The sequence below is a fragment of the Antedon mediterranea genome, chromosome 8 (assembly GCF_964355755.1).
Source record: "Antedon mediterranea chromosome 8, ecAntMedi1.1, whole genome shotgun sequence".
NCBI classification, from domain to species: Eukaryota; Metazoa; Echinodermata; class Crinoidea; order Comatulida; family Antedonidae; genus Antedon; species Antedon mediterranea.
In genome coordinates, this window is record NC_092677.1 from 23177987 (window position 1) to 23612967 (window position 434981).

At 32.3% G+C, this 434981-nt stretch overlaps 13 protein-coding genes, 1 long non-coding RNA gene and 9 other non-coding genes across 43 annotated transcripts; 15 read left to right on the forward strand and 8 right to left on the reverse strand.

Annotated features, from left to right (window-relative positions):
• Positions 1-266: 266 nt before the first annotated feature.
• On the forward strand, positions 267-66299 carry LOC140057722 (uncharacterized). Its single transcript, XM_072103443.1, has 59 exons — positions 267-389; positions 4245-4355; positions 4735-4893; positions 6797-7138; positions 7694-7789; positions 8172-8565; positions 8685-8941; positions 9375-9520; positions 9825-9878; positions 10320-10473; positions 10576-10689; positions 14649-14990; positions 16689-16787; positions 18882-18995; positions 19264-19444; positions 21560-21798; positions 22057-22196; positions 23311-23464; positions 23634-23735; positions 24009-24353; positions 24705-24800; positions 31884-31982; positions 32122-32264; positions 33058-33220; positions 34917-35270; positions 35950-36054; positions 36363-36440; positions 36881-36991; positions 37140-37277; positions 37665-38003; positions 38607-38702; positions 39241-39354; positions 39454-39634; positions 39934-40006; positions 41016-41169; positions 41283-41381; positions 41517-41858; positions 41996-42091; positions 43142-43252; positions 43930-44110; positions 44719-44978; positions 45183-45328; positions 47262-47424; positions 47760-48110; positions 52870-52974; positions 53886-53993; positions 54333-54665; positions 55200-55553; positions 55998-56105; positions 56417-56581; positions 56951-57134; positions 57466-57861; positions 58225-59615; positions 60977-61101; positions 61413-61623; positions 62212-62322; positions 63795-64048; positions 64224-64286; positions 65221-66299. Exons 1-59 carry the CDS (start codon positions 320-322, stop codon positions 65287-65289), a joined length of 11583 nt encoding a protein of 3860 aa, XP_071959544.1. The 5' UTR covers positions 267-319; the 3' UTR covers positions 65290-66299.
• On the reverse strand, positions 12057-12956 carry LOC140056134 (uncharacterized). Its single transcript, XR_011846723.1, has 2 exons — positions 12600-12956; positions 12057-12131 (listed from the first exon to the last, which is right to left on the reverse strand). It is a non-coding gene; the product is annotated as an uncharacterized lncRNA (long non-coding RNA).
• Positions 66300-68634: 2335 nt separating the features above from the next.
• On the reverse strand, positions 68635-135309 carry LOC140056895 (docking protein 5-like). 5 transcript variants are annotated; one of them, XM_072102417.1, is made up of 9 exons: positions 109067-109201; positions 103861-104071; positions 89922-90144; positions 79994-80110; positions 79225-79414; positions 78578-78704; positions 77280-77421; positions 70902-71138; positions 68635-70695 (listed from the first exon to the last, which is right to left on the reverse strand). In XM_072102417.1, exons 2-9 carry the CDS (start codon positions 103924-103926, stop codon positions 70562-70564), a joined length of 1236 nt encoding a protein of 411 aa, XP_071958518.1. In that variant the 5' UTR covers positions 103927-104071; positions 109067-109201; the 3' UTR covers positions 68635-70561. The 5 variants fall into 5 exon arrangements, with proteins under 5 accessions (XP_071958518.1, XP_071958516.1, XP_071958515.1 ...); XM_072102415.1 differs by lacking the exon at positions 109067-109201 and adding an exon at positions 135211-135309 and having other exon boundaries at positions 68638-70695; positions 70902-71348; XM_072102414.1 differs by lacking the exon at positions 109067-109201 and adding an exon at positions 114832-114963 and having other exon boundaries at positions 68638-70695; positions 70902-71348.
• Positions 135310-136323: 1014 nt separating this feature from the next.
• Positions 136324-140438, forward strand: LOC140056694 (epimerase family protein SDR39U1-like). Its single transcript, XM_072102153.1, has 6 exons — positions 136324-136517; positions 136841-136947; positions 137662-137744; positions 138304-138425; positions 139006-139149; positions 139421-140438. Exons 1-6 carry the CDS (start codon positions 136502-136504, stop codon positions 139828-139830), a joined length of 882 nt encoding a protein of 293 aa, XP_071958254.1. The 5' UTR covers positions 136324-136501; the 3' UTR covers positions 139831-140438.
• Positions 140439-144950: 4512 nt separating this feature from the next.
• LOC140056906 (epimerase family protein SDR39U1-like) lies at positions 144951-148974 on the forward strand. 2 transcript variants are annotated; one of them, XM_072102428.1, is made up of 6 exons: positions 144951-145089; positions 145476-145567; positions 146264-146346; positions 146945-147066; positions 147649-147792; positions 148053-148974. In XM_072102428.1, the coding sequence occupies exons 1-6, from the start codon at positions 145074-145076 to the stop codon at positions 148460-148462; spliced, it is 867 nt and encodes a 288-aa protein (XP_071958529.1). In that variant the 5' UTR covers positions 144951-145073; the 3' UTR covers positions 148463-148974. The 2 variants fall into 2 exon arrangements, with proteins under 2 accessions (XP_071958529.1, XP_071958530.1); XM_072102429.1 differs by lacking the exon at positions 146264-146346.
• Positions 148975-149863: 889 nt separating this feature from the next.
• LOC140056904 (epimerase family protein SDR39U1-like) lies at positions 149864-153984 on the forward strand. 3 transcript variants are annotated; one of them, XM_072102425.1, is made up of 6 exons: positions 149864-149949; positions 150225-150331; positions 150823-150905; positions 151724-151845; positions 152367-152510; positions 153018-153984. In XM_072102425.1, the coding sequence occupies exons 1-6, from the start codon at positions 149934-149936 to the stop codon at positions 153425-153427; spliced, it is 882 nt and encodes a 293-aa protein (XP_071958526.1). In that variant the 5' UTR covers positions 149864-149933; the 3' UTR covers positions 153428-153984. The 3 variants fall into 3 exon arrangements, with proteins under 3 accessions (XP_071958526.1, XP_071958528.1, XP_071958527.1); XM_072102427.1 differs by lacking the exon at positions 150225-150331 and having other exon boundaries at positions 149874-149949; XM_072102426.1 differs by lacking the exons at positions 149864-149949; positions 150225-150331 and adding an exon at positions 149988-150103.
• Positions 153985-155526: 1542 nt separating this feature from the next.
• Positions 155527-157952, forward strand: LOC140057723 (epimerase family protein SDR39U1-like). The gene is made up of 4 exons (XM_072103444.1): positions 155527-155600; positions 156183-156304; positions 156787-156930; positions 157561-157952. Exons 1-4 carry the CDS (start codon positions 155527-155529, stop codon positions 157950-157952), a joined length of 732 nt encoding a protein of 243 aa, XP_071959545.1.
• A 409-nt stretch (positions 157953-158361) lies between these two features.
• On the reverse strand, positions 158362-192211 carry LOC140057307 (AP-1 complex subunit gamma-1-like). 8 transcript variants are annotated; one of them, XM_072102908.1, is made up of 20 exons: positions 191981-192211; positions 191089-191161; positions 185745-185954; positions 185107-185231; positions 184541-184682; positions 183661-183757; positions 181443-181519; positions 180500-180511; positions 178508-178603; positions 177462-177697; positions 177087-177200; positions 176644-176784; positions 170307-170484; positions 169506-169679; positions 167957-168084; positions 167170-167274; positions 165028-165172; positions 164255-164534; positions 162170-162336; positions 158362-161640 (listed from the first exon to the last, which is right to left on the reverse strand). In XM_072102908.1, the coding sequence occupies exons 2-20, from the start codon at positions 191116-191118 to the stop codon at positions 161440-161442; spliced, it is 2658 nt and encodes an 885-aa protein (XP_071959009.1). In that variant the 5' UTR covers positions 191119-191161; positions 191981-192211; the 3' UTR covers positions 158362-161439. The 8 variants fall into 8 exon arrangements, with proteins under 8 accessions (XP_071959009.1, XP_071959015.1, XP_071959012.1 ...); XM_072102914.1 differs by having other exon boundaries at positions 169590-169679; positions 191981-192210; XM_072102911.1 differs by lacking the exon at positions 191981-192211 and adding an exon at positions 188837-188894 and having other exon boundaries at positions 191089-191126.
• Positions 192212-192268: 57 nt separating this feature from the next.
• On the reverse strand, positions 192269-206834 carry LOC140056629 (transcription factor E2F5-like). The gene is made up of 7 exons (XM_072102065.1): positions 206692-206834; positions 205046-205155; positions 201484-201647; positions 201202-201308; positions 199251-199521; positions 197446-197511; positions 192269-195456 (listed from the first exon to the last, which is right to left on the reverse strand). The coding sequence occupies exons 1-7, from the start codon at positions 206806-206808 to the stop codon at positions 195353-195355; spliced, it is 939 nt and encodes a 312-aa protein (XP_071958166.1). The 5' UTR covers positions 206809-206834; the 3' UTR covers positions 192269-195352.
• Positions 206835-207181: 347 nt separating this feature from the next.
• On the reverse strand, positions 207182-270924 carry LOC140057029 (kinesin-like protein KIF28). The gene is made up of 26 exons (XM_072102565.1): positions 270737-270924; positions 270487-270525; positions 269798-269874; positions 268829-268845; positions 268385-268407; positions 254889-255013; positions 253732-253810; positions 253170-253233; positions 249689-249875; positions 248849-249001; positions 248007-248104; positions 247304-247401; positions 246317-246540; positions 245842-245936; positions 225715-225920; positions 225039-225181; positions 224156-224299; positions 223306-223453; positions 222406-222493; positions 221500-221670; positions 220845-220967; positions 219912-220181; positions 219515-219688; positions 218598-218726; positions 216762-216815; positions 207182-210316 (listed from the first exon to the last, which is right to left on the reverse strand). Exons 1-26 carry the CDS (start codon positions 270754-270756, stop codon positions 210158-210160), a joined length of 3108 nt encoding a protein of 1035 aa, XP_071958666.1. The 5' UTR covers positions 270757-270924; the 3' UTR covers positions 207182-210157.
• On the forward strand, positions 228684-234263 carry LOC140057030 (uncharacterized). The gene is made up of 5 exons (XM_072102566.1): positions 228684-229649; positions 229988-230207; positions 230324-230436; positions 233323-233579; positions 233687-234263. The coding sequence occupies exons 1-5, from the start codon at positions 229214-229216 to the stop codon at positions 233951-233953; spliced, it is 1293 nt and encodes a 430-aa protein (XP_071958667.1). The 5' UTR covers positions 228684-229213; the 3' UTR covers positions 233954-234263.
• LOC140057031 (uncharacterized) lies at positions 236882-245606 on the reverse strand. Of its 4 annotated transcripts, XM_072102568.1 has the most exons (13): positions 243767-245606; positions 243340-243363; positions 242816-242860; positions 242651-242698; positions 241982-242092; positions 239794-239841; positions 239436-239468; positions 239264-239284; positions 238704-239164; positions 238457-238525; positions 238125-238308; positions 237792-237894; positions 236882-237585 (listed from the first exon to the last, which is right to left on the reverse strand). In XM_072102568.1, exons 7-13 carry the CDS (start codon positions 239437-239439, stop codon positions 237387-237389), a joined length of 1041 nt encoding a protein of 346 aa, XP_071958669.1. In that variant the 5' UTR covers positions 239440-239468; positions 239794-239841; positions 241982-242092; positions 242651-242698; positions 242816-242860; positions 243340-243363; positions 243767-245606; the 3' UTR covers positions 236882-237386. The 4 variants fall into 4 exon arrangements, with proteins under 4 accessions (XP_071958669.1, XP_071958671.1, XP_071958668.1 ...); XM_072102570.1 differs by lacking the exon at positions 241982-242092 and having other exon boundaries at positions 242816-242851; XM_072102567.1 differs by lacking the exon at positions 241982-242092.
• A 10945-nt stretch (positions 270925-281869) lies between the features above and the next one.
• LOC140057298 (serine/threonine-protein kinase H1-like) lies at positions 281870-316404 on the reverse strand. Its single transcript, XM_072102893.1, has 2 exons — positions 315311-316404; positions 281870-282272 (listed from the first exon to the last, which is right to left on the reverse strand). The coding sequence occupies exons 1-2, from the start codon at positions 316157-316159 to the stop codon at positions 281904-281906; spliced, it is 1218 nt and encodes a 405-aa protein (XP_071958994.1). The 5' UTR covers positions 316160-316404; the 3' UTR covers positions 281870-281903.
• Positions 316405-324062: 7658 nt separating this feature from the next.
• Positions 324063-396562, reverse strand: LOC140056924 (WD repeat-containing protein 89-like). Of its 4 annotated transcripts, none has more exons than XM_072102450.1 (16): positions 396498-396562; positions 380429-380533; positions 378973-379073; positions 367481-367565; positions 366836-366885; positions 352230-352332; positions 350658-350721; positions 350351-350395; positions 345999-346022; positions 343019-343150; positions 338557-338643; positions 336266-336313; positions 335273-335355; positions 331423-331528; positions 329044-329205; positions 324063-325547 (listed from the first exon to the last, which is right to left on the reverse strand). In XM_072102450.1, exons 2-16 carry the CDS (start codon positions 380524-380526, stop codon positions 325500-325502), a joined length of 1236 nt encoding a protein of 411 aa, XP_071958551.1. In that variant the 5' UTR covers positions 380527-380533; positions 396498-396562; the 3' UTR covers positions 324063-325499. The 4 variants fall into 4 exon arrangements, with proteins under 4 accessions (XP_071958551.1, XP_071958550.1, XP_071958552.1 ...); XM_072102449.1 differs by lacking the exon at positions 396498-396562 and adding an exon at positions 389483-389672; XM_072102451.1 differs by lacking the exons at positions 350351-350395; positions 396498-396562 and adding an exon at positions 389483-389672.
• Positions 396563-404241: 7679 nt separating this feature from the next.
• Trnak-uuu (transfer RNA lysine (anticodon UUU)) lies at positions 404242-404314 on the forward strand. Its single transcript has one exon. It is a non-coding gene; the product is annotated as a tRNA-Lys (tRNA).
• Positions 404315-407396: 3082 nt separating this feature from the next.
• Trnak-uuu (transfer RNA lysine (anticodon UUU)) lies at positions 407397-407469 on the forward strand. The gene has a single exon. It is a non-coding gene; the product is annotated as a tRNA-Lys (tRNA).
• A 3231-nt stretch (positions 407470-410700) lies between these two features.
• Positions 410701-410773, forward strand: Trnak-uuu (transfer RNA lysine (anticodon UUU)). The gene has a single exon. It is a non-coding gene; the product is annotated as a tRNA-Lys (tRNA).
• A 105-nt stretch (positions 410774-410878) lies between these two features.
• Trnak-uuu (transfer RNA lysine (anticodon UUU)) lies at positions 410879-410951 on the forward strand. Its single transcript has one exon. It is a non-coding gene; the product is annotated as a tRNA-Lys (tRNA).
• Positions 410952-414120: 3169 nt separating this feature from the next.
• On the forward strand, positions 414121-414193 carry Trnak-uuu (transfer RNA lysine (anticodon UUU)). The gene has a single exon. It is a non-coding gene; the product is annotated as a tRNA-Lys (tRNA).
• Positions 414194-417358: 3165 nt separating this feature from the next.
• Trnai-uau (transfer RNA isoleucine (anticodon UAU)) lies at positions 417359-417431 on the forward strand. Its single transcript has one exon. It is a non-coding gene; the product is annotated as a tRNA-Ile (tRNA).
• A 2693-nt stretch (positions 417432-420124) lies between these two features.
• Trnak-uuu (transfer RNA lysine (anticodon UUU)) lies at positions 420125-420197 on the forward strand. The gene has a single exon. It is a non-coding gene; the product is annotated as a tRNA-Lys (tRNA).
• Positions 420198-420299: 102 nt separating this feature from the next.
• Positions 420300-420372, forward strand: Trnak-uuu (transfer RNA lysine (anticodon UUU)). The gene has a single exon. It is a non-coding gene; the product is annotated as a tRNA-Lys (tRNA).
• Positions 420373-433333: 12961 nt separating this feature from the next.
• On the forward strand, positions 433334-433406 carry Trnak-uuu (transfer RNA lysine (anticodon UUU)). Its single transcript has one exon. It is a non-coding gene; the product is annotated as a tRNA-Lys (tRNA).
• The last annotated feature ends 1575 nt before the right edge of the window (positions 433407-434981 follow it).

Consider the following 434981-nt stretch of genomic DNA (forward strand, 5'->3'; position numbering starts at 1 on the left):
AAAAGTCATTATCAAGAAAGTGTGTTAACCACTTCGGCCTACGAATTGAACACAAATCAATCAATTGTATACGGCCTTGACAATAATATTGTAGAGAAGGTAAAAGTTAACGCGTCCTTTGAAAAGTTTAAACCTAGTGTAACGTTTCGTTTCGGTGAATAAGTATTCTAAGGCGTATTTAAAAACTATTGTATTAAAAGATTATATTATCATATAAAGCAATCGGTTATCTACTAATATTAATAGTCTTGAAAGAAACACCACCATAAACAGCATCTACCATATAGAGTGTTTTCATTACGGTATTGCTGATAACAACATGAATAACTATTTATTGTTGAGACTTATTGTTTTTTTTATATATGTGTCATTTGGCGAATCAAATCAAGGTAAGTTATTATTTTAATAATTATGTATGGTCATAATACCGTTTCTGTGACCGGTATACAATAATAGCAATAGAACATTTTACCAGTCGCCTTCATAAGTTTCGGTTATGTGTCAATATCTTTATTACTGCTGAAAAGCATTTCCAGTCACTCTGGGGATATGGCCATACTATTTCAATTTACTCGTTCACTCCAGCAATACAAATCCTCTCTTTATTCAACCCGAGCGTGACTTTAAAGGCTTCTTAGCGAAGCTCAATGTTGAAGCTACATAAATATCCAGTCATATATACTTGCTTCCAATATTTTTAAATGTACTTGATCTTTCCAACAAAGATATGTTGCCTCATAATGAGACTGTAAATATTCATGTTGATAATGAAATGACTATGTGTATTGGAATAACACTTCAGATAGCCCAATTGAGGACAGGGATATGTTATGCGAGTATTGTCGTATTGTCTGTTTAAATGTTTAAAACAAATTAAAATTATGGTTTTAAAAGTGATAGTGGTTGCCTTTAAAAGGTTGGACAATGGTTCTTTCATGGAACCAACATTTATGTTTAATCATGTAAATAAATTGGAAATATGTTTAGCTCGAATACAAAGCTCTCTTTGGTTAAAAAAATGGACGCTATATATTATTTTAGGATGGTGTCCGGCGGGGGATAGTATATTCCCTATAAGAATTACTACGATTTAAAATTCACTCTTTCAATCAGGAACCGTAGATATTGAATGTCATTAAAGAATAAATTAAATTGGATTTAATTTTATTTATTATGTTTGTAGCATACTAAACACGGTAAAACATTCCCGATTTAGATGGCAATCGAAAACGGTAGCTGTTATTCCGTTGAAAAAATAACTATAGATTATTAGGCTTATCTTGCTATGTTCCATTCATCGCCGTAAAGCAATACATTTGAATTAACGATTATAGTTATAAAAATAGTGTTTTTTGTACATTTTGTTTTTTGTTTAACCTATGGATTTCAGAAATTAAAAACTCAGATATTGTAGAATATAGATAAATGCAAAACATATTCGTATTGTTGTGTGATAGACAACCAATAAACACTGTGTACCACGTTCTATAAACACCTCTATTCGGGCAAGTCGTTTAACCTAAATTCGGTTTAATCGTCAATAACTAATTATCTAACTAAACATAGATTGTAAACATATTAGGTGGTTAAAATCAGTACTGAAGTATTACCAACTATCTATACAATCGAGTAAACATTCTAGAAGTCACACGTGATTTACCGATTTTTTTTTTTGTATAGGCCTAGATAATAAAAATAATGATGTATCCATGGGGAGTTCTTTTATATAACTTTTTTTACACAGTATCCTTAATCGATCAAAAATAAACACATTTTCAAACTAAATATAATATTCAATTTTAACAAAAGTTGCCACAAATATATTTACGAATAGCTTAAAGATTACAGTCAACAGTGTATTTCTAACAGTACCCACAAACACAGTAAGAAATTTACGGTTCAAAGAGCGACCAAAAATTACGTATTTTACAGTATTGTCAAAGTATTGCAATACAGTATCTAACGGTTTTTAGTTTATCCGCAAGGACCCATAAATTGACCTGCCTGTGTTAAACCAAATTCAAATTAAACCGAACTCAATTTAATTAGCAAACAGGGTTACATCAGGTGGTTAAAACCAGTACCGAAAGTACGAACCAACTTTATATACCATCGAGTAAACATAAAAGTAACGCACGATTTACCGAATTTTGCCCTTATGTAAATTTATAAGCGCTTGTCTGCATTATAATATCTACTTTGTCCAAGTATGCTCACTTGTATGGGTGGTCATTAGGGCAATTAGGTCATTAAACAATTAAAACAAAGAACTATGTAAAAAACAGCCAATACTTCACATCTTAATAAGCCAAAAACTGCAATCATACATTAGTCTTTAAATAGTAAATTATTTAATATCTTCCGGCTTCAAATTTTGGTTCTATCTGGTCCCTATCAGCTGTTTTCCCCGCAAAAAGATGTTATTCAACAGCGACCAGATGCATTTTCGAGATCGAGATGGGTCTTTTTTTGACACCATATTCTTACTCTACGTACCTTTCTCGCAAGTGCCAAACCTAGTTGGAAAAATCATAGAAATATGTAAAAACAAAAATATAAAGTTCTCTTTAATAATAAAATTATCAACGAATAAATTTAAAAATTATATTTATTCTTATGCTTAACTTCATCAATTAAATTACATGAAGAATATTATGAAGAATATTGGCAATTTGTTTTCTAGGCCCAGCCTTCACTGATTACTACATAATATTAGTTAACTTATCAAATAAAACATTCTTTCAGACTTAGTCTGTATTAAGCAGCAAAAAAATGCAGATTTGTCGCAATGTCAACAAAGCAAGTTATACACAATGGTTGCTCTGATTGGTCTATAAATCAGAATTTTATATTCTCTAGTACAATGATAAACCAATCAGGAAAAAGCTCTTGTATAACTTTAGATAGATATTTTCTCCTAAAAGATCTACATTTTGATACTAAATTTATTATTATACGCCTTGTTTAAGTCAAGTTATGGCCTTTTGAATATTTAATGAGGCATAATTTATTTCTTTGATAAAAATTTATAAAAATATATCCTCATTTATTTGCCATTTATGTTACTTTATAAAGAGTAAATGAAATAAAAGTATTGTCAGAGTGTAGTGTATATATTTATGTTGCCAAAAATGCTAAAAATAAAATAATTCAAATTTTGAGATTTTTGCTAAAAATGAAATGCTGAAAGTAGGAGCTCCCCTTAAAACCTGTGTGGAATCTGGTTGACATTTTACAGTAGACATTATTATTGTACAGTCGTGCCAATACAAACGAATTTAGTGTAACTGTGCTGTAGTTATGCTAGCAGAGAAACAATGAAATACATTGCACCGACCCGGCTGAATTGTGTCATTGTTTTGGGGGTCTGCGTGAGCGTTGTCTTGTTTAATCCACCATGACTAAGTATGTGCAATGACAGCGCGTGTGTTTGTCTGTTTACTTGTTTGTTAGCAGGATTACTCAAAAAGTTATTGAAAGATCTTTATTTAAATTGTGGAGGCAATCCGGACGAGGGTCTCAATTCTGGACTGCTTTTTACTCAGACCTGCTAGTGTTAAAAGATAGGAGACTATTTTCCAAAAGCCGGCGAGCAGTCTTAACGTAACAAGTAAACTGAAATTGCATTTTCTCGAGAACTACTTGTCAAAAAAACTTCATTTTTGTAGGCAAGAGTTATTATTTGCTTTTTGTAATTTTAAAACATAATTTGATTTAATGTACAGGTTTAGATACGAGTAGTTTTAAAAAACCTACGTCTTTTCAAATTCACCCGTTTGTTTTTGGCGTTGATTGTTAATCAACTGAAACTATTGTTTGTTAATACATAACCATTACACCAAATTTGCATACACATGGTTTAGTGAAATTAGCCTAATCACACACAGCATTAAGACACAATTGTGTGTCCGGTGAAATCATATGTAGGAGAATTTGACAGTAGGCGGAGGTATTCAATCTCGGAGTGCCGTTCTAGTATTGCATGTACCTCGACCACTTGTTAGTTGTGGCTCAGTTCATAACAAGTTTATTTACAAGCCTGTTAATGATTATAATAATTCAAAAAAACAATACGAAGAGGTGTACTTCCGTATTGTTGTTACGTATGCAGACGTTGCAGTTTCGTCTGTTAGCCTTCTAACTACCAGGCTATATGTATTTTGCTATACAAGCTACAATAGTAACAAATGCTCTTAAACAATTTCTATACATATCAAATTGAAACGTGTTATTATTCAAAGCAGATTGTAACTATTACGAGTTCAAATGTGGTGACGGTCGATGTATTCCATTCACATGGTACTGCGATGGATTTCAGGATTGTTTTGATTGTAGCGATGAAGTTTACTGTGACGGTAAGTCTAGATTTGACGTTATACAGTGCTTAGGTGCAATTGGTAGAATAAATTCGTGACTCTTGACATTAACACAATATTATTTTGACAAACGGACAATAAACACATCGTGTAAAAATGGAATTTTGTATAAAATATATATATGGCAATTGTTATTGTTGCTGTTTCTGTTGATGATGATGTGTGTCTCCTGTGCTCTTGTCGGACCATCCTGACATAAGGTATACTTGCGCACACCTTCTCGTCAGCGCTAAAATTTGACTTATAATGATCTGTGACAGTTCGCGGAAAGAGCGCGGCATAAAATATAACGTTACCATGAAAAAACAGCAACATCCAATAATGGTGTGATTTCACAGGTCTATTTTGTACATTGAAGGTGTTTGTGAATTCGAATGCTTGAACGGACTTTGCTTTAAAGAGAATAGTGTTTGTGATGGTGTAAACGACTGTTTTTATGGTGAAGATGAATCTAACTGTGGAACACTGCCTCCTTCAACAACAACAACAAGAACAACAACAACAGCATATCCAGAAGGTTTGAGTTCCTTTTTAAGTACCCCAACAGTAGACCTACTCAATTAATTATATACCATATAGGCCTATAGTATTGGTTGAAATTTCAAAACAAGAATAACATTTGTAAATCCTCTTTAAGATTAAAACCTTATTCATTTTATGATGAGTTTTGGAGGCCCTACCAAATACTATTATTACAATGCAAAATACATGGAATGTAAGATAATAGAGCAATGTGGTAATTTTGTTTTATCTAAAACGTTTGATCAAGATCAATAGTAGTGTTGAAAGCGTAGAGTCACACAATTCATATGACTGGGTTTACTGTACATAGTGTTTATTATACAGATATTGACTGCTTAGAGGTTAAATATAAGATTTGACATCCCCGAGGGAATGATATTAAGTTCGAGGGAATATATATTTCCCGAAGCGCCAGCTGAGGGAAATATATATTCCCCGAGAACTTAATATCATTCCCGAGGGGATGTCAATTCTTATATTTAACCGATATAAAAGGCAATATCTGTTATATTATATAGCCAAGAACAAGTCTGCTGGGTTGGGTGAAGCTAGCTAGGCTAGGCCTCCTATAGGCTAGTATTTGTATTGTATTTAAACAAGCCTGCCTAGACACCTTACCTTGCGAAGAATAATATACAGATAATTACTAATTAATGATTCCTTGGCAATAAAATATTCACTTAGGCCTAGGTCGTTTAAATTAACAGAAGAATTTCCATCAATAAGCCTATTAAAAATAATAATATTATAATCAGGTAGGCCGAATAAACAATTCGTCTTCTTCTCGATCTTCGAGGAGCCGAATCACCGGATGTTCAGCGCGTACTAGTTACTAGGTTACTACCGCGAGTATTGACCAATCACAAATGGTGTTTCATCTCATTTAGGGTGGACTTATAACAAATGAGGGCGCTATGTATGCATAGTTTAAATAGTTTAAATGATTAATTTCTTCAAGCAACTTCCGTGGCGCAGCGGTTGAAGCGTTGTCTTGCGATGGAGTGACAATTCCACCTGAGTTCAAGATCGAGTTGATGACTTTTGTTTATTTATCGGCAACGCGAGTGTTGGCACACGAAAATTACACAGTCAATATCATCGTACTCGAGAATCTAAATGTTTAATGACAGAGGACACGATAATTACGCGAAAATTACACAGTCAATATCATCGTTCTCGAGGATATATACGATTTACGATCCTCGCAGCGGTAGTCATGTGATGCAGTTTCAACCAATCACGTTAGCGTATTTACATAGGCTATGTAATATAGTATTATATTGTTTGCAGTATGTATTGTTTGCAATTTCAAATTTCTTCTAATATTACAAATTCATTGCGTTAAGCCTATTTTCCACTAGGCGAATTTGTTCGCGCGAATTCAACGTTTCGAAGAGAAAAAAAATCGCCTACTCTCTTTCCACTACATGAACGAATAGCTGCGACGTTCATGTTCCTCGCGTGGTTGCTGAGCATTTCGATTCGCATGAGTGCTCATGAAAGCGTCATAGCTCATTTCCTGAGCTCTGATTGGTTGCGCAATATTTCGCTTCGCAAAAAGTAGAAACAATTCGAACTAGTAAATTTCGCTAAAGCGAAAAATCAAAGGAAATAGAATTCGTCGTAGAAGGCAGTATGACAGACAGAAACACGAATACGCATGTGCATAGCATGACGCTTTCGATTCGCACGAACAAATTCGCCTAGTGGAAAATCGGCTTTACTCATCATTAGCTCTTCAACTATTAAAACTGATACAGGATGAATAATAGTATGACTTTCTTATAAAATTCTATCAATTCCTGTTTTTTTTTTCAAAATCTCCATTAATATAATTTCTTTATTACTGCCAGTTAATATCAATTATAATCAACGCTGTCTTTAATGCTATTTTACAGAATGTGACGTTGCAGAGATATCAATTGAGAATGCAAATGTTTCATTCTCACTTTCGTCTCCAAATTATCCAAATAATTACTACAACAGTTTAGATTGTCACTGGCTGATAACCACCTCTTCAGACTTGGTCATTCTTCTTGAGTTCAACGACTTTCAACTGGAGAATACATATGATTATTTGTATATTGGATTTGTAGAAAATAGTTATGAATATAGTTTTACAGGTTCAAACTTCCATTCTGTAATTTCTAACAGCAGTACATTGTGGATAAATTTAATTACAGACTCTAGTGTAAGCAACAGAGGATTTAATGCAACAGTAACTGCAGTTGCGCGAAATGGTAATTATGTGAATGTTGTTTGAACACTTACGATAGTAAAAGCTGTTGATAGAGGGCTCACTACTTCTTGTCCCACTTTCGCTGTTTTACGTAGATATGTGAATAGTTCCAGCCAAAAGTTACAACTTATGAATATCTAATTCTTAGAGCATACGTCGACTACTCCCTGGCAAAACATCACTCACCCAGACTAAAGTAATCGAGATGAAGTTTTGGATTCTGATAGTTACAAAACAACACTCATCATTTTTTTTATCATCAATTTAACATTACCAATGCTAAATACAAAAATATCAAGCACACCAATAGGTCTACATTTCCATCCGATTTTCGGAACTGTATCTAGATTTCTCTACTATTCATATGAGTATTTTGGTGATACAACATCTTATGTGTGTTTCAGGCATATCAAAATAAATGATACAGGCACCATACTTGATACAAATGAGATGCTGTATGACGATGATGATGAATACAACGGAGACGATGAATGATGATGAAGATTTTACGTTAAGTAGAATTTTCTAAACAATATGTTTTTACAATTTTTAACAGATTATTTTGTATGTGGCAGTCGTGATATAATATTGATACATAAATTGTGTAATGGATTTTTTGATTGCCAGGATAACTTTGATGAATGGTCATGTGGTAGGTTTTTAGTACTTCATTTATCTCTATCTATAGATCACAATTTCAGTCATCATGCTCAAACTAGTAAATAAAAATAGTCATGACCTCAAATTAAAAATGGGGATAGGCCTAAACATCTTTAGACAACTTAAAACACTGTTTAAAACACATTTCTAGTATCCAAAGAGAATTTTTATTAGGGGCTTGTCTTATTATGAAACGTTGTGTACAGTTCCGTCACGTTCATGCATATTCATAAGAAACATTTATTCAATTTGAGAAATATGCACACTTACAGTACTAGAGTAGTCTATGTATTTTATGTAATGCTTACATAGTGTAAATCCTTCGGTCAAGCTATACACCGGAAGAGTTGGTAATTGATATACATTTTGTGTAGATTGTTTCACTGAACCTTTTAGATGTCCTAATGGAATATGCATCTCTAACGGCAGCCGATGTGATAGACTTAACGATTGTTTAGATTGGTCAGATGAAGAGAATTGTTGGGACGGTAAGTTGGTGATGTTATTGTGGTTAATTAATAGTGCAACATTACCATTATGTATACTTGGTTTTAACTGTTTTATATTAAATTTATCATTTCAAAAAGAGACACCTGCGACGTGTGGATCACAACCACTTGTCAATGGAGAGAGTCGAATTGTTGGTGGTACAGATGCAGACCCAGGAAAGTGGCCATGGATAGTATCGTTACAGAGCTACTTTGGTTCTCATATTTGTGGAGGAACATTGATCAATCGAACATGGGTTTTGACCGCTGCCCATTGTCTGTGAGACTATTTTTATAGAATCAAATTAACATTTATTAAAATGTGTTTTAAACTATTACTATTAGTTAGTCAATATGATGTGCATATACGGTAGTTACGCTTAGTTTTTTTATTCATAGTGGTTCGGTACATTCTGTTCTCCTTGGTACCATTGACTTGGATGGGCAATCAGTGTTTCGTGAAGAGATTGAAGTAGTTGGGGAGTACTCACACCCGGAATATAATCCTACAACATTAAGTAATGACATCGCCCTACTAAGACTGGCAAAACCTGTGAATTATAGTGCATTTATACAGCCGGCGTGCTATGGTGAGGACTTTGAAGCTGGAACTAACTGTGTCATTGCTGGCTGGGGAAGTCTATATGATTTTCAGGGTAAATCATTACTTTGTTTACTTTTATTTTACATATTCATAACCTCTTGAAATAAAACTTGAATGAAAACAGAATAATATAGAGTGACAGAGACTGTGATGACGGACGGATCTCCTTCGGTGAAGTAAAACATTAATATACATATCTTTTACACTGAAATGTACTGAGCCTAGCCTAATCGAAAATATCGCGCAAACACTAGCCATAGACCGTCAACCGGTTTTCCGTTTCTTACTCATCTAAAACAAAATATAGACCTAAATGGATTACTTGAAAAAGCCTTTTGAACATTTCTTGGGTTTTATTGTGAGAATCTTGAGAATTTAAATACGTCAAGAAGTAATATTTTAAACATTGAAGACCGTAAACAATTCGCCTTCAATAGTTTATTGCTTATTATTATAATTATGTAATGTATTATACAATGTTTTAGGCTATTCACCAGACATATTGCAAGAAGCAACTGTGCCCATTATCAGCCAAGAGTTGTGTCTAGATATGTGGAACGCTATGAATTTTCCGATTCTAAACAGTACTATTTGTGTATATAACGACGAACAAATAATTGGTTCTTGTGACGTACGTATTTCATATTCACTTATAATTTTATTATATTATGTTATGCAGCGATTCGTTATTATTTGTAGGTAAGTTTTTACACACTGTTAAAGCAAATAATTGTATTACAATTCACCACTAGTACTGTCCTGTCGTACCACACCGGTGATGTAAAGATTTACCATCCAATCGAATTTGAAACAACCGGGGAAACACCATACTGCACATCAAGCAGAAGCTCTCGAGAAAGAGTCTTCCACACCAATGACAAATTTATCTAGAACCATATTTTGACAACTTATTAGGGATTTACATTTGATTTCAGAACAATTGCGAGATTTACGATACCTTCGCGCGATATCGCCGTACAGCCTTCGCCGTAAATTGCTGTGACGTTACGTGTGCTTAGCAAAATCTACATCATGAGTTTTCACTGTTATTAACATACAGGAGATAGACAAGACAAGTCTCTCTAGTAAAAAAACTTTTTAAATAAATCTTAAAAATATAAACTTTCACACTGTTTCCTAAATTCAAACTTGTATACACCGAAGAAATTAGCATAATGGTAGAATTCCGAACGATCGAATATTTAAGTTTTAGGTTTAATAATTCAAACGATTTTTCTTTTCGTAAAGATTTCCTAATCTTCATCAATGATTAATTATTTCAATCAACATATAAATGCGTTTGTTTCACAACAGTGTGTGTGCTTAAGGATTTCATTTATGAGATTAATTACATGAATATTGCTTATTGGACTAAATAACTGTTATTTTACTGAACCATATTCCTTTTATAAATATTTATTTGATTTCAGGGCGACAGTGGTGGACCATTAATTTGTCAGAAAGATAACGTCTGGTATGTCACTGGTGTTACAAGCTTTGGTTCAATTCCATGTGGTGAAGGAATTGTAGGATACGCACGAGTTTCCAGTTTTATTGAATTTATTGATCTATTTGTAAGTCGTGGTAAGTAATCATTGTAATAAATGTATGATGTTTAGTAAATTATCATGGTAAATTTTCGATTTTTCAAATAATGATGGTACCATTCTTTCTATTTTAATATAGATTGTCAATTTTTCTGCAAGGACGGTTCTTGTTTAAACGAATCACTCGTTTGTAATGGTCGCAGTGAGTGTTTATATGACACATCCACGTCAAACAGCGAAAATGGGACATTAAGTGTTCCGAGGGCCGTTTTCATTGTTTAAGTTAGCCGGAGCCTTTTTCGATTGGCTATAAATAGAAAGTTCCCGAGCATTTCGAGCGACGCGAGTTCTGACTTCCGTGTTTTATAGGCTGTCTAAATTTCCCTTTTAACGGATTTATATTAAATTATATTGTTGTTTGATTTATTTCTGTTTATTAAGAACATTTATATTAAACAAAAACCACAACAATAGCAATTTTAGTTGATTATGGATTAATTGATTCGAATTCCAAGATAAACGTCTAAGCCAAATGTAAACGTAAACAAAGCGAGTCATACGCCGAAAACAAAAAAGTGAAAACTAACTAATCTGTTAAAATAGCTAACATTAATTTGCAATTTTTAAATGAAATTCTGAAAACGCTATAATATAGTCTTATATGCATTTTCAAAGATTTCCAAATATAAGCTTGGGGTTATTTTTCAAACAAATTTTATAAGGAGTTGAAGATAGTGTATTTTGAGCGAAAGTGCGGTGCGCGTAGGCCTAGGAAGACGCGACAGGGCTGGAATACTCGTTTCCTTAGGCGACGAGAACGTCGGAAGATGCGCTCTATCACTGGGCTCTCGATTTTAGTTCTTGTTAAGTGGATGATGCAGAATCTTATAATATGGGCTTATAAATTTTGAAATAAAGTGCTGAACTTTCATTTTTCTTAAAATTATGAAGATTAGTGTAAAGTGAGGACTGTCTGCATGCCTGAACGGTTGACTTGGTAAAATACTGAAAAATTAGTTAGGCCTAGCTAGGCTAATTAATTAATGTACAGTATATAATGTCATTATTTTTATGAATAGAGCTAAACCTACTAGTAGGCTTACTAGTAATCTCATAATAAATCTGTTAATGTCACCTGTCACTAACATATGATTGATTTAAGTACAGTATATGCTGAAAATGTTTACTTTTTATCGGAGCTAAAATGAAATTTCATGGTTCCCTGCTTTTTATTATAATAATGGAGCAATAAATGAAATACAAATACACACCAATTAACATTTTAACTTTTAATATTATCACAAATTTTACCTTAAAAATCAGACAACAAGTTTTCTACATCAACTTAGCTAACATCTTTTGTACTAAGCCTAATCTTCGAAAAGATTTTCTTTACTGCAGTACTGTAGGCCTATTACCATTATTTATTTGCCGATTTGAAATGTACATTTAAACTTTATTAAACTACTGCACAACAACCAAGCGCCACTTGAACCTTTAAATAAGTAAATTAGGATAAGTTAAAGTTTTTAAAAAATAAAATGTCTTTTTGGCAGTACATCTATAGATATCCATTATTACAGTATTAATAGTGCTTTTTCACATTATATGCCAGAGCAATTAATATGACTCATAAGAAATTGTTGTTGATTTAATGCTATTTGTATTGAAGTATGTAGAACAATCCTCTGTGGTCTGTAAAAAAAAAAACAACATTCAATTAATAATAATCATTATTTAATTATATTTGTATATTTTACTTATTTTCTTAGGCCTATAAACAACGCGCGCCCGACAATGAACACGCGCCAATAATGCACGCACTACCCCACTATAGGCTAAAGCCTGGCTCTCCTACTGTACTACTAGGCCTAGACTATATTGATTTATAAATAAAAAAAAAGAGGCTTTGTAGAGTTTTATGATTAAAAACAGCTTTCCTATATATTATATGTTGCCCTTATTAATTTACAAAACCACATTTTTTATCTTATGGCGTAAAAAATGATTTTAGCTACAACCATGTGTTCCATTTTCAATAGTGAAATACCCAAGAAGGCACATGTTTAAGCAGCCATTAAAAAAAAATAAAAAATAACCCCAACGAGATTTTTTTATTAACTACTATTGAAAAATCAAATATTCAGAAACTATAAAACCCACCTTCTCAAAAAATTGCGTTGTTTTATTACAGCCTCAACAAATTAGACGAAATTTTAACATTCGAATAGCCTAAAATTGTTTAAAAAACATCGGTGTAATTCACCCTTGTTTCACACAAATATAATGGGTTCGTCGATTAAAAAACAATATCACGTGGTTCGTAGATGCCTTGTCAAAGGTTTTCATGAATTATTCATTAGTAAATAAAACCAAAAGTTCCAATTGGCCAGTTTGCAAAAACCTAAGATTTACTTTTCAAAACAAAGTTGCTTCCGGGTAATTGTCCACGCTGTCTCGTGTGCAAAAACGATTGGCTGCCGATAGAGGGCTCACTACTTTTTGTCCCTGGTGAATCGAGTGTGATGACGAAGACGAATTAAACTGCGGTAAGAAAAATTAATACAGTATAATACATAATGTTGCCATTTCCCGTAAAATAGAATTGGTAATGAAAATGAAAGAGTAGGTGAAAAGTCATCATTCCATAATGAAATATGTTGTTTTATAACGTATAAAGCGACTTATCCTCTGCAAAGGTCTGCCATTTCATACAGGTGCGTGAAGCTAGTTATTCACAGGACATATTATAGGCCATACATAAAAAAGGTTACATATTATCTTGGGTGGGAATTTATAGAGATGGTAAATGAACATCATTCAATACAAAACTATTTTAAGAATATTCAGTAGGTCAAGCGTTACGTTATATCGTATGTGAAGCAGTTACACATTTGCCGTAAGGGGTGTAAAGTAATGCAACTAGAACGGATGAGTTAGTTCAAAGTTAAATTGGATGAACTTAGATGAAAGGTTATATATAAATGAAGCTATTGTTATGTTTAAGATTATGAACAACCTTGCACCTCCATATTTATTAAATAAGTTCAATATCAAAAACAATTACTATAATATTAGAACTAAGCCAAATTTAATAGTACCAAAACCAAAAACAAACTACAAAAAACGTAGCTTATCATATAGAGGTGCCAAGGTTTGGAATGAGCTACATGAAGATATTAAAAATGTGAACTCATTTGAGCACGGTCTTACTGAAAAACAACTTTTAGTTGAGTTAAGTATCCGTGATTAAATAAAGCTTATTATTATTATTATTATTATTATTATTATTATTATTATTATTAGTATTGGTATTATTATTATTATTATTATTATTATTATTATAAAGTAGGTCAAGGTCCTTTACACAATTATGTCGTATATGTGTTATAACGTGTACAGAGCTGTTTTCTGACTTGAGTGAGAAGTATGTTTGCCATTTCCCTCTTTTGTAAATCCTTTACATTATTTTGTTTTGATGCTATTTTATAATTTTTCATGTAATGTATAATGCGACATTTATTTAGCGTTATTTTAGACGCTGTGACCTTGAAAAGGTTGAACAAAATTCTTCTCCTAAGGCCACAACGTGTCATCGGCAGCTAGTACACCGGGGTAACCCCTACTCGTCTCGAAAGATGTACTAGGTTCTTTAAAGTGCGCACGAGCAATTTATAGTCCTTATCCGAGAAGACTTGTTCTACCACCAGAACCATGGAGCGAGTGGGCCTCGAACCCTTGCCGATGTTATGGCTATGGATTACGATTCCACTGTCTTAACCGCTCGGCCACTCAATCACAACATGAAAAATGTTCCGTTTTTCTACCTATTCATAATAGTTTAAGTTCATTTCATATAGATAGCAAAGCGTCCAAATATGTCCATTCGTAAACATTACTGTTGAAACCTTAGGACCATCGATCATAATTCTTTAGTGAAATGTCCAAGTGCTCCGATATTAGGCCTATAAATTCTTTATATATTTTATACCATGGACATTTAAATTATGAACGTCCATACATGGATGTATATTTTATATGTCTACACAAAATATTAAAACATTTCCTATTGCCTTTACTCCTTTTCCAATCATCAGCTATCGATTATTAATTATCAAACATCTGTCTATAATATTTCAAAGTCATTAGCATAATATCTGTTTTCCAGTAATAGCAATTGTCATTAATACTGTATTTATTATTATTTTACAGAATGCGACCTTACAGAAATATCACTTGGGAATGCCAAACTTTATTTTCCATTTTCATCTCCAAATTATCCAAATGATTACTACAACAATTTAGATTGCCTATGGCTAATAACCACCTCATCAGACTTGGTTATTCTTATTGAGTTCAACGACTTTCAACTGGAGGATGGATATGATTATTTGCATATTGGATTTGTAGAAAACAGTTATGAATATAGATTTACAGGTTCAAAATTCCATTCTATAATTTCTAACAATGGGACAATGTGGATTAATTTAATCACAGACTCTGCTGTACGCGACAGAGGATTTAATGCAACAGTAACTGCAGTAAATCGTACTGGTATGTTTGTCAATTTATTATTCTTTAGCAGAGACACATTAGTGTTATATAAGCGGATAATAGTATAAACAAAATGAATGTTTATGAGTTGAATGATAACAATACTTCATGACTTAATGAATGACTGTTAATAAGTATATCTTTGTGATTTTCCGTTGCTGAATTTCTTTCAATCTTAAGCAGAATCTCTTTCAATCTTAAGCAGAATCGTGGATGGCCTGTTTTGAATATCACTGATTCCTCCGCGTCATACACTACAACCAGTTTCACGACCACGATCGACGCTGATCATCATCACAGAAGCAAAACGAAAAAATATCAATCCGCGTGCGATGCATGCCGGTATTTATAACGGACCTCAACTATTAGAATTGTTATTGAAAAAATATCAATGTTCACAATATTTTTGTCATAACAAAAACATAGCCACAATAAGCTTTTCAGCGTGATCACTCAACCATGACGTCATCGAAGCGTCATTTTGAGAATTCACATATTTTCATGTGCTTTCAAATATCAATTAAATTCACTACACATAATCTTCAGGTCAAGAGTCAACATATAAACACAAAAACAGACAGTACGAAAAAAATTAAAATGCTCAAAATCAATTTCTAATCAAATTACAGCATCGCAGAACATTTTGAGCGTTTCAAAATGTTGTCACGCGCACATTTCTATGCGCATAGCATCTAAGTAATTCAAAAAGTTTAATTTTACTACCTATATTTGTTCTTCATACCCTACGTGATAAATTGCTTTCATTTCCATGAACTAAATAATCGTGCGCTCTCCAATGGAAAATTTAATCCAAATTTGTGTAAAAAGAGACCTCTTTTGAATCTTTTGAATCTCTTATAGCTCCTCAGAATGCACGGTGACTCCCAAATTGTTTAACTTATTATGGAAGCCAATGAGTTCTAGATATGAATTCATGTATACATTTGACGTACAGAATGTTATAACGTCATCATTTGGCCACACGAATAGGCTTTTTTTCCTTTTGTCATAGACAATCACATTCAATAGAGCGCATCTCACTCATCTGTGCCCGATTTTCTCTAAAATTTTAATAGATGCTTGCTGAATCAATTATCTTTCTTATGAGTTGCCAGCATTTTCATTTTCATGACGTCATCAACTCTAACTATTTGAATAACATAGGTCATGACCTTGATATTTATAACTTATTATGAAAACTGCTGAAATGTAGATATGAATTCATATAAAAATTGTGCCTATCGGATGTTGTGACGTTATCATATGACCAGTTGAAGTTAAAAAATAGCTTTTACATCTCTTTCGTCACAAATTTAAAACAGAGCACATCACGCTTCTACGTGTTCAATTTTCTTCCAAATCCTACATCTTTTTGCTCAAATAATCTTCCGAAATTGTTATATTCTTGTTTCATTTTGATAACCAAAAATTAGAACATATTTGGATCCCGTATAGATCCCTGTGTATATACAGTATATACAGTATATACATTCTATATGCATTGTAGGCATAACTCCGCAGCACTATAAGCGTATTATGCATTGCGCTCATATTTCAATGTATTTTTAAAAATTAAATGTCAGTAAAATTATCTTTTATTACAATGATTCGTCAAAGTGACGAATAAATTCTAGTTTTATTTCACATTTTTAACCGGTTAAATCAGTTCACTAAAATATATTTTATAATTGTTTACAGATTATTTTGTATGTAGCAGCGGTGGTGTAATATTGATACATGAACTGTGTAATGGATATTTTGATTGCCAGGACAAATCGGATGAAACATGGCCATGCAGTATGTTTATTCGTTGTAATGTTATGCAACATATCAAATTATTTTATTATAATCATTGCAGTCGTCATCATTTATAATGTGATACGAAACGAAGAGTGAATAATGATGATAATAATAATTATTATGATTATAGATGACAGTAACGACAGTGAGATAACAATATATTAAATTAAAGAAAATCTTTGGAATTCATGAAAACTCCCTGTATCTCTTATCTGACACGTTTACAGAACTAAAAATTTACACCGAATTTGTATTTTTTATCGGTTTTTTTGGACCCCATTTAAAATTTAATTTTTCGAGTTTGGAAGTCAACATACAACAATAGCATCCAAATAAGGACAAGCTAAGAATTACGTCATTGTTTGTCGGATACTAATTAGTAAAATGGGGTATTTTAATTTGTAACTATTGGTGGCTGCATTGATCTCGGCAATTCTTATTCTCTCTTTCTTTCTTTCTTTCTTTCTTTCTTTTTATTGTAGGCCTATATCTTATATTTAAATGACTCAAAAATGATTTTAATTGTCTTTGACGGCGGAGAAAATGTATACATCAATTAAATTTTCGAAATAAATTAAATGAAATGAAAACAAAATTCAATAAATGAAATAAAATGAAAAAAAAAATTCAACAATCCCGTGCATTAGTCGCAGTTTTTTTTATTCAGTCATGGTGTAACCGCGATCACCAACCAACATGACACATTGGTTTAATAAACCGTGTCTACTACAGCCTATCTATATATAAATTATGGTTAATTCTGACATAGGCGAGCACAATGCAAAGACTTCGGTACAAATCTCCGCCTTGGATACCTACCTTATCTATCCGAGATGTACCGCGAAACGTAGATTTGATAACATTAGTGTTCACGCCGACGCTATTGTTCCATATTTTTATCTTAGGAAGATATTATAAAGAGTTTTTTTAACAACATTTATGATTTCAACATTAGATTTCCCTCTCAATTTCAATTCTTCCCGGTCAAAGTAATTTCCGGGTTTAAGATAAGTTCACCTTGCAACAACCTGGTTTCAAATATTTTCTCTCTTTTAAACACAAGGGAGCAGTTAAAATAATAGATTTGACCCTAAAGGTGACTGGAAACAGGCACTTTCCATCAATCAATACAGTGTCCCTTTGGAAGACGAAAAAAAAATCAGATAGTAGGAGTGCAGCTTAAGTTGGCCATTAGTCATAGCCATTTCAGTTTTTTGTTTATTTTAAAACATACCACGCGTGTGTGAAGGTACAGTAGTTAAATTATACTGCAAATTAATAAAGATCAAATTAAATATACGTCATAAAGAATCAGAATATATTGTGGGGAATAGTATTATAAAATTACATAGGGAGATTTGATGATAAGACATTTTTCGAGTGAAATCCCGATAGCTGAGTTTTATTGAAGAAGCTTGCAGGAATAACTGTAGGCTATCTTCCTGTGTCCCGTTAGGACCGAGATGTCTGCCCATGTTGCAAGCCGTAATGTCTTCTTTCTTGGGCCCACTCTGTTACGGCAGTTTCAAAAGATGATTAAATTAAATAATGTATTAATAATTATTAGGATGGTATTCATTTGAATAAACGCCTCTCCAACTTTGAATAATAACCTCCCCCCCCCCCCCCCACATTTGTTATTCTTTTTTACCACTTTTCTTATCTACTGAATGTTACCATATTATTAAAACTAACAAATTTAACATATATCCCTCGAATAAGCACCTCCCTCAAATGACCTCCGCCTCCCCAAAGGGCCCTACCAAACAATAAAAACTATACTTTAAAATGTTATTACTCATCTAAAACACTGTGAAACAAAGTAGTTTAGTTTTACGAATGTCACGCATTTTCAATAATGGTAACCGACAGAAAACGTATAAGGAGAACATTATCATTCCGAGAACCATCGTCTACACTTCCTAGAGGGGGAGCGAGCGAAGCGAAGCGGACTGTCGCATCCCACCCATCATCTAATTCCGTTTACACGCAATTGAGCAAAGGAGAGTATAAGGTATTTATGTTGACAAATTATACTTAAATAATACAAATTATACTATAATAATCCGCTTCTATTCGCACTATTGGTAGGTTGTTCCGCTGAATCTTTTAGATGTCCTAATGGATTATGCACGTTAAACAGCAGCCGATGTGATCGAGTCAACGATTGTTTTGATTGGTCAGACGAAGAGGGTTGTTGGAATGGTACGTTTTTGTTGTCATTTGGAATAAACTCGTTACATGGCTTTATTATTCTTTAACTGCGAAAACAGAAGTGTAAACTTCTCTATGCAGGATCCTTGCCATCATTGCTATGAAACTGTATTTATAAACGATGAGTAAATAAATGTGAATTGAACTCAATCCTGTTTTCCTTAATTGGGAATATGTTCCTTAATAAAGCTCCAAATATTTACCATAAAATTACTTTGTTGCATACTTTTCTACTTATTGTATTTTTTATTTCATAAAGAGACACTTGAGACGTGTGGATCACAACCACTTGTAAATGGAGAGAGTCGAATTGTTGGTGGTACAGATGCAGACCCAGGAAAGTGGCCATGGATAGTATCGTTACAGAGCTACTTTGGTTCTCATATTTGTGGAGGAACGTTACTCAATCGAACATGGGTTATGACAGCGGCCCATTGTCTGTAAGGATATTTAATTTATCTAATTCTATAAGTGATTAAGTAAATTTTGTATTCGTGCTGAACTGGAATAAGATTATATAGTATCACTATCACTGCAACACACGCTTTATCAAAAGAAGCATTATTTTGTAAATACAATCTAGATTTAAAGAACAATTAATTTCTTTCAAAATGCACTTACAAACTGTATAATAATATTATAAAGATGTGATTGTTTATATATTTCACCATAGAAGGCATGTATGTATTTTGAAACTAATATAGACGATTATGTCCAAGTATCCCAGTTGTACCACCGAACACAGTGTCTACTGTCAAATGCGCCGTAATGCATGTTACAAGATGTAAAGAGATAGTTAACTGGGATTATACCATAGAATCAGACAATATTCCTAAAGTTACAGAATTCAAATTTCTAGGTGTTTATGTAAATAGTTCGTTGTCTTGTCATACACAAGTTAATTATATATGTTGTAAAGCAAGCAGATTGCTTGGTTTCATTTCAAAATGTAGTAAAAATATGTCCTGGTTAGCTATGTTGAACTTATACAAAGCTCTATTACTTCCAGTGGTTACCTACTGTTGTTCAATGTGGGCACCATTTGAGAAATCAAATATTAATAGAATAGAAAGTATACAAAGGAAAGCAACAAGGATAATAATGTTTAGAAAGGAAGGTTCCTGGGACACATCTTATTTTCATAGGTTGAAAGTGTTTGAATTATTATCTATTGATGACTTGTTTAAATTACATAGACTTTCATTAGGATTTAAGGTGTTGAAAGGTTACTGTCCCCATTCTTTCAATGAGTATATTAAAACTAGTGAAAGATGGCCGGCGATTTTTTTTTTCGTACATAAGTTGGGGACCCCCTCATGAAACGTCACAAAATAAACATGAATAATTCATCAGTTAAATGTGTTGTTCCGTGTGCACCCAAGCGTATAGCAACAAGAAGCGATTACACAACTACGATACGATACTTTCTACAGTAGGCCTAGGATTCTAAGTCAATTCACGCGATTGCCTTCGCGCACTCTTCTTCACACAAAATGTGTCCAGTCGAGGCTAATCGACAGCTAGGCAAGACATTAAACTAAGTAGTAATTCAGACATTGGACATAGCCCAAAGAAAGCTTAGACCCACAAGAATAAAGAATGTGTATAATTTGTGTACTGTATTTTTTTTAATTCTGCTATTTTATTATCAAACAATGCATGTACTCAAAGGAACTTTAAAAATGCGCGTATATGAACACATGAGATGGGAAGATTAGACCCACGAGAATAAAAAATGTATTTTTGTGTAATGTTTATTGTTTAATTTTGCTGACTTATTACTCGGATTGTGTCATACCTATTACACACACACACACACACAGCTCTACTAGAATAGACATATGTTTAGAGACTAATAATTAGGCCTAGGTAGGCCTAATAGTATTAATAGAAACTATAATTTTAACACGTAATTCTTTAGTAATAAATTATATTAAAAACACTATCATAAACTAAAGGCTGATTATTTCGACAATCCACACAAAACACCGCTATTCTTCTATGAAATCGCACGCCGCAACAACAGCGCGGAGATAGGCCTAGAATCGTACCGCACTTGTGTAATCACTTCTTGTTGCTATACGCTTGGGTGCACACGGAACAAGAACATTTAACTGATGAATTATTCATGTTTATTTTGTGACGTTTCATGAGGGGGTCCCCAACTTATGTACGAAAAAAAAAATCGCGTCCGGGTAGGCTTTTAAGTTGGAATTCGAAAGGCAATACTTTTCATAATTCTGTATTTGTTTCCTTTCCTAGACTATGGGAGCAAATACCAAATGACATAAAAGATTCACAAACAATTTCAATATTTAAGGCTGCTCTAACAAAACACTATATTTCATGTTATGTATAATTTATTTGTATTTTTCTTGTATATGGTTTTATCTTTAACTGATTGTATTGTATGGAGTGAGTGCAGAATCTGTTTGGGCTTTAGCCTATTCTCATTCCTGGTTATTTTTACATTGATGACCGAATAAATATTATTATTATTATTATTATTATTATGATGTGAATTGTTGTATTATGCTTATTTTTTTTATTTGCAGTGGTTCAGTACATTCCGTTCTACTTGGTACAATTGACTTGTATGAACCATCAGTGTTTCGTGAAGAGATTGAAGTAGTTGGGGTGTACTCACACCCGGAATATAATCCTACAACATTAACTAATGACATCGCCCTACTAAGGCTGGCAAAACCTGTTGATTATAATTCATTTATACAGCCGGCATGCTATGGTGAAGACTTTGAGGCTGGAACTGAATGTGCCATTGCTGGCTGGGGAAGTCTGTATTACTAATATTTACCATGTTTAAAGCTCTATCGACACAAAACGTGTTCGATGATCATATTTGTGCACATCACACTTTTTTGTTAAACTAGTTTGTTATTTATCACAACGTCACATCACATTTTTTTGTCACATAAGGTTTGACAGTTTTAAACAGAAAAACTATTTTTAAATACAATAATGACAATACAACAAATATAATTATATGTGAACACAATTGCCATTTGGTCTGACAAAGTTTTATATTTTCCAGGCGATTCACCAGACATATTGCAAGAAGCAAATGTGACAATCATCAGTCAAGAGTTGTGTCTAGATTTGTGGAATAATTCAATTCCAATTTTAAACAGTACTATTTGTGCGTATGATGAACAAAGAATTGGCTCTTGTGACGTACGTAATTCAATATCTATTTATATGTGTCATTGATTATAATATGTTATCGACAGATAGGCAAATTTGAGAACGTCCCAAGGTTTCAAGTTTCTGGAGACGCAATTGTAGACAACCAAATTGATTACAGTTTTAAGTACTTCAACAACATGTTTATTCATATCAGAAATGAATATTTTTTGATGAAGTTTCTTTTTTCTAAGCTAAAAAAGTATTGTTACATACCACTACATTTTCAACCTTTATGTATACCTTTGTGGTATGTAACAATACCTTTTGGCTTAGAAAAAAAGAAACTTCATCAAAAAATAATCATACGAAGCCAAATGAAATTATTTGAACAGAAATGAATAGTTTTACAAAAAAATACGGTATAACTAGTTACCTACTACCTGCTATTTCTGAAATACAGTGGTTAACCTTTCTGCTGATCAATAATGAGTCGTCTTCTTTTTTTTTTATCTTATGTGGGTTCATCATACATATTTTCTCGTTACATATATTTTCATTTCAATACACTATACATATTATTATATTAACAATGTTTGTTTTCACCATCTGTTTACATACACTTTTTTTAAGAGTTTTGTTCATTTGTTTATATATTATCATTTTGTTTTTATCTTTTATCTTCATAGCTTCGTCTTTTTATACATATTATCTATAATAGATTTCCATTAACAAGCTTATTTTTTCTTACATAGCCATTTTTTTGTCATCTACATGCATATTTATTTCATACAATTTTAATATATTTTTATATTTAATAAATCCATCTAATTTAACATCTCCTATGGGTTTGTCCCATGTTATCTTTCTTTGGATTTATCTATGCAAACATATTTTCATTTAACAATGCATATTCTTTCTTATGCCTCACCAACTATTTACTGTAAACATAATATTGTTCTCATCCTTTACCATTGATTTTTTTTGTTTAATAATATTAACAAAATATATTTCCACAGATTATCCTTTATAACCCATCAAATTTTCATCCACCTTTTCTGTTTTTTTATGTGGGTTAATTCCACTTTTTTTTACTTGTTTATGTTTCCATATATTCTTTTGTTTATACATACATTATCATTTCTTCTTCTTCTTGTTGTTACAGGGGGACAGTGGTGGACCATTAATTTGTCAGAAAGATAACGTCTGGTATGTCACTGGTGTTACAAGCTTTGGTTCAATTCCATGTGGTGAAGGAATTGTAGCATACGCACAAGTTTCTAGTTTTATTGAATTCATTAATTCGCTTGTGAGTGTTGGTAAGTACTATTTGAATCCATTTAAAATGTTAAAGGATATTTACTTATGTCAGTGACATACATCAGAGCGAAAACTAGATGACTTGAACTGTAAATGTTCATGCTACGGTGTCCATTTTTAACAATTATTTTCTAAAAAAATGAAATTATTTTCTTATATTTTATATAGATTGTTACTTTTACTGCAATGATGGTCCATGTTTAGACGAGTCACTGGTTTGTAATGGTCGTAGTGAGTGTTTAAATGAAGAAGATGAATCAGACTGCGGTGGTAAGAGGAACAGTTTATGATTTATCGCGTGAAGGGATGAATTAAAATTCGTAAACCTTCACCCCATACGCGCAATTCCAATTGTAAGAATGAATGAACCAACACGTTTATAATATAGTTGAAAAAAACAATGAAAACCACATCATTTTTATAATCATTATTAACATTTACATTGTTAAACTTGAATATCAATTTACAATATTTATATATGTATACTACCAGCCCTGGTCGAAACATATAAATGGTTTTTTTTATAAATATTATTTCTTTCAGAATGTGGCCTTACTGAAATATCACTTGAGGGTGAAAACATTACACTTTTTTTTTGGTCTCCAAATTATCCGAATGCTTACTACAACTCTTTAGATTGCCAATGGATTATTACAGCTCCACCTGATTTGGTCATTCTTCTTATGTTCAACGACTTTTATCTGGAGAAGTATTACTATGATTATTTGAATATTGGATTTGTAGAAAATAGTTATGAATATAGCTTTACAGGTTTAGACTTTCATTCTGTAATTTCCGACAGCGAGACAATGTGGATACAGTTAATCACAGACTATGGTGTACGACACAGAGGATTTAATGCAACAGTAACTGCAGTAAATCGTATTGGTATGTATGTTACTTTTATTATTTTGTCATTAATGTTTCAATCGGTAATACACAGCATGCATGAAACACCTGAACAAATCCAGTGCGTTCAATACCACAATGGGACTCACTGATAATAGTATAATCAGTTTTACTATCCAAAATAATAAAAACGATAATATCGTTTTTATTATACTATCGTTTTTATTATACTTAGGCCTATTAAATCTTACTGAAATAAATTGGAACACATAATAATGATAATGATAATTCTATTCAAACATAGTAATAATAAACTAAATGTTGGAACTCTATTTTTACAATGCGACCACGCATAGCACTACTTTATTACAATCAAACCTTTACTATCAGATTATTTTGTATGTGGAAATGGTGATGTGATTTCAGCAGAATATGTATGTAATTACCAGGTGGATTGTCAAGATTTATCTGATGAACTGCCATGCGGTAAGTATTTTGTTTTACTGATACTATTTGAGATGACATTTATTTGTTATCGATCCAATATTAAACAAAAATATTGTTCATCATTGGGATTTTAGTTCATTACAAAATAAAACATATTTGAACTCATCTAGGGTGGCGATCAACGCAACACAACGCATAAACACGCGACAACAAAACAAAACAAAGGTTGGAAACATGATATGCCACAAATTTTTAATTTGTTATCATTATAGAGTGGTATGGCACGCTAAAAATAACTTCTCAGTCAATTCTCCAAATGAAATTTCGCCTATTCATTTTTTCGGGGTTTTTTTTGTAATACGAAAAAAGAAAACAAATAAATGTTAATTATAATACTGCCAAGTAAAAAATGTTCAGTTATTCGTTGTGTGGTTGTGAGTATTATTATCAATTATTTTGTCAACGTTGTGTGTACCGACCGGTACATGAATAACATAGCATCAGTTATCTAATCTCAATCTGTAAAATGTAAGTCAAACTCCACTGTTATTATAATCTTCAAACAGTTCTTTATAAAGTGTGTTTGATTAAACAAAATACAAACAATCTTCGCCTAAATGTTAAGGAAATGATTTGAGCTTCCAAATATTTAATTGATTATACTAAAAAAATAATTATAGATAAAATTTAAAAAGGAGTAAAATCTATGTTAATGATTTACTGCTATTTAGTTACAGCTATATGCTATTGAGCCAGAACAACAATACGATTAATAAACAGCGTAAAATCAAGGGGCAATTTAATGGAAAATACTCAAATAAAGAAATATTACACAACACAAAAAAAATGTTAGGTCATGAATCTGCTTCACCATGTTCGCAACATACACCTGAAAGACGAACTCATCGTATTCAACTTGTCTCTCAGGAAATTACTCATTCTGGCTGACGTAACGGCGTGGAATAGTAACGTTTTACTTTGCTGACGTTACTCTAGCCTTGCCTATAATGAAAGAACAAGCACTTTAGTTTGTCTACGGCAAATACACTGATCATAACCTGATTTCTTCAATACCCCGAATAAGTGCACAGTCATTCGGATCAGAATCTCGCCACCAAAGAAAACACAGCAAATCATCTTGCTAACGAATATTGAATTGGTTAAACATGCCTTTTATATTTGCCATAAAAATTGCTATAGATTCTTTTCTGCAACGACAAAGTGTGTTCAACAAGTCTGAGTCCTGTAATAGTTAATAAGGAAAACCTCTTCACATTTAGCAGAGCAATCGAACACTACTCTAATATGAAATAGTATCGTGGAGTGATAAACACAAGTTTTTTGTTTTATTTTTATTTATTCAACTTCTTTCTAAGATGTACATCCAGAGAAAAAGGCATACACACAAGTTTTGGGGGTGTCACGAAACGTTGGGAGTTAAAATACAAGGCAGGTGCAAAAGATAAATATTTGTAATCTTAGGTCTTGGGTCTTAGCTTTCGTGATCTTAGGTCTTAGGGGGTCTTAGCTTTCGTGGTCTTAGGTTTCGTGACACCCCAAGTTTGGGAAACACCTCGGTCCAGTCGCAATTGCACAATGAGCCCAGTTATGATAAGTGGGTGTGTGTGACAGTGGCTGTGTGTGTACTAGGTTCTTTAAAGTGCACATGGGCTAGATGTGTACACTTCACCTACGATGTATAGGCCTTATCCGAGAAGACTCGTTCTACCAACAGAACCATGGAGCAAGTGAGCCTCGAACCTTTGTCGGTGTTATGGCTACGTAATTGCGGTTCCACTTTCTTAACCGCATAATTATATAAACCACTATTCAAAGACAATTTATCTGCTGGTACCTTCGCGGCACAGTTTACCAGCATGTGTCCTTAAAAAACACACACTCATGTCGTCGGCATTGTATTTTGAATATCTGGAAAACCGGGTTTTTCGCTTAAATAACGTGTTTAGAGCAACATACATTTTTTTTAAGTCAACGCGCCGGAAGTGGCATCTCGTAGCGTCCATCATCTCGATGCATGATGTTCTCCAAAATCTTGAAAGACCTTCTATCATTCATTGAAAATTATTCGCATTTCGAAATGTGGTCTACAAATCAATTAAAATGTCATTTTGTTTTCTAGATTGTAGCTCCAACAGAAGATGTTATAACGGTTTGTGTATACCTAATTCCTCGGTATGTGATGGGATGAACTATTGTGGTAACTGGTTGGATGAGATGGGATGTTATGAATGTAGGTTATTATAATATGGAAAAGCAGCGAATAATTTGTTTGTATTAAATAATCAGAATTAATGAAAGTTTGTGAGTTGAATATTTAAAACAAATTGATGAAAATGGAATAGTACCTTCAATCAACAGCAAAATTAACCAGTCAAATGTCATTCAAACGATGTTAGCGTCATCATGTTCTCATACAGCATTTGCAACAGTAGACAGGTGTTATAAAATGCAATAATATTGTTTTGTACTTGCATGTTAGCATCAAATCTTGAATGTGGACGACAACAACACCAAGAAAGCTTCTTTCGAATTATTGGTGGACAAGATGCACTCCCACGAGAATGGCCATGGATAAGTTCATTACGGAATAATGATGGAGACCATCAATGTGGTGCATCAATAATCAACGACCAATGGGCCGTAACTGCTGCCCACTGCATGTAAGTGTTGATTTCAAAAACCACTGCTGATATTTAATTTTTTTTAAATATGAATGTTTATGCATGTTTTAGATAGTTTGGTCGGTGAGAAAATCAGATGCTCTGAAGCATGTTTGTTACAATCATCCTCAGAAGTGTGAATGTTTTATTTATTTTGTTTTTGTATTCAATTTTCTGGCATATATAATACGAAGAAGAAAACAACAATTATAAAAGGGGACAAGGAAAGACCAAACAAGTGCTTGTTGGTCAACCCAGAACAGAGCACAGAAATAAATACTTTCTACAGTTAAAGCATCTACAAGAAAGGCACCAACAATACACATTTTTAATATTAAAATTATTTTAAAAATTAATATTGAGATAATTTAATAATTTGGTTTTGAAAGAACTAACAGAACTAACAACTACAACTACAACCATCCTCCGAAGCATGGTTGTTATACTACAACCATCCTTTAGAGTAGTTTATTGTAATTATAAATATCATCCGAGGTATGCCTATTGTAACCATACTCCGGAGTACGTGTGCTGTATGTTTCTTGTACTGCAACCATCCTCTGGAATACGATTGTTGTACTACAACCATCTTCTGAGATACACTACGGCTGTTGTTCTACAGCCATCCCCAGAAGTACGGTTGCTGTACTACAACTATCTGCTACAGTATGCTTGTTTTACTACCATTCTCCTGTATCTATATATAAATTTACGTAAGGGCAAAATTCGGTAAATCGCGCCTTACTTCTAGAATTTTCACTCGATGGTATGTAAAGTTGGTTCGTACTTTCGGTACTGATTTTAACCGCCTGATGTAACCCTGTTTACTAATTAAATTGAGTTAGATAATTAGTTATTGACGATTAAAACGAATTTAGGTTCAAAGATTTGCCCCAAATAGGGGTGTTTTCCGATCGTGGTATACACTGTCTAATGGATGTCCATCTTGAAAAATACCCGCCAAAAAAATGCGAGGAGGCTTCGCATTTTTCTATCTCCTCCTACAATAATTGTTTTTAATAGCTGAAAACCGGTTGAACAGCTAGAGTACACCATCATAATGTTGAAGACAGGCCGATTTTCTTTAAAAAATACTATTTTGATAGATTTAATATACGATTATACAAATGTATTGATTTGCGATGAATGGAACATCCCAATCTCTCAGTCTGCCAGAGTTCGGTTTAACACAAGTACTGCAGGTAAATTTATGAGCCCTTGGTTTAACACATACGGTAGGTAAATATATGGGCCCTTTGAGAATAAACTTGCAATAGGTTCGGAAAATGTTAAAAACCAATTTATATTATTTGAATCGGTAAACAGTTTCCATTTATTATACATTGATAATGAAACATGAAATATTCCTATTTATGTCCCTCGAGGTTCATTACAATTTATATTTAGTAGTCCCACGGACTTCATCTTAGCCACTCCCCCGAGTGCTAAGGCCAAATTTATGATACCCTACTTTCTATGTAAGTTTAGTTACAGTTAATTCTTGACGATAATACAACGAATTTAGGTTACACCCTTCGGCCGCGAAAACGTTTCTGTACAAATATGATACCGATTGGCTTTATTTCATTCAACAGCGACCATAATCTCGCCAATTACAGGATAGATAAACTATTTGATTATTGATGTGCTTATAAATTAAGACTCATGTAAACAGCTTGATTACATCATTTTACAGACAAACGAAACTTTTTTAAACCTACTGTTTCAATAACTGAGTATAATACTGTATACGTTTTCATAAGTAAGTGCATATACATTTTCGTGTTTTCATTGACGAGATTGTAATAGTAACTTCAGTAACTATTACAGTACTTATTTATTATACGACACAAGACAATTGTATCTGACAGGTACGTACATTATTCTAAAAAATAAAAATAAGTCTAGATAGATCCCTTAGGCGTCATAAATCACAGGCCAACAAATCAGTACTCATGACAGAAATTCGACCCAGTTTGGTTCACACAAATGTTTACAGGAATTTCAACCACCACAACCGATGATTTGCCCTAAATATTTAGGTAGACTACAGTTTAATTTTTCACTGAATAGGAGCTTGAATTTCCGATTTCCATTTCGCAGAATGTCTAGGTCTATTATTAGGTTATATGCATGATATGCATATAACCTCTTGATTCTGTCAAAATCTTTATTTATTTATTTATTTATTTATTTATTCTTTCCTTAGCACTATTTTGTCCGTGAATTATCTTGATATCAGTTTCATCTATCTAAGTCAATTTTTCAGAGTATATTCCTTATGGCCAGGAATCGATGTGGTTATATTTTCACGATGCGTAATCAAAAATTACGCGGTCTACGCGCGATTTTACGAAATCACGTTTGTAATCATATCTTCACAAGCATGAATCACAATTAAACAAAATTTGGTACTCATAAATTTCAGGTCATATTTCATCATATGGCAATACAATTACGTGCGTAGCGCATATAACGCTTGCGTACGCGCGCTTAAAATGTTCAAAATTGTCAAAATTTATTTTCGATGAAATTAGAGTACGTTTCAGGCAATTTTAAGCGTTTAAAAAATTGCCATGAGTGCGCAGATTTTTGCACGCGCACTGCGCGTTATACGTTAATGCGCACTCTTTTTGTCCGATTTCGGTTGTACAACCTTTCTTTAATAATATCATCATATTTTATTCACTTTTCAACGCGTAATTGCCTTATACGAGCACGTCAAAAGTGACAGGCTACGCACGTGTAAGTTAACAAAATGGTGAAAATATGCTAAATTTTAAAATTAATATAGATCGTCAAAATGCTCGGGAACACATATTTTTTATTTCATTTTCTTGAAGTGTATGTATCTTATGTATGATTTATTATTAAACTAAGGGAACAAAAGTTGATTAAGCCATAATTGATTGCATATTAAATTAAAAAAAATTCATTTCGACAATCAAACAAATTATGACATTTTCTTAGGCCAAAATAACAAACTTAACATTAACTTTCTTCCTCCAAAAGTTCATATATTAAAGTTAAAAGTATATAGTTTGACAGTGCATCATTTTTGTACATTTTTAGAGATGTCATCATAGTAAAAAATTATAATTCATTGCGGTATTTAATAATCTATCTGCACCAAAGTGGTTACTGCATAGTAAATACACGGAGGAATTTTTCTACAATTTTTAGACAGTTGTGTATGGCTCGGTGGTGTGTGCTCGTGTCTATGGCACTCAAGGTACCGAGATCGAGTCTCACCTTGGGAAACGAAATAAGATTTTTTTTTTTATTATCCGTATTGTTTGTTCAAATTTATTTCTTAGTGTATATATTATACACATGATTTATAATGAAATCTAGATAAAAAATAACTTATGTCTTTATTATTATGTAACAGCAAATGTGGTTTATGACATTATACGCAGAGGGATCTTTGATCGGATTGTGATACCGGCTATTGTATTCGCGTTAGCAAGGTCCTATCATATATTATAAATAATTATAGAATCTGAGAAAATCAATGAATCAAAATATCTTTTAAAAATCAATTATCTTTATTAAAATCAATGCATATAACCTATAATTCGTCATAGTGACGAATTAAATCTAGTTTAGTTTGGTTCTTATAATATATAAATACAATCAACTTTATTACTGCGGTTCCATCACCACCACCACGTGCCGCCCAATTCCCCGGTACATACATTTCCATTTCTCCCTAATTTCTTTAGTCCACATAAATTAATTGTCCTTTATGGAATCCAGTATTGGTTTTGTTGTCTCTATTCTATTCTACTGTATTCGAGAACCATCTGTGAGCACCCCTAGATGGTACGCGAGCGAAGCGAGCGTGCCATCTAGTGTGGTTAATTTACTCTATGTAGCCTACACCCGAAAAGTCGAAATTGTTCTTTTATAGCAGCGCAGGTAATAGCAAAACATGTTTACTTCTCCATAAACCACATAACACTAACACTTAAATTAGAAATTTAAATGTGTTGCTTTAGTTCCAATCCTTGCTTAGGAATATTAACAATATTGAAGATATTTACTTAATCCACTAAAGCAGGGCATTTTATCATTATGTGACTACCTTATGTTTTTGGCTTCTGTATGTCATCCTGGTTTTAATTTCTCCTTAAACTTGACTAGAATAAAAACTAATTTTGAAAACGCAGACCACACTTATTATCCGAATCTCGCCAAAATTAACCACAATCAATTGTGAAGGTAGTACTAAGAGACTATAAAAAGAAAACAAATCTAGTAATGTTGTGTTATAATTTCAGTGGTTTCATTTATTACATGGTGACTGGTACAACATTATTGGACGACACTTCATCAGTGTTTAGAATTAGTGGCGAATTTTCTAGTATTGCCCATCCAGAGTATGTTGCTTCAACGTATGATAATGACATCGCGTTACTTAAGCTGGATTCTCCGATAGAATTCAACCAATTCATTCAACCAATTTGCTTTGGTGACAAAGAGTATCCACCAGGAACATCTTGCACAATAGCAGGATGGGGTTATTTGTCGGAATATGGTAAGTTTCACTAACGTTTATGATGAGGTATCTTCTACCCTATTATCCTAATAGTACTTCTGAACAGTAAATAAATTAAGCCATGAAAGCATATGTGTAATATCGCATATAATTATTAAAAGATATTATTACATTATAGGATATGTGTCAAATGAACTGCAACAGGCGGCTGTTTCACTGTTGAGCAATGATGATTGTGGTGAACTCTTAGACAGTTTCTCTGAAGTCACAGAAAATATGATTTGTGCAGGAGATTTAGCAGGCGGCGTTGATTCATGCAATGTAAGTTACTGGTCTCTCTGAATATTTTGCTTAATCTTTACTAAGAATACCCCAGTGGTTGTTTTAACTAATTTAATAAAAAGTTACCATTACTTACTTTTACTTATGAAATGTTGATAAATACCACAACAAGTGAATGTCCATGGATCTCACCATCGATGTTTCTTCTGCACTGGCAAAATGTTTTATAAATGTCCTGTGTTCTCATGTGTTATTTGACATAGACCGACTGTAGTAAGAATATTTGCGTATATTTGCAGTCATATCAATAATGATTATGATGATATTATTATTGTTTATGTTTTTTAACTAAGCAGCGGGACATTTATACTATGTTATCATGGTATATTGCTTATTTACTCTTTATGTTAAGATGCGCCAAATTCATCATGTTCTATTATGTTGTCCAATATCCGTAACTCATAGCAAAACGGTATAATTTTAGTATTCCAGGTTAATGTAGGATGGTAGTCGAATGAATAGTAGCAACAAGATAGATATTTTAGCACTTATGGCGTTTTATACGTATAGGCATATTATTTGAGCTCGCAATCGATTTTGCCCTCCCGTCGCTCCTGCGTTTGTGTTTTCCAAGATTAATAAATTAAATAGTTAAAACAAAATAAGTGAAATGTAAAAACTGTAATAATTTTTTTCATGGAAACGTATTACTAAAGTCAATATGCGTTATTTATAGATTCCAAAAAGTTTGTATGATTATAATAATAATAATAATATAATTATGTTTATGAATGCAAGGACGTAATGATATACTATTTTATATTTATTTCAGGGTGATAGTGGTGGTCCTTTAATGTGTCGGTCGCAAGAAGGTACATGGGATCTTATCGGTATCGTAAGTTGGGGAATAGGTTGTGCTCAACCAAACAGACCTGGTGTATACACTAGAATTTCGAGATTTACAGAATTCATCAAGGACACAATTGAGTATCATAGTAAGTATTTCCAACTATTTAGTATTTACATCATATAAAGTATTTACATCATACTTTATAAATGTGTTTAATTATTTTGTTATTTATATATAACTCGTGACCAGGATTGCAAAAAGCAAATGCAACTTAAAACTGTATCAAATGTTCTTTCCATTATTTGTGAAAATTTGTTTATTTAGAAAACTTTATGATATATCTATTATTCGCATTATGATAATTGTTTTAGAATTACTTACGTATGCCGGAGTTACAGTTAGCACTGCCAAGGTCAAGGTCAACTACAGCCGATTCCCTCCAACTCTGTCAAATTCTCCCTTCTATGTGTTTCTTGTGCGTCATATATTTCTTTTTTTTTATTATAGATTCTGTATTAGGGCGTGTGTTGTGTTATTGTTTTCTTGATGTTTGACCAATCCATTTCCATTTTGTTCTACAAATCTCTTTTTCCACTGGCTCCTGCCCAGTCCCTTAACATTGTTCATCATTTCTTATTCCTTCAAGCCACCATATTATTCTGAGAATCATTTAATTCGTATTCTATTAAAAAACAGCTTTCGTACAACAACGTTGATTTCTCCATTTTTAGTCGCGTGCAAACGCGACTCTACAACTCACTATGTCAGTCGGTTGGTCGGTAAACACTTACTCAAATCTAAGCACGCGACTGCAGCCATCCATGTATATGGCCTTGTTGTTGTTATCCATATGAGAATACGGAATTAATGTTAGAGTTAAATATTTTGATTTTCGTTGCTGTGGTATCTTGTTTTCCATACTTTTGCTACCATATTAAAAGCTTCTTGTGCCTTTATCAATCCTTCATTAAACATCTTCTTCTGTTCCTTCTTCAATACTGTTTTTTTTTCTTTATGTTAATTGTTTAACTTTATAATTTTGATGTTCCTTCCATAAGTCTGGTTTTTGTTTGCATTTGCCGATATGGTTGTGATAACAGGATAATTTCCTCTGTATATTACAATCATTCTAATTTCCCCCACAACGTAAAACATTAAACCTCATTTCCCCCACAACGTAAAACATTGAACCTCATTTCCCCCACAACGTAAAACATTGAACCTCATTTCCCCCACAACGTAAAACATTGAACCTCATTTCCCCCACAACGTAAAACATTGAACCTCATTTCCCCCACAACGTAAAACATTGAACCTCATTTCCCCCACAACGTAAAACATTGAACCTCATTTCCCCAACAACGTAAAACATTAAACCTCATTTCTATTTCCCTGTGTTTATACGATCAAACATGAACATAAAGTAGGAAAGAGCTTGGTTACTCCCACAATCATTCCCACAATAACACTTTGCCTTCCACTGTGAACATGGTTATTTTTCCATGGTTTTTTTAATTCGCTTAGATAACCTCTCTTTGTCAGTTTTAAAATGTATCCTTTTCTTTTCTTTTCTTTCTGATGTACAGGAAGGTCGTACCTAAATAAACTATTATAGTTATTAAACATATCATACATATTCCATGACGTGTAGTGCTCGTATATAGTATAACTATCTTTGCAATACAGTTTTATCATGATATGATAATCATTATATATAACACCACTTGTACTTATTGATTATAGTCTTGAAGAATAGTTTTAATTCAACGTTGGTTGACTTCTTACTCTATAATCCCAATAGAGATCAATTTAATTGTTTTTTTCAAAAATTAATATTTCAGCTTGTGGTCAAAATGAAAATTATTTGGAATATAACGGAGTACTGGAACTCCTTACTCCTAATTTTCCAAACCCATACCCGTATGACAGTAGACTGTGTTCTTGGGATATCATAGCACAAGATGGTCAAGTTGTGTTTGTCTATTTCACCAAGTTCTCATTAGAAGAGTGTTGTGCCTCAGTTACAATCGATTTGTCTCCGGATAACACCAGCAACTCTAATGTGTACACTTTTAGTAGCATGTATCCGCCGAGTTTATCATCTGCTAAGAATCGTTTACGTATCACATTTAGTACCAATATTTCAAGTGGATATGGTGATTTTGAAGCCCGTGTATTGGCTGCACACCCTGAAGGTATACTAATTGTTTGCCATAAGCTTCCTTTTGTACTTCCTTTTTCTTTTTTTCATTCCTTAGAAGATCCAAGAAACATTTATTATAGGCCTATATGACCTTTGGTCCAAATAATATGCAATATAACATTTAAATAAATAACATTAGAGTGCGTTTAAAAATTCGCTTGAATAAAGAAAAAAAAATATTTTCCAAGCTTAGTAATTAGATCAGTATTTGTAGTAGACATAAGATAGGCCCTAAGTAATTTTAATTTAGATAGGTTATTTGTATAAAAGCAAAACGTATATGTAGTTCGGAAAAAATTTGAAAAACGAAAGTTAAGTTATATTCATCTTCAATAGATTTTAGAGAACATAATTTTTTTATATTCGCCAATTCCAAAATCATATTTAATGCGTGTGTAATATTGGAACTTAGAGTGCCTAGACGGATAGTTTATCAGTTCAATTATACAATCTACTAATTACGTAATTTTGTGGTATATTATTCAAAACCCGGGTGTTGTCGGTAGTACAACTCAAGTTCGATTGCTCTAGATATACAATTAATACAGTCTTATCTTATGATACATTCTTATCTTATCATACATTCTTATTCACATTCACAATAAATGGTGTTTTACATTTTAATTGAGCCTCTTATAGTAGCTTTATTGATTGTTATATTTTGTAATCAGAATTATTCAGCTGTTTAGATGAAAGCCAGCAAATTGTTCCACTATGTTGGGTGTGTGATGGGAAGTACGATTGTGAAAATGAACGAGATGAGGAAGAATGCGACGGTAAGTCTAATTGTTTATTACGTTGTAGGCGCTAATTCTATCATTACTATTATTTCTACCAGAATGATATTCTAATGAGTATAACTGATTCCATTTTAGGATCGATGTCATGCATGGTGTTTAAAAATGACATTAATGAAATCAATTAATAAAATAATAATTTATAAATATTATCTTCTCTTTGTTAATCACTGGATTATTTATTAGTTTTTCTTTACGCATTGTGTCTGTAACATTGATGGAAAATGATTAGTTAACAAGGCTAACTCCATATAATTGAAAATTTGATATTTCATTTATTTCTGTAGAACCAACTACAATAGGAACAACTGACCAAACTATTATTGTAGAACCAATCACGATTGAAACAACTCCGCCTACTAATGGTATGATCACTTTTTAGCCTACACTTGTATATAATTTAATTTATACTCATCAATGATTTAAATGTGAAATTAACACACAATGTAAACATATCAGGTGTTTATTAATGTATGAAATCTTGTTTCACAAAATAAATAATATACGTGATAAAATAGAGCACATGAAGATTCTGATTACACTTTCTGTATCGCTACAATTGAGAGAAAAATGAAAGGAACACAAACCTTGATAGAAATTACATTTTATTAACATTTGCTTTGATAAATGTAATACCAAGGCATTGTTTAATGTATTCAACATGTCAACGTTATTTTTAAAATCTTATTACTAATTTCAATTGGGAACAAGATCAAACGAGCTCCCTAACTTACTTTTATTAATATTTATCAATTCAACTCAAAAACATGCTCTTTATATTTGCTATTTTTATTTTTCTATGCAGATTGTAACTATTACCAATTCAAATGTGATGATGGTCGATGTATTCCATTCACGTGGTATTGTGATGGAGTTCATGATTGTTGTGATGGTAGTGATGAATTTAACTGTGATGGTAAGTCTAGTATTGCTTTTATTTTTATTTGTGTTTCTAGACATGATAAATAATGTGTAATAATAAATAATGTTAAAATGTGTATCAAAGTGTATCAACAAACATAACCTTAAATGATTTTAACATGCTTTTTTTTTGTACATTGAAGGTGTTTGTGAGTTTGAATGCTCTAACGGATTATGTTTAGAAGAGACTCGTGTTTGTGATGGTGTGTACGATTGTTTTTATGGTGAAGATGAAAGTAACTGTGGAACACAACCTCCTCCAACAACAGTCTATCAACATGGTTTGATTTTTTTTTAGAATATGTCTACTAGCTATAATAATACTTGAAATTTCGAAACTTTGTTATGAGTTTGTACTAAATATCAAAAAGATAAAGCATTGTTAATCTAGTTTGCTATTTGGTGCAGGTAAACAATTTTTAGCTCCCCAACTATATAGAATATAATATGCCTTATTAATTTTTAGGTTATGCAAAAATAATTTGTAGTACACAATTCGCCACAGAACTACCTGAAATTTGTTATTATAAAACACTAAGGTAATACAGTGTGAAGTACCGCCAATGAATTTTGCTGACTACTTGACTTCCAGTGTAATCAATCTACATATTTACAGTAATACACAGTAATAGCAAATACCATAACTCTTTAAAAAAATTAATTTACAGATTGCGACTTTACAGAATCAATTGACACTGTGAACGTTTCCTTTTCATTTTGGTCTCCAAATTATCCAAATGATTACTACAGCAATTTAGATTGTCACTGGCTGATATCCACCTCTAAAGACTTGGTCATTCTTCTTGAGTTCAACGACTTTCAACTGGAGTATGGATATGATTATTTGTATATTGGATTTACAGAAAATAGTTATGAATATAGTTTTACAGGTTCAAACTTTTATTCTATAATTTCCGACAACAGCACATTATGGATACGTTTGTCCACGGACTATATTGTTCAATATACAGGATTTAATGCAACAGCAACGGCAGTAATACGAAATGGTAATTTTATTGATATTAGTAAAGTCTTAATTAAGATGAGTTTGCGATTTTATCTCATTCTCATCGATATAAAACGTATTTTATAATTTCTTTCTCGTAAAATGAACTCAGTCTAAATGTTTTGAAAATTACAATCATTCTGAATAAATTGAAATAAATAATATTTGAGTGTAAAAATAACGAGCAATAATTCATGCTAAAATCTGGGATATAATGTGAAAATGGTTGTGATAGCCATCTTGGTTACTCATCCTGGTGTCTCTATTCCGCGATTAGTAGATTTGATGATAATTATTTGATTTGATGCGACTTGTTTTAGTTTGTCCCGCTAATTTTAACACCATGGAATATCTACAGTATATGTGTACTATTTATGATTACAATTGGTGCATTATTTTGTACCAAATATCAATATGGAAAAATACAATTTGTGATTTTTGAAATGAATGAGATTTTTTTAATTTAGCAGAGAGAGACCTTAAACTTGAAACTTACTCAAACACTCAACCCAAGTTGAAATACTTGTTGAATATTTACATTCATTAAAAACTGAACTTTGATTTTCTATGCTTTCGATAATATCATTGTATCGATTTTTAACAGATTATTTTGAATGTGGCAGTCGTGAAATAATACTGACACCTAAACTATGTAATGGATATTTGGATTGCCAGGATAGCTCAGATGAATGGCCATGCGGTATGTTTTATTCTATTTATTGTATGTAAAATATCAAATTCACATTGCAATCATGTTTCTGATCACTATTTCACAATTAAAGTCGTCATGGAACCAAGGGTAAATATATTTATTTTATTATTATTTATTATTATGATTTACCAATGGATATATTGTTTAACACATTATCAAAAGATATATTAAATCCAAATGCAAATTACTCAAAACATTACAATGCTGTGGGTATCAGTGGCTGGATCTCAATGGAGATACCAAAAAAAGCGAAAAGCTAAATCTAAACAATAAAGTAAAACAGTCAGAAAAGCAGAGCTTTAGAGCAACACTAGCCCTTCATCATTCGTTCATTCATTTATTCATTCATTCATTCGGTCAAAATCAACATACAATACATGATTACATAACAATGTTACAATACAAAAAGTATTGCAATGCAAGTGATATATATAATATTTGTGAAAGGATTTTTAATTTAAAATTATTGAATAATTGACATTATTTTTGATAAATATTGTGAGTAAATTAAGTTTCTAATTGATAGATTGCTCCAATGTATCTTTCAAATGCCCTAATGGATTATGCATGTTAAACAGCAGCCGATGTGATAGAATCAACGATTGTGGTGATTGGTCAGACGAAGAGGGTTGTTGGGACGGTAAGTCTGTCGTTTCTTTGCTGTTAATTACTAATTAAAGCTATTTTCCATACCTTATTCAGAATTTATTTCACTAACTAGTTTTTCCTTTTTTTAAAGAAGCATTTGAGAATTGTGGATCACAACCATTTGTAAATGCAGAGGCTCGAATTGTTGGTGGTACAGATGCAGACCCAGGAAAGTGGCCATGGATAGTGTCAATACAAAAGAGCGATGGTTCTCATATTTGTGGAGGAACGTTACTGAACCATACATGGGTTATGACAGCGGCCCATTGTCTGTAAGGATATTAAATTAATATTTAGTTTTAGTAGTATTACCTGGACCACCGGTACAATGACTTCATTCAACAAAACTGATCATGATCAATTGTCCTTCAGAAAACAATTAGAAAAAGCGTTTAAATAAAATCATAAAATACGATTGATTATTTTCCTCTGTCGAATCAAAATCACTCTTTTCTAGTAACACATAGCACAACCTTGATTCCATTAACGTCATTTTGGTTAATGTTTGTCTGTATTATCTGTATGTAATGTGATGTGCATTTTTGGTTTTTTTTTTAATTTTTATTCGCAGTGGTTCGGTACATTCTGTTCTCCTTGGTACCATTGACTTGTATGAACCATCAGTGTTTCGTGAAGAGATTGAAGTAGTTGGGCAGTATTCACACCCGGAATATAATTCTACAACACCAACTAATGACATCGCCCTACTAAGGCTGGCAAAAGCCGTGAATTATAGTGCATTTATTCAGCCGGCATGCTATGGTGAGGACTTTGAAGCCGGAACTGAATGCGTCATTGCTGGCTGGGGAAGTCTCTATAATTACAGTGGTATGTCATTTTGTTACTTTACCCCATTTAGTGATCATAAGCCAATTAAACAAAACATAAATATTGATTAAATTTACGAAATACGTCACGATAAGATGTGGCTTTACAAAGCTATATAATTCTTTCAGGCTATTCACCAAACATAATGCAAGAAGCAACTGTACCGATCATCAGCCAGGATATGTGTCTAGAAATGGGGAATTATTCATCAGTGTTTTCAATATTAAATAGTACTATTTGTGTATATGACGAAAAAACAATTGGCGCTTGTGACGTACGTAACTCATATCCATTTATAATTTGTAGATTTTGCAGATATTGATCTGTCTATGGGCCTTAGAATAAACAAATTACACATCTTGTAGCTTTTCTCTAAATGAAGATTGGTTACAGTTCTCTTTTTTATTCCTGTTGTGTTTCATTCAAATGTTTTTTCATATAAATTTCGTTTTAACAAAATATTCAATAAAACACAGAACATTCACATAGTTATATTATTTCTTATGTGATTGTAAGAAAATGACGGAAGAGGTATTATTTCTCAGTACATCAGATCCTAATGTTCATGATTATTCATTTCAGCATTTATAACAAATTAGATAATAATGTAACTATATGTGCACATTGTGGGGTTTTTTTATATAAAATATTTATTATTAGATCATTTATTTAAATACTTGCAAAGAACATTATCAATTGATATGCCCTATTTAATGAATTAGTTATTAAACATAATATACAAAATATTAAAAAGGTATCCAAAACAATTAATAGTTAGTACGCACTAAACCATTAATATAAACATTTTTTACTCAACTTTTACAGGGCGACAGTGGTGGACCATTAATTTGTCAGAAAGATAACGTCTGGTATGTCACTGGTGTTACAAGCTTTGTTTATATTCCATGCGGTGAAGGAATTTCCGCTTACACACGAGTTTCTAGTTTTATTGAATTCATTGATTCATTTGTAACTGGTGGTACGTACTACTTTGGAAACATTCATAATCAATCAATAAATCATCTATTTACTATGCTAAATTGTTGATTAAATTATACAACATATGATATTTATTGTATGTTAATATTATAGATTGTTATTTTTACTGCAATGACGGTTCTTGTTTGGATGAGTCACTCATTTGTAACGGTAACAGCGAATGTTTAAATGACGAAGACGAATCAGACTGTGGTAAGATGAATGTCAATTAATAAATTCAAGTTTAGTTTAATGATTTATATTAAGCGCCTTTTATGACAATTCGATTTAACATAGTAATATTGAATGAGTTTATACAACGAAATTAACTGTTTTTTGTTTTTTCAGAATGCGATCTTACTGAGATATCACTTGATGATGGAAACACTAAATATTCGTTTTGGTCTTTAAATTATCCAAATAATTACTACAACAATTTAAATTGTCACTGGCTGATAACCACCTCTTCAGACTTGGTCATTCTTCTGGACTTTAACGACTTTCAACTGGAGAATGGATTTGATTATTTGTATATTGGATTTGTAGAAAATAATAATGACTATAGTTTTACAGGTTCAAACTTTTATTCTGTAATTTCTAACACGAACACAATGTGGATTAATTTAATCACCGACTATAGTATACGATACAGAGGATTTAATGCAACGGTTACTGCAGTAAACCGTACTGGTATGAACTTTATTTTGTTTGTGTTCTTTGTAAGTGTTTCTGTCCGTCACAAAACATTGTGATTTGTACACCACTCAATAGTGAAACATTGATGTATTAAACGAAAAATAATTACATTTTGTTTCTTTACTCTTCAGATTATTTTGCATGTAGCAATGATGTAATCTTAGTTGAACACGTATGTAATAAACGCATAGATTGTCAAGATTTATCTGATGAACTGCAGTCTTGTGGTAAGTAATTCAGTTATGGCGTTTTTATAGTCATATACCATAAAGTCTTGTGAGGAGACACATTTTTAGCAGTTATAAATAATTATCTTGTTATTATTGATAAATTAAATGTATGTTTACAACAAGAAATAACATCACAACAGGTGGATTTAATACAAAGCGGAAAATCAGAATTCCTCCAACAATAATAAATGCTGCATCGCGTAAAATAATATACAAATAATGAATGTTTATGCAAGCGTACATGTACACGTACACATAATGGCATGAGGTGAATGATGAAAGGTTATATTTCAATGAGGCAAGCCGAGTTTAAATACAGTTTAACCTTTCATCATTCACTAAATGCATTATTTGTATCATTACACGATTATAAAATGTTCATTATTTGTTTTATATAACATCTAAATAGATTCCTGTAATTTGAATCAGATTGAATAAAAGGTAGGCCTAGCTAGCCTAGGCCTACATGGATTCACATTGTTTAAACAGTAAAATTTGGTTTTTAATAATAGGCCTACTGTATATTAAATATTATATATATATTTGGAGTTTATAAACACACCTACTGTACTGTTAATTATGTAAAAAACGACCAAACAATCCTAGGCCCAGTTTCCACGTCTTGTAGAGATGTTCCCATTAATTAATCAAAATCATACAAACAATCTAAAGCTAATTTAAATGGCTTTTTTGGTCTAAATTAGTACATATATCTCTCCCAAAATGTACTCGTATCGCGAAATCAGTCATAATATTCAATCTTCGCAGCGGAAGTAAAAATTAGGTGGCGCTGTTGTTTTTCGAAAGCAATAGCATGAACAAATATTTCCAAATGCGACAAAAAAAATTTTTGTACAAAAAATTACTATTGTACGACCGTTCAACAGTGTGTACTATTGCATACCATGTGACCCACAATCGTCCAATCAAATGACAGGAATTTATTTAGGCGTTATATAACATAAACTATAGTGTATGTATATGCGTAGTATAGCTTAATAATAACATATTTGGTTATTTAAACAATATCTTTTTTCTTTTTGTCAGATTGCAACATGACCAAAAATTGTTATAGTGGTGTGTGTTTATACAATGCTTCCTTTTGTGACAGAAAGAACGACTGTGGTGACTGGTCGGATGAGATTGGCTGTTATGAATGTACGTTATATTTTAATAATTATTTAAAAAATATTTTTGTGCAGATAAATAATTGTGATTGTGAGTATTGTTTGAAAAGAAATAAATTTATTTATTTATTTATTTAACAACATATTTATACAGGATAAAACACAATCAAGTAGAAATAAACTTGTTTTACATTGTGGTCCTGTCGAACAAAAACGGATATAAATTAAATAAGTAAAATTATTAGTATTCATCATTATCATATAGCAGAAATTAAGTTAAACAATAGAGAAATGATGATCTTCGATTGTAAACAAACACATGTCCATGCCGTAGATATAACAAAGTATGTTAGAAACGTTTAAAAAGGCAACATATCATCTTACATAGCTGTAAGAAAAATGTTTACAACGCTTCTAACTTAATCCTAATTTAGTATACTGTAGGTTCTAGACCTATATCTGAAGGACTTTTGTTTACCTAAAATAGCCGCCTAACCCAGTTAGTACAAGTAACGGTGGACGCAAGAAGATCAAAATGTATTATCTCGCACAACACCGATTTGATTTAAATTAGATTTGTCTTAGGTATTTTTACATACTATATATGGACTGTCCAAAAAGCTGTTTATAATTATTCAGAAGTCTGATAACATTAATTTTTCTAAGATATTTTACAATCAATATTTGTAAAAATATATATATTTATAGCATCCGATCTTGAATGTGGACGTCAGCAACACCAAGACAGCTTCTTTCGAATTGTTGGTGGTCAAGATTCACTTCCAGGAGAATGGCCATGGATAAGTTCATTATTATATAGTGGTGGTAACCATGAATGTGCTGCATCAATAATCAACGACCAATGGGCCATAACTGCTGCCCATTGCATGTAAGTACATTAATATGTTGTTGTTGTTGACCATGATACAGTAAACACGACGGTCTATTGTGAATGTACGAAACCATTCTTTTCTACGTGATTGTTCTTTACGGCATGGGCGATGTCTTCACATTTTTAATTAATGATCACTCCCGAACTCCCAAGTGTTGTTCATATTCCTAAAAGCCACAGACCATGTAAGGCATGAGTTATTGAATTCTTAAAAGAAAAGAATATATTGAAAAATTACCCAATGTAAGGGTAAAATGAGCGTAAATGAAAACAATTCTCAAAACAGCTGAACGTACGTAATGCTGTAAAGATAAAACCAATGATACTAGGCTCATGGTAAGATTATATTCGAGTAATATTATACTGTAACCAGTCACTCTTAGGTATGTTCGTACTGCAAATGAAATGTTGAAACCTTCTAAATTTTATTTCTCCTTTTCAAGAATCAGTGTATTGCAAAACTTCCACATGTTACAGTTAGCAATTTTTTATTTTAATGAATGTTTAAAATATTATTAATTAGCATTTTAAACAATATCAAGCTTTTGTAAGAAAGCCAGTGTACAGAAGATAGATGTTTTATTATTTATATTTTGTTATTTCAGTGATTTTATTTATACTTTTGTGACTGGGATAACATTATTGGACGACACGTCATCAGTGTTTAGAATTAGTGGTGAATTTTCCACTATTGTCGTCCATCCAAATTATGATGAATCGGTTTATGATAATGATATTGCATTACTTAAGCTGGATTCTTCGATAGAATTCAACCAATTCATTCAACCAATTTGCTTTGGTGACAAAGAGTACCCACCGGGTACATCTTGTACAGTAGCAGGATGGGGTTATTTGTCCGAAAATGGTAAGTTTATAGTGGAAAGAGAGAAAACTCTTCTTTTTAGGTGTGATACTTAACCAAAATCAAATTAATCTGCAGAACACCATTTTAAAAGAAAGAAAATCGTGATTTATGAACTTTCACTGATGGCCTATTTAAGAAGTATTCCAATTTAAAAATATAATAAAATAATTTAAACAATTTAAAAAACATGAATTTACATTATAGATTATACATTGTCAAATGAACTACAAGATGTAGATGTTTCATTATTAACCAATGATGATTGTGGTGAACTGTTAAACAGTTACAACATCATCACAGAAAATATGATTTGTGCAGGAGATTTGGCAGGCGGCGTTGATTCATGCAATGTGAGTAATAGTTTCTTTTGAATACAAAATACCCCAGTTGTTTTTATTCTTTGTTTCTTTCATTCTTTTTATCCTTTTATTTTTTCCCCTTATTTTTTTTTTTTTTATTGTTTTCATATCTTTTTTTGGTATTATTATTATTATTTATTTAGGTTTTATACCCAATATAATCCCCATTACGAAGAACAGATTAATAGGATTGTATGTATTATTTACCATCTAAAATTAACAATTAGAACACAAGAAATATATCAGTACAGTATACAAATATGCCTAATACTGCCCAATCCTGACATTTATTCTGTTTTGTTTTATCCCAGACCTCGACTATTTTTTATAATAGATAATTCCATATTGTCAAAAAAGTGCCTTTGTGTGCAAATCATGGTAAAGTGTAAACAATGTAAACATTTATAATACATCTCATTATATGTAATAATGTATATCAAGAATATATGTACCTTTTTTTGTTATTTTTCGACCACAAAATACGTAGTATGAGTTATTAGAAAACTGTAATAAATAGTTATACTTCCATTTTACTCATTTATTTATATTTGTTTCATTTTGGACTTTATTTTTTTACAATTTGTTTTCATTTTCTTCTCGTCTTTTAAAATTTATTTTGTTTCTTTCTTTGTTAATATTTTTTGTTTTCCGTTTATTTCTTGTTTCTTTTCTCTCCTTTTGTCTTTTTCATTTTTTTTTGTTTTTCTTTTATATTTCCTTCTATTTATCATTTTCTCTTTTTCTCCATTTTTTCATTTTGTTCTTCCTTCTTTAACTCTTTATTTTTTTAGGTTTTAAAACTTTTTTTCTTTCTTGTCTTTTCAACTTGTTTTCTTTTTTTTTCTCTTTCGTGGGTTTAGCCCACTTTTATTCATTTTTCATTCATGACAAAGATACAAAGATTATATATTTAAAAAATGTGTTTATAACATATATGTACAATTATACGGTTAAAAGAGATATCTTTTTTAAAACATAATTTATGTTTCTGTTTTATATAGTAAAATTCAATACGTGTATTAAAAAAAAGTTACTTCTGTATTCTTTTTATTTTTTCTCAATATAGAAGAAAGAACAAGAAAGACAGAGAAATGAAAAAAAAACAAGTTTTCATTTCGATTTTATGAAATGTGATTCATTTATTTTTCTTTTACTTTAGCCCATTTAATGTGAGCTTTATTTACATTACAAGCATATTGGTTAGCTAATAAATTTCTGAGTTCTATTCGGAACAAGCACCAAATCATTGTTGATCTTTTTGTATATTTTTCTGAAGATTTGTTATATTTAGATTTATAAAGGTTAATAATGAGATTAATTCATTTACATTTTTACTTTTTGTTCCAGGAACTATATCTATCCAGTTATTAACTGTTTCTTTAAGTGTATAGCAGTCTTGAATCATGGAATTATTATTATTTTTTTTTTATTTTATAAATTTTTTCTCTTATTTTTCTTTTTTTTTTCTAGTTTTTCTTGTTTCTCTTAACTCCTCCTCACATGCAAATTTAAATTTAAGTTAACCCAAAAATAGAGTAATTTTACATTACATTAGTGGTTTGTGTAAAGTGACGTTAGTGGTTGATATTTCTTATGTTTGTTAAGTGGATAAAGCTACATCATCATAAAGGCATGTATTTATGTTGAAAATAACCATTATTGTAACTTGTAAATTATATTGAGATTGGGTAATAATTATAGTACCTTAGAGAAATATGGAAAATTAAGTTGCTTTAAATAATAATATAATAATAATTTGTATAGCTGAGCTTGAACATAATACGGGTTTTTGTACTTTTTTTACAATTTTTATATTTCTATTTTGTAATGAATTGAAGGTCATGCATGACGTGTTTAAATACTCCATTGACGTGAAAGAAAACGTAACCGTAATTATATACACATGCTATAAATTATACTTCAGGGTGATAGTGGTGGTCCTTTAATGTGTCGATCGCAGGAAGGTACATGGGATCTCATAGGTATCGTAAGTTGGGGAGTAGGTTGTGCTCAACCAAACAGACCTGGTGTATACACTAGAGTTTCGAGATTTACAGAATTCATCAAGGACACAATTGAGTATCATAGTAAGTATTTCCAACTAACTACCTATTATTTTTATGTTGCCAAATTGGTACAACTAATGTGTCCAGTATATGATTGCTATTATAATTATTTGTATTATATTCTAATACATTATTTTCTTCGGTTAGTTTTAATGAACATTCATTTTGTTTACATTATCTCTTAAATATGTTCTATGTAAAATCAGGGAGTTGTAAAAACAACTCCCTGGTAAAATATACTGACTGAATGAATAACATTCTGTACCAATAAACACCATTTCCATCTTAGTTTTAAGTTTATTTAAACGAATGGTAATCATTCAAGCTTTATGTTAACTTTTTCATTATTATTTCAGCATGTGGTGAAAACGAACACTTCATGGAATATAACGGAGCACTAGAACTCGTTACTCCTAAATTTCCAAAACCATACCCCTATAATCAACAGTGTTCTTGGGATATCATAGCACAAGATGGTCAAGTTGTGTTTGTCTATTTCACCAAGTTCTCATTAGAAGAGTGTTGTGCCTCAGTTACAATCGATTTGTCTCCGGATAACAGCAGCAACTCCAATGTGTACACTTTTAGTAGCATGTATCCGCCGAGTTTATCATCTGCTAAGAATCGTTTACGTATTACATTTAGTACCAATATTTCAAGTGGATATGGTGATTTTGAAGCCCGTGTATTGGCTGCAAACCCTGAAGGTATACTAATAATTGTCTGCCATAAGCTTCCTGTTTGTACTTCCTTTTTTTTTCTTTCTTTCATTCTTTGGAAGATCCAAGAAACATGTATTATATTATATATGACCTTTGACCCAAATAATATTAAATATAACAATTAAACAAATAACATTAGATTGCGTTGAAAAAGAAAAAATATATTAAATTAAGGTTTAGGCCTAATACTGTTCTACGACACTCACACTAAAATCATATATATATATTTTCAAGTTTAGTAATGAGATCCGTATTTGTAGTAGACAAGATAATTTTAATTTAGATGGGTTATTTGTATAAAAGGAAAACCTATATTTAGCTCTAATATCTGAATAAAAGGGACAAATTATAGTGAAATAATTCATCTTCAATTGATTGTAGAGAACATAATTTGAATAATATTTCTATTGATACGATTCTTGAAGGATATCTTCATATGTCCCTAATCTTAGTTTATTCATAATTTTTCTATATTTGTAATTTTCTTTTATTTATGTATTCTTAAATTCCAAAAATTATATTTAATGCGTGTGTACTATTGGAGCTTAGACTGAGTGTAACCTAGACGGATCATATATCTTATATGATACATCCTTATCTGATATGATACATCCTTATCTGATATGATACATTCTTATCTGATATGATACATTCTTATCTTATATGATACATTCTTATCTTATATGATACATCCTTATCTGATATGATATATCCTTATCTGATATGATATATCCTTATCTTATATGATACATCCTTATCTTATATGATACATTCTTATCTTATATGATACATCCTTATCGTATATGATACATCCTTATCTGATATGATACATCCTTATCTGATATGATACATTCTTATCTTATATGATACATCCTTATCTTATATGATACATCCTTATCTTATATGATACATCCTTATCTGATATGATACATTCTTATCTGATATGATACATTCTTATCTTATATGATACATTCTTATCTTATATGATACATTCTTATCTTATATGATACATCCTTATCTGATATGATACATCCTTATCGTATATGATACATCCTTATCTTATATGATACATTCTTATCTGATATGATACATCCTTATCTGATATGATACATTCTTATCTTATATGATACATTCTTATCTTATATGATACATTCTTATCTTATATGATACATTCTTATCTGATATGATACATTCTTATCTTATATGATACATTCTTATCTTATATGATACATCCTTATCTGATATGATATATCCTTATCTTATATGATACATCCTTATCTTATATGATACATCCTTATCTGATATGATACATCCTTATCTTATATTTTACATCCTTATCTTATATGATACATTCTTATCTGATATGATACATTCTTATCTTATATGATACATTCTTATCTGATATGATACATTCTTATCTTATATGATACATTCTTATCTTATATGATACATTCTTATCTTATATGATACATCCTTATCTGATATGATATATCCTTATATTACATAGCCTATGTAAATACGCTAACGTGATTGGTTGAAACTGCATCACATGACTACCGCTGCGAGGATCGTAAACCGTATATATCCTCGAGAACGATGATATTGACTGTGTAATTTTCGCGTAATTATCGTGTCCCCTGTCATTAAACATATAGATTCTCGAGTACGATGATATTGACTGTGTAATTTTCGTGTGACAACACTCGCGTTGCCAATAAATAAACAAAAGTCATCAACTCGATCTTGAACTCGGGTGGAATTGTCACTCTATCGCAAGACAACGCTTCAACCGCTGCGCCACCGAAGTTGCTTGAAGAAATAAATCATCTAAACTATTTAAACTATGCATACATAGCGCCCTCATTTGTTATAAGTCCACCCTAAATGTGATGAAACACCGTTTGTGATTGGTCAATACTCACGGTAGTAACCTAGTAACTAGTACGCGCTGAACATCCGGTGATTCGGCTCCTCGAAGATCGAGAAGAAGACGAATTGTTTATTCGGCCTACATGATTATAATATTATTATTTTTAATAGGCTTATTGATGGAAATTCTTCTGTTAATTTAAAACGACCTAGGCCTAAGTGAATATTTTATTGCCAAGGAATCATTAATTAGTAATTATCTGTATATTATTCTTCGCAAGGTAGGTGTCTAGGCAGGCTTGTTTAAATACAATACAAATACTATAGGAGGCCTAGCCTAGCTTCACCCAACCCAGCAGACTTGTTCTTGGCTATATAATATAACAGATATTGCCTTTTATATCGGTTAAATATAAGATTTGACATCCCCTCGGGAATGATATTAAGTTCTCGGGGAATATATATTTCCCTCAGCTGGCGCTTCGGGAAATATATATTCCCTCGAACTTAATATCATTCCCTCGGGGATGTCAAATCTTATATTTAACCTCTAAGCAGTCAATATCTGTATAATCTTATATGATACATCGTTATCTTATATGATACATTATTATCTTATATGATACATCCTTATCTGATATGATACATCCTTATCTGATATGATATATCCTTATCTTATATGATACATCCTTATCTGATATGATACATCCTTATCTGATATGATATATCCTTATCTTATATGATACATCCTTATCTTATATGATACATCCTTATCTGATATGATACATCCTTATCTTATATGATACATTCTTATCTTATGTGATACATTCTTATCTTATATGATACATCCTTATCTGATATGATACATTCTTATCTTATATGATACATTCTTATCTTATATGATACATTCTTATCTTATATGATACATTCTTATCTTATATGATACATTCTTATCTTATATGATACATCCTTATCTTATATGATACATCCTTATCTTATATGATACATCCTTATCTTATATGATACATTCTTATCTTATATGATACATCCTTATCTTATATGATACATCCTTATCTGATATGATACATCCTTATCTGATATGATACATCCTTATCTTTGATACATTCTTATCTGATATGATACATTCTTATCTTATATGATACATTCTTATCTTATATGATACATTCTTATCTTATATGATACATTCTTATCTTATATGATACATCCTTATCTTATATGATATATCCTTATCTTATATGATACATCGTTATCTTATATGATACATTCTTATCTTATATGATACATCGTTATCTTATATGATACATCTTTATCTGATATGATACATCCTTATCTTATATGATACATTCTTATCTTATATGATACATTCTTATCTTATATGATACATCCTTATCTGATATGATACATCCTTATCTGATATGATATATCCTTATCTTATATGATACATCCTTATCTGATATGATACATCCTTATCTGATATGATATATCCTTATCTTATATGATACATCCTTATCTTATATGATACATCCTTATCTGATATGATACATTCTTATCTTATATGATACATCCTTATCTTATATGATACATTCTTATCTGATATGATACATCCTTATCTTATATGATACATTCTTATCTTATATGATACATTCTTATCTTATATGATACATCCTTATCTGATATGATACATCCTTATCTGATATGATATATCCTTATCTTATATGATACATCCTTATCTGATATGATACATCCTTATCTGATATGATATATCCTTATCTTATATGATACATCCTTATCTTATATGATACATCCTTATCTGATATGATACATTCTTATCTTATATGATACATCCTTATCTGATATGATACATTCTTATCTGATATGATACATCCTTATCTGATATGATACATTCTTATCTGATATGATACATTCTTATCTTATATGATACATTCTTATCTTATATGATACATCCTTATCTTATATGATACATCCTTATCTTATATGATACATTCTTATCTTATATGATACATTCTTATCTTATATGATACATTCTTATCTTATATGATACATTCTTATCTTATATGATACATTCTTATCTTATATGATACATCCTTATCTGATATGATACATCCTTATCTGATATGATACATCCTTATCTTATATGATACATTCTTATCTTATATGATACATCCTTATCTGATATGATACATCCTTATCTTATATGATACATCCTTATCTGATATGATACATCCTTATCTGATATGATACATTCTTATCTTATATGATACATTCTTATCTGATATGATACATTCTTATCTTATATGATACATTCTTATCTTATATGATACATTCTTATCTTATATGATACATTCTTATCTTATATGATACATCCTTATCTTATATGATACATCCTTATCTTATATGATACATCCTTATCTTATATGATACATCGTTATCTTATATGATACATCCTTATCTTATATGATACATCCTTATCTGATATGATACATCCTTATCTGATATGATACATTCTTATCTTATATGATACATTCTTATCTGATATGATACATTCTTATCTTATATGATACATTCTTATCTTATATGATACATTCTTATCTTATATGATACATTCTTATCTTATATGATACATCCTTATCTTATATGATACATCCTTATCTTATATGATACATCCTTATCTTATATGATACATCGTTATCTTATATGATACATTTTTATCTTATGATACATTCTTATCTTATGATACATTCTTATTCACATTCACAATAATGGTGTTTTACATTTTATTTGAGCCTCTACAATGCGTATAGTAGCTTTATTGATTGTTATATTTTGTAATCAGAATTATTCAGCTGTTTAGATGAAAGCCAACAAATTGTTCCACTATGTTGGGTGTGTGATGGGAAGTACGATTGTGAAAATGGACAAGATGAGGAAGGATGCGACGGTAAGTCTAATAAATATTTATTAGTCATACTTAAAAAGACATTTAAAAACCTTTAAAATACGATAAAACATTTGGATTTGGAACAAACGATAATATTATAATACAAGAATGTGTTTTAATCTTGCCAAGATCGGTCTACGTCTACAAACTATTTTACGTTCATTTGTGTGTGGTATAAAAATATACAACTTAATGTATTCAGTAAAGTTCGGGACACTCAAATGAACAAGTATGATATATAATGATAATTGATATAATAATTATAAAAGGTCAGTTTTAAAATAAGTGCATGATTACTTCTAAAATGTTTAGCCATCATGGCGCGTCAACTATGATTATTTAAAACTTGTTCGAATTATGGCCAATTTTGCGCCCAAAAATGGTTCTAATGCATGCCTAGACCAATTTTAACCAGTGTTGGCGACACAAATGTGTCAAATTGCCATTGGACCGATTTTGTCCCGCACTGGTTTTGCGTGACAGGTCTAATATTATATTAAATTATGTTTAAACATTGGTATGTCAGAAAAGCGAAATCTGAGACACTTTACAAGTATCACTCATTTAGGCCTATAGCATCATTTCATAACAAGCTCGTTCATAATACAATTTTGAATAATAGGTTATCAAACCCTGTTTACATTAGGCTTACCACCTATACTATAATTTTACATAACTAAAGATTACTATCGTACCTCCAGCCACCGTCTAGGTCCGTTATCATTCGGTATTCAATATTCAAAGAGAGTGTGTGATTAAATAAAATCAGTGATTTTGCCAAAGCCCAGAGATTGGTTTTTTTTTATGTCACCGCCGATGCAAATCAGTATCTGTTATTACATGTAGGCCTATGAGCTTTGTATAAAAGTAACAATATATTTACTTTGTTAACAATGCTATTTTTCTGTTAGTGTGTGATTCTAATGAATACAATTGTACCAGCGGTGAATGCATTCCATTTTGGGAACGATGTAACGGTGTTTCTAATTGCAACGATAGCAGTGACGAAATAAATTGTGGTAAAATAATTACATAATCATTATTTGAACATTTTGGAAAATACTAGTAACATAGTCATGGAATAAAGCAATAACTTAACCATTTTACATTAAAAAGAAAATTATTTTTAATCACAAGGTTTTTAAAAATAGTTATATTCTTCATTGAAATATGGAAATATTCTAGTGATATCCTTTATTACGTACCCATTCTAACTCATACACTATTTGCTTTATGTTGACAGACATTTATCGATAACATGGATGTATTGAATTTATTCATGATTATGATCAATCGATACGTCATGGCTTGCCTTTCGTTATTTGGTCTTATTTTATACTGTGTTATTAATGTTATAGAGTGCAATGGAGATGAATTCCCTTGCTCAGATGGATGTACATCAGCATCAAATGTTTGCGATGAAATTGTTCATTGTTATGGAGAAGAAGACGAAAAGTACTGTGTTGATAATGCATACATTTCATATTGCCCTGAAACAGTTGTTGTACCATGTGACAACTTAAAAAACTATGAACGTCCGGTAGCCTATGGACAAGATGGTCAATCTGCAAGTGTGTATTGCTGGAATGACCAAGTGTCTGTAAATGGTTCAGAAGTACAATTAGTCACATGTCGAACTATATCTGCAAATCCAGATTCTTGTTCATTCAAATTAGAAATAGAACATCCAGGTAAAACTATACACATTTTATTAAGAGTGGAGTTGGTGGTTATGATGCTTAGCTGCCACTCCAAGGATACTGGGTTCAAGCCCCGTCACATGTCAGGACAAAATTACAACTCCACTTCCAAAGACTTGTAATAAGACTTTGTAGAGCATCTTGTGTATATGTTTGTCTTGCGAACCCCTGAGGGTCCCTAATGATCAGAAATTGCTGGAGGGATTCACCCTCATTAAATATTAATTCATTAATTGCTACATTTAATAAAACTTTCTTAAAGATATTTTAAAATTCAAAATACTCTAATTTACCCGTTAGTTACTAAGATATTTACACAATTAATCCTATTATTAAGTACATTTTTGTTTATTCCAAGTTATTACTGTAAGTAAGTTATATTGAGTTTTCTATTTTATTTGTTGTCATTTAAAGTTTTATGTTGCAACTATGAATGTTGAAGACATGGCTAACCAGACAGCCAATCCGCAGTGTATTACTTAGCTTTTTTCACAATAAATATATTTCTTTTACTGTTTTATTTAGAATCTGTTGCAACTATTAACGTTGTTGGAGTATCATGGAAAGAGATAACTAACTCAAACGTCATTGTAACCGAACATAAAGATGGAGACGCTTTTATTGTTTACGAAGGCTCAAATAATTCTTTTGTTGTTCCTGGAAATTCAAATGGTGTAATATCTTTAGAAGTACATGGGTACCAAGAGACAAGTAAAACGTGGACAACACTTGATTGTGTAGGTTCTATTCTTTCTACAATTGAGTTTAAACTTTTACCGTTAGAAATCATTGACACAATCACAATTGACCAGGTAGTCGACCAAGTAATAGAATTTAATATTACTTCTACTTCATCTGTAATCATTCAATTACCTGCGGGTGAGTACATTCTTCATCTTTTTAATTAATTTTGGTCTTTAGTTGGATAATGTTCAATAATCTGTAGTCTAACACAATGCACGTTTAAGCCGAAGCTTCATTACAGTATTCGGAACCAGGTGTGAATACTCACTAGTTTAATAGTAGTATCCATTTGCATTCGGTTGTATGAAACCATTATATACGAATTCATTACAATAATTTGTTCATAATGTTACTATATAATATACTATAGCTTTTTGGATAGTGTTGCCCGAAAGCTCTGCTACTTTTTCTCAGTGTTTTTATTAAGATTTTTGCTTATTTTATTTTGTATCTCCATTGAGATCCAGCATTGCCATTATTTTTAGTAATTTGCTTTTGGATTTATATAATATATATAATATAAACTATAATATACTATAAAATGTATTTAAACTAAATAATTTCATTGTAACATGTTAGGAAGTGTGAGCAGTCTTAGTGGTCCAAACGTCACTATTTCAATGAATGTACTAGATGTGTCGGACTCATCTCAATTGGAAGATATCCCAGTTTTGATTAATATAAAAGGTAATGCAATTTCAAAGTCAGATACAGTACATTTTAAGGTTATATTGTTTGTTGAAAACATCAGAATATAAAAGAGTGACTTTTTTTTCAATTTGGTGGGGGTGTCCCACATTTTTTTTCATATGCATAAATATACAGACTAAATAAAATAGGATTAGTACACTATCAGTGTCTTGTTATCTTCTATTAATTTTCTCTTATAATTTTTAATTCATTCCTAAAAGATATGTTTATTTCTTCTTCTTCTTCTTCTTCTTCTTCTTCTTCTTCTAAAGAGTAACTTTACGAACATATGCTTTCTTACTTTTTAGGAATTTATATTTCTTCTGTTGTTGTCATTGAGCTAACTTTATTAGATGGTGAAAATGGTAATGAAATTGGTATTAGTAAACCAATAAGAGTACAAGTACCAGTTACATCTGATAATGTGAAAGCAGGCGATAGGATCCCTTCTCTGTATTATGAGAAAAGAAAGGGTAAATTATGTTATGACTCTTTCACTTCCATTAAACTATTTACGGTATTATCATTTTGTTTTTTTGTCGAAGCTGCCCACCTTTATTCATAACACTTAAAAGTTGATCAGTAGATTTTATTAAATATGTTAATGTTTCTGGCTGTGTCTTAATTGGTCTGTCTTTATGTACTTTGAATGTAAAATTGTAGAATGTTATGCGGAAACTTGTGATGATATAGATCGTAAAAAGATTGGTAATGCTATATTCAGTAATGGAGAACCTATATTTTCTGTAGAAAATTTAAAACGTTTTTTTAAAGCGATTAATGTGTGTTGTATGTTTAGCAATTAGTTATTTTAAGTTTTTAGTATTGTTTAACTTCTGTAGGAGCATGGCTGATGTATGAATATGGAGACGTGGTTACAATTGATGGATATCTGTACTGGGTTGCTGAATTACCTCATTTGTCATTTTGGCAGGGAGGTTTACTAATTGAAAATTCAACATGTGTGACAGTTAGAGTATGCGCAGATGACAGCTGTGTACAACCGATATCTTTACAAACAGTAGAGTAATTATACCGTTTAATATTTATAAAATTCTTTTTAATTGAAAAAAAATAATAATACTTTAAACACGATGAAATAATTTATATTATAAGATGGAGAAATCCCCATGTCTAGCATGTGTGTTATTATTGTTTTTGTATTGTAAAATCCAGAATGAATTGAATGGATGACTGTACGAGATAATGACTTTTATATGACTAATAATACAATGTTAAATTTCCCTGGCAACCTTATTGAGATACATCTTTTTAGTGTTAAGTAATGCCTTTTTAAAATAAATGATTAAGTTGATTGTTGTAATAATTCGTTTGGTCAAATTATTTTATATTGCAGGGTATCCGGTATAGATCATGCCTTCTACACACAAGAAATGACAGATTCGTCAGGTTATGTTTGTATAAAGGTTAACATAGGATCAACAGTACATATTTCAACAGAATGCTCATCCTCCAATTCCAATGCCTCTTATGTTCTACAAACATCAAATGATACTGCAGAATGCTCATCTGGAAACTGTTCAGAGGTCATGTTTGTTGTAGGATGTCAGACTTGCGATGGTTTCTTATGTGGAAGCGGTGAATGCATCAATGCGAGTGTGCAATGTGATGGTAACTCTGATTGTAACGATGGTAGCGATGAATTGGATTGTCAGTTAGACAGAGGTTGTTTAATTATTGAGGCCTGCATTGACAAAGACTGTCTTACACCGTTGCCGGACTACCAACTAACGTGAGAACTTGTTTTCAGTGATAAAATCCGGCTCAAATATTTTTTTTTAAGATAGTCGTAACTATTTTAAATTAAAGATCAAAGTTATTGATATCATTTTATTCTGTTTTTTAAGCCTAAAATAAATGTTACCTTTTCTAAATATAGGCCTACGTATTGCTTTACGTTTCTTATACCTTTTTGTTGTTCAATAACTTAACAACAAAGTATCATTACATTAACTTATTAAACCATGTAGATAATAATGATAACTGCGTTCATATGCATCATAATTTAAATACAATACGTATTAGATTATTTATTATCTAATTCTATATTTCTATAAGTTTTTTAGTTATAACTGTATTGGATTTATATCAACAGAATCTACGATTATTCAGGATTATCAACAGTATTAACAAACATCAATGGAAGTGTATGTGTACCCATTTATATCAACGAAACAACTGTGGTTTCATCAAATTGTTCAGAAAACATTATTTTTTCAACCAACGTCACAACATTCACATATGGTATGTGCATGGGAAATGATTGTGTTGAAATGCGTATTGTGGTTAATTGTACAATGGAATCTACTAACCCAACGACTCCAGCAGAAGCAACTGAAGCCACTACTGCTGAAGTACCAACTACCATGGAAACAACTTACCAAACTACTGCTGCAGAATTAACCACCATGAAAACAACTGACCAAACTACTGCTGCAGAACCAACCACTATCAAAACAACTGACCAAACTACTACTGCTGAACCAACTAACATGGAAACAACCGACCAAACTACTGCTGCAGAACCAACTACCATGGAAACAACCGACAAAACTACTGCTGCTGAACCAACTACCATGAAAACAACCGACCGAACTACTGCTGCTGAACCAACCACTATCAAAACAACTTACCAAACTTCTGCTGCTGAACCAACTAACATGGAAACAACCGACCAAACTACTGCTGCAGAACCAACTACCATGGAAACAACCGACCAAACTACCTCAGTAGAACCAACTACCACGGAAACAACCGACCAAACTACTGCTGCAGAACCAACTACCATGAAAACAACTGACCAAACTACTGCTGCAGAACCAACTACCATGGAAACAACCGACCAAACTACTGCTGCAGAACCAACTACCATGAAAACAACTGACCAAACTACTGCTGCAGAACCAACTACCATAGAAACAACTGACCAAACTACTGCTGCAGAACCAACTACAATGGAAACGACTGACCAAACTACCTCAGCAGAATCAACTACCATGAAAACAACTGACCAAACTACTGCTGCAGAACCAACTACCATGAAAACAACTGACCAAACTACTGCTGCAGAACCAACTACCATAGAAACAACTGACCAAACTACTGCTGCAGAACCAACTACAATGGAAACGACTGACCAAACTACCTCAGCAGAATCAACTACCATGAAAACAACTGACCAAACTACTGCTGCAGAACCAACTACCATGGAAACAACCGACCAAACTACTGCTGCTGCAGAACCAACTACCATGGAAACAACTGACCAAACTACCTCAGCAGAATCAACTACCATGAAAACAACCGACCAAACTACCTCAGCAGAACCAACTACCATGGAAACAACCGAACAAACTACCTTATCAGAACCAACTACCATGGAAACAACCGACCAAACTACTGCTGCAGAACCAACTACCATGAAAACAACTGACCAAACTACTGTTGCGGAACAAACCACCATTGAAACAACTCAATCAACTACAGGTACGATTACATTTGACTTTGTTTTATACATTTGTTATACTCATACATGTATTTTACAACTGGATCCATAATTACAATAAATTAAAGGTTAATCATGTTAAGTATAGTACAGTATGCTATTAAAGTTTCTCTACCAAAGCGAAATTCCTAATAGTATTCGATATCCATATAATAGGCATTTAATAACTAAGTGGTCGTTTTTAAAGAAATTAAGCATTCCTTGTTTAAATCCCTTTGAGCTGGACTTGAAACATACATTTAACCTTGGTAACTTAACAAAAGTCATAGGTACTTTATATATTTATATTCTATTTGAACCATATTTAATGAGGATGATACATCCAGCAATTGCTTATCATTTGGGACCCTCAGAACAAATACAATACACAAAATACAACAAAAACAGAAAAGAAAAACAAAAGCCTATAAATAAAATAATTTAAATGAGAATTAAATCTGAAAAGAAAATTCGGAATATAGTAAAAAACTGATATGTTAAATTAAGCAAAAATAATAAATATATATACTTAGATCTAATATTTTACAATTTAAAGTCTGGAAAAGGATTACATAGAAAAGTCATAAGTCTAGTTTTGAATGAGGAAAGGGATAATAAATTGCGGATAGTTAGAGGAAGATCATTGTAGAAATTAGGGGCCTTGTAGCTGAAAGAGAGTTTGACATTTTCAATGTGAAGATTTCTTTTGGAAATTTGACGAGTAGTCATCCTCCCATTGGCAATAATTTTAGTTATTGAGGAGCAAGAAGATTTAGGTTTTTGAAAGGAAGAAAACCTAGTTGGTAGTGGAGTCATTTCTGAAGAGGAATGTATGGGCTTGTCAAGTGATCATCAGAGAGGTGTGACATAGGATGAAGTTTGAGAATAATGCGTAAAGCATTTGACCATGGTACGCAATTGGATTATGCACACGGATAGTTCTACCATGTTTCCACTGCTGAATATGGCATATCATCAACGTCTACTTCCTTAAAACTAGTTCTATTAAAGATCAATGATATTCAACAACAACGTTGTGCAAGTATTGTTCCTTAACGATCTTATATTGAGGTAGCATTGCCCAAATTGTTTATACTTTAAAAGGCTTCTGTCAAACTATAAAAAAAAGAAAGAGAACGCATGCGATGGGAACGATGAATGACCCGACTCCAAGTTTATTCAATTTGTTTATAATAATTGTACAATATGATTAACTCTGTTTAAAACCTTAGTACAATCGACCGTACCAAGTTTTAACTTATCAAGACTTTGGCTTATCAAAAATAATAAAAAATAATGGTATTTGTTTGTATTAAACATTATGGAATATAGGTTTAAGCGATAATCTGATTTTTTCTTTTAGTTAATACATACAGTATTACTTTAATTATACTATTTATTGGTCGGGAAGAGGCAACATTCTCAGATGACCTTGAAAATCCTGAATCAGCACTGTACATGCAATATGAGAACAGCATATGTGGTTCGGTATGTAATTGTCTAAATGTTATAATGATGATAATAATTTATAGGCCTAATGTAAATTAAAATATTTATAATGATAACGATGATGACGACGGCGATGATAATAATGATAAATGTATAATAAGTGATAAAAATGACAGTATAATAATGATAAAATACTATAGATAATATGTATACTAAAATTCCGTCTTGTATACGTACCCTACATTTAAATCTGCCACAAGCAAGTAACCCTATTAATTAATGAAACTGTAATTATTTTAAAATGTAATCAAAGTAAGATATACCACCTATTTTTGTTTATTCCATAACAGCTTACCAATGTATATGATAGTATTGGCATCATACTGTGCAAAATCATTAGATTCAGTGAAGGGAGTATAATTACTAACATTGAACTTACATTTCCTGGTAACGCAGTAACTGCTAATGATTTAGAGACAGTACTTGCTGATTCCATTGAAGATAACATGCTTCCTGGTACTGAATTAGTTGTGGATACTGATGCTATTGAAGTAATCGAATGTAAGGAAGTGTGTGTTAATAATACTAATAAATGTTATCTATTTTTATGCCATATTTATATTGCAAGCTAGTATTGTAATTCAATAACGTATTTAATTTATTTCCAATAATTTTGCCCTATAATCCTACAAACGATCTAAAGCTAATTTAAATACCTTTTTGATATAAATTAGTACATATATCTTTCCAAAAATGTACTTATATCGCGAAACCAGTCATAACATTCAATATTCGCGGCGAAAGTACAACATAGGTGGCGCTGTTGTATTTCAAAAGCAATAGTATAAAACAAAATTTCCAAACTATTTTTTTTTTCGTACATGAAAAAAGTACTATTAAACGATAGTTTAATAGTGCGTACTATTGCACGCCATGTGACCCACAATCGTCCAATAAAATGACAGGAATTTATTTCAGGTGTTTTATAATATAGGGTAATTATCAATGACAAACAATAGTAGTCAAAAATATTGACAAACAAATATTTATATTAATAAATATAATTTATAATAATGCTAATGTTTCTTCTACAAACAAGTTTATTCTTTCCTATAAAAAGCACATACTGTATTTTCTGCATTTTTTCAGATTCATGTCCTGGCTATTGTTACAATAGAGGAACATGCGATGATAGTGAACTGCCACCTGTGTGTACCTGTGATTCAGGCTACGAAGGTGACAGGTGTGAGGATGAATCAGGTATTTTTTAAATGCAACTCATTATTTCATTTGACCAACCATATTCTAATTGAAATTCCAGGCTTCTTAAAGGGGTAAAATCATATTAAATCAAATCAAATCTTTATTTGTTCTTCCATACATAAAATGTGTACACGGAAAATTGTTTTCCTCGGCAAATGGTAAAACAAACAAAACATTCACAATTACATCATACATAGAAAAAATTACAAATAAAAATATTCATTAAAACATACATCAATCCCACATAAAAATACTATGTTATATTTAGGTTAAAAGTTATATTCCAATTAAAAAACTGTAAAACTTTTAAAAATATATATATTTACAAATAGACCATGCGAAAGTTGCTAAAAAGGTGAATTTTAGACCTCAATCGTTACTAAAATAAAAATCAGTTCTTCCACAAAACCATGAAAATCCTCACAACCATGAACCTATAAATTAATGTATAGGTTCATGCCATAACTACAATTATATTTATCATCATTTCCTTATATGAGTAATACTTCTGATAAGACAACAACAAAATTTCTCCAAACATAACGTCATCAGGATTATTCACGTACCCATTTATTCACAATTACATTTACAATATTTAATAGTACTGTATACTAGAAGAAGCGAGTGCTTGTCAGTTTGATAACAATTTAATGCATGTAAGTGTACGGTACATACATGCCAGACAACATTCAACAAAAAAAGTGTAAACAAAAATATTCCTATATTAATTATACATTTGAGAGTATTTTTTAAACTTGATTGACCCATTATACATTATTACTGAATACAACCATGTAAAAATAATAGGGAGGCTTCGCAACCTTACGAATACGATAACGAAAACGGATACGTCATACTTTTGTGAACCTTTTGAGCTGATCCCCATTTCATATTCGTAAAGCGTATTCGTGTTGACGAATATCACCAGTCATATTCGTAACTACAAAACGAGTATAGTTTTTGATCAATTTTGCACATTTTGCATTTGAATCAGGAATGATTCATGATTATAATATAATTATAGATTTATTGAAAGTAATTTACTAAAGTAATTTACTAAAAGGCCAAGTCAATTTTGATAAATAGCAGTTTTTAAAGTCCTCACTCGCTTTGATGTTACGCTGGGCCTAAGCAGCCAAGCACCAAGCAACACGTCGTACGTCATATTTTGGACGCACCTCAATATTTCGTTGCCATGCGAAACAGATTTTGTTATGGCTTACGAAAACGAATACGTGTGCGTGACGTATCTTTTTTCGTTATCGTATTCGTAAGATTGCGAAACCTCTCTATTGTTGGTTAACACAAATCACTAATAATTGTGCTCATATATCCTACTGACAGTAATATATGATAATTATTAATGACAAAAAGGACAATTTAATTTTTTCACATCTAATAATAATAATAATATAAGAAAATTACTGAAAACTTTTCGTTTAAAAATTAAAAATTTGTTTACCTTCCAGATACACAAGCGTACATTGTAGTGATATTGATTATAGTTGGAGGGTTTTTGATCATGTTTTTACTTGTCATTATCGCTGTTTTGCTTATGATGGTTACTTGTCGACGAACAGTCAGTCGGCGCAATCACCTAATTAATCGAGATAATAAACACAAGCCACAATTTGAAAATCTTGAAAACAGTTTTTCCAGTTCTTCACATTCCGATATGTTAGCCAACTATCGAAGAAGTGTAATGCTTGGCACACCGACCAATGTAAGTATGCATATCATTGGAATTCGAAATAAAGCAACGCATGTAGGCCTCTTAATTTGTTTTTGTCACTGGACGTATGGCCACACAGAGAGGATATTTACAATATATGTATATGTTAAGAGGTGGTAGGGTCTACAATATTTAATTGGAATTTATGTAATTGTCTTTAATTTAGGTTGATGGGATCAAATCAACTGAATTTCGTCGGCCCTATGTTGTGTCTGGTAGCAAAAATATGGTAAGTTCTGCACTTTCATCGTTATGCTCATGAAATTAGGTATATTAGGCCTACTAGCAAATGATCTAGATTACGTAATACGTTGCCATAACATCGGCAAGGTTTCGAGACTCATCTATCATGGTTCTGGTGGTAGAACAAGTCTATAATAATATAAGGACTATAAACCGAAGGTCCAGTTTACACATCTGGCTCATGTGCACTTTAAAGAACATCTTCCCAGACGAGTAGGAGGTTACACCGGTGTACTAGTTCACACACAGCCACTTTTACAAACTACTCATATATATATATTCTCTGGTTTACATTTACGTAGCCTTTGCGTATGAACTAGACAGTGGCGTTGTTACCTCTACTTACTACGACACGTCCTTAGCGTTATCTACGACAGCAACATATCTAATCTTAACTAACGCCACAGAACTAACCCCAGCGACGCTTGAATAATTTATTTAAAGATATTTACCGTTTACTTCATAATTTTTACTGTATGTATTGTTAATTGCTGATATAAAAAACAAGGCCAACAGCCATAAGTCGCGTGCTAAAACGCATAGTGATACCGGACCGACCGACAGACCAACCGACCGACATAGTGAACTATAGAGTCGCGTCCATGCGACTAAAAACAAGCTTTTCAGCTGCTCTGTTCGATCTGAAAGCACAAGAATGCTTTAGGGTGAAAATAAGAAGTAAATGATAACTAAAGCAGTGAATTTAGGGAAAGAATTGAACTCAGAAATTGGAAATCAAGCATTGACAGTTAAGATGGCTGTGTTTCAACCAATGGTCACAAATGAGGCTATAACGACAGTATAAAATCTAAAATAGGGTTGCTGGGCTCCTTTTAAATATTATATAGTTTGTTTTTATTATTACTGATAGTATTTCATTTTTACTCTGACTGACATGATGTATTTTTGTTTTTTTGTAGCATGTTTACGATAATAGAAGTCGACAAAACACAAATGATGAAAATGGGTTGGTCCCATATCACTATTGATGAAATCTATTATTAGTTAGACAAGTAGATTAATTAGAGTGTATCGGTGACATATACATTGATATTCATCCATATAGGCCTATACTATTATATATTAGTTTATACAAATTAATAATAATATTACATTATATATCAGGTAACTCTCCTATAAAACGGAGGAACACTATCGTAACAAGAGGTTCGACCCATACAAAATGTTTACAAAATTAAATACTTAGTTACAATATAGATATGATTCACATTACAATACGTCAAGCAGTTCACATTTTAAGGAAAATAGGCTATATTAGAAAAATAGATTCTTATTAACAGGTGGAATTGTTTATATATAGCTTTAATTAAAAATGATTTACTACTACTTGTCAAAATAGAACAAATTGTTTTATCTTGGTAAAAATCATGTTATCTAGTAGCAAATTTTTTGCTTTTGTTTATCTTTCTTGCCTGTTGTTGTTTTCTGACTAGGCTAGGAGGCTTCGGATTCCTGAAAAGATCAAGACTTAGCTTGGTGTCTTTTTGTTCTCTTCCTTTTTGGTTTCAACTCTTCATCTTTATTGTCGTTGTCGAGCGCATAAAGAAATCGTATATAAATCTATCTATTATTATTTTAATATAATTAACCCAATATTTTTTAAACGTAAACCTGACATGACATTGTAGTGATGTAATTATTTACTTCAATAAATATAGTTGATTACGTATCAGCGTATCATAATAGGTACGGATGATTTCGTTTACCTCACCGCTTCAAATGGATAGACGGATACGCATTATTTTTAGATCAAAAGTTCCATGTTTTTTGCCGACAGAGCGCGGACCGCCCACAATTTTAGAAAATAAACAAAGGCTTCCTAGCGCATGCGCCGTTTACCTGTACGTTGACCGCATCATACACTAGACTCACAAATGTGACAGAAGAAAATGTTAGTAACTTTTCTTAAGACAAGACAAGACAAAAGAAACGGTTGAGACAAAAATCATTGTCTGACAGACAATTTAGGTATATTAAAATGGCATAATCAATAATAAATAAAAATGTAAGAAGGACAATATTAAAACCTTGTGAGTGTTATACATTTTTTAAGCAAATGACTCCATACACTACATAGGCATAGTTGGACACAAAGATGGCCAGTAATGTACCACGTGACTTTCCAAAATCTGTGAATGCGCCGAGAGGTTTGTTGATGTACTACGCATGCGCATGTACGTGTGAACAGATTGTATATTTAGGGCGTTATAACACCGTATTTAGGGCGTTAAAACGCACTAAATTAGGTCGTTATAATGCCCTAATACGGCGTTACAACGCCATAAATAGGGCGTTATAACGCCGTATTATTATAAAATAATGTTTTTCTTTGGCGGAAATCAGCCACCGTACAATATATCCATGCATCAATCTGTGGTTGCACTCAGGGAAGTGTAGACGATGGTTCTCGAAATGATAATTACTCGGGTAAAAAAGGTCGGTCGTTTACCATTATATGCTTGGTATTGGTAAAACTAAACCTACTCTGTTTCACAGTGTCTTAGATGATTAATAACATTTTAAAGTATAGTGTTTATTGTTAGGTAGGGTGGAGGTGGAGAGGCGGAGTTCATTTGAGTTTATTCGAAGGGTATAGTTAGTTATTATATATATATTAGTTTTAATAATATGGCAACATTTATAATCAAATAAAATCCTCTAATAGATATGAAAAGTGGTAAAAAAGAATAACAAATGCTTGGTAAATTGTAAATAACAGTCCGGTGAATTCTACTGCAAATAGTATATTGGTTTTATAATTATAATACAATATTGTGTGTCTAAAATCATGTGGGCGTTTATTTGATGACGACTATTTAATTCTAAGTGGGTCTAATTGTGTTGCCCATATGGGATTACACTATTTTTGTACCCAAGAACCATATGTGTCCCACACGGGAAGGCCTACATGGACCACATATAACCCACATGGGGCCCATATTTCAAAGCATTGGACATCGTATTGTGTTGCCCATATGGGATTTCACTATTTTTGCACCCAGGAACCATATGGGTCCCAAATGGAACGGCCTACATAGACCATATATAACCCACATGCGGTCCCTATTTCAAAGCATTTGACATCGTGTTGGCGCCCATATGGGATTTCACTATTTTTGCACCCAGGAACCATATGGCCCATATTTCAAAGCATTGGACATCGTATTGTGTTGCCCATATGGGATTCCACGATTTTTGTATCCAAGAACCATATGTGTCCCACATAAGAAGGCCCACATAGCCCATATATAACCCACATGCGGTCCTTATCTCAAAGCATTTGACATCGTGTTGCCCATATGGGATTTCACTATTTTTGCACCCAGGAACCATAGGGGTCCCACATGGGAAGGCCTACATAGACCATATATAACCCACATGGGGCCCATATTTCAAAGCATTGGACATCGTATTGTGTTGCCCATATGGGATTCTACTATTTTTGTACCCAAGAACCATATGTGTCCCACACGGGAAGGCCTACATGGACCACATATAACCCACATGGGGGCCATATTTCAAAGCATTGGACATCGTATTGTGTTGCCCATATGGGATTCCACTATTTTTGTACCAAAGAATCATATGTTTCCCACATAAGAAGGCCCACATAGCCCATATATAACCCACATGCGGTCCCTATCTCAAAGCATTTGACATCGTGTTGCCCATATGGGATTTCACTATTTTTGCACCCAGGAACCATATGGGTCCCACATGGGAAGGCCTACATAGACCATATATAACCCACATGGGGCCCATATTTCAAAGCATTGGACATCGTATTGTGTTGACCATATGGAATTCCACTATTTTTGTACCCAAGAACCATATGTGTCCCACACGGGAAGGCCTACATAGCCCATATATAACCCACATGGGGCCCATATTTCAAAGCATTGGACATCGTATTGTGTTGCCCATATGGGATTCCACTATTTTTGTACCCAAGAACCATATGTTTCCCACATGGGAAGACCCACATAGCCCATATATAACCCACATGGGGCCCATATTTCAAAGCATATAGGCATCATATTGTGTTGCCCATATGGGATTCTTCTTGTTTTGACAGGTAGCTTGCAGCAGATTCTAAAAGGCGGCATGGGGAAATTTCGAAAAATGGACAAATATCGACCTGCTTATTTTTGACATGCCCAAAATAATTTTATGTTTTTTGTGCATGTTATTTACATTATTTTAAACAGTCGATATTGGGGTATTTTTCGGAAAAAACATCTTTTCCCATTGTCAAATAATACCCAAATATCGCTGTTTAAAATATGTATTGAGGTCATTATGTAAATAAAGGGGTATCGCAGAATCATATAATGCTATTTCAAAAAACTACACAAACTATACAAATCATTTTTTTAATTATTTAATGCAATTTGACAGACGACATTGGATTTGAAATTCCGTTGAACATAAATGTTACCTGGTAGCATCATTATTATTTGACTTTTAACACTTAATCTTATTGTTGTATTCATGTCAAATTTGTGCACAATAATAGGCTCTATTACCAAGTCAGAAGCAAGTTTAATATTATAAGAAAAGCGTAAGAATTCACTTTCCAGTTTTAGTTCAATTATTAATAAAATGCTTTAAAAATGTTGTAACTGTAAAATTAACAAAACAATTGCACTTTATAATTCTAGAAAATGAATATCATATCATAACGTATTAGTTACATCAATTTCAAGTACAACAATCATAATATTTTTTAACTGATCATTTTGAGGATCTGATAGTAGGGTGGGGTATCTTTTACTAGAAGCCTTATTTCTTTAATTTATTATTTCAAGGGAAGAGAATGAACAATATTGGGGTTTTTAAAATTTAATTAGCCACATGAACATGTGGAATAATGTGTCACTTTTACAGTGACCATTCATACATTTACAATACAATAATAATTTATATATACATAAATTAAGCACATATTCTGAATGACTGAACTGTACATATTTACATAATTAATCTAATTCATTTAATACATAATCCATAATTAAAATAAGTTATACCCAATTGACACATAAAAAAAATCATTTCTTAATAAAATTGTAAACATGAAAAAAAAAAGAATTGATCAAACTTTGAATAGGCCATTTTGCAGTTTTAATAAAATGATATACTTTGAAACAAAATAATGATTTTACTTATAGAAAACAACATAAACAAACAAAAAATATTAATTTAATTATGGTGTTCTGCTTTTTTATCCAATTTTGGTCAAAGTGAATATTTTTATGTGACATGAAAATGGCTTTTTCAACAACAAAATTGTTTACAAATTCTTTTTTCAAAAGGGCAATGCATCTTAAAGAGATCTTTTCTGCATATCTTTACATACAAGGTACATGTCAAGTAATTTTGTTTTAATTTCAATACAATATTTACAATTATACAATTTCATAAATCAATCAATAATTATTCATACTTTTTTTAAAAGCTATTAATAAATATTGCTATTAATTTGTAAAGGTTTTTGGTCCAATAAAAAATAAAACGAGTTTGATTATATTTAGTGTATTAAAGTTTATTAACATTCTACTGCCCTCAATTTATGAACAGATCCCAATGCAAACTAAATCTGTAACAAAAATATATAATAGAAATAATGAATGTAATACATTACTGGAGAGACACTGGTCTGATTACCAAATGAAGTTTTCTCCTTATATTGACTAAGACATCTCAAGTTCAATGTATATTCAAGGTACTGTATAATACATTTCATGAAAGATGACCAATAAACGTATTATTCATTATTTGTTTTATAACACACCTACTATTAACACGAAGCTATGCCAAGATCTAAACCATTTGAAAAGGCAGAGCTCCATTTTTGGACGCAGCGTAAACAATTATAGATGGCGCACATTTGGCAGGTTTATCCAACAACAGCCTTGTGCCACTGTGTAACAAAAATTACCATGCAAAACGAAATTGCACTCTCGAATGACCTAATTAATTAATTAATAGAATTGTTTTACCTCCAATCAAATGACAAGAATCTACTTAGGTGTGTTATAATTTGAATTATATAATGATGACCTGTTGTTATAAAATATGGTTTACCCTTGAAGGTACATTGAATGAATATATTGAATTAATTTTAATTTTCCTGTCTTAGACATATTACACTTATTTAGATATGTTGTAAATGCTTGGTAAATATATATATAATATCTATATATCCCTAATATTGTTTCACAACATATTATTAATTATATATCATAATGCTGATTGTGTCCGTGATGCCGTTGCTAGGCTTTGTGACTCCACATTGTTACACAATTTCCGTGGAATCCAGACGTCTTGTGATAATGAAGGGTTGGTTACCAAGGTATCCAACCATAATATGGAATCTGAAAAATATTAAAATTGAATAGTCTTTGAGTCTTTCAAATGACATTATTAATTTAATTTCATTCAACTAATAAACTTGTATTATTTGTATAATAATGTATAACAGGATACAGTATCTCATTAAATTTAGCCTCTGCTTGATGACAATAATAAATACATTTACTAAAATAGGATAGCTTTTATAATGTGCAGAAAATGTGTATACCTGAAATGTTGATTTCTGTATTTTCGTACATAGTTTCTGCATTTGATATGTTACTGCTAGATTTCTGTGCCTGTTCAAATACTATCACCTGTTCTGTAGCCTGTTCTGTAGCCTGTTCTGTAGACTGCTTGGCAGCCTGTTCTGTAGACTGCTTGGCAGCCTGTCCCGTAGACTGCTCTGCAGCCTGTTCTGTAGAATCCTTTGCGATCTGTTTTGAAAACAGCTCTGTAGAATGTGCTGTAGAAAAATGTGTTATCCGTGATTCAAACATTTGAGCAGTCTGGTCTTTAGATACTGCACCAAAACAGTTATTAGGGACAAGTTTTGCTTGTTCATTAAACAAAAACATAGCCTGGTCCTTATACATTAGCGTTTTCTCATCTAGTTTTATTTGATCCTTAGCAACAAGTGTTCTTAATGTGACACATGGTTTGCGTCTTGGAGAATCTGCAAAACAAAATAAAGATATTTATTAGCGAGATATATTACAAAGAGAATAAATTTTAGGTGATATATCATCTAAAATAAATGTTGATTCGGTATATTTTGCTAATGATGGTCAGTATTTTGACTGCATACAGTGGCGTAACACCTATGAGCGCTCACTGGCTAAACCCAGGGGCCTTGGAGCTTATGGGAGCCCATGAGCAGAGGAAAAAACAGGCATTAAAATACTGTATGGCAAAAAGGCTAAAAATGCCTGAGGCCTTCAGCGTTGGAACTTGGAGGGCCACTTGGGTTTCCTAAACCAGGGGTCAGGCCTCTGTGTTACGCCACTGACATATTTTGAATATGTGAAGAAATCAGTCATTATGTCGATGAACTGCTGTGATGAGGAAGACAGAATAATAACAATACATAAATTATTATTATTATAGAAAAAAACTTGCTGAGCATATTATTGAAAGCCGGTTTATACTAAATTTATTTTGGTCATATATTTGAAAGAACTGACAATATAATGGGTTGTGCACAATCATAAGTAGAAGGCACCATATATTTATTGGTCAACCATCGCTCAAGTTTAGGGCTCTTCTCAATGACTTAAAACTGGAGGTTTAGTGTACACACCTAGCCCTTTTAAAAACATAGTGCATCTGTTGGAGAGGGTTACCTCAATTGACTGTGGACAGACAAATAAGCACCTTTTAATGGAAGCTGTACAATGCAAAGTATGGTCCAAGACACAGGCTATTCCAATCCTATAGTCACCCTGTGGTAAAGTAGGCATAACTAGACAAAATAACCTCCCTGGCTACAGGATGTATACTCACAAATCTATATTACTGTATTTAAAAGTTAACATTGTATGAACCAGAATCACTATATGCCTTCAACTTTTAAACATATTTCCCAAGTAACGACCATGGTAACAATAAATCATTGAACTACTAAATTGAATAATTCATGAAGATTTTATCATTTCCGATATGAGAATGAATACAGGTTGAGTAATAAAGAAATGAGGACAGGTACTTACAATTATTTCAAACCTGTGATATATGACAAGGCTTTAATGGTACTTTAACTTGAGCTGGCAATGCAATTTTACCACTCAATTTCCTACACATTTGAATGTCATGGTGGATCACAGTATAGAAAATTCAATCACCAATAAACTAGGGTGCTGAGTAACCTTAGTTTCTGAAACATTTCACTGGGCAATAATTTAAAACCAGACAGGTAAATTTACGATTAAATTGTCAATAATGGTGTAACTTATCAAATGTGGCAAATCACGCTACCTACATTGGCTCAGTCTGCTTCTATCTACATAGTCTGGATTCATTATTACGTTCCTTAAAATCATATAGATCTTTTTAATGTGCATTAACTCACTCTTAAATATTTCCATACGGGAAAGGTATATTTTTTGTTGGCTTGGTAGCACAAGTGTTGGAAAATATGTGGAGGTGTAGCATTTATTGGGTATATTTCAAAGGATTTGTTAGCACAAGCGTGGGAAATGAAGGGGTGAAATTATTAGTTTAAGTCAGTCCCTGGCCTGCCAAGTTTCAAAATTTCATGATTTATCGCAAAATTTCAGCAGGGATTTTAGCTATACTGGATGCTAAGCCCCCAGGTGTATATCTTTAAATTAAATGTACTGCTGCATTAGTTTTCTATGCAATGAATGAATGTGTACATTTCTGTGAGCTAATTTATTTAAATAAGTGTAAATACAGTAAAGTTTGTATCTATCTGGATATTAGTATGCAAGTCAAGTACAGTGGAGTAAAAGCATTCTCATAAAAAAGTAGATACGAATATTCAGATCTGTCTCAAAGTGAACTTATTCTGAAACTTAAGACATGGAGAATACACCAAACTAATAAGGCCTTATTACAATTCGATTAAGCATCACGTCCTGATCGGTTCAGAATCGATCTTTCTTCTCAAATGTAGCGCAGCTTGCAATACAATGCAGCACACGTGACTGCTTCAAGACTCCTCTAGTTACATTTGACATTTGCAAGATAATGATTGATAGTGAGTTTAGTGTAACACATATTCTGAAAGCTAAATCAACTGTCAGATAAAATGACGCAGTCAACATTTACTCTCTCCAATGTATCATTAAGGAGGACACTACCTCTTCTACAACATACACCTGTCTAATGTTGGATTACTACAGACCTGACTATGTATGCATATAAGGAAACTAATTAATTGAAACACAATTTATTTACAAAATATAATTCTACTAATAATTAATACACTACGGTAATGATGATGTTGTTGAGAAGAAATGAAGGAACATGTTTGGCAATTTGAATGTTGTTGTAATCTTTATACAATGTATTCTCATCTCAGAAGTTTTGTAGCCCTGACTGGTATTATTATTTTGCAACTTACGTAATAAATTGTAAAGTCTTTGATGGCAATACCAAAATGTATGTACTGTAGATTCTCTGTAAAAATGTTTAGATAAATTTCTGCTAATTGAGATAACAAATATTGTTAAAAAAACACTTGTTTATGAATTTACCTGTTTTAGTTTTGGTTTGTAGTTTATTTTTAAAATGTAGCGTTTGTGTTGTTGAATCAATGAATATGAAATAAGAAAACAACGAAATGGAATTTAGGTTTTAGGTAAATTTGTAAAGAAAAATTGATGACAAAAAAAACAATGACGTTCAGACAATGTAAGTTAATTTGACCAATCGCAATATTTGGTGGATAATTCTGTCTCTAGGAAGCCTTTCTCAAGTATAGATTTTGCTACAAAACTTGTTTTTTTCTTTTTTTTTCTATTTTTGAGATGAAAGAAATAAACATTAATTTGAACACATTTGAACAGCAAATACAATTTGTGCTACTGTACTGAAAATGAAATACTTGTCAAATATGCAAAGTAAATAATATACAGAGTTGAATAGCATGGTCAACTTACTTTAACTTAATTAAGATAAAGCACTTTCTATCACATTAGTAATAACATCCAATATCAGGTATAGTTCACTGTGTAATAGTTCAAAATTATCTATAATGGTGTTTTTTAATTTATAATAATCATCAGTGATACCCTAAAGCAAACTTATATTCTTACAATCTCCATTAAGAAATTCTTAATAGTAATGTGAGGTTTGTTGGTCATGTGATCCATTTGTTAGTTATCTTAAAGAAGTATTGTCCCTTTGACTAATTCCAAAAATATATTTAAAAAAAAGATTTTCGAAAAAAGTGGGTCATTTTGAAGTATCAGAATAGTTATTAACTTTCACCAAAAATTAGTTGAAAAACAAATTTTTTAACTGAAATACAGACGTTTTTTTGTTCAAAAAATAACTTTGACTTCCAGTCAAAGTTTTCGATCAAAACATATCTCATAATGCAACGCGCTTGTTTGGCTACTCTGTATGCATAATCATAAACTTCCTCGCGATCTGTGTGAAAACACCTTCTCAACCGTGATCTATCTTTAATAGAAATTTAATTAAAAAGCTTGGATAATCTTTGAGTTGTAAACAATACTATTTAGCATCATGCATAATGTATACTCGTCTGAAATCTTGGTTTACTTTCGCTCGCGACGATTTTTCAGACAAAATGTAATCAAATTAATTTACCTTTAAATTAATAAATAAATTAAATAACCTTTTATATGGGAGCTTGAAAATCACAATTTAACCGGTTATCACTGTGAAAGTTTTAGCTGTGACGTAACATAATGTCATCAATGACCATCTATTGATTTAAATGGTTATTTGGGAGAAAAAATTTAGCTAATATACAGTTGAAAAATTATATATTAAAGTAAAAAACTGGTAAAAATGGTTAATTCGGCGCTTGCAGCAGAAAAGGCCCTCGCATCATCAATAAATTAGAAAACATTCAGCATGGATGTTTTGTACTATTAGATTGATTGCATGATATATTGTTTATCAGCATGTGCCAAGACTGATTTACAAGTTTAACTGTTGTGGATTTAAAAATTTAAGTTACTGACAATTTACAGGTAAAACTCCTGAACGAGAAGGAATGTTACTACTATTGTTAATCTGCGAATTCCTTAAGAATTGAATGAGTCATAAGAATTTGTGTCGTAAAACTTTATGTATGATGGTTACTGTCCAACATCCAAAATGAAATATGCAATCATATTGAAACATTGACGTAAAATGAATCCACAAGAGTAGGTAGTCAATAGGCTCAAGAAATACAGAGTATCTCATCATTTTAATCTAGGCCAAAATGTTTGAATGTATGATGACTCACTGTAAAAATAATAAGTTTACATACTTTCATGACATATTTATAGATAGGGTCGTTGAATAATTACCTTTCAAATTAACAATTGTTATCTAAGTCAATTAGTCTAAATTGCTTAGTGATTCATAGCAAGATATTTTTTGTATTGCCCAGTTTAATGGTCAGTTTTAATAATGAAGGTTCGAGTTGTGGCGAGGTTATAAATCGAGTTTAACTTAATTCTCTGTCGAATTACAGACCTACCCAGTACATATTTTTTGTATCTATTATAATTTATGATATCAACATTTTGCACACATATGCTCTAGCCACTTCTTCATTATTACCCAAATGCCTCAGCTAAAGGTATGATTTTAATGAATTTTTAAAAGAATTGACTCTATGAAATTCTATATAAAAAATATGATGTCCAAATGAGTGATTAGTTGAAAAACTACACACACATTTACAGAAAGTAAAATAATGATAAGTCACTTAAAGCAGAAATGGTTCCGGAAGACTGCTATTTAAAAATGTTAGGTTCGATCATTTTATGTTTTTCATTATTACCCAAATGCCTCAACTAAAGGTATGATTTTAATGAATTTTTAAAAGAATTGACTGTTTGAAATTCTATATAAAAAATCTGAAAAGGATATGAAAAAGATAACATGCATAGCATAGTTATTTTATAATCATTTTATTTGTTTATGCTTGATATAATTATTAAAGATATAAACAGATTCTTGTTTAAAACTACACATAAACACATTTTGAAAATGCTACTTTTTCTATCTAGTCCACAATATTTCTAATCTACACTTATTGAGATGCTTTTAGAGTATCTTATATCAAATAGTCCTAGTAAGTATAGTTTAAAAACCATGAATAAAATGGTAATATAAACTATAATTTGACAATTGCATAACATGTGTATTTATTAATGTTAAATTTGATACGTACATTTATTGTATGAATGACGAGTAAAGTGATGATTAACGTTCAAGAGTCTCATGAAATAAAAGAGGCATAAAAACTGTTATAATCAGGCTCTAGGGACAACTTTTTTTTGGGTGAATAATATTACGATAGTGAAAAGTGTTTGAGGAAAAGAACTGTCATAATAACATAATACCATTTAGTTAAACTAAATTTTGTTATCTATTTTACCTTTATTTCAAATATTCAAATTTTTTTGGTAATTGATTTGATAATCATTAGTTGGTTGTGTAATGATATCAATATTATTCTGATAGAGTAGCAAATGCTTACGCTATTCCGAGCCATTCTGAGGTGAAGTTAAATTGTGACCAGGCAGCTAAAAATTGCTCAATGGAAAATGGACGAAAAATGGTTCATGGTTATCAAGACCAGAATCAATTGGGATATTTGAAATCGTTTTTAAGATCATTTGTTTGTTTTTTCTGTTTTTTTATTGCAGAGCCATTTCTAAGGCAACAATTCTAAATGCATTTTCCTGCTCAATAGAAATTGTTCCAATTTTGAAGGAAAGCTATGGACTAAGAAATGGTAAAAATAATACTATTATAATAAGATTTTTATTTTAATCGGAAATGATTTGGGTATAAATGTATCAGTTTTTAGGTTTTTTCAATAAGCTTGAGCTTTAATAAAATTAATCTTTGAGAGCCTGACGTTTTTATGGTAAATGAGAGAAGTTCTTACTTAATGGAATATGAAAGCTGGATGAATGTCGTCTGGAACTTTGCGTCATGTCCATTGTCTGTTCCACTGCTTCCGCCTGCCGTACATTCTCGTCAAGAAAATCAGGCATCACAGATTTTTCAGATGAAACATTTGAATGAATCTGTAACAAACAACATTTAATATTTTAGTGCATATCAACTCTTGGCAGACAAGTATGGTTTCCAAAGGAGAATGAAATAAAGAGGTTGGAATCCTGTTGGCAAGTCAAAGCCATTACACAATCGAAAAAAAGAATCTTAACAAACACCTTAGTAGGCCATTTATTGCTGAATAGGTTTTCAACTCCAGCTCTATGATGTAGTAGAGGAGGATCCCATGTATGCATGTATATATATATTTATTTTTTATATCTTTGGTAATTTTGTATTTTTATAGTTTATTTTGTATTTTCTCTTGTATTGTTTGAGGGTCGCTAATGATCAGCTGATGCTGGATGGACCACCCTCATTAAATATTGTTCAAATGAAAATAAAATAAAAATAAAATGAATATGCAAATACAATAGAATAAAGGGTTAGTGGCAGGTAAAAAAATACACTGTCCCTGTTAGTTTCACACATCACAGGAAAGTGTTCTCTTAATAGAGCTGTCTTCTGAATTGTGGTACCTCAAAGGAGGGGATCTAACGTATTTAAGTATGTACTTTAAGATAACACTACAATTAAACTAAATTGACAATAATTATTCATAAAAGCAAACCAGGCAAAATATTCATAAAGTTTATCTGAAGACGTTGGATAGATAGATAATCCAATTTAATGTATTTAATTAATTTATTTTATATAGAAATCTATTATGTACAACATGAGACATAAAGGTATGTTTAATCATTATAATAAATGAACAGTATCAACATAAATAATTATATTTTTAGTCAAAGAAAGTGAATGTGTGTCAACAGCGAAGGTTATATGATTACATGGTTGAGTAAATTGGGAAAAACTTGTGTTTTAGTATAAGTGGCAATAGTAACAGTCTTAATAGCTAAAGTAGTTCTACGAAAGTCAGTAGGCATTAAACTAAGTAGAGCAGCCATGTGGCTCAGGTGATTCAAATAATCATTATCCAATCAAAGGTCAAGAAATGGCAGCCATGACGCTATCTTTAAAAGAAAATAGCCATTGCTAATAGTACTGTAGGCCTAGAACAGAAATTGACAAACGCTGTTTATCAAACAAACAAGCAAAACAGATTTAGCAATATCTTTCTATACTTTAAAATAGTAAAAAACCAAAGTTTGTAATTGTTTTTCTTACATCTTTTAGGCTACCATTCTTTTGGTGTGATATAGCCAATGCCATTGATAATCTGTGCACCCTCTGGTATATCTCGTGACCATGCGTCGTAACAAATGTGAATAAACCTTCTCCTGTGTGACAGTTTCTAAAAATAGATAAATACTGAATATATAAGTATATAACATGGTGGTTAAACATGGGAAAGTGCGAAAGTAATAAAACAATATGTATAGTTTAGTCTAGTTTCCCCATTACCTAGGGGATTGTAGGGGTGTAGCAGATGTAGCTTGTGTTTTTCAAATTTTGAAGATCCAATATCATTAAAAAAAATAAAATAAACATAAATTAGTGGATAAAATATAATTGTTTATATGAATAAAATGGGTGATTTGATCTCTGTTGAGTGCGAATTCATTTTAGAACTAGTTGAGGGTGTCAAATAGTCCAATTTGATTCCATACAAGCATGTATGGTGTAATGGTCAAGCAGAAGATTCCAGGTTCAAATCTTGGATGGGGTGGCTTTTTCTCATTACAATTTCCTCACTTTCATACAGTAGTTGAAAATTAGCTGGCGAGTTTGGAATTTCTTTTATATCTGTCATAATTCATATGATAACAATATTATAATAAGACATTTATTATGTCAACAGTATATATTCATACCTGCTGGATTCAAGTAGGAACCTTTGGTTATCTTTGCCATATCTTCGTAATGAGTACAGTGGCCATGTGACTAGCTTTAATTTAGGATTAATGACATCCCACAAGTTGACGCTATCCTCCGTTACCTGCAAAGTGCATTCTCCTGAAACCGACAGGTGAGATGACGGTTGCAAAAACACATGAAAGCGCTCTGTAATAAAAATAGAAAATATAAATTGTCATTATAAGATATTGAACCCATTAACTACGACATAAAATAATGTAATAAACAGCTAAATGGGTTTTAGATACATTAATACGGAGGTACTTTTGAAAGCATTACTAAGATAGTTTTTAACAGTTAATGTGCGCCGAAGGATACGTAGACAGTTGACATTTGCAAAAACAGAAAGAAAAAAAACATGATCATTTTGAAATGTAACGTTATCTCAGTGATAGACAAGCACATTTTGTGCAAATACTTAAAAAATTAAGATGACATGACTTTTTAAATTTATCATCTGTGACAGCAGAGATTGAAAAGGGAGAACTACGCGCCACTTAGACTACTACGCAATTTGAATTGTAAACTATAAAAAAATATATGACAGAGAACATGTAACTTAAGATAAAAATCTAAATAAACGAGAGAAAAAATCATGATAAAACGTTTCAAGCTTTATTTCAACATCATCACGAATGATAACAATCTTTAGTTACTTACTATAATGAATGCATCAATTGCTTACTTTTTTTGGAGAGAACTTGTTGAGGAGTAAGATAAACTTACCATTTTTTTCACGTTGTAATCCTGATAAGAGAATGTCTGGTTCTCCTGCCAGTATTCCACAGTTCTCTGGACAAACCTCCATTGCGAAAGTCTTACACCAACTATCAGCTTCTACATCTGTACAAAATAACAAAATCACCCATAAACATTATGCTAATTAAAGTAACAGAGACAGCGTCGTTCAAAGACCAAATAATGATAATGATTATGAACAGGCTTGAATCACGTAATTCCTATAATGAAAACACAACAAAATGCCTAATTTGTAAATGCCAGCAGCGGTGCATTAAAGGTGCTGTTAATCTTATAAAACCATGCTTCAGGAAAATTTATTTGAATAAAAAAACATTTTTTAAAGAAATTTAAATGGATATAAATCATCTTTTATTAAACTATTTTTACAAAAGTCACTGTCAGAAACCAACAACATGGTCTGTCAGGGAGATTGTTTTAGCTGATTTTGATAAAAATTATAAAGAGTTTAAATTTGTTTACAGTATTTTTTTCCAACTTCAATCTAATGTCGCTAAAGGCTTTTTAGAAGAAGCATATTTGATTTTTTTTAAAGTAAATTCAAGGCAGACGATGATAAAACACTTGGAGGTATTTTGGTTTAATACATCTTTATAGAACATTCGTACAAACTAATGTTTTTCCTACTTTCACACTAAATAATGTTTTTGCTTCATCAGAAAAACTGCCACAAGAAATCAAAATGATTAGAAACAAATGTATACAAATGTTATAATTAACAATGTGTAGAGGCAAACTGAAGAAAATTGACAAAGTCTATCAAAGAATAATGAAAAAAAAAAGTGTACATTACTCAAAACTCTTCTTTTCTTGAAATATTTGGCATTACTGTATATTGCAAATTTATAGGTAAAAACCTTGATCAAATAAAATCAGACTTTAAATATGCTATTTTGTAGTTTTAATAAAGTTAATCACTTTCGTAGAAAAAAAAAATGAAAAAAAAATTATGTTTTCATTTATAAAATGCCAACATAAATGGTTAAATTCAACCAAAAACCCATTGGCTGGTAGCCAATTTGACCATTTTTTTGCTTTAAATTACAGTTTTTCAGTTTCTTTCCATCCAATTTTTGGTCAAAGTGGATAACTATTATGTTACATTAAAATGGCATATTCAACAAAAAATGTGTTAAAATTATTTTTTCAGGGGGACAATACATCTTTAAACAAGTCTTTGGGAGTTGTGTCTTGAGAAAAACATCTTGACATCTGACAGGATTTTAATCCAGGATCGCCGGCATCAAAACCACTATAAGCTACAACCCAAATCAATTTAATTGTCTAATCATATCTATTTATTACTTAATATATAAATGAGACTTGTATAATGATTGAAAATAAACTGGAAAAATAAACTATCGCGGATAAAGAATTTAGCACAGTATTTTCTATTAAGATTACTACACAAAATGATATAGTATAAAATGTATTAAAGTTTGATTAATGTGGTTTTTATTGCTGGACAATGTAACTAGTTTTCTTTCTCTTTGCATAGTTGGATTAAATCTCAGCATTCCAAATGATACTAAAACAAGAGTACTTCATAACTATTGAAAATACAGTATTACAATTCAAAGGAAAAAAATGTAAGATTTTATAGGACGGTGGACGGTGACATCATTAGCCATGCGGCAGATAACAGTGCTATCAAGTATCATTGCTCATACGTCTCCAATCACAATTTGCCATTCCACGACTGGCCAATTCATTACTTAATGCATTCATTCATTATAGGCCTAGTTTTTCTCTGTATTTTTAAGACGCATTTTAAAAGTCAGCGTATGACCCTGAAATCTGACTACTGAATGTTGTGAATTATCGTAGTAATGAATAGTGATAGGGATTCTGGTCATATTTGCGATCCACATGTAAACAATACGATAAAGATAACAGACTTCAAGCTTGATAATAATTTTAAATATGACAGGCGTATAAAATAACACGATTGCTATTATCTAGCCAATTAGTCAGCCAATCAATCAAATAAAACAGTGGTTTATCTAGGAGGAAAGTGGGGGATTGAGAGTGGGGGATGAAGAGTGGGGGATGAAGAGTGGGGGATGAAGAGTGGGGGATGAAGAGTGGGGGGATGAAGAGTGGGGGGATGGAGAGTGGGGGGATGAAGAGTGGGGGGATGAAGAGTGGGGGATGAAGAGTTACTGTATATTTAATGTTAAGATGCAGTCTGCACCACCTGACTTTACAAAATCATTTGCATAGAAGAAATTGTTTTCCTTTTATATTTATCATCGAAAGAAAGTTACAGGACATTGAATTTCATATAAAACATTTTAGTTTCCTCGCTTGTTTTATGTTATATATTAACAGTGCCATATACTACAGTAATGGATTGTTAATATTATCAAATTAATACTTTGTGAATTGTTTTTTTATACATACTATTGATAGTTGGTACAGTTTATAATTAAAGTTAAACGTCAAAAACTGTAAGAAAATATCACCAACTTGTTTGATATAAAGATGCAAAATCAATTCTTGGTGAAAGGTTTGATTTTGTTGGGGTTTTTTGGGGATATGTGGGGAAGAGGGTTTGAAGTTTAAATTGAATATGATTTTATCAACATACAATGTGATTGCCCATGTGACATTGTTAATATAGGCTACAAAAAATGCCACAGTGATCAAGGAAATAAACATCAAAGAAAATGTCAAAAGTAATGAGTTACCTATACTTTAATGGCAAATCAAACATGCAGTATACATATACTATTCGCCTACATGTTTGCTACCTACTTCAATACACAGAACATGTGACATATGATTTAAACAGCATAATTTACCATTTCCTGAAGTAGAAGGTATATTAGAGTAGCTGAATAGAGTACTGTAATAAAAATGTCATTAAATGTAATTAAGACACTAATAGCTAAAATGATAATGGATATGCTGTATAAAAACATGAAATGCACCTAATTTTTATTAGGTATTTTGTGTTTAATGTAATAATCAATATCGTGAGTAGAAGCTTAAATAATAATGAAAGCTCTCACGCACTACAGTATGTGGAAATATTAAATATGAAAACAATATGAACCTGTGGAAATTAATTGCCTTTGAATAGAGTACCGTAAACAAATAAGGTAATAATCAAAATCGTGAAGACAAGATTAAATTATACAGGACACGAAAACTCCCACACAATGTGAAAACAGTTTCAATGCAAAAAAATCTGAGCCGATATAAATTGCATTTGAATATTGAACAAATAACTAAGATAAAATTGAGAGAAGAATATTACAATGAATATCAATGTGGATAATAAGAACATTTTTTGAAGTGGTACACAACTTTACATATGAAGCAAAAACCAGTGTCAGATCCAGGATTTTGAAATAAGGGGGAATGTGGGGCGGGGACATGTGGGGCGGGGACAGGGCCTAAATATGATAAAATGAAGTGCTGAACAGAATTAAATCCTATGTTTCGCATTATCATTTCCAAAATTTAGGAGTGCAAACAATGCCATAAAAACAAAAAGAAAATGAATGGATATAGAATGACTGTTAACATTTATATTAAACTCAATAATTTATCAATCATTGTTACTAATGGGATTATGATCTAGCATCATAATTTCTACACATCATAAATTCTCTTGACTGTTTTGGATAATTATTATGGTGTGTCTTTGTCTATAGACTGAGCATGAATCCAAACCTAATCATTTATATAGCCATCAATCCATCATCCTAATCTCTTCAGTGAACAACCAATGAGAATAAGCCTCATTAAACACGGCCATGGTCAAGGCCTACGAATTCTTGCAGAAACTGGCTAATGACGTTTGCTCATAATGTTTGATTTGTACACTGTCAAACCATATGCTGTATGATGAATGTGTACAGATGAACTGCCCTCAATGTTGGAAAGTATTTCTGTCCGAATTGTTCATTTTTACTGGATATAATGCCCTCAGGTAATTATTTTAACTCTCAGTATAATAGTACTAATAATTGACTTCTTTTATTGTGATAACAAAATATCATATTAAACATTTATTTAACATTATTTTGAAAGCAATTTATTAAACTATTATTCTTAATGTTTGAAATAGTAGGTACAGCTTACAGAAAACAATTTTACTAACAAATCAATCATCGTTATTAATGTTTTCAGGTGAATATTGTCGATTAGTTCATAAAAAGAGACAAGGAACATCTGTCAGGGGTAACAAAGACCCCAAGATGTTTACAAACAACGAGACATTTGATTAAAGAGTTTATGGGCAGGTGACATTTTTTCTAAAACTAGAATGTTCACAACATTGTCCAGGTTTACCTAAAAGCAGGTATCAATGTTTGATCGTGGTTTGATAATTTCTCGAAAATTTTTTTTCAAAGTAAATAAAATAAATAAAAATGAACACTTTTCTTATTTTAATTGTGGATCACCAATTCATAGTTGTATTAGAATTAAAGTTGTTCAAGGGAAGTAAGCGACTGCTGGACTGGGAGGGAAATGTCAAGAGGCAGAGTCAGTTGTGTTTCAAAGAAATAGGTTATTAGTATTAGCATACTTCATATGTATTTTAATGATATTCTTGTAATGCAAATAATTAATTTACAATAGGTCTAGTAACTAATCAAAGTGTGTTGACTGTTTAAAGAGTGGTCAGATTGATGTCTGACAGACTGACCAACCGTCTGACAGCCTTGCAATTCCTGAATGATTTAGCTTGATCATATCAATAGTTTACATGATAATTTTAATATTTTGGACCTGTTGTATAACAAACCCATCTAGTATAGTATAAATTAAAGTTGTGAAAAGGGGTTATTTGAATCAAGAAAAAGAGTTAGGTCCTGTTTTTGCAATTTAAAAAAATGATTAATAACTGCATGAATAAATTACCCCCAATTTCTTGGCAGAGAAACAGCAAAATTGCATTGCGAAAATAATGGTTAAAAACATCAAAACGATCCCTCTGCAACTTTTAGCTTCAACCACAAATAATGTTGATTTTGTGACATAAGCAATTAGTTGTACAGTATATAATATTTTTTTACATAATGTGAACAATCTGTTAAACTTTCTAGAACATTTTAAAAACATGATTATAGAGTTCACTCATTGACACTATGCAATACTGATTAATAGAAGATATTAGCTTTCTTTCTGCCTTAGGAAGCGGTCTAACATTACTACCATAGCTATTAGCAATGGTAAATAATAGCTTTCATAAAGCAAGTCCAAGAGCCAATTGCTCTACATTTTGTGTTTAATAGAAAAATTTTCCTGCGGCATATTGATTTGTGTAATTGAGTGCATTTATATCTATCAACATGTTATATGTCTTGCTTTCATAAAAAATTCAAAATATTGATGTTTAGTCTAGAATTGTATGCTTGTTTTACACAATCTTTGTAAGTGGATCAGGTAATTGACAATTTATATACAGTGATTTGAAAATGGATTTGAGAAACATATTCATTCATAAGCGAATAGAAAACGAGAAAGAATGTATTAAACAAAACTAGAGTTATTTGCATTTATTCCATCTAAAGTCTATCACACATAAATGAATATAATAAATTGGGTTTAATGTACTTATTCCGATGGAATGTAATTAGATTTAAGGGCTCCAGAGTATTATTATTATATAGGTTGAAAATGATGAAATCAGAATTAATTCTGAAGGAGAATAGTTAAATATAATGAATGTTTATGGGTTGAATGGAGAGTTGAAAGTTGATTTTTTCAGAACCAAGTTAAATAAGGCATTTAGGTTTTCAGATGTAAAAGTTTAACCATTAAATAATAATTTTGTTTTCCTTCTGTAAATATAACTTGTTTACTATATAGTTTTTTTAATGTATTGTATTGATATTTTTAATGTTTTATATATTGTATGTGTTTTTAAGCACCAAGGAAAACAAATTTCATGTTCGCCTGGTTGTGTTCATGACAATAAAGATTTATCTTATCTTATTGATCTTAGTTTAAACAATTCCTTAGCCTATATATGATTTTGACATGGTTGTTACCAGGGTTACTGTAAGTATAAGTAATGTATAAATAATAAGCACCGATCTTTTGAAGACAAAACATTATCTAAGATCAAAAGTTATTTCATTCATTTCATAATTTGACAACAAATCTGAATAGTTTTTTTCTATTGATCAAAAATACAAACAATTAATTGTCTACTGGTATATTAAAATGAAACCAAAGTATTGGTACCTGATAAGTACTAACAGGCTGTAACACAAAGTTTTTGCCAACAATAACCTATTTTTTAAACTTAATAGTTTATATGATTTAAGATAACAAATATCTTTATTGAGTTATTTAAAACCGTACCCATCAACCCCCATGTGCACTCCATCACAATTCTTATTTACTATTTATCACTAATAAGTTCCCAAAAACACAAGCTTCGTGGTCATATAAATTATGATAATTGTAATTAATAAATTATAATTGCCAGGTTTTAGTACTCATTTTGATTGCTGTCAAGATAAGATAAGATAAGATAACTTTTATTGATCCTCAAAAAGGAAATTCATTGCTCGTCATAATAACAAAGAAAACACTATAAAAACAAATATAGCATAAAACCATTCATATAAAAACATCTAAAAAATTACAATATAAAATTATCTTCTTGACTTCCTGTTGTACTGGATGATACCGGAGGGAATAAAGGATTTAGCAAATCGATTTGTTTTCACACTGAGGAGCCTCAATCTACCACTTGGATTAAGTTGGTCTATGATCACTTTGTGGAGAGGATGAGAGGCATCCGACTCAATGCGTTCGAAATCTTTCTGGAGGTGTTCTAGGTGCACATCGGTAAAGGAAGGCAGTTCCAGACCAATCATTTTACCAGCCCGACGGATGAAAGTTTCAAGGCGTCCTTTATTCCCTCCGGTAACATTACCAGCCCAACAGGAGAGGCAATACGTCCAAACACTACATATAACGGATCTATAGAACGAAAGTAACATCAAATCACAGGAGTTAAATTTATATAAAGTTCTCATACAATACATTCTGGGACTTAATTTTTTGCTGATGAAGTCTATATGGTCTCCCCAGTAACTCTGCAGATAAGAGCTAAGTACTAGATCAAGAAATATCATCATTAATTTTAGTTTGAAGTCACATAACAAGTTGGTTTGAAATTGTTTGAAAAATGAAATTACACAGACCAACAGTGGTATTGGTAGTCTATGAATGCCGCTTACCTGTAGAAACTGACAATAGCCAATTCTCCTTGAAGAGTAAAGATATAACTCGAAAAGTAGACACCCCTCTCCACAAATGGTATTAGTCAATGAACTATGCCTCAAGTGGTAGCCTCCCCACAAACCACCATCATCATTTCTTTTGGGCTATCTATTGTTAGTTTATCCAGGAAAGCTAGGCACAAAATAGACCAATACCTTTTCCAGAGTTATAATACATTGTGTAAAAACTACAAATTGAGGCTCGCTAAACAGACAGTACAGATCTAAACACTGATGATAACAAAAATAATAATTGTTTTTTAAATGTAATAAAGACTTTTTTCCAATATTTGGACATTGCAAAACAGCACTAATTTACTATTTCAAGTAAATAATTGAAGGCCTACATTACATATATTTTTAGTTTAGATTTTTATGATGTAAAAATATATTTTCATGATAAATCAAATAATTCCTATATAATAATTTGATTTATTGTCATAACCTACATTATTTTAAACTACAATAAAAAATGACTTTAATTTGTTTTAATTGTCAAGATTCAGACAGTCAACTACAATATTAAGGAGTGTATGTAAGGCTTGCTATATGATTGCTTAAACTTGTTTAGCCCACTGTAGTTACTGCAGTAGTAGAACAGAATTAGAAGAAGTTAATAGATTACAGTATTGACAAATGGTAAACTGGTATTTGGTAGGGTATTTTGAAACTGTAAATCTTGCTCTTTGTATTTGCATTGCTGTTCTGATATTGTAATGGGTGCACCGCCCTCGTGGCTGATAGCCACTGATTTAATAGTGTAATTTTCCAAATAAATTATTATCAGTATTAAACACAGTGTACAATTTTCAAAGTTTCTATTTATAGAAATCAGCATTTCTGTTTATTTTAAATGAAAGCATCATTATTGATAATGAGATATAATCTAATGTTGTTTTTTGTTTAGAGAATAGAATTACAGGTAGTAAATAAAATATGTAAAATTTGTCTAAACATTGTATCCTATCACAAGGTGTATATTCATTATTTTATAATTTAGTGTATGTGTTTATTAACTTTAGCTTTATATAATTTAATTATATATTATGAAATATGCATTATTACGGGATGTGTTGCATTCCAGGACCTTCCTGCGGTTTTTTTTATTGAAAGTTATTGTAATATTCTAGAATAAGCCCATTCCTATAATAAAAAATTCAAATATGATTAATTCATTTAATTAAGTAATTTTAATAATGAATTAACATATTTGTATAATGAAACGATGACTAAGAGGTGAATGGATTAGTGAGTCACATGTCATTAACCCTATGCTAATCCTAATCAATCAACAGTAATCTGTATGGCTTTTTATGTTCCTCAACCTTAATCCTCAAGAGTATGGCTTACAAATCCCTCAACCTACTACAACCATCTATCATCAGCGATGCTACTTAGTTGAAATAAATGCGTATGTACGTGCAACCCTATTACGTTATACGCTTCTCTAGGCTGGATTAAGTACCGCTTTAATCTTCTCCCAAATGACAACCAAAAACCACTTTTACCATGACGATAAAGTGATTTTATTTTTAAAATATTACTTTCTATATCATATTTATATAGATTTTAAAACATCCTGTTCATATTCCATAAATTTTGAGTGAAAATTAACTCATAAATTCCAGAAAGATCGTAACATCGAAAACGTACATACATTCCTGCTCTCACCTAGGCATCCATTCCTAGATGCATCAAAAAAGAAAGTCTAACTGATGGCACACCAAACTATAGAATGGTTCCAAGACACGACTATCTTTCAACTTTAGTTGACAGTAGATTGAATTTTTGTTGTTACGAATCGAGTATTGTAATAATATGTTGATGAATTTTATGATGACGAGTTGACGATATATTTATATAGACATATTACACAAACATATTAAAAATAAACTGTATAGATATTATAAGGAAGAAAAGCAAAGGCATTATAGAGCAGCTTTTTCGGAATATATATACTGTAATAGCAAGTATATTAATGTTTAATTATTTTTGTACATTTTAGGAGATCTTGTCAGAGGTATCCAACTACATAATTAAATTGGTAAAATAGTATTGGGAATAAAAATGAGGCAAATAATTTTATTTCTAAGCTAGCGTACAACGGTACAACATATATTATATTGAATTCCTTGAGTCGAATATTTATATTGGTTATGCTTATATAACTCATAAATATTATACTGGCAACAGTCATACATATTACACGAGCCGTAACTTGCATAAACACTATAATTTATTTATTACAGATCACGTCTACAAATATCTATTAAAACGGTCTTAATATCTCAAACTGTATACATGATCAGATCCTAGTTTCTTTAGCTGTAATTTAATCCTGTTTTTACATAAACATTCTGTTTACAACACTATCAGTAAATTTAAATTGTAGCAAGAAGAGGAAAGACATTTCTGATAGTGTTTTGTTAAGAGCCTCGAGGAGACAAACATGTTTTTTAATTAAATGTAGAAAATCTATGTTGTAGAGGACGAGTGCATCGTATCAAACACACAAGTAAAGCATTTCATGATTACATATACCTGTGCACAATAAAACATACAGCAAGTCATCTGTAAAATATAATAAATGAATAATAGCTAGAGATAACAATTAATGCAAAGTAATCAATTCTAATTTATACCTGAATCGCATACGAACTGTCTGCAGGAATTATCGCTGAATGTGATTATAACGCCATGTTTCTTCACGTTTGATGGAAGCCGAGCGACCCTGATCACATGATCCAAGATGATGATCTTGTGGTAACCACGGTGATTTGCACACCGCTCATCCATGAACTTTTCTAGTCTCTTTGGTCCAGCACTTGAGGCCTTTTTGAAAACTATCCATCTTTTTTGCCACACCTAAAATGATAATATTTTATTTATGAATTAGGTTTGATGAATTAATTATCCTCTTGGAATAATATTTATAAAAAATAAAGAAATATTTTAATATTCTACACAACAGATTTTTAATAATTAAAAGATTCTATATTGATTAACAATTGAAGTACATATATTTTGAAAATAGATGAAATTTAAATGAATAAGAACACAAACACATACAGAGAGCAATAATCAACACAAGTTGTAAAATGAATTTAACGTGTTATGATTAGAACGATAATAATTATCAAGGACATGACACAAATTTGATTTGTTACAAAAATCAGTCACAAATGCTTATCAAGTAATAAAAGGCAGAGGTAAACTAACACCGGAAACAAACCAACACAAGCATAACACAACAATCCAACTTGTGTATCCTATAACTATTGTACCATATAAACAATACAACTCAAATAATTATCCGAATTATTTGTCCTAATCTGTCAAAATGAACGTGATGCCCTAAAGGCAAGTTTCCTTCCCATTTGTTCTGCTTTGGAATGTTCATTCATGCCGCATGCTGAAAAGGGAACGGGAGAAAATTATAAGGGCTTAATATTATGGATAAATGAAGGCTAATTTGAGTTGGTTGATCAAAACTTGCGCAAATTGCTTGATTGAACCCATTCAATGCAAAATCTTGCTTGGTAGTTAATAAGCTATTAGGGGAAAATTACCTGGGAAGAATAAGCTAAGTCTTGGTTTGGGTAATTACTAGTCTCTTGATATTTTTCATTCATACAGAGTGTAATTAAGTACTCCTTTAAAGTATCTCTTTTAGGATTAATGAAGGTTGTATTATGAGAAAATGTGAGTGTATACAAAAAGCTTATATTTACTAGAATTCACAATTACCATTTACCAAAAAAACATAGCAGGGGGAAGGAGGTATGATGAAAAATCTAATGGGATTGGAAGATTAAAAACACAAATTTATATTTATGAATATTGGACAATAAAATTCAAAAAAATTCAATTTATGTTTATATTCACAAAAATTATAAATAAAAACGTAAAATGCAAAATTATGGAGAGCAATGGTAGAAGGATAATATAATTATTATAGTCCAAGGAAAATCAAACTGAAATTGTTACACCTCATGTGTACTTTAAACAGCCGGTAGTACATTTTTCGAGACATGTAGGGGTTACCCTGGTGTACTTCTAATAGTACACCATCACTGCAGTCACTGATCATACTAGGTCCTCTGGGAGACCGTCTTCGACTGAAGAGGTCATTGCTGCATTTTTATGCTCAAAATTAAATTTTAAAAAATCACAATTAAAAGCATTTAATTAAAATTCATTTAATAGCATCTTCCTGCTTGGCACAACTTATTAGATATTTTGCTCTTATTTTCTTTTTTCTACAACAGCAACCTCTCCGCTAGGCCTATGGATTTCATTACTTTAAAATAGAACATTTTAATGTTCTATTTTAAAGTAATGAAAAATGAAAATGAAAATGAAAATTTTCAATCAATTTTTGTGTACTAATTAACAATTAAACAACTAAATATGTAGTAACCTATAGTAGTACTATTAATTTTGAACAACTCCAGTTGGTTCAAATTTAATTATTCCAAGAAGGTAATTTGTTTTTCATTTGATACAGCCATGAAAATAGAGCTAAATTGGGTGTATAAATGCGGTATAAAGCAAGGACAAACACAGGATGCTATTCATAAACTTCAAATTTAAAAACTAAATCTTTCAAATACTAAAATATGTAATCTTTTTATGATAGTTAAATTACCAAATTAAAAACATGCTAAAATAATTGGTAAATAATTTTTTGCATGCACTATTTTATAATGTAATTATATTAAACAATTCATATAATAATCATTAAGAGCCAATAGGCACCCCCTCTTATTCATGCGATTATATTTACAATTATATTGTCTGCCGCCGTCTTTGCAATAAAGATTAACAGCGAAAAAGGCTTGTTTTTCTTACCGCTAGAGTAAGCAATAAAACCAATGAGGTGAAAAGATTAGCCCAGGTTAGTAATAAGCTAGCGTTTTAGGAACCATTGGCTCTCAGACGCATAACAATTAGAGAATTATAGGTATAATATTCATAACATAACACCTCGTACCCGCAAGTACATTCAAAAGTTGTCAATGCGGTGATATTAATGGGGAATTTGATCACAAATAGTCATAAACATTGATGATAAGGAGCATCCAATGGGCAAAATATAATCACTCTATATAAAGTCATAAAATGGATTGCTAGACGATTAACAGTTATAATATGGATAATAAGTAATGTAATGATCATGAAGGAATATGTAAAAATTCATGACATCTCTATTTACACATTATGTACATTATATTGTAGTTGGAGACAAGATAGATGATTGTAAATTCATGAATAAATTAATAATTTACATGTTTCTGGATTTATGCCTTTATATAGATATAGAGGATATACAATCAAGAATATACTTTTTGTTTCTACTTTTAAACAAACTGATTTCTTTTTAACTTTGTTGTTTTTTATTTGAGTGGAACAGATTTATTATTCAGATGGTTAGGAAGGAGTTTGTTGATTATTAGGGATTATGTTTATATATTGGTTTTTAAAATAATCAATTCAATTCATCTTTATTGGTCTAATTCAAATAAATCAGAAACAGACATAATTGCTGCAGATATAAAATTGGTTCAAACATCAGAACGTAATGGTTAAAACAGTTACGATATTTATAACATAAGACTCTTGTAATCCTTTTATATAATAGGAATACTAAAACATGAATGTTAGATATTTTCGCCTATAGTTTGTTCTCACCATGATGGTAATTCATGTTGTAACCATCATGCAGAGCACGCAGCCTTACGCCTTATTAACACCAGCTTCGTTTCGTATCCTCTTGACCTTATCAAAACATCGTTAAATTGGGTGATAACAGAGCTAAGCCTCTCAGCATCAAACCAGTGCACTACCACTGATAAATAGATTGAGCTAGTAGTATGATAGTAAAGATGTGAAATTAGAATAAGGATTAAAGATGATTTTATCAGACACACACGCATAGTTCCCACGAAACAGGTGTGAAGTCAAATATGGTTAATAATAATTTCTCTTTTGCTGCAAGGTAAAAATAATTTGTAAACCAACTGTTATCTATCGCACTCTACAGTAGGTATGAAATTTGTTCTTCTCAACATCTGCAATCCAAACGCAATGTATGAAATAATCAGTTTTTAAAAGATATTTTATTGAATTGAAAAATGTTATTCATACTGGGAAACCTCTTCAGTCAAAGACTGGTCTCCCAGAGGGCCCAGTTATGATCAGTGGCTGTGATGTACTAGTACATCGGTGTAACCCCCTACTCACCGAGAAAGATGTACTAGGTTCTTTAAAGTGCACATGAGCTAGATGTGTACACCGGACCTATGGTTTATAGTCCTTATCCGAGAAGACTCGTTCTACCACCAGAACTACAGAACGAGTGAGCGAAACTTTGCCGATGTTATGTCTTCGTAATTACCGCTCGGCCACTCAATATTTTTTTTTAAATCTATTATTATCTATTATCTTAAAAATAGTAATAAAAGCACTGTTCTTCATGGAATCTCTACTTCACATATTTGTGTATTGCCTTCTTTAGTCAGTCAAATAAGATAAGGGGTTGGGGGGGGGGAGGTCCTTTGAGTGATATAAGATAAAAATGAATGTTGGCATCACTAAAGACATATTAATGTGTATTTACATTACATTTCTAAATTGTTTTCTGATTACTTTCATTATATAGAACTCACTAATAATTATCAAGTAATTAAAAATAAAGCTTTTCATTTGCATATCTTTCAAATTAAACATAAACATCATCAAATACACATTTTATGTCTATTTCCATATCCCCATGAATCAGACATTGATTTCAAACCGAACCCCTGTAGATCATTTGAGTATGCATTAAAAAAGTCTCATTCTAACAAGACAAACAATTACGACAATATGATGTGCTGGCACTCCACTACTTCCAAATATCAAACATACGCATCCTGAAGGCTACAGCCGAGGGCTCCCACATCGCACCCATCAAACAACAATCTCTTTCAATTGTTATTTTACAATTTACTGTCGAATCCACTACCATAGTTGATTACATACCACCATTTTTTAAACAACCCCACGCTGGCGTCTCAATCCCCTAAGAATTCTAATTAACAAATTAGACAGACAATATACCAATGCAACCTGTTAATTGCATGCTTGCATAATAGCATCTTACAGATTTATCTCGGCCATTGTCAATTGTTAATGCATTACAGTCACAGCTAAAGTACTTTAATACAAAGTGCATCTTCAATGAAATGATGAAAAGGTATAAATGTTCTCATTATTCAAGTACTCCTATATTATTGGTTAAAATAGCTGATACAATATAACACAATACGAACGCTTTTTTATTCTAGCTTTTTGCTATTATAGAATCTGAACTATATAATTATAATACAGTACTATAGTAGAAGACTGTAAAGTCTATACTTTCATATATACATTATACTAGTGTAGTCATAGAAAACGATTCTCTTGACATTTCAGTACCACATAAAATATGTAATGAATACAATGTTGATTTTCTTGAATTTACTCTGAGGTGTAATAAACTATAGTAGTAACGAAGGGGTGCACTGAACCGTAACATTTATTTTGTTGCAGTGTATTGGTATGGTTCAAATCCTATCTTTCTATGGAAAGCAGTATGGCAGTGTATTGGTTCAAATCCCATCTTTCTATGGAAAGCAGTATGACAGTGAATTGGTTCCAATCCCATCTTTCTATGGAAAGCAGTATGATTAGAAACTATTTTCCAATGTCTTTTGAGGTGTGTTTACAAAATCATATTCAGAAGTGTGAAAATTAGCATTTTATACAATATTTATACGGATTATGTTCTGCTATTTCATAATGATAATACAATAACATATCACTACATCTCCATAGCACTATGTTGACACTTTATCCAAAACCTGAGGGTTTCTACTTATCAACTTTATGTCTATAATTCTTAAGAAAAAAAATTGTTATTTTCCGGTGGCGTCCACGATGGCAATTTCTTTAATAAATTGAAGTACTCATACAGTATCTCATACTGAATTCAGGTCTAAAGTATATTGACGTCAGTATATCTAAGGAAAGTTCACATTGGAAACTCATAAAACACATACCTCAAAGCCTATGAAATAAACAAGATTTTGTAGTTGTTTTTTGATTAATAACTGACCATAAATATCTTATTCAATTACTGAAAAGACCGCTTTGGGAAACAATCAACAATAAAAAATAGAATTTCCTTAATTTATTTCACTATTAAATGTAATTTAATTTATCAAGTATATTTGATCTGGGCTACAATAGCATAGTTAGTCTACCGTACTTGTCACGAATAGTATTAAACCATGCTTTATTTTGTTACAACCAACTAAGTCATTTAATTTTGTTGTACAATTTAACTTAATTTTTAGGTCTAACATTAATGTCATAAATGACCAATATATTGGCCGTTTACGAAACTTAAAGTTCTTGGGATGTCGTCAAATATCTGTCATTAATCATTCCTTAACAGATTTTTTAATGGCTGTCCATCAGAATTTATCAGAGCCGGAGTTTGGAAACGTGCCGTGTCCTTTCAGATAACCCCAGGATTTTTTATATTTTATGTCAATCATATTACGTTTGCAAACAAATTATATATGTGATCCAGTTTGTTCCTTTGTTTATTGCTGATCAGATTAGAAATTCATATTCGCAGACGTCAGTGCCAGAAGATTGTCCAGATTCTTAAAAATGTTTTAACCATAGCCTTAGATGAGCTAATGCATACGTAAAAGGTTTGATATTTAGTATATCTTGGGTCCTGTTTCTGCTGAAAATAATTATTAAGTGTGCGAATAAATTAACACCAATTTAATGGCAGCAGAAAAAGGACAAATTTTCAGTAACTGGACATTAAATAACAGTTGAAAACACCCAATCGATTTGGTGTTAGAACGCCATTTAATTGGTTATTACTGTGCAACTCTTATCTGCAAAATGCAGTCGATATAAAAATTATATTTTAATTCTATTTTTAAATAAACAGCTTACTCGGTGCTATGCTGAAGAAACACCTTGGATGAAGTGGAGGGGATGGGGGTTGGGGAACAGTCATTTGGTCAATGTTTGTACCTTCCTTGATAATCTAGAAAAAGGATCCTACATGTAGCTTAGTACATATTATTGATATTATTTATTTCGTAGGCTTTCATTTCATGCTTGTGTAATCATAGTAAAGAGGTCACACATAGTACAACTTTAAGTTAACTCAAGATTTTATCAACTCTATTCCTCTATTAAAGCAATTGTTCCTAATTTCTATAAGGTTTTTCTGATTTTGCCACAGGACTAAAAAACAATGGATGGTGCTTGAATTCATGGTGAAGAAAGTACACAACAACTTTCAATGGGTCAATACCAAAGGAGTTATTATATCTGATACACTAGACAACAAAAATATAAAAATGCTTGAAGACATACATACTGTAAAGTCATCAACTTTAAATTGTAAAAATATTTAAGTATTCATGCAAAATTTAAGATTTTTAATTTGATAAAGTTGAAATTACTTTGGTTGTTTTGTTTACCACCTATGATTACAAATAGAAGCTAGTTTGTCACCTTCTGATACATTAAAACTTGTTGATTTGTAAGAAAGATAAAGAAGTTTTAAAAAGTTTGGAATTGTATCCAGATTTAAGTTGATAAGGTATCTGTTTATTTAGGTTTTAAAAAAATAATAAAAATAAGTTTATTTGATTTATCAATATCGTCAACCAAAATCAATATTATAAGTGTTATAAGTTTGTCTTCAAATGAAAATTTGCCATGATGAAATCACTTTTGAATCTGTGCCTTCCATTACTAACGCACCTGAAGACAATCTCCGTAATGTACTTTTTATTGTATCATTAACGGCTTAACAACATCCCATCTAAAGGATGAGGCAATGAGAATAAGCATCTTGCCTAAGAATTGATCAATAATTATTATGCAGGGACTTCAATATACAATGTATAGTATATAGTTTACACAATCTAGTACAGTACTTTGAAATTAATATATTGCACTACAGGCCTATACATACTAATGATAATATATTACTTATAACTGAATAGTATAACATAGATTGTTAAAATATTTATTATTAAAATATTATTATTTAAATAAGTTTATTAATGTATTTATGATATGTATAGTGACATAAACCAGATATTATGATGCAAATGTTTAATCTCATAGATTGATCCTACAAGATTGAATAAAAGATTTACTAAATAAATATTTAAGTTGATGAATAATGTATATTAAATATGGTTTATTCGGTCAAATTATTATTGAATCAAAATGCATAATGAGTCTTTCAGATATGCGATCATCATAACCCAATAAAACCAGAGTAATCTTTTATTTTAGTATGAATTATCAAAGTAGGTCAGTATTGGAAACGTGTTAATAGCAGTTAGATTTATTGAAAACAATGAGATGGCTAATCAGAATATGATGACAATGTTGCACCATCATCTATAGTGTTATAGAAATAGAAAATATTTTGCACAGTTTTTAGATTAAAGTCTGTGTAAAGTTTATGTTTGTCTCTGTTGGGACTTGCATCACATGACCCCATCACATGACCACAGAACATGGAGAGTGGAAGCAAAATTTTACAAGTGACCATCATCATATTAGTTGTTTGTAAAAAATATTCAACTATTTAATAAACTGGCTAAAATCGTTATTTTGCCGAAATACTCCACTTGTCATTCATTCGGTATTTCACAAGAGTTTCAATTCAATTCAATTCAACGTAAACATTTATTTTCTTTGTTTCAATCAATAATAAAACAAATGAATAAGGTATTAAAAAAAGTAAGTACGGGTTTCAAATAATACATTTCATGAATATAATATATAAACACGACAGGAAAAGAACATTAGTTCTAAACCACCCGGTGATATACTGAAATTTTAATTAATTAATTTGAAACGATAAAGATGAGGAAATATAATATAAATATATAGCCTATATAGACTATTTTTAGTTACATATATACAGTATATATAAATATACATATTTATATATATAAACAAATCAGGCAAAGAACATATAAATATATACATACACACACACACATACATATATACAATCAATTGTGTTGCATAGCACTGTGTAAATTATATATAAATAAATAAATAATTTTTATTTTTTTTTATATATTGATAACATCAAATAATACCTTATATAAAAAAAACAGCAACATGTGGAAAAAAAGATGGCAATCCACGAAAGGCAAGCCTGTGATGTGGAAGCCCACACAATGAAGTAATAAATAAGTTAGACAGACACACAGGTACAGAACAAAATTACAAGACACGAATCACAACACAAACAGACATCAACAAACAGAACATGCACAGACACACACGAACACAAATCACCAGGGGAAAACATTAATATTTAGAAATGAGGAAAGATTTGAATGTTTTATTAAATAAAAATTTAGTAGCCGAATGTTTAATTTGAAAAGGAATTTTATTCCAATTCATGGGACCAGTATATCTGATTGAATGTTTAAAGGCAGTGAATCTTGGTTTTGGCAAATGTAGGTCTTGTGCAATACGAGTATTATAATTATGAACTTCGTGATTAAATTTGAAAAGATGAGATGAAGGAGAATCAGCTGTCAAAGAGTCATAAATAAATGAAATTTGTTGAAAAAGATTGATATCAGCTAATTTAAGAAAATTATGTACGGAAAAAATAGGGGAAGTTTAATAGTAAAAGCTAACTTTGAAAAAAAATTGAAGTACAATATTAGCCATGAAGAAATAGCCTTTAGGTAAAACTACCTACTGATAAACAACTGTCTGTTAGTTTGATATCCAGTGTACTACTAGTATAAAATTCTATAATATATTAGACTTGGCCTTCAATTACTCTAGAGAGGAAAAGTACTTGGTGAAAAATATTGATTTTCATTATCGTAGATTTAATGGCTAGGTTATAATGATTATTTATTGTAAAATATACAATTTAAAAAACCTTGATTGTATAATCACAAATGTTTTGTGCTAAAGTATTTTTATTTTTTTTTCAATTTAAATTTTAATAGATATATTTAAATGAATTTAGGGAAATTTATAAATGTATTTTGTTCTAGAGATAATGTTCTTCTTTGGGGATTTTGGACGGTTTTCAATATGTTTTTTTTATTGCTAATCACAGCTCATTTGATTGGCCCGCCAATAGTTAACTATAGAATTTATATCACGTCAACCGTGCCATTTAGCAAGATAAATAATTTATAGTTACATACATTTTTTCTAGTCTGTATGAAATTACTTTATATCAACATATTGCCATTAATTTTAATTCTCTAATACTATTTTGACATTTCTACATTCACAAGTAACATTAAATTATGGAAACGAAAGCAAGAATTACAATTAGCTTGCTAAGACAGGAAGCTATTTCCAATTATAAAATAACTTGTTGAGTAAATTAAAAAAAGTTTAAATATTATAATGGTTTCCAGAGTCTGGCTATTATATAACTGAAATATATTTACATGATTTTGTGATTGTGTATTTTACATTAAATGATGCATAAATTATTAGTTTTTTACATAGATTTTTTAATAATTTATAAATCTTCAATTGTAGGAATGTGGGCAAACTGATGATTCTGGGTTCAAATCTATGTTAATGCATTCTCAGATTTATCCTATTTTCACCATTAATTTCCAGTATATCACTTTGGTGTTTTAGAAATTCTCTGTTTTCTGTCATTATTACATAATTATATACTGTAGTTGGATAGCCGAGTGGTTAGGACACTTGACTGTCATACAGATAGACACGGGTTCAATTCCTGACAACCCCCAGTCCACTCAGCTGTATATGAGTACCTAGTTGAAAATACTAAGGAGAAATAAGGCAGCGTGGAAAGGAACTGGCCACCCTACCACATAATGCCGAGGCTTAGTACAATGAGCTCCTAACAGCTCATTCCCCGATGTTCAGAATGAACACAGGACTCACCTATTACATAATTATATACAATAAACACATTTTCTGAAAGCATACAGAAAATAAAACATAAATAATTATAATTATATTTTTTGGAGGTTTATTTAATAAAAAGAAGCTTCCCATTGTTATGTTAAGACCAGACCAAAACCATCGGTTTATTTTAAAAGTACTTCTATGGAATATTAATGAACCAATTGTGACATTTGCTTACATAAAAATGGACTATGAAACATAGAGTACATGTACAATATTTGCAATTGTCTTATATTGTATAGTCGCCCATGGGCAAATATAGATTTGTGTGCGTTAAACTTCACTTTTAACAAACGTAACCTTTGGTGTGTTTTACGAATACATAATTTATTTTTCATATTAGAACTTTTATTTCACAATCATCCATATTTTAATAATTTTGTTTTAAGTGTTTTGATTTATATGTACAATGCGTGAAAATCAATACGCATTACAAGTGTACTACACAGCTGTCCTACTTTTTGCTACAATTCATCAGCATACACTTTTTACTTTTATGAAGTTAGTTTACCTCAGAGAACTATATGCATGCATTACATTATACAGTTGTTGTTTTCAGCAATAAACATAAAATATATTGTAGAACACAAATATTTATGGGACATACTTTAAACATTACCAACAGGGTTTTGAAACAGCATTAGGCAATGCGTCCTTGGAACGATTTTATTACAAAGACATATGAATGTAATGCAGTGTATGTAATCATATCACCATCTTTCCACTCAATTTCATAATATCTTCCATGTTCTGTGGTTGATTTATGCACTTTGAAACAAGTTCTGACCAATCACAAATTAGATTCTTCATTGACAATATAAATCAACAGGAGGAAATGAATTGAAACATGGGTCAGATGACTTGGTTGGTTGTAACCCCTGGTAACCCCAGGCATTCTTACCAGACAGGTTACCTCAAAGGTGAAAATTTACTTTCTTTTTAATCAAATGCAACTCCCCAAGTTTAGTGTTTACAGAATTTTGGCACCAGCCAGAGCACACGACTATTAGTTTTTCTCGTAAATCTTGACAACACTGAATACTGCCAAGCAAACAGCATTAACTATTCTATCTATACTAGAAAAGTTTGGTAAGAAATGTTTAAAGTGCTGTTTGCAATGATATAATTATAACCACAAAACAACCTATTAATGTCAATTCAAATTATTTAAAATGGTCTATCATTTTAACTAAATACAACTGCACATGTCCTGAACTTGTTTCTGCAAGTTGAAAAAGCCACAATAACGTAGTTTTTATCAGAAAAGTGTTCCATGTAATTCTGTAATTAGGCTACGAAATTAATTATTTGATTATCATATGAATCAAAGATCAGAAAATAAATTAAAATGCCATTTGTTGATGCATGATATAAATACCAGATTTGATTACATTTGTAACATTGACAATTACCTTTAATTAATTTGTAATTTAACATTGTTGTCCAGTTTTTTTCTTAACATGTCATCATTTTTTATGCTATTGTTTTTTAAATGAAATATATTTATTTGTATAAATTAATAAAGAGGATTTCTGCAGTACACTGTAGTTTTTGTGCAATGATTATTTTCATTATTTCATTCAGTTTCAGTGCTGATATTTTTGTTTCAGTCTGAATAAATGGACCAAGAGTCTCACAGAATGGCAATCAAGAAATGTTAAATAAAGTAGAGAAAGACAAAGGAGGAGAGGAAGACAAAAGAGAAGAGGTGAAATAAGCAAATCAAGAATAGCATATGACAGAAGAAAATGGAGAAGAGGGTTTCACCTAACAATGGATGAACAGCCTGATGAGGATGATGAAATAAATTAGAGAAAATCAATTTTTGGAATGTTTTTTTTTATCAAAAGAAAGAATAATAAGACATTTTGGGATTTCTGGTTCAGTTTAAGACTTTGTTTTCTGGGCACTCCTTTTTCGGAGATTTCACTGGATGCTTTTGTTGATGGCTAATAATGAACACAGGATATAAAACACATATTTGATATGCTTAAATGTAACAATACTAAAAATCACTTTATCTCAGTCTGACATTGTAATTTCCGATACTTGATATATTAGAAATTTGGATAACCTCATATGGATATAATTACACTGTACTTCAGTATCTTTCACATTTAACTTTCTAGTAATGAATACCATCGATAGCTATAAGGAATTAACCTCCTGCTTGAATAATCCATCAGTATCTACCAGTAATAAATGATCACATAAAGAAAAGTGGAACAGATGATAAGAAATATATGCAGATTACAACAAGTCAAATCTTCTTTTTTAAATTACAACAAATAAGTATTTCTCTTCAGGCCTGGCTGGCAAAGTAATTAAACTGAGTATTTTCCCAAAGCACAATAACCATTTATATCTGTCTTTCCTTCATTTACATAACAGTTTTCTTTTCTCCTGGGGGAATTCTTTATATTTTTTGCTTTTTGCTAGACAGACCTATTTTATTCATTACAATACCAGTGCAATATGTTGATACAAGCTGGTACTTATTGTTACTTTATATATTAAAAGTATTTGTGAATTAGTGTGAAAAGTATTGCCTACAAACTTAAATCTTTGGCTTTTGCACCTTGATATGAAATAAATCAGAAAGCTGACCAACAAACAACTTGTATTAATCAATGTACACACACAGTAAAGTGTTATATTGCCCAAAGCAATTGGTTTGGTTATGAGAGTTTTATCTGGATAATAATCTTCTGACAATAGCTTGTTGATAATCCTAACATAACATGTTGTTCAGACTCTAAAGAATTTACCAATAATTTAGTCAATTTGTTTTATATAAAATTCACCGTTTTCCATCAGTGTTTAGTGTATACATTTTAATATAAATCCAAAGGCAAATTACTGAAAAAAATGACAATGCTGTGGGTATCAGTGGCTGGATCTCAATGGAGATACAAAAATAAAAAGCGAAAAGCTAAATCAAAACGATAAAGTAAACAGCCAGAAAAGTTAGCAGAGCTTTCGGGCAACACTAGCCCTTCATCAGTGCAAGTGAAGGAATTTGGATAACGTCATAGTATAAAGCTGGCAAGTGCTGCCTGGGTTGACAGGAATATTTTAATATATATATATATATATTTATATGAACTTACACCTTTAAATCGGTGGCACTCAATCAATAACAATTGGTGCGTTCTTAAGTAAAAGTTAAAAATTCACAAACTAACAAATATGTAAAAAAAAAAACCATAACAATAAACATTACCTCCAACAAAATAACATTTTAAAACTTAAATTAACTGATGTTCAGTAATACAGATCTTAATCTAATATAAAGATTGAACATGTTCAGTAATACAGATCTTAATCTAATATAAAGATTGAACATGTTTAATTTCTGATCTTTTTTTCCAAGCTCTCTTGGCATAAAGTTTACCAAATCTATCAAAAATCTGCTCTACTTCATAATAAATCGTATCACTTTATTACAATTATTACAGTATTTTCTATATAATATATGCAAAAGAAATATTTTACTGTTTAATAAACACCAATATTTCTAAATATAAAATTATCTTAAATTAAAATAAAAGAAGTGAAACTTACCCCTAATTTTCGGCTTTTTAACCTGACATAGCCCTCCTTGACAGTATCTACGAATTCAGTTGTCATTTTGTGCGATTGTAGCAATGAAATAAATAAATATGCATCCCAAATCAAAAAATCTTCTGCCACTTGTAATCTTCAATTACATTGGTAAATGTAACACTAATGAATATAGACGCAAAATGTGACCTTGTTTTATAAACAAAAACCCCTGCAAGAAACAGAAAGAGTCAAGTTTAAGTCATACGGTTACTTAAACCTCCAGGCTCAAGAAACAGATCTGTATGACTGCTAGCAACGCTCTCAATTAGAGAAATGGCTGAGAATGTAGTACTGTATGCTATATGAGAATGACATCCACGATAGTATTATGTAACAAGCTATATTTGCTATCAACCAACCAATTCAAAAAACACTTATTTCTTCTCTTCTTCTTTTTATTTTCCTTTCATAAAACTGACAATGTTCAAATAGACTATTTATTTGCAAAACTGGGTTGATTATTACAAACATCCTGTCTTGGAAAAAAAAACTGGCAGAGCGGAAAATAATTATATAACACATAAATTATGTGACACGTTATCTTAGGAAATAATAAATGGAAAACAAGTTACATATATATAATAATGTGCTAGGCTAGCATTTGTAAAGAAATAAACATTTAATTTCAACAATTTAAATGCATAAAAACAACAGAATATTTAATAATTATGTATACAGTGCTTGAATGAATTCTTAAAAAATAACTAAAAATAAATAAAAATAGTACAGTCATTGTACAATATCATATTAATAATGCAAGGATTAGCCATAATACTGTAAATGGCAAAAAGAGTAATGTTAACAAATTTTAAAACCACTATTTCTATTTCCATAATGAATACCATGTTTCTTTCAAATAAGATAAAAACTTACTACTACAGTATACTGTTGCATATACAGTATTAAATAATTGAACATATAGTAAATCAGTAGTAGCTCTATTTAATAACAGAATACAGTATGGCATGTAATTACAAGTTGATTCATTCAAAGGATGAATGATGCGCTAATTAGCTTAACAAGACCCACATAAACAAAGTACAAACAGTAAACTATTACCTTAAAAAAAATAATCACAGGTCTACGCAACTGCTTAGTACAAACTGTATGGAGGAATGCAAGTCCACTGTGTTCACTGGGTAATTCCTCATTAAACAATGAACCAATAGAATGCATCTACAGTACAAGCAATCAGTGATCACTGGCTCACTGGCTAAGTTTATGTTGTTTGCTTTTTGTTGGAATTCCACTGCTTGCTCCAATGATTTCCAGCGTGTACGATAAATGGAATCTCCCAACAGACAGCCTGTCTACACTCAAGCAGACCAACTTGCTTAGGCCACTTGCACGTTCCCTAGTGATTTTCCCTGTTGGCAATACTAAAGCAAGAGCTTGGGTCCCAATTCTCTTCTGTTCATGTAGATCATGAAACAATTTATTACCAGCTTAAATTTAATATATTCTTGGAATGCCCGTAACCAGATGATAACTCAAAAAATGCTGGTTTTAATTGGTCAATTATATAACATCAATCACCAGGATTTTTTCCCTTTTATCTATCTTGTTTTACCACAATATTTTGACAGCTTGTTTAAAAATACAATTAGCAGTGTTTTGTGGTCATTATCAGTAATTCCACATTTCCTTTCCTAAAAACACAATTAATACTGATAGAGGAGAAGGTGACACTGTCACTAGTAGGATGTCAATTTATTTACAGACAATTGTATCCATAGTGTACATGTCTGTGCCATATTGGCATCATGTAAACAAAACTATGCCTTTTTTCAATTTTACATGCCTTTTTTCTCTATCGTATAGTTAAGTGCAGTTTGTTGAATTTGTTGTTTTGCGTTCAAACACAAAAAATACACCAGATATTAACACTTTATACAGTATATTGGAAGCAATTGTCTAATTTTGAATACATAAACATACTGTACATTGGATTTATCTCTGACACCTATCAGAGTTAGTGGTATATTAGATTTATATTGATGTTAACAACACACAGAACAGAAAAAAACACACATACATAAAAATTCAGTTATCTTTAAAGTCCGCAGAAAAATTTGAGAAACCGAGCATGATGTTGTGCCGGTAGATGAATCTAAAATACAGGAGTTTCCCGGACAAACATGACTGTTGGCTTGTATGCAGTTAAGTGTGCATAAAAGAGAGTTTACTCCGTGCCTGTAGCTAGTAGAATACTGTACTTTTAAAAGAATACATGGAATGTACTAGACAGACATCAAGCAGGCATTTTCAGATGATGGGTAAACTTGTAGCAGAAACAAATAACACATGTCATGTTTGGTTGCTGTATATCTGACATTCAATTTTAAAAGAATAGGAAGGGATTAATGAGACAATATAAAATATACCATTAATATTGTATCATAATCATAACAGATGAGTCATAAATATCATAAAATTGTCCTCCAGTGCAACATAAATATCTGAATATGAAATACTCCAACCATAAAATGAAAAATCAAGTAACAATTTCCACCATTAATCAATGTCTCGAAATACAATTTGTTATAAAAATGTAAATTATTTCAAATAAAGAAATTCATGGAAAGGTTCCTGATGGTGAAATTTCTTTCAATGTCATAGCGATGTGTCTTGGAAATCAGTGAAGCGTGAAACTGCTTCCAAAGTTTCTGATTGGCGAGACATGGTGTCTAAATAAATAAGCTTGCATCAACAATGGTCCTGTAGAATAGCCCACAATCTTATTAGCTCAGTTTACTATAATAACATTGCACAAAGAATTTAATTATAGATATGAATTAAATTTAACAGCTGCAGGCTACTACACCAATCTTTAGAAATTACATTAATATTAATATAAGAAATCTAGTCTTAGAGAAAAATGTTTTAGTTTATAAAATCTGCTTAATGGTTGGTAAAACATTTCCAATAATTTACAGGTTAAATATTTTCAAATGCCAAATATGTTCATAGCTATGTTTATAAATGTGGTGACACAAGCTTTTCCGTGTAAAATGAAGTATTTATTATTATTATTAAACAAATAATGGTCCATTTATACACAGACCTCAGATAAGGCAGTTTTCCAATATTTGAGTACATTTCTGTCTCCCTCTAATAATCTAATTTATCACCAATTGTTTCTGATATACTAAACAAACATTTTGATATTTAGTGTGACTATAAATTTACCAATTAGCTCTACTTGGCCTAACATCATTCTACAGTAAACAATGCACACTGGCAAAATAAAAATAGCTGACCCTAGATTTGTTTAAATGTTTGGGTCAGTACTTGGGCATCATAACCATTTGTTTTACAATGCACTATTCTGGAATTCAGTTGTTTGTCACAGGGACACATCATCGGCATGCAAACAGAAGGATTGAATTTAAAATAAGTCCTAGAGGAACAATTGCATTACACCTAGAGGGTTGAGATCTTCAGCACAGGTCAATTGGTGTAAGGATCCTGTCTACATCTCAACACATGTAAATCAAAATCCTAGTTACTCATATGTGATTGGATCATCAAAATGTGTTGACAAGCTTGTCCTAATAGATAAATCAATGTGACAGGGGAATACAAAAATGGTATCTTATATTTTAATGCTATTTATTTTACTTCAAATATGAGAAGTGATTTGCTTTTATCATAATTAATCCGTTAGTGTTTTATTAAAAATTAGGAACTTGTTTTATCCTTTATTAAAGGTCAGTTCACACAGGATTCGTTCCATTGTAAAACAGCAATTGAAAACTTATAAAAATGATAAAAATTAATATGAATGATTGCAAAGAATAATTATGTATTCAGCATGCTTTTAAAATACTGTCTGTACATTTTCTGACAGTAGGTTAACAGGTAATTGGAAGCAGATGTGCCACTCTAAGCCTGGTTAACTTGTCAAGTTATTTGTCAAAATTCATTTCAAATAATAATTAATATTATCAGGTCAGTCTGTAGTGGCCTAAAGTAGTACTAGATCCTGTTTCTGCTGCGAAAAATTACCAATTAAATAATTCCAACTTGGCAGCAAAAACGGAACAAATTTTCAATGAACTGGTTATTAAATGGCAGCATGAAAATGGTAAAACATCCGAACAATTGGGGGTTAGAAAACTAACGGTTATTTAGATTGTTATCCACAAAATTTAATTATTTGGGAGCACAAATTCAGCAGAAATGCAGACACTCTAAAAATGTTATTTTTAAAAAATTCTATATAAAAGTTCATAAAATGTTATCATCCGTACAATTCCCCAAAGGGCTCTAGAGTGAATTCGAAATAGAACATAAAAAAATCGGTATAACTATAACAAATACAGAAGTACAAATTACTGAAAAAATGAAATTTTGTGGGTATCAATGGAGATGCAAAACAGAATCAGCAAAAATCTAAATCAAAACAATAAATCTAGAAATATGTGCAGAGATATTGTTCATTCAATGCAGCTTGTTTTTAATTGGTGTATCTCATTATAACTTTGTTTTGTTTTGTTTTTTACTTAATTTGTGCTACTTAGTTTAGTTTTGTTATTTTTGTATTTTATAAGTAATGATGGAGTAAGCGCAGTTTTCTGTTTGGGCTCATGCCTATTACTTGCTCCTGGCAAGATGAATTGTGAAATGTACTTTAATGAACTTTTGCCGAATAAATATTATTATTAGAGCTTTCAATTCAAGTTTCAGGCAACACTAGCCCTTCATCTGTGTATACAGTATATACCGGTATATATTCACATACTTCATTGTCATTAGACATGCGCGCTCTAATATTTTGTGCCATTTTCAAACAGAGACCATCAGCGAAAGTGCTATAGTAATTAGGCATAAATCATGGCCATTTTTTCCAATCCTTTACCTATAGCCAGCAGACAACATAGGCCTAAATTTATTTTTTGTTCAGTTGCTTACTCTTGCCCATTATTAAGGAAAGGAGAACTCCCTGTAAAAACACTGGCTACTACAGGCTTTTATTCCTGTCATGGGCTAGTTGTGTCCTTATAGTAAGGGTAAAAACCGGAATTTACCATTAAGGCCTATTAATGGGTTTAAATAGTAGTTAAATTATACACTAGATAGAATAAATAATTGTTAACATTTGCATTATTTCTTAATTATTTTGTAATTCTTTAATTAATAAACAATTGTGATTAAAACTAACCTTAATTCCAAGTTTAACAAAACAAAAGCATTCTAAATCGTGAGAAAGCCTAGGTCTACATTAAATCCATCAGGTGCAGATATCCCTCACAGAAGGCTTACATTCCCAGCTGAGGAACAGGAGTCTAATGTTGAAATGAGCCCTGCAACTCCTATACACTGAATACCTTAACTCAAATTACCTCGTACAAAGGACATTGAACTATAAAAGTCACCGCACCAGTGACATTTCAATTTAAAAGCAATAAGACGTCAGGACAAGTTTACAGCCAATTGGCTTCCTTCAGTTTTCTTTATATTTTTTATTAATATAAACAAGAACTATTCAAACAAGAAATACTTCTTTAAAAAAAATTGGATTGGAATTATATTTCAAGCAGTTAATTAAGACAGGTGTTAAAATAAATATTTAATCATCACAGACATTCTGTAGAGTGTAAATTAATAATGAGATAATGAGTTAGGTGTCTATATGTAAATCCCAACAGGTTTCTTAAATCTTAATTTACAGATTGCAGTTGAAGTTGATATGTATTATGACCTTACATCATTTTCCTTCTAAGGTTGTGTTTACAAAATTTCAAAGCCTTCGGAACATGTTGAAAACCAGTGTACATATCCTGCAACTTTTCTTGGGCCCCGTTTCTGCTGCCCAAAATATACCGTATATATACGGTATATTTTATATACGGTATATTTTTTGGCAGCAGAAATGGGTCTCATAAAAAATATACCGTATATATATGCGGTATATATACCGCATAAATATCCCCATCGTTTGTGGATATTATACGGTATATTCCAAAATATACCGTATATTTCGTACCCCGTTTCTGCTGCACTCAAAATATACCGTATATGTGACCCGGCCCATGACACGAGGTCAAAAACTAACAGAGCGTGATGCGTTTGTTTGGTTTTTCTGCTGCATTGACACACACGTGTATAATAAGCAAGCAACAAATCAAAATATCACTGTGGACTGAAGAAATAACTATTTTTGCAATTCAATTGTGGGGAGAAGCGAAGGTTGGGGTGGGGGGGGGGGGAGACTGCATGGCAACAGAAGAGATACCGAGATTTACAAAAGTATCTCAAACAAAATAAAAGCAGAATTTGTGGTAGACTTAATAACGCCAAAGTTATCGGCAAACGCCGTCGTCTTCTTTGCATAAATCTAGTCAATGCCCATTCTACATTTCTAGATTGTTTGTGTGATGTAAATTCGTTGCCACTTCTGATCATTAGATTTAAAATAGAAAACAATGCTAAGACGTTTTGAGAAACCATCATTGTTTTGTTTTTGTCATGTAACCTCACTACACTAGACTCTAGGTCAATCCATACTTCCGTCTCACAAAATGCATTTTGGGTAATGAAAGCCAACTTTTTTACAGCCCACCCACGAAGTATGTGCAGCGGAAACGGTGCACGAATTTCATATACGGTATATATACGGTATATTTATACGGTATATTTATACGGTATATTTGGGATTGGCAGCAGAAACAGGGCCTTAGTCAACTCCGGCCTCCAAAGCCCAAACAAACGTTTTGATTGATTAATTAATTACCGAGTTATCTCTCAGGACATCTATGGAACTTTCCCTTTCGCAAACGTAGCCTATGAAAGACATGTTCAAAAAAACAGTCTATGAGCCTGTTTCTGCTGTGAACAAATAACCGATAAATAATCGTGTGAATAATTGAAATAACCAATAAATGGCTTTTCACTACTTGTCTTTACATACAGTGGAAAAAATAATATTCTATGCTACTGACAAATTCCCAAAGATAATGTATCAACATTTCAGTTCAGTTTCGGTACTATAATATTGAAAGAAATTATATGTACCATTCCACTGATAATCATTCATTATTTGTATACTATTTGCCAAAAGATAATATCACAACTTGACAACTATTAGTTTGCCACCTATCTCTTGTAGGCCTACACAAACCAAAACTTGAGCACTGCCATATCTAGCCTCCTTCAACATTGGACAATGGAATGTCCACCTTGGTTAGAAAACTACTCACAGTTATAAAAGTTGTATTAATAATAAATAATACAAACAGTATTAATATAGTTATTGATGAACAATAATACAAAAGATGATGTCAGTGGTACAATCTTTAACAATTTATTTTTTTGATATATTTGTCATTCTTCTGAGTCTGAAGACGCTCTCTGATCAGGACAGCAAAATTCTCAAGGTATAATTTTTATTAATTTGGAGGGTTTTGAAAGGAATTGTCAATCTAATGAAAAACGGAACAGAAATGGTTGAAAATGCTCATTTTACATCAAACTTATTATTTAATTTACCTTATTAGTGACTTATGCTACCATTGATTGCACACAAAAATTCATCAATAATACAGGTACTGTAGCTAAACTGTTTACTCTGTAACTGCTTAAATAAGATTGTCCAGTACAGTATTATATTTACAGTATTTATAACTTTTTAAAGTGGTAGGGGGTCAAGCACCTCATTACAGGATACCTATTATCTGGTAACATACCAGCAGTAGGCCTTACCTACCTGATCACAGAGGGATAGTGATTATTGAAATCCTCAACATGATTGTTAAAACATAATTAAAGCTGTTTCCATCCTTGTTAAATTAGGTGTCATGTAGGGTGTTAATCTGGCCTTGTAATTAGGAATTAAGGTATCATTGTACAAGTGTTAATGGTTTTAATTATGGTGGCTATTATTGCTAGAAGTAAACCTATTCAAATAAACATCACTTTTTTCTATTTCAATATTTAAAATGGTAGTTTCATAAGCTTCTTTTTTTATGCAATTTGACTTTGCACTATTTGAAAATAAATACTCATTGTAACAACATACATTTCAAGCTCAGAAAGTGGGTGAGTACTCACTCAGCCCAGCTCGGAGGCTTTAGTCATAAATTTCAGGAGGAAAAAAAATATAACATTCTCATTTTGACTTTTTGCTTCTTGTAAAAAGTATTAAACCTTTCTGGAGTGTTACAGTTTTGGGGAGGGTGAAAATGTAAAGCAAATTCAGCTCTGTTTCCCCTTTATAACGCACACGATATCAAGTCACTGAGTTCTGTCAGTCTACCATAGGATTTTACATAAATACAGTATCGTAATTGCGATTAATAATTCTACAATTATAATTTAGGATGTTTCTTTTCTGTCATATAAAAATTGTTTTTTTAAACATTTCTTATTTAGCCCCTTTCAAGTTTCATGTTTCCATGTTGGAAAACATGTTAGATGTAGTAAAATATTGAAATGGTAAACGTTCCAGCCTATACTCATTAGTATGTACTTTTGGATTGATTCATATCATGTGTACTTTTAACATAAAATTAGAGATTATCCATCACTAGTAAAATTGTTTCTTTAAGTGAAGGATTACCGGCTATTTGAGTTGCTTCTAGAAACAAGGCAAGTGTTAAGAACTTAATCCTTCTCACTTGAACAGTTTCAACAAACACTTGAAACAATACAAGTAGGAATTCTAGGTCATATATGTACCAGTTAAACTATAGAATTAGTAATATGAGTTTACGTACAACTCCAAAAGCTGAAAGCGCAGGACTATCAGATATCCAGTCAGCACATTCTAAGCATACAACACAATCCGCAATGCATTGTACGATACTTGATCTATTTACCAGTGACAAATAGTATATACAGTAGTAAAAAACACTAGATCTACAGGCAGTACAGTACAACAATAATGAAAAGCGAAAACAGAATGTTAATTTGTATATATAAATATTTGTTGATGGATTCAAACATGTACTACAAATGGAGAGAGGCATTATATACCAATAGATAAAAGTTTTGGTCCTCTCTCCTTCATCTTTTTTTTGTGTGTGTAATGTATTATACTACTGTATATGGACAATTGTCTGAAATAAAAGTTGAATTGAATTGAATTGAATTGAATATCTAAATTCAATGTTGAATGATCAAACTGTTTTTTCATACTACTACTGTACATGTTGTTATTTTGAAAAACAACAAACCTAGGATGTGATTATTAACCATGTTTTGGTCATCATGTTAGGTACTCAATATAATCTATTCTTAGCAATTGTGTATACTATTATTATCACAAGACGTTTTTCCTTTTTTTATGAATATATTTTTTTTATCCGAGAGAAGATTGCTTATTTCTGGATGTCGGGAGTAAAAATCAATGAATAATTATCTTCTATAAAAGAATTAACAGAAGGCCAAGCTATTTGCTATAAAAAACTAAACCAAACCTCTAATAATCTTTCTCAAGGAAAGAGGATCGAGGATGACTTTTAGATCCACAACCTGGAGTCTATACCATTGAACCACACAGTGGTTTCATAAGACAGTGGAACCAACATATATTTTGAATGTTTATATTATCAACTAGACTATAGAATAGTGGAAGTGGAATCATCAGATCAAAATTGTCTACATAGAACTTTCTTTCTCCAAGCTATCTTGCTCCAAATAGATAAAAAGATTGATGGCACATAAGTTATTAATATGACTTTGATGACTATTAAAAGCATAAGGAATGTAACACATTAGTATGGTTTTATTAAATAGTATTTTGGGAGTACTTTGATTGGCGTTTTCAACCCCCAACCCCCCATAAATTATCAGTATGTGACTATTGGTAGAATAATAACATAAATGCAATATGAGTGACAACTGTTCAAGGCCAAGTCTAACAGTTATGATGGATTTTGTAGCTGAAGGCGTTGTTGTCATATCACAGAAGTATGAAAACCCTATGGATTTAACACTAATTGCTGGAAATTTACAATTGCATGCCAATGGCTATTTTATACTTAACTACTATTGCCTGAACAAAAGAATGAGGACAATAAAATGACACCATTAACTTTGAACATGCAGGTATTTTAAACTACATGATAAACGGCAAACTTTAAAATCATTTATCAACATGATTATGATGATGAGGTTAATGACAACACAGGTGTTAATGCTAATTACAATGAAAATTCTGGAATCAGTGTGGGGGATGGACGGAAGCATGTAAATAAGAAGTTGGAGAAGATTCAGTAGGATTTCCAAAACTACTTCTACTACTACTACTAATTGTCCCATTGTGGTCTAAAAAAAATGGTCTGAAAAATTGTCACACTAGAACAAATGTTTATATATTAATTATTATATATAAATCCAAGGGCATTACTGAAAAAATGACAATGCTGTGGGTATCAGTGGCTGGATCTCAATGGATACAAAAAAAAAGCGAAAACCTAAATTAAAACGATAAAGTAAAACAGCCAGAAAAGTTAGCAGAGCTTTCGGGCAACACTAGCCCTTCATCAGTACAATTATTATATATATATATACATTATTATTAAACCGGGCAATTAATGTTCTTTGCCTGTTGTGTTTATATACATTATTATATATTAATTACTATATTATATGACTTTTATTGTATTTATGCAAGTGTATCTATTAACAAACTAGTTTATCATTATGCTATTGTATATTATAAGTTGTTATAAAATGAGGAAATAATTGAGATAGAAATTGAATAATCAATCAATCATAAGCTGCTAATCATAGTTTTAATATCACCTACATATTATTATTATATTTTCTTCCATAACACAATTTCATTATATTATTTAAAAATCAACCAATAGTTTTAAATTGTAATATGCAACATATAATGAATGATTAATTAAATAGAAAATACATATAAAATTAAAGTGATTTAAATCAATATGTTATACTAAATTAATATTGTATACATACCAGCAATTGAATATTATCCAATTTTCTAACATTAACAATATGCTTTGTTGATGGGCAACTCACATTTCATGTCTGTACACAGAGAGTGCCGAAATAATAATAAGAACGTGCACTGCTAATCTGAAAATATTATCTGCTTCTTGTTGCGGAATCTACCCTTTATCAAAGAAAATAACACCTTTCCGCATTCAAATTAGAAGTGGGCTGGACAAGGCCACACTCTCCGACTGCCTTTTGGCACATTCAAAACAACTCATATGATCAAATGCAAGTACGTAAACAAGCGTAGTGCTAGTTAAGTTATATGCATAGTAGAACATACTGAATATCCACATTTAAAGACTGGAAACTCATTTAATGGATCAATAAATCCCTTGCCTTAGAGCTTGCCGCAGATTTGGAACCAGCTTAGAAAGAAATCTTTGCTTGAGGTTACTCATGGATTTAATGCACACACACAACGACAACAATTTTCACAAATGCAACAATAACAGCAGCGGGCTTCAAAGACGCCGACTGCTAAAGCCAGTTTAGCGCAACCTTAAACTGGCGACTTGACGTCAATACGAGCGAGTGCACAATTTTAACCCAAGGCAGATATTAGGCTGGTTTCACATTTCTTAAAAAATAATATTATAATCAAATGAATAGCCTTTACTTAGATACAAGTATACAAGGCCAAAGCTCCAGAAGAAACAACTTGAAAAATGATACTATTTTTATGATATGAAAACAGGTCGGCATATGTATGATTAGGACCTCGACCTTCACACTGAGGTATAACATAATTGTTCTGTTTGTAAGACAAGCAAATCAAGTAGACTTACAGTCGGGACTTCAAACGGCAATCTTAACGCCCAAATCAACACAGATGTTACAGTCTCAGATAAGCTCTAGTGTTTGATGTAAATTATGCGTGATGCATTTTATTGAAGAAAATCTTATAATAAAATGTATAGCTTCTGAAAAAACATTGATCATCATCAAGGGAGATTTTTAATCATTGAATTTATAAAGACTTTATGTTTACATCAAAGGATATAAGATTGATTACATGCAACTTTAAATTACTGTTACAAATTGATCATTATTTTGTACATAATATTAAGCAGGTGCTACATGTTTCTTGACTCTAGACAATAACAATTTATTCTACAGTGATGTCTTGATACCAAACAGTTTCCAAACAGTTTTCAACTCTACCCTCTAAGTGGACAAAGCTCATAGTAACCTCATAATTATGTATTACCATGGAGTAATTACATGTACCATGCTTAATTAAGTTTTGATTTTTTTTATATAATGGTGAAATGTTTCTTGTGAACTTTATTCAATCATATCGCGAATTCATAATCATAATAATAATAATAACGTGTAGTGCACTGATTTTTACAAAAAATATTAATTATAAAATATATAAATAAATTAAAAAATATTGACTATTAATTGAATTATACTGACAATTATTGAAATACAGAAGTTGAATAAAAAAATACTGAATAAATACACAGTTTCATTAGAGGTCTACAATCAATGGAAAAGATCAATACATTTACTATTTTAAGTATTAAAAATAGCAGATAGTGTTTAAAAAAATTATATTGGCGCCTACAAATGAAGTAAAAGTTATATATTGATTGATTGAATCACTAAAAGCAAGGCTTTAAAATGTGATGTCCTATGTGACAATTAAAATCTATTCTTCTATTCTACTATCTATATAAATTATGCTTACATTTTAATATAACAGGCTTATAGAAATGCATGGCACGAGGGGCGGGGGGGGGGGGGGGGGTTGGAAAGAGTGGGGCTGGAATGAAATGTACTTTTATCTTGCTCAATTCAAGCTTACGTGCCGCAGCCTGCACATATAAATACTGATCCATTTTATTTGATTCCAATAAGCCTACTGTTACTACTTTACTTTTTTAAATTAACTTATAAATATACTTTTCTATAAAAATTTATAATAAAGAAATGACAAAAGATAGTTTCGAACAACCTATTGGTTTCTGTCACTTATTAGACATCAATAAAACTAGAGGGCTCTTCTCAAATGTTTATTCTGTGTGTTTATATCCTGCTAGAGTAAATGTTCGGTCGGTTCCTTTTTTAACAAGAGTTTGAAGTGTTTTAATTGTAAATCTTTAGAATTTATTGGTACAAATAATTTCATGAGGTGAAATAGTAAACTCTTATGTTGGTTTATCCAGGTAAGCTAGGCACGATATAGACTAGTAAACTCTATTTGTACCTGAAGCGTTTGCAGGCATTTAGGTCTAGCCTACATTAAACGTATATTTCCTTGTGTAATATCTTTTTTCAGTCTGTAAAAGTCAAAACTTCCATAGAAGATGCTAAAAAACACTGAATCAAGTTCAGTATTTTAAGCTTTCTACGTCCGCAAAAGTTGTACCTAAAGCTTTTTCTAGCATATGGACCACATATCTGATTTAAATGTTTACAATATTCCTTTAGTTACAATTTACAGTAATTATGAATTTTCATTTTAAATTGTGATAAATAATTGTCCTCATATCTCAAATTGTCCTTGTATTGGATAATTTGTAAGTTTTGTATGTTTTAAGAGAGTTATTGAATAACATTTAAAAATATGCGTTAATTCATTACATGATTTGAAAAAGGAATTAAACAATAATAATCGTTATCTTGCCATGTGTTCATGAATAAACTAAGCTATTCAAATGGACAAATAAATCATAATCAATTGATGGATTGATGAAATAAGTTTGTACGTTTGTAGGGACATGATAAACAATGATAAAACAATACAGTAAGTACTGATTACTGATTCTTTTGATAGTATCAGACATATTGCCTTAGAACATATTCATATCGAGATAGAAACCAATCAATATAGATAGATTCTAAATGTTTTTTTGTTTTCTTTCTTTTTTTCACACTTCTATTTTGCTTTAATTTCTAGATTCATCTAATTAATATCAAAATATTACAGTATCATTCATGAATAAACAAATAAACGTTTTGGAGCATATTAATTTCTCCAAAAATATGATGATAATGGTTAGCGGGGATTGTTACATACAAGGCACAAACAGAAGATAGGCAATACAACGGATAAGTTATATAATCTATGTTTATTCTTCAAACAGATAAGCCAAAGATAATAAAATCAATTAAAATGATTATAAGATAGAGGTTCTTATTAATAATATGAAATAATTATAAGACACACAATCGAAATACAAATAAATAAAACTAACAAATATAGCTGAGCCCAAGGCTAATATATGAAGCTTTATAATCCAGTTGTTCAAAACAGACAAACAGACTTGTAGATACTTCAATAGACTTTTTTAACAAGTTTAGTTTAGCTATCTCAGTATTCATAGTAGGACTGATTCATTTATTAATGTACCTGTATTTATATTCTTATACAGGATATATGGGGTGATCATTATGATCACATAAATAACTTTAAGATGATAAAATTGGTTTTAAGATGAAATCCAAATGACATCATCTTCTTCAGGATAAAGTTCAAATAAATGTATAGTGTATAAAGAAATATGTTATTTGTTTTATAAATTTATAATTTATGTTTTTGAAATTCAATTGTTTTTCGCAACTTTTAAACAAAGCCGGCAACAAAGAAAATCCAAAGTTAACCTTAAGTGCAAAAATGTAGGATTAAAAATTAATTTGCATAAATATTTAATGGTTTGGTTGATTTTTTTTTATGTTTAAAAATACATGAGTTGCATTGGCTGTGTAAAACCAGTCCAATTACTGATAATGAGGCTGGTTGTTTAGTAGCATTTTAAAACAATAAAAGGTACTTTTATCGGAAATTAGCTTCGTGTGTTAAACCGTCAAGTTTACAAGCTTTATTCCCATGAGCCTCGGAATGTGTACAACATATAAATTGTAAGATTTCAAAGATTAATTGATTAATGAGATTATACTTGACGAATTTTAAAGTGTTGCTAACACACTTTGTATGGACAAAGATCGATTATATATTGCTTAAATGCATGTTAAATAAAACCATTACAGGCTAGTGCATTAAAGCCCTAAAGATTCTGCATTTTACTCTTCTCTGGCTAGTGAAAACCATTGCAAAATAAAACATCATTTCTGGTTTGAGAATCACTGGTAGTATTCACCAATCACACGTAGGCTTAAGCTTTGTCTACACTATCAAACCATGGAGGTCAAACATAAATAAATAATTTTTTACCTCCATGATCAAACTTTATGTGACGAAAAAAATATGATGTGCCCATATATGGACATGATGACATCATATCACTACCATATTTGGGCATGTCGCACTTATTTTATCAAACTAGTTTGATATTGTAGACAGAGCTAAAAGGATCTCTCCTATCCTTAATGAATACTACTAAGTCAAAAAACTGTTTGTAAATTAATTATAAGGTTTAGAATGCTTTTACATAACATTCGGAATAATCTTTACACCAAAAATATAGTTCCGTCCAGTCAGTAGTGCTCAAATCTAATGCACTGCCTTATTTCATGTCATGCTTTCACCAAAAGAGTCCCTTATTAAAATAGTTTTAAAAGAATCCACAGGTTTAAATTAACTAAAAACCTAATAAGATATTGCTTTGCACAGTTTTATTTTACCAGATTTTTGGGAAAGTGATGATAGGTCAACTTCTCTAAATGCTAAGCCTTGGAGTTAGTTTTAATTAAATTATGTCATTAATTATTCATTATAAAATGATAAATCATTCACTAAAGGTTATCTTTAATCAGATTCAAGTTCATTATAAGGTAGTTAGTGTTCAGAATGCTTTATTATCTACTGAATAATTATTTAATTTAAGCACAAGGGATGTGTTGATTGTAGCACAATTGAATTGTATGATACTTTGGCATACCTAAAGTAGTGAAATGAGTACTGTATACAAAACAACTTTTCCAGAATCAGAAAAGGGTCGCTGCACATTTTACTTTTTTACAATTGACCAGTGAAGTGCTATTTCCAAGCTATATTATTCTCAAAAGTCAATATTTTCAATTTCAAGTCTCTCCACCAAATTGTAAATCCCCACAGTTATCCATTTCCAGTTTTACTCATTGATATATTATACTAGATCGTCAACTGTAGAGACAGGAAGTGATTCCAACAGGAGAGGGGGAATCTGAAGATGGCTGCCATAGTTCAAATATTATTTTTAGCATAGAAAAATAAAAATAGAACAACATATTTTTGTTAAAGCACAGTCAAAATAAGTAGGCTATATTGTTAATCACAGTGAATGCTTATTATAGCTAGTTTATTATGGAAAAGATATTGTAAACATTTAAAAACATTCAATGTTATCAGATAATTGGGCCACTAAATCTATATAGAAATAAATATATAAGAAAGAAATAATAAGAAAATAAAGATTTTTTACAAAAGCAATAGGTGATCTTTTTAGATCACCAAAATATGCTGTGGTTAATGGCCACTTTGAATGTCCATATATTATACGATTGTAGTAAAGTAGAAAGATTTACCTATTCAGGCTGTTTACAAGCACTTTGATCAATGACTTGCAGTATAATAAGCTAGACAAATTACCCTATAAATTGCCTACATCTTAACAAACGTGATCTGAGGCCCTGTTTCTGCTGCCAACTAAATACCGTATATTATACGGTATTTTTTTAATACCGTATATATACGGTATATTTTTGGCAGCAGAAACTGCGCTCATAAAAAATATACCGTATTTTGTATACCGTATTTTCCCCACAAAATTTGTGGATAAAATACGGTATTTACAAATTTATACCGTATTTTTTGTACCCGTTTCTGCTGCCAATAAAAAATACCGTATTTTTTTTTACATGACAAAAGGTCACCATTCGTGTTTTTATTTTCTGTCGCTGTTAGCTGCTTTACACACATGTATAGATATATTCGGCGAAAATGTGGAGCGAATACGTCACAGTTTTACTAAATAAATGTGTGTGGGGAAGCTAAAATGTCTGACCAACTAAAAGGTAATAAAAGGGACAACCACATTTATAAAGACATTTCTAACAAAATAAAGCAGGAGTATGGAATAAACTTGTCTCCAAAGCAAGTAAACTCAAAGCTGAAGAGCCTGCGAAAGCAGTACAACATTGCAAAATACAATAACTCGGGGAGGGAACGAATTAATTGTCCCCATTACGATGTTTTCTGTGCTCTCACAACATCTCTATCACTAGGGCTAGGCTGTTGAAAGTGAGACGTAAAACTTCCTTTATTGCGACTTTTAATTATCGATCAAATAAATGAATGGCAATTTGGGTAAAAAAGATGAAATTTAACACGACCACCCAAGAAGTATTGTTAGCAGAAACGGGGTACTAAAAAATACGGTATAAAAAATACCGTATTTTATACCGTATTTTTATACCGTATTTTGAGCAGTTGCAGCAGAAACAGGCCCTAAGAGTTAAACAAAAAAGAACAAATGAGTACATCTGAAGGTAAGTAATTAAACAAGCATTTGGATAAAGAAATTCCTTCACAATAATCAATAGAAAATGATAAACCTTATATAAAGGTAAATCTACTATTCTAAATGTTTTCTTGTCCTTTTTATCTTCTTTTAATTGCACGATTGTGTTGTATAAACAAGTCTGAGTCCAGTGTTATTGAAATTCAGAAATTTGATTTAGTCTATAAACAAGTTACTACTGTATATATAGTCTATGATAGGTAATTTTTCAGCATAATAACTGCAAAGCATCTTTTGTGTTAAGAATTGTACTGCTAAGCACGATTTTATAGGCAGGCATTGAAGACAAAATAAAAAACAGCCACTCTGTGTGAAGAACAACCAAATAGTGGACAATTAACCCAGACAGAATAAATATCTAACATATACAAGAAATATTATGTTACTGTTGTGGAAACTGTATGAGAGTGTCATTCCTATTTTAAAATCCTGCGTAAGATTAAAGACCATGCCTGCTATTCTTTTGCCTCTTTAAACAATTGCAATTTCAACCAGGGCTCTTGTGATGACTTGACTTATAATTAAATGTTTTTCTAATTTTGTGTATTTATTTTTTTTTTTCAAATTTAACACCTCTAAATATGCTACAAAAATGTGTTTTTTCTAAGTTTCAATGAATATTAATATGAATAAAGGAATTTGGTTGATTGATAATGTAATCATGTGTAAATGTTTTTTTTAGAGGCCTTAATAATTATACTATACTTGTTTGTTGTATGGGTTTAGTTGTGGAAACTCACATACCGTAAAACCTTGAAAAGAAGCCCATGGGCTTCTTCTTTTTTTAGTGCTCTTTGGTGGGCTTCTTTTCGAGATGGGCTTCCTTTCGAGAGTACTTGTTCAAACTGTAGAGGGGGCTTCTTTTCGAAATGAATGCTGTAAATTTTGTGAATTTCTACTACAATAATATGACTTTTGAGACATATTATGTTTAATATCCTAATTAAAAAACAATATAAAAAGCAAAAAACAGTCCTATGATTCACCGTTAAATACAATCATTTCGTTATCATCGTCGTCATCATCCATAATGGAATATTCAAGAGTGTCGTCTGTCGATGATGGCATCTCATATCCAACCAACCCTTCGACGTTTACTTCTTTGTTTTCAATGAACCATCAAGGGCTACATTTATCCCACACTTTCTGAACAACCCAATTTGCAGCAATGGATTTGTGTTCATCATGGACCAGGCATTGCCAAACCACTTTGTTATAAGAATTCGCCTATCCCTTGCGCAATCTTACCCATCACATAATCATCGAGGTTATCATTGATATGTTTTTCAAACTCTTTTTTTTATCGCATTCTTAAATGGCTTGTTGAATACAACATCGAGGGGCTGTACTCTGCTGGTACAACCAGGGGGTACATTGACCAACACATTGTGTTTGGAAGCCAAAAGCTCCTTAACTGTGTCTCTTTGCTGTGCTTTATATACATCTGTTAATCTATCTCGAAAAGAAGCCCATACTATCTTGAAAAGAAGCCCAGGGGGGCTTCATTTCGAGATGGGCTTTTTTCGAGAGTACTTTTGCCAACTGTAGAGGGGGGCTTCTTTTCGAGATGGGCTTCCTTTCGACTCAATTTTTGCATTACAATACAAAATTAGGGTCAGCTCCCCCTACCTCCTTCCACCCGTCAATAAAACCCCTGATCGTCCTATTTTTAAACTTACAACATCGATTATATTTCAAAAATATAAAATCTACATGAATCACATGCATTAGTACACCATGATATGTTTGATATTGACAGATCCAAATTACAAAAATCATCATTATTCAAATTTAACCTGGAAAATTGTTGGCCCAGTGGTGATATGTTATCTGTGCACTACTACACTTCTGTAGCAGAACCAATTCAAAAATTGTCATTAATGAATATATTAGTACAGGTAAAATCTTCAATCATTTCAATAAGCATGGCAAACATTCATAGAATTAGGTCAGTTAATAAAGCCGCAAGGTCAAATTAACCAACTTTACCATGAAATGTATTGCAGCAACACATAAAAGAAAAGTGTAACAATTACTGGCTAATAAATATCTCTCTTGATGAATATTCATATCGTCCAGTTTCATCTCCAAATCATGTTGCTAATATAAAATGGCAAAATGAATTCATCATTTATTCTAATACTAATTCTCTTTTTGAGTATGAATTGAAAATTTGGTAGCAAATTTGTATTAAGAACATATTTTATTAAATATATCATTTATTTTAATACAGTAGATTAAAAGTGCAGGAAATTAAATGTATATGGCTGCAATATATAAATAAAACAACAGGCCGCCATTGAGCTTGTTACAGTTTCTTAAACTGTTAGGCATTAATGACCATATTTTATCATCAACAATTGATTTAAATGAGTGTATACATTTAATGTTATGATCTATTTTCAAAGAAAGAGTTCATATTTGGCTTTATTTAGCAGAGACAGATCCATATGGTGTAAAAATATGTGATATACAGTATTACAATTAATTTGCACAAAGCATTTAGTCAACCACTTTTTCAATGCAAAAGATTCTCCTATTTGATTTGTATTACATCAGGATGTTACTAACAATAGGAAACAACTACACTGCATTTATTAAAACTTTTTATATTTACATTTTCTTTTTGCTTTAATAGAAATGCCAGTGTCTCTCTTTTGAAAAAGAACCTGACCCAAAATATGGCTCTGATGATTAACACTTTTCAGAGAAATACATAAAAAAAGCAATTTTATCTGTATGCTAATGACTTTTCCTCCCAACCAACTAAAATCTAATCCGAATCTAATAATTTATTTATGATAGTAACAATGATTGCCAATTTCAAAGTTTAATTGTAAATGATCTTTTAACTGCCTTAGGGTATATTGTCTAGATTATATATTATTCTGTCTAGAATTTTACAAATTTATCTACCCTGTGCAAAAAAGTCATTTCCTACATATCACACATTATTTATACAGCTTTAAATATTTCAGCAAAGCATGCACATATTCTCTTCTCATTAATAAAAATAGTCCAATGTAAAATATAAGTGATGATGCAGACATGATACCATTGTTTTTGTTATTTGCCTTCATAAGTGAGTGTGGCCTAGCTGTTAAGACAGTGGAACCGTAGTCCATAGCCATAACATCGGCAAGGGTTCAATCGCTCACTCGCTCCATGGTTCTGGTGGTAGAACAAGTCTTCATGGATAAGGACTATAAAAACCGTAGGTCCAGTGTACATCTGGCTCATGTGCACTTTAAAGAACCTAGTACATCTTTCGAGACGAGTAGGAGGTTACCCCGGTATACTAGTTCATACATACACACTGTCGTGGACAGACGTAATGACGGCGTAGTTGGCTGCCGATGACACAATGTGACCCTTAGGGGAGAAGAATGTTGTTGAAAAGATATAACATCTAAGTCCACAGCGCCTTTCATCACTAATTGTTGCTGGAATTGGCGCTTTACAAAATTCGTATATATACTGTATATAAACAACTCCCACCCTCTTGTTATGATATCTTTAACATAAAAGATTAATTTTACCAGTATGGTTGGTAAGGAACAGACAACCCTGTGGCCCGCACAGAGATTGTTCTCTTTCCTTGCAATCACCGCACTACTTTATTTCTCATGGCTATGGCACTGTCTTTAATAGCACCATTATGTTGATTCTTCCACATTTTCTAAAGTAACCCTAACCCCTAACCCATAAATGTTTTAACTTATTTGTACATACCAGGCAAAACTGATTTATGTGCTTGTATAAAGTTTGTGTCAACTTTAATTTCTGCATCTTTTACTATCAGAGCTAGAATAAAATCCTATCTCTCTTTCAAATGAAAGACAATGGCATTCAATCCTATTGCAATATGGCTTTTCATATTCTGAAGCCTCAATACATAACTAGGTCTTGTGATTTTAAACATGAAACAGATTCATCATAATTGCCTCCTGTTTTCTTATGAAAAAAATTAATTATGATTTTTACGATACTGATAATATAATAGATTTTCGCATTAAAAAACAATTACAGTTTCGCAAGCACGACTGGTTTTTAAGACTGTCGAAATTCACAATAAACTATAGACTAATTTAACTTTTTTTATTCCAAACCAACGGCTATCTCATTGTACAAAAATGACTTGAAAATAGTTCCGCATGATATAACTGTAAATTATTACTTATCTCCCCAGTGATTTAAGTCCAAAAATCATCAGGATCTAAATACAATTTAATAGCCTTTGTCACCAACAAAAGTATTCTATTATTTATTATGTGACAAACATAAGATCCATCGACTGTCATAAAAAAAAATCTTAATAATTTTTTCATGATTGGCATAGAGTTTCAATAAAGTTTAAAGTGTAACAAATGCCTTTATTTTACACAATGAGCACTTGATTTAATATCTTTCATTTTTTAATGTAATAACTGTATATCAATCAAATTAGTTTATCATATTCTATTGAATTCTACAATTCTACAGATAGAAATGCAGTATAGATGGCTTTCAAAAAACGATCTTTATTTCCACTTTTAGACATTCAGATATGTTAGAAAAGTTGTTTTTTTTTAGCCGAAAAAAAGGGTTTTTACACCAATTTGCAACAGCCCCAAATTCTCTATATGTCATGTCACAGAGAGGTCATCATAATCAAAGAGAGTAACTAAGTCTATAATATAGGTTCTACCACCACACCACCAGTGGTATGTGCAATTGGAAAAGTTTAGGGACCCTCCAACACTGGATAGTTGCATTAAGCTGCTCATACTCTGGGGCTCCTTAAGCTCTGGGGCACCTGGGTTCACCCAGTAAGCACCACTGTGTACCACCATGTTTGGTTGATACCACAAATTCACTACTACCGAGATGGTGCACATACATTGAACAGGTAGTCAACATATTTGTATACCATATTTTCTTTAGTAAATTTTTTAAATAGTTGAATGAAAGTTGCTTTCCAATCTGATTTAAAAATACCAATAGTATGTCAACTGGCAAATCTGACAATCCACAGCATCATCATCCTAGAAGTTTGTTTTGTTCATCGCACATTATTGTACAGAGCTCTCATTCAAAAGCAAAAAGAACCAAATTAAAACGTGTTGACACCAAGAGACCTTAAACAGTGCTGATGTTATGTTTTTAATGGTCTTAATAAAAGAAAATTAATTATGAACATTTGTAAGGATAGATACCCTTAATGTATTAACGACTCGTAGATCTCTAGTACATAGAGTATAACAATACCAAACAAAGTGTTAATGATGGTCCTTGTAAAGAGCACTTAAAAAAGATTGAACAACCTTGTATAATCTTACTTTAATCTAAGGGCCTGTTCAGACATACGGAGTTATGCTTTCGTACTGTACGCGGCGTACAAGTCCATAGGTCTGAACCAGGAAAAGATTAGTGGAAGCCACCTCGTACGACACTGATATTTCGTACGCTACGAAAGCTCAAGGTATGAGTTTAGTGGACGTCGCTTACAATACGAAAGTCACGCATCGATGAATATGACCTAGGTTAGATATCTAGCCAATCAAATTACAATATTCGCCACATCACATCGTGACATGTGCTCCTCATCGTATAGCCAAGCTGATCCATTTGTTGTGATCGGTGAACGTGCGAAAAAATCATACCTTTTGTTGTTACACTATACAGTATTATTATTAATATTATTATATTAATTAATTTAAAATGTCATCGAAGCGTGCGCATTGGCGAGAAACCGAAGTAAAATACCTTATTTCATTGTGGGGAAGCCCTGAGTTCAGAGATCGGTTGTTGGAAGTGAAAAACTGGCGTAAAAGCACCGACAACAAGATGTCTGTGTTCAACGAGATGGTGGACACGTTAGCAGATGGGCCATCCTCATAAAGAAGGATTTAATATCCAAACGAAATTGAAGGGGTCGTCATATAAAGCGGCGAAAGACCGAGTAAATAAATCTGGAGCCGGTGCAAGTACGGGATCTGAACATTTTTCTGCCATAAATGATATTTTAGGTCATAGACCAAATATAAACCCAAACCCCAAAACGATCGGCTGGTTGGTATGCCTGACAACCAATCGATAATGCCGAGCCCAAGTGTTCGGTCTAGGCCTGTAACTCCTACCCCAACCACTACTACTTTTAATAACAACGAAGGTAGGTCAAAACGTGCGTTAGAGTTTGGTTAATCGCCAGCGAGTGACATCATATCCGTTTATAACGCAACTTCGTTGCAATGAATCTGAACACTTTGCTCTTACGACGCTCATTAAAATATGACCTTGGCTGTGATACGAAAGCATAACTCCGTAGGTCTGAACATACCCATAGTAGAAAGGATGTTATGGTTTGAATATTGGGTAATTAAAAAAATTCCATAAATGACCAATTAAAAAGCATGGATTGAAAACATATGAATACTTTTTTAATGAAATATAGACCAGTTGCCTTCTCAAGGAAAAAAGGTGACTAGGAAATAATTTCTTTAATACTGACTAATTTTAATTAGCCTGTATTAGAGAAATTATTAAAGATTTTAATTAGCCTGGATATTATTAGAGAAATAATTATTAAAGAATCTATGTTTATTATACAAAATGCGGATCGCACAGGCGGTTGAGTGGAAACCTGTTCAGGAGATACAGATTCAATATGGGGCAATCTACGAGCTTTTCTGCTTACCATAAATTGACCTTAAACTCAAAGTGTTTGGAATTCAGGTTTTGGTTTTAAGGTGAGAAAGATGTTGGGCTAGGGGAAGGGGCAGGGATTGAAGGTCTTAGGAAAACTGCTGAGCAGGAATAATCGGTTATTAACCGATTATTCTTTTAATTGATTATTTTTTTAATCGATTATTTTTGGGCAGCAGAAACAGCGCAAATGAAAAAACCGATTAAAAAATAACCAATTAAAAACACTCAATCCATTGCATGTTTTAACCGATTATTTCTTGTTTTAACCAATTATTGCGTAGTAGTTTTTAGCTGCAACACAAATAACTTGAACTGCGTTGTGCGTATGGATGACGTAATTTTTTTTTTTTTAAGCGATTACCACATAACCGATTAACGTCGAAGAAAATTTTCAGTTGCAACGCGGTCAATTCTGTGGCTTGTGGTACTTTGGAAAAATCAATTATTTTTATTTCTTCAGCAGAAACAGACCCTAAGGGAGGAGGTGGCATAAATAAATGCTAAACAATATTGCAGGGGATGACAGCAGTTTGACATTATTTATCTCCAGGGTCATGCAAAAAATTGTTAAACAGCAAAGAGAACATTAAACAAAATCCTTATTCCATAAAGTAGCAAACAATAATCTATGGTATGTCTCACTATCAAACTTTATGTGACAAAAAATGTGAAGTGCCCATATATGGACATGATGATGTCATATCACTATCATATTTGAGCATATCACTACCATATTTGAGCATATCACCCCCCATATTTGGGCACATCACACTTTTTGTCAAGCTAGTTTGATATTATCATAATGCAACAATAAATTGTATCCACAGTTAATTTTCCATTTAATCATCCAAATAAAATACAATGGTTTTTTAAAAATTAAGAAATCAAATGAACAGCAACACTTGGGTGAGCAAAGAAGACAGAAATAAACACAATATGCTGTAATAGCACACAACAAAATCTTTGAAAGCAAAATCAGAGAGTTAATCAAAGTTTAGAATTATGTGTCTTATCCGCTATCTAGCTGAAAGATCTTCCTTTCTCCCAGTTCTTATTAATATTGAATAATGATTGAATTTTTGGTCACCAGGGAAAGAGAGTAGATTTATAGTGGAATGTTGATCATATCATACTACAGTACAGCTCAACATGTTTTTCATATTGGCTCTACTGTATACAACCAACATGTTTACAATTCAGATTTCTTCCATTTAGTTCCTCATTTTAACACATGAAAACAATGTTAAGATTGTATGTTGAAAAATAAGCTTATGATACAATTTACTACAAAAAAAACCAAAAACTATAAATATATGGATAAAATTCCTCGACAAAGTTTTTATACACTAGATGGTACGCTCGCTTCGCTCGTGTACCATCTAGGTCGTGCCCACAGATGGTTCTCGAATATATAATAATTTCAGCGTTAAAAAACTGGCGATTTCAAATGTACGTACAATAATACATGTCGTTTACACTCAGGAACGAAAATAGACACTGATTTATGTACTCAACTAAAATTAGCACCCTGAGAATTACTTCCGAAAGAGAAACTTGTCACAAAATGAGACCAATTGTTTAAGTCAAATTTAAACAAACTTAATTTGTGTTTTGTATGTAACATTAGGGGTGAGGGGTGGGGAAGAGGATGGGTGCAAAGAGGAACAATTTTTAAATATATTAAATATATTCTTTATCCATTTAGTAACGAAATATTAATTGTTTTCATGTTTTACAAATAATATATCACTAAACACAGTAAAACATTGCTATGTAATACTTTGTTGAAACTATCACCGTCTTAGTCGATTGAAATAGTACAGTACATGTAACGATACATCACTACGACGTGTATGTTTATATAATGTAAAACAATTTGTGAAAACCACCTCTATTCGGGGAAAATCATAAAATCGATTTAATCGTCAATAAAAATTAAATTATCTAACTCAACTTTATTAGTAGGCCTAATGGTTTTCAATTGTTTCTTAAAGCCAATTCATACTTAAGTTGGTTCCTACCCTACCCACCAAAGTTGTTCTGCGTTTAGGGGATTTGATGCACCGTAGGCCTATCCTCTACTGGCTTTACAACGCTACTCATGCCAGTGAGGGAAGGGTGATGATGTGGGTGGTTTAAATGCAATAATAAAGATTTGTACATAATATACGGCGACTGAAAACGCTAGCTCATTATCCGTTAAAAAAAAATATATCCAACCTCTGCAGCACAGATTGAAAAAAAAAATGGATCGAATTTCTGTTATGAGTATACAGTACTTGCCTTTACGACGCCTGAGGGAATAGACACTTGTGGAACAGAGATTGGAATGTTCCATTCATCGCAAATCAATACATTTGTATAAACGTATATTAAATCTATCAAAATAGTATTTTTTAAAGAAAAGCGGCCTGTCTTCAACATTATGATGCTGTACTCGAGCTGTTCAACCGGTTTTCAGCCATTAAAAACAATTATCGTAGGAGGAGATAGGAAAATGCGAAGCATCCTCGTATTATTGTCTGTGGGTATTTTTCAAGACGGACATCCATTAGACAGTGTATACCACGATCGAAAAACACCCCTATTTGGGGCAAATCATTGAACCTAAATTCGTTTTAATTGTCAATAACTAATTATCTAACTCAATTTAATTAGTAAACAGGGTTACATCAGGTGGTTAAAATCAATACCGAGATTCTAACCAACTTTATATACCATCGAGTAAACATTCTAGAAAAAACGCGCGATTTACCGAATTTTGCCCTTACGTAAATTTATATATAGAAGCCAAAAAAAGTTGTTAACTTCACATTTCTTCCTTCATCAAATGTTGGGGCTGCACGACTTTGTTACTATTTTAGCTATTATATAAATAAAAATTGAAATTGTTAGAAACAAATTAGGCTTTTTACAGTTTAAAAACTTCAAGTTAGGAAAGCCAAGTATCCATAAAAAAAATTCTATAGGCAAATCAACTTTCTTCCTACACAACCAAATAAATAAAATTATACCATAAAACATACAACACAATGCTTTAAGAACTGAATAAAACTACAAATAACAAACACATTCAGAACATTGACGCAAAAAGAGTGGATAACAATTTACATGCTAGTAACTTAAGACATTACCAATGACAGCGAATGACATTCTTACTAGATGAACTACACGTATTCCCAATTTAAGATATCTCACACAAATCGATAATGTCTTATTTTTACTGAAAAATTGCCGATTTGGGACATTAAACAGTTTTCTGAGTTGAGAGTAAGACCTCAAAAGTTAAAGTCTTTTAGTGATAATCATAGTTTATGTGCTTTTTGATTCAATTATCTGTCATGTACAATTTCCTTTTAATAAAAGTTGACTAAAAGTCTCCATATTTAAAATCAAACCATTAATAAATAAATTGCGGAAGCATTGGAAAATTGTTGAAGTGAAGTAGGAATAACAGCGCATTGCAACAGAAACATTTATTTTAGATATTTCAATTTAATGCAATAAAGTATCTATGAGATGATATAAAATGTTGTTAATTTTAAAACTGCATTTATTTTTATGAATGCACAAGATGATACTTTACTTCAAAATAACAATTTCTGAAGCTCAGCCAATTTGATTTTTAATATATTATTAATATAAATTAAAACCAATAAATGTTGATGTTTTATGAATTGTTCTTTTATTTGTAGGCCTACAACTCGGTATTATGTGAATATGGAAAAAATGAAATAAACTTACTACATTGGACAAACGTCACATCACATACAAGGTTAATTGTTTTTGTTTCTTTTGTTTGTTGTAGTTTTATACATTTTTTTCTTTAAAAAAACTAAATTCTATAAAAAATCTTTCTTTGTTCTTAATCTTTTCCCTTATTTTTATAGCATTTAGTGATCATACAAAAAGTGTTTGATTATCTTTTCAAAGTTTAATTACTATAGCTTATGATATTAAAGGATTTGGAGATGTAGGTTGAATATATAGAAATACATACTGTATACATACGTTTGACTATGATACAACTGTTATTTAGTTAAGATTATAAATGAAAAATTATGTATACTTGTTAGTACTTATGCTTAAGATTAAATGGTTTTGATGACTTAGAAGGATACAGCTGATAAGCCCTTAGATAAGATAAATACAGATATTGATCCATGTCGGCAGCGTTGCCATGACTCAAATCTTCTTCATAATCAAACTACTTTTATATTCCAGATGGTCAATTTATTCAGAAAAAATGACCAGTATAAATATTTATACGTTGTTGAAAAACAAAATTGAGGGTAAATCATATAATGCTTTATCATATTGATGATACTGTAGTATTTGATAAGAAAGCTAAATTTTTCGATCTCATATTTTTATTTTTATTTATTTATTTGACCAATAAAAACAGATCAGGAATAAACAAAAGCGACCTAGGCCACTATGAATCAGTGAGTCTGTAATTATTTATATAATATAAAAATATACGAATTTGGTACAATTTCGAAAAGCACTATTTAAAATAAAATCCAATTACCGTATATTCTAAAGATTTTGACACCATACTTTCTGTGACTAGCGGTTTCCAATATGTAAATTATTAACAAAAGGCAGCCATTTTTAATTATGCAAATTAAGCAATATTTTCCAGTGTCCAAAGGAAGTTGTGTTCTAAAGTTTCAAAAGAAAAAAACCTTTTCTTTTATTTCCCGGACTATATAATTTCAGGTTAAAAAAAAATTTAAAATCTAATCACTCATAGATCCGGAATGGAAGAATACACAAGAATATATGGTATTCTGTTTGGCGCAGATTACATGAGAGAATTTTATTGTTAGGCTTTTACAGGGTAACTTATAGCATATATGCTTGAAGGAAAGCAAAAATACATAACATGTGCATATATTTGTTGTAATTTCTTTATTAATGTTTATTGTTATATAAATAAAAAATTAGGTATTTTTGCAGCTGTGACTTTTCTTATAAATCATTGTTTAATTAAATGCAAAACAAAGATATATTAATATATTCAATTATGAAGCATGAAAAGCTCTTCCATTAAACAGTTTGTATTAAATATCCTATAATACAGTTATGCTCTCATATTTACAAATAACAAGCTCTTCTACTAACTGTTCACCCTCCTTCTGTAAATAATTAAATTCTTGGATTGGATTTATTTAGTAATTTGTTTAAAATGGGTACTATGGGTGATTTTTAATTAGAGGCTTTAATAAAAATTAAATCATGGTGAAAAGAAAGGCAATTATTGATATTGTCACTTTAAGTAGGTATATACAAAATGTAATCAGAGTGGCGAGAACAATTTCACACCTTTGATGTGCATTATTATTGAATGTGAATTGATAGTAGTAATGTCTGAACGTGGTGGGAGTAAGGAAATGACAGGAATATGTGGAAAATGAGTACTAGAATTCTAATGAGATGATTCAAAGAGTAACAGATGAAACAACTCGGTCAAATCAATACAATTGACAAAATGAAGTCCATACATCAAAAGCTGGCAACAAAAATGTACAAGAAGTTGTGGGAAAGATTCATCAGATTTCAATTTATTGTAAATCTTCTAATAGTAGACCTAACCCCTCTTCTAATAGTAACCCCTCTTCTAATAGTAACCCCTCTTCTAATAGTAACCCCCCTTCTAATGGTAACCCACCTTATAGGTCAATTTATAATAATAACCCACTACTCTAATAGTAACCCATGGGGTTACTATTAGAGTCACAAAAACTTATGATGCAGCCATATTTTGAAAATAAGGAGATAATGCATGTTGATCTCGGGAGTGGGGGAGGATTGAGTGTTTTTGAGTTTGTAAAATAAAGTTAGAGTTTAACCAAATTTGTTTATTCGTACTGTTTTAATATTTTGCTATGAGTTGCTGACCGGAAAAGTTGGGGTGGGTTACTATTTTCAGGTGCCTAATTAGTAATAGTTATCCCCCTTCTAATAGTAACCCACCCTAAAAAACAATCAAACAATAATAACCAAGGGTTATATTAGAAGATTTACGGTAGATGATAATTAATGTTGAGATAAATCCTTACTTGTAATTTTATTCTTACTAAACCAGGAAAATATCTGTGGCTGTGTTCACCAAAAACAGGACGACAATTAGAACACAAATATCAGAACATAAAGAAAAATGGTAAACATGTTTGAGGTCTGATCTAAATCAAGTAAAGTTTAAATAAAAAAAGTAACGCTACTGTAATAGCTATTAAAAAAAGGCCTATCATGGACAGACAAAACAAACACATCTTTTAATTTTAATAAATAAAGGCCTCCGAGACCAGAGACCACTTTTCTGTAACACTAATCAAAACAAATACTGTAAAATCTCAAAAAGAAGCCCATTCTTTTAATAATGGGTTTCTTTTAAAGAAGGGTTTCATTTTTAGATGGGCTTCTTTGCGAGATTACTTTTGCAAACTAAAGAGGGGCTTCTTTTTTAAATGAATTCCAAAAATTTTGAGAAATTTGCTATAATAAATAGAATTTTTGAGAAATTGCCTCCAAATTGTACATATTTGTTATCAAAATACCATTTTAAACTGTAAAATAAATGTATGATATAAACATATATTATATCTGCATCATGATCCTATTAAAAAAGTCTATCATGAAAAGAGGCCAGTGGGCTTAATTTCGAGAGTGGGCTTAATTTCGAGAGTGGGCTTAATTTCGAGAGTGGGCTTAATTTCGAGAGTGGGCTTAATTTCGAGAGTGGGCTTAATTTCGAGATTGGGTTGTTTTCGAGATTGGGTTGTTTTTTAGATTACTTTTGAGAATAAAAAAGAGGTCTTTCTTTGAGATGTACTTCTATTTGAAAGGAAGCACCCTAGATTTACGTTACCTAAATAGCCATTAGTGATTACAACTATAAGAAATTTGAAAAAAAAAATACTAGGCCTAATAATAAAGTTAAAACACTACTAACACTTAGGCCATAAAATGGTCTGCCTCGGGGAGTTTCATAATGCCTTCCTGAACCCACCCTGATCATCCCATGGCATGGGCCCTGTTAAGAAAATGTCGCACACTCACAATCGATCACTGGATGGTGGTGTCATTCATCGGACCTGCACAAAGTCAAATTAAATTTAGCATTTTTTTCAAAAAAGCATACTCAAAAGTTCTATAAATAATAGTAAATAAAACTTACTTGATCAGATATTTGTCTTGATAATGATATGACTATGACACAGGTAGTATCAAAGAACGGGATTAGGCCTACAATCAGTACGTCACTAGCTAAGAATTGGTATGATAGTCTGCTGCACTGCACGCTTGCTGTACTACAAATTTATTATTGTGTACCTGGAAGATTATCCTCCATATATGGAAACTGCCAAACCATATATGGTTAAAGCTATAGGTGGCGCTGTATCATAACAAAAGCACGTGCGCATACAATGTTATTGTTGTATGTGTACTGTATGCAAAACAGCAAAACAATTGTAGTTCTAAGCCTATAGCTTAATTTTGCTTTGTGAAATTGTGTATTTATTATTTTTCTCCATGGTTGTAGTACAGTGTATAACAACCATGTAGCGATTTTGTAGATTAAGGCATCCGCTTCCGACATTCTTTGGCATTGTTGTCAAATCTTTGGCAAGGCCACATGGATTACACTGTACTGTAGTAGTCTATTTAGGCATACTTGCTTGGGAGTTTCATAATGCCTTCCTGAACCCACCCTGATCATCCCATGGCATGGGCCCTGTTAAGAAAATGTCGCACACTCACAATCACTGGATGGTGGTGTCATTCATCGGACCTGCACAAAGTCAAATTAAATTTAGCATTTTTTTTCAAAAAAGCATACTCAAAAGTTCTATAAATAATAGTAAATAAAACTTACTTGATCAGATATTTGTCTTGATAATGATATGACTATGACACAGGTAGTATCAAAGAACGGGATTAGGCCTACAATCAGTACGTCACTAGCTAAGAATTGGTATGATAGTCTGCTGCACTGCACGCTTGCTGTACTACAAATTTATTTAATTGTGTACCTGAAAGATTATCCTCCATATATGGAAACTGCCAAACCATATATGGTTAAAGCTATAGGTGGCGCTGTATCATAACAAAAGCACGTGCGCATACAATGTTATTGTTGTATGTGTACTGTATGCAAAACAGCAAAACAATTATAGTTCTAAGCCTACAGCTTAATTTTGCTTTGTGAAATTGTGTATTTATTATTTTTCTCCATGGTTGTAGTACAGTGTACAACAACCATGTAGCGATTTTGTAGATTAAGGCATCCGCTTCCGACATTCTTTGGCATTGTTGTCAAATCTTTGGCAAGGCCACATGGATTACACTGTACTGTAGTAGTAGCTGTTTAGGCATACTTGCCTGCCATTAAATAAAAACGACGCGATATTGCAGCAACACGTTAACGCCCATAGTCTTGAGTTGTACATCCAATTATCTGATACAAAATGCATGTTTTTGTTGGTAAGTTTCAGCATAAATAAGATAGACTCTATAACTAATGCCTTGTTAAGTCTGTCTACAAACATAGGGCCCCATAGTATTGCAGACACACACATTACTATTAAATGTCGATCAAAGTAGAAAGAAGACAAGTGCGTTGGAATTTCGTTTTTGCAGGAGTATTCATATAGGCAGCTAGAGTAAATTACGACCTAATTTTATTTGAAACAAATTAAGTATTTTAAATTCATACATTATTGAGTGTTAGGCTACACATTTTAAATACCAAAACCAGCAGACTTCACTAACATTATTTATGGTGATTTTTTTTTTTCTTCCTACAGCTGGTGGTAGTGGATTCGTTGGATCATCAGTTTGTAAACTTTTACAAGAAAAAGGTCACACTTGGACTATTATTTCTAGGTCCACTGGTCCAAACAAAGTCTCATGGGTAGTAGAACATTTTATCAATATTCGACTCAACAATTCATGTTAAGGAAAACAAGGGAAGGAACGTACAAATAGTGAATGAAGTATTGAAATATAACTTCTCTAAGTTAGACCAATGCCAAAAGGATCTTTCTTCTATAAACAGTGTTATATTGTTATTGTTGTTCAGTAGGGCTATTAGGCTACTATTGTTATTTTGTTATTTCTTATAATGGTTTACCATGTGTACAACTGGCTGTGGTAGGCAAAAGATATAATTTGGTTGAAGACTTTTGAATATAAAATGTGTGACTCGCATCCAGATTGTTTAAATAATATAGTCAAATATTGGCAGAAGATTATATAAGTATTCTTTTAAGTTAAATAAGTTAAATAAGGAAAATAAGGAGTGAATGAAGTGTTTCGATTTTTTATTTTTTTCTGAAATACATAATCATTGTCAGGTTGGCTGCCATAGGGAATAATTCTTCTACATTGTTGTTTTAACTATTATTATTTTGTTTATTTCGTATATAGTTTACTTGTGTAAAACAGACTGTGGAGTAGGTGCTAGATATACAATTTGGTCATGGAGTAAAGAATATTATTATTATATATATTATTCTTTTCTTTATGATTTGGTTGAAGACTTTTAAATATAACATTTCTGACCCACTACCAGATAGACAATCTGAAAGATTATTTCTACTAAATATGTATATTTTTTCTCTGACAGTCTGAGTTAATGGAGAATGGTTTACCAGAATGTGATGCAGTAATTAATCTAAGTGGAGGAAATCCCTTCGATCCAATGAAAAAGTAATTGAAACCACATGATGATTGACTTTTCAACCTTTTTATATATTTATCATATCATAGCAGAAGAATGATAACAATATAAACAGGGCCTATATGAGATAATTAACAAAGTATTAATTGCAGCCAGGCTATAAATATTATGTTTGTAAAAGCAATAATATTTCTCCCACAAGAAGGTATGGGTTGATAGAACATAATTGTGATCATTTAATACGGTGCATCTCATTGCAATAACATAAATATGATATCTGATCTACTTTCTCAGTTAATTTAAAAACCACACTAAATATATGTAGGGTGCTAGAGTCACAGGGTTCATTAAAAACAATGATGCAACTATGTAACATTAAACATGACATCATCACTGAACGAGTTTACAATTGTTGGCTGTTGCCAAATATGCATTAAATTGTTGGCTGCATAGAAATTGAAATTCGTTGGCAACTGAGGTAGAAAATGTAGATGTACAGTATCTTATGCAAGTAAAAGTGAGGATTTAATAACAACTTGTATCACTTTCCCAGTAAGTATTAATTCACTAAATTTGTTGTTATTACAGATGGAATGAAGAGTTTAAGGATGAGATTATCAAGAGTAAAGTAGAACCTAACTCTAATATTGCCAAGTTGATATCGGATATGAAGCAGCCACCAAAAGTATTTGTATCTGCTTCTGCAGTTGGTAATATACTATACTACTGTAACAAACTATTACTGGAATGCAAAAATGTTAATTTTGACTAATACACAATTCACACGTACACAAAATATAAACAAATGTAACACAAATTGTTACATAGATATCTTGCATGATAGCCTTTGGAGTTGCAATGCTTTCATGTTGTTTTGTCATGGTGTAGCAATGTGTTCCTTCGAAGTTACATCTTTACAGGAAAGATTACCAACTTTTCTAGATTTTACACCGATGTAACAAAAAAATCTTTCACACATTCGTATCAAGGTTACAATTCTTCATTTGTTTCCCTTTAAGAGACAAGGTACCCTTTGACCCTATGATAGGCCTACTGTGACAAGCAAATAATTTATCATCATTTCTACAATCTAATATTATTATTACAACTTTTGCTACAAATCCATGAAATACATAACTATTTGTTGTTGCAAGTGTACTGTATACAATTTCATACTTTACATTATGGTTGTAAGTGTACTCAGTATGGTGGACAAAAATACAATAAAACTGCACTAACAAATTAATTGATGTTATATTTTACTTTTTATACTTTTTAATTATTTATTAGGTTACTATCCACCTTCAAGATCTGCACAGTATACAGAAGATGACCCTGCAGGAACTGGTTACTTTTCGTGTCTGAATGCCGATAGCGAAAAAGCCGCAATGCAAGCAAAGTCTGATAAAACACGAGTTGCAGTTGTAAGAATAGGTATACTGTAGCTACATTTATTTTATAAATTTGATTTTTAGGTTGACAATATATAACACCTGAGTGTGTTCTTACCATTTTATGGCTTAATTGTGTATCATTCATGTTTTTTACTTGACAGAAAAGTGATATTGCTGGATGTACTAGTTACTACTACTACTAATGGAAATTCAGCTTCTTTTAAAACAATTTTAAATGTTCAGAATTTTCTGTCGCGGGAGGGTATAACCATTTTACTCCGCATACATAAGTCTACATATTTTTCCCACAGGTTCTGCACTTGGTAAAGATGGCGGTGTAATCAAAGAGATGAAATTAAAATTCCAACTCGGGTTTGGAGGTGTCATTGGCTCTGGTGAACAATTCTTCCCTTGGATCCATGTTGATGACATTGCTGGCATCTTTATTCATGTCATTGAAAATGATCACGTGGAAGGAGCGCTAAATGCCGCTGCACCGGGTGTTACAACTAATCGTGACTTCACAAAAGCATTTGCCGCCGCTCTTTGGAGACCGTCGTTCTTCCCCCTACCAGAGTTTATTGTAAAGGCAATGTTTGGCAGTGAGCGTGCAGTTGTATTTCTCGAAGGATATAATGCACAACCTAAACGAACATTAGAAAGTGGTTATACCTTCAAATACACAAGTCTCACAGATGCAATAAATGATATTGTTTTGTAGAAAGTATTTAAATCATAAGGGAAAGTGAAAATAGCAACAAAAATTAATTTCCGTAACTAACTTTTTATTATGCGCTATTGCATTGCTCAGTTTTAGAGGGCCAGTTGACAGAAAGCTGAGCCCACTCTTGGTGAATGAATGAATGGAGCCACAGTTTACATTTGCTTGATTTATTTTAAAAAATTCAGTTTAGTAGACAGCTTTACAAATTTGTATTGATATTTTTTTATTTTCACGCTTTAAGGTAGATAATTTAGCTGTAAACGGTGTAGTTCAATTGTAATTGTTCTTAATTTCTAATAATGAAGTAGTATCACAAAATGTGTAGCGACTTGAGTCACGTTAGTGTCGCTTCGTAGCAACTTGCATGCACGGTATCATATAGATATTTAATTAAAATTTGTGTTGTAGTATTAATCAAGCAGGACCTTTTTATCATCTTACAAAGTAATAATAATTGTGATTATATTGTATAAGGTGTATTTTATTGGGTGTCAATAAACATAATTGGCTTACTTAAAACTGTTTTGTGTCAATGATGTATGTATATTGTATATTGTTCCCAGTCCTTTCAAATGCATATGGCTAGCCTACCTATAAACCTTCTCTGGCATTTATGTATATACAATTGTAATGCAAGGTAACTATGGACTCATAAGTTTACTTATGTCTTTGTTTGTTTGTTTGTGTTCTGCAACTCGATTTTGAATAAACTGATCACCCGGTTTGAGTAAATGTTGGCCATTTATTTTTCCCTCAAATATATTCCCAATCATATTCAATGTATAATCATAACAATTCATTAGGAAAAAGTTACCATATGGTAGATAATTGTTTACTACGGCTAAAAAAATGGGTATTGGAAACTCGGACTGAGCATGCTCAACCCCAAAGTTGGAGAAAAGTAGGCACATTGGATATGTGCAATAGATAGACTTATAGCAAAGAACTAATAACACGAAGTTCTTTGCTTATAGACTTAATTAATCAACTTATTCCATTTTATATAATATATATATAAAAAAGAATATTTTATTTTTGTGCTTTTTTGTGTTTAGTAGTAAACTGAAGGTTTGAGTTATATTATTTGCAACATTGGTAAAATAAGTATTCAATTCCTCTGCAATTATAGCAGGTTCGTTAGTGGTAGCACCGTCAATGTCACATAATTATTTAAACAGGCCTCGAATTTGGGGATTTTATGGGCAAGGCCGTTGATTTGAGGGGCACCAAGGCCAAATGGTAGGGCACCAAGGCCAAAAAATATTTTAATAACTAGGCCAAAATAAAAAATAGCTTGTTTCTGGTTGAGCGCCCGGTTGGAATTAAAAAAAAAAATTCTACCCGCAAACTTTTTTGGGGGATTTCCCCTATTCATCCGATAGCGTACGTAGTAGTAGGAGAGAACTGTCTACATCTTACGATCCATATAATAATAATAATAAATAAGGTACGATGTTTAGCGTCTACCGTCCTGTGTTGAATGTTTCGAACAGCAAGCTACTTAGCCTAACTATTAGCTGCTAAGTAGCAGCGGACGGAGAAAACATGATACAAAAAAATGTGCTTGTAGGCCTTAACTACAACTATTCATACACAGAGTTTTAACCACGGTAAAAATTAAGCCAATTACATTATGTTGTAGAATATAAATTATAGTTACTTTCCGAGTTTCGATTTCTGAAGCTTTTATGTTAGTATAATCCACATTTCCTGGAGTTCGGTAAAACGCGTTCGTTAATTTAGTGTATCTGTCGGCTGGATTATTGAGGTGGGTGCGATAACATATAAATATAATATACTTCAAACGATCTTCGGTTGAGGTGCGTGCGGGGGTACGTACTTTGGTACTAAAATTTAGTACCAAAAAGTTGACACCCCTAATTGTACACGTATAATGGACTACACCATGCTGGAACGCACAAGGTATTTTCTTATCAGAGGATGCGTGTACGTCAAAAAGAATGTTTTTTCAACGATCCTTCGTCGTAAGTACGAGAGACGTCGTGTGAAATGTCTTATCAGAGGGTGCGTGTGCGTCAAATAGATCACACACAACGTTCGTTATTCAGCGACCGTTTATTAAGATAACTTAATAATAATTAAACTAGGCCCGGGCCTAAATGATAAACGATCCGACGTGTTGCAGACAAATAAAAATAGTCATTATTTTATTTTAAAAAGACAGGGCTGATAATTTTTTTGTTCTAAATCCGCGCCTGTATAAGCGCACAAAAAAAACAAAGCTGAACTAATGTTTTTTTTTTCAAATGTCATTAGGCCTACAGCAACTGTAAAAAAAGTTTACACTCTACCTTATAACAGCAAAATTAACATATTCATTAAAACTGTTACCGTTAATATTAAGAATTAAAAAGCGCACACTATTATTCATTGAGTGATAATAGTTACGATAGGTCAAGGGTGATCGATTCATACCAAAATATTTTTAAAAATTAAGTAGGTCAAGTGTTATAACGTTTGTAAAAGCCAGTTACTTATTCGCCCTAGAGGGTGTAGATGCAAAAAAGTTCGCGGAACTGGGGTGGCAAATGGTAGAGTAGGTCAAGGGTCATCGATCTATACCAAAATATTTTGAAAATATTAAGTAGGTCAAGTGTTATAACGTTCGTAAAAGCCAGTTACTTATTCGCCGTTGAAGGCGTAGACGCAAAAAAGTTCGCTGAACTGGGGTGGCAAATGGTAGAGTAGGTCAAGGGTCATCGATCTATACCAAAATATTTTGAAAATATTAAGTAGGTCAAGTGTTATAACGTTCGTAAAAACCAGTTACTTATTCGCCGTTGAGGGCGTAGACGCAAAAAAGTTCGCGGAACTGGGGTGGCAAATGGTAGAGTAGGTCAAGGGTGATCGATCCATACCAAAATATTTTGAAAAAATTAAGTAGGTCAAGTGTTATAACGTTCGTAAAGCCAGTTACTTATTTGCCGTAGAGGGCGTAGACGCAAAAAAAGTTCGCGGAACTGGGGTGGCAAATGGTAGAGTAGATCAAGGGTGATCGATTCATACCAAAATATTTTGCAAAAATTAAGTAGGTCAAGTGTTATAACGTTCGTAAAGCCAGGTTACTTATTTGCCGTAGAGGGCGTAAACGCAAAAAAAATTGCGGAACTGGGGTGGCAAACGGTAGAGTAGGTCAAGGGTGATCGATTCATACCAAAATATTTTGAAAAAATTAAGCAGGTCAAGTGTTATAACGTTTGTAAAGCCAGTTACTTATTCGCCGTAGAGGGCGTAGATGCAAAAAATTCGCGGAACTAGGGTGCAAAATGGTAGAGTAGGTCAAGGGTCATCGATCTATACCAAAATATTTTGAAAATATTAAGTAGGTCAAGTGTTATATCGTTCGTAAAAGCTAGTTACTTATTCGCCGTAGAGGGCGTAAATGCATAAAATGTTATTGAACTTTGACCGGAAGAAGTAGAGGAGGTCAAGGCTAACATGTTGATGCAATAACACCTCAATTAGACAGTTATTACGTATTAAAATCTGTTTTTAAAAATATATTTGTGACTGTCCCTTTAATTAAATTTGAATAAGGAACTTAGGAACTAGTAACCAACTTCACAGGCATTAATATGGGCAGCAGTGCTGCAGGTGGGCACCAGTCGTGCATTTTTATATCTATCTAATGTTAAAGAGTTAATATGGCCGCACCAGTGCTGCAGATGGGCACCAGCCGTGCATTTTTATATCTATCTAATGTTAAAGAGTTAATATGGCCGCACCAGTGCTGCAGATGGGCACCAGCCGTGCATTTTTATATCTATCTGATTCTGATGTTAAATTAATATTATACCTGTGCTGCAGATGGGCACCAGCCGTGCATTTTGATATCTATCTGATTCTGATGTTAAATTAATATTATACCTGTGCTGCAGATGGGCACCAGCCGTGCATTTTTATATCTATCTGATTCTGATGTTAAATTAATATTATACCTGTGTTGCAGATGGGCACCAGCCGTGCATTTAATAATGTGTACATATATCTCATAATATAGTTTATATGGGCACCATTCTTGTACGAAGTAACATATTTATGTGTCATATATCTGCAGTTCTGAATGTGAAAACAATTGGTGGGTCATTTATATTTGTTTTACATAAATACACGCCATCGTAAATTATAGATTCAATATTTCGTAATGTCATCAATAAAAATTACTAGTTAAAACCCTAAACCATCATTATGCTAATTATAGTTACATAATAGTTAACTATCCCATGGTCTAGAATTTATTTACCTCCGCCAAGGAGGTATATGTAATCGGTAGCGTGTGTTTGTTACTTGGCCAAATTGAAAATTGGCCAAGTATGTTGATCTGTTTGGTTTGTGTGTTTGTTTGTTTGTTTGTCATCACTCTAGCGCTCACAGTTTTGATTCGAATGACTCCAAATTACTACCAAACATGTCACCTGGTGCAAGGACGACACCGCCCAATTTTGGTTAAATTCCGGACCACGGTTTCAATTCTGGACCATTTAAAAAAATTATTTTCAGACCTGCTAGTGTTAAAAGATAGGACAGAATTTTTCAAAAGCCGGCGAGCAGTCTTAAAGTAACAAGTAAACTGAAATTGCATTTTCTCGAGAACTACTTGTCCAAAAAACTTCATTTTTGAACAAGAGGCAAGAGTTATAATTTGTGATTTGTAGATTTAATGTGCACGTTTTTTGATGCGAGTAGTTTAAATTCTTTTCAAATTCACTCGTTTGATTTTCGCGTTGCTGTTCTATTGTTAGTCAACTGAAGCTATTGTTAATTGAAAGGCTTATACATAACCATTACACCAAACTCCATACACATGCTTGTAATGAAATTAGCCTAAATCACAAACAGCATTAAGACACACACAAATATATATATATATTTTTTTTACCGGAGAAATCTGATGTAGGAGAATTTTACAGTAGGCGGAGGTATGCCCTCTCGGAGTGGCTTTCTAGTTAGTAACTGTAAGCCTACGGAATCGAGAAGCTGCAGGCTGAATCGTCTTGGTCTGCTGGGTTTTGACAAATGGATATTCAAATAGTACCTCCTCATTAATATTCATAACCTGCACGACTGGTGCCCATATAACGCTTACCCACATGGATTACACTGTACTGCAGTAGTCTGTTTAGGCATACTCACCTGTTATTAAATAAAAACGACGCGATATTGCAGCAACACGCTAACGCCCATAGTCTTGTGTTCTACATCCAATTATCTGATACAAAATGCATGTTTTTGTTGGTAAGTTTCAACATAAATAAGATAGACTCTATAACTAAATTGCCTTGTTAAGCCTGCCTACAAACATATATTGCAGACAAACACATTACTATTATATGTTGATCAAAGCAGAAAGAGGACAAGTGCGTTGGAATTTCGTTTTTGCAGGAGTATTAATATAGAGTACATTACGACCTAATTTCATTAGAAACAAATTAAAGTATTTTGAATTCATACATGGAAGATACTAAATAGAATAGTGTTTATGTTTTCATGGTGTTTAATTATTTATACATTTATTTTTATTGCACCATATTCAATTGAGTATTAGGCTACACATTCAAATACCAAACCAGAAGACGTCACTAACTATATTATGGTAATTAGTTTTTGCTTGCTTTCTACAGCTGGTGGTAGTGGATTCGTTGAATATGCAGTTTGTAAACTTTTACAAGAAAGAGGTCACACTTGGACTGCTGGTCCAAACAAAGTTTCATGGGTAGTAGAACAATTTATCAATATTCAACTCAACAATTCATGTTAAGGAAAATAAGGGAAGGAACGTAAAAATAGTGAATAAAGTATTGAAATATAAGTTCTCTAAAAGTTAGATCAATGCCAAAGGGATCTTTCTTCTATAAATAGTGTTACATCGTTATTGTTGTTCAGTAGGCCTAATACTATTGTTACTTTGTTTTTTCTTATGGTTTTACCAACTGGTTGTGGTAGGCACTAGATACAATTTGGTTGAAGACTTTTGAATATAAAATGTCTGACTCGCATCCAGATTGTTTAAATAATATAGTCAAATATTGGCAGTAGATTAAATAAGTATCCTTTTAAGTTAAATAAGGAAAATAAGGAGTGTATGAAGTGTTTCGATTTGTTATTTTTTTCTGAAATATATAATCATTGTCAGGTTGGCTGCCATAGGAAATCATTCTTCTACATTGTTGTTTTAACTATTGATATTTTGTTTATATTTCGTATATAGTTTTGCCTTGTATAAAACTGCCTGTGGAGTAGGCGCTAGATATACAATTTGGTCATGGAGTAAAGAATATTATTATTATATATAATATTCTTTTCTTTATGATTTGGTGGAAGACTTTTGAATATGAAATTTCTGACCCACAACCAGATAGACAATCTGAAAGATTATTTCTACTAAATAGGTATATTTTTTCTCTGACAGTCTGAGTTAATGGAGAATGGTTTACCAGAATGTGATGCAGTAATTAATCTATGTGGAGGAAATCCATTCGATCCAATGAAAAAGTAATTGAAACCACATAATGATTGACTTTTCAACCTTTGTATATATTTATCATATCATAGCAGAAGAATGATAACAATATAAACAGGGCCTATATGAGATAATTAACAAAGTATTAATTGCAGCCAGGCTATAAATATTATGTTTGTAAAAGCAATAATATTTCTCCCACAAGAAGGTATGGGTTGATAGAACATAATTGTGGTCATTAATACGGTGCATCTCATTGCAATAACATAAATATGATATCTGATCTACTTTCTCAGTTAATTTAAAAATCACACTAAATATAAGTAGGGTGCTAGAGTCACAGGGTTCATTAAAAACTATAATAATACAACCAATAAAGGTGGTGTTTGTTCACTATGGAATGACGCAACTATGCAACATTAAACATGACATCATCACTGAACGAGTTTACAATTGTTGGCTGTTGCCAAATATGCATTAAATTGTTGGCTGCATAGAAATTGAAATTCGTTGGTAACTGAGGTAGAAAATGTAGATGTACAGTATCTTTCAAGTAAAAGTCAGTATTTGATAACAACTTGCATCACTTTCCCAGTAAGTAATAATTCACTAAATTTGTTGTTTTTACAGATGGAATGAAGAGTTTAAGGATGAGATTATCAAGAGTATAGTAGAACCTAACTCTAATATTGCCAAGTTGATATCGGATATGAAGCAGCCACCAAAAGTATTTGTATCTGCTTCTGCAGTTGGTAATAATAATATACTATACTACTGTAACAAACTATTACTGGCATGTAAAAATGTTAAATTTGACTAATACACAATTCACACGTACACAAAATATAAACAAATGTAATTGTTACATACATATCTTGCATGAGAGCCTTTGGAGTTGTAATGCTTTCATGTTGTTTTGTCATGGTGTAGCAATGTGTTCCTTCGAAGTTACATCTTTACAGGAAAGATTACCAACTATTCTAGATTCTACACCGATGTAACAAAAAAAATCTTTCACACATTCGTATCAAGGTTACAATTCTTCATTTGTTTCCCTTTAAGAGACAAGGTACCCTTTGACCCTATGATAGGCCTACTGTGACAAGCAAATAATTTATCATCATTACTACAATCTAATATTATTATTACAACTTTTGCTACAAATCCATGAAATACATAACTATTTGTTGTTGCAAGTGTACTGTATACAAATTCATACTTTAAATTATGGTTGTAAGTGTACTCAGTATGGTGGACAAAAATACAATAAAACTGCACCAAAAAATTAATTGATGTTATATTTTACTTTTTATACTTTTTAAATTCTTTATTAGCTTACTATCCACCTTCAAGATCTGCACAGTATACAGAAGATGACCCTGCAGGAACTGGTTACTTTTCGTGTCTGAATGCCGATAGCGAAAAAGCTGCAATGCAAGCAAAGTCTGATAAAACCCGAGTTGCAGTTGTAAGAATAGGTATAGCTACATTTGTTTTATAAATTTGATTTTTAGGTTGACAATATATAACACCTGAGTGTGTTCTTACCATTTTATGGCTTAATTGTGTATCATTCAGGTTTTTTACTTGACAGAAAAGTGATATTGCTGGATGTACTACTACTACTAATGGAAATTCAGCTTCTTTCAAAACAATTTTAAATGTTCAGAATTTTCGGTCACGGGAGGGTATAACCATTTTACTCCGCATACATAAGTCTACATTTTTTTTCTCACAGGTTCTGCACTTGGTAAAGACGGCGGTGTAATGAAAGAGATGAAATTCAAATTCCAACTCGGGTTTGGAGGTGTCATTGGCTCTGGTGAACAATTCTTCCCTTGGATCCATGTTGATGACATTGCTGGCATCTTTATACATGCCATTGAAAATGATCAAGTGGAAGGAGCGCTAAATGCCACTGCACCGGGTGTTACAACTAATCATGACTTCACAAAAGCATTTGCCGCCGCTCTTTGGAGACCGTCGTTCTTCTCCCTACCAGAGTTTATTGTAAAGGCAATGTTTGGCAGTGAGCGTGCAGTTGTATTTCTCGAAGGATATAATGTACAACCTAAACGAACATTAGAAAGTGGTTATACCTTCAAATACACAAGTCTCACAGATGCAATAAATGATATTGTTTTGTAGAAAGTATTTAAATGATAAGGGAAAGTGAAAATAGCAACTAAAATTAATTTCCGTAACTACCTTTTTATTATGCGCTATTGCATTTCTCAGTTTTAGATGGGCAGTTGACAGAAAGCTGAGTCCACTCTTGGTGAATGAATGATCACAAATAGTGCTCTGTGTGGAGCCACAGTTTACATTTGATTGATTTATAAAAAATGCAGTTTAGTAGAGAGCTTTACAATTTGTATTGATATTTTTTTATTTTGACGCTTTAAGGTAGATAATTTAGCTGTAAACGGTGTAGTTCAATTGTAATCCATCATGTATAGCGACTGGAATCACGTTATAGTGTCTCTTCATGGCGGCACTGATAACTTGCATGCAAGGTATCATATAGATATTTAAAAATTGTGTTGTAGTGTTAATCAAGCAGGACCTTTTTGTCATCTTACAAAGTAATAATAATTGTGATTATATTGTATAAGGTGTACTTTATTGGGTTTCAATAAACATAATTGGCTTACTTAAAACTGTTTTGTGTCAATGATGTATGTATTGTATATTGTTCCCAGTCCTTTCAAATGCATATGGCTAGCCTACCTATAAACCTTCTGACATTTATGTATATACAATTGTAATGCAAGGTAACAATGGACTCAGAAGTTGTTGTTGTTGTTGTTTTTGTTGTTGTTGTTGTTGATTTGTTCTGCAACTCAATTTTGAATAAACTGATCACCCGGTTTGAGTGTATGTTGGCCATTTATTCAATGTATAATCATAACAATTCATTAGGAAAAAGTTACCATATGGTAGATAAATGTTTACTACGGCTAAAAAAATGGGTATTGGAAACTCGGACTTAGCATGCTCAACCCCAAAGTTGGAGAAAAGTAGGCACATTGGATATGTGCAATAGATAGACTTATAGCAAAGAACTAACACGAAGTTCTTTGCTTATAGACTTAATCAACTTATTCCATTTTATATAATATATATATAAAAAAAATTTAATTTGTTGTGATTTTTTGTGTTTAGTAGTATGTCAAACATTAAATTACATGCAATTTTTATTTTTTTTTAATGAATATTTGACAATAAAAGTGTTTGAATTTTAAATTCTTCTTCTATGATAAAAAATAGTTTTGGCGAATATATCCGGGATATTCTGTGTTTAGATAACTTTTGTTTGTTAGTGTACGACGAAGGTTCCGGGAAATTAAGCATTTTGTTTACAAGAATGTTGGGGTATGTAGGTCTCAATAGGACCTAAACATCGAATATGCTAAACGAGCGTCGTTTTTTGTAAGAAATATTTCTAGTTATTATCAAGACGTACCTGGGAGAATATCTTCCTATCCATATAAAGAAACTACCCAACCATAATAGATGAAGATATTGGTGGCGCTGTTATTCACAACAAAAAATTTCAACAATCTGTGTGCGATTTTCCAATCCCATACTAGGCTAGGCTATATGATCTGATAAAAATATGAATGTATTTGTTGGTAAGATTCAATTGATTATTGACATTACACATATAATGCTAAAAATACTCTTTTTGAGTCGACATTGCAGGCCACACCAGGCCTTTATATTATGGGTATTGGTTGTTTACCGGCCCACACTGCTGCTGCACCGTCCCAGCTAGGACTCTGTCTGGTAAGTGTAGCTAGGCCTAGCAGCACAAAACAGCCGACCTGGCTTATGAATATGAATTCATTTAATTTCAGATTTAATGCAATTTTTGTTTATAATAAAAGTTGATTTTGTTTTTCTACAGCTGGTGGTAGTGGCTTCATTGGGTCAACAGTATGTAGACATTTAAGACAACGAGGTCACAATTGGACTATTATTTCTAGGACCACTGGTCCAAACAAAATTTCATGGGTAGGGTAACAAGATTCTCATCAAACATATTTACATTGTGTTGGTGTCACTTTAATAACCAGAGTAGCCATGTCATATCATTTTTTTAAACTAAAAATTAGGGGGTGGGGCGGATTGAAAAGCAAGCCTAGCTTCTTAGCCTATATCATATATCCCCCTGTCTGCTGTGCATAATTAAGCAGATTAAAAATTCAATTACTAGAATTTAATTCACCACCATTCCGACAGAAAAATATACATTTACAAATAAATTTTTTCGGACATTATTTATTGGCCGGAGATGCCTTTACCTTCACTAAAAGTGAGTGTATATACTCATTACTGTTTATATTGCCTGCACTACTTTGCCAGTATGCCTGTGAGAGAAGCTGTAGGGTAGGCACTACAACATTTATAAAAATAAAATCCATGTTTTTAAAATAATAATTATACAGTATATAATCAAACTACAGGAAGATTTTTCTACTAAATAAGTAGTCTTTCTCTAACAGTCTGAGTTAATGGAAAATGGTTTACCAGAATGTGATGCAGTTATTAATCTATGTGGAGAGAATGCATTCAATCCAATGAAAAGGTAATTTAAACCACATATAATATACTACAACTGATTGTTAAAGAGATATTCAATTTTGTATATATTATCATATAGCAGAAGAATGATAAGATAATTAGGACATCTATGAGAGAATTAACAAAGTATTGCCGCCGGGCTATAAGTATGTTCTATATTAATTATTAATAAAAACAATATCTGCCACAAGAAAATATGGGTTTATACATAAATGTGATCATTATTATACAGTGATTGTATTGCAATAACATGAAATATGATTTCTGTTTTGTTCATTAAAATGAATTTAGTCTTGTTTATTCAACTGTCTAAAGGATGACGCAATTACATTGACTAAAACTAGATTGTTATGAAGCAATATATGGTCGATCTATTTCTCAGTTAATTTGAAAAACCAAATAATATATCTAGGCTACCATAGTCACAGGTTAAAAAAACTACTTTAAAAATCAATGAAGATGTTATTTGTTTAACTATGGAATATTGTTATGCAACATTAAACATGACATCATTTTCTGATCTTGCTACCTGCTTCATTTATTATCAATCAATGGTGAACAGACGATCGGGGCCAAGGACGATCAGGGCCACAGACGATCGAGGCCATTATAGAGACGATCGGGCCCATTTTTTTATGTGCCCGATCGTCTTATACGCTAGGCCTGATTGTCCATGGCCCCGAACGTCCACACAGTTGAGCCCGAACGTCCACAAAGTTTGGCCCGAACCTCTGCATGCGTTGGTACCCGATCATCTTTAAAAAGGCCAGATTTTCTGACCCCAATCGTCCATCAATCCAATCAATTTACATTTTTATGCAGGTGGAATGAAGCCTTTAAAAGAGAAGTTATCCGAAGTAGAGTACAAACCACCGCTAATATTACCAAATTGATATCGGATATGAACCGGCCACCCAAAGTATTTGTATCTGCTTCTGCAGTAGGTAATATATACAGAAATAATTATGAAAGAAATATGTGGATACCCAAAAATAAGTATTGACTCTTCACAATTTTACTCCATGCAGGGAGTTGAACTCCCTGCTCCATGCATTGGGGCTTCACTTTGTAGATTGTACCTGACGTTAGTTAAGGTACCCTGTTTAGTGGTGATAATATAATAACATACACAAGTGGAATGTATCTTTGCCAGTTAATTTGTTAAATTCATGTCACAGTGGCGTAACGGCTAAGAGCATTCACAAGCTAAACCCAAAGCTTAAGAGGCTCCAACATAAGCACCCCAATGCAACTACCCAACATTGGATGGTCTCTATTAAACCAGGGTCCTTTTCCCCTCTGCGTTACACCACTGGCTTTTCAGTAAAAGTTCTTTTAATAGTTTTATTATATGACTGTTGCAAAAAGCAACCTGTAGTGTGCATAACTGTTGTTTAAAATAACGAATTTGAACTAAAACATTATTATTATTATATTACATATCATTATTAAATTATGTTATTAGGTTTCTATCCGCCTTCAACATCAGCAGAGTACACAGAAGGCGGCCCTGCAGGAACTGATTTCTTTGCCCGTCTGAGTGTTGATTGGGAAAATATTGCAATGCAAGCAAGGTCTGATAAAACAAGGGTTTCACTTGTCCGAATAGGTATGTATTTATTAATAAAATGTTACTGTAATAGTTTTGTTATATAGAATCATAAGCAAAATGGTTACTGTACTGTTTTTATTTGCGTTCAATGCGTTGTCATTATTTAATTTAAAAAAAAAAAAAAAAAAAAGGACATGGCTGTTAAAATGTATATGGGGGAGGGGGTCAAAAGCCTGTCTATCGCCCACCTAAATCTGCACCTGCTCTTGGCCTATTTAAAGCAACATGGCCTATTTAAAGTCTGATTTTATTATTCTTCATTTTTTTTTTTTTGCCAAACAATACATCTTTAATATCTAAATTAGTGGGTGAGATTAAATTTGGATTGCATCATTAATGGAATTTTGTTGAATTTTTGTTCTGAATTAGGGGTATGATTATAGTTGAGCAAAATTTCCCTTTATTTTATTTCATTTATATAATTATTTCACTTCAATATCTCAACCGGTCATTTCAATCTGTTCAAAGTTCATGGAATTTAACTTTAAGTATATTTTCTCACAGGTGTTGCTCTTGGTAAAGATGGCGGCGTAATCAAGCAGATGAAGTTACCATTTTACCTTGGGCTTGGAGGTGTCATTGGCTCTGGTGAACAATTCTTCCCTTGGATCCATGTTGATGACATTGCTGGCATCTTTATTCATGCCATTGAAAATGATAATGTGGAAGGAGCACTAAATGCCACTGCACCGAGTGTTACAACTAATCATGACTTCACAAAAGCATTTGCCGCCGCTCTTTGGAGACCGTCGATCTTCCCCCTTCCAGAGTTTATTGTAAAGGCAATGCTTGGCAGTGAGCGTGCAGTTGTATTATTAGAAGGACAGAATGTGCAACCTAAACGAACATTAGAAAGTGGTTATACCTTCAAGTACACAAGTATCACAGATGCTTTAAAGGATATTGTTTCGTAAAATGTAGACTCACACTCATCACAGTGACATTTTTGAAGTGATACTAATGTAGGTGAAACAAATTGTACACTGATAAAAACCAAGATATGGCAGCAGTGTGGTTAGCACTGTGCACAAGCTTTATGATATTGGACAGACAGCCTGGCAGATCTTGATGCTAATTAGGAGGCAGACGATTACCATAGCAAACAATTAAATTACCACTTGATTCATTTATCTCTAAAGTTATAAGTGATAATGATCATTTACAGTCTCTTGAAAGATAGTGTGAGATTTAATGTCTACATCTGTCTGTACTTCTTCATCTTATACATATATACTTATTTATCTAAATATAGGCCATATGATCTGACTGGAGCCAATTTATTTTTTAGGGTCTCCCTGGACCCCCATCCCATATGCGTGTCCCTGTAATGATAAATATCACAGGCATAACTCCATCATAGATGTCATTAAATTTAGCATTTTATCAAAAAGATCTAGTCAGAAGTTATATAAAAAATATTAATAAAGTTACCGAATTTGCAGTTTTGATATTGTTGTATCAAAGAACATGATTACTCTCTCTATCTGTATGTTACTGTACTATATCTTGTTAACCTGTGAGATTATCTTCCATATAAGGAAACTATAACACCATAAATGGATAAAGCTAGATGTATCACAACAGAATATTATTTACAATGCACATATGCAAATCTGGAAAAATTCTTCCTAAATTATTATTATATTTTTAAACAATATATTCATTTTTGTTTGTTTATTTTAACAAGTACACCAACCTTGTGCTATTTGTATCCATTTCCAAGTGTCTTTGGCATTGTTGTCAAATCTTTTGCAAGGCCACATGGATTACTGGCCACAAAAAAAAACTGGTGTAATTTTGCTTTGCAACTTCTAAATGAAAGAAACTTTTCAATTGAGAACACATCAAACATATATGTTACTAACACTGGCCTTTTAAGGCATGTTATGTTCTGTTACATGCAATAAGCAGAAATATCATGTTTTGACATTTGGTACTTCAATAGCTGGGCTGGAGCTTTGGCAATGGCTTAGACTAGGTTCTAGTTCATAATTAGTAAAGCTAAATATTTGGCACATGACATTTCATACATATAATGTAATACAATTACAAAAATAAAAAATATAAACGAAACGTTGACTGGTGGACTAACATAAAGAAACAAAACTACACCCTTGGAGCAAGTCTAGCAATTATGGTCTAGTACAGTGCTATCTATTTAGTGTTTACAAAGTATCAATTAAGGCTATAAAAAAACTTTTAAAATTAGAGTTTGATTATTTAAAAAATTAAACCCTAATTTTAATTAGAACAAATGTGTATGAAATTGATACACGCAAGATACAAATAATTTTATGGGTGTTTTGTACTAAAAAAGGAATTGAAGACTATAAATATTTCTTTCTTTATAATTATGTAATACTAATAGTATATCCAATGTGAGGGCGTGTGGCGCAGGGTGTTGGACGTTGGACTACTGATCGTGAGACCGAGGTTCGAATCCAACTCTTGCCGCATTACTTGTATCCTTAGGCAAGATACTTTACTTACGTTTGCCTCTTTCCACCCAGGTGTATAAATGGGTACCCGGTTAGATCAAGACACAACTTTGCGCTGATTACTAGATGCATTATGGGAGTATTTCCATACGTGTTTGATCCAAAAAATGACTGGGGTAATAATGTTCAGCGCTTAGAGAAGCTTGCTTGTAGAGTGCTATAAAGAATGAACTATTATTATTATTATGGAATCCCATCATAATTCATGCTACCAGACCAATAGAGACATAATCCCACTTTCTCAACGTTTAAAGTAGGCCTAATGTTTGTCATATATTTTGGTGGTCAATCACTTATTCAAATCATGATGATACTGATAGTGATTTTGTTTTCTGTCTACAGCTGGTGGTTCATATATAGTTTTACCTTGTGTGAAACTGACTGTGGAGTAGGCGCTAGATATACAATTTGGTTGAAGACTTTTGAATATAATATTTCTGACCCACACCCAGATAGACAATCTGGAAGATATTGTCTACTAAATAGGTATATTTTTTCTCTGAAAGTCTGAGTTAATGGAGAATGGTTTACCAGAATGTGATGCAGTAATTAATCTATGTGGAGAGAATGCATTCAATCCAATGAAAAGGTAATTGAAACCACATATACTACTGATTGTTAGTAAATTTGTATATATTTATCATATCATAGCATAATAAATGATAACAAGATAATTAGGACATCATGAGATAATTAACAAAGTATTGCCGCTGGGGTATAAGTAGGCTATGTTCTATATTATAGAGTAAACACAATAATACACTGCCACAAGAAAATATGGGTTAGCATTACAACATAAATGTGATATTAATATACAGTGATTGTCATCTCATTGCAATAACATGAAATATGATTTGTTAGTTAATTTGAAAACCAAATAATACAACTAGGTTGGCATTAAGATATTTATTTGCTATAGAGTGTAATTGTGACATGACATCATTAACGAACGAGTTTACAATTTGTTTGCAGTTCCAAATTATGCTTTAATATAAGCATTTAAAAATGGGAGGCTGCATAAAAATTGAAATTCATTCGCTGATAACCAAGGACATGAAAAAAATGGCTTGGAATTTAAATCAACTTGCATCGCTTTCCCAGTAAATATTAACAATGATTGGTTAATATTTATTGGGAAAGCGATTTTTATTAATACAGATGGAACCTGGAGATGGAATGAAGAGTTTAAGAACGACGTTATCAAAAGTACAATAGGAACCAACGCTAATATTACCAAGTTGATATCGGATATGAACCAGCCACCCAAAGTATTTGTATCTGCTTCTGGAGCAGGTAATATTATACAGGCCTTGTCTTTTAAGGCGAGCGAGTGCGATCACCCACCTAACACACTCCTAAAATTCCAAATGACACGTGATGCCTAATTAACCAATCAAATTGCAAGAATAGTGTAGATTCCAAATGTGCATTTTTACAAATACATGTACAAAACCAATGTAAGAAAGTATTACATATGGATATTTTGTGTGATTTAATGCTTTAAATCAGTGAATATATCGAGTTCCATCCCTTTTAAATGCCATTTATTAATAGACTGAAAAGTCACAAAATACATAATTATTTTTAGTGTATACAATTGTCATACTTTATATCCTTTTATATCTTATTACTTACTCATAAATTTTGGTTGCAAGGATAACCCTTAAGTTGTATAAAAAAATAGGACTAAAAAATAAATTGTCTTATTTTACTTTTTATACTTTAAATTATTTCTTTATTTGACATGTGATATCATTATTAAATTATGTTATTAGCTTACTATCCGCCTTCAAGATCTGCAGAGTATACAGAAGATGACCCTGCAGGAACTGGTTTCTTTTCGTGTCTGAATGCCGATAGCGAAAAAGCTGCAATGCAAGCAAAGTCTGATAAAACACAAGTTGCAGTTCTCAGAATAGGTATAGCTACATTTATTTTGTCAATAGAATACATAATAATAATTTCCTGGATTTATATAGCCCCTCTAAGCGCTCAACATTATTACCCCAGTCATTTTGGATCAAACACGTATGGAAAAATACTCCCATACTGCAGCTAGTAATCAGCGCAAAGTTGTGTCTTGACCTAACCGGGTACCCATTTATACACCTGGGTGGAGAGAGGCAAATCTTGCCTAAGGATACAAGCGAGAGTTTGATTCGAACCTTGATCTCACCATCAGTAGTCGAACGCACTGCGTCACATGCCCTTTTAGGTTGGCACCTGAGTATATCCTTACCATTTGTTCACATCATCACCACAGTTATCCCAGTTGCATAAAGTCGTTCTTTACTCAAAATGGAAGGCATTGCAGCGGATTAACTGAACAAAATAATTATTCTTTTTTATTTGTTGAATGGTGAATTATTTTTTTCATTGAGAGATTGATTTAATTTGTTAATTAGAACTTTCAACTCATGAAATACTCTCATTATTTTTTTTTACAAAATGTTTGAGTGCAATAGTTCAATGATTAAGAATTATAATATGATAATATAAAATGATAACACTGTATTATAAACAAATAAAACGATAATTCTCACACACACACACCGGTACTGTTCTTGGCAAAGATGGCGGTGTTATCAAAATGATGAAGTTACCATTTTACGGGCTTGGAGGTGTCATTGGCTCTGGTGAACAATTCTTCCCTTGGATTCATGTTGATGACATTGCTGCCATCTTTATTCATGTGGAAGGAGCACTAAATGCCACTGCACCGAGTGTTACAACTAATCGTAACTTCACAAAAGCATTTGCCGCCGCTCTTTGGAGACCGTCGATCTTTCCCGTTCCTGAATTTATTGTAAAGGCAATGCTTGGCAGTGAGCGTGCAGTTGTATTATTAGGACAGAATGTGCAACCTAAACGAACATTAGATAGTGGTTATACCTTCAAGTACACAAGTATCACAGATGCAATCAAGGATATTGTTTTGTAAAATGTTCTTCATAATGGGGAAAGCAACCATGGCTAAACTACAAAAGAAATTAATGTGATAGTCTAGTTGTTTCTATAGCACCGTTCATTATTAACTACATTTCTTAGTTGTGTTGCAAAAATATTACTGGACCTGTATTATGTAGTGTATTGACATATAAAGGGGGAAGACTCCACATGAATAAATGAAGGAAAATAGTGTGAGCCACAGTTTCAGGCCTTGACTTTTGAGGTGTGTGGGTGGTATCACTGACTATACACACTCATAAAATGCCATTGAGGAGTGAAATTTACAGAACACACCTAAATGTGGAGCAAGTTGTAGCACATCTGCAAGTTGCAAATAACAATATTCTTAGTTTTTGTGAAAAATGATTGAAAAATAGTATGATTCTCAAGCAGGACTTTCTTTTTGGGTCAAAATTCTTATAAAAGTAATAATAACTGCGATATATTATATTATTTTATTGGGTGTCCATACACATATGATTGGCTTACATAAAACTCTGTGATTGATTGTTTTGCGTCATTAATGACGCATAGTTCCCAGTCCATTTAAATGCATTAACTGTACCTAAACCTTCTCTGGCATTTCACTATATACAACTCTGCAATGCATGGTAACTAATATGGACTTTGAAAACAACTATATAAAAACAAAATACAGAAATTAAAATATTTTCAATTAAATTTATAACCCACCCATTTCAGATTATTATTTGAATATACTTGATTCAAATTAAAAACTAAATAAAGTATCTTTAGCTTACAATTATTGGAGGGTAATTTGAAATCATTGTAGAGTAATTTTCATTTAATAAATTTTCCTTCATTGAACTACCATATTTTTTTCTAGTTGAACCGTATTCCACAGTAACTGCTAATGTATATAAAAAAATTAATAATATGGGTATAAATATTTTTTCTTTCACACAATAATAACGTCACTAAGAATAAACATAATTTATTTTAATATATATTTCTAATTGCATTTAATGATGTAACTCCATGCATAAGGAATAAATTAACTATGATTTTATATTTATTGACTGGGATTCTATATCCCATTAAATGGAATGTTTTACACATTGTCTTTAAGTTACAATATCACTTCTCATACAATTAGTTCTGTTATGTTTTTATCCTTTTCGGTCTATTTTCGTATACTTAATAATACTTCAGAAACTGTCATTTTCAATATAAAAGTCACTTTCAAGTGCTTATTAATTATAATAACTAAACTTAGTATTTTTAATGACTTCGTTTCCTAATTATTATTTTCTATCACATTGGTACAGTTTTACTGGCAAGTACAATGCCACAATTCAGACATTTATATTTGTAAACATGTCATCAAATTGACCCCAAAAATTAGAACAATTTATTCTTTTCAATTAAACTGTATAAGACAGACTATGCACAAAAAAAGTGAAAAAAAAAGCAATATTTTAATGAATACTATAAAAAATGGATTTTCAGTAAATTTTACATTATTTATCATAAATTTTTGTGCTTGGGAAAAATAACGCCAAATAAGAAATTACTATAAAACATATTACTTCCACTTCATTCACGGACATAACCCGTGGAATTATTACAGTACATTAAGACAAGGTGAAAGTTTCTCAACATCTACAAATTAAGCCTTTGTTAGCAGATATATAACTGCAATCAATTTTCTTCATTGCTCCCATTTTTATTTTATTTTTGGGGCATACTGATTTCAAATATGCATCATCACAAACAAGTGGTCAACTCTCCCAATACGGGAATCTCTGGAAACTCTCTCAAAACCAGACATTTGTTAAGGTCCAAACGGTTTCAATTTATCTATATTATTTACAACACATTCTGAATACAGACTTTGCAGAAAGCTGCACATATTAGGACAGCCCAATGGTGTCCAGGTATTGGGAAAGTTGACTCTAATAGTATACATTTTTATTGAATTACTGTAGGCATGAGTTTTTTTTTGGTAAGATCCGATTTTTTATGTGTATCAATTTTTTGTTAGATACAGTAATTCCACTCTGCAGTGGGTAAGTTTAAACAGTTTTCCACAACAATGAGTGTATTTATTGGGACATTTTTGAAGTGATACTAATGTAGGTGAAACAAATTGCATACTGATAAAAACCAAGATATGACAGCAGTGTGGTTAGCACTGTGCACAAGCTTTATGATATTGGACAGACAGCCTGGCAGATCTTGATGCTAATTAGGAGGCAGACGATTACCATAGCAAACAATTAAATTACCACTTGATTCATTTATCTCTAAAGTTATAAGTGATAATGATTATTTACAGTCTCTTGAAAGATAGTGTCAGATTTAATGTCTACATCTGTCTGTACTTCTTCATCTTATACAAAAATTAGTTGACTTAACATAATCTTTGTAAATCATTGACTAAACCAGTTTTTTCAGGTATTCTTAAATAGATAACAATTAACATGAGGCTACCGTACCATTGCAAAATGAGTTGCTTCTTAAGTCAAAAGGGAGGTGGTGGGCGGAATAGAGAATACAACCAATATATATTGAAAAAATATTTTGAGTAATGTTGAAAGGTATAGTAATATGTTATATATTTTTAATGTTTTGTTGAATAAACTGTTTACAATTTACTTGATTTTAGAATATGGCAATGCATATGTAATATTTTCTTTTTTTGAAAATACAATTAATTCAAAAATACAATTTGTTTCTAGTTAAACCTTCATATCTCTTGATATTCTTATAATATGAAGGTTATTTAAGATTATACATTATCATTTTGCATCCCTAATCCATGCGTCTTATTTTGAGGCGTTACATCGCATTATTATGACGATTGCAACCATTTATGCCTGCTGTATCAGTACCATCATTAAGAACTATATAACCAAATTAAATGCAATGTATATGCAGATTTTCGAGAATATATCATATAGTCAGTCCAACTAATTGGTCCTCTTCATCGCATCTGGATTAGCTGTCTAGTTGGAAAACCGCATTGGGATAGGCCATCTAGTTTAAAAACCGCGTCAGAATTAGCCATCTAGTTGGAGAACCGTGTCAGAATTAGCCATCTAGTTGGAGAACCGTGTCAGAATTAGCCATCTAGTTGGAGAACCGTGTCAGAATTAGCCATTTAGTTGGAAAATCGCATCTGAACCATGTCTGGATTGCCATCTAGTTAAAAAACCGGCGAGAAATTTAGGTTGCTTAGTAAATACTGCATGTAGCCTGCATTTAATCGGCTTTTGGCTTGGCTACTTTGTATGTGATACATCGATATAACACATATCAAGGTACAATATTTTCAACCAAATTACATACAGTTAGGAGCACATCGCAAACAAATTATAGGGCTATCAGCCAATGTTAACTATAATCACTTTGGAGATTTATGAATTGCTTGGCAGTAGAGTACAATAACACTGGTGGATGCAAGTTACCCTATCATCGTTCAGTTTGCAAAACCATGACTGGCGTCTGAATTGCTGTTAGGAGTAGATACTCTGGGGGAAATTGCTGACTTCACCTTGGTCATTGAAGGGCATTCCATTACTGCTGTACGAGAGTTTGTAACGCATACGTAATGGCTGTTTCTGTGGATTAGCTACTTTGATAAGCTGTGTTACTTCACCAGCATTCCCACCTGGGATTGTATCTCCAGACGGTGACATCAGTTGAAGTTGAAAAGTCTAAAATTAGAATTATTAAAGAAATTATTAGGAACTTTTTGATCATTCACAGAGAAAAAATATTTTTTTTACACACAAAAAAAATCAGGAAGGCACGCCACAAATCTAAAGTAAAATCTGCAAATGCAATATGGGTGCTTAATTCCTGTTTGTGTGTCTACTGTAGCTATGGACGGTAGCAATTTCATGGAAACCCAGATTTTCAAATACTTGGTACCCTGAGAATTTCCCTGGTAAACGGTTTGTTATTTTTTATTATTTATTTATACTGGTCGACCCCTTCAGTGAAAGACCGACTCCCAGAGGGCCCTGTTAAGATAAGTGGCTGTGATGTGACTAGTACACCGGGTAACCTCCACTCGTATCAAAAGATGTACTAGGGTCTTTAAGGTGCACAAGCTAGTAAGTCTCAAACCCTTGTTGATGGCTACATAAATACGGTTCCACTGTCGCAAAAGCTCGGCCAATCACTCAATGTATTGCAATTGTTTGCTAAACCATTTTGGAAAAAACAACAAATAAAACATACCTTTGGAACAGCTGCTTGGAATATAAAACTGGAAACTAAGTTAGATGTAGTGTTGGTAGCATGTAATGTTATATTCACTACTGATGGATTGCTATTGTCCTTTTCAAATTTAAATTCCACTTTGATGCCATTGCGTTCATAAGCTGTTATTGGGGGTATTGAGAGAGCTGAAAAGAAATTTAAATGAACAAATTTTTATTATTTAATTATTATTTTATTTATTTATTTTTATTTAATCAAGACCAACAGCGATAATTACCGCCACTAACAGGTTTGAAACATAACACAATACAACAGTAAACATAAAAAACGGTTAACAATAAAATACAGATATAAATATAAATATATATTCAGGTTGAAATTATCAGATCGTTAGGATTATTATTTTATTTATTTATTTTTATTTAATCAAGACCAACAGCGATAATTACCGCCACTAACAGGTTTGAAACATAACACAATACAACAGTAAACATAAAAAACGGTTAACAATAAAATACAGATATAAATATAAATATATATTCAGGTTGAAATTATCAGACCGTTAGGATAGAGTGCTCAATACCAAGGTAGAGCATAAATAAATAAATAAAATAACAGCAGAAAACTTGGTAACTTCATTGTTTTAATCACTACAAATTTGTTTCGTACGACCAGCATGTAGCTGGCCGCACTCTTCAGGTGAAATATAAAACATAAGTGACACAGTTGTCTCATAGTGCTTAATAGAAGTGAGTCATCAGGAAGTCGTATACAATAGCCTATTGTTTTAGATTTAGATAAACTATTTGGATCTGCAATTTAGTAAGAATTTTTTCCTATGTCTACAAGTAGAGACTAACTCGTTCTTACGGTTCAGTGAACATAGCTCTGGTTGACATATAATAATAATAAATATATATGTATAAACATAGATCAGCATGCCATAAACAATTTCAATTTAAAATGTAAATTAATCAAACAGGTCATGCAGGCTGTTCAAGAAGTGAACACATAATCTTCCTCTTAAAATAACCAAGCCTGTCAGTAAAAATGTTAATTTATATTATTAAATGTATATGGTAGTCTATGAAAAATTCCCCTCCTGACACTGGTCCTATCTTGTTTTCCAAGGAAATAGAGAGCATGTTATTCAATGGTAAACTTATGGTTTCTATTACTCATAAACACATTGCTATCAATATCGTGGTGCACAGTATTTTAATGGTGATTATGAACAATGGTACAAATAATTCCATAGGCGAAAATAAAACAAATTTTCATCTTTCATTGAATGACAAATATAAAACATTTAAAAATGTTTTATAACAAACCTACTTTTAACAAAGACCAATGTCTACACTCACGGTGTAACAAAAATGAACACACAAAACGTTTGCAGTACTCGCATATAGCATATTAAGAGTTTAAAAGAACATTTATTGAATATCATGTGATCCACAATCCTCCAATCAAATGACAAGAATCTACTTAAGTGGGTTATAAAATCAGATCATATTAGTTCCTGCTTGCGAGACAATATAAGGGAGGTTTCGCAACCTTACGAATACGATAACGAAAACGGATACGTCATACATTTGTGAAACTTTTGAGCTGATCCCCATTTCATATTCGTAAAGCGTATTCGTGTTGACGAATATCACCAGTCATATTCGTAACTACAAAACGAGTATAGTTTTTGATCTATTTAGGAACGATTCATGATTATAATATAATTATAGATTTATTGAAAGTAATTTACTAAAATGCCAAGTCAATTTTGATAAATAGCAGTTTTTAAAGTCCTCACTCGCTTTGATGTTACGCTAGGCCTAGGCAGCCAAGCACCAAGCAACACGTACCTGCGCTTCGCTCAAATTTACCGCAGTCATATTTTGGACGCGCCTCAATATTTCGTTGCCATGCGAAACAGATTTTTTTATGGCTTACGAAAACAAATACGTGTGTATCCGTTTTCGTTATCGTAAGATTGCGAAACCTCTCTAATATCGCAAATATACCTGTTCCTGGCAACTGTTAATTTTAAATATAAAAAAAAAACAAATAAATGCTGATTCACATTAAAAAAAATATATACATTCTTACCATTATCATTCATAGTGCCTCCAAGTAAATTGACAGAAGACTGGTTATTTGTTTGTACTGGTCCACCTAGTAAGCCATCCATAAGATTGATTTCTGGCATTGCAGGCTGTACGACGGGAGCACCTAAGGCAGGTTCTTGCATATCACCACTACCAATATCTAGGCCAAGAAGATCCATGATACCACCAGCTGATGAGCTGTCTTGTTTATTGTTGATTGGTGTAATGACTGGTGATGAACCACCAAGACCGCCACCTAATAAGTCTAAAATTCCATTGCTCTAAAAAAAAACCAATATAATATGTCTTATTATTTATCAAAAAGTAGTGACCAGTTCTAGAGCATAGGTATTTTACTCTATTTATATCAAAATAATATTTAGACTAAACTAGTTATTCAGTTATAAGGGCCATGAGGAGGCCTACTGGCAAATACTAACAAAAATGATAATAGCCTTAGGTTGGACAATTTTAGAGCTGTCAACCGCATAATTTTAGACTTAATAGACTATGTATTGTATTACAAAATAATGTATTACGGCACCTAAATCTTTGAATTAACGGGTGGGCTTATGCCCGAGTGTCTCATTTTCCATGAAAATTAGTCAAAAGTCAGGGGTGGGCTTATACCCGAGTGTCAGTACGGTAAATATCACAATAAAAGTAAATATTATGTTAGCATGTACTTCATAATATTATATATAATACACCGGGCGATATCCTGGCGGGAGAAGATCAGCATGACCTCTCCTTTGCATTGATGTATTTGTTTACCTCTGAAGTTGGTGCAATTGATGACTGATTGTCATTTAAAAGCTGCTCCCCATTTTCCGTTTCATCTAATACCTCTCCATTTGTGTTAATTTCCATATCTTTGTTCTTGTTCTCCATTGGTGGCATCCTTTCTAGTAAACCAGATCTGATAAAAATATAAGTAGTGACTAATACTTAACATACAATGAAAATATAAATCCTAAGGCAAAATAATGAAAAAATGACAATGTTGTGGGTATCAGTATCATCTCAATGGATACAAAAAAAAAAAGCGAAAAGCTAAATCAAAACGATAAAGTAAAACAGCCAGAAAAGTTAGCAGAGCTTTCGGGCAACAATAGCCCTTCATCAGCGCAAATGTAAATGAAAAAATATATATTAGTAGATCCCGATTAGTGAATAAAAGTACTGCTGAAAAGATGAGGGCGTATCATTTTGATCTATGTGAGTGTGCGTATAATTGAGGGACTAGTGCTGTTTCGCCGTATCATGCTCAGAGTGTTAAAAGGAGTCGCTATCCAATCGAGTATCTACAATACTATGAAAGCCCCAGTTGTCTTAAGGACATTTGCATATCAAGCAGAAGGTTCCAGGTTCGAATCTCGGGTGGGGTGACTTTTTCTCATCATTTCAAATAAATACATTTTCAGTACAGCGAGCGGTTCACAATTTGTTCTGTGCCTGTTGTGTTTATATATCATTTTTATACATTTCAATATAACCATGAAAATAGGAATAACCAATGATGCACTAGTATTTACTTAATTTTACCACGGTTGGGTTGGTGCCTTTAGAAATAACAACAAAAACTGCCTGTCATTCATTTATATCAGCCATGTGATGACAAATTTCACCACAATATGAGGCCTGGCATCACAAAAGCAGCGCAGAGTCGCAACCCGAACTTTTGAGATATTTGGTTTTGAAGTTCAGAATGTGAAAAACGACCTAACCTACCCATTTTAAAATTTCAATAAAAAACGATAGTATAAACACTTATCTTTAACATATCAAACTCTTGTTCATAAAAAAATATCACAAGTATGTGTATTTTGCAATTATTTAAGTCGTTTCCATTGAAAATCATTAGAAAATTGTATTTTTGTTCACTCAAAGATCAACTTTCTTTACGGCGCTTTTGTACACAAACAACTAACCCGAATCACGTCATGTTTGGTACCTATCTGTTCGAAAATATATCAGCTACCATAATTTTTAACAACCTAAGGGATTTTTTAAAATCTAGCCAATGAAAATTGGTTTTATTAAGGTGTTAGGTTGCTGAATTTTCTAAGAAGAATTTATGAATCATTGACTGTGATTGGCTATAGAGATAAATTACGCTCTCTGAGTGGCTGACGCTTTTGTTTACGATAAGCAGCATGGCTTCTATCGTGGTTTCTCGAATGAATGTTTCAACATTTTGTGAATATTTAAGAAGTTAATCGTTATTTTTATCCATATATTTTAAAAAAATATCAAAATATATAATATTATGTACCACACAGTGATATATTTTCGACTAGTTTGCCGTTATATTGAGAAGAAAATAGCAAGTTTTGACAGAGAGTCTTGTCGCATTGATCGGCGGGCTAGGCTAGGCCAAGCTAATCGGCGTCGCTACTTCATTGTTGATTTTCTCAAAATGAAGATTTCCTGAGCTAGAAAGTGACTCGTATGTTTTCATTAATAACTCTTCATATAATAAACCAATTTTAATAAACAACGGCTCATTTTAAAGCTTATTAAATATAGATTACGAATATATAAAAATCCAAAAAAATATCATTTCCGAAACAACACTACGCCGATTTTGTGATGCCATGCCTCATATATAGGTATGACGAGAACAACTTAAACTAAATTTTTAAGCAACAATGTATAATAAAGCACAATAATTGGTACAGGTGAGGACGTGCGTCGGCATGAACTTATTGGAGACTGGCTCAACAAAAGAGCCTGGCTTTTCAAAAAAGTGATTCCAATGCGGATAGTAAAGCCATGAATACATTTTAGCATACACACAAACATCCATCATCCATATATTATTATATTATTAAATTGATGGCTGTAACTAATTAACTTGCATCACACATAACAATGGCACTAGGAAAAAGCTTACCGATTTATCATATAACATACCTCATATGATCATAACTTCTTGATAATGCGAAGAATTCTACAGACCTCTGTTGTAGTTCCATGTCTAGACTCATTGAAAATGGTGTTAAAATTGTTTGAATTTGCCTGAAATTGGAAACAAAATATATATTTATTGTTCATCTTCGATAATAAAAAATTTGGAAGAGATCTAAAGTAGAATTGAATTGAAATATTTTATTTATACCGAGTTATGATCAGTGGCTGTGATGTACTAGTACACTGGAGTAACCCCCTGCTCGTCTCGAAAGATATACTAGGTTCTTAAAAGTGCACATGAGCTAGATGTGTACACTGGACCTATATAGTCCTTATCCTAGAAGACTACCAACAGAAACATGGAGCTAGTGAGCCTCGAACCCTTGCCAATGTTATGGCTACATAACTACGGTCCCACTATCTTCAGGTCTTGTTTTTTGACAAATTATAGGTGTGCTTTAAATTTCACTCCTCAATACATTCAGGGGTGCTGTTTGTATTTTGGAAGTTTACCAAATTTAAGAGTGTTGTAAATCGCACTCCTCAAGGGCGGTTTAGAAATGCGTTAGGTGAGTGATCGCACTCGCTCGCCTTAAAAGACAAGGCCTGTGTCTTAATCGGTAGGTAGGTGTCACAAAACAAATAATAAATGCTTTTTATTTGTTGAATGGAGAGAAAATGTTAATTCATTGAAAGATTCACCACTGTTCCATTCAACTCATGACCATGTTCTCCCATTCAACTCATAAATATACTATTAGACACATTTTATACGTTTGTAGTGACTTACTCTTGAGAGCTGGTAAATCGTGTACTTAGCTTCAGTATAGCCTGTAGTACATACTCTTTTGTCACTTGGTTTAATGACGTTGACTGAAGCATTTTCTCCAATAGATTACACACCTCTGCTTCAGTTACCTACAATAAAGCACACAAGATACTGGTTACCAAAGTCATTTAAAACCATGCAGGGAAAAATTTCATTTTAACATTTTCTTTAGCAATATTGCAAATCAAACTGATTTTTTAGTCAAGAAACATAGTTTTGTATTGTATTTTTTGCTACATAATATCAGAAATGTGTAGCAATAAGGATGTTTTGTATGCTATGCTACACTGGCGAAATTTTTCCTTGCCATGTATATGAAAATATATGGTGATTTTATTAAAAATTACACAATAAAGCACTATGCTCTAATTTTGTTATTACATAAAGGCACCTAAACCACTAAAGGACTTGCAATGAAACTTGTCATATGTGTCGGGTTTATTTTTTCACATTTTAAGGCTACGATACACTAGGACAATGACAATTGACTATAAATAGATAACATACATTTTTCTTATATAAAATAAAAGAAATCTAAACAGTTGTCACCATAGAGCTATCTAGGATAACCATTTATTATTATCCAATCAAATGACTTTATGATCAATAAGAACAATAAAATCGTAGTATCGCCACGATATCATTATTACTAATTATGACATCATTTGATTGGACGTGTGAACATTTAGTATTCATCAAAGACAGTATAGGTGGTTAAATTTTTTTATGTATGAAAAATGCATATTAATCGTCAATAGTTATTGTGAAAATGGGCCTTTAATGTAACCATGAGCCTGCAGAAATTTGATATATGCATAAAATTTAAGATGAAATTCTCTCAGTTCGAGTCATAATTGGATTCTAGCCCTGCAACATCACTGCAACAATAAGGTTTTACACATTATCACGCCACAAGGTGATTTATTTACACATATACAGTACTTCACATGTGTTCATCATAGACGATGGTTGTGGTGGTTAAATTTGCAAGGAAGATTGTCTATTCTACATGCACTCTGGACAAATAATAGGAAAGACACAGTACAATCATTTTGTAAAATAAAAGCTACACATCACTATATGTAACCCAATATTGACATGCATCACTAAAATATTCTTTTAAAATGAAAATTTGAACAGGTCCTTATTTGATTCAAATTAAAATGCTTTGTATTTAAATTAATGTATAGTGGAATATTATCTGGATGAATGGAAAAAAAAAACCCCTTTGTAGAGTTAAATAGGCATGTTAGTGTTTTACGTTGAAGATTACACAAATGGAAATGTTAGCCACTTAAGTCCTTTTCACACCTAAAAAACTTTCACCCTGTCCATAATCGTACTACAGTAGTGGCTCCGGTTGAAAGTTAGACTGGGTTTACCGCAAATGAAGGTGTGAAAAGGCCTTATAAATTTTAGTCAACCAGCCACAATCTAAATGTTAGCACATACATCTATGCAGTGAAATCTATGCAAACAGTGGAGGCTAGGTAGTTAATGGGGTATGGACCTGGAAGGATTGCCCTTGGCTTGGGTCGTAGCTTTTGGACTTGAGCTGGTCCAGATCTAGCTTGTTCATGTAGTATGTCCGTACCTGCACTGGTTCGTCCTCCTCGACATCACCAGATAAAAGAACATCACCATATTCTCCAATACACCATGCAGCCACTTGACAAAGGGGTTGCTGAAAGTGACAAGTATAAATAATATAGTATATAATAAGTATAAGAGTTTCTCGTAACCAAATTTGTTTCCAATTAAAATGATTTGGATTGAAACAGCAAAATTCTATATATCGATTATATAATTATTATGGTCATTATTATATCATCATAAATTATAATTGATAGGTAAGTTAGATTTAAGTAAATAAGCAGTAGAAACTGTATTGCACAATATCTAGCTTTGTCCACCAAGTAAAAGATTGCCGGAATAAAGGTATAATGCCAGTGGGTTTGATTTCCAACAAAATAAATCAAATATGAATAAAAGATTATTTGGTATAATGTATTAAAAATCATGAAATTCTTGTCTATGTATATTACATTAATTTTCATACAAAAGGTGAGAAACAAAGATGTTTGTGTTTATTTGTCTATAATGTTTTTTTTTTGTACAAATGTATTTTTTATGAATGTAAATATGATTAAATAAAAATCACCTAAAAAAATAATTAAATGCTTATAACTATGCTAATACTATTCATAACTTGTTGGTGTGTATTCACAACAATAATGGTCTCTAGTTTTATTTGAATGGTCTTTAATGAGAGTGAAACAACATCAATTTAATGATATTTTATAACACATACCTGCGTGTAATTTTTAGATATGGCTTGGAATAGCTTTTGCACAATGTAAGGATGAAGAGTGTTAGATACAGAGATCATCTGAATTAAACTAGATACTGAATCATCAGGCACATAGTTGCCTGCCGCTGTCAACACACGCATCATTGTGTCTATATGCCACCGTTTGTTGGGAGAATGTCTAAACAACAAATGAAAATTACACAAACAATGTAATGAAAGGACAGTTGGGAAATATTTGACGTTTAAAGATGTATTGTCCCCTGAAAAAATAATTCTTAACAACATTTTTGTTGAATATGCCATTTTAATGTAACATAATAGAAAAAAAAATTGGATCGAAAAAAAAATGTATTTACCTATTACAAAAACTGTAATTTAAAGCAAAAAAATTGCCAAATTGGCTGCCAGCTAGTGGGTTTTTGGTTGAATATGACCGTTTATTGGTGAAAAACATTTTTTTTTCTATGGAAGTGATTGAAATTTATTAAAACTAAAAAATAACATATTTAAAGTCTGATTAATTAATCTTCCTTTTTCATGTTTTTGGGGGACAATACATCTTTAAGTAATGTTACTATACAACATCTTCTAAGACAAAATTATGAGCTTTGCAGTATAAACTGACCATAAAATAAGCATTCACAACTCACTCACATAGCAAAAAATGAATGAACACCTAGAAATCCATTAAAATGTTGGATATTATGATTGGAAGTAATGCAATATTCATAAGCTACTTCACACTAATTAACTACTAATTAGAATATATGATGGTCGCGCAAAATGAAAATGATATTATGAGGAGAAGAATTGATTAATTCTTGAACGCAAATTTATTCCACACTGGTAGGTAGCATAGGTAATGTAAATTATTGTAATGCGCAGATATATTGTACTTTTTCCAAATTACATTGGATTATATTTCTTCAGTATATCTACTATACTCATTATTGAAGATAAATTTTACCTGGGAAAAATATTGATCAAACAAACTCTCTTGTTAGTAGGAAATTATACTAATTAAATCGGTTTTATTTGAATTATTATATGCATTTTGACATGAGTGAATGAACTGCTATATATTTTTTAGAATGTATATTCAACTGTGTTGAAATCACAAATTTTTTAAATTTTGTATTTTATATGCTTGTAACTGTTTGTGTTGACATGGGACACTTTCCCATGAAATGCATAAAGGGAAATATATGAGGCCAACACCACAAACATTTTGACTTAAGTGGATGAACTACTGTATGCTTTTTGGTTATCCGCAACTAGTAAGTTGCGGATAACCCTTGTTATTGTAAATATCTTTTTCTTCATCTTTATTAGTTATCCGCTTAGTAGCGGATAACTCCTTGTAATCGTCCTGTTTCATCAAATTTTTTTTTTTTTTGGTTATCCGCAACTAGTAAGTTGCGGATAACCCTTGTTATTGTAAATATCTTTTTTTTTTTTCATCTTTATTCTTCTTTCTTTCCCGGAATTTTGTTGCAGCTATATCTCAAATATTTGTAGACATAACTTTTTATAACTTCGTCATAAGATTAACCTGTAGCTGTAGATGTGCAGGAAACTTTGTTATATGACGTTAGAGTCGCGTAGCGTAAGTTACGCGCGATTTTATGAATTTCAATGATTGGTCATAGATTATAAACCAAAAGTCATTTTGTATTGACACTTGGTGAAAATTTAAGTCATATCAAGGGCAAACTTTCTATGGATTAAAAATGGCATGTTTCACAAGAAGTTACGCGCGCACGCGCATTTAAAGTTTCAAAATGCGCAAAATTAATTTCTAATCAACTTTCTACGCTGATCATGACATTTTGAGCATGTCAAAAATTCCCGCGCGCAAAAAAAAATTTACGCGTATGGTGCGCACGGAGCATGAAAATCATGTTTTTTTCTCTTGAATTATGATTTTCCAACCTTTCCTAGTCATTTAAAAAAAGATTGACATAATTTGAAATTAAAATGACGTCATACGAACACGTTGATTTATAACATTTGCGCGTGTTTTAATTGAAAAAGTTATAAATATTGTCAAAATAATGGCAATTTTGAATCTATTATAGCTCATCAGGACCATCCACGACCCCGAATTTTTTAAATTTTATATGTAAGTAGATATGTTGTAGATATGAATTCATGCAGAATCTTTACCCCTCGGATGTTATGACGTCATCGTATGGCCACACGAATGTAAAATATAGGGTTTTTTACTCTTTCGTTATTGCTCATCACATTAAATAGAGCGCATCTCACTTTTACGTGCCCAAAATTCTTCTAATTTGTTTTAATGTAATTATTTAGATAATTATCTTCTAAAAATGTTATCTTTTTATATGTCAATTTGATGACGTCATCGTATTAATAATTGGATTTAAAAGATGGGTCTCGTAATTTTGTCTATGCTACACTGTATATAACATATACAGTTTATTCTGTAAAATACTGTAATATGATATATGCTACATAATAGGTACAATTCAGCACTGTAAACATATTTATTTCATGTCATAGGATGGCATAATAATTGTCGAGGTTCATATGGTTAAGTATGTGCATGTGGGCATTTGCGCGGATAACCCGAACTCGTCAAAGTGACGAGTTCAAATCTAGTTCTGTATTATACTTCTTTCTTTCTGTCATTTTTGTGCGTCGCGTTTCTCTAAAACGTGTAAACAGAACATATCGTAACTTTGTCAACACATCGACATTTACGTGAACTTGTGCACCTCCTATTTTTGAATGACGTCTGAGTTGCGCAACGTGACGTACGCGCGATTTTATGAATTTCAATGATTGATCATAGACTAAAAACCAAACATAATTTTGTTTTGACACTTTGTGAAAATTTAAGTCATATCAAACGCAAACTTTCTATGGATTAAAAATAGCATGTTTCACAAAAAGTTACGCGCGTACGTGCGTTTAAAATTTTAGGATGCGAAAAATCAACTTCTAATCAACTTTCTATGCGTTTCATGTCATTTTGAGCATGTCAAAAATTCTCGCGCGCGAAAATTTTTACGCACGCGGTGCACACGTAGCGTTAAAAACATATTTTTTTCGCGTGATTTATGTTTTTTCAGCCTTTTCTAGTAATGTTACCAACTTTTAAACAATTTCGACTTAAAATTACGTCATACAAGCACGTCGAATTACATAATTTGCACGCGTTTTTGGTGAAAAAGTTCAAAAATTTGTCAAAATTATGCCTATTTTTAAACAGTCATAGATTCTAAACTACATGGAGAACTTTTTTTTAATTACATATTCTGGAAGTTGATGAGTTGTAGATATCGGATCATGCATTAATATGGGTAACCGGACATTGTGACGTCATTGTATGGCCACGCGAATATAAAATATAGGATTTTTGTCTCTTTCGTCATAGCTCATCACATTTAATAGAGCGCATCTCCACTTATTCGTTGTCTATTTTCACCCCGATTTTAATATATTCTAGGTCAATCAACTATCTTTTGCATGAATTAAAATTTTTTTAATTTTTTTAACGTCATCATGCCTAAAAATTTAAATTACGTTGGTCATTAATTTCATCTTTACAGTAAATTTTAATCTGTTATACCTCGTAAGAATAAAATGTGATAATCACGATTAAAACGTTTTCAGGAAGCTATTGTATTGTAGATACAAAATCATGTGTAAATTGTGCCAATTGAATGTCGTGACGTCATCATATGGCCAGTTAAATAAAAAAAGTCGTATTTTCATCTTTTGCATTATATTTCATTACATTTAAAAGAGCGCGCATCAATATTTCACGTATTCAAATTTCTTCTACACGTTAATATGTTGTTGCTGAGATAATTTCATTCTGAAATTTCTACTTTTGCATTTCATTTTGAAACCGTCAAGATGTTAAAAATTACAATAAAATACGGGTCCCGTAATTTCACCTATTTTACACTGTTTGTGATATGTATACAGATTGTACTGTGTATACTATATGACACAAAATAACAGAATTCAGAAATAACAACATATCATATTCTTCAGTTCAGGTCATAATGCCTTAATATTTTTCTGTGCGCAATATTGTAACGTATGACGTGCATGTGGCGTTTGTCGAGCGGATAACTAACTCGTCAAAGTGACGAGTTTCATGTCTAGTTCTTCTTTCTTTCCCGGATTTTTGTGCGTCGCATATCTCTCATCCTTGTCAACATAAGATTGTATAACTTTGTCATAAGATTGCCCTGTAGCTGTAGATGTGCAAGAAACTTTTATTTTCAAATTTCGAGTTGCGCAGCGTAAGTTACGCGCGATTTTATGAATTTCAATGATTGATCATAGAATAAAAACTAAAATTCATTTTGTATTGAAACTTTGTGAAAATTTAAGTGATATCATGCGCAAACTTTCTATGGATTAAAAATGGCATGTTTCACAAAAAGTTACGCGCGCATGCGCGTTTGAAATTTCAAAATGCGAAAAATCAATTTCTAATCAACTTTCTACGCGTTTCATGTCATTTTGAGCATTTCAAAATTTCCCACGCGTGCGCAATTTTTTTACGCGCACGTAGCGCAAAAACATCCTTTTTTTGCTTGATTTTTGTTTTTTCAGCCTTTTCTAGTAAATTTATCAATTTTAAATCAATTTCGACTTAAAATCACGTCATACGAGCACGTAGAATTAAACAATTTGCGCGCATTTTTGATGAAAAAGTTCAAAAATTTGTCAAAATTATGCCTTTTTTTAAACTGTCATAGATTCTAAACTCCGTGGTGAACATTTTTAAAATTTCAGATTCTGGAATTAGATGAGTTGTAGATATCAAATCATGCATGAATATGGCTAACCGGACATTGTGACGTCATCATATGGCCACTCGAATATAAAATATAGGATTTTTGTCTATTTCGTTATTGCTCATCACATTCAACAAAGCGCATCTCGCTCATACGAATTCCATTTCCCCCGAGATTTTATTATTGTCTACGTCAATCAATTATCTTTCGCATGAGATAAAAATATTTTAATTGTTATGACGTCATCATGTCTAAAAATGTAAATAACGTGGGTCACTTATTTTCATCTTTACAGTAAATTTTACTCTGTTATAGCTCGTCTTAATAAAAAGTGATAATCATGATTAAAACGTTTTCTGGAAGCTATTGGATTGTAGATACGAAATCATGTGAACATTTTGCCAATCAGATGTTGTGACGTCATCATATGGCCAATTGAATAAAAAAAGTCGTATTTTCACCTCTTGCGTAAAAGTTCATTGCGTTTAAACGAGAGCGAATCTCACTTTTACGTGCCCAAAATTCTTCAAATTTGTATTAATGTAATTAATTAGATAATTATCATCTAAAATTGTTATTTTTATATGTCAATTTGATGATGTCATCGTGTTAATAATTAGATTTAAAAGATGGGTCTCGTAATTCCGTCTATGCTTCACTGTATATAACATATACAGTGTATTCTGTAAATACTGTAATATGATGTATGCTACAAAATAGGTACAATTCAGCACTGTAAACATATTTAATTCATGTCATAGGATGGCATAATAATTTTCGGCGTTCATATATTTTAAACGTATGTGCATGTTGCGTTTGCGCGGATAACCCGAACTCGTCAAAGTGACGAGTTCAAATCTAGTTAGAATTTTGTATTTTATATGCTTGTAATTGTTTGTGTTGACATCCCTATTAAGGGACACTTTCTCGTAAAACAAATAAAGAGAAAGACATGTTTTAACACCGAAGCCAACACCTATTCAGAAGAAACTGTAGGGGGTTCTATTATAATTTATATATTTATCCTAAATTACTGATGCCTAAAGCCCTGTCCACACTATCAAATTTTATGTGACAAAAAATGTGAAGTGCCCATATATGGACATGATGATGTCATATTACTACCATATTTGAGCATATCACTACCATATTTGAGCATATCACTACCATATTTGAGCATATCACTACCATATTTGAGCATATCACCACTATATTTGGGCATATCACTACCATATTTGGGCACATCACACTTTTTTTCTTAAGCTAGTTTGTTTTGATAGTGTTGACAGAGCTTTAAAATTTGTAATTTATAAAAAAAACCCGTCATAGTTATATTGTTTCCCATTAACTTTACCTGGAGCAGTAGTATATACTCTCAGGTTGGTAAGACAGGGAATTTAATATACCTCCATTTAAATGCCACAAAAGAATGAATCAGTTCTTAAATGGGGTAAGATTAGAGGTGTATTTACATTTATTTGCAAATAAGGCCGGGAGAACTATGTAATGCAGTTTTTTGTCAAACTAGTTTGATGGTGTAGACAGAGCCCTACCTTTCACAAGCAATGAAGATATTGGAAGATGCGTAACCCTTGAATTCTGGATCCGATTTATCTAAAAAGAAGATTAGCTCTTTCACCATACTTCTGATATTTGTACTATTCACTAGTGCAAAACAAAGTTCTACCGCTCGTCTGAAAAAGTAAACAGTTACACATGAGTACGTAAAGATACTTTCTTATTTTAAGGTCACTACATTTTTTGTAAAAATAAATTACATACGGACTACAGTATTTAATATAATATTAAATTTAAAACAAGTTTTTTTTTTCTCTCAATTTCATGCTGTTCATTGTTTGTTTGTAGTGAGCGAATCCTGTAACTTCAACATAAAATATTTATTAGTCTGCCAAAAGTAGAGTAAAAAAAGTAGTTTCATTTCAGCTTGGGGCATGCACTCACTCCTGGATCCGTATCTGATTCTTACTCTACTTACTTTTTAATTGAAATATCTGGATCTCGTAAACAATCTACAATAGTGCTTCTGTGTCTTTGTACAGCATTCAAGTCAGCACTGACTGTTTTTAGCAAGGTGTTGAGAGCTACATATCTGTCAAATAAACACAAACTCTTATTTTGCATACATTTTGTTGTTTAATTCTACCCATTTTTATAGAGTGAGTGACCGAGCAGTACGACAGTGGAACCATAATCCATAGCCACAATATCTGAAACAGTTTGAGGCTTACTCGTGCTATGGTTCTCCCTGGTGGTACAACAAGTCTTCTTCTTGGATATATATATATATATATATTTGTGTGCACTAGTTCCTCTTTCAAGTATAATATTAAATGTATTGCTGTTAAATTACCTGATATTTTTGTCATTGTTGAGTAGAAATCGTCCTAAGATATTGACAGCCAACACTCTAAGACCACTTTCAGACTTGATGTCCATAATTGTTAGTACGGTTTCATAGAGAATTGCATTACCAACGTTTTTACTTGTTTCTGTATTAGTAGCGACCTGAGCTAATATATCATTCATAGCTTCACTAGAGTCAGGATCTCCTTTTCCAAGAATTCTTAGTAATCGTAGAATTTTAACCTAAAATTGAATAAAATTGCATCAATAATTTAGGGTGGGTGCAGATTCATGGAGTTATAATTAGTGTCGCAACAGCAAAGTGTTCAGATTTTCTTAACTAACGCTTTCGTTTGAAACAAAAGTGTCACCGATTTGGGAAAAACATCTGCAGGAGTAAATTTGATTGATTTGAGGTCAAAATCGTTGATGCATGACTTTTGTATCATAAGCGCCGTTCACTAATCTTGTACCTTGAGCTGTTGCAATGAAAGAAAGATTAGTGTCGTAAGAGGTAGCTTCTAGTAATATTTTCCTGATTCAGACCTAAGGAGTTGTACGCTGTGTACGATAAGAAAGCATAACTCTGTAGGTCTGACCAGGTCCTAACCTTTTTCCGATATGAAGGTGGTTTAGGTTTGAGTGTAAGTAATGTATTGACAGTGGTGCAATTATTGTGAGTGAGCTATGCATTTGCACAAGACTTCTTTTCTGATCAAACTACCAGAGCTGCATAATTGGTTTTACAAAGTGAATGGTGAAAAATTATCAAGTTGAATCAATTGGAATTGCGAAAAGCATTAGGTGAACTAAACTGGCAAACAGCAGTCTGTTTGAGACATTTGTGAATTATCTGTTCATTAATGGCTCAGTAAGCTTGCAGTAAAAGTGAAATCAGTTTCAAATTTTGCTAGTGGTTAATTCAGCTTTGCTTGAATGAACTAATGAGATACAGCTTTAGGTAATATTCAATAATGGTTGGAATGGAAAACGTCTATGTGATTGAAAGTATTTCATTTTTTTAAATTTCATCAATTAATGTAAGATACTCACTTGCAAGAAGGGATCACTAACACCTGAGACATCATGCTCTGGTGAGTAACCTGACATGATCAAATTCTTTAAAACTCTTACAAGCTGTGGTACCATCTGTAATAACATTTAAAAAAAGAAATTGTTTTTATCCATTAAAGTAACTGTTGGAAAACCGCAACAAACTTGCACCAAAGTAAAGGCTACCCACATCCTCCAAAAGTGCAATTTCTTTTTAGAATGAATCAAAAAGTTTAAATAAAGATGAAACAAAATTTGATATTAAAATTAATTATTAAAATTATCATGAAGAAAGGTTGAATTAAAAAACAATTTCTGATGAATACTTGCAATGTCTGATAAAAAACCCTTTATATATAATAATAATAAACAAACATTGAAACATGGAAGACTTTCACCAATAAACATACAGGTATATAATGAACAATGATAAACTACAGATTAAAGGAATCTTAAAATTCACAATCAATTGAAGATGCCACTAAATTTTTCAATACAGAAAAATAAATAACAGGCTTGCATGAATGAATTTCCAAAAACCATTGATATGGCAAAAAAAGAAGAAAAATGTTGCAAACTGAATTGAAAAAGTGGTCTTCAGTTGATTAGAATTGTCAAAAATAAAATCAAGCAATAAATATCCACACATTTCTAATAAAACCATGCTAAGAACAAAAGAAAGCGTGAATAAATGAAAAGTTAGTTTAGGCACATGGGATATAAACAAGATGAACCACAAAATGATAAAAAGGTGTTAGAATGAATGGTCAAGTGGTCACATACCTCACCATCATTGAACTGGTCAGATGGGTATTGTTAGTGGATAATCATGTAGTAATCAAGATAGTAGAAGAGGTGAAAAGAAATGGAAAGATAAACAAAAACAAAATAAATGAGTGGTTAGAACTTGGTAAGGTAATTAATTACTAAATGATAACAGAATCACTAATTAATATTGTTATGGCTTTAAATCATAATGGTTTTTGCACACGTTGATGGCACTTTGTGAGTATTTATTAAAGATGTATTGTCCCCCTGAAAAAATTATTAAAACATTTTTGTTGAATATTCCATTTTAATGTAACATAATGGTTATCTACTTTGACCAAAAATTGGATTGAGAAAAAAAATGTAATTACCTGAAAAAAAATGTAAATTAAGGCAAAATATGGTCAAATTGGCTGCCTACCAGCCAATAGATTTTTGGTTGAATTTACCCATTTATTTTGTCATTTTATAAGTGAAAACCTTATTTTTTTTGGAATTTTTAACTTTATTAAATTATTATGGAAATGATTAACTTTATTAAAACTACAAAATAACATATTCAAAGTCTGATTTAATTAATCTTCATTTTTCATGTTTTTAGGGGACAATACATATAACTTTTACTTTAATGCCTACATCAACTTTTGACAAAAACCATATGATTAACATTACAAGCATGCCATAGAATTAAATTCTGATTAATTTATGCCATCGTTATTAAATTAAAATATTGAAATATAAACTTGTCAAATAAATTTAAAATTAATTTCAAATGACGTTTCAAATATTCAAATTCAAAAGGTAGATAATTTGTTAAATATTCTACGAATTATTCTACGAATAGGTCTATAGTACACAAATAAACCTAAATACAGACAAAAACATTATTTAAATTTGGACATGATGTAAGTCTGATGGCTTGAAATCGAATCTAGCATGAGTTTAACAGAAAAATGAAGTAATTTACAACATAAATATCACTATCTACTCTATAGACTCTATCAAGACATACAAATAAACACATACTAGTTCGTACAGAGTTGTAGAATACCAGAATAAAAACACAAACAATAACAAGTGAAGATTTCAACATAATTCTAATTTTGAATGTATGTGAACAGGTTGATATTAATGCAAGATTTTAAGTAGTTACAACTCATTTATGATTTAGTATGTTAATTGTTATAATATTATTTCAAGATATCAAGGTACATTCAAACTTACACCACGTGTAAGCTATTTGTACAAAAAAACAAAAGAGAAGAGTAGCAGGTATTAACACAAAAAATCAAATGTTACGCCATTTATTGACACTTCAATATGGATTAGCTCATCCTAGTCTTATAACATTTAAAAGCCAACTCAGACAGCGTCTTAGGACGAGGCCCGACGAGTCATCTCGTCGAGAGAAAATGAAACATGTTTAAAGTTCTCCTATGTTCGACGCTATCTCAGGACGACTCGTCTCATCAGAAGTCAGACGGCATCGATGAGTCAAGACGTTTGTCGGGCCTTGTCGTACAATGCTGTCCGAGTTGTCCTTTAATAAACAATGTTGCAACAAACTTAATTGTTAATTTTATAATACCCCTTCAAGGCCGTAGCGAGAGGTTAAAAACAGACGAAGGCAAAGATGCTTTAAATATAATTATTATTATATAAAATGACAATCTCTTCTGGGGAATTGGGATGGGTAATGAAAATCTTGTCTGTCTCTACAGCCCTGTCCTTTCAAATTGCCTGGTAAAACCTTGGAGGTCACAAACACCAGAATATCAATTCAAGAGTTTTGAATGTTGAAAGCCCCAGTGTGTGTGTGTGTTTTGTTCAATGTGAAATGGCTATATAGTTCTTTACGAGTATAATATAAAAAACAGGTAATAATGTATAACAGTACTCCAATCTTGCATAGCAACTTTTTGTTTTCATGACACACCGCTCGAGACAACGTAGCTATCACACTCAGAAACATTTGAGCATGCGCAGAATAGTTGTTGACTGCGTAGTGTCATGGAAATAAAGATTGCTATATATATAGACTGTTATAAAGTCAGTGTTAATTGGTCAGTGTTTTTAATATGAATCAGAGGTTACAGTGTTATGATTCAGTTGAGCAATTGAAAACAAACAAATTGAAATGTAATGAAAGAGTGTCACGTACACATACCTTCCTGAAGTGATGTAGCGTATCTGGACTGAGTTCACACATCTCTGTTATTAACGCTACAGCTGTAAGTTGAACACCTGTAAAATAATTTGATCAACGCTTTAAATATAAGCAACAATTGGTAAATTGTATTAAGCACTGTCTACATTAGAGAGGTTTCGCAATCTTACGAATACGATAACAAAAACGGATACGTCACGCACACGTATTCGTTTTCGTAAGCCATAAAAAAATCTGTTTTACATGGCAACGAAATATTGAGGCGCGTCCAAAATATGACTGCGGTAAATTTGAGCGAAGGCAGGTACGTGTTGCTTGGTGCCTAGGCCTAGCGTAACATCAAAGCGAGTGAGGACTTTAAAAACTGCTATTTATCAAAATTGACTTGGCATTTTAGTAAATTACTTTAGTAAATTACTTTCAATAAATCTATAATTATATTATAATCATAAATCATTCCTGATTCAAATGCAAAATGTGCAAATAGATCAAAAACTATACTCGTTTTGTAGTTACGAATATGACTGGTGATATTCGTCAACACGAATACGCTTTACGAATATGAAATGGGGATCAGCTCAAAAGTTTCACAAATGTATGACGTATCCGTTTTCGAATTCGTAAGGTTGCGAAACCTCCCTATTATCAAACTAGTTTGACAAAAAAAAGTGTGATGTGCCCGAATATGGTAGTGATATGCCCAAATATGATAGTGATATGCCATCATGTCCATATATGGGCATTTTTTTGCCACAAATAGTTTGGTAGTGTAGACAGAGCTTTACCCAAACTGTTCTACTGAGTTATAATATAACTATTGTTTTCTTTACAAGGCATACTAAAGTAGTAATCAAATACTCAACTTTGGTTTGAAAATATAATTTCATAATGGGCATCATCTTACATTATTGTTAAGCAACCCGGAATGAATAAATTTATGATTAATTGGTTTGACAAATTAAGTTTTTAATTGCCCTCGTTGTAAGATTGTATGGATACACAGTGAGAATGAATGGTAATCATTACACTTTCATACAAATATTGACGGGTGCAATGTGGAAACAAAAGGTACCAGTGAGTAAACAAGTTACTTTATTACAAATATCAGGCAGGCTTAATTTAACTGATTTATAATGATGTATAGTAAAAACTGTACTAAGGCCCTGTTCAGACCGATGGCGTTAGACCGTTTTTTAGCGTACGACGCTACGATGCACCTTGTATGTAAACATAGGGACTACGATCCCATCCGCTTTTAGGCCTAGCTAGGCCTAGAGCCATTCACGCATTTCATTCAAGCTAAAAACTAGCGTGGGACATCAAGTCACTCATTCATACAAGGCAGACTAGACTGGACAAGTTTAATGCTGAAAACCCCCTAACTCCTAAAAAATTCAGTAAACAAACAAGGGGAGCTGTGTCCCTTTTATTAGCAAGTTAAGGGTTATTTTCAACCGACTGGACCAAAGAATATATATCTTTGACTGGACTGGATAGACTAATCACAATCAATTTTTTCTTCATCATTAGGAGGAAAATGTTTTTTACTACAAAATATAAACAATAGAAACAGAAATTTGGCTTTACTATATTTTTCTTAAATAAATGCCGAGGTATGTTTTATTTACGGCAAATTTTGTCATAATTGTAGGGCCGAGATCTAGGCCTATATACAGTGGAAATAATGATGAAAACATGTGGGTAAGAGTACATGAATATGCAACTAGAAACAACCTGAATGACGTACTTCCGTTGTAACGATAATCGTACGCTATGGGTCTGAACACCTCGGGTTTTTTTTCTGCGGTTTGTAACATGACCTTGCTAGTAACGTTGTACACTAAAACGGTCTAACGCCATGGGTCTGAACATAGCCTAAATCGTAACAAATCTGAGAAGGGTCAAACAAACAAGCCCACTACTATACTATACATAGGTAAGCTCAATTGATCAGATAAAGAAAGTTCAATAAGCCTCCCAAAACACTGAATGTCACCAAATATCACTTCATTATCTTTACAAAGATTTGTTAATAAAGATTTGGTTTTAACTAACAAATGAAATTAACTCAAGCAGGCATTATATTTTTTATAATATTTTTAAATATATTATTTAACAAGTAAAAATGACTGCAAAAAATGAGAAATTTACTAAATTAACCCATATCATATCAAGTTCAAATAGATATTTTATAACAGTTTAAATAAAATGTATTTACCATGACTCTTGTCATTCAGAAGAGGTCTTGCAGCTGGAATAAACATCTCCATAAGATCAGGAACCTTCCTTACCACCCGCAAAGCACATAAGGCAGCCTACAAGATTAAAACATATTTCATTTTCAGCTAGTAGAAGTTATTGCAATTTAGTTATTACTGAAAATGCATTTGCACCCTTCTATTGGCGTATTAAATGTAGTAAATATGCAGAAAGTAATGTTTGAACTCCTAAAACTTAGGCTTTATTGCATGATATTGCTTGATGACATAATATTGATATTACTATTGAGAAGAGGTAACAGAATGTTTTTCTGGTAGTGAAGTTGATTAGTTTGATGGTTTGCCCAACTCCAGCCTTTCATTACTTTACTTCAGGTACATGGGGCAAGGATTACCAATAGTAAATTAATTACTTGTCATATTAAGATATTTTGTGAACCAGTTTACTAGGTAACTCCCTACCCATCTCAAATGATGGGGTTTTTAAAATTCATACACTTTAAACTGTGTACACTGGGCCTACAGGATTGTCCTATCCGAGTTCCACAACCAGAATTAGGAGCTAGTCGGCCTTGGACCCATTATTGACTTTTTAGGTACGACAATTGACGCCCCTTGCTTTAACCGCTCGGTCATTTGACCCGCTACGCTTTAGAATACTCTGGTGGGACTCTAAACCACCAATCTCTGGATCACCAGCCTGGCATATACATATACAAAATTGGGATTGTGTTGAAGGCTAGGATTAAACTCAAGCCAAATGAAGCAGTAGTTACCGAACCAATGTGATAATGTGATGATATTGCTTGAACCACCACACACACACACACACACACACACACACACACTCTGCTATTTACAGCCAACTGTATTGCTTACCTTTTTTTTAATATAAGCATTTGATGTTTTAAGGAGTTTCTCTATTTCACCTGCTAAATCTCTACTCATCTCAGTGGAACATACTCCTCCTAAGCAGCACAACGCTTGGCCTACTATGTACTGATTTGTATGATTCATGTCACTGTAGGAGATAATTTAAGAGGTTAGGGTTAAGTTAAAGTTTAGGTGTTATGTTATTGTTGGGCCTGTCGTCATCTGCAGACACGATAATGTAGGCTGTATATTGCTGCTAGACATGATACTGTACTATAGAATATATACAGTTAGGAACAATAGTACAACTCTTTCTAAAAATGTTTTCTACAAAGGCATGTTTACAGTATGATTGGCCGACCTATTATATTAGATTAATGAAGACTGTTCTTACAACTGTCCAGTCAAAAAGTTACGCGGCGTTTTTTGTAAGAAATATTTCTTGTTTATTTAAAGTATTTTGAAATTTATTTATTTTACTTTATGGGTTTACAGTGTAGATATTAGAATTTCTGGGCTTCATTTGAGATTGGTATTAGGAGGGTTAAATGTACCGAGTACTTTCTACTTACTTTTTCATTGAATTTGTCATGAGAAGGTGAACATCGTGTCTTTCGTCTAATAAAAGTGTTATACCTAAGTAGCCTATCCTTTTATCTGTGTATTTTGGCATTGCTATCAGCTTTAAACATTCCAACTGAAAAATAAGACCAAAAGAGAAATGAAGGCCAATTAAAGTAGAGAGCACAGTATACAGTACAGAACTTAAGAAAATATGTATAGTAGGTAGAGTATGTTATTAGTTAGTGTAAAACATAGGCTACGTTATGGTAAATAAACAACTTTCAATGGGCTATATTCTGAAGTTCATGACCTACAAAAACAACTGTAATCCTGCAATGGATGAAATTGGTTGACATACTGATGCTCTTTAACAAATAGTACATTTTGTCTCACTTTAAATCCTTCTCTCGATATTCATCCAGATGTATTTTAATCAAAATGAGCATAAAAGGTTAGCTTTCTCACGTTAAGACTTATATCGCATAACCTGATAATAGAAGCCGGATCGTGGTCTCACAAGCCTCTCACAAGATGAACGTATTTGTAAATGCTGCGAAGTGGAGACCGAGCTTCATGCACTTGTTTGCCATGCTGGACACGGTTATCCCCAGTTGTCAATAAAGAATAATAATATAAATATGTTTACCTGTCCAAAATGTGCTGGAAAGCCCAGCATATGAATATACAACAATTTAGCAACATTACGACATCTGTACGTATTATCTTCTTCACGGAAATTGTTACGTATTAATGCACATTCTTTCTGTATTACCGCCCTCTCATCGGCCGCAGTACGTGCTGCCCGGATATTGCGTATTAGATCCTTGAGACGAATAGGCGCCGGCATTTTTGCCAACTAGAGAAAAGCAAAATATTATTGTGTAAATTACATACGAATTATCCAATTCTACATGATGTAAATTCATTGCTATGGAAACAGGATAGCATTATAATTAAGTAGCTTACAATGCTAATCTTAATGCCATCTCATGAAAATTACAAATTATTATTATGAATCTAATATAATAAATATTCTTGTTAATACTTACAGTTAATAATCTTAAAATTTATTGAAATCATTGTAAATTAGCATTGTAATTATAAATTCAACAGTAACAAATTTAATAATTTTAAAATGAAAATTAGTTTTACCAAAAAAAAATCTATTTCTCTATCATAATTCAATTCCCATTTTCAGTTTGTTATGGAATGATTAATTTGTTGCTAATTGTTAGTAATTATAGTAAATTATTATTGTAAATTAAATCAACAATCTATTTTTTAAATGCAGTATTTATCTTCTACAGTATAACTAGACCATCCAATTATAAATACATGCCAATGAATGTTGTACCATAAAATTGTACCATATCATATCATATTAATATTTATAATCAATAAATTTTTATAATTTGCTGTTTAAACTGTTTATCATCATACAACAACCTGGTTCACAATTATTTTAATATAATTATCTGCCAAGTTTTTCTAGCAAAGCTATCTATTCTAATAAGCATTTTATATTATAGGAAAACTATTTTAATTTTCTTATAACATTACAACACAGAGTGCATCATTCAACAAAATGCTCATCAGCCTGATGAGATAATTATTCGTAATTATAGGTACACTGAACAAACCAAATACAAAGAGGTAAAGGGTCACAACCAAAAGGTGAAAATAACAAGGTTTGTGAGAAAATAAGAATCATACAATAGAACACAAAATATCTATTTCTGTAAATCATACATAAGCAACCTACAGTATTACATTGTAGATTTATTATTATTTCCTGTTATATTTATTTTCACCTGTTGCTATATGAATTAATGTGTGTAGACATTTATCGTCACATATTCAATTATTAGTGATTAAGTTCTTGAATTTATGACAACAATATTACACTAAATATCAATCGGTTTTACCATTCGGTTGAATTTATAAATTATCATTATTAATATCATTATTAATATTACTATAGCATTTACAAGTACTTAATAGATTATCTTTTAGTAGTAACTGTACATTGTAGTCCATTTAAACTGTTTCTATAGTTTTCTTTACATAATCGATAAAAACTAAATTATTAAATTATTATTTTATACATTCTGTACACACTGAGATGTTAAAATGATAGATCAAACACATTACAATACGAGGCATAGAATCACAAAATCGGCAAAATATCACAATTGTTTTTTTTTTATTCATATCTATATTGATCACTATAAAATGATTAATTTATTAAAAATTTGTCTGTCAACAGTTACAGTGTTAATGAAATTGATAACATACATCACAAAGCAAATGATTGTGCTACCCTACTGTAGGCCTAGGGTAGTAGGGTAGTCTTGGAGACTCTCAATTTCTTTCTTAATAACAGCAAATTCTCACTGTGAACTTTAAGGGTAGGGGTTGTGACTGTGCTGTTGTGATTCCAGGCCTCAAATAAATAGTGTACAGTTACTGCATGGTAATGTACTGTAATGTCTACTTAGTCAGTCATGCTACCAAAACAATGATCAAAGCAATATGAATGAATTTCTTTCTATTGATGAAGTTTATTAACTGCCAAGTTTATAAAATGTTATCCTTATGAGTCATGCAATTGCCTCTAACCTACAGTAATCAAATAATTTATTAGGATTATTGACAAACACTGCTATTTTGATTTTACAACAAAAAACAAAACAACTGTGAGTGTGAGTGTAATCCAACAATCTTAGTTAACCGTGCTATTCCAAATTATATCATGCACACAGACAAAATAAAAATGATAATGAACAATGTAAATGATGGTGTTGATAATGGTAATGAATCTTGATAATGGTGGCGTTGGTAGTGATGATAATATTGATAATGGTAATGTTGGTAGTGATAATGATCTTAATAATGGTGGTGTGATGTGTTAATGATAACCATGATATTGAAAGACTGTGTCGGTAGTGATGATCTTGATAATGGTAATGTTGGTACTGATGATGATCTTGATAATGGTAATGTTGGTACTGATGATGATCGTGATAATGGTGACGGTAGTGATGATGATCTTGATAATGGTGGTGTCGGTAGTGATGATGATCTTGATAATTGTAATGTTGGTAGTGATGATGATCTTGATAATGGCAATGTTGGTAGTGAAGATGATCTTGATAATGGTAGTGTTGGTAATTATGATGATCTTGATAATAGTGGTGTCTGTAGTAATGATGATCTTGATAATGGTGGTGTCGGTAGTGATGATGATCTTGATAATGGTAATGTTGGTAGTGATGATGATCTTGATAATGGTGGTGTCGGTAGTGATGATGATGATCTTGATAATGGCAATGTTAGTATTGATGATGATCTTGATAATGGTGGCGTCGGTAGTGATGATGATCTTGATAATGGTAATGTCGGTAGTGATGACGATCTTGATAATGGTGTTGTTTTGTGTTAATGATAACCATGATAATGAAAGATTGTGTCGGTAGTGATGATCTTGATAATGGTAATGTTGGTACTGATGATGATCTTGATAATGGTGGTGTTGGTAGCGATGAGGATCTTGATAATGGTGGTGTCGGTAGTGATGATGATCTTGATAATGGTGATGTTGGTAGTGATGATCTTGATAATGGTATTATTTGTGATGTTGAAAATCTTGATCTTTATAATGGTGATGTTTGTAGTAACGCAATGTTATTTAATGAATGTACAGTAATGGTGATGTACTGATCAACTTGGAATTATTACCTTTCTATAAATTGGCACTTTAAAACCTGTTGAATATTTGTTAACACCTTGGACAGACCTTGCAGTTATAATAAGAAATTCAAATCAATTTTAATATTTTGCAAAAATGTATTAATGGTACATATTTGGATCTGCTTTATTTTTCTTTTTTACAGGATAGACAAAATGAGACATAAAATATACTTGAATGTACTTGGTTCCTCCGTAATGATGGACCAAACATTTTCTTTTAACATTAAAAACATTTGATTAATTTAGCCCTACTGATGACATTTACAATAGTGACTTCACTGAGCATTACAATCATGATTAGCATGCTAAACAGACTATTACACATGCCATAGACAACATGCAATAACTAGCTTTACCTTTGAAACCTGACAAAATTCAACAGAGTGTTTACAACCTAATTCCAATTGCAATCAGTTTCTCTGACACAGTGGGAAGAATTAGGAAGAAAGCAATTGGTAAGAAAGCAATGCATTATTTTAAGTATAAATAGATCATCGTGGGTGTCACATGAGTTTGATTAAAGTGATCACAAAAATATTGAGCTTTACATTATGAACTAAGGCCATGTTCAGACTCATGAAGTTAGATTTGCTTTCTAACATACTGTAAGGTGTTAGATAAGCAATCTAAAGTCTAACATTTAAAATGGAAGTTCCATTATCACTGGGTAAGTTGGGCAGTGTAAAAAATCACTGATGATGAATTACAAAAAATAGCATTTTTTAGTCAATATCAATGGAATTATAAATCTTGCTTAATAGCTTTTGAGCTATAGTTAAAGTGCTTTGAATGATGATATCAAATCATCGTAGCTATGTCTTAAAATGTAAGTCTTTTAGTGATGGCAGCGCTATAACTGTCATGTTAAACAATGTATTTTCCTCTAGTGCCTGAATGATGATGACTATTAGGTATTAGGCACAACAACTGTATTATAATTAGGACAATCTTCCTAGACTAGATACAAAATGTGTAGGCCGCATAGAACTAAATACATCTTAAAGGCCAATTTGCACTGACGAGCAGTAATGGTAGTGGAAAGCCACATGCAGTAACTTGTCCAAATAGAATTTGTATCTATCCTGATGTGGTTCCACTAAGAAATAACATATATTCTATATTTTCATTTTCCACTTCCTTTATCTGTTTAAATTGGCCTTTAAGCTGCAAGTCTGAACAGACCCTTAGGCAGGTGAATAAGCTGTGGCAAGTAATCTCAGATATGTGATTTCATAACAACATGTAACATTTGGGTTTGAGTGTAAAATACCAAGAAACTAGTGGTATTTCACATGCAGTTTTTGTTTGTGCTAAGCCTCATAATAAATATCTAAATGCATTCAATTTTAATGTGACATGCTGTTGATATCAAAATAAGTTTTTTTTTTTCCAAAATTAATCTCCTATCCTATAAAGTGATAACATTTATCATATTACCATGATGGTACTTGAAACTTGATATTTTAAAATATTATCAGGTTTAATTGCTCTTTAAAATGAAAAACAAAAATTCAATTTGTAATTCTGCAGGATATTATGATGAATGTTATTGCAACAGAATACTTATAGGTTAATCTCCTCCCAGATATCAATACAAATACTGGTGGTAGTGGTAATAGGGAGGTTTCGCAACGCTACGAATACAAAAACCGGATACGTCACGCACACGTATTTGTTTTCGTAAGTCAGTAAAAATCTGTTTTGCATGGCAACGAATATTGAGGGCGTCGTCCAAAATATGACTGCGGTAAAAATGAGCGAAGCGCAGGTACGTGTTGCTTGGCTGCCTAGGCCTAGCGTAATGTCGAAGTGAGGGAGGACTTTAACAACTGCTAATTATCAAAATTTACCTGGCATTTCAGTAAATTACTTTCAATAAATTTATGATTATATTATAACCATGAATAATTCCTGATTCAAATGCAAAATAGATCAAAAACTATACTCGTTTTGTAGTTACGAATATGACTGATGATATTTCGTAAACACGAAAACGCTTTACGAATATGAAATGGGGATCAGCTCAAAAGTTTCACAAATGTGTGACGTAACCGTTTTCGTTATCGTATTCGTAAGGTTGCGAAACCTCCCTATTAATCCATGGAATAGTTCAATTTATGCAGACATTAGCAGACCAATTTCATTGTTGAGATGTATTGTTGTTATTAAGGTTAACATGTGTGCTATGAGCAAATGTTTTCATACGATACAGTACTGCTTGCAAAGCGTGCCATACGTACCTTTTCTTCTATAGTCTGCAAAATGGACATGTTGATTGCCTCCGCTGATGTTAAAAATGGTTGTTACAAACACCTGTAAAATGTAAGAGTTATTCTAGAAATCATTTTTAGTGGTTTCAATAAAAAAAAAGTGGTTGCAGGGCCCGAGGTGCGTTATGGTATTTATAAAGTATGTCACATCAGACAATGACATAGTCAATTCAACAATGTTTACTTTGTTGCAATTAAATAATTTGAATAAGGCCTTTTTTGGCCTATATATTACAGTGGGTCATATAATTTACAATAAAAGTGCATACTGTAGGCCTAGCCTAACTATTTTTGCCTCTATCATTGGTTATCATAGTCATACACTGCAGTAGGCCTAGGCCTAGGCCTACCTAGCCTAGAAAAATGTAAATAAAACAGAAAGAATAACAATTCAATGATGGAAAACTTCTTTCACTTTATTAATATTATCCATTATTTGTTTTATAATTACAACAATATACAAAATATTAATAGGCCTAGGCTAGCTAGGCCTAATACACATGCCTGTAGCCTAGCCTATAAAAACAAATAAGTAAAACAATCTGACTCAGTCAAGCCCTACTGATAACTAGGTGTAGTCATATAGGAATTAATCAACCCTACTAGGCCTATGTTCTAGATATGTAGGCCTATGCCACAATGACCCGAGGAGCAGTTCTAGGTCCCCCGCCTCCAGCCAGGATGCACCAACCGGCAAAACAAAATCATTCTCCACTTCTTCACACTCTGCATATGAGAGACACAGACGCTCTGCACACTAGGACAGAGTGCATGTAAATCACTGCCGATATACAATATAATAGTAAAAATCATGTAGCCCGATAACTTAGTTTAAACTGTAATTACATTTTGTACACACTACCTTTCTATAAAAATCATAGAAAATCGCATTTGATGACAAAACAGAGTAAAATCATCAAAATAGTCTTCTCAATAAAAATGATCCACTCCTTCTTTCAAGATGGCCGACAGAAGACTGATTTCAATAAAAATATTCATCCGCAAATATGAAATACGTATTATCGATAAAGTAACTGTAAACAAAAAGCATATTCATTTGACCGGATGTCTCTTTAAAAAAAATGGTTTACTTCACAGGTACTTGATTTCTTATTATTTTTATTTTTTCAACAATTAGGTTTTAGCCCTATTAAATAGATCATTGCGCATACACTGTTTACTTATGAGTGATTTGTCGGAACTCGTGGCATCAATGACATCATTGAATAAGCGCCCTCAAGTTCCATTAGACTTTGATTTTTCCCTAGATATCTTTGTATATTTATGTATAATAATGGGTTAAATTATAATATATTCAATGAATTCTCAGATAAATAAACATTTACAAATAGACAATAATAGCTTACACTATATTTTCACATGTATTAAATCATTTTTCCTATTGATCCAATGTCAGTGCACTTAGGCAGCAACTGAGTCTAGGTTCTAGACCAAAAGTACAGTAAAAAGATAAATATTTTGGCACATATGGCGATACATATATACAATATAACAAAGACAATAACTACAGACTTGCAGCAAGTCTAGAAGCAACCAGTGTCGCAGCCACAAGCTGTTGCTTATGATTGGTCAACTTAATTGCATTGCACTTATGTTGTTGTTGCATTGAGAGGCCTTTATAACGTGAGATCCATGCAAAAGAATACAAAATCAAAACATGAATTCAAATATACAAAGATTTTATTGACTATGTTCAATTGTGAAATTCAACATGTTCTCATAACCAAAATAATAATCTTAAATTGACAAGTCAATTTTGTAAGAAGTATGTTAAATACTGTACAGTATATATTCATATAGCATGTTAACCAATGCCATATTAAAACAGAACGTCCAATGAGAATGAGTACTTGATATTACCAGTAGTCTATTTTCATTGGATCAGTAAGTTGTAAAAAATGGGAGGGGGGAATTAAAAATTGTAAAAAAAATTGCTGAAATTAATGTTATATTTTTGTTACAGTTTTCTTTTAAATTTAGGACAGGGAAGAGGGCAGGTAGGGATGGATCCACGAAGGTATCCAAAATAAAGCATAGATTTAATAATTATTATTTTAGGTGTAAATGAAAAATATGAAAACGATGTAAAATGGCCAATAGCAGCTGTACAATAGGGGGGGGGGGGGGAGGGTTTTGATACAGTATTAGCGCTCTTTCATTGACAACAATATGGATCTTCCCATTACAGCCCCCCCCCCCCTCCCCCACTTCATTGGTTGTGCTAATCATTTAATGCATCTGGAAACTTAAAAATAATTTAATCATCACTCTAGACGATATAAAACATTTGTTTTACGTTATTTAAATTTAAATCCTTTCTAATAAATACTCCAGAACAATATTTATGCAACAACATTAGTATTTGTTATTACCCTAAAAGTAAAAACAATTTGCCAAAATTGAATTTTAGAACTTAAAATAAAAATACTGTATAAACAAACTCAAGTAGTTTAAAATAAAACACAACACAACAACTTGATAGTAGCATGATGCCTTAAAATCAACACAAATTTACAAATGAGATGAAAATAAATTTACAGATTCTATTCCAATTAAAGCTTTGTGTAAAATAACGGTGTCTTACAGTTAATAACATAAATTCAGGCTGGCTTCGAGTTGACTTGTGTTCAACAGGCAAATGGTCTCTATTTAGAGGGAGTATACTTTGAAGATGCGAGGTTTCTACCCTAAATGACTGAGGCTAAATAAGGTATTTTTAATAGGTTTAGGAAAAATGCAAAATACAGTACATTTTTATGACTGTAACTTTCTGAAACTGTTGGTTTTATTGTTCTGGCCTTCCGAAAAATTGCATTTTTTGTTTGACCTAGGTCAAAGGCTCAAATAGTGCAATTCAGTGACCCCAAAAAGTCAACCTGCACATATACGGGCGTGGGATAGGTCTTCAAAGGGGTATTGCAATACTGCTTGGGTATACAAACAACAGGTACATAAACAGTATATTATGTTGATTAACATATTTTACAGTTTAAGATTAGTAATTTTTTTTCTGTAATTCCAACAATTTTCTTATGAATGAAAACTTTGCTTACATAACAATCAGTACATTGATTTGATTAGGCATTATTTGCACAATTAAAGATGTATTGTCTCCCGAAAAACATGAAAAATGACGATTAAATAAATCAGAACTTGAATATGTTATTTTGTAGTTTTAATAAAGTTAATCACTTCAGTAGAAAAAAAAACGAAAACAAAAAATGTTTTCATGTATAAATTGACAAAATAAATATTTAAATTCCACCAAAAACCATTTGCTGGCAGCCAATTTGACCATTTTTTGCTTTAAATTACAGTTTTTGAGGTAAATACATTTTTTTTTCCGATCCAATTTTTGGTTACATTAAAATGGCATATTTAAAATAATTTTTTCAGGGGGACAGTACATCTTTAATATATTATGAAAAACAAAGCATAAAAGGTATGGTAAAATATGAAAATAACTTAATATAATTATGAAATTTAACAAAAGTTTGACATAAAAAGTGTATTTTTAAATATGGTCTGATTTTCCTGCATAATTATATTACCAATACAAATTAATTTTTAAATTTCTAAATAGTTCTTTTAGTCAATTTTCCAGATTTAGTATTGTAATGTATTAACTATATTCATTTATATATTTAATAAAAAATGTTATTAACATAATTAATCAAACTATGGTTTTAATTCATAATAATAACAGTATAATTTAATTATGGTTTCATTGGCATTATCTCTAAACAATACTTAGTATACCAAATATACAAATATAAAATAAATTACAATTAGTAATAATTGTAATTGTTTTTCAATAAAAGTGAAATTACCTGCAAAAAATACCCTCAAAATGGTTGCATAAAAAATGTTATAAAATTAACAGAAATTTGTAAATACTTGATTAAATGACAAAATTGTGTAAACCAAAATCATGATTTCACAAAACTGAATATATGTACCAACTGAATTAAAATATTTCTATTTAAAAAACAGTAATGCTCATGAATGTACACATTTTAGGCACAACGTCAGCGGACATACTTCATGACATTTAATGTCAAAATATTATTAGATTTTGTGAAGATTAACATAGAATGAATAACATTAGGTAATGTTATTATTAATTAGGTAATGTTATTTACTAACTATACACAGGCATTTAAAATGGTATTATTTAAACGCATGTTGTTTGAATGTAAAAACTTGTTTGTTATTAGAAAACATCAAAAAGGTCGCATACACCCTCGCTGTCGTCCAGATTGAAGTAGTAGTCATTGTCTCCTGGTGGCGGCGATAATCGCAGTAATGGTGCAAACACTATCAATAAAAGAAAAAAATATTATTATCAATAAATCATGTTTTGATCATGAACCAGTTATAATTAAAGTGGCAAAAATGATAACACAATACTTTATGGTTCATTGGACATTTTAATTTATTTTTAGGCACATGTGGCCAAGGATTACCTATACCAATAGTAAATTAATCACTGTCCTATCAAATAGGTGGTAATTCCCCCGGATACAGGGGATAATTTATGAACCTGTCAGCCGGGGTAACTCATCTTGAATGATGAACTGGGCTCTTTAAAGTGCACACAGGTTATAACTGTGTACACTAGACCTATGGTTTATAGTCTTTATCCGAGAAAACTTGTTCCACCAGCAGAACTAGGAGTGACTTGGCCTCGACCCCATGCAGATATTGTAGCTCTTTAGTTCCTGGGAATAAAGCATTTTTCCCCCCAGGCAAAATTATTTGGGGCAATCCAATGTTTTCGCACAAAAAAATCTGCACTACAATGAGATTTTCATTTTCACCATAAGTGTCCGCCGAGTTGTGTTTTTAGTCGCGTGGAAGCGACTCTATAGTTCACTATGTCGGTCGGTCGGTCTGTCTGTCGGTCTGTCTGTCGGTCCGGTATCACTATGCGTTTTATCGCTTTCTGACCTTATCTTGATATCAGTTTAATCTAGCTAGGTCAATTTTTCACAGTATATTCCTTATGGCCAGGAATCAATGTGGTTATGTTTTCACGGTGCGCAATAAAAAATTACGCGGTCTACGCACGATTTAACGAAATCACGTTTGTAATCATATCTTCACAACCATGAATCACAATTAAATAAAATTTGGTACTCATAAATTTCAGGGCATAAATCATCATATGGCAATACAATTACGTGCGTAGCGCATGTAACGCATGCGTACGCGCGCTTAACATTTTCAAAATTTATTTTCGATGAAATAAGAGTACATTTCAGGCAATTTTAAGCGTTTACAAAATCGCCATGAGTGCGCATATTTTTGCGCGCGCACTACGCGTTAAATGTTGTTGCGCACTCTTTTTGCCCGATTTCTGTTTTCTTGACTTACTTTTCAACTCGAAATTACGTTATACGAGCACGTCGAAAGTGACAGGCTACGCACGTGTAAATAAAAAAAAAAAAATGTTTTTAAACATTTCAACATTTTTAAACATGTTCAGTAATTTCGGTCAGTATAGTTCACTGTGTCGGTCGGTCGGTCTCTCTGTCTGTCGGTCCGGTATCACTATGCATTGTAGCACGCGACTTAATGGCTGTTGGCCTTGTTAATTTACACAAGTGCTCATGAACTAATTTCCTGATCTCTTGGCTTATAAAAGTCACAGATGATGGGAGTATTGAAAGCAGAGAAAACTCATAATCAGTCATGATCAACATGGACCTTGTGAAGAGATTAATAGGGTATTGCTAAACACCGCAAACCCCCAAAAAAACATAGCAAACCCCACCGAACCAACATAAAGATGATTGAATCATGTAGTGTACAACCCACTGGGTATATCCATGTAAAAAAATATTACATTTTTACTGTTAACTACTTATTTTTGGGGTAAAACATCATTTTTTGGTCAAAAATGATTGCTGAACCCTGCAAACCTCCAAAAAAATATAGCAAACCCCACCGAACCAACATAAAAGTGAGCATGGACCCAGTGAGTCGTACACTACATGATTCAATCACTTATATGTTGGTTCGGTGGGGTTTGCTATGGTTTTTTGGAGGTTTAGCAATCATTTTTAACAAAAAAAATGATGTTTTACCCCAAAAATAAGTTGTTAACAGTAGAAATTTAATTTGTTGTTTACATTGATATACCGAGTGGGTTGTACACTACATGATTCAATCACTTTTATGTTGGTTCGGTGGGGTTTTCTATGTTTTTTTGGAGGTTTGCGGGGGTTTAGCAATACCCAAGATTAATACAGAGATAACTGAACTTTGAGAAAAAAGAATAAAATGTAGAGAGAGAACACTTACTTTCAGGATCTAGGTACAGGTCATCAAGAGAATCCAGAGTTGGATCAAGTAAATTGGTTACGTCATCTGAAAATAATTAATAAATGATTAAAGTGTATATTGTCACATAAATTAATTCAGAAAACACATTCTATATTTCAAGAATCTACTCATTTCATGCATAATGTATTTGAGGTCTATCATCTCTCGCACAAATATTTTTTATTTTATTTTTTTTTTATTTATTCGACTTCTCACTAACTCAGTTAGTGAAGGATCTGGACCAACAGGTGGTAAACACCTCTAAAAGGGTCCAGTCCCAATTTGCACAGTGGCTGTGTGTGACAGTGGCTGTGTTTATGTGGACTAGTACACCGGGGTAACCCCCTACTCGTCTCGAAAGATGTACTAGGTTCTTTAAAGTGCGCATGAGCTATGTGTACACTGGACCTACGGTTTATAGACCTTATCCGAGAAGACTCGTTCTACCACCAGAACCATGGAGCGAGTGAGCCTCGAACACTTGCCGATGTTATGGCTACGTAATTACGGTTCCACTGTCTTAACCGCTCGGCCACTCACTCACTCAAATAGGTTACATAACAACTTTTATATAATATATATTTAAAATACTAGTGAATCTAAGTAATGATACTTTGTACTGATAAAATGAATGAAGAAATGATCTATTTTTTTATGACATTGTATTTTTGCTCTATTGGATAAATTTTAATGATTAATGTCCAGTATATTTATTTTTTTATGCATATTGCAAATTGTTTTGTATTTTTTATCTGTAATAATGTAACTTTTTATTATATGTACTACAATAATTTCAGACTTGTTCTGCTTTTTGTAATGTTTTTATATACCGGAATAAATAAATAAATAACACCTAAATACATTCCTGTCATTTAATTGGACAATTGTGGGTCACATGGCATGCAATAGTAAGCACTATTAAACGTTCATTATTTGTATATTATCCTGCTGCTTGTTAGTATACCGTACGAGAGTAATGTGACATTTTATTTATCTGTTTTTGTATATCTCAGAGCAAACATAATTTCTATGTATATTTTGAATGCTGATTTCGAAGTGACCATACAACCAAACCCAGTCACATGACCTCAGTAACAATGCAACAACAATACAAATTAATTACATTGTCTACAGTAAAATCTATATAATGACTAGCATGTTCATTGTCTAGAATAATAGTTTTCTTTTTAAAATATGGTGGTCATTAGCATAGTAATCTGTTAATAACATAGTTTACAAAACTAATAATAATAATAATTTAGAAAAAACAAAACTTCATAGCTATTGTTTCTCATCAACTTTACCTGGAGCAGTGGTATATACTCTCAGGTTGGTAAGACAGGGAATTTAATATACCTCCATTTAAATGCCACAAAAGAATGAATCAGTTCTTAAATGGGGTAAGATTGGAGGTGTATTTACATTTATTTGCCGGGAGAACTATGTAATGCAGTTCTCGTCAGCATCTCTCAACAAGATTTTTGTCAGTTTCGTCGTAACATAATGTATATCTTATTTATGATAGGTACTGGTTGAAATTATTTTTTTATATTTCATATGCATCCAACAGCAAGTAACTCGCCAATTATTGGATGGAGAAACTATTTCATAAATTAGCATGCTTATAAACAATAGCACTCATTTCATTGAGGCTTAGGGAGTGAAGTTGGATTGAACCCTGGAGCTTGGGATTGAAAGGCTTGGATGTTAACCACCAAGCTACAGCTCCACTACGTTTATGCCTCCATTTAGTTTAAATATAGTTATTTAGTACCAGAACTTACCAAATGAGTCACGCTTTATAGACTTGAGTGGTTCAATAGCTGCTGGTGTTGTATCCATTGCTACCTCATCTGCTGGAATGAGTCTACCAGCTGGTGGTTGACTTGCGCCATTAGGTTGAGACATCCCTAACGTTGGGTTGGAGATATCATGTGGTGGTACGGGTACAACAACAGGGCTACTACTTGATGTGTCTTTGTTTACCAGCAGAACATATATTGGACCATTGAAACTTTTCAAATGAATTTGGTATTTTTTCTTATTATCAGAAACCTGAAAAACATATTTAAAAACATAATGATATTCATAATAATTACAGACAGCATTGTATACACTGCAGTAAAGCGAAACCAGAATGTCAACTGCAGTTGACTGCGTACAACAAAGTAATAACAACAACTGCTGGTAGTCTTATATATACAGTGGCACCTAATACTATGTTTCTAAGCGCTTTATACACAAAAATGATCATTAAAATATCCAAAGGTAACCAAAAAAAGAAGCATAGGAACCATTTACTTTACACCGTACAGTAGGTGCTGTAGTTCCAGCCTATAGCTCAACGTAAATTGTATGTGAAGCTTAATTTAGCTTTTAAGCAAAGCAACTATATTGCAAGGCACATCATTATTTACAGCCCACGAATTTCACGTCGGCAATCGGCAATTGCCGACCTTATTGCCGACCTTAAATTGTCAGAGGACGGCAAGAGATTGCCGACCTAGAAACTAGGCTAGATCCCTCCTTTCAAGCCTCCTAGCAACAACATGGTACTTTAAGGGATCGTATCATTGAAATTTTAACAGGCATATTCACCACCATGTTGTGTTTAGTTAACAAACCATGGAATTAAGATGATCCCTGAATTCACTCAACCATTACATCATTTTGTGTGTACTGTGAGCTGCATGCTTTCCTATCAACCAAGCTGGCTGGGCACAGCGCTGTGCGTGCGCGACAGACCTGTGTAGGGGAATACCCTGTTATGCCAAGCAAGCAACTATGCTCTGTGTACGGCTAGCTCCAGAACCATGATGTTCATCAATTAATTATCAAATAGAATTTATCTTGTAGATTTTAGTGTTAGGTTTTTATATTTTAGTTAATTTTGCTAGTTCTTTTTGCATACCATATAGCTAGGGAGGCTAGCCTAGGCCTAGCTAGGCCTTTAGGTTAGCAAGAGGTTTTGGCCTTGGGGTGAATTTTCTATTTTTAGAACTGCCGAGACTGCCGACCTTGGCGAATTTAAGGTCGGCAATTTTTTGCCGACATTTTTTCTGAATTTCGTGGGCTGTATTTACCTCCGCCAAAGAGGTATGTAGTCAATCACATGTGTTTGTTTGTTAGCAGGATTACTCAAAAAGGACTATTCCATTAAATTTTGATTATTTTTTTAATAATCTAGACCATATTTTAAATATTATTTTCAGACTTGCTAGTGTTAAAGACAATTTTCAAAATCTATTGATTAATTTGATTTAATGTACCGGTTTTTTGATACGAGTAGTTTCAAAAGCCGATTTCTTTTCAAATTCAGCCATTAGTTTTTGGCGTTGCCATTACATCAAGTTCGCATACACATGGTTGTATTGAGATTAGCCTAATCACACACAGCATTAAGACACAATAATTTAATATAATATATATAAAATATATTTTTTTTCTTCCAGTGAAATCTTATGTAGGAGAATTTTACAGTAGGCAGAGATATGCACTCTTGGAGGTCGTTCTAGTTTATACTTGCGAGACTTTTATTTATCCATTGTCAATTAACATCATGCTTCTCATTTGCCTACCCAGTGTACCGTAGTTTACCAACTTCACACAATTATCCCTATACAATTTTTCACAAATTATCCCGAAGAAAAACGTGTTGGGGAATCAGTCTTGGAGGTTAACTGTCCAAACTACATTTTTCATTTCAATTAAAAAAACTGTAATACTAATACATACCCTTTCAGGAACTGGCACTTCCAACTGTGTACCTGATGGAGCTTGTATTGCTAATAATGTGTCATTCTTAAAACATTTACAAAGATCTTCATGGTTTACATATGCCAATGTAAAAACACAAATTAAGAAAAAAAACTTTTGAAAATTTTGCTTTAAATAAAATACTGATAGATAGAGACCAATTTGCAATAAAGTTTATAATAGGCTCCATCTTGAAAACAATCTTGAAAGAAACAAAAACCAACGGCGACGACGACGATTGAAACTAATTTTTTAAAGGATATCTGCTATTTTCTTGGTCGTCTGTTACGTTTTTAATACTCTGTTGTACCCATTCCCTTTGTTCATCTAGTTCTCGTTCCCTTTCTTGTAACTCATTTAATTCCTCTTTCAACACCTCTAATCTATCAGCCAGTTCCACTGTGTTGCAGCCTGGACCAGCGCCTCTGTAAAATACAATAATGTTCAATATCAATAAATGATGTTTTAAGACTTTTATTTATTTATAATTTTAAATAATTGTTAGTAAATTAATCACTGTCCTATCAGATAAGTGGTAAGCCTTTTTGTGAACCAGTTCACAGGGGGTAACCCCATATAAATTTTTATATGTATTTTTGTATGTGTACGCCATTTGGAAAATAAATTTCTATCATTTTTTTATGATGGACCAATAGATATTATCTTATCTTATACTGGTCTCAAATGATGAACTAGGTCTTTTAAACTGCACATGGGGAAAACTGTGTACATTGTACCAACAGTTTATAGTTATGCGACTTGTTCCAGCCCCAGAACTAGGAACATGCTGGCCTTCAACTCATGTTGATATTGTTGCCTCTTTAGGTATGACAGTAAATGGCAGACCTGCCTTAACGGCTTGGCCATTTGACCTCTGATAAGCAATTTTACATTTCAAGTAATTTTGTTTATATTTTGCACTTTTAGAATAAAAATATTTATTAAATTAAATAACTGTTTGCACTACTGTAAGTGTAGCAAAACATCCAATTATTGATTATAAGTCTCTAGGATTACTAGTTTACCAAGGTACAGTATAAAATGATTAAAGGTCAAAGTTCAAGAAAAGTAAAACATCCAGGTTGACTTTAAATTGACCCCCAAATACGTAGATCGTAGCTAAAAAGGCTTTCGTATTACCTCCTTTACTCACTCACTAGCTTAGCCTAATCTTGGCCTGCTGTAGGGGGAATGCACATGTGTGGCTTGTCTCACAGCCTGGGTTTTGTGGTTTGTTGTCACAAAACACCAAACAAATATTGACTTAGAGAAGAAAGTCCTGGTGTATACTGTAATCTACAGTGCTTCAAAATGACCCTACTGTATATTAGTAATGCTCAAAGTCTTTAAGCCTTATCCCATAAAGGAACACAATAGGGCATTGTGTTATTTCCAGATGGCTAGCTAGCAGTGCTTACTACAAAGCAATTCACTTGCTGTACATAAATGTACTACAATACAACTCCCATGTGGTAGAAATTAAAAAAGATACCAGTGTAATTATTCCTTCTGTAGGCCTACAGAAAAAAAAACCGAAGGAGGCACTGTTTTCAAAAGGTTTGTTATTCAAATTGCCTATAGAAAATATAAAATTCAAAGAAAAACATTTCAGTACATAAACAATTAAACATATTAGCTCATTGTGTTGTTGTGTACAACAATATGTACTGTATCATGACAAATTTGTTTCTTTCCTAATATAATCAAGTAAATTAACACTTTCTCCCTAATATAACTTTTCCTTTTTTAGCTGGAACATCTGCTTGCTTCGCAAATAAAACACCTACTTAATAATAGGTCAATAATGTAAATTTACATATCTAGGGTAACTATATAATGATACTATAAACCATCTGCATATATAATCCTAAATATAATTTGATAACAAAGGTAATATAGCATTTTCTGTGCAAAGCATTACAATGAATGCCCTTGACTTTTCACTGATAAAATCATTAAAAAGAGAAAATATTGCCATGTATCAGGAAATCAAAATTTAATTTTTGACAAAAAAAAACCACATTTTTTATTAATTAACCCTACTGAAGCAAGAAACACTAAAAATGATTATTTTTCGCTCATGCTGGTTTTCAAACTGGCCCAGATCCTGTGAAAATATACACTCTGGGCTAGTCAGTCATCTGTCTTGTAATGTACAGTTAGTAAAATAATCACCTGAACAACACAATTTTGAAACCACACGTAAGATCATAAATGCTTTGAACATTAACAGTAAAATTCTCCTATTTATTATCGGGACACTTATCTTTAAAGTGAACAAGTGAAAATAATATGTATCACTACATGGCCAACCCCTATTCAGGGGACACTCTTATTACGTTTGTATGAAATTGGCAGGGAATTTACTGTATTGGAGCTGCCATGGCAAAAGCTCTCCAGTCATGTGCAGACACAGACATTCGTAAGTCTATTTTGAAACTGAATAATTTAATACCTTCATTCACCAAACAGTATCAGTATTTAAACAGTAAATAATGTAAAACACAGTAACAGATAATGAATTTTAAAAGGCTAAATTAGCTACAGTTATAATTAATCTTTATTCATCAGTACTATAGCTATTGTGTTAGGTAGCGTAAGGAAAGATTACCTTTTTATTAACCAAAGAAAAGGTAACATTTAAGTACACACTTTGAAAGCACACAATGTTAAGCTGTATAATAATGCTACCTACTACTGTACTGTATACCCCATGGTTTGTTTATTAATGTACATGTAATGATACAGGTAGGTAAACCTGTACAAATTATGGACCTACAGTATTTCTATTGAAAGAAAAGCTTGGAAATAGTTCATAGTTCATTTTATTTGTCCATACGGAAATTCATGTGACATACAATTGCTCAAAGTTAAAAGGTTCATACAATACAATTACATAGCAACAAAATCCAACGACTTAACAACGACTAAATTGGGTTTGGTATTTTGTATAAATTGTTTGTATTCAAGATCCTAAATGACAGTGCTCCTGCTTATTTATCTGACCTTGTGGATCGTTACGAATCATCCCGCAGAGGCCTACGATCATTGTCACAAAACCTTCTTCAAGAGCGTAGAGCAAAAAATCAGTGGGGTCAGAGATCTTTTTACGTTGCGGCCGCAAGTGTATGGAACAGCTTACCAGCAACAGTTAAATGCTCAACTAGTCTAAACAGTTTCAAGACCAACCTAAAGACGTCGCTATTCGCTGATGTTCTCGCACGTTGTTAATGCACAAAGCGCCATGAGCGCCACATGGGTGGAGGATACCGGCGCTATATAAGTTTTCATTTATTATTATTATTAAATATAAATAAAGATCTTATTGCAGGTTTAATTTTAATACTAAAATGCCAATAGCGGTAATGGTATACTTGCGGAATTATTTCACACATCATATAGTTGTTAGGTGGAAGTACAAAATGGTATTAATGTTTATTTCTGATAAGATTCAACAGCCTTTCAAATGTTCATGCTGTTGAGCTGAACTTAATCTACTGAAGTGAGGTCAAATTGAAACTTACACATTCAAAATTTATCAAGTAAAATGAGTTCAACAAACAGTATTGCTGCAAGACTGAATTCAATGTTGTTTAAAAATTATGGACAAGTTTTTGGGTCAATTTCTATCGGCAAGGAAAACCTGTTCTTGAAAAATGTGGTTTTGGCCATGATTTTCCTTGCCAATAGAAATAGACTTGTCATAAGGGGCCAATTTCATTCGGCAAGGAAAAATATGTTGTTTGTTCAAACATATTTTGCTTGTCAATAGAAATAGACTTGTCATGGCTTTATTAAAGAACAAAAACAAATTTATACTTACTTCCATTGTATGCTATTCTTTGATTTTTTTTCTATCAGACCTATTCCTTCTAAAACATTTGTTATATCATAAATTCTTCTTTTCTGTCGGACAGCTAATGTATCTGCAGCCTATATAAAATAGATAACATAGAAGCAACATAATAATTTATGCAAATTATTTGGGAAAACAATCTAGGCCCCTAGTTAATTAAAATTATTTTTTAAAAAGAACATTGTTTATTATTGGATTATTTTTCATTGAGGTTACGAAAGGTCACATAAAAAAATACTGGAGGAAGCTGTGAGGTTTAAAAAAAATCGAATTATTTCTTGTAATCACTGTATTATTTTAAAAAATGTGAAAAAATGTTTAGGCATTACTTTTTTAAATCTTCTGAAAATCGGTTGACGCAAGTCAACGGTTCCAGGACGACTCGGCCCGGGACTATTCGGCCCACTTTTGGTGGGACGATTCAGCCCACTTTTGGGCCGAAACATCCCACTTTGTGGGCCGAAACGTCTCATTTTAGACCAAATTCAATATTCATTTTTGTTGGTATTTATCAACTTTTTAAAGGTGTTTAACAATCCGTATTTTATTCATATTGACAATGTTGATATAATATATATAGTAAATTACTAAAAAAACGTCATTTTATATTCAATTTATTACTTCAGAAACCTTGTTTATTTCGTGCATTCGCCAAGCCACCAACAGAGGGCGTAACTTGTTTACATCGTTCGCGTGACTAAAAAATGATCATTTTCGACAATGTTTTCAAAATGTTTGCTTAATTGCATCTTTATTCCTAGTAGTACTACCCATAGTCTCTCTGAAAATAAAGTTTGGGCAAAAAAGCTTATTTTATGCATATCAAAACCGATGTGTGCCGAATCGTCCCAGGCCGATTCGTCTCAGGGCCGAATCGTCCCGGTACCGAGTCAACACGGAAGATTTTTCTTGCGTGTGCCATTAAGTCACGTCTTTCAGGGCAGTCCAATTAACACAGGAAAATGCATAGGGCCCTAGTAGCTAACTTTTCATACTAAAATTAACACTGCCCGTCATTTGTCATCAGTTTTATCACGTTGCTGCAGTATACTAAATGTTGCATTTCTTACAATGATTTTTTTAACCTAACTAATACTACACGTCTAGAATAATAAAATGTTACCTTTAGGCCAGCCAAGGCCTTCTCCTAGAGTGTGTATGCTGAGAGGTTATACCTCCCTGGTCTACAGGTGTATGCTAGCCTAGCTACTGTAGGCCTAACTAGCTAGGATATTCGTTTGATTTTGAAAAGTTTGTTTTGTGTGTGTGTGGTGGTTTTTAAATCATCATTCCTGATTAAATTATATACAACAATCACTCCTAGGCTACGTAAGGTTTTAATGGTGTATTACCAATAGTAACAACATAATATAGTACAATAACTGAGGATTTAGAAACTTATGAAAAACATAAATATTACAAAGAAGGTCGGTTTTGTTGGAGTCCGAGTTTTTTGCAACCACTACTGTACACAGAAGAGCTTCGCGTTGTTGAGCTTATCGATCCAGTACCACGGCTGCTAAGCCGGGACAGCGAGAATAAATAACAAGTTTTAAAATGCAATATACTAGGTTAAAAAATGACAATACAAGGTTAATTTTAAACTATCAAACCTTTTTAAGATCTAGCACCCCGTCTTTGGCATCCTGAAGAAGTGTAACAAACTTAGTTGTTAGTAAACCAAGGCTTTTCTCATGCCGACTTAAAGGTTGCGGCGTGGTGTCGGCCATGGTTTTGTGCTTGTGTTTTTTTCCGTTATTATTTGACGAATCCTGGGAAATTATATAGAGAGGGCGCCCTTCATACATGAAATAGGGGAAAAAGACGCAATGCGTCCGAAATTGCCGACAACTCACAACATTATAATACAAACTTTAACACCTAGTGAGTAACTCTGGTACTAAGTCAAGATTACATCTGTGACCTTGGGATTGGAAGGAAATCACCAAACCACTATTCTCCAAGTCTCCATGAGCACAAAAAGACAATTAAACAAAAAGAAAATACATTAAATAATTTAGAAGCCATATTTATTGAAATATTCATACATCCTTAAACTAATCATACATTTGATATAAAAAAAAACAATTAATCAACCTTTACCAATAATTCCATATTTACAATAAACATGACATTTTAAATAAATCATGGCATTATTACAGAATATTTTAATATATACATATAAATCTTAATTGAATTTAAAGTATTGCGCGTTAAATAATATTCTTTAATAGTTTATAATTGAAGATCCCAATGATAACAAATACCTCTTTTTCTCTATTTTAAAAATCTGTTATATGTTCTTGCATAATAATTTGTATATATTTTATATTTTTTGTCAAGAGAATATTGAGTAAACAGAAATCCATTTATTTAAAACATTGTTATTTAAAAATAATTTATATTTGTTATTGTGTTTATGTATCTGAAAATATATTTGAAAGACATTTCATGAATTTGAAATTACCAATCCATTAAAAAAATATACACATCTAATGGTATTAATGTCTAGGCAGATCAATGTTTGGTACCAATAAGAAAAGTGAAAGAATTAGAAGAATAATTAATGGACGGATAATTTGGAATATATATCTATATAAATGAAATGAAAGTGCTATGTAATTACAATCATTACTTGGAAATGTTGTGTGTTGGTATCAATGAGTAACTACCACACTCATACTACAACTACTCATTATCATATCACAGTCATACTACTAGGCCTACTAATACTCTAAAATGTCAATTATTCTCAACTATACCTCCAACTCATATTATTATTCAAACCTCACTCACTCTCGATCATACTTCTAATCATACCACTTATCCTCCCACTCATACATCCACTCATAGTCAGTCATATAACTACTAAAGCCTGGTTTCTATAAAATCGCTACACCGTTTCCATTGAAATCGTTACACCCGCAGATGTCGCCGACGCGCATCGGGAAGGTCTCCCCGATTCATCGCAGACAAATCGGGAATGTTGAACCAAGTTCAACCTTTATATTCCCACTCATATTAGGCCTACTACTTGTATCTCCACTTATACTCTTACTTGTACCCATATTAGTACTTATATTCCTACTCATACCTTTACTCATACTCTTATTACTACTTATAATCCCACTCATACCTTTACTCATACTCTTATTACTACTTATAATCCCACTCATACTCATGTTACTAATACTCTCTTGCCTCCAGTCACTCTTACCCATACTTTTACTTATACTCATACTACTACTTATATCTCCACTCAAACTCTTACTCATAATGCCATGACCAGGCAGCTTGTCAACAAGCAGTTAGTTGATAAAAACATTACACCGTTTTTACTCTTTCAACAAAAAATATATTTTATAAATTTAAACTGAAATGAAGATTCTATCCCACTGTCACTCATACTGTACTCCTACTCATATTACTATTAATACTCCCACTCATACTACTTGCTTTCACCTATACTCTTATTAATAATCCTACTCATATTACTAATTATACCACTTTCCTACTCATACTCTGATATAGTATATCACTACTTGTATTCCCTTTAAGAGAAAATTAGTTTACATAACTAACATTATTATAATAAAAATAATATTCACTGGAAATATTTAATATAATAAAAAATGATTTTAAAATATGTCATTATCATCATAATAAATAATGGGGATCTTGCAAAATCGCCAGGAGATATAACTCAGTCCCAAAATGTAAGGAATTCATAACTTTTAAAAATAATATCTGTTTATCAACTTCGTCAATATTATATATCTTAACAATAATATATCTTTCTTATACATATCACATATTATTTACATAAAAACCCATTAAACAGACATGAACAGATGGAAGATTGGTTTTCGAAAAATTAACAAGTTAAACTTGAAAAAAAATACATTCTACCTATCAAGAATTGAAAGCAATATTACTATATAGTAGGTTAATATGTACAAATGAAATATATTGTGTCTATTATATAAATAAGTTATTATAGTATATTTATATAATTAATTTAATTTTTTAGTGCCAAGATAAAAAATGAATGAATGTGGCTATACTAGTCCATTAGGTGTGAATGTGAGAACACTGGGCATGTGCTAGACTTGCCCCAAGTCTGTATTAATTTTTTTTATTTTTTTTTTTTATTTTGATTTTTGTCTGAAAATATCCAAGCTCAAGTAGTATACGTATGTAACGCCATATGTGCCAAAATATTTATCTTTTTACTAATATTAAAACAAAAGCAGACTAGGCATGTGCATGTCTCAAAAATGTTTAATGAACCTCTACTATTTTTTCCTATCTTAAATATATTTACAATTAATTTTAACCTGATCAAAATATTATTTGTAATTTACATTTAAATTAACTTTATGTTATCTCATCAATCAAAAGTTAAAATAATAGTACTTATTGCAAAATTTCAACAAAATAAAATTTTAAAAATAGTAACCTTGTTGATATCTATAATTTATGCTCAATTATTATTTGTTTATTATACAGTATCATTATTATGGTCATAACATATATAAATTATGGTTCAATCATTCAACGCTATCCATTTTAATGCTTTCATTATTGGGCCTTTATAAGTATTTTTCCGCTTTCAATTGCCTAAAGCTCTGTCTATACTATCAAACTAGTTTGAAAAAAAGTGTGATGTGCCCAAATATGGCAGTGATATGCTTAAATATGGTAGTGATATGACATCATCATGTCCATATATGAGCATATCACATTTTTTTGTCACATGAAGTTTGATAGTGTAGACAGAGCTTAACCTTGGTTCCCACTAGAAAAAAGATTTCTGCCGCAATGCAATGTAACCACCCAACATAAGAAATATTCTTCTATCAATTTCAAGTCCCCCTTTTTGAATGATCACCGTACAAAGCAGAAAATGGCATTGAATATACGTCTTGGCACCATGCTTACGATAGCTGGTTAGCACACGCAAGGTATGTTCTAACTTTGCGTCAATACGTTGCATCTACAACCTTGCATTACTTCCTAGTGGGAACTAGGCCACTAGGGTACTAAACCCTTAATACTGCATCAGTTACTAACAGTTGATTACATAACAAGACAAGCTTTGCTACCCTCTGCCTTTCCTTTTGGTGTATCTCCTCCCCCTGCTCCTGCTGCTGCATTACCATTGCCACTAGCTGCTGCTGCATTGCCATTGCCATTAGCCGCTGCTGCTGCACTGCTTTCTTGAGCCCCTTTTACGATCTGCAATTTTTCAAAAAATAACTTAGGTAATAATTACAATGCTTTAGTTTGTTATGGAGTAAAGTAATTTGTAATGTCAAAATAAAAATGGTAATAGTCAGTCAGTCAATGAACTGTGCTCGAGATTTAAAATGTTAAAATTAGATGCCCAACTTAACGGTAGGCCTGTTTATGATTAATGATACATGCTGGAAATGATGGAAATAAAATTGATGACGAAAGCGAAAGATAATGTCAGAAATGAATTAATTCAACATTGAAAAGGCAAATTATTATTAGAAAATTATAGGAAACAAGGGACAAGGATATAGTTTGTTTAATTTAAATAACATATTATTTCTCACCATTTTGAAGTACAAATAATTTGGAAAAAGGCATTATCTGCAATTTGGCCCCCCCCCCCACCCAAAATAAAAAAATAATAATTGAAAATTATGTCAGATATTGTTCAATAATGTACTTTTAAAATATGTTCATTTGAAAATAAAATACTACATGAACTTTTGTAATGAAAAACAAAAACATGTTTTGTTCAATTACTAAAAAGTAGCTTTTTGAAGATAAGCTCTTTTCTCAAAGTACGGCAATATAGTTAAACAAACCTGCTACATCCACTGGGGTGGCAACAGATTTTATTTTTCAAATGTCTTTGTTATTAACGGTACTATACAGTGAACAAGGAACTTAGTAAAAAAACCTGTTTTATTCAGGGATGTATTGTGGTTGTGACAATACTCTAATATTAAAGATGTATTGTCCCACTGAAAAAATAATTCTTAAACAAATTTTTGTTGAATATTCCAATATTCCACGTAATAGTTATCCACTTTGACCAAAAATTGGATCTAAAAAAAATGTATTTACCTGAAAAAAATGTAATTTAAAGCCAAAAAATGGTCAAATTGGCTGCCAGCCAATGGATTTTTGGTTGAATTTAACCATTTATTTTGTCATTTTACAAGTGAAAACATTATTTTTTTGGCGTTTTTTTTTTCTACGGAAGTGATTAACTTTATATTAGCTACAAAATGTGGTATTCAAAGTCTGATTTAATTAATCTTCATTTTCATGTTTTTGGGGACAATACATCTTTAATATTCTAATATTAATTGAGGTGGCATCAGATTGTTCAAATTTCTTTGTTAAATCCACCTGATTTAAGGTATGCTTATTTTGGTAAAACTAACTAAAATTTTGGATACTATTTGTTGAGTAAATTAATTATGCTTCAATTGAAGAAAAAATTACCAGCATAAAAGCGTATTTTACAAAAAGCCTATTAAAATTATTTGGACATGTAAACAAGAACAATAGACATGCTAATTAAGCTATTAAAATGGTATTCAGACATTTACTCCTTTATTCATTATAAAAGCCAAATTATTTACGCCTTTCCAAATTTTTTAAAAACTGAAGTAAATAATCTTTTAAAATAATACAGATTTGAATACCCACTGAATTTAACCTACTGGGTACACAATGTATTTACTGTAAGGCATTAGTGTTTAATGTATGTATATTTTGATTATTATAATGTGTGGAAAAGATGAATAAAGTATTATTTATTATATTGTTATTCAGTCTATTGGAAATATCAAATGTTATCATATTAATTTATTTCATGCATAGACAATTATTTTTATAAAATAAATATAATAATAATAATAAATGTATTAAAATATTTTTATTTATTATTAATGTAAATACTATAGTACCATATATTCCTGTTTTTGTAAACAAACTATAATATTTCTTTGTCATCTCCATTTGTAAATTAAAAAGTTGCGTTTTGTTCATTATGATGTATATTTATGTTTGTATTAATTAAATATTAGTACTGTCAGTCAGTCTGTCTGTCTGTCTGTCTATAAAAAAATTAATTCATGATTAAGTGAATGATTTTGTTAGTGTTGAAAACACATGTACACATAAAACAAAATGTGGAAGTACCTAGAAGACAAGAGTGAGGAGGCAAGTAGGAGGGTTGGGAGAGAATGGGGGCTGAGGAGGCAAGTAGGAGGGTTGGGAGAGGATGGGGGCTGAGGAGGCAAGTAGGAGGGTTGGGAGAGGATGGGGGCTGAGGAGGCAAGTAGGAGGGTTGGGAGAGGATGGGGGCTGAGGAGGCAAGTAGGAGGGTTGGGAGAGGATGGGGGCTGAGGAGGCAAGTAGGAGAGTTGGGAGAGGATGGGGGCTGAGGAGGCAAGTAGGAGAGTTGGGAGAGGATGGGGGCTGAGGAGGCAAGTAGGAGGGTTGGGAGAGGATGGGGGCTGAGGAGGCAAGTAGGAGGGTTGGGAGAGGATGGGGGCTGAGTTGTTTGTCTCTACGGTACCACAAATGCTCATTACTAAAAATTGACAAATTTGTCATAATAACCAATATTAAATATATCATTAATTTCTCATGCTTTCTTAAACATTAATGTAAAATATGCATAAAATAATTGTTGAACTAAAATACAACTAAACTTCACTATAATAAGCAAGCTTGATGTACATTCATCAACTTATGCATAATTCATGAAGGCCATCGCAAACTAAAATTATCATGGTTGTTAGAAAACATAAACATTCCAAAATAATAGCAATTAGCATTTTAATATTAAAGAAAGCAAGCTGTATTCTAATTACTCCCAACAATTGTTTACATGCGCTTAGCAACAGTAGTTATGGACACAATTTAACAGCAACTATAATAAGCATGTGATTGTTAGTTACGCTATGGAAGAATTATAAGTAATTCATCCATAGTTACACGGTGTAACCTCCTCTGTAATAAACCAATACATTGAAATGTAAACGACAATACCCACAAACCAACCAAACATGTACAATGCAATTGAAGTGAAAAATAAATAAAAATTAAGTTGATACAGTTAATAAAGCAAAGAAAGTTATTTAATTACAAGCAAGTAAGTTATTATTTGATTATAAAATTTGAAATAAAATACGATAAATAGAAACAACAATCTTTGCTTTACCTCAGTTTGATGATGATTAATTTTGTGAATATGATTTGTATATATCAAATAACAATCAAGTATTATATTGTTTATTTAAATATTATTGGTGCATTCAATAGTGAAACAATTTTTAAATGTACACATTTGCATATGCAAGTGCCAGCTAATGTAACGTGCATAATTTTTTTTCTCACAAAAAACAATACTGACACCAATTTAAAAATGGCAATACTGATTATACACAATGCAAGCAAGGGATTTGATTGGACAATATATGCGACAAATAAGGAATTTATATTAAAAATGACAACATTTAATAACCAAATAAATAAAAGGAGTTTTGAATATAAATATAATTAGATATGGAATATTTGTTCAAATAATGAAATATATCGATACAGAAATAAAAACATTATTCAAAAGAAGAGACGATAAAAAGGAAGACAGGAAGAAAAGAGGAAAATGTTCACGGTGACGGAAAATAATTATGGTAATGCACTTACACCACAAACTTTAACATTAAGAGGTGCCGGATGAAGGAGGAAGAGGGAGCTGGCTATTTTCATGCTATTTATTTTTTAATACCACATAGGTTGTGTATGCAAACAACAATCTGGTGATCTGGTATAATATAGGCCTACTGTTAGTTGATACGTCCTTATCTATTAGTATTAATTTAATGCATAGATCTCTTTGTTTTTTTTTATTTTAATTTTTGCACTATTAATTAAAGCTGACACTTACAAAATACAAATTCAGTTTAGAAAACTTCAAGAAGTGTAATAATCAAACAAACTATACATTTCAATAGAGTTAATATGTTAGACCAAAAGATTAATTATTTTGATTTCAATTTACATGGATGGTAATACACACTGACGATTATGTTTAAGACTTCAATTAGTATTTGAGGATATGTATATTAAGGGTGAAGAAAGGAAGAAACATAACACTTATTATTGGACGTACAGTTATATGATTGTACAGGTCGTTGACTTTTGACCTTTAATAGTTTTGTCAATTTCTTGCATCTGTAAAAAATGTAATTTCTTTCTTTTTATAATTGTTTGGGTTAAAATTATTATAGAAATATATAAATGAATATAGTAAAAAAGATAAGTCATTTAATCTACAGGCATTAGTGAAATACTAGATTATTTTTTCGTAAGCATAAGATGTGCAAAGTGAAAGTACTTTGAAAACACTTTTTCAAGTCTGTTGTTTTTTGTTTGAATTCTACTGGAATGAATTAAGGCTGGTTTCCTGTCGACGTAAGAATATCACTTTTGTTGCGACTACGTCGATATGTCGTAAGAAATGCGGATTTTACAGGAAACCGATTACGATCGAAAATTTATAAAATCGATCTTTATCTTACGCTTGAATGAACGCCCTTGCGTCACGTTTCTTACGTCTCATACGAAAGTTGACTTGAAGTCAACTTTCGCAAGAGACGTAAGCGCAATCGTAACAAGTAACCAATGAACGACAAGAGTTATGACGTAATGTGTATGTCCTTATAGTGAAATAAAGCCGGACAATAACATTTGTATGTATTTACTACTATAATTTTAGCCCACTTTACGATGTTGTACATACTTTACAAATGCACAGTAGTTTCAATATAGGCCTAATAATTTTCTAATCAGGGAGTTTACAACTCATATCAAAATATAATACTCTTATTTATGGACGTGCAATAAACAATCAGCATCGGTAGAAACGTCGCGAAAATGAACATTTTCAACAAGATAAGATATAGAAAGCCCCTTTGTAAGCAATATAATATTATTATGTAACTTTAAAAAAAAATTGTTTGCTTGATTTTGTATAATTTATATTGTTTTGTTAAATTTATTCTTATTATAGGCCTGTAAATAATGGGTATCTTACTGCGGTAGTACTATCTCATGCTCGATTAGATATGCTTATAGGCCCATAGGCCAATGCCTAGTCTAGGGCCTAGGTAGGTCTAATAATAATAATAGGAATCTCTAAATGATTTGCCTTTTTTTAATTTTGAAAATTATTTAAGGCTAGGCCTAGAGGGCCAGGATAATTAATTCATATTTAGATTCATACAAATAATACATAGGCCTACTAGCCTAGGCTAGGGGCCTAGGCTAGTTTGATTGTTTGGTCAAATCAATTCCTATTAGTACAGTATTAATTATTATTAGTATTTTACTAATACTAGGGCCTAGCCTATCTACTGAAAATAACATGTTGGTGTGCTGCACTGACACTGCTGCTGAGTAGCTACAGGTACAATAAGAACATTCAACATTTCGCGCGAAAAATGATAAAACCCGCTCTAAAAAGAAACACCAATCAGAAATGTTGTTTCAAATACGTCATAAATCCGACCGACGTAAGAAAAAAATTTCAACTTTCGTAACAACACTAAAATCGACGTAAGCATACGACGTGTGTTTCACAGCCAAAATTTCAACTTTCGGGAGCAGCATAACTACAGATGTTTCTCTGCGGCCTGACACGATCTTGACTAAGGTCAACGACGTCAAGTTTTTCTCAACTTTCGTAAGAGACGTAAGAAGCGTATGAAACGCAAGAATCGTTGCAAAATTCGACTTTTTACGTCGACAGGAAACCAGCCTTTATATACACATAATCAAGTGGTTTTTTTTTATGTGACTATGAGCAGTGCGTGATATTGTCATGTGCAACGTTCACCAACTGTAATTGTTTAATAATGCCCCACATGCGTGAATGAATTACCGTATCAGCTTCACATTGCTCTAAAGACTACATGCAAAAGGTGACAGAATAAAATAAAAGTATATTCAGTTTTGGCGGACAGACATTTGACAAGACAACAATATATAGCGGGGAGAAACATTTTTTTTTTCTTTCCTGTCTCAATGTAAATGTCTTACATTTGTCATGAGAACATTTTCATTAGTGTCAGCAATAGCAATTCCATTTGTTTTGGATTCTGTCCCCTTAGGAACCACAGTTTTTAAAGGTTCTTTTTCTAATTTCGGTACAGTTTCCTGGACGCCATTTTGTAATGTAGGTGTTTCTTGCTGATTTGCGGCAGGTTCCTCGTGGTCTATTTCAAAGCTGTACACACTGACAGTCTCTTCCTGGGAAATAGTTTGTAATAGAGATAATAGAGACATAAAGCATAGAGAAGTATACATAAACAGAAATAACAAGATAAATTGATAAACTGTAGAATAACTGTACACATTAGAAAATATGTACAGATGGAGAAAGATACAAACATTTATAGAAACAAATTCTGTATACAAAAAATAAGCAAATAAGTTCGTCATAATATAGACTTTGCAAATTTCAGCAAAAAAATGTGTTAACTCGCCTTCAGAAAAATTTGCATAGTGCATTTAAATTTTTTTAAACTGCAGCAATAATTTCAAATTTAAAAATCCATTTCTTGCATTGTGTGTAACCATGATAATGGCAATAATTGCTTGGAATACACATATGATTCAGTAATCTTACATTTTTACCACCGCCATTTTTCAAAGACTTTACTAGCCTTTGACCTTGGAGCACCTAGTTAGGAAAGAGTTCATTAGATATATAAATAAAACAGAACGAAAAAGACATGTAACTAATATACTTCAGATATGAAGGAAAATGCATTATAATAGTACTTAATTCTATTTCAGAAATAAAAATGCTAATATGGTAGAAAGAATCAAATGAAAAACAGTGGTGAATCAGGGGCTGCTTGGCTAACACCACCTAGAAGTAAAATAAAATAATTAAAACCAAGGGTTAATTGTTCAAGGGGTTGTTATTTGGATAATACAAATTTATTATACAGTATTAAATCCAATTGTTGTTTATATTTGTTTGTGTGTATGTATTTAATTGTTCTACCATTTGGCTTCTCTTGCTTAGGAGACAAAATGCTTAGATTTAAACAAAGGTGGCGTTTAACGGGACAATGCGTAACACAGTCACAATGGTTCTGCATAGCATAGCTAACAACAGATATAAGTCATAATTTGATTGTGCGATAAAATGCCTCTTTTTTCAACTGCCTGATAGCGAGTTGTTAATGATGACTTAGAATGAACTGTAACAGTGTAGATTTTAGGAAAGATGATGAAATGTACAGTAGCAATACGTGAAAGGAATGTAGAGATAATAATTATAACAAGGAAAAGTATCATATTATTATGTTTATAATTGTCAAATTAATGAAACCCAATTAAATTAAGTTTTATGGAAATTGTTCTTTTTCTTCTGCATCCGTTTCTCCTTGGAATGCGTTGCTTATTTGCATACGTCAGGCACCTTCCATCAGTGTCTTTAAATCTCTCCTCAAAACACACCTCAAATTTTTCTGTCTATGTAAAACGCATTGAGGCAGTCAGCATAATGCGCTATATCAAGTACCAGTTATTATTATTATTATTAAATCCTCAAAGGTTAAATACTGTAATGAGGATTTGGCATAAATAAATGGAAAATTTTTAATGTAAGGCTAAAGTGATATATACCAAAGATTACTGAGCTATTGAAAAATTTAAAAAAAAAAAAATTTTTCCAAAAAATAACATAAATCAAACTTAGTACTGTAATATTATTTTGATGAAAAATATATACTTATTTTATATGTAGCAGAATAGTTTTACCAAATGTAAATCACGTTTGCAACAGAAAAATATGTTTACTGCTTTCTCACAATCAGAGCAAACTTGTGTTATGGACTGCACATCAATCAGTACAACACATAATTGCATATAGATATTAGTAACAATTTGTTTAGTTGCATTAAAATATATTTTGTTCATTATAACTGTAATAATTGAAGAAAAAACAATCCTGTTTTTAGCTTTGAAAACCATTTCATTTCAAATAAAGTCTGTCAGCATTTTACAACAAATACACATATCTATTTTATCTGTTTAAAAGTTTTTGAAGAAAATGAATATTAAAAATGTTTTCTGAAAAATAATCAAAACCAAACAAACATTTCTTCTACTGTCTTATAATTTGTTTTTTGTTTCTATTAAGCTCTGTCTATCATCTAACTTTATGTTATGTTATGTTGGTGGTCTGCCAATATATGGACATGATGATTTCATATCACTCCCATATTTGGGCATATCAAACTAATTGATAGTGTAGACAGAGCTTAAAGTCTTATAATTGTTTTTGGCTCTGTTTACACAATCTAACTTTATGTGACAACAAAATGTCACACTTCTTTTATCAAACTAGTTTGATAGTGTAAACAGAGCTTTACAGATATATATGTCTTTGGATTAGAAATCAATGGTAAGTACACAAAATGAATATAACGACTTTGACTTTAATACGTACCTTATTCACGATTTGAATGCGTGACTTCAGCCTGGAACCAGAACTGAAAGCTACTGCATGTACTTTGCGATAAAATGGTAAGAATTGTTGATCTTCAACTGGTTTCTTCTCCCATTCTTCGCAAATATCCTACAAGAAAATGTAATAAAAGTTTCATAGAGAGCAGACATGAATCTAGTGGGCAAAGTATAGTTTATCCTCAAATCAGCCAATTTGATATGTGTGTTTAAAGCACAACTCTCTGCTCAGACATGCACAACTATGCATCTAGCAAATCTGATCATAATACTGCTTAATGTACACTTAAACAAAACTGATTAAAGTTCTGTCTAAACTTTATGTGACATAAAAATGTGATGTGCCCATATGTGGACATGATGTCATATCACTACCATATTTAAGCATATCACTACCATATTTAAGCATATCACTACCATATTTGGGCACGTCACATTTTTTGTGACATAATGTTTGATAGTGTAGACAGAGCTTAAAGAAAAAAGATATATTTCATGTTCTTAATAAAAACAGAAATGGCGGCTATATTTAGTTAGCTATTTTCTAATCTAATCCTAGTGAGCACTCTATGAATAAGATTTGACCTTCTTTATTCAGTATACAAGGTCGTAAAGTATAGTATCCAGTTTCCTGAATCCTAGCTTAAAGAAAACCCAGGCTGCCAAAGATCGCCAACCAATAATGAAAATGATCATGACCATGTCTTAGTCCCCAAGTATTAAGCTCAACATACAAAAACATGTACCCACTTCATATGATAAACGATATGTACATTATGGATGACACAACTAATAAAGTGCCCTAGCCAAGACATCTTGCACCTTGTAATGTTTTGCTCCCCCCACCCACACTTCAAATTCATGGGCCTAGCTATGCCATAGCCTGGATTCATAGCTTACCTGCATGCGCCGTTCTTTCTTACGCAGTCTATCGTACTGCTTCTGCAAAAGGACAAGCTCACTCTTTAAATGAGTTGTTTCATCCTCACCGTTCGGACCAAAGGAGACAGACATCTTTTTGTTGAGGATTGGTTTTGCTGACGCCTCTTGCATATTTTCCAATTGTCTAAGCTCCTAATTTCAAACAATACAATATTTCTATGAGTTTAATATCAATAATGTTATTATGTGCTTGTATGTGTAATATCCCTTAGCTAAATCTCCTCTACAATATAATACAGATTTCACTTTCTAACATACTGTGGCACGGTCTATTGGTTCTATTACATCCCACAATGCCTCATAAATTTTGGAATGAACAGAAGATTCCAACCCAATACCCGCCACTATGTCTTACCTTAGTTGTTAAATTTTTCCTTTTAGTATCAACTGCTGTATTTTCTTGATGACCATACAGTGAGTAGGTAATGCTGCCAGTTTCAAAGTAATCTAATACTTCTTGCGTTACTACAGGAATGGAGACAATACGGCTATGATTCCACTCGGGTGATAATGTGCCAGTTAGCATTGGCGTCTCTGTGTACTCAGTTTCCTCGTAAAACCTGTATTTAACCATCAAACCTTTAGAATAACGTGCTTTGTGTACATCACCATTTATAACCCCAATCTGAGCAAAAAAAGGAATGTTATTAGAGAGAAAATCAGTAGAAACTGTACTTTATATCTATCTCATGTCTATAAGATTTAGTAAAGAACACTGGTGAAATCATTGGGAGTTAAACCTGTATGATATATCCAATATGATTCTGTATCAGTGATGTTACAGACAAATAACATTATAAGATCCGTGATGAACCACTAGACATGGTAACACTAAAGATCAGTGATGCACACCTAGACATGGTAATACTAAAGGTCAGTGATGAACTGCTAGACATGGTAACACTAAAGGTCAGTGATGAACTGCTAGACATGGTAACACTAAACGTCAGTGATGAACCACTAGACATGGTAACACTAAAGGTCAGTGATGAACTACTAAACATTGTAACACTAAAGGTCAGTGATGAACTGCTAGACATGGTAACACTAAAGGTCAGTGATGAACTGCTAGACATGGTAACACTAAAGGTCAGTGATGAACTGCTAGACATGGTAACACTAAAGGTCAGTGATGAAGTGCTAGACATGGTAACACTAAAGGTCAGTGATGAACTGCTAGACATGGTAACACTAAAGGTCAGTAATGAACTGCTGGGTATGGTAACACTAAAGGTCAGTGATGAACTGCTAGACATGGTAACACTAAAGGTCAGCCATGCTAACGTACCTTGATGTGATATGGTTTTCCAAGTAGTTCACTTGGATCATCAACATATTCTTCATCTGTGTATGGTTTACCATCTTGTGTACAAGGTTTGATAGTGATGTACAGCTTGCCCTCATCTGTACCCTAGAAATTAATGGAGAAACAGGTTAAAGGTTACTGAAACTTACATTGATATAATATAATGGTTCTCAAAACTGTGTGACCATGTAAAAGTCAACAGAAACATATCAGCCAACTTCGGTCTTTTTTTGTACAATTTAGGAGGACGTATTTGAGAAGTTAATGAAAAGTAAATATAACAAAGTGTAATATGTCCTGAATGATGAAAGATAGTTGCTTTTGTTTTGTCTGCAAATATTTAACATAACTGTGACTGTATAAATAGTATCCACATCGCCTATTCAAGTTTGGATGTTTCAAGTAGTTTGCCATACATCATCAGCAATAATTCTTAAACAAAAAGTAAATCCTGAACCATTGGAATCTACATTATACTGCTAAACATTAACCTTATATGCCTACATTGAGCAGTTTTATATTCACAAATGCAAATATTTTAATATTTTTGTGTTGTATTTTTTATAAGAAATGTATCTTTTAAGATACAACACAAAAACAGACAGGATATGTAAGTAGTGACTACAACACAACTTACTTTGAAATCAGTAACAGTTATGTTATCATCAAAATCTAAGGAATAACCCAAGCTCTGAAGAAAAGCATGTGCTGTGCCAATAAGAACATCTTCAGGTGGCTCCCAAAATGGGTCATCATTGTCTTTCACATCGCTAACATCTTCACCATCAATAAACCTTTGGTATAACTCCTACAAATAAAAAAAACAAACAAAAAACAACTTAATTTTACAGCAAATATAAAAGTGACTTAAGGAAAGTTCTGCTTACTGCTTTCATAATAAATACCGGTAGTTAATCCCAATTTTCAACAAATTTATTTTAAATCTTCTGGTCATTCACTCTAGTATAGTTAGTTTAGCATAGCGACAGTAAAATGTTGTAAAAGTAACTTTGGAGAGCACTATGTGATGATCTTTACTTCATGACTTGATAAGTTTAACCAACCCATGTGAGTGGCCTAGTGGTTAAGATAGTGGAATCGTAATATGTAGCGACAATATCGCTCCATGGTTGTATAAAGGCAATTTTTTACATCAATAACACTTACTTGAATCAAGTAATGCCTGTTAATAAACTTGCCTCTACCCCACACCCAAGTATTTTAAAGCTTCAAATACATTCTTTACTTCCATAATACTTACTTGAATCAAGTAACGCCTGTTTATAAACTTGCCTCTACCCCACACCCAAGTATTTTAAAGCTTCAAATACATTCTTTACTTCCATAATACTTACTTGAATCAAGTAACGCCTGTTTATAAACTTGCCTCTACCCCACACCCAAGTATTTTAAAGCTTCAAATACATTCTTTACTTCCATAATACTTACTTGAATCAAGTAACGCCTGTTTATAAACTTGCCTCTACCCCACACCCAAGTATTTTAAAGCTTCAAATACATTCTTTACTTCCATAATACTTACTTGAATCAAGTAACGCCTGTTTATAAACTTGCCTCTACCCCACACCCAAGTATTTTCATTCAACAGATTTTTCATTTTTACCATAACCCTAAATAAATAAAATGATAAAAAAAAAAACAGATAAAAATAAAAATAGCAAAACTACTTTTATCATTTTTAGTTAATTAAGACAGTAACACTCACACTTTGACTAGGATGCAACGCAAGGAAGTACGCGGTGCAACGTAAGTGAGTTGACCAATCACAAGCGACCATTCGGACGATCTACAGTAACATGTCGTGATTGGTCAAATGACTTTTTTTGCTTATACACTTGGACACAAAAAACCAGGTGGTAGGATAGGACTTAAAGCTCACATTTTAAATTTTATATCTGGTTAATTCTATATAAATCAAATATTTGTAACAGAAATTAAGATGAAAAAACATGAATTTCCCTAAAAATGGTCAAATAGAAAATTTGGCAAAATTCTATAAAAACCAGCAAGACTTGTTTTCAGTAGTAGTAATAAAATGTCTGGTGACTCCCTAGAAGGTGAAAAAAGATAGTGGCTTTATGGTGGATAATTTTTGCTATAGCATAAAAATAAACCACTGAAGTTGAAAAAAAATACCAGAAACGTAAAAATCAAGTTATATTACCTATATTTAGTCATCTGATAACATATTTTACCACACCGTTTATTTTTCATAGTTTTTAAAAATGTATCTCTATTTACAATTGTAATTTGAAGTATCACTCCACTGATAAGAAAGTGCTTATTTTCAACAAGCTTGTGTATCATAAATAAAATCCCAAAAATTATGAAACATAGAGGACACTATAGATCGATAATTATTGGAATGTATGATCAATATGATCCTTAATGCTGCACCTGGTATTTAAGATTTGTCACTTACTCAGTCTCTTTGTCTTTGCCTTCTTGAGCAGCACCACTAATAAGCACAATCTCAAAGCTTCTATGTTTGTTCAATTCTTCACTAACCGCATTCACTTCATTTACCATTGGCAACAGCTCAAGGATCTGGTCTTGTACACGTTGTTGTTCTTTAAATTTATTCAATAAAATCAATTCATTATATTTATTCATTTATTTATTCAATTCATATACATTATTTAGGACCACAATGGAAATAAGTTTGCCGTCTCAGTACTTTTTTGTGTATTTATCCTATTGATTTTTATATCAGAATAAAGAAATAAAATATATATTACTGATATGAAAATTATAACCTTAATTTTTTCTAAAATGTTGATAAGAAACATCACTTTGTGCTACCCGGGACAATAATTACCTAGATAAAAATTACTGTTTGCGATCATGAACGCTAGTAAACCAAACCCAGTACCGCTTTGATTCGAGAAATTACTTCAAGACATGACAAAGCGTGGAGAACAATAAATGTGATTTTTTTCTACTGCTATGTAGGCACCTTAACTTTTAAACCATCATTCTCATATTGGTACATGACAATAACTAATATTAAAGTAAATGCAATGTTAATCTTGGTCATAAAACAATTTTTTGTAATAATTAATCAGACTTATATAGCGCCAGTATCCATAATGTTATGTTCAGAGGCGTTTGCAAAAGTTAAACAGGAAACGCTTCTGTGTACAAGTGAGTTTTAAAATTTGAAGATATTGACATTTTCTGATGTCTTTATGTCTATAGGTAATATCCATAAAATGGGTTCTTCACACGAAAATGCACGATGGCCATACGACTTATAATAATAAAATACATACCTTTGCTGAGGCCACTACCAGCAGTTTGGTAACCTTTAGCGTGGGCAATCTCTTTCTGTGCAAATTCCCAATCAATTGTTGCTGGTGTTCCCTCTGGAACATCAGCCTTTGCTGGGTTATGATAAACATACATATGATTTGAACCTAATGTCAACAAAAACAAATAAAAGAAAAAAAAAACAATTAAGATTTACATTAATTTCTTATTCTCAAACCTCACAATTTCAGATATAAGATTTGTTTGAATCTTAAATGTGTAAAAGAAATCACAATAAAATGAAGAATATTACAAAAATCTATTATAAATAGTCAGACCTGATGTTACAATATCTAGAGACTCCCCCAGAAAAATTGTTTTTAAAAAGTTAAATATTTTTTTCTCCTCTAAATTTGAATTAGATAAATGTATTATTTTGTTAGGAATGGAAGGACACTAAAGATCTGTCTGTGTAAGATCAACGATTATTTATCGCGTCGAAGAAGAAGAGAATTTTGAGAAAACAGGAAGGGCAATGATAAGAAAGAAAGAAAGAAAGAAGAGGAAAGAAAAGGAGGAACACAAAGGAGCTCTAGGTCTGAGTGAAAGAATCATGGAAGTCATTATGTGGAGTAGCTTGAGATGGATATGACATATTCTAAGAAAAGATGAAGATGAACCAGTAAAGAGAGCTTGCCATTTGGAAGTTAGAGGATGGCCAAAGGTGATGTGGAAAGATATGGTAAAGAAAGAATAAAGGAGAGTTGGTTTGAAGGAACATGATGCGCCAGACAGAAAAAAGTGGAGAGATGGTGTAGGAACTTGGTGACAGTGACAGCCAGTAACTTCTTGGAAGAGGGAGATGATGATGTTGCATAAGAAGAATGTAACAAATGTGTTATTTACCAAATAGAATTCTATCTAAATTTTCCAAAACCTTGCTGTTGACCAATGGTATACCATTCACTTTGATCTTAGCTCCTGGACTTCCAGGCTTGATTTCAACTTCACCATCACTGTTTGAAACTATTGCATGTTTCTTCTGGATGCTAAAACAAGGAAACAGACATATGCCATTTTTAAACTTAAAATGTATGAAAATGATTCCCTGAGGTTGAAAAAGCTCCCAAATTCTTAACCAGTAAAATCAATTCACATGCACTTTAACGAACCCAGTTCATCAATTAAGATGAGTATGAGTAGGTGGGGGGGGGGGGGGTGTCGTGTTTACCCCAGTCAGCTGGTTCACAAAATAGCCCCTGTGTCACGGATATCTGATAGGGCAGTGATTATTTTTACTATTGGTAAACCTTGGCCTAAAGACATAAAATAAAATGAAAATAAACACATTCGGTATACTAGACTTTTCAGAAAACCTGAAATCCCAGCCCAAGGGTGTTCGGTATTGGGAAAGTTGACTGGACTCCCAAATACCTTATTAAATCAACAAACAAGAGTCAAATACAGTATTTTGAATATATTTTTTATTTCTTGCTACCTAAATATACCACATTTGTTATAAACATTTTTTTTAAGATTAAAAAAGTTGTAGTTCCAAAAAAAAATATTTAAAATACATTACCTCAAACCATTAAGTGTAATAGTTGGTTGAGGGTCAGCATCTTTACGTCCGAACGTTGTTTCACTAGAGCCAAGGAAATGACAAACAACTCCTGACAATTGTGGATCTTCATTTAGGTTCAATAAATGTGGTTCTTTCTTCTTTCTACTTGCGGTCAAATCTCTTTCATTATTTTCACTTACATCCTCAGCCCTTTGTTGTTCAAGCTTTTACAAAATAAATAATATATCTTTCATGTTTATATAATAACAATCTCCGTTAACAGTAAGTCTGTTCAGGCTACAATCGACTTTCTTACTTCTTATTACAAACCTTACTCAATGATGTCATTGCTACATTTTTACATTTCTGTTTAAACTGAAGGTTTTGTGAATAGAAAACTTAGTAGCAAAGGTATTTTAAGTTAACAATTTATAATAGCACCCTTTGCAAAAAAACAACCTATGTTTCATATAAGTTTCGTATATCGCGTCGTTTCATATAAAAACGTATACGAAAGACAGGAAGTAAAACAGGAAGTTAATTGCAGTATACGGCCGTATACGATCAGTATACGCTCGTATATGACCCACATACGGCTCGTATATGACCCGTATACGGCCGTATATTACTCGTATACGGCTCCTATATGATCCGTATACGACTCGTGTACGAGACGTATACGACTACTTGACCACAAAACCTCCATTAACTGTCTAATCTAAACAAATTCCCGAATTAATTACAATTGTATGAAACGGAGTATTATCACTTGTTGCAATTAAGACCGAAACAACAACGACAATACGCCGATCGGCTGCTTACGCAAAGCAAGGATTTCCCTTTTTAAAGTTCTTTAGAAACACCACGAGTCGTCGCTCAAGCGGGAAGAGTAGGCCTAGTCTAGCCTACTACATGAACACTGTAGGCTTACTAATGCATTGACGTCAAACAAAAAATTACGTAAGGGCAAAATTCGCTAAATCGTTTTATAAACGTTTTACTCAAAAGGTACATAAAGCAGGGAGTTGTAAAATTATTTATTATTATTTTACAACTCCCTGCATAAAGTTACTTTCAGTAGTGATTTTAACCACCTAATTTATATATTAATTAAATTCATTTGTTATACAGAACCTGTATTAAGGGTACACATTCGGAATCCAAACAAATTGAGTAAATTTCCCTAGTAAATTAATATAATTAGGCCTATTTGGTATTTTTTGTTTGTATAGAGGTTTCCCAGAAGGAGGGGTTATACTGTAATTAGTTATTTAGGTTAAATAATTTGCTCCGAACATTTTAAAACATACACAGTACGGTACTGGATTCTGTTCTTAAGAACATTTACAAAGAACGATTGAGCGTCGAAACTATAAATAGACGATGGAGAATAATTATACGATACGATGAATCAATACATGAACCAACTGAACTTCTAAATATAGTGTTCGGTTAATCGTACAAAAGGATGCCGACCTCTAACCCGGCCCTCCGTGTTGTTATCTCGGCGCGTTTGAAGCTGATCGACTCGAATTTTTTTTAACCTAACAATAATTGTAACAAGTTTGTACAGTAATGGTTCATAAACACAACATCGATCAAAACAGTACTGGTTTATACTATGGTTTAAACATAATAATAACCGAATTTACACAATGTATTACATTTTGAATGTAGTCCTACAGTGTTAGGTTAAATTCTCTTTGTGGCTAATATAGGCCTACATTCAAACATTATTTGTTTGTTTCTTTAATTTAAATAACTGCATTTCCGCCTTGTATAGGCCCACACATTAAATAGGGTGGGTTTAGTATTTTTTTTATTAATTTGTTTGTTAATTAGCATAACATAATGTATCATAAATTATCGTATGACGAATGTTGTTTAGATTTTTTATTTTTTCCTGAAAATAAATATAAATACATAGAATTGACCAGGCTTTTAGGCTTTCTGGTAAGGTAGAATGCAGAACAATTTCAATAATTTCAGCAGAAAAGAGGAAACACCGTAAACTTTGTAATTCTGTGCCGCGCTTGCAGACAGCACGGCATTTTAACAAAAACCTATTTAATTGAAGCAAAACAAAACAATGTACAGTACGTTGTTATTGTATGTCTTGTATTGTATATTGTATTGATCTTTAACAGCTTGGACGTGTTTGTCCACAAAAAACGTTTTCACTTTGTGTATCCGGTGATGATTTGACCACCAGAGAAACGTTCAAAGGAAAACAACACCTCACGCGGAAAGCACATCGGGGTGATAGGATTTCCCCATTTAGGCCTACACCACTCGATCAAAACCGCAACACCGGCGTTCAACGCCCGTCTTTATTCAACAACTGTGCGTGGTTACACACCGTTGCGGTGATGTAAAAACTTCCAGGGTAGGCTTACTTCGGCCCTGTCCCCCAACCCTTCGGGGCGTTGAAGCAGCGCGAGTTAATCGAGTGACACAGTAGGCCTGTGATTTTTACCTAATAAAACCATATCAATTTTACTTTGAGTATGCCCTTCGTCTTAATATGGCCTTTTGCAATGCTATTCAAAAACCCTGAATACAGTTTAATGCAATCTCATCAATTACGTTAGTTAAAAGCAAGGAAAAGAGGCTACTAAAGTATCATCAGTACAACTTTTATAATAGGCCTATACATGATGTTATATTCTCCAAACATCATCACGCGATTTAATATAGCCTTCTAATAATATATAATACAAAATAATAATGTGTTTTACGGTAGGTATTGTTAGGGTTTATTTAATTGATTTATCCAAAGGAAATTTACTGACAAAAATGACAATACGAGTATCAGTGGATTAGTGATTGGTTTTGTAGATTAAGAGTAATCATGTATTTAAATTACATGTTGTACTTGTTATATTTGGAGAAGGAGAAGGAGGGGAATGAATGAGTTTTATTACATGTTACCGTATGTGTAGATTAAGTATGTTTTTGTCTATCTTGTGCTTTCATTTATTACCGTATATATTTTTGTTGGACGCACCTTCAAAATGTGAAGTGTGCCACTGTTACAAAAGTAAAGTTCCGAAATAAATTATTATTATTATTATTATTATTATTATTATTATTATTATTATTATTATTATTATTATTTAACCATCCCGCAACTGACTTTAGTTACTGGAGAGTAAAGAATGGTTATAATCCAACTAATTACCTATTTTCCCCAAAAATGTCAAAGATCATCATTGTAATCTAATTTCATCTAAAGTAGTGAATACTTTGGTATTCATAACATTTAGAACAAAGTATTCTTCTCGAAATCATTTCCGAAATTAATAGATTATTAGAGTTTATTTCGGAATACCTTTGAAGATCAACATTGGCGGTTAGAGTCTAAGAACGCGTTGAAGCAAATCTAACTGTCAGTTGTTTATATGCCCAAGCAAAATCAGAAAGGGCTTTTGATGTGCATTATATAAACACGGCATTGCTCTCATTCACTCATTGCATTATTTATTACAAATCACAAACAACCTTTGCCTGAACAAAAATGAGCACTCGTGAAAATAGTCAGGAGAATGGGCCGTGGATTGATGTTATGAAAGCGAAATATGGGAATCAACCCTTATACGCAGGGTCACAGATTTCCACGGTAGACAGCCTGAGTTTGCTGATGGCATATTGCCTTGAGCACAACGCAACAGAACGTAATATATCTAATATTTTAGATATAATACAACTTCATTTGCCAAAGGAATCAACAATTCCAAAACATCTAAGGTCGTACTACTACCTAAAACAAGATTACGACATAGGGAAAAAAGAAACAATTAACAAACATCCCATATGTAGTCATTGCGGCTATCTGTCGGAAGATGGGATGGATGCAACAAGTTGTTCTATGTGCAAGAGGTTGGGTACATTTACCAACGAATCTTATTTTATCACATTGGACATCAAAAGCCAACTAGAAGAATTATTTAAAGGTAAGTTTGAATTTCTTTCGTCTTGCCTTTATACTCGTTAATATTTACTACACGTGTATAATATACAGTATTAGGGCAATTTAAGGAGTATGAATTGTAAATAAAACTGAAATTGTAAACCGCAAATTCTTGATGAGCGAGGATGAACTAATAATATGTATTTTTGTACTATACTTAGGCCTACAAAACTCCGAACGTTCACTTTCTAAAAATTTATTTTGATCATGTCACTTATTGCCAATTGTTTGCACGCACCCTTTGTGAAATTGAATAGTTATATAGTAGGATTGCCATATAATGTGGGGCTTTTGGTTAATATTTGTCTTCTTTTTACCCAGATCCTGCCGTGGTAAAGGGATTGTCTGTCAATAAAACATCGGAAGATGGGGTAATTCGGGACATTTATGATGGAGAAATATATAAACGCCGAAATACTTCAACGGACACATTGTTGCTAACATTAACTTGGCATTTTGACGGTGTGAGTGTATCCAAAAGTTCGAAGCAGTCGATTTGGCCTCTTCATGCGGTCATAAATGAACTGCCACCAAAAAGAAGGTAGATTTTTGTGGGCTTTTTTATTCACTCACTCTCCCCTTTACCGCTGGACCACTGTTCCTCATGTAACCGCATTTTAAAACTTAGATTAACTATTTTGATGTTTAATGTTACAGGTTCAATAAGAATCGTATTCTTATGTTTGGCCTATGGTCTGGAGACAGTAAGCCTCAAATGCCATCGTTCATGATACCATTGACGCCCATTATTAACGATCTGTATAACAATGGTAAGAAATATAATTTGTTGTAATGTTTACGTTTCTTTCTCTTAATTTACGAGTTTGCGCCAGTGTTGGTCAAACATTGTATTTGTAACGTGTTGTTCCAATAATCAAAATATTAGAAAGCAGAAAAGGTGTTCGTTTACCACGGACTAACACTTTATAGGCCTACTGTATTAATTAGGTTAGTGGCCGGAACTAAACACCGTAGCGTAGGGATGATTTCCGGACACCATGTTATTTATTTAAGCCTATTAAATTCCTAGAAATGCATATCGGTCCGTGGAGATCGGTCCATGAACTATTTTCCACTATTATATGTTCGCGCAACTCAAAAGCGTCAGCTTATACGCATGCGTATTCATTTTCCAATTTCCAAATCCCACTCTTAGGAGGCATGCGTCGTGTAAGCTGAGCTGAGGTGGTGAGGTGATGATTCGCGCAGCGCAAACAAATTCGCCTTTCCGATTTTTCGGAACATGAATACGCAATACTGTAGTATAAAACCTTGCGCCTACATTGCTGGTTTGCTTATCGTTTCCAGCAAATTTTGTCAAATCGTATAACATATGACCGGAGTGGGGGTTTGGGGTGTAGACTTCCTCCAAGTGTTAGAACGAAGACGACTAACAGATAACATTAATAATAATAGTTAGGCTAGACTAGAGGCCCTCCATCGGCCCTACTTTGTCTCTACGTTCTGAACTAGGCCTACACTCTTTTTGGCCCTAGACTAGTCACTAGTGGTGGTGTATGTAAGCTAGTGTTTTAGTGCGACTAGGCCTATGTTAGACAAGTAACTAACTAAAGTAATAATTAATATAGTATAACCTAGCTAGGCCTAGGCCTAGATATAGAGACAGCATAAAACAAAGAAGGTGGTATAAAATTACAAATATCTATGATTATTTAGTATAGTAGCATGTATTTTGAAGTTGATTCTTTTTAGTGGTTTAACACAGTGTAAACTATAGGTAGGGATACCGAGAGCTGACTCCATTTTCATTACCACGATTAAACAGCGCGCACGTTACTATGCGCGCAATGTCATTGACGCGGTGTTTTTTTACTTTGGTAAACACTTTTTATTAGGTAATTGTTCTGAAAATAAATAAATTATAAATATATCCTTTTGAGTATATATTTATTTACCTATTATTCTATAAGATCAAGTATTTTTTATTTCCATTTCATTCAACCAAAAATGTGAATATAGTGGTTAAAAGATCGTTATCGCCTAGCGCGTATAGCTTTTGTTTACTACGAAACCCTCGGAAGGCTCAATGACCTACCATTTCAACCTTATTTTTGTAGTTGAGCCTCTTATGACCTCAAAATGTTTTTTATTCCTACACCAAGATAATATAGTTCCACATACCATGTGCTTGTTACTAAGAAAAATATTAATTTTAACTGCTAAAAAAACAATTTTATCCCGATATGAGGCCTTTATGATTCGAATATTTCATAGTAACAACCCATATACCATAAAAAATATCCGTTTAGTCCATTTTTTAAATAATTTTTGAAAAATTCCGAGGGGCTCAACTACAAAAACGCCATTTTATGGTATGATGTCATCGCAAGCCAATCAAACCTCCGCTCCGCAAGTCCCACGGTTGAACGATTTTGGATTCTCGCCCTTTGATTGGTTGACGCCATTCAACACACAGCGGAATAATTTTCTCGCGAGTGCCGTGAAGTCACATGGTGTCAGGCCTGTCCAATTACACAGGAAAATAATGCATTGAAATTCTTCGAACGAGGTTAAATAAACACTCTTTTTTATACAATAAATAAGTAATATCATATTTTATTGAATTTTACAATGTTGATATATAAAATATGTTACTTAAAATCGTGATTTTATATAATTATTTTTACGAAAAATGACTAGTTCATACAATTGTCGACTGAGGGCGCAATTTGTTTATATCGTTCGTGGCTAAAAACGATCATTTTCGGCGATGTTTTAAACCCTATATTTCGAAAAGTACAAGTCATATTTTCATAATTCTTTCTTTATTATAATATTGATACAAAATACTAACAGGCAATGTATAATTTGTTTGAAAAATATTAACTTTTAATTTTACATCGTTATCCCTACTATAGGCCTAGGTTATGTAAATTTATGACATTTTATGACATGACAACTTTTAAATTAACAATTTATTAAACAATTGTTAACATTTTAAACATTTTTTTCAAACTTCACAATTTGCTTGATGAGTTTGCCAGTTAAATTTAAAACATTATAATTTATCGTAACATTTAAAATACACTGTAATTGACCGCTTCATTGGTTCCTTTATTACTCAAAATAAACCATTGAATTGTGGTTTGAGAGTGATTACAACAGCTAAAATTGTTTATTTGCCTTTTTAATTATGTCTGCTGCCTTTGTCTTGATTTTCTTTGTAACACTTTGTATGGCTAATTGTTTATATCTCATTTATATACTGTACTTATGCATAGTACTGTAGTTATAATTGTTGTCTGCCTTTGGAATTATTGTTCATTCCTAATGATGCTCAAAAAATAAAGATCAAAATGTTGAATCATGGCTTCCCCGTATTATTTAATATTTTTATTAATCAGTTTTAGATATTAACATGATTTCCCACATGATCAATAATATAGCTTAATTATCTCAATAGTAATAGTTTATGATTAATTTTTGTATTATTCTCCTTTGTTTTAAAATATTTCAAATGAGTGACTGACACATACATGTACCTATAGACTCCCATTAGTCATAAGTTTAACCAAAATGATAAAAGTTTAGTAATGCTGCCATCAGATTCTTAAAAACGTCATCTTGAATCTACTGTTTTATTTTGTGTTTTATGTTATAGATATTTTATATTGTCAATTGTTTATTTTAAATAGGAATAAGCATCGGTGGACGTGAAGTTAAGGTTTTATTCCATGTAGGGACCATGGATTTGTTGGCCATGTGTTTGACCAAAAACATGCAACAGTTTAATGGCAAACATGGCTGTGGAATGTGTGAAGTGTCTTCTGTCCGCGTACCTAAAGGAAAGGGAAGCGTATCTGTATATCCATGGATTCCTGCCAAACCCAAACTGCGTACTGCCAATGACATGATGGAGCAGGCAAAAGAAGCCATGCAAACTAAAGACTGTGTAAGTAGACCAATAGTTTTTTTATAGAAAAGTAGTTTAGGTAGGGTTTGTTTTTTGGCAGTTATTTAAACAATTAAATTTACCTTTATTTTTATTTTATTTCCTAGGTCAAAGGAATAAAGGGATATACTATGCTATCCAAGATAACATATATCGACCCAGCTACAGACATTGTAGTCGATTACCTTCATGGTGTTTGTTCTGGCTTGATGAAGAGCATGCTAAAAGTGTTGTTATTTGATCGCAGCAAACCGTGCTACATTGGTGATCAGATGACCGAGCTGGATGCGCGTTTGTGTGCAATCAAACCTACTGACTGTATTACTAGAACACCAAGGTCGATTGGAGAAAATTTTGCAGATATCAAAGGTTAGGCCGAACTATTGACTTTATTTTATTATACATATTGCAGTTTTTAATCTTGTGTAAACTAAAAAAAAAAAAACTCTTCTATTTTTTCAAGGGATAAGCTAAAGCTGTTCCTGTGTTGGGTTTAAGGAACACGAAAATAAGAAAGTATATATTATGTGTACTGTATTGTTTTTTATTAATTTTGATGTATAACGATATTAATTGATTATATTTTCAGCGGCTGAATTTCGTGCCTTCCTCATATATTATGGATGTGCCGTTTTTAAGGGTATCTTGCCAGAAGAGTATTATGTCCATTTTTGTTTGCTTTCATCTTCAATTTATATTTTAATGCAAGAAGAAATTACCCAAAATGAATTGGCAGTGGCAGAGACCAACTTACAAAAGTTTTATTACTTGTTCACTGACCTGTACGGTAAGTATTTTTAAGAGAATTGAAGAAACTATCTAGTGTTATTAAAACAAACAAAAAACAGTCCTATTTAGTAATGTTTAACAACTTTTCACATCATTGTATGGTTTTAAATTTAATAAAAACAATATTTCTCACATCAATACTGATGTTAGAAACATGTAGTAATAGATCAATATGCCTCTTTTGTTTTTGCAGGTAAAGAAAATTGTACCATAAATTTGCACAACACCTGTATGCATCTTGTGGATTGCGTAAGAAATGCAGGCCCTTTGTGGGCATTTGGGTGTTTTGCATTTGAAAGCAATTGCGGACAGATGGCCAAATTTGTACGTGGCACTCGACATTGTGGGATGCAGGTAAAGCAATTGTTTCAGATTTATTTTTTTAAAATGTATATATAATATAACTTGCACTGATGAAGGGCTAGTGTTGGCCAAAAGCTTAGCTAATTTTAATGGATATTTATTTTTTATCTCCATTGAGATCCAGCCACAGCATTGAAATTTGTTCGATAATTTGCCTTTGAAATAACTAAGCTTTCACTTTTCAGAAATTGTGCCTCCTTCATAATATTTCATTCATTTTATTTATATATATATTTTTATTATTATTTGTTACTACCTCATTTTTCTTTAACTATGAACATTGTGCTGTATTTATATATTATGAAGGAAATAAATATTATGAAATGAAAATATAAAAATAAACAATTGTCTAATTTAAAAATCATTTTATCATATTTTTGTAGGTTGTAAACAATTACAAATATTTACAACGAGTTAAAACACTGGCAACTGAATCCAGAAGTCCTAGAGTTAAACAGCTCATTGGGAAAATGACTGGAGAAAAAACAATGTGAGTAACTTTTTTTTACATTATCACTTACAGTAATTCCTGTAATAACCATGTAATTCAGCAGTTATGCTGCTAATTGGTTTTTTTTGTGTTATCAATAAATAACAATTAAAACCATGAATGTGTAAACATTGTTTCTGTATTAAAAGCTATAGCTCTTTGTTTAGCACAGGGCCTATTGTTAATTCGAACTTTGACTCTTCATTTTGTCAATGTTATCTTGTTGAAGCATTAAATCACTTAATAGACTTAATTTCTATTTATCTTATCTGCCTTAGCTTTAAAACGCTGCATATTTAATATTTTTTTTAAATAGATTCTACACAGCAATTGTATACTTTCAGATTTATTTTTAAAAATGTATATATAATATAACTTGCACTGTAAGGGCTAGTGTTGCCCGATAGCTCTGCTAAATTTCTGCCTGTTTTAATTATCGTTTTGATTTAGCTTTTCGCTTTTTTTTGTATCTCCATTGAGATCCAGCCACTGATACCCACAGCATTGTCATTTTTTCAGTAATTTGCCTTTGGATTTATAATATAACTTGCACTGATGAAGGGCTAGTGTTTTCAGAAATTGTGCCTCCTTCATAATATTTCAAACATTTTATTTATATCCAAAGACAAATTACTGAAAAAATGACAATGCTCTGGGTATCAGGGGTTGGATCTCAATGGAGATACAAAAAAAAAGGGAAAAGCTAAATCAAAACGATAAAGTAAAACCGCAAGAAAAGTTAGCAGAGCTTTCGGGCAACACTAGCCCTTCATTTATATGTATATTTTTATTATTATTTGTTACTACCTTATTTTTCTTTAACTATGAACTTTGTACTGTATTATTTATATATTATATGTTATGAAAGAAATAAATAATATGAAATGAAAATATAAAAATAAACAATTATCTAATGCTGCTAATTGGTTTTTTGTTATCAATAAATAACAATTAAAACCATGAAATGCGTAAACATTGTTTCTGTATTAAAAGCTATAGCTCTTTGTTTAGCACAGGGCCTATTGTTAATTCGAACTTTGACCCTTCATTTTGTCAATGTTATCTTTTTAAAGCATTAAATCACTTAATTTCTATTTATCTTATTTGCCAATTTTTTGTTGTTGTACCATTTTTTTTGTCAAGGTTCTGTTACACTGTTTTTATTTATGTACCAAAAAATGATACCTGAAATTCATGCCTTCTGCTTTATATTAGCTTTAAAACGCTGCATGTTTAATTTTTTTTAATAGAGATTCTATACAGCATGTTGGTAGTAAACGACTGAATGAGGATTCTATGGACACAAAAATGGTCACTTCCTTCTTTAACTGCAAAGTTCAAAATGTTTCAAGATATTCAAAGTTGGAAAGAAAGTTTGACACAATTTACTCCGAAGATTGCAATAAGATAAAAAAAAGGATTGCCAATGTTGTCCAGTTCCGTGATGAAGAAGATGTAAAAATCGCAAGAATTAAATACTTTTTAGATGCCGATGGTAAAAATGTGGCTGTTGCGCGTGTGGCAACCATAACGTGTGAGAATGTTTATAAAGAAGGAAACAATGCGCTTTGGGTAAAAGCCAACATATGCGAAGACACTGGAAATTATGCAAAACGCATACAATTTGAAAGGTAAAATCAATTTTATCAAATCCATACAATAATGTGAACTCATTGAGCAAATTTAAACATAATATTACTAGTTAGATAAATAGCAATTCATTGTTCTTGCAGTAAATAAATTATTGTGTTTAAGTGAATGCATATGTACATTTAAGTACACCGAAAGCAAACATGAATTGTACAATTTTCATTCGATTTAATCTATAAACAGAAAGGAAAAAAATGTCAATATTTTCCATGTTTTTTTAGCACAATATAAAGATGTTTAAATATCCACATTCTTTACACTACTGTAATGTGCTTAAGCAAATTTAAACTTAATTACAAGTTAGATGAATAGAAATTCATTGTTTTTGCAGTAAATAAATTATTGTACAATTTCCATTTGGTTTGATCAATAAACAGTTGAATAACAAAAAAATTGTTAATATTTTAACACAAAATAACGATTTTTTTTTTTTTTTTTTTTCATTTTTTAGTATTGAACTTCACATTATAAGAGTTGAAAATATCCTGAAGAAGGTTGTGTATATGGAAACTGATTTAGATGGAGGCATAGCTATTCCTATTGCTTGTAGGTGGGAACACGACTGATCTCTGTGATGGTTGCTGTTGTTCAGTCAGCGGTGTCCTATAAAATGATTGCTGTGGTTGGTTCGCATTGTTAGACCTTTGATGGTTTTCGGCAGCATGATTGTTATATTGCCACGAAGGTTCTTCCCGAGGCTGCTGTTGTTCCAAACTAGTGAAATGAAGATGAAGAAGTCAAAATGTCATATCAAATCAAAAGGTTCTTTTCAGAACCACAAAATTACAGAAAGAGATTTGAATTTGCAATTTTTATCCACGTATGGCTTAAAATAAAACACAACCACATATTGTTCTTCCATTGAAAACCCTAGATTCACTATATTCCATCTACAGAACTAATTTAAAATATCGATATACCTTAGTGATTTTTGTCTAATCCTAACCATTTCTTGCCTTTTCTTGGAAATGACTTCACGGATGCTTGTCCTCGGTGTGTTTGGAAAAAGCTTTCTGGTAAAATCTATGCCAAATAAATCAAAATGTGTTAATTGCATTCAAAAACTGCACAATGTCATAACAAAACCCCATAGTAAGTGTGCGGAACAGTTTGCATTTCAAAGTGATTCTTAATAAAAAACACACATTTTTCACAAAAAAATATTAGAGATGGGAAATGCATTCAAATTAATTCTGATAACATTTTTAAACAGTGTAAAATTTGTCTCCCCTGTATAACACAGTTTAAATTACCTGTAATAGCACCCAGTCGGATTGGGTCTAAAACTTGGCGCTGGAGGCCATCTCGATTCTTGGTGGCAGAGAAAGAGCAACGATACATCTCATCTGAATCGAAAAAATGGTTCACTAAAATTCTTGTGCACTTCGAAAAAGTTGAGCTTGATCTGCATTCAGATTGAATGTGTTCCGGAATTTTCTGCAAAATTAAAATATGGTTGTCAGTTAATAAGTTATTCCACCTTCTTAAAACAAAATTACCACAATGACAGTAATTTTTAAATACTGAATAGAATTGTATGGCTTACAAATCAACACATACTGATAATAGTTAGTGCAAAACTTACTTTTAAGAAATCATCTATCTCTTTCTGCTGTCGAGATTTCTGAGGAGGGCCTGGGGTGCGATTTTCTATCTGTAAAATAATTTCATATACTGTGCTATCTCAAATATTTTGAAATCTTTTTATTAATCATACAATCGGAATATAATACAAATCGGAGATTTTTTTTGGTAACAAAATACTTGTTCTCATATAAAATAACAACTTTAAATTTTGGTGGCCAAAATGTCAATAGTTTGAATGAAATTACCTTGGCATGCAAACTACTTATTTGTTCCTTCATCACCTTGTTGTCCTCCACAAGAAAGTTGACCTGGGTGCAGAGTTCCTTTACGGTTCGTAAAAGTGTGCTGTGCTCATTTGTGGATACTGGTGTTGTAAATGGAGAATTTGTTGATTGCTGCAAAGGTTTGTATGGTGTTGGTCGTAATGGTGCATTTGATGATGAAGGTAAAGGTGGAGATGAAGGTAAAGGTGGAGATGGTGATCGTCCAGATGACATTGATGTTGAAGTTGATGGTGCTGGCGACAGTTCTTGTGGAGGCTCTTGTGAAGGCGAGGGTTCTTGTGAAGGTGATATTTCTCTAAAAGGTGATGGTTCTCGGGAAGGGGAAGATGCTTGTGCTTGTGGTGACTGTGATTTGGTGGCATTTGTTTGAAACAGCTTTCCACACATTGCAAAAGCAGTGCCTGCAACATCATCTCTTCTTTCTAAAATAAACATATAAAAATGCCTGAAGAGTTTTTTTTTAAATTAATTAAAATATATTTACTCATAAAATACAATAGAGTAATAAGATCAGAACATACCTTTTCTTTGTAATGCTACTGCTGCAAACAAATAAATAAAATATATATTCATTATAATAATATATTTGTGAATATTTTGGTGTAGAAAATACATACGACACATGACTGTAGAGGAATTGATATTGATTATATTGTTCCATAGTATATTATATACAATTTATATAAAACTTACTCATATTTTTTGTCTTCTTTTCTTTGTTTTTGTCTGAAATTTTAGATAAATTTTGAAGTACCTTGGTTATTTTTTATTTACAGTATTCTGTCCTACTTATTTACAAGCTTGTCTTTTTCAAGAATTCAAATATTTTAAAACATTCAAGAAAGGTTTATAAATTCATTTAGCTTGGCATAATTAAGACAATAAAATAACATAGAAAAATACATCAAATTGCAAGTTGACTGTTCCAACTTAAACAATCTATAATTTTACATTGCATATCTAACCTCATTTTGCGTTGCATTACTTAAAAGTTTGCCATAAGAATAAAAAAAGGATATTGTAAATTACTTAAAATTAATTGATATCTTACCTTCCTTTTTCTTCGCTTTTCTCTTCTTTGATTTTTCTTCTGTGGACTCTAAAGAGTAAATTAAGAAATTGTTATCAAATGGAGGAAAACAAAATATGATTCACTTTAGCTAACCTTTCAGGGTATTTTATTTACATGTATAATGTATGTTATTCAATAATCACCAACTATCGGTGTCAGTGATCTATTAAATCATCCAGCTAAGGTGTACTGTATGTTTTGTTGTATTGTATATTTACAGTAGGTTTTATCATATTGCTAAAAGATTAAGGCTACTAATTTAAATAATAGATTTTAAACCCATTTTTAATATTCTGAGAATGTTTTAACTTTTTTAAGATTTTATTTACTGTTTTTTGGCTGTTTCCCAATCATCAGCATTGCTAATTTAGGGCGCTTTCTCTATATAATCTATTATATAATCACTTTCCACTCGGGAAGTGAGCCTTTCACTTCCTTTGTTCTAGCATGCATCAATAGCCTTTTATATTTTTGCAACTGTGTTCTTAATTACTAATAACTTAATTACGTTTTAGTAAGTGGTTTTCGACTTAAAACGTAAATATTGAGTACTTTGCGTGCGGAGTGAGCAACAATGGGCTGGGGCATTTTAGCCATACAAAAATCTTGCTGTAAATATCCTAAAGTGGTCGCTAATGAATTGCCATGATCAGTGGCGTATCCAGTAGGGGGACGGGGGGGGGCGGCCTCCCCCCCCCCCCTGATTTCGTTTCCGTCGGCACATCATCGCGGCCGTCGGCAAACAAAGGTGCCGGGGAAAAAATTAAACTATTTATTCTGACAATAATTGAACTGTAAACATAATTCTTTTGAGTGTTTGTTTATTTACATATCATATCATCATTGATCCCTTCAGATCAACTATTTTTTAATTTCATTACATCTAACGAAACACGTAAAAAATGTGTAGCACGTACGTACGCGGTAGATTGTTTACTCAAAAGTCTTTGACCTTTACCCTAAAACCTTGTTTTTGCATGCAGTTGAGCCTCTCATGACCTGGGATTTGTATGTCTTCCTACGCTAAGAGATTATATAGTTCCACATGCCATGTGCTTTTTTGTCTATATTTATTATAAGTGCAAAAAACCCGGTTTTTTTTCTCGATATGAGGCCTTTATTATTCAAAATTTTTAAAGAAAAAGCACATATATCATAAAAAATATCCATGTATTTCATTTTTGGAACAGAATATTCCGTGAGGCTCAACTACAAAACCACCATTTTGTGATATGATGTCATCGTAAGCCAATCAAAGCTGAGCTTTTTCGCGATTGGCATTGCTCACGGTTGAATGATTTAAGATTCTAGCTGATTTGATTGGTGGATGCGAATCACCCGCAGCGGAATGTTTTCTCTCGCGCGTGTACCATGAATCTCTCTGATCGTTACTACACAAAGTTAGAGCAATGAATTTGTCCGAATTCCGTTAAGTAAACAACTTTATATATTTTATAAGCATTTAATAACATGTTTTATTGATATTTCCAATGGTGATATATAAAATAAATTACTAAAAAACGTAATTATATGTAATTATTTTAACCAAAAATGGCGTAGTTAATAGAATTGTCGACTGAGGCCGCAAATTGTTTTACTTCTTTCGTGGCTAAAAACGATCATTTTCGGCGATGTTTTAGACCCTATATTTCGAAAACTACAAATCAGATTTTCCTAATTCTTTCTTTATTGTAATATGAATACAACATACTAACAGATAATGTTGGTTTGGTTTTAATTTTGCATCGTTATCCCCGGATATAAGACAATATGACTATATGTAATCCTTGATCAGAGACGTCGTGTATGTACACCAATTTTGTCGGCAAATTGGCAATTCCCGCCCCGCCCCCCCCCCCCCCCCCCACTTCAAAATCCTGGATACGCCACCGGCCATGACTAAATATAACTTAAAAAATCCAAAGGATAAATTGAAAAATATACGCGACCGGCAAACGTAGTACCAAACGCACGGACAAACTGTATTCGTAAATAAAAATAAATTTGTTAAACCAATTTAAACGTCGAGCCTTTGTAACTTTTGTTCTATATTCGCGATACTATTCGCACGACAGGCTTTATACTGGGCATTAATTAGACTTGTAAACAACCCAACGAAAGTGACCGAAATTCGAACAAAGGGGCATCGCCAAACAAGAGTGCGTACCTAGTAAATACTGTACACGCTTTGGTGCCTGTAACTTGATACAGCCCAGATCGACGCTTGAACCGCAAGAAAATGAGTCCGTGAGTTAAAGACGTTCACCTCCCTGTTTTACTATTGGTTAAAAGAACCATGTAGGCTGGTAATATTTTTGGACAAAATTATAAAAATCGTTTTTTTTTTTTAAATAATGATTCTTCACGACTACATTTATAGTATAAATAATAATATATAACATAATAAAGTGTATGTGTGATCATTTTTATCACAATTTGAGAGGAAAATGCAATAAAATTAATTTATATATTTTAAAAGTATAGAACATTATGCGAGTATTTATATTATAATACAATATAATACATATATCAACAAAAATACGTAATTGCAATTAATTTTTCCGCGGTCGATAGCCGGCATGCATTAATCACAATCGCAATTACTACAAAATCCTACGTTGGATCATGGAGGTATTATACCTCCATGGTTGGATGGACACAACGCAATGACATGATAATATTTGCATCGCTTAGGCCTAACCTATCTGACGGTACATTATAATTAGGACATTCGCATTAAACGCAAAATACGATTGTTTTGCTGATTCCTATCGCGCTAAGGGAGTGTCATTTCCGGCCAATTATATGCGTGAAATATAAACAGCAATAAATTTACCTTCATTTTTCTTGTCTTTTCTCTTCTTTGATTTTCCTCCTACAGACCCTAAAGAGTAAATTGTAAAAAATGTTTCAAATGAAGAAAATTGTTTGTATAAGTATTAATTATGTACAGTTTAGTGTGTATGAAATAATACTAGAGCAATAATTAATTATGCCATACCTTTCGTTGTTGCAACTTCCGGGGCAACTTGTGTTTCTGTAGACCCTCAATTGTAAAAACAAGACATCGTTATTTATACTACAGTACAGACAAATATATTTTAATATATATTAAAGTTTGATCAACCAATATAGCCAACATTTTAATTCAGCTGGTCACTCGATTGCAAATGTCAGAGTTATTTGCAATAGACCACGATGTCAAATGGATCGATAAAACTCGCAAAGACACATAGTTTCATTTGTTATCTATGACGATCTATTGTATAAAAAATAACTCGTGTAAACTTAATAAATCAGATTTAAACACGGAAAAATACGATTTCAATAACGTAGACATTTTTTTTACACCCTCCCCTCTCTAAAAAATTCCAGCATGACGAGCAAACAAAAAAGACTTAATCACACATCATCAGCAATTGATATTAATAATCGTAATGCTGGTGGTAATTTATATTTATAATCACAAGTTTACCATCATTTCTGTTATGTATAAAAATGATTAATTTATTAAATATTACATACCACTGTCCAGATTCTTTTTAGTGTCTGAAAAAAACAACATAATTAAGAAAATTGAATAATAGATTTTATCATTAGTATAGATGTGATGGCCGTTAAAAAACGTGGCACACAATGCGCGAATAGCCCATTTTTAACCACTGGAGTTTTGTGATATGAAATAAAGTTGGCACCCTTTTTGTATTAGGAGTCATGGAATTAATTACTGCATGACGAAACATCCATCAGGGATGTGTTATTATTAAGTGATCCATGCACGTCACAAAAAGAGCATGTGTACAGTACATTAAAAAGTAAGATAGATAGTATGCATATCAATATGACTTAATACAATAATACAATTTTAGAGTTTCACAATAAGTGCTATAAGTACATGAACAAAAAAGAATACGGGATGGGATTGATGGACAAAACTACTACATCAACATACCTCCAACTCTAACAATTTCGCCTTCCCAACCTCGGCTTGGCAAGATTACTCGCGTCCCGACTGCAAATGCGGCAACATTTAGTTTTAATTTTTCCGCAATTTCTGGTTTTAAATCTGTGATGGTATTATCGTCCCACTCGACGCGACACCATTCTGTAAAAAAAGTTAATCTTTATTATCAATCATTTCTTTAGTATGCTAACAGTTAATATTAATAATTACTTGTAAGAAGTTATACAAATTCATTTCTGTACCAAACTTAAATACTAATATGATCATAGAACAGAGAATTGTGTAATAATACAATAATCTGCATTTACTAGTGACTATAAAATAGCCTAAATATGTGTCTATGTCGCATGACATAATAAATAATTAGAAAAAAAATGACTAATTAATTCACCATGCCTTAACTTGAACAACATAATTATATAAGCAACAATGCAAACTAAACCTACTTTAAGAAATTATGTGCAATATTTATCAAATTCTGCCTATTTATAAAATATAAGTTAATTGAAAATCCTGCCAAAAGTTTTACTTACTTTTTTCTCCAGGAAACGTCATTAGGCTAATTTCTATATCTCACCGTCAATGTGTTACATGTATTGCTTGAGCTGAACGAATGTATAAAAAATGTACACATTTGACATATAACCAATCGTATGCAGCCCCGGCCCCGTTATTGATCGTAATAACAAAAAAGGAATTAGATCAATTGTTTAATATAAGAGGCACGCCTAACCTTTTGTTTAGTGCAGGCGTGGTTGAAAGCGCTTAGAAAAAAAACACAAAGAATGTTGCAACGATTACTGTACGATACTCATGATTCATAGTCATATTCTTTTAAACGGTTCAACTTTATTTAGTAGCCATTTTTAATTACTTAAAATAAAAATGTGTTGTACAGTCAGTGAATCATATAACGCATAAAATCAGTTGATTGTGATCGTGAATTAAATGTTGGTATGTCCCTATCATTTATAATGTCTCTGAGCCTCCATACTAAATAATCGGGTTGTGGTTACTACCAGTGACGTTTATAGCTCCATGAAACCGAGAGTAGCTGTTTTCTGACTTGTACAAACTATAAACATTTTTTTTGGTATACTTTTTAACAATAATATTTTATAGCCTATGTATAAAATATACGAACATTATTAATAGTACTTCATTCATATTTAAAAAACAAAACCACAATAAATATCCGAATCGTCCGCAAGCCCTCCACTAAACAGAGCCTCGAGATTCAAACATTCTTGGCTTGGCATGGTATCAACGCTACAAAGAAAGAAGTCAAATACGCGACATTTACCGAAGGCCGCGCATACACACTATTTTATTGTTTTTTTATAGTATTATTATCCGACCTGTAACAGTAGGCCTAAAAATAGCCTGAGTAAACAGAAGCCATGGTCAAATTGGTAACTAGGCCTTACGCAATCAATAATTTTATTATGTCAATAAATATATCGCTACTTTTCATGTAGGAGGCCTAACTGTTGTGAAATCCATGGAAAATTCCCTTTATGGTTTGAGCCGATCGACGCGGTGATCGTTGTTGCTGCTACCCACGTTACAAAGACAGCTGCCTTATATAAGGCCGTATACGCTCAAATACGGCCGTATAACAGCCCGTATACGCTCATATACGGCCGTATACTAGACGATATACGGCCGTATACTAGACGATATACGGCCGTATACTAGACGGTATACGGCCGGATATGGGCCGTATATGAGCCCATATACGCTCGTATAAAACAATAACGTTTTGTATACAACGTATACGAACGGATGTAGTATACTAACATATATGAAACATAGGTTGTTTTTTTGCAAAGGGCAGTTATATATATTTTATTTATATTAGTATTGATGATATAAGTTTTTTTTCTTTTTTCTAATTTACAAACTTTCTCATTTACAAACTACTTTCAAACTTTACTCAATGATGTCATTACTACATTTTTTCCATTTCATTTTAAACTTATAGATTTGTGAAGAAAAAAACCTTAGTAGCAAAGGTATTTTAAGTTTAAAGTGAAGAGTATTAAACAAAACTAAATTGTTACTTTTTGATCCCAGTCCATATCTGAAATAGCTTTTTGATTTGCCAGTAACTGGGCTCTAATTTCCTCCTCCATTTCTTTCTTCATTTTGTCAATATCTTTTTAAATAAATGATTAAAAGAATATAAGAAAAGCAGTATGGTGTAATACTAAAGTTCTGTCTACACTATCAAACTAGTTTGACAAAAAAGGTGTGATGTGCCCAAATATGGTATACCCAAATATACAATGACATCATCAAGTTCATATATGGGCACATCACACTTATTTTGCCACACTAGTTTTATAGTGTAGATAGAGCTTAATGCGCATACTGTATAATCTTTGAAAATAGGGCATATAGTCTAGTGGTGATATGTCTGTCCACATACCAATAGAAAAAAGTCCATTTGGAATAATATTGATTTTGAATTAAATTTAAGGGGTAAATATTTTTATTCAACTCAAATATATGTATGTTAATAAACAACAAAAATACCTTCTTGACTCATTCCTACATTTTCTGGCATCATTCCTCCTGTTAGTGATTTCTTTAGTTTGTCATTTTCTTCACGTAATTCACGGATAAGTTTATCCATAGGATTCTCATTGACTACAGCCTTATTCTTAATCTTCTTTGCTCTGTCAGCGTATCGCAATGTACCAAGTGTCTCATCATAGTTGATATCAGCAGGTGACAAGGCTGCTATCATCACAGTTTTACTAAAGAAAATAGAATTTATTTAGTTTGTATATCAAAGCAAAACTTGTCAAACTCATCATTATTTTTCATAATAGTAAAAATAAAATATTTTAATTCAATTTCAATCAACTCATGCCTCTAATTGCAGGTCAATCAATCAATTAGACTTATATGGCACTGGTATTCATAAAAATAATGTTCAAAGGCGCTTGACAAAGTTAATCAGGAAATGCAAGTGGGTTTTCAGTCGTATTTTAAAGGTGTTGCCGTTTTCTGATGTCTTTATTGGTAGTGTATTCCACAAAATGGGTGGTGCACAGGAAAATACATGATGACCATACGACTGCAGATTCCATTTAGGAACACGAAGGAGAAGTTTATCAGATGAACGCAATGTACGAGACGTAGTGTAATGTACAAGAAGATCAGCCATATCCTAAGGTGCAAGTCCATTTAGAGTTTTGTATATTATGAGAAGCAGTTTGAATTTACTGCCAATGCAGAATGTTTGCTTGTATTGTAGATATAGAATTATGATTTTTTCAGTATATGACATTGATGAATGGATGTTCATTGAATTGTAAGCAAATTCATGGAAAAATTTCATTTGAAAATTTTGTTTAGCAAAATTGCTAATCAAACTGATTTTTTAGTCAAGAAACATAGTTTTGTATTGTATTTTTTGCTACACAATTGTAGAAATGTGTAGCAAAAAGGTTGTTTTGTATAGCTTTTTGCTATGCTACACTGGCGAAATTATTCCCTGAAATTAAAAGTATGTACCTGTTGCCACCAAGAGCATTCTGTAAAAGCTTAGTGAGCACTGAATCTCTGTATGGTACCATTATCTTCTTCTTACCCATTGACAAATCTGCTAAAGCCTGCAATGATAATAATAATAATATTGATACTATAGTAAAAGTACTATATGAAATACATGAACACTCCGGGGCGGATTCAGCATTATATATTAGGGGTGGGGGTGGCTAAATATTTCATAAATAATAAAAACGACCAGTAATGGAGCTGTAGCTTGGTGGTTAACTAGCTTGCCTTCCAATCCCTAGGTCCGGGTTCAATCCTGTTTAGCCTAAATATGCGCCTGACACTATCTTCTATCAACTATAACCGAATTACAGTCATGTCTTGGGACCATTCTACAGTTACTACTAGATAGGCCTTCTTCATCAGTGCTTCTATGAATGTTGTGTGTTGAGTGCAGAACACTAGTTGATCATACCCAATTTTGATTTTACAATCAATCGAGAATTTACCTTGTGGCAGCCACATAATCAGCACCAATTTTTGGCTAATTTAAACTTATCTAAAACCTTTTTGTTTACAAATTGCTTATTCACTGCACAGTTATCAATGTTTGAATTGACATGCTATAAGTTATTATTAAATGAAAGATATTATCAATTAGAAATGAATTAAGGTAGCATACACTTAAGAAAAATGTATTATTTTCATATTATCATCATACCGATATAACATTTCCAAGTGCAGATAAAGACTTGTTTATGTTGGCACCTTCTTTTAGCCTGTCACCAGTAGCTCCTGTACTATCAGCTCTTTCACTACCTGAAAATAATCAGTTAAAAACACATAGTATTAGAGAGGAATCTGGATAGTTGATAATTAATACAGTACATAAGATACTTGTTTGAAGGTTTGCATGGCAAAATGAATTAGTTGATATACATTTTGCGGTACACAACGTATATATAGTTCTAAAAATAACTGTTGAGTTTCTCTACGTTTCGGTCAATATACTTTGGTCGTCCTCAGAAGTGAGAAATGAGGAGGATCAAAGTATATTGATGGAAACATAGAGAAACTCAACAGTTATTTTCAGAAATATTTATATGTGGTGTACCGCATACTTTATAACAACTTAATATACTTGGTCTTTTTATGTTTTCTCTTTTCTTGTTAGACTGTCTTTTTAGTCATTTCTTGTATTTTTCCCATTGACTCTTCTTATTGTGATCCTCTGATCAATTTTGTTACTAGTTATCAATTTTGTTATTCTTAATAATTTTAGATTTTTTTTAACCTAAATAATTATTAATTTTTTATTATTTCATTATCAAAGTATTTATGTAAATATGGTCTAATCAATGTTATTTAAAATGGATCTAAGACGACCATTTAAGTTGCAGTCTTACGGCTCATCAAATCATCATATCATCATATCATACTCAATATTCTGAATTTTTAAAAGGTTTAACAATAGTGTTCAATTATTCTTATGATGAATATATTATTACATCTACGCTTTCTCTATATTTTAATGTATAAAATATCCATTGAAAAATACTGTACCCGCTAAATCAACTAAGTTGATAACGCTCGATTTCTTAGTTTCCTGTCCAGACTCATTCTTTGAAATTTGATCAAAGACAATCGTAACTACCGTATGAGCTCTACTACTGGTTGCATTCATGTTGGTAGAAGCTACCGTTCTGTTAGCAGTACCTGTAAAATAAACATTTATTTGTAAACGCATAATGGAAATAATTTCATCTGGTATGTATTGATGGTGAATTCAGAGTATACAATACAAACCAAAAGTAAAGCTGTGTTAAGAAAGTTTAATCCAGTTGTAACTTGAACAAAAGCCTAGTTTTTAAATTTTATTTTTAACTATCAGAATTACACATATACAAAAATACAATATCAGTTTAAAAAAAAATTATTTAAGTAGCACAATTAACAATTCTGATAGCAAGAATTAAGCCAAAACAGTTTTAAAGAAAATATTTCCTCATTCGTAACGCAGGGGGAAAGGGCCCCTGGTTTAGCACTCCTAAGGGCCAAGTTCTCCAATGCTGGGCAGTTGTATTGGACTGCTCATGCTCTGTTCTTGGGTTTAGCACTCCTTAGGGGCCCTTTAATGCTGGGTAGTTGCATTGGACTGCTCATGCTCTGGGAGCTCCTTAAGCCCAGGTTTTAGCACTCCTTAGGGGCCCTTTAACGCTGGGTAGGTGGCATTGGACTGCTTATTCTCTGTGGCCCCTCAGTTTAGCCAGTGAGCGCTCATACTGTAAAAGTAATTACGCCAGTGTAAACATGGCTAAATGAAAGTTATTTTCATTGGAAGGGGAAAGAATACGTCTGTCTTTCTGGTTTTACTCTATCTTTCAATCACAATACTATCCTTACCTTCTGCTATCCTCTTTTCAATTTCTGCATAACTGCCAACGGCTACACTTCTTAGGTTTACTACATAAAACAGACCCAGTTTGGGGTTCTGACGCACCGTTAGGCCTCCTTTTGGGTTAACCTTTTCCAGAAGATCACGCACTTGTTCATTATAGATCTCCAACATTGAGAAAGTAACTTGATATTTCTGATGAAAATAGTAATTCAGTAATTTTTATTTACTTAATAAACATTCTGGCATAAAATATACTTTAAGCTCAGATACTCTGCAAATGTATATTGCCTTAAAATATGCATTTATTCAAGTATACAAAACTATTAATTATTAATACCCATTTTATATTAATTTTTATTTCAATATTTAAATCTAGTATATGGATATTTTGTTACACTATGATATAATGTAATTAACTGTTGATACATTTTGTCACAACCTAATTTGTTTTTCTGAAACAGATTTGATAATAAATAACTTTATACTGTGTTAACAGAAGTACGAGTCTGATATCTTTTTTATAATAGGAAAAAATGGGAAATCACATGTCAGGTCTCAAATTATGTAAATCACCATTTGGTTTTGTCAACTCAAAAAATTTTTTTTTTTAAATCTGTTTTGTATTAAATTTATTACTTTAACTAATTAATTATTAATATCTTTTTTACATCTGCATAAATTGTTTTTTTGCAGATAGGAAAGGGTACTAACTATTGAAAGAGTTAATTTGTCAAATCATTCAGATGATACCAGAAAAAAATCATGCTTGCAGATTTAAGTGACGAGTACACATAATTTATTGTGTTACCAAGAAAAGCATAAGTGAACATTCCCAGACAGAGCTTTGCAATTAACAAAGAGAAACCAATCCATCAATAGATAATGACTTGATTTTTTATTTGATTTAGTCTATCACTAAAATGACACTAGGGCCATTAGGCGTTGTGATTCTGATGGCTTAAAACCTTCATTAAGAGGATCCTATTAAAAAGGTTCAATGTCTAGTCACTCTTCCTTATTACTGCTCAAGTGTTCATCGTTTGCCTTCTATTCTGGAATTTGTTAAATATTCTCTTACAGCATTATCGTTAATTAATATCTAATCCATAAATAAGAATAATAATATAAGAAATATTTATCTGATAATATATATTTATAGCATTTATGGTTAGCTTAAGATAATCACCAATTATTTACACACTGAAAGATGCAATAGTATATTTCAGACATACAGTATTAGAATGTTAAATAAGGTACAATTTTAACGTCATGCAAAGTTTTTTGAGCAAATAAAATATAAAAATTCATATTAATAATGCTTGTAAATATACATACAGGTATTCAACCATATTCTCCATCTACACCCACCACGCCCTATTCTTACACCCACCCACCCCCCTGCTACTACTGTAGTAAAATATCATTTTGTTGTTGTGTCTTTTTTTCATTTGTCTTTAGCCACTCAGAAAAATGAGAGAGAAATAAATGTATTAATTGAATAAAATAATAATTGTTAATCTGTGTTATTATTAAATTTGTCAAATAGATTCCTCTGGTTTCAAATAAATATTTTGAGAATTATTCTTTAGATTTAAAGCAAATAAAATTAGGTAAACTTACCGACGTTTCGTGAATTCTCAGTTAATATTCTTAAGTGCTGTTCCGTTTCTCAAGAAACAATCAAATTATTTACTGTAAACAGCAACGTTTCTTTAATGGAGTAGCACTTGAGAATGTGAACTGAGAGTTCACAAAATGGTGGTAAGTTTCAACTAATTTACATGGTTTTACTCCAAAGAATATCTGTCAGTGGCTAAACCCAGGGCTAAAAGGGCCTCCATATGAATTCCAAATAAATTAATATAACAGAGAATAATAGTAGTATTTATGGAACAGCCCACAATACTCTCCCCCAATTTGGCCCCTTAGGTTGCCAAAACCAAGGTCTCTGCGTTACGCCACTGATATCCGAGTTATTGTTTGGATCCATTCAAAACATTTCCTTTCACCATCTGCAGCAATCAAATGTATTACTTGCAATCATTAACAGGAAAGTAATGTCATTAAACTCAAAATTTCCACAACTTCAAATTCGAATTCAATATTTAAAACTCTTTTAAAAAAATGATCTTAAATTATTACACTTGTTTAAAAATATCTATGTAGATAATTATCTAATTTCTGAAATTGAAAGTTTACTTATAAATCTAATCTGGTCTGTGCTGCTATTGAAAAATAATAAACGTTTATTTTAATTTGTAGTTTTGCAATCAGCTGTAACTGCATTCTAGCAAAAATTGATGGTTAACAACCCCTTGCAAAATATTATGTTTATTATGTACAGTAGTAATATTTTCAGTATTTTAAAGATTGTTAATTGCTACATTTGAGTTGAGTACACTGGAGTTTCATACAGAGATTTGAAAGGGATATTAGAGAAGCATTTGTGTATGGTGATTGATGTATATGTACATCTATGGGGCCACCCAACTGGCATGGCTCAGTGTCTTAGAGGAGTGTTTTTTGTTGCTCGGAAGGGGGAAAGGCTAATGTTGGTTTATCCAGGTAAGTAGGCACAAAGTAGAAATTAAATATTATTAATAACCACCACAATGTTGATCACACCATGCATAATTCAAAAGAAATGCAAGAACAACATTTTGTTACCATGTCACATGATCTTGACTGTGAAAGAAGAATTTACCTATTCAAATTTTATTATAGATGTTTGCTATATAAACTGAAAAACAATATTTTTTCATTCATACTAGGTTTATGCTGGTTCAATCATGGTATGTCATTGCCATTTCATTGGTTAATTTCATATCACATGTCATGCATTTTTTCTTCCATTTGAACAATTGTACTATTTTGTACCATTTTGAGAATTTTGTGCGATATACTAAGCTAGAGAATGATGCATGAATTGCCTATAGTATGCGCCATCTACAATTGGTCTACTCTGCATTGAACGATGAAGGACAGAAGGAACGGAGTGATAATGACAACAAACATGACAATGACAACAAACATGACAATGACAACAAACATGACAATGACAATAACAATAGCATAACAATGATACGACAAACATACAAACAAATACTGCAAGTATTATTAATGATTATAATAAAAATAATATAAAAATTAATTTTTAATCATATTTTTTGTTTTAAAAAAAATATACTGTCAACATGGCATACATCCAAACTAAAATTGCTTGTATTTTCTGTAATGTTTAATTTAGAATAATATGCATACAGCTCAGTCTCTGGTATGGCTGCCTTTTCTCATTTTGTTTGTACATGCTTACAGGTTTCATGACATTACTGTGTAACTTAGGTTCCCTTTTAGATTTTTGTATAATCATCCTTTTTTGTTATATTTTTGAATATTAAATAAAAGTGTGTTTATTTGTTATTATTATATTATTAACATTTTATTTTATAGCTTACTATCCATGAAAATATCTAAAAGAATACTTACAACTTCTTGTTTTCCTGCCGCCATTGTTTTGAATAATTCATCACACGTAATTGGAACAATTCCTCTGAAAAATAATGTTAAAACATCAGCCAATTTATTTATTTATTCCTTTCAGGTGTATTTATTATTAACTGGAAACTGAGGAAATTAGGCTTTTTAAAGATGTATTGTCCGCCAAAAACATAAAAAATTAACATTAATTAAATTAGACTTTGAATAGGATATTTTGTAGTTTTAATAAACTTCTGAAAAAAATGTTTCACTTATAAAATGACAAAATAAATGGTTAAATTCAACCAATATGAATATTTTTTGCTTTAAATTACAGTTTTTTCAGGTAAATAATTTTTGTTCAATCCAATTTTTGGTCAAAGTGGATAACTATTACGTGATATTAAAATAGCATATTCACCAAAAATATTTTTAATAATTATTTTTTCAGGGGTACAATACATCTTTAAGGATCCATGACAGCAAGCAGTGTGGCGCCTACCAAGACCAGCACACCCTTTTATTAGAAAGTACAAAATCTAATCTATATAATGGAAAAGAAAGAACTTACTTATTTGGTCCATATCCCACCATTGAGTATGACTTGCCCGACCCAGTCTGACCATACGCAAACAAAGAACAATTAAAACCTACAAAAAACATATTTATTATTATTTAAATCTAAAAAGTAGTAGTAGTAAAAATACACGGTATCATTTATTGTAGTATATGTCAAAAATTGCTTAAGAAATTCAAAGCCTTTTTTGTAATTTAAATCTGAACCAATATTTTATCTTTTGAAAAATACTGGCGAACAGTTTAGGATGACTTGGTACTGCTTTAAATAAAAGTCTGCTTTAACATCCAATACAATTGTACTGTATGTATGCTGGTGCCATCTTCATTCAATTAATTTATTCACTGTAACTAATCCAATTTATTATTACTTTCAATAGCTTTTTCTTTTTAGCTTGAAAAGTGCACATCATGAAAAAGGGGGATCTTTCAAACTCTACGAACCCCACCTGGCTACAAGCTTGACTCTACAGATGTAAACAGCAGTGGCATAACGTAGAGACCTAAGGCCCCTGGTTTAGGAACCCTAAGTGGCCCTCCAAATAGAGGTCGTAAGTGTTTTTAGTCTTTTTGGACATATTTTAATGCCTTTTTCCTCTGCGCACTGCTTAGGGGCCCAATAAGCTCTGGGTTTAGCCATTGAGCACTCATAGGCCCCGTTTCTGCTGCCAAAAATATACCGTATATATACGGTATATTTTATATACGGTATATTTTTTGGCAGCAGAAACGGGTCTCATAAAAAATATACCGTATATAAATATCCCCATCGTTTGTGGATATTATATGGTATATCCAAAATATACCGTATATTTCGTACCCCGTTTCTGCTGCACTCAAAATATACCGTATATGTGACCCGGCCCACTACGCGAGACTCTAGAGGTCAATCCATACTTCCGTCTCACGAAATGCATTTTGGGTAATGAAAGCCAACTTTTTTACAGCCCACCCACGAAGTATGTGAAGCGGAAAACGGTGCACGAATTTCATATACGGTATATTTATACGGTATATTTATACGGTATATTTATACGGTATATTTATACGGTATATTTGGGCTTGGCAGCAGAAACGGGGCCACAGAGTTTACGCCACTATTAAACAGGTCTATCAAATTTAAACACTTATCTTCTTAATAGTTTTTCATACCTTTAAATGCATTATCCAATACTCCTCGACCAAGATCTTGAAAGACAATTCTCTGAGAGGCATAATTTGAACCAGGATCTGCCACCAAGTTACCTTCACTGTCTTCTGTAAAGTTGTCATGTGACCTAAAGTAATTCAAACATAAAGATGTTACTGTTGGTGACAAAAGAAAAATATATAGTCACTATTCTATCAGAATCTCTCCACAAAACATAATTTTACAGGAAATTTTGTTATTATTTATTCATCTTAGACCAAACTAAAAGTTTTTGCTTGTAAATGCATAATGAATTTTAAAAAATGCCACAGATTGCAGTAAAATATATTAAAATTATTAATAAAAATGAATATAATTCTGGATTTAAAGTATTAAAGTAAGTACATTAAATATTTTGAATTATTTCACATTTTTAAAAAGACAAAGAAAGTTTTAGTGCCATGGTCTTATAAGAAATTTCTAGGAAATTACTCTGAATTTGGTATCAAAACGATACCATTCAAAACCTCAAATAAGCCACTAAAACAAAATTTTCTGGTTTCTGATTGGCTGTTAAATAAATTAAATAAAAAAAAGTAAATAAAATTCGGGATTTAAATAAATATTTTGAATTATTTCTATTTTTTTTTTCAAAAACACAACATTTTCTGCTTTTCTGTTTGGCTGTTGCCATTATCTGTATGGTAACTCTGACAACATATTAGGTAAACAAAATATGTCAGAAAAAAAATGGAGATACAATTAGGTTTTGATAGAATAGCGATAATATAATAGTAATACTGTATAATATAATAATATATAATATAAAAACTCATTTTCAGAAAACAATATATATATATAGTCAACGAATAACTGATGTCTGGCTGACGTTGGAATGTTGTTTTATTTCAAATCAAAATAACCAAAATAAACATTTTACACTCCAATAATAACCCTTGTATCCCATAAAACTGTCACCAATTGATATTAGTGTCAATGTATGGTGATTTTTCATTCCAACAATGTTGATTATATTTTTATTACACTAAACGAGATAAAAAAAAACCCACTCAAATATATACATTAATATAAATTCATTTGAATTCATTTCTACATCTGTTACATAATCAAACTGTTTGATCACCATGGTGACAATAACCCTTGACCACCATATCTCATTTGCATCATTGTCACAATTGGCATATGTTTAGACTAAACTTATCAGATAATAGTATGGGGTAGGCCTAGTTTACTATACAGTGCCTTAGTTACGACATCAACAATGGTAAATCAATTTCCATTTTGTATTCTTACACATGATTGATTTATGCTAGAGAGCAGATCAATATATAAGGCAATAGCCCCAAGGGGTTATTAAACCCTTAATTAATTCCAATATAAAATCATAAAAACGACATAAAATATACGTTTATAGAAATGATTGCGTTGCAGTATATTGATATAATTTTGTTCTATATGGTATACAGGGTTCTATATAGATATATCGTAAGTCAGGTGGATTTCCCTATTTTGATATCAATTGTACTGAAATATATGGTATGTGAGATGCCTACAGATAGTTCTTGAAATGAATGCTGTATGAAGCTTCGGCGTAAATTATAACTGGAACTTGCCATCATTTACATACAGGAGATACAGATACAGTGCATAAAAGAGTAGATGATGATTATTGCTTTTTGTAGCCAACAGATACAGATTTCTATAGAACGTTTATCCCTAAGTGCTCAGTGCATGAAACTACTTTGTGAAAAATGTTTCTCTTGTATGAAACATTCTTAAAGCAATTCCTATAAGTTAATGACATTCTACTATAGGGTGCATTTACAGAGAGACCTCGTGAGTTGAGCTGGAGGAAGACTTGTGTTGTGGATAAATAAAGTTGTAATGTAGCTACTTTATGTAAAGTCTCACTCCAGGCTGCCACTATATGATCAACAGTTACATTAATACTTACTTCATAGATGATAACAATTCTAATTGATTTGAAATTCTTTTAACTGGGACAATATTAAACACCCTAAACCATATAAACTAGTTTAATTACAAAGCACAAGTTTTAACCGGGACACTAATAATAGACCCGTGATAAGTTCTTCCCTTGACCAATGGTGTTATATCATCTAATCATTTAAATAACTTTTGACAAGAAAATATTTTGCTTCCTCTCAGTTTTAATTAATTGAAAGATGTAATGTGATCTATTAAGAATCTTAATACTAAAAATAGCGAAACTTAATGCCAGATTGTGTATACAGTAAGTGCTAGTGAAGTTTATTAATGTTGCGAATCAGTTTTGTTAGGCTCACCAGGCCTTTGATATTGTATCCCAGGAGGTCTACCTTTGTATAGCATGTTTGTGAAACTTTAGTCTAGTTCATTGTGTTCATATAAAAAAATTCACAATAGCTTCAAAAGGATTAGTATACAAGCTGCCAAAAGTAGATCTTAAATATTTATCAAAAACTCATTTCAGCTACTAGCAAATATTTTTATCGCAGAATTTGTCTAAGTATTCTGATGTACTCAAAGTTATGTCAGACCATCAGATTGTCAACAGCTACACAATGGACAATAAATCAGGTAATGTTGATACTCTCCATGGTGACAAGAGATAGTCTGATAAGGGACTTTCCCTAATCAGTTCAAAGAGCAAAATTTGTCTTAGGGCCTTTGCTCCACATGCTAAATTTGTACTCCCAAATAATTGAATAATCTCAATTGCCATTATACAGCAGAAAGAGTCCCATTTTATTTTATTATTTTTTTTGCCTGTGCTAGTCTTAATAGACTGTGCATACAACGTCTGTCACAAACGACAGTGTCATTTTAGTCTTACATTCATCTGAATGATGACTAAGCCAGGACTGATTAAAGAACCTTGATTGGTCCTAACATTGTTCAAGGGCTTCTCTCGTATAGTGCCCGCCTTCAGCAGAGGAAAGGCAATGGCCAATACGTCTGAGGCAGATACTAGATGCAGGGGCTGCCATAAGAGTCAGCAGTGCTGATTTCAAATGCCTAATGGCACCCGAGCTCTGTATACAGCACCTGATATTCCCTGATGGTTTCCCATCCAAGCTCTAACCAGGCCCAACAGTGTTTAACTTCGGGTGATCTGACGAGAACCGGTGTTTCAACGTGGTAAACCCATAATCTGTCATAAGCGTCCTTTGTGCAACAAGAACCTGTTCAGTTGTCTTCGGTGTCAACCGAAGTGCACCTCAAAAACTGTCACAACTAATGTCTCCCAGCTATTAACAACCCTCACTGTACTTCAACAACATCAAAACCACTCATTTATGCCCGATTCATTAGACATGTAATAAAAATATTTTCTCACTTCTGAAAAGGTTTAGGATAAGAAACTAGACAGGTTAATTAGTTTGTTTTGTAGATAGGCCCACGCATATTCAGCCATTTATTATGTAACACACCAACAATCATCCAGTGGTGTATCGCAGAAGCATGAAGCCTTGGTTTATGAACCCTAAGTGGCCCTCCAACGCTGGAAGCCTCAGTTTTTTTAGCCTTTTTCGGCATATTTTAATGCCTGTTTTTTCTCTGGACACTGCTCAGGGCCCCTATAAGCTCCGGGGTCCCTGGGTTTAGCCAGTGAAAGCTTATAGATGGTAGACCACCGCAATACCCTATACTATACTTTTAACCGGCATCATATTCTCATTATTCATTGCTGCTCCTACCAAAACTAATGCAAGGGCCTGTTTCTGACTTCAAAGAGCCACTTATTTGAAGAAAAAAAAGAATAAAATCTCATTTCTGCTAAATATATACATTACCAGATATAAAACTGTTTTTGATAATTGTCTTCATTAATTTCTTTTCTTATAATTAAAATTTAGTTTGGGATATTGAATGTATTTTTGCTTATGTTTTTAATCGCATGTTTGAGAAATAGATATACAGTATACATATTGCCATATATAAAACTGTTTACACTCATGTCTGAAGAGGATACTTAAGTTAGTACTTTCAAGTTCATATTATAAATATGAGTATTGGCTTCTCCATGAGAAAAACACAAAGATTAAGATTTAACAGGATCTGCTTCTGCTGTCACATGTCCAAGGCTATTCTGATACCAAATATAGCACACCAATATAATGCCTACTGTAAGCCTCAAAAGCCTTAGTTTAAGGCCTGGCCAAAAAATAAATATGTAATAATATATATATTATATTATAATATATAATCAAATATATTATAATATATATATATGTATAAACACAGTAGGCAAAGAACATTAATTCTAATAATATATATATATACATAGGAAAAAGTTCTTATTAAATTGCAGATCCAAATAGTTTATCTAATTGAAAAAATAGGGTATTGTATACAACTTCCTGATGACTCACTTCAATTAAGCCCTGTGATATAACTGTGTCACTTATGTTTTATATTTCGCCTGATGAGTGTGGCCAGCTAGATGCTGGTCATACGAAACAGATTTGTAGCGATTAAAACAATGAATTAAGTAACCAAGTTTTCTGCTGTTATTTTATTTATTTATGCTCTACCTTGGTATCGAGCACTCTATCCTAACGGTCTGATACTTTCAACCTGAATATGAAGAAATTATTCCAATTTTATCCTAAAACTATAGAAAATAAAAATTTAACCAATCCACTCAAATGACTTCATGTTCAATAAAAACAATTAAATATATACGATACAACCATCTTATTTTTATACATTTAATTCAAAACTATTTAAAGTTTTTTTTTTGGAATTGAAAGCTAATTAAACTTTTGAAGCTTTTTCATCATTAATTAGTTTATCATTTTGCATGGAAATTTTCTACGGAAAATATAAAAGATGAAGAGTTGCTCTCTCTTAATCTAAAAGACTAAAGATTCAGGGCATCATCTTTTCACTTGCATATTTTGTTATCTTTCTTGCTTACACATAACTATCTACTTCAGCATACCAAACGCAGCAATTTACAGTCTCGATCCCATTAAAAATGTATATTAAATATATTGGCTGATTATTTGAGTCAAATGGAGATGACAACAATATTATTGTGTACATTGTCAATAGTGCTTGACGCATTAGACCACTTAAACAGGTTTAGTGAGCTCTCAAGTGGTCACATGACTAGCAACCAGACATCTACCATTGTCTGTTGATATCATCTTAGTTACCTTCAACCATGTCTATTAAAAGTATTAGAATCTTCTAAAGTATATAACAACTATTACAATTTTGACAGTATAACTAGAATAGAAACATTTTCAATTTCAAAAAAAAAGATTGGGGACACACCTTATCAGATTCTTTTCATCACATGGAATAAGTTCAGTAACGATGTGAAAACACTGGTAGGTCTGTCCATGGCAGTGATAAAATCACTGGAGTCGGGCAAAATATTGGCAAAGGGTAATGAGACTCAACCATAGTTCTGGATGTCCAGTGTACATATCTGGCTTGTGTGCACTTTAAAGAACCGGCCGATCAACATTCGGTTAGAAGTTAATAATACATTACAGATCCTCTTTTGTCATTCATTACATTATCTTCACTGAAAATTGCGATTCTTAAACCTTAAAACTAGCAATACACTTTTCAACACGTTTTAAAAGTAGATTTGCCTATATAATAAACTGAAAATATTTACTAACAAAAGGAAAAACTTTTCTTTTTACAACAATTGTTGTAGGAACAACCTAACTTTATATACAACCCGTTATACTCTACAATACTGACCATGCAACTCAAACAATAATTTACCCATTTAAAAATGGAACAATCCTATGATACCATAGACATATTGACAGCCATAATTATCTTGATTAATTTATGCATAAACCAATTGTAGCCTGTAAGGTAGCATCTATTACAATCACTTAATCACTATGGTAATAATTGATCAATTATCAATAATAAATATAGACAGTATGATTAACAAAAAAGGGTGTTCCTCACGAACTTCAACCAGTAGTTATCTGTTTATTTCAACAGAGCAAGATAAAGTAAATTGTAGGTTGGGGTTAGACCAACATTTTTGGTGTGCCCAAACCAATGACTGTTGAATACCCCAAAACTGATGGATATGAGGATATTTGGCAAATGCAAGCAGAGGAAATCTCTTTCCGCCAAAGAGAAAAATTATTATAACGCCATATTATTATAAAATAATAATTTTTTTCTTTGGCGGAAATCAGCCACCGTACTTTCTACTTACTGTAAAGTTTTACAGGCAGCAGCACTAATGCATTTTTCGAATAATATTCAGTGGTTGAAAATTAATTGTGGTAGTAGATACATCCAGGGCTGTAGTTACTAGTAAAGTTGGTAGGCCTGTTTCAACCCACTTCTTGACAGAAGTCTTTAACAACCCTGTGGCCCGGACAGGGTATTGTTCCCTCATTTTTGTGACCACTTTAATTCTCATGGCTATGGCACTGTTATCGCATACACACAGTATCACATTTTCATGTACTGCACATTTTTTTTTGCAACACAGTGCAATATCAACACAGCCATAGGCTGTTAAAAAAGGCGGAAAATCAAATTTACTAGTACACTGTAGTATAAAACAACAGTTACTACTACTGTTATATTCATACTCCTTCAGTTGAATTATTGATGGCAAATTAATGATTGCACTTCCCTTTGAAATACATCAATCCTTAATGAGCAAGTAATCAAGGCAACATAACACAGCATTGTATGGGTCATAAATTATTCATGTTCACATTGTATGTTAGACAATGTCGATATACAGTTCATCAAACAGATGTTTCGTTCGATGTGCGATGATCAAATTTACACTGTTTTAATTCTGAAAAACAGAGATCAGTAGCTATTCGATTAATGGAGATATCATTCAATTCAATTCAATTCAAAGTAACATTTATTTTTTTCAAATTAAAACAGTATACAAAATGTTTAGAAATTATACTAGACAGTAAGAAAAAGTTAGTTTGGGGCTTCAATATTGAATACTGTATCAAAACGTGGCAGGCTGAAGGCGCTTGACCTTTGACAAGATCGCCTAAATTTTTAATATATTAACTTTACAATACTTAGTGTTGTATATTCTGGTACAGCCGCTCCATAATCTCTTTGCTTTTCTTCCTTATATCTATATTTTTAATTTATACTAACAAATATCTTTTTATTAATATAATAATAATATATCAAAAATTTATTAAATAATATTTATGGCATAATATGCAATCTACGATAATTTAATTAATTGATATAACAAATTTATTAAATACATAACATCATTTGAATAAAAAGAACAAATCACATATCTACACATAATCATAACATCGTATACTCTATCTCTAACAATTTATTCAATCTTCTATCGACTAAAGCCGAAGTATAGTCGTTATCTCGGGACCGTTCTATGGCCACCACCAGGTAGGCTTACTTCATCAAAGCTTCTATGAATGGATTTACTGGTTGGGAGCAGAAAAACTAGTAGACCAGACCCAGTACCGTTTTGATTACGATCAATCGGGAAATTACCTCACGATGTATATGAATGCACTTCTTGGGAACTGGTGATAGGTATACAGATTTAATACTATAAATATTTCATCTGAAATGATTTATGACTGAATTTTAATTATGTATGTTTACAACAGTTTCCATAACAACATAGCATTTCTAATAAACCCATAGAACAAAACACCAATGCAATTCATCAATCAATCATTCTTTACCTATGGATTGTAAATTGCATTCCTTTGTTAACACTCAACAAGCAGATTTGAGATTTTCTAATAATAAAAGTGAATAAGAAGATAAGAAAATTGTGTTGCTACATGCTAATACTTTTATTTTACAGTTATTGAATATTATAACACCTAATCAAATTCATGTGGCATGGTGTGCAATAGTACGTACTATTTAACAATCATGTTATAGTAATTTTAAGGAAGCACAGCGTGATGGAATTTCTCCTTCACATCAACAAGATCAGAACAATGGCAATGGCAAGAGCATATTTAAATGTTATGAAACAACTAAATTAATGTTTTTATATTCATGCGATGGTACAAATAATTTCATGAAGTGAAATATAAATACATAAACATTCCTTATTTGTATGCTGATCATACCAACTTAAAACGACATTACATTTTTTAGATCAATAATTGATTTTGTACTATTCCTTCTTCACACTGAACTTCAAAATTCTAATTTCAACCAAGTAAATTTACCAACGAAAACCAGTAAATGTTACCATTGTTCGCATAATTATTGGTTAGTTTTATCATGGTCTGATCAAAATTTAACATTAAAAACAAAGAGCAAGAAGAAAGTTGCAACCTCTGCCAGGATTAAAAAGAGAAAAAGGATCAGGAATTGGGATAAAGATCCGTCTTGCAGAATTAGGATCCTGGTCTGGATTGGCCCCGAAATAGAGTCGTCCTTGATAATATATCTATTTGTGGTTTAAATTTGGTAAGGATCAGTCAGTCTTTGTAGTTTTGACATATGGCCTAAAATTAGTAAAAAATGGGATGGAAAAGATTCTCTCCATTTCAATGAATACAAAACATTTAATTTGTTTTATGTCAAAGATAAAAATGCAGCAACTTAAATACTTCTTTAGAAGATTAATTTATTATTATGAATTGTTGAAATACAAAAAGAAAGACGTGACTAATTATGATTCAAGTCATGCCAAAGGTTGTAAATTCTATTAATATGTTTGTATAAAGTGATTGGCTTCAATAACAAAAAGTCAAATATCCACCATTGTCATGTACTTGATGTTGATTGGTATTCAAAAGACTGAACAGCTAACAAATTACATTACAAAGATGTTGTACTGTAAGCATCCTCATGGTCAAACATGATAAAGAATAGCTATCATGACAATAAGAAATATTCTACTTCTGTGCTGTTAGCAATTTCTTTTCAATTATATGTGGCATGTTTACAAACCACAATTAATGGTTCATAATTTTAGTTTAACACATCACCAATACAGTGTATAACGTAATCAGATAGCGATAGGCCAATTTGAAGATCTATTGACTAATGTAAAAAAAACGGTATGGCCATATTTTCAAAGCCAACAACCATGGTACAACTTCAGGAGGCAGAAGAAAGGCAGACAAAGAATAAAATTGGATATAGACTGAGATGTTGGCACATAACTAAAACTTGTGGAGGGAACTTAAGTTCAATTGCAAAGCAACTCAGTCACAGGACCAGTAATAGTAACAGGTACAGACAGAATAGGCTAACCCATTCAGTGATGTAGTCACAAGAAGTAAAGTGGGGCATTTTTCACAAGAAAATGAGAGAACATTCTTTGATCAAGCCACTAAATTGTCAAAGGCCTCCATGAAAAAGTAGTCCGGTTGAAACCTTACTAACTATGACCAATGTCATTGCTGATTGATTTGACATTTTATTGCAATCACAATATTATATTTCATTACGCATGCAGCATCTAAGATCAATTTAAGATGATACAGAAATCGCGATCAATGTATACTTAACATGTTTTTCACTAGATGGTTTTCTTTCCAGGTACCTACAGTTAGTAATATAGCCAGTCAGTGGAATGACGACGGCCGATAGCTATTCTTATAAATCTAACTCTGCTACTAATGTTTGTTTTTAATCATTTTAATCAATAATTAATCAATATCATTTTTCCTATACTCGTTATTAATTTTTCCATCTTTTGTATGTTTGATATTGTATATTTCTGTGTTTTTTATGCCTATATTTATATTTCAATATTTTTTAGGTATCCTAAATGTTTTGCTGTTGGTTGTGGTTGAAATAAAGTAAACCTAAAACTGACTGCAGCCTTTATTAAATCTGATAGCTGACAGGCATGTTTTTGGACTACCTGCAATTACTGTAGCAACCAAAGATAACGAAAACGAGTACATTTTCATTTTTTTTAGAAATAAAAAACTTGTTTGGCATTTTGAACTGCATGTGATTTGACTGCTTAGGCCTAGCATAAATAAATTAATTGCTCCTGGTTATTTATGTACTTTTATTTAACTTGCCGAAAAATATAATTATTATTAAAGATATACAGTAGGCCTACTGTTACTGTAAAAAGAGGTAAATTATTTTATAAATGCTTTACTCTATAGAACTTATGCTTCAGAAATGAATGTTAAGTAAATCTGAAATTAAGCAATAATTAACCACAAGCATATAATGTTAATGCATTTAGTGTTTAAGATTTCTATTTACATTTGCATATATCTGCAACTTAGCAACTGGCACGAAGCATCCTGTGAAACACAATTGAGAAATAAGATCAATAAACAAGAATATTAATATAGACAATGAGAGCAAACACGACCTGTGAGGGCTCGGCAACGATATATCGTAGTTTGCTTAGTCCCACTGTCAATAATACTTGATGTCATTAAACAATGTTGATTAAATGTAACCAAATACCAAATCAACTGTAGAAAAAGCCCGGGTAAACTAATATGAATTCAAAATGTTAAATAAGACTGAAGGACAAGTACATTCACCTGACTACAATCAAATATTATATACTATAGAATTGATGTACAAAATATTGATTGAACATTGATCTTTATTGTTAAAAAAAAATTACTCTGTTCACACTCATGGAATTATGGTTTCTAATCCAGAGTTTTTCGGAACTAGAGATACTGTAGATGCAATGTGTTACGTCTGGCTGGATGAAAAGGGCTACCTGTACATTTATAGATGTTGTGCCGCACAATAATTAAAAAGATGAAGGTGTTAGCAAAATTACCAGGTACAATTACTTTGGCTACATTCAGTGTTTGTTGAAGGCATGGTGAAGAGAAAACAGGGTTACATCAGGTGATTAAAATCAGTACCGAAAGTACCAACCAACTATATATACCATCGAGTAAACATTCTAGAAGTAACACGTGATTCACCGAATTTTTCCCTTATGTAATATATATAAATTTATATATAGATAACAAAACTAAGTAAATACCTGTTATTTTACTTCATTGAATAATTGAAACTATTCATGTCAATATTTGCACCTGGCCAATTGATTCAGCGTTTACCACACTTTAACAATCTTTTTGACACATTTCTGTTAATTGATGTATGTGCAAATTTTAATGTTATTCATGGAATGCCAGACTAGCAACAGTTCAGGTGTTAATAAAAATGCTTAGATAGCTACCGTAAAACCTCGAAAAGAAGCCCATGGGCTTAAACCTAAAAAAGAAGTCCACCTCGAAAAGAAGCCCCCCTCTACCCTTTGCAAAAGCACTCTCGAAAAGAAGCCCATCTCGAAATGAGGCCCCCTGGGCTTCTTTTCAAGATAGTATGGGCTTCTTTTTGAGATAGACTATACTATATTAAGAATGTAGGTTTATTAACTGAATGTCAATGGAACAGAAACAAACAATACAAACAGAGTTACTGTAGTAGGATAATTCAATGCCAGATACTTGTGATGTGTGATAACCTCGATGATTATGTGATGGATGGGTAAGATGCGCAAGCGATAGGCGAATTCTTATAACAAAGTGGGTTGGCAATGCCTGGTCCATGATGAACACAAAACCATCGCTGCAAATTCGGTCGTTCAGAAAGTGTGGGATAAATTAGCCCTTGATGGTTCTCTGAAAACAAAGAAGTAAACGTCGAAGGGTTGGTTGGATATGAGATGCCATCATCGACAGACGACACTCTTGAATATTCCATTGTGATGACGACGATGATAACGCAATGATTGTATTTGACGGTGAATAGGACTGTTTTTTTTTGTTGCTTTTTATATTGTTTTTTAATTGGTATATTAAACATAATTTCATGGTTGAAAAAATGTCTCAAAAGAAATATTATTGTAGTAGAAATTCACAAAATTTATGAGCATTCATTTCAAAAAGAAGCCCCCCTCTACAGTTTGCAAAAGTACTCTCGAAAAGAAGCTCATCTCGAAAAGAAGCCCATCTCAAAAAGAAGCCCACCCAAGAGCACTAAAAAAAGAAGCCCACGGGCTTCTTTTCGAGGTTTTACGGTATTTTTTTAGCCAATCTTAATTAATTGTACTAGGCCTCCACAAAACAATGGGTACGAGGCGCTAGTCTCTCAGGCCATAGTGCTTAAACAGTACAGTGTGCTCACATTTTCCCCTTTTTTTTCAGGATAATCCTGTACAAGCCTAATATGTATTATGCATAAATCATATATAGTTCTCATAGTAATACTAATAGATTTCATAGCAACTGCAATAGATTTCATAGCAACTATATAATTATGTGTTACAAATATAGAAACATTTCCACTTTATAATGCACAGGTGTTGTGCTAACGAAGAATAGTAATTCACCACCTACTGTGACAGAATTATTGTTATGAAGACTTATCATAAAGGCATGAACATTGGTTACCATGGTGATATCTTTATGATTTTTGTGTTTATGCTTCATCATAAAGAAAGTAGCAATTCAAAACAAAGTAGAATAAATTACTGATAATGTACTGAGAATTAGCAACTCATGTCTGTTCAACGATCGTTTTCATAAGTTTATTAAATGACAATTTAAGGATGGCAATACCATGTTTTAAAGATGCATTGTCCCTCAAAATCATGAAAATAAAATTGATAAAATCAGACTTTTGAATAGGCCATTTTGCAGTTTTAATTTTCTATGGAAAAAAACCGAACAAATAAACAGTTAAATTTAACCAAAAACCATTGTCTGACAATTTAACTATTTTTGGCATTAAATTAAAGTTTTTTTCAGGTAAATAACTGTTTTAGTGATTAAATATTTGATGAAAATGAATAACTGTATGGTGAAATTAAAATGAAATATTTAACAAAATATAATAATTTAATTGAATTATAATTAATTAAATGAAATAAATAATAATAAAAAAATAAATTTTAACAAAATCCGCATTACCAATAATTTTGTTATACTGATATTCTGTGATAAAGTTTGGTTAATTTAAATTCATAAATAATGTATGCAGTAAATATATTTAAAAAAATCAATATAATTTGCATATTAATTAAAGGATTAAATATATTATATTGTTGCCATGGATATATTGTAGACAAATTGTAGGCAAATATTTGTTTTTTATCAGCTGCATGTTAAAACTATACCAACTTAACTTTACCATAGAAAGACTCCATTGAATTTTGGAAGTCACAATTAATACTTTAATATCTAAACACGATTTTATAAAATCATGCTTTTAATTAGTTATAAGAAAATTGCACATATAAAACGCATATGTTTAAATTAATATTTTACTGTAGACGTTTCAGACAATTTTATTTAGGCTTTCATAAATTCCCATGGACGTGCATTACACAAGGAACGTAAAAGTGTTTTGCCATGATCCGGATTCAGATTCCAAATCCTTTCTCACTTTTTGAGCCTTAAAAATTCATAAATGGGTAGGCTCAATCTGAAGTGCAAATGCTAGGTAATTTTGAACAGATTCCTGTTACTTGGATGTCATTCTAAAAATATAATGTATTTATATCACTTACCAATATGAATAATCAAATGTAAACTGTAAAGAAAAAAACATAAAAGTTAAAAACTTTTAAATTTATCATTCATTTACATAACTTTATTTTGAAACGGATACAAAACTTGATTCAGCATCAAATTGATGTTTTTGACAAGGTAGTTTGGTTTATCAGTTTTGAAAGAGAAGGCGGCTACATCGGTGTACTGGTCCATCTTAGCCCCTGTAGTGGACAGACGAAAGAGCACTGTCTGGTGAAAGCTATAGGTTGTCAGGGGAACCTTGGGGGAGAAGAAAGTTGTTGCATCCACAACTGTGCGCAGTTAATTCCAGTAGGTATAGGCGCAGGTTATTTCTCCACATTCACATTCACTTGTGTTATTAATGGGTGTGTTTTTTTAACTAAGCTAACTCCGTGATCAGATTTTGAACTTTGAAAGAGAAAATTAAATCATTTACTTACTGATTTCGGATCTTCCTCTGAAAAAAAAAATTAAATCAGGTTAATTTCTGTTTTGTGTTAGGAGAACATTTCACCGTCATTGACATTATGTTGACATAGCACAACAATGAGAGACATTAATTTTGATGAGAAGGTCATGGAACACTAATTAATTTTAAAACAACTAAAAACCTGAGACCTGTAACCCTTGGTAGGGACCCTGACGGGTACTCTCCCTCCGGGTGAAAGGGATTCCGAAACTCATCGGTGGGCAGGGGCGCTCATCTTCCTGTTCAGGACTATTCCTGATGATTACCCAACCTATTTATTTATTTGATGTAAATAGCAAATTAATATCTATTAAAAACTTGTGATCTCCTTGCACCCACACATTCAGGCATGTTTGTTTGTAAAATGTACTGCCATGTCATAGAACAAAACCACAAACAAATATGACATAGCAGATGATAACCCTTTAAGCTGCAATGCTTGTTTCAGAAGGGGTCCTCTACAAAACATCGGGATTTGTTTGGTACAAATTTACAGCTCCGGATCCAGTAAAACGTTTTTTAATCGTGATGTAGAGGTTGATATTTATTAAAATATTGCATCCTAAAATGATGCAAATATGTCATTGCTTGTAGTGTTTTTTTTATACCTTTGTTCTTAGTACAGTACAAAATACAGTTTTACACTGAATGTGTTATCCAATTAATTCTGTTTTATAAGTAACAATACCAATTATCACCCATTAGTAATTGACTAAGGCAGATTCAGAAGGAGTACGATTACCCTTCTCCATTTTTGTCTATCTAAAAACTAGTACATGCTTGCCATGACTAATTTAGTTATGTATTAAACTTTTCATACAATAGTCTGCAAGCCACTGACATATCCAGTGCATACAGCAGAATAGGCCACTCTTTTCCATGCGTGTTTAATCTGTATTAATTTAACGTTGAAGCAAACAAACTTAAACAAAATACATACTTGGAGTTTCTGGATTTTGAATTTTTGTCAAGGCGCCATCCATAGAAATGATCAATTTAGCTCCTCTTTCTTTTTCTCTGTAAATTATAAATGTTATTCTTAAAATATATATATCTATATAAATCATAAAAGGCTAGATATCAAATTAAAGTTATATATTAGTATCAGAGGCAGATCTTGGGTTTTTTTAAACAGGGGAGTGCTAATTATATGCTGCACATATATATTACTGTACAGTATATCAAAAAAAGTTATCAAATTGTTTGTAAATTTAATTTTCAGCTGTCAAACGGGGAAGCGCAATCCACTAGCGGTATAGTATCCCTGGATCTATCTCCGCTATTGACACTCCAGTAGGCCCAGGTGGTGGTACATACAATGTTAAATACTTTATGTTGATTTTCCAATTTAATTTCACAAACAATTATTAAGTAATTAAATATCACTCATTATTTATTTTAATAATAATAATCTTATTGGGCCTATTATATTAAATACACATTTTAATGGGTCTTATATGGGTCTGGGACATATATGATACTAAATTTTAGTGAGGCCAAATTGAAAAATCCTACTACAGTGTCTATATAGAATAGTATATAGAATGTTAGTATTGTTGTTTCAATTAAATAAAAAAATTCTAGACAGTTAGAACACACGATGGATTAAACCAAACTTTTTGCACTCACCTTGAGTTAAACGGCCTTACACGCACAGCCACCTTCACCCTGTCGAGAAAAAAAGAAATATAATTCACTGTTGAAACCTATAGACTATGGTAGCCAGGCTACACCGTAGGCCGCCACGTCGTCTTACTTACGGTGGCCTACCACGAAACAAACACCGTGTAATACAGGCTGCAGACTGCTCCAAGGCCGCCAATATGCCATGTGCCTGTAAGTAAGCATTCATACTTAAAATAATACGCAGTGTACTTACGATTCCCCGCCACCCGACATTTTCTCAGTTTGCTAACTTCTACTTCTGTTTTTAATTTTATACTTCAATAAATCCAACTTTAATCTATCCTATTAGATACTCGTCCCAACACAAAAGCCTCTGAGTATCGCAAAACTTCGTTTCTACCTTGGAAGTGGGTTATCTATTTGCTGTAATTTGTGTAACAATGCTAGGCAACCAAGTACGATGACGTCAGGTCTGGTAGAATCAACCATTTAAATTGTGGGGAACTTAAATGTTAAATTAAGTTAAAATTAAACCAGTTTTAGTATTTTCATTAATCATTATGAAAATATAGCAATTAGTTAATGAAAGAAAAGGACTACAATACTATATTTTATTATCGAATAAGGGCAAATTAACAACGTTGTATTTTTATCATTTTATCTTCCTATTATTTTACTTGAGGGCGTTCTACATTTTTTTCACAACAAAAAGTATACCCGAACTTACTGTCTTTCGTAATCAAATAATTATATACAACTTTTATCTAAACTTAACTAAGAAGCATTATTTATTGGTAATTTATCTAAACAAACCTACAGTATAGCTTACTTGCTTCATCTTCGTAATAGAGTAGGCCTACTGTGGTAACATAATAATATAATATCCCGTTTTAAGTAGGCTTAATCGGGCGGGAGTAGACCTACAAACAAGCTTATTAATATTAATTTGCCTATATTATTTTTTATTTCAGCAACAAACAATGTTCACATCTATCACACCTTATTTGAAATGTATATAAACTATAGTTGTTTTATTTAATTCATGTTTTCATCATGATTGTTTGATTAAGTTCAATGAAATTTACATAAACACGGATGTAAATTGTATTTAATGTACGATCGTAATCATCCTATCAACAAACAAATAACATCGTGTAAATTATTCACACCTTTTAATGCTCATGACATCAAGAAATACGATGGAAATACATGTAAAGACAACAAAAGTACAATTCTGAGATCATGAGAAAATTCCTCCGTGGTGTGATCTGAGCGTGAACAAAATGATCCTTGGTTATTTATTACACATTGTTTAATGACATTTAAAATGTCCTAAAATCATCAAATATGTTGTAATTTTAGGCCCTAAACTTTCTAAAACATATTTATTATTTGATATTTCACTATTATAGAAACATCTCCATTGGTTGGATGTATTGGAACATTGAATCAATTCAATTTAATCATTTCCAATGTTAGATGTTATTACTTATACATTCCGTTTTATATGTGAAATTTCTGGTTTCGCCACGAGCTGGATCACTGTAAACGTTGTTAAAATGTTTTAGGCTATCAATACTAATTTGTTCCAATACCATATTTTGTTTAAGATGTTAAGACGTTTAAAAATACGATAGGCCTACTCTGCAATCTAAGGCTTAAGAGCATCCATGGACACTGATATGATAATTATTAGCTAAGATAGACACATGTGAGTGTCATGGTCGTTTTCAGCGCGACTCACCCCAAACGATAGACCTAGGCTAACACATCTCAAGCGTATTTAAGAATACGCACATATGCTTCTTCAGCAGGACAATTCAGTTTTGCCAGGTTCTTTATTCCATGTACGAACTTATCGTTTAGGCCTAGATAAGAAACAGAATTGATGACAGTAAAGTTTTACTTTAGACCAAATGCTAGTGTACGTAGGTTGTTTGGGTCACATTCCACGAACTGAAAGCAGAAGAAAATAAATTACAACTAAATTGATGTTTAAAACTTACAATTATTTTCAAATATTCCGTAGTGAGTGTCTTCGATACGATCGGCGGTTGAGCACGGTAGTGATGATGATACATTGTTTCTGATTGGTCAGTAGTTTAGTCAGGACAAAAAAAAAATGAATACGATAAAGGCATGCGCATAATGTTACGATGACGTCATGCGCTAAAATTCACTACTTTTAAACTAAATAATTTGATTATTTATTGTTTCCTCTGGAAGTAAGGAATCAGAATTTTAACATGGACCTATAAATATAATTTTTAGATAGTTGATTTTATGGCATGCACGTCGCCCTCTTTTACGCCTAGCCTTTAAACTGGTTTGCAGAGGGATTTTTTATTCGAGTCTTTATTTAAAAAAAAAAATTAATAAATACACATTGATACGGAAAAAATACATAAATACACATTATTATGCTTTTGCCAATTAGTTTATGTAACTGTATTGTATAATCATTTAAAAGACCATGTTTTCTTAAAATATATGTTAAATCGGACTGTGAATTCCAAATTAGTATACTCGATAAAAATATTCGACACTCTCTTAAGCGTGGTTCCCACTAGCGACGCAACGCAAGGACGTAACGCAACGCAAGTGAATTGACCAATCACAAGCGATGGCTTATTCGCTTGTGATTGCTAACTGTCTATAACTTCGCTTGTTATTGGTTAAAACGCTTGCGTTGCGTTTACGTCCTTGCGTTACGTTCTAGTGGGAACCAAGCTTTAGACCGCGCCTGTATAGTTCGAAATTACAAAGTTATGAATTCGAAGGCATTTATAAATTGATATGTATTGATCATAGGATAAAAACAATAGCTGTAAAAAATATAAAACATGCGGCCATCTTCCTCTTTCGTGGGGGAAAACCCACAGCAGATGTTTGACGTATGATTTGGTTATTCAGCAGGCTATTATCTATCTAAAAGTTACTCCAACATTAATGTCATTTTTATTGTTCCGCGATGTCAGTCTCATTATTCTCAAAGTGGGTTTTTACAAAAAAATTGTAGGGCTACAGTATTCCAAATCTTCAAAAAGTAGTTCCGGCTAGGGACAATGACAGCATTAAAAACAACTGCAATTTAGTGACGGATGATAAATACTTAATACTTCATTGAAAGATTTCAATTCATTTTGAATAATAATATGTCAGTAACATTTATGTGTAAATCCGGAATAAGGCATTAGTTAGAAGCCACCTTATGTAACCATGAACGTATTTATTATACGTCCGTGATGTAAATGGTGACAGTGTGTGCCGACTTGGTAAAAAATCGCCGTCACCCCATCGACGCTTTGCATATTCATCAACTGGTGATTCCAGGAAGAGTTCAATGAGCCATCATAAAGTTTTAAAATCAACGTATGGGAAAAAAGGAATCTACAACCTTTCGTTTGTTTAATAAGAAACTTTATTTGAATAATGTTTGACCTTGGGTAAACTGCCAAAGACCTTTTTTTTTATAACTTTATGATCATTAGAAACAAATCAATTTAATGTTATCTTCTACTTTATACAATATTTAAACCTGCCTATATTAGTAGGTCTTATACCATTCGACTGCCGAATTGCACTATGGTACCTTTACTTATTTTACATACAGTTTACGGGTTGTAGTTTTTGAAAGGGACTACAGCATTGGAAAATACTTTCAACACGTTTCTTATGTAACAAAATAAATATAAAAACTACTATGTTTTGAAAGTTAAAAGTGCAGTCAAGCTGTACTATTATTGGTGGAATTTGTGAAATAACAATACTCGTTCTATTGCTGGTATGTTCTCACAAGTCGGTAATAATAAACTCTATTAATATGTGGGAACTTCAAGCGAGATTGGCTTTAGACAATACTTGGCCAAATTCATTGGATACTTAGACGGAATGAATCTGAACCTAACATGTTTACATAAATCACCATATAAAATGAACAATTAACAAAACTTAACCAAGCATAAGAAGTATTCATTAAACATCAAGATATCAACTTCTTAAATATTAAGTAACAAATACCTGTTTAAATACCTCATAATTGAGTATACAATATAATAAGTACACAGCTAAATTTGGGAACAATACGCAACCTTTTGATGAAACAAAAGATTGCAATGGCAAACCTTATGCCTGCGGAATTTCAAGACAAAAAGACAAAATACCCATACAACCAAGGGTTTAATACTAAATAAAAGGCTACAAAACAATAACTTATGTTAAATTAGGCTTAACAATAATTGTTGGCAAGTTATCTTTTGAAACAAAATAAAAAACAAGTTTTTATTTTAAATTTATTGTTTTTGGTATTAAGAGATAACTCTCTTGTACAGTAACATAGTATTTATAGTATTACAAGTATATATAGTTGTATATACAATTATGAAAATTTAAATCATATGTTTCAATTTTTAGGTAATCAAACCAATATCCAAGGTATTGAATCAAGGCATACTGTGGGCATTCATGTATTCAATAAGAATATTCATTATTATTAGAGTGTAAGCCTACAATATCAAGGTTTTATTGTACACTCATAATAATGGAATTGGTTGCATTATTTCATTGTTACCTGGTAACAAGTGAGTTTGATACAAAAATCAAATATTTCTAAATTTATTTACATGTAAATAATAGCTATATACAGTATAGAATAACCAACAATTTATGATTGAAAAGTTATATCATAGATATAAACCTTGTCTTAAAATATAAACAGAACTAACTTTTTAAGAGCAATACATTTAAAGAACAGTTTATTCAATCAAATTCACATAGTGAATGACTGATAAAACTATGTACATGTAGTGGCACTGTAGAATGGTGGTTGACCAAACACAATTGAGTTATATGTTCAAATCTTGGAACAGTCCGTAGACCTAGAAACATATTTTTCTTATGACCAATAATATAAATTTGCTCTTGATATAATGGTACAACCCACCATTAAAAAAAAAATCTTAGTTTTCTAGTCACCCATCATCGGATCTAGAAAACTAAGACCTGAGATATCTTGGTTTTCTAGATCTAGAAAGATATCTAATACCCCTTTCACACCAAAAGCAAAACTCCGGAGACACCCCGGAGTTGACGCCCCCCTGTTTGGTGTGAAAGGTAAAATCAAGCAACTCCGTTGTTTAAAACTGCGGGGTTGAACAGCTGAACATTCTCCGGAGAGCGAACTGCGGGGACACCCCGGTGTTTTGGTGTGAAAGGTACCTTAGGTCATAGTTAGACACCCCTTTATACTGTACAAAAGTTTCTACTTGTGACGTCACATTAAAAAAAAAATTTCCCCCATTTCTTAGGGCTGTTTTCTATGCCTTATCAACATCTCCGAAATTTACTATTACAGTCAGTGGTATGTAATAGTGTATACTACGTGTAGACATAACATGAAACTTTTTGGAACCCTTTCATATCATCTTTAAGGACGGTTCCAGCAGAGGATCTTGCCTACTTAGGTGGACTAATGCGCCGGGTTATCTCACACTCAGCTGTTGTTTCTACTACTAATAATGTCTCCCCTTGTGTGTTAAGTTCAGTACAACCATTTCTATAAATATATTGCTCTTTCCCCCTACAAATCATACTAAAATCATACTAAATCATATCAAATCATCATATCAAATCATACTAAAAAATATTCGTTGTTTTACCTATCAGCACAACAATCAGAAACAATACTACGGTATTATTGATTTGGCAAAATCATCGTTGATTTATGAAAATAAAATTACATTAAACATTGAAACTATATATAATTCGAAATAAACTATACAAAATAATGTAAACAAATAATGACATGCTTAGACAAGCACACTTGACAGATGGTGGAAGCATGAAAAACAATATAAATATTACAACTTATTTATCTAAAATAAAATATGTATTTCTTTTACAATACTATACATAGCATTTTTCATTCATTAAAAAGCACTATTTTTTTTTTAAAACTGTTACTAAATAATAGTAAATAGTGTCATAAGTAGGATGTCAATATAATATTACAGATATCTGTTGGTACAAACAAGTTTTGGTGTTTTGTAATGGGAATGGAATTGAAATTATCAAAAACACCTACATATCCAATTGTAAAATTTCTTTGATAAAAATAATATTTTTAAAAATCCACTCAAATGACATCATGAACAATAAAATCATCACAATATTATTGCTCTTACTAATCATGACATCATTCAATTGGACTTGTGAAAACATTATTTTTATCAAAGACAATGTAAAGGTTATCGGAAGTTCTATAGATGAAAACTTTTCTAATTTACTTTATGTAAGAAAATGCATAATTATTTATCTAGCTATTGTTATCATCTTAGTATAAATGGGCCTTAAAGTTTTTTGTTTAAACACTGATAAACATGAGATGATATAGAATTAAAGCTCTGTCTACACTATCACTAGTTTGACAAAAACAAGTGTGATGTGCCCAAATATGGTACAACATAATTGTGTCCATATATGGTTTGTCACAAGCCTGATAGCGTAAACAGAGCTTTAGATGTGTGTGATGATTAATATAGACAGTTTTGGTACCCCATGATGTATGGAGTTCGGACAAAAACTGTTGAACTTCTCTACAATATGCTTAGATCATGGAGGAAAAAATATTATTATTTTTTCCTCCATGCTTAGATCAAAGGAGTAAGCACTACATAATGTGTTGCACTGCAAATCTTATACTGTATATTCAATTCAATTCAGATAACAATTCAATTCAATTCAATTTCTCCATGATCATATGTTACAAGAAAACGATAATATTTTGATACATTACCAGCTACAAGTTGTTGATGTCAAGTTAAAATATCAACTCATAATATTTTGATACATATGTCCTTCTACTAAGGTATCCAGTTGGTAATCAATGGAGGTATAAATCTTAATAATACAGTATGTGATACATCATTATTGTAGGTGCTTTCCATTTTGATATCAAGTTAACCCAAAACTGACAATATTTCATTTTGATGAATGTGACATTTATGATTATTGTTGGCAAATAGTATTCAGGATATTCCACATGAATTTAGGCTAAACCTACATAATGTATTGGTACAACAGTAAATGAGATTGATAGTATTTTTGTTTATACAACTTGTTCTAGTTTTTACTTGCACATGTCTGTACAGTATTACAATGTAGGTCTCCTATTGATGATCATCAAGTGTTTACCACTGGACATTTCTTATTCCTATCATGACCAGTGGAAATCAAAGATATTCACTCTTAAAGTCTCAATCACACTGGAGGCGTTTTTTGAAAATTTATCCAACCCAATTAATTTGACCAACAAAGCCAATCCAAACACTGGCTACCAAAAGCATCCATCTTGAGTAAAGTTACAATGGTTAAATCATGGAGGTTATACTGTACCTCCATGGTTAAATTTACTATTTTCCAGTTCAGTGCGAACAAGGCTTAAACAAGGCTTTAGTTAAAGTTACCATGGTTAAATTTACTATTTTCAATACTAGTGCGAACAAGGCTTTAGGTACATAAATAAATACAGCAGCATGTTACAAACACTAACATCTGAATTGTACAGCATGTGTGCACATACCTACAGTGGTATAAATTTCATTCCATCATTAATTTTAGCGTGACCCTAAACTCACCTCTGATGAGGTCAATCATGTGACAATTTCACAAATCAAATCAATAGAACTATTTTATTTTTCCTGTAAAAAATTATTAAAAAATACAAATATGAATTTTATTTTAGATTAATAGTGTACATACACTTAAACATATATTTGTTACATATATTTTCCACAAAACAGATGTTATTCATTACAACTTGCATGAGATGGAAAGATTTGGATCACGACAGTGGGTTGTATGCAGGACAAACCACAGGTCGATGACTTTTTAAGTTTGAAAATAGATTATGAATCAAACAGTTGCATAGGGCTGGTATTTATTGTATGTTAAGAGGAACCTTTTTATGGACTAATGTATTTGGTAACGTTGCCAAAAGTTGCAATAATACATTCTTTCCTTTAGTGGTTAAAGCAAAAATGTGGTTCTTTAGAAATGTTGGTACTGGGATGAAATAGATAAAGAAGATGATTGAAAATGTTCATCTGGTTTGTAGTAATAAGTTACTAGAAATGTTCTAAATGTTCTAGGTGTCAATCTGTTTGATGATAGATCGTCATTAGTTCTGAAGAAGCTGTCCGATCAGGACAGCGAAACTGTCAAGGTTACTTTATATACTAATTGTTGGTTTGAAAAAAAGAACATTTCTACAAGAAAAAGAAGAGTCTTAAAGGTAGAGTGTTATCTACACGGTGCAACCGAACTAGGGCGTGGTTAACCGTTAGACAGCTATTACGCCTTGCATTTAGTTAATTGCGCAAGCAGAGGCTAAATTATCGATTAGATTACCGAACGGTACACCTTAATGCATCAGTGAATTTAATGCCGACCAATGAACACACAAACACGATCTATGATAACAAACGGTGCATCTTAAAGATGAGTAATTTTGACATTAAACAATGAATAGGTGACGGCGAAAAGTGTTGACGAAACAGTTTAAAAGTCACACATTACCGTACATTTGTTAGGTAAGCAAATCTAATGCCGGGAGTCTGACCGTGATGATCAAAATATAATTCTTTATGGATCTTCACAATGCTGATAAGTTAATGTAAAATGGCAACAGTTTAACTTACAATGTAACAATATGGTGTACGTACCAAAATATAATGTAAAAAGAATCATATTGCGTTTACAGGTCGAGTTTACTTTACAACTACCAATGAGAGGCAGTGTGAAGATACCTGATGCCAAGTGGCGTACATAGTCTTGGTATCTTAGACATAATACTGTAAAGCCTTTGTTCAACCATGGATTTAATACCTGGACTGGAACAGTGATCCTTTGCCTACAGGTAAGCTGGGGTATTATTCTTCACATAGTTGATGGCTATATACACCTTATCTTTATTAAAATAAATAAACAGTCTGTAAACTCTCATTTTATCAGTTTTAAATAGAATTAAATCAGATATTGTACAGCAGTTGAATACAGGTATGGTAAAAATCTAATGATTCACAGTTTGAATGGGTACTCAGGTACCCAGTCATTTTCTGTTTGTAAAAATAATTTTGTAGGCTTTTGGATGATTTAATTGTAATTCAACGGTAAAAAATAATAATTAATACTTGAAATATTTTTAAAAGTACCTTTAAATGTAATGGGGAAATAATAGGCTTAATTCATGTTATTCAGTTTCATCACGTTTAAAAAACATGTATATGACGCACATTGTTTCCAAAATCAATTATAAAACCACTATCTTTGATGTCATCCGTATTGTTATTTTAAGTTCTTGGTACTGTATCTATATTTTGTCAGTATCATAGGAATATTCAGGAATACAGCATCACATGTGTTGCCTAGTACCATAGACCATAACGTAACACTTAACCTAACCTTACACAATACAAGCAACACATGTGATACAAATGAGATTCTGTATTTACTAAATATTCCAATAGAGGGCAAATCTTAGCGTGTGGAGATACAGCACTGACAATTGTGTACATTAGTTTTGTTTTTACTGTAAACAATATTTATTTGTAGCAATATCAAAGTAAATTCTATTGGATGACATTTTGATTGCTTGCATATTTTGTATCATCCCTATGATAGTAATTGTAAAGCAATTACAGGTAGTAACACTCTCTCAAGGTGGAATGTTAATGGTCAGATTGAGAACAAGGTGTCAATTTTTGTCTCCTCTTCTTATTTTACATCTAAATAAGATCATACAGTAGAACTCTATTAAAAAGACACTATTGGGACCCAACAAAGTTTCCCTGTAATATGGGTGGCCCCATGAATGGGGGTTGTCTCCACCCGTTTCACATCACATAGCAGAATTTACAGACACCAAGGCATAGGGTTTCACCATGGCTAGTATGGTGCGCGCTTGGAGATCACCATAACGACCATGGTATACGCTCCGATCTGTAAACTCCAGAGATTTGCTAGCCGATGTGAAAGAGGTATTATATGTTTGTGTAAATATGTAAATTATTTAGTAGATTACAGTCAATAAAAACAATTTTAATGACAAAATATATGATGCCTTTAAAATTAATATACAATTCTAATTGAAATATGAGTTGTTTGAACTCCACTTAGATAAATTTAATAAGTGGAAAAATAATTCTTATTGCTACAATACTATACATCTTACTACATAAAAAGGAATGTTCAACTATCAGGAATTAACTAATGTACAGTAATAATAAGTTACCGTGGCACACATTTTTACAAATCTACCATAGTAAAAACTGTTGATTAATTATCAGAATATATATTTACTACTGTATTTGCTAGCTAAAGAAAACCTACTATACAAGAAATCATGAAAACATTGTTAAGAGATTTGTAACTTTTTGGTTGGCAGGTGTTTCATCTACTGTAACTCTCTCTCCATTTTTTCTGTTTTTAGCACAATCCAGAGCATAGTGGGTAACAAAAAGTTAGCTTTACAATTGTCCTTGCTCTAATTAACAAATAAAATAAACATCTAATAAATAATGCTGCCAAGAGTTGACAAGTTGCTTGTTGTTTTGATATTTGTTTTGGTGTCATGACAAAATGTACACAAATATATTCATATAATTGATCACTATAGTATTATTATCACAGTATTATAGAGTAAAGACAGTTCAGTACTAATAAAACAAACATTCTTTTGAAGAAAATTGCCTTCAAAGTAATATGCCAAACAGCACTTGAACATAGGGCCTGTTCACACCAAAGAAGTTTAATGCTTTCGTATCATACGTGATGTACAACTCCATAGGACTGAACCACCTCTTACGACACTGATCTTTGTTACGGTACAAAATTAGTGTATGACGTTTATGATCTGAATGTCGTGCATCAACGATTTTGACATCCAACATATCAATCAAAGCTATTCCTGCATACTATATGTTCGCCCCAATGTGTGGAACTTCAGAATGCGCTACTTGCTGTTACGACGCTATGACCGTGATACAAACACATTTCTCCATGGATTTGAACATATAGCCAGACATAAAACTTTTCATATACTGCAATTTATGTAAAAAGAATGACAATACAATAGTAAATGGAACTTATTTTATCAGAACAACAAGCATACATAAATAAAGTTTAGAAATAATACCATCTCTCTAAAAGTAACCTTATATCAATAATCTGAACTTATTTATGTGATTGGAGCACCATGCAATTCTTTTCTAAATGAATAAGTCACATGTTTAAATTCATTTCTGCGACAGATATTACATCAGGTTATAAATCAATTAATTTTCTATATCACATTCATCATTTTCACATTTTGTTTTTCCATGATCAGTATCAACGTCATACAAAATTTTGGGTTTTCCCCGATGCTATAACTTGTATTTATTCTCTTTACCAGACGCTATTTCTTGCGATTCGCGAACGCTTGTTTTACTCCCTAACCCGTCTAACTCCTGTTGCGGTATTCGCCGTTTGCCGGAACGGCCGGATATCCGTGAACGTGTGGATTTATTTGACTGAGTTGAGTGTGTAGATTTAGTGCTTCTGCTGCGTGTTGATGTGCGTTTTAGCCAGTTCTGACTGATTGATCGATGCAAGTTCTTCAGACTAGATTGTCCAGCATTTGTTACAATCCATGGATGTTTTAATGCTTGAGCGCATGTCAGTCGTTCAGCTGGATTTGTACGTAGTAATTTATCGATGAAATCCTTAGCGGCAGCAGACACATCTTTCCATGGCTGCAAGAAATCAATTGATATTATTTATTAATAATCTAGTATCGGATCAAGGACATACTGAGGCTCCATCACAGTAAACATTAGTTAACAATGTAACAACATTTGAAAACCTGCAAAAAACACATTAACACTTTGACTGCCAAACACGAAGATTTCCACGTTTGGAAACACAATTCTTGGCTGCCAAACACGAAGATCTCCACGTTTGCAAACACAATGCCTGACTACCAAACACAGAGATATTCTGGTATTTACGCTAATTGTATTACCAGTATTTTTAGTTGCGTACACACGTGACTTTATAGCTCACTAAGTCGGTCGGTCAGTAAACACTAACTCAAATTTGCGCACGCAACTGCAGCCGTGTATATGGCCTTGTTCACTAAGTGACCAGTATCAGGGGCGTGTGTAGGATTTATTTTTACACGCACCTGAGTATCACTCAATGAACCTGTTTGGCATTGATATATTATATTCATTTACCATTGGCCGAGTCCCGCAACGATTTCAACCAACATTAGGCCTGGTGTCTTATCATGTGGATTTTGGCGGAAACCATGACATGAAATTAATGATTTATAAAATGTAGTCAATGTTTAGATAATGATTTGTTTATTAATGTAATGTTTACTCTGTTTGATATTTTGATAATTATGATGTCCTACACAAATTTGTGAATATCTTGACTCTGTCGTGCAAATCTTTGAAGTAAAACTCAAAAAGTGAGTTCATTTTATTGTTATGATTCACATATATTGTGATTTTAATAAGTATCTTGGTAACACTGTTAAGCTGAAATGTTTATTGTTCTTTTAGTCTTTATTACATATCAATCTGATCCCATACATACTTTCAACCAGCTTGGTAAAAATATTGAAATTGGCTAAAAATGTCAGCAGTGACCGGTAGAAACCCATGGCAGTCAAAGTGTTAAACATATATCTGTCAACAATGACAAACAAACATAATATTATTACCACATATATATTTGAGTGTTTAAGCATGATTAGGCTGCTTATTGAAATATAAAAATTAATAAAATAATCAATTGTTTAACTTCAACAACAAGTTATTTAATATCAGAATTGATATAAACACAATACAGTATATCATTCAAAAAAGGGATATTAGCAATTTCTAAAACTTCTGAATATTGTTTTATTCATATTAAACAGTATTTAATTTGGTTATCAATTTTGAAGAAAATAAAAATACATAAAATGACTTTTTTTATCTATCGTGTATTAATTATTAACGTTTAAGTCAATAGTTATTTCACTAGACATAAGACATCAGAAAACGTCAATATCTTCAAAATACTTCTCAAAACAAATTGTACACAGAGGCATATTTACTGTTTAACTTTGACTAGCGCCTTTCAATATTACATATGGATACCAGTGCTATGCTGATTGATGAAAAAGCAAGCAACAGTGAAGAGAGTTGATGGACTACACTATAAGATTATCATTTCAGTTCTAATATTTAATATTATTAGATAAAAAAAAAATAATTACAATATATTGATTGATCCACATAAAGCGTAAAAAAAAATTTTTTTTTTTATTCAAGTATAGTTGCACATTTGCTGAGCAGGGACGACTTTAATTTTCAGTTTTAATAAGTCCTATTCCCTACGTTTTTTAGATCTAATTTAAGGTAACCAACTACATTAAATGTAAAAATAAATACTATAATATGGTCCTATTGCGATAAAAGTTTTCGTCTTTGAATGGTTAAAAATGTGAAAAATAAGTCGATTTTAATAATTTTAGCGCTATAAATACCAACATGCATTGAGCGCAAATTGATATTTTAGTTTTTCATCTGTGATTTACCTAATTTCGATCGATTGTGAAGGCCAACATAAATTGAAGAATCGTAATTTTTCAGCGAAAATACCAGGTTTCCCCCAATCTGTATTAAGGATTCTGGCAAAAACAGAAAGATAATTAATGCAGCAACTAGACGTCAAGCTAGGCCTATAGCTAGCGTACGATGTGCGTACGTTACTAGGTAGCTAAGCCTACAAAACTATAAGCCTTGCTAGGCTAGGCCTAAAGACCATACATGAGAGGACATTCACCGCGAGCTACTTAGGTAGTGCATTGTTTCTCTCTTTTTATAATAAATTACCATAAAACGTACATCTAAGACAAGGAATGACCTGGTTTAATGTTTTTAAAGTAATATATATGCATTATTTGTACAAAACATCAACAATTGTAGGGAATGGGTCTTCAAAAAATTTAATCAAATGACGTCATTCTCAATAAGCAACAATTCATACGATACTATTTATTGTCCTTATTGATTACAACATCATTAATCTATAATAGGTCTAGGTTGAAAACTTATCTAATTTTTTTTGGTTTTTTTAGGAGGAAAAATATATATTTATATAATATTTATCATCATTCACCGTCCAAGTATAAACAGATCTTAACCTTAATGTTGAAAGAAATTTCGTAGCCAGTGTGCAACCTGTTACCATCATACAGCTGTAGGCTCCAGCCACTCTAATGGCAAGATAGGTATATTACACCAAACAGGCTGTTACCAAACACTAACAATAGACTTCACAAACCACTCATTGCGTATGTTTCAGCCAATATACAACTTGAATCAAAATACATTTTACGCCTAAAATTAATGTCTCAAGTTGTAAATTATAAGATTTTTAATATAGATGCCAATATTGAAAAAAATAATTGTTGGCAAAAAATATACAGGTACATTCTTTGATATCAGAAATGGGATGCACAAACAATTTGTTATAGACGCATTTTTCTCAGCTAGATAAATTTGATAAAAAGTGATTTTCCTTCAGCAAGTAGAAAAAAAAATGTAATGCGTGCCATATAATTTTTATATGTGTTTTTTAAAAAGCAAAACGACATAATTATGAATTCTGAGCATACTCAAAAAAGGTATTTACTATAACCAATACTAATGGTTGACTATTAAACTGAGTGTATATATACTAGGACATGATGAAATAGATAGCTATTGACCTAAATATTTTGCCTTTAATGTTTTGATAGATGTTGGCTTTCTCACTATCTTTTAGTAAAGGTTCTCACCATTCAACAACTGTAATACCATGCTGAGGCTTAGGGTTAAATGTAACATCCCCAGCAATCTTATTAGAAAAATAACATCACAAAAATAATGCATTAGTTTGTCCGCAGGCTGAGGTGATTTCAGATTTCTGACTCAAAATGTTATTTTGTTTGTGGAATTTAATCATTGTACATGAAATGGGCCTACTGCAATTACTGTTACAGAAGCATGTTCCTTTTGTGAGGATAGAAAGTCAATCCAGCATCTATTCATCCATTAATAAGTGACCCCCAATTTAAAATTACAGGAACCTGAATACAATAGCGAATTCCCAATAAAAATGAATTAAGTCAAATTATGAATAAACAGGAGTTTGGCAGCCGAGTGGTTAGGATACTCGACTGTCATACAGAGAGACCCGGGTTCAATTCCCGACAACTCCCAGTTCACTCAGCTGTAAAATGAGTATCTGGTTGAAAATGCTAGGGAGAAAAAGGCGGCGTGGCACCCTACCACATAATGCCGAGGCTTAGTACAATGAGCTGTATGGAGCTCTGATAGATAAGAAAAAGCAATTATTCATAAAGAGAAAAGGTTGTAATGTAGGATTATGTACTGCAGGAAGCTGAATTATAGTAAGGTTATCTAAAGTAGCACAAATGCTCCAAATACTTGGTCAACACCAAAATTAAGTAGATGAACTGAAATAGCATGCGTACAAGACCCTGCACATGTTCCTAGTGCGCCACATAATATGAAAAAAAGGCATTTATTAGAGAACAAAGGCAAACACAGCGTGAAGCAAACCCACAGTATGAAGTTGAATTTGCCTGCTGATGCCTCGACAGACATTCTCCATCAATTCAATAAGAATTTATCTCCACTGGTGGGCATACCACGTCCAATTTTCTCGCAACTGATTACAAATGCGAGGCGGTGTAAAGGCACAGATGCCATAATCATGGTACAACAGCATTCTGGAAGAGATTACAGCCCAGTCTCTGTCCAAACAGCTCCTGCTAGGCCGGGCTGGGCACAGAAAGAGGTCAAGCTCTACTGACCTCTTTCTTGTCTGGATGGGAAATGTTTAAAAACAAAATGTACATTACACTCCCAGAAGCATGGTATTATCAGTGTGAAGAACAGCGGCACGAGCAAAATTAAATTATGCTAGCCACCTCATTAAAATTCTTACAAAATATTACTAAGGTTTAATTTAATAAAAGTTCTTTTGGAATGTTAGGCTTTTGTTTCAAATCTTTTGAGTAATTTACCTCCTGGTTCTTTACCTCATTTTCACATCTTGTTGCTTCACAATGAACATAATGGTGGAACTTATTGAGGTTATGAACTTTAGAACGTAGCACATCGAAAATTGTTTATTGAGGTTACAAACCCAACAATATAGCCTATGTTCTATCTATAAAGTTCTAGCTATGAAGTTGAAGTTTTCCTCGTACAGGAAAAGTTGCAGTATTTTATTATTGTAGTACATCGCAAAAGAGTTCCAATTCCAATATTCCTTTATTTATAGTCTTTTCGAACAATAAGAACATCAAACATAGCATAACTAAACATATTTACTTCATACCACAGTATTTACTTGACAAATTACAACTGAATTTAATTGCAAATATAATTTACCGAATCTATATATCTGTATTGAGTGAATATATCTAATATGAAGTCAAATTTGACAACATGACATGCTTGCATCTAAAAATGAAAATTAATATCAGTACCATGTACAGTACCACTGTATGACTTTATCATAAATTTCAATAAAATATGTATTACAGTAGGTAAATAGATGTCCTTAGTGACCTGAGGTGATATAAAATTGAGAATGCACACAAACTGCATTTTTGAATTTTTGCTTTTTGGTGAATAATTGGGATTCGACATGATTATTAGATCATGTTCCGAATATGAGTACTGTTTCAATAATATGACAGTATTATTTATATATACATGGAGCTACAGTAAATCGTTAACTTAACATCAGATTTGTATTCTTGGTGCAGTATATACATATGAATAAATAATTTTAATATTAACTAGACATGTAACTCGTCACTTTGACGAGTTTGGTTATCCGCCGCGCAAGTGGTGCAACATAAACATTAAGAGGATAGGTTGAGGACAAAAGGAAGTGTTCACGTTGGCATTATGACCTGAACTGAAGAATATGATATGTTGTTATTGCTGAATTTTATTATTTAAATTCATATATAGTATACACAGTATCTGTATCCATATCACATACAGTGTAGAATAGGTGAAATTACGGGACCCGCTATTTATTGCAATTTTTAACATGTTGACGGTTTTAAAATGAAACGCGAAGGTAGCAATTCCGAAAGGAAATTATCTCAGCAACAACGTATTAACGTGTAGAAGAAATTTGAATACGTGAAATATTGATGCGCGCTCTTTTAAATGTAATGAATTATGACGCAAAAGATGAAAATACGACCTTTTTTATTTAACTGGCCATATGATGACGTCACAACATCCGATTGGCAACATTTTTACATAATTTCGTATCTACAATCCAATAGCTTCCAGAAAAAGTTTTAATCGTGATTATCACATTTTATTCTTACGAGCTATAACAGATTAAAATTTACTGTAAAGATGAAATTGATGCCACACGTGATTTAAATTTTTAGGCATGACGACGTCAAAAAAATAAAAATATTTTTAACTCATGCGAAAGATAGTTGATTGACCTAGACAATATCAAAATCGGGGTGAAAATGGAAAACGGATAAGTGGAGATGCGCTCTATTCAATGTGATGAGCTATGACGAAAGATACAAAAATCCTAAATTTTATATTCGCGTGGCCATACGATGACGTCACAATGTCCGGTTAGCCATATTAATACCTGATCCGACATCTACAACTCATCTACTTCCAGAATATGTCATCCACAAAAAGTTGACCGTCTAGTTTAGAAATTACGACTGTTTAAAAAAAGGCATATTTTAAACGAATTGTTTAACCTTTTCATAAAAAACGCGCGCAAATTGTCCAATTCGACGTGCTCGTATGACGTATCTTTAAGTCGAAATTGTTTAAAATTTGGTAAAATTACTAGAAAAGGCTGGAAAAACATAAATTACGCGAAAAAAATACGTTTTCAATGCTACGTGCGCACCGCACACGTAAAAATGTGCGCACGCGTGGGAATTTTTGACATGCTTAAAACGACATGAAACGCGTAGAAAGTTGATTATAAATTAATTTTGCGCAATTTGAAATTTTAAATGCGCGTGCGCGCGTAACTTTGTGTAAAACACGCAATTTTTTTTCAACAGAAAGTTAGCGCATGATATAAATTAAACTTTTGCAAAGTTTCACTTTAAAATGTTATTTGGTTTTCGACATATGTTAAATACGAGAAAATCGTTAAATCGCGCGTACGTCACGTTGCGCAATTGTAAACGTCATGAAAAGCTTCGCATGACGACGTTACGTAAATGTCAAAATGTTAACATAGTTAACGAAATGTTATGTTTGCGAGTTTCAGAGAAAAGCGTTACACAAAAATCATACAGAAAGAAAGAAGAACTAGACATGAAACTCGTCACTTTGACGAGTTAGTTATCCGCACGACAAACGCCACGTGCACGTCATACGTTGGAATATTGCACACGGAAAAAGATTATGGCATTGTGACCTGAACTGAAGAATATGATATGTTTTTAGTGCTGAATTCTGTTATTTTGTGTCATATAGTATACACAGTATAATCTGTATACATATCACATACAGTGTAGAATAGGTGAAATTACGGGACCCGCTATTTATTCAAATTTTTAACATATTGACGGTTTCAAAATGAAACGCGAATGTAGCAATTTCGGAAGGAAATTATCTCAGCAACAACATATTAACGTGTGGAAGAAATTTGAACACGTGAAATATTGATGCACGTTCTTTTAAATGTAATGAACTATGACGCAAAAGATGAAAATACGACTTTTTTTATTTAACTGGCCATATGATGACGTCACAACATCCGATTGGCAAAATGTTTACATGATTTCGTATCTACAATCCAATAGCTTCCAGAAAACATTTTAATCGTGATTATCCCATTTTGTTCTTACGAGCGATAACAGATTAAAATTTACTGTAAAGATGAAATTAATGACCCAAGTAATTAACATTTTTAGGCATGATGACGTTACAAATATTAAAATATTTTTAGCTCATGCGAAAGGTAGTTGATTGACCTAGACAATATTAAAATCTCGGAGAAAATGGAATACGGATAAGCGTGATGCGCTCCATTGAATGTGATGAGCAATAACGAAAGAGACAAAAATCCTATATTTTATATTTGTGTGGCCATACGATGACGTCAAAATGTCCTGTTAGCCATATTAATGTATGATTTGATATCTACAACTCATCAACTTCCAGAATATGTAATAAAAATAACTTTCACCGTTTAGTTTAGAAACTACAACTGTTTAAAAAAAGGCATAATTTTGACGATTTTTTTAGCTTTTTGATCAAAAACGCGCGTAAATTTTCCAATTCGACGTGCTCGTATGACGTAATTTAAAGTCACAAATGGTTTTAAAATGGTAAAATTACTCTAGAAGGCTGGAAAAACATAATTCATGAGAAAAAAAGATGTTTTTCACGGTACGTGGCCACCGCGCGCGTAAAAAAATGCGTGCACGTGGGAATTTTTGACATGCGCGAAATGTCATGAGTCGTGTAAAAAGTTGATTAAAAATTAATTTTACGCATTTTGAAACTTTAAATGCGCGTGCGCGCGTAACTTCTTGTAAAACATGCCATTTTTAATCAATAAAAAGTTTGCACTTGATATGACTTAAATTTTCACAAAGTGTCAAAACTAAATTATGCTTGGTTTTTAGTCTATGAGCAATCATAAAAAATCATGAAATCGCGCGTAAGTCACGTTGCGCAACTCTGACGTCATTAAAAAATAGGAGGTGCACAACTTCACGTAAATGCCCATATGTTGACAAAGTTATGAAATGTTATGTTTACCCATTTTAGAGATACGCTCTGCACAAAAAGTGAGGGAGAAAGACAGAAGAATAATATAAAATTGAAACAGGACGATTACAAGGAGTTATCCGCTACTAAGCGGATAACTAACTAGACATGTAACTCGTCACTTTGACGAGTTTGGTTATCCGCCGCGCAAGTGGTGCAACATTAACATTAAGGGGATAGGTTGAGGACAAAAGGAAGTGTTCACGTTGGCATTATGACCTGAACTGAAGAATATGATATGTTGCTGAATTTTATTATTTAAATTCATATATAGTATACACAGTATAATCTGTATCCATATCACATACAGTGACATACATAGAATAGGTGAAATTACGGGACCCGCTATTTATTGCAATTTTTAACGTGTTGACGGTTTTAAAATGAAACGCGAAGTTAGCAATTCCGAAAGGAAATTATCTCAGCAACAACGTATTAGCATGTAGAAGAAATTTGAATACGTGAAATATTGATGCGCGCTCGTTTAAATGTAATGAATTATGACGCAAAAGATGAAAATACGACCTTTTTTATATAACTGGCCATATGATGACGTCACAACATCCGATTGGCAACATTTTTACATAATTTCGTATCTACAATCCAATAGCTTCCAGAAAAAGTTTTAATCGTGATTATCACATTTTATTCTTACGAGCTATAACAGATTAAAATTTACTGTAAAGATGAAATTGATGCCACACGTGATATAAATTTTTAGGCATGATGACGTCAAAAAAATTAAAATATTTTTAACTCATGCGAAAGATAGTTGATTGACCTAGACAATATCAAAATCGGGGTGAAAATGGAAAACGGATAAGTGGAGATGCGCTCTATTCAATGTGATGAGCTATGACGAAAGATACAAAAATCCTAAATTTTATATTCGCGTGGCCATACGATGACGTCACAATGTCCGGTTAGCCATATTAATACCTGATCCGACATCTACAACTCATCTACTTCCAGAATATGTCATCCACAAAAAGTTGACCGTCTAGTTTAGAAATTACCACTGTTTAAAAAAAGGCATATTTTAAACAAATTTTTTAACCTTTTCATAAAAAACGCGCGTAAATTTTCCAATTCGACGTGCTCGTATGACGTATCTTTAAGTCGAAATTGTTTAAAATTTGGTAAAATTACTAGAAAAGGCTGGAAAAACATAAATCACGCGAAAAAAATACGTTTTCAATGCTACGTGCGCACCGCACACGTAAAAATGTGCGCACGCGTGGGAATTTTTGACATGCTTAAAACGACATGAAACGCGTAGAAAGTTGATTATAAATTAATTTTGCGCATTTTGAAATTTTAAATGCGCGTGCGCGCGTAACTTTGTGTAAAACACGCAATTTTTTTTCAACAGAAAGTTAGCGCATGATATAAATTAAACTTTTGCAAAGTTTCACTTTAAAATGTTATTTGGTTTTCGACATATGTTAAATACGAGAAAATCGTTAAATCGCGCGTACGTCACGTTGCGCAATTGTAAACATCATGAAAAGCTTCGCTTGACGACGTTACATAAATGTCAAAATGTTAACATAGTTCACAAAATGTTATGTTTGCAAGTTTTAGAGAAAAGCGTGCCACAAAAATCATACAGAAAGAAAGAAGAGAAACTAGACATGTAACTCGTCACTTTGACGAGTTAGTTATCCGCACGACAAAGGCCACGTGCACGTCATACGTTAGAATATTGCACACAGAAAAAGATTATGGTAATATGACCTGAACTGAAGAATATGATATGTTGTTATTGCTGAATTCTGTTATTTTGTGTCATATAGTATATACATAATCTGTATACATATTACATACAGTGTAGAATAGGTGAAATTACGGGACCCCCCGTTTATTCCTATTTTTAACATGGCGACGGTATCAAAATGAAAAACTAAGACAGCAATTTGGGAAGGAAATTATCTCAGTAACAACATATTAACGTGCTGAAGAAATTTGAATACGTGAAATATTGATGCACGCTCTTTTAAATGTAATGAATTATGACGCAAAAGATGAAAATACGACTTTTTTTATTTAACTGGTCATATGATGACGTCACAACATCCGATTGGCAAAATGTTTACATAAATTCGTATCTACAATCCAATAGCTTCCAGAAAACGTTTTAATCATGATTATCACGTTTTATTCTGACGAGCTATAACAGATTGAAATTTACTGTAAAGACGAAAATAAGTGACCCACGTTATTTACATTTTTAGACATGATGACGTCATAAAAATTAAAATATTTTTAACTCATGCGAAAGATAGTTGATTGACCTAGATAATATAAAAATTGGGGTAAAAATGGAAAACAGATAATTGGAGATGCGCTCTATTAAATGTCATGCGCTATGATGAAAGATACAAAAATCCTATATTTTATATTCGCGTGGCCATACGATGACGTCACAATGTCCGGTTAGCCATATTATTACATGATCCGATATCTACACCTCATCAACTTCAAGAATATGTCATCCACAAAAAGTTGACCGTCCAGTTTAGAAATTACGACTGTTTAAAAAAAGGCATAATTTTGACAAATTTTAACGAATGTTTTACCTTTTTCATCAAAAACCCACGTAAATTATCCAATTCGACGTGCCCGTATGACGTAATTTTAAGTCTAAATCGTTTAAAAGTTGGTAAAATTACTACAAAAGGCTGGAAAAACATAAATCACGTGAAAAAAATTGTTTTCAACGCTACGTGCGCACGGCGCGCGTAAAAAAATGCGCACGCGTGGGAATTTTTTACCTGCTCAAAATGACATGAAACGCGTAGAAAGTGGATTAGAAATTGATTTTTCGCGTTTTGAAATTTTAAACGCGCGTGCGCGCGTAACTTCGTGTAAAACATGCCATTTTTTTTACAAAGTCAGTTAGCGCAAGATATAACTAAAACTTTTGTTAAGTTTCAATTTAAATTGTTATATGGTTTTCGATGTATGTTAAATACGCGAAATTCGTTAAAACGCGCGTAAGTCATGTTGTGCAATTCTGACGTCATTCAGAAATAGAAAAGCACAACTTCAGGTGAATACCCATATGTTGACAAAGTTATGAAATGTTAACTTTACACGTTTTTGAGATATGCTCTGCACAAAAATGACAGAAAGAAAGAATAATACAGACTAGACATGTAACTCGTCACTTTGACGAGTTTGGTTATCCGCCGCGCAAGTGGTGCAACATTAACATTAAGGGGATAGGTTGAGGACAAAAGGAAGTGTTCACGTTGGCATTATGACCTGAACTGAAGAATATGATATGTTTGTTATTGCTGAATTTTATTATTTAAATTCATATATAGTATACACAGTATAATCTGTATCCATATCACATACAGTGTAGAATAGGTGAAATTACGGGACCCGCTATTTATTGCAATTTTTAACATGTTGACGGTTTTAAAATGAAACGCGAAGGTAGCAATTTCGAAAGGAAATTATCTCAGCAACAACGTATTAGCGTGTAGAAGAAATTTGAATACGTGAAATATTGATGCGCGCTCTTTTAAATGTAATGAATTATGACGCAAAAGATGAAAATACGACCTTTTTTATTTAACTGGCCATATAATGACGTCACAACATCCGATTGGCAATATTTTTACATAATTTCGTATCTACAATCCAATAGCTTCCAGAAAAAGTTTTAATCGTGATTATCACATTTTATTCTTTCGAGCTATAACAGATTAAAATTTACTGTAAAGATGAAATTGATGCCACACGTGATTTAAATTTTTAGGCATGATGACGTCAAAAAAATTAAAATATTTTTAACTCATGCGAAAGATAGTTGATTGACCTAGACAATATCAAAATCGGGGTGAAAATGGAAATCGGATAAGTGGAGATGCGCTCTATTCAATGTGATGAGCTATGACGAATGATACAAAAATCCTAAATTGTATATTCGCGTGGCCATACGATGACGTCACTATGTCCGGTTAGCCATATTAATACCTGATCCGATATCTATAACTCATCTACTTCTAGAATATGTCATCCACAAAAATTTGACCGTTTAGGTTAGAAATTACGACTGTTTAAAAAAAGGCATATTTTAAACGAATTTTTTAACCTTTTCATAAAAAACGCGCGCAAATTGTCCAATTCGACGTGCTCGTATGACGTATCTTTAAGTCGAAATTGTTTAAAATTTGGTAAAATTACTAGAAAAGGCTGGAAAAACATAAAATACCCAAAAAAAATACGTTTTCGATGCTACGTGCGCACCGCACACGTAAAAATGTGCGCACGCGTGGGAATTATTGACATGCTTAAAACGACATGAAACGCGTAGAAAGTTGATTAAAAATTAATTTTGCGCATTTTGAAATTTTATATGCGCGTGCGCGCGTAACTTTGTGTAAAATACGCAATTTTTTTTCAACAGAAAGTTAGCGCATGATATAAATTAAACTTTTGCAAAGTTTCAAGTTGAAATGTTATTTGGTTGTCGAGCTATGTTAAATACGACAAAATCGTTAAATCGCGCGCAAGTCACGTTGCGCAATTGTAAACATCATGAAAAGCTTCGCTGCACATCTTCATGTGCACGAGGATATGTTGAGAAAGTTACAAAATGTTATGTTTGCAAGTTTTCGAGAAAAGCGTTCCACAAAAATCATACAGAAAGAAAGAAGAGAAATAAAAAGTTGATGTTGATGATGATTTCGTACAATCACAAGAGGTTATCCTGCAACTTCGTTGCGGATAACCAAAAAAAAAAAAAGATGATGAAACAGGACAGTTACAAGGAGTTATCCGCTGAGTGCGGATAACTAATAAAAAGTTGATGATGTTGATGATGATTTCGTACAATCACAAGAGGTTATCCTGCAACTTCGTTGCGGATAACCAAAAATAAAAAGTTGACTAGACATGTAACTCGTCACTTTGACGAGTTTGGTTATCCGCCGCGCAAGTGGTGCAACATTAACATTAAGGGGATAGGTTGAGGACAAAAGGAAGTGTTCACGTTGGCATTATGACCTGAACTGAAGAATATGATATGTTGTTATTGCTGAATTTTATTATTTAAATTCATATATAGTATACACAGTATAATCTGTATCCATATCACATACAGTGTAGAATAGGTGAAATTACGGGACCCGCTATTTATTGCAATTTTTAACATGTTGACGGTTTTAAAATGAAACGCGAAGGTAGCAATTCCGAAAGGAAATTATCTCAGCAACAACGTATTAGCGTGTAGAAGAAATTTGAATACGTGAAATATTGATGCGCGCTCTTTTAAATGTAATGAATTATGACGCAAAAGATGAAAATACGACCTTTTTTATATAACTGGCCATATGATGACGTCACAACATCCGATTGGCAACATTTTTACATAATTTCGTATCTACAATCCAATAGCTTCCAGAAAAAGTTTTAATCGTGATTATCACATTTTATTCTTATGAGCTATAACAGATTAAAATTTACTGTAAAGATGAAATTAATGCCACACGTGATTTAAATTTTTAGGCATGATGACGTCAAAAAAATTAAAATATTTTTAACTCCTGCGAAAGATACTTGATTGACCTAGACAATATCAAAATCTGGGTGAAAATGGAAAACGGATAAGTGGAGATGCGCTCTATTCAATGTGATGAGCTATGACGAAAGGTACAAAAATCCTAAATTTTATATTCGCGTGGCCATACGATGACGTCACAATGTCCGGTTAGCCATATTAATAACTGATCCGATATCTACAACTCATCTACTTCCAGAATATGCCATCCACAAAAAGTTGACCGTCTAGTTTAGAAATTACGACTGTTTAAAAAAAGGCATATTTTAAACAAATTTTTTAACCTTTTCTTAAAAAACGCGCGCAAATTGTCCAATTCGACGTGCTCGTATGACGTATCTTTAAGTCGAAATTGTTTAAACTTTGGTAAAATTACTAGAAAAGGCTGGAAAAATATAAATCACGCGAAAAAAATACGTTTTCAATGCTACGTGCGCACCGCACACGTAAAAATGTGCGCACGCGTGGGAATTTTTGACATGCTTAAAACGACATGAATCGCGTAGAAAGTTGATTATAAATTAATTTTGCGCATTTTGAAATTTTAAATGCGCGTGCGCGCGTAACTTTGTGTAAAACACGCAATTTTTTTTCAACAGAAAGTTAGCGCATAATATAAATTAAACTTTTGCAAAGTTTCAAGTTGAAATGTTATTTGGTTGTCGAACTATGTTAAATACGACAAAATCGTTAAATCGCGCGTAAGTCACGTTGCGCAATTGTAAACATCATGAAAAGCTTCGCTGCACATCTTCATGTGCATGACGATATGTTGAGAAAGTTACAAAATGTTATGTTTGCAAGTTTTAGAGAAAAGCGATCCACAAAAATCATACAGAAAGAAAGAAGACAAACTAGACATGTAACTCGTCACTTTGACGAGTTAGTTATCCGCACGACAAACGCCACGTCCACGTCATACGTTAGAATATTGCACACAGAAAAAATTATGGCATTATGACCTGATCTGAAGAATATGATATGTTGTTAGTGCTGAATTCTGTCAATTTTGTGTCATATAGTATATACATGCAAACAGTATAATCTGTATACATGTTACATACAGTGTAGAATAGGTGAAATTACGGGACCCGCCATTTATTCAAATTTGTAACATGGCGACGGTATCAAGATGAAACACTAAGATAGCAATTTCGGAAGCAAATTATCTCAGCAACAACATATTAACGTGTAGAAGAAATTTGAATACGTTTAATATTGATGCGCGCTCTTTTAAATATAATGAACTATGATGCAAAAGATGAAAATACGACTTTTTTTATTTAACTTGCAATATGATGACGTCACAGCATCTGATTGGCAAAATGTTCACATGATTTCATATCTACAATCTAAGAGCTTCCAGAAAATGTTTTAATCGTGATTATCACATTTTATTTTGACGGGCTATTACAGATTAAAATTTACTGTAAAGATGAAATTAATGACCCACGTAATTAAAATTTTTAGGCATGATGACGTCATAAAAATTAAAATATTTTTATCTCATGCGAAAGATAGTTGATTGACCTAGACAATATTAAAATCTCGGAGAAAAAGAAATACGTATAAGCGTGATGCGCTCCATTGAATGTGATGAGCAATAACGAAAGACAAAAAAATTCTATATTTTACATTCGTGTGGCCATATGATGACGTCACAACATCCGTGAGGTAAAAATTCTGCATGAATTCATATCTACAACATATCTGCTTACATATTAAGTTAAAAAAATTAGGGGTAATCGTTGATCCTGAGAAGCTATAAAACATTCAAAATAGGCATAATTTTGACAACATTTTGTAACTTTTTCAACTAAAACGCGCGCAAATGGGCTAAATCAACGTGTTCGTATGACGTAATTTTAATTTGAAATGATGTCAATCTTTTTGAAAATGACTAGGAAAGGCTGGAAAATCACAATTCAAGAGAAAAAAACATGATTTTCATGCTCTATGCGCACCGTGCGCGTAATATTTTTCGCGCGCGCGGTAATTTTGTACATGCTTAAAATGACATGAAACGCGTAGAAAGTTGATTAGAAATTATTTTTGCGCATTTTGAAATTTTAAATGCGCGTGCGCGCGTAACTTTGTGTAAAACACGCAATTTTTTTCAAACAGAAAGTTAGCGCATGATATAAATTAAACTTTCACAAAGTGTCAATTAAAAATCACTTTTTAGTTATCCGCACTTGGCGGATAACTCCTTGTTATTGTATGGGATCAATATTTTTTTCTGTATTATTCTTCTTTCTTTCTCGCTATTTTTGTGTAGAGCGTTTCTCTAAAATGTGTAAACATAACATTTTATAACTTTGACAACATGTGGGCATTTACGTGAAGTTGTGCACCTCCTATTTTTGAATTACGTCAGAGTTGCGCAACGTGACTTACGCGCGATTTTATGATTTTTTATGATTGATCATAGATTAAAAACTAAAAGTGATTTTTAATTGACACTTTGTGAAAGTTTAATTTATATCATGCGCTAACTTTCTGTTTGAAAAAAATTGCGTGTTTTACACAAAGTTACGCGCGCACGCGCATTTAAAATTTCAAAATGCGCAAAAATAATTTCTAATCAACTTTCTACGCGTTTCATGTCATTTTAAGCATGTACAAAATTACCGCGCGCGCGAAAAATATTACGCGCACGGTGCGCATAGAGCATGAAAATCATGTTTTTTTCTCTTGAATTGTGATTTTCCAGCCTTTCCTAGTCATTTTCAAAAAGATTGACATCATTTCAAATTAAAATTACGTCATACGAACACGTTGATTTAGCCCATTTGCGCGCGTTTTAGTTGAAAAAGTTACAAAATGTTGTCAAAATTATGCCTATTTTGAATGTTTTATAGCTTCTCAGGATCAACGATTACCCCTAATTTTTTTAACTTAATATGTAAGCAGATATGTTGTAGATATGAATTCATGCAGAATTTTTACCTCACGGATGTTGTGACGTCATCATATGGCCACACGAATGTAAAATATAGAATTTTTTTGTCTTTCGTTATTGCTCATCACATTCAATGGAGCGCATCACGCTTATACGTATTTCTTTTTCTCCGAGATTTTAATATTGTCTAGGTCAATCAACTATCTTTCGCATGAGATAAAAATATTTTAATTTTTATGACGTCATCATGCCTAAAAATTTTAATTACGTGGGTCATTAATTTCATCTTTACAGTAAATTTTAATCTGTAATAGCCCGTCAAAATAAAATGTGATAATCACGATTAAAACATTTTCTGGAAGCTCTTAGATTGTAGATATGAAATCATGTGAACATTTTGCCAATCAGATGCTGTGACGTCATCATATTGCAAGTTAAATAAAAAAAGTCGTATTTTCATCTTTTGCATCATAGTTCATTATATTTAAAAGAGCGCGCATCAATATTAAACGTATTCAAATTTCTTCTACACGTTAATATGTTGTTGCTGAGATAATTTGCTTCCGAAATTGCTATCTTAGTGTTTCATCTTGATACCGTCGCCATGTTACAAATTTGAATAAATGGCGGGTCCCGTAATTTCACCTATTCTACACTGTATGTAACATGTATACAGATTATACTGTTTGCATGTATATACTATATGACACAAAATTGACAGAATTCAGCACTAACAACATATCATATTCTTCAGATCAGGTCATAATGCCATAATTTTTTCTGTGTGCAATATTCTAACGTATGACGTGGACGTGGCGTTTGTCGTGCGGATAACTAACTCGTCAAAGTGACGAGTTACATGTCTAGTAGTTTTTAATCTATGATCAATCATAAAAAATCATAAAATCGCGCGTAAGTCACGTTGCGCAACTCTGACGTAATTCAAAAATAGGAGGTGCACAACTTCACGTAAATGCCCACATGTTGTCAAAGTTATAAAATGTTATGTTTACACATTTTAGAGAAACGCTCTACACAAAAATAGCGAGAAAGAAAGAAGAACTAGACATGAAACTCGTCACTTTGACGAGTTAGTTATCCGCACGACAAACGCCACGCGCACGTCATACGTTGGAATTTTGCACACGGAAAAAGATTATGACATTATGACCTGAACTGAAGAATATCATATGCTGTTAGTGCTGAATTCTGTCAATTTTGTGTCATATAGTATATACAGTGCAAACGGTATAATCTGTATACAGTACATGTTACATACAGTGTAGAATAGGTGAAATTACGGGTCTTCCTGTTTATACTTATTTTTAACACGGCTTCGGTATCAAAATGAAACACTAAGATAGCAATTTCGGAAGAAAATTATCTCAGCAACAACATATTAACGTGTGGAAGAAATTTGAATACGTAAAATATAGATGCGCGCCCTTTTAAATGTGATGAACTATTACGCAAAATATGAAAATACGACTTTTTTTATTCAACTGGCCATATGATGACGTTACAACATCCGATTGGCAAAATGTTTACATGAATTCGTATCTACAATCCAATAGCTTCCAGAAAACGTTTTAATCATGATTATCACGTTTTATTCTGACGAGCTATAACAGATTGAAATTTACTGTAAAGATGAAAATAAGTGACCCACGTTATTTTCATTTTTAGACATGATGACGTCATAATCATTAAAATATTTTTAACTCATACAAAAGATAGTTGATTGACCTAGACAATATCAAAATCGGGGTGAAAATGGAAAACAGATAATTGGAGATGCGCTCTATTAAATGTGATGAGCTATGATGAAAGATACAAAAATTCTATTTTTTATATTCGCATGGCCATACGATGACGTCACAATGTCCGGTAAGCCGTATTGATGGATGATACATGATCTACAACTCATCATCTTCCAAAATACGTAATAAAAATAACTTTTACCGTTTAGTTTAGAAACTACGACTGTTTAAAAAAAGGTATAATTTTGACAAATTTTGACAAATTTTTGAACTTTTTCATCCAAAACGCACATAAATTATCCAATTCGACGTGCCCGTATGACGTAATTTGAAGTCGAAATTGTTTAAAAGTTGGTAAAATTACTAGAAAAGGCTGAAAAAACATAAATCACGCAAAAAAATCTGTTTTTAACGGTACGTGTGCTCCGCGCGCGTAAAAATTTGCGCGCGCCTGGGAATTTTTGACATTCTCAAAATGACATGAAACGCGTAGAAAGTTGATTAGAAATTAATTTTGCGCATTTTGAAATTTTAAATGCGCGTACGCGCGTAACTTTTTGTAAAACACGCATTTTTTTTTCAAAAAAAAGTTAGCGCATGATATAAATTAAACTTTTGCAAAGTTTCAATTTAAAATGTTATTTGGTTTTTGACCTATGTTCAATATATGAAATTCATAAAATCGCGCGTAAGTCATGTTGCGCAACTCTGACATAATTCAAAAATAGGAGGTGCACAACTTCACGTGAATGCCCTCATGCTGACAAAGTTATAACATGTTATGTTTACAAGTTTTTGAGATACGTGAGACACAAAAATGGGGGAGAAGGAAAGAAAAAAAAAAAGTAACAGGACAGTTACAAGGAGTTATCCGCTCAATGCGGATAACTAATAATACAGAAAAAAATATTGATCCCATACAATAACAAGGAGTTATCCGCCAAGTGCGGATAACTAATAAAAAGTTGATGTTGATGATTTCGTACAATCACAAGAGGTTATCCTGCAACTTCGTTGCGGATAACCAATGATGATGATGATTTCGTACAATCACAAGAGGTTATCCTGCAACTTCGTTGCGGATAACCAAATAGTAACTACACTAGTTCAATAACTTATTAAAAGGTAGTTTTCCCTACAAAAACTATTTGAGGTTTTATGCGAGAGGTTACCCTAAAGGTAGCAAAACAAGACCTTATTGATGAATATTACTAAAGGGCTCAACTTTCATTTATAGTATACTTGTATTGTTATCAAGCATGAAAACATGAGCTGGTTGACTAAATCCATTCTTGTGGAAAATTGTTTGCAATCACGCACAGATTAGATGACAATGCTTTATTTCTTTAGAGTAAACTAAAGACTGAGTCAGTACTATTAAAATATTCACATACTTGTAAATATAAAGAACACTTTGGCTACCAAATCGGAAGTATAAATACCCTATACTACAGGTATTGTCTACATATCTGATCCTTTTTAAAAAACATCAACTACTTATTGATGTTGAAGATGAAAGTTTCCTTGTATATAGGCCTATTGTTAAATAATTTATTTTTATCTAACATTTATTTTACTTACAGTACTCTGGACGCACCTTCATTCAAGAAGTGTGTCACTGTTTTAAAAATGTAGCTTCCAAAAAAATTATTATTAAATTATTATATTTTTAATCACACCAGTTAATTGTTGTATTCGATTGAAAACTTTCGTAGTCAACATAAAGATTCGTCGAGTACTTTTTTGTATTTGAATGGCAAATTGCTCAACAGAAAATCATTCGAATAAAAACGTTAAACAAGGCAAGCTTTTTCATTGAGAACACTCTCAACACTATTGTGTCAAGTAAGTACTCAACGGAAAAACTATACTCAACGGTAAAATCCCAATTGAATACGACAATTAATAATTTTTTTTTTTAATGTAAATTGTAAATTGTAGCCATAGAGTAATTCATATCTGCCAATGTGCCATGTCCTTGTCCTTTTAAGGATGGACATTTAGGCTGTCTAATCAAAAATGTATCTGCAAAAGCTCCAGGTCTGTTAACAATGACAGACACTATCTGTGGATGGGCTAAAATAGTACATTTTAATGTATACTCAATATATACACAATACAATACAGTATACAGTACTGTATTGGAATTTCATAATTACAGTCGTGATTGCAATGTCAATAATCCTGTTAACAACATACAATATACAGTATATGTATCTTTTAGTTCAAAAGTGTCTTGTATTGTAAAAGTACATGGTGGTACATTTTAGCTATTCTACATAGAGATGTTTTTATTATTAAACGGTGCATTTTAATGGCAATATCACTTATCACATTCTCTCCCACTTTACTACACAAAGCTCTGTCTATACAAACAAGTTTGATTAAAAAAATGTGATGTGCCTAAATATGGTAGTGTCCATATATGAGCATGTCACATTTGATAATGTAGACATTTATAAATTTCACATTAGGTATACCAGATTCAATAATGTGTAAACTTGTGAAGGAAGTCAAGTGATGGTTTACAATGGTTCACTCACGGTCATATAATAATCGTTATTTTGTGTTGAAGCTTTTTGAATAAATTGGAGGCGAGTGAGAAGAGACCAACAGGTGAAAAAGTACCTGTACAGTAGAGTGGTCAGAACTCAACAAATTTATAACTTAATTTTTAATTAACTATTATTTAAAAAAATGAATTACTGTACAAAAGTTAACCAACAACAAAAATTGAACTTTGTATTAATTATTACGAAGTTCAATATACAGTAGAATGATTTAACTCCACTTTTAAAAATATAAACACTGGAGGCATTTCTTATGTTTTAAGGTAAAGCATTCCACATAGCATTCCACATAAGCACAATACGTACAAAAGCAATGTAGTTTACTATATCTTAATTAATGAACAGTACCCTATACATTACATGAAAGGAAAACCTGAAAATGACGAATGTAAAGAAATGTCTGCTAAAGTAATCTAAGGTACTGTACTACTGTATTAATACAAAATGTTTATGAACTAGAAGAGGAAATAAATAAAGAGCTGATGAATTGTTTCCAAATACCACTACAATGGTCGCAAACCCCTTGCGTGCAAGGCATACAATACACTTTTACAACAGCTTGCTTTGGATTCAATTTCAAGTGTACTATAGTACATATTGTATGAGTGTCAAAGAGCTCCTAGATTTTTAGTATGCACGTATTTCAAAGACTTGACATTGGAATCTAATCCTACCAATACAATTACCTATTATGCAGTGGACAAACTAATAAATTAATTACTTTAGATATACAATATATACCTATATCAACTTGTAATAATTAATCTGCAGGAAAAACTACAGTAAAAGTAGACCCATAATTTGTGAGGAAAGTGTAAGAATTTTAGTTGTATATTTATTATGTAATTAAAGGCTATAAAAGATGGTCAACCAGACCTTGATTTAAAAGGAGCGCCATGGCGCTGACGCTCCTTGGCGCTCCTGAAAACGATCAAAGGAGCGCCTAAAATAGCGCTCCCCAACCTGTTACAGTGCGTCATAAAAATAATAAGAATATTAACCCCGAATACAACACACAGTCTATATAGTCGCGCAAACGATCTTTGTTATGGCTACCCCCGATAGGCTAGGCGCGCCTACGATCTTTGATGTTGCGAGAAAAATATCGTAAACAATTCATTCTAAATATAGGAGTATCAGAACGTTCAATCGGTCGCTCAAAAAGACTGCCGACAGAAGACCGTAATTATACAGACCTAGTTTTTTTGGTCACATGGCATGAAACGCGATACTCTCTGCTTTACCGCAACATCTCACATGTTTTTTTGGAGGGTGGCTGCCGACGATAAACAGTAATTAAGATCGTGTACCTGGATTTTGTGTCACATGACATGAAACATAATACTCTCTGATCTTAACTGCTCACATGTTTTCCCCTCCAAATTCTGGTCGTAATCATTTTAAAAGGCTTAAGCCTTTATGTTAAATCTTATAGTAATTAATAATAATATGGAATATATATTTATTTTGCATATATTTTGTTGGTGTCCTAGCCTAGGCTAGGTGTCGTTGTTTTTATAATTCGCTAACCCAAGGTAGGATTAAATAATTTATAGTGTAGGCCGCCGAAACTAGACTAGATAGCCTCGACTCTCTCTGCGTGAGCTGAGGTCCACGGACCCGATGTCGTCTCGTCGGCGGATTTCCGTCCAAATTAGGATAACCGATGCGTAGGCCTAGCTAGGGTGGCTACAAAAATTGACGTCTACTATCTTTAGATATGATTTTAATTAGCAAACAATACATTGTTTGTTTGCATTGTCCATGCTTCTAAAGGCGATGACAATGGTGTTTACTAACCCTACGAACCACCCTACGATCGACGCGTAGCGGCGTAGATAATTATCATAACAATACATCGTAGACTACGTTCAGAGAACAATGACCTACGATGAATTTTACGTGCGAGAGTACCATTTCCGGCCATCTAGAGGTGTCATTTATCAAAATTCGGCTCGCCACAGGCCCAACCATGGTGGGCCTGTGCCTCGGTTACTTAATCAAAATAATGGCTCTCCTCAACATATTGAGGAGAGCCATTAGGAGCTCTCCTCTTATATTTATAAATCAAGGTCTGGTCAACTCTCAATATTACTCCAAAACAAGATTTGAAGTCTAAAATGTCCCAAATTCTTCTTTTTTATATTATAAACACATATTACAATACTATAATTTCTGGAAAACTAGACTTTAAGCATGCCTAATAGTATCCGGTTTTAGGTGAGGCCACTGTCCAGTAGGACTGCAGTAGTATGATAGAGTACAAATCCCCCTTCCCCTTTAGTTAATTCAAAAGAAAGGAAACACTGTACTTCTCATAAATCTAAAGGTAACAAAGGGTGTCAGACAGTGACAAAGAATATTGTTATATATGACAAATTTAACTTTAAATCAAAAATAGAGTATAGGGGATCTTGATTGTTAAAGTGAATGCCACGTTACAATAGTCTGTAGTCTCTGTTCTTAGTAACATTATGGACAATTTTGAATATTAATATACTTCATACAATATACTGTAAATATTCTATTTATATCTTGAAAGAATTTCATTTAGCTTCGATTTTGTATAGATGACAAATTTCGTTTTTGTAAAAGCACAAGTTAACGGAGTACTTACTCGAACGTTTCGATCTCTATCAGAGATCCTTCTCAACTGACTGCGGAGTGTTAATGCAGCTTGGTCATTCTTGACGTCATCTGTTGATGACGTTGTACGCCTCCGGTTGTAGGTTGGAGAGTGGGAACCATGGTGAGCGACACTAATGTTTACGAACTGCTAAAACGTAATCCAACACAAAACTATAAACGAAAAGTGGTCAACATCATAGGCAGGTTGTTCAAAGAAAAGAAAATCAACTACAGAGAGAAAGAATGGCTGTTTCCCACGGCTGAAATTGTACCTAGGTTGTATTGTCTTCCGAAGATACATAAACCAAATTGGCCATTAAGACTTATAGTAGATAACATCAACACCGTTTTTTACACCGTTGCACAATTCCTCACCAAAATCCTGGGTCCGCTTGTCGGAAACACAGAACATCATGTAACTTACTCAGGAGAGTTGGCGAGTGAACTAAAAGAAATAATAGTCAAACCAAGTGAAACATTTGTCTCGTTTGACGTAGTATCTCTGTTTACAAAAACACCAGTAGAAGAGGCCCTCAAAGTTGTCGAAAATCGCCTAACAACAGATCCGACACTTCTGGATAGAACTAAACTACATGTGACAGACATAATGGAGCTCCTCGGTTTAATTGTGAACAAAACCTATTTCTCGTTCAATGGTAACATTTATAGGCAAATACAAGGCATTGCTATGGGAAGCCCAATAAGTCCTATATTGGCGAACTTGTATCTAGAGTGGCTCGAACATCAAGCCATAAACACGGCACCCACTAACATCAAGCCTGTGTATTGGAAACGATACGTTGATGATGTATTAGCTATCATCCCCATAGGTACAGAACATACATTTAACACACATCTTAATAACATCGATATAACTGACAATATCAAGTTCACCACAGAATCGATGACAAACAACACAATACCTTTCCTGGACATGCTCATCACACTCAATGACAATGGAACAGTTACCACCTCAGTCTATCGGAAGCCCACTCACACAGACCAATATTTACATTTCAACTCACATCATCCACTCGAACACAAACTGGGGCTTATAAACACGCTTGTGGACAGAGCTGAGAAGGTAGTGGGAGATATGGATTTGAGGAAAGTTGAGATGGATAACATCAAGAAAGCGTTACACAACTGCCAGTATCCAGAGTGGTCCTTCCAGAGAGTTATGGAAAACCGAAAAAGAAAAAAGAACAAAGGACACGAACCACAGAAGGAAAAGATCAAGATGCGAGGTAGCATAGGAATCCCCTATGTAAAAGGAATGGCAGAAAGAATACGACGCACTCTCTCCTATCACAATGTCGGAACCTATTTCCTACCCCAAAATAAAATCAAGAATAGCCTCGTCCACCCAAAAGATAAAATCGAGAAGATGGATACATGTGGAGTAATCTACGAAGTCACCTGCCGCAACTGTCCACAAGTTTACATTGGGGAAACAGGGAGGGCATTACAAACACGAATTAATGATCACAAAAAAAGATGTTACAACAAACACGGGGGGAGTAATGACTAGGGCCTCCAGAACATCCACATCTTCGATCATACACAAATCTGCCATTACAGAACATGTCATAAAACACAATCATGTACCGAACTGGGAGGCTACCATCTTAACCAAAGAGCCTAAACGCAAAGACAGACAGATTAGAGAATCATTACATATAAGGAGAAATAAAGAGAAGACCATGAACCGGGACACTGGAGCCCACGAACTCTCGCATTTGTACAATGATTTGATAGACACACCACCTGGCCGAGCCCCGCACAACCTCCAACCTACAACCGGAGGCGTACAACGTCATCAACAGATGACGTCAAGAATGACCAAGCTGCATTAACACTCCGCAGTCAGTTGAGAAGGATCTCTGATAGAGATCGAAACGTTCGAGTAAGTACTCCGTTAACTTGTGCTTTTACAAAAACGAAATTTGTCATCTATTCTATTTATAGATGATTGTTTTAAAAGCAATGAATAGTAACAGATTTTCAGCGCCCTGAGCAAACATTTTGAAATGGCGCACTAGAAATGGAACGATTGATCGATTTCCAAAGTTGACATTACAGTCAGAAATATTATACTGTACCATTCCTCAGTGAAAATGTTATAATTTATGTTGCTCCAATAGTTGGATATGTTCCAGCATTTTACACATCATACCATAATAAAACTTCACCTCTATGATACACTTCTTTGTAGTGCTAAAATCAAAACACCTGCCTTATCACTAACACCTTGATAATTGTACATACTGTACACAAAGTAGTACATGGTGAATATCTACAGTACACAGTGTTCTCTGTTGTTCTATGAAATTTCACAAAGATGAACAGGAAAAGTAAAAAAAGCTAAAAAATGTATTGGCATAGAATTATAACATTTAGACTAACAAGGCCATATACTGTACATGGCTGGAATCGCGTGCTCAAATTTGAGTTAGTGTTTACCGACCAACATAGTGAGCTGTATGAGGCTAAAAATAGATTGCTGCTGAAATTAAAAACTACAGTTAGTTGATCCCAATTAAGGAGACATCTTCGGACCAATTCCCTTAATAGATATGCTCCGAAATTAGAGGTTGGCCAGTACAGTATAGTGTACAGTAAACATTTACTCCAGTTTCGTTTCATAGGGGTAAAAAAGGAGGGGGTGCAGTACTGCATCGCTTTGTGATGGTTTGACCCAACTTACAACTGCATTACATTATACAGTAGGAATTCGTTAGAGGTGCATAGGATTATATTTGGTCATATGGTAGTATAAACAAAAGTAATCTCAGAATCAGAAAAAGTTTTTCCAATTAAAAAGCAAATTTTAGATTTATTAGCCAACACCTCTCTGGGCAAATCAAAAGATCTTTCAACACAAGTTTCTCACTGCAAATTCAGAAAAAAAAAATCTATTAAACTTTTCAACTTTTGATATATCCTAGGGCCAAGTCAGGTCAGTTTATGTAGTTTAACCAAAGCCTATGGCTGTTACTGTTAATTTAATCAAAAATGCACACAAGACAGAGCTTTCATCATGAACACAAAGTTATTCTGTGTTGGAAGGTAATTGTTCTTACCAAAGATCTTTACTAGATTACTTTTTCTTGACAACAATAGTTAAACGAAACATACTTATTATACTTTTATATCATATTATTTTGTAAGTACAGAACACTGTCGTACAAAAGAGTTCAATTTATATAAAAGCCTTGCCTACTGTACAGTACTGATATTTTGAAGTTCAAATTTAACAAATAATGATAAAGGAATATGCCATATCTACAATAATATTTCTCAAAATTCATAAATAATATAAACTAGAAAGCCACTCCGAGAGGGCATATCTCCGCCTACTGTAAAATTCTCTTACATAAGATTTCTCCGGTAAAAAAAAAAATATATATATATTTCTGCGTGTCTTAATGCTGTTTGTGATTTAGGCTAATTTCATTACAAGCATGTGTATGCGAGTTTGGTGTAATGGTTATGTAACAAGCCTTTCAATTAACAATAGCTTCAGTCGACTAACAATAGAACAGCAACGCGAAAATCAAACGAGTGAATTTGAAAAGAAATAGGTTTTTTAAACTACTCGCATCAAAAAACGTGCACATTATATCAGATTATGTTTTAAAATTACAAATCACAAATTATAACTCTTGCCTCTTGTTAAAAAATGAAGTTTTTTGGACAAGTAGTTTGAGAAAATGCAATTTCAGTTTACTTGTTACTTTAAGACTGCTCGCCGGCTTTTGAAAAATTCTGTCCTATCTTTTAACACTAGCATGTCTAAAAAAGTATACTAAAAAGTGGTCCAGAATTGGGACTGTGTTCCCAAATGGTCCCAAAATCTAATGGAATGGTCCTTGACCACATATCTACAGTGTATATGTCTATTCATTTTGGTAAAGATCGTGTAATTACTTTTTGAGTAATCCTGCTAACAAACAAACAAACAAACAAACACACGCTACCGATTACATATACATATCTAGAGTTTATAAAATATGTGGTAGAAGAACCCAAACTGTTACCACAAACCAGCTTTGATTCTACTATTACTATACAATATGGCTTGGAGCGATGCAAAATCTGCTATTGCTAGTACATTACATTATGGAATATAAAAATAGTTTTATAAGCTCAGCAATTGTTGTACTCTATTAATATAAATGAATTGAATTTAATTCATAAAGAAATAAGATAGAATTTTTCAACAATTATGAAGGTCATTGCTATACTGTATAAATACTAATATAGTAATATCATTGTTCTAATATTGATTATCAGAATTAAAGATCCCACGTACAGTACACTATGTTGTAACTGTATCCATGGAAACCAACTATTTACTCAATGATTGAAAGCTTCAAAATAAATTATTTAAAATCAATTAATATTGATAAATAATAAATAGAAGAAAATAAATTTTGAGATTATGCATAAAAATAAGAAAAAAAACCTCACAAACTAAGCACAAAGACTATTGTAAAACAATCCCAATAAAATACGAGAATTTAAATACTGTACATACTGTACTACTGTACTGTAGATAGTAGTAGCGATTATTAAAATTGGTCAAGGGTTATTTAACAATTATTGTAAGGAACCTCTTATGATGATTACAAATCCTATCCAATTAATCACTCTTATGTAGTTATTCAACATTATAAAAACATATATATTAATAATTAATTTCTACCACTTAAATTTCCAATCTAGTTTTTAAATGTAGTACACATTCTATTCAAAAACTATCTCATAGTCTTATAAATTCATAAAATGATATTAAATTAAAAAAGATAAAAAAGTACTGTAGTCGTAAAGATTTATTCCAGTTACTGTTCACTAATAACATAACTATCAAAATACAGTATAAGTTTAAATTCACTGGGTACTGTACTATAGTATATTATGTTCTAATATGCAATATATTTCTTTACAAACCAAGATATAATGTAAGTGCTATAGACCTAAAGTCAGTACAAATTTAAATTCTGTATTCGCCATTAAAATACAAAAGTACATGGCAAGGAATGACCAAAGTTTAAAATAAAACTTTGACCCTCAGGCTGGTTACCGTACTCTGTCTCAGAACCCAGAAAAATCATAGACATCACTGGAATATTTAAATTTCTAGAAACTGGGTCATTCAAGTCCAGGTTCTGAGCAACATATGATAAATCATTTTGAAGTCCACAACTTCTCTGACAACCAAATACCTCACAACAACCACCCTAATTTAACAGCAATAAGTACAAAGAATGCTAAAAATTGAATTATGAACTATAATAAAGTTATATTGAAATTGAATACAGGTTGGTAGGTACAAGATTGTGTCAGTCTGCAGGTGTCCAGAATACCTGATCTCTCATGTGCCACCACAGACTGGTCTAAATTTCCCCCCAAGGAGTATAATTTCCTACTGTATGTCCAAGTTTCAATACAGCTGGTGAAATACTAGTCATAAACACTACAGACTTCATACTTTACACTATTCATGTACTTTAACCTCAATTTCAAACTATTATAATTTATAGCTGCTTGTGTGAAGTCACTGCCAAGTTTAGGAAAATAAAGTTGCAGATGTATTTTCAATGACGTAAATCCTACTTCCCCACAGAGATCATCAACCTATTTTGTACTAATCTTCTGGTTTGGTAATTGTAAAGTTGGCAAGCTCTGGTCAAGTACAGTAGGAATGCTAAATACACAGTAGAGCCTCTGTTTTACGTACCCCGATTTTACGTTCCCTTGATTTTACGTACGCTAAAAATGACCAATGATATCATCATTTTCTTACATTGAGGGCGCAATTTAACAACAAAATACAAGACCACTTTACTTAAACACCGCACAGCCTGTATACAGTCACGATATAGACACAGTACTTTTATAGTTAGGCTTCGCATCTTGCTAGGCCTGCTAGCCTAGTCTAGGAAAGGCCTAGCTAAGCTAGTGACCACCTGCATGCTGTACAGTAAAGCAGGTAAACACAGCAGCCTTTTATGTAACTACAATCTACGTATTTGGGAGTCAATTTAAGGTCAACCTGGATTTTACGAATCCCATGTTTTATGCATGCCTTTCGGTCCCGTACCGTTCGTAAAATGAAGGTCCTACTGTACCTAAACATTTCTTTCTTTCTACTGACCTCTAGGTCAAATACGTAGAAAACAACAATGCAATATTAAAATAGTTCAATTTATAATTGAACAATAACAGCTCAGGAAAAAATGCACAGAAATAGTAACCATTATAATTATTCAAAAATGTTAACTGTTTTCATTTTAAAACAGAATTCTCAAGTCTAAAATTAATGATCAATGGTTTCGATAACAAATGTCTGCAGTACAGTAAATAGAAAACTTCAGTTTTACGCATCATTTCCAGCAGTTATTTTACACATGCGGACGTGTTTTTGATGCGGAGAATGATTTGGGATTTGATGTGCATTGTAGTTACTTTGTATTTTTTTAATATAAAAGGCAACCACGCTATGTTTTAATGCTTGTACAGTACGATCAGGAAAGAAAATACTGGAAGCAGTACAGTAGTTTATATACAGTTATCCTTATTTTTGTACATCCATAATTGGGCCAAATTTCCGTATATTTATTGGAACTCTGTCATAATTCAAGATGGAAGTGTTGCGATTGATTATAATTAATCAATCTACAGTATTGTGCTTTTTTCATAAATTGTCTTTTATAGTTGTAGTTGTGATATAATTGATATTAAATGGTTTGAAAGAGGTTTGTGCAGTGTTTTTGGGGTTTGCACAGTTTAGCAATAACCCATGCACACTCCTTCCTTGCTGTCAAATTATTATATTGCACCATGGAGTAAAACTCAAGATTGTACTGTACAGTATATTGTATTCTATAGTAGGCACAGCAGCCTTGCCCATAGACACAGCCACAACCTACTGTCTATACAATATATTGTATTCTATAGTAGGCACAGCAGCCTTGCCCATAGACACAGCCACAACCTTTAAGCTGTTGCTCCATTCTGTAACACATGCTGTTTTAATCTCTGCATTTCTTATTGTTTTTAGGGTAATATATGCATGCATACACAATAGCAAAATTCACAACTGAACTGCTATGGGCAAAAAATTGGTATGGTTCATTCATTGAAGTTGTGGGTTAATTAAGCACTAAATATAAGGTACACTGTACATCAACATTGCTAAACAGTTGTTACAGTATATGAACATATAGTAGTTACAGTAACTGTTTAAAAAAACAGATGAATACACAAATATGTATTACCAATATATTACAAGTATTAATGTGTTAAGTATTTCTTTAGAGTACAATAATAAAGTAGTTCTGAATTACAGTAAAACAGATATTGTCTCATACTAAATACAGTTAAAAAACTGAAAGATAAAACTTGCTAAATGCAAACACGTCTCTATAGAATTTAAAAATGTATATGTTTGATTAAAAATCATAATTTTGTTGTTTTAAAACATTTTAAAGTTGTTTACATCCTTTTAAATTAATATTGAAAAATAATTACAATATTTGTGGTTATTACGGTATATTAAATAGTTCTTTCATACAGTTACCAAATTTACATTAACTGTAGTTTTGTTTAATTGGAGCATTCTTTCAAATTTGAGAAGACCCACACTAAGCTGGGAATCAATTCATTCTTTGCAGGGTATAACATGCAGTTAATTTGAAAATTTAAATTTGCTGGCTTGAATTGAGCTCATGTACTACTTATAGTAGGAAGGTAAAGAGGAAGATGGAACTAATCTCTCAAATTTAACAGAAACTGCATTCAAGAGCAGCAAATGCGGTATACTCTCTCAAAAATAATATAACTGCAGGTACAGTACAGTATCAAAAAGTAATTCATAATTTCATTTACAGGTAGCTGTTAAAAGAGGATAGTGCCACCCTCCCTCTCTGGTAGTGTCCCATCTTAGGCAAGTTTTTAAGCCCGTTTGATGTGATGTTGTACAGTACTGTTAAGTGTACAATTGCTTTTGTGTTTCTTTATTTTTTAAACTGTCCAGACACCAGCAAAAGTGTGTTTCCATAGATCAAGATTGAGCCCCAATGAAACCAAACCATTTTTACCTGCACTATACCACCATATTGAAAAAAAAGAAGTTCCTGCCAAATATTGCAATTCCTCAATTAACCTTTTCAAGTAGCCTTTCCAGATGGTTTTGTTCAGTACAAAACACATAATCCTTCTACTACTACACAGTATATATGTGAATTTAAGCGTAGAAATGTTCTGCAATTTTCTTTTTATTCTCCATACCTTTAGTACAGTACTATGTACAGTATTATAAATATTTTAAAAAGAAAATATACTTTATAGTGAGGTACTGTGGTGCAGTATTTAGAGTATTGGGCATACAGTTGGCAAGTTCCGCCTTGTTCTTCTCCACCCCAGGTATAGGTACGGGTACTGGTATGTACCGAGAAGGTAACTGTAAGGTGAAACTTGTTAGAAAAGAGTGGCGTACAATATGTACCAGGTACCAGTCAGTGTACTGTAAACATGCACAATACTGTAAATTAAGTCTGGCCCAAACGCTAAAGAAAATGGAGATGGGCAGTACACAGATTTTCCAACCATCATATCCAAGGGTGTGTATATTGGCAGACATACAGCAGACTTTCACCATGTTAAACATTTATGAGAAAATTGTCTTCCTTATCCTCCAAGATAAGAAGATGTTAAAAATACATTTAAAATTGGGGTAAACAAGCGTACAGTACACATGCATGTCATTTCTAAATTTAAAATGTAAGATAAACAAACCTATCAAACATTCGGGTTAGGGTTAGGTTAAATATAACCGAGGGATACAAAAAGTGTTTACTGGTTGTAACCTGAAAAAAAGTTGAGGCTTGATCTGGCAATTCAACTTGTAGAATTTTGAATTAATATTTTCGATTTGTTCATTTACTATTTATTTGCTACTGTTGTCGGTTTAAAGTTCATTTTGCTAATGTGATTTTTACTTGCTTGCTAGTGAAAAAAGGAAGTGAATTTCGATGACAGGTACAATACGAGCTACTGTATTATTATTGTGATTTAGTAATATTCGATAAGGTTTCATCTTTGTAACACACACACGACACATGTCACTGTAGTATCGCATCACAGTTAACACATGATTCTACAGTACATTACAGTACATCGCGATCACTATCGCATTACTACCAATGGTTTGTTTTTTTAATTTCGCCAACCATGCAATTCGACCAATCAAAAGTTCACCATTCATCGTATCGTCGCACTCATCATCTCGGCCGTTAAAAAAATGTTTTGATACTGTATCAGTCCTACTGTATACTAGCCTACTGTATTAATTATTTTAAAATATTGTCTTAAGTGCAAATTCAAATTTGAATGTTTTTTTTTCTGCGAAAAATGTTTACATATGATATTATATCAATTTTTTTTAATTTAAAGTATTAAATTTACAAGAAAAATTTGAAGAAAAAACCTACCTCTCCAGTATATGAATATTTTGCCCGTAATATTTTTCTATATAATCTAGTTCTATTGTCATCATCAAATGGCATTCTACCACTTAAGAGGATATAGGTAACTACACCTAGTGCCCAAAGGTCTACTGCGTTTGTATACGACTTCCGACATAAAATCTCCGGTGCAATATATTCAGGAGTTCCACACGTTGTATTCATCATTACATCATCACCACCTTTACGACAACTTGCTAATCCAAAGTCTGTTATCATTATTTTGGAATTTTTTCCTGGATGATAATATAGTAAATTTTCCGGTTTAATGTCTCGGTGTGTAATTCCTAAATTGTGCAAGTACTTGACAGCATCCAACACCATTCTCAGTACCTGAGTTGCATCCCTTTCATTAAAATTTCCCTTAGCAACAACACGGTCAAATAGTTCTCCACCAGTTGCGAGTTCCATTACCATATATATTCTGTCTTTACTATCAAAAACTTCTATTAATTGGATAATGTGTGAATGCCTTACTCTTCTAAGAATTGATAGTTCTGTTTCACAAACCTCTTTGCCCTCCTTTCTTTTTTCTACCATTTTAATTGCATAAGGTTGCTTAGTCGTTCGATGTTCAACACGAACCACCCGGCTAAAACTTCCAGTTCCAATTAATGCTTTAATTACATATTTAGCCGTCACTCTCGGATCAACCTTTACTTTGTATTTATGTACTTTTGGTCTGCTGGTATTGTCTGGTTTAGAGTAAGGAGTTACAACTCCACTTCCAAAACCCGTAGTTTCCACATGTTTTACGAAGTCCTTCTTACCAATAATCGGGGAATCAGGGGCTAGCTTTCCACTACCGCAGCCCATCTTGGAAGCGATTGCCCGTGTTGGATCGACTGCCAGAACTAAGTACGGTAGGCTCAGGCATAACTCGATATAAGCAAGCACAAACAACGAATTTTCATTGCAACTAGATGCTTAAAATATCTATCAACCATCCAAGATCCATATCAGTTTAAAAGTTAAGGTTACTTCTTATTACTAGAATCACAATTCTGTGTTTTAACACTTAAAGTTCACTACCCAACGCCTGTCATATTCACCATGCTAACCACTATGTTTTTCTTATGTTTTGGTAGGTTCTTTGGTAGTTGCTTACGATCGGAGAAGACGATATTCATCCGCGGTGGTACCAAATGTAATGCGGTTTCTATATTCTCTTTTGACCTTCAAGAACACAAGATTACTACAGTATTTGAAGTGTATGTTTTAAATTACAAACAGCCAAAAACAACAGATTTATTTCTTTATTTTAACTTTATCTATTGTTTGAATCGATGACTCATAATTTAAACAGTTGTAAATGATCATAGTTAAAATGAGTAATACACTCATCTCTGTGTTTACAAAATTATAATTTGTATTTTGTGGTTGGTAAAACTTAGAAGAGACAGGACATTTTATGTACAGTAACAGTAATGTATATATATTTTTCTAAATAAGCAAAAAAAAAGTATCATTCCAATTTACAGTTTTGTTAAATGTTTCAGTTGAAAGAAAGAGGTTGGAGAGGGCGACAAAAGGTTGCAAACTTTGTATATATTTTTATTTTTATGAAAACTTCAATCATCATCATTAATTTAATTGTGTACTGTAGGCCTACTATAAAACATAGTTTGAATTTATTTGTCAGTTACAATTATTAATAATTTTCCATATAGTTCAGTCGTGGGAATATAATCGCAATAATGCGAAGAGTGGTTAAAACGTCACAAATGTGTCAAAGTACGGTATGCACTATCGCACCGCTTATCTTATGTTGATTAATTGAAACAGACACTGATTATTTTTTTCTAATAGAAAAAAAATGTAAAACATGTCACCATGATTGTAGATTTTCAGTTGGTAAAAAAAGAGAGATTATTTATAGACTCTAATGAATTCAAATACAGTGGAAGCAATTTGCCAAAAGGAAATTTCAGATCTAAATTTGGTAATGAAGTTAGCTAAGCTTTTTTTAGTTTACTTGTTATAACATAATAAGGCAATTACATGCCGAACGAGAGATTTAATTTACTCTGGAACACAAGGGAACTAAAGTGCAGCATTATAGTATTTGAAAATTATATATCTAGGGCAGTACATGACCTGTTGATGTATTAATACATATGGACATACTAATAAATATATTAACTCTGATAACAAAAAGTGTTTATTAGAAGTGTAAACACATATGGTTCTTGGAAACTTACAATGCCTCACATAGTGGCCAAATCTGGCATAATTATGCCGTCTGGCATAATTTTGACCATCTGGCATCTGGCATTTATGCTAGGCATAATTTTATGAAATCTGGCACAATCTGGCATAATTTGAAAAACGCAAACATACAACATATTCACCACGATTTAGCATATTATCTGGCATAATTTGTACACAATCTAGCATAATTTGGCTGAAAACCCGAAGAGCTTTTTTTTTTTTTTTTTTTTTTTTGGCTTCCCACCTTTGTGGTACATAAAACATACACATAAACCGCCCTCTTATTCACTGTTTTGGTGCACTTTTAGCCTTAATTGTGTCTGGCATAATCTGGCATAATTTTGTGCTGCCACCTAGCATAATTTCATTTCGCTCGCTGGCCACACTGATGCCTCAGGAAATTTACTTAAGTGGGAAGTATGAAGGAATGAGCACCTATCATCTCTTGATAATTTGAAAACAATCATAACGGTACCATTACGTCAGAGTATGGCAAAACGTCTGACCAATTAACATAGCTCCTTGACACAAACTACATATTTCTCAGTAGTTAACATTTACTGTATCAACAATCAAATTACGTTAAATGCCAGCCACCTGTACCAACTATACAATAACATTTATATTGCCACCATTACTATCAAATAGATTTAACCAAACATTCATTTTTTGATTATTATTATTATTAATTAGAGGAATAATGAACAAATTGTGGTGTTGAGAATTTAAATTTATTTATTTATTTATTCAGCATCCATTCAACAATACATTAAAAATACAAACAAAGAAAAAAAACAAACATTTGGAATTTTAAAATTGAATAAAACCAAAGTGAATGGATGCAAGGACGACCCATAAAATTGACATGTCAATTTATTTCCAATTCATTGTAACAAGTCTGCAATTTTGTAGAGGGCGTGATTTAGGAAATAATTGTGAATCTGGATGTTTCCAGAGAGTGTGTCGAACCAATCTATCTTTGGCGAAATATCTGAGACCATTAGGATAAGTAACTGAGAGGATTAATTCCACAAAAATTTAGCATTGTGTCTGTCTAGATTCCATGCTCATCTCAACTCCCAACATCATAACAAGTGGTTTGTTATAATGGCCGTCATCAAGGCACAACCATTGATAAAACAAATGTTGGTAGTGTTTGCACACCTTTTGCTTTATTATATCATGTGAAAGACTGGATGGAGACATGGATAAAATAAGCTATTCTCCAGGTATGTAGCAGGCACATTTTTTCCATTTCAAAATCACAGGCTTAAAATTCAAATATGCTTGGAAGTTGCTATTTAAAAAAATTTAAATAAATAAAGAAAATAATGTAACAATTTAAAAATGGTAGAAGTGAGCTAAATCTAAATATTAAACTTGTAAATGATGCGTATGAGAAAAGGCTTTACCTAATTTGTGATCCCGTCACAAGATTCACATATTTCTGGGATCTGCCTTCGTCCATTTTCTTTATTATTTCTTGCCATTGTTGTTTTTTGTTACTTTTAACTCTAGGCCTAATAGTAAAATAATAGGAAGTAATGTCAATGTTATTGACGCGGTTTACAGGCGCGATGTTATTAGCCAAAGTTAAGAAAATAATGGAGGATAACTCACACCTGTTGAATGATAAATATGTTGTTAATAAATCAGGTAAAATTCTATTCCACTTGATGTAGAAAATCATTTGTCCACAACTCTATACCCTAACCCTCAACATATCAAAGATAGTTTGTTTTTTGTTTTCCTTCTGTAAACATAACTTTTTTACTAATATAGTTTTAATGTATTGTATTGATATTTTTAATGTTTTATATGTTGTATGTGTTTTTAAGCATCAAGGAAAACAAATTTCATGTTCGCCTTGTTGTGTTCATGACAATAAAGATTTATCTTATCTTATCTTACTTTTTGTCTTTTGGATGTTAATAAATGTTCTTTGAATTGAATTCTGCAAAATCTCCACTTTATTCTTGTTGAACTTATGTATGTTACCACCTACATGTTGAACTGTTGTTTAAATAAAGATATAGGATAGAAAAACAGAAAGTATATTTACAAAACAATTTATATTTAGTATTTTACAACACATTAATATAAAGAATCAGGCATGAAAAAAAAGTATCAAATTTGTGAAAGTTTTTAAAAAGAAGAGTGTTTCAAGTCAATTTAATAAAGAAAGAGTAAAATGACTCTTTCCCAATTTAATTGTTTGAATTGCTGTAAGGAAGTGATGGAAGTAATCAATCCATCTGCCACAAATGTTCTATGTGCTATCAGGGAAGAGTTAAATTATTATTATTAATTTAACTCTTCCCTGGTGCTACCTCTAAACAAAAACCCCCTCCCCACCCACCAAACTTCCTCTATATATATGATTTCTACTCTTCTACTCTATTTGATAACATTCTCTATTTCATTTTAATTTTTGAAAAAAATCAGAAACAAAGAGCCTTTTCTTAAGTAAAGTTTTTATTTAACGATACATTGAATAGACCGATAAAAGATTTCATATTATAATCAAAGGTATGAGTTGACATTATTCAACAAACAAGTATTTAAAGTCTGGCTGAATAAAATTGTCACATCTATTGCTGATATGGGGTTTTTTCTATCTAAATACAGCATATCATTGTTGCAGTATAACAAAGTTAAGGCGTGGTTCCCACTAGCGACGCAACACAAGGACGTAACGCAAGTGAATTGACCAATCACAAGCGATGGCTTATTCGCTTGTGATTGCTAACTGTCTATAACTTCGCTTGTCATTGGTTAAAACGCTTGCGTTGCGTTTACGTCCTTGCGTTACGTTCTAGTGGGAACCAAGCTTAAAGCTTCAAAAATAATATCTATCAACCTTCAAATACTGACAGTTAATACTTTGCATTCATAAATATTGATTAACACAGTATTATATATGTTCTTATCAAATATTAGACCAAATAAACTTTGCCTTTATTAGAATTTGCATTTAAGAGTAAGAAAAGCAAAACCTTTTTTTACTTTTTTAAACAGTTTATATTAATAAATTTAAATTTAAATATTATCAAATCTGAAGATGTAAACTTTATCAAAATTGGTTATATTGATAGAGTACAACAAATAATTGATAGAAGTGTTACAACATACATGTTTGTTTTTAAGACAGAAAAGGTAATTGTAAATGAATTAAACACTATTTGTATGATGCGAAAAATAATAATTTAAATATACAAATTCAAATCACATACAAATACTCTTTTTATTTATATTACATTATTATGTTGTTAATATTTATTATAATTTAGTATGTGAATATCATATTGCTTCTTGCAAATTGCTAAATATCTAAGTACATAGTTAATTAAAGGTAATTAAACAGTAAGTAGTAGTTATAAACTAATTTATGCAAATGTATTCATGATTATTCATAAGGTGCCCATTATAAGTATGCTGGTTAAACTAGGCTGCCATTTAGAATGTCATAAAGACAGAAGATGTCCATTATAATAAGGACAAATAAAATTAATTTACAAAGTGAATTAGTTTATAGTTCAATCGTATATACATTCTTTATCATATTCTTTTAATCCTATTCTTTGTTATCAATACAATCTTAATCAGTTGAACGCTACTACATCTATTTTTCTGTCATTAAGCTTTAAGAAACCCCTCAGGTGGTCTATTATTTGTTTGCAACCTTTTGGTTGAGGGGATAGCTCATCTTTGGGAGTATGTTGTGTACTATTTACCCCATTTGGAACACCTGTCAACTCCACCCACTCACCCAATTTCGTCCTGAAAATAGTACTTTCACAATGACTTTATCTTATCAAATACATTAAAAAAAGTGTTATTAGTTGCGTTATATAAATGCTCATATTTTAAGGCTACATCCGACTCAATGTTAGATAAGTTCTGTTCATACTTCAGGGTATGTTCAGACTCATAGTGTTAGATAAGTTCTGTTCATACTTCAGGGTATGTTCAGACCGACAGTGTTAGATAAGTTCTGTTCATACTTCAGGGTATGTTCAGACCGACAGTGTTAGATAAGTTCTGTTCATACTTCAGGGTATGTTCAGACCGACAGTGTTAGATAAGTTCTGTTCATACTTCAGGGTATGTTCAGACTCATAGTGTTAGATAAGTTCTGTTCATACTTCAGGGTATGTTCAGACTCATAGTGTTAGATAAGTTCTGTTCATACTTCAGGGTATGTTCAGACCGACAGTGTTAGATAAGTTCTGTTCATACTTCAGGGTATGTTCAGACCGACAGTGTTAGATAAGTTCTGTTCATACTTCAGGGTATGTTCAGACCGACAGTGTTAGATAAGTTCTGTTCATACTTCAGGGTATGTTCAGACCGACAGTGTTAGATAAGTTCTGTTCATACTTCAGGGTATGTTCAGACCGACAGTGTTAGATAAGTTCTGTTCATACTTCAGGGTATGTTCAGACCGACAGTGTTAGATAAGTTCTGTTCATACTTCAGGGTATGTTCAGACCGACAGTGTTAGATAAGTTCTGTTCATACTTCAGGGTATGTTCAGACCGACAGTGTTAGATAAGTTCTGTTCATACTTCAGGGTATGTTCAGACCGACAGTGTTAGATAAGTTCTGTTCATACTTCAGGGTATGTTCAGACCGACAGTGTTAGATAAGTTCTGTTCATACTTCAGGGTATGTTCAGACCGACAGTGTTAGATAAGTTCTGTTCATACTTCAGGGTATGTTCAGACTCATAGTGTTAGATAAGTTCTGTTCATACTTCAGGGTATGTTCAGACTCATAGTGTTAGATAAGTTCTGTTCATACTTCAGGGTATGTTCAGACCGACAGTGTTAGATAAGTTCTGTTCATACTTCAGGGTATGTTCAGACCGACAGTGTTAGATAAGTTCTGTTCATACTTCAGGGTATGTTCAGACCGACAGTGTTAGATAAGTTCTGTTCATACTTCAGGGTATGTTCAGACCGACAGTGTTAGATAAGTTCTGTTCATACTTCAGGGTATGTTCAGACCGACAGTGTTAGATAAGTTCTTCTCATACTGTACTTTAGGCTATGTTCAGACTCACAGTGTTAAATATTCTGCTTCTATTAGGGTATTTTCAGACTCTTACGCCCGTATTCTTAAACCGGACTTTAGTCGTAGTTCAAAGTTCGACTTGAAAAAGTCGTAGTTCGAGCTATTACTTCAAATTCGATTCAAAAACGAAGTATTCGAAGTTTGCAGTTCGACTTAATGAAGTCGAGCTTTTAGTCGAGTTGCACACGTCTGGGTAACAAAGGCTAAACATTAGCCAATGACAAGAGAGTATTTGAGGAGCAGACGAAATTTTGCGCATTGATATCACTTTCCATTTTCTTACAAAACTTTTTACGCATCAGGACTATATACATGAAAAATAATTTTAATCGTTAATTATTAGAACAAGATCAGTATTAATTTAACAGTGAAGTACTTTTAATTAACAACAAACAAAATCTTCAAAATATATTTAGGAACCATGGCGGTACGGTAACTTTCATATTTTCTAGGCCCCCAACAAAGTATGATCGCGACGAACCACGCACTTCCTAGCGTGACAAGAAAGCGCTAGGCCCCCTAAACATTCCATCGCGTGGCGAATTGCCGCATCTCCCATTGTCGCTATGGCGTGACGTAGTTCAAGTCGGACTTGCGCGAAGAAAATAATGTAATTTGTATACAGTTGTAAATAAAGATGATTTTCATTATTATAACTTATACCAATGTATATTTAATTAAGCTAATATAAATATAGATATTTCATTCTTCAATATCTGGCCAATATAACAACTCAATGACTGTTACGTTTTTTTATAAACATCGTTTAAAAACCATTTAGTCGACCATTTAGCCTGCCCCCTCCAGGACTAAAAAAATCGATCAAAATCCGTCTCGATTTAGTCGAGGTTGGCCCGATTTAGTCGTTGATTTAGTTGAAGTTCGGTTTATGAATTAAAATGACATCATTTTTTTTAGTTTTAGCTCGAACTACGACTAAAGTCCGGTTTAAGAATACGGGCGATAGTGTTAGATAAGTTCTGCTCATACTGTAAAGGCTGTGCTCAGAATCAAAGTTTTAGATGAGTTCTGCTCATACTGTAAAGGCTGTGCTCAGAATCAAAGTTTTAGATGAGTTCTGCTCATGTACTGTAAATTAAGGCTGTGTTCAGAATCAAAGTTTTAGATGAGTTCTGCCGATGTACTGTAAAGGCTATATTCGGACTAACAACGTTAAATAAGTTCTGTTCATACTTTAGGGAATGTTCAGACTCACTGTGCTACTGTAAATATTCTGCTCATACTGTAATGGTATAGTCAGACTCACAGTGGTAGATAAATTCTGCTGATACTATAAGCATATGTTCAGATTCAGTGTTAGATATTGTATGTATATTTGTTACTATCTCTGCTGTGTATATAAGAGGTCGAATTTCTGATTTTCTATATTGAACCAAATAAAGAATAATAATAATAATTACCTACACAAACATTTTTGAATAATACTGTTCTATTTTTTATAAAATAAATGGTATCATCCCTCACATTGCCATTGAACTCTTTCTTTATTTAGGCCTACAAGCAGGTCACTGAGCCTGAGTGTCGATCTACTGTAGGCATAGTTCACATAATACTAAATCACTTCATGGAAAACAAACCCAGTCAACGCCAACCCAATTGAGTTTTAGCCAATAAGACGTGGCACTGACAGATTGAAAGTGATAGACCCTATGTACTCAATAGTAACAACGCCTCGTATATAGATGTCCGAGATCAAAGCAGTGATAATGATTGTGGTAACTCATGAAATTTGATTGTTTCATAGGATTCACTGTTGCCTTTCTGCTTCATCAATAACATACTGCTGTAAACAACTGTAGTTGTAAATTCTATTTTTAGGTATGTCCTGTGACGATCATTTTGTCAATAATTCATTTTCTTTTATAAACGCTTAGTTTATAAAAACTGATGTTTTTTTTTCTGTACAAAATAAATTGTTCGGAATTCAGGAATTTCTTTTTTCATACTGAAATGAGTGATACTGGGCCTTCCAGTTTGGGATGTTGGCTTTTGGAGATTCCACTGTATAACAATTTTCAAAGTATAAAAAGTTCACAACCGAAAACTTGAACATGTAATGACAACACTTTTTGCATTCAATTACCTTCTACAAATCATTTACTCCTAAGACTATATAAATGATGAATTTGCTATTTTCATATATGTGTACAGTACTGTTTGTACCCTTAGGCAAGGTGCTTTCTCTCATTGCCTTGCCTTTGGATTGGACATAAAGATGTTGGTCCCATGTACATAAAAATATTTGAAAGGGGTAAGAAAATCGTCTCCTGGCATGCTGATAACTCAAATTTCCCTCAATTCAAGTTAAACAGAGAACCATAATAATAATAATAAACAGTATTTATAGCGCCTAATGGATCACTGACCCCTCTAGGTGCTTTACATAGGACCTTAACTAATGGTAATAAACTATCCCCCGCCGGACACCATTCCGGTATTTCTTAGTCGAGGTTTCGGGGATACATTTGAATGTTGAAGATGATAAGTATGTAAACAATGCTGGTTCTATTGTCAGTGGCTTCCGAGAAAAATCATTGATACGTTTCCATTGAATGCTAAATTGGTCAATATCTACAAAACATCTATTATCTGATACACATGATACCAAATGTTTGCATATTTATAAAGCTCAAATCAACGTGGAAGTTCAAAGTCAACAACTTGCATACATAAAATGTACATTTTTACAAATTCATTGTCGTTTTAAAAGCAATTTTGAAAAATATTGCAAAAGCCTCAGTTTGAACATACGGCGAAAAAGCAGACTGTTCCAGCGTATAAACGCATATTATAAGTTCTTTCTTCTTGCGTTTCTTTGATTCTTTGCATACTAGTTCCAGCTATCTTGTTATACTGTTAATCGCTGTAGTCGTTTTGTTGTCTTTTCAAAGGGCTCCTGTAAAATATAAAATGAAGTATTTAATATTATAATTAACTTTATTGCACAAGTATTGTGGTGTTCAAATAAGTAATAGTTTTCATTTGTTGTCAATCAAAAGTACTTTATATTTATCCTCCTTGTTTAAGTTTAACGACTCCCTCAACCTGAAATGCACCGTAGCCAAAGTTGTAAAACATTAACAACACCAAATTGGAAAAATGCTCAAGGTAAAGAACATTTTTAAATGTACAGATTTAAATATTTAAAAATACAGATCAACAAAAAATGGAATCTTTTACCAACTGAAATTAGAACAAAAGTAACTGGGAAAAATATTTATAAATTCAAAAATATATCAACTTAAATATCATCTAAGTGATCTACTTTTTAAATTTTATTTCGTATATATGTCTTTTATACAAAAAAAAAATTGTTTTTAACTGTTCTGTAAATATCTTTTAAAATAGGCCTATGTATGCTTTTATTTTCTGTTTATATATTATAATTTTTCTTTGCTTTTAAACCTTGTAACTGGACCATTTTGAAAAGCAGTACTAGTACATTACTGAAAATGCAATCCAGTCAAAGAAAGAATAAATAAATTATTACATTAATACTGATTTTGTTCTAATATAAATAAGTTATTAAAATTACATATTTCATGTATTATATGCTTAAAAAACAAAATGGAAAGTGAAGTTAATGCACTAAATTTTATCCACTCCTCTAATAATGTTCGATCATTGGTCTATCTATAGCATTTCAAAAAATTATTTTTATTAAAGACATGCATAAATCCTTAGTCCTAAAACGAAAAATGTTATAATTACTTTTGTTTTTTGTAAGAAAAATGTATGTTTATCTATTTATCATTGATCGTTTTTCCTCCTCACTGTAGCACTACCTTTAGGACACTAGCCTAAAGATACGTCTGTAAATTGATGTTTAAATATAGACTAATATATAAGATAATCAGTGAAACTTGACAAGAGGGACATTTTCTGTTTCCTTGGAGAGTTTTGTTTTCTGAACTGTATGAACTTACATTTATTTTACTTCATACGCAAGCCACTCACCAATTACAGGATGAAGACACTATTTTAAATTGATCGCACTTGTAAACTAAATCTTGTTTGAGGCATTGAGGAGTTGAAAGCAGGATTGAACTCCTTAAACTACTACTTTAACTTCATGAAACTTAAATCTACTAGTAATTTCAATAATAGAACTGGTTACAAAATTTGATAAGGTGCCCACTGATTTAACCAGTTTGTAAAAGTAACACATTAATTTTTTTTTAAATTTTAATTTATTTGAAAATAAATATATATTCAGTGTTTAAGTAGTAAGAACTAACTAGCCATAAAAGAGGTGCATGTGACATGTTTGTTGACAAGGAACACCAGTGGCATAGCAGCTATGAGCACTCACTGGTTGAACTTAGGGGCCCCAGAGCTCAAGGGGCCCAGAGTATGCATGAGTACTACCCAGTGTTGGAGGGTTTATATAGAGTTCTAAACCAGGGCCTTTTTCCCTGCATTACGCCGCTGACAAACACTATAAATTATCTACCAAGTTAACTGTTACTGACTATGATTTTATTAACAGTAACACTGTAAATGGCTAAACCATCAAAATCAATGCTGAATATGGCTACAGGGGCAAATTACACTACAGTACAATAGTACAATTGTAATTTCAGCCGAGCTAGGAAAGATACCTTTCATCACAGACTTTATAACGAAAATTGAGCGTCAATGGTTAAACGTGTAAACAAAAAAAGGACAATGCAATGTCATTGACTTAGATGTCGATGACCTCCATCAAATCATGACAAATTACTGGCATTTGACAAACATGATATAAACAAAAAGGAAAATAATAGTGAGTTTAAGAAAGGAACATCAATCACATTAACTGATATGTGTGTCAGACAACATGAGGTACATCAAAAGGTTTTACAAAAACATTACTAATTGTCAGTATATTGTATTTAAAGTAGTGCACTTAACATTAAGTTTTTCATAAAGAATGCACTTTATAATGTGTATTATAGCATATTACAACATATATAAAGATGTATTCTCCCTCTGACTAATTAAAAAAAAAATGAATAAAAAAAAAATGTCAAAAAAAAGTGGGTCATTTTGAAGTATCATAGTTATTAACTTTCACCAAAAATTAGTCAGAAAAAAAAAATTTACCTGAAATACAGATTTTTTTTTGTTCAAAAAATAACTTTGACTTTCGACCAAAACATGTCTCATAATGCAATGCGCTTGATGGCTACTCTGTATGCACAATCATAAAACTTTCTCGCGATCTGTGTGAAAACACCTTGACCGTGACGAGTTGTAAACAATCCTAATTAGCATCATGCATAATTTTTGTGTTTCAAGGGACAATACATCTTTAAGTAGTATGATATTCAATAAATATTCTATTTAACTCTTAATGTGATTGAGAGTACTGAAATTTAGTTTTGGAACAAATAAGTGAAATGGAACAAATAATTTTATTCGGTCAAATATGTAAATGTGTTATATTTTCTTTGGGCTTCGCTCATAAAAATAAAATCTTTCATCTCATGAAATTATTTGTACCATTACACTCATAAACCTTATTTGTATACTGTATTGTATAATTCCTGTCATTTTATTGGACGATTGTGATACTATTAACACGTTCACTGCCACGGCGTATTTATACGTCAAAAATTGCGTGTCGCTACTTGCCAAGACGTAATACTACGTCAAAATCGTAGCACTTTTGTATTGTATGTAGAATCACTGGCAGTGGTGATTGGAACAGGAATTATCGCATGGCAGTTTATGAATGATGTACGTAAACGATAATCTAAAAATATTTTGAATGACATCATGATAGTCTGTGACCAGATGTTACACTTTCAAACTGTAATTTAATATGTAAACGGGACTTGGCACTGGGACAGAAATTACGGAAAATGCCTTGGCAGTCAATGTGTTAAACAATCGTGCGATAGTACCTTTTTCTCCATTTATTTCGCAGGAAAAATCTTCTGTACGAAAAAGAATTATTTAAAGACCGATTGATCGCAATCGAACTCACTTTTTTGGTCAAAAAGCACTTAGATATTAGCTACCTGTATAAATCGTTTGTATGATTTTAATTAATTAATAGAAACAACTCTAAAAGACGTGGAATCGTTGGAAAAAACAGAATATCTCCATCAGTTTCAGTTGCCTGGCGTCGTTTTGGAATAATACCACTACCTTTCTAGCCTAGGCCTAGAATAAATAATGATGATATAGAGAATCCTGATGTACTATAGCCTGGTGCATAATCTGATGTACAGTAGTCTGGGACACAGTCTGAGAGATTTAGTCTGGGGCATAGTGCGATAAGTTGCTGATGTAGTCTGGGACACAATCTAAGAGGTAACATAGTTTGGGGCTAAATACAAAGAGTTATTGATGTAAACTGGGACACAATCTGGGACATAAAGTATGCTAAAGTTTGGTAACTATACCCTTAATGGTGATCCTCTCTTCTCTGATTTCCTAAGTGAGTGTGCTGCGTTGGACTGTTCCATTCTTCGCTCGTCTAAAATTGTTTTATTCTCCATAATGTTATCTTGTTGTTGCCATAGTGATATAACAGAATCCTCACCCCCAGTTACCAGGCTTCCAGTCTAGAAAATAAAAATGTTTTTCATTTAATGTGGTTAAGAGTACTTTATTACCTCCGTCAAGGAGGTTATGTATTCGATCGCATGTGTTTGTTAATGTTATGTTAATGTTAGCAGGATTACTCAAAATTTTGCTAGATATTATTTTCAGACTTGCTAGTGTTAAAAAATATGAGAGAATTTTCAAAAGCCGGCGATCTGGTAACACTATGTTTATTAAGAACAACTGGATATATAACCATTAAAGTTTGTAGTGCAATTAGCATAAAAACCACACTCAAAATTTGGGCGAAATCATAGGGAATTATACTTATGGTGTAGGTATTGTACTCTCGGAGTGTCTTTTTTTATTTCAAAGTTAATAATCTGCTACTGGAAATCGGCAGGTCATACTCTCTAGACTACTAAGCAACTACTGTATGATAATCATTCAGGTTATTGGATTGTTAAAAGTGTCTTTAACTAGAAAATCCTAGGTTTTAGAATTCTTGGATTCTCACCATTTTAATTAAAAGAACTCAATTCAATCCTAGTATATTGTTAATGCGCCTTCCAAATGAGATATTAATGGTTATTGGAAAATTTAATAGACTTTGGGAATAATGTTAAAATGAGCAATATAAAACGCCCACTCAAAGCCTATAGCCTTTGTAAAAGAAAAACAGTCTGTTTCTCATGAAATATGGACTATAGAGGGCTCTGTTTTGTTAGTTACCAAAAAAAACCCAATAGGATAGATTACAATTCAATGCAAAATTAGAGAATCGGCATATCCTATGTAGGTCGTGTTTCCGCAGCCATAAAAAAATTATTAATTTTTTAACCAATCAGATAATTATTACAAAAATAAAATGTGCATGATCAGACTTTATCGAACAACCTAAAAGCCCTCCCACAATGACACTATTTGTCTTTCAGGTGAAAGGTTAAAAATTATCGCATTTATCCAATAATTATCTGATTTGAATGAGATAATTTTTAGTTAATTTTCCTTGAGTGGAATCGGTTAAACCCCTTTTCCACAGGCAGTTTATTTTATTTTAATTATCGGTTAATTTGTATTGGTTAATTTTTGGCTGCGGAAACACGGCCAGAGTTATGATTGGTCATCAGTCATAATGTATCTATTGTAAGAATTTGTTTGGATTATTATCATATTGTGTATAACAGGTGTATAACAGGTGTATAACAGGTGTATAACAGGTGTATAACAGGTGTATAACAAGTGTATAACAGGTATACTACAGTGTTGACAAGTATTTCTACTATAACATGGGCTTTTAATTACCATCTGGTAGAGTTTTTTAATGTGTGAATTTTGTGTTGTATATGTGTTGCTAAGCCTTTTTGTAAGCATTGTACATATGCCGGATTTACAATATTGTTTAGCTGAAATAATTTATTGTTATTTTATGGTGCTATATTTTTTTGTACACAGTTATGGGCATTTACACCCATTATTTTACATTGATTATGGTACAAGGCAATCTACATATTTAATGCAGTAACTTCACTTTTAGTTTTAGTGTACAAGTGTTAAACTATTGCTACATTCCAGGGACGGATCTAGGTTTTTGGTGGAATAGGGAATAGGTGGAAGGGGAGGGGGTGGTGTTTCAGACATCCACATTAGGTAAATGACACCCAAGAAGGTTGGAAATGGTACTCTCGCATATAAAATTCATGATAAAATGGCACCTCCCACTAGTCTGGTTGGCCCGAAATGACACTTCAAGTATCATGCGCAGTTTTGATTTGCATTCAATGTGTAGTAAGTATACTATTTTGAGCATTTCGAAAAAAACTTTCATCATACAAAAACATTAAAGTGCACAGAATAGCTTAAAATCGCATTTTGAAACGTTTTAGACCATTATGAGCGTTTCGAAAACCTTGTTAACATAAAAAGCCTGTTTAGCTCCACTGATTAAATCCACGCCTGCATTCAACACAAATTCTGTGATGTGGATCTTCACAATAGAAAACACTAACAGTTTATAGCCATAATGACATACCAGGAATTTCCTATCCATAATTATTATTTGTCTTGTGTTAGGTTTTTACAAGCATTATAATTATATTTATCTATAACACCCACTTACGTATCTGACGAATGTATATGATGAAAAGGTTTTACTGTTATTATATACTGTTTATTTATTGAAGTTTGCGTCATGGGATCATAGGCCTCATTATGGTACGGTGTTCATTATGTATTACCTGATCGTTCCAATGTAAACATCGTACGGTTGATGAGTGGGCTCCAGATAAACGATGTACAGGATAAAGCTTATCTTTACCTATCGTTAAAAGTGTTTGTTCACCACTGAAAAAAAAAAAAAAACAAAGATAAAGAAAGCAATCACATTAAGTTAAAATCTTTAACATTTACAGTATGCAGTACCGTAAAATCTTGAAAAAAAGTCGATATACTACTTTTTTTTGTGGGCTTTTTTCCAATATGAATAAAGTGATCATTTAAATGATGTAGACATGATGATACAAGATCTCATGAATAAAGTAAAGTGATCATCTCTTTTAAATTCATGTAGACATGGCAATACAAGATCTCATGAATGAAGTGATCATCTTCTAAATTCATGTAGACATGGCAATACAAGATCTCATGAACGAAGTGATCATCTTCTAAATTCATGTAGACATGGCAATACAAGATCTCATGAACGAAGTGATCATCTCTTCTAAATAATGTAGACATGATGATTCTACAAGATCTCATGAATGAAGTGATCATCTCTTCTAAATAATGTAGACATGATACAAGATCCCATGAATGAAGTGATTACATCTCTTCTAAATAAGGTAGACATGATGATTCTACAAGATCACATGAATGAAGTGATCATCTCTTCTAAATGATGTACACATGATACAAGATCTCATGAATGAAGTGATCATCTCTTCTAAATGATGTAGACATGATACAAGATCTCATGAATGAAGTGATCATCTCTTCTAAATGATGTACACATGATACAAGATCTCATGAATGAAGTGATCATCTCTTCTAAATGATGAAGAAATGATACAAGATCTCATGAATGAAGTGATCATTTCTTCTAAATGATCTAGACATGATACAAGATCTCATGAATGAAGTGATCATCTCTTCTAAATTATGTAGAAATGATACAAGATCTCATGAATGAAGTGATCATCTCTTCTAAATGATCTATATATTATACACAACTTCAGGAATGAAATGATCATCTCTTCTAAATGATGTAAACATGATACAAGATCTCATGAAAGGAGTGATCATCTTTTCTAAATGATGCAGACATGATACAAGATCTCATGAATGAAGTTATCATCTCTTCTAAATGATGTAGACATGATGATTCTACAAGATCACATGAATGAAGTGATCATCTCTTCTAAATGATGCAGACACAATACAAGATCTCATGAATGAAGTGATCATTTCTTCTAAATGATCTAGACATGATACAAGATCTCATGAATGAAGTGATCATCTCTTCTAAATAATGTAGACATGATGATACAAGATCACATAAATGGAGTGATCATCTCTTCTAAATTCATGTAGACATAGAAATACAAGATCTAATGAATGAAGTGATCATCTCTACTAAATGATGTAGACATGATACAAGATCTAATGAATGAAGTGATCATCTCTACTAAATGATGTAGACATGATACAAGATCTCATGAATGAAGTGATCATTTCTTCTAAATGATCTAGACATGATACAAGATCTCCTGAATGAAGTGATCATTTCTTCTAAATGATCTAGACATGATACAAGATCTCATGAATGAAGTGATCATCTCTTCTAAATTATGTAGAAATGATACAAGATCTAATGAATGAAGTGATCATCTCTACTAAATGATGTACACATGATACAAGATCTAATGAATGAAGTGATCATCTCTTCTAAATGATGTAGACATGATACAAGATCTAATGAATGAAGTGATCATCTCTTCTAAATGATGTAGACATGATACAAGATCTAATGAATGAAGTGATCATCTCTTCTAAATGTTGTACACATGATACAAGATCTAATGAATGAAGTGATCATCTCTTCTAAATGTTGTACACATGATACAAGATCTAATGAATGTAGTGATCATCTCTTCTAAATGTTAGATATGGTGATACAAGATCTCATGAATGAAGTTATCATCTCTACTAAATCTCTTAGTTACAGAAGCTTATAACCATAGATCAAATTGAATTCTGCTAAAGTAATATTCAAATACCACTTGGTTTCTACACAGTTAAAAATACTCCATTGAATCTATTTTTGAAAATCGATTATGAAAATACATCTATATTACAAGGTGTTACATAGCTGTAGACGATACCGGTCCATCATTTCTCGTACCAATAGGTTTTGTAACATCTTTTATCTAGCTGCCATTCAGTCACTGAATGCTTGTCAGTATACCGTATGAGAGTGATGTGACACTTTGAATTGTAATTGCGTTTATTTATCTGTTTTTGTATATATCAGAGCAAACATAACTTCTATGTATGTTTTATATGCATATGACAATAAATGGAAATAATTTTCCGCTGATGAATGAAGTGTCATCTAATCTCTTATATGACATGACAAAATACAGGATCCTGTCATAACCATCTCTTCTAAACACAGACATGACAATATCCAGGAACTCATCTTCAGATCTTCGCTGCTAAACCTCTTGTTTCTGATTTACTTTGTAACATGCTCCTTGTCAACATATTATTTTAACTAAAACTTAGATAGTTAAATAGTATGTTGTATGTGTTGCTTCTCCGTTTTTGGACAACCTTCTTGTTTTTTTCAGTTTGATTGCTTGAGAGTGAATTGAATAATGTATACCTGAGTATGATAAATGAAGACATCTCATCTACTAAAGGATGTATATATTGTTTTTTAATTATCTATGACCTACCACAGCAAATATTTTTACTGTATTTGCAACATTGTATCAAATAAAATTTGACTAGTCTCTAACATCACAAGATTGTACCTGTGATGATGAGTGTGATGATGGTCTTAAAGGATTGTGAAAATTTGTTATAAATTCATCAGTTAATGTACTCTGGAAATATTTTAAAGCCAATGAATCATCAGTAATCAGTAATTAGTAATTACTTGTATTTTTACAGTCACTCTTCGCTGAGATAAAAGGTGAGCAAGCGCTTCCGGAGAAAAAAAGTAATTCCTAAAAGACATCAAATTTTATAATGTTCTTTATAACATTATATTAGTCTGTTAGAAGACGCACAGTTCTCAAAATGCTAAATTTAATTTCTGTAGTCCAATGAAAGTCAATTTAATTCAGTAAATAGAAAATGTCAGTAGTTTTTTACGTATCCCATTAAACATTCATTCTGCACATGCACAGATATTTCTGGTCATGCACAGAACGATATCCTTATGTTATTTATCTCCATTTAAGTTTGTACGTAATTGATCCGAATTTCTGTAGTAATTGAGTGGTAATTGAGTAGTAATTGAGTAGTAATTGAGTAGTAATTGAGTAGTAATTGAGTAGTAATTTGAGGCACCTTCTTATACCTTATACCAACTCTCACATGAGGGCCGATATTTTGGCTATTTCCCACGCATCCATAAAAATATTCAGAAAAAACATTTTGAAATTAACTATTTTGAAATAGCCTAGGACTGCACATTATTTAATTGAATTGAGCATAATTAGCCTAGGCATACGTTTATTTGTATGTTATGATTGATGTAGTACAGGAAATCCAACTCAATATGTCGAAAAATTAAATATAGAGGGCATCTTTGCGAATTTTTTGAGTTAAAATAACATAGAGGGGGTTATGTATTATTGTAATTGAATGTCTCACACATTGGCTACAGAAAAAGTTGGCAAGTATACCTTCTATTCTAACCATGTAGGGCTGTTAGGGAAGATTCTCACTCACTCCTACAGCCAAATCCTGCATCTTTCCCTACCTGATTTCAGTCATTTGATCATGCAGTAGAATCTGTATACAAAGTTGTCCTAAATTATTGCTATTTTAAAGAAGATTATGATGCAATATGTTACTCACCGGTGATTTCCCGCCAAAACAATAAGTGTCTTCAGTGACGAATGGTAAAATCCATCAACTAAATAATCAATAGAACAGGCATCCTACAAAATTAAAATAATATTATTAAATTACATAGCCTAGGAGGTTATATTTTTGTCTGAGATATTTGTGTGTGTGACGAATCTTTACTAAATTCACAGACATGACCATACTTCTGACTATATTTGACAGAAAATTGAATTTGTTGGCATTATTTTTATTATTGTGAAATATCCAGATCTTTTATGTTTTACAGTTTGTGATTATATGAAAAGTATACAGATTGTACTTTAAATGTTATCGATAACGATATGTTTAAAATTAATTAGTAATTTTATCAAATGTTCATGGTATTTGGGTATTTAAATTGAAAAGTTTTAGTGTACTTAAAAAAATATATTTAAAATGAAATGAATTCTTTCCAAAATCATTTTCAATTCATCATAAAAATAAACAATATATATTAAATTACTAATCCGGTGTAATCTAATCCAATTTACAGATTTTCAACTGTAGATGGTCTGTTAACATTACTAATGACAACTGCTAGTTGCTTATTTTGCATTTGCACTTACCATAGGAAATAGAGAACAGATTGACCAATGGAAAGTGAATGCCAAATTAAGTGGATTTGTGTACTTTTTGTGATAAATGATTACACGTGCAGGTTCTTTAAAAAAATCTTGAATTATCAAAACTAGTTGAAAAACAGCTTTAGAATTCTTATATCATATACACCTGTATTGAATCTAATCCAATGGAAATGTACAGCAGAATTTAATCATAAGTATCTCGTCCTCGAATTACAAAAGTAGACAATAGTTTGACCGCGGCTGATGATACCACGCTAGCTAAAAATTAATCCTAAACGGTGAAGCGACTTATTAAGCAGGCTTAACAGTTAATTTCACTTATCATCAATTACCGAGTACCGAAGACGCAATTTAATCATGTGTGTTATAGTGTACTTACCCCGGAGACAGATTCTCGAACGTCGTCAAATCTTGTTAAGATGTTTGACTGCAACAAAATAAATGTGCCAAGTCAGTATTAGGTTTTTCAAGAAAGGTTTTTATTTCTCATAAAAGTAATAAATCATAAAAATATAACATTAATACTATAATTAAAAGAAAAAAAAAACCCTGAATCATTAAAAATAATATAATATATTAAAAAATAGTAGTTTATTTAGGGGATGTCCAAATTGAACTTGATTAACTAAAGATAAGTCAAGGATAATCCACTAAGTCCTTGATTTATTTCAGGTGGTGAATTGGACAGTACCCCGGGTATGAAGAGTGTTACGGTACTTTAACATACACACAGGCAATGCAGCACACAGAACCAATGGCTTAATGTCTCATCTGAAAGACAGTGCTCTATATCATAGAGATTATAATAAAGTCACTACTACTACTCATGTTACACTAGTTAGTTAGTTAGTAAACTCATCAGAATACCGTTCAATTATTATTGTTTATAACGAATTGAAATTATCAATTAGAAATGTTTAGTTGAATGGATTTAGTTATCCCATGAGGGAGTATTTAACGGATAACGATAGACTTAACACTACAGAGAAGAAAAAACTAATTTATTAAAAAAAGTAAAAACATGAAATAAATACCAACCTTCCCACCATCCCCAACGATTTTATATACATATACTAATAATTAAATTATTTAAAAGTTTAACCCTTTGAAGAAATCGCCCGTATACCATACAGGGGTAATTTACTATCCCAGGATACGAGGCCCGTTTATTGCACTTTTTGAGCATTTGACTTTTGACCTAGGTAAAAAAATTTGTTTGTTGCAATCCAAAACATTTCACATAACAAAAAAACAACAATTGCAGAAAGGAAAAATACAACATCCACATTCAAGGGACACCACTTTCAAGAGGACACTTTGTCTGTTGGGTCAAGAATGTGTCCTCTTAATGTACTCATAATTATATATTATAATTAAGCACTTTAAAAGTATAATTTGACTGATATTAAAGATAGGCAGAATGCAATTTCTTAATCTAGCAATCATTTCCATCAAATTCAATTATTAAAAGAAAGTATTTATAATATAATTGACTATCCCGGGACTAAGCTACTCAACAATTGCTCTAGCATATAATTGATTAATAAACAAACCAATTTCAATCCAATGGTATGGATTAGCTAATAATCTGAATTCTGACGGTAAGATAAATCCCTAAATAATATATTGCAATTTAAAATTATTGGAAATATCCCTTTTGTCTTAGAGAACAGATTTCACCATGTATTGGACAATAGATATCCAAACCTTTAAAGTCATAGTTTTCAAAGAGTTTCTATATTTTGATATAAAGTTTGCGGACACCACATATATTAGTTCTGAAAAGAGAGAATAAAGAAAGTCCAGGACTTTCTGCATTCGCACTCCTGCGGACGATCAAAGCATATTGATGTGTAAACTGACTTTGGGGTTGGGTCAACCGGCTCAGCTACAGTGAAGTTCACTTAAGGTTGACCCTGGTCTCCCCAATTTCAGTTTTTGTTTGTTTTGTATATACTTAAATAGATCAAATAAATAATGAAATGAAATGAAATGATCAAAACGTTCAATTATGACTTGTCTTGGAGAACAGATTTCACCATGTATTGGACAATAGACCAAGTTCAAGTTTAAAAAACATTTATTTGTTTAATAATGGCATATTATTTTACAGTATAATACATAGGTATGTACATTATTTAAATGAACATGGTAATTAGCCATCATTTGGGGTCTTCTCTAGAAGAAATCAAGTGTATAGTCATTTTCAAAGACTATAAGTTTCTATATTTTGATATAAAGTTTGCGGTACACCACATATGTTAATTGTGAAAAGAATGAAGAAAGTCCAGGACTTTCTGCACTCTCACTCCTGAGGACGATCAAAGCATATTGAGCGAAACATCAAGAAACTCAACAGTTCTTTTCAGAACTAATATAGGTGGTGTACCGCAAACTTTATATCAACATTTGACTTCACCATGCAAACCTTTAAACAATATATTTCTATATTTTACTTTCCCTTTTTTTACTTATTATTTTAGTATTTAATTTTACAATGAACACAATACAATATGCATCATGTTATATTTGCACAGATAAGTTCGTTTTTTTTTTCTTTTTTATACAGTATTTGTTAGCTTTTATCCATCATTATTTTTATACTATTGTAAATCTTTTATGATGAATATTTAATTGAAAATTTAAATTAAAAATTGTATTCAAACTTACTTCAACTGCATCCCAAATGAGCAACGTTTCTGTGTGTGTCAGACAATACAAGTACTCGCTGTTAGTTCCACACCAACCTATGTGACTCTAATAAAGAAAAGACATATGTGATAATACTTTATATTTCCGAGTTCAAATTAGAATTAAAAAGAGAATAGTTGCAAGAAAGCAAAATACACTAAAACCAATATAAGTAAAGAAACAAATATTAGTTTAAAACAAAAATAAGAAACATTTGTTAACTAGAAAGCCACTTCGAGAGTGCATACCTCTGCCTACTGTAAAATTCTCCTTAAGATTTCTCCAGGAAATATATATATATTTTTGTGTGTCTTAATGTTGTTTGTGATTTAGGCTAATTTCACTACAAGCATGTGTATGCGAGTTTGGTGTAATGGTTTATGTAACAAGCCTTTCAATTAACAATAGCTTTGGTTGACTAACAATAGAACAGCAACACGAAAATTAAACGAGTGAATTTGAAAAGAAATAGGTTTTTTAAACTATTGGCATAAAAAAAGGTGCACATTAAATCAAATTATGTTTTAAAATTACAAATCACAAATTATAATTCTTGCCTCTTGTACAAAAATGAAGTTTTTTGGACAAGTAGTTCTCGAGAAAATGCAATTTCAGTTTACTTGTTACTGCTCGCCAGCTTTTGAACAATTCTGTCCTATCTTTTAACACTAGCAGGTCTGTAAAGTATACTAAAAAGTGGTCCCGAATTGGGACCCTGGTCCGAAATGGTCCTAAAATTTAATGGAATGATCCTTTACCACATATCTATCTGTATATTAATTTTGGTAAAGATCTTGTAATTACTTTTTGAGGAATCCTGCTAACAAACAAACAAACAGAGAGACAAACAAACACATCGATCGATAAATACATGTACCTCCTTGGCAGAGGTAAATAAATTAACATATATTATTATTAATGAACAAGAAGAACATAAATGTGAAGCAACTTCATCTGGTTTAGATACCTTTCCTGCTATAATACTCTTACAGTAAATTTCATATTGTACGTTTCTTATTCTATTTAAATACAGAATGTGACTACCACATTGTTTTTTTTCACCTAGTTATGGCAGCTTTAACAAATTGGTTGCTTAGGTTATCAAGCTCCAAAGAATATCCTCTTTCAAATTGGACTTGCCGATTAAAATACCTTAAACATACTTTTGATCATTTTATTTTTTGTTTATGAATCTGAATGCTCTAGGCCATTGCATTTTGCCTTTTAAAGATCTCAAACTTCTTATATTGGCTCAAACTAAAGAAAAAATTATCTTTTCTTTTCATTAAGGTTGCTACTTACCCACTTACTATTGTATTTTACATTCTTACCAACATATTATTATAAAGCCTTGTAAAGTTTCTGTGGTTCGCTTGCTTGTTCTTTCCTTTCTGCTGTTTGTCTGTACAACACAACAATAAATTAGTTCTGATTCTACTTTTATAATATTTATTAAATCAACTTCATCTGCATGGAACGCCAAAAGGGTAACTTAGAATTGCATCAACTAAAGAATCAACTCAACTGAAAAATCACATGAGCTGGATCACAAATCTAATGAGCTACCACAAAATGAAAAAAGAGCAACCTAGCATTAAATATAACCTATAAACAAAAAATATAAACTAAACTAAACATATACCCTATACAAAATTAACATTTTAATCAAATTATGCTGAAAAAGCAACCAGAACCATATAATTTGGAGAATCACAACTATTAAAGAAATACCAAGCAATTGAATCAGTACAAATGTATCACATCCCAGCTTCAGAATAATTATACTAAAATAAAACTTCAACTAAAGAATTACCTCAAATAAATGCCCATCTCAACTTTAAAATAATCTTATCTAAAGAATAATCTGAACTAAATGCCCATCTCAAAAAATAATCTCTGAGAGAGATTTTTAGTTGAGGAGAGTATTTAGTTGAGATTATTCTTTAGTAGAGATTATTCTTTAGTTGAGATTGTTCTTTAGTAGAGATTGTTCTTTAGTTGAGGCAAGAATTTAGTTGAAATTATTCTTTAGTAGAGATTATTCTTTAGTTGAGGAAAGTATTTAGTTGAGATTATTCTTTAGTTGAGATTGTTCTTTAGTAGAGGCAAGAATTTAGTTGAGCTTATTCTTTAGTAGAGATTATTCTTTAGTTGAAGAAAGTATTTAGTTGAGCTTATTCTTTAGTAGAGATTATTCTTTAGTTGAGGAAAGTATTTAGTTGAGCTTATTCTTTAGTAGAGATTATATTTTAGTTAAGGCAGGCATTTAGTTGAGATCATTCTTTAGTTGAAATTAATGTTTAGTTGAGATTATTCTTTTAAGTGTTTAGTTGACGGTCCTGTAGTTGGTGATTTTTTATGTTCTTCTTTAGTTGAGGTGATTTTTTATGTTCTTCTTTAGTTGAGGTGATTTTGTAGTTGGTATAATTTTAGGTTACCATTTTGACGTTCCATACATCTTTAGAAGGAATTCCGGAATAGAAATTTCCAGAATTCCCTTTTAAGCTGGATAAAGCCCATTATCAAATTAGCAATAGTATGCGCTGTATACAGAGATCACAATTACCTTACTCCATATAGTAATGATGCACGCCACCATGACCTCTAGGCAACAGCTCTCCTACTCAAATTGCTCTGTTTAAAATTCAGAACAGGAGGATATTCAACCTTACTGGTCATGGACTTTGGTATTTCTTGTTTAATCAAACTTGACTGTTTATCCCCCTTTTAATACTAACCTTTACAATTGATCCTAATTTATTCTGTTGTTAAGTCTTAAAAATGTTAGAAAGCTTTCAATTTTGTTTTAATGCTTTTAACATTAGGTGTATTTTTCTTTCTTAATTAAACCTGACTGTTATTTTTTTCCTCCTTGTTTTGCTGGTCCTCCTATTTGACACTAATTATTCAGTTAGGTCATTTAGGTTCCAATCAGAAAGCTTTTTATTTAAAAAAATCAGAATAGAAAGATTTATAATATTATACCACCTTGTTTTACTGGCCCTACTATTGAAACAAATTAATATTATTCTGTTAGGTCATTTGGTCTTCCAATAGAATATGAAATCCCAATTAGAAGATTTCAAGAACTCCATCATGATATGTTATATTTTGCTTAAGCTAAACTGTTCTTAAAACCTTATTTTTATCCTATTCAAACAAGCATTTAAATTTGGCGACAACCTGGACCTGGGACTTAGTGATGACATAGTTGATTGTCTTTGCAATTTAGAAAATAATTACCCGAAGTAATGTCGGTTTAAAGGCCAAGCCAGTAGCCAGGAATTTTATAAGGGGGTTCTTTTTTTCCAGAAGGGCACATCAAGGGTTTATTCTACCAAATACAACAAGCTACGTAAAAGGAAGTTTTAAACATTTAAAAAGTGATGGTCACACGAGATGCAAGGGGTAAAGTAAGCAGGGCCTAGAATGGTGAACCATTTTATTTTTTCCAGGCTTGTTGGGATCTCAGAAATTTGATTGTATGTGATCAATATCTTGATTCTTGGACATAAAAATCATTCATTTATAATTGATAATTAGTAGGACTTGGTGATCACAAGTTGGAAAAAGTTAGTTGGATTTACAGCTGATCACCTAATTTGTATAGGTTCAGGTTGTTGTGAAATCAAAGACTCTTGAATGAATATTAACTACTCCAAACAATATAAAAAATATTTACCTTACCTAATAATATTTTAAAAAAGACTTAACTGGAAATAAGAAAAAAATCATTTTATTTAGATATTCATTTACAAACACAGTTTTCTATAACCACTAAGTTGAGAAAAAGCCTATGGCTTGTTTTGAATAATTTGTTTAGAATATACTATATCTTGTATATTTTCAGTTTTACATTCAGTACATGTTAGTACATACAATTAACAGACAACGAAATGAAAAATAACACATTGAACAAAAAATTAATAGAAAATGAATAACAAATATAGATGTTGTAGATTAGAAACAAAATATTATTAATTACTATAGCAATTAAAGTTTGGTAAATTATGATTATTATATGAATGCTTTTATGTTGAATAATCAATTACTTGAATGTGTTTTATAGATACTTAAACAAAATTGCATTTTTGTTCAAGTGTCTAGAACACACTGTACATATCCATTCAAGTAAAATTAGCCACTGAGACAATTTTTTCAGATGTGTATAGGCTGGTAATGGTAGGTACTAAGTACTAAAAGACTAAATTGTGATATAATATTTTATTTCATAGGCTATCTCTGAATCATCGGTTCAGCTAGGCCTAGCTTTATCCACAAATCTACTCCAAAAAATGTCTTTAGAAGGCTTAGTTTATTTAAAAATTGTGTACTTCTTGTGAATGGTATCAGAGAGTGATTTTATTTTCTATCCTTAGCTGTGGACCCATAATGATATGTTTAAAATCATCCTCTAAATAATCATTAATGAATAACTTACCACAGATGATTCAGAATTTAGCGTGGTCACAAGTGCATCATCCTCGCTTTTCTCGCAAATGTCAAAAACACAAACTAGACCATCAGTTGACCCTGTTGCAAGGCTATTTGCTTTTGTTGGATGGAATTTTACCTGCATAAATAAGAAATTAATAGGGACACTATCAATATATAAAGTTCAAATAAAAACTACAAGCAAATTATCTAAATTTAATACAATCTGAGGCTTTAAGAAATATTTATGTTAAGACTGTAAATCAGGAGGTTTTAAATGTCACATGTCACAATAAAAGTATCTTAAAAGAATTAAGATATAGTATAGCATCATTTATTACAGACAAACAAACTGTATACTATAAACGAACAAAAACCAAGCAAATGCATTTTCTGAAACCGGAAACTGTGTGATGAATTATGAAATTTCAACATTTTAAACAATTATGTTGGGAGTTATTTGATTACTATGATTGGTCAATTTAATACCAGGTTAATTAGTCATGTGCAGAAATAACTAGGGACATCTCGAAAAAAAAAAAAAAATTAAAAAAAACAGGCCTTTCACTTCAGTATGTTTTTCTCCAGAGAGGTATAGAGCAAAATTTAAAATTATTTCTTATCTTTAAATGTAGATGCTGTTAAATTTTATGTCTCATCTGTTTTATAATTTAGCAAATGTTAAATTATTGAAAAAAGGCAAACTGTATTAAAATGCACAGCCTCAGGGAATAACAACCCTGTGTTGATCTGGGCCTCCGTCGTCGATAAATAAAGTTGAACTAGTATTAGAACAGCTGTCCTGTCAAATAGATGATATTCATTTGCTTCTAAATATTGATTTCTACTGGCCGTTTAGTATCTTATACTGTATACTGATGTCTTGTGACACTCTTCAGATAATCAGGTAACTGACAGAAATCATTACACAGACATCCTTATGTTACCGCAGTATACAGTGACATAGAGAGTTAAATTGCATATCAGCCAATCAGCAAGATTTTAGGCCAAATATCGATCAGTATACAGTTATTAGTGCTTTCATTTAAATTCATTAGGTTGATTTGTCATGCAGATTCTAAAAGATTTTGCCAATAATGTTGTAATATACGTTGTATTATAGAATCAAGATCACCAAATTTCATGTTCATCTCTCTGAGTGTCAATGACACTTAATTTCTAATCTTAATATCTCTATCTTAATTATTCTTCTAATCTTCTTTAATATAGAGATAATAAATCTCAAAAGATGAGATTGTGAATATAGTATTATTAATGTATTCACATCACAAAAAGTCGTGAAAACTAACATTTGTGGTGATCTTTAAAAGGATACCAAGTTTTTCATAAGCTTGCCATGTTTTATTTTACACTTAGGAGGATTTGATTAAAAAGACATCCTTAAAATCGAGAAAGTCTCCTATTTAGTAAACTACTTTAGAGAGATCCTTCAAATAATACTGAAATACTTAATATTGAGGGAAAATATATCAGTGCGGATGACACATACAACACCTTTCATCTCAAAGATTCCCTTCAGGTCAAGTAACCAAACAACGCTCAATCGTCTGTACACAATGACAGGGGCTATAGACCAGTTCACACCAGGGTTAGTCCCCTACTCTTACAGAAGATCAGCTACTGAAGTAGCTTTAAAATATACATGAGCCAGATAATACTCTGGACTAACACTCTTATCAAAAAGACTTACCATAAGTTTTACATTTTTGTATATATTTATATTGGCTTATATTTTATAGTTTAGTTATTTTATTTTCAACCTGTTATTGGTGTTTTACACTGTTGGCTTGAAATAAAGAATAAAGAAAATAAAGAAAGAACTATGGGCAAAGAGCGCCTAAACCTGTGCCGATATTCTATGGATTGAGGTTCTCTTGCCACTGTGGTTTGTGCAGACCATTTTCAGTATAGATCATTGGTGTTTTTGGCCTGTTTGTATGATTATGTGCTGATGTTTTAATATGCAAATATACGATTCAGTGACTAAAGTCACAGTCACAATGCTTTATATCATGTTGTATAACGGAATATAGCATAAATAAAATGGTAATTATATCACCACATTTGTTTAATAGCAAATATCATGAGCTAGTATTAAGGCCTATGATCTCAGTTACCTCAATTAATACTTGTGTGTGTTGAGAAGCTTCACAGGGAATTACATTATGAAATTTGGTTCAAATGATTACAACAAAATGTTCTATAACTGCAAGGGACTTTGTCAAAACTATTCTACTGGAGTAACTGCAGTAAAGTACATTTTATTTATTATTTAACCCGTTACATTTTAGGTAATCATACACATTATTGCAGTGACTGTCTCATATACATTCCTGAACATTGAACAGTATAAAGAATAAATATAGAAATAAAACTAAAATCATATGTTTTTTGTAGTATAAATATTGAAGTTACTGCATTTACTTAAGGTACAATAATGTTTACATGACTCCTAATATCTTAGATATGTATTTAGTTTTTCTATAACTACCACAGAAGATTTGTGCCTCAATCGCACCCAGGCCCCTGGAAGGGAAATATTACGTCTGTCAGTAAGCCAACATGACATTTTTTGGCTTGCTGAATTTTAATACAACATTCAAGAGAAAAACTGAGTGTGAAAAGCATTCATGTGTGGCAACAAGTGAAGCAGAGTAATTAAAAGCTAGGCTAGGTGAGGTTTACCACAGCCTCTGTTAAGTGCAAAAACCCTTTAGTAAGTGACTCAGTCAGTCATTTTTTTAAAAACTAGATTTGTTGGTTATGCAGACTATCTTTAAGTTTTCACTGAGCAAGCACGACTCAATAAAACTTGCGCATCTGTTTTCCGAGTCAGAGAAAGTTACTTAGCTGTTCGCACAAATTACGTTACTATTCAATCAGTAATTTTTTCACAAAAATCTAGAGCGATTACGACTTTAACATACAACAACCATGCAATTCACAAATACTGTATAATAATATACCTGTTTAATAGAGAAATTGTTTTGCTAGCGAAAAAAGAAAAGAAGGAAAGTATTAGTCATTTTTCATAGTAACACAGAAAAAAATGATATAATAAACAATGAATGTTTATAAGTTGAATGTGGAAATATATTCTCCACATTCAATACAGTAGCCCTACAAAACATTCAATATTTGTTTATACAACTAAACTATTCTATATAAGTCTGATTTGATTTGAATTTATTCGGAAGTACACAAATATACATTACAATTGGTAAATAAGAACAATTAAAACATACGGTAGTCTTCCATGGATAACCCAAAAACCCGGTAAATATTCCAGCTTATTTCCATTGGAGTCCATAAGTCAATTTTAATTCATTTAATTCGTCATTTTCATCTTGGATTAAATCCTTTGAAGAAAGACAGCGCTTGGATTTTGGTTGCAGAGCAGTAAGTTAAGGTTTTTTTGGTTGCATAAATTATCAAGCTATCATAATGCACAAAACCACCATATTTTTTTTAAAAGGTAGATGTGTAAATAGAACTACTGTACATTAGAACTTTACTGGTCAATATAACCCAATAACCAACGCCATGTGATAAGAATTGAACCAATTTAATGGTAAAGATACAATAAGCTTTAGATGTGTTATAAACAACATTGAAACAACAATACTGTTTATGATATTCAAAAGTATAGAAAACTAACATAACAATAATATACATGTAAAAATGAGTACTTGTTAGTTATAGAAAAAGTAAGGATGTAATCATGAATGGATTAAGCATAAATACAATTATAAAATCAAATAACTTTTTAAAACAAATAACGTGTGTTTAAATAACAATTCTACATATGGTGTCCTATTAAAATAAAAATTACAGGGATAAATTTACAATACAAATATCATGATACAAAACAATTATATTATTGGCTATCGCTACAAATGTACTGTACAGAGTTGGTGAGACACACCTTACCGGTGACAGCGTTTTGTTTAATGCTTTTGTCTTTCCTCGGCCTCGTGTCTTGTTTTTCATATATATATATATTTCTATGTTTTTTTTTGTAATTATTATTTTATGTTTATTGCCGAAATGAATAAAATTAAAATAAATAAAACTGACAGTATCTAGCATAGAGTAGACCTCCTAGCATGATACTTTGAGTAAAGTGCAATTTGTCCCTATTGTTTAGTAGGCAAACAAAATGTTGATATACATGTATAAATGTATCACACTAGACCTTGAAGTTTATTAACTTTTTGTGGCAAAAACACACATTTTTTTCAGCCTTACCTAGCCTGAAAAGTACCAACCATTGATGGTGAGATGCATTCTAAAATGTTGATTATAGTGCCCTGTTTTGTTTGGCAATGAATTCATAAACTTCGGTATTTCACTTTCGCGCCTTTAGGCAGTTATATTCAAGAGGATGGGAGCATTAGTAAACTTTATCATGAAGAAGCTGTAGTATTACAGGCTGACAGAAATGGGAATTTGGGAACTAAGATCCAAAGAATGTCTGGGAAAAAAAAGTCTATGAGATGTATGATGGAAGAATGGCCAGTAAAAATTAGTTGGAAAGTCCAATGCCAAACAGATTAGGTGGTTCACTGGGTGTCACGAAACCTAAGACCACGAAAGCCAAGACCCCCTAAGACCACGAAAGCTAAGACCCAAGACCTAAGATTACAATATTTATCTTTCGCACCTGCCTTGTATTTTAACTCCCTACATTTATTCTGAATACCACACCTTAGAATTAGCACTTTTATGAAAAAGAATCACATAAAAAGTAACAAATACATTTTGAAATTGATGATTTTACAGATGTTTTTCTCGCACACATACTGTTTGCGAATTTTGCATGACTAGCCTACAGTACAGTAGGCCTACCCAATGTTCAATGTTTTTGTTTCTATGGAACGTCAAAAAAGCAAAAATTATATAGAGGGCTGAAAACTCTGTGGAGTCCATCTACAGTGTGGATGGAACAATGTAAAATTAAAATTGTAATGATAATAGTATAATCATGCTAGTACGAAGAAATAAATACTCGCAAATAAACTTTAATTTAAAAATCATGATAATAAGTTTTTTTTTCGTTTTTTTTTTCGTTTTCTTTCTGTTTTTATACTTTTTCTATTATTGTTGCTCTTTTGGCGCTCCATAGAAACAAAAACATTGAGCATGGGAGGAGTTACAGTATACAAAGAAACATGTCTGTAAAATCATCAATTTAAAGGATTTATTTATTTGTTTTTATGTGTTTCTCCTTCTGAAAGTACTTATAAGTCCTAATTTTAAAGTGTGGTATTCAGGATAAAGTCAACAAATTTGGAGTCAAAATACAAGAAAGGCAGGTGCGAAAGAAAAACATCCTCTGAACCAACACAATTGGAGTAATATACATTTACTCAACGGGCGAAAATAATGTGAGTTTATCTATGTTTTGCGGTAGTATTTAATTATATTTATGGTAATAAATGAAACCTACTATGTTTAAAATTATGTATGGATAAACAAGTATTGTTTTTAAGCTGTAGTATATCTTTGTATTTGTAATCTTAGGTCTTGGGTCTTAGCTTTCGTGATCTTAGGTCTTAGGGGGTCTTAGCTTTCGTGGTCTTAGGTTTTGTGACACCCGTGGTTCACTATGTCAATGGATAAAGGACAGAGTTCCTACTGTATATTTGGCCCCCGACATAAGTGCTGCTTTTTATAGTCCTTAAGGTCCGTTTATACTACAAACAATAACAAATTATGATAAATTGATAAACACGCATTTTTCTTAGAGAAAACAAGATATTAGAAAGACAAAAAAAATCCAATCAAATGACATCGTGATCAATATAAATCATTGCATGATCACATTATTATTGCTCCTACTGATCATGTCGTCATTTGATTGGACTTGTGAAAATAATATTTTCACCAAAGACGGAATATGGTTATCTTACAGTTCTAGAGTTTTTTATTTCTCTTGTTTTCTGTAAGAACTTATCATTGATTGTTATCATCCTACTATAATGGGCTATTAGTCAAATAGTGTTTTTATTTGTCTATTAGTCAAATAGTGTTTTTATTTGTCTGTTAGTCAAATAGTGTTTTTATTTGTCTGTTAGTCAAATAGTGTTTTTATTTGTCTGTTAGTCAAATAGTGTTTTTATTTGTCTGTTTAGTCAAATAGTGTTTTTATTTGTCTATTAGTCAAATAGTGTTTTTATTTGTCTGTTAGTCAAATAGTGTTTTTATTTGTCTGTTAGTCAAATAGTGTTTTTATTTGTCTTTATGCAAACGAGGACATCTGTGATTGGAGCTAACAATAACACGAGACTTTTCCCTGCAGGTTCTTTACAATGCCTGATAAGACAATACCTGTTTTTGTTTCACAGTCACAAGTATAAAAGATGTTCTATATTTTTGTATAACTTTGAAATCGGTTCAAATTTTATTAAGTGGCATGAAGCAAGTATGCAATAATAATTTGAAGCATACCCTTAATATTTTAGTGTACTTTATTTAGGCTAATCTAAAAAAAAAATATACATAAAAAAAAAAGATTGTAAAACCCAAAACTTTTCATTGAAAATCTATGTGATATCATAAATGATCAAGTACGCACCACACTGCACAGTTATCAAGAAGCTCATTGCCTGGATTTTTTAAGAGTTCTTTTATCTTCAGAGGGAAAAATGCGAGCAAAGAAGTGAGCCCGCTTTTACTGCTGGTCTCTGGTTTAACTTATGTATTTAGGCACATGTAGCCAAGGATTACCAATAGTAAATTATTCACTGTCCTACATATCAGATAGGTAGTAATCCCACTGACACAGGCGCTATTTTGTTAACCGGTTCACCGGGGTAAGCCCCTACTCATCTCGAATGATGCATATAGGTAAACTGTGTACACCGTATCTAAAAAGAATTGTTCCACCACCAGAAATAGGTGGTATTGTTGGCTCTTTAAGTACAATAAACGCCGTCACTGCCTTAAAACTGCTTAGCCATTTGACACATTTGAAAAGGGTACTTAGGAAAAGGGGGGTTTGTTTGAATCTTACGAACCTCTCCGGCTATGAGGTTAGGTATAGGTTTATCGTTTCAAGTTAGATGTAAATAAACTTATTTCTGTAGGTATTTTCAATTATTTTAAAAGTGGAACTCCAGTCGAGTGGGCAATGCGCTAAATCTTTAAAAGTGTTGTGGTACTTGTTTGATCATTTATGGTAAATTGTTGCAATGTGAACAGACTACTGTACTGCTATTATAAGTATGTGCAAAAAATTGTAAATAAAGACATGCCAAGGCTTTTATATACTGGTAAATGAATACATCTGCAAAATGGCTATACACATATTGGTTACCTTTGGAATACAGAGCAGAGATTTGAAGAGAGTTCCACAAGCAAACTGAACAAAGCAGAAAAGAAGTCTTGTATAAGTAGTAGTGCGAGCTACAGATGCAAATTAACTAGATTAAACTAGTAAAAACTTGTTTGTAGCATTAGAAAACAACAAAGGCCATGTTTAAGCTGTAGTGGTATAGATGTTGCTGAACTGACCAAATGATAAACTAGTTGAAACCAGTCTAAACTAGCATAAAACAACACAAAACAATGATGACTGATGCACTTTGTTAAATCTAGATAGGACCATTAGTGCTAAAGCTTACCTGAGTGATGTCATCCGAATGCGATTCTTTGTAGGCTCCTAAGATATTTGTTGAACGACAATCCCTGCAAAAACAAACATACCAAAACAATTAGAAAAAAACAACATGAAACGAAATATTCAACAATTAAAACAAAAACAGGACAGAAAGTGGTGTTTTCATTGAAGGGAAAAAATAACTAAATGTGAATTAGCAGAAAACTGATAGACATAATTCAAGGACTCTGGTTATATCTATCAATATGAATAAAATTCCTATCAAATACATTTTATAACATAACATAGTTTTCATAAAAGATAGCAGGCATGCAAATAACAACTTTCTCTTTGACTACTAATTCCTTAAGGGTCATCAGCAAATGGCGCTCATTCATCGGGACCAGTAACTCCCTACTCTTCCAAAGACTAGCTGGGTCCTTTTGTGCACGTAAGCCAGGTGTGTACACTGGACCTTCAGTTTTAGGTCCTTTTCTGTTCTATCATCAGAACTATGGTCGAGGAGAGCCTTGAGCCTGCTGATTTTGTGGCTATGGTTTACAAGGGCACTCCCCCTTAACAGCTCAGCTGTCGACTTGACTTATTTTACTGTACTGTACTACTTGAAAAAAATTTTTCCAGACTTTTAAAACTACTGTATACAAAAAGATTAGTGGAAACCACCTACAGTACTATGACATGACTTGGATTGAAAACTCATGGTACAGTACTACATTAGTAAACGACACTAATGACACGAAAGTCATGTATCAATGATCCCTCTCTGTTTAATACCATTTTCAAGCTTGACAACATTCTGTAATTTCCTTTCCAGAATGAAAGAGTTTATTACCAAATGTCAACTTATTTCAAATTAAAAGCAATGTCCAAGCCGCCTTCCAAAAAGTCAATCATCCTAAACCATGTATCTAAAAGCTACTATAGTGGTTTATAATTATATTTAATTGACTGGTAGAACAATGAATAATATAAAGTTGCCCAAGAAGTAGTAGGACTAAAAAATCATTGACATCAAATGAACCACTGAGAAGTTACATCAATGATCTTACTTGTTGCTACAAAATAAATCCCACAATCCATCCTGTGCCATTAAGCAGTCAGAAGAACTTGTGGCTTTGTCAAGAAAATAAACATGTTGCAGCCAATGGCGTCATCAAATAGAACCGCTGACAGCTGTTGTCATGCAAGTTATCAACGATTGTCAGAAGCAAAAAGCCCATGTTTCTAATAAACAACTTTTTTTCAATAAACAAATTGGAGTTAGATCATCAACTTAAAAACATTAAGTTCATACAATGTTGACACTAAAAATAGTAAGATGCAGCGTTGTCAGAAGTTAGTATTAACCTATAAGGAGGTTTCGCAACTTTACTAATACGATAATGAAAACAGATACATCAAAAATTTGTTTAGCTTTCATATTTGTTTTGACGAATATCATTTTAAGTCTATTTTATTGTTAACTTTTGCATTATAATTATATTAAGAATGACTATACGATTGTACAATAATCATAGATAATTTATAAAAGATAGTTATAATTATCAAGTTGTATATTAATGTTGTTTTAACTTACCAGAACATTAGGTATGCATCTTCTCCAACTTTTTCTGTTCCTGCACAGATGACAGAGTCGGTACAATTTACATCAAAACTTGTAAAAACATTCCCTTCATAACCTGAAAAGTAAAAAGAACCAGTTATATTTATTGAATTTATTTTTCAGAGTTTTTAAGTTGCTATAAATAATTTCTGTAAATATTAGTAGATAAATTTCATCACATCAAAAAGTTATTCTGCCCATGTGCATTGTAGACATGACAGCAAAAGTATTTTAATATTTGAATGAAAACTGTGGAAGCAGGCTTTCTCTTCTTGTTCGTCATTGATTTGTCATTGGTTTTTCATAAATTAAGGCCAAATTATAATTTTGGGTAGATTGTATTTTAGTAGTATTTTTCTTAATTTCCTGTTGTCCATAGTTAAACCGATTTTCCACTAGGCGAATTTGTTCGCGCGAATCTAACGTTTCGAAGAGAAAACAATCGCCTACTTTTTTTCCACTACATGAGCGAATAGCTGCGACGTTCATATTCCTCGCATGGTTGCTGAGCATTTCGATTCGCATGAGTGCTCATGAAAGCGTCATAGTTCATTTCCTGAGCTCTGATTGGTTGCGCAATATTTCGCTTCGCAAAAAGTAGAAACAATTCGAACTACTAAATTTCGGTGAACCGAAAAATCAAAGGAACTAGAATTCGTCGAAGAAGGGAGTATGACAGACAGAAACTCGAATATGCATGCGCATAGCATGACGCTTTCGATTCGCGCGAACAAATTTGCCTAGTGGAAAATAGGCTTTAAACATTAACGTTTCCGTAATCTAGATTTCAATATTTTAGTTTCTAGTATAGTAGTATATGATTTAAGAGACAAGGAAATTTAACAACAAATATTGACTACAGCTATGAGTCATCTGTATTTACTTCTATTCCATCTATCAATAGCAAAGATGCAAATGGAAAAAATAAGTGCTGAGATTATTTGGACAAAATGTCTGATTCACTGAAAGTCATAAATTGAATAAAATGTATCCTGTGTGTGTGTTAATCTAAGAGCTGTAGAAACTAATAGTATAATTTTAATGCATTATTTATTTAAAAGAAATGCAAGAATAAACCACCCACAACCAAGTATACGTTTTCCAGATTGCATTATTAATAATTACAGTTGAAGAAGATTAATTAATTATTACTAAAGTTGAAAAATAAGGGCAACTATAAGACCATAACATTACATAATTTGAACGTTATTTCTTCAGTATCTGATAAACAACAAATTAATGACAACATGTAGGAGGTAGAAGATTGAGTAGGAAGCAAAAGTTACATTCATGTCTGAAATGAGACAGATACTACGAGTACGAGTCATATAAAACATTAACTCTGTACTAAATGTTTGCAGAAATCGGTTAATAGAATCTATCTATCTCGAACTTCAGACCTTGCCTGCTGATGCCCATATGCAAAACATGTAAATCAGATTTAACGAGGAACCTAGAGGGAAATTTGAACCTATCAACATAAATGGCGGATGGTTTGATGTTGGGTTGTCTCCACAACATTAGAAATATGCCCAATTTATATACTATTTAGATTCGTATAATTTATAACTACTATACCGCACTTATTTGATTAAACGTCCTGGGACGTTACTCCTTGGTAGGGTTTTTAGAAGCCCAATACAAAATACAACACAACAATTAATATTAGGAAGCGATAAAATACAGTAAAAATTGTATCAAAATGCTTGGTAATTTGTAGATCATGTATTAAGTCTAAAAAGTGATCCATTCCAACAAGCAACCCACTCTAACGAGTGGTCCATTCTAACAAGCGGTTTATTCTAACAAGCAGTCTGTTCTAACAAGCAGCCCATTCTAAAATAAAAGGTGGACCATTGTAACTAGTTTAACAAATGGCCTATCTATATTAACAAAATAAAAATACAAACAAGCTTAAACTTTTTTTTTTCTGCCAAATGCATTTCACATTGTCCAATAGATTTAAATTGAAATAAACTGTTTGTAAAATTTTGTCGATCAATATTGTTGTATGTGTCAGCTTAATCGCTCAATTTAACCACTGTGATTTTACTTTTTCTCTACATTTTCGTGGAAATAACTGTTTTGTTTCATTGGTTTGTTAAAAAAATCTGCTGGTTTATAGGACAATAAACCATGTATTTTTTTTTATGAATATTCCAAGAATTGGAAGTTTAGTTTCTTAAATCGTAGGGCCTGTTTTTGCTGCCAAGAAATAATCCATTAATAATAGTTAATTGATTAAAACTGAAGAATTTTATATTAACACAGTGGCACATTCCTATGAGCAGCCTACTATAATTATTTGCCAGCAAAAAGAGGACCAATAGAACTGTACATAATTGATTAAAAACATGCACGCCAATAACTGATTTCCCCCTTTTCTTGAACACACTGACAATATGACAATTGCTGGCCTACAAATATTCTGTATGACAAAAATCCCCCTCAACCCCACCAAGAACAAATCCCCCTCAACCCCACCAAGAACAAATCCCCCTCAACCCCACCAAGAACAAATCCCCCTCAACCCCACCAAGAACAAATCCCCCTCAACCCCACCAAGAACAAATCCCCCTCAACCCTACCAAGAAGAAATCCCCCTCAACCCCTACCAAGAAGAAATCCCCCTCAACCCCTACCAAGAAGAAATCCCCCTCAACCCCTACCAAGAAGAAATCCCCCTCAACCCCACCAAGAACAAATCCCCCTCAACCCCACCAAGAACAAATCCCCCTCAACCCCACCAAGAACAAATCTCCCTCAACCCCACCAAGAACAAATCTCCCTCAACCCCACCAAGAACAAATCTCCCTCAACCCCACCAAGAACAAATCCCCCTCAACCCCACCAAGAACAAATCCCCCTCAACCCCACCAAGAACAAATCCCCCTCAACCCCACCAAGAACAAATCCCCCTCAACCCCACCAAGAACAAATCCCCCTCAACCCCACCAAGAACAAATCCCCCTCAACCCCACCAAGAACAAATCTCCCTCAACCCCACCAAGAACAAATCTCCCTCAACCCCACCAAGAACAAATCCCCCTCAACCCCACCAAGAACAAATCCCCCTCAACCCCACCAAGAACAAATCCCCCTCAACCCCACCAAGAACAAATCCCCCTCAACCCCACCAAGAACAAATCCCCCTCAACCCCACCAAGAACAAATCCCCCTCAACCCCACCAAGAACAAATCCCCCTCAACCCCACCAAGAACAAATCCCCCTCAACCCCACCAAGAACAAATCCCCCTCAACCCCACCAAGAACAAATCCCCCTCAACCCCACCAAGAACAAATCCCCCTCAACCCCACCAAGAACAAATCCCCCTCAACCCCACCAAGAACAAATCCCCCTCAACCCCACCAAGAACAAATCCCCCTCAACCCCACCAAGAACAAATCCCCCTCAACCCCACCAAGAACAAATCCCCCTCAACCCCACCAAGAACAAATCCCCCTCAACCCCACCAAGAACAAATCCCCCTCAACCCCACCAAGAACAAATCCCCCTCAACCCCTACCAAGAACAAATCCCCCTCAACCCCTACCAAGAACAAATCCCCCTCAACCCCTACCAAGAACAAATCCCCCTCAACCCCTACCAAGAACAAATCCCCCTCAACCCCTACCAAGAACAAATCCCCCTCAACCCCTACCAAGAACAAATCCCCCTCAACCCCTACCAAGAACAAATCCCCCTCAACCCCTACCAAGAACAAATCCCCCTCAACCCCTACCAAGAACAAATCCCCCTCAACCCCTACCAAGAACAAATCCCCCTCAACCCCTACCAAGAACAAATCCCCCTCAACCCCACCAAGAACAAATCCCCCTCAACCCCACCAAGAACAAATCCCCCTCAACCCCACCAAGAACAAATCCCCCTCAACCCCACCAAGAACAAATCCCCCTCAACCCCACCAAGAACAAATCCCCCTCAACCCCACCAAGAACAAATCCCCCTCAACCCCACCAAGAACCAATCCCCCTCAACCCCACCAAGAACCAATCCCCCTCAACCCCACCAAGAACAAATCCCCCTCAACCCCACCAAGAACAAATCCCCCTCAACCCCACCAAGAACAAATCCCCCTCAACCCCACCAAGAACAAATCTCCCTCAACCCCACCAAGAACAAATCTCCCTCAACCCCACCAAGAACAAATCTCCCTCAACCCCACCAAGAACAAATCCCCCTCAACCCCACCAAGAACAAATCCCCCTCAACCCCACCAAGAACAAATCCCCCTCAACCCCACCAAGAACAAATCCCCCTCAACCCCACCAAGAACAAATCCCCCTCAACCCCACCAAGAACAAATCCCCCTCAACCCCACCAAGAACAAATCCCCCTCAACCCCACCAAGAACAAATCCCCCTCAACCCCACCAAGAACAAATCCCCCTCAACCCCACCAAGAACAAATCCCCCTCAACCCCACCAAGAACAAATCCCCCTCAACCCCACCAAGAACAAATCCCCCTCAACCCCACCAAGAACAAATCCCCCTCAACCCCACCAAGAACAAATCCCCCTCAACCCCACCAAGAACAAATCCCCCTCAACCCCACCAAGAACAAATCCCCCTCAACCCCACCAAGAACAAATCCCCCTCAACCCCACCAAGAACAAATCCCCCTCAACCCCACCAAGAACAAATCCCCCTCAACCCCACCAAGAACAAATCCCCCTCAACCCCACCAAGAACAAATCCCCCTCAACCCCACCAAGAACAAATCCCCCTCAACCCCACCAAGAACAAATCCCCCTCAACCCCACCAAGAACAAATCCCCCTCAACCCCACCAAGAACAAATCCCCCTCAACCCCACCAAGAACAAATCCCCCTCAACCCCACCAAGAACAAATCCCCCTCAACCCCACCAAGAACAAATCCCCCTCAACCCCACCAAGAACAAATCCCCCTCAACCCCACCAAGAACAAATCTCCCTCAACCCCACCAAGAACAAATCTCCCTCAACCCCACCAAGAACAAATCTCCCTCAACCCCACCAAGAACAAATCCCCCTCAACCCCACCAAGAACAAATCCCCCTCAACCCCACCAAGAACAAATCCCCCTCAACCCCACCAAGAACAAATTCCCCTCAACCCCACCAAGAACAAATCCCCCTCAACCCCACCAAGAACAAATCCCCCTCAACCCCACCAAGAACAAATCCCCCTCAACCCCACCAAGAACAAATCCCCCTCAACCCCACCAAGAACAAATTCGACTATTTTTTAAATAAAACAATTCAAACAGCAACAATAGTTGGTTACATAATATCTAAATACAGTAATATAATGTGGCTGGCAAGTCCACGGTCTAGCCTTTGGCTATCTATTTAGAAAAATGAAGAAAATAATAAAAAATAAAAAAAACAGAGCTAGAATAATATATTCAATTTTGACAGAAAAGTTAAAAATATAGTATTATGGGCAAGTAAAGTATGAAAAATCAAATTTACATAAAGCCGTAAAATAAATGAGATATTTCACGAATGTTCAAAGTATGCTTTAAGTCTGATTGCTAGATCAGTTGAATCCATTTCAATTTATGTACAGTTTGTTGCAAAATTCATCAAGCCAAAAGAAAATCCCTCATTTATTAGAATTTGGAGAATTTACAAATCCAACAATGAATTACACACAAATGTTATTATAGAACTTTATACATGTTAAAACTTTGTATTCTAAGAAAAATATATATTTGCTGTATAAACATTTAAGGTGTTATAAATGGCTTTCATTGGACTATAGAAATGTTCAGAAAGTCTGAAGCCTTGAAGTACAGTTCAAGCCCTGGAAAGATGTTGTATTAACTTACTTCAAGTTTAATTACTACAGACAATGTATTCCAAATAAGTTTCAGGAGTGCTACTTCCACATTGAGATATGTACTAGAAAACTAGTGTAAAGCTCTGTCTGCAATATCAAACTAGTTTGACAAAAAAGTGTGATGTGCCCAAATATGGTAGTGATATACTCAAATATGGTAGTGATATGACATCATCATGTTCATATATGGACACATCACGTTTTTTTTTGTCAAATAAAGTTTGATAGTGTAGACAGCTTTATGTAGATGGCATTACAATTTTTTACATCAAAGCTCACATATTTTATCATTTCAAGTTAATAATTACATAACTTTACATCATACGTCTGAAAATACTATTAGAGCAGAAACACCCAATACTATAGTTTAAATTATTTAGTTAAGTATTTAACAATACTTAACTTCATCATGTTAATAAAGTAACATTAAAGATAATAATATTGTATGGAAATTTTTTATTTTTAAAATGTTTTTTTTTTAATAATGCCATTTTAATGTCACATACGGTAATAGTTATTCACTTTGACTGACCAAATACTGGATCCACAGAAACAAAATATACAATTACTAGCTATGTACGCTGTTCTTAACAATTCGGATATAAATACATAGACCCTTAAGCAATTCTTACGAGTTGTCAATTTAACAGACACTTTTAAAAATCTTGTATCGTCCTAGTTCTGTAGTTTGAATAAGAAACTGAATCTGTAGCCTAATGAATAGGTCTATATATTTTTAAACAATGTACATATTTTGTAATTTAATGCAATAAGTAATTCATGTTTTGGTGTCATGTTAAACGAATGAAAGTATAATGAAGATTTATATTCAAAATGCTTTTTAGCTTAAATTAAAAAGCTATTTTATGCAGAATACCGAATAATGAAGCTGTTAAAACACAAGTTTATAATACTTTAGTTACAGTCTTCTAATAATAAGCACTAAGTATGACCTTTAAATTACAATTTCTTCTCCTCAAAAACTTATTTTGATCGTTTTCACACAAAATTAATCCAGTCAATAGAACTGAACTTTAAGTTTTGCAATGAAATGGTAATTTCTCGCGCTGTAGTATAGTAAGATATTAAACATAGTCCTATCATCGAACTTATCAACTTTAATGATGTATTGTCCCCCTGCAAAAATAATTAAACATTTTTTGTTGAATATACCATTTTAATGTTCCATATTAGTTATCCACTTTGACCAAAAATTGGATTGAAAAAAATGTATTTACCTGAAAAACTGTAATTTAAAGCAAAACATAGTCAAATTTGCTGCCAGCCAATTGGTTTTTGGTTGAATTTTAACTAGTTTACTTTGTCTTTTTCGTTTTTTATCTACGGAAGTGATTAACTTTATTAAAAATACAAAATAACCCATTGAAATTACTCTTTATTTTTCTGGATGCGGGGGGGACAATACAGTACATCTTTAAACAAAATCAAATTTGTTTACAAATAATCACTAAAATTCAGCTTGTCTTAGAAAACAGATAAAAACATCAAAAAATTTAGATTCAGATGGTGACAAATAAAAAAACAGGTATGAGAATGTTGAGATACAGATGATTGAAATTCAAAAACATAGGTTAATAATGACAAGTTAATGGTAGGATAGGGAAATAAGTATCACCTCTAGCCTACGTAAAAGATGCAAGTCGTTGGTATTGTCTTTTATAATTTACAGATTTCAGACAACACGATAAAACTGTATGTGCTACAAATATGATGGAAGTATAAAAAAAAGTGTCAAATTTACGTCATAAAAAGACAGAAACAATAGCTGGTATTAAAATTAATTAAAGGGGACATGAACCACTGCAAAAACAAGGAAATTATTATTATAAGCACTAATATTTTTTCTATAATAAAAAATTATTGTGAGATGTTGATATGAAATAGGGGACACTGCTTCACAACTAGCAAAGCTACCCCTAGAAATTCTTTTTCCTTTTCCTCTTTTTCTTAATTAATTTTGTAATGTATTTTAAACTGTGTATTAATACTTTGTATGTAGTTAAGTTCTTCTGGGGCCCCAGACATTTCATGTTATGGTGACTATGGTTGCTTATGGGTCCCAGGACATGATGTCAAATAAATAAATGAAATGAAATCCCACTAAACATTAGTCATTGCTAGATGAAGATTTGTTAAAACGTTGCACACGTATGTATCTAATTACTGGTTTTAATGTCAAGAATTGCATACAGATGATCAAGGATAAGCAATTACTTATAGAAACCGAGCCATGGGGTTTATTCCTCTAAAAATTCTATGAACATGTGTGTACCTGGTCATGACAATGCCATTTCAAAATAAGGGGTTTGGATCTTGTCGTTTCTACATCCTTGACGACTGTTGTTGTTGTCAAGCACCTTCAAAGGGTTTTATTTTATGTAGAAGACAATATAAAAAAAAGAAAGGTCCAATTACTACCTCAAGAATGATCCAAATGACATCACAGATAGCAACCAATCATTCAGAACTTTAATCAAAACATATTTTGATAGATGACCAATTTTATAATGCTCCATATTACAATTTTCTATAAATTATACATTATACAAGAATAAAAATCTTAAATTTGGCTATATATCAACTGAAAGGAACTAACTACACAAGAACGCTTATAGAACTGAATAGAGCGAATGCTTATGGAACTGAATAGAGCAAACGAATGGAGGAAATGACTGGAAGAACTGAATGGAGCAACTGAATGGAGAAACTGAACAGAGCAACTGAATTGAGAAACTACTAGAAGAACAGAGCAATTGAATTGAAGAACTGAACAGAGCAACTTAACGGAGGAACTGACTGGAGCAACTGAACAGAGCAACTGAATGGAGCAACTAAATGGAGCAACTGAATGGAGGAACTAACTGGAGCAACTGAATTGAGGAACTGACTGAAAGAACTGACTGGAGAAACTGAATGGAGGAACTGAGCAAATGAATGGAGGAACTGAACAGAGCAACTGAACGGAGGAACTGACTGGAGCAACTGAACAGGGCAACTGAACGAAGGAACTGACTGGAGCAACTGAACAGAGCAACTGAATGGAGCAACTGAACCGAGGAACTGACTGGAGCAACTGAAAGGAGTAACTGACTAGAGCAAATAAACAAAGCAATTGAATGGAGGAACTGAATTGAGAAACTGAATAGAGGAACTGAACAGAGCAATATTTCAAGCATCAGAGACAGTGAAAGGGAAAATCTAATGAGAGTTATACAGTATATACACCTGTCTTGATGTGACTGGTAGATTGTTACAAATCACTTCATAGTAATAACAAATCTATACATAGCATGTGCTGCTGCAAGTGTGGCTCATTAATTATCTATAAACACCTAAACGATACATGCTAGGATACTAATTATTCAATTATGAATAAAGGCTCTACATCACTCATTCATCAACAAATAACGATCATTTTTGCCTTTGGTCTGCTTCTGCAAACTGACCAAAGACATACATTATATAGTTCAACTTGGATGCAATGAAATCAATGTAAGAAAATGCCCTTTCAACAGTTTCCTCATCCCTGCAAAAATACATACATATTTCACAGTCATAGAATTTGAATTCAGGTGTAACAAACAGTTACTTTAGAAGAATGAAAGTAATTAGACAGATTAACTTCTAGAGGGCCAATTATAGAGTCATACAGTATTTGACTCAGTTGATATGCTTCTTGGTTTATGATTTTTTGTTTCTTTTATGCATCTTTTAGGTATCAATGAGTCACATGAATTGGCCTGCTAGAGCTGAGTTTGCCTAACACTAACAGCTTGTCGTTTGTCTAAAAAAAGTTTGTGTTTAGGTGTTAGGAAAATGTCAAGGCATCTAATTTCAGATTTTATGATAGGTTTGATAAAAAAATAAATTTTTTCTATTTTCAGACACTGCAAAAAGAGCAATATAAACATTGAATTTGATTATCTCACAATGACCCCTCAAAAGTAAGAGGTTTAGAGTAAACAAAATATAGTTATCAGTATCTGACATGGTCCATCTAGTAAAATCTTTTAGAATCAGGAAATATAGTACGAAATACACATGCTGTAGAATGATAATGAATAAAAATGTGACATAATCCCTACAGGGATTATATTGACAATTCTAAAGACACAAAAACACACCGATGAAATGTTTGGCGAGATGTCACTACTTTGTATGTCGCACAGAAGACCTGAATCAAATGACTCTTGCAAGAAAACAAAAATCGATAAAAAGTGGCATTGACTGATCATGTGACATGAAAACGATGCCTGCCAGACATAATCGTTGTAGGCATCATTGATCCAGCAGCAGAATGGCCAAAGCATCAACAACTAAGTGCAAAATCAATGTATCAGATTTCAATTTTTTTTTACTACGCCTTATTCCAATTCACATGCTATTTATGGAATCAAATCAATATTACGGACCTCAGTGTCTACCCAGCTGGCGTCCCTAGAGATTACAGGGTGAGAAATCAAATAAGATTAGAGAAGATTTCTATAGACCAAAGATGCAACCACTCACTCATAACTAGATCAATCAACATCAATCAATAATCTTTTTGTTGTAATTGCATATTAGTGGATCACAACCAAAATTAAAACCTGTTTACGCAATTCTCATTCAAATTTATTTACTCAATAAATTTGAATATACGTCCAAAATGTTTTCCTTAAGGTGTAAACAAACCATTCCCCCACTTCATAATTTTTACAGAATATTGCAAAAATTTAAATAGATGATGGCTTACATCATTATTACTGCAGAGTACTTAAACTACGTGTTAAACTACATGCTTTTCGATCACCAAGTAAGAGCAACAGATGAAGTCATGTCACCGAAAGCTTAACTCCCATCACCCCGTGCTGGCCACATGCTCTTAACTCTGTGAGGCACGAATCAACAAATTATAATTTATATCATAATTTACCAAACCAGACATATTCCCCACTATAATTTTACATCCATACAACTTTCATATTATTGTGGTCCGAAGAACTAGGATAACATTGTGTGTTGCTTCTTAGTATGTTCAGATTCATATCATTGTCGATTGAAACAAACTTACATCCTCTCAACTTTGTTTACACAGAGAAGGGGAAAACCCTGTTGCAAAACACACCCCCTCACCGATTTATTATAAAGAGTGGGTAATAAAATAAATAAAAGACAAAATTAAAGCTTTTTTAACAACAACATCAAATGGTTTCTTCGAGCTTAAACAAATCATAAACATAAAGTATAAAAATAACATTTCAATTTATAGAAGTTCAAAATATTTCAGATCAGTAAACTCATCTCTCAAATGTTAAAAAATAAGTATAAACCACAAATTCTGACCCAAATTGCAAAATATAAAACAATATCAACATTATTATTACACATAAACAGTTCTAAACTAATATTTGATGACAGACGGTTATGTATTGCATCAATGTATTTTTTATAAATGCTTGTGGAACTGAGCATTTAGTTGCGTTGATATTAACACTGACGCCTAATCACAAAGTTATGCAGTTAACGAATATGGCATCTGTAAGTTCATCATTCACGTGAACAACAAACTTTTAATACAAAAAAAGGTGCAGTTTAACAGGAACATTTTAGGTCTAACACTATCTTTTATAAAATAATATTTATCGTTCATCTTGTATTGGAAATAGTCCTTCCCGTCCATAGTGCTTGTATACACTCACACTCCTGTAACACTTTTGGCTACTGTATAGGCTTGCTTTGACAAATCCGTTTGAAACTCACTAATATTCCAAATTATTTTGTTGGGCGGATAAGAGAACAACGCAAGATATAGGTAAAGAATCATAATTCAAGACAGCTGGCTCTGCCTGTCCTTCAGATTGAACAGTAAGCTGTTGGTCCAATGTGATTTAAACGAGTGTCTATGTTAGGTGGTGATTCGTTACTGTGTCTGACTGTGTGTGGGCCTGTATTATTGTTGACATTATAATAAGTATTGTACAGTGGTAGAGAAAGATGTATGCCCTGACAAGGGATTTCATGAATGCGAACAGTTTGTGGGGTATATTACCAACCAAAAAGTTTTTAAAAAATGCAAAAAATTGATGAAACCAATCAATTCCCATTTGTTTTGGATGTACTGAAATCCAAATATTTATTTAGTTAAGATATGAATTATTGTCATATTTTTCTCATCCCACCATCTCTTCTCCTCGTATTATACTCCCTGTTGAGAAGTAGAAAGAAAACATGAAAGATCAACAGCAAGCCAGCCATAATTACTATGTTTATGTTTAAAAAAAACACTGTTTATGTTTGAAGGAGATAAATTTAATTGAGATAATCACTACAAAAACCATTTCAAATGTCACATAAACATCAAAAAAGTCTTTTAAGTAACACCGTTAAAGTGCTTTTGATGATTGCAATTGGATAGAGTGCATGATTTCTGCCTCGGCATAGTAGCAGAATTCAACAAGAAAACATCTATTTTAGCTTTTAACATTTGAAACATTTTCATCTTAACAAAATAATAGCCTGCAGATCACGGGCATCGGCAAGGAGAAGATGTTGTAAAAAATCAAAGTATTTAATGATGTGTTTCTTTATTAAATATTATTGATAAGACACTGGGGCTTTTTCATTAATTGGTTACTGAATCCGTCTGAATACTTATGGAATAAAGTAAATATGTATAAATATTCACTAGGCAATTTAAAAAAAAAAAACGAAATAAAATAAATATTAAGCCTAACATTAAAATAATAATTTAATAAACAATAAATGAAAACATTCCACGAGGCAGATCTAAGGTCTCTCTATAGGGACATCCAGAATTGAATTAAAGTACAACAAAATCATCACCTAAACATCTAATACCAAGTTATATCCAGTTAAACTAGCGTTGAAATTATGAATTTGCAATGCCTACTAAATAAAAAAAACAAATTTAAATATTGTCATAATAAGATCTTCTCTATCTATACTTAAAATAGATTTAAACCACTACTGATGCAAGACCACACACTGGTGAAAAACTTTTATAAAAATAATCTATTTAATTTCTAATAGTAATTTACAAGATCTTGTGGTATTTGTGAATTTATATAATTTATGCTTGAGACATCGTCACTGAGGCATGTTTCGGCAAATTCTCTGGGACAGTGTGGTAGTGTCGAGTACTGTAAAGCTTGCTTCTCACTTGCACGTGTCATAATGACGTAGGGACAACGCAAGTGATTCATCACATTATGATTGTGTTGAGCTTAAATCCTTGAGTTACGTCAAAGTGAGAACAAAGCTTACCGTAATAAATACAGTAGGTAGATTTTAAAAAGTATGTACAAAAACTTGTAAAACTATTAGTATTATACAAAAAATGTTTACCATGTTTACTGTACTTAAGTTATGTATTGTTTGAAGATTTGCATGGCGAAATCAAATGTTGATATAAAGTTTGCGGTACACCACGTATATTAGTTCCGAAAAGAACTCTTGAGTTTCTCACTCCTGAGGATGATCAAAGCATATTGATCGAAACGTCGAGAAACTCAAAAGTTCTTTTCAGAACTAATATATGTGGTGTACCGCAAACTTTATATCAACATTGGAACACTATGGAAGCACTATGGAAAATCATATAAAAAAACAAGTGTCTGTGTCTCTGCCTTAACAAAAACTCTGAACCTAGCTATATCACCATGGCCAAACTCTTGTACACACAGGACTTGCCCTATACCAATTTTCATCAGCATAGGAAACTTGCATCAGTAAGTATAATTACAAAGGCAAATTTGCTTTAATAGATTATGTTTGTTTGTCCTGCTTCAATTTAAAAAACAAGTTGGCAAAGTTTGAATCTCTTTCCGATAAAGCCTACTGTAGATGTTCTGTACTTCTCGTTGGAATAAAATGTAATCCCATCACTAGGACAGGGCCTCATTACACAAATCTTAATCCTAATTCATCTGACGATTCTTCAAGTACCATAATATATTTATTTGCTTGATTTGACTTGATTTTATTTTATTTTATTCAGGTTTCAACATAAAATTACAAAGACAAAGATAAAAAATACAAATAGAAACATGCAAAGTATTGCACAGTACACAAGAAACCTAGGATAGCCCATAAAGTCGAAAAAAAACCCAACTTATTTCCAATGGGGTCCTATTTGATAACCATTTTCTATGGTATGTTGGTAACCATTTTCTATGGTATGTTGGTAACCATTTTCTATGGTATGTTGGTAACCATTTTCTATGGTATGTTGGTAACCATTTTCTATGGTATGTTGGTAACCATTTTCTATGGTATGTTGGTAAACATTTTCTATGGTATGTTTGGTAACCATTTTCTATGGTATGTTGGTAACCATTTTCTATGGTATGTTGGTAACCATTTTCTATGGTATGTTGGTAACCATTTTCTATGGTATGTTGGTAAACATTTTCTATGGTATGTTGGTAAACATTTTCTATGATATGTTGGTAAACATTTTCTATGGTATGTTGGTAAACATTTTCTATGGTATGTTGTTAACCATTTTCTATGATATGTTGGTAACCATTTTCTATGGTATGTTGGTAAACATTTTCTATGGTATGTTGGTAAACATTTTCTATGGTAGGTTGGTAAACATTTTCTATGGTATGTTGGTAACCATTTTCTATGGTATGTTGGTAAACATTTTCCAGATAATAATAATAGTTCTATATATAATACAGATAATAATAAATATAAAAACATACCTGTAAATATTTGCTGGGCCTTGTTTCTTTTGCTTCTCATGTCCCATCCTCTGAAATATAAAATATTTTCAAATTTATATTTACCTAATCTATTGTTGTTATTGTAGTTAAAATTGTTCTATTTTATGACAGTCAAATGGCCAGCTGGTTTGATTAAAAACCCTTTTTTTTTTTATTTTGGGTACAGTATAAAAAGAAAATTTCTTGCACTTGCAGTCTAACTTTTAAATTGATTTCATGTTAGTGTTGAGTGGTTATAACTGAACGAGGCACTACTGTACAACGAGTCAAATGGCCGAGTAGTTAAGGCAGGGGCACCGTTTACCGTACTTTAAAAGAGCCAACAACATTGGCAAGGGTTCGAGGCCGACTCGCTCCTAGTTCTGCTGGTGGAACAAGTCTTCTCGGATAAGGACTATAAACCATAGGTCTAGTGTGCTGAGTTATTACCTGTGTGCACGTTAAAGAACCCAGTTTTTTTTTTCAGAAGAAAGGGGGTTACCCCGGTAAACTGGTTCACAAAATAGGCCCTGTATGTTGATTACCACCTATCTGATAGGACAGTGATTAATTCACTATTGGTAATCCTTGGCCACATTGCCTAAAGACATAAAATAAAAAATAAGGCAAAATCATTATATTTACCTAATTGTTCCATCCATTGAACATGAATACAAAACATTAGGATTACATGGGCTGAATCGAACCCCTGTGATAGATTTTTCATGACCTAAAAAAAAGAACAACCATTTTATGTTATTTTATCTATTTAATAAATCAATATTGATGACCTACATAGCAAGCATCATACATTTATAATATGAATAACACATAATTCCATATTACGGTGGCATTACAATTATTAATTATTTATAATGGAATTTAAACTATAACCTGATCAATAAACATAAATAAAAAACCGTTTATGTAATATATGTTTGTTTTTTGTTTGTAAAACTAGGCTAGCGAGCAATCAATGTTTTAACCAACTATTGCCATTTTTGTTGTAAATGTCATGTTGCTTTTTTTCTGACAATAAATGAATGAATAAATAAAACAAGACAAATATTGTGCACAAAAAAAACCCATTAACTACTTCAGATTTAAAGCTAAACACAGTAGGAAAAACCACCAAACCCAAGACAAAACTGGAAAACATGGGTACATTCTGGGTTGACTACATGCTGAATGTATTACGCATAACTTATCCGGATACTGTTTATAAAAGAAAGCACTTCCGACAATTATGACTGTCAGTTGAGATCACTATAAAATGCATGTTTTCAATGAATATTGGGAAGATGAATTTATCAAAACTAGCACACCTATTAGAGTTGTACGATAATGAAAGCAATACCGCAGTAGCAGAGCAATACATTGTCTTGATTAATTAATCAATATTGGTTCATTATCGCTGATCGTCAAGCTTTTAATCTGAATAATATAGAATTTCCGTAGCAATCACACCTGATAATGATGGGCACACAGATTTAAAAAAGTACATATAGAGTCAAGAGAAGATGTGATGTGCAAAAAGACTAAAAATCATATTAAACGATATTTTGAAAGATAACAAGTGTAAACACAATAGTATTAAGTGTTTGCTGGCTGCCTAAAAATAATTTTAAATCAGTGAAAATATTGCAGGCACCTACAGTACAGTAATTGTCAATTGTAAATGGGGTCTATGTTAAAGGTACCGTAGTAGCAATAGTTTTTAAAAACAAGCAAGATTACAAAACTACTGTTTAGTCAATATAAGGCAACCATTGTAAAAAATGTTATTCATTCAAATTATTTAATGTTCTAAAATTAAAATTGCGAAACTTCGAAATTGACTACTCATCAAGTTTTAACAAAACAGTGACCGACAAAGTTAATTTTACATCTCAAGTTTGTGAAGAGATGGATCTGGAGAGATGATCCGAGGAAACATGAAAACATGTGGTTAAGAATAGCAAAATAAAGGAGATAAATATAGAACTTTGGAAGAGGGATATGACCTGCATATGTCCCAAAAAGAAACATTTATTCTATAATTGTCCTATCCATCTGGAGAGATGATCCGAGGAAACATGAACACATGTGGTTGAGAATAGCAATAAAAGGAGTTAAATATAGATCGAGCTATGGATATGTCTTGCAGTGGACTGCTAAATCCCCAAGAAGAAACATTATTCTATAATTGTCCTATCCATCTGGGGAGATGATCCGAGGAAACATGTAAACACCTGGTTGTTGAGAATAGCAAAAAAAGAAGTTAAATAGAGAACTTTGGATATGTCCTACAGTGGACTGCTAAATCCCCAAGAAACATTTTATAATTGTTCTATCATTTTGCAGTTTGTTTGAAGTTCATTTTGTTTTGTTGCAGAGAGTGAGCTCAAAAATAAGCTTTCATCTAAATATAGAACTTAAACTGTTAATAACCCATAATTCAGTTTTAATAAATGCCATGAATATGACTCTCTATATCGAATATTAATCTCTCAATTTTATAAAAAATTGGCTTTTCTATATAAAAAAAACAAATATTAACTTAGACTTCAATATATAAATTATGCTTAATTCTGAAATAAGATTTTGTACAGATCTCCTCCTTGGATACCTACCCTATCTGTCTAATGTATTTTGTAACATTAGTGTTCACCATTACTATATTGTTTCCTACAGTATATCTCTCTTAGGAAGATATCATCAAGGGTTTTAAAACAAAATTTCTGATTTCATCGGTAGATTTTTAACCGTCACCGTGGTAGAAGTAATTAGTCATCACTTTGCGTTTTCCGGTATTTTCTGCCCCCTCAATATTGACCATTGTTTATTTTCAGGGGCCGTAGCATGATTGCAAAGTGGGCAAGTTAGTACTAGATACTGTATAATGAGGGGATCTCTTCATGTTGACTAGTCAAGAACAGGAAATTTATCCTGGAAACAACAATGCGTTTTCTTTTGAGGTTTAATTATCAAAAAATGTTATTATATATTAAAAATGTTCATAAAAATATAGAAGGTTCATAATTAAGAAGTATGAAAATGAAAAGGTTGACATTTGAAGCAATCTTATGGTATCATATGCAATTATCATGTCATTCATAAATGAATATATTTAGAACATTGATTGAGTAAAGCTTTGATGAAAACAAGCGTAACGAGTGCAATTATTGCCATGGAAATGGCTTCTCTAACGGAAGTAGGCACAAAAGGGCACGAATTGAAATATTTTAATAACAAAGTATGGTCTGTGTTTTGTGATGTTAATAAATTTATTAAATCTATGTTTGATATTTTATGCTCTAAAATATGCTCATGAAATAACTAACATTTTGAAACAAATAGTTAACAAACGATTATTAAAATCCCGTTTCCCATTTCCAGCATGTCGATGGTATCAACATGCGATTGGGGTGGGGGGGGGGGGGATTTGGACATGATCTGGGATCTGGAGATTTAATTGTTTTCATTAGATCCGGCGTGTTTATGACGGCGTGTTTATGATTTGATTCATTTACGTCATTTCTCAAGCCATAGGTGACAGTTCAATGCATACATTCCATCCAAACATCAATCAATCAATCAAAATTAACATTTATTTCCAAAATGGTGGCATCACCAATAAGCAAATGCTTGTGTCAGGGACGCCAAAAATAAAACAGGACATAAAGCAGTACATTTCAACTGCAGTATAAATCATATTAATGAATAAAAGCCACTCCTGAAAATACTTTCAGATGCAGGGCTAACATTGTGGAATATATATTGATTGCCAATCAAGAGGCATCTCTGGGCTAATAGGTCATTCCAAGAAATCTCAAAGTTAAATACAGTCCTCTGGGAACACCTACATCAAGGAGACACTTTCAATTTTCATGCAAAACAAATAAGGGAGAATATATTTTCTAACACTATCAGGGGACATCCTATTAAAATGTTCCATAGGGTTAGTGTATATGGAAAGCACATTTTTGGCAATCAAGTCATAGCATACATCTAGAAATGTCTTTAGGAATGTCACTCTTAAATACTTACTTACATACAGGAAGGTGCCACATTAAGGGGTATATTTTTGTGGGCCTGGTAGCACAAGTGAGGAAAAAAGTGCAAAATTTTTGTTGTATATTTCTGAGGTGTGAAATGATGGGGTGAAATTAGTAGTTTACAGCTATTTTTTATCGCACAGTTTTAGCGGGGATTTTAGTTATTCTGGATGCTAAGCTCATCACTAAAGGGGTCCTACATTTGAATCATTGAAACCTACCTGCAAACAAAACAGACATAAAATACTGTATGTGTTAGTTCTCCTTCTGTGTGGTATATTTGTATCTTTTTTTGTTTTCATTATATTTGTATATAAATGAAATGTAAAACCACTCAACCAAATTTCATATGTACGTAGTTGTAAAAATTATAACAAATACTATCGTAAGTATTGCATCGTCATCTACTATAGTATATTAGAAAAGGATGACTCTAAGTACTGAGAATACTTTAGAGACTAATAAAAGCTAAGAGGGCCGGTTTCTAATTACAAAACTCAAATGTTATTTTATTTCAAACTCATTGTGATTGACAGAGTAAATAAACAGAAAAACAATGGAGACAATTTGTAATTATTATAACAATTATAACAATTTGTATAGTCACCATTAATTTCTGTTCATGGCACTGTGTACTACTGTAGGCAATGCTTCACCCCTAAGGGTCATGCCATATCAGTGCTGCCAATTCAGGGGCTCTCTCCCCTGTCCACAACAGTGGCTGTGTGTTAAATAGCATACTGGGGTAAACCTCCAACTCATCTTGAAAGATGTACTGTAGAATACTAGGTTCTTAATAAAATAATAGAGATATTATAGTTCACTATAATATCTCTATGATAAAATGCACACCAGCATTTTGTGTACACTGGACCTGGCAGACTGGATGGCAGTACCTACATGAGAAAAATTGCCCTATATCCAAGTATCAAGTGAGCCTTGAACATTTGCTGGTATTATAGCTATGGATAATGGTTCCACTGTCTTCTTAACCAATCGGTCACTTGTAATATAATATCAATTACAACATATAACTGCTACTTATTTTTAGTTTTATGAATCAAACTACTTTCTAAGCAACGCTAGTCCCTTTCCCCTAAACGAACCTCTCTATAGTCTAGCCTTTACTGCAGCATAACAGTTCATGAATGAATATTAAGAATCACTGGTTATAATTGCCATTATGATAAGTTGTAGACATTTCATTTTAGAAATATCATATAATTTGTGTTAATCTAAATATATTCATCCAAACGTCTGCTCATAATTTGTTTGTAAATTGGGCTTTTGTTATTGTTTTTTAGTGTTTTCTTTTAATCTTTTAATCAATTGTTGTAAATTATAATTAAAAACTCAGTTTTACTGTGAAGATGATTTTTGTTCAATTAATATACAATTGTGAATGAATGCAATACAGACAAACACAATCACATAGCCAGACGGGTCAAATAAACACCACTTTTTGCTGAGAAGTGCAAACTTTTAAAACTAGAAATGTGTAGCAAATGTAAATAGACTAGTCTATTTTTTTCAATTTTGTGGGAAAACAAATCTCTTTATAAACATTCTGGCTACCAACTTGAAACAAGCAAGACACAGAACCTTAAAGGGTAGCTCCAAATTGATCAAACAACTACATTGATATTGGCAACAATAAACAATAGATAGTTTTAACCCGGGAGCTACCTTTTACAACAAAATGAATAAGGATTCTCTGATCATGTGTGAAGACAATCTTGAAGCAGATCTGCAAACAGTACTGTAGTCTGAATCATTGCAATAAATTAAGAAAATAAAATTAGATAGGCAAATTAATATGGACATTTGCAATAACTCCCATGATGTTATTAGAGAGAAGGCACATCTGAAATGAACATAAAAATCTCAACAAGCTCGTTGGTGTGGGCTTGATGCGTGCTTTGCTCAGCATACCAATGTCCATTAATATCAGAAATTTAGATCACTATGACTAAAAGTGACTTTCATTTACTCATGATTTGCATTGCAATTTAAAATGGCAACCGTAATTACTTAACATTTTGCAATAATAATAATATATTTTATGTGCTGCGAATATGACTAAGCATGGGAATAAATTCACTCATGGCAACAGTGACACTGCCCCAGTGTCAATACAGAATTAATCCTAGGTATAGGATGAGTCATGTTTGCCTATTGTATATTTTAAAATAAATTTTTAAAAAAGAATATCTTAAATAAAAATAAATTATCAGAATAATTGGTAAACCAAATGGGGACGGATGTTCCTATAATTCCAACATATTTTAAAATTTGACCGCTTTTATAATATCATCGCGTATATGTTGTTTGGTTCACGGTAGCCATTGGCCAAAGGCTACTGGGAAATCAATGTGGCAACAAATGTTGCCAAATGTATTTCGCTTCTGCTGGACGTTAAAGATACCTTGAATATATACGTAATACATTTTGGAATCAGTCAGTGTTCCGGATTAAGCAATTGTCAATTTATGACAATTGTTTTGAATAAACAGTGGTTGCAAGGCACATGTTTGATAGTTCAAGTACCATTAATAATCATTTAAAAAAAGCATAAATAACAAGAAATTATCAGAATAAATGGTAAACCAAATGGGGACTATAATAAATTATAAATAAATATAAATTATTTTTAATAAATTATAGGGGTGTTCACTATTTAAAAATAGTGAACACCCCTATAATTTATAAAATCCACCAATTTGGTTTTTATCTCTACAAAAGTCTCTCCACACACATGAGGTAGGAAGCCATGTTTTTTTTTTTTTATTCTGTGAAAAACTCAAGTTCAAGAGATTGGGAAGATGGAATGATGAAAATACGTATAACTATAACCTGACGATTCACACGACGAACAAATTCGCCTAGTGGAAAACAGGTTTTACGTATCAGGATTTGGAGTAATGGAAATAAAGCAGACTATTTATCATTCTGCATTCATTTATTTGTTGCATTGCTGCTAATATTCACACTGTAGTAATATATTTCAAGATCAATATAACAATGATGCAAAATTATTCCCAATGGTTGTAACAAAATTTGTTAAACATACAAATTTGAATCAAGATTTATCAAAGGTAAATTATAACCTAATTTATTGTGGATTAAAATTTAGATTTGCATAAATAAATCATTACAAGGGTAATTGTGAAATAGTTTTATTGTAGTCGACAAAGTATGATAATTACATAAGAAACCAGAGTCCTGTGGGGACCGAGGTTTCTATGTGTAAGATGTCTATACGAGTTTAAGTTAATATCTATCTGAACATGTTATGTACTATTAATTATACACAATACGTAAATCACAATGCAATTAGTCTGTAAGTAAGATGTCTTAATACGGTTTAAGTTAGTATCTGTTGTGAACATGTTATTTATTTATTTTTTTTTTTTATTTATTTTTTTTTAACCATATTTAATGAGGGTGATCCATCCAGCTATTGCTGATCATTAGAGCCCTCAGAGGTTCACAAGACAAACATATATAAACAAGATGCTCTACATAAACAAAGTCTTATTACAAGTCTTTGGGAGTGGAGTAATTTGGTCCTTAGAAAAAATCCTGACATGTGACGGGACTTGAACCCAGGACCCTTGGAGTGGTAGCCATGCATCATAACCACCAAGCCACAACTCCACTCAAAAATATAATATGTATACTATTGTAATTAAACACAGACGTCAACCACATTGTGATTAGTCTGTAAAAATCAAATAACAGGTTACGCCCACAAAAATATTCTTACTACGCAATGTCCAGTAAACCATTGAACTAAGACGATCAATAATACAAAAATCATCCTAGAATCAAACCCCACAAAATGTATAAGAAGAACAAATGATTGCCGTTGTTGTGCAGACAGGAAAATAATATTAAAACATTTTAAGAGGATTCTAACTTATCCGAGTGGTATCCTGGCAAAGTGGTGTAATTTTTGGAGATACAGTAGCAAGGAAAAGAAGAGGGCACATGATAAAGAAGAAAATAACAGTATTAAAAAAAAAAGTGGCATAACTAAAAAAAAAACCCTTGTAAAGAAAACAGATCAATGAAGATAACAATTGATTCAATTTATATCCTGACACTGACGGAGTGGTGTAATCGTACACAAATGCACAACAGAATTTAGTAATTTTTGGAGCTGGTGAAGACGGGGCATATCATGATAAAGTAAGAAAATAATAGTAATTCATATTCATATTCATTTATTATCCAGAAAAAATAATACAAAAACAATACAAAAAGCATATATAACATAGAACAACAACAAGCAGAGAAAAAGCGCAGAACACTATCCTGGCGGATTGTCAAAAAGCAAAAAATATCGCTATAAAAGACTCTCCTGATAGTGCTGGTGGCAAAATAACATTAACAAGGATAAACATTTAACAACCCGGTAACATAGAATTTATATAAAACAGAATAAAAATTGTTTATTTAATAATAGTAAACACAAAAAAAACACTTGTTGTAAAGATCAGTAAGGATAACAAATGATTCAATATAAATATAGAGGAATAACATTGTCTTTGTATGATTAACATTATTTATTATTTTTTTTTTATTTATTCGACTTCTCACTAACTCAGTTAGTGAAGGATCTGCACCAACAGGTGGTAAACACCTCTAAAACGGTCCAGTCCCAATTTGCACAGTGGCTGTGTGTGACAGTGGCTGTGTTTGTGTGGACTAGTACACCGGGGTAACCCCCTACTTGTCTCGAAAGATGTACTAGGTTCTTTAAAGTGCGCATGAGCTATGTGTACACTGGACCTACGGTTTATAGTCCTTATCCGAGAAGACCACCAGAACCATGGAGCGAGTGAGCCTCGAACCCTTGCCGATGTTATGGCTACGTAATTACGGTTCCACTGTCTTAACCGCTCGGCCACTCACTCACTCATTGCTATTCCGACTAGATTTTGAGAAAGTTGTATATTAATCCTATGTAATGCGTTGTGTGCAATCAGTCTAATGCCATGTTTATACATGACTATACATCAAACAGAATCATGCAGACCTTCTTGAATAAAACTGTAACACTGGCAGGTCGATGACCAAAAACAAATTGATCAAAAATCTACTGGATGTAAGGAATAATTCTGACCAATTTTATTATCATACCATATAATTGAATAATATAATATTAATAAGTATATATTAAGTACCAAAACCAAGAAAGCAAAGCTTGTAGGTATGGATCCAGTCAAAATTATTCTACTGCAGTTACTGCATGCAGTAGTTATTATAAAGATATTGCCTGCTTAGAGGTAAAATATAAGATTTGACATCCCTGAGGGAATGATATTTTGCTTGAGGGAATTATATTTCCCGAAGCGCCAGCTGAGGGAAATATAATTCTCAAGAGCAAAATCCTCCCTAATCTGTATTTGATAACTACTGCAGTAGAATAATGTTTGGCTTCTGGCAATTTCTATTTAACGTATCCTCCCTAATATTTTCATTTACAGGTGAGTGGATGAGAGAGTTGAACTCAGGATTTTAGACTCTACAGCTCACTATGTCAGTCGGTTGGTGGGTAAACACTAACTCAAATTTGAGCAGGTGACTGCAGCCATGTTTATGGCCTTGTTCTGTATGTCATAAACACTATGCTACCCCGACTTCTTATATAGATAAGTAAAACTCCAATATTATTTTATTCAATATGGTTGCACCAATTTTTTATGTGCCATCAATGAAAAGGCAGCACATAAAAAATTGGTTGCTATATAAAGGCTTTAATAATTTATTTTCAAAAATGTATTACAAATAATCAACAACACATAAACTGAATCAATATTGTTATTTGATGTTGAGTCTTTTAAGACATTTTATATTGTACAGTATGTAGTATTCCATTTAAAAATATCATGAATATAGATTTGAATATATTTTATATAATGTAGATAAGTTAAATTGAATGACAATCTGTCAATTGGAATGTTCTTCGGCATAAAATTATTAAGAAAGTCAATAATCTTACATTTTGTATGCATTTTTATATCAAGTTTTTATTTCAGGTAGAAAGATGGACTGTGTTGGGGTGGAAGATGGACTAAAGTGTGTTGTGGTGGAGGATGGACTCAAGTGTGTGGCGGTGGAGGATGAACTCAAGTGCGTTGGGGTGGAGGATGGACTCAAGTGCGTTGGGGTGGAGGATGGACTCAAGTGTGTGGCAGTGGAGGATAGATTCAAATGTAGGGCAGTGGAGGATGGACTCAAGTGTGATGTGGTGGAGAATGGATTCAAGTGTGTTGTGGTGGAGAATGAACTCAAGTGTGTTGGGATTGAGGATGGACTCAAGTGTGTTGGGTTGGAGGATGGACTCAAGTGTGTTGGGTTGGAGGATGGACTCAAGTGCGTTGGGGTGGAGGATGGACTCAAGTGTGTGGCAGTGGAGGATAGATTCAAATGTAGGGCAGTGGAGGATGGACTCAAGTGTGATGTGGTGGAGAATGGATTCAAGTGTTTTGTGGTGGAGAATGGACTCAAGTGTGTTGGGATTGAGGATGGACTCAACTGTGTGGCGGTGGAGGATGGACTCAAGTGTGTTGGGGTGGACTTTGGAATCAAGTATGTTGTGGTGGAGAATGGACTCAAGTGTGATGTAGTGAAGGATAGACTCAAGTGTGTAGTGGTGGAGGATGGACTCAAGTGTGTAGTGGTGGAGGATGGACTCAAGTGTAATGTGGTGGAGGATGGACTCAAGTGTAATGTGGAGGAGGATGGACTCAAGTGTAATGTGGAGAGGATGGACTCAAGTGTAATGTGGAGAGGATGGACTCAAGTGTATTGTGGAGAGGATGGACTCAAGTGTAATGTGGAGAGGATGAACTCAAGTGTATTGTGGTGAGGATGGACTCAAGTGTAATGTGGAGGAGGATGGACTCAAGTGTATTGTGGTGAGGATGGACTCAAGTGTATTGTGGTGGAGGATGGACTCAAGTGTAATGTGGAGGAGGATGGACTCAAGTGTATTGTGGTGGAGCATGGACTCAAGTGTAATGTGGTGGAGCATGGACTCAAGTGTAATGTGGAGGAGGATGGACTCAAGTGTAATGTGGAGAGGATGGACTCAAGTGTAATGTGGAGAGGATGGACTCAAGTGTAATGTGGAGAGGATGGACTCAAGTGTAATGTGGAGAGGATGGACTCAAGTGTAATGTGGAGAGGATGGACTCAAGTGTAATGTGGAGAGGATGGACTCAAGTGTAATGTGGAGAGGATGGACGCAAGTGTAATGTGGAGAGGATGGACTCAAGTGTATTGTGGTGAGGATGGACTCAAGTGTAATGTGGAGAGGATGGACTCAAGTGTAATGTGGAGAGGATGGACTCAAGTGTATTGTGGTGGAGGATGGACTCAAGTGTAATATGGAGGAGGATGGACTCAAGTGTATTGTGGTGGAGGATGGACTCAAGTGTAATGTGGAGAGGATGGACTCAAGTGTAATGTGGAGAGGATGGACTCAAGTGTAATGTGGAGAGGATGGACTCAAGTGTAATGTGGAGAGGATGGACTCAAGTGTAATGTGGAGAGGATGGACTCAAGTGTATTGTGGTGAGGATGGACTCAAGTGTAATGTGGAGGAGGATGGACTCAAGTGTAATGTGGAGAGGATGGACTCAAGTGTATTGTGGTGGAGGATGGACTCAAGTGTAATGTGGAGGATGGACTCAAGTGTAATGTGGAGAGGATGGACTCAAGTGTAATGTGGAGAGGATGGACTCAAGTGTAATGTGGAGAGGATGGACTCAAGTGTATTGTGGTGGAGGATGGACTCAAGTGTAATGTGGAGAGGATGGACTCAAGTGTAATGTGGAGAGGATGGACTCAAGTGTAATGTGGAGAGGATGGACTCAAGTGTAATGTGGAAAGGATGGACTCAAGTGTAATGTGGAGAGGATGGACTCAAGTGTATTGTGGTGAGGATGGACTCAAGTGTAATGTGGAGAGGATGGACTCAAGTGTAATGGAATGAAGAAAGAGACTCAAGTGTATGAGGGATAACACTAATGCCCATCTCTTCAACATTGTTGGTGCTTATGTAAAAATAAAAAAGTATGTTATGTATACCTGTATACTTAGCATAGGATGAGAAGGTATCTCTTGTGAAAAGGTTCAATGACATGTCTGATCCAACAATAGCAACCAGCGGCTCACCTCTTGAATACCCTCTATTAAAACAAAATTATTTTAATTAATTATTTCATTTATTATCAAACACAATACATTGTAATGCATAGAATACACAACTTTCAAACAAAACTACAATAAATAATGTTTACTATTTGCAGTAAAATATATAGTTATAAATAGTGAATCTTTAAAAATTTTTAAAAATTTCTATCTTTTTTTCTTCTATAAACAAAGTTAATTATTTATTATAGAAGTATAGTAGTATGTTATTTGTATAGTTTGCTTTGCATAATATCCTGCTTTGCATAAATAGTTTGATTTGCATTTGAAATTTGCATAAACCACTTGCCTACTACATGTTTTGCATATACACCCTGATTTGCATTCACTTCCTTTGAATATTCTTATATCCTATATTTCATCATTTGTAAACATTGCTTTGTATTAGTTTTTAATAAAATTCTAATAAAAATACTATATACCAGGCTTCAATAAACATTTACACAGACTATTAATAATCATTGATTTTCTATTGATAATAGTTCGATTCATATTATTGAGCAATCTTAAGTGCAATGTACTTTACTTCCAATATTCATAATTTAACAAACCATATTTAAATTACATTTTATTATTACAAACGAACCAAATCTAATAGTCACGTACTCTTCTTAATAATCTTATGAGAAATTACAATATTAAATCGAGTTTCCAAGGATATTTTCTTTTAATACAATGAGCCTTAGTACACATAGCTTATGCAAATGGTAAGGTAATCCAAGGTGTTCACACATACGTAAATTAATGGTCGAGGTTTATCGTTTACATTTAAAAGGTTGCTCAGGGTCCCTAGTTCAAATTTTAGAGTGATCATGGGTGTTTTTTGTCTTTTCGTGAAATTAGGCCATCTTAGTTATTGCCAATGCTTGTTTTCATTTCTCGAGTTCAATCCTTCCAGAAAGTCACTCTGCTTTTGTCAATTATTTACTTTTATTTGATTCTAAACAATTCATGCGCTTTCAGATCGAAATTCAAAAGTAAACATTTTTTAGGAATCGCTTGTGACTGACAGCTCTGCGTTATAAATGGGCGCATGTAGCTGTCGTACAAACGGCAAGGACGTGGATAAAGAGTGGAGTTAACCTACCATAGTTCACATAAGGCATTGGTTACGCGAAGCTGACACTAGCCTTATACCATGCATGTGAGCACACACCTTGGCATTTTAATCAGTGGATTACCTTACCATTTGCATAAGCTGTGCCAGTCTTGCGCCATACATGTGTACTAAGGCTCATTGTATTAAGTACCCTTAGTACACTCTGTGTAATATATTGAATAAATAAAAAAAAAATATACCCTTTGTATTTCAGAAATAAGAATAATTTATTACCTTGACTGGCCATCAATCTCGACCAAATATGTTTTGTTGCCAGGTGGCGTCACTTGCGTTTTCCTCCGCAAAGATATATTGGTTAATGGTCGAAACATGTTGGTTCTGAAAAGAAAAAGAAATGTTGGGTGATATTACAGGCAGTGTATCTTCTAGGCAGGTGTGATGGATTACCATGACTAAAGCTCTGTCTACACTATCAAAAACACTGACAAAAAAAGTGTGTTGTGCCCAAACATGGTAGTGATATGCCCAAATATGGTACTGATATGACATCACATAAAGTGTAGACAGAGCTTTACACTCAGTCGTCGTCGTTGTACTCTGGGTCCTCTAGATTGCTTTCAAAAAGAGCTGAGCAGTTCTATTATCATATAAATTAATATTATTTATAGAATAATGAATATATTTCTATCTAATAATGAATATGAAAATAAGCTGAGTGCTAGTATATGACACATATATACATATTTATAGTGAATCTGATGTTAATGTATGCCAAATTGCATGATTTTAAATCTTTTCACTTGAATAATTGTACTCAGTTGCTTCACCAAAGGACTGTGATTTATTTAAGACAAAACATAGCGCCAAAAATGATAGACGGATGTATTGTATACCGTATAACATGAGAGACGCTGTGAGAAATGCCATAGTTTCTGCACTGCTTAAGGCCAAATCAAGACAGCATTGTACGACTAGGCCCGAAAAAACGTCTTGACTCGCCGGGCCTCTTTGTATGACGAGTTGGCCTTTACAGTGAAGGAAAAAGATGATGCTAAAGATAAATGAACTGTATAAAGACACATACGTTGTTTTGGCCTTATTTTTAAAATGTCAACTACATGAAATACAAGACAAAACTCATACTGCCAATCAAAACAAGTTAAAATCTTTAGATAATGGTTATGCGCACGCTAAATAACAACGATCAATTAGCATCCTCAGTCAGAAAGTAAATAATCGCTCGGAGCACCGCCTCCTACATTGACTATGTTTACCATTATTCTGTCTGATACAGTTGATCAATACCAGAACAATCAGGCAACATGCATAATGCAAACATAGTTGTGAATTACCTGGCCTCGCTAACGATTTGAGAATGAGAGCAGTGCTTTGAAAATATATTACTTTACTTAGGAATCTCACGATAAATGGACCATCATGAAAACAAAATTTCATGTTGAAACAGACATTTTAAAGTAAAAAATCACTCATATATTAATCTTCTTTAAAACTTATATTGTGAAAAAGTCTAAAAAATCTATTCAGTCCAGAACAAAATTTTAAGGTTTAATAAAGCCCCTTTCTCACAGATGTGCCTGCAATATACCGGTATTATGTTGGCGTCGTGCCGGTATCGTTACCGGCATATACCCATTCTCATCGGACTATCGTGCCGGACATATAACCGGTATATACCAGCTTTCTGTGAGAAAGGAGTCGGGCATATTCGGCCAATAAAAGTCTCCGACTAAATAATTATTGAAGGCGTCCTTTATTGTTATTATTTTTGTCTAGCGATATATGGCGGCGAATTTTAAGTTACAGGTTATTATCTTCCTTAATAGCATAGTTATGCAATACATGCTGTGTACAGTATATTGCGCATATATTATACAGGTACAGCAATTAATTAGCCGTCATCGGCAATCTGTAAAACACCTTAGAAGGCTGTACAATTTACAAGGCGACGAAGGGTCAGGCACCAACAAAAGAGCTATGGCCTAGGCCTATAGATTAAGCTACAAATGTCTTTTTGTCCCCTTATTTAAGCAGCTCTCTTATCTCATTATCCCTCCAGTTCGACATTATTATTGTAAATTGAATCGGCACCAAAGTGATACACTTGACCGCGCAAGGTGTCAAAGCCTCGACGGGGAATTAAATATAACCCGGAATATAACGGCGTTACGTTGTCACAGAATGCCCGTCTGGCATTGCGGGGAATATCCCTAGAATATTACTAGGTCTAAAGCAGGTCATGTCGATGCCGGCATGATGCCAAGACGACCCGTTCTCACAGAAAATCATACCGGCATGGTAATGGTATATTCCCGCAATATTCCTGGCACACAGCTCTGTGAGAAAGGGGCTTATGTCGAACATTCATCATACTTAACCGATTTAATCATCAAGAATATTGCTAACAGCATTTTGTATTCGATAACCATATTTGACATTAACATTTTTTTTAAAAACCTTTTCCACTGCAGCACGATGGATGTAGAATTTAACCAATAGCTGATATTATTACTGGAATTTGGCAAATTTTGATGGGTAAATTCAAATATTAATTGTGTGGCACACTTTGACATGCATTTGTTTATTCATGTTTTTTACTTATCGTTAAGTAATAAATCACCAACATATATTCTACAACTCAATTTCAGTAAACACTAAGAAATGGTATAAGAAAATATATAAACATGATAGAAATGCTATAAACATAGATTAAAACGCAAGACAATTTTTAAGGAAAGTTTATATTAGGAAATGTTATTTTAAAGCATTTCTATATTAATTTTATCATTTTCTATGAATAAAATCCAGTAGTACGGTATATATATCTTTTTTGTACAGTAGTTGAATAATGACATAATGAATGTGTTGACTATGGTATACAGTATGTATGTCAATTCGTGGAGTGTATTACATTTACTTGTCAGATTCTAAAAGCACTACTGCAGGTGTATTGTGCAAGAAATGCATTCAATGATGACATTTAGACTTTACTGATGGGAGATTTATGATTTAATATTTAATATCTATGAATTACATATGTATACCATTATTGAATAATTAACTATATCATAAATTGTACGATAGAGATGTTCCACATTTAATAATTTTTAATTACATTCTGTAAATAAAAGATCATTACATTATATCTCTATAGTTTGTTGTCTCTATAGTGTTTTGTTGTTGTTAACATTTGTTATTACTAAACTGTATGATGTGTAAGCTGGATATATAAAAATTCACAAAGTTGTAGTGCAATTAGCCTAATCAATCAATCATCAGCACTAAAGACAAAAAAAAAAACACAAAATAAAATATCAGGGGAAATGATATGTAGGGAAATTATACTTTAGACAGAGAGTGCCCTTCTATCAATGTCATTTGTTGTAGTTTCATCAACCCCACAATTTATAATAAACTTCCCTATTGGCTTCCAATTGGCAAACTTTATTGGCTTAAAAAAACATATTTTACATGGATAATATTATTATTTGTTTTGATTTATTATATTATAGAAAAACATGATAAATGTGCACGCAATATTATTCAAATGTCCAAATATGGAAGTGAAATTTCTTTATTGTATATTTTTACTTGAGGAAAAGGAAACTATCTTAAACTTGTCATTTGTTTTTCTTACTAATTGTTAAGTTGATGTATTTAGATGACATAGATACGTTGCCTTTAGATGCATCCAGTATAAATTGTGAAACTTTATATTCTGATACAGTGTTTAATACAAGTTCACATCCAGATATAAATCAATATTGTTTGGCATTAGGTATAATAATAGTTAATGGCGAAGTTGGGCGTGTTTCTCTACTGAACAAGATGCTATTAGAGTTTAATGTCAAAGATCATAATACAGGCCTGTTTCCTCTGCATACAGTATCTTCAGAATAAGTTATAAATAATAAATTATAAAATATTGTATTACACAGTATGGTATATTTATACCGTATTGCTACAATTACTATCCTAGGTAGCCATGTTAATATTTTTAACGAAACAGCGTAAATTTATAAATAAATACCATATTTTAACCATAAATTTGGTGGGAAAATGAAGTATATTTTATATGGTACATTTTTTCGAGCATCATTTATACTGTAAAATATACAGTGTTTATTAGGCAGCAGAAACAGGCCCTATGAAATAAGATGCCAGAAATAGTAGAATGAAAACCTGCAGTGGAAGACCAACCACACAGCCTCTTGTGTCTCCTTTCTACACAGCAAATGTGAGTTTAAGCGATTTTAAGCGATTTTCATTCAATTCGACGCATTTAATATTACTTGTACAGTAGATAATTATATTCTTTATATTCTGGTTCTGGCATGGCAGTGAAAACTGAATTGCAGAACAACATTTTTAGTTTTTAATTTAAATATATATAAAAAGACAAGAGGATTATTTATAAAATAAAAGAATATGCTGTATTTATTAAAAGTACCAATGGTCTAACTGATTATTTTCACTTGAGTTGAGAGCCCTTGATCTACTTAGCTTGGCTAATCTGTCGGATCTTGATCTTAAAAGCTTAAAACATTAAACCATTCTTAATGAATCGGAATGGCCATCAAAATGAATACCTAAAGAAAAAACAAAAAAATACATATTCTCAAACACAAATGTATGCAACTTTTCAACATACTCTCAAACAAAACAAAACATCTTGAAGGTACTAACATTTAAATCCTCTATGACAGAAAGGTACAAATGTGGCATGTCAATGTTACTGTATTATTATTTAGGTATATTATTACTATGTTTAAGTCATACTCATTACAATAGATGCACAACAGCCGTGTAATACATTAAAACAATCATCTTTAATCATTATGAATTTATTTTGATAAAATTCATTGTCACAATATCATTTTGTTAAATTATACATTTATTTATTAAATATTATTATCCGCATATATTATACAATTTTGTAATCTCAGTGAATACATTGCAACATAACGTTCTCTGCCATAATTAATACCCCTTGGGGCAAGAATTAAACTGGTAAAAATAATCTTTGAAACAGGATGTATTAGACACAAAATGGATGGATTTGATATTCTTTCAGTCTTACTGTATCCCTTACGGAGAAATAATTGGAAATATAGAATTAAATAATCTTTCACATTGGCTGGCAAGGGATACATAAGACATAGATGAATGGCTTTGACATTCTATCCACCTTATACCTTAGGCAAATGAAGATTGTTGACTTTCATTTATCTTCCATTGCAAATAATAATAATAATACCACATTTATATAGCGCCCTTTTCATGAGTAATCATGCTCAAAGGCTCTTTACAAGCATTATTACCCCAGTATTTTTTGGGATCAAACACGTATGGAAACATACTCCCATAATGCAGCCGGTAACCAGCGCAAAGTTGTGTCTAGATCTAACTGGGTACCCATTTATACACCTGGGTGTAGTGTAGTGTACTGTAGTGGTAAACATGCTTTTCCAGAGCTCTGGGTTCAAACCTTAGTTTAGGCTAACACTAATAATTTATCTCTTCATTTAAACTGTTTCACAACCAAACCAGATAAAATTATTTATAAAATATTCTAATAATGGTGAAAATAGAACATTTCATCTTTCACTGAATGAATATAAAAGCCATCTGCACTCAAATTGCGTCACTCAATCATTAAATCACAATGTAAAGCTGTACTAATCGCTGAAAATAATAAATACATTAAATGGATATTGTTTTATTTAAGAAATTTGATAAAGTAACTTTTTAGTTTCATTTCTTGTCAATGAAATTGAAAGACGGTGATCGAAAACTATTCATTTTGTTGTTCTAATAGTTAATACAATGGAACAATACCATTAACAGTAACGGATCTAGGGTACAATAGATATTCTTTTTAAAATAATTTATATATAATATGACTGTATATGAAATCAAAATGTATATAAAGATTTATTTTTGCAAGTAAATATTCTTTTCATTCTCTGACACAGTGGTGGTGCCAGAATTTGCCCAACAGAGGGCCATATGCACTAAGCTACAACTGAAGCGCTGACGATATTAGACATTTAAGAGTAGTTTTAGTCACTTTTTAAAAAATGAAAATCCTTATGGGAACACATTCGCCCCGACAATCAAGGTCAATCCTCTTTGACGGGGTCAAACACCCTCCCCATCCCAAATGTTCTGGCCTAGAAGCTTTAAATAAAAAATCTTATCTATAATTTGATATCTGCTTTTGTCAATTTGATGAGTTTTAATTTTTTTAAATAGATAGATATAAAACATATCTGTCGACTTAAAAATTTTGACAATTTGTTAACATTTATTTATAGAATTTATAAAAAAAATCAATCATAAATCTTTATTTAAAACAGTATTTGAATTTCAACAGTAGTATTTCATGTTGTTGTCTCCCTTAAGACTTACCTAGATAAAGTTAATGATCCTAGATTATTAGTATCCAGGCAAGTCTCAACAACACTAGTCAAGTATCAAATATATCAAGCAGTGTTAAGCTGTGATTATGCAACCAACAATAACAATTAAAGAAGTTAGTATTGTCCCCCTGAAAATAAAATGTCTGTTGAATATGCCATTTTAATGTCACATAATAGTTATCGTTGAACAAAAATTAGATCGAAAAAAAATGTATTTGCCTGAAAAAACAGTAATCTAAAGCAAAAAATAGTCAAATTGACTGCCAGCCAATGGATTTTTGGTTGAATTTAAGTGAAAACATTTTTTTCGCTTTTTTTTCTACGAAAGTGATTAATTTGATTAAAATGATAAAATAATCTATTCAAAGTCTGATTTTATTAATCTTTATTTTTCATGATTTTGGGAACAATACATCTTTAAGCGACAATTAACCGATAAAGTTCCTGTTGAAACAGGTTTAACCGATTTTGCTCAAGAAAAATTAACCAATAATGATGTCAATCAAATCTCATGAAAAGATTAAGCATCAGAAATTGCCTATAGTTGTTTAAATAGTTTTCATTTCAACTGGTTCCCAGTGAAGTTACGCTAAGATGTGTAAAGTTTAATTTTTTCCATTTTTTATTATACTTTTACCTTTAATTTTTATTCAATTTTTACATAAATATCCTGTAATTCAGCCCCGACTGCGATGACAATATTTGTTTAAGAAAAAAAACTAGGATTCTAATTTCAAGCATAACTGCCTGTTAATTAATAACAACAGGGGTAAACACACTTATATTCATTTATGACACTCAGACAGGAGTGCAAATGGTTACCTGAAGATTGATGTCAAAACTTCTGGGCATCTGCAGTACTTAATAATTAGTTGCATCTTTAAGATTTAGTCCCAAGGGAGGAAAGGTAATTCATATTTTGGCATTCCATATGATTGATTTTGGTAATCAATTTATTGTACAGCACTACTAGCCAAAATGGATGATATGAAACTATAGCCTTAGATTGAAACTATAGCCTTTGATTGAAACTATAGCCTTTGATTAATCAATCAAAAATTAATTCAAATCAATATATCATTTCAAATTAAATACAATAACATTTACTGATAATCAAATTAAAAAAAAATAAACAAATATAAAAGCACTGTAAGTGTAACATGAAAAATCTATTCATCTGTATTAATACTATTATCTATACATTTTACAGTATCATATGCAGCTTCTGTGATACAGTGTTACATATGTATCACATCTGACACCTGTATCATAGGCCAAGCCTATTGTAACATAATACAGGTGTCACATGTAATACGTGTGACACAGTATTATAGAATATGGATATGATACTGATATTATTATGGCAGTGATGCCATTATATGTAGAGATACAGTACAGAAAATTTGGTGATATTAACACAAAAAAATTAAATTGTAAATTTTAAACATTTTTCAATTTATATTATGACAGCATGTTGAATGTTGAGGGAATTAATTGATTTATAATTAATCAGCATCCAATCAATCACAAGTAGGTTTATAGATTGGTCACATAATGTGTTATTATCCTATAATAATAAATATTTTGCTCTATTGCTCTGTCTAAACTATCAAACTTTATGTGTGATGTGCCCATGTATGGACATGATGATGTCATCACTACTATATTTGGGCATAGCACTCCCATATTTGGGTACATCACACATTTTGTCAAACTACAGTAGTTTAATAGTGTAGACAGAGCTTAATAAGTGATTGTTCACTTTTCAAATTAAAATTGGAATGACGGTCAGAATTGCTATTATACATGTAATGTTTTCTGTTACTATGGAGCTAAGGTTTCACTGATAGACTATGAGGCACCGTTTTGTCATACAAACACGGTCGGTCTGCTAGAAATCTGTGCATGCTCATTGGTGCTTAGCCTAAATTCAGCATTTTACTTTTTTGTAACCATGCAAATTTAGGTGTATCTCGACTATACCGAATAAGACCGTGAAATATTAGGGCAAGAGAAGAGATCTAATTTGTTGTTGTGTTGTAGAATAGTAAAACAAAGCAAGGACTAATGAAAAAAATATGTGTATATTGCTGATTGTACCTATGGCAATACTATAAGTTAGGCTGGGATATTTGGGCCTACTACTACTAGTTAGGCTTAGGGCATTTTGGCCTACTACTACTAGTTACCGTAGGCTTAGGAAATTTGGGCCTACTACTAGTTAGGCTTAGGACATTGAAGCCTACTACTACTAGTTAGGCTTAGGAAATTTGGGCCTACTACTAGCTAGGCTTATGAAAAAAAGGCACGGAATATCTTTAATACAAGTATACTCTGTCATATATAGTTTACTGCTGGAGTTTGTGAAAGACTTTAGCATTATTGTCACGATCCACTCATTTTCTTACTGGCTGTGTGTAGACATTACCATGCACTAACCTAAATAACCAAAAATCTTTCACACCCATCCAACGATCCTAGTGATGTCTAAATTCCAGCAAACCAAGATCAACAGGTGTTTTAACATTTTAAAAATAGTATATCAATTAACAAAAGAAAATTGCTAAGAAATCATTTCAAACAAACACAGTACAGTACGCCTAACCCCAACAATAGTCATATCCAAGAATAAGGATAAAAGCATGCACAACTTAAATACATACACTGCATCTACTATTAACTTTAGAGTTTCAATGAGTATCTCGAATCTAATGCATGGAACTCTAATGATGAACTAACAATTTCATCTTTACCTTGTTTTTCCCTATGTACTATCAACAACAGGTAATTCAGTATACACAGAATTTGTGTTTATGTCAGGTACAATGAAATAGCCATACTAAGTACTGTATAATAATTAAATTAAATAGCTATTGAAGGTACTCACTGTGATAATAAAATGATGCAAATAAAACAAGCGTCTTCACGTATTGTTGACTTGGTCGATAATTGAAATCGTTCAACGTTGTTGCGTGATGGTCACACAAGTATATAGGCCTACTTCTTCTCGTAATCGACTGTATATTAATATTCCTGTGTTTGTGTGAAGAGAGATCATTTTATACAGAAACAGAGTAGCACATGCACAAAGCTATGTAATCAAGACAAACCCATACAAGAGCACGTTCATCACTGCTTCATGCATTATTCATAAGCTTCTTTCTTAACCAATCACGCTATTCTAGTTTCTAGATTTCTAATAACTTCTATCTGAATGTACGGTTCTAAAGCAAGACAGTTTAGTGTGTGTGACTCAACTTGTATAAATTTATATCTTATGAATAATGCATGCATTTGCACATGGTTACACATGCATGAATTTGTTGGGTTAAGTTATGAAACGTGAAATTTATGCCAGACATATTAAAATGAAAGGTATTTCAAATTTCAAAATGAGTTGTTTATATATTATTATTATCCATGGTTATATTATCATCTAGATATATTTTCTTCAAATGACAGCACCTGTATCTGCAGGCAAAAATATAACTATATAATATAATAATAATATAACATAATAATAATAATAAATTTACAGTACAGTATATTTTACAATATTTTTGGTAGCAGAAATGGGCCTCAGAAGGTAATACAAACCAAAATATTCTTAACTTTCATTTTTTTTAGAAATTTTTATATTATTAATGTTTCTTGTCCAGCAAACATTAAAATAGGATTTTAAATGGGGTGTCTAGAAAACTCAGATATGTCTGAGTTTTCTAGATCTAGAAAACTCAGATATCAATATCTGGGTTTTCTAGTTCCAAAATGGAACTAGAAAACTCAGATTATCAAATGACATGGCATCACAAAACCAGCGTAGTGTTGGAAATAATTTTTTTTTAGATTTCTATATATTCGTAATCTATATCTTTAAAATGAACCGTTGTTTATTAAAATTGGTTTATTAATGAAAACATACGAGTCACTTTCTAGTTCAGGAAATCTTCATTTTGAGAAAATCAACAATAGATAGATAGATAGATCTTTCTTTATTCTAGATATTCATTCAATATTTGTACATTGTTCTTCCTTGAAGTTTAGTTAACACTTACAAATATAAACAATAAAAATGGAAAATTATAAAAACGTTTTTAAAGACTACAATATCACAGAAGCAAGAGAAAAATACAGTTAGATCAAATATGAAGTAGCGACACCAATTAGCTTGGCTTGGCCTAGCCCGCAGATCAACGCGACAAGACTCTTTGTCAAAACTCGCTATTTTCTTCTCCATAACAGCAAACTAGTCGAAAATATCACTGTGTGGTACATAATATTATATTTTTTAAAAATATATATGGATAAAAATAACTATTAACTTCCTCAATATTCACAAAATGTTGAAACGTGTATTCGAGAAACTACGGAAGAAATCATGCTGTTCATCGTAAACAAAAGCGTCAGCCAATCAGAGAGCGTAATATATCTCTATAGCCAATCACAGTCAAGGATTCACAAATTCTTGTCAGAAATTTCAGCAACCTAACACCTTAATAAAACCAATTTCCATTGGCTAGATTAAAAAAATCCCTTAGGTTGTTAACAATTATGGTAGCTGATATATTTTTGAACAGATAGGTACCAAACATGACGTGATTCGGTTTAGCGGTTTGTTTACAAAATCGCCGTAAAGAAAGTTGATTTTTGAGTAAACAAAAATACAATTTCCTAATGATTTTCAATGGAAACGACTTAAATAATTGCAAAATACACATACTTGTGATATTTTTTTATGAACAAGAGTTTGATATGTTAAAGATTAGTGCAATTTTGAAATGGAAAGGTTAGGCCGTTTTTCACATTCTGAACTTCAAGGCTAAATATCTCAGAAATTCGGGTTGCGACTCTGCGCCGCTTTTGTGATGCCAGGCTTTAAATGTTTGGTTGGTAGGTCATTTGGATCATTCCATTATTAATCAGAAGGTAGCTCATTTGAAATACTAGAGTATTATTAAAACTGATTACTGTGTACGTTTTCTTACTAATATTGTAACATGTAAAAGCGGCTTAAATCATAAAGAAAATACAGTGCATGTTACCGTTAAAATGTAGGCTTAAAAATGAGGTATGTACGAGTTGGTTGAGGTACGAGGTACTGTTTAGTATTTCAAATATGCTAACCTCTAATAAAAATGGAATGATTCAGATCTTGTCTGAGTTTTCTAGATCTAGAAAACTCAGATATCTGACTTTTCTAGATCTAGAAAACTCATATCTGAGATCTGAGTTTTCTAGACACCCTTTTAAATGGGCTGTGTAAAGACCCCCTTCAAAAGAGGTCATTTAATATCAATCATTTTATAGTTTTTGTACAGTATTTTATTTTACTTTGATAAAATAAATGTGGACTGGACCTAGGATTTAATGCAAATTATACATTGTCCAAGTCGTTAACCATCTGTAAAATTTTGTATCTGTTCACGACGATTATACACCAAAAAAGATCCATAATCCAATCCAAGGTCCAAATTAAAGTCAATGAATGCAGATAGTACCTCAATATGATGTTACTAAATCAAATTCTCCCTATTATTTCAGTACAATATTATAACAGTTTGATGTAGTCAGCTCTCCCAAAAATGTCCAGAAGAATGGGAAATTCACCCAATACAGTAGAGCCTCTGTTTTACGTACCCTGATTTTACATTCCCTTGATTTTACGTACACTTAAAAATGACCGATGACATCATCATTTTCTTACATTGAGGGCGAAATTTAACAACAACGCACAAAGCCATGTCTATTAATTATGTGAGGAACTCTGCTGTGTGAGGCAAGCAAGCTTAACACGTGCATTCTCTCTACAGCAGCAACTGTTTTTATTGATAGAGGCAAGGCCTAGATAGTGACCACCTGCATGCTGTACAGTAGGTAAACACGGCAGCCTTTTTAGCTATGATCTACGTATTTGGGGTCAAATTAAGGTCAACCTGGATTTTTTGGATCCCATGTTTTATGTATGCCTTTCGGTCACATACCGTACCTAAAATGAAGGTTCTACTGTACTGGGTTGATGCCGGGCATTTAATCAATAATAATGTTTACCCTTTAACCTGTTTATGCAATTATTTACCATGTTTTTTTTAAAAAGGTAAATCCCACAGGCTGACCCTCATAAACCTATAGATACATTGAAACAAACCAATTCAAATCTACATTATTGCAGCAATAAAATATAGGTAATGCTGCAGTAGCTGCAGTAGAATAATTTTGGATAATAATGTTTACTACACATTGATGGCTAATTAATTACTCAACATTAGTATTAGTGATCTGCATTCAAACTCACTTCCTTATATTTGATTGAAAAGCTCATAAAGAAATGATTATTAGTAATAACACTTTATGACCTACCTAAATCCTTACTGCCACTAGCGTCTCTTTCGCTCATCAAAAAGATTCACAATTGACCTTATGAATTGCAATCGGTTCTACTAATTCTATGAGAAGGATTTGATTTAAGAAATAATAACGATAACGTCATAGGATGACGTAACAAAGGCCACTGGAATAAACAAAGAGAATGACGTAACAATCATTGAAAAGAATCAAACCTTACTGTATTACACCAACATCGACATTCACAATGTAAGACATGTGATTTATCTACATTTATCAAAACCCAGCAACGAAATTATGCTGCACATCTGATTAGATCCGATAATGATCGGATGACGAAAAAGCTATTCTTCCAAGATGAAAAATGCTCGAAGCATGGTAGAAATACGAACACGTTATTCAAACAAGTTCTAGATAATGTTGGAATGGTCAAACAAGCCTTCATTAACAACTCGAAGGCCCGCTTATTTTGAATCAGCATTTATTTATCATATGCCATCTAGAACACTCTGTCAGAGTTAGAGATTAAATTTTTATACAATATATATATATATATATATATATTACCAAGCGTGAAGCCGATCTTTTTTAAAGACGACGACGTGTGTAAGGACAGAGAAAGCTTTTTAACAGAGGAAAAAATCTACTTCGCACTGTGTGAACTAATTAACGGCGGAAACCTTATTAATATTGGAATACAACGAATAAGAAACCTCTGAAGGATTTACCTAAATAGACATGAAGACAGGGTAACTCTAAACACGTAATTGTATACGATACAAATCCATATCTCCAATCGAACAACAGTGTTATAGTATTAATAAAAGACGTCTCGATCTCTGTTCATATTGATGAATTTAAGGTTTGTTTAAACAAACTTGGATGCAAGATAATAGGAGACATTCAGTATGTGAAATTTAGAATTAACGGGAAGCTATCCCAGTTCGTTAATGGTGACAGAGCTGTCATAGTAGCACCATTCAAAGACAGTCTACCACGATTCACAAAATCAATGGATTTAATGCGAGGCTGTTCCATAAAGACAGGCTTGACAGAAGTAACAAATGTTTCAACTGTAATGAAGATGGTCACAAAGCCAACCAATGCCCAAAAAAGTTTCAACTTACGTGCAAAAAAATGCGGAAATGATGGGCAAAATGAAAAAGTCTGTACCTCAAAAAATAGACTTACCACTGATCATCATGACACATAAGTTAACAAAAATAGTGAACAGAATAAGACAGCAAAATGTACTGCATCAATGGAATCACTATCACCCCAACGAGAAACTTTTAAAACCAACCACAGGGGAAAAGTTTACCCAAGAAATGTTCGACAAAATTGTGAAAGAAAAAACTTCTACAACAAAGGAAACGTCGAGCAATCATATTCATAGTAACAATAACGAATCAATCATCAAAGAAAGTGAAGAAGAAGAAACAAATGAAAACAAAGAAATTCCTGGTCTCAGGCTTGCAACTACAGTAACAATATTCAAAGTAAAATTACATCATCCATCGTGGCACCAACTCAACCCAAAGCAAAGAACAATAGTCAAGAACACAATCAAGAACAAGAACAGACACCTTCAAAGACTTCCGACGAACAAGTAAATCAGAAATCAAACAACAGCTCATCATCTAGTGCTGTGAAAAAACCCAAAAAGAAAAGAAAATGTCGTGCAAGCAGCAAGTCTCCTTACGGCCAATTTACACAGACGAGCGGTAAGTTTTAGAGGGACTAAATAATAATGCCTAATAACGTACTAATAAAATGTATATTTTCTTTTCACTATCTTTATACGAACAAGTCACGTCGTAGGAGTTTGTATTTCTGAATAAAGTTGCAAAACTAGGCTAGGCCTACTACGGCACTCGTATTTATTGTCATCTTTGACTCGACGGAAGCAAAAAAAAAAGTTGTTGATAGATGACGTTATTTCAATCATGTCGTTGGTTGGCCAGAATCCATTATCGCGCGGTATTTTCACAAAATCAAATCTGTTTCGATCCTGAGCGGATTTCCACTCAACCGCTCCGCGTTCTGTGTAAATGGTCATAAGAAATAACATAGATTCTATTTTTGCGTTTTCCGCTCAACTTTACCGCTTTAAATGGATTCGGATAGTCGGGATTTTTACAGGTGTAGTGAAGGGGGGGGGGGGGGAAAGATCTTTTTTATGCAAAATGAAATGGGGAGGGAAGATGGAACACTTGGGGAGAGGGGTTTGGATGGTGTTTTAGTCCTACTAGCCTATGCTGTTAGATGTAATGTGCCTGTTGGCTACTGTAGGTATCAATGGTTAATCAGTTGTCATACAAAAAGTTAAGCACTGCTGATCACTAGTTTGAAAATGGCCACCCCATGGTTCACAATCCCACATCATTGCTAGGCCAAAACTAACATTTTAAAGGATATTTGTTAGAGGGTTTATGGTCAACAGTTTTTTTCATCATATAGCCAATGAATTGAATGTATGGGTACCAAAACTGAAAACTTTCAATTTTGGCAAAGGAAGTACTGTAGGAATACCTTGGGTGTCATTCAAATGCTGGAGCAATAAACATCACTGCCTTGACTGAAACATTGTACTACAATTTTAATATGACACTTTAATAGTTTTCACATCACCATATTTTAAATAGGCAATAATAATAAAATCCCAAAGGTGGCATTGATCATTTTTGAATGAATATAAATGATGTATTAAATGCAAATGTAGCATACTAATAATGTAATATTCACATAAAGCATCTAGGCTGAAGGTGAAAATAACATGCCTCCTTTTATTAGTTGCACCAGCTACAATAGGAGGGAAGGAGAGTACTTAGCAAGTCTAAATAAAGCCAGCAAATTGAATTTCGGCCTGTAAATTGTTGACACCTAGGTATTACTGAAGCCACAAGAACATTAATTTTACCAGTAGGCCTAATCTAATGTTTTTCTATTTTATTAATGGTAGCCTTCACCTAAAGTTTATTTCTTTAGAGTTATTGTGATCACCATCCACATTTATAAATAATAAAAGATTTATTAAGAAAATGTATGTATTATTTGTGGAAAAATAATAAACAAACAAAACTGTGTAAGGTTTTTCTCTTATTTTACCAACATAGGCCTTTCTGTTATTACCCATAAGACCTTTCTTTTATTTTACCCACAAGGCCTTTCTTTCATTTTTTTTACCCACAAGGCCTTTCTCTTATTTTACTGATCATAACTGGAAAATGGTCCAGAATGTATCATGAAACACAGTTGATTGAAAGAACAGGCAACGAACATGCAAGGAAACCTAACCAAATGTAGTACGATACAAATACATAAAAATTAATTATTGTGTATGATTTTATGATTTTGATACATTATTTTAAGCAAAAGGATACAAGATACAAAGCCACCTACAATTCCATTTAGTGGGAAGTGGGAAGATAAAAATACAAAATTAAATTTTAAATTAAAACGAATTAAGAAATTGTATTTATTCAATACATGACATGCCGGGAAAGCCTTTAGGGCACAACTTGGTTGACACCTGTGCATTAAAATATAATAAGACTCACCTTTTAAGCAGTCATTAACAGTAGCAGTAGAAGATGGAATAGCGTTCAAGATGAGTGCAAGGTCTGTAAAACAATATTAAAATAAGAGTACTTAACCTTTTGTTCAAAACCCAAATTAGATTCTTTTACACATACAGAAAACTCACACTTATGACGAAGAAACAATAAAGACAAATCAGTGAGCCACGACGAATAACAGAATTAGCTCATCACGTCATTTGCGTGACCAAAGGATATTGAAAATAGCCCAAACATAGCTCAAGTGAGTACTTGATAATTCAGGCCTTGTCTTTTAAGGAGAGTGAGTGCGATCACTCACCTGACACACTCCTAAACTGCACTTGAGGAGTGTGCGATTTACAACATGCCTAAATTTGGTAAACTTCTACACACCAAAATACAAACAGCACACCTACAACAGGAGTGCAATTTGTAGCACACCTATGATTTTCAAAAGACAAGCCTGATAATTAGTTTTATCGGAAGTTAAATTTATTATACAATAAAGACAATGTTTGCAATTAGGCTTATGAAAGAGGAAAAATATCTAAATTTGAAAAAATAAAATGCAAAGATAAAAGACTAAGTTTTCTTCATTTTATACGTTTTTTAAAAGTATGGATTCACTAATTGGTTAATATATAAATGGGAGAATATTTTCATTGGTTAAGAAGTTGACCGCTATTGAATGAGGCCAGCTTGAATAGTTAGGCTCATCAATTTGATTTTTACCTACTGCCACAAGGAGGTTATGTAGAAAAGCCTATATTATATTTATATTGGGAAGTTATACTTAGGCACTATACATTTACTCGGAGTTCCGTTTTTTCTAGTTATCATTTTGTTTGCTATAGCTTTTGTCTCAAGTACGACTACAATACGTATTACTTATCGTTAAAGACAACCAATTGAACAAGTTTTATTATAAATAATGTTATTATTTGACGGTTGCAGAAAAGACATATAATGGCCGAAATCAATATGTTATTAACTGGTAATCATGTACAATTCAAAAATAAAAATATTTACATGTCTACAGTATACAAAATTGCAATTTAACACTGCATGTAATAATGTGTAAAGATGATCTTTAATATGTTACAATCTATATATAAATTATGGTTAATTCTGACATAGGCAAGCACAATGGCAGAATTTTACATTACTATAATATAATTGAGATTGATGATACATATACATTTCATATTCAAAATAGTGTATAACATAATACAGTATTTTGCTTTCCATTCATCTAATAAATTTATACCAAATCAAACTTTGTAATTAATAGAGGGCTCACTACTGAACATAAACTGCATGGAGGAAATAATAATATGCTTTAACAGTACTCGCATACTTTCCCTACATGTTTCAGTCTATTTTAAGCTCATAAATTATATTTTACAAAAATAAATCCTATTGCGATAATTTTGTTTGTTTTTAAATGGTTATGTGAAAAAATATGTATACGATACGATAAATAAACAAACAAAAACAAAAAAATATTACTATAATTATAATTAGAAAAATAGAAACATTAAGCGGATGGATGATATGAAATATCTATGTTAAAATATTGTATTTCTTTGCTATGTATATTGATACTTTATCTGCTGAGGGGAAAAATTTAATTCACATATGAAAAATTTTAATTGGCAAACACTAGAGAGAGAATTGATTATTCTGACAATAAACGTGTTTCTCGCACATTGTTCGCGAATTTTGCATACTCCATGATGTTCAATATTTTCGTTCCCAAATGGAACTATCGCTGGTCTATGATGTTATGTTTTATATTATTATGCCTATCCCCACCGGCATACAGTATGACCGGTTGGGCCGCCGACCAGTGCGTCTTTTATGACATTTCACATAGTCTAGTGTACTGTATTATTCCTAATAAACGCCCCACCCCTAATAATAAACGCCCCCCCCCCCCCCTTTATTTATTTTTTCTAATTAACACACCTAAGTGCCCAATCTATATAAACAGAGGATTCCCACGTTTAGAATTGGTTTCAGCTCGGAAAGTCACATTTTTCAGCGACTGTGATAACGATGTACGATAAAAGCGTGACAAAACATGTACGAAAAACACGCTGTTTCTGTTGTGAAGGACAACGAAGAACGGTGCATCGTTGGCCATTTGCCACAAGAGCAATCCAAGATTTTAATTTTTTTTTTAAACATAAAGGCGAAGTAAAAGTAAAAATTACAGCTAAACGCAGGCACAGTAGCATAGCAGGGGGTTTGGAGGTACCCTGTGAACTTATTTGTTGCACACCCAAAAAAACATTGATTGACCGTCTGAAGCAACCTGTTTAGGGTAGCCTAGGTAGGCCTCGTATAGGCCTAGGCTCTATTTATGATTTTTACATTTCACCCCTAACAAACACCCCCCCCCCCCCACCTTTTTAAAAAATGCAACGCCCCGGGGGCGTTTATTAGGAACAATACGGTATGTAGTACACAAGTTCATCATGGTCTTTAGGTTTATTGTATTATAAAAATAAATAATATATAATACTACAATTTTGTTGGCTTAAACCTCTATAACAACACAAAGGAAAGTAGTTTATTGTAATTTTAATAATTTAATTGTTTTTAATCTTTCAAGTTAAAAATTCAGTGCACTCCATATGATAATATTTTTCTCGTGTATACCACGTGAAGTCATGTCTTTCATTCAGGCTAATAAAGTATTGACATTCTTCAAATGAGGTTTATAAATATTATTTTGTATTTACTAATCATTTAAAATCATATTTTATTGAATTTACTTAACTACACCGTCGTGACACACACAATTTATCATGTCCAAAAAACAGAAGGTGCAATTCATTCAGTCAGTCTTTGGGAAAAATACTTTTGCCACCCGGAAGTTTGGAACAGGTGTGCAAGACACTTTACATATGATCGAATGTGAACACCATAAAATGCATTTTTTTTCTGGGCTTCCCCCCGTGTATTTGCTCTTTACGATCATATGTGCCCCCGCAAAAATAATCCTGGATCTGCCCCTGCCTATACCCATTAGGGCCTAACTAGGCCTACCTTCTACTTATTTAGACTACCTGTAACCTAGCTAGGCCTAGTACTAGGCTAGTTTAAGTTAGTTACTAGTAGTAGTAGGCTAGTAGTACTACACTAGATAGAGGCCTAGGCCGGCCATTCTAGTCTAGCTAGCTCCTCTAAGTAGTAGGTCAGGCAGAGTAGGCCTAGGCCCTAGCCTATAGGTAGGGCCAGGCTAGTTAGTTAGTAATAGCTAGACTAGTAGGCCGCCGGCCGGGCTAGGCCTAGGCCTAGGCCTAGTTTAGGCCCTAGCTAGGCCTAGTAAATATCATGCTATATTAAACAACTATAAATTAGGTTGCATCACTTCACAATATACCTTTCCAAGCTTACAATAACCATAAAGAGGAATTAGTTTAGTGCATTTAGCTGATAAATAATAATACAAATCAATGCAACAAAAACTAAAGAAAGGCAGACGATCTCCCATGCACACGTGCACGCTCAGCTCCAATCTCAGTTTTGTTTACCAAAATAGAACCGTCCAAAATACTTAATTTCTCAAAAAGAAGATTGTACTTTTAAATAATTTTAGTATACGTACAAAAAGAAACATAACTCACTATTAAAAACTAGACTATGCATAGGCCTAGGCCCAGTTGTTTAAAAAACATAAAATCGGTATTTTAAATTCCTTACATTACATATAGTAAAATGGAATATTCTTAAGCGCAAACATTATAGAGGGCGTCAAATCATTTAAGCATATTTAGCCGAAAATCATAATCAGAAAGGTCATTCCACAAACTTCTATAACTTATATAAATTCTACAATTCTCTAAAGAAAAAGAATTTCCTCTTACATTTATCCGATCCTTAGGCCTACATGATGAAATTTTAATCTATAAGCCTATATATGCCTACATATATAACTCGTTACAGACTCCATACCTTATATATTATTATTTTGCAAAACTACACCATATCAACACCAGCTCTATGACGACTATGCATTAATGTTGGTAATCTAATAAATTCAAACAAACTTTATATTATAATTTTTACGTAATCCTGGATTTAACCTAGTAGGTCTTTCTCAAGCAGATCCTGATCTTTCATAGGATAGGATTTTTAAGTGTACTGTATTACAATATTCACATTACACCAATAACATTACATAAACTTCACTGGCTTAAATTAAACAATGAATTATATTCAAACTAATGTTAATTACATATAAATCATTTCATGACACATCACAACCATATTTCCACTTTAATTATACGAAGATCCTAAATGAAAGATCTCTTACGGTACTAGTACATCTGTTCACTGTTTATTCCACGTAGTCGCCGATTATCGAGCCTTTGCAGTTACAGCTCGTCAACTGTGGAACAATCTTCCTAATCCAATTTAAAATGCACCTTCTTTGAATTTTTCAAAAGCCTTTTAATAACCCATCTTTTTTGTTCTTTGTAGTTTCAGTCTGTTTTTCTCTCATCTTTATTTTTAAGCGTTTGGAACCATCTGTTGATTGTAAAAGCGCTATATAAATTTGACAACATTAACAATATTCAACATAGGCTGAATCATGGCCTTTATACATTAAAAAACTATCTGCTTTATAGAATTTAAAGGACCGATTTATCATTACGCATTTATTAGGACTTTATTGTTCCTAGAAGAGTATAACTGTATCTACGATGATTGTGTCTCACAAACAGAAATGTTGAAACGACGCTGAAAAACATTAATTTAATATTAATAATAATATTTATTCGGCAAAAGTACGTTTTACATTTCATCTTGCCAGGAGCAAGTAATAGGCATGCGCCCAAACAGAAAACTGCTCTTACTCCATCATTATTATAAAATACAAAAATAACAAAAACCAAGTAGTACAAAATTAAAAACAAAACAAAGTTATAATGAAATACACCAATTAGGAATAAGCTGCATTGAATAAACAATATAAATAATTTAATATTTTAAAATAAGAAATTTTTGGTGAGTTGGGCTTTAACGTCTGAAATTGTAGCACATTGTTTAATATCATTGGAAAGTTGCTTCCATAATCTAGGGAAAATTACTTCACAGCCAAAGAAAGCACAGTTGAATTTAAGGAATAGTTTTTATTGATGCCTTCTAATCTTACCATACTTCAAACTTTCGACAAAATTGGGGGAAAGATATATTACAATTATTTCCATGAACAGTTGTACAGTAATTTTAGACTAGGGTTAAAAAAAAACTTGTTAAGACCAGGGAAAAGGAATTATTAATTATTATCTAATTAATTCCTCCATGTTAAGACATCAGTCTGTAGTGTCTTATCTAAATCCTATATCTAAATACAATCATCGGTATAATAAAGCTTCCTCCGACATTAAACAAACGGATTCTATCAAAGTAAAATTGTTTATTATTAATTCCATCGGTTTTAGGAATAGTTTATGCTATAATTTTTGCGGCATTTCCTGTTAACAGTCGGATACAACTGCTTTATCAGTGAGATAGCAATACTGTAATTAACAACTCTATATGTTTATTTTCTTTTTGATTAAAATGTTTATATTTCATTATTACTTAATGCAAAAGCCTACATTTTAATTCCAAAAAGCATTGATTTCTACATAATATTTTCAAGTGGTCATTATTGTTTAACTAATTTTAATTATTGATTTAAAAAAACTTACAATTAAAAGTTAATAATTCGGGTAGACACTAAAGAAAACACATCAGTAGTATTATTGAATGTCGATCGATAAAAATAAATATTTCTTTAAAAAAATGTAATTAATGTAACATTATAATTTTTCTAGAAATCAATAGAAAGATTGTGAACTGAACATTTTATTCCAATCCGTGCAGAGAGTATTAAGGAATAAAAATGTTAATTGTACTCACATTTAATGGGAGTCAATAATAAGTACAATTATACATTTAAAACACTGAGTAAAAAAGAAACAAACAAATGGATTATGATACTGTACCTACAAAAATAAATTTATTTAATAAAAAGAACTTGTTAAAAATATACTATTATTTACATGACGTCATTCAGGCAGGTTGTACAATGTTTACGTTAGACTATGAACAATAAAACGTTCTCAATGTTTAATCAGCAAGTTCATGAGTATGTAAAAATAAGTTGTTATTATAAGACACGTGATTAGATGCTGACTGGAGTTCGATAGTCGTTTGATAACTGGTGACGTCTGTCCAGTAGTCTGGTGAGATGCTTAAGAAGTTGTAGTTGAAGACCTCACTCAATTCTTCAACATTTTTGTCGGAATGTTCTACATCTTCGTGTGTTTCTGATTCGTGTATCATGGCTGTAAAACAAAATAGGTTAAAATAACTTAAAGATGGCTCGTACAAGTAAGCGTTGTTCTTAATATAAAAATGAAGAGATTCTAATTAATTATTAAAGAAACAAAGAGGATATATATTTGTTTATAAATGTTTTTCTTAATTTTAAAATACATAAGTATATTTGATATTTAATTTATACTTATGAGAAACAAGCAACAGTACTTACATGGACATTCCATTTGAAGCTCACGTAATAAATCGACATCACTGTCGTCATTGGTCTCACAGTCGCTATCACTGGTATAGTCGTCATCGCTGACCTCACATTCGTCACATGTCATCAGCACATCGGGAGACTCACACACTGACGTTATTGAATCACTTGGTAGATGTGGAAAGTATATTCTGAGATCGGAATCCATCTCAGTTTGTAGAAGATCTTCTCTTGATAAATACGGTAGTGGACTGTCATCTTCTTCGATGTCATCATGGAAGGTTGTAGAATACATTTCATACCACGGGAGTCTGTTATAGTCACCAATTGAAGATGTTCCAGGATTCATTGTAGTATTACGGATTAATTGCAGAATACGTAAAACTTGATGTAATTAAGCAGATCGTTGGTTCAGATATTTAGGTTATAGCAGTTGAATGTCTATTGAGAAATTGATGATAATTCCACAAATCACTTGTTTTTATCACGTGGGTTTACTTTTCCTATTGTTTTAATTATTATTTGTTAGCCAATCAAAATGTGTGAAAATTCGCGGTTCCGTCGTAAATCGGTGGCGGAATGACGTTTGATGATTGATAACGCCGCTTTAACAATAGAGACATTATTTAAAACTATAAATACGAGCTAATTATTATATCAAAAAATTAAGATTAAAATAATTAGAAACGTCATAATATTTTAATCCTATACAATATGATGGAATAAGTAAAAACTGTTGAATATATTTAGGTATATTTTTAAAATAAAATTTGATAAAATAATTTTTGTTCTTCCATTACTTGAAATCAGTTTAAATGAAATATTTTGAATACATTAACTTTATATCTTCGATTAAATCTTAAAAATTTGCGAAATTATAGGCCTACAATGTTATTATTAAGAAGCTATATCTGATGCAGCCCATATCAGTTATAAGTTAAATTATCTTTTAAAAAATGCAATTAATTTAAAACTATTATATTTAAAAAAAAATAATAGTGAAGATTGAACTAGTTTAGTGTTTATTCACCCTAAGTTCTTATAGAACTAAAATAAATGTACAAGCTCTTAATTTGAGTTCATTTAAGTAGCAAGAATATACAGTATAATAGGTTCACAGTAACTAAAGTAATTGTTTGAACCGTTTAAGCCTATTAAAATTGAAAAAAACTTTGGGCAATTAAAACATTCGTAGTTCGTGAAGCCCGGTTAGCTCAGTTGGTAGAGCATCAGACTTTTAATCTGAGGGTCAAGGGTTCAAGTCCCTTATTGGGCGTAATGTTTTTGACATTTTATTATCTTTTTTAGTACTTAAAAACAACTTATGAATCACAGAACTTTCTGTTATGTCGCTCAGTTAGAGGATCAAACCTTTGTCTTCTATTAATCTAAATAAGTACATCGATTTAAATATTTTTTGAAACATTATAATTATGTCTTTAGGTTAAAATATTTGGAAAATCATACAATGTTACACGCAGCCCGTTTGTTTAAGTTGATATAACCTGTTTACTATCCTATAATATTAGAAATACTCTGAAATATAATCTTTTAAGTACATTCATGATTACTTGTACATTCATTTAAAACTCTATATATGTTTGTTTTTTTTTAAATTTTACCCATTGTATTTTTTAACTACATGTTCTTTCCACTTTTATTTCCTTTCTTGCAGTATAAAAATATGTTAATTATTGGTTGTATGTTCGTTGCTACTCTGTATTTCTCTATAACTTGTAGAAATAACTGTTTAATATTTGTTTTTTAATTTGGTTACCCTACTAAATATAATGTGTTACCAGGAAAGAGTGTTCACTCATCCCTGGTGTTACTATGTCAGTACCAATAAATGAAATCAATTCGTTTCTTTCTTGCCGTCGTACTTTGAAAAGTATACTGTATTTTTCTATTGCTGTATTTAGAATTAAAAACCAATGGGCAATTTAAAACGAATGGCTTATGTAGTCAACGGGAACCACGGCCGGTTACACACCCACAGTATTATTGTGTTCACATCACAATATCAATACAATTCAATCGGAAACGCCTTTCTTTTATGAAATATACAACTGGAATATCTATGCTATTACTGTTATTTTGGGCGTTATAAGTAACAAATGATTGATAGAAGTTATTGCTGTACATTATAAATTACGCAATTTAAAAAAAAATGTAGGCCTATTTGGTACAAATGTTTCTTTTTCAAAATGCAGTTAATTTAACATTATAATTGTTCTAGAAATCATTAGAAAGATTGTGATTGAAAATTTTATTCCAATCCATGCAGAGTGTATTAAAGAATATATATGGTAATTGTACTCACATTTAATGGGAGTCAAAATAATATGCGAAAATACATGACACGAACGAATCTACCATTTATTCTCCCTAAGAGTTATCTAAGTACAATTATACCTTTAAAACGCAGAGTAAAAAAGAAACCAAACAAACGAATTATGATAGGTAATAACATAAATTTATTAAATATAAATCACTGGTTAAAACTATAATTTATATACTATTATTTACATGACGTCATTCAGGTCGTACAATGTTTACGTTAGCCTATGAACTATTAAAAACGTTCTCAAAGTTTAATCAGCAAGTTCTGTGAGTATGTAAAAATAAGTTGTTATTATAAGACACGTGATTAGATGCTGGCTGGAGTTTGGTAGTCAGTTGATAGCTGGTGACGACGTCTGTCCAGTAGTCTGGTGAGATGCTTGAGAAGTTGTAGTTGAAGACCTCACTCCATTCCATTTCTTTATCATTGTTCTTTGTACCTTCTTCGTTTTGTGTGATGGATTCAGATTCGTCTAACATGGCTGTAAAAGATAATCAAATTATTTAATATAAATATATAAAAATGTAACGACAACGTGATTAAAAGAATTTTATGAAAGACATTATTACATTATAATAATGTTCGTCCTTCTATTAGTATTTTAAACTTTAGAGAAACTTTTAGTATGATAAATACACAACAGTACTTACAAGGACATCCCATTTGAAGCTCACGTAATAAATCGGCATCACTGTCGTCACTGGTCTCACAGTCGCTATCACTGGCATAGTCGTCATCGCTGACCTCACATTCGTCACATGTCATTAACACATCGGGAGACTCACACACTGGCGTTGTAGAATCACTTGGTAGATGTGGAAAGTAGATTCTGAGATTTGAATCCATTTCAGTTTGTAGAAGATCTTCTCTTGACAAATACGGTAGTGGACTGTCATCTTCTTCGATGTCATCATGGAAGGTTGTAGAATACATTTCATACCACGGGAGTCTGTTATAGTCACCAATTGAAGATGTTCCAGGATTCATTGTAGTATTACGGATTAATCGCAGAATACGTAAAACTTGACGTAATTAAGCAGATCGTTGGTTCAGATATTTACGTTATAGCAGTTGAATGTCTATTGAGAAATTGATGACAATTCTACAAATCACTTGTTTTTATCACGTGGGTTTACTTTCCCTATTGTTTTAATTATTATACGTTAGCCAATCAAAATGTGTGAAAATTCGCGGTTCCGTCGTAAATCGTTTGATGATTGATAACGCCGCTTTAACAATAGAGACATTATTTAAAACTATAAATACGAGCTAATTATTATATCAAAAAATTAAGATTAAAATAATTAGAAACGTCATAATATTTTAATCCTATACAATATGATGGAATAAGTAAAAACTGTTGAATATATTTAGGCCTATTTTTAAAATAAAATTTTATAAAATAATTTTTGTTCTTGCATTACTTGAAATCAGTTTAAATGAAATATTTTGAATACATTAACTTTATATCTTAGGTTAAATCTTGAAAATTTGCGAAATTATAGGCCCACAATGTTATTATGAAGCTATATCTGATCATATAGAGATATTACTATAATATCTCTATGATCTGATGCAGCCCATATCAGTTATAAGTTAAATTATCTTTTAAAAAATGCAATTAATTTAACACTATTATATTTTCTAAAAAAATAATAGTAAAGATTGAACTAGTTTAGTGTTTATTCACCCTAAGTTCTTATAGAACTAAAATAAATGTACAAGCTCTTAATTTGAGTACATTTAAGTAGCAAGAATATACAATATAATAGGTTCACAGTAACTAAAGTAATTGTTTGAACCATTTAAGCCTATTAAAATTTAAAAAAACTTTGGGCAATGAAAACATTCGTAGTTCATGAGCATCAGACTTTTAATCTGAGGGTCAAGGGTTCAAGTCCCTTATTGGTCGTATTCGTTTTTTGCTTCCAGTATCTTTCATGTCAATTTTATACTTTAGGCCAATTGAGATAAAAAACAACTTCTAAGAATGAGAACAAGGTATTTTTATGAAGCCCGGTTAGCTCAGTTGGTAGAGCATCAGACTTTTAATCTGAGGGACAAGGGTTTAAGTCCCGTATTGGGCGTATTTGTTTTTTGCTTCCATTATCTTTGAAGTCAATTTTATACTTTAGGCCAATTGAAATTTAAAAAAAAACGTCTAAGAATGAGAACAAGGTATTTATATGAAGCCCGGTTAGCTCAGTTGGTAGAGCATCAGACTTTAATCTGAGGGTCAAGGGTTCAAGTCCCTTATTGGGCGTAATATTTTTTTCCATTTTATTATCTTTTTTAGTACTTAAAAACAACTTATGAATCACAGAACTTTCTGTTATGTCTCTCAGTTAGAGGATCACACCTTTATCTTCTATTAATCTAAATAAGTACATCGATTTAAATATTTTTTGAAACATTATAATTATGTCTTTAGGTTACAATATTTGGGAAATCATACAATGTTACACGCAGCCCGTTTGTTTAAGTTGATATAACCTGTTTACTATCCTATAATATTAGAAATACTCTGAAATATAATCTTAATCTTCATTTAAAACTCTATATATGTTTGTTTTTTTTAATTTTACCCATTATATTTTTTAACTACATGTGTTTCTTTCCTCTTTTATTTCCTTTCTTGCAGTATAAAAATATGTTAATTATTGGTTGTATGTTCGTTGCTACTCTGTATTTCTCTATAACTTGTAGAAATAACTGTTTAATATTTGTTTTTTATTTGGTTACCCTACTAAATATAATGTGTTACCAGGAAAGAGAGTTCACTCATCCCTGGTGTAACTATGTGAGTACCAATAAATTAAATCAATTCGTTTCTTTCTTGCCGTGGTACTTTGAAAAGTATACTGTATTTTTCTATTGCTGTATTTAGAATTAAAAACCAATGGGCAATTTAAAACGAATGGCTTATATAGTCAACGGGAACCACGGCCGGTTACACACCCACAGTATTATTGTGTTCACATCACAATATCAATTCAATCGGAAACGCCTTTCTTTTATGAAATATACAACTGGAATATCTTTGCTATTACTGGTATTTTGGGCGTTATAAGTAACAAATGATTGATAGAAGTTATTGCTGTACATTATAAATTACGCAATTTAAAAAAAAATGTAGGCCTATTTGGTACAAATGTTTCTTTTTCAAAATGCAGTTAATTTAACATTATAATTGTTCTAGAAATCATTAGAAAGATTGTGATTGAAAATTTTATTCCAATCCATGCAGAGTGTATTAAAGAATATATATGGTAATTGTACTCACATTTAATGGGAGTCAAAATAATATGCGAAAATACATGACACGAACGAATCTACCATTTATTCTCCCTAAGAGTTATCTAAGTACAATTATACCTTTAAAACGCAGAGTAAAAAAGAAACAAAACAAACGAATTATGATAGGTAATAACATAAATTTATTAAATAAAAATCACTGGTTAAAACTATAATTTATATACTATTATTTACATGACGTCATTCAGGTCGTACAATGTTTACGTTAGCCTATGAACTATTAAAAACGTTCTCAAAGTTTAATCAGCAAGTTCTGTGAGTATGTAAAAATAAGTTGTTATTATAAGACACGTGATTAGATGCTGGCTGGAGTTTGGTAGTCAGTTGATAGCTGGTGACGACGTCTGTCCAGTAGTCTGGTGAGATGCTTGAGAAGTTGTAGTTGAAGACCTCACTCCATTCCATTTCTTTATCATTGTTCTTTGTACCTTCTTCGTTTTGTGTGATGGATTCAGATTCGTCTAACATGGCTGTAAAAGATAATCAAATTATTTAATATAAATATATAAAAATGTAACGACAACGTGATTAAAAGAATTTTATGAAAGACATTATTACATTATAATAATGTTCGTCCTTCTATTAGTATTTTAAACTTTAGAGAAACTTTTAGTATGATAAATACACAACAGTACTTACAAGGACATCCCATTTGAAGCTCACGTAATAAATCGGCATCACTGTCGTCACTGGTCTCACAGTCGCTATCACTGGCATAGTCGTCATCGCTGACCTCACATTCGTCACATGTCATTAACACATCGGGAGACTCACACACTGGCGTTGTAGAATCACTTGGTAGATGTGGAAAGTAGATTCTGAGATTTGAATCCATTTCAGTTTGTAGAAGATCTTCTCTTGACAAATACGGTAGTGGACTGTCATCTTCTTCGATGTCATCATGGAAGGTTGTAGAATACATTTCATACCACGGGAGTCTGTTATAGTCACCAATTGAAGATGTTCCAGGATTCATTGTAGTATTACGGATTAATCGCAGAATACGTAAAACTTGACATAATTAAGCAGATCGTTGGTTCAGATATTTACGTTATAGCAGTTGAATGTCTATTGAGAAATTGATGACAATTCTACAAATCACTTGTTTTTATCACGTGGGTTTACTTTCCCTATTGTTTTAATTATTATACGTTAGCCAATCAAAATGTGTGAAAATTCGCGGTTCCGTCGTAAATCGTTTGATGATTGATAACGCCGCTTTAACAATAGAGACATTATTTAAAACTATAAATACGAGCTAATTATTATATCAAAAAATTAAGATTAAAATAATTAGAAACGTCATAATATTTTAATCCTATACAATATGATGGAATAAGTAAAAACTGTTGAATATATTTAGGCCTATTTTTAAAATAAAATTTTATAAAATAATTTTTGTTCTTGCATTACTTGAAATCAGTTTAAATGAAATATTTTGAATACATTAACTTTATATCTTAGGTTAAATCTTGAAAATTTGCGAAATTATAGGCCCACAATGTTATTATGAAGCTATATCTGATCATATAGAGATATTACTATAATATCTCTATGATCTGATGCAGCCCATATCAGTTATAAGTTAAATTATCTTTTAAAAAATGCAATTAATTTAACACTATTATATTTTCTAAAAAAATAATAGTAAAGATTGAACTAGTTTAGTGTTTATTCACCCTAAGTTCTTATAGAACTAAAATAAATGTACAAGCTCTTAATTTGAGTACATTTAAGTAGCAAGAATATACAATATAATAGGTTCACAGTAACTAAAGTAATTGTTTGAACCATTTAAGCCTATTAAAATTTAAAAAAACTTTGGGCAATGAAAACATTCGTAGTTCATGAGCATCAGACTTTTAATCTGAGGGTCAAGGGTTCAAGTCCCTTATTGGTCGTATTCGTTTTTTGCTTCCAGTATCTTTCATGTCAATTTTATACTTTAGGCCAATTGAGATAAAAAACAACTTCTAAGAATGAGAACAAGGTATTTTTATGAAGCCCGGTTAGCTCAGTTGGTAGAGCATCAGACTTTTAATCTGAGGGACAAGGGTTTAAGTCCCGTATTGGGCGTATTTGTTTTTTGCTTCCATTATCTTTGAAGTCAATTTTATACTTTAGGCCAATTGAAATTTAAAAAAAAAACGTCTAAGAATGAGAACAAGGTATTTATATGAAGCCCGGTTAGCTCAGTTGGTAGAGCATCAGACTTTTAATCTGAGGGTCAAGGGTTCAAGTCCCTTATTGGGCGTAATATTTTTTTCCATTTTATTATCTTTTTTAGTACTTAAAAACAACTTATGAATCACAGAACTTTCTGTTATGTCTCTCAGTTAGAGGATCACACCTTTATCTTCTATTAATCTAAATAAGTACATCGATTTAAATATTTTTTGAAACATTATAATTATGTCTTTAGGTTACAATATTTGGGAAATCATACAATGTTACACGCAGCCCGTTTGTTTAAGTTGATATAACCTGTTTACTATCCTATAATATTAGAAATACTCTGAAATATAATCTTAATCTTCATTTAAAACTCTATATATGTTTGTTTTTTTTAATTTTACCCATTATATTTTTTAACTACATGTGTTTCTTTCCTCTTTTATTTCCTTTCTTGCAGTATAAAAATATGTTAATTATTGGTTGTATGTTCGTTGCTACTCTGTATTTCTCTATAACTTGTAGAAATAACTGTTTAATATTTGTTTTTTATTTGGTTACCCTACTAAATATAATGTGTTACCAGGAAAGAGAGTTCACTCATCCCTGGTGTAACTATGTGAGTACCAATAAATTAAATCAATTCGTTTCTTTCTTGCCGTGGTACTTTGAAAAGTATACTGTATTTTTCTATTGCTGTATTTAGAATTAAAAACCAATGGGCAATTTAAAACGAATGGCTTATATAGTCAACGGGAACCACGGCCGGTTACACACCCACAGTATTATTGTGTTCACATCACAATATCAATTCAATCGGAAACGCCTTTCTTTTATGAAATATACAACTGGAATATCTTTGCTATTACTGGTATTTTGGGCGTTATAAGTAACAAATGATTGATAGAAGTTATTGCTGTACATTATAAATTACGCAATTAAAAAAAAATGTAGGCCTATTCGGTACAAATGTTTCTTTTTCAAAATGCAGTTAATTTAACATTAATTGTTCTAGAAATCATTAGAAAGATTGTGATTGAAAATTTTATTCCAATCCGTGCAGAGTGTATTAAAGAATAAATATGGTAATTGTACTCACATTTAATGGGAGTCAAAATAATATGCGAAAATACATGACACGAACGAATCTACAATTTATTCTCCCTAAGAGTTATCTAAGTACAATTATACCTTTAAAACGCAGAGTAAAAAAGAAACAAAACAAACGAATTATGATAGGTAATAACATAAATTTATTAAATAAAAATCACTGGTTAAAACTATAATTTATATACTATTATTTACATGACGTCATTCAGGTCGTACAATGTTTACGTTAGCCTATGAACTATTAAAAACGTTCTCAAAGTTTAATCAGCAAGTTCTATGAGTATGTAAAAATAAGTTGTTATTATAAGACACGTGATTAGATGCTGGCTGGAGTTTGGTAGTCAGTTGATAGCTGGTGACGACGTCTGTCCAGTAGTCTGGTGAGATGCTTGAGAAGTTGTAGTTGAAGACCTCACTCCATTCCATTTCTTTATCATTGTTCTTTGTACCTTCTTCGTTTTGTGTGATGGATTCAGATTCGTCTAACATGGCTGTAAAAGATAATCAAATTATTTAATATAAATATATAAAAATGTAACGACAACGTGATTAAAAGAATTTTATGAAAGACATTATTACATTATAATAATGTTCGTCCTTCTATTAGTATTTTAAACTTTAGAAAATCTTTTAGTATGATAAACACACAACAGTACTTACAAGGACATCCCATTTGAAGCTCACGTAATAAATCGGCATCACTGTCGTCACTGGTCTCACGGTCGCTATCACTGGTATAGTCGTCATCGCTGACCTCACATTCGGGAGACTCACACACTGGCGTTGTAGAATCACTTGGTAGATGTGGAAAGTAGATTCTGAGATTTGAATCCATTTCAGTTTGTAGAAGATCTTCTCTTGACAAATACGGTAGTGGACTGTCATCTTCTTCGATGTCATCATGGAAGGTTGTAGAATACATTTCATACCACGGGAGTCTGTTATAGTCACCAATTGAAGATGTTCCAGGATTCATTGTGGTATTACGGATTAATTGCAGAATACGTAAAACTTGACGTAATTAAGCAGATCGTTGGTTCAGATATTTACGTTATAGCAGTTGAATGTCTATTGAGAAATTGATGACAATTCTACAAATCACTTGTTTTTATCACGTGGGTTTACTTTCCCTATTGTTTTAATTATTATTTGTTAGCCAATCAAAATGTGTTAAAATTCGCGGTTCCGTCGTAAATCGGTGGCGGCATCAATCAATCAATCAATCGTTCGATTTATATAGCGCCATTCCAACATTCATTGCTCATGGCGCTGTAGACAAAATCAGAAAAGGTGAGTTTTGAGTAGTGACTTAAAGTGACTCAATAACGATGTGTGTTTAATGTTCAAGGGTAGGTGGTTCCAGAGCCTAGGTCCAGCAACACTGAAAGTCCGATCTCTCCAACTATGTTTGCTCCTTGGAATGTCCAGTAGCACCTGATGACTAGATCTTAGTTCTCGCTTTCCCTTCTTGACTGTCAACAATTCTGAGACATATTTTGGAGCGTAACTATTTAGGCATGACGTTTGATGATTGATAACGCTGCTTTAACAATAGAGACATTATTTAAAACTATAAATACGAGCTAATTATTATATCAAAAAATTAAGATTAAAATAATTAGAAACGTCATAATATTTTAATCCTATACAATATGATGGAATAAGTAAAAACTGTTGAATATATTTAGGTATATTTTTAAAATAAAATTTGATAAAATAATTTTTGTTCTTCCATTACTTGAAATCAGTTTAAATGAAATATTTTGAATACATTAACTTTATATTTTCGATTAAATCTTAAAAATTTGTGAAATTATAGGCCTACAATGTTATTATTAAGAAGCTATATCTGATGCAGCCCATATCAGTTATAAGTTAAATTATCTTTTAAAAAATGCAATTAATTTAACACTATCATATTTTCTAAAAAAATAATAGTGAAGATTGAACTAGTTTAGTTTTTATTCACCCTAAGTTCTTATAGAACTAAAATAAATGTACAAGCTCTTAATTTGAGTGCATTTAAGTAGCAAGAAGATACAATATAATAGGTTCACTTAACTAAAGTAATTGTTTGAACCATTTAAGCCTATTAAAATTGAAAAAAACTTTGGGCAATTAAAACATTCGTAGTTTGTGAAGCCCGGTTAGCTCAGTTGGTAGAGCATCAGACTTTTAATCTGAGGGTCAAGGGTTCAAGTCCCTTATTGGGCGTAATGTTTTTTACATTTTATTATCTTTTTTAGTACTTAAAAACAACTTATGAATCACAGAACTTTCTGTTATGTCTCTCAGTTAGAGGATCAAACCTTTGTCTTCTATTAATCTAAATAAGTACATCGATTTAAATATTTTTTGAAACATTATAATTATGTCTTTAGGTTAAAATATTTGGAAAATCATACAATGTTACACGCAGCCCGTTTGTTTAAGTTGATATAACCTGTTTACTATCCTATAATATTAGAAATACTCTGAAATATAATCTTTTAAGTACATTCATGATTACTTGTACATTCATTTAAAACTTTATATATGTTTGTTTTTTTTTAATTTTACCCATTGTATTTTTTAACTACATGTGTTTCTTTCCACTTTTATTTCCTTTCTTGCAGTATAAAAATATGTTAATTATTGGTTGTATGTTCGTTGCTACTCTGTATTTCTCTATAACTTGTAGAAATAACTGTTTAATATTTGTTTTTTAATTTGGTTACCCTACTAAATAAAATGTGTTACCAGGAAAGAGTGTTCACTCATCCCTGGTGTTACTATGTCAGTACCAATAAATGAAATCAATTCGTTTCTTTCTTGCCGTGGTACTTTGAAAAGTATACTGTATTTTTCTATTGCTGTATTTAGAATTAAAAACCAATGGGCAATTTAAAACGAATGGCTTATGTAGTCAACGGGAACCACGGCCGGTTACACACCCACAGTATTATTGTGTTCACATCACAATATCAATACAATTCAATCGGAAACGCCTTTCTTTTATGAAATATACAACTGGAATATCTATGCTATTACTGTTATTTTGGGCCTTATAAGTAACAAATGATTGGTAGAAGTTATTGCTGTACATTATAAATTAAGCAATTTAAAAAAAAATGTAGGCCTATTTGGTACAAATGTTTCTTTTTCAAAATGCAGTTAATTTAACATTATAATTGTTCTAGAAATCATTAGAAAGATTGTGATTGAAAATTTTATTCCAATCCGTGCAGAGTGTATTAAAGAATAAATATGGTAATTGTACTCACATTTAATGAGAGTCAAAATAATATGCGAAAATACATGACACGAACGAATCTACAATTTATTCTCCCTAAGAGTTATCTAAGTACAATTATACCTTTAAAACGCAGAGTAAAAAAGAAACAAAACAAACGAATTATGATAGGTAATAACATAAATTTATTAAATAAAAATCACTGGTTAAAACTATAATTTATATACTGTACTATTATTTACATGACGTCATTCAGGTCGTACAATGTTTACGTTAGCCTATGAACTATTAAAAACGTTCTCAAAGTTTAATCAGCAAGTTCTATGAGTATGTAAAAATAAGTTGTTATTATAAGACACGTGATTAGATGCTGGCTGGAGTTTGGTAGTCAGTTGATAGCTGGTGACGACGTCTGTCCAGTAGTCTGGTGAGATGCTTGAGAAGTTGTAGTTGAAGACCTCACTCCATTCCATTTCTTGATCATTGTTCTTTGTACCTTCTTCGTTTTGTGTGATGGATTCAGATTCGTCTAACATGGCTGTAAAAGATAATCAAATTATTTAATATAAATATATAAAAATGTAACGACAACGTGATTAAAAGAATTTTATGAAAGACATTATTACATTATAATAATGTTCGTCCTTCTATTAGTATTTTAAACTTTAGAGAAACTTTTAGTATGATAAACACACAACAGTACTTACATGGACATCCCATTTGAAGCTCACGTAATAAATCGGCATCACTGTCGTCACTGGTCTCACGGTCGCTATCACTGGTATAGTCGTCATCGCTGACCTCACATTCGGGAGACTCACACACTGGCGTTGTAGAATCACTTGGTAGATGTGGAAAGTAGATTCTGAGATTTGAATCCATTTCAGTTTGTAGAAGATCTTCTCTTGACAAATACGGTAGTGGACTGTCATCTTCTTCGATGTCATCATGGAAGGTTGTAGAATACATTTCATACCACGGGAGTCTGTTATAGTCACCAATTGAAGATGTTTCAGGATTCATTGTGGTATTACGGATTAATTGCAGAATACGTAAAACTTGACGTAATTAAGCAGATCGTTGGTTCAGATATTTACGTTATAGCAGTTGAATGTCTATTGAGAAATTGATGACAATTCTACAAATCACTTGTTTTTATCACGTGGGTTTACTTTCCCTATTGTTTTAATTATTATTTGTTAGCCAATCAAAATGTGTGAAAATTCGCGTTTCCGTCGTAAATCGGTGGCGGCATCAATCAATCAATCAATCGTTCGATTTATATAGCGCCATTCCAACATTCATTGCTCATGGCACTGTAGACAAAATCAGAAAAGGTGAGTTTTGAGTAGTGACTTAAAGTGACTCAATAACGATGTGTGTTTAATGTTCAAAGATAGGTGGTTCCAGAGCCTAGGTCCAGCAACACTGAAAGTCCGATCTCCCCAACTATGTTTGCTCCTTGGAATGTCCAGTAGCACCTGATGACTAGATCTTAGTTCTCGCTTTTCCTTCTTGACTGTCAACAATTCTGAGAGATATTTTGGAGCGCAACTATTTAGGCATGACGTTTGATGATTGATAACGCCGCTTTAACAATAGAGACATTATTTAAAACTATAAATACGAGCTAAATATTATATCAAAAAATTAAGATTAAAATAATTAGAAACGTCATAATATTTTAATCCTATACAATATGATGGAATAAGTAAAAACTGTTGAATATATTTAGGCCTATTTGTAAAATAAAATTTGATAAAATAATTTTTGTTCTTCCATTACTTGAAATCAGTTTAAATGAAATATTTTGAATACATTAACTTTATATCTTCGATTAAATCTTAAAAATTTGCGAAATTATAGGCCTACAATGTTATTATTATGAAGCTATATCTGATGCAGCCCATATCAGTTATAAGTTAAATTATCTTTTAAAAAATGCAATTAATTTAAAACTTTTATATTTTCTAAAAAAATAATAGTGAAGATTGAACTAGTTTAGTGTTTATTCACCCTAAGTTCTTATAGAACTAAAATAAATGTACAAGCTCTTAATTTGAGTACCTTTAAGTAGCAAGAATATACAGTATAATAGGTTCACAGTAACCTAACTTTTGGAAATGAAACAATTGTAAGCACATGAAGCCCGGTTAGCTCAGTTGGTAGAGCATCAGACTTATAATCTGAGGGTCATGGGTTCGAATCCCTTATTGGGCGTAATAATTTTTTCCATTTTATTATCTTTTTTAGTACTTAAAAACAACTTATGAATAAGAGAACATTCTGTTATGCTGCTCAGTTAGAGGATGAAACCTTTGTCTTCTATTAATCTAAATAAGTACATCGATTTAAATATTTTTAGAAACATTATAATTATGTCTTTAGGTTAAAATATTTGGAAAATCATACAATGTTTGTTTAAGTTGATATAACCTGTTTACTATTCTATAATATTAGAAATCTAAAATATAATCTTTTAAGTACATTCATGATTACTTGTACATTCATTTAAAACTTTATATATGTTTGTTTTTTAATTTTACCCATTTTTAACTACATGTGTTTCTTTCCACTTTTATTTCCTTTCTTGCAGTATAAAAATATGTTAATTATTGGTTGTATGTTTGTTGATACTCTGTATTTCTTTATAATTTTCTAGAAATAGGCCTAAATGTTTAATATTTGTTTTTTAATTTGGTTATCACACTAAATATAGTGTGTTACCAGGAAAGAGTGTTCACTCATCCCTGGTGTTACTATGTCAGTACCAATAAATGAAATCAATTCGTTTCTTTCTTGCCGTGCTACTTTGAAAAGTATACTGTATTTTACTATTGCTGTATTTAGAATTAAAAACCAATTAAAACGAATGGCTTATGTAGTCAACGGGAACCACGGCCGGTTACACACCCACAGTATTATTGTGTTCACATCACAATATCAAAACAATTCAATCGGAAACGCCTTGCTTTTATAAAATATACAACTGGAATATCTATGCTATTACTGTTATTTTGGGCGTTTTAGTATCAAATGATTGATAGAAGTTATTGCTGTACATTATAAATTACGCAATTTAAAAAAAAAGTAGGCCTTTTTGGTACAAATGTTTCTTTTTCAAAATGCAGTTAATTTAACATTATAATTTTTCTAGAAATCAATAAAAGGATTGTGATTGAACATTTTATTCCTATCCGTGCAGAGTGTATTTAAGAATAAACATGGTGATTGTGCCCACATTTAATGGGAGTCAAGATAATATGCGACAATACAGGACACGAACAAATCTACAATTTAATGTCCCTAAGAGTTATTTAAGTACAATTATACATTTAAAACGCAGAGTAAAAAAGAAACAAAACAAACGAATTATGATAGGTAATAAAATAAATTTATTAAATAAAAATCACTGGTCTTATATACTTTATAATTTTACTATTATTTACATGACTTCATTCAGGTACTTCAATGTTACGTTAGCTATGAACAAATAAAAGTTTAATCAGCAAGTTCTATGAATATGTAAATATAAATTGTTATTATAAGACACGTGATTAGATGCTGACTGGAATTTGGTAGTCGTTTGATAACTGGTGACGTCTGTCCAGTAGTCTGGTGAGATGCTTAAGAACTTGAAGACCTCATTGCATTCCATTTCTTGATCAATAGCACCTTCTTCGTTTTGTGTAATGAGAATTTGAGAATCATCTAACATGGCTGAAAAAGAAAAACAAATACTGTATTATAAATAAAAACAAAGTATCTTTCAGTAATTTCTGATTAAAAATGAATACATTCTAACATTTTAAGATAAATTTCAAAAAATATCTAAACACTAGAAAAGTACTTACAAGGACATCCCATTTGAAGCTCGCGTAATAAATCGGCATCACTGTCGTCACTGGTCTCACGGTCGCTATCACTGGTATAGTCGTCATCGCTGACCTCACATTCGTCACATGTCATTAACACATCGGGAGACTCACACACTGACGTTATTGAATCACTTGGTAGATGTGGAAAGTAGATTCTAAGATCTGAATCCATCTCAGTTTGTAGAAGATCTTCTCTTGACAAATACGGTAGTGGACTGTCATCTTCTTCGATGTCATCTTGGAAGGTTGTAGAATACATTTCATACCACTGGAGTCTTTCATGGCAACCAATTGAAGATGTTCCTGTATTCATTGTAGTATTTACTGGTTAATTGCACAATACGTAAAACCTATCGTAATTATGCAGATCGTTGAGATTTTTACGTTATAGCAGTTGAAGGTCTAATGACAAATTGATAAAAGCTCCACATAACACTTGTTTTTATCACGTGGAGGTCCTTTACGCTTGTGTTTTATCCTAATGTGTTAGCCAATCAAAATGTGTGAAAATGCGCGGTTTCCTAAATCGGCCGCGGCATGACGTTTGATGATTGATAACGCCGCTTTAACAATAGAGATATTATTTTACTATAAATACGAGATAATTATTATATCAAAGAATGAAAAGTTTAAAATAAATAATAATAATAATATTTTAATCCTATACAATGATGGAATAAGTAAAAACTTTTGAATATATAGGCCTATTTTTAAAATATAATAAAATAAATGTTTTTCTTTCATTACTTGAAATAAGCGCATCAATTTAAATGAAACATTTTGACTACATGTCTTGACGTTAAATCTTGAAATTTAAAAAAATAATAGTGAAGATTGAACTAGTTTAGTGTTTATTCATTTTAAGTTCTTATAGAACTAAAATAAATGTACAAGCTCTTAATTTGAGTGCATTTAAGTAGCAAGAATATACAATAATATAATAGGTTCACAGTAACTAAAGTAATTGTTTGAACCATTTAAGCCTATTAAAATTTAAAAAAACTTTGGGCAATGAAAACATTGGTAGTTCATGAAGCCCGGTTAGCTCAGTTGGTAGAGCATCAGACTTTTAATCTGAGGGTCAAGGGTTCAAGTCCCTTATTGGGCGTATTCGTTTTTTGCTTCCAGTATCTTTCATGTCAATTTTATACTTTAGGCCAATTGAAATAAAAAACAACTTCTAAGAATGAGAACAAGGTATTTTTATGAAGCCCGGTTAGCTCAGTTGGTAGAGCATCAGACTTTTAATCTGAGGGTCAAGGGTTCAATTCCCTTATTGGGCGTAATGTTTTTTACATTTTATTATCTCTTTTTTAGTACTTAAAAAAAACTTATGCGTCACAGAACTTTCTGTTATGTCGCTCAGTTTGTAGAGGATCAAACCCTTTTCTTCTATTAATCTAAATACGTACGGATTTAAATATTTTTTAATACATTATATATATATATATATATTTAATATATTATATATTATTATTGTCATCTTCTTCGATATCATCTTGGAACGTTGTAGAAGAATACATTTCATACCACTGGAGTCTTTCATGGTAACCAATTGAAGATGTTCCAGGATTCATTGTAGTATGACGGATTAATTGCAGAATACGTAAAACTTGACGTAATTAAGCAGATCGTTGGTTCAGATATTTACGTTATAGCAGTTGAATGTATATTGACAAATTGATGACAACTCCACAAATAATTTGTTTTTATCACGTGGGTTTACTTTTCCTATTGTTTTAATCATTATTTGTTAGCCAATCAAAATGTGTGAAAATTCGCGGTTCCAAAATCGGTCGCGGTATGACATTTGATGATTGATAACGCCGCTTTAACAATAGAAATATAAAACAATAGGCCTTTGTTGTATTGCGTGAAAAACACATTATGCAATAAAAATTAAAATATTATAGGCCTATATAATTATAAAAAGGTATTTAAGGTAAGTCTATTAGGTTTTTGTTATTTTAAAAATAGAATACTTAATATAAAAATACCATTGTTGATAAATATAAAGTAATCCTTATTACGTCCACATGTAAGTCAGTAAATAATAGTAAGTAATTAAATGAATACATTTGCTACTAACAAATACCTACTATTTGAAGTTACTATACAGATACTTATGGAAACTTATCTTCTAATTTTAGATATAAGTCTAATAAGTATTAATCTAAAAAAATCGCATCAGTTTAAATGAAACATTTTGAATACATTATATTTATGTCTTGATGTTAAATCTTGAAACTTATCATAGGCAATCAATGTTATTATGAAAGATATCTGTGATGCAGCCTATATCGGTTATCAGTTAAATTATTATTATTATTTTAAAAAAGGCAATTAATTTAACATTATTGTTTTTTTCTAAAAACGATTCAACTAGTAGTTCATGTTTTTTTCACTTTAAGAACTAAAAATATATGTAGGCCTACTTAGCTCTTATTTTGAGTGCATTTAAGTAGCAAGAATAATATATACAGTATCATATAGGTTAAAGTAATTGTTTGTACCATTTAGGCTAATTAAGATAAAAAAAGCTTTAGGAAATGAGAACATTAATTTCAATTCAACTTTAGCTGCAAAATGCCACATTCAACAAACCTAACTCCTGCCCTGGACAGTTCAAATGTAGTAACTTTTCCTAGTACAATTCCAATCATGTTATACTTCATTACGCCAGTATTTCCGCCCCTCTTCCTCCCTCCCAACACATCCCAGATACTGGGTGATGTGGTTAAGACGTTTCTAGTACAAATTATGTTAGCCATCACTCCCAACCCATAATTCCTCAGTAGCAGTTTTCAAATGTAGTTTAAAACATTCCCAGTACAGTTTCGGCCATGGTGATAGGCCTACATCCCCATCCCCATCCACAAACTCTCAAATACTTTAACAATTTCCTACCACATAATTCTGGTCAATTTGATACTACCCCTAACCTCTAAGCAAAATCCCCACTATCCCCTCAACCCCAACTCCCCCACCCTATCTCCCCACCCGCTCTTCTACCAAATTTGGATCCAAGATGGCGGATGATGTTGAAATACAGTTTAGAACTTCCAGGTAAAATCAAACAACAGTCAATAATATGCTGCAATACATGATACAACAAATCTACAATTTAATCTCCTAAGAGTTATTTAAGTACAATTATACCTTTAAAACACAGAGTAAAAATTAAACAAAACAAACGAATTATTATAGTTAATAACATAAATTTATTAAATAAAAATCACTGGTCTTATATACTTTATAATTATACTATCAATACATGACGTCATTCAGGTACTTCAATGTTTACGGCTATGAACAATTTAAAACGTTCTCAAAGTTTAATCAGCAAAACCTAAAAGACATAGAGCTAACTTATTGATCTGTTATTTGATAACTAGGCCTAGTACTGTATAATCGTGAATGATGATATACGCGCCCGACGTTTCACTGGTTGAATTATCCATTTCTTTCTTTTTTGGGTAAAGGGCACGAGAACAGATAGCGACCGTTAGAACAGCTGTAAATAAAATGTTTTTTTAACACATTTTAGTTTGTATTTGCCCCAAGTCTCGCATCACAAGCAGTAATCAAGATACATCCTATAAATATCATATTAACTGCTGCACTACAGATCAATATGTCGGTCGGTTCGTCGGTCGGTAAAAGTCGGAAAATCAAACGATGACTATTACAGCACAATAGATGTCGCCTATATAGTGAAACGGTAGAACCTGAGTGTGTGACGTCACATGATAATCATAGCAGAAGGTATGTCGAGCTAAATGTTGAAGTTATGGGTGATCAAACATTTGAACGTCGTATTAATAATGGATAATCAAAATACTCATAACATACCTATTAATTGTCTTCTTTATACCGGTCATAAGCGTAGCCGGATGAAAGGGTAAGGGGTGATGAGGGAGTAAATTTGTAAAATCAAGGTACATGCATGGTAAACTTTAAAAAGGTGCCAAGACAACTGTTACAGACTCGTATCAGATGACTGTCAATAGTCTGTTATGATCTACAATGAGACACCTCCATAATCTTGTGGAAAGTTGATAATTATATAAAAATAGATTATTTTTAATGTTTGTTTCCAAGAATCTCGATATCCTTTCTCCTCCTGTAAAAGTAGATTGTAGGAGAAATGTGTAGCTGAGTTAATTCAGAATAGACAACTTTTGATTATTAAAAAGCAGCTACATACATTTTTTTTAGCTTACTTCATGTATGTAGATTTAACGAAAGATTAAGAATAATGAAATAAAAGATTCGCCAGAAACTTTGCCTATAATGTGTTTTAAAGTTCTTTTGTCTTTTTATAAATACTTGCTTTAACAAATTTATCGGTAGGCTTCTCTACTATTCTATTTTTTAATAGACCTATACGGGTATTTTGTAAATATAAAAAACTTTATCATTTTGTCTTAGGCCTTATGTGTTTTGAAGTTATTTTTACTATTTATAAATATTAATAAAATATAATACCAATAAATATTTGCTTTACCCTAGATACTACCTTTTTAAAGTACAGTAGCCTTATACGGATATTTTGTTAACATAAAAAATCTGTATCATTTTGTCCGTATTAGGACTTTATCAAAACGAAAAAGAAAACAAAACTAATAATACTAATACAATGAAAAAGAGAAAGTTTCAAGCGAAAATTGACCTATTACGTATTGGCATTTCTGATGGAAACCATCATTAATCATCAAGTGACGTAATCTTTTCAAATACCGTATTCTAATAAACAAGGCCATATACATGGCTGCAGTCGCGTGCTCAATTTAGTGTTTACCGACCGACCAACCGACCGACATAGTGAGCTGTAGAGTCGGGTGACAAAAAACGAAAAACGTTTTTGAGGAGGCCTACAGAATAAACAATGGCAGGTAGACTGGACAGTCTTTGGACACATTACACGTCTTTCGAACGTCTACCAGACGATGAAGATAACGAAATACCTACAGCTAATAAATGGTAAGTAACTGCAGTATTATACATACAGTTAATACAACAATGTCTGTTTGAAGTTTTTTAAAGTTTTAAGTTTAAAAAAGGTAACCATTTTAAAAGATTGACAAATGCAAAACATGGCAAGTAAATGGTATGAGAAAGCACACTATTGTATTTGCAATTAATCAATCGTATTATGAATGTTAATAGGGAACACCTAAACCCATTTTTAAATTATACTTTTTTAAATAATAAGTTTCTAAGACTTGTTAATTTATAACATATTATGAATACCACCTCACAATTTCTTCCAAAAAGGTTACCAAGGGACCGTATTTTACTAATGTGTTTACAAAAATATAACTTGATTGTTATTATGTATTTCCTTTTAGGTTTGAAATTAATTCATTCTTATGTGTTACTTATGGCTTGGCTGAATTCTTTCTTACGTTGACTGTAGTGTCATCGATAATGAAGGATGTTTTTGATAAATCGGATGAATGTGGAAGTATGTCAATATTCGTTGGTTATAACTACGTTTCTGTCCTCTTTGTTTTGAGTTGTGCATTGATGATTGTAACTTTTGTATTGGATATATACTGCCGCCGAAATGGACAGGTTCAGCCCGTAACGAGTCAGTTGGAAATCAATGCTTATGTTAAATGTAATTATCAAAATCAAGTTATTATTAATTAATATTATTTTAAACATTTAAACTCTTATAATATATTTAAGCTGGTCTTAAAGAATAAGAATAGCATTATATAATATTATCCAAATATTTGTATTATGTTTATAATTTCAGAAACACTTTTTTTTAGAGAATTACATCAATTGATTGTTTGTCTCTTTACCATAATATTATTACAAATGTACCAATTTGATCAGCTTTAACTATAGGGACCTAAAGTTATTTCATAAAGTTAGCCAAAGCGCCTGAGTGAAAGAAAGAATACAAATGGGTGTGTAATATTTTATACCTCCATGGTAATATTATGAAACTCCAATGTTATTAAACTTTTCTAACACAAAAAACAGTACTATTAATTTCTTCAGCAGATAAGTTACTTTATTACTTGTGTTATACTTTATCTACTCGTAATGAATCGTGGGCAATGACATTCTTTTGTTGAAGGACACACACCCTTAGATTTACCACAAAGCTACAGTTCCACTAACAGGCTTGCCTTTTTATTTTCAGTTGGTTTATATATTTTTGCAGCGGTGGCCGTTGCTGTAAATCTATTGGTACTAAGTGAACATCCGGTGACGGTGAATTACCAGATCAATGCTACCTTGTTTATAATCTTGCAGTCCATCTATCTGAAACGTTTCTCCAAAACCTGTTTTCAACGGTTTACTATTATCAACAGGTAATGGCTATTTAAAAAAAATTAAAATAAACAACCTGATTCTGTAGCTGTCACTAGATAACATCTAACTGACTATTGACAGTCATTTAAACTACATCTGGACTGGCTATCAATAGTCAGTTAGATATTATCTAGTGATCCCAGCTGCAGAACCGAGTGCAATAAATAATAATTATGACACGAGCAAATATGTCACCTATGCTTATTATGCATATTCATAAATTGTATCTCTTTTATTTTCTTTTTTTTCTCATGAATTCTTTAAGCCAGCGCGAAAAATCTAAATGTCCAAAAATGTTCCATTAGCCCAAAAAAGCACAATTCATGTCTTCTTCATAATTATATTGTAAACATATAAATATTTGTTTTGTTTTATTTAGATTTGCAATCACACAGATTCTAGTGACAAACCTATCTCATTGGGTGCTTCTGATTTCATATGAAACATATGTTGACTACAAAGGAAACATTAGTAAGTTTTGATAAAGTGATGACAGTTATGGTTTCCTTTTTCTAATAATGTTTTAGAACATAAATTCCGATTCTGCTGATAACACCACTCTTGTAGTTTCCAATTCATGGATATCTATATAGACATTACAATTTATACATTTCACGAACCTAGTGACAAGGCTCGTACGTAGATGACTGTCAATAGTCAGTTAATATCTACCAGCAAAATCAGGTGAACTATAGGCTACTATAGAAAAATATTGCTGTTTAAAATTAACTATAGCCTAAGTGTTAATGAGGCAATCACAAATGATGATGAATATTTAATAAGTTCTCAGAAAAAAAAGCATGCATACAACAAAATTCTTCTAGTTTCTATCAATATGTTTGTTAATACAAGCACTGGTTGTCTTTCTATTTTAGCTGGCGGTGGCGAGAATTACGAGCAAGCCTTGCCGTACTTGATGGATTGTACCATTGAGTACTGCTTAATTGCTGCTGTTCTGCTTGCTAATATGTGGCGGAATGTTGGACTAGTTCCCAAAGAAGAAATTGCACTTTCCAGACCATGGAAATACAGTATCATGTCATCAATATACGGTATAGCCGCCGGTGTAGTGGTCGCTATAGCCGTTTCCGTGATTGGATCATTTCTTGTACAGATTCCATTAGGTGATGATGCGCACAGAGATGGCAACGCGATTGAGACTTCGGTTTATCTCCGTATCATTCTCGCGACGGCTGCTGCTATGTGTTCAACGTTTTGCGCGTTCTGTTTGCAATTCTCTTCAGTTGAAGAAAGCAAATCCAATGGTATAACTCAAGACACAATTCTTCTCTTCTGCTGCTGTGGGTTTCATGCATTGCTTAATATGTACAGCTTACTGGCCTCTTTGGTCTTTAACCACAAAAAATATAGAATCTCCTTGTGGGATTCTATCATGTGCCTCATCGGTACACTTTCACAATCGACATTCGTCATATTCGGTCTTATAAGTAAATCGGTTAAACATAATCGAAAAAGAATCGTTCAAAATATACTGATATTTTTGTCGATAACCAATTTGTCCCAATGGATGTTGAGCCATTACGAGTTAAGAATTGACGCATTGTTTTATCCGCTCGAACGGACAGTTTACGGTAAAATGTCCTGGTACCTTCTTCATCACGTGACAGGCCCAATTGTTTCGTTTTACTATTTTCATTCAGCAACTTGTCTTTTTGAAATTTGGATAGCAGTATCCTTAATTATTTGATTGAAAGATTGATTGTGTAAACAAATCGTCCTCTCATTATCATATCTAGGCACATTACACTTTGTTGTTACACTAGTTTGATAGTGTAGAAAAGCTTTACAGTTTCATTGAATCATATTTAAATTAATCATCTTTAAACATATACATTGAATTAGCCTAATTATTATTATATCAACATCTAAGTTCTGAGATTATACCAAGTGCTTTAGTCAAAATACGTCATATTATACTAAAATCAATGGTACTGTAAACAAGTACATTAAGTGACTTAATCTTATTGAAAACGAAAGTTTATAAAGCTATCTACAGTAAATTATGAGTTTCAGAAGATATAAAATTACTTTTTTATCTGTTGGTTTCTGTTTTAGTTTCCCGATGATTAGGGTTAATTACTTAAAATAGCTTTAACAAAAAGTTGATTGATACACATTGATAATTCTCTGGAAATCGTTAAATATTAAACGTTAAACAAATAATGGATATGTATTTCATAAACGCCATAGTTTCAAACACAACATGCATTGCGCATGTCTAAAATGGTGTCGAAAAGAAATTAATTTGAACGTCGTGGAAATGATTTCCTCATTTCTAAGCAGACACCAGCGTTTAGGTACCGTAAGTAGTCTAAAACCTATAGTATAAAACAGTACAATTTTAAAATACAGTAGTTTAAATGTAATCATTTTCTACATGCATAGGCTTCTCCTACTGTATAAAATGAAACATTGTACAACCAATGTATATACATGTATACACTAATACAAAGATGTTTACCTCTAGGGCTGTAATGAGCTGTACTGTAATTACAATTATAGTTTATTAATAAGATGGCAAATGTGTATAATGTATGCAAGAATTAAGTGTTAGAAAACATTTATTAAATAAATAAACCTTGTGTAGCATCCGCTAATGTGTTCGATAATATTAGGAACTCGCATTTTGAATAAAATACCTTATATAAGAAAAACAAAAGGGTGGAGGAATTGTATGATTGCGTCAAGAAATTATAGTATTCCATTATGTTGGTGGTGCCTGTATAAATACCGTATTAAGTATATCGTATATCTTATATCATAATCTATATACTCTTTCAGCTCTACTAATACAAATTTAGATGTTTCTCACTTGGAACAGCCCATTTTAAAGTATAAATAAAATACAAAAATCTTAGAATAAAAACTTGAAAAACTATATTTTTTTTATATTTTACTAATGTACGTGTGTCGTACGTGCAATATACGAGAGAAAAAATGGAATTGACTTCAATGGTCAGCAACATAGAGCAGAACATAGAGAGGAACATAGAGAGGAACATAGAGAGGAACATAGAGAGGAACATAGAGAGGAACATAGAGAGGAACATAGAGAGGAACATAGAGAGGAACATAGAGAAGAACATAGAGAGGAACATAGAGAGGAACATAGAGAGGAACATAGAGAGGAACATATAGAGGAACATAGAGAGGAACATAGAGAGGAACATAGAGAGGAACATAGAGAGGAACATAGAGAGGAACATAGAGAGGAACATAGAGAGGAGCATAGAGAGGAACATAGAGAGGAACATAGAGAGGAACATATAGAGGAACATAGAGAGGAACATAGAGCAGACTGAATCCACTCCGTTGGTGCTTACAAGAAGACCAGAGAGGTATGATATTCACGTTTTTAACAAATATTTAACAATATTAGAGATATTTCAATTTTCGACCACCGACGGTATATATGAGTTGTCTAGTTGGGCGAAATTTAAAAATGTTTAATAGTCTACCGATGACCTATAACTACGCCCGGAGCTATCTCAAGACGACTCGTTGATTGTGTGTAGGCCTAAGCGAGTAAGTTCGGACGTCCTTCGGTGACTTCTATTATATAGGCCCAGGTGAAGACACATCCATCACGTTATAAGTTGAAAGTTCCATGAATAGATATGTTATAGACGGCATCCATATTCAGCAATCATTCACCTTATCTAAAATCAGTATTGCTAGTATCTTTTCATGCGTAAATCAATTCATAGGTTTAAGCAACATATGTTGAGTCATGGTGGCAAAGTATCGTTTTAATTTGTATTCTCCTAGACTCCAAAATGTATTTTGCAGCGGTAGGTTTAGGTCTAATATGTTGGATTAATTATTTGTGTGATATGATGTAGTTTATTTTTTAATCTCCACTAAAGCTATGTCTATCAAACTAGTTTGAAACAAAAAAGTTGTTCCCAAATATGGTAGTGATAAGCCCAAATATAGTAGTGATATTGATAGTGTAGAGAGGGCTTAATACAATACGCTTGATTTAAGTTTAGAAACTTCTTAAAGTGCTGGTTTGAAGAAAGTGTATAATGATTTTTCACTTTAGATTTCACGCGTGTTCACTGCTGAGTGTTATGTATGGTATGGTATGGTGATCTATCTCTTAGCAATTGTCATAATGACGGCATTTCTGTCTAGCTTAAGGGAGAATACTAATCCCGTGACTGTTGATGCATTTAACAACTATACCATCGCACTCTACGTTGTCGCTATTTCTTTTGTTATCGGGGATATTGTGTACCTTAGAGATAATGCACTGGCACCCACTGATACAGAGATGAGCATGGCAAGTAGTCTTCATGTTAAAGGTCGGTCAGCTGTACGATAATATTTGAATAAAATCGAAAAGAACAGTGAGGCAAAGAGTCGATCCAATCGGAATCGGACCGGTAGGATGTCAGCATTCAGCATTCATTCATCAGTGGAGAATTATTTCCATTTATTGTCATTTGTATATAAAATATGCATAAAAATTATCTTTGCATACATACATACATGTTGTATAGAAAACAGATAAATAAAACAAACTATTAAAAGTGTCACATCACTCTCGTACGTTATAAGTGACAAGCATTCACTGCCGACTTTAAAACCGCGTAAACTTTCCAATTCTTGTGAGTTATTGCGAGGGTGAGTTTCTCTCTTATGTATGGTTGCGGTACAATCGTCGTATTTCACAGGGACTAAAAACACCAGAATATTGTAACGTGTGACTCCATTCAATTTTGAAGGCAATTCGGACAATGATTCCAGTTATAGACCACTTTTTATTATTTTATTACCGTAAGCTAAGCAGATCTTGATTACGATCCTTTATCCTTTTTCTCTTGTTACTTCCGGCGGAGGTTGCAACTCTGACTTGCTCTTGTTTCTTTATATCTTCTTTGGTTAAGGCATAGAGATATTATAGTGAACTATATATATAATATCTCTATGGTTAAGGTAACACGTCGCTGGCAGTAAGATGGAAGTCAATTGAGCCTTATCTAGATGCATGTAGAATACAGTACTACTTTATAGCTACTGCCATGCTGGCCATTATGTGGCATAGTATTGGAAAAGAACAGTTACTTCGACAAGTTAAGAAAAAGGACAACAATGTTAATTATTCGACTTGGAATACGAGCATTGCTGTTGTTCTGGGGTTTTGTGTCATAATATTAGCAATTGCTTCTATCTTTATATCGTCGGGAACTGATATCCAGAATTATTATTACTAGATGGCACGCTCGCTTCGCTCGCGTACCATCTAGGTCGTGCCCACAGATGGTTCTCGAATACACAGTATTTCCAGCGAGAAAAAAATGGAGATATCAAATGTACGTACCGCAGGACTATAATACATTGTCGTTTACAGAAACGAATAAATATACACAATGATTTATGTAGTCAACCAAAATTAGCACCCTGGGAATTACTTCCGAGAGAGAAACAAAATGAGTCAAATTTTTTTATTTGGACTCATTTAAACAAACCCAATTTGTGTTTTGTATGTAACATTAAGGGTTGAGGGATGGGGGAAGAATATAGGTACAAAGAGGAAACATTTTAAAATATATTCTTAACCACTCAGTAACGAAATATTGTTTTTAATGTTTTATAGGCCTATAAATAATATACCACTAAATACAGTAAAACATTTACGATTTAATACGGTACTTTGTTAAAACTCTCACTGTCATAGTCGATTGAAATAGTAAAATACATGTAACGATACACCACTACGACGTTTATATATTTTTAAATTATTAATTAATACAAACGTTGAGAAGCAACTGTCAGTAATAACGTTTATTTATTTGTATATTATATGTTTATAATCTAACAGCAGGGCCTACCCACACTCACAGTAATAAAGATTATTTGTATATATTTTTATATTACATCTAACAGTACCAACACTCACAGTAAGAAATTTGCGATTCAAATTGCGATCAAAAGTGGTTAATACCTTAACAGTATTGTACAGCATTGCAATACTATTTATGTTTATTCTCCAAGGGGGCCCATAAATCTAAATCTATACCTCTATGGTTAAACCAAATAATTTGGAATGTTTATTTGTATATTATATGTTTATAATCTAACAGTAGGGCCTACCCACACTCACAGTAATAAAGTTTATTTGTATATATTTTTATATTACATCTAACAGTACCAACACTCACAGTAAGAAATTTGCGATTCAAATTGCGATCAAAAGTGGTTAATACCTTAACAGTATTGTACAGCATTGCAATACTATTTATTTTTGTGGATTTTTACTTTTATGTTAAACCAAGACAACGAAAAGGAATAAAATTACCTTCGTGACGTTTCGCCGACAATCTGTCAGCTGCTTCAGACTAATGCCTGGGTTGGAATACTATTTATGTTTATTCTCCAAGGGGGCCCATAAATCTAAATCTATACCTGTATGGTTAAACCAAATAATTTGGAATGTTCCATTCATCACAAATCAATACATTTGTAAAAACGTATATTAAATGTATCAAAATAGTATTTTTTTAAAGAAAATCGGCCTGTCTTCAACATTATGATGCTGTACTCGAACTGTTCAACCGGTTTTCAGCCATTAAAAACAATTATCGTAGGAGGAGATAGGAAAATGCGAAGCCTCCTCGCATTTTTGTGGCGGGTATTTTTCAAGATGGACATCCATTAGACAGTGTATACCACGATCGGAAAACACCCCTATTTGGGGCAAATCGTTGAACCTAAATTCGTCAATAACTAATTATCTAACTTATTTTAATTAGTAAACAGGGTTACATCAGGTGGTTAAAATCAGTACCGAAAGTACGAACCAACTTTATATACCATCGAGTAAAAATTCTAGAAGTAAGGCGCGATTTACCGAATTTTGCCCTTACGTAAATTTATATATAGATTATTATTGGATATATTGGATTATATTGAATATCATAACACTGTTTTCAGTCACCGTGCTGTTCGTCGTCTCTAGACGTCGCTATGGAGTTTTTCAACAGTATACTTTCCCATGTCACCTGGATGAACTTATAATCGGGCTTTGCCTTGTGTTTTGGATTTTGCAAGAGATGTACTCAGTTCTCAGTGTGATTGTAGAGCTATGGTGCTCCAATATGCAGTATATAGCATTGGCAGCCAAAGTGGTTATACAAAGCTTACTAATAATTCAGAGCTTACGATTTAAAGTAACTGTTCCAACTGCCCACTGGTACAAATCCATGTTGCTTTTCCTGTCGATGTCCAACCTAGCCTGGTGGATCATCACAATGACGGAACTGAAGAACGACCCGGAACACATCTACATACAGGATACAGAAACAGTTTTATGGCAAAAATACGTATGACCTGATTCATGGTATCACAGGCCCATTCGTTGTGTTCTATTACTACCAATCGAGTGTTTGCTTCTTTGAAATGTGGATGACACATAACCGTCGGATAATTACTGTAAAAGTATCAACCGATTAAAATAATTACTTTGAAACTCATTACACACATTTACACGCGCGGTAGGCTACACAATTCAATACATTAGTCTAGTCAGGATAATAGCAAACTTTACCAAAGCTTTTTTTTCGCAAACTCCGAGTTTGAACAAAACAAAAATGTTCTTAAAACTAGTCTCTGTTACTGGGGGTGTTTGCTCACCAGAAAAACATTACAAAGACTTTGATATGATTCACAATCTCAAATTGAGAAAATTCATTTTCTTCTAAAAAAATAATAGGGAAGATTGGATTATTATGTTTATTTACATAAAGTTGTTATAGAATTAAAATAATAAGTTTACTTTTAAGTAAAACCTCTTATTTTGAGTGCATTTTGTTTGTAGGCCTATACCATAGGCCAATTAAAATTTAAAAAAACTTTAGGCAATGAGAACAATCTGTACTTTATGAAACCCGGTTAGCTCAGTTGGTAGAGCATCAGACTTTTAATCTGAGGGTCAAGGGTTCAAGTCCCTTATTGGGCGTAATACATTTTCCATTTTATTATCTTTTTAGTACTTAAAAACAATTGGAATATCTATGCTATTACTGTTATTTTGGGCGTTTTAGTAACAAATGATTGATAGAAGTTATTGCTGTACAATTTGTATTTGTACACAAATTTGAACAAAAAATGTATTCGGTATAAATGTTTCTTTTCCAAAATGCAATTAACTTAACATAATAATTGTTCTAGAAATATTGTAAACTGAACATTTTATTCTAACCCGTGCAGAGAGTATTAAGGAATAAAAATGGTAATTGTACTCACATTTAATGGGAGTCAAAGTAATATGCAAAAATACATGACACAATGAATCTACAATTTAAGCTCGAAGTATAATTTATATCTTTAAAACGCAGAGTAAAAAAGAAACAAAACAAACGAATTATGATAGGTAATAACATAAATTTATTAAATAAAAATCACTGGTTAAAACTATAATTTATATACTATTATTTACATGACGTCATTCAGGTCGTACAATGTTTACGTTAGCCTATGAACTATTAAAAACGTTCTCAAAGTTTAATCAGCAAGTTCTATGAGTATGTAAAAATAAGTTGTTATTATAAGACACGTGATTAGATGCTGGCTGGAGTTTGGTAGTCAGTTGATAGCTGGTGACGACGTCTGTCCAGTAGTCTGGTGAGATGCTTAAGAAGTTAAAGACCTCACTGCATTCCATTTCTTGATCAATAGCACCTTCTTCGTTTTGTGTGATGGATTCAGATTCTTCTAACATGGCTGTAAAAGATAATCAAAATATTTAATTTCAATATATAAAAATGTAACGCGACGTGATAAAAAGATTACATTATAATAATGTTAGTCCTCTATCAATATTCAAACTTTAGAGAATCTTTTAGTATGATAAACACACAACAGTACTTACAAGGACATCCCATTTGAAGCTCACGTAATAAATCGGCATCACTGTTGTCTCTGGTCTCATAGTCGCTATCACTGGTATAGTCGTCATCGCTGACCTCACATTCGTCACATGTCATTAACACATCGGGAGACTCACACACTGACGTTATTGAATCACTTGGTAGATGTGGAAAGTAGATTCTAAGATCTGAATCCATCTCAGTTTGTAGAAGATCTTCTCTTGACAAATACGGTAGTGGACTTTCATCTTCTTCGATGTCATCTTGGAACGTTGTAGAATACATTTCATACCACTGGGGTCTTTCATGGCAATGGATTGAAGATTTTCCTGTATTCATTGTACTGTAGTGGTATTTACTGGTTAATCACCCAATACGTAAAACTTATCGTAATTATGCAGATCGTTGAGATTTTTATGTTATAACAGTTGAAAGTCTAATGAAAAATTGATAAAAACTCCACAGAACACTTGGTTTTATCACGTCTGGGTCCTTTACTCTATTGTTTTATCATAATGTGTTAGCCAATCAAAATGTGTGAAAATGCGCGGTTTCCTAAATCGGTCGCGGCATGACGTTTGATGATAACTTTAACAATAGATATATAAAACAATAGGCCTAGATATGAACTTGTCGTTATATTGCGTGAAAAACAGATTATGCAA

What these genes read in the sequence shown, in the direction of transcription:
- LOC140057723 (XM_072103444.1), top strand. Translation starts at nt 155,527, where the DNA reads ATGGAGAATGGTTTACCAGAATGTGATGCAGTAATTAATCTATGTGGA. An exon ending in TGTATCTGCTTCTGGAGCAG is followed by an intron (nt 156,305 to 156,786) that starts GTAATATTATAC and finishes TTATGTTATTAG; the next exon opens with CTTACTATCCGCCTTCAAGA. An exon ending in AGTTGCAGTTCTCAGAATAG is followed by an intron (nt 156,931 to 157,560) that starts GTATAGCTACAT and finishes TCTCACACACAC; the next exon opens with ACACCGGTACTGTTCTTGGC.
- LOC140056906 (XM_072102428.1), top strand. An exon ending in GTCCAAACAAAGTTTCATGG is followed by an intron (nt 145,568 to 146,263) that starts GTAGTAGAACAA and finishes TTTCTCTGACAG; the next exon opens with TCTGAGTTAATGGAGAATGG. An exon ending in TGTATCTGCTTCTGCAGTTG is followed by an intron (nt 147,067 to 147,648) that starts GTAATAATAATA and finishes ATTCTTTATTAG; the next exon opens with CTTACTATCCACCTTCAAGA.
- LOC140057722 (XM_072103443.1), top strand. Translation starts at nt 320, where the DNA reads ATGAATAACTATTTATTGTTGAGACTTATTGTTTTTTTTATATATGTG. An exon ending in AAATAATTGGTTCTTGTGAC is followed by an intron (nt 9,521 to 9,824) that starts GTACGTATTTCA and finishes ATTTGATTTCAG; the next exon opens with AACAATTGCGAGATTTACGA. An exon ending in CGAAGAGGGTTGTTGGAATG is followed by an intron (nt 18,996 to 19,263) that starts GTACGTTTTTGT and finishes TATTTCATAAAG; the next exon opens with AGACACTTGAGACGTGTGGA.
- LOC140057298 (XM_072102893.1), bottom strand. Translation starts at nt 316,159, where the DNA reads ATGGGCTGCGGTAGTGGAAAGCTAGCCCCTGATTCCCCGATTATTGGT. An exon ending in AATATTCATATACTGGAGAG is followed by an intron (nt 282,273 to 315,310) that starts GTAGGTTTTTTC and finishes GATTTCTTGCAG; the next exon opens with CCATGGAAAGATGTGTCTGC.
- LOC140056904 (XM_072102425.1), top strand. An exon ending in TGTATCTGCTTCTGCAGTAG is followed by an intron (nt 151,846 to 152,366) that starts GTAATATATACA and finishes TTATGTTATTAG; the next exon opens with GTTTCTATCCGCCTTCAACA. An exon ending in GGTTTCACTTGTCCGAATAG is followed by an intron (nt 152,511 to 153,017) that starts GTATGTATTTAT and finishes ATTTTCTCACAG; the next exon opens with GTGTTGCTCTTGGTAAAGAT.
- LOC140057029 (XM_072102565.1), bottom strand. Translation starts at nt 270,756, where the DNA reads ATGTCGGGTGGCGGGGAATC. An exon ending in ATTGGATAATGCATTTAAAG is followed by an intron (nt 253,811 to 254,888) that starts GTATGAAAAACT and finishes TGTTTTTTGTAG; the next exon opens with GTTTTAATTGTTCTTTGTTT. An exon ending in TAACTGTTACTGATTTCAAA is followed by an intron (nt 220,968 to 221,499) that starts GTAAGTTGTGTT and finishes ATTAATTTCTAG; the next exon opens with GGTACAGATGAGGGCAAGCT.
- LOC140056694 (XM_072102153.1), top strand. An exon ending in CCCTTCGATCCAATGAAAAA is followed by an intron (nt 137,745 to 138,303) that starts GTAATTGAAACC and finishes TTGTTATTACAG; the next exon opens with ATGGAATGAAGAGTTTAAGG. An exon ending in AGTTGCAGTTGTAAGAATAG is followed by an intron (nt 139,150 to 139,420) that starts GTATACTGTAGC and finishes TTTTTCCCACAG; the next exon opens with GTTCTGCACTTGGTAAAGAT.
- LOC140056924 (XM_072102450.1), bottom strand. Translation starts at nt 380,526, where the DNA reads ATGTTTCGACCATTAACCAATATATCTTTGCGGAGGAAAACGCAAGTG. An exon ending in CTCTGCTCTGTATTCCAAAG is followed by an intron (nt 346,023 to 350,350) that starts GTAACCAATATG and finishes TTTTTTCGCTAG; the next exon opens with CAAAACAATTTCTCTATTAA. An exon ending in GTTTACATTGGAACGATCAG is followed by an intron (nt 329,206 to 331,422) that starts GTAATACATAAT and finishes TTTATTTTCTAG; the next exon opens with ACTGGAAGCCTGGTAACTGG.
- LOC140057031 (XM_072102570.1), bottom strand. An exon ending in CCGACTGGGTGCTATTACAG is followed by an intron (nt 237,895 to 238,124) that starts GTAATTTAAACT and finishes TATTTGGCATAG; the next exon opens with ATTTTACCAGAAAGCTTTTT. An exon ending in ATTAGACAAAAATCACTAAG is followed by an intron (nt 237,586 to 237,791) that starts GTATATCGATAT and finishes TCATTTCACTAG; the next exon opens with TTTGGAACAACAGCAGCCTC.
- LOC140056629 (XM_072102065.1), bottom strand. Translation starts at nt 206,808, where the DNA reads ATGGCCGACACCACGCCGCAACCTTTAAGTCGGCATGAGAAAAGCCTT. An exon ending in GGGTGCTAGATCTTAAAAAG is followed by an intron (nt 205,156 to 206,691) that starts GTTTGATAGTTT and finishes TATTTTATATAG; the next exon opens with GCTGCAGATACATTAGCTGT. An exon ending in AAGTGCCAGTTCCTGAAAGG is followed by an intron (nt 199,522 to 201,201) that starts GTATGTATTAGT and finishes TATGTTTTTCAG; the next exon opens with GTTTCTGATAATAAGAAAAA.
- LOC140056895 (XM_072102415.1), bottom strand. Translation starts at nt 103,926, where the DNA reads ATGACAACTGAATTCGTAGATACTGTCAAGGAGGGCTATGTCAGGTTA. An exon ending in TAAAAAGCCGAAAATTAGGG is followed by an intron (nt 90,145 to 103,860) that starts GTAAGTTTCACT and finishes TTATCATTTTAG; the next exon opens with GTGTGGCAAAAAAGATGGAT. An exon ending in AGAATGGTAGCCTAAAAGAT is followed by an intron (nt 77,422 to 78,577) that starts GTAAGAAAAACA and finishes TGTTTGTTACAG; the next exon opens with ATTCATTCAAATGTTTCATC.
- LOC140057030 (XM_072102566.1), top strand. Translation starts at nt 229,214, where the DNA reads ATGAGCACTCGTGAAAATAGTCAGGAGAATGGGCCGTGGATTGATGTT. An exon ending in ACTAGAAGAATTATTTAAAG is followed by an intron (nt 229,650 to 229,987) that starts GTAAGTTTGAAT and finishes CTTTTTACCCAG; the next exon opens with ATCCTGCCGTGGTAAAGGGA. An exon ending in GAACTGCCACCAAAAAGAAG is followed by an intron (nt 230,208 to 230,323) that starts GTAGATTTTTGT and finishes TTAATGTTACAG; the next exon opens with GTTCAATAAGAATCGTATTC.
- LOC140057307 (XM_072102908.1), bottom strand. Translation starts at nt 191,118, where the DNA reads ATGTCCATTTTGCAGACTATAGAAGAAAAG. An exon ending in GCCAAGGGCAATCCTTCCAG is followed by an intron (nt 168,085 to 169,505) that starts GTCCATACCCCA and finishes GCTTTATTGTAG; the next exon opens with GTAACTGAAGCAGAGGTGTG. An exon ending in TCCAAGCAGCTGTTCCAAAG is followed by an intron (nt 161,641 to 162,169) that starts GTATGTTTTATT and finishes TTCTAATTTTAG; the next exon opens with ACTTTTCAACTTCAACTGAT.